The sequence below is a fragment of the Sorex araneus genome, chromosome X, assembly GCF_027595985.1.
Source record: "Sorex araneus isolate mSorAra2 chromosome X, mSorAra2.pri, whole genome shotgun sequence".
In the NCBI taxonomy this organism is placed as follows: domain Eukaryota; kingdom Metazoa; phylum Chordata; class Mammalia; order Eulipotyphla; family Soricidae; genus Sorex; species Sorex araneus.
In genome coordinates this window covers 39,039,401-39,507,533 of record NC_073313.1, presented here as the reverse complement: position 1 = coordinate 39,507,533, position 468,133 = coordinate 39,039,401, and the positions used below count along the sequence as shown (strand labels likewise).

The 468,133-nt window shown below is 40.9% G+C and overlaps 3 protein-coding genes and 1 non-coding gene across 5 annotated transcripts; 1 reads left to right on the top strand and 3 right to left on the bottom strand.

The window, feature by feature from the left end:
• Nucleotides 1-21,310: 21,310 nt before the first annotated feature.
• Nucleotides 21,311-321,450, bottom strand: SYTL5 (synaptotagmin like 5). The gene is made up of 18 exons (XM_012933704.2): nt 321,245-321,450; nt 150,452-150,936; nt 124,011-124,220; nt 104,357-104,472; nt 102,066-102,153; nt 97,156-97,290; nt 75,707-75,848; nt 64,670-64,799; nt 60,629-60,732; nt 50,947-51,039; nt 50,125-50,190; nt 46,021-46,199; nt 41,609-41,708; nt 40,348-40,509; nt 36,197-36,305; nt 34,462-34,594; nt 26,779-26,987; nt 21,311-23,922 (listed from the first exon to the last, which is right to left on the bottom strand). The coding sequence occupies exons 2-18, from the start codon at nt 150,568-150,570 to the stop codon at nt 23,762-23,764; spliced, it is 2,256 nt and encodes a 751-aa protein (XP_012789158.2). The 5' UTR covers nt 150,571-150,936; nt 321,245-321,450; the 3' UTR covers nt 21,311-23,761.
• LOC129400698 (U1 spliceosomal RNA) lies at nt 217,312-217,474 on the bottom strand. Its single transcript, XR_008627885.1, has one exon. It is a non-coding gene; the product is annotated as a U1 spliceosomal RNA (small nuclear RNA).
• Nucleotides 321,451-379,138: 57,688 nt separating the features above from the next.
• Nucleotides 379,139-392,674, top strand: DYNLT3 (dynein light chain Tctex-type 3). Of its 2 annotated transcripts, XR_008627413.1 has the most exons (6): nt 379,139-379,287; nt 383,643-383,684; nt 389,251-389,374; nt 390,392-390,469; nt 390,721-391,284; nt 391,344-392,674. XR_008627413.1 is itself a non-coding variant. In XM_055122930.1 (5 exons), exons 1-5 carry the CDS (start codon nt 379,258-379,260, stop codon nt 390,795-390,797), a joined length of 351 nt encoding a protein of 116 aa, XP_054978905.1. In that variant the 5' UTR covers nt 379,139-379,257; the 3' UTR covers nt 390,798-392,674. The 2 variants fall into 2 exon arrangements, 1 of the variants encoding a protein (XP_054978905.1); XM_055122930.1 differs by having other exon boundaries at nt 390,721-392,674.
• A 32,053-nt stretch (nt 392,675-424,727) lies between these two features.
• Nucleotides 424,728-467,912, bottom strand: LOC101542682 (cytochrome b-245 heavy chain). Its single transcript, XM_004612920.2, has 13 exons — nt 467,843-467,912; nt 465,355-465,450; nt 463,000-463,110; nt 452,085-452,169; nt 449,768-449,910; nt 446,980-447,170; nt 441,594-441,723; nt 439,189-439,281; nt 434,885-435,138; nt 433,839-434,001; nt 431,504-431,650; nt 426,568-426,692; nt 424,728-425,454 (listed from the first exon to the last, which is right to left on the bottom strand). Exons 1-13 carry the CDS (start codon nt 467,885-467,887, stop codon nt 425,328-425,330), a joined length of 1,710 nt encoding a protein of 569 aa, XP_004612977.1. The 5' UTR covers nt 467,888-467,912; the 3' UTR covers nt 424,728-425,327.
• Nucleotides 467,913-468,133: the final 221 nt, after the last annotated feature.

The following is a 468,133-nucleotide window of genomic DNA, read 5'->3' as shown; positions in this document are numbered from 1 at the left end:
TTCCCGGTAAGCCTCAACTTTCCCCTTCATCAGTTTGACTCTCAATCTATTCATAAACAGTTTTAAAACTGAAAGCAGACTGATATTCTTTTATGATTCTTTTTTGTTGTGTGGCCGAAGACCTCCAGAACCTAGCCACAGCCATGCTCAAGGCCCCTCTCCACACGTTCAGATGATCCTCACGCATGAAGGTACCCAGGTGTGTGGGACCTCCACGCCTGCTCGGATCAGGACTGGGCCTCCTCCGCCCAGATTTCCCATTTCCCAGTAGCGAGGCGGTCACACCCGTGGATGGGATTACACGGCCCCCAGCGCCGTGTAATCCCATCCATGGCCAGCATCCAGAGACTTAAAAGCAAGCTCCTGGAAGCTTTCTTTTAATCTTAAAGCCTACTTTTCCCTCTGGGAGAACCTGGAAAACTACCGGGAGTTTCCTGTATACATGGAAGAGCCTCGCAAGGTCCCCATGGTATATTAATATGCCAAAACCAGTAACAAGCTGGGTCTCATTCCCCTGATCCTGAAAGAGCCTCCAATGCAGCACCATTGGGAAGGACAAGTAAAGAGAGACTTCTAAAATCTCAGGGCTAGGACGAATGGAGATGTTACTGAGACCGCTTGAGAAATTCGACGATCAACAGGATGATGATGATGATGATTGTTTTGCAGGGGCATACCTGGCGGTGCTCATGGCCCTTGTGCCCCGGGATCACTCCTGGTGGACTCAGATGACAATGTGGTGCTGTGGATGGACCCAGATTGGCTGTGTGCAAGGCAAAGTACCTTACCGGCTGTACTAGTCCTCCAGCTCCAAGACTGACATTTTAGAAATAATTAGGCAGTGGTCACTAGTCTTCACTAGTCTTGTGAATCAATTAATATCCTATTTACAAATACAGTTTTTACGCAAAAGACATTAGAAGTTTCTCTTTGATTCCTATCTCCTTCAGATGTGGTTAGTTTGAAAGCCACAAAACTTTCAAAATATTGTGTGCAAATTAGCACATACCAACCTACAATAGGACTCTATCTCTGACAAGTCAGCCTGTGCCCCCGAGCACTACAGAGAAAAGGTCTTGAAGAGGAGATGACATTTGAAGGAACTGCCCAAACTTTTTCAAACCAGTTTTCCTGATGAACTTGACATTACCCAATAAGATATGCAGACTCTCTGAAAAATTAATGCACTGTTGTGGTATTTAAAATGAAACCTAAATCAAAATCTGTGGGCAAAGAGGAAAGTTGGGGAGAAATGCTAACTAGTCATCTGTTCACTCCAGTGAGGTTATATAGTCTCAGAAGGGGCTTATAGATATAAATTAAATTGTTATTCAGTTTTTTCCTTTGCAGGATAATATATGCACTGAAAAAAAGACTTTAGAAATGTTGCTGTTGCTTGCCACCAGACCACCACAGACAAGATTTATTTCCTACTCTTGGGAGATAATTAGGCAAAATATCATTCGTAGGTCTTCTGTATTTCAATTTCCTTCCATTCAAAATAGTGTTGTACTTTTTTTTATTCTTTTATTGAATCACCATGTGGAAAGTTACAAATCTTCCAGGTTTAAGTCTCACTTATACAATGCTCAAACACCCATCCCTTCACCAGTGCATATATTCCACCACCAAGAGTCACGGTATACCTCTCCCCTCCCCCACCTCCCCAGCCCCCCACCCCACATGTGTAACTGGTAAATTTCACTTTACTTTCACTTTACATTGATTACATTCAATATTTCAACAAAAAATTCACTATTATTGATTTGGAGTTTCTCCCCCCTAAAGTCGACCTGCTGAAAAGAAAGCATTTGATAATTTGTTTTCCATTGCTGAGAATGAAGAGATAAGAGGTCAGGTGGCCGCACTAGTAGTCTCACAGTTTTGGATTTCTGTATTTTAGTAAATAAGTCCAGAGAAATATCTGCCAGAAATCGCAACATTGTAAGCTTGTACCTCTCAGCTACTTTATATTCCACATATGAGTGCAATCTTTCTATGTCTGTCTCTTTCTTTCTGACTCATTTCACTCAGCATGATACTTTGCATGTTGATCCACTTATATGCAAATTTCATGACTTCATGTTTTCTGACAGCTACATAGTATTCCATTGTGTAGATATACCAGAGTTTCTTTAGCCAGTCATCTGTTTTCGGGCATTCTGGGTTTTTCCATATTGTGGCTATTGTAAACAGAGCGACAATGAACATAGAAATGCAGATGTCATCTCCACTATACCTTTTTGCCTCTCCGGGATATATTCCCAGGAGTGGTATTGCTGGGTCAAATGGGAGCTAACTTTTTGAGAATCGTCCATATTGTTTTCCAAAAGGGCTGAACCAGTCGGCATTCCCACCAGCAGTGAAGGAGAGTCCCTTTCTCCCCACATCCATGCCAACACCGGTTGTTTTTGTGTTTTGGGATGTGGGCCAGTCTCTGTGGTGTGAGATGATATCTCATTGTTGTTATGATCTGCATCTCCCTGATGATTAGTGATGTGGAACATTTTCTCATGTGCCTCTCAGTCATTCGGATTTCTTCTTTGGGAAAGTTTCTGTTCATTTCATCACCCCATTTTTTGATCGGGTTGGCAGTTTTCTTCTTGTGGAGTTGAACCAGTGCATTGTATATCCTTGTTATCAACCCTTTATTGGATGGGTACTGCATGAATATCCTTTCCCATTCTGTAGATTGTCTTTGTATTTTGGTCACTGTTTCTTTTGAGGTGCAGAAGCTTCTTAGTTTGAGATAATCCCATTTATCTATCTCTGTTTTCACTTGCTTGGCCAGTGGCGTGTCAGCTTAAAATAGTGTTGTACTTTGGCATATCCTGGTGGCAGCCTGTCTCTGGCCGGGGCATTTTAAAAGATTAATTGGCGCTCTGATAACTTATTTCTTACTGCAAACTTTATAGAATTTTCCTATGTGCCTTGTAGATCTCATAGAAATAAAACTTAGCTCTGCTTGTGTGCACACAGGAGAAAACTTCATGGTCATAGGGATACACAGTTAAAGTGACTGAACACAGACTGAAAAATGGTCTTTGTATTTGGCAGCTGGAATCATACCTCTTATAATCTTGCAGGGCTGGCCTGCACTGCCCCCACTCTGGGGCCTGCAGATGCATCATTCAGTCATTGAGAAATGAAGGTAATTTGCATACAGAATCTAGGTCTCCTACTCTTTGCCAATGTTCTTCCTGAATATTCTCAATTGTGGTTGCTGCACCTGCTCTCTCTAATTCTCGGAGCCAGTAAGAGGACAGGCTTTCTACCTTCATTTGGTAGCTCCCAACATCCCCTGCATGGTGTCTGCAACCTGTGTTAAGGCAAAACCCCGAGGACTCACCAAATTTGCTCTTATAAAGTATTACCCTCCAGTGTCCTCCCTAGCTCGGTTACACTTCAGTGCATCCAGGTAGTTTATATTTTATTCAGGTATCGTTGTCTGTAGGAGGCTGGTCCAGTAGGTGCTGTTTGAGTATTATCTAAAGACTAGTAAAGGGTGAAACAGAATGTAAAAGAGCCCAGGCCATTCCCAGAAAAATGTCTAATATCCCCTGGCAAGATCGCAAAGCTCTTGGGGTTCAGCTTAATGGGGTGAGCAATGAATAAGAAGAATCATTTGGAGTGCATTAGTTAAATGTACTTCAATATCAATTTATATGTGACATGTTTAATAAATTAAATTATAAATTAATTTATATTTATAAAACCACATAACCATTAATTCTTGCACTAAAACTTACATCAAGCCTGGAGAGGGAAAAATAGAGATAGCACGGAGGCATATATCACTGGCCCAGGTGAAGACTGAAGAAGGAATGGGGTGCTCCAAGTTGACTGGACCCTAGCAGTGAGGACATCAAGAGAACACACACTAGACTGCCCTTGGTGATTCCACTATAGAGGGGGTTCAATAAGGGAGAGAGAGGGAAAGAGAGAGAGAGAGAGAGAGATTCTACCATAGAGACAGGCTGGGATGGGGAAGGTGGCGGGAGGGAAACTGGGGGCATTGGTGGTGGGAAATGTACAGTGGTGGAGGGATGGATGGGTGCTGGATGACTATATGTTTGAAACCTGACCATGAACAGCTTTGTAACTACCTCACGGTGATTTAATCTGTTTTTAATTAAAAAAAAAATCCCATCAGTAAAGTACAAAGTCATCCAAGATCACAGCTAGCCCCCTGCATATATCTCCCTACCCCACTAACAGCAGCAGCTACATACTTGTCTAAGGCTTCCAATAGTAACAAAAATCGAAACATCCATAACACCATATTCTGAAAATTGAAATACAAGCACTAAGTTCTAAGTTGCTCCAGATTCAAAATGGACAATCAGAAAAATACACAAAGGAACTTGAGACAAGAGGAATATGGCATTGGAAGAAGAAAATAACACATCTCCAGAAATCAAACTCATAGACATGGAAGATTGTATCTTTCTAACATGAATATGATAATGCATCCATACTGGTAGCGGTTGCTTTGGAGTTAGCTCATGAGAAATGGAATGACTAACATTTGCAAAGTTTGGACTTGGTGTAACACCCAGAAGTGCTCGGCAAGATCATGGCCTGCTGTGATTACCCCTCGCAAGGCTGAGAACATCTGTGTGCTTAAGAAGAATCAGTGTTGATTCTGATTTTGGCAGTTCATTCTGAGCAACGGTCTGTTGCACCACTGCACTGTCTGTCACGGAGATACCTGCACCATGAATGCTAATCTCTCAGCCGCTCTTTCATTCACCAGGAATATAGAGCCAGCCGGCCTACCTCATTGGTTCTAAAGTCCCACATTTTCTGTCACATTTTAACATCTCTGAAGCAGCAAGTATGTCACAATTACTTTTTTTAAAAAAAAAAATTCAAAATCCTGGTGCAAAACAGATGGCAGTCTCAACTGGGAATTGAAAAGGACGTAATGAAAGGCTCATTTACAATGGCGTGCACATGGTAAAGGAACCTCAATTAGGGAGACAAACAATGCAGAATTAGCAGCACCTGTGGACAGTTATCACCAGAGGCCTGAAAGGCAAATGAAGACGACTATTACTGCAACCCAGAGAGAACTATAGCATAGTGTTTGGCTCCGTAGTCTTGAGGGTAACTTACTTTGACTACATTAATTTTTAAAAACTATTTTGGCTCCATAGGGTTTTGTTGCTGTTGTTAATCCAGTCTAAGGTAGAGTAATGATGTCTTTTTTTAATGAATTACCATGAGATACAGTTACGGACTACAAACTTTCGTAATTACGTTTCAGTCATACAATGATCGAGTACCCATCCCTCTACCAGTGCCCATTCTTCACCACCAGTATTCCCAGTATCCCTCCCTCCCAACCCCCGCCTCTGTGGCAGACATATTCCCTCTTTTTCTCTCCTTTTGGGTGTTATGGTTTGCAATACAGGTACTAAGTGCCCTCATGTTTGGTCCATAGTCTACTTTCCGCACGCATCTCCCATCCCAAGTGATTTCTCCCCACAAGCATCACTTACTTAGTGGTTCCTTGTCTATCCCAGCTGCCTTTTCCCCCAGCATGTGAGGCGGGCTTGAAGCCATGGAGCCATCCTCCTGGCCCTTATCTCTACTACCTTTGGGTGTTAGTTTCCCATTATATTACTTTCTATTCCACAAACGAGTGCAGTCATTCTATGTCTATCCATCTCTCTCTGGCTCATTTCACTTAGTATGATACTCTCCATGTCGATCCACTTAATGAAGCCTTTTAATAATCTTCCTTCGGGAGGGAAGATGCTTCTGGAATGAACACCTATGTTAGCGAGAAAGCGTATTTTTCCTCTGCTGGTGGGTACTTGAGACTCCTATGAAAGATTCGCATACAAAAACTCAAAGATTGAAAGTTATTGTACAGAAAAGATGTCCAGGTCCCTCTCCAGACTTCCAGGTTCTCCTTTACCCGTGAAGGATGAGAAGTTCCTATCCCTGGCACTGCCCCGATCCCGTGAACAACTGCCTTGTCCTGTCCCATGCTGTCTACTCTCCTCCCGTGGACGATGTCACCGGTCCAGTCCCTGGAGCTGTTCTCTATCCAGTGGGCACCTCCCCAGCCTCCAGCCACAGCCCCAGGTGCATTGGCAAGATCCCCATGCTCTGTAGTGTTGCTGGGCCTCCCAGCTGTACCCCAACAGTTCCAGTTGTCTGGTTTCGGGGGCCATGGGCACGTGGGCGTGGGTAAGAGTTCAACGCTCAGCACTTTATGTCCTCCTGGACGTCTAAGCCCTGTTTGGCTCCGAGATGCCCGCCTGCATTAGGCCCTGTCCAGGTTCACGCAGCCATACCTGACCTGGAGTCCCGCAGAGAGAGGTGGGTCCAGGAGAAGCAGACAAAGGTCCTCCTGGCACTCCCCGCCTCCTTTTATCTGTAGCCAAATCCCGCCCCCAGCCAGCCCATTCTACTTTCTGATTGGCTACCTGTTCCAGGGGCAGAGATTTAAAGTGACCTGGTGCTCTACATCTCAGCTTCAGTAGTATCACCAAAACCATTCTTCTGTCCTGTAATCTCTTGCTATTAGTTCCAGTGGGGAAAATCTCTAAAAATCAAAGAGCAAAAGAGCAAAGCACAAAGTAGGTTCGAAATTTGCACAGGGGTTCTGGGGGATAGAGACTACCCAGGATTATTCATCCCCTTTTCCCTCAGCTTCTACTATTTTGTCTGACTAGAAATCACATGTCCCACCATCTATCTACTATAGAAGTCTGCAAATTCTTGCCACGGAAGGTTCGTGTTTTGTAAATAGTTTCTACTGGACACAGCCACACGCATTCTTTTACATACTGTTTATGGTTGGTTTTGCTCTATAAAAACAGAGGAGCAAAAATAATGAATACCATAAACCCAGAAAAATCTAAACTGCTTAGTTTCTAATCCTTTATGAATCTTCCTGTTGCTTAACTATCAGTTTTACCACACTCACAAGAAATATAAAGCCTTAAAACTACCATGAGCACTCTTCATTTTCGGGTGGTTGTTTTTGGGTCACACCTGGCAGTGCTCAGAGCTTACTTCTTGTTTTGTGTTCAAGAATCACTCTTGGCAGACTCAGGGGACCATAGGGGGTGCTTGAGATTGAACTTATGGGTCTGCTGTGTGCAAAGTAAGCGTCTTACCTGCTGTTCTGTTGCTCTGGCCCCCAAAATGAGTTTCTTGATTACAGGAGATAGCTATAAAGTACTCTTGGGTTTAAGTACGGCAGTGCACCCGCGTGAGAGAAGAGATTCTCTTTACTAAATGCTACATCTTTGCTCTTTTGTACCCAGAGTGACGCTGATCATATTTATATAGAGTGTAGCATGCTAAGCCACCATACTGTAAGAATTCTGGTATTCTAGATATTCTATCATAACTAAAGAAAAGTCAATAAAGTCCCTGGTACCGGATATTGATGGTGAAAACATCTTTATTTTTCCTTCCTATCAGAAAATCGGAAATGGAATTGCCTATACAGAGGACAGGAATCAGGTTGAAGAAACATGTCTTTCAATGATCCATTTGCACATTTTGAGAAACTTAAAGAGGAAAGGAAATCCCTTTTGATTTCTGGTCTTTTTTTTCTTCTTAGATTAGAGGTACTAAGATCACCTTCCCTTGCCCATTTAATCAAACAGGTATTATTAGCTAATCACCTATTACTTTGTTAAGTGCTGACAATCTTTCTCAAATACATGCACAATATAAATCTAAAATTCCATTTTGCAAGTCTTCTTCATAAGGACACTCCTGATACCAATTACTATATCAATTAGGGTCCTAGCAGGAAACAAATGGAATACTGAAAGTCTGTGACATTAAAGAAAGATTAATGAAATGACTACTTACAAAATTGTGATCAGGCTTAAGGGAAAGCAACAAGGGACAATTACCAACATCCGGGAACCTTTACCACTCATAGGCCAGAAGAGGTAAAGGGGAGGGAATGGTTACTGTCACTCAAGCTATAGGAGGTTGCCCCTTGACAAGACCTGTAACCCTGAGTAGAGGAATATAGGCCAGTCATTTTCTGACGCAGCAGAAAAGAACCAGGGAAATAATTACACTAATTTTCACTTAACTCCCACTAGTATCTTCTTTTGTCAAACCCAACCAAAATCCTTGAAGCAGTATGAAGAATGGAGTACAAAGAATTCAGGGATGGACATAACACAATTGGCAGTTGCCCCCAACCCCCCAAAAACATGGCAGAATAAAGTGCATCAGGAAAACATCTCCATAAAATACAAGCAGAAACTAAATATGTCATGCAACTCACGTGAGCTCATCATTGCAGGATGCCTGATTAGCCATGCATCTGTGTTTTTGAAGCTAGGTGGCCAAAGTCCCCGGCAGAACTGGGAGAGGCATGTAAATGCTTCAGTCCTAACTGCGGCAGATGCAGAGAGCAGTGGCAGCAGATTGCAAAGAATAGATCCAGGACTGTAGGTGCACCCATGCCTCCAACATTTCATTGAGCACCTTCACAGAGGAGAGGAAGGTTCCCACTGCTTCCCAAAGTTGGGTGCAATGCCTTGACTCTGCCATTCCAATGACTTTTGTGGGCACCACATGGTAGACTGAGTCCCCTTCTCCCCGTACCTTATTGGGAAATCTGTCCTCAGAGCTAAGTTGCTGCTCACTGCAAAAACTTACCATGGGTCTCAAGCGCAGCAGGGTAGACAGCTACGGCAGTTTGATTTGCTAACCAAGCAGATAGAGGACCAGGACTTGGGGATACTCGAGTATCTGGGGCTCCAATGACATCAATCACAGAGGAAGGGAAGACCCCCACTTCCTGCTTGTAGAGCTGGATGCTGCTACCAGACACGGAATCTTTGCAGGCACTAGCATGGTGGTGCTCCCTGGGGATCAAGGAATGCCTGTCTTGAGAGCAGTGGCAAGAGACACCTGTAACTAGGTTTGTAGAAGGGATCTTGGCCCACAGACTTTGTGTTTAGATCAGGAATGGGTCCGGTCACAAGGGGAAAAAGGACAACGATGGATGTTATACATTAGCTGACTTCTCCCTCTCCCTATGGTAACTCTCTCTCCAAATTGGTCCCTCCCCACAAGAACCAAAGGTGGAAAGTACAAAGCCAAACCGCAAACTACTCACATCGCCATCTACTGAAAAAAAAAATGGGGAGTCTAAAGAACAGGGAATTTCAAAAACTTCAATTTGAAAAAGATATGTGCATACCTATGTTTATTATAGCACTATATTTATTATAGTACAATAGTCAAGATATGGAAACAACTCGAATGCTCAGTGAGAGATGAAAAAAGAAGATATGGCATGTAGACACAATAGAATACTATAAACTGTAAGAGAAAGATGAAATCATGCAGTTTATTGCAACAAGGAAAGCACTGGAGTGTATCATGTTTAGAGAAAAAGTCAGAGGGAGAAGGACAAACCAGATGACCGCATTCATCTGTAGCATACATAGAGAGAAAAAAAAGGGAGAAGACAGTATAGAATGAAAATAAACCCATGGTCTTAGATTACAAAAAAATCAGATTACCAAGCAGTGTGTGTCTTGGGGGAGTGTTGAGGGAAATGAAGGATTGGAGCAGAAATGACATAGGACAGTGGTGGAGGTTTATGGGCACTTCAGTGGTGGTGAGCTGCAGTAACTCTGTACATCAATACCTTAACGTTTCAGGCAACCATGTCACCTAAACTATAATAAAATAAAATTAAAAGAGCACCACCAGAAAAAGGACAATGGAGGAAAAGTTAGTATAAAGAGAATCAATAGAATATAATTATATTATATTGATTATAAAATATATAATAATTTATATATTTTATATAACATACAATATACTTATATATTATAATTATATTAATTATAATATAATTAATATAATATAATATATAATATTATATATTATATTATAAGTGATATAATATAATATTTTATTGATTATAAAAATATAATAGAGAATTCAATCTAATACTGAAGAATACACATTATTTTTATGTGTACATAAAAATTTGTGCATTAGACAGGAAATGCAGGAGCAGAAGAGGTTATTTATCCAAGATTGAAGCTATAAATTTTATTTTTTTAATTATTTTATTTTATTTTATTTTACCCATTTTACTCTTTATTTTATTTATTTTTTTAAATGAAGCTATAAATTTTAAAGAACTGAGTATGAAGACCATAATGAATGAAAAAATATCTTTGGAAATTATTGCAATGACTGGTGTAAGGTACTTTTTTTTTTTTGCTTTTTGGGTCACACCCGGTGATGCACAGGGGTCACTCTTGGCTCTGCACTCTGGAATCACTCCTGGCGGTGCTCAGGGGACCATATGGGATGCTGGGAATTGAACCTGAGTTGGCCGCGTGCAAGGCAAACGCCCTACCCGCTATTCTATCGCTCCAGCCCCCTGGTGTAAGGTATTTCAAGGCAAGGGCACTAAGAAAAATGCAGGAGATATGATTCTCACATCTGATGAAATATATTTTCAGATGAAAAAAGGCAAATAAGGGGCTGGAGTGATAGCACAGCGGGTAGGGCGTTTGCCAACTCAGGTTCGATTCCCAGCATCCCATATGGTCCCCTGAGCACTGCCAGGAGTGATTCCTGAGTGCAGAGCCAGGAGTAACCCCTGTGCATCACCGGGTGTGACCCAAAAAGCAAAAATAAATAAATAAATACATAAATAAATACATAAATAAATACATAAAGGCAAATAAGTTAAATATGAGACAAAGATGACACTGTAAAGATGAAGAGAAGAATCCAGCAAGAAGATGAAATTCAATGCCCACATACAACACAGCAAATTATATAAGGCAATTATTAATAGACTTAAATGGAAACATTGAAAATTACATAAAAATAACAGGCAATCTCACCACTTATATAAATGGAAAAATTATCCAGCCAGAAAACTAATAAAGAAAATAATGACCTTAAGAGAAGTAACTGACGGACTTAGTAGACCCACAGACATTTACACCTTAAAAGAATACACATTATTTTTACGTGTACATGGAAAAATCTCAAGAATAAATCATATGTAGAGATTCAAAACAAATCTCAAATATAAGAAGATTGCAATCACGTCAATGGCATGAGGCTAAAAATCAACTACAAAGAGAAAACTGGAAAGATCTAAAACATGGGGAGGCTTACCAACATGCTTCTAAATAACTCGGGTCAACAAAGAAATCAAAGGACAAGTGAAAATATTACCTTGAGGGCCTTCTACTTCCTGTCCACCATCCCAGGTGAGGCTTGCCTCTGATATATATCACTGGGCCTATTCTGAATGGGAGGCAGAGCTCTAATCCGAGGAAGAATCCCTCCCACCTGGGTTGGTCCCAGCAGCCTCCACATCTAACCTACAACATATTTAGGGCCCCAACCATACCTCCTCAACAAATGACATGCTGCTCACAGTTATTCTTTCTGCCAGTCTGTGAGGAGGGGCAGAGATGAGAGAGAGCAACCTGACTCAAGTTTGATCCCCTGAATGCCGCCAGAAGTGATCCCTGAGCACAGATTAAGAAGTAAGCCTTGAGCACTTCTGGGTGTGACCCCCAAACAAAAAAATTACCTTGAAATCAAATGAAATGAAGAGATGATCTGTAAAATTTTTGAGAGAAGCAATAAGTCATATTGAGTACTAATATAAACCCACATTAATTAACAGGGGAAGCCCCAAATTAACCATTTAAACTTTTATTTGAAGAAACTAAAAAAAGAACACCAAGTGAGACCAAAATTCAGGAGAAGGAAGTAAAAATTGTAGTAGGAATAAATGAAAAAAAAAACAACAAAATGATAGTATTAAAGACAAAAACTTATTCTATGAAAGAATAAACAAAATTAATAAACGATGGGGGCTGGAGCGATAGCACAGCAGGTAAGGTGTTTGCCTTGCACACGGCCGATCTGGGTTCGATTCCCAGCATCCCATATGGTCCCCATGAGCACCCCCAGGGGTAATTCCTGAGTGCAGAGCCAGGAGTAAGACCTGTGCATTGCCAGGTGTGACTCAAAGAGAAGAAATTAATAAACCCCTAGCTAGACACACTAAGACAAAAACAGAGAAGACATTAATAAATAGAATGAGAAATTTTTGAGCAATTATGAAATTATGACCGATATTATGGAAATAAAAGTACCACAAAGGAGAAAATGGACATATTATTTTATAATCTAACAACCTTATTTAAGACAGATATAGGGAAAAAAGATCACTTAAGCAGAGTAGTCTAGAACAAATACAAGCACAGAAATCCAAAGAATAATCAAAAGTCCTCTAAGAAAAAATTCCCACGGCCTGAAGGCTTCACTAGTGAATTCTGCCAAACTTCCAAAGAAGAAATTATTCTATGCTTAAACACTTTCCAAAAATTAAAGCGGGGGTATCTCACACACACAAACACACACACACACACAACACACACACACACATGACAGATACCTCTGCAAACACAGATGCAAGAATTCTCAAAAAGGGGCCGAAGCGATAGCACAGTGGATAGGGCATTTGCCTTGCACGCTGCCGACCCGGGTTTGATTCCCAGCATCCCATCTGGTACCCCGAGCACCACCAGGAGTAGTTTCTGAGTGAAGAGACAGGAGTAACTCCTGAGCATTGCTGAGTGTGACCCAAAAAGAAAAAAAATCTTGTAAATTCAACTATACACCAAGAGAATTATTTATCATGACCAAGTGGATCCATTCCAAGGTTGCAAGGATAGTTCAACACATATAAGCCATTGATGTAACAAAAGAGAAGATAAAAGTGACACAATCATGTTCATAGTAGCATTATCTAAATATGTAAAGCAAGGAAATAACCTAAATGCTCACTGATGTATGGAAGAGTAAATAATTTGTGATTGACTATCATTTAGCAATGAAAAAATGTATTATTGCTTTTTGTGGCAATAGGGATAGAACTTGGCATTATTATACTTAGTGACATGTGTATGTCATGTATGTCTTTCTTAGATGAAAGAATTACTATATGATTTAGTTAGTCTTCACAAACTTTTGCAGGTTGGACAACTTACCTAGAATTAAAAAGGATACAGGTCTTTCATTCTCAGTTCCCATTTTACTCAACTTACCATAGGGTTACAGCTGATAAACACATTATTGAAAAGACTGTGCGTTAACGGCTTTTGTTTTTCCTAAAAAACATAGGCAATGCATGTTTTTTTATCACTTACCCTCATGATCACATGACTGATGGGGAGCAGAGGCTCCTGTCACTGCCTTTTCACATGGAAAGAGTATCATATTGCATCTTGCCACTCAGGAAAAGATGAAAATTCAAAATGCAGAATACAGAGTCCACTGAATGTGCATTGCTTTCTTACCAAGTTGAAAAATCTTAAATCAAACCATCAATAGTTGGGGATTATATGCATTCTAAAACAAAGGCAGATTATATGGAAGCCAAGCAAGTGTTTATGGAGGGAAAACCAAAACTGAGGGGAAAAAAAGAACTTAAAGAAAAAAGACTTATAAATGCTGGGGGAGAGGGGCTGATCCCTAGGCCAATGTTTACACTAACTACAACATTAAAGATCAAATTCAATTCTGCTACTTTCATTACGAGGATCATTTCCCAATGATTCTCAAGATTTGTTTTGCAGAAGAATCTCTGAAACCTCCAAGGATATTGTTAGAATGAATATTTCGATGCAGCAGGTGTGGCCTGGGGCCTAATCTTTCTCATTTTTCAACAAGCTCCCTGGTGCTGCTTATGATGCTAGTTTATGAATCATACTTTGAGGAGCAAGATTTCAACCTACAAAAAACACAGAATTTCTATCTAGGATGCAGCTTGTAACAAGAGTCCGGGCTTTAGAATCGGAGCTAAGGAGGGAGCTCTATGGAGGCGGAGTAACATATTAACTTGGTACCTTGGGTAAGTCACTTAACTTCTCAAGACTCCTGTCTTTTTGTGCCTTTGTTTTGTTTTGACACTATACCTGGCTATACTCAGTACTTACTCCTAGCTCTGTGTTTAGGGATCATTCAAGGAGGCACTCAGGGGACCATATGTGGTGCTGGGGATCAAACCTGGTTGGTACAAGGCTTTACCTGCTATATTATCTCTCAGGCCCCCTTTTTTGTCATTTTAAAAAACACAAATAATGAATTAGGTAACAAGTTATAAATCACCTAATGTGCTCTATTAATGCTGTTTTAAATCCCTTGCCATGGTTTTGCTTATTAGGGGAGGGTGAGGGAGGATGGTGTCAGGGTTTAAATTTATAGGAAGACTGGTAAACCAAAACCAAAATGAGGGGAAGATTCACTAGCTGAGCACCAAGAAGAGTTGTTAAACAACCACCTAACAGAGATACCACTCACCCATATTTCAATTCAGCAAATGTATATACAAAGATACTGTCGCACTGTCGTCCCATTGTTCATCGACTTGCTTGAGCGGGCACCAGTAATGTCTCCATTGTGAGACTTGTTGTTACTGTTTTTGGCATATCAAATGCGCCACGGGTAGCTTGCCAGGCTCTGCTGTACGGACAGGATAACTCTCAGTAGCTTGCCAGGCTCTCCGAGAGGGATGGAGGAATACAAAGATACAAGTATTTTAAATAAGGAAAGACACAATCGTCATTAAGGAAATATATTCCATCTTCAGGAAGTTAGGAATAACTTATAATAGATCTTATTAGAGAGAATAGGACGGTGAATCCAATAAAAATAAACATCACACACTTCACAATCAGTACAGGGTGAAACAAAGCTTTGGTCTGGGGTAAATATTCCATACAGAAGATTAGAAATAGACATGCTAAGCATTTATAAATTGCTATTAATTTTGAACCAAAACATGGCAAAACAATAGGAATAGTTTGTGGCTAACAATAATATGAAATAAGCAAAAAATAGCAAAGTGATTGCAAACCTCCCATTATTCTCAGAGTTTTTTTTAAAAAAATTTAAATTGTTTCTTACCAGCTTCTCCATGATTTTCTCTCTCTTAAAAACAAAAATGCAAATACTATATCATACACGTAAAATTTTACTTAGGGTAGAACTCATACTATGTATCTTACCACAATATAAAAAGAGCTACTAAGCCACAAAATATATCAAAGAACTTTAGGTATATATCAATAAATGAAAGAAGTAAGTCAGAAAAGGCTGTTTACCATATGATTCAACTACATGACATTCTAAGGCAGTAGAGACAATACAAATATTAACGGGGTTAGAACATGGGGGATTTTTAAGGGCAGCAAAAACTATTTTCTATGATAATGCAACTAGTTATATATTATGCAACGCCCAAATCACAGAATTATATAATACCAAGAAAGAATTCTAATGTAAACTATTGGCTTCAATTAAAAACACTGTACCATTATTGACTCATAATTTATTGTAATAAAAGTACCACAGTAGTGAAAGATGATAACAATAGCAAAAACTTCGGGGGTGGGGTGGTGGTAATAGTAAACACAGTCTCTTTGTACCACTCAATTTTGCTAAAAACCTACTACTATTTTAACAAATAAAAACGATTAATATCACAGAAAGAAACAAAAGAGTCCAATTTCCAATCGCAGCAGTGGTCTAGGAAAATAAATGGGCAGCTAAAGCTGCTTCTGGCTGTTAGGGACAAAACAGAAACAAATATGTGTGACAGTCTCTGGTACAGTTCAGAAAATTAAGCTTATTTCTTCCTTCTGCCCAAGGAGAGTCCCCATCCCAGTGTTCCAATGATCAAGTGATGTTTTTAGCTATTCTGGGGATATTGAAAGTATTTCCTCCTTGAGTCCACTAAGTCCTTAGATTCATCTCCAAACTAAAGAAAAATAGCCTCCTCATGAGAACTATGCTCATTCCAGAAATGGGGACCCAGGTGCATTCAGAGCCAGGCTAATTGTTGCACTGATGATGTGGTACTTCTCTCCATTGTTCACTGAGTATTTGTACAATTTTTGGGAGGAAAACTTTTTTAGAGAAGGGATACACACATACCAAAAAACAATGGTGGCAAAATTTTTCCTAAGTCCTCAGTAATGCATGTCTAGTTCAATTTGTTTTCCCCGTTTTACAAAAGCCCTGTCACTAACCAGACCGGTGTTTCTTAGAATTTAGAAACTCTGCACTAATGTTTAGGCACAGGTTGTTTTCCTTATGTATCAACTCATATACAAATGATTTCTTCCGGCTAATACCATACTGTTTCTTAATGGAGTTCTGCTCATTACATTTGCAAGGATGTTTAGTGATTCAGGTTATTTGGCATCCTGGACAGAGGTGAGCAATCCTTCAAGCAATAAAACTGACTTTATGAAATCAGATGTCTTGCAAGCAAATAACTCTAATAGAGGATCAGAGGTGTGACTCAGCAGTAGAACACATACTTTGCATATATGAAGCTCCAGGTATAACCTCCAGCATTTTAAAAAAAGCCCATAATTCAAAAAGAGCTCACTTTGGGGATAGTAGGAAAGAGTGAAAGTAACAATAATATTTCCATTAATCCACGTGGGAAAAGAGCATTAAAGCCATTTCCGAAAGTTCTGGTGTACACCATCACGCAGAACAACAATCAAAGAAGATATATGTGAATTAAGAAGGACAAATTAATTGGGGTGGCAGAGAACGTCAAAGGCAAGAAGACTCATGAAAGTCTAGACATCTTTTTCTTCACATCAACCGAAAACCAATGATCTTTTAACAAATGTCCAATTTTAAATAATACTAGAAAAGGATGGGAAAGGAAATACATTGTAAATCCCAATCACTCTAACTGCAGCGTAACCCAAAATGATGGACATAAACTACTCTGTGATAGAATGGTTCCTTTTACTACTTGTAATGAGGATGGTAATTTTTAACATGGGTACACATTAAATCTGGGACTCTCATGTGCAAAGTCTATGCTCTCTAACCCTTTGAACGGTCTCCCTGGCCTCAGAAGGCTTGTTTTAACACCAGTTGGTATTTGTTGCTGAGATATTTCTTGACCTGTGTTGGCCCCATTTTTCTTACCTGTAAGTTGGAAGTTAGACATGATCTCTAAATAAACCTATTAATGTAACATTCTGTTATGGTTTTTTCCCACTTATTTCAAATAGTTTTATTATCCACTATGAACTGATCATGGGAAATATAGCCTTGAACAAAAAATAGTGTCTCTTCCTTAGAAATATTATATTCTAAGGATGGTTTGGGGAAAGAACCAGGAACCAATGCAGACATAAAAGACTCATTATAAGGATAATCATAACTGTGATGTGTGCAATAAAGGGGAAATAGAGGCAGGCTGTTATGACCTAGTCAGGCAGAGAGTAAGCAGGGGAGATTTCTCTGATCAGGAGCAGGCCACACTCAAGACCCGGATCCTTTTAGAAACTCAGACAACAAGGAAAGCAAGCAAAGGCATTCCCTGCAAAGGCCGTGATATGGGATAGAGTCAGGCATAACGGAGACACAGAAAACTGCAGTGTGTGATGCAAGGAAAGGAAGAATGAGGAAGTGTGGCCTGCAACAATCTGGGAGGAGGCAGAAACCCTCTTATGTAGGAATTGTATTTTCCTCAAGGGAATGGATAGTCATGGATGATTTGCATGCATGATTTAATTTCCATTTTTATAAGACCACTCTGGGGGATGGACAGGTACTACAATAAGTATACTTTTGGTTAGAAGCTGAATTTGGATGGTCAGCATCAGAGTGTTCATTGTAGATTTTTTAAAACTTTTCTGGGGGCTGGAGCGATAGCACAGAGGGTAGGGCATTTGCCTTGCACGCAGCTGACCTGGGTTCGATTCCCAGTATCCCATATTGTCCCCTGAGCACCGCCAGGAGTAACCCCTGAGCATTGCCGGGTGTGAGCCAAAAGGAAAAAAAAACTTTTCTCTGTGTTTGAACAGCTTAAATGAACATATTGGGAAAATCATATTGGCCATAAGATGGAGAATGAATTGTAGGAGGGCAAGAGCAGCAGCCGAGACAGTAGCTATGTGAGTTCAATAATCACAGAGGGCGCTGCTGGTGGCTTGGGTGAGGCTAGTAGCATGAAGATGATGAGAACAGGGTAGATACACTGGAGGAAGCAATCAATGTGATTTGCTGATTACTGTTCCCTCTGGGTAAAAGAGAGAGGCATAAATCAAAGATCACACCCAGTGTCTACTGAGGTGGCATGTATGGTTCAAACGGCCTGCCTGGCAAGGGAGAAGGTGGAATGAAGAATTCAGTTCTAAATATGTGAAGAGCCTGAGCACTCCTGGTGAGTTGTCAAACAGGCTTCTGGAGCTGGGGCTGGGGCTGACAGGAAGGGTCTGGTCTGGAGAGGTTGCATGGGACATGGTGATGCCTGAGAGGGTGTGAGGAGCAAAGAAAGAAGAACTCGCTATTTTAAAACTGTGCAGCATTTCTCCATCGTTTTTCAACCATGGCCTGGGTTCTTTCCTATGCCTCCCCTTTCCTACTGGTTGGTCATTTAATTTCATGTTGTGGTCCTCACTGTATCACTGTCATCCCGTTGTTCATCCATTTACTCAAGCGGGCGCCAGTAATGTCTCCATTCGTCCCAGTCCTGAGATTTTAGCAGCCTGTCCTTCCTCATCTTTCCCAACTATAGGAGGCTCTTTTCAGGGCCAGGGGAATGAGACCTGTTATTGTTACTGGATTTGGCATGTCGAATATGCCACAGGGAGCTTGCCAGGCTCTTCTGTGCATTCTGTCAAATTATTAAAAATAATTGGAAAGATTTGCAAAATAGTTTTAAATTTTTTTAGTTCTGAAATCAGCAGAGTCACAGGAAGTTACACAGAGCAGTCCTTTGCACCCTTCAGTTGCCCAGTGATCACAGCCTGTTGAACTGTGTCCAGAAACCAGGAATGACACTGGTAACATGTGTGTGAATAGGTCTATGTCATTTTACCATATGGGAAGACTCATGTTATGGGTCGCACCCAGCGATGCTCAGCGGTTACTCCTGGCTCTGCACTCAGGAATTACTTTTGGCAATGTTCATATGGGATGCTGGGGATCGAACCTGGGTAGTCTGCATCCACTGTATTATTTCTCTGGCCCCTCTATGACAATCTTGGTACAGAACTATTCCATCATCACAAAGATTCCAAGCTATATTATAAAGGTGGGAAATGTCTAACCTATGGACTATAATAAGGTCCACCACAGACAGTATAGATCTGTAGATTCCATTTACTGTGGTCCATCTGCCTGTATTTTTATCACTTGAGAATGATGTGAGAAACGTCCATGTGGCACATAGCAGGAAAAAATGTAATCATACTTGCTTTCTCTCTCTCATCCCAGCAACAACTGATTTTTTTATCTCTATGTAACTGTTATTTAGCGAACAATACTACTCTGCGCCATAGAGAATATAGTTATTGATACCAGTAATAGCAGCATTATTAGTATGAGTAGGAGACAATTAGTACTAGTGCCAGTCCAGTGTTATAGGGTTAAACAGAGACAGAGAGAGTAGGTTAGGTAGCAAAAAAAAGCTAGGTGTGTACTGAAGTACAAAACGTTGACTCAATGAAAGGCAGGCTGAAGGACGCCCTTTTCTTAAGGCTACTCAAATTCTAGTTAGGAAATACACTCTGTGAAGTCAAGAGTAATCAAATAGTTTCCCCTTTGTTCACGTGCTAACCTTGAGGGAAAGTGCAGTGCTTACTTGTTACTGCTGACTACAGTGAAGACTGCAGTGTAACGTGTTGTAAAGCCAGACTGCAGTGAAACCAGAAAAATGGTTACAGCTGTGGTCCTCAGTTACATGATTTTCACTGTGTTTCTTTTGCAATGTGTTCCTGGGAATCCATGGAGTTGCCATTTCACCCCTGCCCTGGTTGAGAAACACCGGTATAGAGGATGAGTGAAAATGAAGAAGCAAGAAGTAAAACAAAAAATTAGGAGTATGTGATATTCTAGAAGGCCAGCACTTATGGCCTCTGAGTTATTTATAATGTTTCGCAATATATACCCCTGTACATACTGATTTCTCACTGTAATCTATTTCATCAGAATAGATAAAACTGAATTTTCTACGTAATATGTTTACCTCATTTCAATTTTTTTGAAAGATTGACTAGTCAAGCCACGAAACATAGATGACCATATTTAATATCAAGTTTGGTTAAAATTTTTGATGGATCCCTATAATGTAATATCCTGTAGCTATTTTTTAAAAATAGAGGCTGTTAACAGAGACTGGCATACATCATATATATATGCATATATATACATATATATATATAGCATTACAGCACTGTCGTCCTGTTGTTCTTCGATTTGCTCAAGCGGGCACCAGTAACATCTCCATTGTGAGACTTATCACTGTTTTTGGAATATTGAATACGCCACGGGTAGCTTACCAGGCTCTGTAGTGCAGGCAGGATACTCTCGGTAGCGTGCCAGGCTCTCTGAGAGGGACAGAGGAATCAAACCCGGGTCAGCCTCGGGCAAGGCAAATGCCCTACCTGCTGTGCTCTCACTCCAGTCTCACTAGTGCTGGCACGGTTCCAGGGAGAAAGGGACACTTCTGTATTGTTGGTGGGAATGCCGACTGGTCCTGCCTTTTGTTTTGTTTTGTTTTTTCTTTTTGGGTCACACCCGGCCATGCACAGGGGTTACACCTGGCTCATGCACTCAGGAATTACTCCTGTCAGTGCTGGGGAGACCATATGGGATGCCGGGGATTGAACCCAGGTCGGCCTCATGCAAGGCAAACGTCCTACCCGCTGTGCTATCGCTCCGGCCCCATGGTCCAGCCTTTTTGGAAAACAATATGAGCATTTCTCAAAAGCTAGAAATTGAGCTTCCCTGTGACCCAGCAATACTATTTTTGGAATATACCCCAGGGGCCCAAAAACACACTGAACAAAGCCACTGCACTTCTATGTTTATTGCAACACTATTCACAATAGCCAGAATCTAGAAACAACCCAAGTGCCTGAGAACAGATGACTGGATAAAGAACTGTGGAACATCTACGCAATGGAATCGGAAAAAAGAAGTCATGAAATTTGCATCTAAATGGATGGATATGGAGAGTATTATGCCAATTGAAATGAGGAAGAGGGAAGGGGACAAGTATAAAATGAGCGGACTCATTTGTGGGATATAAAAAAAACTTTTATGGGAATAATACCCAAGGACAGTAGAAACAAGGGTGAGGAGGAATGGCCCATGGTTGGAAGTTTGTCACAAGTGTTGGGGTGGGGAGGGTAGCTAGGATAGAGAAAGAAACATTATGACAAAGATAGTTGGAAATGATCACTCTGCACAAGAACTGAGTACTGAAAGTAGGTAAAGGGACAAACATGATAACCTTTATTCGGATATATGAAGAGAAAAACGTTAATGTTCACAATCTTGAGCTACTTAAATGTTATGCCATTCACATATATCCCCCATATTTAAAAGCTTTTTTTGTGCTTCTCCACCATACTTAATAAAAGAGAATGAACTAAAGGTAATATGCCTTTATTTCTGAAAGCAGTATCTACAGGTTTCTCCTGGACCTCTGTGTGCATGAGTTTTCATCGTGAGATACGGGATGTTATGAAACTAAGAACACGTGTAATTGCTCTAGGGTCTAAAACACAAATGTCCAAGTTATGCATTTTTATCTTATAATTTTCCCCATTTTTAATGAACAAATAAACTTCCTTTCAACTTCTCTGTAACTGTCTTCAGGCTTTACCATCCCATTCTCTCACCTCCCCACAAAATGTCATTTGATGACAGAAAAAGTCACCTCAAGCCTGAAGACAATTTATTTCTCTAATGTAGGCAGCAGTGATAATTTTACATTTTTTCCCTGTGTTTAAGAAGGATGGTCTTGGGATATGATGAATTTTTCGAAATTTACTGAACTACACTAGATCAACAACTTCGATTTTTTTTTATAACTTAGATGTCCTATTTGGATACTATTGGAAATGGAATTTCCTCTTCCATTACCAAGAATAATGCTAACTATATTCTAAGTTGCTTATCAAAATTCAAGAATAAATATAGAAAAATGGAGCTGATAAGCCTAAAGGTGATTCTTACTTTCCTACTAGGTAAAAATTTCTTTTCTTTTAAGGATTGTTTTTTATAAAGTCAAGTGAAAAAACAAGTTAAGGAGCTACTATATGATGTCAAGAGAAGATTGAATAAAGGATGTTCTTACTCAAATAATCAAACTCTGCCACTTTCCTTGATCTTTGTGCTTACATCAATCCTGATGAACATGGGGCCATGCCAAAGACTACAGAGGAAAGAACACTGACCTAGCAGTAACATTCTGGATTTAAGTCTGGATATGGTCATGGCCTCTATATGACCTTGAACTAGTCATTCCAGCTCCCTGGGCTATGGGTAGTTTTCTGTTAGTTTTGTTTTGGGGACCACATCTAACTGTGCTCAGGGCTTACTCCGGGCATTGTGAACCAATTCCTGGTGAACTCTAGGGACCGTACTGGGTGCCTGGGATCAAACTAGGGTTGGATGAGTACAAGGCAAGTACCCTACCCACCATACTATTGTTCTAGCCCCTGGACTGTAGGTTTTGACTTTACAAAATATAGACATATGTCAGAAGTATTTTTAAGTTTTATGCTTGCTGCTTCAATCCATAACTTTTATATGACAGTAAGTATGATAGATTTGGGGCCGGGGGGCTGGGGAGAAGGTACATCTAGTAGTGCTCAGAGCTTATTCTTGGTAATGTTCAGGCACCATAGTTGGTGCCAGGGAACAAACCAATGTCAGCTGCATGCAACACAAGCACCTGACATACTATATTATCTCTCTGGCCCCAGAAAACACCATAGAGTAAATGAATGCATTCTTAATTCTTTCCTGCATCCTCATGTCCCCGTGGCTGCACTGTGAGCAATGTGCTTCTTTGCATCTTGAATTTAGGCTTGAACATGTGACTCCTTTTGACCAACAGGACTTGAATAGATACACTATAAGCAGAGGCCCAAAATGTAGGTTATTCCTTACTGTCTTTCAGCTGAGACCCTTTTGTTGCTTGGACAATTTCATAAAATAAATGTGCAAACAGATATCTCTAATAGCTATATCTTCACTAAATTCACCCTATATTCCATTCCCAGGTCAATCCTGGTTTGCATCTATTGTTCTGGAGCAATATATTAGCTTTCTTAGAAATTCTATAAAAAGTAGGCTGATTTAGATGATTCATTACATAGACAGCATAGAAAAAAACTATCAGATTGCTCTGAAAACTTACCTTGTTGACACACAAGTTTGCTACAAAAATAGAGCTAATCTCTTGCCCAACAATCATCCTGTAATGCCTTCTTTGGATCATTCATTACCAAGATGAAGAAAGAGTGTCCAATCACCTTTCTTCTTACTCTTCAAGAAATCTACATCCTGAGAGACACCCCCTTTGAACATATACTTTTGAGGAACACTAAAGTAGCTGAAAAAAAAGGTTGGGCATCCCCCAAATTTAACTAGTTTCAAATAAGTTTCCTCTACAGTATAAAGCCTGTGTAAGTCATCATACATATGCTTTTTGACAGGACAGTGTAGTATACTATCATTCAATCAAAAAGGGCTTGGACCAATGACCATGAACATATTGAGGTACATAACTTTTATACACTTGGCAAAATTCTAACTATTCATAACACTGACATCTCTCTTTTCTCGTCCTAACAACCTCATTTGAGAAATGGCACAGACAGAAAATTCCAGTCTCAAGTCAGTTACTGTAGCCAGACAGTCTCTGGAAACCTCATTCATAGAAGGCTGGTACCTTCACAACCTTCCCCATGCTGGCACGGAGCATAAGTACACCCTCTACAGGGGTCCCAGGATTTTCAGCCATCTTCTGCCAAAGGCGTTGCTCTTCTCCCTGAGAGTCCATCCAGTCAACACTCTTCCCATAGCTCACACCTAACAAAAATGAAAGGGGAGTTTTATACTTCATGCATAAAACGTTTTGATCTCGTGGAAGGTATCTATCAATCTTTGATGGAGTCTTTTATTTTTCCTTTTTGAGTCACACAGAGTTGCATAAGGGTCACTCCTGGCTCTGCATTCAAGAATTATCCGTGGCAGTGCTCAGGGGACCATATGGGATGCTGGGAATCAAACCCGGGTCGGCCACGTGCAAGGCAAATGCCCTACCCACTGTGCTATCGCTCCAGCTCCTGAGGGAGTCTTTTGATCAGATAGCAATTCCCTGACTTGGCTTATTCTTACTATATCTAGTGAGTGATGTTAGTGAGGCAAGCAGGTAGATAGGGAAGGGCCCCCATGGCAATGGAATTCTAGGGAAGTAATATGGTCTTATTACTTTACCAGCCCCAAAACTGCAAAAATCCCACCTTGTGAACACAGGAACTAAGGCCTGATAAGACCTTTACCTGGCACCAGAACAGAGCCAGAGAAGGCGTGACACCACCACCACCACATCATGCCCCCCGACCCCACCCCCCCACCCCATCCCCAAAAGAAGCTCCAGCAGGAATAAAGGCCAGGAAAGGGTTTTCAAAGGAGACCATTAACTACTCCTAACTCTACCCCATTGGCAACCACTCTAGCAAGGGACTCTTACCTAGGTATAAAGCCCCATGTGGGTAGCTTGGGGAAAACCCTATAAAAGCCAACTCGAACAAAAGAGGCAAGTGGATATGCTACCCAAGCCCAGGCATGTGTCCTGATGCCTGAGCACATGTCACCCACATCTCCGCTCTTGAGATGTGGACTTTCATGCTTTCATATCTAATACTGGAGTGTGTATTGTGGCTCTATTTGCCTTTGGAGAAGCACACATTCTTCTCTTGAGCATGTTGCCCTCGCTCTCTTTCTCCCCCTTTTTCCTCAAAATCTCCAAATAAAATCTGTATTTACTTCACTGTTCTTCTCCTCCTGAAATTCTTTTCTGTGACAAAGGACCCAAGGCCTAGGACTGACTTTCCTTTCCAGCAAAGAGCAACTCCTCACTCTAGCCTCGGTCCATGGATCCTTGAGAAATCAGGTGGTGAGGATTAACTTCCATGCAGCGCAGATCAGGTGGACATCAAATGTGGCGTAACTGCTACCTACTGGGGTTGGCAGGACTTGAGATCCGTGTTGTCCCTGGCTTGAGCACATGATGTTAGGATGAACTGCATCCTTTGTAGCCTACACTACTCTCCTACCTAGATGATAGAACAAACTAGCAAGCCCACAATGACTCTTCTCTTTTTCTTCTAGGTGGTTCAGCAGAGAGCTGGCTCAGTTAGACTGAATTACCATGGCAGATAAGCAGTTTGAACCGGGCCTTGAAGCTCTTCCTTGACAACAAGGTCACTTCTTGGGCTGGAGCGATAGTACAGTGGGGAGAGTATTTGCCTTGCACGTGGATGACACAGGTTCGATCCCTCGCATCCCATATGGTCCCCCGAGCACTGCCAGGAATAATTCCTGAGTGCAGATCCAGAAGTAACCCCCTGAGCATTGCTGGGTGTGACCCAAAAGGGCAAAAAAAGACCAGTTCTTTGGGTAGGTTCCAGTTTAGTTCAATAGATATTCTCAGTGGTCCTCAATCTATAAACAAGTACAGCATTGTAAGGTGGAGTCATTCTCAGTAGAAATATTGTAATGTGGACCATGGTGCACACAGACAATTTTAAGTCCGAAGTAAACTGTGGGATAATGAGTTTGAAGACAGCATATGCTCTAGTACTGCAACCTCCAATCTACCTGGTTATAGTTGTGGCTTGTGGCAACAATGGTACACTTCCATGAACTCTTTGAATAACTTCTGATACTATTTTCAGGGGGAAATTGGATTTCCCTTCAATTTAATCAGAATGATTAATGACTATGAGCTGGACAGAACTGAAAGGATAAAGCAAAGTCTGTCTTGGAAGTCCCTTTCTCACTCTTCAGAGGTTTGTGCTATATCAGATATCTTCCTCCAAGCAAAGCCTAAATGCCTGAGTGTAGGTGAAATTTCCTTAGACTAAAATGTCCAAAGAAGTTTTTGAAAGGACTGAATATGTACATTTTACATCCCAAAATTCTAGCCTAAGGATACGAATGAAGCCCCTTAAGAAATGGTGCATCCAATTTTACCAGGTGTCTCAAAAGGGAGCAGGCGTTATCCCTCCATTTGCTCCCTATAAATCCCGGTGGTTGCAAACCTCCAGAACCCAGTGAAAAACCCAGATATGCGGGACCAGTGACTGCAAACTCCAGACCTCAAGGGATCAGGGATGAGCCGCTCCTTCCTATCTCCCAGCCCCTATGCGGTCCTGGCTCTCATGCCCACAAACTGCCTCCGGGTCCCTTTTAAGTGCATTAACGGCCATGATCCAGAGACTCACAAATGAATCTTGGAATTGAGCAGCTCGCTACAGAGATTTCTCCAGATCCTAATTATTTAAAATTTTAGAATTTCAGGAGCATGCAGCCACTTTCGCGGCTGCATGACCACTCATGCTCTTCCTAACAAGCAATACAAAATAAATAATCTAGCATCTGCCTGTGGGGCAGGCTTGAATGGTGGTGGGAAAATTCAAAATAATGGTGGTAGGAAGGTGTGATGGTGGTGGAATTGGTGTTGAAATACTGAATGCAATCAATTACTGTGAACAACTTTATGAAAATAAAACTTTTGAAAAAAGAAAGAAATGGTGCATCTGTGACAATTTCAGACACAACTGAAACTACCTAGATACCTCTTCCATAGCCACCTGAAGGAACCACTCCCCTACCCCATCCCCAGTCTCAGACCATTTCAGGGTTCCCAAAGCTCCTCACCGCTTCCAGAATTCAAACGAACTCCTCCAAGAAAGATGTTGCTGGAAAAGGCCTCTTTGTCCCAGACAGTAAGTTCTAGGCAAACATTATTTATATCCTGTGGTTTCAGGTCACTGAACATGAAAGTATGATTCCATTGAGGGTTAACACTGTTTTTTATTACCGTAGTTTTGTGCTTGGTGGCTTTCTTATCATCAGGAAGCAGGTAGCTGCCAAAGAAAACACAGTCAGGTCATAAGTGAGGTGATAGGCCGGAAGTGGCATCCTTGAGTAGTCATTTGATTTTCCCATCATTTCTGGTGGATGTGTGTGTGTGAACTATGCATTTGACTTTTCTCCTGGCTATTATGTTTAAATGTGGATTTATTGGATTGGGTTATTATTTCTTTTAAGTGAGGTAATTGCAAAACGCTCTTAGCCTCTCCTTCCTAATCTGATTTTGGCTCTTCACTTATCTTAAAATGAAAATACCTTTGGTGGAAAACACAATTTAATGGTCTGCCTCAGATTATCTTTTACCAGAGTTGACTTGCAGCCAGAATGAGCAGTTCCTGGCATGCTGACAGGCTTCCTGTCTCAAGTGTCTGTGTCTCTTGGCTTCTCCAATTAAGGACTTTCTCCGGTGCAGTAAGAACTGGCTCAGCTCATATATAGTAAGGAAACCGTGGGGATTTAATTTCCTTAGCAGAAACCTACAATCAGGCTAGAAAGATCGTACAGCAGGTAAAATGCCATATATGCAGCTGACCTGTGTTCAATGCCTGTCATCCTGTATGATCCCCTGCAACTACCAGGTGTGATTCCTAAGTGCAGAGCCAGAAATAAGCCGTGTGCACAGCTGGGTGTGCTCCCCAAACAAAAGAAACCTACAATCACTCAATTTAGAAATATGGTGGATTCATTCAGACAGGCCTCATGTATGAAGGTACCGGCAGAGGAACCTAGTTAAATATACTCCGTCTAGGGGGCTGGAGAGATAGCACAGCGGGTAGGGCGTTTGCCTTGCACGCGGCCGACCCGGGTTCGAATCCCAGTATCCCATATGGTCCCCCTGAGCACCGCCAGGGGTAATTCCTGAGTGCATGAGCCAGGAATGACCCCTGTGCATTGCCGAGTGTGACCCAAAAAGCAAATATATATATATATATATATATATATATATATATATATATATATATATATACTCCGTCTAATATACTCAAGTTAAATGCTTCTTAATCTTATTAACATTGGTGGAGTGATGGGTAAACGATCACTGTATGACTGAAATGCAAACACTTAAGTCCATTAAGTTTGTAACTGTACCTCACGGTGATTCACTAATAAAAAGTTTTAAAAAAATAAAAATGAACTCAGACTCTGTAAAAAAAAAAAGAAAGAAATATGGTGGATGAATTCCTCAGCTTTCCTATCTCTTGAAGGGACAGTCCTACCTAAGGTACGTTCCCCAGAGCTTCTTCTGTCCCCAGTGGATTTAATCGCTAGTTGCCTACAGTGGTAACTTGTCTAATCAGAAGGTTTTTATAAATGTTCCTCCCTTTCCTATCTCATTCTTTCCTCATACTGGTGCCTCCTGCAGTGTATTCACAGCAAAATCCCAGTTCTCTAGAAATCAAACTTCCATATGATCCTGCAATACCACTTCTGGGAATATATCTCGACAATGCAAAAAAGCACAGTAGAAATGACATTTGTACCTTTATGTTCATTGCAACACTGTTCACAATAGCCAGAATCTGGAAACAACCCGAGTGCCCGAGGACAGACGACTGGTTAAACAAACATTGGTACATCTACACAATAGAATATTATGCAGCTGTTAGGAGAGATGAAGTCATGAAATTTGCTTATAAGTGGGAAGATATGGAGAGTATCATGCTAAGTGAAATGAGTCAGAAAGAGACTGACAGACATAGAAGGACTGCACTCATTTGTGGAATACAAAATAACATGAGACTGACACCCAAGTATGGTAGACACAAGGGCCAGGAAGATTGCTCTATAGTTTGAAGCCTGCCTCATGAGCGGTGGGAGAAGGCAACTAGAATACAGAAGAGATCAGTAAGAAAATGATGGTTGGAAGGATCGGTCGGGATGGGAGATGTGTGCTGAAAGTAGATAAAGGACCAAAAGTGATGGCCTCTTGGTATCTATGTTGCAAACCATAACGCCCAAAAGTAGAGAGAGAGAGAGTGTGGGGAATATTGTGTGCCATGGAGGCAGGGGGAGGGTGGAAAGTGGGCGTATATTGGGGAGATTGGTGGTGGGGAATGTGCACTGGTGGAGGGATGGATGTTTGAACAATGTATGATTGTAACTCAAACATAAAAGCCTGTAACTGTATCTCATGGTGATTCAATAAAATAAAATTTTAAAAAAATCCAGTTCTCTACTCTGATTGAAAACTGTATATTGTTATAAAGCAAAACTACCACAAAAATAATTTTAAATCACTATTTTGCCCACAATAGGAGTAGACTATAGGTACTTGATGAATCCGGGAGTTTATTTAAGAAAGAGTATGTAATGGAATTAGTACATCAAATGATAAATAAATAAATAAATAAACAAATAAATAAAATGCTACAAAACAGGTCTGAGGAGATCACACAACGGGCTGATTGAGCATGTGCTTTGCATGAAGGAACACTGGTATGACCCTGAGCACTGCATGGCTTCCCAGGCACCACAGGTAATGAATCCCCTCCAGTAAGCCAGGAACAGTCCCTGGGCACAGCCAGGGGTGGTACCAAAATCCCACCCCCAAGATATCTCCCCCAAACACAGAAAACAAATGACCTTAAAATAAAGAAGATACACTGGAACACTTGAAATTTTCTTTCATGCATAAAGTAGAGACTATTAATTTCCTAGTCGTCTTTTCATATTTTTCTCTCAAAATAACCACCAGCAACAAAAAGGAATCCTATTTTTTCTTGTTGGGTATAAGTTGCCCAGATAGACTACATTACACAATTTACCTTGCAGCTACTATACCCATGTGACTAAGTTCTGTCCAATGAGATACAATAATTAGGTCTTTCATGTTTCATGTTTTATAAAGTTATATCTTACATTAGGGATATATTCTTGCTTTACCTATCATATTCTTAAAAAATATGAGGTTCATTTAAAACTAGTTTAATCCTTAATTAGAGGAAAAATTTACTCAAAAGTTGCTGGCTATTTGCCTTTATAGAACAAAGATACTGTCTTTTATTATTTCTGCTTCACAAAGTTTCAACATGATCAAGTGAAAACCACATCAGAGGTTAAGTCATCCCTGCAAGGTCACATTGAGGCTGTATGATTATCTCATAAGATTGTGAGTAGCGAGACTCAGTAGGTAGGCAGAGAGGCAAAGTTCAGTAGCAGGATCCAAATCAAATGCTTCTTCTGTGTTAAATCTACTGTGAGAAAGAGTATTTGGAAGAAACAGACTGGGACTGGGGCACTAACCAGTGAGGATACTTCAGGCACCCACTCTTTGTGCTGGTTAGAATGTGTGAGGGCAAAGGCTTGTAGGGAAAATTACTCTTTTCTAAGAGGACTTTAGAAGCCCTGTATATTTCTGGCCAATGGAATGAAATGAATGAAAAACAACTCTGAATTTCTTATCCTGGGAAGTTCTGCTTTTTTTCCTCAGTGTAGGTTACAGATTTTGGTCTAATTTCAAGGTCTTCAATTAACTTTTTTATTTTTTATTTTTTTTGCTTTATGGGTCACACCCGGCGATGCACAGGGGTCACTACTGGCTCTGCACTCAGGAATTACCCCTAGTGGTGCTCAGGGGACCATATGGGGTGCTGGGAATCGAACCCGGGTCGGCCGGGTGCAAGGCAAACGCCCTACCTGCTGTGCTATTGCCCCAGCCCCTCAATTAACTTTTGTTGCAGTGTGATAAATGGATCCAATTTCTTTATTATTATTATTTTTTGGTATATGGCTATCCTGTTTCCCCAGCACCATTTGTTGAAGAGGCTTTCCTTGCTCTAATTATGCACTGAGTCCTTTGTCATAGATTCACTGTCCAGAAAACTGAGAATGTCAAGTAAAGTGAGGAGTGTTTGGGAGGTTGGAGATGATGAGAAAAACTAGAGTTAACATGGACCAAGGAAGGTCGTGAATACTTTGATGGTAAAGAAATGAACTCACTGGGTACATCATAACTGTAAAAACTAGCACCATGGTATGTGACCCAAACTATACTAATTGCAATTTTAAAATTAATTTGCTAAAGGGTCAGGTGGGAGTGGAAGGAGATCTCGAGATATTGATGGAGGTACACTGACTCTGTAATGGTTGTTTAGTGTACCTAAAACTATTATTAACAGTACTGTTTATCACAAAGCCTGAATAAAAATTGAAGGAAAATATATTGAGGCATTTTAAGCTCATGTCTTGAATACATATTCCTTCCTTTCTTTCCCTCCACATCTTTCTAAGTAAATTTCTTTCTAGTAAACAGTCTTGCTTCACTTTAAAAAAATACCAAAAATGATCACCAGATAAATAATTATGAATTATTCTCATGGCCAGCTAGTGTGGGGAACTGTTTTATTTTCTCTATTTTGTGTTCTCTGTGTGGGTTGGACTCATGTCTCAGTTTCGAAACTGTAGCAGTAGTGTTTGGTCCGGGTGTCTTCATGTGTTTGCTTGAATTAATAAAAGTCATTATTCTAATTCTGAAACTACAAGGGAGGAAAACTTAAAAAAGATTATCAATAGGGTTTTGTTATTTGGGTAGTCTACAATGGGTTAGAATGTTTACTTAAAGGGTGAATTTCTGCAAGAAACTGCCCTGTACACCAAAAAATGGGAATAAATATCAAGCAGACAATTCAAGAGTGGCCCAAAGCACTCTGTAGTGGATATCTCCAGAGATTGTTCTGACAGCTTCAATTTTTACGATTTCCCCCAAGACAGCAAACTATCAAGGATTCAATATTTTTGTGGTAGTACATTGCCAGCATCAAATGATGATAAAGCATATTCAAAATTTTTTCCTCTTTCAAGAAATGAAACTCAGAGGAAAATTGAAAGTTCCCGAGGGTAGGAGGGATGGAGAATCATGAAATATGATGGAAGCAGGAATGTTAGAATAGCAGCTCTTTCTATATATGAATTGTTAGATGGCAGATACAGCATTCAATATACATATTGTTTGCTAAGAAATCAAAGAATAAAGATTATTGCGTCTTACAGATGAAGAATCTCAGAACCTCAATTTCTACTTAAGAAATATTCAGTGATGGGGCTGGAGAGATAGCACAGCGGGTAGGGCGTTTGCCTTGCACGCGGCCGACCCGGGTTCAAATCCCAGCATCCCATATGGTCCCCTGAGCATGGCCAGGGGTAATTCCTGAGTGCAGAGCCAGGAGTAACCCCTGTGCATCGCCAGGTGTGACCCAAAAAGCAAAAAAAAAAAAAAAAGAAATATTCAGTGATAAAATAACAGTATGAGACTAACACCCAAGGACAGTAGAGACAAGGGCAAGCAAGATTGCTCCAGGGTAGGAAGCCTTCCTCATGAGATGGGGGAGAAGGCAGTTAGGATAGAGAAGGGATCACTAAGTCAATGATGGTTGGAGGGATTGCTTGGGATGAGAGATGTGTGCTAAACACAGATAAAGAACCAAACGTGATGGCCTCTCTTTATATGTATTGCAAACAATATAAGGCCCATAAGTAGAGAGAGAAAGAGGGAAATTGTTTGCCACACAGGCAGGGAGAGGGGCGGGACAGGGGGCCGAGGAATACTGGGGATATTGGTGGTGGAAAATGTACATTGGTGAAGGGATGGGTGTTCAATCATTGTATGACTAAACTTAAGCATGAAAGCTTTGTAACTGTATCACGGTTATTCAAAGATTTAAAAAAGAGAAAAAGAAATATTAAGTGTAGTGCAGGGCTTATAGTCAACTACAATTTTGTTTTCTTTTTTATTCTGTGGTGGGGGAGTGGGGTGGTCTCCCAAGCAATGCTCAGGGGTTGTTGAGACATGATGGTTTTCGTGGCCAGGCCTGTTGTACTACTTTGAAGGTCATGTGATGCCAAAAATAAAACCTGGGGACCTAGATTGCATGCAAGACATGTGCTCCATTCCTTTGAACTCTCTCTCTCTCTGACCCCTGTCAACTAAGTTTTAGTACTTTCCATTATTCATTCAGGAACATGTTTCTGTAATGCATGTTACCTATTAACTCTTTGTTATTCTTCAATGTTAAGTATTTCATGACAACTTTGTATTTTACTTTGGATTGTTTTTTGGGGGAAGGGAAATCATTCCCACAGTGCTTAGTCACACCTGCCCCTGTGTTCAGGGATTGCTCCTGATGATGCTCACAGGTCCTTCTGGTAGCTGGGGTCAAACCCAGGTTTCCAACAATATGGACGATTCTCAAAAAACTAGAGGTTGAGCTCCCATTTGACCCAGCAATACCACTGCTGGGAATATATCCCAGAAAAGCCAAAAAGTATAGTCGAAATGACATCTGCACTTATATGTTCATCGCAGCACTGTTTACAATAGCCAGAATCTGGAAAAAACCTGAGTGCCCTAGAACAGATGACTGGTTGAAGAAACTCTGGTACATCTATACAATGGAATACTATGCAGCTGTTAGAAAAAATGAGGTCATGACGTTTGCATATAAGTGGATCAACATGGAAAGTATCATGCTAAGTGAAATGAGTCAGAAAGAGAGAGACAGACATAGAAAGATTGCACTCATCTGTGGAATATAGAATAATAGACTATAAGACTAACACCTAAGAATAGTAGAAATAAGTACCAGGAGGTTGTCACCATGGCTTGGAGGCTGGTCTCTCATTCTGGGCAACTCAGAGAAGGGAACACCAATTAAAATATGGTTGTTGGTCATGTGGGGGAAAGATGATGCAGGCCGAATATAGACTAGAGACAACACAATGGCCACTCAACACCTTTATTGCAAACCACAACACCTAATCAGAGAGAGAGAACAAAAGGGAATACCCTGCCATAGTGGCAGTGTGGGGTGGGGGGAGACGGGACTGGGGGGGGGAGGGATGTTGGGTTTACTGGTGGTGGAGAATGGGCACTGGTGAAGGGATGGGTTATCGAACTTTGTAAGGGAGAAACATGAGCACAAAAATGTATAAATCTGTAACTGTACCCTCACGTTGACTCACTAATTAAAAATAAACTATTAATTAAAAAAAAACCCAGGTTTCCATATGCAAAACATGTGCTTCAGCCCTTTGAGTTTATCTCTCAGGTCCAAATTTTTTGCTACTTTAAAATTTAGCTATAGAAAAGTAATGCTGAGTTGCTAGAGAAATAGTACAGCAGGTAGACCATTTGCCTTGTATGTGACTCACCAGGGTTTGATCCCCAGCACCACTGGGTGTGGCTCAAAAACCAAAAAGAAAGGGAGGAAAGAAGGCTGAGTATTATGTTTATCATATTAAGTTTTTTAAAAAACTTTTTTAAAAAAACAATATTTGATAGAATTAATCTAAATACAGTTTAATCTACCTGGCAAATTTTCCAAAAATTAAAAAAGAGCCAATATCCAAAGGAAACTCTTTCATAATATATTTAGAATAAGAACATGGATGCCTCACCATGACTGATATCTCCTGTATTATAGATCCCTTAGTCTAGAACAAAATTAATTAAAATTAGCTCAAACAAATTACCCCTTCACAAAGCTATCCGAAGTGCCTCCTGACTTTGCCGCAGTCAAATTTTTTGCCTCTTTGATAAACACTTCAAGCATTCCTCCAGAAAGTATAGGTGATTCTTTCTTCTCTCTTGTAAAGGTCTTCTTCACTGCATCAGCCATAAAAATAAGAGAGGAAAGAGAAGAAGGGAAGAGATAAAGATGGTGGGTTCCATTTCAAAATTTACAAAAAAAGTCTGCCAAATTATTTTTCCTTTACTGACCCAATGTGGTCTTTGTGTTAGTGTATTTTTTCTATATATTCATATAACTTTATTACATTGGATTCTTTCTGAGTAGAATTTTCATTTGTTTGTTTAAAAATAAGCATATAAGTCAAATATTTAAGCACTACAAGGTCTATTTTTTTAACAGGGGTACAAAAGCATAAAATAGAAAACCTGGGTCACATTCCTTCTCTCAAGAAAAAGCTACATTGAAAGCCACACAGAAGCACCAAGATTCAGCACCCCCCCCCCAATTTCATAGCACTCTCATCCCCGTTATTCATCGATTTGCTCAAGCGGGCACCAGTAACATCTCCCTTGTGAGACTTATTACTGTTTTTGGCATATTGAAATTGCCACAGGTAGCTTGCCAGGCTCTGCCGTGAGGGCGGGATATTCTCGGTAGCTTGCTGGGCTCTCCAAGAGGGGCGGAGGAATCGAACCCAGGTCGCCTGTGTGCAAGGCAAATGCTCTACCCGCTGTGCTATCACTCCAGTCCAGCCCCCCCTCCCCTGACACACCACCAATTCCATAGCTATCTTATTTGATATTTTAGTTTTGTAAGCTGTAAACTCTATGTAGGGTCAGCAATAAAGGCTATGGACTAGGCAGAATTACATATATGCATGACAGAAAAATTCTCCCCATGTTACATTTTTGTTTTGACAAAATATGATAAATATGGATAAAATCTTTCACCACTGCCACCACCACCTCTATCTACTAGCATTATAAAAACTTGATATGAATGAATGAATTTATTTGATACTAAAAAATCTCTTTAAGGTGAGGAAACTGAGGCTGAGAGATAACTAGTTACTTGCACAGGGCCGCACATATTGTGGAAGAGGATGAAGTGAATGAAAAGAAAGACATCTGTCTATTCCAGTTGACAGAAAAAGGACAAGAGGGATTTAAAAGTTGTCTCCGTCTGGAGATTTTCGTTTGCATTCTGCGTCCTAGGTCAACTTCTGCTTCTAGATTCCCTGAAGTAGCTTTGGATGTCATGAATCTATAAAGCAGCTTTCTATATCTATGCCCCTTCTCAGAAGACCTTCTTCTTTTCTGTGCCCCTCTTTTCTTCTAGTTCATGCTAGGGAAAATCCTTTATCGCTGAGACATCTAGACAATATCACCATTAAGGCTGGTTATATTTTGTTGTTTTCTAGAGGACTCACTGATGATGCTCGCAGGATGGAACTCAGGGCCATGCACATATAAAGCATGGACTCTACTAGTTGAGCCATATCCTTGGCCCCAAGACTGTTTTCTAAGTATGAACGTAGTAGTTTCCTTGTAAGAGTCACACACTTTTCACCACATGTTGTAGGTACGTCTTAACTCTCCCCCAAGCAGTGGCACCCAGCCCTTTACATATTGTACATGTAGAGCCAGAATGACACAGCACAACCAATACCCAATTCTCACCCCCCAAACTTGCAGAAAAAGAATATGCTTGATCAAAATAATTTGGTTTTATTATACCTTGAATTGGTTCCAGTGGAAGCATCAGGTTTGCTCTTGAGGGAATGTAACGTAAAGTAACTGTCAGTTCTCCTTTGTACTGATGATGGATATCAGCAGCTAACTCCACCTGACCATAGAGAGACAGGTGAAAAGAAATTGCAACAATGCTTGCATCTTCATTGATTTTTAAAAATTTTTTTGGGCGAGGGGCTGGAGCGATAGTACAGCGGGTAGGGCATTTGCCTTGCACACGGCCAACCCGGATTCCATTTCCAGCATCCCATATGGTCCCCCGAGCACCGCCAGGAGTGATTCCTGAGTGCAGAGCCAGGAGTCAGCCCTGAGCATCACTGGTTGTGACCCAAAAAAGCCAAAAAGAATTGGGGGGCAATACCCCGTGATGCTCAGAGGTTACTCCTGGACCAGTGCTCAGAAATCACTCCCTGCAGTGCTCGGGGACTATATCGAATGTAAGGGATTGAATCTAGGTCGGACATGTGCAATGCCCTATCTGCTGTACTATTGCTCCTGCCCCTGAGGTTTTTAATTTTGTAGCCCACATTTAAATGTATAGTATACACTTGGTGGCCAAACTGTGACCATTAATTCCATCAATTATATTATCAGTTACTGATTTAAGAGCTGCCACAAGAAGTTGGGGAAACTCTGTGAAAGTGCTTGCATGATAGTCAGATAACTATTTTTTAAAAGAGAGAGATTCACTTTCCATGGGAGTGAGAAGCAGAGTTCTCAATAACAAATTATATACAAATCTGCCCAAACTGTCAAACAAAGAGAAACCCTTTCATCTAAGTTGTAAATCCATAGGAACTGAAGGTAGAATAGAGATTTCACTGGGAAAAAACACTTAAGCTTACTGTTGAGTGTCAAAAGTCCTTGTTTTCATAATAGAACATTAGCGGAACATATGAAAAGCAATTCATACCAACAAGCCCTTCTTTTCTCCCCACCAAACATGCTTTTCAGAAAGATAATGAGGTCTAGGTAACAATGAATGTAGTAAAACGAGTTATACTCGCCCCCCCTTTAAAACAATACATTTGCATCTTGAGTTATTTTCCCATACAGTATCAGCCTCCTCCATGGCTTAGTACTGTAAGACCTAGCAAAAACAAAAGTAAGTGCCAAAGGACTTTCATGAAGACCCAATAAACAAGGCACTTTGTCTTTCCAATATTCCCACTACAAAAGAATGTAACTATTTCTGAATATTTAAAGACTGTAAATTCCCATCCTCTGTTACTAAGGCAATTGGTCCCTGTAGCTCATACATCACCTCCTCAGCTGGAGAATCTATAAGAAACATTAAGTCTCTGGGGCTGCTCCTACTATAGCTGTAGCTGATTAAGTGATGATTGCACTTAAATGACTGAGACAGGAGACAAAGAATGAAGTGATACTTCTCAGACTTGACTGATAATCAAGCACACACATCTTCAGGCTGAGCCACTAATGAAGCAGGAAGCAATGTACCAAGCATGTTTTTGCTCCCGTCCTGCCTGTTTTTGGAACGAGTTGTATCCAAGCAAGTCTGAATCAAAAGTCTGTGTGTGCCAGAGGAAGCATAGCAGAGAAAAATGACAGGGATTAGAGACACTGTTGACAGCCACAGAAACTGATTGTAAAGTGAGGGTTCTTAGGGAACCAACTTAATAAAGAAGTGCTCTAGGAGAGGCCAGGGAAGAAGGGGACAGAAGCAGATCAAGGAAGGGCAGAACTCAGGCTAGATGCGACCCCTCTGCTTGAGAACTAGAGTTAACACATTGGAGTTTTTTGGTTTTTTTTTCCTCTCTCTCTCTTAGGAAGGCAGTGGCGCATTAAAACCTGCTCTTCTTTCAGTTACTGGCTAAGGATTTAGCCTCTGTGGCGGGAGGTACATTAGATCCTGGGAACTTCTGGTTCTCTTCTCATGTAAGAAAAAGTCTAAGGAGAGTCTCAGGTGAAGACTGGAGATAAAACTCTGATAGACCTGGTTAGAGGATCATCTGGGGAACCTGCACACACATCTTCAGACCAGTGGAATTCCACAGATATGAAACACAATCATAGCTCCTGTATGCTTAGAGGGATCCGAGAGATGCCTTCCCCTTATGGTAGAAAGTGAGGTGATCCAATGGGAATAGGAATCATTGTTGGGCCTTAAATCTCTGAGAGAGCGTGCCTAGATGGCCATTTCCAGGAAATAGACTAGAAACCCTCCAAGTTAATTTCTACAGATTCCCTGTGTGCTTTAAAGTTAAAATTTATGACAGGCAGGTTAATTTTATGAACTATGGTACTGGTACTTCACCCCATGTCCTGCCTCTTCTTATGCCATGGATATTTTCAAAACTATGAGGCTTTTATGCTTAATTTTTTATAAAGGGAAGCTGTTAAATCATATTAAAATGCTACTCTTTATGAAAGGATATTTTTCATTCAATTTGAAGGCACTTAGTACTATAAACACTACATTGTTTCCCATATTAATATCAGAGGAATATTATGTTATTGCAGACTTATTTGTTGTTAATTCTATGCTTCCTATCCCTATCAAATGTGTTAGCCAGTAGTTAGTAGTTACTTCGTGTTTTATGATTTCTGTTATATTTTAGTGTCAATTTTACCCATAGACTAATTTTACCTCTTAAAGTTTTTTGATGCATTTAAAGTCCAAGTATGAGGTCAACAGAGATAAGTGCTCACCAGAAAGCCTTATTTAACTTCAAAGTGTCCGTTTTATTAAATCAAATGGAGATGATCGATACTTACCTCATAGGATGGTTGTAAATTTCCCATGAAACATGAGTGATGCTGCTGTTGATGCTGATCAGTGTTTGTTACTGTTGATGAAAATCAACATTTGCTTTTCTGTCTAGAATCCCTTAGTACTTCTGTACCTGGATTTTCTCTGGAGCAATGCCATCTCCAGGACCAGAGTACGGGCTGACTGTCTTCAGTGAGTTGAGGTAGCTCACCTCCCTGGCCACAGGAATTAGCTCGGAACGAGCAAATAAAGTAATGAGGATTAGAAGAGCCAGGACCAAGGGCATTGGTTGGATTGTTGGAAGATGTACTCTCTCCTCTCTGACATAGTGATGCAGGGTGGTGAGAGGCTTACAGCCGCTCAAGTGTCTAAGATCTATAGCTGTGCAGGACTAGAGCTAGTGAGGGAGGCCCACACAGATGAAAGAAACTTTGGGTCTTAGATAAGATTAAAGAATCTGGATCAAATCACACTTGATAAGCACTGACAATAATTTCCTTTTATATCTTCTTAGCGTTGCAATCTGGCATTTCTGTCAATTGCCATCTAAAGACTCATGTAACATAGGAGCTACCTAGCAATTGTTGTGTACAATGTTCCTGACGTTATAGTGCAAGCATCACATGGGATGCAGCTCAAGCCTCATAGCATCCTTATAAGCTCATTTCAATCATTATATTACAGATAAGAACAACAAGGCCCAGCAAGTTACATAATGTGCCCAAACTAACATAGTGGTAAGACCAGGGCTGAGCCCGAAAAGTTTGAGTCCACCATCATATCCTTTTCATTCATTGTTATATAACAATAATCTTTGGTTTTATAAATCTAATATTCTCTACCTTACTTTTGTCTTAAAATTACTGTAAAAGTATAGAGCCTCCAGTTTTATAAAATGAATCCAAGATACTGTTGATCTAGCTTAGAACATACTATGTTGGCATTTAGTTTCTAGCACCAGTTTTGCAATTACTTTTCTGAATATAACTCAAGGTCTGGCTTATGAATCTCTAAGTAGAAATGTAGAAAATCAGATACTTCAGCTATTGTCACTTGACCATGTGAGCCAAGCAAGATCACTTTTGCTTATGGAAAATATTTTGAGATGGACCTTACTCTATAGATATGTGTTTGCCTGTAGGTAAATGAAGATATTTTTCTCTAATAGGATCAAATGGTATGAATTTCCATGGAAACCTTTAAATGATTAATGATTTTGAGCAGACCAAATAATAAAAATTATGTGCTTGCAGTATATAGTCTATTATGCCAATATTAACCATGCTAACCTTTTCAGACTGTCACTTGAAACCGGAAAGTCTTTGAATTCTTTAGGTTCATGACGTCAATTTTGCTGAACTTGTCTAGTTGCATAAGTGACTAATCTGGAAGCATTTCCTACCTTGGGCTGAAGCTCAAACCACATGTCACTTGTATTTTCAAAGTTCCATGAGTCAAAATGAATCTCCACCTCTCCAAGGAAGCTATTATGTCCGAATCGATCATAGTGCCAGACTGAAAGCTGCAGAATTCTCGTTTCCAGCTGGGTGTGACTGATAGTGTACTGCAAAAGAAATTTTCAACATCATCTTCCACAAGAAGGGCCCTGGTCAACTCCAAGACCAAGTTAAAATTTATTTCCATCATATAAATCATCTGCATTAGTAATATGAACCAAACAAAGAAGAAAACAAGTCATTTTGCTGAAATTCAGTTTTAGCATACAGATCATTTAGGTGTTGTGAAGTTAAGTTCCAGATGTGCAGGAAAGGAGTGACCAAGTTTACCATATTTTGGAGCCAGAGTAATAGTACAGTAGAAAGGGCACTTGCTTTGCATGCAACTAACCTGGCTTCTATCACCAGCATTCCCTATGGCCCTGTAGCCCCACCAGATGTAATTCCTAAGCACAGAGCCAGGAGTAACCTCTGAGCAGGGTGTACCCCCAAATCAAAAATAAATGAATGAAAAATGAAAAAAATTAAAATTTATCATCTTTTTGATTAAAAAATCCAATTTTTGGGGCTGGAGCAATAGCACAGCGGGGAGGGCGTTTCCCGTGCACGCGGCCAACCTGGGTTCGATTCCCAGCATCCCATATGGTCCCCCAAGCACTGCCAGGAGTAATTCCTGAGTGCATGAGCCAGGAGTAACCTCTGAGCATCGCCGGGTGTGACCCAAAAAGCAAAAAAAAAATCCAATTTCTATATCTTATATTCATTTATTATACACCTAAACCTGGCCAGATTCTGAAACCCTAACTAAATGGAACATATTCAAAATGTGTTAGCAGAACAATTAATGCATACAAAGTGATCTGCTATTATCAAAGTGTGATAAACTTCTTTTAAGAAGAACTCAAAAGAACACAGCTTTCCTAAGGGTGAAAGCAAATTTGCAACATGATATAGCAGCACATATATAATTTTGCTGGATCATCTTGAAATAAGAAGCAACTGCAGCAGTAACAGAGAAATAAATAAGAAAGAATAATTCCATTTTTTCTCTTTTCCAAAACTGTGAATAAACTTATGGGTATCAGGATAACTTATACAAATTTTACTCTTCCAAAACGTATATGAACATTGACATGCAAATTTTCTGTATTTCTAAAATCAATGAGACTGTGAGATCCCTTGAGTTACGATGAGAAGGCATTTTACCTTTAGTGTCTCATTAAATTCTGGGTTGGTGCCTGTTCTGATTTTGGTCTTGCGTTTATTGTTTCTGGACTTCCCAGGAAGGAGATATGACTTGACATAACTGTAAATGATAAAAGACAAAAGTAATTATTGGTAAGTATTCTATAAAGTGCTCAGGGATCTTAGTAAATTAAAAAGGTAAAGGGAGGGCTGGAGAGAATATAGCAGGTAAGGTGCTTGCCTTGCATGTGGCCAACCTGGGTTCAATCCCCAGCACCACTTATGGTTTCCTGAGCCCTGCAGGAGTGATTCCTGAGCAGAAATATAGGAGTAAGCCCTATGCACCACCAGGTATGTACTCTCCAAACCCCCCACCAGCGACAAAAAACAAGGTAAAGGGAACAGACCAGTAAATATGAGACAGAGACAAAGTAAACGTGTCCTTTATCTACATAGGACAAGCAGTGTAGTGGTAAAGTGTGAATTTGCGATTCAGGTCAGTTGGGTTTTAATCACTCCGTACCTTGCTGGCTGATTTTCCTGAAGTGACGAAGTTAGTTTACTTCTTTCTGCCTCAATTTCTTATCTATAAATCTGATTTAACTGTAGCCCATGGATTTGTGAGGACTAAATTGGGTGACACTGGACCTCATATTTTATGCATAAGTATAATCTAATAATGATCACCAATATATTTTGGGTTTATGTTTTCCATTTCAACATTGACGTCCAATGAGAGGCAATGGAAACCTGCTATAACCTGATGGGTTCTACGCTAGCATTTTCTCAGTTTTTTCTCCTGGCTGTCAGAGCCGAAAGTGTCATTACCAAAGCCGGATCATTTTGAAGCCATCACTTTCAATATTAATGTTGTTAATTGGGATACATTTATCTCAAAAGAGAGCAATGCAGAATCTCGCATGGCAGAACCTGGCAAGCTACCCGTGGCGTATTCGATATGTCAAAAACAGTAACAATAATAGGTCTCATTCCCCTGAACCTGAACGCGACAGAGATGAATAGAGATGTTACTGGCACTCACTTGAGCAAACTGATGAACAACGGGATGACAGTGATACAGTGATTTTTTTGAACCACGGGCATTTTTATGAGGAAAAGGGGTAACACAGAAGCCTGAGATAGCTATCCTTAGAAATGCCTGCTTATAAGATGGGCTTTTGGCCTCTGAGTACATGCGCTTTGAGAAGATTTTCATCATTCCCAGAGTGATGTAAGTGGCTTACTGTGTTAACTATTTATTTTCAAAAGTTGTTTATGCCAAATACCTGCTTTTGTTGTGGGAGATGGAAATTTTAGTATGTTGTCTGTTGTGTCTCTAAATGAGCTTTCCTTGTAGACGATATCATACAAGAACTGTCACTACTTGTTACTGGAAAAATTGTGCACATGCCATGCCACTTCACAAGGAAAGGACACTTGGCAATTAAGTGTTGATTCTCCAGGACTTTCCTCATGTGCCTTTTCCTTTTGCCACTTTGACTATATGTGAAGTCCTATGCTTCCACAGTTGATCACTGAAAGTAATAAAGGTTTTAAAAATAAAGACCACTAAAGTTTTTTTTGAAAAATTAATTCTAATAAATATTCCAACAAAATAGTCTGCATCTGCCTTCCCAGGCCAATCCCCAGACTTTTCTTTTTGAGTTGTTCAGTTGGGTAAAACTTTAGTCATTTTTTGCTTGTTTGCTTTTATTAGGGTTTTTTTTTCACTATGTCCATCAGTGGGCTGGAACGATAGCACAGGGGTAGAGTATATCTCGCCCACAGGGCAGAGCCTGGCAAACTACCCGTGGTGTATTCGATATACCAAAAACAATAACAACAATTTGCAAAATGGAGACGTTACTGGTGCCCGCTCGAACAAATTGATGAGCAACAGGATGACAGTGATACAGTGACAGTGATGCCCATCAGTGCTCAGAGGTCACTGCTGTCATTATACTCAGGACCCTATGTGGTGCAGGAGTCGAACTCGGGTTGGCCGTATAGGGCACACCACTTTCCCATTGTACTATCTCTCCCTCCAGCCCCACATCTTGGTAATTTTCTTTCTTTTTTTTATCAGGGAGGGGAGGTGGTGAGGGGCACACACTGTAGCACTCCTGATTCTTTGCTCAGGGATCACTCCTGGGGTGGGGTGCTCAGTAGACCCTGTGTGGTGCTGGGAATCAGAGTCGGCGAGAGTGCTGCATGCAAGGCAAGCACTTAAACATCTCTATTATCTCTCTAGTCCAGTAATTTTCTCTGGAGGATTTCCCAGGGGAAAAAAAAGGAACAGGATGCTCATACATTTGTGGGCTGTCAGCTAACAGGTCAACTTTCTATCTCAAGGAACTGTTTCTGTATAAACTATAAATATGACAGGGTTGAATCACCTTGAGAAATAGCTCTTTAAAAAACAGGTAGCAGGTTGTTTTGATCTGCATCTCTCTGATGATTAGTGATGCAGAGCACTTTTTCATGTGCCTTTTGGCCATTCGTATTTCTTCCTTGGTAAAGTTTCTGTTCATTTCTTCGCCCCATTTTTTGATGGGGTTGGATGTTTTCTTCTTGTAGAGTTCAACCAGTGCTTTATATACCATTGATATCAACCCCTTATCTGATGGATATTGTGTAAATATCCTTTCCCATTCTGTGGATAGTCTTTGGATTCTGGTCACTGTATCTCTTGCGGTGCAGAAGCTTTTTAGTTTAATGTAGTCCCATTTGTTTATCTCTGTTTTTACTAGATTGCTTGAGATACCACCTCACACCACAGAGACTGGCACACATCCAAAAGAACAAAAGCAACCGCTGTTGGAGAGGATGTGGGGAGAAAGGGACCCTTCTACACTGCTGGTGGGAATGCCGGCTAGTTCAGCCCTTTTGGAAAACAGTATGGACGATTCTCAGAAAACTAGAGGTTGAGCTCCCATTTGACCCAGCAATACCACTGCTGGGAATATATCCCAGAGAGGCAAAAAAGTACAATCGAAACAACATCTGCACATGTATGTTCATCGCAGCACTGTTTACAATAGCCAGAATCTGGAAAAAACCCGAATGCCCCAAAACGGATGACTGGTTGAGGAAACTTTGGTACATCTATACAATGGAATACTATGCAGCTGTTAGAAAAAAGGAAGTCAAGAATTTTGTAGTTAAGTGGATGGGCATGAAAAGTTTCATGCTGAGTGAAATGAGTCAGAAAGAGAGAGACAGACATAGAAAGACTGCACTCATCTATGGTATATAGAATATCAGAGTGGGAGACTAATACCCAAGAACCGTAGAAATAAGTACCAGGAGGTTGACCCCATGGCTTTGCGGCTGGCCTCACGTTCCGGGGAAAGGGCAACTCAGAGAAGCGATCACCAACTACATTGTAGTCGAAGGCCATGTGGGGGAAGGGAGTTGCGGGCTGAATGAGGGCTAGAGACTGAGCACAGCGGCCACTCAACACCTTTATTGCAAACCACAACAGCTAATTAGAGAGAGAGAACAGAAGGGAATGCCCTGCCACAGTGGCAGGGTGGGGTGGGGGGGGAGATGGGAGTGGGGAGGGTGGGAGGGACGCCGGGTTTACGGGTGGTGGAGAATGGGCACTGGTGAAGGGATGGGTTCCCGAACTTTGTATGAGGGAAGTATAAGCACAAAAGTGTATAAATCTGTAACTGTACCCTCACGGTGATTCTCTAATTAAAAATAAATAAATTATAAAAAAAAAGAAAAAAAAAGAAAAATAAGGAATAAAGGAAGATAAAGAAGAATGATTTAAGATAGCAATTTGGGAAACAAGAGAGAATGTTGCCTATAGAATAATTCTGAGAATAAAAGAATTATCTTCTTTGAAAAAAAACAAACAGGTAGCAGGGCTGGAGTGATAACATAGCGGGTAGGGCGTTTGCCTTGCATGTGTTCGAACGGGGTTCAATTCCCAGCATCCCATATGGTCCCCTGAGCACCACCAGGAGTAATTCCTGGTTCATAAGCCAGTAATAACTCCTATGCATTGCCAGGTGTGACCCAAAAAGAAAAAAAATTAACTAAATAAAATAAAAAACAGGTAGTGGTGGGCCCAGCTATACACATACACTTACAATTATCCTTAGAAATGTGGCATGGGTGGAAAGTGACTGCTTTCTGAGAAAACTTTGAGTCAAAAATTCCAAGACCGAGGACTGGAGTAATAGGACCATGGGTAGGATGCTTACCTTGCATGCAACTAACCTAGGTTCAATCGCTGGCACTTTATATGGTTCCCCGAGTACTGCCAGATGTGATCCCTGAGTGTCAAATCAGGAGTGAGCCCAGAATACCACTGGGTGTGGCCAGCCCCTCCCCACCAAACCAGGATTCTGAGACTCAAGAAAAATACCAATGTAGCAACAAGGCAGTGAGTGAAACAGTCTGAGGAGTACTTTTTCACTTACGCATCTGTCCTCTGTCTCTTTTCATCTCCTATGGCTAGATTTCTGCACTGCTTGACCAAAATGTACAGTCCTCCAGTTTTGTAGCAGTAGCTAATACGCAGAAGGATCTCGCCGCTGACCTTCAGATTACCGTAGTCTCCTGTTTCACTGTAAACACTCATCATGCTGTTAAGGCTGGTCTAGAAGGAACAAGATTAAAAAAGATGAATCCAGTGCTGTTTTAATCAGTCATCTCTTCACAAAACCCGCACTGCCACCCCCTTCTGTCAACTAAAGTACATGGCATTTATTTAAAAAAACAAAACTGGGATGCCCAGGGTGAGAGAAAACAAAAACTACTTGTTTTTCTGGTGGTGTATTAAATCCAAGCCTGAGCGAGAGCAAAAAAAAAAAAAAAAAATCTTAGGTGGCGAGTAAGGAAAGCAGAAAACTTGGTGAGAGGAGAAGCACCACTTTTGAAAATTAGTGCCTAATCCTTCTTTATCCTTTTCCCAGTTGAAAACAGGGGCAGGGCCATGCGGCAGTTTGAATTTCGCCTTCTCTCTCCATCCTCGTAGCTTTCTTCCTTGACAGTGGGAGACTTAAGGTTACCATTAACCTTCCAGATCTAGACTACACTGGTTGAGACAAAGGAAAGATGATTTCAATATCTGTATTAGCAGGAACCACAAGCTCCTCTGGCACCCCTAGAGAGTATCCCGCCAGCCTCTGGGGAGCAGGAGCTGCAGGTTTAAGAAGAGCGTGACAGGAGAAAGTTAAAATCGTATAGCTGCCGGCTGTCCCCTGAGCAGCTGTGTGACCACATGGGTAGCACAAGACACTCTGTTGAACAGCAACCCATTCTGTAAACCTCTATAAAATAGCAACTCACAAAAACAAAACGCTTGGCAATAAATTAGTATACCTACCTATAAATAATGTAGACAATCATCAGTCCAAATCTACCAGGATGAATGAATTGCTCACCAGAAACTAATGGCACGAGACATATTTTCAATTAAACGTAACAAAATTATCTTTTGATGCCAGAAGCACAAACTCTGTATCTTAGCAACACAACTGTCACATAAGACCACCTGGGAGGCGTACATAAGTGACCCAGTACTTTCCAAAGCCCTGTCTGTGAACCTCTGGGTAGTAAGGATGATGGGGTTGGCAAAGAGAATTTAGATTTCTTTTCCTTTTACATTCATCATATTCTTCTAATTGTGCAGAGACAAGACTTATAAAAGACCAGGATATGGGTGATGCGGCGAGTATGTCTTCTAGGCTTAAGTCAGGGGAAGAGCAAAGCAATGATTCTATGGTAATTTGGCTTTTTGAGTCACACCTGGTGATGCACAGGGGTTACTCCTGACTCATGCACTCAGGAATTACTCCTGTCACCATATGGGATGCTGGGAATCGAACCCGGGTCGGCCGCGTGCAAAGCAAATGCCCTACCCGCTGTGCTATCATTCCAGCCCCTCTAAAGTAATTTGGAAGTGTTGATTTAAAGAGAGCTCATGAGTGATGTAATTTATTCCCTATTTACTAAAAACAGCAAAATTTTCATTAGCAGTTTGCTCTGAGCAATGATTTTCAAACTTCATTTGTATTTATTTATTATCAAACTTCATTTGCATTTATTTATATGTATTGGAGGCACCCTCCAGTGCTCAGGGGTCACTTGTGGTGGGTCGGGGGCCTATACGGTGCTGGGGCGAGTGCCTTCATCCCTGGTTCATCTCTGTAAGCTATTTAAAATGTTAATTGCATTTAAATTTCCTGGGCATCTGGATAAAAGGAAGATTCTGGGATGAGAGTCTGCTTTTCTAGGAAAGTTCTAGATCTCCAGTTCCCAAAAGGATGTCAAACAATCTAAAATATCATAGCAAATTCACAGAAGCAGAACCAGGAATTTTAAGTCTTCAAGGGAAATATAGTGAGATCTGTCAGTCATCATGCAAACGTCTGTCAAGAGTAAATAATTCTTTGGGCTGGGCAGATGGCCCTGTGTTCTGGAGCACATGTTTTGCATGCAGAAGGCACAGGTTTGATACTCAGCATGGCGTGGTTCCCTGACAAAGAGCAATCCTGGAGCATCGATGGGGTGTGGCCCTAAAGCCAGTAAATAAAATAATAAACCATACTTTATTCTTTTCTTGTGTTGAGGGAGCGAATCTGCCAGTGCTCAGGGCTTACACCTGGCTCAGTGCTCAGGGGTCACTCCTGGTAGGGCTTGAGGGACCATATGTGGTTCTGGGCTCAAACCTGGTCAACCAAGATAAAAGCAAGCACCTTATCCATTGTACTATCTTTTCAGCTTACTTTATTTTCTTTTTTTCCCCCATAATGTCATAGGGGCTGGGGCGATAGCACAGCAGGTAGGGCATTTGCCTTGCATGCAGCCGACCCAAGTTCGATTCCTCCGTCCCTCTCGGAGAGCCCGGCACGCTACCGAGAGTATCCCGCCCGCACGGCAGAGCCTGGCAAGCTACCCATGGCATATTCGATATGCCAGAAACAGTAACAACAAGCCTCACAATGGAGACATTACTGGTGCCTGCTCGAGCAAATCGATGAGCAACGGGATGACAGTGATACAGTGATAGTGAATGTCACAGAATGTGTGAAACTGAATTTTGGTAGTTTCTGTGGCTAGAGTTTTTTTTAATGGCAATTTATATGGTATAGGAATTAAAGGTGATAATGTCCAATAAGATTCTAAGATTTGACAAAAAATGCAGTGCCCAGCAGGTACACACAACTCACTAGTAAGGGCATTATGGGCTAGTTAAGAATGGAAAGCCAACATTTTTCATTTCAATTTGCATGCATTATTTTATTTTCAAGTGTCTGCCAAGTTTTAGTACCAGTGTTCATTAAGAGTTTTTAAGCTAAATATTAGTAAATGGGCGAGTTGGTTGTTATTTTTTACCTTTAACTGCTATTACTGAAACATCAGGCACTTGGACAATGGGCAAAGTTTTAGAGTTTCTGATCTCATGGTACAAAGCCACTGGCTTATTGACCATGCTTTGAAGGTTACGGGCTCCTAGAATAATACATAGTCCCTTTCTAGAACAGAAAAGTCTGGCTCACCAAAACTATTTATAGTGCCATAACATAAAAAGTAAGATAGTGGCTTACTCTCTCAAATCTGTGTTACTTTCTTGAACACGTACTTTTTCTCTACCATCACACCTAAGTAAGTTTTATTTAATAAAAACTATCTTGCTTCACTACAAAAAGGCAAGATAGTACAGTGGTTAGGGTGGATGCTCAAGATCAATTCCCAGCACCTCATGGTCTCTCAAGCATCACTGAATCCTTAGACACTTGAGCTGACCCTCATACTGAATCCTGTGCTAAACATAGCTGAAAATTTCCATTGTGATCCCTGGAACTCCTGAAAACCTCCTGGGATACTCCTCTGAAAAAAAAAACAATGTTTCTAGACTTTCAGTCTGAGAATCTTTTTTTTTCTTTTTGGGTCACACCCAGCAATACTCAGGGGTTACTCCTGGCTCTGCACTCAGGAATTACTCCTAGCAGTGTTTGGGGACCACATGGGATGCCATGAATTGAACTCAGGTCGTCCATGTGCAAGGCAAACGCCCTACCCGCTATACTATTGCTCCAGCCCCTAGTTTGTGAATCTTATCACCATAATTCACTACTTTTATACCCCTCTATAGTTACATTTCCAATGACAATATTTTGTCATCAAAGGACTTCACAGACAGAAGACAATTTGAGAATCCACACATGTTGAAATATGGGTGGAATGAAGAAGTTACAGCAATTTTATTGCTAACTAAATTTTATGTTCTTCACCAAGCTAAAATAGGTTTATTATAAATGCATCTCGTTAAGAGTAATCACTGGAGACCTAGTGTCTGTTGACTGTCACTGAGATTCTCATATTTAATGAATGTTATTTCTGTGGGATACCTGGATTCTGATAAACTCACTTATCCTTTACAAGAGAAACTAGCTAACTGGAGAAAATCTGAAAAAGATAATTCTGGTAGACTTATCCACCTACTCATATCATAACACGTACCATAACAGCTGTCAAGTATGGCTACAAGGAAGGAAAAGGAAAAACTGAAAACTCACAGTGTCTGAGTCACCATCAGGCACATTTAGGAAGCTCCATTTCCTGTAAGAGCCTGCTTGAGAATTCTTTAAGGAAGTTGCCCAAAGGTTAAAAAGAAAAAGAGTATTAGAAGCAAAGAAAAGAGTTAGAAGCACAAACTAAGGCAAAGAGACAGAGGACTCCTGACATCCACCTCTTACACAAAGCCTTAAAAACTAATGTAAAAAGTGAATTAATTCTACAGGCAGTAGGACACTATTGATAGTATTTAGGTAGGGGTTGGATACTGGTTGGTTGCACATTTTACGAATGTGACTAGAAGCAGACAAAGATAATTTGGGAATTTTGAGAAAATGGTGGTAGGGAAATGCATCAGCTGAGAAATAGAACAGTTTCTAATAAGCACACAGTTAATGTTGCTAATAGGTTCTTAGAAATATGCAACTTTAAATGAAGTTATGTGTAAATAAAAAGATTCTGAAATAATATTATTCAGTTCAACCTGAGCCCAGATAATATTTTTCCTTGTCAACATTATAATAAAATAGAATAGAATGAAATTTCATTATTTGAGGACTTGCCATATAGGTCTAAACTGATGTTTAGGGTGGGAAGAAGTTTGAAAAACTGGGGTGAGGACCATAGAAGCAGGGAGAAGCAATCAACAATCTTAAGAAAGGCACATTTAGAACTATAATAAATGTGATAAAGGGAAAGTGGGCAATAATGACATTTAACCACTGGCATACATTTCTCCAAGAATGTTCATACCTACTTGCAAATACACAGAAATTCAGGAAAAGAAAGCAACAATTGCTAGCATGGACTAAAGGAGTACATACGGTTGACAGGCCACTTGCTAGACTGTAGGTGTTGGGAGAAAGTCGAGAAGACACTAAGTTTTGAATACCTTGTTCAGTCATTCTCATGGGAACCTAAAAAGAAAGCAAATATCAGAGGTTTCTTTGACTTCAATAACCATTCTTTCTGTTATTTTGTTCTGTTTTTGGACCACGCCAGGCAGCACTTAGACTCACTCCTAGATTGGCATTTATGGATCACTCCTGGCAGTGCTTGGGGGACCAAACAGAATGCCTGGAGTCCAACCCCAGTGAGCCATGTGCAAGGCGAGCACCATACTTGCTGTACTATCTGTCTGGCTTCAAACAATTCTTTTTTAAAAACCTAAAAATTCAGATAAAAATATTTAACAATCATCCAAATCCCAGGTTTCTCTCTTTAGTCTTTCATTCAGTGAAAATCAACCTGGACTAGTGCTGATTGCCAGGTATAGAAAGAATGAAAACCACTGGTCTACCACAGTGGTTATAACGGCCCGTTTGTAGACTAGTGCCAGTCTGAATGTGTAGAAAAGGTTGAGAAATGCTGACCTAAATTAGCTCTGCCCAGATGAGCTCCGGAGCAGCCGCACACTTAATGGCTCCTCTGCTCCTTAAAGACTATGATCCTGGAGGTCTACTAACCACTTTTGGCACCCAGTGGCTTCTTATAGAAATGCATCTAGACTATGAACTGAGCTACAACCCCATGCCTCCCTGGGAGGGGAAAGGTTTTTCTCTCTCGACCTTTTCTTTCAGCTTGGGTGGTGGCAGCGGTGGCAGCAGCACCCACGTGGCAACCGTCATCTTCTAGAACCCACTACCCAGAGGTACGAGTTCGCAGTGACATGGTGTGCAGGAGATCTTGGGATGGGGGTGTTACCAGCACGCTATCCGCCCAGACGAGATATGGAGCAGCCGCACACGAAACTGTGAACTGAGTTAAAATATCAGAAATCCAAAACTGCGTGGCCACTGTTGCGGCCACACAAGGTCATATATTTTTCATGCTCAGCAATGGAAAACAAATTATCAAATGATGCCTTTTCAGCAGGTTTGACTGTTGGGGGATAATTCTAAATAATAATAGTTTTCTGTTGAAATATTGAATGCATTCAAGTATAGAGAGAATAAAGTGAAGATCATTAGCCACACAGGTGGAGAGAGTGATAGGGGGTTATACTGGGCTTCTTGGTCGTGGAACATGTGCACTGGTGAAGGGATGTGGGTCTGATCATTGAGTGACTGAGACTTGAACTGAGAGCTTTGTAACTTTTTTCATAGTGATTCAATTAAATATATATATACATATATATTTTAAAAAATGCGGACCTAAAGTATCCTACCAAGGGCTGAAGTGATAGGACAACAGGTAGGGAGTTTCCCGTGCAGAAGTGCTCTTTGAGAGCAGGAGAAGTGCTCCTTGAGTGCAGGAGTAAGCCATTAAGCCCTGAGCACCGCTATATGTGGCCCCAAAGCAAAACAAAAATTATGTCACCAGCAGAGTAGGGTGCTTGCTTGCCTGCCAGTGATGCTTGCTTAATGAAAATAATATGAAACGTGGAATTACACCGACCCTTATGCTCCATTCCTACTTCCTTGAACTTTATGGTGATTTACATTGATCAATGTGTTTATTAAACAAGTTTTAAGTTGGGTCTGTGCATGCATATGTTTGCGCCAAGATGGGAAAATCTATCTAAAAAAAATCATCCAATAGACTAAATTATTTTAGACACTGAAATTTTTCTCTTCCATATTTATTGTATTATTATTATTTGAAATAGTTTAATGTTTTTTAATGTTTATGATCTTCATGTATATAATTATTGCACCATACCACTACCAAGGACTGGACCGATAGCACAGCAGGTAGGGTGTTTGCCTTGCACGCGGCCAAACCGGGTTCCATTCCTCCGTTCCTCTCGGAGAGCCCAGTAAGCTACCGAGAGTATCCGGTCCGGATGGCAGAGCCTGGCAAGCTACCCGTGGCATATTCGATATGCCAAAAACAGTAACAACAAGTCTCACAATGGAGATGTTACTGGTGCCCGCTTGAGCAAACTGGGCAAGATTGTGCCCACTACCAAAGTGTCCATGCCACTGTCCTTATGTCACTTCCAATCTACTCTTAATTCTCCCCGTTCCCTACTCAGTAATCTCAGTTTTATAATCCAAGATCAAGGCTTTGTCATGCAATACTGTTTATTGCTAGATTTTCTATATTCATTAGAGATGAGTAGGATCATGTGATATTTGTTCTTTTCCCACTGACCTATTGTATTTAATATGATACCCTCCAGTTCTAGCCAAATTGCAGTGAACTAGAAGATTACATCTCTTCTCACAGCTGCACAGTAATATTTTTATCTGGAGACCACAGCTTTTTGATCCATTAATCACTTTTGGGGAATCTGAGCTGTTTCTTATATCCAGGCTAGGGCACTAAACACTGCAATAAACATAGGCATGCATATATCCTTTCAAATTAATGTTTTAGGCCTTGGGGATAGATCCCAAAAAGAGGAATCAATGGATCATATGGAAGCTCTATCCCTACTTCTTTTGATTTTTGAGAAATCTTTATTGTTTTCTGTAAAGGATGAACCAGAAAGCATTCTATCTAACACTCACCACATCCTGGCCAAACACTGGTTTCCAGACGTTTTTGGAATATTCTCCTCTCCCTGGTGTAAGATGATAAATCATTGTGTTTTGATTTCTATTTCTCTAATAATTAGGGTGACCACTTTTTCATATGCCTACTGGCTATCCATGAGTTATTTTTCTGGAAGTGTCTGTATATCTCTTTTGCCTATTTTTATAGGGTTATTAGTCTTGTTTTTATTTTAGCTTTGTGAGTACTTCATACATCTTAGATTAATACTTTATCTGGTGTAAATGCTGAATATTTTTATTTTTCTTAAAAGGCACCTTAGTTTACAGAAGAATGTTATGCCTTATAAAAAGAAATCTTTTCATAAAATATGATACATCTAAAGTACCTAAACCATAATTAAATAGTATAATAACAATATAATCAATCAAAAGCCCCATTTGTGCCCTGTCCTTATCACAAATCCTTTATCCTGTCTTGATAATATTTTAATTTTTATGTAATCACATGGGCTGGAGTGATAGCTCAGTGGGTAGGGCTTTTGCCTTGCACATGGCCAACCCGGGTTTGATTCCTCCGCCCCTCTCCGAGAGCCCGGCAAGCTACCAAGAGTATCTCACCCTCACGGCAGAAGCCTGGCAATTTACCTGTGGCGTATTCGATATGCCAAAAACAGTAACAAGTCTCACAATGGAGATGTTACTCTTGCCCGCTGGAGCAAATCGATGAGTAATGGGATGACAGTGACAGTGTAATCACATCCTTTCTTTTCTTTCTTTTGTTTTTGTAACTGTTTTTTTTTTGGGGGGGTGGACACCCTTTAGTGCTCAGGGCTAGTCCTAGCAGTGTGCTCAGGAGTGACTCTTTCCAATGCTTGGGGCACCACATGTGCAAGGGCTGAAACAATCTCAGGCCTTACCCTCTGTAGTATCTCTCTGTCTCCTTGCTTTTCTTTATAGTTTTAATTCCTAAGCACACATCCCTAAACATTTTTGGTCTGTTTTGAACTTTATATAAATATAATTAAATGTTTTCCATTCCTTTATCTTTTGCCATTTTTAAAATTATTCTTCATTTTTGGAACACTTTGTGGTGCTCAAGGATTATGCCTGGCAGTGTTTGGAAGACCACTTTGGTGCTGGGGATCAAACCAGTCTGACACGTACAAGACAATTGCCTTCATGTTATCTGTTGATTTGTTGTTAAATATTTGGGTTGTTGCCAATTTATTAATGAAGTCACTATGAATATACTTGAGTCTATACCCCTGTACACAGAAGCACAAATTTCCCTTCAATATGTACCAGTGAGAACGGCTGCCAAGTCATAGGGCATGCATACCTACGTGATTCTCTACATTATTTAAAGATAGTGTCATGATTTCAGTAGTTGTACCAACTGAAGATCGAATGATCAATGACGGTTCCTGGACTCCATATTCTTGCCTTCCAATAGTTGGTAGTATCCTTTTTTTATTTTTGTGATCCATGAGGCATCTAAAATCTTCATGAGTGTAATTTTTGTCTCTTATTACTAAGTTGGGCATCTTTCCTAATTATTGATCAAAGAAATCTCCTGTTTTGTACCATACTTGGTCAAAATTCTCTAAGTTAATTCTGGCTTATTTGCCATATTCGCATGGATTAGCTCACAAAATTACGGGAAGCCTTGTCTATAGGAGCATGCTATAAAAAGGAAGTACTCACAACAAACCATAATTTCTGAAAAAAATCAACAACAAATTTAAGAGGCATGGGATTTTCATTCCAAAGATGTGTTCATGAATATGCACTAAAATATGTGATTGAATCATAAATCAATGGGCTAAAGGAGATTAAATAACTCATGGGAAATAATTCCTGTAGCTATTCCCAGTTTCAAGTAGGTACTGGAATAATTCCTCAGTCCTTCACTGTGGATTATACCAAGTACCTATCTAACGAAGTGAACTGTGAAAGACGAGGTGGAGAAAGAGCAGTATTACAGTGGAGAAACCTGATGAACACTACTTCAGGGGATCAAATCAACATCAACAGCGATATGTTATACTGACACAATATATCCTATATATCCTTGATGTAAGTTGTAAGAATGGTGCTTTGTCACGGTTTTCTCCCTTCTGAAAATACAACATCTCCTAGAGTCAGGGAGATAGCACGTAGTTTAGTATAGTATAGGTATAGAGAGAGATTATAGTTTTAGTACATAGGAGATAGTTCCCAGTTCAATTCCCTGAACCACAAAGGCCCCCAAGCATTAATGGGTATAGCTCTAGAGGACCCAAAGCACCGTATGATGTGGCCCTGGGGGCTGCAGAGCATAGTGGGGGTGGCTATGGGTGTTCCCAGCATCACAGGGCCCAAGCAGCACCACATCATTGGGCTCCTGCACTGAATGGCTGGCTCAGCTGACCTAGTATCTCTGGGATGGTGCCAGGTTCCCCAGAACACCATTTTGGTGGCCCCCACCCCAAACTACATAATCTCTTTCTGATCATGATAGAAATGTCAGACAAACTGAAATTAAAGGTGTTGAGATAATGAAAAAGAAGAAAAATGTCACAGGTCAAGAGGGGACTAAGGAGAGACATAATGCATCATCTTATGCTGCATACTTCTGACCCAATGAAATCCTGGAGAAAAAAAAAAGAGTGGTAGAGGGGCTGGAGCGATAGCACAGCGGGTAGGGCATTTGCCTTGCACGCGGCTGACCCGGGTTCGAATCCCAGCATCCCATACGGTCCCCTGAGCATCGCCAGGGGTAATTCCTGAGTGCGGAGCCAGGAGTAAACCCTGTGCATCGTCAGGTGTGACCCAAACAACAAAAAAGAAAACAAAAGGAGTGGTAGATAAATGTAGCACTGTCATCCTTTTGTTTGTTCATCAATTTGCTCAAGCGGGCACCAGTAACATCTCCATTGTGAGACTTGTTGTTACTGTTTTTGGCATACAGAATACACCACGGGTAGTTTGCCAGGCTCTGCAGGGCAGGCTGGATACTCTCGGTAGCTTGCTGGGCTCTCTGAGAGGGATGGAAGAATAAAACCTGGGTCGGCCACGTGCAAGGCAAGGCAAACGTCCTATCCGCTGTGCTATCGCTCCATAAAAAGTAAGGAAAACAAATATTGTATGGACTTTAGCTAATTATATTAATATTGTCTCATTACTTGTGACAAATGTACCATATTGATAAAAGATGCCAATGGGGGAAATGGGTTTGGAAAATCCATATGCTGTCCAATTATCTATAAGTTGAAAATTATTTTACTTTATTTTACATCTTTGATTTTAGAGCCAAACCTGGCTGTGCTCAGGGCTTACTTCTGGCTCTATGCTCCGGGATTACTCCTGGCAGACAACATGGGGAACTGAGAACTGAACCAAGGTAAGTCACGTGCTAGCAAGTGCCTTATCTCCTGTCCTATCTCTCCAGTGCCAGAGTTGAAAACTACTTTGAAATAATTTATTTTTTTAAAAAAACCATGCAACCTGTAATAAATCAAAACTGGTAATGATGGTTTTCCATGTCCTTCCTATTTTCTGAGATTTTCTAAACATTTGCTTAGGACTTTTTTCATCTATATTTAAGAATAAGTTGCAATTATCCCATTTCTTTTTCAAAATGCCCTTTTCTTTTTCACAGGTCTCAGCTGTCTTCTCACTTGTCTCAAAAAATTCGCATATGTGAAAAAATATTGTACGATTCCTCTTATATGAGGCCTTGAGAATCGTACAACACAAAGAGAAAGAAAGTAGAATAACGGTTGCCACGGGTTGAAAGGAGGGAGGGAAATGGGGAGTTAGTAGTTGATGGGTACAGCGGTTTAGTTGAGATGAAAAATTATTGGAGCTGGATGGTGGTGATGACTGTATAATCCTATGAACCTACATAATGCCACAAAACAGCAGGCTAAAAAATAGATAATATAGGGGCCAAAGAGATGACTTAAAGGTTGCTCTGCATGTGGGAAGCTCAGGGTCAATTCCTGATATCACCTGGTCTATTCTCAAAGCACCCCGGGGAACACAATTTATGAGTACAAATCCAGGAGTACTCTCTGAGCACAGCTTGGTGTGGTACAAATGCAGAAATAGGACAAATGGCAAGTTTTATGCTATTTCTATTTCACCATGACATAGTTGCATAATATTTAAGATGATAATTTATTGAGAAGTTCGTCACTAGAGGTTGCTATTAAAATAATCTGTGTCCAATTTTTTTAATCTCATGAGGTTATCATTTCACATCTTTCTTTTTTACTTAGGACCAACAGTGTAGGTATGAAGTGATACTTGATCGTCACTGTTACTGTCATCCCGTTGCTCATCGATTTGCTTGAGCGGGCACCAGTAACCAGTAACGTCACCATTGTGAGACTTGTTGTTACTGCTTTTGGCATATATGCCACAGGTAGCTTGCCAGGCTCTGCTGTGGGGGCTGGATACACTTGGTAGCTTGCCAGACTTTTCGAGAGGGATGAAGGAATCAAACCCAGGTCGGCCACGTGCAAGGCAAATGCCCTACCCGCTGTGCTATCGCTCCAGTCCAATACTTCATTGTAGTTTAAAATTTTTTTCTTTTTTTTAATTGAATCACCAACAGATACACAGTTACAAAGTTGCTCATGATTAGGTTTCACTGAACTATCTCCCCAGCTCCCAGGATTTTTTCAAACACATTAGTGGGGAATATATATATATATATGTATATATAATTTAATATATTACTTAATAACTGTAAAGATAATTTTTTTCTTAATACATTTCCCAGACTTTCAAAACTAATGTTATAATAGCAATAATGGAAAGCTGTTTTTTTATGATTCTAATGTCAACAGATTTGCCATTTCAACATTTTAAAATAAAAATTATAGGTTTTTAATATTTAGCAATTTTATAATATTTTAATGTCTGCTAATTTTAAAGTAACATTTTATTATGACTACAAAATTGTGTCAATAGTTTTCATCATATATCCATTTTCTCCTTTGACATATTATACAACATATTCCTCCCCCTTTTTTGGAGGGGAAGTGGTGTTCAGGGCTTGCTTCTTGCTCTGTGCTCCATAATTACTCCTGGCAGAGCTCAGGAAAACATTCATCTATTCTTTCCTAGAATAAAATTTACTTGGCTTTATTATTGTATTTTTTAATTCACTCCAAGGTTTTATTTGCTGCTGTGTTTGAAGTTTTGCATATGTCTTCAAAAATTAGTGTAGATAACAATTTTGTTTTTTAAATTATTTTAAGGTTACTATGGCCCCCTATAATTTAAGATTTTCAGAGCTATCTAAAGAATTACAACTGTTTTCTAAAGATTGAACACAAGCTTGAGAATATTTGATCTCATTGCTCTCATTTCTTTTTTTTTTTTGAGGCTGAATATAAAATAGCTTCCCTGTTGGTTTTTTAAAAAAAAAATATAGAGAGACCCTCCGCTCCTAAAGACTGTGATCCTGAGGTCTCCTAACCCATTTTGGCACCAGAGCGGCTTCTTGCAGCCATGCATTTTGACTGTGAACTGACCTAAAATATTAGAAACCCAAAACCGCAGAGTCTTCACTCTCAGAAATGAAGAGAAATTATTAGATGGTGCATATTCAGCAGGCCTGATTATTGGGGAAAATTTCCAAACAATAATAGTGAGTTCTGTATGGAAATATGGAATGTACTCAAAGTATATAGAGAATAAAGGGAATATCATTAGCTACTTAGGTGGGGTGTGGGGTGGGAGGGAGGTGTATTGGGGTTCTTGGTGGTGGAACATGTGCACTGGTGAAGGGATGGGGGTTTAATCAGTATATGACTGTGACTTAAACCTGAATGCTTTGTAATTTTTTTCACGGTGATTCAATAAAATATTTTTTATAAATAAATAAATAAATAAAAATTTAAAAATATAGAATAAGAATATGTGCTCTAGAACTCTTAGTTTCCTGGCTTGGAAAATATTTTAGTCACTTAACATTTGTATTATGTCTTTCTTCCAAGGAGTTCAAATTACATTATAGCAATTATAGAAATCATAATGTCAGAATATTACAACCGGAAGGGGCCTTAACAATAATTTAATTCAAATTATTGTTTATACTCATTTTATAAATGAGTATAACATACTCATTTTACTCATTTTATAAATGAGTTCAATTAACATTGATTTGCACATAAATTAGTCTCAAGAAGGTAGTTTATTGGGATATAACTTAAGAAGTAAAAATGTTCATCCCAAACAGATAAATCTAGTAATACTTGATAGGAGGTGTTGAATTAAGTAATGTGCATTTATCCTTTCAGTGAAGTCCCTAATCAAAGTTTTATTATTCGGTTTTTCATCACACCTGATCAGGTCAAGGTCGACTCCCTTCTGGTTGCTTTGGGGCACTCCAGGTAGTACTCATGCATAGTAGGAAGATAGAATTCAAGTCTCAGGCATGTAAAGCATCTACTCCAGTCCTTGAAGCTAAGTCCCTGGCTATGGAGGTTTCCTTTGACAGGGGTGGTGGTGGGAGGGGAGGGTTGAGGGTGTTGATGGGGGCCACTCCTCATGGTAATCTGGAGCCACATGCAATGAGGAGGATCAGGGTAGACCTGGATCTGAATGCAGACAACGCAAGCACCTTAACCCCTTTATTATCTCTTGGGCCCCTGCTGCTATTTACTTTCTTTTCTGTTTTTGTTTGTTTGTTTGTTTGTTTGGGGGCCACATCTGGCTATGCTCAGGACTTGCTCCTGGCTCTGCACCCAGGAATTACTCCTGGCCATGCTCAAGGGACCATATGGGATGCCAGAGATGGAAGTCAGGCCGACTGCATGCACGGCAAATGCATTACCCACTGTACTATCATCACTCCAGCCCTCCAGTAGTTTTCTTGCAGATAATTTTCACTTTCTACTGTATTACCTGCTACCTTTTCTAAATCATCCTTTAGATACTTGACACGCTGATTAGGAAGACAAATAGAGATTATTGCATATATTTACTCTCAAATTTATCACCTATAGACAGATTTGGGACAGACTGGGACTTTTACTCATGATCGTTGGACTCCCTTCCACATCCAACTTACCAATTCTTTGTCTATGGTTCTGGGGACAGACTTGCTTCTTAAACTGACAATATCCTCAAAGTCTTCTGTAAACCCACTCAAATCGAGCTCAGATCGACTCTGGTCTAGAGGAAAGAAGAGAAAAAAGGAAAAAATGTGAATTAGCTTACTGTGTCAGAACACAGAATTTGGGGGGAGGGGGAAAGAAATAGTATCAAAGCACTTGCTTTTGCAAGCGTCTGCCTTTGATTTGATCCCTGGCACCCCACGCCACCCCCTCCCCCCAGTACTATCAGTAGTGATGCCTCAGCACAGAGCCAGGAATAACCTCAGAGCACCACTGAATGTGGCCCCAAGATTCAAATAAATAAGCCATACCTAAAAACAATAAAAGGGAGGCCAAAGAGAGAGTACTTGGATTAATGTGCTTGATTTATTTAAAGAGGTGAACCTTGTTTTGATCCCTAGCACCACATATGGTTCCCCAAAGCACAGACAGGACTAATTCCTGAGCAGAGAGTCAGGAGTAGGTCGTGAGCACAGCTGGGTGTAGCCCAAAGAACCCCCCAAAATAATATTTTTTAAAATAATAGGTTTGATTTGTTTTTTAAAATTCTTCATCTTCTTGCTGATTCTTTCTAGGCACAGGGCATAGTGTTATAAAAGGCAATCGGCACAGAAAGTAGCTTGATGCTTTTTAACCTTCTCCAAAATTCCATATGTTTTGACGTTTCCTTGAACTTAACTGCAATGTGGTCACTTCTTTGATCAAGGAGGTTAAATGCTCTACTATGAAATGCAACATCGGGCTCTGCTCTGCTCACTAACTTAAAGCCCCCATAATCTTAGGAAAAAACTAAACGGTAACCATTCCTTTTCTTCCTTGGGCAACACCCAGCAGTGCCTATGAGGGATCAGGGGACCTTATGGGGTGCTGGGGGTTGAACCTGGATTGGCTGCATACAAGGCAAGCGGCTACCCGCTGTACTATCTCTCCAACCTCCAAGCAATAACCATTCTTAATTTAAATATTTAAGGAATTCAGAGTGTCTTTATATTTAGCACAAAATGAAATTAAACAGAGAGATTCTCCTTCTTCCTTTCTTCCTTCCTTCCTTCCTTCCTTCCTTCCTTCCTTCCTTCCTTCCTTCCTTCCTTCCTTCCTTCCTTCCTTCCTTCCTTCCTTCCTTCCTTCCTTCCTTCCTTCCTTTCTTTCCTTTAATTTAATTTTATTTTAAAAAAACCTCTGATGGGGCTGGAGTGATTGTACAGCGGGTAGGGCGTTTGCCTTGCACGCGGCCGACCCAGGTTCAATTCCCAACATCCAATATGGTCCCCTGAGCACCACCAGAGGTAATTCCTGAGTGCAGAGCCAGGAGTAACCCCTGTGCATTGTCAGGTGTGACCCAAAAAGCAAAAAAATAGTTTAAAAATAAAAATAAATTAAAAATCCTGTGATTTAAGTTATTGATAGTTGAGTTTTAGGAGTGTAATATTTCAACACCAATTCCACACCACTGTCAACTACCCTCCATCAGTGTTCCTGTATAGCCTCTACACCGAACCCCCAAGCAATCCCCAGCTGTCAGCTTGACAGCCACATTTCAGTGGTTGCAGCTCAAATCTCATGTTTTCACTTTTATTGAGTCTGTGTTGGATACATGGCTATCTACATATCACCAGTGTTACTGAAGCCCTAGTGCCAATTCACCCATTACTTCTCCTGAGAGAGTCTATTTCTTTTGGCACTAAAACATTCTTTCATCAGAAGAATATCTTGCTTCAAAAATGTAAGTTAAATAATGCAAAACTCAATCAAGACACTATTTACAGTTCTGTATCAAAGCCCTGCCGAGACAGACTTATTGGTTTTTAAATGAGAAAGACTAAACGCAGCAGTATGCTTATGTTTGAAATTGCAAATGAAATAGTGCAGAAGTGCATAGCCGAATACCTGACAGTGTATATGCTAAACGAGCAGGAGTTACTGAGTTAAAGTACTCGAATATATTTTATGATGTTGGCTTTTAGGTGAATTTTAATTTTTTTAATGTAACAGGTGAACTGAGTTTCTAGTACTGAACAAATGACATAGCGACCACTACCTTTAAAAAAACCATTGAAGAGCTCTCTGATTAGGAGAGATTCCCAAGCTCAGAGTCCAGCCTTACGCTTTATGCCAATACATCATTAGGTAAACCAGGTAATTTTGTAATGTTGAGAACTTCATTATGATTTTTTTTTTTGCTTTTTGGGTCACACCTGGCGATGCACAGGGGTTACTCCTGGCTCTGCACTCAGGAATTACCCCTGGCCGTGCTCAGGGGACCATATGGGATGCTGGGATTTGAACCCGGGTCGGCCGCGTGCAAGGCAAACGCCCTACCCGCTGTGCTATCTCTCCAGCCCCGAGAACTTCATTATGATTTTAGTTCTACACATGGGATATAAATGTCATATCAATGACAAATTAATGGACATTTTTTGTCTAGTTTCTTTATTCATTGGCAATAAATTTGCTTCAGAGGATTATTGGGATGATGAAGCAAAATAAAATGCTCGAATGTATCAAATGAAAGGGATTGGTAGTGGTAGTAATAATAACTTAATGCTATTCATAAAAAAATCTCATTTACCATGGGATGATTACTTTTTCTAGATATGTAGAATTTCTGATGACAACATCTGATGACTACATCAAGTCAACTATCATTCCTTAAATTCTGGGATGCTCTACCTTTAGTAACAAATGAGCCAATTAGGTTATCTGAAACTCGTCTATTGACATTTGGCAGAGCTCTCAAACTTGGCAAGAGTGTATGCTTAATAAGTGAATCCTGTATAAATATAAGACACTCAAGGCATCACTGTCTACTTTTAAGAAAATCTTATGGCATTCTATCACCACGGGTCAAAGAATGTATGATTATTTTCTCTATCTTTTTCTTTTTTAAAAAAAATTATTGGGTCACTGTGAGATAGACCCTTACAAAGTTGTTCATGATTAGGTTTCAGTCATACAGTGTTCTAACACCCATCCCTCTACCAGTGTACATTTCCCAGCACCAATGTCCCAGGTTCCCTCCCCCCACCCCCCACCCCAATCCCCAACCTGGCGCTTTTCTGTCCCTCTCCCTCTCTCTCTCCCTCTCCCTCTCATTATGGTTTGCAATACAGATACTGAAAGGTTATCAGTAGTATCCCTTTACCTACTTTTGTTTTTGTTTTCGTTTTTTGTTTTGTTTTTTGGGTCACACCTTGCGATGCACAAGGGTTACTCCTGGCTCTGCACTCAGGAATTACCCCCTGGCGGTGCTCAGGGAACCATATGGGATGCTGGAAATTAAACCCGGGTTGGCTGCATGCAAGACAAACACCTTACCCGCTGTGCTATTTCTCCAGCCCCTCCTTTACCTACTTTCAATCCTCAGTTCTTGTCCAATGTGATCATTCCCAACTATTATCATACTGTTCCCTTCTCTGTCTTACCTACCCTCTACCCCACACATACTTGGGGTTGATTCCAACCACTAACCAGTCCTCCTAGCCCCTGTTTTTCCTAGCAGTGGGTATTAGCCTTCATCTATCATCTATCTATCTATCTATCTATCTATCTATCTATCTATCTATCTATCTATCTATCTATCTATCTATCTATCTATCTACCTATCTATCTATCTATGTTATATATCTTAATATACCACAAATGAGCAATAGCACAGCGGGTAAGGCTGCCTTGCATGCGGCCAACCTAGGTTTGATTCCTTCAGCCCTCTCAGAGAGCCCAGCAAGCTAATGAGAGTATCCCACCCACACGGCACAGCCTGGCAAGCTACCCGTGGCGTATTCGATATGTCAAAAGCAGTAACACAACAGTTACAACAAGTCTCACAATGGAGACATTACTGGTGCCTGCTCGAACAAATCAATGAACAACGGGATAACAGTGCTACTGTGCTATCACAAACGAGTACAGTGTATGATTATTCTCTAAAGGCACATTTAACATGCTCACTTTTTACAACAGAGTAGTTATATTGTAGTTATGTTGCAAATACCCACCTGAGGATATGGAGACCTTGGACACTGCTATGGATGGTGTGCCAGAATCATTTCTACGATGACCCTTTCTGAAGTTCTCAGAGGTGCTCTCAATGGTAGTCAAATCCATCGAGGTTTCCAAACCGTGCTCCTTGTCACAAAGTAGAAATGCAAAATAAAACCATTATACTGACTGCAGATTACTTTAAAATCCTTCCATATAAATATATATCAGTATAGACACAGCTAAGTGTATTATTCATTAGGAAGAGCTGGTTGTCATCTAGAGATCTCTCATCAGGAATCCCTACAACATAAAAACATATACCATCAGTAATTGCTAACATGTATACTAAAAAGATTCATTAATTAGCCTGAAAGTGTCCAAAACTTTTTCAGTTAAAAATTAATGGATATTTAAAAAAAAGTCATTGCTTTCAGGTTTAAGTCTCAGTTATACAATGCTCGAACACCCATCCCTTCACCCTCTCTCAGTGATCATCCTTTATACCACCTTTATCCCCATCTAACAGAATAAAACACCATGTTTCTATATAGCTGGCTTGATGATCAAAACATGGTTGATTACATTGGTTTTGGTAAAAGTCTTTCCTATTAGATACTTATCAAAGTTCATAAAAGAAAAAAGCACAGGACTTCCATACTTTATGATAAGAGTGTGTGTGTGTTAGCTAATAAATGCTACTGCATGTTGCAGAATTTAGACCGAGACTTTATTTCATTGTAACATTTGTTAATAAAGGAAAACTCTGTCTCAACTTTACCCATTCCTCTAGGGAATTTAGTAGTCTATAAATCAAACCAAGTTTGCCTGAACATTGGAGAGCTGATTTGGACCTCTTGAAAACCCAACTGAGGTAAAAATGTCCATGAAAATGGCATCATGCTATGCTACTGATCAAGCCTCAGACTTTTTGATTTTCTTTACATAAACAAATTCCTATACATAGAAATTTACTTCTTGTTGCTCTATATTTAGCTTACACCTTAGATACTGTGGGAGACTGATGAACCCACTGCAGAGAGATGCAGTTCTCACTTGCTTAAAATGCTAATTAGTACCACTTCAATCTAGACTGTTTTGGGGTCTTTGATTATTCTGCAGTACACACTACCTGTGGCAGAAGAAATACAGCTCCTAACTCCTCTAATTGCCACTGACTACCAAGGTTTATTAAAAGGCTGTGACAGAGGTCAAGTGGATAAATTAGTTTCGATCTGTTTTCAACACCTCTTCAAAAAGTTGTTCACACATGGAGTACTTCAGTGAAGCAAGACCAAGTTGCTCAGTAGCAATTATATTGACAGCAAATTTTCCGATTGGTACTCTGGGGGTATCATTAATATTGAAGAATAACAGGCCAATTAATATTATATAGTCCATTAACAGCCTATATATAACAAGCAGAGTCAGGAGGTGAAGCTTAAAATTAACAGGTTACATCATAATAGAGGATAGAGGATTTTCATGTTCCAAGAGCTTTCCATTAAAAAAACAACAAACTTTATACATGTTAAATTAGAAAAATAATATTGAGACAAAGGGATGCTGAGAAATGGTAGAATATGGTAGACCTCTATATTTTTTCCCTTCAGCGTGTAGCAAAAAAACTGCTTCACAAAGTACTGTTATTCAACAGAAAATGTTTCTTTGTCTCCCTTTTCCTCTTAGGAAAATTTAGCTAGATCAACCAGAATGTAAGAGTGAGATCAACATAAGCACTACATATAATTCATGCACATGTACGCAACTCAATAGCAAAGAATCTAGATGGGGGAATTTGGGGTGGGTTTTGGTTTTTTTATTCACTTGTTTTTGCAGTGGCAGGGTTCAATTCCAGGGCCTCATAAATGTAAGAGCTCTACTGCCGAATTATACCCTGCCCTAATCCGGGCACATGACAGACTTGATTACCAGCTCATAGTCAATGGTACTTAGGAAGATTATTATTGTTATGATAAAAGTACTTGGATAATTTGCTGCCTACTTTCCTGAAATTCAACTGTATCCCACTGGTACAATTATACCAGACACTAAAAACTTTTACATGCTTCTACATCATTTGGCAAATAGTACTACTTCTAGTCCTTCCTGCCTTTCTATGTCCTATTTCATCCACACATCTCTCGTCCTCCTACCCCCCTCCACGAACCTACAGTACAGGTTACTACATGGCATTGAGTCTCCCAGGACAGTACCCCAACTTTGTGTCAGTATCTCTGCTTCTCAGTGCCCTTGTCCTGGTAAATACTTTGAATATCATTCTTGTTGTTTTCAGAAAGTGAATATACTTATGAGCTATAGTTTTTTGGCCACTGAGCAGAATTAATGCTGAACTTAGAATAAGTATTTATGAAATTTTAAATATGCACTTGATCTTATCAGAAAGTACTATTTAGATGATAAATGTTTAAATCTATTATTAATATTGTCTGAATTAAACTTGTCTGAATGACTTCACCTCTTCCTTTAAAATATCTATAGAGATTTTGACTGTTCATAACTTCCACTTCTATATTTTTTTTTGCTTTTTGGGTCACACCTGGCGATGCACAGGGGTTAATCCTGGCTCTGCACTCAGGAATCACCCCTGGTGGTGCTCAGGGGACCATATGGGATGCTGGGATTCGAACCCGGGTCAGCCGCGTGCAAGGCAAACGCCCTACCCACTGTGCTATCACTCCAGCCCCTCATAACTTCCACTTCTAACTCTCTGTCCGAAGCCTAGTTTCTCATGTGGAGTATTGCTGTGGTCATTTACCTGGTCTCCTAGTTTCCAGTCACTCCCCATAGCTATTTCATGGAATAGGACCCAGATGCTATGTAAACAGAAGGCAAATCATGTTTCTGCTCTACTCAAAACCCTCCAAATTCCCCTGTTTTGCTCAGTATAAATCTAAAGTACATAGAGAGGGCTCCAAGACCCTTTTTGGCCCTGCTGACCTCTATAACCCATTTCTTAGCAGTTCTTTCTTCCTTCATGCACAATAGTCATGCTTTCTTCCTTGCTCTTTATTAAAAGTACCAGGCATATTCCCATCTCAGGTTCTTTGCATGCCATCTTCCTCCATGGGAATTAGAAACCCGTTGAGCAAGGTTATTCACCATTTAATGTGAAAGCCACACAAAACTAAATAAAGCAGCTTTATCCACTGTCCCCACCTGGAAGAACACCTTAATTCAACTTATGAATGGCTAACTGTTTTGTTTGTTTGGCCCACAATCAGCTATGAACAGGGATCACTCCTGGCTGTGTGCAGGGAAAAATGTGCAGTGCTGGGAATAGAATCAGAACCTGCTGCATGCAAAACAAATCACTTAATCCCTGTACTTTCTCTCCAGCTCCCTGAACAGCTTTTTTTTTCCTTTTGGGTCACACCCAGTGATGCACAGGGGTCACTCCTGGCTCATGAACTCAGGGATTACTCCTGAAGGTTCTCAGGGGACCATATGGGATGCTGGGAATCGAACTCGGGTTGGCCGCATGCAAGGCAAACACCCTACCCCCTGAACAGCTTTTACTTCCTTCAACACTTCATTTGACCATCTGACTGGCTTAGCATAACCTTGAGTAAATATTGACTGGATTTTTAAAAATGATGTCTATATATACACATATATTTCTTAAATACAGATGCCAGCTATCTAAATTGTATTTCTAATGTTCAGCATCAGGCCTTGCGTTGCTTCCTACAGGTGTTATCTGGCTTTGAAGCAGAGGACCTGGATCAACAAATCCAACTGACAATTTAAAGTTGAGGAAAGTGATTGATGACATCTAAAAGAAAGAATCTTGGTGGCAGGAAGTAGACTGCAAACAGTTCTTGAAGAAATAGATACCAGAAAACACTGGAAGAATACGGGTTTTTTTTTTTAGTAGATACAATATTGTGGAGGAGGTTTCTATTTTCTTGACAAATGCATTTAGAAAAGACCAAAAAAATGAAAAGAATTTGTACTTTGGCAAATAGGAAGTTTCAAGAAGCAAATATAATTAAGGGGAAAGGACCTTATTTCCAAATGAAATGGAAAAGGAGAAGAACCAAATATAAGTGACAGAAAGATATTTCAAAGAATGAAGTACATCCAAATTTCATCTGCCATGCATCACTGAATTTGGATATTGTCAATTAATATAGTTTTATCATCATGCACTCTACCTAGAAGATGTAAGACTTAACTAAACTCATAACCAGAGTCTTCATCTGAACCCCAAACTTTGTTTGAACCTTTTTTTTTTTTTAGTGACTCACCACATGTTTAATAAGTTAACATTCACTGAGTGAAAAGTACCACATGAATTATTACAGACTGAGTCAAAGTACCACATGAATTATTATGGACATATAAGGAAGTGCACTTATGGAATCTCATATTCATTCCCACTTGCTCCTGTAGTCTCTCTTGAATTATCTGCATAACATTCATTGTAGTTTTATTTTCTACATATTTCTTGGTTCTGGTCACTTTACTCAGTGTCTGTTGACATTGCTATTATTAACAATAGCAACAGTTGTGTTCACATTCATCGAGCCCTTCATTCTGTTATGACCAGATAAAAATTATTGAGAGTGTCTCCTGCCTCTGCTTAAATCTACCAATAGCGTACCTTGTATTTTGCACCCTTATAAATTTCCTACCATCAATTCAAAACTCCTGTTAAATCTTATTCCTTTATGTTGCCTCAATATTTACTATTTAGGCAATACAGAAAATTAAAATGCATTATGGTTATTAAGAAAATATCAATGATTTAACAGACCTGCCCCCTATATAGCCATAAAGATGTGTATGTGTATGTGTGTGCTCTTGTGAGACTAGAGAGATAGTACAGTGGACATGGTGTTTGTTTGCACACAGCTGACCTGGGTTTAATCCCCTGCACTCTATCTGGTCCCAAGAGCACAGCCAGGAATGACCCCTGAGTGTAAGCCAGGAGTAAGGCCTGAATGATTTGTGGTGTGGCACAAACAAACAATGAGTGTGTTTTTGATTTTTGAGTAGCCCCCCTGGAAGCCTTTAAATCTTTTATTTTTTTTTACATGTATAATCACTTAAAATTTGTTTTATTTAGGTGCTGTGATTGACAATACTGCTTTTTATACTTTTTTATTGGTTGGGGTACTTCTGTTTACAGCACTGTTAATGATGATTTACCTTGTCCATAATTTCAATGTCACATCCATCACCTGTGTACCCACCTCACTCCGCCAAGGTTCCAATATCCCTTCTTTTTTTTATATAATTTATTTATTTTTAATTAGAGAATCACCGTGAGGGTACAGTTACAGATTTATACACTTTTGTGCTTATACTTCCCTCATACAAAGTTTGGGAACCCATCCCTTCACCAGTGCCCATTCTCCACCACCCGTAAACCCAGTGTCCCTCCCACCCTCCCCAATCCCATCTCCCCCCCACCCCACCCTGCCACTGTGGCAAGGCATTCCCTTCTGTTTTCTCTCTCTAATTAGCTGTGGTTTGCAATAAAGGTGTTGAGTGGCCACTGTGCTCAGTCTCTAGCCCTCATTCAGCCCGCAGCTCCCTTCCCCCACATGGCCTTCAACTACAATGTAGTTGGTGATCGCTTCTCTGAGTTGCCCTTTCCCCGGAACGTGAGGCCAGCCGCGAAGCCATGGGGTCAACCTCCTGGTACTTATTTCTACGGTTCTTGGGTATTAGTCTCCCACTCTGATATTCTATATACCATAGATGAGTGCAGTCTTTCTATGTCTGTCTCTCTCTTTCTGACTCATTTCACTCAGCATGAAACTTTTCATGCCCATCCACTTAACTACAAAATTCTTGACTTCCTTTTTTCTAACAGCTGCATAGTATTCCATTGTATAGATGTACTAAAGTTTCCTCAACCAGTCATCCGTTTTGGGGCATTCGGGTTTTTTCCAGATTCTGGCTATTGTAAACAGTGCTGCGATGAACATACATGTGCAGATGTTGTTTCGATTGTACTTTTTTGCCTCTCTAGGATATATTCCCAGCAGTGGTATTGCTGAGTCAAATGGGAGCTCAACCTCTAGTTTTCTGAGAATCGTCCATACTGTTTTCCAAAAGGGCTGAACTAGCCGGCATTCCCACCAGCAGTGTAGAAGGGTCCCTTTCTCCCCACATCCTCTCCAACAGCGGTTGCTTTTGTGTTTGAACCTTTTGAATGAAGGACTAGTGGAACTAAATTTGAAATGCTGAAAAGTTGAAGAGGATTTAAAAAATGATGAGACAGCATTAGGCCCTCCAAAAGATTTCTCTAAATTTTTAAGAAGAAAACAAAATTGAAACGTCAAAGGTAGATTGTGAATGCGAAGCTTTCTGAAAAAAATGATAACAACCTGACCAAAGGGCTCTAGCATACCTAAAAGCTCATTCACAAGTTGAACCTAGAGAAAAGATATTTAAAGATATCATTAAAAAGATAAAGCCCTTGACTGTAGTTGGAAATGCCCTCCTAAGAGAAGAAATAAAACTATTGTGAACTGAAAATTAAAAAGAAGATCCATGACATCAAGAATGAACTGAAAAGCTGAGAAAACACTTTGTACTGGAAATTCATCAAGTGTCTTGGGGAACTTAACAGAGAAGGAGTGTTCTGAAATCTTCAAAGAAAAAAAAAGACTTTAATTAGACAAATTCTTAAGCCAAATCAGCGTTTCTTGTGCTTTCTTTGTCTACTACTTAAAATGTGCCTAATGGGATGGAATTTGCACTTTGGTGAATCAGAGTAACTGTAAAATGCATAAATGGTACATTCAAAGCTCTGCTTTTCTCTTCCAAATGAACTTATTGTAAGAACTCAAATGGAAGTGAAGTTATTGAAATCTTTTTGTTTCACCCAGACATGTATTCAAATCATTTCTGAATAAAATCAACTATTTTGTTATCATGTAAGCTATATAACTTTGACTCACAAATATTCTTTCATCTGTGTTCATTGATGTTAACAATACAAATCTTAGTTATGTATTAAGCATTTTTAAAAAAACTTCCATCCTAACCACAGCTATCAGGCAAGAAAACAAATAAAATGGATATGAAGTGGAAATCAGAGATGTTAAACTACCACTGTTTGTACATGAGAGTATAATATACATAGAAAATCCTAAAGACCACTAGAACTCTAAAAACTATAGAAACAATAAAGCAATATACAAGCTACAAAATAGAGAAAATATATTGCATTTTATATGCAAATGAACTAAAACAGAAATAAATCAGGAATCAATCCAAGTTATAATCACATTAAAATTAGGACCTACAAATTAATTTAACAAATGAGGTGAAAGATTTGTACACTGGTAACTATGTCAGTGGGTTAGAGAGATAGAACAGTGGGTAGGGCCTTCTATGTGGCCAACTCAGGTTTGCCCCTTGACATCACATACAGTCTCCTGAGTCCTGCAAAAAGTAATCCCTGAGTGCAAAGTCAGGAGTAAGCTCTGAGCATTGCTGGGTGTGGCCTCCAAGCCAAATAATAATTTTAAATGACCATACAAAAATTAATAATAATAATAGTAATAAGTCACTGTCAAAAGTAGAAGACACAAGGAAATGCGAATGCATTCTATGCTCATAAATTGAAACAATAGTTTTAAAATGATCATCCTACACAAAGCATTATACAACTCAATGCAATTCCTATCAAAATCCCAATGGCGTTCTTTTTTGGTTTGCTTGTTTTAGGGTCACACCTGGTGGTACTCAGGAGGTACCTAGAGGTTACTCAGGGGATCTACTGTGGTACCAGGGATAAAGCCATAGTTAGACTCATACGAGACAAGTGCCATATCCCTTATAATATTTCTTCAGCCCCCCCCATGACACTCTATAAAATATAGAGCAAGTGTTACTGAAATTTGTACTGAGCAAGAAAAGATTATAAATAGTAAAGCAATCCGACAAAAAGTAACAAGAACACTGAGAAAATGCACCCTGACTTTAACATACAAAGCAATTGTAATCCCAGCAATGTAGTATTTGAATAAAAATAGACAAAAAGAACAATGAAATAGACTTTGAGTGTCCATAAATCAATCCTCCTGGGAGGGCTGGTGAGAGAGTACAGTGGGAAAGGCGCTTGCCTTGCATGTGGCCAACTGGGTTCTAATTCCCATATGGTTCCTAGAGTGGTTCCTGCCTACAGAGTGATTCCTGCGTGCAGAGTCAGAAGTAAACTCTAAGCATTGCTGGGTGTGCCCCAGCCCCAAAATAAATAAATATGAAAATCCTCACATAAACAGATAATTTATGAAAAGAAGTTTAGAGCATTGTATGTAAAAAGGAATTGTTCAATAGATAGTTCTGGGGGAACTGGATAACTACAGTGAAAAGAATGAAATTTGGTCTCTGTATCTTACTACATAGAAAATGAATTCGTGATAGATTGTTAATACCCCAAACAAGAAAATATAAAGGAGAAGGATAGGCAAATTATTTCAAAACATTGGCTTCAGTGTGGTCTTCAGGATTTGACTCCCAAAGCCTAGCACACAGAAGCAAAAATAAACAAATGGGATTATATAAAATGCATTTAAAAGCGTGAGCACAGTGAAGTAAAACACCTTTCCAAGAAAAACACATTCTGTTGAATGGGAGAAATATTCGAATATTAGCCATTGACATGAAATGGCAAATATTTAAACTACACCAGAAACTCACAAAACTCAACAAGAAGAAAACAAGAAAACAAACAACCCATCAAATAATGGGGAAACTAGGGGCTCCAGTGATAGGCCAGTAGGTAGTGTGTTTGCCTTGCATGCGGTCAACCCAGGATTGATCTTCGGCACCCCAACTCCGGCATCCCGAACTTGCCAGCAGAGATCTCTGAACTCAGAGCCAGGAGTAAGCCTGAGCACTGCTGGCAAACAGCAAAAAATAATTTAAAAAATGGGGAGAAGACATGAACAGACACATTACCACCAAAGAAGATATACACATGACCAATAGGTACATGGAAAAAATGCTCATAATCACTTATCAGGGAAATAGAAGTCAGAATACAATATGATATAATTTCACATCTGTGATAATTGCCTATATCAGAAAGGTAAGAAACAACAAATATTGATGAGGATGTGAAGAAAAAGGAACCCTGCTTCTGTAAACTGATCTAGTCCCTACAAGAAATGGTATAGGAATTTGTCAAAATATTAAAATTAGATCTACCATATTCTCCTGCAATTCCACTCCTAGGTATCCAAATGACAAAACAAAATGCATTGAAAAGTACATCATCACAAACATGTTTATGTAATGCTAGTTATAACAGGGACTGGAGCAATAGCACAGTGGATAGGGCCTCTGCCTTGTATGCGGCCGACCCGGGTTAAATTTCTCCATCCCTCTCGGAGAGCCCGGCAAGCTACCAAGAGTATCCCGCCCGCACAGCAGAGCCTGGCAAACTACCCGTGGCATATTTCATATGCCAAAAACAGTAACAAGTCTCACAATGGAGATGGAGATGGTACTGGTGCCTGATCGAGCAAACGGATGAACAATGGGATGACAGTGCTACAGTGTTAACAGCCAAGACACATAGAAACAAGTGCCCAGGATGAATAAAGACATGGTATAACATTCACACACAATGGAGTACTAATCTGCTAAGAGATAAAATCTTGGGGCTGGGAGCAATAGCATAGCCCGTAGGGCATTTGCCTTGCACGCGGCTGACCTGGGTTTGATTCCCAGCATCCCATATGGTCCCCTGAGCACCGCCACGAGTAATTCCTGAGTGCAGAGCCAGGAGTAATCCCTGTACATCACCAGGTGTGACCCAAAAAGCAAAAAAAATATCTTGTATTCAGGTATAATATGGATGTAAATAGTGTGTCATGCTAAGTGAAGTAAGACAGAAGGAAGAAAGACAACTGCTAGATGATCTCACTCATATGTGGTATATAAATAAACAAAGCAAGGGAATAGATAAAGTCTGGTGAAAACAAACCCTTAGACCACAAAACTGAGGGTGGTAGGGAGAGGGCAAAAAGGTGGAGAGATGCACTGCACTGTGGTAGAGGAATGCTGGAATGTTGCAGTAATAATATATCCCTAAATCATATGGTCTTACAAACCGATTTTACGTCAATTAAAACCAGAAACACTTAACAACATATTAGTAATCTCTTGTAGAAGGGCTTAATGGCCCCTGGGTGAAATACAACAATCTTCATGCATTCTCCTCTAAGGAAAGTTTTTTGGAGCATTTTCAGTGGTTTATTCATAACAAACAACACAAAATAAATTATTTCGGTTCTGCTTCAGGGCAGGGGTTGGAGTTCGGGATGGAAACATCCAAACATGGCTGGTGAGATTAGTTTTCAAATAGTAAATGTAATCAAATATTGTGAACTTCCTTATAAAATTATAATACAATTTAAGAAAATATAACTAACAAAAAAATCAGAAACACAAGAAAATACATGTTTAACTTATATATATTCATGATTCATTTATGTTATTGTGTATTGATTTTTTGGTTTGGGGGCCACACCCAGCTGTAATTTGGGCTTACTCCTGGCTCTGTGCTCATGGATCACTCCTGGTGTGCTCAAAGGACCAAATAGGGTGCCAGGGATCAAACTCAGGTCACCCACGTGTAAGGCAAATGCCTAACCCACTGTACTATCATTCCATTCCCTATGTGCTGACTCTTATCTGAACAACTGCATAGAAAACAATAAAATGACTTCAGTATTCTACTACTACTGATCTAAATCAGTTTGGAAATGTGTTCTTCAGGAGTAACATGGAGGTTCAATATTGGACTCTATTGTAAAGATTATACTTTGTTTAAACCATCGGAATCATTTAAACCACATCATACAAATGCCAACTTGAAACCTACTGGTTCTCTTCTTTAGATTTCATACCAAGATCTAAGGGTAGGAGGTTTAGATCTGATCGAGAAGCTTCTACTATTAATGAGCTTCAACACAGGCTCTGAGATAGAGTGGCAACTGCAATGCCAAGGTGGTAAGGCACAGTCCCAGAAGCAAAGTGTCCCTTCAAATCTGTATACTTACCTTAGTGCTGCCTGAGGTCACACTGCGTGTGCTTGAAGCTGGTGATCTCTTAATGACTGAAGCTATTGCGCTGCTCCAGAAGCTCTTTGCGGTCCCAGGAGCAACTTCCTGATCATTGAGATCTGAGGAACCAGCGCTTCCCCTAAAAGAGAAAGAATTTTTGACTTTAGCATGGAAGCAGGACAGCAGCCAAAGACAGGGAATACTGACAAGAAGATGATGGTAACACCAGAAAGAATATCAGAGTGACACTAGAACCCCATCTGACTGACTCCAGGATCTTCGCAATTGAGTTTCATCCTACTTTCCAACATTATTTCCTACTGCTCACTAGCATTCTTCAGTGAGTCCAAGTTTCTTACTATATTCTCTGCATTTCCCATGCTTACACTAATGCTGCGAAGGCTTTTGTTCAAGTTCTCTCTGCCTGGTACATGCTATTTACTGCTTTCTCTCTACACAAATAAATCATTCAAGGCCATGCTGAATTCCAGTGTCCCTCAATGGATATTGTCTGTCATTAACAGGAGGCTGCAAACTCTGTTCTATTCAATCCCTATTGACTTCCTGTGCAGTCTCTGTACCACTCAATTCCTATTGACATACAGTCCTTGCCAAACTATGTAGCATTTCACTACATAATGTTTGCTTAGCTCGATAATTGATCTACGTCTACAGGCTTTGGTGCCTCTTTCAATTTGTACTCTTTGGGGGCAGACTCCTGCTGAATTTATCAAAGCATCTCCAACACATCCATAATGCCTTGGTGTAAAGGAGGCACTCAGTCCGTATTAATCAAAGATAGGAAATGATATTTTATTTCTGTGTATTGTTTTAGTGTCTGGCTCATGGTGTATATTTAATATATGTGGTATCAAACTGACATTTGGTAAATGGGCTTGACCCACTTTAATGTTTGCTGAAACTGATTTAATTCCATTCAATAATGACTAACCAAAAAGTTCCTACCATTGAGGTGATTCCAATTTTCTTGTTAAATGAACCTTCGTAAGTAAACACATTTTGACAAATTATACTTTAAAAGAAGGCTGGATTTGTTTTGTTCCTTACCTTCCATGAGCTCAAAATATACTGTGCTAAAACAGCAATTCTTAAGAATTTAACACTTTTGGGTACTATTTTGGGGGAAAGGAACACCCACTAGTGTTTGGGGAACAAATACTTCCATCTCTGTGCTGAGGGGTCATATTTAGTGGTACCTGGGGGATCCATATGCGGTGCCAGGAACTGAACCAGGATTGGCCACCTGCAAAGTCAGTGTTTTTATCCCTCATATGATTCCTCCATCCTCAGTTACTATTTTAACATTATGTTAATTTACAATAGTAAGTATCTGAGTTTTGAAAGATAGTAGGAATAGTTAACAGTGATTAGGTCTTCTTGTTCAGCGAGTCAGGAGACATGAAACAATGCCTTATTGCTAGCATTATTGCTAGGAGACACATGCAACAGAAGAATGAATTAACTATGACCATTGGAGCTACCAACCACGGCTCATTATGCTTTTTTAAATACAGCACACAAAAGGAGATACCAAAATAGTACCAATTGGTACTACCAATCTCCTATTCCCTCAATTAATATGCACCTAGCAGTTGCCTTTAACGAGATTTTCTAGGTGTTAGACCATTTCTATTATCCCCAAATCCTATAAATAGTATTAAAATTTGTATTTAGTTATTTTATGCCACACAGTGCTGGAGGCTACCAGGGCTATATGCAGCAATGGCCATACTATGCCAGGGATGGAACTTGGGGTCCTGCGCATGGCACACATATGTTCCAGCCCTCTGAGCTATCTCTACAAATGTATTTAACTTAGCTTTCAGTGAGCAACAATGCTATGAAATCTCAGGAATATAATTTATATGTGTGTGTATGTATATACAGAGAGTCTCTTGCCCGCATGCCTGGCTGTCTTCCCCAGGGCCCCTCAGAGGGGATGGGCTCCAGCTTCCCTCCCCGCCCCGAGCAGAGCTCCCAGTGGCCGATGACCACCGGAACCTAGCCACAGCCATGCTCAAGGCCCCTCTCCACACATTCAGACAAGCCTAATGCCTGAAGATAATGGCAGAGGTACCCAGGTGTGTGTAATGCCATCAACGGCCAACAGCCAGAGACTTAAAAGCAAGCTCCCAGAAGAGAGCAATGCAGAGAGTCTCTTGCCCACACGCCTGGCTGTTTTCCCTGGGGCCCCTCAGAGGGGATGGGCTCCAGCTTCCCTCCTCGCCCCAGCAGAGCTCCTGGCAGCCGAAGATCACCGGAACATAGCCACAGTCATGCTCAAGGCCACTCTCCACACGTTCAGACAAGCCTCACGCATGAAGGTACCGGCAGAGGAACCCAGGTGTGTGTAATCCCATAAATGGCCAACATCTAGAGACTTAAAAGCAAGCTTCCAGGAGCGCTCAGCCGCAAAGCGGCCATGTGATGTCTTATATCTACTTCCCCTCCAGGAGAAACTAGCAAGCTACTGAGAGTTTCCTGCCCACATGGAACAGCCTTGCAAGCTTCCCAAGGTGTATCCATATGCCAAAGCCAGTAACAAGCTGGATCTCATTTGCCTGACCCTGAAAGAGCCTCCAATGCGGCATCGTTGGGAAGGCCGAGTGAAGAGAGGCTTCTAAGATCTCAGGGATAGGATGAATGGAGAGGTTTCTTAGCCCGCTCGAGAAATTGACGATCAACAGGATTTCGTGGTTCGTGATTATATGTGTATATAAGATTTGCCATACCCAGCACCACTGTTCCAGAACTATCCTGCCACCAAAAGGACTACTCTACCCAATTCCTTTAACCTCACTCCATTTCCCCCCCGATAACCTCCACAGTTTTCACTTAGTGTAGGTGTTAGTTTTGTTATTGCTGTTGTTTGCCAGTTTCAAATCATCTGGAAATTATCTTTCACTTCTTTATTTTACCTTAAGTTTCATCCATGTCACAATTTTATTTAATGGTAGCCTATTATTTCATTGAATATGTACATGTATGGTGGGGGGGTGTCACACCAGGCAATGATCAGAGGTTGCTCCTGGCTCTGCACTCAGAAATTACTCCTGGCAGTGTTTGGGGGACCATATGGGATGCTGGGAATCGAACCCGGATTGGCCAAGTGCAAGGCAAATTCCCTACCCGCTGTACTATCGCTTCAGCCCCTGGGAGAGCCTGGCAAGCTCCCCATGCCATATTTGATATGCCAAATATAGTAACAATAACAGTCTCATTTCCCTGACCCTGAAAAGAGCCTCCAATCATTGGGAATGACGAGTAAAGAAAAGCTGCTAAAATCTCAGGGCTGGGACAAATGGAGATGTTACTGGTGCCCGCTCAAGTAAATCGATGAACATCGGGATGACAGTGACACAGTGATGTACATGTACAGTTGTATGTATGTACACACAACATGACTTCATCTAATCCTTTGTTGATGGACATTACATTTGACTATTATACATCATTTTGATATGAACATAAGGATGCAAATAACATTTAGAATTTGTTTTCATATCCTTCAGATAAATGCCTAAGAGTGATCTGTGCTAACGTCTGTGCTTATTCTGTTTTCTCTTAATACTTTGTCATCATTCCACCGAGAACAAAACTGTTATATCTGAGCAGGATATACAATGCAAGAATGAATTAGCAAGATGATAGCCAAAGGTTCAGAGAGCTGGGAGTTTGTCTCTTGAAACTTTTAAGATAACTATGAAAAATTCCAGGGAAACATTCCTATTATACTACCTAAAAGCAGTCTCTGCCTTCTTTCCAGAGAGGGAGTTCAATAAATTAAACTATGATGGATGCCTCAGAAGGGATCCATAAGCGTATCTTTTGATTCTGAGAAGAAGAAAAGAAAATGTTGTGACTGAATAGTTTCAGCCCATTGAAAATGATGATTCCTGATGCTTTTCTTGAGTGCTCCTGCTTTATTTCTACATTTGAGAAGAGTTTAACCAAACTGGTCTTTCTAAGTGATTCTATTCATCTCCTAAATACTACTTCACAGGTTATAGCAACCTACCCATGATGTTGCATTAACCTGTGACTACCAGAGCTTCTAAATTCAGAGAAATGATACCACAAACATCTTTCACTACTTTTCTTTTTTCTTTCTGGGTCACACCCAGAGAGGCACAGGGATTACTCCTGGCTCTGCCCTCAGGAATTACCCCTGGCGGTGCTCAGTGGACTATATGGGATGCTGGAAATCAACCTGGGTTGGCTGTGTGCAAGGCAAATGCCCTACCCACTGTGCTATTGCTCCAGCCCCTTTCACTACTTTCTTTTTTTTAATTAAATTTATTTATTTTTAATTAGTGAATCACCGTGAGGGTACAGTTACAGATTTATACATTTTTGTGCTCATGTTTCCCTCATTCAAAGTTTGAGAACCCATCCCTTCACCAGTGCCCATTCTCCACCACCAGTAAACCCAGCATCCCTCCTACCCTCCCCAATCCCATCTCCCCCCACCCCAACCTGCCACTGTGGCAGGGTATTCCCTTTCGTTCTCTCTCTCTAATTAGGTGTTGTGGTTTGCAATAAAGGTGTTGAGTGGCCACTGTGTTCAGTCTCTAGTCTGCATTCAGCCCACATCACCCTTCCCCCGCATGGCCTCCGACCACATTATACTTGGTGATCCCTTCTCTGCGTTGCCCTCTCTCTAGAATGTGAGGCCAGCCTCCAAGCCATGGAGTCAACCTCCTGGTACTTATTTCTACTATTCTTGGGTGTTAGTCTCCTGCTCTGTTATTCTATATTCCACAGATGAGTGCAATCTTTCTATGTCTGTCTCTCTCTGACTCATTTCACTTAGCATGATACTTTCCATGCCGATCCACTTATGTGCAAAATTCATGACCTCCTTTTTTCTAACAGCTGCATAGTATTCCATTGTGTAGATGTACCAAAGTTTCTTCAACCAGTCATCTTTTCTAGGGCACTCAGGTTTTTTCCAGATTCTGGCTATTGTAAACAGTGCTGCGATGAACATATAAGCTCTTACTACTTTCTTAAAGGCAAAAATATCATTTTTAAAGTAAGGCTTATAGTGAACTTCACAGAAATGAGCCGATATAATATGAAGAGACAAGTCAATATTTTTTTTTAATTTTTTATTAGTGATCATAATATGTCTTGATTTTATCCTGAAAGACCTCCCAGACTCTGGTGGTTTCATAACTCTTTATGATGGATTAGTCTTGCTTGAACCAAAAGTCCGAATTATAGAATATCCCAACAAAGGTTTATTAGTTGTGATGATGACGTTCAAGAGCCTTCTTTAAAAAAACATGTTTTGTGATTGTAAATCAGTGGCAGGAAGGTACTGTGGCCAGAAGCATCCTCTCAAGAATGATACATACATTTCACATTTGACCTTGACATTTACTGTGAGCTTCTCGAAAAATATTTTCCTCACAGTTGCTTGTTTCAGTTGATTAGGCTAAAAATTACTGAGTATGAGACAACTGTCATAAACATTTGAGTGCTGACTATTAGATGCTCTAGCAAATAGGACATAAGGTCCACTTGAATAAGAGGATAACATTTCCTCAAGTTTAAATCGGGGAATTTTGATGATCAATTAAGACAGCTATTTTTGATTCAAATGTTTAAATGTTTTTTAAATATTTAAATTAGAAGGATTAGAAAGCAGTGCCAATAAACCATAAGCTAAAATTTACTCTAAGGGGAAATTGACAAGACAGAAACACGTTTGTCTTTTCCCAATAGATACCCGAATATGGGGCTATGAGCCTGTCCAGGTAGCTTGGATATATTGGATTACTTGAAAAACAAATTTTCTAAGATAGGGATACTCTCATTTACTTTTGGTTATGAAACCTTTCAAAGCCTTCTGAGTTTGTTACCTTTTAATTCCTCACTGGGCCCCAAACTTCATGATGACTTCTTACATATAGCCACTTCTAGAGGGACATTTCTAAGGCTAAGGGACAGACACCACAATTTAAACTGTAGTCTTTCTGTTTCCATAGCAGTGTTCCTGGAGCTGCATGCAGGAAGTCATTTTCAAAAACCCTACCTTCCCACAATGTGTTAATAATTCCAACCTCTGTCTACATAGCTAAATGATTGTTGTCATATGAAAGATGAACCAAAAGGCAGCATTCGTTTGAGATGTTCTTACACTCGCTGGGATAACGGAAGTATGGAATAAGTAGCCTCACACACAATGTGTTACTGCCCTGAAGCTTATGAGTTTCCCTAACTTCTTTAGAATTACTTCAGACCTGAAGTAATTTAATATGCAGGAAAGACAAGTGGAGTTGTAGTTGAAGAGTGAGGAGATGGTTAAAAGGTTAAAGGAGGGGGGGCGCAGCGATAGCTCAGTGAAGAGGGTGTTGGCTTCGCACGCGGCCGACCTGGGTTTGACCCCTGGCATCCCATAAGGTCCCCTGAGCACCACCAGAAGTCATTCCTGAGTGCAGAGCCAGGAGTCAACCCTGTGCATTGCCGGGTGAGACCCATACTCCCCAAAGAATAAAAAGGTTAAAGGAATTTTTAATGAGAATAAAAAGAGAAAAGTCTGTTCATAATTCTGTTTCTCAGTCTACTTTGGGGGATACTCAAATGTCTTTGGCAAGAGTCTTATGTGATATGGGCATCCTTCAATCATAACTATCAATGGAACAGATGGAGAGATTTTTAAAATCTTCTTGATCAGGCTATACCTGTGTCTATAGCCTCAGAATCACCTCAGAATCTCTGGACATGTGATCTCAGCACTTACATGTTCTATATCCCACTGGGTGGCTCCAATATGATGGTAGGACTGAGACACATAGGGTTAACTGTGGCTTTGTTTAAGTTCATTGATTTCAGGCATTCTTCCACCTACATTTTCCCTTCCTCCACTATTTTTTTAATTTCCTGACATTAAGAGAACTAAGCTGTGCTCATGGTTCAGACTGTAATAAATGGAAAGACGTTTTCTGTGTGGTGAGTAAATGTATAGTACCTGGGATCAGAAAACCAAGACCTGTACAATAAATTGGGATGTCCATCTGTTTTAATATGTCTGTGAGCTAAGAATGGACAGACCCACTGATCTGTGTATTGTGCATAATTGCTTTGATGTAATAACAGCAGAGACAAGACCATGTGGGTGATAAAAACAAAAATAATAGCTTTTTGTAGCTTTACCAGAAAAGGCTGGTGATCTACACAAACAGGAACACAAGCACACAAATACTGAAGAGATAAAATCATCACAGAAGTCTGAATTTCATATAAAACATACATTTGTGTACATGTGTGTTATACTCGGGCATAGGTGAACCAACATAGGACTTCCTGAATGCATAATTAGGGAATCAGAGAAGTGAGGGATTTGGGAAAGTTTATCTGCAGGCAGCTCATGTAGATGCAATTTTTTCAGAAGTATCGTTTTTCTGTGGCTTAATTAAAACAGACTTTCCTTCTTTCCCTTTTTACAAAAAGGACAATTTGGTGGGTGCTCACTGAAATTTTGTTCAATGATTCTTAGTGTTAGTTGTATGAGGCCTTTACAATTGCATTTACTAAAACAGAAGCTGATCTGTGTGGTGGTTTGAAAATGTTTAGGGGTTTCTAAAAGAGTCTGCTTCTTTTAACATGACTTCTTTTAAAATGGAGGAGATGGTTGCCTAACAGAACTGAGTACGATGAAACAGCAGCTAAGAATAGGTAGAACTCTCACTCTGATAATATATATCTTTTACAATCACAACAAAATCCTAATCTTATGTCTGATTTCTAAAGAATTTCTCGAAGTCAGTTATGTGAGAGGTGCCTGCAGTCACGAAAACTAACTGCCGTGCACTAAAAGTTGGGAGCACAAAGAAAGCCAATTGCTCTTAACTATAGACACAAAAGCAAGCAAATGTTTAGCAGAATTTAGTTTTCAGTGACTAAATAGAAGTAATGCTTACTTTGTACTCAGTTCAGATTAAACTCTGATACCCAGAATGCTACGTGGCTTACAAGAAGGAACTTACCAAGGTAACCAAAGCCATACCTGGTCCAATTTAGCTCTCCATCTCACATATTTTATATTGTACTTCAATTTTTACATTCCAACAACCCCAAACCTCGTCTCCAGCACATATAAAATTGCTTTGTCTCTTACCATTATACTTTTTAATTTCCTCTGTCTAGAATGTTCTTCTTGCTTTTCTTTACTTGGCCAAATTCAAATAGGCAAGTTTCTTAAAAGTCATCTCCATGAAGCTTGACTAAATATCTAGAAGGCCCATCTTTGGTTTTACCAAAGTATTACAGAACATTTTCTCTCATGATAGTATATTATTTAATTTTTTTTATTCATCCTAATCTTCCTTGCCAAATTGGGGTTTCATGAAAAGGTGAAATAGTACCACTGTGTAATAACATCTTCATTAATACTTGGCATATACTGGATTAACAATCTGGACAGAAATGCATGCTGAATTTATTTGTATAAATAAAATGCCTAGTTGAGTCATATATGTCCATTCAATAATTTTACAAAAATAAAAAATCCATGATCATGTCTTAGCCACTATGAAAAAGAAGACATCTCACAATAAACCTAAAGTAACAGTGAGCAAAATAGAAATGAATAACAAAAACATATTATGTTGGAGGAAGAATAGGTGCTAATTTAGTTCAGAGAAATAAAAATTCAGTAAATTTGGGAGAAACATTTGGAGAAACAGACAAGACATAGAGGCTGGGGGAGGGGTGGGATTGTGGATCGTGAGTGATACTGGGGACATTGGTGGTAGAAAATGTACAGTGGTGGAAGGATGGGTGTTTGATCATTGTATGACCGAAACCCAAATATGAAAGCTTTGTAACTGTATCTCACAGTGATTCAATTAGAAAAAAAGAAGGCAAGTCAAGAACTCACTTATCATTCAACCAAAGTACCAAATTATCAAAATACTCAGTTATCAAAGTGACAAGTCTCCATATCTCCTCACATCTTGAAATCAGAATAAGGAAAGTCAAATGCCTGTAAAGAAAACAATTAGGAGCCAACAAGTAGTCTAACAAACTGGACCTTAGGAGTAGGACTTCTTTTTTTCCACTCACAACCCCTTCCCTTCGAGTAAGTTTTACATGTCACTGGGTATATAAAATAGGTAGACTGTTTGAACATTTGCTGATAATAAATTATACATTTATTTTCAAAGTTATGGCCTCCACATTCAGTTATTTGATCCACAGTTTAAGAAGGAACACTTTGGGCCAGAGAGATAGTATGGCATTTAGACACTTGCTTTGCATACACCTGATCTGGGTTCAATCCCTAGCATCATATATGGTCCCCTGAGGAACTGGAAGTGATCCCTGAGACAGAGTCAGGAGTATTCCCTGAACCAGCTGGGTGTGGACCCAAGCAAAAAAAATTAATTTCAGAAACAACAGAAGCAGCTAGGTTTTGGAGGAGATTTTAAGAGAAACTGAAGTTTGGTAGGAAGGTATATTGAAGCAGATATTAGTGCCCATTTCTCTTAGCACTCAACAATTCCAATAAAATCTTCCCTACTGAGAACACCTTCAATGGTATTTCTGAGGGCTCTTATGGATCATAGGAGCATGGAGCTCCCCTGGATAGAGCACATCAGAAGCAGGAAAAGAGTCAGTGCCTAGGAAGCAACCTCCAATAATGAGCTGAGAGCTAGTGTATAAATACCCAAGATTCTCAATCTCTTGACAGGATAATTCTGAGGTCTAATGTATACTGTTTCCAGGGCTGGAGTGATAGTACAGCAGGTAGGGCATTTGCCTTGCACACAGCCGACCCGTTTTAGATCCTCGGCATCCCACATGGTCCCCCAATTACAGAGCCAGGAGTAACCCCTGAGCATCGCTGGGTGTGACCCAAAAAGCAAAAATAAAGTAAGATTATAGATTGAGAGAGAGATAGATGATAGATAGATAGACAGATAGATAGATAGATAGATAGATAGATAGATAGATAGATAGATAGAATGATAGATAATGTATACTGTTTTCTAGAGTGGTCCACTGAGATAGTTCTAGCTGCTCAGAGAGGACAATTGGTCTAATGACATACTTTCTTTCACTTCCCTAACTCACTTCCTCATCCCCTGACTTCGAAGAGATGGCATCCTAAATTATTTGTCTACGATCTTTATTCCAAGATAAGCGAGTTAGATGTGTATGGTTGCCAAAGAATGAATTTTAAAAGCAGAGTTTAAGTTATAGATAGAAGTTTCTAGTTGAAGAATAATTTGGCAACTCCAGTCTTCTTAGAACTCCTACTGAGAGGGTCTGCCAGTCGGTTCGTCGTAACTGCTACTGATGGGGTCATTATCTAAGTAAATGAAAGAGTCTTGTGAATCCACCTTTCCTTACCTGTGCTACCTCCTGCCAATCACTTATGGAAATAAGGTGCACTGCTCTCAGGTCACCATGTTTTGTGAGTTGCTTTGGGATGTAAGTATTTTTTAACAGCTTGTGGCTTTCATTGCCCATCCTGTGCTTCCACTAAGAAGAGATGTGCTCACCCATGGTAGGTTAAAATAGGGAGATAAAGAAACTAGCACTCATGCACAAATGAAGTGAAGGCACAGGGAAGAAGGGAAGGCAATTTTTTGACAGGATAATCCTCACCCTACTTATTCCTCTGAATTATAAACAATTACAGCTAGTATCATGGAATAATATTTACATACTTTTAGGGATATGCTATAAATTTGAACAGGTCTTTTTAGAGCCTGATAAGAAGGATGTTTGCTAAGGGTAAAAGTCATCTAGTTGTTGGCATTATAGCTAACATATTAAAACACCAGTATTGACTTTGTGAATGTGGTTCTGACTCAGGGCTAGAACACTCCCAACTTGCTATATTCAAAAGATGAGTAAGAGGATGCAGCTTAATTGGCATTTTAATTGCAAAGATGTCTACGACAATTAAATTCAGGAAGGAAAATAATTTTGCTCTTGATGAAAAAAGGATATAGAATCATTTCTCCATGGAAGGGGTCACATAAACTCACTATGCCAGTAGAACAGATGTGAGGAAAGAATGAATATTTTAGTCAGAGTGAGACCAAATAAGTCATTTTTACTGGAGTCAGGGGGTAGGAAGAGGGAATAATGGGAGAGGAAGTGGGAGACAGAGGGTGGAGATGGACAGACAGAGGGCGTGTGAGGGGAGAAAGTGAGAGCAAGAAACAGAGAGAGAGACACAGAGACACAGAGAAAGACACACAGAAAAAGTTCAGCACTTGGAATGATGGTAGGCGTGGCTAAAGGACAGGACTCTTGGGGGAGGGAGGCAGCAACTGATTATAACTGGATAAATCGGTATGTGCTTGGGACAGAGGAAGGAGAATGAGAAAACGGTTGGTTATAAGAACATACACGACACATGGTAAAATGCTTGCTGTGTCCTTCAATGACATGATGGAAATCTTGCTAAGAAACATGGCTGTACCCTTTATCTATTGTTACTAAGCCGTCCATTGAAAATTCAAAATTCAAAATTTCCTGTCTATTTGTTAGAAGACACAGTTGAATTCCCATTCCTTGTTACAGATTTGTGTATTCATCCATGGCTTCTGTGTGCTTTTCTGCTAACAGCTTGCATCTGACCTTCAGAGATATGCCCTTTGGGCTGGAGCTAGTGTTCTACACAGACCTTGGAGTATGTCTCTCCAGACTTCCAGACCATCACTCTACCGCTGTATCACTGTCATCCCGTTGCTCATCGATTTGCTGAAGCGGGCACCAGTAGCGCCTCCATTGCGAGACTTGTTACTGTTTTGGGCATATTGAATACGCCACGGGGAGCTTGCCAGGCTCTGCCATGTGGGCAAGATACTCTCAGTAGCTTGCCGGGCTCTTTGAGAGAGGAGCGGAGCAATCGAACACGGGTAGTCTGCGTGCATGGCAAACTCCCTACCCGCTGTACTATCGCTCCAGCCCTCCCAGACCATATTTCACAGATAAAATACAGAACTCCAGGAACCAGAGAGATAGTACAGAGGGTAAGGTGCATGCCTGCAAACGGATAACCTGGGTTCAATTCCCAGCATCCTATATGGATCATTCAGGAATGATTCCTGAATACAGAGCCAGGAGTCACCTCTGAATATTATAGGGTGTGTCCCCCAAACCAGAAAAAAATTCATTTAAATTTCAGATAAAAAAGGAATAGTATAAAATATACTCATATAATATATAAATGAAAATAATAATTTATGCCCATATTTTTATTTTTTTAAATTTATTTTTAATTAGTGAATCACCGTGAGGGTACAGTTTCAGATTTATACACTTTTGTGCTTATACTTCCCTCATACAATGTACGGGAACCCATCCCTTCACCAGTGCCCATTCTCCACCACCAGTAAACCCAGCCCAGCATCCCTCCCACCCTCCCCAATCCCATCTCCCCCCCACCCCACCCTGCCACTGTGGCAGGCATTCCCTTCTGTTCTCTCTCTCTAATTAGCTGTTGTGGTTGGCAATAAAGGTGTTGAGTGGCCACTGTGCTCAGTCTCTAGCCCTCATTCAGCCCGCAACTCCCTTCCCCCGCATGGCCTTCGACTACATTATAGTTGGTGATCCTTTCTCTGAGTTGCCCTTTCCCCAGAATGTGAGGCCAGCCTCCAAGCCGTGGAGTCAACCTCCTGGTATTTATTTCTACAATTCTTGGGTGTTAGTCTCCCACTCTGTTATTCTATATACCATAGATGAGTGCAATCTTTCTATGTCTGTCTCTTTCTGACTCATTTCACTCAGCATGAAACTTTTCATGCCCATCCACTTAAATACAAAATTCATGACCTCCTTTTTTCTAACAGCTGCATAGTATTCCATTGTATAGATGTACCAAAGTTTCCTCAACCAGTCATCCGTTTTGGGGCATTCGGGTTTTTTCCAGATTCTGGCTATTGTAAACAGTGCTGCGATGAACATACATGTGCATATGTCGTTTCGATTATACTTTTTTGCATCTCTGGCATATATTCCCAGCAGTGGTATTGCTGGGTCAAATGGGAGTTCAATATCTAATTTTTTGAGAATCGTCCATGTTGTTTTCCAGAAGGGCTGAACCAGTCGGCATTCCCACCAGCAGTGTAGAAGGGTCCCTTTCTCCCCACATCCTCTCCAACAGCGGTTGCTTTTGTTCTTTTGGATGTGTGCTAGTCTCTGTGGTGTGAGGTGGTATCTCGTGGTTGTTTTGATCTGCCTCTCTCTGATTAGTGATGTAGAGCACTTTTTCATGTGCCTTTTGGCCATTCGTATTTCTTCCTTGGTAAAGTTTGTGTTCATTTCTTTGCCCCATTTTTTGATGGGGTTGGATGTTTTCTTCTTGTAGAGTTCAACCAGTGCTTTATATACCATTGATATCAACCCCTTATCTGATGGGTATTCTGTAAATATCCTTTCCCATTCTGTGGATAGTCTTTGTATTCTGGTCACTGTATCTTTTGCGGTGCAGAAGCTTTTTAGTTTAATGTAGTCCCATTTGTTGATCTCTGTTTTTACTAGATTGCTTAGTTCTGTGTCACGTTTGAAGATACCTTTATCTTCAATATCGTGGAGGGTTTTGCCGACCTTGTCTTCAATGTACCTTATGGTTTGTGGTCTAATGTTGAGGTCTTTAATCCATTTTGATCTGACTTTTGTACATGGTGTCAGGTCAAGGTCTAAACCCATTTTTTTGCATGTGGTTGTCCAGTTGTGCCAGCACCATTTGTTAAAGAGGCTTTCCTTGCTCCATTTCACATCTATTGCTCCCTTATCAAAGATTAGATGATCATACATTTGGGATTGTGTGTAGGGATATTCCACCCTGTTCCATTGGTCTACAGCTCTGCCTTTGTTCCAGTACCATGCTGTTTTAATTATTACTGCTTTGTAGTAAAGTTTGAGGTTGGGGAGGGTATGCCCATATTTTTAAAGAGTTATTTAGGAGTTGAAAAGTAATAAATTAATAAATGAAAGGTAATAAATAAATAAATAAATAAATAAAAGGAAATACACAGGTTCGGGCACATACCTCGCATGTGGCCAACCATGGTTCAATCTTCAGCACCACAAGGTCTGCCCAGGCATTACCAGGCACAATCCAGGGGGCCTCTGGGTGTGACCGTGTGACTCTAGAGGACTCCAGGCACTCTGGGATGCCCAGGTAACCCCCAAGAATTCCCCGTCCCAGCAGCACCACATCCTCACATTCAACAGCTGGTCGGACAGCTGAGAGTCAGTGTGTGGACCCCTAGGAACTCCTGAACACTGCTTCTGTGGCCCCCCCAAAGAGTGTTGCTTATGTGTAATTCAAATTATCTTTATATCAACTTTCTAAATCTGGAAACCCTATCTATCCAAGGGAACCCATAGTCACTGACTGATTTGTATAGGTGTGCGGTGGTCTAGCGCCTCCAAATGGGAATATTCAGAGATAACTGATGCTACAGGATCACTTGCTGTATAAAGCAGAGCCCTCAAACTCAGAACTCACAGACCTCGCCTGCTCCGTCACGTAGCTTATTCCTTTTCTCTATTCTGTTGCTCTTTCTCCCTGACTGTCTCCTCCTGGAACCATTTCATTGGTAAATCACGCGCTTATGTATCTTTATCCAAAGATTCTTTTCTAGGAGAGCATCACTTAAGGTAACAATCTCACAACATGGGTACAATAGTTAGGGTGCATGCTAGCATTCTCGTGACCTAAGCGTGATTCCACACACCTTATTGGACTCCTGAGCATCACTTGTTACAGCCCCCGACACCGCACAGGCACTGCAAGGGTGGTCCCAGTGTCTGTGGCACTGCAGGACCTGAGCAGCATCTTATCCACAGGCCCTTACATTGAACTGAGACTCCTGGCCCTCCTAAGCAATACTTGAGAACTCCCTCCTCCAACACCCTCTTTCTCCAAAAATACCTCATTGTTAAAACACAGCACACCAATAGCTCATCAAGAGCTAGGACTCACTGCCTCAATGGGCATTCTGTCCACTAACTCTAGTTTACATTTATACAGTTGTTTTCTTTTTTTTTTAATCACCTTTGTCTCAGGTGTCAAATCTCTAGCAACCAGAAGAGTGGCTTTTCTGAAAGGCTCCTGGGCATTGTCCAATGCATGAATATTTTCCCTGCTCCAAAGGGACTGAAAAGTGAAGTCAGCTAGCTATCCCATAAAATAGCATTTCCACTCTGATATGTGCTTTGGAGCCAGAGAGATAGCATGGCAGATAGGGCATTTGCCTTGAACGTGGCCAATTGGAATTAATTCCCCTATGCTCCTCGAGTCTGCCAAGAGTGATTCCTGAGAAGCAGAGGCAGGAGTAAACCACTATCAGGGTATGTTTGGGTGTGGCTCCAAAACAAAACAAACCAACCAAAACTACAGCAAGCCCAGCAGCTGCAGGAAAATAGCAAAGAACCATGAAGAAAATTACAAATAAACATGAAAAATGTGTGTTGGAGAGAAAATGAAATTCATAACTAGTGTGGAACAGGTAGCAGCACTGTTGTCCCAATGTCATCGATTTGCTTGAGCAGGCACCAGTAACATCTCCATTGTGAGATTGGTAGTTACTGTTTTTGGCATATTGAATACGCCATGGGTAGCTTGCCAGGCTCTGCAGTGGGAGCCGGATACTCTCGGTAGCTTGCCAGGCTCTCCGAGAGGGATGGAGGAATCGAACAATCAAACCCAGGTCGGCTGTGTGCAATGCAAACGCCCTACCCACTGTGGTATCGCTCCAGTCCGTGGGACAGGTAATAAAACAAAAATCCTGGACTCTCATAATGTCTTTAGGGGAATTTCTTAATGAAGAAATTAAGGCAATGAAGCATTTTCACTTGTAGAATTGGGGGACATAAGAAAGTCCACCAGTTTTACCACCCAGCCTCGCAGAATTATTGCAACTCCAACCACAGAAGAGCTAAAAACCTTAAATGATGGGCACTAAGATGGGTTATCACTCACCCCAACTTTCTAAGGAATAACTTTAGGCTAATATAACTCATCTCACAATAGCAGCTCAGGAATCAGTCATTGTTATGGATGTATGTTCTAGGAAAATGACATTTTGCTCTATTGATCTCCCAAATATCTTAATTCCTTCAGTCAGCATGCTTAAGTCAAACCACTCCTGAAGACACTATTGTGGTTATCTGTAAACCATTTCATGAACTTACAATTTAAAAGATAATGTCTGGGACGAGAAGCGATAGCACAGCGAGTAGTAGGGCGTTTGCTTTACACGCGGCTGAACCGGGTTCGATTTCCAGCATCCCATATGGTTCCCAGAGCACCGCTAGGAGTAATTTCTTAGTGCATAAGCCAGGAGTAACCCCTGTGCATTGCCAGTGAGACCCAAAAAGCTCCCCCAGTACCCCCCAAAAAGATATTGTCTACTGAAGGACCTCATTCCAGGTCAATAACATGAAATTCTAAATAAATACAGTATGACTTGGTGAAATAAGTTCAAAGAGTTTAATGTTATTAAGACTCAGCAGTGGGTAAGAAATAAACACAGGCAGGCAGATACTAGAGGAATGGCGCAAGCCCTGAGAGATACCTCTTGATAAGTAACTGTTAGAAAATTTAACGTAAAGTGGAAAGTTTTATTTTGTTTTTGGAGGCATATCCAGCTGTGCTCAGGGTTTAGCTCTGGTTCTGTGCTCAGGGATCACTCCTGGTGGGGCTCAGAGGACCATATGGGGTAACAGGAATGGAACCCAAGCTCAGCCAAGTACAAAGCAAGTACCTCACCTGCTTGTGTCATCTCTCCAGTCTTAAAATAAATTTTTCTTTGTGTGACCAGGAAACTACTTTTGAATAAGGAACTCCACATCACTTCTTTATAATACATTAATTATCTCAATCTGCATCTATGTCTTGTTCCTCTTAAATGCTAACATCTAGTACAAACCACTCATCCACAGCCTCTTCAAAACCCTGAAGAAAATCTTCAACACTAATTTATCTACAAACAATTTTGATCCCATCTGAGAGTCAGGAGTTCAACAATCAAAGAAAAAATGTCTATTTTCTATACATGACACAATTAATAATGTAACTTAGGATGCCCTAAGGAATATCAAAGGAAATTATTTCAAGGACAAAAGCAACCCTACAAGAGTCTCCCTTGACCCCACTTGATAATAAGTTAGTGGCAGTGGAATGAGAAAGAAGAGAAATATATGAAAATTGAGAAATTATTCAAATCATGAAGTTATTAATAATTTTTAAAGAGCTGCAAGGACAGTTATATGGTACTTTGAGGTTTATTTTTCTCAGAAGCTTAAATAGAAAACGATCAAGAAATCAACAGACTGGGGACTGGAGCAATAGCAGAGCAGGTAGGGCATTTGCCCTGCACACAGCCAACCCAGGTTTGAATCCCAGCATCCCATATGATCCCCTGGGGACTGCCAGGAGTAATTCCTGAGTGCAGAGCCAGGAGTGACCCCTGTGCGTTGCTGGGTGTGACACAAAAAGCAAAAAAAAATCAACAGACGGGGTTGGAGTGATAGCACAGTAGGTAGGGCATTTGCCTTGCACATGACCAATCCGGGTTCAATTCCCAGCATCCTATATGATTTTAAGAAGGACATTACTACCAACACAATAGTAGTTGGAGACTTCAAGACTACCTTAGCGCCTCTAAATAGAACAACAAGATTAAAACTCAGCAAGGAAACACTGGCTTTGAAGGAAGAAATAGAAGAGAGAAGGCTAATAGATCTATACAGGGCTTTATATCCCCAAAAGAAAGAATACACATTTTTTTCCAGTGCACACGTAAACAATTCTCAAAATAGACCATGTGATGGGTCACAAAACATACCTCAGTAGAATCAGGAAGATAGACATTGTATCAACTATCTTTTCGGACCACGATGCATGGAAGATAGAAGTTAATCACACACAGATGTGGCGAACCAAATCAAACAACTGGATATTAAACAACTCAATGTTGAACAATGAGTGGGTCAAGAAGGAAATCAAGGAAGAAATCAAAAGATATCTGTAAACAAATGAGAATGAAGACATGAGTTACCAGAACTTATGGGACGCAGAATGGTGTGGCTGGAGCAATAGCACAGCGAGTAGACTACAGTGCTACAGTGCTATGGGACACAACTAAAACACTATTAAGGGGAAAATTTATAGCGCTGCAAGTGTTTCTCAGGAAGGAATAAAGGGCCCACATGAATAACTTGACTTCACAGCTTAAGATTTTAGATAAAGTCCAGCAAAACGACCCCAAACCAGGCAGAAGGAAAGAAATAAACAAAACTTAGAGCAAAAATTAACGACATGGAAACACACACACAAAAAAAAACAATCCGAAAGATCAATGAAACTAAGAGCTGGTTCTTTGAGAAAATAAACAAGATCGATAAACCACTAGCAAGACTCACAAAGAAAGAGAAAGAGAGAGAGACAACCCTAATAAACCAAATCAGAAATAAAAAGGGGGCATCACAATGGAAACCAAAGAAATTCAAAAGATCATCAGAGACTACTTTGAGAGTCTGTATGCCATGAAACAAGAGAACCTAGAAGAAATGGGTAAATTCCTGGATTCCTATACTCTCCCAAGACTGAACCAAGAAGATCTGAAATACCTGAATAGACCTATCACTATCAAGTAAATTGAAATCAAATGTAATCAAACGTCTTCCCAAAAACAAAAGCCCAGGTCCAGATGGATTCACTAGCAAATTCTTCCAATCATTTAAAGAAGACCTATTGCCAGTTCTTCTCAAGTTTTTCCAGGAAACTGAAGAAACAAAAAGTCTCCGAAACAGTTTCTATGAGGTACATATCTCCCTAATACCAAAAGCAAACAAAGACACCATTGAAAAAGCAAAATACAGGCCGATATTCCTGATGAACATGGATGAGATGATCCCAAACAAAATATTAGCAAATAGAATCCAACAACTTATCAAAAAGATCATACACCAGGACCAAGTGGGATTCATCCTGGGATGCAAGGACGGTTTAACATTCAGATATCAATCAATGTAATCCATTATATCAACAAAAGAAAAGATAAAAACCATATGATCATATCAATAGATCAGAGAAAGCATTTGACAAAATCCAGCACCCGTTTATGATGAAAACTCTCCAAAATGGGCTTTAAAGGAACTTTCCTCATTATAGTCAAAGCCATCTACCACAAGCCTATGGCAAGCATTACTCTCAATAGGGAAAAACTAACAGCCTTCCTTCTAAGATCAGGGAAAAGACATGGATGCCTACTCTCACCCCTTCTGTCCAGATTCAATGCAATCCCTTTAAGGATATCCATGACATTTTTCAGAGAAATGGATCAAACACTCCTGAAATTCATATGGAACAGCAAACTCCCACGAATAGCTAAAGCAATTATTGGGAAAAAGAAGATGGGAGGCATCACCTTCCACAACCTCAAACTCTACTACAAAGAGATAATTATTAAAACAGCATGGTACTGGAACAAAGGTAGATCCGCAGACCAATGGAAAAGGGTTGAATATCTTTACACACTCCCTCAAATATATGATCATCTAATCTTTGATAAGGGAGCAATAAATGTGAAGTGGAGCAAGGAAAGCCTCTTTAACAAGTGGTGTTGGCAACACTGGACAGCTACATGCAAAATACGTGGGCTCAGATCTCTACCTAACACCATGTACAAAAGTCAGATCAAAATGGATTAAAGATCTCAACAACGGATAAGAATCCATAAGGTACATAGAAGACAAGGTTGGCAAAACCCTTCACGATATTGAAGCTAAAGGTATCTTCAGAGATGACATGCCACTGACCAAGCAAGTGGAAACAGAGATAAACAAATTGGATGTGTTAAGCTAAGAAGCTTCTGCATCTCAAAACTTACAATGACCAAAATACAAAGACAGTCTACAGAATAGGAAAGGATATTCACCCAATACCCATCTGATAAGGATTTGAGATCAAGGATATACAAGGCAGTGGTTGAACTCTACAAAATAAAACATCCAACCCCATCAGAAAACGGAGTGATGCGATGAACAGAAACTTTCTCAAAGAAGAAATCCAAATGGCCAAAAGGCACATGAAAAAATGCTCTTCATCACTAACCATCAGGGAGATGCAGATCAAAACAACAATGAGATACCATATCACACCACAGAGACTGGCACACATCCAAAAGAACAAAAACAACAGGTGTTGGCGAGCATGTGGGGAGAAAGTGACTCACCTTCACTGCTGGTGGGAATGCCGACTGGTGCAGCCCTTTTGGAAAACAATATGGACACTTCTCAAAACATTAGAAACTAAGCTCCCATATGACCCAGCAATGCCACTTCTTGGAATATATCTCGGAGAGGCAGAAAGTATAGTAGAAATGACATATGCACTTGTATGTTCATTGCAGCACTGTTTGCAATAGCCTGAATCTGGAAAAAACCCAAGTTCCCAAGAACAGATGACTGGTTAAAGAAACTTTGGAACATCTACACAGTGGAATACCATGCAGCTGTTAGAAAAGATGAAGTCATGAAATTTGCGTATAAGTGGATCAACATGGAAAGTATCATGTTAAGTGAAATGAGTCAAAAAGAGAGGGACAGACAGAAAGATTGCACTCATTTGTGGAATATAAAGTAAGAGAATGGGAGACTAACACCCAAGAACAGTAGAGATGACTACCAGGAGGATTGCTCCACTACTTGGAAGTTGGCCTCACAGGCTAGGGGAAAAGGCAGTTCAGATAGAGAGGGGACCATCAATTAAGTGGTGCTTGGAGGGCCCGCTCAGGATGGGAGATGCCTGCCGAATGTAGATTATACATCGAACACAATGGCCACTCAATGCCTCTATTGCAAACCACAAAACCCAAAAGAAGAAAAAGAGCAAAAGGGAATGCCCTGCCACAGAGGTGGGGTGGTGAGACGGATACTGGGATCACTGGTGGTGCAGAATGGGCACTGATGGAGGGAAGAGTACTGAAACGTAAGTACAGAAGTTTGTAAGTCTGTAACTGTACCTCCTAGTGATTCATTTAAAAATTTTAAAAAAAACCTGCAGGTTTTTCATGTAGGAGGCCCAGGTTCAATTCCTGGCACACCAGGTCCCCCCAAGCAAGTGGTCGCCTGAGCCCCACCAGTGTGACACAAAAACAGCAGCAGTCACACATGTCAATGAAAAAGAAAATTTTCCCTTTGCATTCTCATTTGAACCGCAGTACCAAACCACCCAAACACAGGTGACACCAATGATTTCCATAGTACAATTGTAGAAGAAATAGCAAGGCTTTGCATATCAACTAAAAACCTTCCTCCTGGTCTTCACATCACCCAATACAAGAGCTCTGGGAGGCAAAAGTCTTCAGGTATCTGACAGCACAGCGGGATGCCAACTCATCAAACTTCTCCTCAGGTCAGGTTGCTCCATGTGTATGTCTTACCTGTCTGAACCAGCGACTGACTTGCCACTCCGGAAATGTTGGCTGTCTAAGTCCAGGCTGTAGCTCCGGGCACTTTCAGTTCTGGGAGTTACGATTTCTCCTTTGGTAACTGATCTGAACTTACTGAATAGAAACCTGAAATTATACAGATTGAGAATGTAACCATTCCAACATGAGAATGAAAGCCTTCCAAAATAGTCACTTCAAGAATACTATTGCAATAGAAAGAAAAATCAGGAGAATGGGTCTTCAGCAGGAATTTTGGCACTGGGTCAGAGTGAGGGGGATGAGTTAGGGAAGGGAACACTAGGGCAATTGGGGGAGGGGGAAAGTGCCTGCTACAGAAGCAGGTTGGGGGATGGAAGGGAAGCCGGGGACACTGGTGGAGGGTAGTGGGCGGAGGATAGTGGATAAAGGGATTGGTTGTTGGAACAACGGATGCCTGAAACTCAATTATAAATATCTTTGCAACTTTGTAATTCAAGATTATTCAATAAAGAAAAAAATACCCCTTCTGGTATTTCCAACAGTAAATGAATCTTCAACAAAATGAGCATGGGTTTGAGCGGTTCCAGGTTCTCCCTAGAGCCTTCACTGTAGAACGTCAAGAGTGGTGGTTATGACGTTCTCCTAAGACCAGACCACTTGCAAGGAAGCCAGGCCTCTGTACCTCCTAAGAAAAAAAGATCATCAACTTTGGGAAAGTTAGCCCTGGCACCAGGAGATGGAGCAGTATTGCCTGAGCTGACCTTGTTCGAAGCTGTGCTGAGGATAATAGGGAACTTGAATTCATCTTACACTTGAACTCATCTTAGAGGTGATGCCAAGATTATGTTCTGGAACAAACAGTGGTAGCAAATGAGTAGACTTGCAGCTGCATGGGAGCATCAAGTTCTGCCTTTCTGATTCCATACCAGATCCTGTGAGCCTAACTTGATGCCTGACACTAACCGCAACCCAGTGTAATCTTGTGGAAGGAGTACGTGAAATGAGAATGGTCGAAATCGCTATGATATCTTCCCTGGTATTTCCCCTTCAAGAAATGAAATCTGAACAATGGAGTGTTGGGGGAAGTCAACTGCATTCCCATTTCACTAAAGTATCTAAAATTAAGGACAAATAGCTTTTCAAGTACTGACATTCAAGTAATAATGATTGCTGCTTAATGAACAAAAATTGTTTTTCATTGCATTTGAATTTTTATACTTTTTATTTGTCTTTATTTTTGATTTGGAGCACCGTGTTTTACAAATTGTTTTTAGGATTTCCCACATGAATTCTTCCAGCACCACACCCTCAACCCAGGTATTCGCTTAGGCTAAGTTTATAATCTTTTTATGATGCACTGGACTATAATCTTTTTATGATGCACTGGGAAAGGCCAATTTATTTACATTCTACTGTCTCCTAAGGAGAATGACATATCCCGAGGAACTGGGACAATCTTAATAGAATCTGCCAGGTTGTCTCTGTCTCAAAGACCCCTGGAAGACTATCTTGTCAAACTGTCAAAAACTTCAATCTAACTGAAAAATGCATTTTGTGTGTATAAGAACAGTACTTAATAGAATGTCAATCTAAGCTACTCTGATAACCATCTTATACACATCCCCATCAATGCACTTCTATTGTTTTGTTTTTTAATTTGGGGCCATTCCCAAATTTGGGGCAATACTCAGGGTTCACTCCTAAGACTTGGACCTTATCCTTATGCAGTACCAGAAATCAACCAGGGTCAGCCACTGGCAAGACAAGTACCTTATTTCCTGTACTATCTCACCTGCTTCTAAGTTTTTTAAAAATATCTGGGGAGGGGGGAAGGTGTGTGTGTGGGAATGTTTATACCCAGCATTACTCAGTGATTACACCTGGCTCTGTGCACTCAGACATCACTCCTGGTGGGACTTAGGGGACCATATGGAGTATTGGATGATATGCAAGGTAAGAGCCCTACCCACTCTGCTAGCACTCTGGTCCCCATCTCTGCTCTTTTTAAGGAGTCCCCACCTAGAATTACCAGAATTACCCTTCGCCTCTTTTAAGAAAATGTTGGGCCCTTTTTAAGTTTTTTGTCAAGTTCCACTTACTACAATTTAATGTCTTTCAGGATGACCCTGTGCTTCACTGACACTGACAACAAACACTAAGTCACTTAGTTAATAATTACTTATTGCCTTATTTCATCTCTCTCTTTTTTTTGCTTTTTGGGTCACACCTGGTGATGTACAGGGTTTACTCCTAGCTCTGCACTCAGGAATTAACCCTGGCAGTGCTCAGGGGACCATATGGGACACGGGGAATTGAACACGGGTTGGCCACATGCAAGGCAAACGCCCTACCCGTTGTGTCATTGCTCCAGCCCTGCCTTATTTCATCTCTTGCAGTTCATTTATACCCACTTTGTTTCAGACCAACTTTCAGGCAGTGTTATCGTCCTCCTATATTATGCTAATTTCCTTCTCTATATACTCACTTTTCAGGTGTGTCCCTTTTGTAACTTGATGTGTTACATTCCTAGATTCCTGACAACCATCACATCCCAGTTTTAAGTTTAGAAGGGCCCAGTGCTATCACTGTTGGAAATGAAGTAGACAGGTAGATGGCTGGGGAGATCTGTGACAAGTTCTCAGTAAGTAATAAAACCAAGATGGGATTTCAAGAAGTTACTTGATCCCCAGCTCTAAAGTAACCAAGAGCATTCATTGGGAAGAAGCACTCTGTGGACAGAGCAACTGAGGCCCAATAAGATTTCAAGTGGCGCTGGTAATTGCTCAAGAGAAGTCTGGGCCCCTGATAGGTGGAGAAGCTTCAGCAGAAACAAAAGGCGGATAAGGAAATAAAGGAAGATCATCAAAAGTTCAGAACTCTTACTCTGTACCAAATACCCTGAATAACTCTCAATGCCTACAAAAAAACCTCCAGACCAAGGCAATTTGAAGACTATCCATATACAACTATCCCCAAAGCCTTGCAGGGCTCTCTCTCCTGTAGAAAACACCATAATTTTTCTTCAAACATTTTATTATCTGTTTTTCCTTCATAATCTCTAAATAAAATTGTTTCACTTTGCTATACTTTCTCTCCTGAAATTTTTACTCTGAAGAAAGACTCTTTAGGAGACCTGGTAGAATTTACAACAGACTTTCCTTTTCTTTCTTTCTTTTTAAGATTTGTTTGTTTGTTGTTTGGGGGAGGATCACACTCAGTGATGCTCAGAGGTTACTCCTGGTGGAACTCGGGGGACCGTATGGGATGCTGGGGATCAAACCCAGGTCAGCCGCATGCAAGGTAAACACGCTACCCAATGTACTACTGCTCCATCCTCTGACTTTCCTGTGCTAGGAAGATCAATTCCTCACTCTAGCCTGGGTTCTACACTTCCTGAGGTATTGGTGGCAGAGATCATTTTCTGGGCAGAACAAGTGCAACTCAGGTACTGTTTGACTACTACCTCCTGGGGCTGGTGACACATCAGGCCCAAACCTTGCAGGTGCTCAGAACAGACTCTCCTCAGCCCCACATTTCCAGGCAGTTCTCTGGTGGACTAAGTTGGGTAGAGAAGGGAATCACTAGACTCCCTTCTTGAGGCTGTCATATGATTTTAGTCACCCACAACAGAACCATCAGGGTTTATAGAATTAATTGTTTTAGCAACTTACTTCCTGTCTGCCATCTGCAGATCCCATCCTGCAGCCTAAGCACTGATGCCTCGGCTGAAATCTACCAAATACAGACCCTAGAAGGTCCTTGTGAGCTTTAAGCGACTTATTTCTTTAAGCCATTGATTGTTTTTGAAGAGCCAAATAACCTGCTGGAGGCTGGAGCACAAAAACAAAACAGACAGCTAGCTACTTGTTCCGTTCTAAAGGGACTTATGATTAAGCCTGTTTTTCTGCAAGGGGTGGGAGTGGAACTGTGGTGTCAACGCAGTGAAGCACAGGCAGAGCAACTGCTGAAACCTGAGGAATAAAATAGAGATTGAACATAGCAGGAAGGAGGATAACTCTAGGCGATCTTTCCCCGTTGGTCAATAATTCATGAAGTCTGATTAGTCATGAGAGTTTGAGGACATTTATGTTTCACTGTTACTTTGTTTAAAATTATAAAACAGAATAAAAAGAAAGAAAAAAACAACCCAAACTGAAGTCTTTCTGAAGATCTGGAGAAAGCTCAAACATCTGCAAGCTCTCACACGGAGAGAGCTGCTCATAGCAGGACACACATTATCAGATTAGCACCTGACAGTGCCGTGGTGCAGCAGAACTTTTACCTCTTCAGCCACCAGATAGGCCCATGATTGTCTGTGGCAGGAAGACTGAAAACTGCAAGGCTCTGAAACATATGTTTTGCTCTAGTCCTTAGAGCGTTGTCGGGGGGACTCCTTTGATAGCATCTACTAACCTCCAGTTTCCCATGACCTCCCTGAATCTGGCTTCACACCCTTATTCTTGATAGATAACAAACAGATTTGCTTTCTAATAATAAATGATTCTCTTTTTTTTCTGGAAAGGAAGGCTTGATTTTTCGAAAGGAAATATAATGTTTTATAGCCACTTACAAATTTCTGATTTCGCCTTTCACTATATCATATCAGCATTTAGTTGGGGGTGGGAAGTTGTTTCTACACTAAAGACCTTCTCTGGAAAGACAAAACTTGACTGACAAGAAGTCTACCTATAAGTAATGGGAAGCACTAGGTAGACGGCCATATGTGCAAAAGATGGAAAGACTCTTACATACTCAGGTCAGAAGGGACCTTTATTTATCTAAGAATTGAAAGCAATAAAAAATTGCATTTTATGAGACAAATAATCAGAGATAATAGTAACAATCAGACTTGCAAATCCAAGAAGTCGTTATTTCAGAGATTACTAGAAAACATTTCTTTCCTTGACAAAATCATGTCTTACCCTTTTCTCTTGGGCCGATCAGAAGGTGGCAGGTCTGATTTTTCTGGATCCTGGAAGGTTTTTTCTTCATTCTGCATTCCTTCCGCTCCTTGTTACACACAAACAAGAAGAGCTCAGGAGACAATTTTTCATACAAAATGACCGGAAACCAGAGCAATGTGCTGATCTGTATTGACTTCTCTACATTTGCTGAGAACAAAACCATCTATAAAAACTGGCAATGATACTACCATCCCAAGCTTCCTAGTCAAAGAGTTTTGTCTAAATTGTTGGGTGTTCCAGATGATCTGGACTCAGCAGTGGAATGTGTGCTCAGATAAACTTTCCCTTCCACAGATACTTTAGGATAGAGGAGCTTGGGTTCGTGAAAACTCCAAATTCCTAGAAAGGAATCGAAAGGAATTCCAGCATAGGATTCTAGAAAGGATTCCCTGGCTTATAAGCACGTCGGCTGGACTACATTGGAGCTAGTGGACACCTGTGCACACACTTCATGGTTCAAGTGAAAGTCTACACTCTGATTTATTTATTTTTTTTTCATTTTTTTCCCTTTATTTTCACTTTACTTTGATTATATTCAATATTTCAACAAAAAAATAAATAAATAAATCGTTAAGAGTTAAAAAAAAGGAAGTCTACACTCTGGAGGAAGCTAAGTTTGAGTGGAGGAATCAATCAGTTAAATGTTTCTTCTCTACTTGGTTCCTCTTAGGCATCAGACCTGATCTTGCCTGCAAGCCCTTCCTTGCTCCCAGAAGTAAAAGTAGAACTAGTTTCAAGGCTACCAGTACTATCTGGTGAACATTGGCTAGGGCACTTATCTGTGGTATATGAGAGGTAGCATAGGAATAAGTCAAAAGCTACCTTTCCTTCCATCATACATGAGAAATGTGTTTGAAACACAACTTTTACTCACTAATCAGTCCATTAAATGGCCTGAATGCACAGAACAACATTTTAAAGGTGCTATTTGTGTTTGGACTGGAGCGATAGCACATCGAGTAGGGAGTTTGCCTTGCATGCGGTCGACCCAAGTTCGATGAACAATGGTTGACAGTGCTACAGTGCTATTTGCGTTTGGTGCCAGTGTAAGTTTTTACTGAAACTGTCCTTTGCATATGGGGCCACTTAATATCTCTCTGGCTTCTGCCCACTTACTTAATGATATCAATTCCTACTCCATTGTCATGACAACCACAAATACTCCCTTAAATTTAAAAATGCTTCTCCAGGGGCTGGAGCGATAGCACAGCGGGTAGGGCGTTTGCCTTGCACGCGGCCGACCCGGGTTCTAATCCCAGCATCCCATATGGTCCCCTGAGCACCGCCAGGGGTAATTCCTGAGTGAAGAGCCAGGAGTAACCCCTGTGCATCGCTGGGTGTGACCCAAAAACCAAAAAAAAAAAAATTCACTTTTTTCTTTGAATTTTTGCTAAATTTGGCCATTTCATCACCCATCCAATCTTGACTGACTGAGGATATAGTCAAAAGATTTTCAATGTTGAGTGACTGACCTGAGCACGCTGTAACACCAGACCTTCCAAGTGTAACTTAATCTACAACTGATGACATAAAACATTTTTCTATATTATTGAGACTTTACCAACTTTATTACTGGCACTTGAAACAATCAATAGCTTGTGAAATTTGTGAGGCCTAACTATTTTTTGTTGTTGTGTTCTTCAGAACAGTCATTAACAAAGAAGAGCAATTTTCAAGGTCTACTGATAATTGCAATAATAAACAATTGAATAAAATCTTTAACATGGATTTTAAACATAATATACTCATACTATTTTCTCATCCTTGTAATAAACCCCTTTCCTGCACTGAAAAAAAAATGCTTCTCCAGATTGGGAAAATGGGGGGTTGTGTCGAGTGCATAACATTAATATTTGGTTAAAAATCACCGAATCAGAAAAATAATTCCTGTTGAAAAATTAGGGCCTGTGTTCCCAGTATGAACCATTTAACTCATGTGGATTTTTGGCTGCTTTCTTAAAAATACTAGAAGTGCATAGAGGGAAAGAAACTATCAGTAATGAAGCTAATTACCTCCTCTAAAAATCTTCATGTGTCAGATATATGGACAATCACAAGATTTTCATTTTATCTAATTTCCTTTACCCTTGCATGAATTGCAGATTTAGATTCAATGCTGAGGTTTTGATACAGCCAAAGAGGTTGAAGAAATTCAAGTGTGCTCATTTGCTTCATAACACAAGGATGTTATTTCAATCACCAAAATGAAAAGCAAAGCTGTTGTGAAAGAAAACAATGGCTTTAATTACCTGGGTTTCTTCTTAAGATGGAATGTCGGATAACTTCAGTTCCAGGAGTGTTGACTTGCTTGAAACGCTTTGCTTTTTCTTCAAAAAACCATTCACCAGTTATAACCTTTAGTTGTCTACCCAAGAGAAAAAGGAGAGAAATGAATATCAATGATGTAACCAAAAAATTAATTCAAAATTCTAAGATAAAAGATAACCAATTAATTACAGAGTTCATCTCAAATGTTGCAGCATTTTATGGGGAGTTATAATGGCCAATTAGCCATTAAACTTATTGTTACTGTCACTGTCACTGTCATCCCATTGCTCATCGATTTGCTCGAGCGGGCACCAGTAACGTCTCCATTTTTGAAACTCCATTTTTGTTACTGTTTTTGGCATATTGAATACGCCATGGGTAGCTTGCCAGGCTCTGCCGAGCCGGCGGGATACTCTCGGTAGCTTGTCATGCTCTCTGAGAAGGATGGAGAAATCAAACCCGGGTCAGCCTCATGCAAGGCAAACGCCCTACCCGCTGTGCTATCACTCCAGTCGTCTGAATTAGCTATTATAATTAGTTAAATACATTCTATATACCAGCACTCGCTATTGAGTCTTTATGCTTAATATTATGATTATTGGTTTGGTGGTCATACCCAGTAGTGTTCAGGGGACATGGAGTCCTGGAAATAGAACTCAGGTGGGCCAGGTGCAAGACAAGTGTTCTACCAGCTATACTATTGCTCTAGGCCCTCTTTATTCTTATTTTTAAAATTTGCTATCTTTTAAAATAAATATGTTTTTAAATAAATGCAATTAAAAATACATATTTCCATGAAATATACTTATATTTTATAAATTAAGTATATATAAAATCAGTGTAATTTTGAAAACGTGTGTGTGCTTAAAACTATAGATGTATTTTAAAAGTTACTATCTTCTTGGCAATATAGTGTCAAGGAGATAGTTGAAAGGGATAGTGCATGTGTTTTGCATGCTGGAGGCCTGGGCTACATTCCTGATACCACATGGTCCTCTGAGCACTGTGAAAGCACCCCCCGAGTACGTTGTGAATAGTCCCTGAAAATCCCCCAGATGAGGTTGGCCCAAATTACTCCAAATATTTTTATCCACGTGACTCTGTGTGAACATTGTGAACTCCATTTCATAGATGAGGAAAGCAATAAAATGAAAAGCATGTTATCATATATCATAGCTGGTGAGTAGTAGGGCCTGGCTTCCACCCGAGCAGCCTGGCCAAGGACTAACCACTGCGTTGGTGAGAATCAACAGAAAAAATTGGTAATAAGTGCTGATTGGTGATGACAAAGGGGCCATGATAAGACAATTTTAGAAAGACACCTTGTAGTAATTTGATACCTGGGTAGGAGTGGAGAGACAATAGAACAAAGTGACAGACTGTGCATAGTAACAGGGAGAATAGTATCAATATTCATGCTGGGGTGATAGGAAAGTTAACAGAACAAAGAGATGAATTAGAACTGTAGATAGATGGAAGGGGCTGCCTGGATTTTACAATCAATTAAATGTTGAAGGTGGAAAAGTTGGATCTCAAAATAATCTGACCCATCTTTCTGGTCCCACCTGCAATGGCCACACCAATCTATTACCCTAGTTATTTTGGCCTATGTACCACTCTCAGAACTTGTTTATAGAGGTGTTTGGTTTATATTCCTCAGTTCCTAGCTCTATGGAGGACTGTAATGGAAAACCAGGTTGAACAGCAGGACTGGAGGCTGGAGGGGGTGGGGGAAAGGAGGTTGAGTTCTGTCCTTGGCAATGCAAAAAATGGATCCAATGTAAAGGAAGATTTGTGTTAAATAATGGAAATCTTCAAATTTTATACTAGGGAATAGGGATATTGTTCTGGAGGCAATGGGAATTTCGTCACTAGAAAGAGAAACTACCGTATTCCACGACACATGAAAATCATGATATATTTAAAATTCAATATTCATAACTCAGGTTTTACAGAACAAAGTTATAACCCTTTATGTATTGTCTCTAGCTGATTTTCTGTCACAACAGAAAATCAGAGTAGTTGTAGCAGATACCACATAGTCTGTCTAAAATTTGTATTCTCTGGGACTGTACTAAAAATTGTCAACTTATGCAATAGGCGAAGAGTTTACATAAAAAGAAATGGGAACAAGAGAAATAAAGGTTTCAGTGATTGAAAACCATCCTTTAGAAGCATGCCAAAAATCTCAAGTTGTTTCTTTAATGTCCTAAGGATATGTAATGAAGTTTTTACATGTCACAGGAACAACTGGTACACTGACAGTCTACATGACCTGGGAAATGGATATCCATATTATTATTACCACAGACACCTAGAGCTGCCAACACCTAACCCAAACAAAATCCGCCCAGAACTGAGTCATCACCTCTTCTATCCTTGCATGAGCAATATTTATAGTCCTAAATTTGTTCTACTCAGACAACACATTTGAGTCACCTGTCAGCACAGAGCTCGGCAACATCAAAACAGTCTGTGATTCTGCCTTTGTTACTTTCCCAGGTCCAGAAAGTAAGATAGAATGCTTGGCAGAAGAGCAGGGAATGAATGCCTAGTGAGTGCATACCACGCACTGAGTAGTGTACTTTACATATGACACTCTAATCCTCGCTATAAATCCTAAACTAGCTATTCTGTCTCAATTTATGGATAAGGAAACCAAAGCTCATATGGAATAAATAACATAATCTGCTCACAGTATAAAGTCATGATAGCAGAAAACAGAATACAGAAAGCTTTTCCATTTGGTAAAACTTTTCAGAAAAGAGCTCAGAGTTGTCAGCTATAATAAATAAAGCCCTAAGAAAGTGTAAAATCCTATAGGAGCCAAGAAATAATGCTCAGCATTTTATTTCATATTATGAGAGGTAGTGTGTATGTGAGTCTGCAGGTATGTGTATGTGTGTGTGTCATAAATAAACCCACTATCATTTGAACAAATTGAGACTTTCATTACAATAAAGTGAAACACATCCATGAAAACTATGGGGTGTCTCAGTAGTAGGGCATTAGAATTTGTTATCTTACTTGGGTTTAACATTAGGCTATGTTGGGAGAGTTCAAGAGAATATTAGATTTTTTTCTTGATTAAATGGAAATAATTCTATCATTGATATCTTCATCAAATGCATCTTGAGGGAGAGCAGAATAGAATAAAGCTAAAGCTGTAATTGGTAAGGAATAAAGTCATTCATATTGCTAAGAAAAGCGATGTCTGTGGTTTCAATAGTCATCTTTTCTTCTGCACCCAGACAAGGTAATGAAGTGTTCTTAATTTGTCTCACTTCATAATATTTGCAGAGTAATCTTGTTAGATACTAGTGCTATGATAAAGCTTATGTAAAGTGGGAGACCACAATGGCCTACCTGTAAGTACCAAGACCCGCAGTGAAGTGGCAGATCAGGTTTGAGAGGTGCATATCTCTTTCTCATAATAAAGCACCCCTCCACACACACACAGACACACACACACACTCTTTCACCTCCTATGTCCCAACTATCAATGATTATTTCTTTACATTTTACCATCAAAAATCATATTTCAGGTGCCAGTGTGATAGCACAGTGGGGCAGGCATTTGTCTTGCACCTGACTGACTCAGATTTGATCCATGGCATCCTATATGGTCCCCCAAGCACAGCCAGGAGTAATTCCTGAGCACTGTCGAGTGTGCCCCAAACAAACGAACAAATTCGTATTTTAAGCATTTCATTTCTGCTTCATCTATTTCAGTAATCGCTACCAATTCATCCAAAAAAATATCAGTTGCTCCTTCATTAAAAAAAAACATTCTCACAAGGACAGATAGCAGCATAAAATGTCATAAGATGCCATGAATATAAATCAGCTCATCAATACCCTATTTGAAGTATTTCATTTTTTTGATTCCCTGTCATAATTTTTTTTAATCTCGGGGTCTTTCTGAGATCAACTGGGGTACTAATTAGGAAAAAAAAGAACATTCATTATGACTATCTTCGTGTGCGTTGGCCACTAGCTTGGCTGACATAATCATGTTGAATTTGGTAGATCTCATTAAGATAGCAAAATGAACCTTCTAGCTTTATCGGGATCCCTTTCATTCTGTTTCTATATTTAGTTTCAAAACCAGACCTATAGCAACCACCTTGTTAGAATTAGGTGGAGAAAATGTCAAGAGTTGCTCAGCCCATTGTAACAGGTAGCCTCCCCCCATCATTCCTTGCTGCAATAATTTCAGTACAACTATCATAAAATTGCTTTATTTTACCCAATCCAAGGTAAATGACAATAAAGGTTGTGCTTCCAACTCATTAGAGAATGAGTCACTTTCTGACTCATCTCTAGGAGGTCAGGGTGGAAATTTCAATTTTATGGTCTATTAAACATGGAGACAGCCCAGTGGCACTGCAGCATTCACTCTGTCTCAACAAACACAGAATGTCACTTCCAATAAAATATCGCTTGTGCTTTCTTTCTAAAAATCGCTCCATGAGTACAAACAAAGTACTCCTAACCCTGATAGTTTAGGTCTCTCGGATCACAGAAACAAGTAACTTGAAGATAAAAGAAGTAATGATCTGTTTTCTGCTTTCAAAACGAGGAATTTTTGATACATCAAATTAAACAAGCTTCTAGTAAATTGCTGGCTGTTACAAAGGGATATAACAAAGTTGTTATCACCAAGGAAGAAGACCGCCATACTGAAAGCTTTGTTTCTTCCTCTGTCATTTAATTCGTAAAGAGCAGCTTACTGATTAGACCATGCAATAAACTCATCTTCTTCCTTGAAATCAATGTCTGCTTGTATATGAATCCCTACCCACTAATAAAATTATAGGCTATCAGTGTTTTAGGGCTCATGGATGAATAGATGGATGGATTAAATGGATAGCTAGATACATTCCGTAAGTTATTGTTTCAACAATGAAAAGGATAAGTGATTCAGAAGTTCTGTATTGATGCATTAAGATCTCCAAAGACACAGAAATTTCAATTTGTTATTAATTCTTATGCCCTTATAACCTCAAATTGCCTTGTAGTTAAAATTTTTATGACATTTGGAAATTTACTCTGTTCAAGAGCAAATGTATTTGGCAAAGATCATGTGGCTTCTTTTTTTAAAATTTCTTTATTTTTAATTAGTGAATCACTGTGAGGGTACAGTTACAGATTTATACACTTTTGTGCTCATGCTTCCCTCATACAAAGTTCGGGAACCCATCCCTACACCAGTGCCCATTCTCTGCCACCAGTAAACCCAGCATCCCTCCCACCCTCCCCAACCCCATCTCCCCCCACCCCACCCTGCCACTGTGGCAGGGCATTCCCTTCTGTTCTCTCTCTCTAATTAGCTGTTGTGGTTGGCAATAAAGGTGTTGAGTGGCCACTGTGCTCGGTCTCTAGCCCTCATTCAGCCCGCAACTCCCTTCCCCCGCATGGCCTTCGACTACATTATAGTTGGTGATCCCTTCTCTGAGTTGCCCTTTCCCCAGAATGTGAGGCCAGCCTCCAAGACATGGAGTCAACCTCCTGGTACTTATTTCTACAATTCTTGAGTGTTAGTCTCCCACTCTGTTATTCTATATACCATAGATGAGTGCAATCTTTCTATGTCTGTCTCTTTCTTTCTGACTTATTTCACTCAACATGAAACTTTTCATGCCGATCCACTTAAATACAAAATTCATGACCTCCTTTTTTCTAACAGCTGCATAGTATTCCATTGTATAGATGTACCAAAGTTTCCTCAACCAGTCATCCATTCTAGGGCATTCGGGTTTTTTCCAGATTCTGGCTATTGTAAACAGTGCTGCGATAAACATACATGTGCAGATGTCGTTTCGATTATACTTTTTTGCCTCTCTGGGATATATTCCCAGCAGTGGTATTGCTGTGTCAAATGGGAGCTCGATATCTAATTTTTTGAGAATCATCCATATTGTTTTCCAGAAGGGCTGAACCAGTCGGCATTCCCACCAGCAGTGTAGAAGGGTCCCTTTCTCCCCACATCCTCTCCAACAGCGGTTGCTTTTGTTCTTTTGGATGTGTGCTAGTCTCTGTGGTGTGAGGTGGTATCTCGTGGTTGTTTTGATCTGCATCTCTCTGATGATTAGTGATATAGAGCACTTTTTCATGTGCCTTTTGGCCATTCATATTTTTTCCTTGGTAATGTTTCTGTTCATTTCTTCGCCCCATTTTTTGATGGGGTTGGATGTGAATATTTACACAATACCCATCAGATAAGGGGTTGATATCAATGGTATATAAAGCACTGGTTGAACTCTACATGTGGCTTCTTATAGCCACATGCTATTCAGAAGAAAACATTAATTCAATAATTTACTTAATTTTAGAATGCACAAACTTGGGGTGGGTGGGGGATAAGAAGGTGGTGGGGAAAAATGTGTTAACCAGGACCTCACTATTCATAATCACCTATTCAATCAAATATCCACTCATTTTATTAATTTATTCATCCAATCATTGAATAAAAATCCATTCACTACCTATTATAGGCACTAAAACTATACCAATGAACAATACAGAATAAACACCTACACTCATGGTCATGAATCTAACATTGCACTCCAGACAGTAGTAGCTTAGATTACAAACAATATGAAACAAATAGAGTATATAAGCAGAAAGGGAGAAATATAGGAATAGGTGTTTTGATGTGCTATAACACACAACATCCAAATTTCACTGTCTTAGGGCACAGGGTGCTTGCCTTGCCCATGACTGACCCAAGTTTAATCCCAGCATCCCATATGGTAACCCTGCACTGCCAGGTGTAATTCCTAAATACAGACCCAGGAGTAGCCCTCGAGTATTGCCCGGTATGGCTCAAAAACAATCACAAAATAAAACAAAATTTAACTTCCTTAACACAGTCAATCATTAATATAACTTACTACAGATCATACAAGATTTAAGTGGAAAGTTTGTGAAGATCAGGCCTACAGTTGGCTTCCATAATGATTAACAGATGAGCTAATGGCATAACTTTTTATTTACAGTGTATTAATGCACAAACGTCCTTGTGTATCAAATTTAAACAGAGGCTTCCAAGGTTGGAAGAGATAGTATCATGATCTGAGTTCAGTTCTAGGAAATATATAGGGTAGATTCCCAAATATTAGTGCTCTCTGAACACAGAGCCAAAAGTAAGCCGTTAAACCTGGTGGGTGTGGTCCAAAACCAAAACTAACAAACAAAAATATTCTGCTTCAGCAAATAAATATAAGTGGTGTTTAAAATTTAAAGACACAACTCTTCAACTCATTTAGAAATTTGAGGCAATTCTTAATTGACTTAAGAATTCATGAATCACAATGTGTAGTTATTGTCTGAACAAAGAAAGCTCCAGGATATAAAGAGGAGAATAACATTAGTATAAGAAATATAGAAATGATTACATTTTAGAGATCAAAAAAATACCATGTTACAAAAACGGATAAAAAAAGTAGTGAGAAATTTCCCAGATATCTCATCCTCTGCAAGCAGAAGGCCAGTTATTTATTAAAATTCTTTTTCTTTCTTTATTGTTCTGAAGTGGCAACCCTTATCTTGGTCATGTCTAGTGGGCAAAGAACTGGGAGGTAATACTGAAAAAATAGCTTTAATAAGCATCTCAAATCTACAAATAACAATAATGTTCCTATCCACACTATCTATAAAATATATAATTAATGTGTTTCTTGACAAATAGGTATATTTTGAGAATCTGAAGGACTATTTTCTAGGAGTAAGTATGATTCAAAAGTAAATCAGGTATCCAGAGGATCAGCTCCAAATTTAAAATCAGTTTAATCCCTGATTTGATAAACATCATCTAGAAAATTTAGTGGCCTTATCTTCTTATAAGAAAATCATGTATATGCTCAATATATACATATTATTATGCCTCACTAAATTTTAGATTTTTAAATATACTTTTACATCAACCAAAAATTAACAGGCTTATGGCAAAAACTAAGAGAAAATGCAAGAAAATGTAAGGAACAGTCCCATAAGGAATTCTCATATTAGAGATATACTATTAGAAAAGAGAGAAGATAAGTAGTATATGAGAAAATATAATTAAAAATGAGGAAATTCTAAAGTGGAAAAATAAAACTGAATTAATAATTGATAGATTGGTATAACAAAAACTTATACAAAGCTAAGGACAGAATTAGTGGGATAAAACATCAAACAGGAGCTGGAGAGATAGTAAATATAGTAAAATTCAATAAAATAACATGGAGCTGACCCTGGCACCACATATGACCTGAGTACCACCAGATGTGGCCCCAAAACAAATAAATCAGACAAAAAAACATACAAAACAAAGAGAAATAAAAAGACAGAAAAATTAAAAAGCAGCTCTTTCATACAAGAGATATCTGAGATGTTAATAAGACCAGGGTCCATATTCAAAATACCTGGAAGAAAGGTGTGAGAATGGAGAAAATGTACCATGCTGAAGAGATGTAATCTAAGAAATTTTCAAATAAGACGATACATTAAAGTTCAGATTAACGATGCTCTAATGACTAACACATAAGGACAGTAGAAATGAAGGCCAGGAGGACTAGTCCACGTTTGGAAGCTTCCCACAAGTTGGGCAGGGTGGCAGTTACGACAGAGAAAAGACCACTATGACAATGACAGTTAGAAATAATCACTCTGGACAAGAACTAAGTGCTGAAAGGAGGTAAAGGGATATGTGAAAACATTTCTGTACCTGTACTGCAAACCATAATGCCCCAAAGGAGGGACAGACAGACAGACAGAGGGAAGTGTCTGCCACAGAAAAAGAATAGTGGTGGGGATGTGGGATGTGTCAGGAAGGAAACTGGGGACATTGGTAGTGGGAAATGTTGTAACACTATGTCTGAAAACCAATCATGAACAACTCTGTAACTGTGGATTACATGGTAATTCAATAAAAATAAGTAAATAATAAATAAAAGTCACAGGAATCAGGGAGGGTATAAGAGACAACAGTGACATAAATAATCCTTTGAGAGAAAACAACTTTAAGAAATATGCATATGTGTAAAACGTGTAAAACTTCAAAGAGCCAAAGCACCAGTAGAAGAAACAAAAGTTCTTTATCTGTTAATAGACTTAATACATTGTTGATAATTACATTCAAGAACAAAAAAATCCTAAGGTATAAGGATTAACAAAGAAAAATCAAACCCTTCAACCCTCTTGGAAAACAATATGGACGATTCTCAAAAAATTAGATATTGAGCTACCATTTGACCCAGCAATACCACTGATGGGAATATATCCCAGAGAAGCAAAAAATTATATTCGAAATGACATCTGCACTTATATGTTCATCACAGCACTGTTTACAATAGCCAGAATCTGGAAAAAATCCGAGTGCCCTAGAACAGATGACTGGTTTAAGAAACTTTGGTACATCTATACAATGGAATACTATGCAGCTGTTAGAAAAAAAGGAGGTCATGAATTTTGCATATAAGTGGATCAGCATGGAAAGTATCACGCTAAGTGAAATGAGTCAGAAAGAGAGAGACAGACATAGAAAGATTGCACTCATCTGTGGAATATAGAATAACAGAGTAGGAGACTAGCACCCAAGAATAGAAGAATAGTAGAAATAAGTACCAGGAGGTTGACTCCATGGTATGGAGGCTGGCCTCACATTCTGGGGAGAGGGCAACTCAGAGAAGGGATCACCAAGTATAATGCGGTCAGAGGCCATGCAGGGGAAGGGTGATACAGGCTGAATGTAGACTAGAGACTGAACACAGTGGCCACTCAACACCTTTATTGTGAACCACAACACCTAATTAGAGAGAGAGAACAAAAGGGAATACCCTGTCACAGTGGCAGGGTGGGGTGGGGGGAGATGGGATTGGGGAGGGTAGGAGGGATGCTGGGTTTATCGGTGGTGGAAAATGGGCACTGGTGAAAGGATGGGTTCTCGAACTTTGTATGAGGGAAACATGAGCACAAAAATGTATAAATCTGTGAAAACAAACAAACAAACAAACATTGTATAACTGAAAATCATGAACAACCTAATAACTGTGTATCAAACAGTGATTCAATAAAGAAAAATATTTAAAAAAAAGAAAAATCAATCCTTATTAGCATATTGAAACATAAACTATTTAATGTAATCAAAGAAAAAGGCTACTACCTTTGAAGAAATAACAATAAATTGGTATCTGAGTTCATAACAGAAACATTGGAAAACAGAATCCAACAGAATAATATTTTCAAATTACTGATAATAATGTCCAATCTGAATTTAATAACGAGTAAAATGTTTTTTAATTAAGTGAAATAAATTTATGCTATATAAAGCAAAACCTGAGAGCATGTATTACTTGGAGAAGTACTCAAAAGAAAATACTAGGGACTGGAGAGAATCCAGCGTTCCGGTAAGCAACGTGGCTGGAGACTGCTCCGGACCCCAGACCAGGCCAGCAACACCAGGGAGCCAGACTGAGGAGGGACAGTCGGTACACCTTCTCCAGATGGAGCCCCGGCAACAATGAACAGCAACTAACACGGCTCGGGCATGCGGGACTGGGACAGCTCCAAACTGCGGGGGGCCACTGTTGTGGGGCGGCACCAGCCCAGGCTCCAGGTTGCCCCAGCCGCCGGAAGTCACGCCCTTGACCCACCCTCGGCGCCATCTTGCCACATTCAACAGAGAAGAATCCAGGCATTCAGGTAAGCAACGCGGCCGGAGGCTGCTCTGGAACCCAGACCGGGCCAGCAACACCAGGGAGCCAGACGGAGGAGGCACAGCCGGTACGCCTTCTCCAGATGGAGTCCCGGTGACAATGAGCAGCAACTAACACGGCTCCGGGATGCAGGACTGGGACAGCTCCGAACCTTTTCTAAAAAACGAAAACATACAATCTATTGATGCCATCCAACATGTCTGACTGTTGGAGGAAAACCTCCAAATAATGATAGTGAGATCCCTGTTGAAAATTGAATGTAATCAAAGTAAGGAAAGAGTAAAGTGAAAAATCTCTGCCACACAGGCAGAGGGGGAGTGGGAGGGGGGTATGTGGGGGTTTGGTGGTGGATCAAATATGAAAACTTTGTAACTGTATCTCACAGTGATTCAATAAAAAATAAAATTAAAAGAAAACACTAGGGACTGGAGCAATAGTATAGCATTTGCCTTGCACACAGTCGACCCAGGTTCAATCTCTGGCATCCCATGTGGTTCCCTGAGCACCACCACGAGTATTTCCTGAGGAAGGAAGGAAGGAAGGAAGGAAGGAAGGAAGGAAGGAAGGAAGGAAGGAAGGAAGGAAGGAAGGAAGGAAGGAAGGAAGGAAGGAAGGAAGGAAGGAAGGAAGGAAGGAAGGAAGGGAGGGAGAGAATACTAATAGGTGCCTTTCAGAAAGCTGAAGGAAAATAATCCAAAATCAAAACATAGAAATTAGTAATAAAGAGGATAGAACAATGAAAAGTTAACTAAGTGAAAATGAACTAAAACTACAATAACAATACCCTGTGAGATTAAGTATATTATAGACTGAATGTGGTAGCCCAATAATTCATGTTAAACATAATGCCCAATGGGATATAATTTGGAGGTGAAGCCTTTGGGAAATGGCTATTGCCTGCATTAACAGGCAATAGAAAGCTCTGTCTCTTCTACCATGTGGAAGATAACTTATGCAAGGGAAAGAAGATAGCTATCTATGAATCCAGAAGTCAACCCTCAACAGATACTGAATCTTTCAAAAACATTGATCTTAGGCTTTAGTTTTATAAACTGCCCAATCTATGGTATTTTGCTTTAGATCTCTAAATGAACTAAGACAATGTTTGTATGTGCTTATCTCTATAAGTATAAATATGTTTAAGTACATTATATAGATAAAAATATATATATTTAAAATATACATTTGCATTGAAGAGGGGTATAGGGAAATAAAGGGTTCTAAGGTTCTAGTATGGGGTTAGAATGATAGCACAGGAATTAAAGTACTTGCCTTGCGTGTGACCACCTCCAGTTCAATCCCCGGCACTGCATATGGTCCCTTAGCTTTACCAGGTATGACCTCTGACCATTGCCAGGTATGAGCCTAGTCATCTACTCCCCCACGACAAAAAGTTCTATGACTATCTTGGAAGCATATTAGTAAAGAATACATGTTATAATCACCAGAGAAAACATTAGATAATTAAAATGGATAAATAACAAAGATAAACACAAAATATTTTGACAACCAAAATGAAAGTAAGTAGAGGTAAAAAAAATCATAATAGATGGAACAAAGAAATAGCAAGTAAATAGATGGTAGATTTAAACTAAGAAACTAAAATACATAAAATATAAGACAGGGATTTCATTACTACAAATGAAATAAATATCCTAATTTAACCACTACTGTTGGACAGGATTTACACACACACACACACACACACACAAACACTTACATGCTTTTTTCAAGAGATACTCCAAAATATAAAGAAACAAAGGATGAAGGAAAACTGATAAAGCAGACACTGAGCAAAAGAACACTGTTACAGTCATACTAATTACAAAGCAGATTTTAAAAAAAGGTTATGAAAAGAGTAAAGAAAAATTTTTCATAAATACAGTGGTTTCCAAACACCCATAAATGCCACAATTATAAATATTTAAGTGTTCAAGTTTATAACACATGAACATTAAAAGCAAATATAATAACCAAACAATGAATTTTAAAAATTCACCATTATGTACTGTTTTCCTCTCTCAATATCAGGCAAAATACTTTTTCAAATCATTAAGGAAATAGAAAATCTGGGCAACATAAATATTATTTAATTGACTTATCTAGGATCTAGAAATCAACAACTGTAAAATTAAGGATATAGAGAAAACATAAACAAAATTGATCATCTGCTGAATCAAATTTAAAAAAACTGAAATCTCACTATGGTGAAATTATGGCAGAAAACAATACTAAAAATATAAAGCAACAAATCTTCATGAAATTAAACATTCAGCAAATCCATAATTAAATAGCTCATGGCCCCCAAAAAGATCACAAATGGAAATTAAAGACAGAAATAAAATGAAAATAATTGGGGGCTGGAGTGATAGCACAGCAGATAAGGGGTTTGCCTTGCGCATGGCCAACCTAGGTTCGATTCCCAGCATCCCAGATGGTCCCCCAACCACCATCAGGAGTAATTCCTGAGTGCAGAGCCAGGAGTAATTCCTAAGCATCGCTGGGTGTGACCCAAATGCAAAATAAATAAATAATTGATAAAAATGTGGATATAGCTAAAGCAAACACAGAAATTTATTTCCTTGATTGTATGTACTAGAAAATAACAAATCCTTTTACAAAAAAGTAACAAATTCTAAAAAATTAAGTATCAAATCATCTGAATTAGAGATGACTAATGAAAAATAAATCTAAAGAAACTAAAAAGAAATGACAGAAAGCAATACAATTAAAAGGAAAAATGTAGCATGACATCAAAATAAAAGAGATATAAATATTAGAAAGAAAATTATTTTCCACAGATGATATGAAGAAAATCTGAAAGACCTCTCAGAAACATAATTTAACAAGATTGCTGAATAGGAGGTCAAGCTACACAAGTCAATTGCATTTCTACATATCACCAATTAAAAATAATTTTCTAAAAGGATACTATTTATAATAACATAAAGTCCTGGAGTAAATCTGAAAATGTGTAAAGTTTGTATCAGAAACTATAAAATATTATAAAAGCCCAGCGAAAATACAGGAGTTAAAATCTTGGAGGAGACCATTTCAGCAAATTCTGTTTCAGTCTCCAGGACCGCATATGATTTCCTGGGCATCACCTGGGTCACTCCTGAGGACAAAGCCAGTAGTTAGGCCCTGAATATACCCTATGTGGTTCCCAAACCAATAATAATATGAAAAGAAATGAAACACAAATGGTGGAGCATATAGTGTTTGTGAGTTGTCAGACTAAATACTGAAAGATATCAATGCTTTATTATCTGCTAGTTCCGCGGAAGGAATACATAGCACAGCGTGAGCCCTGACCAACATCTCTGGGTCCTCCAGATGCTCAGCTCCCTTCTTGCCCAGGACAATAGGATCATTTTTAAGGTTTCTTGAAAGTGCAGAGTTACTGATGTGGCCACACGATACTTCCCTCTTTCATATCTTACGGGGAACATCTTATGCACTCTTGCAGTGAACCTACAGTCTCTGGAGTAGCATGGCTGCCTCCAACTACACTGCGCTAATTTTAACTTAATCCTAGCTCCAATCACTTATTCCCACAAAAATTCCCAAAAACAGTCGTGATGATAAGAAATCATAGAACCCTAAACTATAAAAGCACAGGCAAAAGCCAACAACACTGGTGGAAGTCTTCCTAGAATCCTCATAAGAAACTCTAAAGAGTTTTGCTGTAAGTAACAACAAAATTGATTGGAAAGTTCCAACAGGGAAGGAAGAGAGCAACATTCATCTGAATCCCTCAGAGATCTAGGAGGGGTGTGGGCGATAAATTAGAAAGACCCGCCCACAGACTTCCACCAGGCGCTCAGGGGAAGCAGCCTAGAGCCCCGCCAAGCCTACAGAGGAACCATAGCAGCTGGGAAGATTTGGCCAGCTCTAACCAATTCAATAACCTTTCCAATAATACTTTTGAGATAACATGTTAAGGATGTTTACTAAGCTCAAAGGAATGCAACAGGTGCAAGAGGTCAGAAATGAGAAAACTACAAGAAGTAACAAATAATTTGGTAGGTAAAATTAACAAAACTCAATGAAAGGCTTTGGCAACACAGTCACCACTGAGGATAAAGATCACTGAGCTCCATGATAGGATGCAGGAAAACCCTAGAAAACAAAAGATAGAAATAAGTCTCAAAATAAATACGAGCACAAGAGAGGAACAACAGAGTCCCGGAAGAACAGAAAGGTGATTTCAATGATATAATAATACACTGCTGAGAAATTCCCCCAAATTGAGGAGTGTGTGTCTAGAAACCCAAAGGGTTCCAAGCCAAAAGAGACCCAGATAAAAATATTCCAAGATACATCATAATCAGAATGACAAAAGCCAAAGAGATTCAGAGGAGCAAAATCAAAAAAGGAAATTGGATGCTGGAGCAATAATAGGCCGACACGAGCTTGATCTCTGGCATCTCATATGGTCCTCTAAGACTGCCAGGAGTGATCTTGAATGCAGAGTCAGGAGTAAGTCCTAATTACCACCAGGCGTGAGCCCTCCTTTCCAAAAAAGGGAAATCCGTAAGATATGAACACCTCATCGAGAACATTCTACCCAGGCTTTCTACCTTGAACAAGTCTATGTTCTCTCTTCAATCTCTCTCTTTCTCTCTCTCTGTTTCTCTTCTCTAAGTAAATTCCTTTAAATAATTTTCCTTCACCAAAAAAATGAGAGAAAGAAAGAAGGAAGAAAGAGAGAGAAAGAAAGAAAGAAAGAAAGAAAGAAAGAAAGAAAGAAAGAAAGAAAGAAAGAAAGAAAGAAAGAAAGAAAGAAAGAAAGAGAGAGAGAGAGAAAGAGAGAAAGAGAGAAAGAGAGAAAGAGAGAAAGAGAGAAAGAAAGAAAGAAAGAAAGAAAGAAAGAAAGAAAGAAAGAAAGAAAGAAAGAAAGAAAGAAAGAAAGAAAGAAAGAAAGAAAGAAAAAGAGAGAGAGAAAGAGAGAAAGAAAGAAAGAAAGAAAGAAAGAAAGAAAGAAAGAAAGAAAGAAAGAAAGAAAGAAAGAAAGAAAGAAAGAAAGAAAGAAAGAAAAAGAAAGAGAGAAAGAAAGAGAGAGAATGAAAGAAAGAAAGAAAGAAAGAAAGAAAGAAAGAAAGAAAGAAAGAAAGAAAGAAAGAAAGAAAGAAAGAAAGAAAGAGAAAGAGAGAAAGAAAGAAAGAAAGAAAGAAAGGATTACGCAGCTACTTTCATGTGGATTTTTGTTTTGTTTGGGGGCCACACATGGCAGTGCTTAGGGGTTACTCCTGGCTCTGCACTCTGCACTCAGGGATCACTCTTGGTGCACTTGGGGACCATGTGGAGTATTGGGAATCAAACCTGAGTCGGCTGCATGCAAGGCAAGCGCTCTACCTACTGTACTATCTCTTTGGCCCCTACCTCCATTCAGATTTGAAGAAATAGTACAACACAAAAAAAGCACAGCTGGGGAACTTCATAGCCTTGAAACAAATGTCTGAAAAACAGTGAAGGGATTTCTTTAAGACAAGACAAAGTTCACTAACATACATAACTTCTCGAGAATGTAGGAAGTTAGGAGGAGAGGCACGCACACAAAATAATCTCTCATATGCTGGTTGTGGAAAAAAAACACAATAGGGGACAACAAATGCCCAAAGACAACAGCAACTGAGTACTAGTCATCAGTAGGAAACTTAGGGGTGAGATGGGGGTGTGGACACAGCGGTCTGTGACATTGGTGGAAGAAAGCAGAAACTCTGGTGAAGGGTGTGGTGCTGAGATGTTTTACATATGAGACCCTGTAATTAACAGTATTGTAAACTACCTGGTGCCTAAAATAAAATTTTAAAAAAGGAAACATGTCAATTCTCAGAGGAGATCAGATATCAGAGGCTACAAAGCAATGCCTATAAAATTGCTGGTAGGATTTGTTATGGGAAATTAACAAGTTGATTCTAGAATTTGTATCAAATTTCTAAGGGCCAAGAACAGCCAGAGTATTTTTAAATTAGAAGAACAAAGATGCAAATTTATGGGGTGACAAATTTTATTGTAAAGCTAATATAATAAAAAGGCCACTAAGGTGGCATTGGCACAAAGTCAGAAACAGTGCTCTGCAATTAATCTCGATTTGTAAAGGATAAACTGCAGAGTAACAGAAATGGTGGACTTCTCAATGAATGAAATGGTGTCAAGTAGATTCACATAATAAAATATAAAATTCAATTCCTAGCTCATGGCGAAAACAAAATTACGTTCCAGGTAGGCCATAGATCTAAAGGTTCAAAACTAAAACAATGACAACTACAAAAGGTCACACAAGAGAATATTTTTATGATTTGGGAGTTAGGGGAAGAATTTTTTGTTCATATGGGGCCACACCAAGCTGTGCTCAGGGATCACTCCTGTCGGATTTAAGGGACCATATAGGGTGTTGAGGATCAAACCAGAATCAGTAGTGTGCAAGGTCCAAACCTCACACCACTCTGCTATCTCTCTGGCATGACAATTTTAACAATACACAGAAAAAAAATCTCACAACCCATACAGAAAATGATTAACAAATTGAGTTAGTAAAAGTTAGGGATGATCAGTGAGAGAGTTGAGTGGGTAAGGCGCTTGCTTTGAATGCATGCAACCAACAAAGTTTCCATCCCTGGCACCACATATGCTACCCAGTGCGCTCCATCCCCTGGCACCACATATGGTCCAACAAGCACCACTAAGAGTAAACCATGATGCTCAAGGGGTCATAAAACGTCCTGAGAATTGAACCAGGGTTGTGCTGAAACGGCCTCATCCAAGGCCACTTCCTTATCCCCTGCACTGCTTCTTTAGCCCTCCATATTATTTTCTAGTTTTCTGATTTTTGGATTTACCTGAAGAATTTTCTTACATTTTTTTTTTAAAGATGTTTGGGGATCACACCTGGTAGTGCTCAAGGCTCACTCCTGGCCCTAGGTTCAGAGATAACTTGTACTGGGCCTCAGGGGACCATATGTGGTATTGGCGATGTGTGCAAGTTGGCTGTGTGCAAGGCAAGAGCCAATACCCACTACACTATCTCTCTGAACCCACTGATTTGTTTTTTAAATGACTCTTTTTAGTATACACAAGAGCCTTTATATAAAACTTGTGATAATGCCTAGTTAAAGGGAATAGGACTGGTGAGACACATTGCTTTACAATACTCAGCTAAACTTTTTAAGAAATGTCCTGGGTAACATCAGAACTCTTAAATGAGTACAAAATGTGTCGTGTTTCTCTTAAGTAGAGACAGAAATGAATGACTTGCATTTTATATGGAGATACATGTAAAATATCAGAAGTAATTCATCTAGTTTCATGTGAAAAAAATTTCCAGGGTTACATATGGTTCCTGATTTTCCATTAATTAAATGCAATTTAGAAAATAAATACAAATACTGACAAAGTTTATGCTTTAATACACAAGTCAACAATTCCACTAATGTCTATTTTCCCAGATCAGCAAAGGATGTTTGCTAATCTCGGGGAGGAAGTACTAAAGAATTATGTGGAACTAAGAACTGAAGATGATTGCTTAAGAAAATCAAAGTAATGGTTCCAGAGTAATAAAATAAGTTAAACGCTTCCTTTCTTTAGCTTAAACCAACTCAAGTAGTGAAGAAATGTCATAAATTGCTCAATTCAGAATCACTTTTATTATAAAGTGCATAAAAAATCACATTGGATAAATACTGTGGACACTGAATCCAAGGGTACTCAGTAGACTACAGCAGTCCTCATATAGGGAAATTGGAAGTGGAACATCCATCACTCTTTTATTTATTTATTTATTTATTTTGCTTTTTCGGTCACACCCAGCGATGCTCAGGGGTTACTCCTGGCTTTGCACTCAGGAATTACTCCTGGCGGTGCTTGGGGGACCATATGGGATGCCGGGGATCGAACCCGGGTCGGCCGCGTGCAAGGCGAACGCCCTACCCGCTGCGCTATCGCTCCGGCCCCTGGAACATCCATCACTCTTACAAACTATTCACTCTTCTTCCCAGTACAGTCTCTTAACTATTAGAAAAGAATGACTTAATGAGGGGAAAAGAGAAACCAAACCAAAGAACAACCCCCAAAAGTGAGATCAATGTGGAGTTGCCTTGAGATGAGATTAGGTTCCTCCCACACAAGAGAAAATAAAGAAATCTTCAGAGGAAGATAAACAAAACAAAGACTTGAACCATTGGGAGGTTAGTCTTTATATGCAGCAGAGAACACATCATGCTTAGACTCCAGTTTACTTGAACTTAAAGAAAAAGACCCACGACTTGCATTTGGCTTGGTAAAAAGAACCCATGGCCACATTCCCACAGGCTACATCCACAGAGATGAAACAGAAGGTTCTCTCCTTTTGCCCTGGGTCATGGAGAAAGTCTGAATGAAATTCAGAAACCATTTCAACTTAGCTTTGCAGTTAATGTGGAAAGCAGGTCACATATTTCACACTCATCGTGTGATTATACCCAACGCATAAGACTTTCTGAGCAGCTTTGTGGTATCAAGTGGTGCTCTAAGGAAAGTTGTGGCTGGTTTGCAAACACAAGAGTCCCTGATCTATGAGTCTTCTAACTTTGCTGTTGGGAAGTTTTTGGTTTGGGATCAGACCCAGTGGTGCTCAGGGGACGACTTTGGCAATGCTATGTGGCAGTGAGGATCAGACTGGGGTTGGACGCATGCAAGGCAAATGCCCTACCCTTGTGATATCTCTCTGGCCAATGGTTTGAAATTTTTTGGAAACAAAAGTACTTTTATCTACATATAGATACCCACAACAACCCCTCAGCGTCCTGCCAAAGCATTGCTGAGTCTGTGTTTGGATTTATTTTGAAGACCTTTCTCTAAAATTTAATCTAAAACACCTTGTACTCTTGTTTTATTGCTTCCCCCAACACCAGTCTCGTGCATTGTCAATTCTAAGCGAGGGCAAGATACTCACGCGACTTTGGCACAGACAGGGCACTTCCACTTGCCGTCACGGCAGGGGACCTGGCATGCGCTGCACACTCTCAGTAAGCAGATATGGCAGAGTTCCCCCCGGTCAAATATGAACCCCAATCTTCTCTCACAGTGTACACAGACTCGGCTGTTCTCCTGGTGAATCTTCCCACTTCGACGTTTTGCTTCTAGGAGGTCAGTTTTCAGCTTCCTGAAAGGAAGAGGGGGAGGCTGGTTTAAAAAGTAAAACAACAAAGGAGCAGAGATATCTTTATTTAAAACAGACACGTGGTGTCGGGTATCAAACTTGGACCTTAGTATGCCAGGCATGTGCTCCGGCCCCTTTGAGCGAGCATCACTTTTGCCTCTCTACATCAGTATTTATCTATCAATACTTACAATAGTATCACTATATGATCCAACTGTGATATTACATTGTCAAGGAAAATAACTTATTCCACAGACTGGAAGTGTCTGCTTATCAGCCATTGAAAAACATTGATTTTTTGAGGGGGAGGCAAGGGGCCCACACAGGATGTTGCTCAGGGCTTACTTCTGATACTGCACTCAGGAAATACTGGTGGTGCCCAGGGACCATATGGGATGCCAAGGATGGAACCTAGATCGGCCACATGAAAGGCAACTGCCCTACCCTCTGTACTATCTCTCCTGCCCCAATGAAAACCATTGATTTAACTAACTTATCCTACCTGAAAAACATACTGCCTAAATCTTCATCTGATTTTCATGGATCATTTAGATTTTACCTTTACTATTGCCTTCTCCAGAGAGGTTTTGTTGATCATGAATATTTCCACAGAATTTACTTTTATTTTCTATAAGGCAGTCACACCCAGAATTGGTGTGACTGTTGGATATTAACCCTAAGTATTTCAGGATGCATTAGTGAATTGCCCCTCCCCCCCAGAATCTTACAGTGCTCTTATGAGCACCCCTCATTCCCTAAATTTATCTTTAACCTTTCTTTTATGCTTTGTCTCTCATTGTTACATTCCCCAAGTCAGTCTTGGTTAATTTTTTTTGTTTGTCTTTTGGGTCATACCCAGCAATGCACTGGGGTTACTCCTGTAATCTGTAATTACTCCTGTAATCTATAATCTGTAATCCTGTAATCTGCTGTAATCTGCACTCAGGAATTACCCCTGGAGGTGCTCAGGGGACTATATGGGATGCTGGGAATCGAACCCTGGTCGGCCACATGCAAGGCAAACGCCCTACCCGCTGTGCTATCACTCCAGCCCCAGTCTTGGTTACTTATAAGTGAAAATTTCTGGTGATTCTGGACTTTGTATTTGTAGTAAATTACTTGCTTTTCTAGTTTCTCTATAACCTTTTCATATTTTACTATAGAGTAGTATTCTTTGCTTAAGCACAGAAAGATTGTTAATGACTTTTAAAGACTGTTAACTCAGAATATGTAGGTGTTGGTTGACTCTGAAATATATCTGTTCCTGGGCATCTTTCATAAACACGTGACTCAGGCTTCAGTTGCCATAGTTCCTAACATCACAAAAGAAGGCTCCGCCAAGGGACTGGGATCGACCCAGAACTAGCTGCGAAGCTACTCCGGCATCGAAAGAGGAGTATCTAGAAAGCATAAAAGCCAGTCTTGATGCAAGCCGTTGTGACATAAGAGACAGGACCCCGATGGGGAAGGACAAGCTGAACTGGCCTAAGGACCCAATTTGGGATTTACGGTAAAAGATTTGCTTGCCCTTAGAGCCAAGAGAATGAAGTTTTGGAATCTATATCTCCTGCTGTGTTTATCCAAATAACTGCAGGTATTAATAAGAAGTCAACTTAATTGTTTAAGATGTACAACTAAAGGAAAAGAGTAAAGCAATATAGATATCCCTGGGAGACAGAGTCTCCTTGACTTAACACCCCCAAGAGAATTGCCCCTGGCGAAACACTTTACCTCTGTAAATGATCAATTAGAGCCCCTCACATGTTTGATAAGTACACTAGCAGCTCTGCATTAACCGAGGCATTTTAACCATCAGTCTGTGGTCCCTGCTTCTGATCCTCCACTGGAGAAGCCTGGGGAGACAGCTCTCAGCCACTGAACACACCCATTGCCCACCCGCACTTTGAAGCCACAATGGAGCCATAATTCGAACTGTACATTTATTTAGTTCGTTCCTTTTTTTTCCTCTTTTCTGTGTTCATGCTTGTTCTACAGATTCCTCTGTAATTTCTATGTGCATAAGACTATGTCTGTTTTGTTCAGCTTTGAATTTTGCAATACATAAGTAGTTCCTGGAACATAATAGGGATCATTTCATTGACTGAACAAAGGGAAGCATAAGTAATAGCGGGAGAGTGACAGAAGATAAGTGGTGGTGGAGAGAGGGGGGTAGGGGAAGGGAGATGGGAGGCAAGAAAGGTAGGAAGGAGGAAAGGGGAGAGAAAGATAAACACACCGGAGGTTTATTCATCTGAGGGTGATTGTGACATCCAGAGGCAATAAAGCATGTCCCTGTGCTTTTTAAATTAGAAAGACCTTTACAATCTGAGACGACATTATTAAAAAGAGAATGAGAAGAGAAAAATGTACAATTTTGGATGTCAAAAATAAATTCAAATTAAGTTGGGCTAGAATTGAGATCAAATACATTTTGCAAAGCAATATAAGCCTGAGAAGACTACAGAATGTTCACAATTACTGGCGAAGGATTTTCAATTTTTTCTACCTTCCTAAAGCTCATTTAGACTTTTGCTTCAAAAGCCAAACTATCTTAATTTTTGAAAATATTAAGTATCAATTCATCCATTTGTTCTCATCTGAAAAGAAGGAAAGTATGGCAGATGGATGAAAAAAGTGTAGAAGGGACAAATATGGTCTGAAGTCAACTGCTAGAAACTGGTGAAGACTACAAATTTTAGAAAACAAAATAAGCTTTTTAAGACATTGAATTCAATCTTATGCCAATTTTTCTCTTCAGATAAACTCAGGACACTCTTGCATTTAAAACATGATTCTTTACTATTCATGTTTCCTCTTTGCTACACTTAAGCATTCATATTAATTAGAGTTTATAACTTACATATAGTTGAAATGTTGAATACTGAAGAGATTTATTACCTGAACTGTAACAGAGTAAATCTTATTTCTATGTTCTGGTGGAATATTGAATTCATTTCGCTATACTGTCATCAAAAATGTTTGAAGCATCTCAAAGACTGCTTGCTTTATCACTGCATAAATAAATGCTTTTCAAATCAGGAATGGTTTTAAATAAAATACCTGTGACATTAATGTGACATTATTTTTCTTTTGTTTCATTATTGAGACCAGAGTTTCCCAAACTTATTTGGTCCCGTCTACTTTACAAAAGTCTCACTCAGTGTCTCCCTGCAAATCTACCTTCTTTACCTGAACAGAAAATGATCCCCAATTCATGTGAGGCTACTACTGGTCCCCTGATTGTTCCAATGTCCCACTGAGACACATTGGACACATAGGTCTACAGTCAATTGTAACAAACCTTATTTCATCCTGTTAGATAGCAATTTCTTTCTAATCTTTATTTTTTAAATTGAATCACCACGAGAGACATAGTTACAAAGCTGATCATGATCGGGTTTCAGTCATATAATGATCCAACACCCATCTCTCCATCAGTGTCCTACCACCAAGGACCCCAGTTTCCCTCCTGCCACTCCCCCTCCCCCAGCCTGCCTCTATGACTCCATGACAGGCACATTCCTTTCTCCCTTTCTCTCTCTCTCTCTCACCCCATCCCTCCCTCCCTCTATGGCTCCATGACAGACACTTTCCTCTCTCTCTCTCTCTCTCTCTCTCTCTCTCTCTCTCTCTCTCTCTCTCACCCCATCCTTCCCTCCCTCTATGGCTCCATGACAGGCACTTTCCTCTCTCTCTCCCCCTCTCTCTCCCATCCCTCTCTCCCTCCCTCCATAGTCTGCAACACAGATACTGAGAGCTTATCATGTTTGTTTAGGAATTTGTATAGGAATTTTAAAGCAGCGGCAATTAGCTTCCAAAAAAGCGATCAATAAATGCAGTTCACAAGGCATTTAAGACTCCTTGATGGTTTTAAACATTCCCCATTACCATCTAGAAGATCACATCAATATCCAAGGGAAATAACGGTCAAATGAAGAGAGTGACTATCCTGTCCCAGAGCATAGGATTCTGAAGTCAGTCTACCTGGGTTGAAATCCTGCCCACCCTACTTCTTGAAGTCTTTAATTTAATCTCTGCATTTCAAGACATAAAGAAACTTAACTAACTGTGCTCAAGAAATATACTCTGTAGAACAAAAGTCAGTAGCTCCAACCTCACAGGTTGTCGGGGCATTAAGTTGTTGGAGCATAACTTGACAGACAGAAAATGTGACATTTCTGGTATATATTCCCCAATATATCTGAGTTCTTAAGAACAATTAGTAGAATTGGCTCATGGGAACTCAGAATAAAAACCATATTTCCCAGGTTCTCTTCTGTTAGGTTTTGTCATGAGACTAAACGTTGGCAAATATGATATGAAAAAAATGATACTGGCAACCTCTAGATCATGTCCACAATAGGCAACAAGAAAGGGTCTCCCTTTCCCTTTGAACCCTTCTTCCTTCCAAGGGGATAAGATGAGAACATGGAAATGAGCCACTGGGCTGAGAGTAAAGATCTCAAGATGGTGGAACAATAAATGACAAGAACAATCCCCCCACCCTGCCCCCCACACACACACCGATTCTTTAATGGAGGCATATAACAATAGAACAAAGCTTAGGGCCCAGCATGTAAAGCATTGGATTTGATACTGGCATAACAAACAAAAAATATAATAAAGCTACCAACAACAATCTTTACCTGTACATTAGAATGCAGTAATTTTACTGCACTATAGCACTGTCATCCCATTGTTCATCTATTTGCTTGAGTGGGCACCAGTAACGTCTCCATTGTGAGACTTGTTACTGTTTTTGGCATATCAAATATGTGACAGGTAGCTTGCCAGGCTCTTCCGTGCGGGCAGGATACTCTTGGTAGCTTGCCGGGCTCTCTGAGAGGGTTGGAGGAATCGAAGCCGGGTCAGCCTCATGCAAGGCAAACGGCCTACCCGCTGTGCTATCGCTCCAATAATTTTACATTTTACATAATTTGCTATCATGTCTCTGTCATAATATACTATCAAATATATTTCCCAACAAATATATTAAGTTCTCAGAAATATTAGGTCTATTATTGTTATTGTTCGCTTGTAGAGATACTGCGATTGGTTTTGGCTTCAGCCTTTTCTGCAATGCCTGCAAGCTAAATTGTAGTCTGTAGATAGAATTTCAGATTCCATTAAGAAAGCAAAAACCATGGTGACTGACTAAAGTATTGTCAACCAAGAAACAAAGAGACAAAAAGATCACTGAAACAATATATGCAGGCAGAATAATGACACAGCAGCCTGATGCCAGTGATAGTTCATAGTACTCCCATCTTTCATTCACACCCAGAGGCAGTGCCATCAACACTTGGGCTATTTTTATTCGCCAAAGGAAAAATCTAGGATTGACCGGACCTCCTTCCTCTATTCTGAATAGAAAAATATACCTCATCCCTTTGACTACAGCATCTGTTCGGAACCTATTGTTGAAGCTAAATATTGCAATACTTAGCCACTGTAATGACATGCACTCTGTTTTGCATATCATTAAACTTTGACAGCATCCCATGAAAAAGACACTCTTTCCCATTATAGATCAGAAAGGGAAATCTTAGAAGAAACATGCTATTAAGAGGTAGAGCCAGGGGGCTGGAGCAATAGCACAGTGGGTAGGGTGTTTGCTTTGCACGCAGCTGACCCGGGTTCGTTTCCCAGCATCCCATATGGTCCCCTGAGCATTGTCAGGGGTGATTCCTGAGTGCAGAGTCAGAAAGAAACCCCTGTGCGTTGCCGGGTGTGACCCAAAAAGAAAAAAAAAAGAGGTAAAGCCAGGCTTCCGGTTCAGAATTGTATATCCCCAAATCCGTTCTCTTCACTCCAACCTGGATCCTTGCACGGGTTCTCAATTTAGTAAAACATAGGTGCTCAAAGATGACACTACTTGTGAACTACTTCTAGTTCTTTCCTAGGTTATTTGTACAGAGCCAAGGTAAGCTTACACACTAAATGAAGGCTTTCTTCTGCCTGTCCTGCTTCTATTGTTGAGGCATCTGCCCAAGTAGCCACTTATTACATGCCTCTCATCGCATTCCCCAACAGAACAATTCTTCAACGAACATTACTCTGATCTAACACACTTTATGAAGCTTGTGATGAATTTTCAAAACAAAAGACTCTTCAAAAAATAATCAAGACCCTTTAAAAATAAGGGGAAAGTTTTAACTAGAGAGAAAGCTGCTACAGGAACAGTAATTAGGGACAGGTTTAGAAGAACACTTGTGCAGAATAAAAAAAATGTGCATAATGCCAATTTAATATTGAGAAATCATCTCAAGGAGAGAGGGCATTGTGAAATCTTCATTTCTGCACATGACACCAATTACTTTCTGGTAGGGAAACATTTGGCTCAGAGGAACAGACCAGGAGATTTCACAAATCCATGAAAACAGACAGGCAAATGTTTATTACTGATGGTCATGAAATAACAGCAGACATGGATCTTATATGAAATGAGAAAGCCATGCCTTCAATATGAGAATTCCTCAAAATAACTAATGCTTCAATCACCTGGCTCAACAAGGAATAAGGATATGTTTCTCAATATAAAATGCAAAGGATACTTTTCTTAAGTATCAAAACAACAGGGAGTGCTATTATAAATAAGCCAGATTATTTGGAATAAGAGGGAATGAGGATAGGATCGATGCTGTAGGGAATACAGAAGCTACATTTATTTATTTTATCTTTCTCTCTTTATTATTTATTTATTTATTTTTACTTTTGGCTTTTGGGCTATACCTGGAAGTGCTCAGGGCAGGAATCACTCTCCTGGTAGTACTCGAGGGACCATATATGGTGCCAGGAATTAAACCCAGGTTGCCTGTGAGTAAAGCAAGTGCTCAACGCACAGTATTACCTTCTCCAGCCACTGCACTTATTTTTTTTTAAAAAAATAAGAATACTGAGCTGCTAAACAATATCGGGTCTGACAATGCAAATGATAGAGGAAATTGGACATTTCTCTATCCATGATAGAGGAAATTGGATATTCTTCAAATGATATGAGGAAATTGGACATTCCATTCAGATACCAAAAAAGATAACTTTCAGAGAACATGCTGCCCTTGATAAATTCTCTAAAATTACTTCTGCTTCTGAATGCAGGCACATACTAGCGAGTCTTAATTTTTATAAGCAATTTATCTGAAATTTGTACCTTAAATGCATCTAAATTGAATTTATAGAAGCTAAATGACCTTAAATGCAGCAAAGGGGTCACATGCCTAGCAGACAGCCATCTGTACTTAAAATTTTCCATTTTACCTTATAAAATGATGGTTATTTATATTCAACTTTTTATATGTTTAGATTATTGCATATAACATTGCTAGCCATTTTCCTAAGATAGAAGAACTTTCAAGTCGGCATTTCTTTGAAATTCATTAAGGATAAATGTTATTTTTATGTGCTTTTATATGTGCTTTATTAAAAAGCATCACAGAAAATTAATTGCTTTTAGTTTCCATAAAAAGGAAGATGATATTTGTGCTGAGAAATACTTGAATCTGACCTAATGCATTATTTTAACTATATATTTTTTAATTTATCATGGTCTCTCTTTATGCCTTCTACTGTTTTCCTATCAATAAAATTCCCAAATGTGGGACTGGAGAGATAGTTCAGGACTTAAGGTGTTTTCCTTGCATGTGGCCTACCTGGCACCACATATGGCGCACTCAGCACAGCCAGGAGTGATCCCAGAGCATAAAGCTACAAGTTGCCCTTGAGCACTGTCAGGTGGTACCCCCACCCAAAAAAGGAAAAAGATCGTAAAGGAGAGCTAGTTTGGAATTTTTACTCCATTGAGTTTGCTGGGTCATGAGCAAATGAAATAAGATGTTCTCTTAGAAGTAGATAGGAGTCAGACACTGATCAATTATACATTATTGTGAGGTATTTTTATTTTAATTGAGATTGCCACTTCTGTGGTAAAGTCAGTTCGTATTGCACTACCGCTCTTGCATAGTAAATGCGTAGTGTACAGAATATAAACAAAAATAAAAATGAAAACTATCTGAAATGATTAGAGTGTACAGAAATGCAGGCAACTTTTGGTATAAGAAGGACTTTCCATTTAATATTTTCTGGCCTACGGGCAGCACACGTTTAGCACACTATAGCTAAAACTACAGTTTAAAAATGGACATCTTTCTGCCCTTCAGAAATCAGGAGAGTGATGCAACCAGAGCAAATACAAATTTACGGCACTACTTAGGTAATCAGAGCTAGGAAATAAAAGTGGTGGGAAGACTGAGAGTTTAATATCTGAATCATATCTCAAAAATCCCACTGACCCCCAAATTATACATATACAGATCAAAATCATAGCACCCCAATGCAGGTTAAAAGAACAAGCAGAAATTTGAGATGTACTCAGGAGACACCTAGCAAAGTGGGTGCAACCGAGTTAAAATGTGAAAAGAAGGAAACAAAAGCAAACTTTCTCAAAAGGAACATAAACAGAATCCAAGGACTCAGAATATACATAACATCTAGGATTTATTGAAATTATTTATTGGAATTATTCAATATAAGAAAAATTATGAGGAGATCCATTCTCAAGTGAAAAGAAAACCAGTATTTATTACTCTGATTTGAGCCAAATTTTGAATGGAGAAAAAAAAACTAGTATCTAACACACAATACTTTCAATGATAGAGTAGAAAACTAAATATATAAAGATGTCAGATTTAAACATTAGAAAAACAGGCTTAAAATAAATAATCAAATATAAATTTTAAAATGAAGAAATACAACATCTGGAATTAGAAAAACTTTAAGTTTATCAGAATGGACATAACAAGAATCCATAAATTTGAAAATTAACAGCAACCCCATTATAGAGTGCTACTCATAAAAGTTTTGCATTTTAAGTACTATGATATTTTCAAGGAGGTTCTTTATGTACCCTCTTTTTATATTTATATTTTCTTAAATAGGTGTTTCTTAATTTTTTCATTTCTGACTCCTAACCTGAGAAATTAATTTTTTATGCAACCCCACTCAGGTATATAAAATAGGTGTACAATCATTTACTGATAGTATATCACAAATTGATTTTAGAACAATTTTCATCACCCCTTCATTTAGAAATATGACTCCATGAAATCACAGGATACGGTTTAAGAAACTAGGCCATAAATAATTCTTGGTGGGCTGGTTAATTGACAATGAATTTCTTTGATTGTCTAAAAAGTTCTTTTATTCCTCTTTCAAATTTGAATGATCACCAAGCTCAGTAGAGGATTCTCAGTGTGAGGTATTTTCCACAAAGCCATTAGTATTATCAAGCAGTGTTTCTGGGAGTTCATAAAGGGGGTTCCTTGTATATTATTCTGCCTTTATCCTGTTGCTTTTAGGACTCTCATTTTATCTTTAATTTTTGCCATCTATTGGAATGTGTCTTGGTGGTTATCCACTTGAGTTTATTTTGCTAGGATCTTTGAGTTTTCTGAATCTGAGTGTCTAACTTTATTTTCAGAGTAGAGAAGTTCTCAGGAATTATTCTTCAAATAATAATTCTGACTTTCTTCTCCTTCTAAGACTCTTATGATGTTAATGTTGTTCCTCTTGATGCAGTCCCATATAGTTAAAATATTATCTTCATTGTTTTAGTATTCAAAAAAAATGTCCTTCTGGGCCATTTTTGAATGGTTTTCTCTATTGAATCTTTAGTTTGATTTTCTCCTTTTGAGCCCTTCTGTTATATTTTTTAGTTCAGCTGCTATATTCTTCATTTCTATTATTTGTTTTTACTTTTCTCAAACTTCTCATACTTTATCTTTGTTCAAGTTCTTTTCAATTTGTCTCCTGGTTTTACAGAGCATCATTAGGACTCTTGCTTTGAAATTTCCAGATAGTTTACATAACTTCGTTGTATGAGAAGTTCTTTCCAGGTTGTTGCCATCATCTATTGGTGTGAGTTCCTCTATCTCTATATTATGGCCATACAAGGAGCTGGGTGGGGTCCAGTGATCTACGTTCTAGTGGGTCTGGGTGTTGCTCCAATTTCAAGTATGCCTGGATGACAACTGAGGGTTAGAGATCATAGGTAGTCGGGGTCACCTGTGCACCAAGTTTAAGGTGGCCTAGTAATAACCAAGTTGAGATCATAAATTCCTAGAAGGCAACGCCAGCACTAAATTTGAGAGGGCTTGGGTACTGAACAGGGGCTAAATGGAACCAGTGCCTAACAGTCACTATGCTGTGGAGGCTGTCCAGTTCTGTGAGGTTGCTGCGGTGGATTAAAGAAGAGACTGGAGGGGCTAGAGCAATAGCACAGCGGGGAGGGCATTTGCCTTGCACATGGCCCACTCGCGTTCGATTCCCGGCATGCCATATGGTCACCTGAGAAACACTGGGAGTGATTTATGAGTGCAGAACCAGGAGTAAATCTTGAGCATTGACAGAGCTGTGCCCCCCTCCCCCCAAAAATGGCAAAATATATAAATAATAATTCTTAAAAAGAAGAGACTGGAGACTTGGTCCCAACTGGTGAACAGAGCACTTAGCAAAGAGAAAAGTGTGACTTCCTATGTGATGGTAAGAAAGCACATCAAACAGTGGGGTTTTCATGATAGCTATCTATTAGGAAGTCTGCAATGTGACTTCTATCTGTAGGGTGACGGCTTGTTTGCCAGTGGTTAGATGAGAGCAAGCAAGGATATGGCCTGTTTGATAGGAATAAGTAATTTTGTTGTTCTCAGACCCCAGTTGACTCAGCTATTGCTAGGGGTAGGTGCTCTAAATCATCCCTCAGCATTTGTTATTATTATAGAGAATGAGATCCAATATGGCATCAACTAGCACGGAGTATCAGCAAGGATAAGAGAGGTCACCGTTATGGCAGTCAGTGACTCTGACCCTTACGCATGTATGTACTAGTTTTTTGCTCCTATTTCAGTGTTGTAAGTTATAGGATTGGTTTGCAGAGGCTTCTTCACAATCTCACCATGATCCCTCAGAAATTGCTTCCTTCCAGGAAGGTAGAGGTAGTTTAGCATTACAGCACTCGCCTTGCACATGTGATACATTGTGTTTCATTTTGTCATGCTTGCCCGTGGGCATGCGCAGATGCGTGTACACAAGAATCTCATTCTGACTGAAACTTGCTACCCCCATGGTGGAGTGTTTTTATTGCTGAGGATACATTTCTGTTTTCGATCTGACTGGATGCTTTCCCTTTGTTCTTTGCGGTTGAAGCTTATTCATTGGGATTTCAAGCTTGTGTGTGTGTGTGTGTGTGTGTGTGTGTGTGTGTAGGATAATTCAAATTTTGATATAAATTGGCCATGACCAAAGTAGGAGGTAAACACACATTCTCCCTATTCATCCATTTTCATCCCACTCTCTCCTCATGTCTGAGTTTAACAATTTAAAAATAATCCTTTGCTTTGAAAAAGATTAATTAACTTTAGACATTTGCATGAAATGTTTAGCAGTTGAACTTAATTACTTAGCAAGGCAATAATAACTAGGAAAAAATTATTAAAGACTTGTTATTGAAATCTTCTTGCACACTGAAAGCAATTAGAACATAAACTGCTATTAATTATAAGAATTCATATAATTTTTATATAAAATGGTCATATTCCTGTAATCTAAACCTTTAGAGGTATTACCTATCCCATTAATGTTCATCCATGTTGTAGGTTATGTGGGCTTAATAGTTCTGTGCTTCTTCAACCTACGGCAAAATGAAATAACAGTTTCCCAGATATATGTTCAAATTAACCTGTCACCTAGGGGCATGTCCGCTAAACAAGGCTTCTTAAACCTCTTCTATCATGACCCTTTCTTGCCTGAGAAATGTTTATGTGATCCCAGGCATCCAGACACATAAAACAATAGACAAACCAAACATCTGCCGAAAATAAATCAACAATAAAAACTTTAAAACAATATTTTAATATTTCTCATGAACCCTACACTCTGTTAATGATGTCATGTGATGTTGAGACCTGGAGTTTAAGAAGCTAGGCTTCCCAGTCATTTTGGTTCAAGACTATATGCAAGGAAGTGAAAGAGTACAGAAAGGGGCTGGAGTGATAGTGTAGTGAGTAGCACATGCATCTTGCATGCAGCTGACCTGGGTTCAATCCCTATCACCCCATATGGTCCTTCAAGTCCACCAGGAGTGATGTCTCAGAACAGAGCCAGGAGTAATCCTTGAGCACAGCTGGGAGAGGGAAGGAAGGAAGGAAGGAAGGAAGGAAGGAAGGAAGGAAGGAAGGAAGGAAGGAAGGAAGGAAGGAAGGAAGGAAGGAAGGAAGGAAGGAAGGAAGGGAGGGAGGGAGGGAGGGAGGGAGGGAGGGAGGGAGGGAGGGAGGGAAGCAAGGAAGGAGGGAAGGGACGGTGGGAGGGAAGGGGAGGAAGGGAAGGAGAAGGAAGGAAGGAGAGAAGGAAGGGAGGGAGGGAGGGAGGGAGGGAGGGAGGGAGGGAGGGAGGGAGGGAGGGAGGGAGGAAAATTTGCGGGTGAGTCAAAGATGTGCACAGTGATAGAGAAAATGCCTCAAATGTTTAAAACTCAGGATTCAGCTCCCATTATCACATAGATACAAAGATATGTATCTTTGTATATACACATATAGGCATATATACTACATAATTAATAATTTTATTTATGACTATGGTACATATATACCAAATATGAATTTATCTGGACAAAATTATGTTTAAAATGCCCCCCACATATCACATATTTGGGAGTCTGTGCCTATGATGAATCCTACAAAATTAGATAAAAATGATCTAGGATCAAAATTTTTGTTTTATTATATGTGTAATAAGGTCTTTAGTGGAAAAATGCCCAAGATTTAAATTTGCTTAAAGCAAAGCCGGATTAAAAAAAAAAGCAAATCTCTGTGACTCATTAAGAATCTGAGTTCTATTGGGGAGCCATTATGCTCATGCTGAGAGTTTCTGTTTAATCCATTAAGACGCTTTCTTGTAATTCTATTAGATTTGAAACAAAATGTTTACCAAACTAGAAGCTCACTTCAAGAGTTCTCCTGCTCTTTTATGGGGACACAGCACATCTTTAGGCTTTCGAAAGGGTCAACTAATTTTGTTCTTTGTGGCAGTGATAAGATTTGGAAAAACAAACAGCCCCACAAATCAAACATTTGTAAAGTATTAAGAGGATATTGTTGCTTAGCACTTACCAATCTCCTTAACTTCCTGAATGAATTTTAATTCTTTAAAATTGCTTTGGGTCCATTTGAACCAAATATTCAGCTTTCTGCAGTATTTCAAATAGCCCCTTTGAATAAGCTTGCTCCTGATTCTCCCCTTTCCCTCCCCTACCCCACTCCAAATTACTTATTCATTCACATGAAGAAAAAGCCATAAAGCAGGTTCCAGACTGGGGTTGGTAGGTCCCTTGATGACTAAACTGACTAGCTGAGTGGCCCCATTTAGCTGAGTCAAATTGAGTGAAACAAAACATAAGACACTTGCACATTTGTTTTCAGTCAGCATAAATAGTCGAACATAAGGAACTCTATAGTCCTGTTTTGTTTTGTTTTTTTTAAATGGAAGGAAGGATAATCATAGTGACTTCGGATGTTATACAGCTTAAAGGTCAGAGCTGTCAGGAACTATCATGCTAAAGAAATGCTTTTCTTTGTTCCATTTCTCAACTAATAGCAAGACTGTGGGTGGTCTTTCAATGCAGTCTCAATAGGTGCAGTTGATGCATAAGCATCAGAGCTTCCAGGAAAGGAAAATAATCATGGAATGAGAAAACCTCAGTATTGATGTACTTACTGGCGGGGTAAATCAATAAATCTGTTTCGGATAGTAGAGCTATAGTGCATTATACTACTACATAGCTCGGGGATGACATGAGAATTAAAATGAGGGTACAATAGTGATCTGAGCAATGCTATGTTTGATGTGAAGTAGGCATTGGATAGTTTACTGAATTTGTTGGGGAGGGGGGCGAGGGCAATGGATTTATTCCTGACTATGTGCTCAGAGATCACTTTTGGTGATGCTCAGGGATAGAATCAGGGTCAGCTGATGGCAAGTCAAGCACCTTACCCATTGCATTCTTTCTCTAGTCCCCAGCTTACTGATTTTTTAAAATCCTGGATTGGAGTAAAAGAACTTATCTATCACTCAGAAATGTAAAGTAACCTGAGTGGAGTGTGAGTTTTAGAGTCACATTGTGGAACTACAAATGGCAGTTCTATCTATTTGCTGCTGGGCACCCCTGGACACTCTGCGTAACTTTGCAGTGCAGTTTTTCTGACACTGGGCATATTGTTAATATTGTTAGTTCTTAACTTCATTAGAAAGTTGAATTTGTAACCTTTCCATTACAATTTTTCAGGACCTTTCAGAATTTCTTGGTATTTTCTCTATCTCCTATAGAAGCAATAAAACACATTTAAACTATTATAGTACATGAGTTACTACAGATTGGGTGAAGGATACAACGCCTAGCAACTCATGTACTACAGACTGTAGTAGTACTGGAGATGGCAGTATTTGGGTTTTTTGGTTGTTTTTTTTTTTTTTTTTTTTGCTTTTTGGGTCACACCCAGCGATACACAGGGGCTACTTCTGGCTTTGCACACAAGAATTACTCCTGGCCCTGCTCAGGGGACTATATGGGATGCTGGGAATCGAACCCGAGTTCGCCGCGTGCAAGGCAAATGCTCTACCCGCTGTGCTATCACTCCAGCCAGGATGGCAGTATCTTGTAAAGTCATCTTACCTCCCAGAGAGAAGTCCAAGGTTCATCTCTCTTAACTAACCATTTCTACTCCAATCTCATTTATGTCTTAGACTACAAGCTTCCTGCTTCTCCAAGAATGTCTTATCTCTGTTAGGGGGCACAAGAAGCTATCCCCAAGGCTAGAATATGCAAGGTGCTGCTTTCAATACTGAAGGTAATCAGGCTATAGCTTTTGGGTCAAATACACCTTCTGCTTTCCTAAACAAAGTTTTATTGGGATGTTGATATACCCATTTGATTGCCTTTAGGCTATTGCCATTCTTACATTATAATAAGGAAAGTTAGTCACAAACAGAGAACATATGCCTGTAGAGTGTAAATACTTACTATCTGGTCTTTTAAAGTAACTTGCTGACCCCAGGTCTGTATAATTGACAAAGCCTGATTCATGAATGCAAACTTCTTTATGTTTAAGGAATGAACAAGCTGAAGGCTTATCTCTGCTTACCTCCATTATTATAAGGAAAAAAATACATAGGACTTCACCCATAGAAGGTACTTGATATATTAGTTCCTTCTAACTCATGGAGATTGTAGGATGTTTGGGGCTGCAGGGACCAAGGACCAGAAAATTCTATTCAAACTGCTACAAATAACATTGCTTATAGTCCAGAGATGCAAACATTTCTAGAATATTGTTAAGAATCCTCTCCCATTCTTCTGACTCAGCTTCATTGCTGTCCTGGCTTTCAATGTCAACAGTAACTAACTAGAATATCATGTTTTATTGAATACCTGGAGCCATAGCACAGCTGGTAGAGTATTTGCCTTGCATGCGGCTGACCCAGGTTTGATTCCTCCATCCCTCTCAGAGAGCCTGGCAAGCTACGGAGGGTACCCTGCCTGCACAACAGAGCCTGGCAAGCTCCCCGTGGTGTATTTGATATGCCAAAAACAGTAACAAGTCTCACAATGGTGCCCGCTCGAGCAAATCGATGAGCAATGGGATGACAGTGATACAGTGACAATGATTGAATACCAAACTTCCCAAAGCTCTGAACTTTGTTTCTGAACAAGTCATGTTTGGTCTCATATCAACCTCCAAACCAATGATAGCTGCCAGATGAATCCCAATGAAGATGATGTCTTTTCAAAATCAACTAAGAAAAAATGAGATTTGGGTAGGGACAAAGAAAACAGAAAAGTATGTTTTAAAGGAAACATTAGAGTTCACTATAAAAGATACCAAAAAGAATAAGTCCAGATACAATTTCCGGCATTATGGCTAAATACAAGTGATATGTAGCACTGTAGCACTGTCCTCCTGTTGCTCATCGATTTGCTTGAGCAGGCACCAGTAACGTCTCCATTTTGAGACTTGTTACTGTTTTTGGCATATTGGATAAGTGAAATGGATAAAAGAATAAAGCTCACAAATCACTGCTAAAATGGTTAGTAGCTTATAACCTGAAGATATTTTTATACACAGATACCACAAAGAAGATATTTAACAATATTTGTTTATACATAGTGAGCTTGAGAAACAATCTGTAAATGACAATTTTAATGTATATACTATGAGCCATATACATTTTTGTTAGTCTGAATTCTTACAAAGTTACAGAAATGAAAAATACAAAATGATAACCCAAGATTTTTATTTTAGAAGTGTTGATCACTTTCCATTTGTAATCACTGTTTATTGTTCAATTTTGTTTGCATCAGTTCATTTTTCAGTTTTCATTGCAATAAAATAATAAACGTAAGTGATTTGCTCTCTAAAGGGAACATTTAAAACCCTATTACACTGAAACAGTTTCTAACTATGTCTAAATATTCCCTTGAATTCTCTTTCTTGCTTGACTTGAAGGAGAAGGACAAACATACATTTTGTTTGAAAGGACACACCCAGAAAAATGCTCAGGGCTCACTCCTGGCTCTGCACCCAGGATCACTCCTGTCCGGGCTCGGGTGCCCCATATATGGTTCTGGGAATGTAGCCCAAGTCTGCACACTATAAGGAAAGTGCCATATCTGCTGTACTACTATCTCCTTGACCCCAAGAGCAAACTTGAGCCACTTGGATGAATTTAGAATGCTCTGATAGTATACAGATGCATCTCGCCATATTTTTTTATGCAAGGAGCTAGTTATCAGGCATTTCATGTGCCTTTGGGTCATGAGCCCTCATATCCTAGTCCCACCCTAATTAATGACATACTTCAGCAAATACATGGACCATGGGACACATTGGGCAACCTGACCAAATTTTACACTTTTCCATTTTCTATCTTCTTTATCTCTAAGACTCAAACAATTTACTACCTTTCGAGACAATTTTCTTTCCTGGATCATAATTCTTAAAAATTTTATCTTTGATTATCTTCTAAAACATATTAGCAGAATATATATTTAAAAAGAGAGAGAGAGAGAATTTAAACTCCTAAACTGGATTTTTTGGGGAGGGAGCCTAGCAAGCTCCCCGTGGCGTATTCATATGCCAAATACAGTAACAATGATGGGTCTCATTCTCCTGACCCTGAAAGAGCCTCTAATGCGGCAACCTTGGGAAGGTCAAGTAAAGAGTGGCTGCTAACCAACTGGACAACCACATGCAAAAAATGGGCGTAGACCTTGACCTGACACCATGCACAAAAGTCAGATCAAAATGGATTAAAGACCTCAACATTAGACCACAAACCATAAGGTACATTGAAGACAAGGTCGGCAAAACCCTCCACTATATTGAAGATAAAGGTATCTTCAAAGGTGACACAGAACTAAGCAATCTAGTAAAAACAGAGATCAACAAATGGGACTACATTAAACTAAAAAGCTTCTGCACCGCAAAAGATACAGTGACCAGAATCCAAAGACTATCCACAGAATGGGAAAGAATATTTACACAATACCCATCAGATAAGGGGTTGATATCAATGGTATATAAAGCACTGGTTGAACTCTACAAGAAGAAAACATCCAACCCCATCAAAAAATGGGGCGAAGAAATGAACAGAAACTTTACCAAAGAAGAAATACGAATGGCCAAAAGGCACATGAAAAAGTGCTCTACATCACTAATCATCAGAGAGATGCAGATCAAAACAACCATGAGATACCACCTCACACCACAGAGACTAGCGCACATCCAAAAGAACAAAAGCAACCGCTGTTGGAGAGGATGTGGGGAGAAAGGGACACTTCTACACTGCTGGTGGGAATGCCTACTGGTTCAACCCTTCTGGAAAACAATATGGACGATTCTCAAAAAATTAGAAATTGAGCTCCCATTTGACCCAGCAATACCACTGCTGGGAATATATCCCAGAGAGGCAAAAAAGTATAATCGAAATGGCATCTGCACATGTATGTTCATCGCAGCACTGTTTACAATAGCCAGAATCTGAAAAAAACCGAATGCCCTAGAACGGATGACTGGTTGAGGAAACTTTGGTACATCTATACAATGGAATACTATGCAGCTGTTAGAAAAAAGGAGGTCACAAATTTTTTATTTAAGTGGATCGGCATCAAAAGTTTCATGCTAAGTGAATGAGTCAGAAAGAGAGAGACAGACATAGAAAGATTGCACTCATCTATGACATATAGAATAACAGAGTGGGAGACTAACACCCAAGAATTGTAGAAACAACTACCAAGAGGTTGATTCCATGGCTAGGAGGCTGGCCTCACATTCTGGGGAAAGGGCAACTCAGAGAAGCGATCACCAACTATAATGTAGTCGAAGGCCATGTGGGAGAAGGGAGTTGCGGGCTGAATGAGGGCTAGAGACTGAGCACAGTGGCCACTCAACACCTTTATTGCAAACCACAACAGCTAATTAGAGGGAGAGAACAGAAGGGAATGCCCTGCCACAGTGACAGGGTGGGGTGGGGGAAGATGGGATTGGGGAGGATGGGAGGGATGCTGGGTTTACTGGTGGTGGAGTATGGGCACTGGTGAAGGGATGGGTTCCCGAACTTTGTATGGGGGAAGCATAAGCACAGATGTGTATAAATCCGTAACTGTACCCTCATGGTGATTCATTAATTAAAAATAAATAAATTTATTATTAAAAAAAAGAGTGGCTGCTAACATCTCAGGGCTAGGATGAATGGAGACGTTACTGGGCCCCCTCCAGCAAATCAACGATCAACGGGATGACAGTGATACAGTGATACAGTAATAAAGATAATTATGTGGTTTATAGTAAACAGCTGAAAAACAGCTGACATATATTTGCCAAAGTCAAAATCTTATCAACCTTTCAAGCTGGTATGTTACCTCTTCTGTGAAATCAATTGTTCAGTTTCTATCTGTCTATCCATCATTACTTCTTCTACTGTCCCCAAAATATTAATCTACATCTCTGCAACATGGTGAAAATGATTTTTAATAACCATGTTATATATTTACTGTTGCAGAAAATCCTTCTGTTGATGACATCTGAAGTTATTAATGGATAATACTAAATTCTCCCTGTCTGGTCTAGATTGGGGTGCATGTATTTTTTAGAAGCTACATGTATGAGATGTAGATTTCTTTAGAAGTGACTCATGAATTCTCTGAGTAGGGACATGTAATGGAATAGAGGAAGGAGAAAAAAGTTTTGAGGGCAAACAAGCAAAGCTGTGATTTTCAGACGATGCTTGACTTCAAAATTATCCTAATGGGAGCTCAGAAACAGATGTTTTGAGTGCCCTAGAACAGATGACTGGTTGAAGAAACTCTGGTACATCTATACAATGGAATACTATGCAGCTGTTAGAAAAAATGAGGTCATGAAGTTTGCATATAAGTGGATCAGCATGGAAAGTATCATGCTAAGTGAAATGAGTCAGAAAGAGAGACAGACATAGAAAGATTGCACTCATCTGTGCAATATAGAATAATAGACTAGGAGATTAACACCCAAGAATAGTAGAAATAAGTACCAGGAGGTTGACTCCATGGCTTGGAGGCTGGTCTCTCATTCTGGGCAACTCAGAGAAGGGAACACCAAGTAAAATGTGTTCGAAGGTCATGCGGGGGAAGGGTGATGCGTGCCGAATGTAGACTAGAGACTGAACACAATGGCCACTCAACACCTTTATTGCAAACCACAACACCTAATCAGAGAGAGAGAGAACAAAATGGAATGACCTGCCATAGTGGCAGTGTGGGTTGGCGGGGGGTTGGGGGGGAGACGGGACTGGGGAGGGTGGGAGAGATGCTGGGTTTACTGGTGGTAGAGAATGGGCACTGGTGAAGGGATGGGTTCTCGAACTTTGTATGGGGGAAACATGAGCACAAAAATGTATAAATCTGTAACTGTACCCTCACGGTGATTCACTAATTAAAAATAAATAAATTATTTTAAAAAAAGAAACAGATGTTTCACTGAAGAATCAATATGACTTGCCTTGAGGCAAGGAATTTCTGTACTTGATAGCCATTGTCTTGAAGGTGCCTAGTAGAGACTTAAACTCATTTACCTGGGCTAGTGGCTCTTTAATCCCATAGGAAACTAGCTCTCCAAAGGTAATCCTCTAAAGAGGTAAGCACCAACCCTTAAAGGCAAAGCACAGAAAAACTAGAAACTGAGGGATGAGTGCACAAGAGAACCCCAGATATCCTGAGTGAAGCATTGATGGTGGCCAGTACCCCTACTCATGAAGGGCAACAAAAACCAACAGAACTAATAATTACAGCAAGAAATTATGGAGTGCTTACTGTGTGCCAGCATTGTTCCTGATAGCAACAGATATTTAATCCTTTCAACAATTCATAATGTTGCTGAAGCTATTTTTCTATTTGGAGGCAACTGGACTAAAGTGGCACTGGGGCATGATAGTACAGTGGGTAAGGTGTTTGCCCTGAATGCTGCTGACCCAGGTTCAATCTAGCACCACCCCAAATGATCTTCAGTCACCTCTGAGAACAGAGGCAGTAGTAAGCTCTGAGTACAAAAGCACTGTCACTCTCACTGACATCCCATTGTTCATCGATTTGCTCGAGCAGGCACCAGTAATGTCTCCATGGTGAGACTTGTTGTTACTATATTTGGCATATCAAATATGCCACAGGTAGCTTGCCAGGCTCTGCCGTGTTAGCGGGATACCCTCAGTAGCTTGCTGGGCTCTCTGAGAAGGACGAAGGAATTGAACCCGGGTCGGCCGCGTTCAAGGCAAACGCCCTATGCTAAACGCTGTGTTATTTGTTCTAGCCCTCATTGTCCACATACAAAATGAAATCCAGGAGGATATTCCAGTTTGAAATTTAACGAGCTGAGGGCTGGAGTGATAGAACACTAATTGAGTACAAAAGCAAAAGCATAAAATTAAAATAAAAAAATAAGTGACACAGACATTCCCTTGTGTAACTAAGATTTGAATCAACAATTGAGGATGTATGATTCCACAGCCTATACTCCAAACACCATGCCACCGCTCAATACATGAAGCTGTTAAGCGTGGCAGAGCCCGAGTCATCTGGCCCAGGCTCATAGTTGGCAGCTCAAAACAATGGGAGATGATACATCTATCAGTGCAGAAAAAGCCATTTTTTGGTTAGGTTGGTTTGGGCTGGAGTGATAGCACAGCGGGTAGGACATTTTCCTTGCACATGGCCGACCCGGGTTCGATTCCTCCGCCCCTCTCGGAGAGCCTGGCAAGCTACCGACAGTATCTCGCCCGCAGGGCAGAGCCTGGCAAGCTACCCGTGGCATATCCGATAAGCCAAAAACAGTAACAAGTCTCACAATGGAGACGTTACTGGTGCCCCCTCAAGCAAATCGATGAGCAACGGGATGACAGTCACAGTGACAGTGACAGTGGTTTGGGGGGTCACATCTGGCACTGCTCAAGGAGTCATGCAGATCTAGGAATCAAACCTGACTCTCCTGTATGCAAAACGTGCTCCAGACCAAAGATATGTCTCCTCCCCCCCCCACACACACACTCTGAAAGGAGTTATTTTCTTTTCCCTCCCATTTAATTTTTTGGGCACCCTCATTTGCAATACTGTTAGTGAGAGGGTTTCATGCATGCAATATGCCACTCTCCACCAGAGTGTCTCCCACCCTTACCTACGTTCTCTCCCCCACCACGGGAAGGTCAGTTCTGTAGATGAGTTCTCAGTCCCTGTTGCCTTTTACCATCTGTTGTCCCTTTACTATGTTCCTTTATATCCCACATATGAGATAAATTATTGTGCTATTAAAGAGGGGAATAGCAAGTAGAAAAACAACTTTTATTGAAGTTTTTATTGGATCTATAAAAGTCCTCTGTTACTGTCAAAAATGGTTAAAGCGTCAGGAAATCAACAACTCAATTTATGATTGTTGTGCTTTGTACTACATAATTTGATTAAGTTTCTTGAGGGAATGATAAAGAGAAAAAGGAGTATAAATATAATATTACCAAATATTATTGAGAATGACAGAAACAATATTCTGAACAAAGTCTATTCAATTCAACTACAATGTTTCCTGTGATCTGGTTGTGTTTTTAAGTTTGGGGTGGGGGGTTCGAACCCAGCAGTGCTTAGGGCCACTCCTGACAATGCTCATGGGGCCGTAAGTAGTGGCCAGATTTGAACTGGGGTCAGCCACATGAGTACAAAGTAGATGCCTTACCCCTCCTCCTGGTTATTGTCTTTGTCATGAAAAGATTTTTTAATTCCCTGGAGAACATAATCAATATCTGGTTAGAGCCTCACCTTCCATTTAAAAATATACCCTTTAAGGGCTAGAGAAATAGTACAGCAGGCAGGGTATTTGCCTTGCATGTGGCTGACTTGGGTGTCATCCTTGACAGCCCATATAGTTGCTCAAGCCCTGCCAGGAGTGAACCCTGAATACAGAACCAGATGAAATAATACTTTCTTTTTGGCCACAACATACATAAAACAAGAGGAGACCAAGCTAAGTGAAACAAGTAAAAAAAATTACTGAATGGCCTCACTCCTATGTGGCATATAATGGAACAAGGCCTGAGTCTCACCACAAAATGGAGGTTATGAATGGGAGGTTATGAATAGGGGGATAAATGGGAGGGGTACCATGGTGAGTGTTGGAGAGATATTGATACTTTTGTGATATTTTGTTTGAACGAAATAAATCAATTAAACCCACGTACACAAAGACCCCAAATCATAAAATACATTAAAACACAGGCTCTTTGCTCCAAGACATAAACCTCAGTGATATTTCTAGGGAGTGAACTCCAACAGCAAGGGAACCAAAGGAAAAATTAAAAAACAGGAATATTGTATCAAACTGAAACCTTTATACATAGCAAAATAGTCTCTAAAACAAAAAGGTAGCCTACTGATTGAGATAGGATATTTACACATATATCCAGCATATATCATATATCCAACAAGGGAATAATATCCGTAATACCAAAGAACTCATAGAACTCAACAATAAAAAATATCTCATGAAAAATGGACAGATATGAATAGGCACTTTTCTAAATCTGACTTACAGATCGCCAACAGGCAACTAGGAACAACCAGCTTAATAAATTCTTAGACAAGAACTTAATAACCCCATGATCAGACATAACAATTTCCACATAAATTGATTTTTATACTTACTGAGTGTAATATTTGAGCTTTACTATCTAATCAATTTTAATTATTCTAGAATAGAATACAATTCTATTGTCACTGTCACTGGCATCCCATTGCTCATCAATTTGTTCGAGCGAGCACCAGTAACGTCTCTCATTGAGAGACTTATTGTTACTGTTTTTGGCATATCCAATACGCCCGGGTAGCTTGCCAGGCTCTGCCGGATGGGCTCGATACTCTCGGTAGCTTGCCGGGCTCTCCAAGAGGGGTGGAGGATCGAACTCGGGTCGGCAGCGTGAAAGGTGAAAGCCCAACCGCTGTGCTATCAATCCAGCCCCCAATTCTATTGTATCAACAGTTTTTTTTAATTAAAATAAATTTCTTAAAGAGAAAAAAATTATTCAATATTTCTTATTACAGGTAAATATGAATCAATAACTTAATGAACTATCATGTCACTTCTATAGGAATGCTATATATACATATAAATTTTTATTTAAACATGCTTATATTTATTTCTCACAAAAATTTGAAAGAAATCTTAGTGTGAGTTTGGAGAGAAAGACATTCTGGTATACTATTGTTGAAAATGTAAATTTCTATGGCCTCTATGAAAATAGTATGGATATTCTTCAAAAAAGTAAACACAGAGGGCTGGAGCAATAGCACAGCAGGTAGGGCGTTTGCCTTGCACGTGGCCAACCCAGGTTTGATTCCCAGCATCCCATATGGACCCCTGAGCACCGCCAGGGGTAATTCCTGAGTGCAGAACCAGGAATAAACCCTGTGTATCGCCGGATGTGATCCAAAAAGTAAAAAAAAAAAAGTAAACACAGAGCTACCATGTAATCCAGAAATGTGATCCCCAGGTATTTATCAAAAGATGAAAACACTAATTTGAGAAGACACATGCATATCTATAAGTTCTTTGCAGCAGTATTCACAGCAACTAAAACATGAATATCACCAAACAACCACTACGGAGGAGAAGATAAAGAAGATGTGATATACTCAATGAAATTTACTCAGCTATTAAAAAAAGATAAAATATTGTCTTTTCTGACAATGTCAATGAGATTTAATGTAATTATGCTAGTTGAAATAAGCCTGAAAGAGAAAGATCAATGCTAAATGATTTCGCTTATTATTGGGAATATAAGTGAATATTGGGACTGGAGCAATAGCACAGCGGGTAGGGCCTTTGGCTTGCAGGCAACCAACCCAGGTTCAATCTCCAGCACTATATATGGCCCCATGAGCATCACCAGGAGTGATCCCTGAATGCAGAGCCAGGAATAAGACCTCAGCATTGCTGTGGGTGGCCCAACACCCCAGAAAATAATAAAAATAAAATTTGATTACAATTTTAGTAGGAAGACCCTTAAGATAAAAGTTACATGTTAAGGGGCTGGAGCAATAACACAGTGGGTGGGGCATTTGCCTTGCACGCGGCAACCTGAGTTCGATTCCCAGCATCCCATATGGTCCCCCGAGCACCGCCAGGAGTAATTCCTGAATTCATAAGCCAGGAGTAACCCCTGTGCATCGCCAGATGTGACTCAAAAAGAAAAAATAAAGCTACATGTTAAGCATGGGCAGTTATTAACAAGGGCATACTTTTTTATCCTTCTCTTCTATTTAGGTGTAAAATGCAATCACTAAATATATTTATCAGCAGGACAGTATAAGAAGCAACCAGTCATGGGGAATATCACCTCCAACCATAGCAATGTTATGGCCAATTAGAACAGTTGATGTTACCAATCAGAATGGATACTGGCTGAAATATAAGCAACCTCATTTGTGAGGATATAAGTAAATACCAATCCAGCCCCCAACTGATGTGAAACTTAGTTGTATTCAAGTTATTGAATTTTCCTAACGCAAAATTATATTTCAAGAAATTATGGTGATTGCTGATGCACAAGGGAGCATTTCACTCTTCAAATGCCCTTCCCCTCCTAGCAATGGTTAGAGCTAATTCTCAGTAAGATTTATCAAAAAAGGTAGTATAAATAAATATCAAGGGGCTGGAGTGATACCACAGCGGGTAGGGCGTTTGCCTTGCACTCGGCCAACCTGAGTTCGAGTCCCAGCATCTCATATGGTTCCCTGAACACTGCCAGGAGTAGTTCCTGAGTGCAGAGCCAGGAGTGACCCCTGTGCATTGCCGGGTGTGACAAAAAAAGCTTAATAAATAAATAAATAAATATCAAATATTTATTCTCCATTTAGGCATCAAGCAGTGCATATGTATTATCTTTCCTAACCTTTGCAACAACCTTATAAAATAGATATTATTATTATCCTTATTTTTATAAAGAAATTAAGGCATGGAGAAGTTGAGAAAATTGGTCATACAGTAATAAATTCCAAGCTGTACTTAAACAAAGATAGTCTTTTTCCCTAAGGCTTTTGTGCAGTTTTTCTTTTATTTTTTTTGCTGGGGGATCATACTCGTTAATGCTCAGGGATTGTTTCTTACTCCACACTGAGGAACTACTCCTGGCAGTGCTGGAGGGACCATATGGGAGGCTGGGAATTCAACCCAAGTCTGCTGCTTGCTAGGATAATGCCCTACTCACTGTACTATCGCTCTGGCCCCAGCTTTTCTGTGCTTTTGTTTTGTCATCTTTGGGGTCCACCCAACTGTGCTCAGGGATCACTGCTGGTGAACTCAGGAAACCATAAGGGGTGTCAGGGATCAAAATCAAGTTGGCCATATGGAAGGAGAGCACCATATCCACAGTAATATCACTAAACCCCGCATCACTATTTTCGACGCTATTAGCAAATGAACATTCTCATCAACACCATATTCGTAGCTCAAGTTCAATTTCTACCTGTTAGAAGTTTTCTAATATTTGTATTATTACAAACGAAGTCATAAAGTAACTGATGAGCATTAGTATCCAAAGCATTTGTAGCTGCCCCACTTCTGATCTAAATTCCTTCAAATAAAAGGCAGTCAAGGAGAGCAGAAAAGATAAAAGAATATTACCTTATTCTTCTCTCTTCCATTCTTTTCAAATATTCATCTCTCTTTAGGACTCCCAGGATCTTTTCCTTCTCATGATCTAATAAAAATGACAGATTGATGAACTCCGGGGTCTTAGACATGGTATTTCAGTAGGAGCTCTCTAAATAACAGTGGTTGGATATCCTAGGTGACTTGATTGTCACAATTCTTTAGGTCTTTCTGAACAACCCAGTGGTCCAGTTGTTTGATAAGAGGTGGTGGTATTCAGAAAATCTATGAAGAATTGCTTATTGTAGTGAGGAATTCTTTCAGGATGCACAGAAAACAATCTCCATTAGAATTACATTCCAAGAAATTCATTATTGTTTTAACAGAAGATGAGCTCCAAAGCCTTTCTTATAATGTCCATTCAGACAGCAGTTGAGTTTCATTAATGATGCTCAATGTCAATACTTCAAAAGCTGGTCAGCAGGAATCAGCTCCACTGGGATAGAATCCAGAAAACACTGAAAAGTCAGAGAAAAAAAAATGAAGGCAAAATTAGCATTCCATTTTCTCTGTAACATTTGTGAGACTGTTGAATTGTTAAAATATATGATTAAAAAAACAATTATCAGTAAATATGCATCTACCAAATACTCTGTGCTATTTTCCATGAAATACCATTCATATTCAGTTGAGTGCAGGTTCTCCACACAACTTAATTTCCTCCATTATAATTAGCTTCTTGTACCCCCAGACCCCATGCATCTTATCCATGAGTAAAATTGGTCACCACTTCAGGACACTGAGTACCTGGATTGCCTATCTATAACCAGGAAGATCCTTTAAGAGGCTCCCAGTTTCTCTGTCCCTCCCACATCCCCATTAAGACAACTGCAAAACAAACATTGCTGGGAATACAAATATTAACCAATGCTACATGAATCATCCTTAACATATGGATGACATACCATTTAACATTTAGTGTTGAATGAAAAACCTAAGTTGCATAATTATAGCATATGTATATACATAAAAATAATTTGTAACAATGTTAGATCTAATTTAGGCATAAATACATAATTATATGAAGAAACTGAGGAAATTTAGAGAGATTCATTCTGAGAACAACATGAGAACTTCAAATGTATCAGGTAATACTTTATTCACAAGATGGATGTTTAAAACTCATAGTGTACATGATAGTGGATCATTTTAGATATAAACTACATACTGAAAAATAGTTGTTTAGAAGCCATGTCTTTGTAAACATGAGGAACACATAAGATCCTGTCCTTCATACAAGTCTGGAGCATAGTCTTTCCTTGATTGGCTATATGTATTCTCCCTGAACATTCCCTTAGCCACAATGACACAATCTAGGAACCACAATCTCGTGTAGTTCTACCCATTGGTTTGGTTTTGGTTGGTTCTACCCAGGATTTCAAGTGTAACTAGATATAAGTTTCCCCCACTTCTAAAAGTAGATATGCCTATTTGATAAAATTTATAGTTTGGGGGGGACCTGAGAGAATGTTTTAAACTTCCATATAAATTACTGGTAATAGCATTTCCAGGACCAGTAAAGATCCTACCAAATCATACCAGAGGGACATTCTCCTGTGGCATAGTGGAAGGAAACCCATATTAACTCAAAGACTGTTTTATGGTCTGGATATGATATCCAGAAAAGTAGGGAACCTCAAAATCCCAGGAAATATGGAGGAATAGGATCTTGTCCAGACCCAGACCCTTTCGAGTTTCAAAATCCCCACATGTACACCAAACTGGAACGTTGCTAAAGTAACTCAGAACTGAACTGCTTCCTACAGACCAAGACTTAATCCCTCAGAAACTTTCCTGGTCAGTGAATTCTCTAGAATTAACCCAGGACTTTTCTTCAGCTCAAAACTCCTAAAGGCAGTGGGTATCAGAGAGCACCAGCGTTTACGTGAATAGGAAACAACAAAGTTATAAGTAAGGGAGACTCTTTAGAAAACGTTTTTAGTGTTTCATTTTATGCATCACTGTCAACTATAGTTTCCTCGAATGAAGAATATAACCATTCTTGTTTCATCCCTTCCCTTCTATCTCTTCTGCTTTATGATTAAATTGGAAAAATCACTTGGTAATTCAGTAAGTGAATAATGTCCTCATTATAGGTTTCTTCAATAAAATGTTTTATATTTAAAATGTCAGATTTAGAGTATCCTCTATGTGAATAATCTATATAAGTGTATTTAGTAGTAACTCGTCAATTGGTTGGGAGATAGAAAACCTCTTGAGTGCAAATGTAGGTCATCTAATATCCCAGGAGTCTGTCCTGTGAGGAAATTAATAAAAGGGTAGCAACCCTATGAGATAGCATGTGACGGTGTCAGAGAAGATGGGAAATCAAGCACAGATGTCAGAGAAATGAAACTGCCTTGCAAGATTTTAATTCACAAGATTAACCCTCACTGCATATTTTAATCATTTATAGCTGGACTGATTGAACTCGTTTGTAACTGAAAGGTGAAGGCAGCCACAGGAAGTTAAATTTTATCAAGGAAATCAGGATGGTTCTTTCAGAAGGTAGGATTATATTTTAGTAGGATGAAGTCAAATGTCATGAAATAATTCTTCTGGAGATACACAGTCAGCTTGGGCACAGGTAAAGGAGAACCAAGAAGTGAGCTGCTGGGGCCGGAGCGATAGCACAGCGGGTAGGGCGTTTGCCTTGCACGCGGCCAACCTGGGTTCAATCCCCGGCATTCCATATGGTCCCCCAAGCACTGCCAGGAGTAATTCCTGAGTGCAAAGCCAGGAGTAACCCCTGAGCATCGCTGGGTGTGACCCAAAAAGCAAAAAAATAAAATAGAAGTGAGCTGCTGATGGGAGATTTTCACATACAGGCCAGGGCACCAGTCAGAGCATCAGTCAGGCTCCAAAAGAAAATTAACCAGCTTTTAGCCTGTAGTAGATGCCTCATGTTGGGTGATAAACTGGCAAGTTTCCATGACATTAATTTAAATTAATCATTCAAATCATAGAACTAATTTCTCTTGCTTGAATCCAGCTTCCTCCGAAACCCTGTCTGGTTATGAGCTATTTGGCACAAAGAAATCATAAAATGAATATCCAACTCCTGACAATGGAGCCCTGTGTTTGGGCTATCATTTAAACCTATGTCCAAACGTTTTCCTGTTTGGTCCAATTTAAGAAAGAAATCGGCTAAGCGCCTTCTTGAATGCTTCTTTTCAGCTATTTAATAATAGCCTCTTCTGGAGATTCGCTTACCCACTACGCATTTTAATCAAGTAAAAAAGGAAAAAGCAAACATAATCATGGTCAATTTTTCTAGAGAGCACTCACATTCATCAGGTTAAATGTGCCCCGTAGAGATTAATTCGATTAGGAGGAAGAGTTCACTTTTATTTGGGGGAACCACCCTCGCAATGCTCGGGATCCCAGGGGCCACTCCTGGTGAGAGTTGGTTAAACTGTGCAGGCGCTGTCCAGGGGATATGATGCTGGTGGAGTCACCTTGGTCCACCCAGTGGTGCTGGAGATCAAACTCAGTGCTGTAAATGTGCATGTGTCAAACTTTAGAGCTATTTCATTGGCCCTCCATTTTTATTTAACTTATTTTATTTAACTTAACTTAAATTTTTCCACCTTAAATTATTTCTGATATATATTATTCCCTCTCAGACAGTAGCCTTCCCAAACTGTGCTAAACCAAACTTTTAAAGAAAAGATTGTTTTCATGTCATTGTACTGACTTTTGGATTAATCTTGGAGATCCTTAACCCTGACAAGCGTTACAGAAGTCATCATCAAAAATTCTCACAGCATCATACTGAGATATCATGATGATGATGATGATGCTCATCATCATCATCATCATCATCATCATCATCATCATCATCATCATCATCCTGTTGATTGTCGAATTCCTCAAGTGGTCTTAGTAATGTCTCCATTCGTCCTAGCCCTGAGATTTTAGAAGCCTCACTTTAATGTCCCATTGGAGGCTCTTTCAGGGTCAGGGGAATGAGACCCAGCATTGTTACTGGTTTTGGCATATGAATACACCATGGGGAGTTTTCAAGGCTCTCCCATGTGGGCAGAGATACCCAAACTGAGATATACAGCTTTGTTAAAAAGGACCCTTAAGGCTGGAGCAGCGGGTGGGGCGTTTGCCTTGCACGCGGCCGACCCGGGTTCAAATCCCAGCATCCCATATGGTCCCCTGAGCACGGCCAGGGGTGGTTCCTGAGTGCAGAGCCAGGAGTAACCCCTGTGCATCGCCAGGTGTGACCCAAAAAGCAAAAGAAAAAAGGACCCTTAAAACATTTAAATAACAGAAGTCGATACTTAATTAAAGGAAGGACATATTTTTAATATAGTTCATAATATACTTGAAATATAGCTTCACAAATAGAATGTTTCTGGAAATTCTCTTAGGAGGCAATAAATAACAGTAAAATTAATTTGCTACTTTCTCATTACAAGTTTAAACAGATTTGAGCACACTTTTAAGGGATTTTTAGGATGCAGACCATACCAAGGAGATGGCACACAAAAAAATAACTAGGGAGTACCTTTCAAGTAGATGAACTGGCAAGAATCCATGCTACTGTCAAAAGGTGAGAACCATAGAGATAAGGATGCTGTGCAGAGGGAAATAAATAGTGCTTCCTCTAATGAACCCCAAGCTAAAAGACTCACTGACAGGAATGTGCAATTTCAGCCATTTCTTTTAATAGAGAGCTCTCTTCACACATAGACGTCCCTGTGTGCACATTCCATGGTAGTAGTTGCGTTTTTACATTTGTATGTAGGTACCGTGATTTGCAAAATTATTAGTAATCAGGGTTCAGTAACCAAGATAGTAATCAGTGTTTCAGGGCCAGGGAGATATTACAGTGGATAAGCATGCAGCCATCCTCGGTTCAATCCCTGGCACTGAATCGGTTCCCCGAGCCATTCTAGGAGTGATCCCTGAGTGCAAAACGAGTACTAGACCCTGAGTACAACGCGGGCTTAGAAATGAACATACTCCAGTTCCACATGAGGAAGTGAAAAGAAACAGGTTCAACCCTTAGTTGAGAGAGAACTCAGAGAATCTCTTTCCTCTATCTGTGTCTGGTGAGCAGTGATACTAAATGGCCTTTCATTCTGGACGATCCTTCCGAGGATGTTTGCATAGTGAATAATGTGAAAGACATCTCTTTCTCTGGAGCAAAGGACATATTTAATTATGCTTAGTTATTCAAACATCTCCCTTGGGGCAAAGGGAAATTTGCTTACAGTTCCTATAAACAAAATTCAGTTCCCTGAGCACAGTGTTCTTCAACTGTTATACAAATGCAATGCATGCACAATTTCTCCCTGGGCACTAGGGTGAAAAGGGGTATCAATACAAACAGAAAGCTCAATACTTGCTTAGCACTGTAGCACTGTGGTCCAGTTGCTCATCGACTTGCTTGAGCGGGCACCAGTAACATCTCCATTGTAAGACTTGTTGTTGCTGTTCTTGGCATATCGAATATGCCACAGGTAGCTTGCCAGGCTACCGCCGTGTGGGATGTATACTCTCAGTAGTTTGCCAGGCTCTCTGAGAGCTACAATAAATCCCACTGACCCAGGTGCCACAGGTCTTCAACCACACATACAACTCTGTTAAACCTATGAGTAGTTTACAAGTAGGATAAAACACAACTGCAGGGGCTGGAGAGAGATTACAGTGGGTTAGGTATTTGCCTCGCAGATTTGATCCCTGGCACCGCATTTGGTTCCTTGAGCCCCAACAAGAGTGACAACTGAGCACAGAAGCAGTCGTCAGACTTGAGCACAGATGGGGGTGGCCCCAAGCCAAAACAAAATTCAAAAAATACAAACACAACGTTTACGGTTTATGGTTCTTGAAATTCATTTTAGAAGATGAGTGGAATCTTTAAATTTAATCAACTGTCACTGTCATCCTGTTGCTCATCGATTTGCTGGAGTGGGCACCAGTAACATCTCCATTGTGAGACTTGTTACCATTTTTGGCATATTTAATATACCACAGGTAGCTTGCCAGGCTCTGCCATGCAGGCTAGATACTCTCGGTAGCTTGCCGGGCTCTAAGAATACAAAATTCCAGTTACATGTGCTAGAAAACTACTATATAGTATAATACTTACACTTAACTCTAAGTTGTATACTTAAGACCTGCCAAGTATACTCATCATAAATGAATAGGATGGGAGGAAACTTACGTAAGTGACATACACATTTATGGCACTCATTACGGTGACAGTTTCATGGGTATATACTGATCTCCCAGTGCATTAAGTTGCATGCATTAAATATGTGCTATTTTCTCTGTTAGTCATATCTCAAAAAATTTAAATTTTGATATGCCTGTTTTGACAAGTTTTAAGAATCTAGCCTAAAAATAAAATCTGTGAGTACATGTGAGGATATATATTGAGATTCATAGATATCAAGAGTGAAAATTTTGAAATAAACTCAAGTTAAAATAATATCATATTTTATCTTTATATCAAAGTGAGGTATTTAAAACACGTACTGGAGCTGAGGATTACAGCACACTGCATGCCCCACTGAGCACTGCTGTGTATAGCTGTGGTGGCCCCTGACCACCACCAGAATGGCCCTGGTATATATTTCCTCCATGCCAACACTGCCAGGCTCAAGGATCAAACCTTTAACTTACATAATTGGACCAAATAAGACTGTAAACGACCCCTGGAGCCACAGACAGCAATTGGAGAGGCCAAATACAAAATCTAAACTATCTATACTAAAATGTTACTACCTAAACTACTTTGTTGAAAAACAGTAAGACATGTGGTTGGGGTCAGGAGGACGGTGTAGGTCTTGCTTGCAGCCAACCCTAATTTGAATCCCTCACACCAGATATGGACTATAAGGGGTCAGTTATGAACACAGAGTGAAAAATAGCTCCTTAGTACTGCAAAGTGTGGACAGGTAATGCGATTTAGAGACGACTGCTGGACTAGAGCTGTTACCGACTAGATTCCACGGGACGTCAAAAGACTCTATGGCAGCCCACCTATGAGATGGTCAGACTTCTTCGTCAAACCCCTGAATGAATGCTTTGAGGCTCTTCGTGTTTCTGGAGTGAGCAGATACCATTGGGCTACACTAGCACGCAACAGGGACGAATGGAGGCGCTACTGGCGCCCGGTCAAGCAAATCGAAGATCAATGGGATGATAAGTGATAAAAGTGATCCTGCAAAGCATGATCCCCAAATGAAACAGATTTGAAGGAGCAATTAAAAAATATTCTCAGACAGCTGAAGGCATTCATCGTCTCTAATCTATCTTTGCAAGAATGGTCTTCTAAAAAGTAATGAAACGCCAGTTGGAAGATGATAAATAAAAGTCATAAAATAGGGAAAAAGATAGAGAGTAATGAAGTGGGAATGGGGGTAGTAGATAAACATGAGATTTGATTTAAATTTAAAAGGAAATAAGCTTAAACGGTTTCTTCAAAGATGACACGCAACTGACCAACCAAGAGGAAACAGAGATAAACAAATGGGACTACATTAAATTAAAAAGCTTCTGCACCGCAAAAGATGCAGTGACCAGAATACAAAGACAGTCTACAGAATGGGAAAGGATATTCACCCAATACCCATCAGATAAAGGGTTGATATCAAGGGTATATAAGGCACTGGTTGAACTCTACAAGAAGAAAACATCCAACCCCATCAGAAAATGGAGTGAAGAAATGAACAGAAACTTTCCCAAGGAAGAGATACGAATGGCCAAAAGGCACATGAAAAAGTGCTCTACATCACTAATCATCAGGGAGATGCAGATCAAAACAACCATGAGATACCATCTCACACCACAAAGACTGGCACACATCCAAAAGAACAAAAGCAACCACTGTTGGAGAGGATGTGGTGAGAAATGGACCCTTCTACACTGCTGGTGGGAATGCTGACTGGTTCAGCCCTTCTGGAAAACAATATGGACGCTTCTCAAAAAATTGGAAATTGAGCTCCCATTTGATCCAGCAATACCACTACTGGGAATATACCCCGAAGAAGCAAAAAAGTATAGTCGAAATGACATCTGCACTTAAATGTTCATCGCAGCACTGTTTACAATAGCCAGAATCTGGAAAAAACCTGAGTGCTTGAGAACAGATGACTGGTTAAAAAAACTCTGGTACATCTATACAGTGCAATACTATGCAGCCGTTAGAAAAAAATGAAGTCATGAACTTTGCATATAAGTGGATCAACATGGAAAGTATCATGCTAAGTGAAATGAGTCAGAAAGAGAAAAACAGACATAGAAAGATTGCACTCATCTGTGGAATATAAAATAACAGAATAGGAGACTAATATCCAAGAATAGTAGAAATAAGTACCAGTAGGTTGGCTCCATGGCTTGGAAGCTGGTCTCACTTGCTGGGGAAAAAGGCAGCTCAGATAGAGAAGGGAACACCAAGTAAAATGTGGTTGGAGATCCCAAGAGGGAAGGGAGATGCGTGCTGAAAGTAGACTAGAGACTGAACACAATGGCCACTCAATACCCCTATTGCAAACCACAACACCCACTTGGAGAGAGAGAGAGATCAAAAGGGAATAACCTGCTACAGAGGCAGGGTGGGGTCGGGGGGAGATGGGATTGGGGTGGAGGGATACTGGGTTTATTGGTGGTGGAGAATGGGCACTGGCTGGGGGATGTGTTTGTGAACATTTTATGAGGGAAAAATAAGTTCTAAAATGTGTGAATCTGTATCTGTACCCTCATGGAGATTCACTAATTAAAGAATAAAACAAAATAAAATAAAATAAAGAAATAAGCTTAGAACTCCAGGTATAAACTACCTGATTACCTGAATGCAAAAAATATTTAGGAAAAAATAATTTAAAAAGGCAAATAGAATATTACATTAAATTTCAGAATCTAAGTGCAAGTACAGTCAATGATGGTTGGAGGGATCGCTCGGGATGGGAGATGTGTGTTGAAAGTAGACTAAGAACCAAATATGATGGCCTCTCAGTATCTGTATTGCAAACAATGCCCAAAAGTAGAGAGAGAGTAAGAAGGAAATTGTCTTCCATAGAGGCAGGGGGTAAGGTGGGGAGGGGTGGTGGGAGGGATACTGGGGACATTGGTGGTGGAAAATGTACACTGGTGGAGGGATGGGTGTTCAATCATTGTATGGCTGAAACTCAATCATGAACGCTTTGTAACTGTATCTCATGGTGATTCAATAGGGGAAAAAAAGGAAAAAACTACAAAAAATTAAAAACCAGAAACCCTCATGGAAAAACAGCAGTGAAGGTCCAAAGTGATAGTACAGTGGGTAGGGCACTTGTCTTGCACATGGCCTACCAGAGTTTGATCCCTAGCATCAGATGTAGCCCCTCGGAGCACTGCCAGGAATAAGTCCTGAGTGCAAAGCCAGGAGTAACCCCTGAGCATTGCTGGAGTTGGTCTAAAAACAAACATGAACCAACCAAACGAACAAACAAAAATCAAAGAATTCCTTTCATAGTGAGACTTTCTCTAAGTGTCAATGAACTGAACTTCCTGAACAAAGGGCACAGGTTGGCTGAAAGGATCAGTATACAAAATGTGACATTTTCTTGCTTACAGGAGGCACACTTGAACTATCATGATAAATACAGGCTCAGAATAAAAGGCTGTAATGACAGCCATACAAGACGATCTGTATCAAACCAAATAGTGTTCCAACTAAATAAGGCAATAAGAGATAAGGACAGACATTATATACTGTTAAAGGGATTAGTACATGAGGATTTTAATCTTACCAACAATTATAGTCCAAATGAAGGTAAAGCAAAGCTCTTAAAGCAATTACTATTAGATTGAGGAGATATACTGACTATGATACAATAGTAATGGGGGATTTTAATAACTCACTCTGATCACTGGACTTCTCAACTAGAAACTAACAATAAACAAGAGCTCTAAATGAAGATTTGGGAGATCTTGGATAAATAGACATGTACAGGAATCTCCACACCACAAGTGACAATTGCACATTCTTCTCCACTGACCCGAGAACATTCTTCGCGGTACAATTCTAGTGTCTATAAATTCATGAAAATAAAAAATCATATCATCTCTTCTCGGACTGCAATGCTAAGAGGGTAAGAATTAACCATTAAAAAGCCATGACAGGAACTGCAGCCGCCCCGCCCCGCGTTCCGAGACCCCGGTCTTCCCGCCTGGCTCCCTAATACGGCCCTCTCACCAGGTACTGAGACCCCCCCCCGCCACACCTCCCCAGGTCCCCCGCTTCCCGAAGCCGCCTGGGCTCCCCGACATCCTGCAGCCGCCCCACCCAGCGTCCCGCGATCCGCGACGAAGATACTGGGGGCGTGGCCTGTATCTCAGTGGACGTGGTCTCAAAGTGAGGGTGCGAGCGATGCTGGGTTTACTGGTGGTGAAGAATAGGCACTGGTGAAGGGATGAGTTCTCGAACTTTGTATGAAGGAAACATGAGCACAAAAATGTATAAATCTGTAACTGTACCCTCACTGTGATTCACTAATTAAAAATAAATAAATAAATGTAAAAAAAAGCCATGACAATCTCAAACATTTGGAAACTAAACATGTTGTGAACAAACACGGGTCCAAGAGAAAGAAAATATGATATAAAAAATTTTCAAAATGAAAGAGAATGAAGACATATGCTATCACAGCCTACGGGACACTGCAAAAACAGTACTACAAGGGAAGTTTGTAGTTATATATGCTTACATCAGGTAACAAGAAGAAAATCAAATAAACCTAACCCCACAAACAGACACTATAAAAAGAACAACAAATAAAATGCAAAGTAGAGAAAAAATAACAAATATGAGAGCAGAGTAAATTGCACATAAATAAAAAAAGAAATGAAACCAGGAGCTGTTTTTAAATAAGCAAAAATGATAAACCCGTAGCCCTAAATACCACGGGGTGCGGCCTAAGACAAATGTTCATCACTTATTACCAGTGAACTGTATATCAAAAGAAATAAGATCAGTGAGCAATTATCAAGCAATTAGTGAAAAATATAACCTTACTGTCTTTGATACACAAAATACACCAGTAAAAATACCCTATATTAAAAAGACTAGAAACGTGTGGAGGTGGTGGGAGGGACGCTGGTATCACTGGTAGTGGAAAATGGGGACTGGTGGAGGGATGGGTGCTCGATCATTGTATGACTGAAACGTAATCATGAAAGTTTGTAAGTCTGTAACTGGACGTCACGGTGATTCATATAAAAATAAAAAAGAAATTAAAAAAATAAGAGTAGAAACAACAAATGTTGGCAAGGATACTGTGTAAAAAAAACCAAAACACCAACACCCTCATTGACTGTTGGTAAGAATGTTGTCTGGTCAAGTCTCTGGGAGGAAACAGTACAGATACCCCTGAAAACAGTAAAATTATAACTATTGTATGACCCATGCATTCTACTCTGGCATCTACTCCGAGAATATAAGAATACTAATGTACAAGGATATATGTTCATTGTGAAGTATTTCCTCCGTCCTTCTTGGAGAGTCCATCAAGCTTCTGAGAGTATCCTGCCCGCACGGCAGAGCCTGGCAAGCAACCCATGTAGTATTTGATATGCTAAAAACAGTAAAACAGTAACAAATGACAGTCCTCATTCCCCTGACCCTGAAAGAGCCCCCAGTATGCCATTGGGATACACTAGCACATGACAGGGACAAATGGATACATTACAAGTGCCAGCTCGAGCAAATCGATGAACAACGGGATGACAATGGTACAGTGGTACAGTGATGTTCATTGTGGTACTTTTCCCAATAGCCAAGATCTGAAAACAACCCAAATGTACAATGACATATGAGTGAATAATAAAATTGCAGTATTTATTTACAATGGACTACTGATCAGCTGTATGAAAGAATGAAATCTTATATTCTGCCACAATACGGATAGAACTAGAGGAAGAGAATTGTGTTAGAAAAATAAGTCCGAGGGAAAAAGACAAACGGATGATCTCTCTTATGTGTCATATAGAAAAACAATGAGATTGCAAAACACAACACCCAAAAGAAGAGAGAGAACAAAAGGGAATGCCCTGCCACAGAGGTGGGGTGCGGAGGGGGGATGGGGTAGGAGGGTGGGAGGGATACTGGGAACATTGGTGGAGGAGAATGGGCACTGGTGGAGGGATGTAAACAAAATGCAAACATGAAAGTTCATAAGTTTGTAACTGTACCTCAAGGTGATTCACTAATGAAAATTAAAAAAAAAACAATGAGAATGAAAAGTATCCGATAATTAAAAGAAACATGAATGTGGGTGAAAAATTAAGAAACAAAATTGCTCCAACAATGCATAATCTCAATTAAGTTAGAGGAAATACATACACAACTTCGTATTCTAGAAAAAGAAAATAAGTTAAAATAATCAACAATCTCTCCCTGAACACTTCTCATTTTATTTTTCACAACAATCGTTGTGCTTCCATAATACTAACACAATCACTAAAGCTAATATAACAAACATCATTGATGCAAAAAAAATATTAGCAGAATGTAAATTTTAGCAGAATTAGCACCATACTTCATATGCCATGAGACACAATGCTTATTTACTGATTATCATGCTTGGTTAATGAAAAGGAAAAAAAAGCACCAATCGTAGAGTCAGATAACCTTGAGGTCAATTCTATTTTTAAAGTAATGTTTAATTAACTAAGGCATGTTCATCCTGGAAAGAAATTAGGACCAAATAACAGAGAGCATATAAATGTTCATGTATAAAACCACATCTCAGAAACTGTGCTGGATATAGGGGCCACACAGATTAAAAAAAAAAGCACAAGCTTTGTTCTCAAGGAGTAAGTCGATTTCCCAGTGGAGACTAACAAATATAATATAAAAGTCTTATAAAAATGCAAATTTAGTTTTGAGAATACAAAGGCAAAAATGTACAAGTAGGAAGAGGAGCTTGGTCACACTAGAGTTGGAAGAAAGGAAACAAAAAAAGACATAACTTATAGCTAGCCCATTGAATAGTGAATTTCCCAGTTGGGGTCTGAGTTAATGGCAGAGGTGAGTATGAGATGATTTCCAGTCTAGGAGAAATCTGACACCCAACTAAAGCATCTTGACTTTAGTGTTTTGAAAACCATGTCTCTGGAAATGGTTCCTTAAGAAAACTGGTGACAAATGAAAAGTGGTGACAAACCAGCCAGGCTGGTTGAGTGGACGTGCCTGCGGCGCCAGCAACTGCTTAACAGATCAACTCTATTTTCATCGATTCTGGTCTATACACTGGATTTCCTGGCAGATTTGAATGGAGGAAAGAATTTCTTCTTTCACTGTAAAATGTTTGAAAACTGTTCCCATGTTACCATGCTGTTAAATGCTTTTAAGCCAAGGACAAGCACAGACATTTATTTTAGATTCGTATTCTAAAGTATAGCAGCAGTCCGTGAGTGTATGCAAGGGAGAACAGAGGTTATGTAGAAAATAAGGAAGCTCTCGTAGAAGTAAGAGGGAGAGATTAGGAACTAAAATTGTGGTAATGCGAAAAAATACTAGAGTTCACTTTTGCAGTATTTGGAAATGAGCTCCATGAGATCCAGTTATATGTGGATGATAAGAAAGAGGGAAAGGCGTGTGACTAGGGCTTTCAGAATAGGGAACCAAAAAGACTCTTAGATTTCAGAGTATGGGGCTGGAGTGATAGTACAATGGGTAGGGCATTTGTCTTGTATACATCTGATCCGAGTTTTGCTGTCCAGCACCCCATATGGTCCCCTGAGCATCGACAAGAGGGATTCCTGAGGGGCTGGAACAATAGTACAGTGGGTAGGGTATTTGCCTTGCACGCGGCCGACCCGGGTTCAATTCCCAGCATCCCGTGTGGTTCCCCAAGCACCTCCAGGAGTAACTCCTGAGTGCAGAGCCAGCAGTAACCCTGAGCATTGCTGGATGTGACCCACAAAGCAAAAAAAAAAAAAAAAAAAGAGTGATTCCTGATTGCAGAGCCAGGAATAAGCCCTGAGTAAGCTGGATGTGGCCTACACCCTGCACCCCCCAAAAATTCAATTTCAGGGTATATATGAGTTAAAGGGTGTATTCAAAAGGAAATCACAGAACGTTCACCAGCAGAGTCTAATGCAATAGGACTGAATATTTTAATGGCAATATTATTAATGCAGATAATATATGAAACAAAAATGTCGAGAAAAATCATTGAAATGTGGACATTTAGAAAACCAAGTGTTTATAATTTATGAGGCAAGTGCAAACAAAGACCTGCCCGGAAGGGGCACTTGGAACTAGAGTTTATCAAAGAAGTGAAAGCTAGGTACATTTAACTGGAAGTCATTCATGTTATATAGTGGCTGTAGCCATGTAAGTGAGATCACACAGGGAGAAAAGTAAAGAGGGTCAGGAAGGAACATAATGAACTATTTTTAAAGAAAGTAAAAAGGAATAAATGAGCTGATGAGAGACACTGATGAGAGATAATTAATGACGTGCAAGAAGCATCTGAGACAAGTGGCTCATTAAGAGTCAATGTCGGCTATAGCTAGATTAAGATTTATATCAGTCAATCTAAGCAAGCTGAGGAACACGTCCAGTTACACAAAGCAACACAATCAACATAGACTCTCTACCAAAACCCCACCAGAGAAATATATTCAGCTGAATTTAGTATAATATCCTATCTTCCTTCCTCGGCTTAATGGAAATGCTGCAGTTATATTGGTGTGTATTCTACTTCCTTTGTAGTAAGAAGACAGATTTTTGTTTTAAATTAAACCTGAAAAAATTAACCCAGGACTCACATTTAGAGAGGAAATCATCCATTGAGTAAAAATGGCTGCCTCTCCGCTCACACTCACTTCGATTTCTTACCATTCTGATTGATAATAATATATGTCACATGACACAAAGAGCTGTGGGAAGAAAGGTGGTCTTATTGTAAGACTTTTCTATCAAAGACCAGGCAGAAAATAGTTTACACAATTTTTTTTTGCTTTTTGGGTCTCACCCAGCGATGCTCAGGGGTTACTCCTGGCTTTGCACTCAGGAATTGCTCCTGGCAGTGCTGGGGGACCATAAAATTAAGGTTATTTGTACATTAATTAATAACAAGAGAGAAAACAAATGTCCACAAATATTCTTTTGACAAAATTTAAAATATAAACTTATGATGAGTCAGAATAGAGGTTTGGGGTTTGTTTTGAATTTGATAGCACTGATTCGCTACTGAGAAGAATGGGATTTCCAGGAAGCTAGTATTTAACTTAAGTTGGGTTCAATATTGTTAGCTCTAGAATTAAAGTTGAGAGAATATATCTGACCCTACTCAAGTCCTACTAAATTTGCATTTTAATTTTGAGATATGCATGCATCTTACCGGTTGAGATGACAACATGGTTCATTAATACATTTTGACTGCATTTCTATCCCTTTAGAAAAGAGCATGAAAGGGGTTGGGAGCGATATCACAGCGGGTAGGGCATTTGCCTTGCATGCAGCCAATCCGGGTTCAATTCCCAACATCATATATGGTTCCCCAAGGACCATCAGGAGTAATTCCTGAGTGCAAAGCTAGGAGTAACCCCATTTCCAGATGTGACCCAAAAAGAGAAGAAAAAAAAGAAAAGAGCATGAAAGATGTTGATCTATCATGATCAACATAAAAGACTCTGGAGAGGACGGAACTATAATACAGTGGGGAGGGTATTTGCCTTGCACAAGGCCAACTTGGGTTGGATCCCAGCATCCCATATGGTCCCCCAAGCACTGCCAGGAGTAATCCCTCAGCACTGTCGGGTGTGATCCAAAAAGGAAAAAAAAAGGAAAAGAAAGAAAGAAAGAAAGAAAGAAAGAAAGAAAGAAAGAAAGAAAGAAAGAAAGAAAGAAAGAAAGAAAGAAAGAAAGAAAGAAAGAAAGAAAGAGAGAGAGAGAAAGAAAGAAAGAAAGAAAGAAAGAAAGAAAGAAAGAAAGAAAGAAAGAAAGAAAGAAAGAAAGAAAGAAAGAAAGAAAGAAAGAAAGAAAGAAAGAAAGAAACCCAAAGTAAAAAAAAAGATCCTGGAAAAGTTTCACAAACCATTTGAAGTCCTTTCAATTGCTCCTACCAGTTCTGTCACACTGAAGTTAGATTTTAGGGACTCTGTAGCCAGGCTCACCCCAGGATGATAATGTTCTAAGGTTATATTGTATTGATTTACCTGTTTATCTTGTCAATACACTAAAACAAACAAAACACTGACTTTACATAGCAGATGAGTTCATTGTATGGTATGTGCTTTTAAAAAAATTAGATATGGCATATCCAAGGGACTAATATCCAAGATATATAAAGCAGTCACAAGACTCAACCACACCCCCCAAAACTCTGATGACCTCATTTAAAAATGGGGAGAGGAAATAGACACTTCCCCAAAAAGAACATATAGATGGCCAGTAGGCATATGAAAAAATATCCTCACTTGTTATCAATTTTTTTTAAAAAAGAACCAATAATTACAGGTTACCGCACACCAGTGAGAATGGTCTATATCCAAATAATTGAAAACAACCAATATTGGCAGGAATGTGGTGAAAAGGAATCATTTGCTGCTGCTGAGAATGTTGTCTCTATGGAGAGCAGTATAGAGATGACTCAAAAAAGTACTGTGAGCATAGTACTTGCCATGTATGCAGCTGACCCAGATTTGATTCCTGACATCCCCAGATGTTCCCTTGAGCACTGCCTGTAATGATGCCTGAGTACAGAGCCAGGAGTAAGCCCTGAGCAGCATCAGGTGGTGCGCCACCCCCCAAGAAAGATAAGAATAGAATTCCCATAGTGCACAGCAATTCTACTTCTTGACATCAACCCCCAAAAGACAAAAGTATCTATTTGAAAAAATATGCACGTCTATGTTCACTGTAGCACTTTGTACAAAAACTAGGGTATGATGCAAATACCCAACAAGAGATTATTGGGGAAAGAAGTGTTATATATGCAGTGGAATATCACACGGCTAAGAAAAAAGATGCAATCTTGCAGTTCACTCAACACTGATAAAACTGAAGGGTATCATGTTAAGCAAAGTACATCAGAGGAAGAAGGACAAATATCAGATAATCTCAGTCATCTGTGGTATAAAGAGAAAAACAAACAAGGGAATAGACAGTATGAAAGGATGTCAAACTCCTTGGATTACTCAGATTACCAAACAGTGAGGGAAATTGGAAAGAGGAAGACGGGTTTAGGTGTGACATAGGGATAGTGATAAAGTCATGGGCACTGCAGTGGTGAGGGGATGCAACAATTTTGTTCATCAACACCATAAACTTTAACACTTCTGTAGACATATTATGCAAACATCAATTTTTATTATTTTAAAGTAATAAAACAATATTATTTTCTAATTTAAATAAATACCACTGTATCACCATCACCCCGCTGATCATCTATTTTCTCAAGTGGACCCAGTAACATCTCCCTTCATCCTAGCCCTAAGATTTTAGCAGTCTTTCTTTACTCGTCCTTCCCAATGGTGCTGCATTAGAGGCTCTTTCAGGGTCATGGGAATGAGATCCATCATTCTTACTGTATTTGGCATATGAATACACACAGGGAGATTGCCAGCCTCTCCCATGGCTCAGGGACTACTCCTGGCTTTGTACTTGAGTGACTCTGATGGTGCTCCTGAGGACTGAACTGGGGTTGGCTGTATACAAGGCAGTGCTTTAACCAATGTATTATCTCTCTGGCACTCCTAAGTGAATTCTAAAAACCTCATGAAAGTTACACTTCTTTATTTTATTTCATTTTATTTGCTTTTTTGGGTCACACATAGTTGATACTCAAGGGTTACTCCTGGCTCTGTACAAAGGAATAATTCCTGGCGGTGCTTGGGGGACCATACGGGATGCTGGGAATTGTACACGGCTCAATCATGTGCAAGGCAAATGCCCTACCCACTGTGCTATTGCTCCAGCCCAAAGATCATACTTCTTTGGCAAGAATTTCATGATACTAAAGTGCCAGTATCATGAGAAAATGAAATAACCCTGAACATGTAGTAGGTTCAATTTTCCTATACTTGGGATAAGAGACACTCTTGCCAAAACCAGACCTTATGCATGCAAAGCAAGCAACTCAATCCTTATAAATATCTTTCTGGGAGCTGGAGAGATAGCACAGCGGGTAGGGCTCTTGCCTTGCACACGGCCGACCCGGGTTCAAATCCCAGCATCCCATATGGTCCCCTGAGCACGGCCAGGGGTAATTCCTGAGTGCAGAGCCAGGAGTAACCCCTGTGCATCGCCAGGTGTGACCCAAAAAGCAATATATATATATATATATATATATATATATATATATATCTTTCTGGACCTACAGCAATCATATTCTTGGCCAAATATTGAGCTATACAACATCTGTGATACATATGTACATATACATTATATATGCATACATAACAACAGAGGTGTTCAATATACACACTCTATTTTTGCCACAATGGATCTTTTTGGTTTAATTTAATTTGCTGGCCACACCCAGCAGTGCTCTGGGATTACTCCTTGCTTTCTTCCACAGTGATTGCCACTCGTAGGACTGAGGGCGGGGTGGGGGGGCGGAGGAGGGGGCAATTGATTCTGGGGACTGCAGCCAGGCCTCCCACATACAAAGCATGCATTCAGTCTCTTGAGCCTGCCATTTCTAGTCTTCTACTAATACCCAAAATTTCTGTGTTAGAGGGTACACATTGGTACATAGCAACGGGCTGCACAAAGGTGGACATACAGGCACACTGAAAACTGAAAAGACTTCAGTACATGCAGAACCCTGCGTTTTATGTTCCTGAGAAAGCAAGTCTCTATGGCATGAATACTCTAAATATTCCAACACATAGACGAATACTTGCCTACAAACTGTTGATTACAGGTCTGGGGCAAGATATATACAAAACTTAACATTAAAAACTTACACAGGAATTTAACATTCACATAACAAAAGATTGTGTAATCTCATTGCATAGTATTTTACGAGAACAGTAGTTGGAGGAGTCTTGGTAGATTTAAATAAAATCTTGAGGTATGAGTGGTGGTGGGACTGCACTCGAAATATCTAAGGTAACCAGCGTAGAGAAAGAGAGTATTGTGCAAATTGTCTGCCACATAGGCAGGAGTAGGTATGGTATGGGGTGGGGGGATACTGGGGATATGGGTGGTGGAAAACATGCACTGGTGAAGGGATGGGTGTTTGATGATTGTATGATCGAAGCTCAAACATGAAAGCTCTGTTACTGAACCTCATGGAGAATCAGTAAAAAGGGGGGGGGGACCTCTAACCATATAAAGAATATAGACAATTTATAAAGGAATAGAAATAGGAAAGAAAATAGTCAAGACTAAAATAAAAAAATATATTTCCAATATTTGTTGGTGAGCAAGATCTTTTTCTCTCATAGGGAAAATTTCTTTGTTTAGAATGACTTCTTCCAGGGCTGGAGCAATAGCACAGTGGGTAGGGCGTTTGCCTTGCAAGCCGCTGACCTGAGTTCGATTCCCAGCATTCCATATGGTCCCCTGAGGACAGCCAGGGGTGATTCCTGAGTGCAGAGCCAGGAGTAACCCCTGTGCATCGCCAGGTGTGACCCAAAAAGAAAAAGAATGACTTGTTCCTCATACAATTACTAGCTTAATTCTTTAAATGGTTATTTGATTTATGAGATACATTTGTTAAGGAGACTTAAAGCATGGGATAGGTGTCTTTGCCCATAATAAATCAAATGGCCAATCAAAAATAAATAAAGTCTTGAGTTTGTTTCTTGCTTTTGCTTTGGTTGTTAACTAGAGTTAGCTTGTGAAACAACGCTGATGTGAACACTGAGTTTATTTTATTTTATTTTATTTTATTTTATTGAATCACCGTGAGATAATTAGAAGCTTTCATGTTTGGGTTACAATCTCACAATGATAAAGCACCCACCCCTCCACCAGTGCACATTCCTCACCACCGAAATCCTGGTTATATCCTCCCTTTCCCACCCTCCCCCTGCCTCCATGGCAGACAATATTCCCCATACTCTCTCTCTACTTTTGGGCATTGTGACTTGCAACACAGATACTGAGAGGCCACCATATTTGGTCCATTATCTACTTTTGGCATGCATCTCCCATCCCAACTGGTTCCTCCAGCCATCATTTTCTTACTGATCCCTTCTCTATTCCATCTGCCTTCTCCCCTCCGCTCATGAAGCAGTCTTCCAGCTATGGGGCAATCCCCCTGGCCCTTGTGCCTACTGTCCTTGGGGACACTGAGTTTTATTAAGGGTGGATCAGAGCAACTTTGCCTGGGAAAGGAAATAAAAACTTGGAGAGTGGTCAAGGTGGGGGGAATGAGGTTAGACAGTACCTGATGCTTCCTGTTCTCCCCTACAGCCTGTGAATCTCAGCTGAGAGAGGGGAAGTGAGTCAAGAGGACAAGAAACCTAGAAACCTAGAGTAATGATGAGGAGTCAAAAGAACACACGGATCCTTGAAACAGGTCACAGAGAGGATATCGAATAGGGCCAGAACCATACCAGCAACAACTTTGTAGATATTGATGCATATTAGTAGTGAGCCTCTTGAATCAGATAAATAGGTAGAATTTGGGATCATAGAGTAAAAAATACCCCAAGCAAATGCCTTTAGGATTTATTTTATTTAACCAAAGTAACCCTGAGACAGAGCAGGGCCCCGTCCAAACACAAGCGCTGAAACAAATTAGCCATGAGATCTTGGATACTTGCCCGAAACATTGTATACCTTGATTACAAAGCAAACACCCTGAATAGTCATTGGGGGCATTGTACATTTTCAGAAAACTTGAGTTGTCATTATTGTTATTTTTTTCTGATGTAGGTTTAATAGTTTTCCCAATATAATTAACTGTCACTGGTGAATTTTCCTGGATTTTTTGCCGGGAGGTGCTGGGTTTAAGACTGTCAAACCCAGTGTCACACACACAAGGGAAGCGCTCTACCACTGAGTCACATTCCCACGTTTTTAACCACCCCGAGATTTTATTCTCATGGTTTAAGAACCTGCAGATGTGACAAATACTACTATTTGGTTGTATCATATTTGGGGGAGAGGCTCACACCATTTTACCTAGGAATTTTGAAGAGGGATCAAAGTCAGATGTAATCATCTAAATAATCATCTACAAAAAAGCTATCCTATTGTGGTTTTTTTTTTGCTTTTTTTTTGGGGGGGGGTCACACCCGGCGATGCACAGGGGTCACTCCTGGCTCATGCACTCAGAAATCACCCCTGGCGGTGCTCAGGGGACCATATGGGATGCTGGGATTCGAACCCGGGTCGGCCGCGTGCAAGGCAAACGCCCTATCCGCTGTGCTATCACTCCAGCCCCTATCCTATTGTTTTAAAGCAGATAACTATTGTCAAGCAGATAACTATTTCTCAAAGAACAATGAGAGACCAAAATAGAATTCACTTGAAAGAAAATCAATAGCTGTATGGTGTGTTACATATAACTCTTTAAAAAAAATACACTCTCTATGTTTGAAGTTCAAACTCAGTAATAGTCAACAAAATTAGCTGACAGCTGTCACTAGTTTAAAGCCCTCTTATTGTCTTCCTACTTGAACATGGGTAATGCGAACAGAATGTTACCGTTTTTTTTCCATGTTACAGATTAGACTTCCTTTCAGTTATTTTCCCTGTGCTGTTTTCTATTATAGGACCAACAAGGCTTTGCCACAAGTATGCTCTGTTACTTTGTGTTACAGGGAATTGAACCCAGAACCTCATACACATAGGAATATACTCTACAGCTGAGACATACCCCGAGTCTCCACACAGAGCGATAGCACTGCAGGTAGGGGATTTGCCTTGCACGCGGCCGACCCGGGTTCCATTCCTCCGGAAAAACCGGAAAGCTACTGAGAGTATCCCACCCGCACGGCAGAGCCTGGCAAGCTCCCCGTGGCATATTCGATATGCCAAAAACAGTAACATGTCTCACAATGGAGATGTTACTGGTGCCCGCATGAGCAAATCAATGAGCCATGGGATGACAGTGACAGTGAAAGTGACTATTAGGCCAGAGCTTTTCAAATTTATTTGGCCTAGAATCCCTTTCTCAGAAAAAAACTTCCATGTCCCGATGGAAATCAACCTTTACTGAGTGAGCAGCAATATACCCTAATTGCACCCCAGACCTTACCTTCCCCTATCTTTAACAGTGCTTCTGCACTGAGTCATATAGCCCAATTTGGAAAAACTGTATTAAAACCTTACTGCTTTGTTTAAAAGCCCATCCTTAATATCTAACACATTACTTAAAGAAATATCAATTATAACAATAAAATTTTACTGTAATTTCACCCCAGGAGACTTAACACTATTGCTGCTTATAGCTCTTGGAAAGATATATTAATAATCATTCTATATTATCACATTTGAATCAAATATATCTAGTTATTCTTGATATGTTCACCAAGTGAACTGTTGCTGAACTTTAATTTTTATAATCTGATAAAAGGATGTTTAGATTTGAAGTCTAATTTTGAACCCCAGGAAGTCATTATTTGAGGAATATATTCCAAGCATGATTTCTTTATGTATACTCACAACTGCCTTCGTCCCCATCTATAATGTATTTTCTGGGGCTGGAGCGATAGCACAGCGGGTAGGGCGTTTGCCTTGCACGTGACCGACCCGGGTTCGAATCCCAGCATCCCATATGGTCCCCTGAGCACCGCTAGGAGTAATTCCTGAGTGCCTGAGCAAAGAGTAACCCCTGTGAAATGCCAGATGTGACCTCCTCCCCCCCAAAAAAATAAATAAAAATAAAAGTAAAATGTATTTTCTGGTAAAATCTAACACTCCCATTTATTACTGAGATTATTGTTATTTATTCATTATTATAAGTAATAGTAGAATAGATGCATTTATTATTATTTCATGTATTTAGACTGCAGTTTCAATATTACATAATTTTTTGAAAGTATATAGTCTATTTTTGAAAAGAGACTTCCTTTGGTTTTGTTTGGTTTAGAGACTTTACATATTTTTTGAAAACAATGTATCATGGAATTCCTTTTTTTAGTTTCTAGATTTCCATCATGTCCTGATGCTCTCTTGGAAATCACTGTCACTGTCATCTTGTTGCTCATCGATTTGCTCGAGCGGGCACCAGTAACATCTCCATTGTGAGACTTGTTACTGTTTTTGGCATATCAAATATGACACGGGGAGCTTGCCAGGCTCTGCCATGAGGGAGAGATACTCTCATAGCTTGCTGGGCTTTTTGAGAGGACGGAGGAATCGAACCTGGGTCGGCCGCTTGCAAGGTGAACACCCTACTCGACGCGCTATCACTCCAGCCACTCTTGGAAATATTTTCTTTTTTAAAAACATTTTTAAAAAATAACTTTTTATTTGATTAACCATGATTTACAATCTAACTCATATTTGAGTTTTAGGCATATAGTATTTCAACACTAGTCCCACCACCAGTATCAAGTTGCTCCTATATGTTTAAAACCTTCAACAAACTTTTTTTAATGACAAAAAATAGAGTTCAAAAGCTTATGAAAATTAATTATATATGTGTAAATCTATGTATATATAAACATACTTTTATTTTGGATTTGGAACCATACTTTATGGTGCTCAGGGGTTACTCCTGGCTCTGTGCTCAGGAATCACTCCTGGTGGTAATAAGGGGACCATATGTGGGCTTGCTGTATGAAAGGCAAGTACCTCACTTGATGTACTATCTCTGTGGGCTGTAAATTTCTCTCTCTTTTTTAAAAAATTTCATTATTTTATTTTTTTATTTTTTAAGATTAATATCTTTATTAATCTGTGGGGTTTTTGCTATTTTTTTAATGAATCACCATAATGCAGTTACAGACTTACAAACTTTCATGGTTACATTTCAGTCATACCATGATCAAGTACCCATCCCTCCACCAGTGCCCATTCTCCACCACCAATGTTCCCAGGATCCCTCCCCGTCATCCCCATCCTCCCCCACCCCACCCCCCCGACTCTGTGGCAGGCACATTCCCGTTTACTCTCTCTCATTTGGGGTTTTATGGTTTGCAACACAGGTAGTAAGTGGCCATCATGTTTGGTCTATAGTCTACTTTCAGCATGCATCTCCCAACCCAAGCGAACCCTCCAAGCATCACTCACTTAGTGGTCCCTTCTCTATCCCAGCTGCCTTTTCCCACAGCATGTGAGGCTGGCTTCAAAGCCGTGGAGCAATCCTCCTAGCCCCTATCTCTATTATCCTTGGGTGTTAAGTCTCCCATTCTGTTAGTTTATATTTGGAAATATTTTCTGACTACACAAGACCAAAGTGAAAAATGCCACTGGAATCTATTTACATGAATCACAAAACCTTAAATAAATTGGACTTGTTCTTAATGTAGGAACAGAGTGTTTCCTGGCATTTGGTTAGAAAGATTAAATCAAATTAGCCTAGATAAGTCAACTGTTACAAGGACTGGAAACCACTAAATTAAACTTCAACAAGTGTTACAAATGGCATTAAGCCTACTTAGAAATCAAGGAAGGTTTTTAAGGGGTTCAGTAAAGGTAAGCCTGATTTTAATATTTGTATTCAGTGAAGAAGAAAATAAAATAAAATCCTGCTAGATTATTTCTGCAGCTGATAATGATTAAAGAATAAAAACTAAGAATATATAAATGTTAAGTGTGTAAAAAAATCAAAATAAAATGGCAATGCTAAACAAGGAGCCTGAACTTTTGAAATATTTGCTAAAGCAAAGATGTAAACTAACCTTCTCTGAAGAAACTATCCCATGGCCAGAGGCAACAATGAATATAGTGCAAAGTAGCTGCCAAATTTATACTATTAAATTCGATCTAAGAAATGAATAGCAGCAATATTTGAGACTTTAGATGTTCTCAGACAGAAGCATAAGAAAAGTCGTATTTTTCTTGCAGAGATACTTGAATGTTTTATATAATTCTTAAGCAATTTTGCATTATGAAAAACTACCAAATATTTGCCACTTGTCAAGAAAAACTAGAGCTGCTATACTTAACAACTCCCACTATTCATTCCCCGAGCCTGCCCTTTCATTCAGATGCTGGAGTGGAGAAGAGGTGCTGAGATGATGAGGGTTCAGTGGTTGCAAACATGGGCTCTACTGCTGGCCTGCCAGGCCTTGAAGACTGCATCAATTACCCGTTAATTATGCATAACCTTTATGATCCTAAATTTATTCTGATTTAAATGGAAAGATGATAATGATACCGTTGGGGTTTTTTTCTTTCTAATTTTTATTTCAGCACCATGATTACAATGCTGTTAATAATTCAATATTCCAACTCAATATCCACCAAGGGTCAGCCATCTCTCCATCAATATCCCAAGGTCCCCTCCCACTCCCTCACCCAAACCCCTTGGCAAATTAATTTTTGTATTTAATTATTATAATATGGGTCACACATTTATAAGAGTGCTAATGCTCATGGTTTTGTTGCAAACAGTCATCTCACCTCTGGACCACCAATGTAACCAAGATCCTCACCAATGTCCTTATGTTACATCCAGTCCATCTCTTCATTCCCCCTACCGTGCCCACCCTCTTTAATTGGCATTCTCAGTTCTATAATCCAGTACTAAGGGGTTGACACCAGTTGATATCTTCCATTTTCTCATCTCATTTTTTCTAACAGCACAGGTGAGTGGGATCGTCTGGTATTTGTCATTTTCCCTGTGGCTTACTTCGCTTAACAGGATACCCTTCAGTTCCATTCAAGTTGCAGTGAACTGCATGATCTCACCTTTCTTGGGGCTACATAGCATTTTATTGTATGTATAGAGCACAACTTTGTTTTTCTCATTTCATATTAGAGTCATGGGATTCTAATATGAAATAAAATAAAGTATTTCAAGTTCTTAGAACAAATCATAAAATATTCTAAAATTTGTTACTTTTTCGTTTTGCATGTAAAAACTCTTAACCCACAGTAAACTACTGTATGTTAACAAAAATATATCATCATCATCATCATCCCATTGATCCTCGATTTTCTCAAGTGGTCTCAGTAACGTCTCCATTTGTCCTAGCCCTGAGATTTTAGAAGTTTCTCATTACTTGTCCTTCGAACAGTGCCACATTGGAGGCTCCTTCAGAATCAGGGGAATAAGACCCATCATTGTTACTGGTTTTGGCATATGAATACCCCATGGGAAGTTTGCCAGGCTCTCCTATGAGGGCAGAAAACTCTCGGTAGCTTGCCAGGTTCTCCAAGAGGGAGAACCAGGCTCTAAGATTCCGGGAGCTTGGTTTTATAGTCCTGGATGTTGGCTGTGGGTGGGATTACATGGCGCCAGAAGCAGTTTCTGTGTGTGACCGCCTATGTACTGGAAAATGGGGGATCTGGGTGGAAGAGGCCCAGTCCCGATCCAAGCAGGCTTGAAGGTCTCAGCCACGGGTCCCACACACCTGGGTTCCTCTGCCAGTTCTTTCACGTGTGAGGCTTGTCCAAACGTGCGGAGAGGGGCCTTGAGCATGGCTATGGCTGGGGTCCAGAGGTTTTCAGCTGTGGGGACTTTGCTCAGGGTGGGGAGGGAAACTCAACCCACCCCCTTCTAGGGCGAGAGACTCTGCCAAAAAGGAGACTCTGCCAAAATATATAGTCTGAATATCTAGTTTTCCAGTTTTCCAAATACCATTCATTGAAAAGGAAATCTGGACCCAACTCCTTGTCAGAAATCAATTGAGCAAATCTGGACCCAACTCCTTGTCAGAAATCAATTGAGCATAGATCTGGGTATTTGTCTTTGGGTACTCAATCCCAACCCATTGGTCAGAGACTCTATCCTATTCCAGTATCAGGCTGTTTTGATGACTATAGCTTTATAATATAGTTTTGAATTAGGTAATGAGATATCTTCCAGGTTCTTTTTCCTTAAGCATAGATTCAGCTTTTGGGGATGTTTTATGAGTCCATACAAACTTTATTATTTACTGTTCTAAGTTCTTGAGGAACTTAGTGGGGATTACATTGAATGTATATAATAATTTAGACAGCCAGCCAGACAGCTCCTGGCTGTTTTCCTGGGGCCCCTCGGAGGGGATGGGCTCCAGCTTCCCTCCCTGCCCCAAGCAGAGCTCCCTGCAGTCAAAGACCTCCAGAACTAGTTACAGCCATGCTCGAGGCCCTTCTCCATACGTTCGGACGGGCCTCACGCATGACAAATTGATTCTCTCAATGCATAATTATGGAATATTTTCCTCATTTTCTAAGATCTGCTTTAATCTGCTTCTTGAGTGATATATCATTTTTATAGTGTAGATCTCTCATATTTTTAAAACTATGAATTGGAGTTTCTGTATGATCTAGCGATTTCACTCCTTGGCATCTACCCCAGTAGCCCAAAAAATCAGAAAAGATATATGCACCCCATGTTCATTGCAGCACTATTCGCAATAGTAAAAATTTGAAACTAACTCAAATATCCAATAATAAATGGCTGGGTAAAGAAATGATTATACATATACACAAAAGCGAGAGCAGAGAGTCTCTTGCCCGCACACCTGGCTGTCTTCCCCCAGGCTCCTCGGTGGGGATGGGCTCCAGCTTCCCTCCCCATCCCGAGCAGAGCTCCCGGGGGCCAAAGACCACCGGAATCTAGCTACAGCCATGCTCGAGGCCCTTCTCCACACATTTGGACGGGCCTCACGCATGAAGGTACCGGCAGAGGAACCCAGGTGTGTGTAATCCCATCAACGGCCAACATCCAGAGACTTAAAAGCGAACTCCAGGGGCTGGAGTGATAGCACAGCGGGTAGGGCGTTTGCCTTGCACACGGCCGACCCGGGTTCCATCCCCGGCATCCCATATGGTCCCCCAAGCACTGCCAGGAGCAATTCCTGAGTGCAGAGCCAGGAGTAACCCCTGAGCATCGCTGGGTGTGACCCAAAAAGCAAAAAAAAAAAAAGCCAACTCCAGAAGCACATGGCCCCAAAGCCCTTGTAGCCTACTTCTCCCTCTGGGAGAAACTGGCAAGCTTCTGAGCGTTTCCTGCCCACATGGGACAGCCTTGCAAGCTTCCCATGGTGTATTCATATGCTAAAATCAGTAACAAGCTGGATCCCATTACCCTGACCCTGAAAGAGCCTCCAGTGCGACATCATTCGGAGGGCCGATCAAGAGAGACTTCTAAGACCTCAGGGAAAGGACGAATGGAGAGGTTACTGAGCCCGCTTGAGAAATGATTAACGGGATTTTGTGATCGTGATACACAAAAGAATATAATTCAGCCACAGAAAAAGATGCAATCATACAATTAGTCACTAAGTTGACAATGGGAAATTACCGCCCCCCCCAAAAAAAAAAAACAAAAAAACTCCAAGGGTGGGACAATAGCCTGGGCAAAAGAGTTTGGGTCTTTCAGTATAAAATGGAGCAGCAGGCAGAGATACCTCCATACCCCGCGCCAGATGAATCTGAATTGGGGTACCTTGAAGGGGGGCAGGTGAGCCCACCACCCGCCCAAGCAGAGCCCCAGCAACTGAAAACATCAATAACCCAATCACCACCATGCTCACAGCCAGACTCCACAGGCTCAGAAGAGCCTCATCCAGGAATGAATCTATTAAAATAAATGGATATTAAGTTTTTGTGACCTAAATCTCCAGGGCCTCATGGATTGGTAACCTCCCCGAATTCCCTGTTCTTCCAAGAGTCTGACAGTCATGCCCATGAACTGCCTCTGGTTCCATATAAGCTCATTAACCAGCCATGATCCAGAGACTCATAAATAAATCTCGAAAGAGAGCAACAAGCTGCAGAGATGCTTGCAGATCCCAAAGTCAACACCCAGTTAAAAATTTAACTCCAACTGTATCACCCCCTCAAAACTTTAGAATTCCTGGACCAACATCTCATAATCTACAACACAGATATACCAGGAGTAGCACACCACATTGGATGGGATGTAAAGTAGAAGACAACCAATCTCGATCAAGAAAATATTAACACACAAGACTTAGCCTGTAATGGCATGTCCTTGAACAAGGACTTAGTCGCTCTGGGAGATATACTACAATCTTCACACACTTTCTTCTAAGGAAACATTTTTGATCATTTTTAGCAAATTATTCATAACACGCAATACAAAAAAATTATTTAGGGTCTGTTATTGGGTCAGGCTTGGTTTGTGGTTGGAAAAATTGGAAATAATGGTGGTGGGAAGGTGTAATGGTGGTGGGATTAGTTTTATAATACTAAATGTAATAAATCATCATGAAAAAGTTTGAAAAAACTTAAAAATAAATGAAATGGAGCAGCAACTGTGTGCCAAGGAAAGAACAGAATGCATTATGGGGCAGCAAAAGTGTGCCCAGAAAAGAGTAGATTCTGAGGCAGCACACTTGCACACAGGAATGGATAAAATGAAACAGCATAGGGTCTTTTGGAATGAGGGAAGCATGGGTAAAAAAGAAAATAGGAAATTGTCATGTCTATTCTTTAACAATGCCTTCCTGATTGACTGTGAAATATACCAGTGTCTGCTCTTAATGTACCAATGGAATTTTGAGTGCTTACTAACAGTGGAGATGTTACTGGTGCCCGTTCGAGCAAATAGATGAACAACAGGACGACAGTGCTACAGTGCTGCTAACTGTCCTTAATGTTTGTCAACTTAATCAATGGCTCACATGTGGGGAACCAGGGCAGGAGAGTAATATTGTGTTGAATCAATGACCAGCCTGTATGCTCACAATGGCTGCACAGGTGACCCCAAAGCTTGGACAGCCTTTGTGTGTTTGTTTCCTTGTGTGTCTCATTCCTTGCAATCAGACCCTGCTGCTGGAGGATGAAGGTGCCAATCTGATTGGCTATATTATGGGAATTACTACATTGAGTGGATGGATCTGGAAAGTATTATGCTGAGTAAAGTCAGCCAGAGAAGAGGGACAGACTCAGAATATTTCTCACATGTGGAATAGAAAGAAGCATGGTAGAGGAATAACAGATGTGCAAAGGAAACAGAAACAGAGAACACATTTCCAGCAGGAAGCTTAGCACATGGAGAATGGCACGGGGGGGGCTTTGGGGGGGTAGAGGGCAGGTGTTGACAATCAGATGGCAGTGAAGGGAATTGGACACTCTGGGATATGGTGGCAAAGATTTTGTGTATGAAACCATACATATAACAGTTTTGTAAACCACAGTGCTCACAATTTTAAAAGTAAAATTAAAATGAATACATCTCTCACCTCTTTTGTTAAGTTGATTCCTATGTACTTGTTATTTTGAATGGGAGAGACTGATCATTTTCTCTTTTAGTTTGTTATTTGCATGTAGGAATGTGACAGATTTTGGTGTGTTGGCAGGTAAACAAAATGCAGCTGGGTCCGTATCTCACACTTTACACAAAGATTAACTGAAAGTGCGTCGAAGCCCTTGATATCAGACAAGGATTGATAAAAATCACTGTATCACTGTCACTGTATCACTGTCATCCTGTTGTTCATCAAATTGCTCAAGCAGATGCCAGTAACATCTCCATTTGTCCTAGCCCTGAGATTTTAGCAGCCACTCTTTACTCGTCCTTCCCAATGGTGCCACACTGGAGGCTCTTTCAGGGTCAGGGGAATGAGACCCATCATTGTTACTGTTTTTGGCATATCAAATATGCCATGGGGAGCTCGCCAGGCTCTGCCTTGCAGGCAGAATACTCTCGGTAGCTTGCTGGGTTCTCCGAGAGGGAGAACTAGACAATAAGATTGATAAAATATCTGAGAAAAATATAGGCAGAATGAAATCAATTAGGTATCCAAGGACAGATGACTGGACAATGAAAGAGTGGTACATAATCGCACTGTAATACTATGCAGCTGCAAGGAATAAGGAAATCATGCAACTTGCTGAAACTTGGACAGAACTGAAAGATAGCACGCTATGTGAAGTAAATAAAAATAAAGATAAAAAATGACTGTGGTAAATAAAATAACAGGATGAAAGAATGCAAAAGGTATACCTAGATTACCCTAGAGTATAAGAAGGAGAAACACAGATAGGATGGAAAGAAACTGAGGGAATAACTAAGGCGGGGGTGCAGGAAGGAAATTTGACAAGGGGCAAAGGACTTGGCAAAATTGGTGAGGTAGAATATATATCACAAAACCTACAACACTGAAAGCATGAGATTCAAACTTTACAAACCAAATTTAGAAATGTGTCTATCAAGGAAGCAGGCTGAGGGTGGAGGGCGTATAAGAGGAATGGAAACTTCTAGTATTCTTTGTACTCTGAAATGCTATAAGCCTTTCTTTTTTTTTAATTTTCTCTAATGCAGAGTACAATTAATCTGATTACTTAGCTTTTATTCCATGAAACATGGGATAATTTTAAAACTAAATATAAAAGGTTGTAATCAAAATTTAAAGTGTCGTACTCAAAAACAGTGTCTGAAAGACACTTAAACAATGTGTCTTTTTAAATCAAAAATTGATTAATCAAAAATTGATTAATCAAAAATTGAGTTCGAAAAATCCATATTCTCATACCGAGCTCCAAATGACTGCTCAGACTTTTCATGCCTCTTCAAAGTGTACATATGCTCCGTTCTGCAGCAAATAATGTAATCACTTTTGATCTGAGGCATGAGGAATTCAACAAGCTATAGATATATACTCGGTAGCTTTGCATTTCTCTTGGCAATGAATCAGATCCTTGTCCAATGGTTCATTTTGAATAACTCCCAATAATATTTTATCCATACCCTGATACACTGTCCTCACCCCTTCCACATTTACAAAGCATTTACCATGATAGATCAGTCATGACTTTCAGGTGGACTGGAGCGATAGCGATAGTTCGCTTTGCACCAGGCCAACCCAGGTTTGATTCCTCCGCCCCTCTCGAAGAGCCCAGCAAGCTACTGAGAGTATTCCGCCCACACGGCAGAGCCTGGCAAGCTCCCCGTGGTGTATTCGATATGCCAAAAACAGTAATAACAAGTCCCACAATGGAGACATTACTGGTGATTGAGCAAACCGATGAGCAACTGGATGACAGTGACAGTGACTTTCAGGTATTTCCTATCACCTTTTTTAATCCCACAATACCATTATTATTAGAAACTGGTATATTCCCCATTTTACAAATGAGGAAATTCAGGGACAGAAATATCCACTTTGTTCCCAATTTCACACAACTGGTAAGCATAAAGCTGGGATTCAAATGCAAGTAGACTGGTTTTGACTCTCATGCTAAACTGGGTCAATAGTGAATACTAGAATGTTTCTCTCTGTTATTAAATCATTATTCTATTGACAAATATTTAAAAGTGCCTCATAGTTTAAATTGGTTTACATTTATGATCTTATTTGATCCTTGGGATTACACAATGAGATAGGATGAGTGTGAGAAAGTTCACAGAAACTAAAAAGAAAAGTATAAAGGAAGCAGTGAATGGTAGAATTAGAACTTAATCCTAGGTCACTGGTTACCAATTATTTTTACCATAATTCTGTTCCTGATATTTGGAAAGAGAAGATATTCATAAGATATGAACCTTTTGTGAAACGAAATCCGACCAAGACCTTGAAGTCTAAGTAGCTTACACACTGAGGAAAGATAAAGTAAGAAAATAGAAAATTAAAAAGTTACATATTGGGCCAGAGAGAGAGTTCATTTGCCTTGCATGCAGCCAAGCCAGGTACAAATCCTATTGAACCCTGACATCCCATATGGTCCCCTGAGCACCACCAGTAGTAATTGCTGAGCACAGAAACAAGAGTAATCTGAGATTCGCTGATGTGACCCCAAAACAAAACAAAACAAATTGTATAAAAAAGAGATTAAAGAGGTCAGAAAGTGCAGAAAGAAATGAAAATATTGGGGCTGGAGCAATAGCACAACGGGTAGGGCGTTTACCTTGCATGCGGCCGACCTGGTTCGATTCTCAGTATCCCCGAGCACCACCAGGAGTGATTCCTGAGTGCATGGGCCGGGAGTAACCCCTGTGCAACGTCAGGTGTGACCCAAAAAGCAAAAAAAAAGTGGGTAGAGCATTTGCCTTGCATGTGACTGACTTGGTTGCAATGCCCGGCATTCCATATGGTCCCCAAATACTGCCAACACCGGGTTTGACCCAAAAAGCCAAAATAAAAAGAAATTGGTTTGAGTATTGAAAACATTAGAAATATTAGAAAGAAAATTGATGCCAAGGTTTCAAGTGCAAGAAACTGGGAAATCATAATTGCTGTTAACAACCATGGTTAAAAAAAGGAAGTGGTCTGGGGCAAAGGAGAATTGTACACTAGGTAGGGCACTTACCTTGCACTTAGCCAACTGGGGTTTAATTCCGATACCCTACATGGTCCCCAACACAGCCAGGAGTGATCCAGGAGCATAAAGTCAGGAGTAAGCCTTTAGCAACACTGGGTGTTTTCCCCCACCACCAAAAAAAGATTGTGATTTGACAAAAAAATATACTAAGCTAAGTGGCGATTAGAAGTATTAATGGGAAAATACGTAGCAGATGGAAAGATCAGAGAATTGACATATTAGAGACATGCACTTAGAAGTAATAATTTTAAACTATGGACTGACAACAAGGCAAAGTAATAATACAAATGGCCAAATATAAAGCTTTTTGAGAAAATCATCATGTATAGGAGAGAAGAGAGCAAATAACAGAAAAGCATTTGAATTGAGAGCATAGAGTCGGGGCTAACAAGGATGGAGAAAACTTTAAAAGAAATCGTCGTGAATATTAAATAAAGAAAAATAATCAAATAAAGTGAAATTTTGGGAAAGCAAGCACTTACCATATTGTGATGAATCATTTAAATAAATTGGTATCTTTCCTAAGGAGACTGGAGGTAGGTACATAAAAGCAACCCAGGTACTTCTTACTGTGGCTGCAGCTCCCAGCAGTACATTATGTATAACTACTATTAAATATTTACAGAATGAGTGAATGAATGCAGCATGCATGCAATTTTATTTCCCAATAGTACAACTGACCTTTGTAAACACAGTAACAATAAAATTGTAAATGTGTATATCATGTCATAGGAAATTTAAAGTATGTGGGTTTGGGGGAGAGGGTACACAGGGTAGTTTTCTGAACTTAGTCCAGGCTCTATAATCGAGGATCATTCCTGGCAGTTCTCAAGAGATTATATATGGTGCTGGGGATTGACCCAGATTGAGTTAGCACAGAAGGCTGGTACCATAAACCCTGAGAACATGGAATTTTTAAAAAGAGAAAGTCGTAAAAAAATAAAAAAAGAAAAAAACAAAGAGAAAGTCAATAGATAAAGCAGATAGGCAATTTGCATTAATCACAACCCTCTAGAGGTGTGTTTGTGATGAAAGGAGACCGAAACTAGATAAAGTGAATTTCCAATCTCAAGAAGCTCTGCTTGACTTTTACTACAAGCTAAGGTAACCACTACAATTGCCAACTCTACAAGCAATGAAAGCAATGGGATGCACCTACTTTATTACTTCAGTAGAGTCAGAGTTTTGTGGACTCAGCATCATGAAAGATGTGGATGATAAGCATTAGAGATGAGTAGCTAACTTTACATATGATGGCAAATTAGTCATCATATATACCGTTGTATAAACAGAGCTTAGATTAAAACAAACTACTTGTTTCACATATTTAAGTTTCATTTCCTATTCTGTTTATCAACATAATAATTATAAGTTGTTTCAACAAAAATGCTAAATATGCTTCCAGGACATAAAGAGGCAGGCATAATTATTATCATATTCTCTATTACATATTAGAAGACTTTTTCAAACTTTAATAAGTTGAATAATAACACTGCTAATTTCTAAACTCAGCCTGGCAGAGAATTTTAGAAAATTTTGCGTACATTGAATAAACAGGACTCAATAAGAAAGAGACATTGCCTAGCCTTTTACTTTATTGATTTTTCTGTCATTAGTTGCCCATATCTGTGTGTGTGCATGCATGCACGCGCATGTATTCAGGAATAAAATATACATTTTATTTATTTTTGATTTTTTTAAATTTTTTATTTTTATTTTTATTTATTTTTATTTCCTGTTCTTTTTTTCCTTCTTTTTTGGTCACACCTAGAGATACTCAGGTGTTACTCCGGACTCATTGCTCAGGGATTATTCCTGGTGGTGCATGAACCATATGGGATGCTGGGGATCGAACTTTTGTTGGCCAAGTGTAAGGCAAACACCCTACCCACTATACTATCACTCTAGCCCCCATGTTCCTGTTCTTGAAAGACCTTTTCAAAAGACTACTTAAGTCATAGTCTGAAGTACATTGTCATATACAAGAAACATTTTCTACTCATGATTTTGAAAGTTAGCTGGATTCGATCCCTCCGCCCCTCTCGGAAAGCCCGGGAAGCTACCGAGAGTACCTTGCCAGCTCGGCAGAGCCTGGCAAGCTCCCCGTGGTGTATTCAATATGCCAAAAATAGTAACAAGTCTCAAAACGGAAATGTTACTGGTGCCCGTTCGAGCAAATCAATGAGCAACGGGATGACAGTGACTGAAAATAGATTAAACTCTTTGTGATACTGAGGACAGAACCAGGAGTAAGCCCTTGAGAACAGCCAGGTGTGTTCCACCTCCCCTAACAAATAATAAAACAAATAACACTTTTTGTCTCTAAGAATATAATTTGTATCACATATATTTACGTTACAAACTGCATTTTTCACTTAAATGAGAAAGACAGCATCACTAATGAAAATCATTCTCCTGAAGACATTTAAAATGTTTGAAGCCTCTTTCTAGTGTAGTCAATCTATACTTCTACTGTAGTCAATCAGCATTTATCTGCTCCAAGTATTGAAAATATTACATTAACATAGAAATTGATTCAGGATTTTGGACCCTGCTAATCCAGTGAAATATAACTATATTTATATTTATACTATACTTCTAACCATATCAAAAATAGGACTATGGACAAAAACAATCCAACAATGCTAAGTAAAACATCTGAGCAAAAGGACTGCTTCCTAGCTTACGCACAGAAGTATGAGAGGATTCGGCAAAACGACTGCCTTGAAGGAAATTTCTTTGCCACTGGGATACATATTTGTTCCTGAAGACACTCACTGTTCAGGGGGGGGACCTAGTGTAATGTTTGCATTTATAGATGAAATTAAATTCAAATAACTTGAAGAGGCTCAATTTCCTCAGTCCCTCCAAGTATCAACAGCCTAGGACCTAAAAGATCCCAATCTCTCTCTTCTTTCTTTCTTATTTTTAAAGGCCTATTCCCAATGGTATAAGGAGTTGTTTATTTCCTGAGAAGACAGTCCCATGTTCCCAGACGCATAAAAGTACAAAGATCAAGAAAGCAGATGATCACACTGAGGACCCTTAATCACATTGTTCTTACCTCCGTCTGGGATTGGGACATTGGAGCAGGCTCACTTTTCTTTCAGACACACAAACTGTAGAATGCTGAACTACCTGACCCTCAAGGAGTGCTAGCAGGAACTAGAAAAACCAGCCTCTCATGTTCCCACAATCTATTTACACACTGAACACACCCAGTAGCACAGAGTAATGTTCATCTACAGGGAGAAGCTCTTCCAAACAGCGGGCAGGATCTTCACTGTCAATAGCTATACCCCTATTAGTCAGCAGAGAAAGTGTAATCCCTGTTTTAGCCTATAAAGTACTTTGAGGACCACCTTTTACATACAATACTTTTCATGCATTTTTTGGGAGGAGGGCATTAGGGACCACAACCAGCTGTGCTCAGGAGTCACTCTTAAGCAGTGTTCAGGGGAGCATATGGACTAGCAGAAATCAAATCACAGTTGGCTGCTGGCAAGGCAAGTGCCTTCACCCCTATATTATCTCTCCAGCTCTGCCATAAAATATGGTTTTTTTTTTTGCTCTTTGGATCGCACCTGGCGATCCACAGGAGTTACTCCTGGCTCTGCACTCAGGAATTACCCCTGGCAGTGCTCAGGGGACCATATGGGATGTTGGGAATCGAACCTGGGTCTGCCACGTGCAAGGCAAACGACCTACCCGTTGTGCTACTGCTCCAGCCCCTGATGTAAAATACTTTTAAAATCAAGGTTTTCAAGGTGATTCATTTCTTTGAGATTCTACTTCTGAAAACCCTTTATTCTTAAATGAGCTGAGAAAATTAATGTTTGGGCGAGAGATTCGGTCACATTCAGCACGACTCAGGGATAGCTGCTGACTCTGTGCTTAAGGGGACCATAAGGTGACGCTGGGTATTGAATCAAAGTTGGCAGCTCGTAAGGCAAATACCTTAACTCCTCTAATATTTCTCCATCCCTTGAAGAAAAATATATCTACCAATAACAATAAACATATTTTAGGTACTAGTAGATGCTTTAGATGCTATCTTCTCCCATAATTCCCAAAGCTTATTATAGCACTGTATAGCACTGTTGTCCCATTGTTCATCGATTTGCTTGAGCGAGGCACAGTAAAGTCTCCATTGTGAGACTTGTTACTGTTTTGAGCATATTTTGAGCATATCGAATACATCACGGGTAGCTTGCCAGGCTTAGGAACAAATACTATCCGTATATTACAGATGAGTCATCTAAGGATTCTGCCTAGTTACAAATTAGTAAATGATAGTTTATATATCTAATCATGACACTGTACTGGGCATGCGTGTCTTTAAGAAGACAACTGCTAACAGGTGTAGCTGCTCAGCTAAACATTACATAATGAGTGCAAGGGGTGGGGTGGTTACATTAGAGTGAACCTGAAGTTGGAAAAGGTTCAATTTTTACCACATTCCCACTAACACATATAGTTCCTACTAGTATCTCACTGTCGTCTTGATTTGGATTTCTCTGATAAGTGATACTGAGCATTCTTTCATGTGCCTACTCACCATCCGTGCCCGTCTTCCTCTAAGAAGTGTCTATTCATTTCCTCTCTCCATTTTTTGATAAGGTTTTTGAATTTGAAAAAAAAGTTCCATTTTTGAAAAATTGTTTGCCCAAGGTGGTTATTCATTTGTGTTACCATAGCAGCATTATCTTTAGCGGCAGGGATCCTTTGGGGATCCTGGGAAATTGCAAAGAAGATGGTACTACCTTTAAGTACTTAGAGAACTATAATTCCTTATATTCAGAGAGCTAAATAGAAGAAACCAATAAAATGTCTTTTAAAAAGCCACAAACATAAATATTTAGCTCCGCTCTTTCAGAGTAGATAATCCCATCTGATTTGTGTTTAAGTTCATTCAGCTACCTGATATTCAGCCCCCATGGGGGAGATTTTTTACATTAAAATTTTAAGTTCTAAAATTTCTGTTAAGGAGCCAAGCAGTAGGGCCCTTGCCTTGCACATGTATGACCCGGGTTTGATCCCCTGCACCACATATGGTCCACAGAGCCCCGCCATGAGTGATACCTTAGTGCAGAGTCAGGAATAAGCCCCAATTACTGCTGGGTGTGGCCAAAAAGCCAAAAATCTAAAATAAAATAAAATGTAATTTCCTGGGGCTAGAGCGATAGCACAGCGGGTAGGGCGTTTGCCTTGCACGCAGCCGACTGGGGTTTGATTCCCAGCATCCCATATGGTCCCCTGAGCACAGCCAGGAGTGATTCCTGAATGCAGATCCAGGAGTAACCCCTGTGCATTGCCGGGTGTGACACAAAGAAGAAAAAAAATGTAATTTCCTTTCAGTTATACTTTTCATTTATCTGCTGACATTCGACTTTTCCTTTGTTTTATGGTATTTCCCTTTATTATTTGAATGTATTCCTCTTTAGCTCTTTAATAACTGGTTAAAAGCCACTGCTTTTAAAGTTCAAATCTGGATGTTTTTAAGATGTTTCTATTAGCAGCTTGCCTATAGGTCCTATTTTTCTGGTTTTTACGTCTTGAATATTTGGTATTGGGCAATTGTACAGTATATTTCGAGATTCTCCAATCTGCTGCTCTAACTTCTTACTCTGAATAGTGTTGACTTTTGTTCTTGTAGGCACTTTAGTTGATTGATCTTTATGCGATGTAGGATAACATTGGTTTGCCCTCCCTCCCTGGCCACTGGGTGCTTGGGTTTGTTGATTGCTCCCCCAACCTGTCAAAACTTCAGAGCAATTACTTTTTGTATGGACACAGGAAGATAGTTAAAAAGACATGCTTTTGTAACTTAGGATTTAATTGACTCCAGATAATATTACCTCCTGGACATCTGCTATCTCGACTTAAGCCTCAGTTGCCCTTACTTCCTAGATCCCCAAAATCAGAGTCCGGATGAGGGACTGAATAGACCCAGGGCAAGCTGTGAACTACCCTGGCATCGAAATGGACCAGGCCAAAGTGCCATAATATATAAACATAAGTTAAGAGGATGATCATGGACAAATTCTGTCATGATCCAAAAAGTAATAACTAGGTTCGGACCCTGCTAGCATTAGGAGTGATTAATCCGGCCTGAGCACTGTAAACTGAGTCTGGTGAGATGTCCCCAGGAGAGTCGCCCTACAAGCCTAAATGTGACTATTACTGTGTCCATACAGAATGGCAAATATTAGGAAGTAGCATTAAGATGTTAATTAAATACTGGTGGGCTGTTTGTCTTACATGTGGCTGACCCAGGTTTGATTCCCAGAATCCCATATGGTCCCCTGACCCATATGGTCCCCTGAGCACTGCCAGGAGTAATTCCTGAGTGCAAAGCCAAGAGTAAGCCCTGTGCATCGCTGGGTGTGACCCAAAAAGAAAAAAAAATTAAGTTGCTGGTCTAAGGAGAGGACACCTTCAGTGCTGTTTTGCACTTGTGGGCTGCAGGTGGTCAGGAAGGCTTGCATCACATGTTGATTGCACTTTGGGGGTGGGGGGAGACATGGTTTGGGAGGTGTGGTTTAGAGGAGAGGTGGCTAAAGTGGTGGCTGCAGGGAGTTGGAGAGGATAGAGGCAGAGTGAGAGTGGGAGGGCAGAGTGGGTGAGAAAGAGAGAGGGTTGGAGAGAGCTGGGAGAGAGTGAGAGAGCACTGTGGAGCCAGTTAGAGAGAGGGTTGGAGAGATTGGGAGAGATTGGGCAGCGAGTCGTGGAGAGAGATTGGGAGAGATGAGATGGAATAAATGGCAACTGATCATCAACCAGCTTGGCCCTTGTTCCTCCTTCGTCCGCCCATGGTGATGGCAGTTCCGGGTGGGGAAGCAGTTTGAGAGCACCGAACACGGGCGGAGAGCCAGCGAACATCCATTAATGTGTGATCACTCATAGCGTCATCACCTGAGCTAAAAAGGAGTTTACATAATGCTATACTAATATAGAGTGATAGCACAGCGGGTAGGGTGTTTGCCTTGCATGCAGCCAACCCGGGTTCTATTCCTCCGTCCCTCTCAGAGAGCCCAGCAAGCTACTGAGAGTATCCCGCCTGCACGGCAGAGCCTGGCAAGCTACCTGTGGCATATTCGATGTGCCAAAAACAGTAACAAGTCTCACAATGGAGACGTTACTGTGCCCACTCAAGCAAATCGATGAGCAACGGGATGACAGTGACAGTGACAGTGACAGTGTCCCAATCCTGTACCCTGTAGTCAGGCTTACATGGTCTTACCCTGTGAATATGTGGCCCAGATCTCAGAGTCTTGAAAAACTTCTGAATTGACTGACAAAAGTTTTATTTTATACAACTTTCTCCTTCGCTGTCACCCTGTTGTGCAAACTTAAGCTTTTCCAGGTCTACTACACACTGCTCCCTGGTCCACACAACCACTGTGTTTTGTCTAGAATCCATTTCACTATGCAACTAAGAAATTATTCCCAGACAGCAAGAATAATGGTGGGCTACCTTTTAGGCTTCATGTCACTCGGAATCACAGCACAGTCCTGTTGTAAAAGGACTGAACAGTCAGTGCATGTCTATTGTCTGGTTTCAGCCTCATAATAGGGTGAATCTAGCACCAGGTACTTAATCATACAGTGAAGATCTCCCAATGGAACTCATTTTTTTTTTGCCTTTTGGGTCACACCCAGTGATGCACAGGGGTTACTCCTGGCTCATTCACCCAGGAATTACTCTTGGAGGTGCTCAGGGACCATATGGGATGCTGGGAATTGAACCCAGGTCGGCTGCATGCAAGGCAAACACCCTACTCACTGTGCTATTGCTCCAGCCCGGAACTCATTTTTTGACCAAAACATGTAAGTGCTCTGTTACCTTTGGTTCTACCCACTTATACTTGGCAGTTGCTTTCTTTATACTTACTTAGTGTCTTAATTTTGGTTGCCTTTTAAATACTTTCTTAGACAGGGATTCAAGTGGAAGTAGCTTGTTTGGGTGGCATTTGTAACAAAGTCATCACATTCTAGGTCACTTAAAATAATGCATATTTATAGTCAGAAGGTTCACAAAGTCAGATGTCAGAAATCACTTTTGCTGGGTTAAACCTATGGTGTTGGAAGCCCCATCCTCACTCCAGGAGCTCAAGTGAAAAATGTTTCCGTTCATTTTCCAGTGGCTTAGGAATGTATTCCTTGTCTGTGGCCTCTTCCACAATTTTCAGTCAATAGTTGTCTCATCTTGCTTACTGGTCACACAGCATTGTTTCTATGTTAAATCTCATCTTACCTTCCTCTTTTTGCATTCAGGGCCCATCCATACAACCCACAATGTTCTCACAATGTCATAAACTTCACTTAATCATACTTGCAATTATTTTTTTGGGAAATACAAGGAATACTCACAGGTTTATGGATTATAATCTAGATATCTTAGTCCAGTTTAAAAGTCTGTCATCTGACCCCTGACACTCATGTCCATCCAATATACAAAATACAATCACTCTACCCAACATCATTCCAAATCTCAAACATATCTAAAATTCCATCAAATAAATCAGATTGGGCTGGAGCAATATCACAGCGGGTAGGGCGTTTGCCTTGCACTCAGCTGACCCAAGTTTGATTCCTCTGTCCCTCTCAGAGAGCCCGGCAAGCTACTGAGAGTATCCCACATGCACGGCAGAGCCTGGCAAGCTACCCGTGGCATATTCGATATGCCCAAAACAGTAACAACAAGTCTCACAATGGAGATGTTACTGGTGCCTGCTTGAGCAAATCAATGAGCAACGGAATTACAGTGACATTCACAGTGACATAATTCAAGTTTGGGTGAGACTCAGGAAATGATCCCTCCTGGGACAAAATTCCTATTTGTGGACTTGTGAAAATAAAAAAACAAGTCAATACTCTCAAAATACAATTGTGACATGGACATGAGATAACAGTTATGAAAATTCTTGTTTCCACAAAAGGAAGCAACGCAAAAAGTCTCAGCTCTAAGAAATTTTGATATCTCTCCCACATTAGATTTCAATGGCTGGCAATAATGTCTATACCTTGAAGTTCTGTTCTTGGTTAACTATGGGGAAGATAGAGCCTCCATCGTAAAGATTTTGGTTTTGACCTCTGGGCACATTTCAATACCTCTGAATAATACTTGTGTATCTATTTTTTGTTTTAATCATGCAAAGAGCTGGGAAGCCAACTCAAGGGGTGGAGTTTATGCCAGCCATGCAGGAATCCTGAGTTTACTCTCCAGCCCCCCAAAAAACTGTCCCCCAAGAGCCACTAAGTATAACTCCGGTAATCCCCAAGCATCTCTGGGTAACCCTACTGGTTCCTAGCCTCACTGTGCTAGAAGAGCAATGCATCGTTGGGACAAGCACTAAACTTAAGGCACATACCACTGGGAAGTGCTTGGGAGGCCTCCCCCCAAAAATGAACTGGTCAAAATATTCACTGGTTCCCTTAAGTGTTAAGTACAATTTTTTGACACATGTTCATTCGTATGTTCATTTCAAAATATATTATTTGTTCGGAAAATTAACTTTTAATCATCTCAGCAGTGAATTTAAAATATCCATACATTAAACTACTGAAGCCAATCAATTTCTATGATAGAGGCATATGCATTGTCCTCCATTGGAAATCAGGTATAATTTTCATTGGTGGTCCAGAGAAAACAAAGGGTCAACACATTGATGCTAATGCTATTTTCTAGTTCTAATATCTTCTTAGTCTTTGTTTCATTTTGAAGACATTATAGTCCATAAATTATTGTCCTGGTATGCTGGACTGGGACATCTCCAAACCGCGGGGGGCACTGGAATGGGGCGGCACCAGCCCAGTTTCCAATTCACCCTGGCCGCCAAAAGTCACGCCCTTGACCCACCCTCAGCGTCATCTTGCCACAACCAACAGTGAAGATTCCGGGTTGTTCCAGCAGTACCACAAGCCAGAGAATGCTCCGGACCCCAGACCGGGCCAACAACACCAGGATGCCAGACAGAGAAAGTACAGCCAACCCACCTTCTCCAGATGGACCCCCGGCGACACTGAGATTGTACTAACATGGCTCTGGTATGCGGAACGGGGACATCTCCAAACCGCTCTGCCACCCCTGAGCGTCCATTTTCCCAGAGGCACAGAAACCAATCTCAGAAATGCAGTGGCTGCTGGCAGCTATACTCCTGGACTATGAACTAAGCTACAGCCCCGTGCAGCCCCGGGAGGGGAAGGGTTTATGTCCCTTGGCCTTTTCCCCCTGGACAGCATGGCGACCACCACCATTCAGAACCAACTGGACAGAGAGGTAGGAGTTTGCAGTGATGGGACGAGATGCATGGGGAATCTTGCGATGGGAAAGGGAGAACCAGCCCTGCCACCTGTCCAAATGAGACCCTAACCGGTCACTCATGAACAGCTCCTCCGCTCCTGAACAGCCATGATCCCAGCGCCACAGAAACCAATCTCGGAATGCTGGCAGAAATACCTCTGGACATAATACCAGAATTCCAAATCTGGGCAGCCACTTTCGCAACCGTGCAACATCATATGCTCTTTGTTACCAACAATAAAAAACATACAATCTAATTATGCCATTCCGACAGGTCTGACTGTTGGGGGGAAAACTCCAAATAATGATAGTGAATTTCCTGTCGAAAATTAAATGTAATCAAAGTAAGGAAAGAGTAAAGTGAAAATCATCTGCCACACAAGCAGAAGGGGAGTGGGAGGCGGGTTATGCTGGGGATATTGGTGGTGGAACATGTGCACTGGTGAAGGGATGGGTGTTTGAGCATAGTAAGACTGAGACTCGATCCTAAAAGCCCTGTAACTGTTCTCATGGTGACTCAATTAAAAAATAAATTTAAAAAATTATTGTCCTTTCTTGGCAGGAGTAGATGAAAATTTTAGAGTCAGTCTATTTGGAGATCTCCCTAAATAGACACACAATTGGTGAAGATTTAATCTGTTTTAGGTGAAAGACACGGAAATTTTGGTGGGTCAGTCTTTTCATTTTTTGGTTTGTCACCTTTGGGCTCAAGCACATTAAGAATTGCGTATCATCTGGAATCAGAAGAGTTTTTCGATATCTGGAGTACATAGTTCTTCTGCTCCTGTGTATGTGGTTGACTCATGATACAATTGTAGAATTGAAACTCTAAAAACTATTTCTCTGCATGATGTATCTATAATTCATAAATGCCTTTCCCGCCTGTGAACCTATAATATTTTTCCTACTGTAGATGATACTGACAGATCATAAAATATCTGAAATTAAAAGTTCTGGGGCTGGAGCAATAGCACAGCAGGTAGGGCGTTTGCCTTGCACACGGCCCAAGTCCCAGCATCCCATATGGTCCCCCCAAGCACCGCCCAGGAGTAATTCTTGAGTGCATGAGCCAGGAATAACCCCTGTGCATTGCCGGGTGTGACCAAAAAGAAAAAAAAAAGTTCTGTTCTAGTTGATATGCTCAATATAGCTATGATTATATATTAAATAAATAGAATATAACTAAAAATTCTTGAAAGAAAAATTAAGTGAGCAAAATTTAAACAACATATATTATCAAAGAAAACAACTCACCAAACTTTTATGAACTCACCTTTATATAGTTTAGGTAAATCTTTGGTAAAGAAGACTAGCTTAGTAGCATAGATTTCGTAAAATAATGTCTCTGCTGTTATATGTCTTTGTTTTGTTTGGGGACTAAACCCAGTGGTGCTCAGGGCTTACTCCTTATTCTGTGCTAAAAGATTACTCCTGGCAGTGCTCAGGGGAACATACATAATGCTGAGGATCGAACCTCTGTCAGCCACGGCAAGCTCCTTAGCTGCTGTACTATATCTACTATCTCTGCAACTCCAGTATATAATACATATAATTACATATAATGCAGCCATGAACTTTTATTCTTGACCATGTATTTCCTAAACTTGTTTTATAGATCAAATGAACTAAAATATTTCCACAAAAACTTTAAAATTTGAAAAGTATAAACTTGAAAAGTATAAATTTGTTTAAGAATCAAGTTATTCTTCTAATGAACTTGAATTTCCACAAGTAAGGTTTCATAGCCTGTCAGCTTGAGAACATTTCCTAATTCTTCAGATAATTCAAATACCAAATTACATAGAGGTAAACAATGAACATTAATAACCAAAACACTGAAATACTAATTTTCATTCATACACTTACGCTTCTTATACTATATTGTGGCTCCATCATTAGGTCTGTCACAGATTATGCTAATTTTACCACATTGTAAAGTAGTAGAAGTGTGTGGTCAAATAAAGCTGGGTTAGGTGTGATATCAGATGCATGAGTTCATCTGATAAATCGCAGACAGAGCACAATTATGACCCTAGTCTTCACTGCAAAATAGAATTGATTGCACTCAAAAGTAATAGTTAATATTCATGAGCCTTCCAGGGGGGTCTCTAGATCAAGAGAGATAAAAAGAGAATGTTCCTGTTCTAAAGTAAAATGTCATTTTTGTGTGGGGTTACCAGATTAGGAAGGAAGGTGGTGAAATATAAGACTGAACTAGTACAGAAAGCTAGAAACAGATCTTAAAAATAGAATTGGAAAATGGTATGCATTCATGTTCAATTGGTCCCAACCACAGTTTTCCTGATTTGATTGAAATTTTCAAAATGAGGTACAGTTACTTTAATAGCAAATAATGTACTTTAATTTAAGTTACTTTAGTATCAAATACTGAATATAAACTCAAACCAAGAATTGGATTTTGTGAGAGTACGGGCCTGCTCTTAGTAAGGAAGTCTAAACAGTCATTCCAGCAGTTTAGGGTCTGAGCAGTATAGCATCCTTAGGCACTTGCATTAATCAACTGACTTGCTTCTCCAACTATTGCCACAAGTGACCTCCAGCCACACTGAGCAACACTTGCTCCCTGTCGCCCACCCCCACCCCCCAGTAAAATTAAATAATCAAGCATTATATTCAAAAAGCTTTTATTCAAACTCATGTTTTGCATTGCCTTTCTCATCTTTTTCACATACAGAAAATAATTGGATCTTCATTTGCATTATTTTTATTATATCTTCCCACAAGGATTTTCACATGTGATAACTATCAGTAATAAATTAACCATAGTCATTGTAATTGTCTATCACCTCCAAATTGTTTATTTTATTTAATTAGGATGCTTCCCAGGAGCATACAATTAACTACAGGCAGGTAATCGCGCTTTGAACAAAGTACCATCTGAAAACCCCCAGGAAAAGTACAGGTACTTCGAATAATAGGTGCAACAGCTTGGACATAAGTTTCTGATGTTTTCATATAATTACCATGGCAGTATGAGTCAGAATATCAAAAATAAATTAAATCAGAAGCAAAAAGGCTCAAACAATTTAACATACTCTTACTGCACAATCATCACACTCTGGATTGTGTGTTTGGAACCACAACTGTCAGTGCTCAGGGCTTACTGGCATTTACCCTCTTCTCTCTTGCTATTAAATAATCGATATTTACTATGATATTAAACATGTTATACTTGTACACATCTATGTCTGTAAGCATGTATTTACATCTCTCAAGGGTGATGTCTCAGGCTATATGGTAAGGAGACTGGACAACATAGAGGAGAGCCAGGTTCTCCTCACCTCTGTGACCTTGAGTAGGAACACTGCCACTTCTGCACCAAGGTAGTCTCAAGTAGAAAATGGAGAACCTATAAAAAAATCCTTACAGAAAACTGCTCCTCTGCTCCTTAAAGACTATGATCCTGGAGGGCTACTAATCACTTTGGGGACCCAGCGGCTTCTTACAGAAATGCATCTAGACTGTGAACTGAGCTACAACCCCATGCTGCCCTGGGAGAGGAAAGGTTTTTCTCTCTCAACCATTTCTTTCCGCGGGGGTAGCGGCAGCAGCGGCACCCACGTGGCGACTGCCATCTTCTCGAACAGTGCTACAGTGCTACAGTGTATACCTCAAGCTGAACTTGGAAAGAATTTAGTACAACTTCAGTTCGTAACCAGGAAAGATGTTCACCAATGTAAACTATACTAAGGGGAGACCACAAAAAGGTGACCAGAGGGTGACCTGCACTGCTGGGGGAAAGCATGAATGTCCGCTCAGATGAAGGGAAGTGTCAGATTGTAACTTGGTTACAACTGAGGAGGGCTTCATACCAACAGATGAGGCGGGCAGTTCATCCTGGAGTCCAAGGTCAACTAGCACCAATATCATGCGATCTGCTGCTTAAGTGAGTTAAATGGCAAGTTCTACTCACATAAATCTCTAACAAAGAAAGCAAAAAATTAGAAGAGAGCGCACTCAGTCTAGGGGGCAGCCACCTGAGAAGCCCCCTGCAGGAGACTTTAAGAATCTTTAATTTTTTTAATTTCCTTTATTTTCATGAAGGAGGAAGGGGCATACCTGGCAATGTTCACGGGTTACTCCTGACTCTGCACTCAGGAATCACTCCTGGAGGTGCTTGGGGGAACCATATGAGGATGCCGGGGATCAAACCCGGGTCAGCTGCATGCAAGGCAAACATTCTACCTGATGTACTATTGCTAAGTCACCTGTAAGAATCTTTAGATAAGACTAAAGGAGTGCAAAGCAAACACCCTACCCACTGTGCTATTGCTCCAGTCCACCGAAAAAAAACTAAAATAAATATTTAATTTTTTTTTGAAAAATGAAGTAAAAGGTATGTGCTCATAGAAAGAAAAAAATTAAGGCAGGGGTATTTTGGGCAAATGAAAGAAAAAGGGCATTGCTTAAAATAAAGTGAAAATGAAATAATTTTTTTAAAATTAGGACAAAGAAAAAGGAGCCTTCTATGTAGAAGGTGGAATATGAGTGTGCCAGAAGGTTTATGAGAAGAGAATCTTTGAAAATGAACTCTATGCCCTCTCCTCAATGCCATCTTGTAACTGACTTCCTTTGGGGTGAAAGCCGGCAGATAGCACCCAGAGCATGGCCTCCCTGCCAGCCTCCATCTAGGTGCACACAAGTGAAAGATGACAAAGCCCAAGAGTGACAGATAAATTTCAGAAGAGAGCCACATGCTGCAGATATATCACCAAGCTGATGTTTTCACATAATTGGGAAACTTGGGCGGGGGGGGGGGGCGGGGAGGAGGGGAGGCAGTTGAGCCCAGCACCAGCATCTATAGAGCCCGGCAGCCAAAACCTTCCAGAACCCAATCACCATTATGCACACAACTGATCTCTCCACGGGTTCAGAAAGAGCCTCATCCATGAGAATGAATCTGCTGAAAAACTCAGACATGAGGCTTTGGGGGACTTAAATCTCCAGACTCTCACGGAGATGGGAATGGGCAATCTCTTCCCATCTCCCTCTCTTCCTGGGAGTCTGATGGTCATGCCCCCAAATTGCCTCCAGCGCTATATAAGCTCAGTAATGGCCTTGATCCAGAGAATCACAAATAAATCTTGGAAGAAAGCCACAAACTGCAGAGATGCTTCCAGACCCCAAAGTCATCTCCAGTTGTATCACCTTATTTAAAATTTTAGAATCCCTGGAATGCGTGGCCACAAATGCGACAGCACAAGATTTCATACTCTACTCCACTGATGTGTCAAGAGTAGCTCACTACATTTGATGGGGTGTTAAGTAGGAGGCAACTGATTTGGATCAATAAATAAATGAATATTAGCAATCATCATCATCCTGTTGATCATCGAATTTCTTGAGCGGTCTCAGTAGTGTCTCCAATAGTCCTGAGATTTTAGAAGCCTCTCTTTACTCCTCCGTTCCAATGGTGTTGCATTGTAGGATCTTTCAGGGTCAGGGGAATGAGACCCATCATTGTTACTCGTTTTGGCATATGAATATGCCATGGGGAGTTTTCCAGGCTCTCCTATGTGGGCAGGAGACTCTCAGTAGCTTGTCAGGTTCTCCCAGAGGGAGAACTAGGCTATAAAATGTCTTCTAGAAGCTTGGTTTTATAGTCTTTGGATGTTGGCCATTGGTGGGATTACATGGTTTACATATGGTTTACATGGCGCCAGGGGAAGTCCCTGGGTGTGACTGCCTAGCTACTGGAAAATGGGGAATCTGGGCGGAAGAGGCCCAGTCCTGATCCAGGCAGTCTTAGAGGTCTCAGCCCCGGGTCCCACACATCTGGGTTTCTCTGCCGGTTCCTTCATGCATGAGGCTCATCCGAATGTGTGGATGGGGGCCTTGAGCATGGCTAGGTATAGACCGGAAAACAGTGCCTGATCCCCTAATGGAAGCACCACCATCCTGAAACCCTTCACAGTGCAATCCATTGGCCATCTCATCACAGATGAGAGTTGTGATGGATTGACGCACAACTGGACTTCTATTAAAGCTGGGGCACAAACCAGTCCATGTAAACACACAAACAAAACACGCCTGATGAAGTGGAGCCTGGAAACAGAGCCTCTTAGCATCATCAAATCTTTGGTTTCTCATATTTTGTAATAACAACAAAAACAACAGATCAATTATGTCTTCTATTAAATTAACTCTACAAAAAAACAATGGCTAGCTATGCTTAAATATGGCACACACACTTGGGGCCAGAATGACAGTACAGTGGGGAGGGCACTTGCCTTGCACGTGACCAACCCCGGTTTGATTCCTGAAACTCCATATGACCCCCTGAGCACCACCAGGAGTGATTTCTGAATGCAGAGGACCAAAACAAATAAACAAATAAATACATAAAATAACATATGAATATTAACAGTAAATAAATTAAATTAAACATAGAATTTTACAAAGATAGTTTTTTTATACCTAAACTATCCTAGTTTATTTTTTTTAAATTAATTTATTTATTTTTAATTCGTGAATCACCATGAGGGCACATTTACAGATTTATACACTTTTGTGCTTATGCTTCCCTCATACAAAGTTCGGGAACCCATCCCTTCACCAGTGCCCATTCTCCACCACCAGTAAACCCAGCATCCCTCCCACCCTCCCCGATCCCATCTCCCCCCACCCCGCCCTGCCACTGTGGCAGGGCATTCCCTTCTTACAAAGATAGTTTTTAAAAAATGATCACAAAGCCCTCTCCCAGTAACAACTGTTTTCCATCAATCTCATACCTTCATATGCAAGCTGGAATAATGGTGACTCACTGCAGACTCAGCCCAATCCAATGACTGCCTCCTTTTAAACTGTAGAACCCACTGTCCATCACCTCTTCCTTGCATTGCTAAGTCCTATTCCTCCCATCCAGCCTCCTCTGGCAGCTACACCTTTGGATTCCAGGTGAACATCAACTGGCTGGACCCACAACTTTCCCTAATTTTTTTAGCAACCTAGAGATCTACACTATGTATCCCTCTCGTCCAACATACTGAGGTAGCACTGTGCCCAGTCTCCATGCCAGCTCAGGCCACAAAAGCTGCCAACAATTCAGACCCCAAAACTTTTCCAGCTTCCAGCGTTTACACCCACAAAACACAGAACAATTAAAATTCCAAGGAAATTTGCTTCCAAGGCACAAGGAAACAAAAGTTTATGAGTATCCTCAAGCCCATCAAAGTCTGGACACCATTTGCGGAGGGCCTCAGAGAAACAATCTTCATGATGGTAAAGCAAATGAAGGAAGTTCTGGAAGAAAGATTCAACAAACTAAAAAAAACCCTATGTGAAACACTGAAGAATACATTGATGTGGAATTAAAAGAGATATAGGATGCAGTAGCAAGTCACAGCAACAGAATTCAGGATGCCAAAGACACTACCACTGATCTTGAAGACAAAACACAATCTGTCACCACAAAACAAAAAGCAATAGAAAAATAAATTCCAAAAAAGGAAGAAAATTTAAAGTATTTAATGGATGACAGCAATAGAAACAATCTTTGAATCATAGGAATACCTGAAAAAGAAAATGAGAAAGGGGAAGAATGATCAGTGGAAGAGATAATAGCTGAAAACTACCCCAATCATTGGAGAGAGGCTTGCGCACAGATTCAAGAGACCAAAAAAGTACCAAACAAATTGTATCCAAATAGAACAACACAAAGACACATTGTAGGGAAAAACCGCAAGTTCCTAGGAACTTACTAAATGATGTGAAAGATCTATACCACAAACACTGGAAGTGGAAAAATATTCCATGTTTATAGATTGGAAAAATCAATGCTCTCAAAATGACCGTCTTGCCTAAATTATTATATAGATTCATGCAATCCTCAAATTCCAACAACATTCTACAAGATCTTAGAGTGAACAATAATACAAAGTTTGTATAGAATGATAAAAACAACCTAATTAACCAAAGCCATACAGAGAAATAATTAAGTGCAGGTATCTTATTACCTAACTTAAAACTAAACTACAAAGTTATCATAGTCAAAATAGTATGGTACTGGAATAAGGGTAGGAGTGAATTAAATGTAAAATTAAGTGATAAGTCCCCAGATCTAATTTTTGACAAAGGAGCTGGGTACACAGTAAAAATGGCCTCTTTCAATATATCACTGTCATCCCTTTGTTCATCGATTTACTCAAGCAGGTGTCAGTAATGTCTCCATTCGTCCCAGCCCTGAGATTTTAGCAGCCTCTCCTTACTCATCTTTCCCAACGATTGGAGGCTCTTTCAGGGTCAGGGGAATGAAACCTGTTATTGTTACTGTTTTAGGCATATCAGATAAGCCACACAGAGCTTGCCAGGCTCTGCAGTAGAGATAGCCTCTTTAACAAATAATAATGGGAAAACTGGATAACCACATTGAAAAAAAAAATGAGACTAGATTCACATCTCACACCTAGTACAAAAAGCAATTCAAAAATGGATCAAGACCCTTGAGATTAGACCAGAATACATAAAACACATTGCATAAAATATAGGTAGAATGTCCCAAGATTTGAATCCCAACAGTGTTTTCAACGATATGATTCTATTGGCAAAAGCAAAAGCAACAGAAACAAAAATAAACAAATGGGATGATGTCAAATTAAATTTCTACACAGCAAAAGAAACACAGGCTGAAACTAAAATACCTAACTGAATAAGAGAAAATATTTGCACTTAATACATTCAACATAGGGTTAATAAAAAAAACATTTGCAATAACCACTTAAAGCATTCACATAGATCACAAGCAAAATTCTTCACAGACCTATAAAAACAGGGGAAGAAATGAACAGACATTTCTCTGAAGACAGACATATGTTCTGAAAAATAGGCACATAAAAATGTGCTCATTACTTAATGTCAGTAAAATCCAAACCAATACAACAATATATCATGTCACATCCGTGAGAATGGTATATTAAAAAAAACCCAGGGGCCAGAGCGATAGCACAGCAGGTAGGGCATTTGTCTTGCACGCAGCCAACCCGGGTTTGATCCCCGGCATCCAATATGGTCCCCCAAGCACTGCCAGGAGCAATTCCTGAGTGCAAAGCTAAGAGTAACTCCTGAGCATCGCTGTGTGTGACCCAAAAAGCAAAAAAAAAAAATACAATCTGTGTTGGTTGCAATGTCTTAAAAAACAAACTCTCATCCACTGAGGCAGGGATGTTTATGTGGTTTAATTCCTATGGAGAACAGTAATGGTAATATCTCAGAAAAGTAAAAATAGAGCTACCATATGATCCAGCAATTCCACATTTGGGGATGTACCCTCAGGTCACAAAACCCTTCATTCAAAAGGACAGCTGCATTGCATATAGGTGGATCAACATTGATTAAAGTATCATGTTAAGTGAAATGAATCAGAAAGAGAGGGACAGACATAGAAAGATTGCATTCATTTGTGGAACATAAAGTAACAGAATGGGAGACTGATTTCCAAGAATAGTAGAGATACGTATCACGAGGATTTCCTCACTGCTTGGAAGCCAGCCTCACATGCTGGGGGAAAAGGCAGCTCAGATAAAGAAGGGACCACCAAGTAAAGGGTGCTAGGAGGACCCACTCAGGATGGGAGATGCATGCTGAAAGTAGATTATAGACCGAACATGATGGCCACTTATACCTCTATTACAAACCACATCACCCAAAAGGAGAAAGAACAAAAGGGAATACCCTGTGGGGGTAGTGGGGGATGAGATGGGGGTGGTGGAAGGGATACTGGGATCATTGGTGGAGGAGAACAGGCATTAGTGGAGGGAGGGGTACTCAATCATTGTATGACTGAAATACAAGCACAGAAGTTTGGAAGTCAGTAACTATACCTCATGGTGATTCATTAATAAAAAATATTTTTTAAAAAAAGACAGCTACAGGGGGCTGGAGAAATAGCACAGCGGGTAGGGCGTTTGCCTTGCATGCGGCTGACCCGGGTTCGATTGCCAGCATTCCATATGGTCCCCTGAGCACTGCCAGGGGGTAATTCCTGAGTGCAGAGCCAGAAGTAACCCCTGTGCATCGCCGGGTGTGACCCAAAAGCAAAATAAAAAGACAGATGCATATTTTTATTCATTGCAGGACTTAGCCAAATAGCTGGGATATCAAATAAAGCTAGGATGGAACTGGAAGATCTCATATCAAGTGAGGCAATCCACAGGAAGGACAAACACTAGATGATCTCACTAATCTGTAGTATATAGAATAGCAGTACAAGGGAATGCACAGAATCAAAGGGAGGACATGCCTCGGTTGTTCTGGACACGAAATTATAGGAAGGAAAATGACAGAGAAGGTAAAAATCGAGGGAGCAAGTATGGATCAGAGAAAAGGAAGTAACAGGGGCAGGGGGCAGTGGCCTAGGACTAACTAGTGGTATAGAGATGATATATATATATATATATATATATATATATATATATGGGGGGGCAGACCATGGAGCCAACAAAACTGGAAGCATAAGATTCAAACTACAATTAGCAAACTTAAAAATGTGCCTGCTGAGGAGACAACTTGGAAGGTGGGAGGGCTAAGGGGGGCCTGGAGACATTGGGTATGGTCAATGGTTGTGGGACTGATGTTGCAACATTATAAGTCTGAAACTCTATAATGAACAATTTTATAAGTCATGGTATTTTGATTTTTTAAAAAATGAATTCTATATGGTCAAGCTAAATCAGATCAAACTGTTCTAAAATTAAAATTTAAATATCACTTAACAGACACATAGAAATAACTTTGATTTCTCTCATCTGCTGAAAGGGCAAAAAGCATTCTCAAACAGTTTACAATCAATCTAAGTAAAACCACCTATGTGTATTCAAATAGCTTCATGCACTTAAGCCAAGTTAGTCTTGATTTTATTCTTATTTTATTTATATTTCTGGCTTTTGGGTGCACACCCAGTGGTGCTCAGGGATCACTCATGGCAGTGCTTGGAGGAGATAAATAGCGTGCCAGGGATTGAACTTAGATCAAATGCATGTATGGCAAGCACAGTTCTATCTCTGTGGACCCACCTTACTCTTGATTTTAAACTAGCTTGTTTTTCTTTCTGATCATAAAAAGCGTTATATGGTTTTAAACGTTTTAATTTCTAAGACAGAACTTCTGAATATCAAAATTCTAAGAAAAGAAAGAAATTTTTCATTAAAACATGAAAAATCTTATGGAGAGCTCCTGAGGACCCCGTTATAAGTGTTCTTTCTATTAACCAAGGAAAATATATGAGAACTGGGCCTAACTGGTATGCTAAAACTTAATAAGGAGATTTTTCATTAAAAACACATTTAACCCCATAAGGTTATATGAAACTCTAAGTTCTAAATGACTAATTTTGAATATTGTTTTGGAGTGTTGCCTATTATAAGGTCAAACAAATTCTTGTTAATAGAAAGTTTTCTGACAGTCATTTTGCATTGTTTGCCATTTGCAAGAGGTTTGTTCTAATGCTTTGGGTTCAGAAGGATTCACAGGGAAGGACTTGAACAAATACCCTAGAATACAGAAATATTACAAAATGGAATAAGAAGAAATTACAGAGCTAACAGAAATACTGGATAATCATCTTGTCCTTCCCTAAAGCTGTGGAGGACTCTCATTAAGAAAACTAAACAGTGGTGCTGGAGCAATAGCGCAGCAGTAAGGTGTTTGCCTTGCACACAGCGGACCCAGGTTCAATTCCCAGCATCCCATAGGGTCCCCTGAGCACCGCCAGGGGTAATTCCTGAGTGCAGAGCCAGGAGTAACCCCTGTGCATCGCCAGGTGTGACCCAAAAAGCAAAAAAGGAAAAAAGAAAAGAAAGAAAGAAAACTAAACAGGGCCAGAAAGATATTATAGGGGTTAAGTTACTTTACTTGCCTTGCAATGCAGCTTCCCCAACATATGGTCCCCTGAGCACTGACAGTAGTGACCTGAGCACAGACCCGAAGTATGCACTAGGTGTGTCCCAAAACCAAAAAAAAAATTGAACACTGTCCTGAAGCCTACATTTGGAAGATGTGACAACTTCTTCCTTGGAGAAGTCACCTTGTTGTGACTGGTTTATTAAGTGACAGTTTACTGCTATGGGTCCCAACAAAGCAAATAAAAAGAATTTTTATTTGTGTATCACTGTTCTTACTTGTTTATGTAAAATAACTAGCCCAATTTACAAGAACTAAATTTAACTGACCAAAAATTAACTTTAGTAGTGAAGTTTATTAGGTAAAATTTGGGTAAAGATGAAGAAAATAATGTTTTAATAATTTGCTTTTTGAATGTCTGACTGTTGTCTGCTTAATTATTTTTATAAGTATTTCCTTTTAGCTATAAACTGGAATAATCATAAATTGCTCTAAAAGCTGGTTTGGACTACCTAAACTTCCTAAAATGTTTCCAGCTTTTGCTGGTTGATTAGCATAAAGAACTAAAGATTGTGTTAAAGAGCACACAAGGGGTTGGAGCGATAGCACAGCAGATAGGACATTTGCTTTGCACGTGGGCGACCCGGGTTCGATTTCCAGCATCCCATATGGTACCCCAAGCACCACCAGGAGTAACTCCTTGAGCCAGGAGTTTTCCCCTGTGCATCACCAGGTGTGACCCAAAAAAGGAAAAAAAAATAATAAAAGCACACAAGCTAAAATTGGAGAGCTTGACATAAACTTTAGAAATATTAAAAAAAAAACTGCCAGGTAAAAAAAAAAATTAAAAAAATAAAAAGTTGTGATTTATGAGACTATATTTCAGGCCCAAGGATCTCAAAGTACTTATTCTCTTCAAAATTAGAGACGTAAAATTTTTATTATATTGTTTTAATAAAATTTTTATTTTATAGAATTACTAATTATGGGCTACTCACACCATATTATTTCATAATTATTTCAATTAAAATTCTTCAAATTTTATAGGTTTAAAATAAATCAGAGCTTTATTTTAAGATGTATATATTAAATTATGGAGTGATACAATTGAATTATAGAGAAATACAAGTCATACATTTGAAAACCATCCTAGATCTCATTCTAGGTAGAGTATCCTCTATTTTGTGAAAAGAAAGTCTTGATCATTGTGGAAATAACAAAGGCAATGATCAGTTCATTAAAGTTGCAACTGAACTTAGAAATTAATTTTGTTAAAATTTGTAAAAATATTGCATTTATCACTTTTAGTCAAATAATTCAATGAACTGCGAAGAAATTTTTCTTTAGAACAAGTTCATTAAAATGCCTAAAATTCAAAAGAGCCTGGCAAGCTACCCATGGCATATTGGATATGCCAAAAACAGTAACAATAAGTCTCTCAATGAGAGACATTACTGGTGCCCGCTCGAAGAAATCGGTGAGCAACGGGATGACAGTGACAGTGGCAGTGAAAATTCAAAAGTATTCCATAGGGATCAACTTATTCCTAAGGACTGCCAGTTTCAGAATATGCTCTAACATCAACAAGTGTAAAGCATGCTCTGGAAACATTGAAGGTGCAACTTTAAAAACTTCCTTGCCTTGCACCCAACTGACCAAGGATGGATCTGTAGCATCCCCAGGAGTGTTCCTTTAATACAGGGTTAAGAGTAAGTCTTGAGCACAGCTTACTGTGTGGCTCCAACCCACTCCCCTCTTGGAAAAAAAATATGCAATTTGACATTGAATGTAAAGGAGAATATGGGATCTAGAGTGGTTTTCTAATGCATAACTTGTATTTCTAAATATGGCACTAAGCAAAATTAAATATTAAAAATTATAATTGTCAAATTGTAAAAACAAAAAAAGGAAATATTGTCACAACAATTACATCCAGACAAAACTTATGTGCTGTTTCGATTATCAGATAACACTACTACCCAGATGAAGTGACCCTCTGAAAAGGTTCTAATATCCAGAACTAATTCCATACTGGCACAGGTTCTAATGGGATTGTCAATTTATTTCCATTTCAATTCTGAATTGAAACATCACACTTAGGACTGGCTAATTCTGGGGATTGAGATTGAAAAAAAAAATTGGACAAATCAACTCTTGACTTGTGTAACTTCAAGCAGTATCAACATACAACAAACCTGGAGACTACATGCTTAGTTGGATGGACTCTTCAAAATCAATGTAAAATAAAACAAAGAAAATCAATGTCATAATTTTATTTTATTCTTCACCAAATGGCATGTAATTTTGTTTTCCATAGCAAAATCTACCATATCCCATATATGGGTCCTTGAAGCCCATGGCTGAACTAATTTGGACAGGAAAGTGCACTTAGAGGTGACCTTATATTCCTAGCAGAGTGCTAGACATTCTGCCTAACACGCCCACCAATTGGGAAATGTACTGGTTTGCATATCATATGTGCTGGATTTCATGGAAATTCTACACGTTAGAAACTGTAGCTCCCAATATGCAGCTATTGATTTTGAATTCCAGGAAGAAAAATGATCCAATCACATAGTCACTTCTTTATTCCAAACCAAATATGCACTCATCCAAATATGCACTCAAAACCCCATATAATTCATATAAATACTTGAATGTTCTGTGTTTCAAGCCCAGGTCATTGAGAACTTAAGCAGAGTAATATTGATAATTCTTCTTCAAAGCACACACACTTATAAAAAAGGAAATTCACTAAAATCTATTAAGAACTTCTTCAAGTACCCTAGATTAGAACTAAACTTTATTTTATAATGTCCCTATGTCCCTGTGTTCACAAAAGAGGAATATATTACCAGAATATACTACAGCACTCACATTAACTGCCTTAATTCATATGTACATAAATGATAAATACCAATTTCCATAACTTCTTTATGGTTTTCCCATCGTGATCAATCTCCATGGAAACCTCTTGACCCAATAAACTCATAAAAACCACTCTAGCCCACCCTCTCCACCTACCCCCATTCCCATCACCCTTATTTTCACCAGTTCCCCCCCAGGAGTAACGTCTTCAGCACCACCATCGCGCCGCAGCTTCATCCAGAAACCACCAGCACGCTGGAATTCCAACGTGCCTGGGGGCCCCCACCAACCTCTGGGCCTCAGAACCTTGACTGTTCAGAACCAGGAAGTCGTCACTCCCCACCCACGTCCGCCAGTTACTTCCACCCGAGCCACCCCACAAGGTCACTGTTCCAATCCCTGAAACCACCCCGCAGGGACCGGCCCAACTTCACCTTGTTCAGCTCTCTAGATACCTGGACCCAGGGACCTCAGACCCTTTCACATAAACGGAAGAAATAACAAGCAGCAGGAATAATGCTCACAAATTCACTTTTATTATTGGGCACAGGAGAAAACCTGGCTTCTCTTATCTAGGGGCTATTCGGGGTACTAGATAAGAGGCTGTTGATGAAGTTTTCGAAGGCTGAGACCCAGGTGTTCAGTTCTTGTCGTAGGGACGTCTGGAACAGATGGAATTCTGCTGGAGGGCGCTGCAGTTCTGATTGTCTGCTGTTCTCATGGTGTCTGCCGACGGTCTGCGCACGACGGCCTGCCCCTGGGCACCATCTTCAAGGCGCTGGACAACCCTCCGCGTCTTCTTCACACCGGCACTAAAGCGTTCTGGAGTGACGCGAGATCGACGCTGCTTTTCGGCCTCTTGGCTCACCAGCCTGAGAATGTTGGCTGTCACGTACTCCAGAACGCCGTTGAGAAAAACAGACGTTGATGGATTTAGGCGGTCTTCGTTCGGAGGCTCTTGCAGTAAGCGATTCACGCGGCTCAGGGGAACCTGCAGCTGGGCTCTTGCCACACAGGAGATGGCTGGTTTCTTAGGCTGACTTGAAAATGTGAACCGTTTTTCCCCAGACATGATGGTCCCTGGGATGCAGCCTCACTAACAGGGCTCAACTGTCCTACTGAGCCTCTCCAGGCACTAGGTCCCCCTGACCTCACTAGTCATGCCTTTGTGATAATACAGGGTTTGTGATACCATTGCTGGCCACTGGGCCCAATCAGGACTGGCCTAGAAATGTCTAGGATAGGACCCTCTTCAGTAGTCTAGGACAAGGAAATGTGTTTCAGTAGAAATATTGCCCGGTCTTTAGGACATGACCCCAGCTTATCTGATTCTGGTCTTGCTTGAGTTGTCCTTGGCTCTTACAATCCTTTGAAAATTATCGATCTCTGATACCCATGTTAAATGACTTGTCTAATAGAGGTCCATTTGCCTTCCCTCATATTAGAATAAAACCAATTTGGCCTTAATTCATATAGATATATAAAATTATAATAAATATTGAATATTTGAACTTTGGTTTCCTTTTTAAACTGGTTATAATATCTGCCAATTGCCTGATGAGTCAGATTCTTTTAACATTTCCTTTAACCATGAAAGCAGTGACTTTTTAAAAAGCTTTATTTCTCTTTCCTTCTCATTCTGGGATAACTGTTATGTAAATATGATCGACTTGGTGGTGGCCCATAAATCTCTGAAGCTATCTTCATTTTTCTTTATTATTTTTTTGTGTGTTTTGGGTCATACCCAGCGATGCTCAGCAGTTACTCCTGACTCTGCACTCAGGAATTACTTCTGGCGGTGCTCAGGGGACCATATGGGATATTGGGAATTGAATCCAGGTTGGCCCCGTGCAAGGCAAATGCCCTACCCATTGTACTATCTCTCCAACTCCACTATCTTCATTTTTCTTGGGTCAGTTCAACCTTCTTGTCTTCAAATTTATTGATTGAATTTTTCTTTTACTCCATGTGATACTGGACCTTCTCTTTTAAATTTAATTATTGCATTATTCAGTTTTATGATTTGTTTTATAAATTATATTTTTTGCAAATTGAACCACAGTGAAATACAGTTATAAACTTGTTCATGATTGGGTTTCAGTCATATAATGTTTCAACACCTGTCCTTTAACCAGTGTACATTTCCCACCATCAATATCCCCAGTTCCCTCCTACCCCCCTCACCCCCTGACTTAATGGGAGGCCTCTATCTCTCTGTCTCTGTCTCTATCTCTGTTTTTGTCTCTGTCTCTCTGTCTCTATCCCCCTCCCTCTCTCCCTCCTTTTGGGCATTGGAGCATTATGGATTGAAATATAGATATTGAAAGGTTATCGTGTATATCCCTTAACCTACTTTCAACACTCAGTTCTTGTCCAGAGTTATCACTTCCAACTATTATTGTCATACTGGGCCCTTCTGTATCCTAACTGCCCTTCGCCCCCTGGACCAGTCCTCCTGGTCTCTGTTTTTACTGGTCTTGTATATTGTATATTGTCTCTTACTATTTTTTATACATCACAAATGACTGCAGTCCTTCTATATCTGTCCTTCTCTTTCTGACTCATTTCATTCAGCATGATACTCTCCATGTCCATTCATTTATAAGTAAATTTCATGACCCCCGAATGCTATGATTTTACTGTTTGATCAAACATTTTATACGTTTTGGAGGGCAAATGACTATCCCCGGTAGATTCACATGTCAGAGCCAGGTAAATTTCAAAGACAGAGAACTAAGCCTCTTTCTCAGTTAAGAACAAGAATCTTGGGGCTGGAACTATAGTACAGCGGGTAGGGCGTTTGTCTTGCACGCTGCTGTCCCTGGTTCGATTCCCAGCATCTCATATGGTTCCCTGAGCATGGCCAGGAGGGATTTCTGGGTTCAAAACCATGAGTAACCCCTGAGCATCGCTGGGTGTGACCCAAAAAACAAAAAAGAACAGGAATCTTGTTTTTTCTATGCGTATCCAAAGCAGCATTAGGGACTTCGTTAATTTCTTTCTTTCCAATTTTAATTTAAATATTCAGGTTTTAAAACATTTTAAAAGTTTTTTAAAAGTCTGTTAATCTTTTGTTTGTTCTGTTTATTTATAACCACAAAATTATTCCCATTACTGGGGGAAAGGGTTAAGAACTTGATTTGAGAATCTGACCATTTAGATATCTCTGTGAATGGGTCCTTAAGAAGTCTAATCTCTTTTGAGTGAGAGAACTCAAATCAATTAAGAATTTTATTTCCTGTAGGAAAAGAAAAGCTTTTTTATTGAAATCCAGATTAGTTTATTTTTCTGTTTCTCTGTCTATACCTCACCCAATTCCACAACTTGATACAATTTCTATTCCTCTGTGCTTCTATGTCTATATGTCTATAATTCAGAAATGTCTTCACCTCTGAGATTGTGCTATGTTTAATCTTTGGATAGCTATAAATTATAAAAAATCTTTTCAATGGACCTATTCTGACTGCCTATCTAGAAAAAATAACTGCTTATGCAAATTGAATATTCCTAAATATCCTTGAAAATAAGAAAATGGAAGTATGGCATTTTAGGTTATCTAAGTATGGCATTGTAGGTTATCTAAACAATATATATATTTTTCCCAGAAACCCAATCACTTAATAAATTAAAATTTTTTGAATTATGCAAATCCTTTGCAAACAAGATCAGTTGAAAAAAATTTATTTTAATGAAAACAAGTCTCTGGTTTATGACTTTTTTGTAACATATGTATCTTGCTTCAGTGACAACTAAAACAAGATGCATAACAGTTGGTTTTGAAGATGATAAAACTATGAGCCAAGAAATGCCAAGAATTCATCTCTAGAAGTTGGAAAAGGTAGGTAACGAGTCTATCAAATATCCTTTGAAGTCAGTGTAGCACTGCCAGTGTCCTTGATTAGAGGCAAGTGAAAATGAATTTGGATTTATGACCTACAAAGAAATAAGTGATCATAGTTTCAAGCCACCAAGCTTGTAGCAATTTGTTCCAGCAACAATAGTAAATTAATACAAGTGAAGAATAATTATTTTTATTTATTTGTTTGGGTCACACCCAGAGATGCTCAGGTTACTCCTGGCTCTGCATTCAGTAATTACTCCTGGCAGTGCCAGAGGGACCATATGGGATGCTGGGAATTGAACCTGGGTTGGCTGCGTGCAAGGCAAATGCCCAACCTGCTGTGCTATCGCTCCAGCCCCAAGAAGAATAATTTTTTACAATCACTAAAGAACAGATCATTATTCCAACAAAACTTATTCTTTATCACTGGAAACTAGGTTTTCTTCTAAAATATCCACATAATAGAAAAAAATACTTAGGAGCAAATAAAAGCAGAACCATATGTGGAAAAATATTTTCTATTGTCTATATTATATGGGACTTCTCAGAGATTTTTCAATATTCTCGCTGTGCATAATGTGCTTTAATAGCAGAATACAACTAGAATTTATCCTGGTAATTTAGGCAATAAACAATAGTGTTTTCGGTCTTAATTTCAGTTTTTACTTTCAAACTTAGATTTAAATTTTGAATTTGGAGCCCAGGAAATAGCTTGGACGACTAGGACATGTGCCTGGCATGTGTGAGGCTGAAGTTAAAATTTGAATCTAGAATCTTCTGGGCCAGTGCATTTAAGTTGCAAATACACATGTAGTAGATCTATTATGGTGTCTACTTAGATTGCTAGGCTAAGGTTACCTAATTAGGTTGTCTATTTAGGTTACCCACTTGTTTGGTCAAATTTTGGTTGATATCACTGAAGATGCCCTTTTTAGATATGATTAAAATCTACAATCAGTTTATTCTCAGTTACTGAGATTAGCCTCAACAAGTAAACACTGAATGGCTTACCAGTAAAATCTAAGGTTTATTAAACAAAGAACTTGATTACTGAAGATTACTGCCACAGAGGTCCCAGATTGTTGGCCTACTTTGCAGAGTTAGTATATTCATGCATACCCTAATTTTCATGGACATCTTAATTTTATTAATTAAAAATGATTGATTAAATATTAATTTTTGATTAGAGAATTATACTATGGGGATTTTATTTTAAAGCTTAGGACCTATTAACTACTTTCTTGAAAAGGTGTTAAATCATGGTACCTATAGACACTTGGGTTGACAGAATTTTCTTCTTTTGCATAGAACAGGACAAAGTAATTTCCTGTTCAGTTGCCCCACTGTTATTATGCCCACTAGATTTTCATTTACAAAAAATTATCAGCAGACCACAATCCTGACTGCCTGTCACTTCTGGCCATTTTCTCCCTATTGATGTGTCCATAAAAGCCTTACAATCAGGTACAGGAAAGATGTTTTCGCTTAATCAAAGCAGGATAATCCTGGACCCCATGAAGAATGTACTCCCTAGAAGAAACCCTTGGGCACAGGCTTCAGATGTGAACACATAATTGCTCTTCGGTCAGTGGGCAGAATTAGAATTCTGAAAACAATTTATTCAAGAAGGAAATTAATTCATTACAGCCATTACAATGCCCAGTGGGACGAGATCTAGCTCTCCAAAATAAAATCCGAACCTGCTAAATAAAATACAGGTGAAAATTCTTGAGAGCTGCCAAGAGTGCGTTCTGAAAAATCCAAGAGACCATATTACTTCTGTGTTGAATGTCACCCCCCACAACCACCGACCCAGATGGACACGCTAAAAATTTTCTATCTCGCGACCAATTTCTCAGGCTATATTAGAGAAGGAATCCCAACACTGATATGAGAGCAAGAATGGAAAACCTGCTGCTCAATTCACACATAATGAGACCCTGGGAAGGGCTGCAACCAACCATCTGTGGATCACAGCTATAAAATGGAGACAGTAAACAAAAAGCTGTTACCTAGGCCCCACATTAACCACTTCGGGCACAGAATCCTACCTATGGAAAGATTATAGATTAGTATTGGTGCATATTTGAAGAATGTAATCCAATCTGCTCATTTTACATGAAGGGTGAAGTGCCTAATAAACTAACTTTATAGTTTCCCTTCCTCTGTTTTGACCTCCATGTCATGAAGATACTTTTTCAACAGCTGAGATGAATTCTTTTCATCCAACATTGCAGAACCCAAATACTTGACAACCTAATTTAGTACAGAAGCTAACCTAGCTCCCTGTTTCAAACTCTTTTTTCCTTTAAGTTCTACTTTGGAGGTTTGGAGATATTTTCCTCATGGTGACTCTAGAACTTTAGAAATAAGAGGGACTACATTTGTGTGCTTGCGAAAGACTCAGGAGGAGAAATACCAAATGAGATGTCAAATAGGACTATTCCAGGACTGGAGCAATAGCACAGCAGGTAGGGCATTTGCCTTGCACGCAGCCGACCGGGGTTCGATTTCCAGAATCCCATATGGTCCCCTGAGCACCGCCAGGGGTTATTCCTGAGTGCAGAGCCAGGAGTAACCCCTGTGCATTGCCAGGTGTGACCCAAAAAGAAAAAAAAAATAGGACCACTTTCCTAAAGCAAATGCATTCCCAAAGTGCTACCAAAATATTATTTGTGATCAATATCACTGTATCACTGTATCACTGTCATGCCGTTGCTCATAGATTTGCTCGAGCGGGCACCAGTAACATCTCCATTGTGAGACTTGTTACTGATTTTGCCATATTGAATGCACCACAGGTAGCTTGGTTTATATACCACAGGTAGTGTGGTACGGAAATCATAAGTCAGTAGTTTATTGCCTTAATTGCATTTGACTTCAGCATAATATTTGTCTGAATCATCTCACTGAATTGGGTATATATTACTCTAGGTGTTGTTAAACTCAAAGGAAGACTCATACTAGTCATATAAAAGACAATCATGGGGCTGGAGCGATAGCACAGCGGGTAGGGCGTTTGCCTTGCATGCGGCCGACCCGGGTTCGATTCCCAGCACCCCACATGGTCCCCTGAGCACCGCCAGAAGTAATTCCTGAGTGCAGAGCCAGGAGTAAGCCCTGTGCATTGTCAGGTGTGACCCAAAAAGCAAAAAAAAAGTCAATCATACACTAATTCATAAAACTTTTGTACAAAAACTATTGGCCCTTGATCAAAAACAATTAAAAGAGGCTATACTAACTCACTAAGAGTTTATCCTTCAGAAAGCTGGCTTTCTAATTAAATTATAATGTAAATGATGAATTCAAGAGCCTTTAGGAACCAGGTGCTTTGCACCAAGTGAGTCATACATGAGCTAAGGAAGGCAAGGAACATGCAAACTAGGTAAGTCCAGTATAAAGGAGAGAACCTAGAAATCTGCATCTGGCTTGAACCATGTTAGCCTAGACATGTGGTGTTGCAAAACATATGATGTCACAGGCAGTAACAGGTTTTTTCAGGTAAAAAGTTCTTGATTCTATTATTTTATTTTGTTTGAGGAATGAGAGGCATGGTCACACCCAGCACTTACTCCTGCCTCTCTGCTAAGGAATCACTCAGGGATCACCCCTGGCAGTGCTCGAGGGACCATGAGGTACCATGAGGTACCAGGAATCAAATCCAAGTCATCAACAAGTGCCCTTCCTCGCTGTACTATCTCTCCAGTCCCAAAGTACTACCACAGCACTTACATTACCAATGTCAATTCCATTTGTTATTCTTCTTATTGTTTATTTTGGAGTCGTACCCAGCAAGTGTGGCTTCCTCCTAGCTTCAGGGCTTATTCCTGGCAGTGCTCAGGGGACCATAGGTGGTGCTGAGGACTGAACCAGGGACTGTAGCACTGTAGCACTGTCGTCCCGTTGCTCATTGATTTGGTCGAGTGGGCACCAGTAATGTCTCCATTTTGAGACTTCTTGTTTTGTTTGTTTGTTTTTGGCATATAGAATACATCACAGGGACCTTGCCAGGCTCTACCATGCGGGCAGAATCCTCTCGATAGCTTGCCGGGCTCTCAGAGAGGGACGAAGGAACCAAACCCGGGTTGGCCATGTGCAAAGCAAACGCCCTACCTGCTGTGCTATCGCTCCAGTGCCCAAGGACAGCCTCTAGTAAGGCAAGCACCTTATTCCTATTCCCTGTACAATCCTCACTGGCCTCTCATTTCCTTTGTTGACTGTAGCATAAATGACTGAAATTAACATGTAAGTGACTCCTTATGGATTTCCCATTACTCCTCAGTCTTTTATGGAACCCCCTTGTCCCATTAAGCTCATGAAAAAAATCACCCTAAGCCACCCTCTCCACCTACATTGTTCCCTTCATCCCCTGACTCTCACACATTCCCCATCAGGAAAAAACCCTTCAGCACCACAGTCACTGCATAAGCCCTGCTCGAGGACCACTAGAACCCCCCCTGGAACTTCAATTGGCCTGGGAGACAACCCCCCACCCTCTTGGCCCAAGAGCCTTATCTTACTGAGAACAAGGAAGTCACCCCTGCCCACCCACCTCAGCTGGCTACTCCCACAAAACCAATCCCTGAAACTACCCATTCACCCTACACTAACCACCTCACTTCACCTTGCCTAACTGTCTATAGCCGTCTTTTGTTTCCTCTCAGGGGAGCACATGAACACAATCCCCCACTACCACAAATTATCCAGTCGAATTTCCTACATGTGGGGAAATTGCAGAGGTCAGCACATCCGGACTGCCATGGATACGCCTTGCCCTGGAAAAAACACCTTTGTGATCATGGTCTCTCCCCTGCCAGTATGTCTTCCCTAGCTATCTTGTCCCAGATATCTTAGACACAAGTTAAAAACAAAAGCAGATGCATAGCAAAGGACTTCAATCCTTTAATGAGCATTGTTGAGAAATAAGCCAAGGTTTCATCAGCTAGCAATGGTTTCAATTTGGGTTGAATGTGCTTGGTTAGAAGCCAAGCTTAGAATCCCAAACTTCATCCCTTGATTCTGGATGCAGGCATTTCATCAAACAGAAAGAATGTCGCATCTTTCAGGTGTTGGGATTCAGGATTGTTGTCCATTGGTGTCTCCTCCTTGTCTGGTGGGCTGTTCTGCATGTAGGTGTTGGCCTCGTTGCCTACCAGCTCCAGGATGCAGTCAGCAAGGCACTTGGGCAGCACAAGTAGAAAATCAGAAGAGAAGGAACTCAAAACTTTAGTGAGGTTTGATATTCCTGCAGAAGGCAGTCTATGAAAGAGATAGGGCACTGAAGCTGGGATAATATTAAATGAGGTGGAATCTGTATTTTCCTTTTCCTGACAGCGATAGCACAGCAGATAGGGTGTTTGTCTTGCACGCGGCCGACCTGAGTTTGACTTCTCTGCCCCCACTCGGAGTGTCCGGCAAGCGACCAAGAGTATCTCGCCCACACGGCAGAGCCTGGCAAGCTACCCGTGGAGTATTCAATATGCCAAAAACAGTAACAAGTCTCACAATGGAAACGCTACTGGTGCCCGCTCAAGCAAATCGATGAGCAACGCGGGATGACAGTGACGGTGACAGTGACATAATGTTGGTTCGGTCTGACCCTGATCGGGTCCACTTGAATCAGGTCTTGAGTTCAACTGCTTGATGCAGGTCTGAGCTGCTCAATAGACAAGTGCTCAGTGTTCCCCTCTATAAAACTATGTGCAGCTTCTCTTTGATCAGGTCAAAGATCGGGCCTTTGTTGTCACGTCCTATGTTTTATCTTATCACAGGTGTCCATTATGGCCTCAGTGTCAGCACAGAGATGTTCATAAAAATCTCACGCCTGATGACTACACCCTGATTTCGAGAACTTGAGATTTCTGATTGGAATTTCACATGGTAGAAATAAATGGGTTCAATGGAAAATGTTCCCATGTCTACGATACCAACCCATGTCTTTTTACTCTGGCCTCACGTGAGATATGAGATATCTTACAATTTTTTGGTAGTTATAGGTTAATAATAAATAGGTCTTTTCTACCTGAGATTAAATTTTCTACCCCAGGGCCAGAAAGATACTATAGTGGTTTAGGTGCATGCATTGCATGTCCCTAACCTAGGTTCAATGCCCAGAACCAGATGGCCCCTCAGGATCGCTAAGTGTCATCCTGTAGCCCCCAGAGGGGGCTAGACCTTGCTGGGGATAGACCTAAAAGTCCCCAAGCACACTGGGATGAAACTGGCAATCCCTGGCACAGTAGACCTGAGCAGTATCACATCCTCAGGCTATCACCAGGAGTGCCCCCGAGGCCCCCTAAGCACTGTTTAGTAGACCCCAAAAGCAAATAAATTTCCCATCCCATAGGATGTAAAGAAACAAGTCTTCCCTCCATTTCTACATTTATTGAGATATTCTGGATCAATATTCCTGTATCTAATTATCTCCCTTTAAATCTACTATATAATCTTTCCATTCTCTCATGAGTAATAGAATCTTTTAATACATGTTTCATTTCATATTCCTGATTTTACACGGTGTCAAAATATCTTTTGTTTTTGAGGCCACATGTAGCAGTGTTTAGAGTTTAATCCTAGCTCTGTGCTCAAGGATCACTCTGGGCAGTGTCTGGGGAACCATATGTTACGCCAGGGATCAAACCAGAGTGAGTTGAATGCAAAGTTATCTGCATGCTGTGCTATCTCTCTGAACCCTGAAATTATCTTTTCATCATTTTGGAATTCTATCAATAGATTCATCTGTCAGAATCAGCTAGACTTCTAATTACATAAAAGTGGAACTTTTGCTCATATTATACCCAAGCGTAGCTTTTATTAGCTGTTCTGGATGCAAACAAAAGATGTCTCTTCTGGATCTTTTCCCCCTCATTTTAAATTTTCTCCTCCACTAATTTAGTGCCTTTGCTTTGTGTTTTTTTTTGGTCCCACTGACTGCAGATAACAATTATAGACATTCCTATTTCCCGCAAAAATGGTGAAAGAAAAGAAGGAGTCTCTGATCCAAGACATTTCAATATTTGACAAGGATTGGGGGTTACCACGACCAGAACTGTTTAGGTATAACTCTTGGCTCTGTGCTCAGGGATCACCCCTGGTGGGCCTGAGGTGTCAGAGATCGAACCAGGGACAGCCACCTGCTATACTGTCTCTCCAGCCCACATTTCAACATTCAAGCAGACAAAAGTTTATAGTTTCAAGGTCTGGCAACAATCTTTTGGACTTGAGGTTCTCTCTCGATTTAACCTGGTTCTATAGCTTTGTCCTCAAAGGCCTATTTTCCACCCTCATAATCACATTTTCTTTTTAAAAATTTTTATCACGTATTTGCAAGTGAGTGATTTCATCAGTCTGTTTTCTTCTTATTGAGAGTTAAGATTCTTATTGCCTTCTCCTTCCTGTTCTCTAAGTTGAAGCTGACATGATTTCTAGTAATATGCTCTTGAAAAAAATCTTAGAGTTTCCTTTGCATGTCATGAAGTGCTTAAACAAGCTGCTCGTTTATATATGGCTCCTGGAAAATCCCATCTGGAATACTTGCTTTAGTTGAGATGCTGGTATCATACATCATCCAATTCCCTATCACTACAGAAAAGCAGATGGAATACATAGGAACCTGTTGAGCCCTAAGAGACACTGGAGAGTGGGTTTTGTCTTTTATTTTTTTCATCATAGCGAATCCTCTCATTTGGTTGTCATTTGCGATCTGTATAGGAGGGGAACTTATCCTATCTTCAAATCCTGATTCCTTTTGCTCAACAACTCCCTCCATTTATTTTGTCTTTCCTCTAGCATCCCCCCTTACAATTTTTATTAAGACACCATGATTTACATTGTTGTTAATAGTTTCATGCATACACTGTTCTAACACCACACCCACCACCAAAATGTCAGTGTCTCTCCACCAATGTATGAAGGTCTGTTCCTGTTTACTTCTAAAATACCCCTTTGGTAAGCTCAGTTCTAGAGATCCACCCTCAGGTTCTATTGTCATTAGCCTCTTGTTATTTCCTGACTATGTTTTTTTACACACAAATCTGAGAGAAATCATTCTGTATTTGTTCTTCTCTTTTGACCAACATCACTCAATATGAAACATGATATCCTCTAGTTTCATCCATGAAATGAAGAATTATAATATTTCATCTTTTCTTTTTATTTTATTATATATATAATACATACATATATATAACCCGGGGCCGAAATCTCCAAGGCTGCTCGAATCGGGACTGGGCCTCTTCTACCCAAATCCCCCATTTTCCAGTAGCTAGTCAATCACACCCAGAGACTGCCCATGGCACCGTGAGATCCCATCAATGGCCAACATCCAGAGACTATAAAACCAAGCTCCTGGAAGCATCCCGACATCTAATAGCCTAGGTCTCCCTCTTAGAGAACCTGAAAAGCTACCAAGAGTCTATTGCCCACTTGGGAGAGCCTGGCAAGATCCCCATGGCATATTCATATCCAAAATACAGTAACAGATATATACATACCTCTCGGAGAACCCAGCAAGCTACCACCTGCATGGCAGAGCCTGGCAAGCTACCTGTGGCATATTCAATATGCCAAAAACAGTAACAATAGATCTCATTCCCCTGACCCTGTAAGAGCCTCCAATTGTTGGGAAAGACTAGTAAGGAGAGGCTGCAAAAATCTCAGGGCTGAGTGTAATAGAGATGTTACTGGTGCCCGCTCGAGTAAATCAATGAACAACGGGATGACAGTTATGTATATGTATTATATATATATAATATAATATAATATAATATAATATAATATAATATAATATAATATAATACATTATATATAGCATTATATATGTATATAATGTTCCATATATATATATTTGGGTTTTGGGTCACACCCAGCAATGCTTGGGAGGTTACTCCTGACACTGCACTCAGGAATTACTCCTGGAGGTACTCAGGAGACCATCTGGGATGCCAGCAATGGAACCTGGATCAGCTGCGTGCAAGGCAGCTGACCTGCTCACTGTACTACCTCTATGGCCACTCATATTTTCTTAGAGTTGAGTCGTCTGTTATTGGGCACTTGGGTTGTTTCTAGATCCTAGCTTTAGAATAGAGCTACAATGAGCAATTTTTAAAATAGTGTTTTTATGCACTTGGGGTAGATGTCAAGAGGAATTGCTAGATTGTATGGAAGCTTGATTCTTAATATTTCGAGAAGTTTCCTTACTACTTTCCATAGATGCTAAACCAACTGATATTCAAAAAAACAGTGGATGAGAGTACCATTCACCCCACATCTTCCAGCATCTTACTAGGTATGACCAGAAGAAACGAAAGCATGCCTTTGACACTTTTCTTGGAAATCTCAGCTAAATCTACAGTTCACTGCTTACAAGTGTAGCTTTCCACAAGGCAAAATTCAACTTAAGACTTCTGCCACTACAAGACTTCCTTCTCCTCTACATTCTAATCCAATGTTCCAAATTTCACTCTAAACCTTTAGCAGCAAATTCTTTGACATCCATATTCATACCAGCAATCTTAATTATGACAATTTAGGCATTCCTTACTATTCTCCTCATCTTCATTGAGCTCTCCCTAGGAGTACTTTTGACATATATATTTCCACTTAATATTCTAGATAATTTTGATCTGAGATTCTACTCAATGTTCTAAGTAATCTAGGTTTCTATCATGCAACTCAAAATTATTTCAGTTTATAGCCAGTATCCAATTCCCAAACAACTTCCATACTTTCAGGTATGGAAGCCTCTGTTCAATCCCTATGGTTGCTTTATAATGTATTACTACAAATTTGGTGGCTTGCAACACCACATATTTATAGCTACATTCCTTGTGTCCCTTGCCTATGGCTCCTTGTTTCATCTTCACTCTCAGTGGTCTTATACCAATGGTCAAATTTCTATTTTCTATATTAAATCTCTCTCTGCTTCCCTCATAAAGATATGTATATTTGCATTTAGGTTAGATCTGATCATGCAGAATGATCTCCACTCTCAATCTTGCAACTGAAAAAAATCTGCAAATTCTATTTTGCCATATAAGGTAAAATTGGTAAAGTCAAGTGATTTCAATCTGGTTACCTTTTGGAGCCATTATTCCCCTTACCATCTGTATTGCCAGAAAACACTTGTACAAAAGTGAGCAATTGAGACAAGGAAGAAAAATATGTTGAATTATCAGTAAGACTAGTATCAATGATACTAGGAAAACTAGAAAACATTCTTTCCAGATAATGCCCCAACATTCTGGTCTGTCATGCTATTAGGATAATACTAAATGTACTCATTAAAAGAAATACACATTCTAACATTTGAAAATCAAGCAAATATTCACCTAAATATTCAGAGTTGAACTACATCTAGGACTCTGGCAGAATCTTCTGTTTATATATACTCCTTATATAAGAGTTCACCCCTTTTTTTCATGTGGTCAGAGCATAATACAGTGAGTAGGGCATTGATCTTGCATGCATTTGACTTGAGTTTGATCCCCATATCCTATTGGTTTCCTGAGTCTATGGGGAATGGTCCCTGAGTGCAGAGTCCAGAGTGACCCCTGAGCACTGCCAGATGTGGCCCCCAAACAAAAATGACAACAAAAAAAAGAGTCCCCCCTTACCTCTTGCCTCCAGCCCTTCCTTCATTTAACATTCTACTGTGCAACTACCTGGAATCAGATACTAAGTTAGATGGTAGATAATCAGTGTTTAAAGAGACATTTCCGAAATTCCAACCTCTGTCGAAGATCAAAAATCAGGGATGCTGTCTCGTTTGCCAAGGCATCAAAAATCCGATGGGCCGGACACATAATGCAATTTAGAGAGGACTGCTGGACTAGAGCTGTTACCAACTGGATTCCACAGGATGTCAAAGGACCGCATGGCTGCCCACCTACAATATGGTCAGACTTCTTCATCAAAACCCTGAACGAACTGTTTGAGGCTCTTCGTGTTCCTGGAGTGAGCAGATACCATTGGGTTACACTAGCATGGGACAGGGACAAATGGAGATGTTACTGGAGCCCGCTTGAGCCAATCAAAGATCAACAGGATGACAAGTGATACAAGTAAAAGAGACATTATCTCATCTTTATGAAGCATTCATTCCAATAGGAAAAAAAATACCCAAAGACATATGCAAAATTGCTGTGCAAGGTCTAAAGCTAAGTTTATCAAACTCAGCACTATTGATATTTTTGAACTGAATAATTCTATGCTATTGGGCAGGACAGTTATTTCTGGAAAAGTAAGATACTTAGCAATATCCTTGGCCAAAACTTTGTCAGTTCTTTTGATAAGAGGTTCAGCTGTTTCATGACTTGCTTCTCTTCTAGAACATTTATCTGAACCATGGTTCTGGATCTGGGGATAGGGGACACTTACACACACACACACACACAAACTTTAGGGACTGGTTAGCTACGGGATATATGGGCTCAGGTCTTCTTAGCTTATGTCTCCCAATGTGTACCACAAATGGATTACAATCCATTTAAGTGCAGTCAGTATCTGGTGTATTCAGTGATACCACAGCCGAGGTAAGAGTTTGCATCCCATAATGGGATTAAGAGGAAGAAGCAAGCTGCCAACTTCACAGAGAATTCAGAGTATTCCTTCTGTTGCCATTCAAAGTAAACTAGGAATTTAATGCATTAAATCCCTTCTATAGGAAAATACCCTATGGCCTGAAAAAAGAGCTTATCCAACAATATTCCAAAAGTGTTTCTCAAAAAAATGAGTCATCCTGAATGAATCTGACTACAGAAGCTTAGAGGAAGTTTATTCTTTAGGCAGCACAAATGGTCAATCACAGTATTACAAGAAGGAAAGAGTTCTCATAATTCACTGTGGTGAGCAAAAGAAGAGGGATGAAGACCAATTTTTAACTAAAAGAAGGCATCACTGCATTTGAAAACTGTGCTTCATGAAAACTAAATTTGCAGAGTAAGATTATTCTCTGGACATTTGCTTAGCACCGACATACATAGAAAGTGAGAGAAAGGTGAATGGATAGTCACATCCACGTATTTCCTTGTTTTTATCCCCTCGTCGGAAACAGACTATCTGCTATACTTCTCCAAGAATGCATACAAAATTACAAAATCAATGATTAGAAAATGAGTCACATCAAACCAGCAATATAAACACCTAAAGAACTCAACATGATTATCAACCTTAATTTTTCAATCACAAAATCCATTTCCATAACTGAATATCCTGGGGTCTATCCTCTGGCAACTGAACTGGCTACCACAATATCCAAAGTTTTTAAATAGTAAAATTTGCAGTTAACTTTACAATCCTAAAGAATCCAAACCTAGGAGACAGGTATTGCTCAGTCATGGGCACAGGCTCTAAGTTTGAATTTTAGCATCATATTGGCCCCCAGCATCACTGGATATGGACCTATAGGCTCCCGCCCCCAAGCATTACTTGGGTAGCCTAGGTGGTCCCCAGCACCACAGGGATCAAGCATTGAATCCCTGGCTCAGCTGGCCAATGGATATCATCAGGAGTGGTTTCTGAGGCCCCTGAGCACTGCTTGGGTGGCCCCTCCCCACCCAAAGAATTTCAAGTCAAGAGGCCAGGGATGCGGTTTAGTGGTGGAATGAATGCCTTGCATGTGTGAGGTCCTGGATTTGATCCTTGGTCCGATTTGTACACACAAAATTCCAAGTATAATTTCTGCTCCATAAAGATCATCATAACCAAAAGTATTGTTTTCAACTATGGAGGGAAGGAACCATTCAGGCAAACCTACTTGCTAGCTTCTGGGGCTTGAATCAGGAGAAAAACTAGCATCCCCATAATCCTCAGAAACTGACAGCATTGGAGATAATAGACTGTGATGATTGGCTGGTTCACATTTCCAAAAAAAACATTACAAAAAGTAGCACTGTAGCACTGTAACACTGTCATCTCATTGTTCATCAATTTGCTCGAGCGGGCACCAGTAATGTCTCCATTGTGAGAATTGTTGCTACTGTTTTTGGCATATCGAATATGCCTTGGGTAGCTTGCCAGGCTGTGCTGTACGGGTGGGATACTCTCAGTAACTTGCTGGGCTCTCCAAGAGGGATGGAGGAATCGAACCCGGGTCGGCCGCATGCAAAGCAAGCGCCCTACCCGCTGTTGTTACTGCTCCAGTCCTTACAGAAAGTAGCTTTAAGAATATCCAAAGTGAGGGGCTGGAGCAATAGCACAGCAGGTAGGGCGTTTGCCTTGCACGCGGCCGACACGGGTTCGATTCCCAGCATCCCATATGGTCCCCTGAGCACCGCCAGGGATAATTTCTGAGTGCAGAACCAGGAGTGACCCCTGTGCATCATTGGGTGTGACCCAAAAAGCAAAAAAAAAAAAGAATATCCAAAGTGGGTTGGAGTGGGCGGGTAGTTCAAAGGACTATAGCACATGCTTTATATGCAGAAGCCTTGGGCTCAATCCATATTAATGAATGCCCTCATCCCCCATACCACCCCCCCAAACAACAAATTATATAATTTAGTCATTCCTAAAGAAAATTGGACAATGTATATTTCCTATGTATAAAAAATATATTTAAATTGTGCCCATGATCCATTTAGATAAATAATATACAAAGTTAAAATGTTAGATTAGAAAACATGGTTCTATGATGTCACCTTGAAAATATCTACTCTTCTTTATTCTTTTGTGTTTTCTTTCTCAGTGCTTTCTTTTCTCCCCCTTTGTAGCCTTCAGATATTTTCAAAATCTTTGAAGACCCACATGATACATTACTTCTTTGAAGTGCTTTCCCAGATTTTCAGGCAAAGTTTTTCTCAGAATACCTGGACTCCAATGATAACACTCTCTAGAACGTAATAAATATTAGTGATCGTTCCCATTCAAAGAGATAATGAGTCATTTAAATTCCCATTCAAAGAGATAATGAGTCATTTATATTTTTCTGTTTATACTTAAACTACATTTTAGAAATGAACACGTATCACCTTAGAATAAAGAAAGAAGCAATGAAGGTTCCTAAGCAATGAAAAGGAAATTATGTTTCACTGTACTTCAGAGAGGGTTGTTTCTTTGGTAGCAAAACGATGTGTTACTGCATTCCTCCAAGTTGACCTAGAAAAAAGGTGTTGCCTAGAATTACTGTGCCTCCTTTTGCAAAAGTTGACAGAAAAGTGAAATAACTTAATCTCTCCACCCGCCCCTCTCTCCTGTATATTCTAATTTATTTTTTACTGACTCTCTAGTTATCTGAACCAGTAGTCAAGATTACCCTCACCAGGTCTCACTCACTACCCATGTGCAACACATACAAATCTCAGTTCATCCTAAGAAATATTTCATAAATCCTCCCTTTCACATTCACAAATGAGGTTGTCATTCTCTTTGGCCTCTGTGTTGGCCATGGTCACCTGCCAGTTTCTCTGGACTAGCCTTATCTTTTCCCCATGATGGTTTCATTATTCCTATTGGGTTTGGCTTGCTTTTTGCACTGATTTTCAAATAGCTGATGGTGCTAGCAACGTGGAATCCATTTGTGTGTGTTTGGCTTCCTGCTCTAAGCATCTAAGCATAATATCACTTTGAGTGAAAGTGAAAGCCTCTTTCACTTACACACAGGCAACTTTGTAAGAATGCCTTAGTGTTTACTCTGATGCATGGTGGACGATTCAAATTTCACAAGATCTTCTAATGCCCAGGAACCTTCACGGAAGGCATCACTTTCTAATTGACATAAAACCCCCAAGTCAGTCTACTTTTTCTATTCTCTCGGGCCATTTTAGTACTTACTTGGGAGCCAACCTACTTAGCACAGAAGTTATCATTATGTAATACATTTTTTCCTTAACTTCTTTGATTGTGTACTTGTGTGCATAAGCAGGAAACTCTACATGTTAAAGTTTGGGGTGAGAGGCTATCCTGTATATTAGAGGTAGCTACCACATTTCCCTAACATGCAGTCCTTATGGTTTGCTCTTCCTATACCTCAGAGAGCTCTTCAAATCTCTCCCCATCCTATGCTTCTAGCCTCTTCACCCCCAAATGTCCCTCATTTACAAAACTCATTTACAAAAATTTAATGTCTATCCCTCCCTCCCCTCACTTCCAGCAAACACACATCTTTTTTGTTGTTTGGCTGGTTTGGGCTCGATACCCAGCAGTGCTTGAGGGCTTATTCCTGGATCTGTGCTCAATGGTCACTCCTGGTGGGGTTCAAGGACCATAGGGTTCCAGGGACAAACCCAGATGTACCTCGTGCAAGGCAAGAGCTGTAACCCCTTATTCTATCTCTCCAGCCCAACATACATTTTCTCTAAGGATTTCTCTTTTGTGGACATTTCATATCAAAATCATGTACTATGCGTCTTTTTTTTGTCTTTTTGGGTCATACCCGGCGATGCACAGGAATTACTCCTGGCTTTGCACTCAAGAATTACTAATGGCAGCTCTCAGAGGACCATATGGGATGCTGGGAATCGTCGGCCATGTGCAAGGCAAATGCTCCAGCCCCACCATGAGTCATTTTTGACTGACTTTTTTCACTTGGCTTAATGTTATCAAGGTTCATTCAGTATATGCAGGTAATCCATTTCTATAACAGAAAAATATTTCATTGTATGAATATAATAAACATGTTGCTTATATAGTAATAATTTGGTAGACATTTGAGAAATTTTCACTGATGTTCTAGCATAGTCAAGTATACATTTTTTGTTTGAATACCTATTTTCAAATCTTTAGTTATATATGGAGGAGTAGGGTTGGTGGGACTTTCAGTAATGCTGCGCTTGTTATTGCAACAGTGTCAAGCAATTTCCATAGCAACTGAATCATTTTATGCACTCCTATCAGCAATATCTAAGGGCTGTGATTTGTCTACATGCCCCAACACCACACAACCAAGCATGAAAGCAACCTGAATTTGGTCTTCCCAGTCAGCAGAACTGTGAGAAATAATTTCTGTTACTGAAGTTTCTCTGGGCTGGAGCGATAGCACAGCAGTTGGGTGCTCGCCTTTCACGCGGCCAACCAGTGTTCGATTCCTCCGCCCCTCTCGGAGAGCCCGGCAAGCTACCAAGAGTATGGAGCCCACACAGTAGAGCCTGGCAAGCTACCCATGTGTATTGGATATGCCAAAAACAGTAACAATAAGTCTCTCAATGAGAGACGTTACTGGTGCCCGCTCGAACAAATCGATGAGCAACGGGAAGACAGTAACTTCTCTGAAGCTTCTCTATCTATGGCATTTTGTTACAATGAACTAGGTTGTTTAATGTATCATCTATAATCAGTAAAATGAAGAGTAAAGAATGGAGTACAATTTCATACCTATAGATGAATAAACCCTCTCAGAGAGCCCGACAAGCTATCGAGAGTATCCCGCCTGCACAGCACAGCCTGGCAAGCTACCTATGGCATATTTGATATGCAAAACATGGTTACAACAAGTCTCACGATAAAGACGTTATTGGTGCCCGCTCGAGCAAATCATGAACAATGGGACGACAGTGCAGATTAGTAAAGACGTAAAAGCTTTTAAGAGCCTGGAGAGATAGTACAGTACCTAATGCACTTGCTTTGCACACTGCCACCTCCAATTCAATCTCTGGCAATGCACCTAGTCCTGCAAGTACTGCCCAGGAGTGATCCCTGGCATAGAGCCAGAAGTCAGTCCTGAGCAGAGCTAAGTGTGACCTAATCACCCCCACCCCTATAAAAACATTTATAGAAATGTTAACAAGAAAAAAATCTGAAGAGAAACTGGGATTGGAGCGATAGCACAGCGGGCAGGGCGTTTGCTTTGGACATGGCTGACCCGGGTTCGATTCCCAGCATCCCATATGGTCACCCGAGCACTGCCAGGTGTAGTTCCTGAGTGCAGAGCCAGGAGAAATCCCTGTGCATCACCGGGTGTGACCCCAAAAACAAAACAAAAAAAAAGAACTTATAAAGAGAAATTTAGAAAACCAGGGGCTGGAGTAATAGCGCAGCGGGTAGAGCATTTGTCTTGCACGTGGCCGACCCGGGTTCGATTCCCAACATCCCATATGGTCCCCTGAGCGCTGCCAGGAATAATTCCTTAGTGCAGAGCCAGGAGTAACTGAGCATTGCGGGGTGTGACCCCAAAAGCCAAAACATAAAAATAAATAAGTAAATAAAATACAAATACTTTACATTTTTAGACCCCATTCCCTACAATCCTGGAATTAATAGCATTATAGCACTGTCGTCCCGTTGTTCATCAATTTGCTCGAGCAGGCACCAGTAATGCCTCCATTGTGAGACTTGTTACTGTTTTTGGCATAACGAATATGTCACGGGTAGCTTGCCAGGTTCTTCTGTGAGTCACAGTGATAAGTATTATGATAAGTCATACTGTGGTCACAACTGAAAGTACACAAACACATATTACCATTTACAGATTCAGTTCTACTGCGATGTAACTGGAGTAACTGGAGCTCACAAGTGATACAATAAAATAATTTTAAAAAAGGTCTCAAAATGAAGTCATGAAAATTGCTTCTAAAATGAATGAACATGGACAGTATCACACTGAGTGAAATGAGTCAGAGGGGGACAGATAGAAAATGGAATTTTATGAATTAATTAATACTGGAATTAATATTATGTGATAAACTTCTAGAGTGTACAGACTTCTACATACAGCAGGAAAGAAAAATTTAATCTATTTTAAGAAACCCAATCATAAGATCACATTTATTCAATGCCTTTATTACCAGTATGCATTAAACTAAGTGTTATAAAAAGTATACTGGGAACCTGACATTTTTTTGTTCATGTTTTATTACGTATAGGGTGTTTACTATTATTTAAAAGAGACTATACATCATGATGCAAATACAGTTAACATTACTGAACTGTAGCATTGTAGCACTGTCGTTCCCCTGTTCATCAATTTGCTCGAGCAGGCACCAGTAACATCTCCATTGCGAGACTTGTTACCGTTTTTGGCCTATCGAATACACCATGGGTAGCTTGCCAGCTGTGCCGTGTGGACGGGATACTCTCTGTAGCTTGTCCGGCTCTCCAAGAGGGACAGAGGAATCGAACCTGAGTCAGCCACGTGCAAGGCAAACACCTTACCCGCTGTGCTATCGCTCCAGTCCGAAAGTGCTACTGAACTGTATACTTACAAAAAGCACATTTTCAGATGGCACATTTTACCTCATATGTGGAACACAGAAAACTGAAGTCTCTACACCCCAATTCATGCATTATGTTTAAAACTATACTACAATAAAGTTGATTTCAAACAGCCTAATATCATTTGCTTTAAACTGATTCAGTTTAGTGAACATAAATTATGCCTCAATAAAGTTCAAAAAATGTTTAAGTTATGCTGAATCTTTGTAGTTACTCAAACAATGTCACATCAGGCCTTAGTACCATTATGCATACTGCTTCTTCTTTCTAGGCATGTCCTATACTCACCCTAATTATCCAATTTCACCTAGCTAACACTTTCCTCATCTTTCAAAATCACTGCTTCTGCTGACTCTGAATAACCTTTTCTCATCAAATATGCAAGCTCCCCTAATTGTTCCCATAGCATTCTACACTCACTTGAAAGACAAAGAATAATGTAAAGAGGTTCGTGGTATTCCACATAACAAGAGCAGAGTGGCGAGTTCCCACCAGAATCCCAATAGCTTGGCAACTGAGAGATGTCCCTGTGAATCAGTCATGATCTTGATTTTAAAAAAATATCTATAGGACTCCATCCTCAACCCAGACTCAGAAATCCAGGCCCTGTCATCAGGCTAAAAGTGAGTCCTTGTCTAACATTACCCATGTTCATTGAAATGAGTCAGAAAGAGAGGGACAGACATAGAACGACTGCACTCATTTGTGGAGTTTAGAGTAACATCACATGAGGCTGACACCCAAGGACAGTAGATACAAGTGCCAGGAGGATTGGCCCATAGCTGGAAGCTTGCTTCATGAGCAGAGGGGAGAAGGCAGATGGAATAGAGAAGGGATCACTAAGAAAATGATGGCTGGAGGAATCAGTCGGGATGGGAGATGCATGCCGAAGAAGATAATGGACCAAACATGATGACCTCTCAGTGTCTGTGTGGCAAGCCATAATGCCCAAAAGTAGAGAGAGAGCATGGGGAATATTGTCTGCCATGGAGGCAGGGGGAGGGTGGGAAAGGGGGGTATACCAGGGATATTGGTGGTTGGGAATGTGCACTGGTGGAGGGATGGGTGTTTGATCACTGTGAGATTGTAAACCAAACATGAAAGCTTGTACCTGTTTCACGGAGACTCAATAAATTTTTTTTAAAAAAAAAACCATGTTCATGACACACAAAGAGGAAAATCTCTTTGAGGGGTCCTAAACATGTAAGGTGCTTGCCTTGCACTCAGCTGCCCTGCTAGGATCTCTGGTCCCCAAAGCCCTACCAGGAATGATCCCTGATTATAGAGCAAGAGTTAAGTAAGCCCTAAGCATCACCAAGTTTGACCCAAAAACAAACCAAAAAATTAATGGAAACATATTTGACTATAGTATTGTTTAAAATATAGAACATATTTAACACATTCATATATTGGCATCACTCCAGTCCAGACTGGAGCGAAAGCACAGCGGGTAGGGCATTTGCCTTGCACATAGCCGACCTGGGTTTGATTTCTCTGTCCTTCTCGAAGAACCTAGCAAGCTACTGAGAGTATCCCACCTGCACAGCAGAGCCTGGCAAGCTACTTGTGGCAAACTACCCATGGCATATTCGATATGCCAAAAACAGTAACAAGAAGTCTCACAATGGAGATGTTACTGGTGCCCGCTCGAGCAAACGGGATGAACAACAGGACAATAGTGCTACAGTGCTATATATTGGAATATGATTGTCATTATATAGCAAAAGTTATGACTCTAACCATGGCACATAATTTTTAGTGGTAATAATAATAAAGATCATATCTTAGTAGGTTTATTATTATCATAATACAATGTTATCTATATTCATTATATTGTGCTTTAAATCTGTAGGAATTATTTAGCCCTAATTGCAGGTATATGCACCTTTAAACAACATCTATCCTATTGCCTCAGTCTCTGTCAAGAGTTTGCCTTTTTCAGATTCTGCATCTAATTTATGTCATACAGTATTTTTGGCTGTCTGACTTATCTTTCTTAGGTTAATGTTCTCATAGTTCTGCCTTTAAATCATAGAGCAACATAAGGACATTAATATAGATTTATTTGGTGTGAACAGCTAAGCTTGAATGATGATTTCCGTGAGGCAGAATATGTCATAGTGTGTGTAGTCTATGGACCACAAATACTGGGATCAGAAATGACTAATACACAATGAAGGATTACTAGAACATTGGCAGTAGCTGTGCTAAGACACGATTGAGGGGCTGGAGCGATAGCACAGTGGTTAGCGGGTAGGGTGTTTGCCTTGCATGCAGCAGATCCGGGTTCGATTCCCAGCATCCCAGATGGTTCCCTGAGTACTGCCAGGAGTGATTTCTCAGTGCAAAGTCAGGAGTAACCCCTGAGCATTGCTGGGTATGACCCAAAAAGAAAAATAAAGATACAATTCAAGATCTGTGAGTCTATACTCCTAAAAACTTGTACTGGGGTGGCAACCAATGTTAACTTGATAAAAAAAAATTTAAAACAGAAGTTCCAAAAAGGTAAATTGAACTTCAACCTAAATCTGTGTTCAACCTGAGCACTGTCAACTGTTTTGCGTTAAGCAAAATACTGAATCTTCCCTATTGTAAGTTTTTTATCTATACAATATGTATAAAAATCAAATGATACAAAGTATGCAGTTAATATGAAATATTTACTATTGATAAACCATTACTCCTTTATACAGTTAAGGCTACTGATGAGGGCCAGAGCAATAGAACAACCGATAGGGTATTTGCCTTGCACGTGGCTGACTCAGGTTTGATCCCCGGCATCCCATATGCCCCCCTACCTAACGGCCCCCCACCCCCTAGCACAGCCAGGAATTATTCCTGAGTGCAGATCCAGGAGTAACCACTGAGCATGGCCGGGGGTGTGACCACGACCCCAATCGAAAAAAAAAATAGCTGATGAGTAGAATATACACATAACAATTTCAAACACTTTTCACTGTGGTTTTATGTACTTCAAAGGACTCAGAGCCTTTTGAGATAGGGCCGCAATTTTATTTTAAAACCTAATAACAAGGGGGCTGGAGCAGTAGCACAGTGGGTAGGGCGTTTGCCTTGCACACAGCGGACTCGGGTTTGATTCCCAGCATCCCATATGGTCGCCCAAGCACTGCCAGGAGTAATTCCTGAGTGCAGAGCCAGGAGTAATTCCTGTGTATGGCCGAGTGACCCAAAAAAAAAGAGCAAAAAAAAAAGAAAACACACGAATAACAAGCCCAATAGTAAGAAATTACTGAGCTCTCAATAATGTTTTCTAAATAAGTATATGACCTAATGGATCTGAGCAGAATTGTCATTCCTCCAATGATCTTCAACTCAAGAAACTTCTTTTAGTTGGAGGAGTTCAACAACAGCTGTAGAAAAACAAACTTGTTTTAGGAGTCTAGGCAGTAAAAGCCAAAAGCAAATTTTATCAAGGTCCAGAGAAGGAAAAGGAAAAGTTGTCTAGTTAGGACACAGGACAAAGGCATTCTCTGTAATGTTTAATGACACGTCTCTGAAGCACTAGTCACTTTTAAAAGTAAAAGTGTATAATGTAAGTCATAAGTATCCTTTATGATAGTATTTAACGGACTGCATTAAACTGAGTTAAAGCGCAATCTGACATATTTGCACTACAGTTTCACATCATGTTCTTTCGAGTTATTGTGGCAATACCTGGAAATTCAGTTTGAGGAAAAAAAGCATTGAAAACAAGAGAAAGTCAGAAATAGCAAAGAAAGTATGTGTTTAAAGTTGCTGTGACACTGTTTACAATAGTTAGAATCTGGAAAAAACCCGAGTGCCCAAGAACAGATGACTGGTTAAAGAAACTCAGGGCTGGAGTGATAGCACAGCATTTGCCTTGCACGCAGCCGACCCGGGTTCGATTCCCAGCATCCCATATGGTCCCCCAAGCACTGCCATAAGTAATTCCTGAGTGCAAAGCCAGGAGTAACCCCTGTGCATCACTGGGTGTGACCCAAAAAGAAAAAAAAAAAGAAACTCTTGTACATATACATAATGGAATACTATGCAGCTGTTAGAAAAGATGAAGTCATGAAATTTGCATATAGGTGGATCAACATGGAAAATATCATGTTAAGTGAAATGAGTCAGAAAGAGAGGAACAGATGTAGAAAGATTGCACTCATTTGGAATACAAAGTGGATCGGGAGACTAACACCCAAGAATAGTAGAGATAATGATAATGACCAGGAGGATTACTCCACAGCTTGGAAGCTGGCCTCACATGCTAAGTGAAGAAGCAGCTCTGATAGAGAAGGGATCACCAAGCAAAGGGTGCTAGGCGGGCCCACTAGGAATGGGAGATATGGGCTGAAAATAGACTATAGACAGAACATGATGCCTACTTAATACCTCTGTAGCAAACCACAACACCCAAAAAGAGAGAGTGAGCAAATGGGAATGCCCTGCCACAGAGGCGGGGTGGGGTGAAGGGGACAGGGTGGGGGTCGTGAGGGGGGATGCTGGAACCATTGGTGGTGGAAAATGGGCACTGGTGGAGGGATGGGTACTCAATCATTGTATGACTGAAACGCAAGCATGAAAATTTATAAGTCTGTAACTTTATCTCACAGTGATTCGCTAATAAAAATTTTTTAAAAGACACAAAGAAAACTCTGCAAAAAAGTTGCTGTGAAAGTTAAAGTATTATTTTAATTTAAATTTAAAGTGATATATCTTTTGTAGTTTAATTCTTTTATGATAACAAAATGTTAGCATTCTATTCTTGCAGTGCTTATATTCTTGCAGTTTATATTATTTTCTTATATTATATTATATATAATATATTAATAGATTATATTATATATAATATATATTATATATTATATTCTTGCAGTGCTTATACTATACCCATTACCAGAATGCCAAGATTCTTCCTTTATCCCAAGGTCCATTCCCCACTGCCTTCCCCTTAGCATCCTCAGTTCACAGCTTTACTGACCTCATCCCAGGGGCTGTTTCCACTAGAAATTGTCTAATCTCTTGCTTTGTTACTTTATGCTCTTCGTATGAGCACAATCATCGAGTATCTGTCTTTTCCTTTCTGACTTAAAAGTGAATGATCTCTGGGCTGGATCGATAGCACAGCGGGTAGGGCGTTTGCCTTGCACTCAGCCAACCCAGGTTTGAATCCCAGCATCCCCTATGGTCCCCTGAGCACCGCCAGGGGTAATTCCTGAGTGCAGAGCCAGGAGGAACCCCTGTGCATCGCCAGGTGTGACCCATAAAGCAAAAAAGAAAAAAGTGAATGATCTTATTACTTGAGCCCATCAAAATACATAGTCACAAGGCACACAATTGCATTTGTTTTAAGTGTTTATTCAAGAGTTAGTAATGACGAAGGGCTAATTTGAAGGATGGCACTCATAAGTGATTATCCTGAATTATAAGTTATCACACCTCCATGAAAAAATGGAATCAAATTGTTTTTTCACATATAAAATAAGAACTCACTATATATTTCTAATAACAAAATATGGAGGGGTTTCACGGGACCTAAAATTAGGCAGGACACTGAAATACAGTTTAAATACAGAAGTCAAAGATGTATTCATAATTCAAGAGGCAAATTATGGAGCATTAATGATCACTCTTACATTCTAGGAGGTTCTCTGCAAACTGGCTGGGGCAGGAGATAGTACAGGGGAACTTAAAGTGTTTGTCTTGCCTCCCTCTGACCCCTAGTTCAAAATTCCAGAACCACATATGTTCCCCTGAATCCCTGCAGGGGTCACTCTTGAACACAGAGCCCCTGATCATGGCTGTGTGACCCCCGTTTCCCCCCCCCCAAAAAAAAACCCCAAAGAAACCATACATAGAATGTAATTGCACAAATGTTGTCTTTTTTATATCAAATTGAAACTCCAGGTGCTATCATAATAATTAGTATTTATAAGTGGCAAATTATACTGTGAGGAAAGATGAGCATAAAATATTTAGTCTGAAAAGCTCAAATATCCATTCTTATCAATCAACAAATTAGAGTTGCTTGGTACTAAACTGAATTATTCTAGGTAAGAAAAAACATGCGCTAGCGTTTACAGGCATGGTGTTCAACCAGACTGCAGAGGTTTGATTCTAACTTTATTGGCTTTTGTGGCTATGGCCTTATTATTAAACTCTTGGTGCCTCTGTTTTCTTACCTGTAAGAGTTGACAGTTTATATCCATATACGTTGCGATGAGTTATTATTTCTTAAACATTTACATGACTGTTGCATAAGATGTACAATATATGTATTTAAGTAAATAAGAGTCAAAAAACCACTGCTCAATACCTGAATAAGTTCAGTTATTCCAAACAAGCAACAAAGTCAGAAATTAAATAGACACAAACAGGAAAATCACATAGCTAAAGAGATTCACTTCAATAAAGGAATACAGTTGTTGAACGTGTTGCATGGATGATAAACTACAGAAAGTTTCACTGTGGCACAGTGCAAATGCAGACACTGGAGTGAGAATGATCAGGTTTCAAAGCTAACTCTACCACTTATTAACTATGTAGCACTGTAGCACTGTAGCACTGTCCTCCTGTTGCTCATTGATTTGCGTTGTTCATTGATTTGCTCCAGTGAGCCGGCACCAGTAACGTCTCCATTGTGAGACTTATTGTTACTGTTTTTGGCATATTGAATACGCCAAGGGGAGCTTGCAAGGCCATTAACTATGTAACCTATATAAATGACTTCTTGCACTTTACTAAAAGAAGGAAAAGTGGGGCCGGAGCGATAGCACAGTGGGTAGGGCATTTGCCTTGCACGCGGCTGACCCAGGTTCGATCCCCGGCATCCCATATGGTTCCCCAAGCACTGCCAGGAGTAATTCCTGAGTGCAAATCCAGGAATAAACCCTGAACATCACTGGGTGTGACCCAAAAAGCAAAAAATAAAAAAAATTAAAAATAAATAAAAGAAGGAAAAGTCCAGTTCCTACGCCATAGGGCAGTCGTATGTTGCATATCGAATGAGTAAATATTTATAAAGTATGTGTAGTAGTGCCAGGTATCATTACTACTACTCTATCTTCAGTTACAGGTTTTATGGTCACTACTTATTAGGGTGGTATAAAAATTATAAATTATATTTACAAGTAAAAATAAAATTATAACACCGAGATAATATTTATCTATCAGGTTGTAAAGCTAAACCAGTGAAGTCGTGGGCAATTATTAGAATAATTACCTGGTAGGTATCTGAAACTATGCTAAGACTAGAGGAACTCTCCTGGTTCAGCCCAGACTTTAGTTCTTCCGGGTGTGATCACAAAGTGTGTGCAGGCGGATGCTCTTGCCACGTTCCGTCTGGTGGCCATGAGTCGCTTCCCCACCGCAGCCTGCAGCTGCCAACACATGCATGAAGAAAGGAACAGGGATGTCAAACTGATTGGTGATCAGTTGCAGTTTATTCCCATCTCCGCCCCGCCGTTTATTCCATTCTCCCCTCATGCCTATGCCAATCTCCCTGTGTGCCCCATTTCAATCACACACTGCCCCTAGTTCCTGTCCCCAACATTCGCCAGGTTCCTCTCCCCTTGCCCAGTCTAGCTGCCTTAGTCAAGGTTGGGGGTAGCAACTACACAGAGGTCAGATAGCACAATCAACATAGGAAAGCCCTTCCTTCAGATGGAAGCTCTTCTAAGACAAAGATCTCCTCAGGCTAGATCTGCTCAAGGGCAGAATTTTATCTAATGATTTTATCTCCTTTCCTGAGCCCATAACCATGTAAGCAGAGGAATTGGCGTGCCTTAGGAGCACTGTGATGTTGTATTTCAATAAACCTAAGCAAAGGACAAAGGAGGAACCAGTGTTATCCTACACTTCAGTTCCTTCCTTTCTACAAAATATGGTGAGCTTTTAAAAAAATTTATAAGCTTGGAGGAATGGGGTGCCAGATCATATGTCTTGCATGTGTTAAAAGCCTGGATTTAATTCCCAGAACCATATATGAAAGACAAATGATAAACAAATTAAACATGATGTTATTCCCCTGGTTAAATGCACTCAATGACTTTCTTTTACTTCCCAAACCTTTTTCACACCAAAGAACAAATCATATGTAGTAAACTGGTTATATCACTCTTTAATTTTATCTATTTTATTTTGTTACACTTCCAGCACTCTTCCTGCCCTATAAGACTATAAGAAGTCTTTCTGAAACCCAGATGTTTTCTTTTCCTAAATTCTTTAAAGTTCCAGAGGATGTTAGTACTCTGTTAATATGCAGACCTGTGTACTTATTTTTTCTTAACATTTATTTTACTTGCAGCTAACTGTTTGGTATCTTATGTCACTAGCAGGTTAACCGGGTAAAGAGAGAAATTCTATTCTGCTTAATGTTGAATCTCTAGCACATGAAAATTTTCCTTGCACACCAGAAGCGATCAGTGAGTATTGCTGATAGAGTGGGGAAAACCTCATAAGTCATCAGCCATATTTCCCCTCATCATATAGTCTTATCTCCTTGATATTCCTATACTCCTATACCCTCAACACCCATTTCGCCATTATAACTGTACTTCAAAAATTTAAAAAAAAAAACTGTACTTCAAAAAAAATCTAAAATTTTTGTTGCCCTTTATGACTCAAATTCTGTTCCTTGTTGTCTTCATCAGTGAATAAAAATCATGAAAATTTGGCGTCAGAGCGATAGTACAACGAGAAGAGTCTTGCCTCGCACATGGCCAACCCTGGTTTGATCCCTAGAACCACATAAGGTCCTGGAGCCCTACCAGGAGTGATCCTGAGCACAGAGTCAGGAGTAATCCCCACCAGGTGTGGCCCTCAAACTTAAAAAAAATCATATAAACCTGATTTTTAGTATTACTGTCTGTGCGTATATCTCTTCCTTCTCCTGGACCTCAAAGTCGTTCTCTGTAGCATGAGGAAATATGATTAAAGGATATTTATTTATGCTCCCGCATTCCAGAACTGGTTACACTATTTCAGAAGCACCCTATTTTGTGACAGTTTATGCAGGTAAGAACTGTTGAGAGAAAGTCAGCTTATACGGGTTCAGAAGTGTAAAGTATGCACATCTATTCCCAACCTTGCCTTCAGTGACATAAGATTGGCAGCTGGCAACCAACCTTGATAGGAGTAAGTGCACCACAGTAATCAACAGTAGCTATAAATAAGAACTTAGGAAGGCGTAGAGGAAGGGCTGGTTGTTAAACATTTACCAAGACACCACTGCATGCAGGCACCAGCTGCTACTACTGGATAATAAACTAGCACTTGGTGTGGTAAGGACCAAGAAATCTTGATGGAGTTAATAAGTGAACATGAAACATCAAAGACGAAAGCCACAATTTGGGAGCAGTGTATATTAACTTAGGATTCCCCTGAGTTAATAGCTCTAAGAATATGAAAGCAAATGGTAGGTAGCCTAGGAAACACCAGCAATGACTCAAAGGAGGAAATCCAATGCTAGATAGAGTAATGAGTCGGATATTTTTATGGGACAACAGTTGCTATTGGCAACTAGGATAAAATTCCATTGTAGATGTGTAGCCAGTGTCTCAGAATTATCTCAGAATAAAAGCTGGGGTGTTTATCCACAAACGACTATGACCGACTATTCAACAGCTTACATAGGCTTTAAATCCTTGCAGTTACTTTTGCCAGCTCTTGCTCCTCAAACCAAAACACCTATAGACACATTTTATTTTGATTTGTTTATTTGGAGGTCACACCAGTGGTGCTCAGGACTTACTCCTGGCTTTGCACTCAGGAGCTATTATTCCTGACAGTGCTTGGGACCATATGAGATGCAAGGTATTAATTAAACCTGTGTCAGCCATGTGCAAGGCAAGTACCCTACTCACTATATTATCTCTCCAGCCCCAGAATTTTTTTATGAGTCAAAAAAATCACACATGCTTCTAATAAGAAAAAGAGGTGCCTGCCACATAAAAAAGTGCCTGTGTTCTTGCTGAGGTCAAGGAGCACTCACAGAACAGTTCATTTTCAACCATCTTTTTCCAGCACAGTATCATCTTGACTTCAGTTCTTCAAAATTTTTTCAAAATAAGAAATTCAACCTCAGACAGACATAGGACTGCACTCATTTGTGGAGTATAGAATAACATCACATGTGGCTGACACCCAATGACAGCAGATACAAGGGCCAGGGGGATTGCCCCATAGCTGGAAGACTTCTTCATGAGCAGAGGCGAGAAGGCAGATGGAATAGAGAAGGGATCACTAAGAAAATGATGGCTGGAGAAACCTGTTGGGATGGGAGATGCATGCTGAAAGTAGATAATGGAACAAACATGATGACCTCTCAGTGTCTGTGTTGCAAGCTATAATGCCCAAAAGTAGAGAGAGAGAGTATGGGGAATATTGTCTGCCATGGAGGCAGGGGGAGGGTGGGAAAGGTGGGGTATACCCGGGATATTGGTGGTGGGGAATGTGCACTGGTGGAGGGATGGGTGTTTGATCATTTTAAGATTGTAATCCAAACATTAAAGCTTGTAACTACCTCACGGTGATTCAATAAAATTTTTTAAAAAAGAAAGAAATTCAACCTCAAAGTTCCTTTTTGAACACAAATCTAATATGTACAACTATATCTCTGAAATACCATCCCATTAGAGAGATTGAGGTTTTTAGCCTATACTGATTTTGCTAATATTATTGAGGTATCACGGTTTACCAATGTGCCAATATTTATTCCTCAGGCATACAATGTTAATGTACCCTACTCACCAGCAAAGCGCTAAGATCCACCACTCTATCAAAGTCCCATTTTGTTCACTTTGTCCATTATTTCACTGTCACGCACACTTCAATTCTGGCATCAGAGTATAAGCTTTTGGTTTTATTGGTCATCATGTATTCTCATTTATTTCTTTACATTGCACATGAGTGAGATCATCAGTATTCTCCTTCAGACTTATTTTGCGTAACATGATGCTTTCTAGTTCTAGTTGTATTATAGCAAAAGGAAGATTTCCTCTGTCCTTATACTGAACAGAATTCATTCAACTATACATACCACAATTTCTTTATTCATTCATGTGCTGTTTCAAAGGATAATGTGCTTCATTAAATTTAAATTTAAAGCACTAAAAATTGCTTAATATCATTGTTCTTATCTTCTGCTTACATTTATTTCAAACTCACTTAAAAATTAAACTCTACAGGACAGAGAGATGGTATAGCTGCTTTACACGCAGCTGACCCTTACACAATCCACAATCCCTGGCACCACATATGGTCTCCAGAGCACTGCCAGAAGCGATCACACCATGAGTAGCACTGTAGCACTGTCATCCCGTTGTTCATCGATTTGCTTGAGCAGGCACCAGTAACGTCTCCATTGTGAGACTTGTTGTTACTGTTTTTGTCTATCAAATACGCCACGGGTAGCTTGCCAGACTTTGCCATGCAGGCAGAATACTCTGGGTAGCTTGCCAGGCTCTCCAAGAGGGACGGAGGAATTGAACCTGGGTCGGCCGCATGCAAGGGAAACGCCCTACCCGCTGCGCTATCTCGCCAGCCCCTGAGTAAAAGGACAAATTTAGAATTTGTTTGTTTTGTTTATTTGTTTATTTGTTTATTTGGGTATGGCCCAAAAAACAAATAAGCAAATTTGTCCTCTTACTCAGGGAAAACCTTTATGTTCTTGCTATGTTCTTGTCTTAAAATTACTTTTAAACTTTAAAAAGTTTAAAAGTAATTTTAAGACAAATCTTCAATTAACAAGAATATCTCGAGAATAAAAATTTTTTATATTGGTTTTGAAGAAACAGTACTCTTTATATATACTGAAGGTAAAATAAGTTTATGAATAGCAGCACTTAACTTTAAAACATATTGCTTGCTTTTTAAATTTTTGTTTCTATAGTAGTTCAGGTGACATGGATACAAGAATGTCTATGGTCTTGATGTACAAGTTACTGCATCTTCACTAAAGGTGACCAAGATCCATCTCCATTTACTTTTAGTTGGCATCTTCCCTGCATCGTCATGACCCATCATAATAGTATATTCAGTGCAAATTGCTAGAAAAATAAAATTGCAGTTGAAAGGATCTCTGAACTCCAATACTTACCTGAAACGGAGACAATAAGAGACCTCCAGAATTAAAATATAATCCTTTATATGCAGAAGAGAATAATCAAATAGAGATTGAAGGTTGGTTCGAAGCACAGTATTAGTAAATGACTTAGATCGCAGTCAACTAGAATAAAAAATAATCCTAACAAGAACCAAAAAGGTGATTCACTTATTATTTTGCTGGTTCCCCATTTTTAGTATATGATTGAGTTATACAAAAAAATACTCCATTTTCACTTTGTCATAACTGCCTTTTCACTAATTGTTAGCACAAACTATTTTGTGAGGGGGTTGGTTGTTTATTTTGCTTTCTATTCCTTTTGTATGTTTGGTTTTGGTTTATAGGCCACACCCAGAGATGCTTAGGGTTTATTACTCCTGCTCTGTACTCAAGAATCACTCCTAGCAGTGCTCAGGAGACCATTTGGGGTGCCGGGAATCAAACCCAGAGTTTGAACATGGGCTAGCTGCATGCCAGACAAGCACTGTACCTGTTGTACTATCTTTCTAGCCTTCTCAATTTTATCTTCTTAGCACACACTATTTTGATTATCATACAGTGTCTGCTTATCTTCGTGTTATTAAGTAACAATACATCATAACACTATATATATATCAGGCATGCATCACTGAAAATAATTGTGCTTACATGCTTTATTTTTTTTATTTAATCTTTCACCTATTACTTAAAGACTCAAAGGATCACCTTTTATATTAATGGAAGAATTCAGTCTTACCACTCTAATAACTGGGTTCCTGAGTCTAGAGGAAGAGAACAAATCAGTGGCACCAACACAAAATAATTATTAAACAAGGTATCCAAAAATACATTAACCTACAGTTGAGGAAGAAACAAAGTATAGATGTGGGGCAGGTGATAGTTACTGGACTATCTAAATATTAATTTGCTTAATTTACAAAGATATAAACTACATAAGCCCTATGGCTTATGTCCTCAAAATGTGCTCCAAGAACCCCCAGGAAACTCCAAGACCCTTTCAGTGCTTCCATGAAATCAAAATTATTTTTATAAAAACCATTTTATTTTACTTAATTTTCTCATCAATGTACAATGTGCAATGTACAATGAAACTTTTCAGAAGCCCTATGACACACCCTGGTACCATCACTGAAACAGATAATAGAAAATGTAGTTTTGCACTCTTATCTGGTATTTCTTTGAGGGGGAGGGGGTGGAGAGGCTCTCTCAAGCAGTGCTCAGGAATCCTGGGTGACCAGTAATTCTTTTCTTTGTTTCGGGGCCTCACCAGGCTGAGTTCAGGGCTGGCTCCTGGCTCTGCCTTCGGGGATTACACCTGGAGGTGCTCAGGGACCATGTAGGGTGCTGTGATTGAAACCCAAGTCAGCCTCATGCAAGGCAAGCACCTTACCTATTGCCCTATTTCTCTAGACCCCCTCCAGTGATTCTTGACCAACCAAGAGTTCAATGCAAGGGCCTGAGAATGCAGTGCTGCTCAGAGCTATCAGGGCTACCCCAGCCGTGTTTGGGTGCCTTAAGGCCCAAAACAAGTGGTGCTTGGCAGCTTCCAGGGATGCACCTGGTGATGCCTTAGGGAGCATGTGATTTCCAGGAACATTGCATGGGCTTGGGCCATAGGAAGTGAAGAGTCAGCCACATGCAAGGGAAGGACTCTAACCCTATACTATTTCTGACCCTTGCATGCTTACTTTTTTTTTTTGCTTTTTGGGTCACACCCAGCAATGCTCTGGGGTTACTCCTGGCTCTGTTCTCAGGAATTACTTCTGGTGGTGCTTGGGGGACCATATGGGATGTCAGGGATTGAACCCAGGACAGCTGCGTGCAAGGCACTGGCCCCCATGCTTACATTTTAAAAAGTTATCAGAAATAGCCAGTGATGGGCCAGAGAAATAGGACAGTGGGGAGGGCATTTACTTTGCACCAGCTGACCCAGGGTTCAATCCTCAGCATCCCACAAGATCCCCTGAGCATTGCTAGGAGTAATTCCTGAGTGTAGAGCCAGGAGTAAACCCTGAAGCATCGCCAGTGTGCATCACCAGTGTGTCCCAAAAAGCAAAAACAAAGAACAAAAGAAAGAACGAAAAGCAGGAAGGAAGGAAAGAAGGTGAGAGAGAGAGAGAGAGAAATACCAATTCAAACAGATATATGTGCACCTATGTTTGTTGCAGCATTTTTTACAACTCAAGTGCCCCCATGATAGTGAGTGGATAAAGCTGTGATATGTATATATACACACAGGATAGTGAGTGGATAAAGATGTGATATGTACATATACACACACAAGTGTGCGCACACACACACACATACACACACACCATGGAATACTACTCAGGTATCAGAAAAAAATTCATTTTGTAATTAGATGAATAAACTTTGAGGATATTATATTGCATGAAATAAGTCAAATGGAAAAATACAATGACTCAATGATATAAGCAGATGTGATATATAAAGAAAACAGTAAAAATGGCATCTGCACTTGTATGTTCATTGCAGCACTATTTACAATAGCCAGAATCTGGAAAAAACCCGAGTGCCCGAGAACAGATGACTGGCTAAAGAAACTTTGGTACATCTACACAATGGAATACTATGCAGCTGTAGGGAGAGATGAAGTCATGAAATTTGCATATAAGTGGATCAACATGGAGAGTATCATGCTAAGTGAAATGAGTCAGAAAGAGAGGGACATACATAGAAGGACTGCATTCATTTGTAGAATATAAAGTAACAGAATGGGAGACTAAAACCCAAGGATAGTAGAGATAAGGAAGCAGGAGGATTGTTCCACAGCTTGGAAGCTGGCCTCACATACTGGGAAAAAGGTGGCTCGGATAGAGAAGGGAACACCAAGTAAAGGTTGCTTGGAGGACCCACTTGGAATGGGAGAGGTGTGCTGAAAGTAGACTATAGACCGAAAATGATGGCCACTTAATACCTGCATTGCAGACCACAATACCCTAAAGGAGAGACAGAGAAAAAGGGAATTCGCCTGGCCACAGAGATGGTGGTGGGGAGGGGAGGATGGGATGGGGGTGGTGGGAGGGATACTGGGATCATTGGTGGTGGAGAATGGGCACTGGTGGAGGGATGGATACTCGATCATTGTATGACTGAAATGTAAGCATGAAAGTTTGTGAGTCTGTAACTATACCTCATGGTGATTCATTAAAAAGAAAAATAAATAAATAAAACAGTAAAAGAGACAACGTTCAATGGAAACAAAAATTCCTTAGAGTCTGATCACAGAAATGAGATTAAGGGAAGTGGGCTGAAAGGGTCCAATGAATTATGGTGGAAACATATTGAAACTTTGGTAGTGGGTGTAGTGTCTGAACACTGTACAACCCAAATAATTAGCCATTTCGTGTAAAGCAACATTACTTCAATTACAAAATATCAGCTTTAACTTTAAAGATGGTTAAAAATTATGAACAGAATTCATATAAACAAGAACATTTTTTAAAAAGTCCAAGACTAAAAAAATTGAAGAATCACTTTTCTATGATACTATTCCACATCACTGTTAATGTAAGATATCTACTATAAAGATTACCTAATCTACAGATATAATCAGGATTAAACAGATTTAGAAAATATTAAGTCAAATTCAAAAGAAGTTAAATATAGATTTTTAATTGCCAATCCTCTAATTTTGAATTTAGGCATCATGATTTATGATACTTCTCATATTAATGTTTTAGAAACACAACTGTCACCACCTTCGAAGTATCAGCATCTTTCCATGTCCCCTCATACACACACATGTTCCAACTACCCCCCCCACACACACACACATGTACCGAACTCAATTCTATAGGACAAGTCTCAGGATTTATAATCATTGGCCACTATCTTTTCCCTTACTGTGCTTCTTCATAACTCACATATAACAGATTATTTTGTATTTGTCCGTCCTCTGATTCACATTGCTCAGCAAGACACCTTTCATTTTCATCCAAGCTATACTGAATTGCAGTGCATTTTTTCCTTCATTGCTGAGCAGTATTTCACTGTGTGTATTACCAATTTCTTCATCCTCTTGTTATATTATTGATAAATAACATAAGATAAAATTTTCTTGGTCCAAGTTATGAAGATAGGTAATGAAGTGGCTGGGTTAAAACACAGAACTCCTCAATTCATTGTTAGGACCCGCTTAGCCGGAGAACTGCCATGATAGACTCTGAGTGACTTAGGCCTCTTCCAGGAACAAGTACTGTAGTAGGGTAGCACTGTCCCCCGTTGTTCACTGGAGCGGGCACCAGTAACTTCTCCATTGTGAGACTTGTGTTACTGCTTTTGGCATATCAAATACGCCACGGGGAGCTTGCCAGGCTCTGCCGTGTGGGCGGGATACTCTGGGTAGCTTGCCGGGCTTCCCAGAAACAAGAAAAGCAGAAAAAACAGATGCTTTTGTCAAGGATTACATCCCTAGAGTAAGATTAGGTTTCTGGAATGTAACTGTCAGGAGGTGGACTAGATGTTGTGGGCCAAATCAACAACAACAAAAATATGTGTGTACTCTGTAGGTAATAGAAATTCACTGAGTAATGCTTACTTGCCAAAATGAAAGTATAAGAACTTGCTGAACCTAGGGCTCAGGGTCCTTGTTGAAACCCACTGCACCAGGTAGATCCTTGGACCCCAGGTAGTTGGAAGCAATAAACCTCACTATATTATTTGCATTATCAGCTCTGTTCTCTGTCCTTGAGGGGTGGTCGACTCTGGACTCTAACATCATAAGTTTATTTTTGCTTTATTTTATATATTAGAAAGGTCTATAAGACATTATCCACTTTAGCCTTTAATCTTCAGGTGGAACCAAACAAATGTTTATGGAATATGAGAATCTTCCATAGACAATATTTTATAAATAAATGGACAGATTCCAGATCAGAAAGGTCAGAAATCAATTTAATTAAATTATTTCAAGCTCCTTCTCTTATGATTTTGTCAAGAAATTAAATATCGGGGTCGGAGCAATAGTAGAGTGGGTAGGGCATTTGCCTTGCACGCAGCAGACCCAGGTTCAGTCCCTGGCATCCCATGTGGTCCTCTGAGCACCGCCAGGAGTAATTCCTGAGTGCAGAGCCAGGAGTAACCCCTGAGCATTGCTGAGTGTAGGATAGCATTGGTTTGTCCTTTCTCCCTTGCCACAAGGAGCTTGGGTTTTGGGGTTATACCATTCACAGTGTTCCTGAAGCACTCCTATTTCCTCAATATTCATCTTTAACTTCTCTGTGCTCTGGTTTCTCTGTCTGTTAATCACTCATTTCCCCTAAGCAGTAACTTGTAAAATCACTTGTAAAGAGACTTATAAAGTCAAATTCTTCAGAGATCTCTGGATTTGTATTTGTAAGTGAAATATTGCTTTTCTTTTTTCCTTATGTCCTTTGCATAATTTACTTTAGAGCAACGTCCTTTTTGTATAGACATAGGCAGACAGTTAATGCTATGCTTTAATAACTTGGGAATTGACTTTGAATAATATTTTCTCCTGGGCATCTGCTTAATTTACTCAATTTAGCCTCAATTGCCCTTAGTTCCTAGCACCCCAAAAGCAGGGTCCCAACAAAGGAGTTGGATGGACTCAGGGCAAGCTAAGCTATCCTGGCAATGAAACAGGACAGACCAAGTGCCATGAAACTTATAATAAGCTAAGAGCAGGGTCATGGATGGATTCTGTCATGACCCAGAGAGAAGTGAGTGAACAAGGACCCTGCTGGTGTTAGGAAGGACTAATCTGGCCTGAGGACTATGGTCTGGAATATATAGCAAGATGTCCCCAGAAGAGTCACCCTATAAGCTTAATATATCTCTTACTGTGTCCATACAAAATGATTACAAAATAAGAAGTAAATCTAAGATCATTGTTTATGAACTAAAGAAAAGAGAAGTATGTCCTTTGATGAAATTCCCAAATCTCCTAGCAGGAGGAGATTTTTGTCTTATTTTAGGAGTGCCCCCTGAGCCCCCCCCCAAGGAAGGGCTTTCATATATTGATTGTGCTACCTCACAATTCTGGGGAGTTGGGGTCTAGACTACTTGCTACCTCGATGCTAGGGGGCTGGGGTCTAGACTAAGGCTGTGAGACTGAGCACAAGGAGAGTAACATGGTGTACTAAGTGAGATTGAACAGGAGAGAATGGAATAAATGGCGACTGATAACCAACCAGTTTGGTGGCCCTGTTCATTGCGTCTGTTGGCAGCTGCAGGCTGGGGTGGGGAAGCGTCTCATGGTGGCAGGAGAGAGTGCACACTCATTTGTTTTTTGAACACACAGCTGGGTGTGACCCAGGAAAGAAAAAAAAGAAAAGAAAAAAAAGAAAGAAAAATAAAGGAAATTGAAATTGAATATCTCTATTAATTAAATTAATATAATTACTAGATGTTTGCCTTGCACGCGGCCAACCTGGGTTCGATTTCTTTGTCCCTCTTGGAGAGCCTGGCAAGCTACTGAGAGTATCCCGCCCGCACGGCAGAGCTTGGCAAGTTACCCATGGCATATTCAATATTGTTACTGTTTTTATGTAACAAGTCTCACAATGGAGATGTTACTGGTGCCCGCTTGAGCAAATGGATGAACAAGGGGAGGACAGGGCGACAGTGCTACAGTGCTACAAGATAATAAATCTTGCACTCATACCAAACTCATCTCATTAGACACCATTCTTTATGCCTGTAGAAGACACTTCCTTAATTCTCCCAGTATCTTCCTAATAATGCTGCTAAGTTACAAACATATATTCATGGAAGAAAGGAAAGCAACATAAAAAATAAAATCCAGATAGTCAATATGATAGTGCTTTGTAAACAATGTGTGATAGAAATGTTATTACCATCTTATACTTGATTCAAAAACTGGCCCTAAATCTATTCCTGAAAAGAGAAAAAGGAGTTTTTTCTAATATGTGAATAATACCCTAAGATGGCAGCAGATAGAACACAGAAGGGACGACTATGACAATGATAGAAATGATCACGCTAAGCAAAAACTGAGAGCTAAAAGGAGGTAAAGTGGTACGCATGACACCCTTTCAGTAGTAACAGCACTGCAAACCATAGTGCCTAAAAGGAAAATGAGTAAGATAGAGACAGAGACAGAGAAGAAACGTGTCTGCCATAGAAGTAGGCTTCTGGGGTGGGGCAGGTGGGAGGAAAATTAGAAACATTGATGGCTGGAGATGTGCACTGGTGAAGGGATGGGTGTTGAAACGTGGTATGAGTGAAACTCTGTCACAAACAACTTTGTAACTGTATAGCTCACTGTGATCCAACTAAAAAAAGTTTTAAAAGAGGTTTTTTCAGGGAGAGTATCTGGAAGACAGTATGACATAGTCATTAAGAATATGTACTTCTCCAGGGGCCCATGTGATACTACAATGGGTAGGTTGCTTGCCTAGCACTCAACCAACCCCGGGGTGACACTAGATTGTATTGCTGGCAACCCATATGATCCACTGAGCACTGCCAGGAGTGACCCCTGGATGCAGAACCCAGAATAAAATGTGAAAACACCATGTGTAGCCCAAAACCATCAAAAGCATCCATCAAAAGCAGGTGAGTTTATGGCCTGTCTCTACCACTTCGTCTATGTAAGCTTTGTAAAGGAACTTAACCATTTATCCCTCAAATTTCTCACCCATAAAGTGAGAGCAATAGTAGAACTTGCTTCATACTATTATTGTAAGGATTAAAGATTGATTAACTATGAGAAAAGCATCAGCTCACAAATGGTAAAGTTGACTTTTGGAGCTGGAGAGATAATACAGCGGGTAGGGAGTTTGATTTTCACGTGCCCGACCTGGGTTTAACTCTTAGCACCCTATATGGTCCCCTGAGTCCACCAGGCATAAGCCTGAGCATCTCCAGCTGTGACCCCAAAAAACAAAACGTTAAAATTAGCTCTTAATCTTTTTATTACAGTCATAAATATTACAAGTCTTTACAAATCAGATTCCCAAGACTATTAGAATAAAGAAGAAAAGTGCTAAGAAATGTTCCGTGATGATCAATGGCATACTGAGAAGCTCAGCTTATACAAAAGAACTCATCAATCTTAGATCAGAATTTATTACACATACTAGAACATTAGGACTGGAGTGATAGCACAGCCAGGACTGGAACGACAGCACAGCGGGTAGGGCGTTTGCCTTGCACGTGGCCGACCCCGGTTTGATTCCTCCGTCCCTCTCGGAGAGCCCAGCAAGCTACCAAGAGTATCCCGCCCACACGGCAGAGCCTGGCAAGCTACCCATGGCATATTCGATATGCCAAAAACAGTTAACAAGTCTCACAATGAAGACGTTACTGGTGCCCGCTCGAGCAAATCCATGAACAATGGGACGACAGTGCTACTAGAATATTAGCTTGAAACTCAAGCCTCTCAGAAAAACTAGCACTGAGAACAGGTGGAACTTCAATTTGCATTAGAATTGGGAAAATATGAACTACCAACTATTGGTCCTTTTAGACTTTATTTGCGTCTAAAACCCCAACATACTCCACTCTACCCAGATGCACATCCATCCTGTCTCCAGTTTCTGCTAATACAGTCTACTGTAAGTAAATAAATGAAGCATTAGCTGATTAAGAAGGGCTGGCCCCTGTGCTATTTGTTTTTCTAACAAGACTCCAGAAGGAATAGATAGCTTTCATGCCTGAATGAATGTCTTTTCAAAGGGGAAATGTCAGGCTAAATATCACATCATCACATTTTCTATTATATCTTGAGCAAGATACAAAGGACATTTGCAATTATTTCTGAAAAATAATATGAAAGAACCAACTCCCCTAAGAAATTAACTGCATGTATATTCAATGAAATTAAATTCAGCACCGCATGCTTTTGTTTTCTTCTTTTGCTATTAGGTCACATCCAGAGAAGCTCAGGTCAGGAGTTACTCCTGGCTCTGCACTCAGGAATTACTCCTGGTGGTGCTCTGGGGAAAATATGGGATGCCAGGGATCGAACTTGGGTCGGCTGAGTACAAGGCTGTACTCTACCTGCTGTATTATTGCTGCAGCCCCACACCTTACGTTTTTGATCAAGTATATTGTACCATATTTCAAATTCTAAGTACTGACAACACTTAATTCAGGGAAAAGTTAACCAACAATTTAACCCTCCTGGGCAAAAGCACTGAGTGTTCCATGGTATTTAAGGGTTACCTGCAGTATCTCTGCTATTGATCATATGCATGACTTGGGGCGAATTACTTAAATTTAAACATGTGCTTCCCTTGTCTTTAAAATAAGGACAGTGGCAATAGCTACCTTATAAAGTTATTGTGACAGTCAATACCTCTATTGCAAACTACAACACCCAATAGGAGAGAGAACAGAAGGGAATGCCCTGCCGCAGAGGCAGAGTGGGGTGGTGGGGGATGAAGTGGAGGTGGTGGGAGGGATACTTAGAACATTGGTGGAGGAGAATGGGCACTGGTGGAGGGATGGGTAAACGATCACTGTATGACTGAAATGCAAATATGAAAGTTCATAAGTTTGTAACTGTACCTCACGGTGATTCACTAATAAGGACATTAACACAAGGAGACATTCTATTTCCCAAGGAGGAAAAATAAAGTCATTGTGACAGTAAATGAGATAGTACAAGTTATCATTTAATGACTGGCACATACTAGAAATTATAACAAAGAACCTTAACCAACCAGTCAAAGTCAAACTTTCCATGTCAGGAGGAAATTTTGACATTGATGCCATGTAACAATACTAAACAACAAAATATATAATCTTTAATCTTGATTAAAGATTAAATTTAATCAGTTTAAATGCTTAGATTTTTGCAAAAAGCACCAATTATAATTATGTAGGAAAATATTTAATATTTAGGGATAATTTCCATTTATATTAATCCAATAAATATGTATTAGATATCTATCATATGCCAAGAATTACTATATAAGAATTAGAGGAAAATACACTCTTCTTGCCCTTAAGGATCTCAGAAGTTATTAGGAAAGTCAGCTATGCAAACAAGTAAGTATATCATGTTATGTACAACAGATATTTATGTGTGTATACCAGGTTTTGCACAAAGAACAGAGTAAACAATATGATGACAGTGGTGAAGATGGGTTATTAACAAAGTTGGTGTTATTTTTAATTGGTTTTTGGACCCCATCCCAATGTATGTGGGGTTTAGTCCTGGCTTTCTGCTGAAGGATCACTCCTGGCAGAGCTCAAGGGACCATATGGGGTGCTGGGGATAGAACCTGGATCGACCACATGCAAGGTAAGCACTCTACCTACTGTACTGTCTCTCCAGCTCCATTATTAACAAAGATTTTACAACTTAGAAATCACCTTACTAGGTACCTGGCAGTCCAAAAAAAAATAAATCTCAATACACACACATTCAATTGATTTTGAAGCACGTGTGCCAAGTAATTCAATATCTAAAGAAAATTAAAATTTGTCTTTAAAAGTAAAAACTATCTTCAACAAATGATGCTGTAATTATTGAATATACAAATGGGGCAAATGATCTAAAACTATCTTAAAGGGACTGGAGAGATAGTACAGCAGGAAGGACATCACTTGGCTTGCCAGCCAACTCAGGATGGATCTCTAGCATCCCATAAGGTTCCCTGAGCACCTGGGCACCGGCAGGAGTAATTCCTGAGTGCAGAGCAATAAGCCCTGAGCATCACTGGGTGTGGCCCAAAAGCAAACAAACAAAATTTTTAAATATCTAAAAATTATCTTTAAAAAGTACATTGCTTTCTTCAGTGACCAAAATACAAAGACAGTCTACAGAATGGGAAAGGATATTTATGCAGTACCCATCCGATAAAGGGTTGATAACAAGGATATACAATGCACTGGTTGAACTCCACAAAAAGAAAACTGCCAACCCGATCAAAAAATGGGCTGATGAAATGAACAGAAACTTTTCCAAAGAAGAAATCCGAATGGCTAAGAGGCACATGAGAAAATGTTCAACATCACTAATCATCAGGGAGATGCAGATCAAAACAACAATGAGATATCATCTCACACCACAGAGACTGGCCCACATCCCCAAAAACAAAAGCAACCGGTGTTGGCATGGATGTGGGGAGAAAGGGACTCTCCTTCACTGCTGGTGGGAATGCCGACTGGTTCAGCCCTTTTGGAAAACAATATGGACGATTCTCAAAAAGTTAGAAATTGAGCTCCCATTTGACCCAGCAATACCACTCCTGGGAATATATCCCGGAGAGGCAAAAAGGTATAGTAGAGATGACATCTGCATTTCCATGTTCATTGCCGCTCTGTTCACAATAGCCACAATATGGAAAAAACCAGAGTGCCCGAAAACAGATGATTGGCTAAAGAAACTCTGGTATATTTACACAATGGAATACTATGTAGCTGTCAGGAAACATGAAGTCATGAAATTTGCATACAAGTGGATCAACATGGAAAGTATCATGTTGAGTGAAGTGAGTCAGAAAGAAAGAGACAGACATAGAAAGATTGCACTCATATGTGTAATATAATGTAACTGAGAAGTACAAGTTGGCAACGATGCAACTTCTGGCAGATATCTCTCTGGACTTAGTTACTAAAATACTAAATTACAGAAACCTAAAACTGAGAGGCCGCTAAGTGTGGTCACTCGACCTCATACTTCTTCATCCTCAGCAATGGAAAACAAATTATCTAATGCTTCCTTTTCAGCAGGTCTGACTTTAGGGGAGAGACTCTCAAAACAATAATAGTGAGTTTTGTTGAAATATTGTATGCAATCAAAGTGAAAGTAAAGTGAAATTTATTAGTTACACAGGCGGGGGGGCTTAGGGTGGGGGGCTAGGGGCGTGGGGGGTTTGGGGTGTGAGGGGGCGGGGTGGAGCTATACTGGGATTCTTGGTGGTGGAATATGAGCACTGGTGAAGGGATGGGTATTCGAGCATTGTATAACTGAGATTTAAACCTGAAAACTTTGTAACTTTGTAACTTTCCACAATAAAAAATTTTAAAAATTAAAAAAAAATAAAATAAAATAAAAAGTACATTGCTTTCTTTGTATAGAAAAAATAAACCAATTGATCCACAGACCTAAGTATGTGTTAAAATTATAACAGTTATAAAATTATAACAGTTATAAAATTTTATATAGTATAACTCGTTATAATTATAAAATTATAACGAGTTATACTATCTTTCAGTCCTGAAGAATGCTTTTTAAAAAAAATGGGGCCAGAGAGATAGCACAGTGACCAAAAAGGCTCAATCCCTGGCATCCCATGTGGTCTCCCAGCACAGTAGTGATTCCTGAGGGCAGAGCCAGTAGTAACCCTTGAGCATAACTGGGTGGGGCCAAGCCCCCCACATAAGTACATGATATGCTTAGCTCCATGATTCATTAGGAAAAGTTGATTAAAACCATAATGTGATTCAACTACTTGTAGGAATGCCAAAATTAAAAAATTAAAAAAACTGATGATAACATATGCTACCAACCATATTTTCATACACTATTGCTTGGAATGAAAGATAGTACAGTAACTTTGGCAAATAATTAAGTTGGCTTCGGAAGCCTGGTGCAAAGTTGGGGGTCATGCCCAGCAGAACTCAGTGGGTATTTCTGACTGTGCGCCCAAGAAGTGCTCACTGTCCAAATGTAGTGCCAGGAAGCCAGGAGTAATTCCTGAGTGCAGAGCCAGGAGTAACCCCAGTGCATCGCTGGTGTGACCCAAAAAGTGGAAGGAAAAAAAAACCTCTGAACCTCCTGGACCAGAGTCACACAATGGGGAGGGCACTTTTCTTGTATGCAGCCAACCTCGGTTCAATTCCCAGCACCCCATAGGGCCCCTTGAGTACCGCAAGGAGTAATTCCTGTGTGCTGAGCCAGGGATAACCCCTGACCACCACCAGATATGACCCAAAACCCCCAAAATAAACAAGTAAACAACCTCTGGGCCTCTTACAAGCAACATGTGAACTATTTCTCAGACCCCTGCACCAATCCTTTAAGACATTATAATTCTTTTTTTTTTCCTGCTTTCTTTTCCTTTTTTAAAGGCTTTTGGGGCACTCCTGGCTGTTCTCAGGGCTTACTTCTGTCTCTGTGCCCAGGGATCATTCCTGGTGATGCTCAGGGGACCATATTGGGTGCTGGAGATTAAACCTGGGTAGGCCATATGCAAGGCAAGTGTCCTAAATCCACTGTACTATTACTCTGTCCCAAGATATTGCTATTCTTGAAAAAGAATCAGATATTTAAGACTGCTACAAGCTGGCTGTGAATAAATTCAGCGTAAATAGCCTTCGACATAGTCCTAAAGTGAGAATCTATTGCAACAAACAAGGAATTTATGAGCAGCATTTCATGACCTTTAAAAATGGACTTATTTAAATATAAGAAATTCTAATTCATATCTAATAATAAAATGGTAACATGCTATAATTACAATGAAAAATCTAAATTTAAGAAAACTAAATTTATGGAAATTTGGAAATGCATAGTGATTATATACTTTCTAAAAAGAGGCACAATCAGTTTAACAGTAAATTTCTCTATTTCACCGAAATGACTTGACTGACAAATTTTCAGAAATATGCCGTCAGTTATACTGAGCACAAGTAAAACCAACTCTTCGCTCTCTTACCACAACCATGTAATTTCTTCTTTTATATCTAAAACTGAGACTAAAATTTAAATAACATACCCGACTTGAAATTGCAATATTATTCTATATCAGCCTTATTTTGGTTCTCACTCACATGCTTCAACCAATACAGGTAATAGGAGAGTTAGTAAAAAAGGGTTTGGATTCACTTTTTCTGGTTGTTTTGTATGGTTGTTTGGCGGTCACACTGGGCAGTGCTCAGAAGATACTCCAGGTCTTGTATTCAAGGGCTTCTTCTGGTGATGCTCAGGGGACCATGTGGTGCCAGGGCTTGAACTTACGTCTCCTGTATGCAAACGTGCACTCAGCCCATAAAGCTTTCTCTCTCATGCCCTGTGTCCACTTTGATTATGGTTCCAAGATGGGAAAAATCCACAAGTAAATTACTGAATTCTGAATTTTCTTCCTATTTCTCTCATTATGACGGTGAGGTAATAATTACCTTTTAGGTAAAAAGCTCCAAAACATGCACTTGGGGTGAAAATGTGGGGTTCAGTGTAAGAAAATGGCAGAATATTTTCCAAAGCCTGACCCAGGACTTGAATCCCCAAGTAGGAAATAGCTATTAAGCCCATTTATAGAGTCTTCAGAGGAAAGGTAATGACAAATTCACTTATTTCAAACCTAAGAGTTTCCTTATACTTATCAGCCAGGAAATTACTTGCTAAAGGTTAAGTCCCAACTAAGAAGACATGAGCAATTCCCCCATACTCAAAAAAAAAAAACCCACATAACTCACAGCTGTCATCTTTCCATCCTAATGATAAGGTCAGAAAAAGTATAAGATGTCAAGAAACAAGGAAAATATGTCATTCCCAGGATGAAGAGATAAATGTGTTGGCAGATCATTCCCCTCACTAATTTTGCAAACAATGTAAGTTTTGCAAATATGGAGTACTTATCTGTACTCAAAATCTGTTACATGAATTAAAAGAAGTATGAAGAATTTCAATATTTTAAAACAAATTTGCACTTTATAGTCCTCCAAGTTCCCTGGAAAGAGACCAATGTATAATCAAGTTTCTAAATATTCCATGCTATTCGAAATGAGTATAAATCTGGCAGCATCAGCAAAAACATAGCACTCAATAAATCATCTAACTTATTGTGTCAAAAGGTTTTGTCACATTCTCACTTTGATTTTTGTAACTGCAATATAAGGTATACAAGACGTAATAACTATAACTCCTACTTAAATTCACAAAAGAAAACACATGTAGCCTTCCTCTCATATTGAATATGAGATCAAATATGAGATTACAATTCTGTAATCTTTAAGCTTTCCACAAAATATTTCTAGCTATAAGATTTGGATGTGATGGCCTCCAAGATTTGAGTGTCACTAGACAATATTTTGTTACTTTTATGATAAAGCACAACGGACCTGAAACTTGTGAATGAAGTTATGTCCTGACACTTCAGCGTGTTCAAGAAAGCTTCTCACTGTTCTTGTTCTTGCTTATTTATCCTCAAGACCTGTATATTTGCCTCTAAAACTGTGGATATCCTTGAAGAATCTTGTCCCATGTACATGAACTCATTAAAATGCCCAATCTGGGTTCAAGCCCTGGCACCCTATCTGGTCTCCCAAACAGTGCCAGTAGTGACATCTAAGTCCCAACAGGAGTGATACTTGAGTGCAGATCCAAAAGTAAACCCTAAGGACACCTAGGAGTTCCCCCTCCAAAAAATAATAAAATACCCACCGTGGGGTGGGAGAGATAGTACAGAAGTTAAGGCTGCTTGCTTTACACATAGCCACCCCTGTTTGGGTCATGGTACCACATCATATGATCCCCAGAGTACCACTAGGAATAATCCCTGAGCACAGAGCCAAGGGTAAACCCTGAGTAACATGGATGTAGTGAAGCAAAACAAAACAAAAAGGTGGGGCATTTGCCTTGCACTCAGCTGACCCGGGTTCAATTCCCAGCATCCCATATGGTCCCCCGAGCATCTCCAGGAGTAATTCTTGAGTGCATAAACCAGGCATAATCCCTGTGTATCACTGGGTGTGACCCAAAAAGAAAAAAGAAAATAAAGAAAAAAGAAATGGAAAAATATTCCATGTTCGTGGACTGGAAAGATCTAACATTGTTAATGTGATCAATCTACCAAAGCATTATATAGATTCAATCCCCATCAGAATTCTGATGACATTATTGAAGTAGTTATGACAAACACTTCTAAAGTTTGTATGGAACCATAAAACTCCCTAAAAAGTCAAAGCAATTTTGAGCAAAAAGATGGCAGGAGGTACAATATTTCCTGGCATTAAATTATACTATGAAACTATAACTGTGTGGTACTGAAACAAAGGAAAACGATCGAATAATAATTCCATCAAAAAATGAAAAGAGGTGAGCTGGAGTGATAGCACAGCAGATAGGGTGTTTGCCTTGCACGTGGCCGACCCAGGTTCGATTCCCAGCATCCCATATGGTCCCCTGAGCACCGCCAGGGGTAATTCCTGAGTGCAGAGCCAGGAGTGAAACCTGTGCATCACCGGGTGTGACCCAAAAAGCGAAAAGAAAAGAAAAGAAAAGAAAAGAAAAGAAAAGAAAAGAAAAGAAAAGAAAAGAAAAGAAAAGAAAAGAAAAGAAAAGAAAAACAAAAATAAAACCAAGTTATGGATCTATGGATAAGTACCAAGAAAATTTTTTGCAACTAATTAAAACTTGGAACCTTGTTACCTCAATAAACACCAAAGAAAAATGGCATCTAAGAGATCTTGATCTCTTAAATTCTTACTAAATATTGTTCAGACATAAAAATATAACACTAAACACTTAGCCTTAAAGCATTTGGAAATAAAATGAAAGGGAGAGATTTTAAAGCTATTTATTTAGGTTTATCCAGAGTAACAGAACCAATAGGAGACACAAACATACATACATACATAAATGCATACATACAATTAATCGTGTCTAGAATTTATTTTAAGGACTTGGATTAAATGACTAGTCTTGTATGCTAGAAAGATCAATCATGTGTACCAGTGACTTAAAAACGCAAATTTTTGAATACATTTGAAAATAAATAAACCAACACATGTTTTCTGTCTTCTTTATATTTGCATAGACTAAAATTCTCATAGGAAAGATTATTTTTTCAGATCAGTGTAATAGGACAGTGGATAGGGCACTCGTCTAGCATGTGACTGACCTAGATTTGATCCCTGGCACCACTTATGGCTCCCTTAAGCCTCTCCAGGAGTATCCCTAGGCGCAAAGCCAGGAGTTAAGCCCTGAGCACTGCTGGATGTAGTGCAAAACTATAAAAAGGGGGAAAGGAATTCTTTTAAATTTGGTAAATAAAAGGAAATATTTGCTACCTTTAAGTTACTTATTTTTATAATAAAACCATTCTTAAATAAATTATTTTATATGACCATCGAACTGGAGCGATAGCACAGTGAGTAGGGCATTTGCCTTGCATGAGGCAGACCCAGGTTTGATTCCTCCATCCCTTTCGGAGAGCCTGGCAAGCTACCGAGAGTATCCCGCCCACACAGCAGAGCCTGGTAAGCTTCCTGTGGCGTATTCGATATGCCAAAAACAGTAACAACAAGTCTCACAATGGAGACGTTACTGGTGCCCGCTCCAGCAAATCGATGAACAACAGGATGGCAGTGCTACAGTGCTATAGGGCCATCAACACAAAATGTAACCCATATTAAAGGTCATTTCAATCAATATTGGCATTAATTTTTTTAAAAAGCAACACAATAATAAATTTCTTTTCCTTTCATTCTTCTCTCTTTTTTTTGGAGCAGGGGTGATCATACCCAGCAGTTCTCAAGGCTTCTTCCTGGCTTGTGTTCAGGGACCATTCTTGGTGGAGCTTGGAGAATCATGTCAGCACTGGGAATTGATCCTGGGTCAGTAACATGCAAGGTAAGCACCCTACCTGCTATACTGTCCCTCCAGTCCCAAGAACTGAGTTTCTTAAATAGGAAAGCAATACATACCCCTTGGTAGAATTCCAACTACAGGTTCTGACACTGAATGAATATACCAATTCTCAGAAGGATAAAAGCAAATTAAAATCTTACTGTGCTTTATTTACATGGTGGGTGTTCTCCTGAAAAGTATTAATTCAGATGTGTTATCAAATAATATTTGAACGCCTTCCTACCTAAAGCAACTCTCATGAAAATACTTTGAGCAAATAATAATGATTTAAAATACATACACATAGTACAGTGATTAAACTTGCATGTTAGGTTCACACACAATGAGAAATAGAGCAGCATAGCGGCTAAAAGAAAGGGGCTCACCAGTATATAACTTATCTAAGAGCAAGAGAATGTTAAAAGCCATATTTGGTGTTTAAGTAGAAAGAAGGATGAAAGACACAAGTAAGATATGCATAAATAAATGTATTGGAGAAAAAGATTTTATTGTTTTTGAGTCCTAACCTAATTATAATGGCATTCCTGGAAGAATTAACATGGGTATTGGGTAATCAGATGTTCTCATGCAGTATGTTATCTAGAAGAATGAGACAAAGAAATGGAAGGTATCAAAGGTAGGCAGGCCCGGATGTAGATTACAGAAATGAAAACCCCAAAGAAGGGTGAAATGGAGGGGGATAGCAAAAGGTGGCAGTATGGAGTAACAGGGGCAGTGGTCAGGTGCCTTGGACATGTTAATGGTGTAGAGGCAAGGTATCTATCTATCTATCTATCTATCTATATCTATATATATATATATATATCTCGAAACTACCAGAGCCAATACTACTGCATGCATGTAGGGGACTCAGGCTACAATAAATTTAATGTAAAAATGCATCTGTTAAGAAGCAATCTGGGGGAAAGAAGGGTACCAGGGGTCATTGGTGGAGGAATGTCAAATTTGATGGTGGGACTGGAGATGGAACATTGTATGCCTCAAACTCTACTATTAAACATTTTGGTAAATAAGTGCCTTAAAAAACAAACAGGTATAGAGCAAACACTCTTTTGTTGTTTTTGTTTTTTAATTTTGGGCCAAAAGGCAGAGTACTGGAGTGATAGCACAGCGGGTAAGGCGTTTGCCTGGCATGCGGCCAACCCGGGTTCAATTCCTCCGTCCCTCTTGGAGAGTCCAGCAAGCTACCGAGCATATCGTGCCCGCATGGCAGAGCCTAGCAAGTTCCCCGTGGCATTTTCAATATGCCAAAAAATAGAAACAACAAGTCTCACAATGGAGGCGTTACTGGTACCCACTCGTGCAAATTGATGAACAACAGGACAGCAGTGCTACAATTTTGAGCCACACCCAGTGGTGCTCAGGAGTTATTCCTGGCACTGCATTCAGGGATCACTCCTGGCGGGGCTCTTGGGACCATATGAAATGCTGGGTCTCAAATGCAGGCGGCTGCATGTAAGGCAAGCAAGCACCTTATCCACTTTACTATCACTCTGGCCCAAAGGAAAGGCTTCTTGAAAACACACATACACACACACAAACACACACACACGCGCGCGCACAGACCACAGGTTGGAAGCAGTAATAACTAATACCTCAAAACAGCAGAAATATGAATCATGATTCATATTTCAATTTTCACTACACATTTTCTTATGTAACAGTGCATGCTTCAAACTGGTCACCACATTGATTCTCATGCTATAAACTTTCAATCTACCTTGTACACAAGCTAGTGTGAATCCAAGGGGAGCTATATTATGATGCAACATAGAAAAAATGCACTGTAGCACTGTCGTCCTGTTGTTCATTGATTTGTTCGAGCAGGCACCAGTAACGTCTCCATTGTGAGACTTGTTACTGTTTTGGGCATATTGAATATGCCACTGGTAGCTTGCCAGGCTCTAGGTAGCTTGCCAGGCTCTCCGGAGAAGGATGGAAGAATCGAACCCAGGTCGGCTGCGTGCAAGGCAAATGCCCTACCCACTGTGCTATCCACTACATTTTCATTTTAATGTTGTACCCAGGATCACCCAAGGTGTAGCTACTGATACAACATTGTACTCTCTAGTCCCTTTTTTTTGTCAAGTTATTATTTCTTCCCTGGTGCCAACAGCTTTCCCTCATTGAGGTGAATTTTGCTTATTTCGTAACCATAATACATTGTTAGTGTTCTGCTCAGGTCTAAAAGAAATTGGTAATTGAAACTGAAATGCAAATGGCATGGCAGGTTACTGTTTCCAGACACATCAGTGAGGAAAGCTTTCAGCAGCAAGTATCAGCAACATCAGCAACAGTGATAAATTCAATGACATAAAACACTAGAAAAATAGCAATTTTAGATAGGTTGGTGGCTCCCGCATGTCTAGGCTCTTTTTATTGTTTTTGCTGTTGTAGTTTTGTTTGTTTGTTTTGCTTTTTCAGTAACACCTGGCAATGCTCAGAGGTTACTCCTGGCTCTGCACTCAGGAATTACTCCTGGCCCTGCTCGGGGGACCATATGGGATGCTGGGAATCAAACCCAAGTCAGGCATGTTCAAGGCAAAAACCCTACCCGCTGTACTATTGCTCCAGCCTTCTTTCTAATGTTAAGCTTGACCATACTTAAGTAATACTATTTGGTTCATTGGCTGGCTGTTGCATGATTGGAGGCTTCATTTCCCAGCTCCAAACATCATGGTCACAAGAAAATATTCAAAAGCAGGAGGCAAAGAATGAAAGCAAAACAGGCCTTTCTCCTCGGGTGCCATGTTCCCTTTATCAAGAAGCCAGACTTTTCATGATGCCCCAGAAGAATTTCCTTTGAGCGCACAGGCAAGAGGGATCAGGAAAGTGAATCTCAGATTTTTTTTAAGCCTCCACAGGAGAGATCTGCCAGAGAAGAAATAGTTTCTGGGGCTTACACTAAATGTGCCCACCCTACCCAGATAATCTGCTTGATATTTGAATACAGTCTTTTAAGGTTAACATAAGAAAAAGAAATTGCAACAAAGTCTTGTTTGCAAATCTCCTGTTCAACTATGAGCTTTGGATGAACAGTGGCTGCCTTGTTTGGGGGTTTTGTTACCACTTCAGAAGCTGAGTAAATGTCTATAGAGCAAATGAAAGCAAAACATGGAGATCCCTGAGTGAATTCCATAGCAATTCACTTTGCACTTCACAACTCCACACACCTTCCACTTTTAAACAGAAATGAAAAATACCAAGATTCCTGTCTGAAGTGGAGAACAGATTATTTTAATGAGCTTTACTTGGGTAGGTGACTGGAGCGATAGCACAGCGGGTAGGGCATTTGCCTTGCAGGTAGCCGACCCGGGTTCGATTCCTCTGTCCCTCTCGGAGAGCTCAGCAAGCTACCGAGAGTATCCCACCTACATGGCAGAGCCTGGCAAGCTACCTGTGGTGTATTAGATATGTCAAAAACAGTCTCACAATGGAGACATTACTGGTGCCCGCTCGAGCAGATGGATGAACTACGGGACAACAGTCCTACAGACAGTGCTAGTTGGGTAGGAACCAATAAACCTGTGGAGGTAGCTTTATTCAAAATGATACCTTAGACTACTATTCCCCAAAGTGAGCAATATCATCCTCTGGGGGCCCTGGAATTTTCCAAAGGTTGAAAATAGCCTTAAGTTCAATTGGAAGGCTCACTTTCTGTTTGTTCACATTAAGAAGGTAGGGATGACACAGTAATTTCATTTTTCTTTAGGGGGTGGTGGCCTAAATAAGTCTGGGAACCTTTGCCTTAAACTAATGCAGAAAACTGATTCCAGTAAAGGTTGTGAACTCTAAAATTCCAGAACAACTAATCATTCTGGCAAAAAAAAAAACCAAAAAGCTCACATTATAGCTCTTTGTAACCTTTACTATTCTTTTATTTTTCATTTATTTATTTATTTATTTTTGCTTTTGGGGTCACACCTGGTGATGCACAGGGGTTACTCCTGGCTCATGCACTGAGGAATTACTCCTGGAGGTGCTCAGGGGACCATATGGGATGCTGGGAATCAAACCCAGCTTGGACACATGCAAAGCAAACGCCCTACCCGCTGTGCTATTGCTATTATTTTCCATGATTCTTTTGTATTGTCCTTTACACTGCTTGAAAGTAGAAGCAATATCACAGCAGGTAGGGCGATTGCCTCACACACAGCTGCCCTGGTTTGATGATCTCCAGCATATGGATGAGATATAACCATATATCCAAAACACAGACTCAACAAAATTAAAATCATGAGAGCTAAGCTACAACCACTAGAACTTTGTATGTGCCTGTCAAGTTGATAGAAGGGATGGGGAGGGGGTGAAAAGTTGGGGATGGGAAAAACAATATGGGAAGACTGGTGGAGGGAAGTTGATACTAGTGTGGGATTGGTGTTGAAATATTATATGCCTGGGGCTGGAGCAATAGCACAGCGGTAGGGCAGGTGCCTTGCATGAGGCCTACCCAGGTTCATTTCCCAGGATCCCATATGGCCCCCCGAGCACCGCCAAGAGTAATTCCTGAGTTCATGAGCCAGGAGTAACCCCTGTGCATCTCAAGATGTGGACCCCCCCAAAAAATTATATACCTAAAACTCACTACCAACAACTTTGTAGAACACAGTTCTTTAATTTTAAAAATTATATATGGGAAGAAGCCGGGCGTTCTGGTGAGCAACGCGGCCGGAGAATACTCCGGACCAGAGACCGGGCCAGCAACAACAGGGATCCAGACGGAGGAGGTGCAGCCACCACACCCTCTCTAGATGGAGCCCCGGAGACACTGAGCAGCAACTAACACGGCTCCAGGATGCGGGACTGGGACAACTCTGAACCTCGCGGCCGCATTAGCGGCCGTGCGACCTTTTCTAAAAACTGAAGACATACAATCTTTTAATGGAAAACTAATTATCAAATGCTTCTTTGGTAGTAGGGCTGTCTTTCTTGGGGGGAAACTCCAACAACAATAGTGAGTTTTGTGTTGAAATATGGAGCGTAATCAAGGTAAAGAGAAAATGAAGTGAAATTCATCAGTTATACAGTTGGGGGTGGGGGGTCGGGGGTGGGGGTATACTGGGGTTTTTGATGGTGGAATATGGGCACTGGTGAATGGATGAGTGTTTGAATATTGTATAACTGAGACATAAACCTGAGAACTTTGTAACTTTCCACATGGTGATTCAATAAAAATTTAAAAAAATTAAAAAATAAAAAATTATATATGTAAACCCTCAGTTCTCTGAAAGATATAAAAAATGTCACTTGAGAAAGTGAAGAGATAGTACCAGCATGTAGGGTGCTTACCTTGCAATTGGTGACCCGGGTTCAATTCCCAGCACCCTATATGGTCCTTGAGCTGTGCGAAGAGTAATCTCTGAGTGCAGAGCCAAGAATAAGCCCTGAGCATCACTAGGTGTGGCCCAAAAACACACCCCAGAAATATTCTTATAAGGGAGCTCAAGGTCCCATGTAAGGATGTGGACCACCATCTTATTTCAGTTGTGAAATTTGTCGCTTCTGATTTTCTACTTAAAGATGTACACAGACCTAACTCTCTCATTTTAGAAATGAGGAAACACAGACTAAAAGCTGTGATGTGGCTTACGGAAGACCACAAGCTGAAAAAATAGAGCTAGGACAAGGAGACTATTTCTGAAATTGGCAGGGCATTTTCTAATTCACCTTTCTTTTCCAACTTGCACCAATCCACAAAAATACCGTCAGCAGTGAGTAGCCATACTGACTTTAACAAAGGTAGCTGGATGGACAAAAATGATATTTGAAACAAAATTTACTACACCCACTCCTTTCTCTCTGGGGAAATGACAGAAATCGTTTCAGACGCAGATAATATGCTTGTTTGGAAAAAAACTGAAACGGAAAGCTGGAGAATGCTATGGACCCCAGACAGGGCCGAGAATACCGGGGTGCCCCAGATGGAGAAGGTGCAGTCTCCCCACCTTCTCCAGATGGAATCCCGGTGACACTGAGCTTCTACTAACATGGCTCTGGTATGTGGGGACCAGGACTATTTCTTCAAACAGTGCGGCTGCTTATGTGGCTGCGAGACCTTTCCTGTTATACAAAAAACCAATTAGGAACAGCTCCCCCGCCCCTGAGCGGCCATGATCCCTGAGGCACACAAACCAATCTCAGAACGCAGTGGCTGCCGGCAGATATACTCCTGAACTGTGAACTAAGCTACAGCCCCGTGCAGGCCCTGGAGGGTAAAGGTCTTTGTCCCTTGGCCTTTTCTCCTTTGTGGCAGCATGGTGAATGCCACCTTTCAGAGCCAATTGGACAGAGAGATAGGAGCTTGCAGTGATGAGATGCTCAGGGAATCTCGCGATGGGGGCAGGGGGGCAGAACCAGCCCTACTCCCTGCCCAAATGAGACCCTGAGCAGTCACTCATGAACAGCTCCTCCGATCCTGAACAGCCATGATCCCAGGGGCACACAAACCAATCTAGGAACGCAGCAGCTGCTGGCAGAAATACCTCTGGACTTAATTACTAAAATACCAGAATTCCAAAACCGCATGGCAGCTTTCACAGCCGTGCAACATCATCTGTTCTTTGTTATCAGCAATAGAAAACAAATGATCTAATGATGCCTTTTTCGACAGGTTTGATTGTTGGGGGGAAAACTCCAAATAATAATAGTGGGTTTTCTGTTGAAAACTGAATGTAATCAAAGTAAAGAGAGAGTAAAGTGAAAATCAACTGCCACACAGGCAAGGAGGGGAGTGGGAGGGGGAGGTATACTGGGGTTCTTGGTGGTGGAACATGTGCACTGGTGAAGGGATGGGTGTTTGATCATTGTATGACTGAGACTTAATCCTGAAAGCTTTGTAACTGTTATCACAGTGATTCAATAAAAAAAAGATAGTTTCCTCATTTCAAGAGTGAACAAAGAAGATGCTGCAGATTCTGTATGGTTCTGAGAGAAAAGGGAATATATTAAACCTTGTTTTAAAATAATTAATTTGCATGTGTTACAAGCATGGTTGCAATATTTCTTCTATTGTTATAGTTCAATGGTAAATTTTCTTATATAAAATTATGATTATGTTCAAAAAATAATTGAAGATGGGTTCTTTGATGGAGAAATGTGAGGACCCTTGTTGAAAGTTGGGGTTTTTTTTTGCTTTTTTTTGGTGGGGTCACACCCGGTGATGCACAGGGATTACTCCTAGCTCATACACTCAGAAATTACTCCTGGCAGTGCTTGGGGGACCATATGGGGTGCTGGGAATCAAACCTGGGTCTGCCACATGCAAGGTAAATTCCCTACCCGCTGTGCTATCACTCCAGCCCTTTGTTGAAAGTTTAAATATGTAAGTGTCAGGGGATTGAACTGAAATACTCTCTGGCAAAGGGCAAGGACCTGGCTAAAAACATCACAGCACTAAGAGATTAATGGTCACTGGTTGAGCTGGGCACCATGTTACACCCACTAACTCCTTTCATCTAAGTAATTTCCTGCCCAAAATGTATTTAAAAAAAACTATGAAAGAAGAATGAGGCAGAATGTGTGAAAATTATTTCAACTTTCAGGTACTTTTCAGAAGTGGCATGTGATGTGATACTTGGAGTGACTCATTTAGGTAGGAGGTGACAGCAGGTAAAATTAACGGGAATATGAAGTGATGGATATTTCCGTTAAAGAGATATATGATCACAAAGGGGGGAAATGCCATGAAATTTGCATATGTACTTTATTTAAAGTGTTGACACATTATGAACATCAGAATGAACTGATGAGAGAATTCATGCTTACATTTATAAGAAGTCTATTATTAGGAATATTTCTTGTAGAAAAAGTTGCACTCAACTCACAGATCTATGAAAAATGCAATGGAATTTCTCTGAAATATTAGAAGATTGATATCATGATGAAGTTTAATGGTCTATCAAAAACATCAACCCTAAGAAGAAAATTCAGAAACACAGTATGGAAATGAATAAGGTAAATATAAACCAAAAAAAAAGGCTTTTCCCATAAGTAATTTCAAAAAACTGACTTCCACGGGTAGGAGGCATAACTAAATATAGATTTTAGAAAATTATCCTATCAAAAGAGAACATGATCAAATTTTAAAATAGTTCAGTACCTCACGTGGCTTGGTATCATTGGTTAAAAGAGTTCTCTCAGTGTGGTCCCTTGGACGAACAGCATAACATGTAGGAACTTATTAGAAATTCAGACACTGGGACCCACTCCAGAATTATGTAATCAACAGCTCTCAGGAGGACAGCCAGCAAATCCAGCAAGCTATGCAATACGCCCCGGGTGATTCTAAGACATGCTAAAATTTTATTATCATAGGGGCTGGAGCAATAGCACAGCGGGTAGGGCGTTTGCCTTGCACACGGCCGACCCGGGTTCGATTTCCAGTATCCCATATGATCCCCTGAGCACCTCCAGGAGTAATTCCTGAGTGCAGAGCCAGGAATAACCCCTGTGCATCTCTGGGTGTGACCCAAAAAGCAAAAAAAAAAAAAAAACTTTATTATCATACCCTGAGCAGCTTTTGTAGCCAAGATAGATAGAGATTGTACGAAGGGTTAATGCACATGCCTTATACACAGTTAATCCCAGTTGGATCTCTGGCACATGGTTCCCCTGCCCCTATCCCCATGCCTGCCAGATGCAGCTCTAGAGGCCAGCATTGCTGGCATGACCTGGGTATGCCGCAGCACTGCAGGGTCAGAGCAGCACCCAGTCTGGTGGGCTGAGAATAGCCAGGAAGATCCCCTGAGCTCCTAAGAATCACTTGGGAGATACCTCCCCGCCCAACACACACAAAAATCATTGCTTTTGCAGCTTCTGATAACGTGTTCGGATTCTCCGAATTGCCTGTACAAACACAGGGCACATCAATTAAATTGAATTGGGGTGGAGAGAGAACAGAGCAGGTATGGCATATTCCTTGAAAGTGGTTGACCTGGGTTCAAGGCCCAATCCCCAGCACCCCATATTGTCGATAAGCCCCACCAGGAGTGACCCCTGACTGTATAGCCAGGAGAAAGCCCTAAGCACAGCCAACTGTGGCTCAAACCCCCCAAAGGACTTTCAGATTATTCAAAGGGTATCAGTTATTGGGGGAGGAGATGGCTATTGTTTACTTGATTTGTGCTAACATGTATTGATTGTATATATTATATGTGGGCTGGAGCGATAGCACAGCGGTTGGGCATTTGCCTTTCACTCGGCCGACCCGAGTTCGATTCCTCTGCTCCTCTCGGAGAGCCCGCGCGGCCGAGCCTGGCAAGCTACCCGTGCGTATTGGATATGCCAAAAACAGTAACAATAAGTCTCTCAATGTGAGACGTTACTGGTGCCTGCTCGAACAAATTGATGAGCAATGGGATGACAGTGATATATGTATATAATCAACTTAATACCATAGGACACAGTTGGAAATGGGAGAAGACTGAAAACTAACAATATATTTAATTATTGAGTATGGAGCTTGCCTTGCATGTGGTCAATCTCTGGCATCCTATAATGGTTCAATCTCTGGCATCCTATAATGGTCCCCCAAGCACCACCAGGAGTAATTCCTCAGTGTAGAGTGAGGAGTAGTGGCTGAGCATAGCCAGGTGTAGCCCAAATCACCACCAGTCCACACCCTACCCTCCAAAAAAAACTGATGAAAACAGAGTTTTATAATCTACTAAGTAAAATAGGAGGCCATTATTTTATACTGATTCCAAAAGACAGAAACAAGGGCTGGAGTGATGGTACAGCGAGTTTGCCTTGCACACGGTTGACCCAGGTTTGATGCCCAGCATCCCATATGGTTCCCTGAGCACCACCAGGAGTAATTCCTGAGTGCAGAGCCAGGAGTAACCCCTGTGCATCGCCGGATGTGACCCAAAAAGCAAAGAAAAAAGACAGAAACAAGCAAATAAAGGAGCAACAATGGCCTCCTTTACTATAACATGAAAACAAATATGCTTAGGAAAAATGATGAAGTTAGAAAGTCAATATTTATCAACTAATATAGTTTAAGCAAGAAACATTGACTTAAAGTCTGTTGGTATAAATATGGTCAAGGTATTTCCTCACAAGTTACAAAACAACTTAACATAACCTCACATATTAATTGCAAAGTAAAAAGGCACCCTACAGAGGATGAATTAAATAATACCTTAACGGAAGGATCAAAATTGAATTAGGGCTAAAGAAATACTAACAGCTAGTAGGGTGCTTGCATTGCACGTTGCCAACCCAGGTCTGTTCCCCAGAATCCCATATGTCCTCCTGAGTACCACCAGGAGTGACGCCTGAGCATTGTCAGATTTGGCCCCGAAACAAACAAAAGCAACAAAAATATCAGTTAAATTACCAATAAAGTAAATACATAAATCTGTAGATTTCTGCCCAAAGATGCATTATCTGAATCTAATCATGAGAAAGCATTACATAAATCCAAACTGAAGGATATTCTACATGAATAAAAAAACTCTTTTTAAAGTGCTAATATCTGGTCAGGGATATATCTCAGTGGTAGAGTGCATGTTTTGTATATGTAAGGCCTAGAATTCACTCAGTGGCACCATACAAACAAAATACAATTAAAAACTATAAGATTACACTATTATTGGGTATTTAACAGTTGTTGCATTATGGTGACATGTGTTTTGCAGAAGCATTAAATTATACCCTTATAAAACATAGGTTCGATCCCCAGCATCCCATTATGGTTACCTGAGCACCGCCAGGAGTGATTTCTCAGTGCAGAGCCAGGAGTAACCCCTGAGCATCGCTATCTGTGGCCCAAACCCCCCAAAATTAATTAATTAATTAATAATAAACTATTTTTAAAAAATTAGTGTTTCACTTCAAGAGCTATTTGAAAGGAGGATATAATCAATGTGTCATAACCCGACAAAGTACTAACAGCTATTTCCATATTACAAAGTTTCTCTAAGCATAAGCCATGATAAAATTATTTATAAAGTGATTAGACATCATCTCACCTCAAGAACATATGGAAATGTAGAAAAAATATGTGTGAGTATATACATTTACATGCATGATGTGTGCATACATTATTGCAAAGAAAAATGCTTCACTTGGAAAGCATAAAAGTATGTATTCATAGTACCAGAATGATAAATTTAATAAACACTTTATGTTTGTTACAAAGAAATAACAGATAAAAAATAAAATGTTGATAACAGAATTTTATTCAAAAAGGGAAGGCAAGATTGAGGACTGTTCCAGATTAAAGAAATAGAGGGCCGGAGTGATTGTAGGATAGGGAGGGCATTTGCCTTGCAAGCAGCTGACCTGGGTTCAATCCCCGGCATTCCATATGGTCCCCCGAGCACTGCCAGGAGTAATTTCTGGATGCAAAACCAGGATATAACCCTGAGCACCACCAGATGTGACCAAAACAAAAACAAAAATATCCCTGGGAATAAAGTTTTAAAAAAATAAAATTGAAAGGAATGTATTAGCAGATAGGCAGATTCAAAGGGGCCTTTAAAAAGGAGAGCAAATAAAGAAACTGTGTTACTCTCCTTCCACGGCCACCGCAAACCTCCATCAAAACTTAGATTCATCTACACATCAGCCAAACCGGAGCCCAAAAAAATTAAAAGGGACAAAAGGAGAACAGCCATGGGGCTTGAGCAATAGTACAGCGGGTAGGGCGTTTGCCTTGCACGAGGCTGGCCCGGGTTCGATTCCCAGCATCCCATATGGTCCTCTGAGCACTGCCAGGGGTGATTCCTGAGTGCAGAGCCAGGAGTAACCCCTGTGTATTGCCAGGTGTGACCCAAAAAGCAAAAGAAAAGAAGAGAAAAGAAAAGAAAAGAAAAGAAAAGAAAAGAAAAGAAAAGAAAAGAAAAGAAAAGAAAAGAAAAGAAAAGAAAAGAAAAGAAAAGAAAAGGAAGGGAAGGGAAGGGAAGGAAAGGAAAGGAAAAGAAAAGAAAAGAAAAGAAAAGAAAAGAAAAGAAAAGAAAAGAAAAGAAAAGAAAAGAAAAGAAAAGAAAAGAAAAGAAAAGAAAAGAAAAGAAAAGAAAAGAAAAAAGAAACTGGAGCAACATCAGGAAAAGAATTCCCAGGGGCAGAATTTTAACCTGGGGAGCCAGAAGGAGGGTTTGCTCCCAACACCCAGCACCCCAATGTTACTGTATTTATTCACCACATTGGAACAAGAGACAAGAAACGATAGGGAAAAAGCAGGGGTAAAAGTGGCTGGCAGGTGCCATCCTGGTGACCATTCACAACTTAGCTGATACCAGTACTGATGGGCACCATATTGGATCTCAATCTCCATGGTAACAGACCCTGAGGGTAAATCTCTGAGACCTCCCCAACCCCCCAAAAAACCGTCCCCCAGTCCACCACTAGCAAACAGCTGAGCTAGCTGGGGTTGAAATATAATTATCAGTAGTGCTTGCTCCTGGCCAGAAATAAAATAAAGTAAAATAAAATAAAATAATCCAGCCCCTGTCTGCCCACATAGAGCTGCTTATAAGCACCCCATGGACCTAGCAAAGAATAGACAGTAAGCAAATGGCTCTACTTCACTACCTGCCATGCTCACTGGCTTATCCGACCCTGCCAGACCTGGGGTCTGTGCTCAATCGCTAACAGAGACTGAGGCCCTATCCTCCTCTTTAATCGCACCAAGCTATGGGCTTCCCAGCCCCTGTCCAAATCTAGAACACAGAAGCCTGGTGAGTGCAGGACACATACCTTAAAACCCTGGTTGCTGCCCACATCCTGTTAAATTAGGGACATAGCTGCTCCCGGACACTCATGACTGTACACTCATGGTCCCCACCCAAGTCATCTAAAACTCCAGCACACAGTTGCCCAGGAGTGCTTGGATCCCTGAAAAAGGCACAGACCAGCAGCCCCTTCCCAAGCCTATGTGAAACACCAGACACAATGCAGAGACAAAGAAATGCACAGTCATGAATGGATCAAGACAACAGTCTGGTTAGAATCACTGATATAATAGATCTGGCTGTGGAATCTACCTAAAGAAGACATTAGAGCAACCATCCCAATGACGCTCACTGATATGATCAATAGAAAAGAACTTCAACAAGGGGGGCTGGAGCAATACTATAGCGGGTAGGGTGTTTGCCTTGCACGAGGCCGACCTGGGTTCGATTTCCAGCATCTCATACGGTCCTCTGAGCACCGCCAAGGGTGATTCGTGAAAGCAGAGCCGGGAGTGACCCCTGTGCCAGGTGTGACCCAAAAAGCTAAAAAAAAAAAAACAAAAGAACTTCAACGAAGAGAAAGTAGGGCCAGAGATAGTACAGAGGGTATGGTGACTGCCTTGCACATATAGGAACTGGGTTTGATCCCCAACACCCCATAAACCCTCCCACACACCCCAGCACTGCCAGGAGTGATCCCTGAGGACAGAGCCAGGAGAGTGCAGAGTCCTGAGCACTGCCAAATGTGACCTCGCCTCACCCAAAAGAAAAAAAAAGATGAGAAAGTGAGTAAAGCCTAAACAGAAATCATAGAACTAAAGAATAGCTGAACTAAGAAATACAATAGAACGAAGGAAGCCAGAAACTGAATCAGTGAGCTTGAAAATGAAGCAAAATGACAAGCAAAAAGAAGACTTAGACATAGAGAAGTCAGAGTGAGAGTCCAGTGGATAGGGCATTTGCCTTTCATGCAGCCAAACCAGGTTGAATCCCTGACACCCCTGAGGCAGTCAGGAGTGATCCCCAAGCACAGAGCCGGCAGTAAGCCCTGAGCACTACTGGATGTGACCCAAAAACAAACAAAAAAATCCAAGAAAATTTATAAAAATAATTTATATATTATAAATTATAGCAATAGCACAAGCAATAGGGTGTTTGCCTTGCATGCAGCCGACCCAGGTTCGATTCCTCCATCCCTCTCAGAGAGCCCGGCAAGCTACCAAGAGTATCTCACCCGCAAGGCAGAGCCTGGCAAGCTCCCCATGGCATATTCGATATGCCAAAACCATTAACAACAAGTCTCACAATGGAGACGTTACTGTTGCCCACTCAAGTAAATAGATGAGCAATGGGATGACAGTGACAGTGATGAAATATATTAATATATAATACAATACATATATATATATAGGGGCCGGAACTATAGCACAGTGGCTAGGGTGTTTGCCTTGCATGCAGCTGACTCAGGTTCAATCCCTGGCATCCCATATGGTCCCGAGCACTGCCAGGAGTAATTCCTGAGTGAAGAACCAGGAGTAACCCCTGATCATCACTGGGTGTGACCCAAAAGAAAATATATGTGTATATATATACATATATAATTATATAAAATATATAAATTGCTAATGTGAAGGAGCATGGATAAGAATAACAACATTTATATTAGAGCAGTTCTGGGAGGAGAGAAGAGGCAGAATTATTATTTGAAGGATTATAGTGGTTAATTTTCCCAAGCTTAGAAAGGAATTAGACACCCAGATCCAGGAAGCTCAGAGAGTTTCAAACAAAGCAACCAAACAGATGTACACCAAGTATGCATCTCTTTTATCAAGCTCAGCAGGAAATGAGGTACCAAACGAAGTTTGTAAAACACTGCTATAAAGAACAAAATCTGAACAATTACTGATTTTGTTTGTTTGTTTGTTTGTTTGGGGGCCACCCCAACGGTGCTCAGGGTTTACTCCTGGCAGGGCTCAGGGGACCATATGTGGTGCCAGGGACAGAACCCAGGGTGGCCACATGCAAGTCAAGCTCGTGTGCACCTGGCAACCAGACAAACTGCGAACAGATATAGGAAAATTCTTCTAAATAAGTCCCTGTTAGGTAGCATCCTCCTGAAGTTTTATTTCCAGAAACAGCCTTGAAGAATGGATCTAATTGCTTCAAGAAATAATCCTCCAAATTTACCCTCTATTGTATCACTGTATCACTGTCATCCTGTTGATCATTGATTTTCTAGAGGGGGCCCAGTAACATCTCCATTCGTCCTAGCCCTGAGATTTTAGCAGCCTCTCTTTACTCATCCTTCCCAACAGTGCCGCATTAGAGGCTCTTTCAGGGTCAGGAGAATGAGACCCATCATTATTACTGTATTTGGCATATGAATACACCATGGGGAGCTTGCCAGGCTCTCCCGAAAAAAATCTGGTTTAAGTTTAAATTCTCTCTTTTTTTATTTATTATTTGTTTTTTGCTTTTTGGGTCACACCTGGCGATGCACAGGGGTTACTCTTGGCTCTGCACTCAGGAATTACTCCTGGCAGTGCTCGGGGACCATATGGGATGCTGGGATTCGAACCCAGGTCAGCCGCGTGCAAGGCAAACGCCCTACCCGCTGTGCTATCACTCCAGCCACTCTTTTTTTATTTTTGGGGTCACACTCGGTGATGCACAGGGGTTATTCCTGGTTCATGCACTCAGAAATTACTCCTGGCGGTGCTCGGAGGACTTATCGGATGTTGGGAATCGAACCCGGGTCGGCAGCATTCAAGGCAAATGCCCTACCCACTGTGCTATCACTCCAGCACCTAGGAGTTTAAATTCTCAACAACACCCAAGACCCTACCTTTCCTTTCCTATATAAAAATTGGGGGTCAGCAAGATAGTAACCTGGGGGGTAGGAATGTAGGTGGGAGGGAGAGAACTATTAGCAACATACCAGCAGGAAACCTGCATATTTGATTTTAAAATTATTGCTTCTAAGAGATGGAGATATGTAGTACAGTTGGACTTGCCTTGGATGCCGCAGAACCTGGTTCAATTCCCTCTATTCCATTTTCCAATTAAGTCTTCTATTAGTGTCCAATTACAATGTATAGAATTCTTTGCCCAGAGTGCCCGGGTGATAGTGCAGCAGGTAGAGCACTTGCTTTGTATGTGGCTAACCTGAGTTCAATCCCTGGTTCCTCATATGGGAACCTGAGCTCAGGGTCAAAAGAAGTCCTAAACACAACCAGGTGTAACCCCAAACCCAAAAACAACAACAAAAAGAAAATAATGGCTATATATATTACTGACTTCTTCCGAACTTAGCCCCAGTTCATGAATCCAGTTAATATGCATGTAAGAGATTACATTCTTATAAAAATGTTATCATCCATTATATACCTATTTTTCACTCAAGATGTGTCTGTATACTTACTGTATACACCTAAGAGCAAGAGTGAGAGAGAGCAAGAGCGATGGAGAGAACAAGAAAAACAAGACCACACAATCAAAATTGACCAAGAGATCTGTAGCATACAAAATGTGTTTGTTCTTCTGTTCAATTAAATAATAGTGTATGGGGCTGGAGCAATAGCACAGTAGGTAGGGCGTTTGCCTTGCACACAGCAGATCTGGTTTTGATTCCCAGCATCCCATATGGTCCCCTGAGCACTGCCAGGGGTAATTCCTGAATGCAGAGCCAGGAGTAACCCCTGTGCATTGCCGGGTGTGAACCAAAAAGCCAAAAACAATATATAATAGGGGCTGAAGCAATAGCACAGCGGGTAGGGTGTTTGCCTTGCATGCGGCTGACCCGAGTTCAATTCCCAGCATCCCATATGGTCTTCTGAGCACCACCAGGGGGGATTCCTGAGTGCAGAGCCAGGAGTAACCCCTGTGCATCTCCAGGTGTGACCCAAAAAGCAAAAAAAATAATAATAACAATAATAATATAAATAATAACAATAATAATAAAAGTATATGTTTATAAATGGGAACACTTCACATAAAATAATACATAAACTAGTCTCAAAATGTGTATGGCAATATTTGGTTTGGGGATTGACTATCCCCTAAAGATAGGGTATACTCTATTAGCTTCTATTACCTACCTATCGAACACAAATCAGAGAAGTTTGAACACAAAGCTTTGGAAATATAGCACATCTTACACTCAACATTGATGACATCAGACTCAAGAAATTTTTGACTGGAATACAGACTTCTCTTATTTAATGGCCAGCATGTGCTTAATTGGTGATACTCAGCCATCGTACCCATGAAGACAACATATACTGCATAAACCTATCTAAGATAAGGTAACTACTTCTTGTTCTACCCTTGGCAGAGCACCCCTGATCTCATTTAAATCAGGTCTCACTGCTGCTGAAAAAAAGATCTCCCCAAATAATTTTTACATCAGAACTAGGGCTAAAAAGCAAGGTTACAGGGACTCAGAAGTTGGACAACAGGTAGGCTGCTTGCCTTGCAAACCTGGTTAGCTCAGGTTTGATCCCTTGCGCCCTGCAGGGTCTCCTAAGGCATGCTGGGAGTGATCCATGAGCATAGAGCCCTGAGCACAGCTGGTGTGGCAAAATAAATGGACTCATTCATTTAAAAGGTTAAAAGGAATAAGAAATAGGAAACTAGGGGCTGGAGTCATAGCATAGCGGGTAGGGCGTTTGCCTTGCACGAGGCCGACGCTGGTTCGATTCCCAGCATCCCATTTGGTCCCCTGAGCACAGCCAGGGGTAATTCCTGAGTGCAGAGCCAGGAGTGACCCCTGAGCATCGCTGGGTGTGACCCCAAAAGAAAAAAAAAGAAATAGGAAACTAAAGGATGGCTGGAATAATACTGTGTCCCAAAGGGTACCCAATAAGCAAAATAATTTTAGTGAGGAATGGATTTTCCTGATTTTCTTGAGGAACTAATTAATAGTCTCTCAAAACAACACCAAAAAACCTCTTTCCTAAATATGTCTGTGAAAATATAGGCTTAAGGGCCTGGAGCGATAGCACAGTGGGTAGGGCGATTGCCTTGCAAGCAGCCGACCCGGGTTCGACTCCCAACATCCCATATGGTCCCCTGAGCACCGTCAGGGGTAATTCCTGAGTGCTTGAGCCAGGAGTAACCCCTGTGCAGGGTCAGGTGTGACCCAAAACAAGCAAAAAAAAAAAAGAAAATATAGGCTTAATTGAGTAGCATCACAACTTAATAAAGACACTATTCAAAGTTCAATCTTGTTTTAGATGAAAGGATTAATCCCAAACAGACTGCCTCAATATTTTACAGTAATTTATATTTAATCTTTGAAAATTCATAACCTTAGTCAATAAAAGGAAAAAGCTCAAATGCTCAGTTTAAAGTCTAGTGGCAAGAAGGTGAAAAGCATTTGCTGGCATGCAGCTGTGTTGGCTGTGACCCTGGTTTGAATCTCCAGCACCACATATGGTCCCCTGAGCACTGCCAGGGGTCACTCCAGAACAGAGTCAGGGTATAGCCCCAGAGCACTACCAGATGTGAGCACCAAAACAAAGAAATAGAAATGGAAAAGCAAGAGAAAAAAGGGAGAAGAGACTGAGAGTGAATAACAGAGATGAAAATTTCTTATTTTATTAAAGCTCAAACTTGGCTTCATTTATCTTGCTTTCTTATTCAAACCAAAACTGCTGGGGAAAAGATCTCTTCTCAGATAATTTTTATTTTATTTTTTTATTTTTCTATTCAAACCAAACCCAAAGTATTAGATCCTATAAACAGCAGAATGAACCATAATAGAATGACATTTTCAATGCAAATAAGATTTTCTTAAACATTTTAATGTCTTCCGGGGGCTGGAATGATAGCACAGTGGGTAGGGCGTTTGCCTTGCACGCGGCTGACCCGGGTTCCATTCCCAGCAACCCATATGGTCCCCTGAACACCGCCAGGAGTAATTCCTGAGTGCAGAGCCTGGAGTAACCCCTTTGCATTGCCAGGTGTGACCCAAAAAGAAAAAAAATTTGATGTATTCCATTCACTGATTTAAGCCAAGATGCAAATAAGGCTGCTACCTTACCTCCCTTACTTCTGGAAAATCAAGTGAAATTTGTGAACATGGATCAGTAGATCCTTCTCCCAAATCATTTGTGTAGGATGAGTGTTTATATTCCTCAGGCAGGATTACAACCCAATCTCCTATACCAAAAAGAAAAAATGATTTTTAAATCAATAAAGAAAACCAATATCACATACATGAAAATCATTTACATCCATGTATTTTTCATCTGTGCTAGGAAAATCCATGAATCTGTGACACCTATACCTTGCCACATGGAAGATTAAAATGCCACAGAGCAAGGCTAGAGTGATAGTACAGTGGGTAGCGTGTTTGCCTTGCATGTGGCCGACCAGGGTTTGATTCCCGACATCCCATATGTTCCCCAAAGCATCACGAGGAGTAATTCCAGGTTGCAGACTCAAGAGTAACTCCTGAGTATTACCAAGTATGACCCAAAAAGCCAAAAACTAAAAAATAATGTTTTAAATGCCACAAAGCTTACCCCTCTTCTTCAGATCCAGGTATTGTTTTGTTTTACTTCCTAAACTGTTGCAAGTTTTTGCTTAATGTCCAGAGTCCTGAAATTTTTGATTTTGAGCATTTTTGCTAATATTCTCACTACATTTCTGGAGAAATGAATTTTCAGAAATACTTACTCTGATTTTTGTTTGTTTTGTTTTATTTGATATAAAGAGGAGTCCGGCAGGGTCATACCATTTCACCGAAATTCTTCAGTGCCTCCCTCGAGAACATCATGCGATGAATGCAATGGGAAGGAATGGGAGTGAAGATAGATGGTCGGCAACTATACCACCTCCATTTCGCTGATGACATAACACCAAACATTAGCCAAGTGGCACAAATGCTGACCGACTTCGACCATGAGTGTGGAAAGGTCGGACTGAGCTGAATCTCACCAAAACAATGTTCATGAAAAACGAACTAGTCCCTGACGTTCCATTTGCTCTCAACGGAACAAACATCTCCGAATGCAGCAGCTATGTATACCTGGGTCGAGAACTCAACATGAGGAACGGCTTGGCACCAGAACTGCGCAGGAGGAAGAGAGCAGCGTGGAACACCTTCAAGAGCGTCAAAGAAGTGGTTAAGAGGATGAAGAACCTCCGGCTCTGGGCACGTTTTACTCTCCAACCTATTATTCTGCTATCTGAACTGATTTCTTATTACAGTTTCCTGTAATTGTGACACACAAGCTGCTCCACTAAAAGGTTAAGTCTGGGGGACTGGAGCAATAGCACAGCGGGTAGGGCGTTTGCCTTGAATGCGGCTAACCCGGGTTCGATTCCCAGCATCCCATGTGGTCCCCCGAGCACTGCCAGGAGTAATTCCTGAGTGCAGAGCCAGGAGTAACCCCTGAGCATCACAGGGTGTGACCCAAAAAAAGCAAAAAAAAAAACCACCTGGGTTCAATTGCTGTAGGACATATGGTCCCCCCAGCACCATGAGGGGTCACTCCTGGCACAGAGCAGGGAGTCATCGCTGAGCACCACCAGGAATGGCCCAAATATCTGCCACCTCCCAAAAAATACCTCAAAAAATCCTACATCTTTTAAAAGAATGATACAACATATGGACTGTTAAGAGATCTAAAGCACAGACACGGGGCTGGAACGATAGCACAGTGGGTAGGGCATTTGCCTTGCAAGCAGCTGATCCAGGTTCGGTTCCCAGCATCCCATATGGTCCCCCGAGCACGGACAGGAGTAATTCCTGAGTGCAGAGTCAGGAGTAATCCCAGTGCGTCACCGGGTGTGACCCCAAAAAAGCAAAATAAATAAATAAATAAATAAATAAATTTATACTAAAAAAAAAGGCACAGACACTAATTATACATGTGAATTTTCTAAAATTCCTTGGGGCCAGAGAGACAATACGAAGTACAAGGCACTTGCATTGCCTTGCAAGCAGTAGACCTGGGTTTGATCCCTGGCACCACTTATGGTCCCCTGAGCCCCTCCAGAAGTGATCCCTGAACTAAGAGTAAGCCCTGAGTACTGCCAGGTGCGCCCCCCGCCAAACAATTTTTTCTTGGGAATCAATATTCAAGCACCAGCTATACTAACATGTATGACCTAAATCAGAGCCTTGCCTTGAGAAGTTCTTCCAAACGGTGAGTAAAATAAAATAGCTCCTTTGATCCACTAGCCTTTGAGATTTGCTAGACGGCTTCATAATCAACATGATGAATAACTCCAACAACAAATAACTCCAACAATAAATAACTCCATAAATCCACGTTCTGTTGTGAAAGCAAAGTTTCTGTGATAGGCTCTGCTGCTGATCAAAGGCCTTTGACAATTGTTTATTTGTTCCCCTTTTCAGTACATATCTACCAAGGATGCCATCAAAATTCTTTCTAGATATGCCCTTCTTTTTTCCTGCATAATTGTAATGTCTAGACACACCACTGATGTCTAGACAGTGGATTGCAGGTTTGGAGACATGGAAAGGGTTATACATTTTTTAAATAGAGAACCCCCAGCCTCTTTTCCATTTTATCTTAATTTCTACATTTCCTGTGTTACACCATCACTGTTCCCTCCAGTGACAGCAACATCAGAAAATAATGTCTCCTTGCTCCTTTGCTGCAACTCAGATGCTTACTGTTAATGCCTTCCCACATGGGCAATATAAAAACTCTATGGTCAACTAAGAATATTAAGTTGGGGAGTGGGCTGAGAGAATTCCAGAAGACAAGGAAGGGCTCCTTTTACTTTTGCCACTGATGACCTTTTTACATCAAAGAAGATTCTACATGGGGCTGGAGCGATAGCACAGCGGGTAGGGCATTTGCCTTGCACGCGGCTGACCCGGGTTCTAATCCCAGCATCCCATATGGTCCCCTGAGCACCGCCAGGGGTAATTCCTGAGTGAAGAGCCAGGAGTAACCCCTGTGCATCGCCGGGTGTGACCCAAAAACCAAAAAAAAAAAGAAGATTCTACATGACCTCAGCTATAAAATAGGTATATAATGAATTTTCCAATAATATAAATCATATACTGATAATAAATCATAAGCAAATTTTAAAATATTTTCATAATTTTTTATTCTAAAAATCATGATTTACCTAGTCATGGATAGTTGAGTTTTAGGCACATAATATTTCAATATCAATCCATCCATCAGTGTTCCCATATTCCTTCCCCACCGCCATCCCACCCACCCCATTCTACCCTACCCCACCCTCACCCCACTATCACCTTGACAGGAAAGTTATAAAACTCCAGTGGTTGCAGCTTAGATCTCATGTTTTCAGTGTTGCTGAGTCTGTATTTTGGATATAATATATAGCTATACTCCCACATCTAAAGAGAAAACTTATACCACCCCATATGGAGTCATGAGTCACAGTTTAAGAGACTAGGCAGTAGGCACTTAAGTGGGTGGATCTGGAGAGTATTGTGTCAGGAAGAGAGGGACAGATACAGAATAATCTCCCTCAGATGTGGAATATGAAGAAACATACTGCCCCTCTCGGAGAGCCCGGCAAGCTACCGAGAGAATTTTGCCCACACGGCAGAGCCTGGCAAGCTACCCATGGCGTGTTCGATATGCCAAAAACAGTAACAAGTCTCACAATGGAGACGCTACTGGTGCCCGCTCAAGCAAATCGTGACAGTAAGGAAACAACAAATAGCCAAAGACAACAGAAACTGAGAACTTCGGTAGGACTTCATGTTGGGCCTGGGAGACACTGAAACAATGGTGGAGAAAAGCTGACACTCTGGTGAAGGGTATGATGATAGAATGATTCATGCATGAAATGCCGGTCATTATCGGGATTGTAAATCACAATAGCTTAAATAAAATTTGTTTAAAAGATACTAGGCAATAGGGGCTGGAGCGATAGAACGGCGAGTAGGGCATTTGCCTTGCACGCGGCCAATCCAGGTTCCATTCCCAGCATCCCGTATGATCCCCTGAGCAGGGCCAAAAGTGATTCCTGATTGAAGAGCCAGGAGTAACCCCTGAGCATTGCTGGGTGTGACCCAAAAAGAAAAGAAAAAAGAAACCAGGCAATAAACAATAGTGAAGGGATAGTGGCACTTTAGCAATGGCAGTTTGGTAACCTTGTACTCCTAAAATATATAAACATCTACACTCCCATAAAGAAATAAAAAATGAGGGGCTGGACCGATAGCACAGTGGGTAGGGCATTTTCCTTGCACGCAACTGACCCAGGTTCGATTCCCAGCATCTCATATGATCCCCTGAGCACTGCAAGGAGTAATTCCTGAGTGCATGAGCCAGGAGTAACCCCTGCTCATTGCCAGGTGTGACCCAAAAAGCAAAAAAAAAAAAGAAATAAAAAATGAAATCACTACTTTCAACAGGACTAGAGCTATAGCACAGCGGGTAAGGCAAGCTACCCGTGGCGTATTTGATATGCCAAAAACAGTAACAACAAGTCTCACAATGGGGACGTTACTGGTGTCTGCTAGAGCAAATCGATAAACAACGGTATGACACTGATACAGTGATACAGTGATTTTAGGGGCCAGCATTATAGTACAACAGGTAGGGTGTTTGCCTTGCATGTGCTCAACCCGGGTTTGATCCCTGGCATCCCATATGGTCACCCAGCAGCACCAGGAGTTACTTCTGAGTGCAGAGCCAAGAGTAACTCCTGAGCATCTCAGGGTATGACCCAAAAAGCCAATAATTAAATAAACAAATTAAAATAAAAATATATTTTGATTTAAAAATTCTAATTAAGTAACATTTAACAACATGCTCCTTTATGTATTTTGAAACTTCAATGATTCTATCTTTCAACATAATAAATTTTAACAATAATTAGTAACCCTAATATTAAGTTCAAGCTGAACTTTAAACAAGCAGTCCTATTTACCATTCTGTTAATTCTCTTACAAGATTTGAATTACACTTATAAATTGTATTATATCGAAAAATTTTTAGAAAACATTTTATATATATGACCTGAAAGTAGAAGTTTCATTCCAGCAACCAGTCAGCCAATATTTTGAGCACCTTTTATATAATAGATTTTTCTGGATACAGCAGCAAGCAAAACAAAATTCTTACCCTTATAGAGAAACATTTTAGAATGTAATACTTAGTAACTAAAAATATGCATATAGAGATGTTTACTCAGTAATTGATATTTTTCAACTACAAATCAAAAGATATATTCATGACAAAATTCTACATGTGAAACTGGAATTAAAACCTAAGTCTGTCATATTCACTATGGGGTCAAATTCTCTTCAATAATTTAAATGTATTAAATAGCAAATGAAGAGCATCATGATGACTGTGAAAATCTACCTGAAAATTAATTCTAAGCTTATTGTGAAGACATTAGTGCTACAATTAGATTGCAACGATGGTCTCAATTTTATTTTTGTTTGGGGGCCATGCCCAACAGTACTCAGGTCTTAACTCCTGGCTCTGCACTCAGGGGTCACTCCTGGCAGGCTCTGGGGACCATATGGGATGCTAGGGTTCAAATCTGGGTGCATGTAAAGCCAGAGCCCTCTCTGAACCATCTCTTCAGCCCCAGGATGATCTAAATTCATTACCCTTCTTTGCATCTATACCGTTTGTCAAATGAATTTGCAATTTCTCACCTTAAAAAAAAAAGCACTATCATAACACTGTCATCTAGTTGTTCATCAATTTGCTCAAGCGGGCACCAGTGTCTTCATTGTGAGACTTGTTACTGTTTTTGGCATATTGAATATGCCACAGGTAGCTTGCTAGGCTCTGCTGTGCGGGCGGGATACTCTCGGTAGCTTGCCGGGCTCTCTGAAAGGGAAGGAGGAATCGAACCTGCAAGGCAAACGTCCTACCCACTATGCTATCAAAAAAAAAAAACCTGATATACTCACCTCCTTGGTTCTGAATCTGGGCCTGACTGCATTCTGGTCACAATTTTTTTCCATTTTAGAATGGTCAAAATGAAACCAGTGAGATTTTTCATATGTGTGAGTCACAAAATGAAAGTCATGTAGGAAAGTCATGAGGAAAAATAGGTGAAAATTCTACTTTGCCAGCTCAGCTCCCTCTTGTGATTTATCCCCCATTCTCCCAAAATCAGTTCCTTCCTCAAATGCTTCTGAAGCTCCTTAAAGTACTGACAGCCCAGGAAGCGCACAGCGAATTAGACAGGGCAGTTGAGCAGAAGCCCACTAAGCTTTATAAGCAAAAACAAGTAACACAAGAAGGCTCAACTAGCACCTAACAGCTCAGGAAATCTTCAGACAATGAATTTAGTAACATCATCATGTTGTAAAAAGGATTAGAAAATAAATTATTTTGTGCCTGCTCAGGGGGCAGGCTGGAGGGGAGGATGTGTAACGGAGGACTTTGGTGGAGGGAAATTCACAGTGGTAGTAGAATTGGTGTTGGAACACTGAATACCTGAAATGACTGTATTATAAACAACTTTGTAAATCACAGTGTTTAAGTAAAATTTCAAACAAAAGAAGGGGGGCATAAAGGGGGGTGAGGGGACTGGGAAAAAAGGGGGAAAAAAGATGGCTATCAAAACTCTTGTAGGATGGCCTCTACAATCCTGCCCTTGACACTTCTGTCCACATGTTAACTACCCCATTCTCTTCTCCTGTGTTTTCCTCTTCCGTTTAGCTCAGTAATATTTGACCCAAGCCACTGATACAGTTCTGTCCATTTTTCACCAAGACAAAGCAGACACCAAGTTATTAATTCACTAACTTAATTCAAGCCTGATGGTAAACTGAGGGAAATTTTGAAACAAGTCTGGGAAACTTTAAAGTGGACACTTGTTCAGAGCACACAGGTCACATTCATTTTCTGGGCCCTCATACTGATCCCATTCCTCTCCAGTCATTCAGCGTCTCATCCTGTTACTAGAGGAGAAAGCCCCTTTCTCCTCAGACTATATCCCCATGGGATGTGCTCTCTCACACAAATTCCCAGCCCCACAGTTCATTCCTTTCAGAGAGAAAAATAAAGGGGGTGGGGGAATCTATTACCAGTATAATAACACTTTAGAGCATTGGCCCAAAGAAAACTGAATTGTACAATGTTCTGCATCATAGGATCTGGAGCTCGCCTCTCAATACCCGAAAGATTGATGAATTAAAGTGGTATTTTTCCTACACACACAAAAACTTTGATATCCTAAAGATAAATTCTGTCTTCTCCTTGGAAATTAAAGCACAAACTGCAGGTGGCTTTTAAAATAGCAATTTGATCCAGCTTCATATATTTGAAAGCATCATCTGACTATTAAGTGGGATGATAAAACATCATGTTAACTTAGCACTTAATTCTACCTTTCAAGTAAGAAAGGAGGTAGCTTACTGAAAAAAAAGGAGAAAGAAAAAAAAACTGGTGATAAAGCTAAAAGAAATTTAATAAGAAGAAAATAATTGTGCTGACAATCATAAGAGGGCTAAAATATTGAAGGATTGAGAGGGCTGCAGCAATAGTAGAGCAGAGAGGGCGTTTGCCTTACACATGACTGACCCGGGTTCAATCCCTGGCATCCTATATGGTCCCCCAAGCACTGCCAGGAGTAATTACTGAGTGAAGAGCCAGGAGTAACCCCTGAGCATTGCTGGGTATGATCCAAAAAGCAGTGTGTGTGTGTGTGTGTGTATAAATTTGCCTTTGTGTTTCTTAGAGAATGAGATCAGAAAAGGAAACATCATTTAGCTAGTTCAAATAATCTATTGTGTCTCACAGAATTTTAGATCCTTTTTAATTGGTTGAGGATGAAGCTAGAATTACTTGAGGCAAAAGTCAACACAGTCAGCAAACTTTTTCTATAACTGTAGAGAGAGTGTTTTTGACTTTGCGGGGCTGGAGCAGTAGCACAGCAGGTAGGGTGTTTGCCTTGCACACGGCCAACTCGGGTTTGATTCCCAGCATCCCATATGGTCCCCTGAGCACCGCCAGGGGTAATTCCTGAGTGCAGAGTCAAGAGTGACCCCTGTGCATCATCGGGTGTGACCCAAAAAGAAAAAAAAAGAGTGTTTTCTACTTTGCAAATCGAAGGTCTCTTTGGTAGTTACCCAACTCAGCCTTTATAAAATAAAGGTAGCCATAAGCAGCATGCAACTGAAGGATTGAGAGTTATGAACAAGTACTAAAAAACTGTGGTGAGCCAGATATCGGACTTTTCCTGTTGTAAAGGAACAAATATGCTTGGCAGTGGAATCCAGCAAAGGATCTGATGAGACAGTACCTTTTTCCATGCTAAGTGATGTTGAATGAGTGAAGTATATACTTACTTTTTTCTTTGATTTCTGGGTATTGTTTGTTTGTTTTGGAGTCATACCCATGCTGTTCAGGGCATACTCCTGGCCCTGTACTCAGGGATCACCCCCGGTGGGGCCCCAGGGACCATATGCAGGTGCCAGGGACAAACCTGGGTCATCCAGATGCAAGGTTAACACCCCACCCAACCCACTTTACTATGACTCCAGCACCTTGTCCTGTTGTTTGAGGTTTTTTTTTGTTTGGGGATCACACCTGGTGATACACAGAGATTATTCCTGGCTCTGCACTCAGGAATTACTCCTGGCGGTGCTCAGGGGACCATATGGGATGCTGGGAATTGAACCCGGGTCAGCCGTGTGCAAAACAAATGCCCTACCCGCTGTTCTATCGCTCCAGCCCCAACCATGTCTTTTTCTTAAAGGAATTCATAAAAATTGTATTAGCCAGGGGCTGGAGCAATAACAGTGCGGGTAGGGCATTTGCCTTGCACGTGGCCGACCCAGGTTCGATTCCCAGCATTCCATATGGTCGCCTGAGCACCGCCAGGAGTAATTCCTGAGTGCAGAAACAGGAGTAACCTCTGTGCATTGCCAGCTGTGACCCAAAAAGCAAAAAAAAATGTGTATGCTTCATATTTCACAGAACAAGCTATTTCCCTTAAACGTAGGTACTGAGTAGGTAGAAACAATGTGAAAGTATTTTATAAAATCAGAGGAAGACTCTACACAGGCAAGTTGATGATGCTTTCTTTGCAGTGTAAGATGGTGAAGTAATTAAATCATTTTTTGTTTCTACAGTAAGTTCATACAAACCAAACCTAATACAACCTCAACATTTCTACTGTGTCTTCTCTGGCACATTTTAAAAAATACATTATCAGTTTTAAGGATTAGCCATGTTTTTTTTTCTTTTTGGGTCACACTCGGAGATGCACAGGGGTTACTTCTGGCTCATGCATTCATGAATTACTCCTGGCAGTGCTTAGGGGACCACATGGGATGCTGGGAATCGAACCTGTGTCAGCCACGTACAAGGCAAACACCTTACCCGCTGTGCTATCTTTCACTCCAGCACCAGGATTAGCCATGTTTTCAGAGTTTTTCCCACTACCAGTGAAAGTTAGGATGGCATGACTGATGTGAGGGAATGGAATCCATAGGAAGCATAAGCTAGCACTTGTGAATGAATTCTGCCAGATTGGTAAGACTACATCAAAAAGGTCTCCATATACATTCAAACATATTTTATTAATCTTGACTGCCTTAGCTAAACAGATTTGTTTTCTCCTAAGAACAATCCTTACAAGACAAGTGATTGGTTTTCTTAGAAAGAGCTGGGTTAAGGAAACAACTCTACAGTCCCTCACACTGACATACATTTGCTTCTTCTTGTCATTCCCTGGGAGTTCTAAATATAAGAGAATAATGAAGTGAATACGGCTGGAGTGGGTTGGATGCGGCCGGCCCGGGTTCGATCCCCAGCATCCCATACAGTCTCCTAAGCACCACCAGGAGTAATTCCTGAATGCAGAGCCAGGAGTAACCCCAGTGCATCGCTGGGTGTGACCCAGAAAGCAAAAAAAAAAGGAATAAAGTCAAATAATTAGAAATTTTGCAGCTAATTTATGAGTGGCCTGTCATAAGTCAAGTGGCCTCTGGCCCTTGTCAAAGAATTAGGATCTGGATCTCATCAAATACAAAGGATTTAACTCCTGAAAAAATGTAAGGATTTTTAAAAAAATCAACTCCAGCTGTACCTTCCCTATAAAAATACTGAACTTTTTGACATCTCAAACTCTACAAACACTGATGAACCATTAGTAGCATACCAAATTGAAGAAAGTAACCAATCTTGGTTAGCAAGACATAAACACAGAAGGTTTAACCTGTAACAAAATATTAGTAACCTCTTACACAGGGACTGTCTCCATAATGAGATACAATTTATTGGTCCATGCTTGGAAGCCTGCCTCTAGTGCTGGAGGAGAATGCAGTTGGGATAGAAGAGGGACCACTAGACAATGATAGTTAGAAATGATCTTCTCTCTGCACGCTGAAAGTAAGTAAAGGAACAAATATGATGGCCTCTCAGTATGTATATTGCAAACCATAATGCCCAAAAGGAAAGAGAGAAAGAGAGAGAGAGAAGCAAAATAGGAAAGTCTCTGCCATAGGGGCAGGCTTGGGGCAGGGGTGGGGGAGTGGGAGGGAATCTCAGGACATTGGAAGTGGAAAATGTACACTGATGGAGGGATGGGTGTTTGAACATTGTATGACTGATACTCAATCATGAATAGCTTTGCATCTCATGGTGATTCAATAAAAGGAATTCAATTTATAAAAAGTAAAAGAGTTTAACTCTTCTGAGTGTTAGTTTATACCAGAACTTAAAAACATCCTTACCAGTCAAGGAATACATACAAGTACAGAACTTAAAAACACCCCTTGTTGCAGGCTGAACGAGGGCTAGAGACTGAGCACAGTGGCCACTCAACACCTTTATTGCAAACCACAACAGCTAATTAGTGAGAGAGAACAGAAGGGAATGCCCTGCCACAGTGGCAGGGTGGGGTGGGGGGAGATGGGATTTGGGAGGGTGGGAGGGATGCTGGGTGAGGGATGCTGGGTTTACTGGTGGTGGAGAATGGGCACTGGTGAAGGGATGGGTTCCCGAACTTTGTATGAGGGAACCATGAGCACAAAAGTGTATAAATCTGTAACTGTACCCTCACAGTGATTCACTAATTAAAAATAAATAAATTTAAAAAATAATAAATAAATAAATAAATAAAAACACCCTTGTCAGTCAAGGAATGCATACAAGTAAAGGAATGTATTGAATATTTCACTCTAAGGTTAAAATGAGTAGTTCTTTAGAATTATGAACAGAGTTTCTAGCTGGCTGTGCTAATTAAGAAGGGAATTCAGGGGCTGGAGCAATAGCATAGCAGGTAGGGCGTTTGCCTTGCACAGGGCTGACCCAGGTTCGATTCCCAGCATCCTATATGGTCCCCTGAGCACCACGAGGGGTAATTCCTGAGTGCAGAGCCAGGAGTAAGCCCTGTGCATCACCAGGTGTGACCCAAAAAGAAAAAGAAAAAAATGAAGGTAATTCAAAAGTGGTACTTATGATAGGACAGAGTGTTTAGGTTTAAATGTGATTGATTAAAATAGGCTCAGTGGTCAATGGAGAGAGTTCAGTCAGGTGAGAGATTTTATATCCAGGTCATTCAAAATCTATATTGTCTGGACAATGTGGCAAGAACCACTTGTAGCAAAACATAATATTTAGGTTTCTTTCTTTCTTTCTTTCTTTCTTTCTTTCTTTCTTTCTTTCTTTCTTTCTTTCTTTCTTTCTTTCTTTCTCTCTTTCTTTCTTTCTTTCTTTCTTTGTCACACCTGGAGATTCAGAGGGGTCACTCCTGGCTCTGTATTCAGGAATTACCCCTGGCGGTGCTCAGGGGACAATATGGGATGCTGGGAATCAAACTAGGATTGGCTGCGTGCAAGGCAAATGCCCTACCCACTGTGCTATCACTCCAGCCCCACATAACACTTAGGTTTGATATCTCCCAAGAAAATCACAGAAAATGTTCTTTTCACGTGTCCCACCTTACTAGGGAAACTATCTATATCCTGGTTTCAATTTTCCCTTAGTTTGTGTATAATAAACTCAGTATATACTTAGCATTTTGGCATAATTAATAGTAACAACTGCTTTTATTCTTGAGAGTATCCTGATTTGGCTTTCATCATCTTAAATCAAACTAGTTCTCAAACCAGAGAAACCAAAATAAGATCTAAGTAATCCAAACTAAGATGTGAATTAGGAACTACTCATGACTGTGGATTTGTTGGTAAGTAGCCCAAAATGTGGGAAGAGTTCCTTGGATAGCTGAGAAACGAGATGGCTTCACTTCCTTTTAGGTTGAATTGTATACAACGTTTGAAGACTTCCATGTTTAGACGTATCCATCATAAATGATTCCATAAAGAATTTGAATTTGTAAAAAATGGCGAAAGCCTTTTGTTCAGAAATATAGAACACCTCCAACCGTGCCATCTTTTTAAAAGATAAAGATTTTACCTTTTCAAAAGGTAAATAAGACTCAAAATTGACTTCTTGCAGCAGAATGTATTTCGTGGATTACATACAAAAGAGGTATGAAGCTAAACTACAGTAGTCCTCTTTCTACATTCTACAAAGACGGAACATCTTTCTGGAAAAAGAATCCTCCAGAAGTGGTAGAGCTAGCTCTATAAATTGTGTCAGATACTGGCACCTACTGGTGAAAAGGTAACAGGGCAGCTATAAACACGAAATCTACCCCATCAGAGAGAAAAGGCATGAAATCAGGAATGCCTCGATTAGAAATAAATTATGGGAATTGAGAGAGACAAATAAGGTTAGGGAAACAGAGGCAATCTGGAAACGAAAGTAGCAGATAGGGGAAGTTTCTTAAAAGGTAATAAATAACCATTATGAACAGACATGCTGGATTTGGAATACCTCAGTATCCAATTTACCAGTGATACCAATTCACTCGTCAAGAAGTTTTCTATAGGTAGGGAAATAAAAAGACAAAATTACTGGATAGATTAATTCATATGAAATATGAATAATCCGGACCGGAGAGATAGCACAGCAGGTAGGATAGTTGTCTTGCATGTGACCAACCCGGGTCCAATCCCCAGCATCCCACATGGTCCCCAAGCACCATCAGGAGAGATTCCTGAGTGCAGAGCCAGGAGTACGCCCTGAGCAAGACCCGGCGTGGTCCAAAACCAAAAGAAAAAAAAAGAAATATGAATAACTGAAGCCAGCAAACAAACAACAAAAAAATGCAAAATTCCCAGTCCTGGTGCAAATTATCTTTATTATCAGAAGGGAAGGAGAGAGGCGGGAGGAATGGGTAGAGGGGCCTTTTTGATGGTGCTGGGGCACTGAAACTTTGTTGGTGGAAGTAGTGAGAATTTCATACATGTAGAAGTATGAAGCTAAACTACAGTAATCCTTAATATTGTAAAGCAAAAAACTACAAAAAAATGCAATTGTCTACATTATGATGAAAAACCACTGTAGCCGTGTCATCTTATTGTTCATCAATTTGCTCGAGCAGGCACCAGTATCGTCTCCATTGTGAGACTTATTGTTACTATTTTTGGCATATTGAATATGCCACAGGTAGCTTGCCAGGCTCTGCCGTGCGGGCGGGATACTCTTGATAGCTTGCCGGGCTCTCCAAGAGGGACAGATGAATAGAACCCAGGTTGGCTGCGTGCAAGGCAAATGTCCTACCTGCTGTGCTATCACTCCAGTCCTAGAAAGGAGAAAAATTACTTGATTCCAATTTGTCTTACTCCATACAATCATTGAGTATATAACTGTTCTGGGGACCAAATCAGTGTCAATGAACTAAATAAATAGCAAAGTCCTTAATGGCACATACATTGTACTAGGAGGTAGACAGGCAATAAACAGACAAGTAAATGTGTCATGTGTCAGATGATATGTAGGGAAAGCAGAACGGAGATTCAGGGGTTATATGTTGTTATTTTTAACACAGGGCAGTTAGGGAAAGCCTTATGACAAAGTTGAAAATATGTCATAAAGTTTTTGTAATTATCCAAATGTGATTGGATAATTTATAGCCTTTCCAGTCAGTACTCATGCATTAGGGAAATTATATCTACTTGGTCAAGTTATGTAACTATGGAAAATGTAAAGATAGCTGATAGGTAGTTATTCTGTGCCAAGCACTTTATGTGTTATAAGTAGCATCTCATTTAATAAGCACCATCACCAGGTAAGAGATTACTGATACTTGGTATTAATGGGGACATTGAAGTTCAGTGAAAAATATATATATATAAGTACATGTAGAAGTCATATAGTTATATGTTATATGCAGAGTTTGAATCCAAGTTCACTGCAATAAAAAAAAAGTATAGCTAAAGTGTTATATTTCCTAGGAAGCTACTAGCAAGTGACAAAGAAATTATGCTGATCATGAATGTCACTTGATGTAAATGCACCCCTTTTCCACACCTCATTTAGGCACACACAATTTTCTATTTGTATTTATTTCTTTTTTTTTTTTAGTTTTTGACCCATTCCCAGGGGTGCTCCAGGTTTAGTCCTAACTGTGCACTCAAGGATAACTCCTCGCAGGGACTCGGGAATTAATGGAGTGCCAGGGGTCGAACCTGGGTTGGCGGCATGCAAGGCAAGTACCTAACCCACTGTAGTAGTACTCTGGCTCCTTGTATTTCTTCATATGCTGATTCTCCTAAGGAGGTTAGATATGGCTTTTGAGGATAGGGTCTGTGTTTGAGGCATTTTGGATGTCTGGCAGAGTGTCTGACTCTTACAAGGAATCTATTAAATACTAACCTAAGAGTTTGGCTGAATAAAATAAACTGCAAAGCTTAGAACTGTCACTAAACATCAGGGCCTCCTCAGACAATAGTGATGCTTTTCAAACAACACAGCAGAAGAAATTTTCTATGGTAACTAAGAACATCATTTGTATTTAACGATGTTAATAAAGAATTAAATCAGATGTGCACAGATAATACTTAAAATAGGATTTGCCTGCAAGATTCACAGCATTGGCAAAACAGATTTAAGTCTTCTTGAGCTAATTCCTTATTGGTGGTGGGAACTGAAAATATGGAGTCCGACTCTATGAGCTCTGTGAAATGACGAGTTCTATGAAATTAGACTGTGGGCGTTCTCCAGAAGGTACAGAATGTTTTTACATTTTAAATTTACGTTTCTTCCAGATTCCATAGTTATCAAAGGCACCCTTTGAAAACCACTGGGCTAATGATAAAGGAAATGCTGCTTAGGTGCCAGAGAAATCATACAGGGCGGAGGGCTCCTTGCCTTGCAGGTGTCCCAGCGTGAGTTTGATCCCCGGTATGTCCATATGGCTCCCTGAGCCCTCCAGGAATGATCCCTTAGTGCAGAACCAGAATTAAATTCTGAGCATCAGCAGGTGTGTCACCCGCACCCTGACCCCGCAAAAAAAGAAACAAGAGGGGCCAAGAATGATACTACAGAAGATAGGGCATTTGCCTTACACGTGGTAGACCCAGGTTCGATCCCCAGCATCCCATATGGTCCTGCTGAGCACCGCCAGGAGTAATTCCTGAGAGCATAGCCAGGAGTATTCCCCGAGCATGGCAAGGTATGACCCAAAAAAGCCAAAATGAAAAAAAAAAGAAAATGCTATTTGAACCTATAGCCATTCTGACTCATTCTACAGACTAGACCCAAATACTGTTACTTTCCATCTTGGACACATTACTTTAGTGGAAGTCTCACCCAAGACTGAAGTCACTGTCACTGTCATTGTCATCCCATTGCTCATCAATTTGTTCAAGCGGGCACCAGTAACATCTCTCATTGTGAGACTTATTGTTACTGTTTTTGGCATATCCAATATGCCACAGGTAACTTGCCAGGCTCTGCCATGCGAGCGCGATACTCTTGGTAGCTTGCCAGGCTCTCCGAGAGGGGCGGAGGAATCAAACACGGTTTGGCCGCCTAAAAGGCAAATGCCCTACTACTGTGCTATCGCTCCACCTTCAAGACTGAAGTAGTGGAAGAAATTCACACACTAAAGTTTCCAAGTGAGGGGCCAGAGCAATAGTACAGTGGGTAGGGGGCTTGCCTAGCACAAAGCTGACCCGGGTTCCATCCCTGGCATCCCATACATTCCCTGAGCACCATCAGGAGTAATTCCTGAGTGCAGAGCCAGGAGCATCCCCTGAGCATTGCCGGGTATGACCCCCAAAGACATACATAAATAAATAAAAATAATAAAAGTAAAGTTTCCAAGTGAGAGACAGTGGATTTTGTGGAATGATAAGAAACTGGCTATATTGTGCCCAGGATCCAGTCAGCAAAGTGAGAGATTGCAAAGTGCTTTTTGCTTCTTCAGTAGGGAGGACAGAATGTGTAAGGAGGACTGAATGAGTAAGGACAGGAAAAGGATGACTCAGAGAGGAAATGGGCTCAGAGATGGGCTTCTGCAGTCATGACGGCAGGACGAGAGGAAAAGAAAAGTCAAGATTGGAGGCCTCCCTGCTCAGCTTCAGGCTCAGTGGACTAAAAGGGCAATCTATAAGATAATGTTTAAAACTTTGTTTTTGCACCCTTTTTTTTTCTTTTTTGGGTCTCACTTGGCAATGCTCAGGGATTATTCCTGGCTCTACACTCAGGAATTACTCCTGGCAGTGCTCGGGGGACCATATGGGATCCTGGGAATTGAACCCAGGTCGGCTGCGTGCAAAGTAAACGCCCTACCCACTGTACTATCGCTCCAGCCCCCTGCACTCTACTTATGCCAGCACGACGCCCTACACATGACTACTTTCTGTTAGCTAGTGGGTCTTATTGTTTTTTTGTTTGGGGCTTGAGAAAGAATCCCTTGATCATAGTTTTCCAGTGGGCTAGGTCAGAGAGAAGGCGCAGCATGCTGAGATGGTTACTAGGCAGCAGAGGTGACAGAGAGAAAAGCTACTATGTGTGATCATCAAAGTGAGGGGACAACAGACAGTCAGAACAAACTGGTGACAGATGTAATGATACGGAGTTCCTAGAGCACACATGGAGAGGAAATTGATTCCCTGCGTCCCAAATAACCACATTCCTGGCTAATTAAAGGGAGAGGTAATGCAGACCCTCCTCCAATTGACCAGACTCAAGAATCCAGGCCATTTGAATTAAATTAAGGAAGTGGCATACCTCAGCTTCTAAGAGTAATAAAGGGCAGTGCCTGAAGGTACAGAGACTAAGATCAAACGTGTGCACTCAGGTGGGAGATTCACTCAGTAAGCTCACGGGTGGCATAGCACAAAGTAGAAAGAGGATTTGTACTGACATACCCCACAAGTGCATCACCACTCCTTCCCTGGGCTGTTATTTTTTTCTTTTTGGGTCACAGCTGGTGATGCTCAGGGGTTATTCCTGGCGATGCACTCAGGAATTACTCCTGCAGTGCTCCGAGGACCATATGGGATGCTGGGAATCGAACCCGGGTCGGCCGAATGCAAGGCAAACGCCCTACCTGCTGTGCTATTACTCCAGCCCCCATTCCTGGGCTAAGCTTTAATTTATTACTGCAAACTCTTCCTCCTTTAAAAGTGAAACATTAAGTGTTAAGTCCTAATAATTTTTTGTTATTTTCACTTGGGTATGGTGCCGCCAACAGGTCAACTTGTACCTGTGGGGCGAATGCATCAGCAGCCTCGTGGTGCTTTCAAGATTTCTGCTACCCCAAAATTGCCGCTGTGCCTATGGCCAGACCCCAACAACTTGGGACCATGTTTACTAAGAAATTAAGTGACCAAAAGTTAGGTATGTTGGAGCTACACCCACAAACCACCTCCAACTCAGCTATACAAGCTCATTTATTGGCTTTATTTCAGAGACCCTGGCTGGAGCATTAGCACAGCGGGTAGGTCGTTTGCCTTGCATGCGGCCAACCCGAGTTCTATTCCTCTGTCCCTCTCAGAGAACCCAGCAAGCTACTGAGAGTACCCTGCCTGCATGGAAGAGCCTGACAAGCTACAAATGGCATATTTCATATGCCAAAAACAGTAATAACAAGTCTCACAATGGAGACGTTACTGGTGCCAGCTCGAGCAAATTGATGAATAAGGGGAAGACAGTGCTACAGTGCTATTTTCTTCTTCTTTTTTAAATTTTATTGAATCACCGTGAGATAGTTACAAGCTTTCATGTTTGGGCTACAATCACACAATGATCAAACGCCCATCCTTCAACCAGTGCACATTCCCCACCACCAATATCCCCAGTACACACACCCCTTTCCCACCCTCCCCTGCCTCCATGGCAGACAATATTCCCCATATTCTCTCTACTTTTTGGGCATTATAGCTTGCAACACAGACACTGAAAGGTCATCATGTTTGGCACACAATTTCGGCACACATCTCCCATCCCGACTGATTCCTCCAGCCGTCATTTTCTTAGTGATCCCTTCTCTATTCCATCTGCCTTCTCCCCTCCGCTCATGAAGCAGTCTTCCAGCTATGGGGCAATCCTCCTGGATCTTGTATCTATCTACTGTCCTTGAGTGTCAGCCTCATGTATTATTCTATACTCCACAAATTAGTACTGTCTTTCTGACTCATTTCACAGTGCTATTTTCATTTGGAATTTTCTCCCCAATACATGAGATTTATTAGCTGCAGCAAATTTGAGAATCTTGACCTCAAAGCCTTTTCATCTGACACACCTTATTCTAAACTATTTTTTCCATCCAGTACACTTTTTATTTTATTTATTTATTTATTTATTTATTTATTTATTTATTTATTTTTACTTTTTGGGTCACACCTGGTGATGCACAGGGGTTAGTCCTGGCTTTGCACTAAGGAATCACTCCTGGCGGTGCTCAGGGGACCATACAAGATGCTGGGAATTGAACCCGGGTTGGCCACATGCAAGGCAAACGCCCTACCCGCTATGCTATCGCTCCAGCCCCAGTACACTTTTTATTTAAAGTTCTTTCCCATTTAGGTGATGCATTTACAATGGTGTGTTAATAGTTATGGTCCTGGTGCATAGTTACCTCACCTCACAGTCCCCAAACTGTCTACAGACCCCATTTAATACATTTTAAAAGAAAGGAAGTGACAAGTGCAACAAACATCCTTAATGTTTGTCCTAACACCAAGTTGACCCCTTGTACAAGTAATTCCAAAAAAGAAAGCACAGATCCACATCTTTTTCACGTTTAATACTTTTGGGAAATTTTGAAATTTTGATGTTTGGCATTTGTGATGGTGATGAGGTGGAAATGTTTGGTTAATGTGTTTTGAAGTGGATATCTCAGCTCTACAACTCCAAAAGCTTAAAATGGCTCACTCTTCATTCAATGAATAAGAAATGAGCAGGAATAGAGAAAGAGTGGTGATCATAAAGTAAATTCGAACCAATCCTAAGTGACTAGCATTTTGTTGTCAGAATGACACTCCTTTCCTTGTGATGCAGCATTTTTCTTAACAGAAAAAAACGTCAGCTTGGTCATCTAGATCTCTTAGGCGTTCATTTTTCATCACTGCTGCTCTATCTCATATTTATGAACATGCTTGTCTGAATTTGCTCCTACCTCATCCAGATGTCCAAAAAAATCACTCCTTAAAATACTGCACAAATGTAATTTTTTTCCGCGTCTGTGCTAGCAACAGCATGGTTTTGCCTACTAAATTAAAACACAAAAAGGTCACTGAAACATTTCAGTAAATATTTAGTTGGAACAAGGTTTTTCGAAAGAAAAATGAAACAATAAGGGGTCAATGTGACCAGCCTCACACTGGATGTATTATAAATGAGTAACCCTACACATAAAATCTCCATTTGATAGGAATGTTTTGTTTTTGTTTTGGTCATCAGTAATATCAGAGTTTAAAATTATAATAGGGTGGGGCTGGAGAGATAGCCCAGCGGGTAGGGCGTTTGCCTTGCACGCGGCCGACCCGGGTTCAAATCCCAGCGTCCCATATGGTCCCCTGAGCACGACCAGGGGTGATTCCTGAGTGCAGAGCCAGGAGTAACCCCTGTGTATCGCCGGGTGTGACCCAAAAAGCAAAAAATAAATAAATAAATAAATAAATAAATAAATAAATAAATAAATAAATAAAAATTATAATAGGGGCTGGAGAGACAACTATTACAGCAGGAGGGTGCTTAACTTGCATGTGGTTTGATCCCCAATACCCCATATGGTCCCCCAGGAGTGATCCCCGAGTACAGAGTCAGTGATCCCTGAGTCCAGTCAAGCGTAAGCCCTGAGCATCCCCAGATATGGCTCAAAAACAACAAAATAATCATTTCAATATACTCACCTTCTAGGTACTTAGATCTAAGATACTGGCATCTGAATATAACGTGTAAACAGAGAGAGTGATGTATTTCTTCCATTACATATTCCCCACATCAGTGCAAGAATGTGCTTTTACAAATGCTTTTGCTGGTGGCTTCTCACTCATTTTGGAGAAAATGGGGTGATGCCTAATTCTTGCTTAAAATGCCCAATGTACTTCAAATAAAATGCTGTCTCAGTGCCAGGTATCACAGGCAGGAAAAGGATACTTTCAATGACCACCACATCCCAGGAACTAAGACTGCCACTGCACATCTGCAATCCAGCAATTAAAGGCTCCAAAACTCCTAGACCAGTGATTTCAAGGACCAGAAGAATTAACACCTCAACAGTCCCAATACAAAGAGGGTCATCATGGGGCTGGAGCAATAGCACAGCGGGTAGGGCGTTTGCCTTGCACGCGGCTGACCCGGGTTCAAATCCCAGCATCCCATATGGTCCCCGGAGCACTGCCAGGGGTGATTCCTGAGTGCATGAGCCAGGAGTGACCCCTGTGCATTGCTGGGTGTGACCCAAAAAGCAACAAAAAGAACAAAAACAAAAACAAAGAGGGTCATCAGTTCTCTCTATGCTTCTAGGGAGAAATTCCTTACCCCAAACCCCTCTGGCAGAACTTCTGGTACTGGGGGGGGGGCTGAAAAACACATTTTCCAGACTCCCTCCTAGCTAAGGTTCCAGGTATGATTGAGTCTCTACCAGGGATTCATTCACAGGAGGAAGAATGAAGAATTTAAGGGATGAAGAAGTAAATCTTACGAGGGATATTGATGATTCTTGCAAGCAACTGGAAAGCACTTGAGTCCTCCAGACAACAATGGGGAAGGTTCTTTATGTTTATCTCCCAACAGAAGTGACCTTTCTACTAGACCTGTTTTTCAGTCTAGGTAGCAAACTCTTCCTGGCCAAGGACCTTCCAAACAAGATTCTCGGAGCAAATCCAGCCTGCTGAGATTCTGTAAACTACCCATTATCAGTTATTGCCAGCAAAATGTGCCACAGACCCTCTCGGTTTCAGTGGCATGTAAAAATAACTTTTTTTCCTCTTGAATCTGCTGGGTAAGAGACAGATGAGGCAGACTTAGGGTTGGCATTTTTGTGTGTATCTGTGATCAACTGCAATTCAACTTACCCACATCTCTGGGAGTACACTGACCAATGGCTTCAATTGATAAAACTAGAGTAAGCTATCTCTGCACAATATGTCTCTCATCCTCCATTTTTTTTCTTTTGGCTTTATTTTGGGTCACACCCAGCGATGCTCAGGGGTTACTCCTGGCTCTGCACTCAGGAGTCACTTCTGGCGGTGCTCAGGGGACCATATATGATGCTGGGAATCGAACCCGGGTCGGCTGCCTGCAAGGCAAACGCCCTACCCGCTGTGCTGTTGATCGAGCCCCATCTCATCCTCCTTGATATGTTACCTTGTAGAAGACAGAGGAGTGAAAACAGGGTATATAATCAAATGGTTTCTCAAGTCTCATCACCTCTACTCACATTTTCCTGATCAAATACAAATACAGTCCCCTGGTCAACCTCAGAAATCAAAAGATATTCTTTCTTGTGTGAGAAAAACTACACAGCTATTTCTCTAAAGGTACAGCCAGCATTGGGACAAGAAACACTGTCCATTCAAATAAACCCCTTCGCTTAAACTGAGCAGAGAGAATTTGGTGTTTTCAACTATGAAACTTGACTAGTACAGGCAAACTCCTTGATAATTAGGGGTTAAAAACTCACACATGTAGCAAAACTCCACCAGAAAACAAACAAACTTGGAAAAAGACAGTGTTTTCCAGGCAAATAGAATGATTAAGAATTCTGGGACTGACCTATAATCATCTTTGGTCTGCTGCTGCCCTCCCCTTTCTTGTTTTCCTTTCATTACCCTGCTGTTATCCCTCCCCTGACCTTTCTCATTAGAGTATAAAGAAGCAGGATGACAGATACATACTAATATGCACATTGACAATTTCTGGAAAAATATCAGCACTAGTTAACTGAAGAGACCTCTGAAGGGTTCTTTTATGGGTAATATTTTTCCTTACAGTATTGCTGTATTATTCTTTTCGTTTGAAATTAAACCCAAAAGGGAGTGGAGTAATAGCTCAGTGGGTAAGGTGTTTGCCTTGCACGCGGCCGACCCAGGTTCGATTCCCAGCACCCCATATGGTCCCCTGAGCACCACCAGGGGTAATTCCTGAGTGCAGAGCCAGGAGTATCCCCTGTGCATCGCCAGGTGTGACCCAAAAAGCAGAAAAAAAAGAAAAAAGAAAAAAGAAATTTAACCCGAAAGATTAGACAAACATGGAAAGTTCTATAGACAAATGGTGAAGCAAAAATCCGTGTGTTATCCTTGCTTTTACCCTTCTCTGGCCTTTGAAACTGAGCCTAGACACTTACCCAAACTCAAGATTGGGATTACTTAATTCGAATTCATTGTTATAAGTCTATATGAATGCAAATAACTTGTTGAATTAGAAAATGAGGGATGAAGAAACAGACTCCACTACACATCATTCCAGGTAATTTATATAGACACTCCTTTCCCACCATATGTCAGTGGAAATGGGTCAGTGGAGGGGAGAAGGCAGATGGAATAGAGAAGGGATCACTAATAAAATGATGGCTGGAGGAAGCAGTCGGGATGGGAGATGTGTGCCAAAAGTAGATAATGGACCAAACATGATGACCTCTCAGTGTCTGTGTTGCAAGCCATAATGCCCAAAAATAGAGAGAGAGTATGGGGAATACTGTCTGCCATGGAGGCAGGGGGAGGGTGGGAAAGGGGGGGTATACCTGGGATATTGGTGGGGGGGGGGAATGTGCACTGGTGGAGGGATGGGTGTTTGATCATTGTGAGATTGTAACCCAGCCATGAAATCTTGTACCTATCTCACGGTGATTCAATAAAATTAAAAAAATATATAAATAAATTTTTAAAAATAAAAAAAATAAATAAAATAACATTAAAAAACAAGAAAGAGGGGCTGGAGTGATAGCACAGCAAGTAGGGCGTTTGCCTTGCACGTGGCCGACCCAGGTTCGAATCCCAGCATCCCATATGGTCCCCTGAGCACCGCCAGGGGTGATTCCTGAGTGCATGAGCCAGGAGTGACCCCTGTGCATCACCGGGTGTGACACAAAAAGCAAAAAAAAAGAAAGAAAGAAATGGGACAGGGGCTGGGAAGATAACTAGGCATGGCCCTGATAAACAGAGAGATGCAGTATAAGTCCACACGGTAAATGTGGGTGGAACATGGTCAAGTTTCCGAAAGAGAAGGGACTAAAGGGAGTGGTTGGCAGGAGTTTACAGTGGAGACCCCTTATACCAGCTCAGCCAGGTACACACCATTAACATCAACACTTTATAAATCACGCTAACAATTTGTATTCTTGACAAGATGCAATGAGAATGGTACTTCTGTGCTCTTCCTCCACAAAACCTACAACCCCAATATAAACATGAGAAAAAAACCAGACAAATCCCCCTTGAGGGATACAAGAGTTACACATGGCAAGGACTTCTCAAAACTATCCAGATCACCTTAAAGAGCCTAGGGAGGTAAGGTGATTAAACATACAGTGGGACAATGGAACAGAAAAAGGATAATTAAGGAAACATGAAAAAATGCAGACTTTTAGTCATAATAATGTATCTATATAGGATCAATAACTGGACCAAACATACTAGACTGGTGTAACCCCTTAATAACTGGGTATGGGTGTATGAAAACTATCTTTACAATGTCACTGTCACTATCACTGTCATCCCATTGTTCATCAATTTACTCGAGCAGGCACCAATAATGTCTCCATTATGAGACTTGTTGTTATGGTTTTTGGCATATGAAATACACCACAGAGTAGGGGCTGGAGTGATAGCACAGCGGGTAGGGCGTTTGCCTTGCACGCGGCCAACCCGGGTTCGAATCCCAGCATCCCATATGGTCCCCTGAGCACCGCCAGGGGTAATTCCTGAGTGCAGAGCCAGGAGTAACCCCTGTGCATCGCCAGGTGTGACCCAAAAAGCAAAAAAAAAAAAAAAAAAAAAAACAAAATACACCACAGAGTAGCTTGCCAGGCTCTGGCAAGCAGGATACTCTCGGTAGCTTGCCGGGCTCTCCGAGAGGGACCAAGGAATCAAACCTGGGTCTGTCGCTTGCAAGGCAAATGCCCTACCCCTACATTTCTGTAAATCCAAACTGTTCTTTAGAATAAAGTTGACTTAAAATCCATTACTAAGGGGGCTGGAGCTATAGTATAGTGGGTAGGGCATTTGCCTTTTATGCGGCCAACCTGGGTTCGATCCTCAGCATCCTATAGGTCCCCTTGAGCACTGCAAGGAGTAATTCCTGGGTGAAGAGCCAGGAGTAACCCCTGTGCAATTCCAGGTGTGACTCTCCTCCTGCCAAAAAAAAAAGCAAAAAAATTCCATCATTAATTCTGGGAAGAGTTACAATAATAAACCAATCAATAAATCAATCGGTGGGCATTAGAGGGGCTACTAATGACACTAAGTGCCTAATCAGTCTCATACACACTTCAAACTGGGGCAAGTTGTTTTTGTGTAACTCAGTAAACAAACATGAAAAGGTCTGGAGCTCGGTAATAGCTGTTTGAAAGGAGCTTTGGGATGAATAAAAAGCTACCCTGATCCTCATAATAATTGTAGACTGCAAGCTTCCCTTTTCAATTGAGCAGTCTTTTAATTTAGGCAGCAGGCAAGAAAACTATTTTTTTCCTGAGTTTTGAGACCAGGCTATCTCTGAGAAGTAGGTTTATAGTAATGTCAGTGCATCTACTCTATAGTCCTACCTTATCCCATTCCTTTTTCCCCATCAAAGAAAGCCCTAGCCTGCACTAGAGGTTTACCTTCCCTTATAGTTGATCACATACAGCTCTTCCATGACTTATGAGAAATGAGGTTATGCCCAAGCATTGTAGCTCAAACTCTTGAGAGTCAAAACATGTATTTAAGAGGCTACCCACATGTACAGTGGGTAGGGTGTTTGCCTTGCACGCGGCCAGCCCATGTTCAATCCTGGCATCCCATAGAGTTACCAGAGCACCACCAGGAGTATATTCTTTTTTTTAAATTTTTATTAGTGAATCACCGTGGGGTACAGTTACAAACTTATGAACTTTCATGTTTGTATTTAGTTTTCATCCCTCCACCAGTGCCCATTCTCCTGCACCAATGATCCCAGTATCCCTCCCTCCCGCCACCCCCATCCCAACCCCCACCACTCCATCCTGACTCTGCGGTAGGGCATTCTCTTTTGTTCTCTCTACCACCAGGAGTACATTCTTAAGTTCAGAGCCAGGAGTAACCCCTGAGCACCTAACAACAACAAGAGCATTTAGTGACACCTAACCTAGCTTATGTCATCACGGCTTAATTCAGCCTACCTTATTTTATTTATTTATTTATTTATTTATTTATTTATTTATTTATTTATTTTGCTTTTTGGGTCACACCCTGAGATGCACAGAGGATACTCCTGGCTTTGCACTCAGGAATTACTCCTGGTGGTGCTCAGGGGACAATATGGGGTGCTGGGAATCGAACCTGGGTCGGCCACGTGCAAGGCAAACACTCTACCTGCTGTGCTATTCCTCCAGCCCCAAAGGTTTTTTGTTTGTTTGTTTGCTTTTTATTGCTTTTTTGGGACACAACTGGCAATGCACAGGGGTTATTCCTGGCTCTACACTCAGGAATTACCCCTGGTTGTGTTCAGGGAACCATATGGGATGCTGGGAATCGAACCTGGGTCAGCCACATTCAAGGCAAACTTCCTACCCACTGTGCTATTGCTCCAGCCCCAATTCAGCCTACCTTAAATGTGCAAATGTGCTCAGAACATAAGCATTGGCCTGCAAATGGGCAAAAGTACGTTCTGTACTGAAAGCCAATACAGTCTGGAGAGTATCAACTCTTTCCTCTCAGGATCGGATCGTGCGGTTGGCTGGTAGCTGGGGCCAGCTCGATGCCGTAGCTCTGCATCATTTGAGAGTACTAAATTACATATTGCTATCATGGCTTTGAAAATCAATGAAATAATTAAGGAAGTTTATGTTTACAATTTGGATGTTTTTAAAATACCTTACTAATTTAGAAGTTTTCTGCAACCATTATCTAACATCTCAATACAAAAGTCCTCTTTGGCCAGTAGCCTTCATTAATGATAATAAGTGTAAACTGTGGTCCTGGGAATGATATTAAAAAATGTTGAATTTGAAGGCCAACATTTTCCACATCTAGATTGTTATTCCTTTTGTCTTATAGTATGGCTAATAAAAAACTTATTAAGAAAGAGAAAAATAAATAAATAAAATAAATTACATATTGCTATCCCAGGAAGAGAAAAACAAATTTTACTTTCCAAGTAAAGTTTCTACTAAGCTCAGAGCACTTCTGCACGTGGTAAACTCAAATTTTTGTAAACCAAACCATCATTATCATTAGAGGTCCATATAATCCCTTTCATTTTCTAGTATTGTTTTTGAGGTTTACAAAAATTCTGGCCAACTGCATAAAATCTTCAATGATTTTAGCTTTCATGAAATATTCCGTTTCTATCAGGCACCTACATTCTTGTTAATGAATTAACAGCCGTTAATGCATTTTATTCTCTTGTAAAATAATACTATCATTTTTATTTTTTATTTATTTATTTTTAAGAATACTATCATTTCTTAAATCTTTCCCTCAACAATGAACAATTAGATGATTCCAACAATTTTATACTATGAACCATGTTGCTATGGACATATCTAAGAAGAGCTACTGGTTCACACAAGCAGGAAGTCTGGGGCTGGAGCGATATCACAGCGGGTGGGGTGTTTGCCTTGCATGCGGCCGACCTGGGTTCGATTCTCAGCATCCCATACGGTCCCGTGAGCACCGCCAGAGGTGATTCCTGAGTGCAGAGTCAGGAGTAACCCCTGTGCATTGCCAGGTATGACCCAAAAAGTCAAAAAAAAGGAGAAGGAAGTCTTTCAGTGTTATAACTAGAAATAGAAATGTTGATATGTGGATGTTTAACTTTAAGTCTTCCAAAATGAGTTTAACCAAGTTTGTATTCTCGTCAATAAAATATGTGAATTCCTACTGATCTGTGTCCATATTAATATGTGACACTATCAGGGGCTAGAGCAACAGTACAGCAGGTAAGGCACTTGCTTTGCGTGGGTTCAATCCCTGACATGCCATATGGTTGCCTGAGCACTGCCAGGAGTAATTCCTGAGTGCAAAGCCAAGAATAAGCCCTGAGTATCACTGTGTCCCAAAAACAAACAAAAAAGTGACATTATCAAGTTTCATAATCTATTATAACCTTTGCACACCAAGGACAGCGCACTGATTCATCATGTAAAAGGCATCAGTAGGTGCTAAAATTTCATCAGTACTGCTTGATTCAAGGTTGTACAACGGCATGGCTTAAGATGTGCTGAGAATGTGGGTCCTGTGAGAAGGACATGCGTTGCAAGTAGTTTGTTTTAGGAAGGGATTCCAGGAGTTAGGCAAAGGACACAGGAAAAGAGAAAAATCAATCTTAGGGTGTTGTTAGACCTCAAAATCTCTGAGGAGTGGGCAATACAAAAATACATTTCAGGGGGCCAGAGAGAGAATATGATTGGTAGGGTGCTTGCCTTGCACATGATGTACCTGGGTTCAATCCATTTACTTTTTTTTGGAGTGGGGGGTCACACCCGACGATGCACAGGGGTCACTCCTGGCTCTGCACTCAGGAATTACTTCTGGTGGTGCTCAGGGGACCATATGGGATGCTGGGAATCGAACCCGGGTCGGCCACATGCAAGGCAAATGCCCTACCCGCTGTGCTATCACTCCAGCCCCAATCCATTTACTTTTAAATTTAACTTTAATTATTTTTGGTGGGGGCCTATACCAGGCAATGTTCAGATGCACTCAGGAGTTAATCCTGGCGGTGCTTGGGGAGCCATATAGGATGCTGGGGATCAAATCCAGGTCAGCTGCATGCAAGGCAAGAGCCCTTGCCCTGTTGAACTGGTATGTTCAAACTCCTGAATGCAGAAGCAGGAATAACCCCGAACATCACCAGGTCTAGGCCCTCACCCCAAAAAATTAAAATTAAGTTATATTTAAAATTTTTTTAAATCATAGACTAATATGTTCAAGTGGAAGGCAAGGGTCCCTGGAAAGGAGCTGACACCGTAAGGAGCTCCATGATACTGTCACAGGTCCAAATTGCCTCTGCTCTAACAACTTCCATGCAGGCTAATATCTAGTTTTTGTGCATGGAAAAGCCTAGGGTGGGGCGGGGGTGGGGAAGGGCTGTAATAAGTCCTCAGCTATGTCAACTCTCTTTAAGGCTCCCTGCGGGCACTAGAGAGACAGTACAGAAGGTGGCAGCTTGCATTACCTATGGCCACCCTGGGTTCAATCCTCAGTACTCCATGTGGTCCTCCAAAGCCCACCAGGAGTGATCTCTGAGCACAGAGTCAGAAGTAAGCTGCTGAGCATTGCAGGATGTGCCTCAAAACATTATTTTAAAGGCTTCTCTCGAAATCTCAGGCAATACAATTATATATCACTGGCAGGAATCAATCATAGGCTCATTATCTTGGTGTAAGAGATGCAGAGTAACAGACTTCAGTGAATGCATCGCCACCAGAAATAACACTGGATTCTGTCACTAAAGAAAAACTTAAGAAAGGATATTGTATGGTTAGAAATTTTGGCCACAGTGGCCGCTTAATCTAGAGAGAAAAACAAAATATCTTGTTTAGGGGGCTGGAGCGATAGCACAGCAGTAGGGCGTTTGCCTTGCTCGCAGCCGAACCCGGTTTGATTCCCAGCATCCCATATGGTCCTCTGAGCACCGCCAGGGGTGATTCCTGAGGACATGAGCCAGGAGTAACCCCTGTGCAACGCCAGGTGTGACCCAAAAAGCAAAAAATCTTGTTTAACGGTTTTGTTCTTATGCCACACCCAGTGGTACTCAGGGGTTACTCCTGGCTCTGCACTCAGAAATCACTCCTAGCAAGCTTGGGGGACCATGTGGGATGCGGGAGATCGAACTTGGGCCGGCCACATGCAAGGTAAGCTCTCTACCTGCTGTACTGTCTCTCAGTGCTTAGAGAGAGAAAAAAAAAACTTTTTCCAGGAGTTATCCCAGAGTAGTCCACGAGAAGCCCCAAACACATTTGAGTGCGGCCCAAAAACTGTATCACTGTCACTGTCATCCCATTGCTCATCAATTTGCTCAAGCGGGCACCAGTAACATGTCCATTGTGAGACTTGTTGTTACTGCTTTTGGCATATCGAATATGCCACGGGTAGCTCGCCAGGCTCTGCTGTGCGGGCGAGATACTCTCCGTAGCTTGCCGGGCTCTCAGAGAGGGGCCGAGGAATCGAACCCGGGTTGGCAGCAGCGTGCAAGGCAAATGCCCTACCCGCTGTGCTATTGTTCCAGCCCGTGGCCCAGAAACAACAGCAAAAAACAGTATGCCCTCACGAAGTTGTTATGAGGATTAACTGAAACAATGCAAATAAAATTGCATGGTGCCTGGTGTGGAGAAAATGATTAGCAAATGTTAGCTGGTATTAATTTACTCTGTGAATCATCCCCAGGCCTGGCATTGAGGAGTACAACTTCAGAGAATTGATTTTATCAGTGCCCTTGCATTTATCAGGGTCGAAGGTGCTAGAGGCTGACTCACACCCATAATAACCAGAAAGGTTTCGAGTTTAGTAAATTACAATGAGAAAACAACTCTCAGGAAGACCAAATAGGAGGACCAGGGTATTTTCTCCCTGACTGCTGTGAACAAGGACAATCCTAAGGTTGATTTCTAAGCAAGAAATCAGGATAAACAGAATGTGTTTTCTGATTCTAATATTTAAAGTCTTTGGACTCTGGCAGTCTTGTCGCCACGGCTGAGCTTGTCTGATCTGGGGCATCGCATAATCAAGCTGAAAATATGACAGGCCAATTCTTTCCCTCAACATTGATGGGAAATTATTAGCAAAACCCACTAGGAATATGGGGAGCCTTGAGGGTAAAAAAAAACCCTCTATGACATCAGCAAATTTCTTTTGGATAGAGGACCTATGCCAGCAGAACTTGGGAAAGTAATAAGGCGGATATTTTGGCAAGACCCAAATTTGGGTTTGTTCAACACCTAATCAGAGAGAGAGAACAAAAGGGAATACCCTGCCATAGTGGCAGGGTGGGGTGGGGGGAGAAGGGACTGGGGAGGGGGGGAGGGATGTTGGGTTTACTGGTGATGGAGAATGGGCACTGGTGAAGGGATAGGTTATCGAACTTTGTATGGGGGAAACATGAGCACAAAGATGTATGGATCTGTAACTGTACCCTCACGATGACTCTCTAATTAAAAATAAACTAACAAAATAAATAAAAAAATAAAAATAAAATAAAAATTTAAAAAAAAAAACAAATTTGGGTTTGTTGTTTGGGGCTTTTTTTCTGATGGGGGAAGGAGGCGCACACAGCAATGCTGAGTTGTTCCTGGCTCTGCACTCAGGAATTTGTCCTGGCAGTGCACAGGGAACCCTACGGGATGTCAGGGATCGAACACAGGTCAGCTCAGGTTAGGACACTTGCCTTCAGTGCAACCGACCTAGGTTAGATCCCAGGCGTCCCATATGATCCCACTGAGCAGGGCCAGGAGCAATTCCTGAGCTCAGAGTCAGGAGTAAGCCCTGAGCATCACCAGATGTGAACACACACACACACACACACACACACACACACAAAAAAAAAAAAGAAAGAAAATATTATACATACATTTTTGGGTCCCGAGTAATTAGGAGCCAGAGCTCTGTGCTGATAAGGGCAGGGGACATTTATGCCCTGACCCTGAGCTGCGCCCTGTACTAGCTGTGGGATTTGCAGCGAACATCAGTGCTGATAAGTAAAGGTTGGAAGCAAGTATGCCCTGACCCTCAGCAGGGTCAAGAACTTTGGCTCCCGTGTGAACTGTGTCTTGCGCTCTCTTTTGATGTGTGGGTATAACTATATTCTGTTTTCCTTCTATCTCATTAGTATGTGGGCAAACTGTTTTGGTTTTTATATAAACCTAAGTAAAAATTGTTGTTAATCTTGCGAGATTATAATTGACATGTATATTAGAGTAATTGGAGTATAAGTGCAACCTCAGGTTTTGAATCATTTGTTGATTTGGGTTAGAAACCTATGACCCTTTGTGATTTCTGGGCCCATAATGCTGAAATTTTAAACTTATGTCCTACACCCCTTCTGTGTCCCTGCTATTTCACTGAGTTATGGTGAATTCAGATATAACATTATATGAATATATAATTAATTCCATAAAGAGTGAATTGTTTTCATTTTAGGCACTGTGACTTACAATACTATTAATGATAGGATTTCATGCACACAACATTTCAACAGTGCATCCTCCGCCAGAGTAAACAGTTGTTTTTTGAGGGGATTGGTTTTTGGGTCACTCCCAGCTGTGTTCAAGGGCTTACTTCCGGCACTGCACTCCAGAATCTTTCTGGGTACGCTTGGGAAACCATATGGGGTGCTGGGGATCCAACCCAGGTCAGCCACATGCAAAGCCTTACCTGCTGTACTATCTTTCTGGCCCCTAACCTCAGTTTTGTAGACCAAGTCTCAGGTTCTCTTGCCTTTGGTCATTTGTGATTCCTGACTATGTTCCACATATGAAATATCATTCTGCGTCTGTCTGACCCTCTCCTTCCAACTTCAGTCAGCATAATACTCTCCAGATCATCCATGTAGCAACAAACTGCATGGTTCTGTCTTTCCTCACAGCTGAGCAGTGTGTATTATTGGACTGACCATATGCCTTCTATGTATTATTGGGCTCACCATAGAACTTCTGTATATTACTGGGCTAACCATATACCTTTTGTTGGCAGTATTTCTTTAAACAAGGTGCAATAAAAAGTATAAAATACAGTGTGATATAAGAAAAAAGGGCTGGAGCGATAGCACAGCGGGTAGGGCATTTGCCTTGCACATGACCGACCCGGGTTCAATTCCCAGCATCCCATATGGTCCCCTGAGCACCGCCAGGGATAATTTTTGAGTGCAGAGCAAGGAGTGACTCAAAAAGCTAAAAAAAAAGTATTAAGCTTTGGCATTAAATTTACTGTTGAGTCTTGACCTCACCATTATTAATATGATCAAATTACTTATTATCACTTAACTTTATTTTTCTTTCTGTGATGTAATGCTCAAATATGCCCCTATCCTTTCTCCTCTTCCCCTAGTTATAACTTTGGCCATGTAACACTTTGGGTTTTTTTTTGTTGTTGTTTGTTTTTTTCTTTTTGGGTCACACCTGGCGATGCACCGGGGTTATTCCTGTCTCATGCACACAGGAATTACTCCTGGCGGTGCTTGGGGGACCAAACAGGATGCTGGGAATCGAACCAGGCCGGCTGCATGCAAGGCAAACGCCCTACCCTACCCGTTGTGCTATTGCTCCAGCCCCTGGCCATGCAACACTTTGGCTCTGAGAAAACTTGCTTTGCTCAGCAGAATAAGGTAGAAATGATGATACACTAGTTATAGTTAAAGTTATAGTTATAGTTATAGTCTTAGACTCAAGTACTGTGTATTTCTCCTTTTGCTTCTCCATGCACCATGCATGCATGACTCGGTGAGTAGCTTACTGGAGGATGAGTGCACACAGTTTCTCTAACCAAGAGTGGTGCAGATTTGGACTGCTTAAACTTTTCTCAACTTGTAAACACTTCTTGAATCTCACCATGCAACACTCCACATTCAATTTTGAATTACTTTTTGTTCACTGCATTCAGAAACGTATTATTATTGCCAAGTTTCTTATGACACCCACAACCAATTAAGTGACCCCTCCAAGAGGTTGTGACCCACAGTTTTAAAAATGTTGATCTAGATCAGCCTAGAAGCAAGTATCCCCAAGACATATGAGCAATCCTAGGGAACATCAGCAGGTCAGGCTCACCAATGTGACCCTAGATTAATGAGCTATAAATATTCATCAGATATTACTTAGGTTTCATAGTTGTTGTTATTAGTAAGGCAATAGATACCTAAAATACACATATCTGATATATAGGTTTGTTAAAAGGGTTAAATGAGATACCATAGGAATATGACTAACAGCATAAATATATACATATATAAAAAAACTATATAACTATCTTTATAGGTCTTGACTTTTGGATATCTTTTTTTTCTGCTTTTTGGGTCACACCCAGTGATGCACAGGGGTTACTCCTGACTCTACACTCAGGAATTACCCCTGGCGGTGCTCAGGGGACTATATGGGATGCTGGGATTCGAACCTGGGTTGGCCGCGTGCAAGGCAAATGCCCTACCCACTGTGCTATCGCTCCAGCCCCTATAGGTCTTGACTTTTAAAAACATAATCACAGGGGCCTGAGCGATAGCACAGTGGGTAGGGCATTTGCCTTGCACGCGGCCGACCCAGGTTCGATCCCCGGCATCCCATATGGTCCCCCAAGCATTGCCAGGCGTAGTTCCTGAGTGCAAAGCCAGGAGTAACCCCTGAGCATCGCTGGGTGTGACCCAAAAAGAAAAAAAAACCATAATCACAGGGGGATGGAGAGATAATACCATGAGCAGCGTGCTTGCCTTGCATGTGGACAACCCAGGTTCAATCACTGTGAGTTCCCCAGACCCACCAAGAGTGATCCTTGATGACAAAGCAAGGAGTAAGCTCTGAACACAACCAGAGGTGGCCTAAAGTAAATAAGAAAATATTCATTGCAGCACTGTTCACAATAGTCAAAATATGGAAACAACCCAAGTGCCCTAGAACAGATGACTGGTTAAAGAAACTTTGGTACATCTACACAATGGAATACTATCTATGCAGCTGTTAGGAGAGATGACGTCATGAAATTTGCTTATAAATAGATAGAAGTGGAGAGTATCAAGCTAAGTGAAATGAGTCAGAGAGAGGGATAGACATAGAAGGACTGCACTCATTTGTGGAGTATAGAATAACATCACATGAGGCTGACACCCAAGGACAGCAGATACAAGGGCCAGGAGGATTGCCCCATAGAGCTGGAAGCCTGCTTCATGAGCAGAGGGGAGAAGGCAGATGGAATAGAGAAGGGATCACTAAGAAAATGACGGCTGGAGGAATCAGTCGGGATGGGAGATGTGTGCCGAAAGTAGATAAAGGACCAAACATGATGACCTCTCAGTGTCTGTGTTGCAAGCCATAATGCCCAAAAGTAGAGAGAGTGTATGGGGAATATTGTCTGCCATGGAGGCAGGGGGAGGGTGGGAAAGGGGGGGTATACCTGGGATATTGGTGGTGGGGAATGTGCACTGGTGGAGGGATGGGTGTTTGATCATTGTGTGATTGTAACACAAACATGAAAGCTTGTAACTATCTCATGGTGATTCAATAAAATTAAAAATAAATAAATAAATCCCGTTGCTCACTGTCATCCCGTTGCTCATCGATTTGTTCGAGCAGGCACCAGTAACGTCTCTCACTAAGAGACTTATTGTTACTGTTTTTGGCATATCCAATATGCACGGGTAGCTTGCCAGGCTCTGCCGTGCAGGCTCGATACTCTCAGTAGCTTGCCGGGCTCTCCAAGAGGGGCGGAGGAATCGAACACGGGTTGGCCGCGTGAAAGGCAAAAGCCCAACCGCTGTGCTATCGCTCCAGTCCAAATAAATAAATAAATAAATAAATAAATAAATAAATAAAACTGTGGATGTTTCTCCAACCATTTGATGGTTTCTCAAACCCCTCTGTTGTTTTGATGACAGAAGCAAATGAAACACTCAGAGTAGGTACGCCAGGTTTTCCTCTCAAAGAACAGTTACAACACTCTCCCATTTCCAATTCTTTGGAAAGGGGGCTATGTTCACTGTTGGTGTCATGTAGAAATAAAAATGTAACTTAATTAGAATTTGAAATTAATATGTTCCGAGAAAATTCGAATTGCTCTTGAGACAGTACAATCTCTAAACTAACTAATCCCTCAAAAGTTACATACAGGAAATAAGCAACAAGTCTCTAAAATCATCTTTGAGCTGGTATAACAGCAAGCTGCAGTTTAGCTCCATGACTGAAGAAATATAAAGACAAATAAGGCTTACTGTAAAGCCTCCGTCTCCATTTACTTCCATCTACATAAGAGATTGAAAGATACCTCAATGCCTCATTTACTCCCATTCCTTTGTCCTTTGTCTTGTGAGCAGAAAAAGTCATTAAATTTGGCAAATGAAAAAGTGCAACACTATCAGGGATGAAGACAGCAAAAGTCACAGATTAACCTAATCTGCAGTAGTAATGCAATGAACCAGACTAACCCAATAACATAAAGTCTTAAAATGTCAGCAAAATGTGGTTCACCCAGGTAATGTGGAACTTTGCGACCTTGGACTCTAGGCTCAATGGGACCAGAAGCAGCAATCCTCTGCCTGGTATCCCCAGTCTCTGGCGTACCTGGGATCACGCCCATAAACCACCTCCTGCCAGCGTCAGATAATCTCATCATCGGCCACCATCCAGATCACATGGCTGCTTCTCCCGGAAGGGAACATAACATGAGATCCCCATAACCATGCCACCAGACTCCACGCCAAGCTGTGTCACACGGGGCACCCCAGAAGGGGGCGGGTAAGAGCCCTCCCTGCCCCAAGGGACCCAGCTCCGGCAGCCAAAAACCTCCAGAATCCTACTACCAGCACACTCAAGGTCACTCCCCATGCACTCGGCCGAGCCTCACATGTGAGTAAACATATTCCTGGACACATCATTAGACATTCCCTACCCATTCTCCATAATTACCACACCAAATTTGATGGGGTTCAGATAGTAGGCAACAAATCATAGAGGGAAATATTTATATATATGCATATATACATATTTTGAGATATATATACCAAAACTCACATCACCCAAACTTTTAATATGTTAGACATATCTTATAGAATCTCTTAATGGCTCCTTCCAAAATAGAACAATCTTCACACTGTTTCCTGTATGAACACTTTTTTGTAAGCATGTTCTGCAGTTATTCATAACAGACAACATGAAACATATTATTTCGGTTGGGTTTTGGGACAGGGATTGGGGTTTGGGATGGAAACATCCCAAATTTGGTGGTGGGAAAGTGTAATGGTGGTGGGATTGGTGTTTGAATACTGAATGTAATCAAACATTGTGATCTAACTTATAAAATTTTAAAAAAATTTTAAATGTGTTTCACGGAGCTGGAGCAATAGCATAGAGGGTAGGGCGTTTGCCTTGCACACGATTGACCGGGGTTCAATTCCCAGCATCCCATATGGTCCCCCGAGCATCACCAGGAATAATTCCCGAGTGCATGAGCCAGGAGTAACCCCTGTTCATTGCTGGGTGTGACCCAAAAACAACAACAAAAAATATGTAGTTCACAAAGTATCATCCCCATACCCAAAGTCACAACATTACCTGGGTACTGGTTAAAATGCAGATTGTGGGCCTCTACTCCAGTACCACAAAACTCACAGGTGACGTATGACTTTTAAATTTGAAAAATACTGTAGCTGACCAGTGATTTGTTATGCAATAATTTGTGGAACACCTCCTACCCCCACCCCACTGAAGTGCTAATACCTCAGTCCTAATGAGGTAATAAAGTTCATAGGCTGATGTCCTAATATTGACTGCATTTGGAGACAAGACCTTTAAAGGGGCTACTGAGGCAAAATTAAGTCGTATGGCTGGGCTTGAATCAACATAAGAGGAAAGAGAAACAGAACTCAGAGGGAAGATCATAAAATGACAGTGAGGGAAAGGCCATCTCTGAGCTAAGGAGAGAAACGAACTCAGATGACAGCTTGATCTCAGACTTTCAGCCTCCAGGACCAGGGGGAAATACTGTAAACCAACTGATTTAGTGCAGAGGTTCTCAAACTTTCCTTCTTATTTGAATCACCTAAAACGCGTTGTAGATGCCTCTTTGTTTTTCTAATACCCTAGTAACCTGGTTGAGGGCCAGACCAAAGCTAGGATAATGATATCAGAATCATCTCCAGGGGGTGGGATCCAGGTTTCCAGTATGCAATCAACTTGGGAGACCAATGCACGATATCATTGACAGCATTCTTCAACCTTTTAACACCTGCAGGTTGGCACATGTCCTGTGCCAGTCTGAAGTACAATTGCATAGCAGCAATTATGACCAGCCTCTAGTTGGCTAGTGATTTTCAACCTTTTTACCCCTGCAGATCAGCACTGGCCTGATGACCAGTGGTTGAAGACCTCTGCTATATCTAGTACTTTAGTATGTCAGCCAGAGCAAATTAAGAGTCCTCAAACTCAGGTGCATTATCTGGAATTATCTAGAAAGTTTTAAAAATCCTAACACTTGGGGCTGGAGCGATAGCACAGTGGGTAGGGCATTTGCCTTGCATGCGGCCGACCCGGGTTCGATTCCCAGCATCCCATATAGTCCCCTGAGCAACACCAGGGGTAATTCCTGAGTGCAGAGCCAGGAATAACCCCTGAGCATCGCCGGGTGTGACCCAAAAAGGAAAAAAAAATCCTAACACTTGATCCAAGGTTCCAACTTAAGTGGTCTGGAATTAGCCTGCCAATCTAATGCTGTCAAGTGTAAGAAATTTACTAATCTACTTTATTCTTTTAACTGGTGGAAATGATAGGTCATGGGATCTTGTTGTTGTTAAACTTTAGCCACAGTGTCCCCAAAACAAGCTCCTTTGATTAATATTTCAGGACTGCTATTGGGAAAGGCAGTCAAGAATTAACAGTGGCAATAATTCTCTTCATGTATCAACTTGAAATTTTTGTGTACACTAGGGATTGTCTCAAACACATTTGGTGGTATATGTTCTAAACTACAGGTATAGAGAAGGCCTCCAAAGAAAATCTGTCACTGTCACTGTCACTGTCCTCCCGTTGCTCATCGATTTGCTCGAGTGGGCACCAGTAATGTCTCCATTGTGAGAATTGTTGTTACTGTTCCTGGCATATTGAATATGCCATAGGTAGCTTGCCAGGCTCTGCCGTGCGGGCGGGATACTCACGGTAGCTTGCCGGGCTTCATCCCAAAAGAAAATCTATGTACCTAAATTGTCAGTAGTTATCACCTCTCTTTATGATTTTCTGCTCCCTCTTTTAAGAAGTCTGTAGAGGAACTGGAGCAATAGCACAGAGGGTAGGGCATTTTCCTTGCACACAGTCAACCTGGGTTCAATTCCCAGCATCTCATATGGACCCCCAAGCACTGGTAGGAGTAATTCTTGAGTGCAGAGCCAGAAGTAATCCCTGAACATCACCGGGTATGACTTCCCTACCCAAAAAAAAAGAAGTCTGTAGAGGACATTCCTTAGGATCCCTAATCCCAGTTGAAGACTTTAAAGTTCCTTATATCAACATTTTAGGATTATAAATACCAAACCACTAATTTCATCTTGGTAAACCTTTTCCACTTGCCTCTGAAAAACTGTTTCCAAACCCAATTATCTACTCATAGAACAACTATTTACTGAATGTTTATTCCAGGAGCTGGAGGTGCTGACTCATATTTAATATAATGAAAACCATACACATATTTTTTCTACTGAAATCTTTAAAAGTTAACATGCTTCATGAAGTCATTACTTAGCACCTTTAGAATGACATATACTGGGTTAGAGCAATAGCACAGCGGGTAGGGCATTTGCCTTGCACAGAGCCAACCCAGGTTTGATTCCCAGCATCCCATATGGTCCCCTGAGCACCGCCAGGGGTAATTTCTGAGTGCAGAGCCAGGAGTAACCCCTGTGCATCGCTGGCCGTGATCCAAAAAGCAAAAAAAAATTAAAATACTCTCAAATAAAATGACATATACTGGCGCCAGAATGATAGAACAGTGCATAGAGCAGTTGCCTTGCACATAGCCACTCTGGGTTCAATTCCCGGCATCCCATATGGTCCCCAGAGCACCCCCGGGCGTAATTCCTGAGCTCAGAGTGAGGAGTAACCCCTAAATATTGCCAGGTATGACCCAAAAACTTTTTTTTTAAATTCCATTTACCTTACAGGAGAAATCCCATTGATACATGTGCTTTTGCCACCTGAATATTTTATAGCTGACCTGGTCCAAACATTAATACAGGTCAAATAGAATCAATTTCATGACCATGTAGCCAACTTGTGGTTAGCTCACTAAAGTCATTTAAAAATCTTCTCTTCATGACCTCCTTTTCAGGGAGAAAACTTAAAGCTATAGCAGATGAAGAGCTTGAAACTCAACTTCCCAGTCTCCATCACTAGGGGTAACTATATGGTCCAGTCTGGTCAATGATATAAGGGAACGATTCTGTTAGGGAAATTTGGGGAGAGAGATTTCTTCTTTGATAAGAAGTAGTTGCACAAGGAGGAAAGTTCTTTCCTTTCCATCCATTTCCTGTCATTGAACATAGAATAAATACATAATATGTAGAACTGTTACCTTGAAACCATGAGGTAAGCACTAATAGAGAAGCAACTCCAATTACCACTGACGTCAGAGGTCCTGATATAAAGCCACTTTTAGTAGATATTTCTGCTACTTGTGAAAAAAAATGATACATAATGTTTTCATATATATATAATTCTCACTTATTTTAATACAGTGTCATCTCAGGAGCCATATTTTGAGAACCACTGAACCAGAAGTATTAGCTTGTAAAATGGGAGAGGGGAAAAATAAAAGAAAATACTGTAGCACTGTAGCACTGTCGTCCCGTTGTTCATCGATTTGCTCAAGCGGGCACCAGTAATGTCTCCATTGTGAGACTTGTTACTGTTTTTGGCATATTGAATACACCACGGGTAGCTTGTCAGGCTCTGCCGTGAGGGCGGGATACTCTTGGTAGCTTGCCAGGCTCTCTGAGAGGGGCAGAGGAATCGAGCCCGGGTTGGCCGTGTACAAGACAAATGCCCTACCCACTGTGCTATCATTCCAGTCCAAAGAAGATACACTTTTTTCAAAAGGGGGGAAGCAAACAAGCCCATGTGGCATCCGAGGCACAGTAAACCCAATCTGGGTAAAACTCACTTATTCATTCTTTCAGCAGACACCACGTTAGCAGGATTCAGAGATGCAAAGCTAAATAAATGAGTAAGACAACTGCCCTGCCTACCAAGGCATTGTACTATCTTGCTATGCAAATCTGGAGTCACAAGAGAAAAAAGGGCTGAGGCTGAGGGATGCTGAGAAGAAACACGCTCTCATCAGACAGGTGGGAGAGTTGTTCATTTAGGGGGTTGCTCCCCAGGAAGGGCTTTAAAAATTAGGATCATGAAGGGCCAGAGCGATAATACAGCAGGTAGGGCTTTTGCCTCACACACCACCAACCTGGGTTCGATCACCTACATCCCATATGGTCCCTAGAGCCCACCAGAAGTGATCCCTGAGTGTAGAGCCAGAAGTAACCCCTGAGCATCTAGGTGTGCCCCAATTTTTTTTAATGAGGATCATCAAAGCTTCTGTTCAATTCTGAAAAATGTTATCCTGTGATCTGACAAAACACTGGAGGTTTTATTAATTTTCTTTCAAGGGCGGGTGGGGTCCTTTTTGCTAAACACAGATATAAACCAAATGACAAGTCAGGAAAGAGGGATTCATGATAGGCAACTCCATGAACTGCCAGAAAATATTATTTCCCCATTTATCTTTCTTTCAGGGAAACAGAATAAAGACATAGTTTGGGGGGGAGGGGGCGGGGCGAATGCAGAGGGGCAGTTCTTTCCTCCCAGATCAGCAGTTTTGTCTAAAACCAAATTTTGTGCAGTGAATCAAGACCACCTGTTAGCATTGCAGCAACCCAAAAGATGTTGATGATAAAGCAGTACTCAAGAAGCCACAAATGTACATTCCAGGAGGCTCTCTCCTCCACTGCTTTTAAGCAAAAAACAACGGGAAATAATTAACAGCTATTTAATAGTCACAGAAACACTTCAGACTCAATGGTAGAAAAAAAAAGCAAGGAGCCCACATTGATTTTGATTTTTCCAAAAGTAGATAGAGGAGGCAACCCCAACCCCACCCAACACACACACACACACACGCACGCACGCACAACCTAACAGGTAGCTTTGCAATATTAAAACCGTATAAGAAATAGAATGGAGACTCATTGATTTCCTCATTGATTTTCTTGCAAGGGGAATAGGTCTTGAAACATCTCTGAAATCGAGAAAATAAAACGAGCAGTAGACTCCTGAAATTTGCCCGGGCTACAAGACATTCAAAATAAAATAATATTCAATAGAGTCCTTCCATGACTTGTTTCAACACCGTCGTGGCATTCACAAGTACTGTGCCTCCGGGACATTTTATCCAGTCTCGGGCGAGGAGATGCGGTTAACTGCAGTTACCTTACAGCTTCCGCGTGTCCTGGGCTGGACTGCGGGGCGGGGGTCCCCAGTTCCGGCGAAGTAAAAAAAAATTTTTTTTTAAATCTGCTACTTCGTAGAGAACGAGGACACCGCCCTGGCATGGGATTTCAGCTCGAGTCCTCTTGCCTCCACCACCGCCCCCCCCCCGCGCACCCCCGTCGCAACAGAAATCATCCAGGAAGAAAAAGAGTCGGGGGTGGGGTGGGGAGGGGGAACGGGGGAGAGAGGGGGAAAAAGAAAAAAACATGAAACGAATCAAACCTTCCTAGTCTCAGAAACGCCGCGTCCGGACGTTTGAAGACATCCAGGAAATTAAGAATAAGGCGAGAGTTTGGCTTCTTCGGGGTCTGCGCAAGGCGGTGTTCACCCTTGCTGTTGCGTTGCACAAATGTAACTTTCTGTCTCCATCCCAGAGAGCCCGAGGGCGGAGGCAAAGGCAGACGGAGCCGCGGCTGGGGAGACCCCCGCGGCCACCCCCGACCCCACCCAAGCGACGAGGAATCCCGAGAGGAGAAACTTACCAGACCCTCGCCTAGACGGAGACGCGGCCGGGTCCGGCCTCGGGGGGCGCGCTGCGCCCGGGGGGGAGATGCTGAGAAGAGACCCCGGGCGGGAGGCGAAGACCCGCTCCGAACCCGGGGGAGCCGAGTGACTCACGCGCTCCCGGGGCCCGCCTCTCGCACCCCGCCTCCTGCAGGCAGGTACCCGGGCGGGCGCCGGGAGGCGGTTTCCGAGCGCCCCGAAGCCGCAGGGCTCTCTGCCCGACGCCCCCAGGCGGCGGCGCCAGATCCCTCCAGGCGGGAGCCACGCCAGCCACGGAAAGTATCTCCGTCGTGAGTCCCCCTCCACCACCACCACCACTCTCGGCACCCCGTTCCCTCCTGCTTGCCTCTGGGCTGCCCGTCTGAGCGCAACAGACCTTCCACGTGCCGTCTGTACACCGCACGCCGAGCTCCAGGGCGCACGACCACCCCCTGCCCGGCCCACCACCCCCAGTCTCCCCCATTCCGTGGCGCTGGAAACCCATCCAGCCGAGAGACTGGTGCCGCTGGCTCTTCCAGTGCCCGAAGGGTGTCTGTTTCCAGAGATCTCCCCTCTTCCAGACCCTCTTCCAGACTTCGCAGGGGACCCCTCCCCAGCCCCACCCGCTACATTTGCACCCACCCGCTGGATGTGGCAATGCCAAGACCTCCCACAGTTGGTGTCTATGTCCCGGGTCCCCCCTTTGTCCACAGCAGCCCGTGCACGGATTCTTCTCCCCTGCTTGAAGTGCTCACCCTCGTGGAGGTTGGTCGGGTTGAGTCTCTCTTCTCTCAGCTGCTTCAGGGTCCTGGCAGAGTTCAAAGGAGACCTTGGGTCCAAGGAGGTGGGGGCGGGGGCAGGGGCGGTGGCAGTGAGATGCTAACTCTAATTCTGAGTGGAGAAAGGAACACTTTGCCCTTGGCAAACTGTGATGGAGGCGGTAAAGGAATCACAAGCGTCAGAGTTTAGAACTAATGTCTCCAGAACATAAAACATGGGATTTCTGCTTGGGATTTCACATTTTTTTTCTGGTGGTTATCTTAGTCCTCGGTAGGGAAGAGGGGTGATGAGAACACAGTCCAGTCCTGGCTCCATCCATCATATCAAAACTGGGGGACTTGTAAGAATCACTAATCTAGACCGGAGAGATATAACAGTGGGTAAGGTGCTTGCCTTGCATGCGACTGGCCCAGGTTCAATCCCCGGCTCCCCATATGGTTCATCCGAGTTCTACCTGGAGTGATGCCGGATATAGAGCCAGGATTAAGCCCTGAGCACAGTGAGGTGTGGAGCCGCCAAAAATCAACAAATTCCATAGTAGAATCAAAAACAATAATACAGGGGCTGGAGCGATAGCACGAGGGTAGGGCATTTGCCTTGCACGCGGCTAACTGGGTTTGATTCCCAGCATCTCATATGGTCCTCTGAGCACCACCAGGAGTAATTCCTGAGTGCAGAGCCAGGAGTAATCCTTGTGCATCTCTGGGTGTGATCTAAATAATAATAATAATAATAATAATAATAATAATAATAATAATACAGCAGATAGGGCATTTGCCTTGCTTGCAGCCAACCCAGGTTCAATCCTCAGTATCCCGAAGCCTGCCTAGGTTGATCCCTGAGCACAGAGCCAGGAGTAACCCCTGAGCACAGCTGGATATGGTGCCAAAACAAACAAACAAACAAACAAACAGAATGCATAGTCTTGCCAAGTGTGAGGCCAGACTCCTATTACTTAGAAAGAAAGAAATACGAGTGATGAGAGGATGAATCATTTTCCCAACTAGGAGGACACAGCAATTCAGTTGCTACAGTTCCTACCACTCTACTTGTTATATTGCTTGATTGCAGGGAGTTGCGGGGAGGTTGAGCCACATACAGGGGTGCTCAGGGATTACTGCAGCTCTGCAATCACTCCTGGCAGGGGTCAGGGCGATGCAGATGACGAGGAAGCAGCGGCTGCAGGTCTCTGTGTTCCTTGGCGATTCCAGGTTCTTCAGTGATTTCAAGAATGAAATTATTGAATAATAAAGGTGATCAGACTCAGAGTTGGAAAGTAGAAAAGTTTATTGGAAAGTAGAAGAGAAAAGAAAAGAAGCTCCCCAAGTGGGGAGGAACTTAGTATAGGACGAAGTTAAGGGAGTTTTGTGAAGGCTGTTTTAGGGACTCCTGGTATCGCCTATCGGTTGGCAAATGTTCACAAAAGGTGCGAGAGGGGGCTGGAAAGATAGCACAGCGGGTAGGGCGTTTGCCTTGCACGCAGATGACCCGGGTTCGATTCCTAGCATCCCATATGGTTCCCCAAGCACCGCCAGGGGTAATTGCTGAGTGCAGAGCCAGGAGTAACCCCTGTGCATTGCCAGGTGTGACCCAAAAAGCAAAAAAAAATAAAATAAAGGTGCCAGAAAATTACAATAATGTCTGTCGCACTGCACTGTAGCACTGTCATCCCTTTGTTCATCAATCTGCTCGAGCGGGCACCAGTAACGTCTCCATTGTGAGACTTGTTACTGTTTTTGACATACCGAATACACCATGGGTAGCTTGACAGGCTCTGCAGTGCAGGCAGGATACTCTCGGAAGCTTGCCGGGCTCTCTGAGAGGGACGGGATGGAGGAATCGAACCCCAGTCGGCTGCATGCAAGGCAAACGCCCTACCCGCTGTGCTATTTCTCTAGTCCACACAATGATGTGTAGTTGATCTAAATCTTTCTGGGAATTTTTGCCCCTTATCTTAATCTCCTTATTGGCCGAGGCCCCAGGACAGAGTTTTATGGTCCTGGGAATCTCTGTGACCCCTGGGACAGGACTTTGGGAACAAAATGTGTCAGGTCAATAAGGGAAAGGTGGCAAGGGAAAACTGCCCTAGAGAAGGTGGCTTCTTCACTGGCAAGGGGAAACAAATCTCCCAGGCCTAATTACCAATTATCTCAGTTTCCCCATCAGCCTAGATTCCAGGATTGCCAATTATCTTCATTTCCCTGTCAGCCCAGACTCCAGGGCAGAGTTTTATGTTCCTGGGAAGCCCAGGGAATGCTGAGAGAGAACCTTGGGGGTGAAATATCTGTCAGGTTGACGAGAAGAGATGGAACATCTGGAGAGAAGAAACTGTGGCTGTCACTGGCAAGGGGAAACTGAGGCTTCCTCTTTCTCGGGAACCATATGTGATGCCAGGGACCGAACCTGGGCACATTGCATACTTGATTTTTGTTTTGTTTTATTTGGGGGCCACATTGGCAGTGTTAAGTGGTTACACCTGTTCAAGAAACCATATGGGATGCTAGGATTGAACCAGGTCACCCTACCTGCTCTACTATTTCTCCAGCCCCTGCTTGATTTTTTAAGGCCTAAAAAGCTCAATCATTAAATATGATTCCACTGAACCTTCACTTATAGCTGGTTTTGTAATCTTAGCATTAAAGTATCACAAGATAATTGCAAATCAGTAAATTGGTTCGTCACTGAAATATTTAGTTTTTAGTGAAACCCAGGGTAAAAGAGCTAAAAAGGGACTGAAGAAACGGTGCAGAGTGGGGCTGGAGCTGTAGCACAGCGGGTAGGGCGTTTGCCTTGCATGAGGCCAACCCGGGTTTGGTTCCCAGCATCCCATGTGGTCCCCTGAGCACTACCAGGAGTAACTCCTGAGTGCAGAGCCAGGAGTAACCCCTGAGCATCGCTGGGGTGTGACCCAAAAATCAAAAAAAAAAAAAAGAAAAGAAGAGAAATGGTGCAGAGGCCTTACTATCCGTCATCTGTATTGCAAACAATAACACCCAAAAGGAGAGAGAAAGTAAAAGGGAATGTGCCTGCCACAGAGGCAGGAATGGGGGATGGGGCGGGGGTGGTGGGAGGGATACTGGGAACATTGGTGGTGGAGATGGGCACTGGTGGACGGATGGGTACTGATCAGTGTATGACTGAAACATAATCATGAAAGTTTGTAAGTCTTTACCTGTTGCATGGTGATTCATTTTTTTTTAAAAAAGGAAGAAACTACTGAAAAGTTTATATAAAACAAAACAACAGAAAGAGTAGTATGAAGATTCTATTAGAAGAGCTAATTCATGCCAAACTGTAAACACCGTGATGGGAAACACAGTAAATATAAAAAAAAAAAAAGAAAAGAAAAAGGAAAGAAATAGTGCCGAGGGTTGGGCGTTTGCACACAGCTCGCACATTGCTGACACTGGTTCCATTCCCCAGGCACCACCAGGGATAATTCCTGAGTGCAGAGCCAGGAGTAACTCCTGAGCTTTGCAGGATGTGGCCCAACCTCCCCCTCCCCACCACCACCTATAAAAGAGCTAAAAAAGTAAAATTACTTTGCCACACAGCACTGAAATTACATGATAATATTTATAGAGTAATACACTAGTCAGAATTCTGGCTGCAGAACATAATTAAACAGCAAATAAAATAGAGAAGTGTGTTGTAGATGCAGAGGTGAAATGATGACTGGTTGTTTATGTGTCTGGGTCTGTGGGTTGAGCATTTTTTGGAGGGGGGGATTTCAGACCTACAGGACATATTAACCTCCAGTTGCAGGCAGGAAGATAGGGGGCCCTGGTAATGCAAGTTGGGCTAAAACAGCTTCTGAAACTTGAGTTGGCCCAAAAACACTCTAGCCTTTGAGACAAAAGACCCAGCTCAGGAACCTGGAAAACTATTGAGATGCAAAACTACAGGACAAAGGCCTAGAATATCAAAAGAAGATCATCAACCTCTCCAACCGGAGGAGTCCACCCCCCCCATACCCCTCTTTACCCTACCCCACCACCCACCCATTCCCGGTAACCACCCTAGCAAAGAACAGGGAGGCCCAGTGGCAGTTTGAGAAAAGTGTCTATAAACTAACTGGGCCGAGGATTGGACTGGAGCGATAGCACAGCGGGTAGGGTGTTTGCCTTGCATACACCCGCCCCGGGTTCGATTTTTCCATCCCTCTCGGAAAGCCCGGCAAGCTACTGAGAGTATCTCGCCGGCAAGGCAGAACTTGGCAAGCTACTCATGGCGTATTTGATATGCCAAAAACAGTAACAACAAGTCTCACTTGGAGACGTTACTTACTGGTGCCTGCTCGAGCAGATCGATGAGCAATGGGATGACAGTGACAGTGGCCGAGGATCCGAGGATGCAGCATGTAGTGCTGCCAGCATGAATGCCGCCAGCTCCTATCCGACCCCCAGCCATGCTGCCGGGCATACGTTGCCCGCATACAAGCTGCCTGAATCTTCCCTCCTGAGACGTGTATTTTGGTCCCCTCTGCTCTGGAGAATCCCATGTTCTCTCTTGGGCAGGTATCTTAACTTACCTCTTCCCACCCCCTACCCCTTCACTCTTCCTTTATTTCACAATTTTTGTCTATATTTTTTCTTTTTTTTGGGTCACACCCGGTGATGCACAGAAGTTACTCCTGGCTCTGCACTCAGGAATTACTCTTGGCAGTGCTCAGGGGACCATATGGGATGCTGGGAATCGAACCCGGTTTCGGCTGCGTGCAAGGCAAACGCCCTACTCGCTGTGCTATTGCTCCAGCCCCTTATTTCACAATTATCTTGAGAAATCAATACTTCATTGATCTTTTCCTCCTGAAATTCCTTTTTGTGAGGGAAAGGCAATGAACCCCAAAGGCTTCGCTAAGATTAGGACCAACTTTCCTACAGAGAACAGTTCTTCCTGATGTAGGTAGGTAGATAGGAAAAGGAAAAGGCCCTTAGCAATGAAACTTATATTATCAAAATCTCCGGGAAGGAGAATCTTAAAACTGATCCACCTTGCTGATTCAGAAAACAAAAGACTGGATAAGACCATCAGACAGACCCTGAGGATAATGGACCCCTCCCCCAGGAAGTTCCTCAAACTCTCCCTTAATTCAGCCCAAAGAAGGCCATAACCACTCCCAACCTCCCTGGTAACCTCCTTAGCAACGAACTTTTACCAGGAAAGAAGCCTCACGTGGGGGCAGGTTGAAGAAACCCTATAAAAGACACCTTGAACAAAGGCAGCCTGCACATATGCTGCCTGAGCTCATGTGCTGCTTGTGCCCAACGTGTTGCCCGCATCTCCCCCCTTGAGATGTGCACTTTCATGCTTTCCTGTCTAGTGCTAGGATGTGTGTAGAGCTCTCTCCACCCTTGGAGAAGCCCGCGTTCTCTCTTGAGCGCGTTAACTCTTACACTTCTCTCTCCATCTTAACCCTTCCTCCTTCCCTCAAAAAACCTCTGTTTACTTCACTGCTTGTCTACTCCTGAAATTTTTTTCCATGAGCGAGACAAGAACCCAGTAACCCTGGGTCCCGGGTGGTAGAGGTTGTTGGGGAGAAAGTGACCATCTTTCTCCTCCCCGCTTCACATAAGTCACCCGTGGGGCTCACCGACATCATTCCCGCCAGCTGGAGTTCATGGTTCCCTGAGAAATCTCTCATCAGTCCTAAAATCCCCAGCCACTTCCCTGCGTGACCAAGGTGGGGAGAGAAAAGCATTACATTTTCTTCTCTTGCCTTCACATAAGCCACCTGGTAAACCCCACATTAACATATGGTAAGTAACATGTTAGCATAGCTGGAAGGATTTGCTTTTTCTATACCGACTTTTAACTTTTAACTTCTGGCTCATCGCTAGGTCTTTGACACACACCAAGGGTGGCCAAAAAGCCAAAAACAGCTAGGATAGGGGTTACAGCGATAGTACAGTGGGTAAGGCGTTAACTTTGCACGCGGTCGACCAGGGTTTGATCCCCAGCATCCCTTATGGTCCCCTGAGCACCGCCAGGATTAATTACTGACTTTCTCTTGGGTTATTTTTATTTTTCCAGCTGCCCCCCACTGCAATTGTGGCCCAGGGAAGCCCAGTTTCCTACTTAAAACTTTGGCATGGAGACCAGGTAAACAGCTCAAGGTGATGTCGGTGAGCCCCACGGGTGACTTATGTGAAGCGGGGAGGAGAAAGACGGTCACTTTCTCCCCATCCACCTCTGCCACCCAAGATCCAGGGTTACTGGGTTCTTGTCTCGTCTCGCTTCGCAGAAAGGAATTTCAGGTGTAGAGGAGCAGTGAAATTACAGTTTTTATTTGGAGATTTTTTTTGGTGTTTTTTTTTGGTTTTTGGGTCACACCCAGCAATGCACAGAAGTTACTCCTGGCTCATGCACTCAGGAATTACTCCTGGCAGTGCTCGGGGGGACCATATGGGATGCTGGGAATCGAACCCGGGTCAGCCACGTGCAAGGCAAACACCCTACCTGCTGTGCTATTGCTCCAGCCCCAGGAGGTTTTCAAGGAAAGCAGGGAGAGAAAGTGGGAGAGAGTGGGGAGTAATGGAGAGAGAGAGAGAAGGAGAGACCCTACACACATCCCAGAATTAGATATGAAAACATAAAAGTACACATCTCAAAAGAGGAGGTGCGGGCGACACATGTGCTCAGGCACCACATGTGCTCAGCCACATGGGCGCAGACAGTGCCTGGGCTCAGGCAGCATAAGCTCGCACTTCCTTTGTTCAAGGTGGCCTCTATAGGGTTTCTCCAACCTGCCCCCATGTGGGGCTTCTACCTAGGTAAAAGTTGTTGCTAGGGAGGTTACCAAGGGGATTGGGAGCTGTGATGGGTGATGGTCTTCTTTGAAATTCCTTTCCTGACTTTTGATTCTGCAGGAGCTTCTGTTGGAGGGGGTTGGTACAGCCTCCTCAGGGTCTGTTACATACAGGCACCAGTTCTCCATGAGGTCAGGGCTATTACTTCCCAGGAAATTTACTGCCATTTCCTTGGGAAAGCGACCTTCCCTATCTGCCTGGCTACCTCAAAGGGACAGAGCACCTCCTTCATATGTTGGAAGGCCAGGTTTCATCACCTTACCACAAGGCCACTCAAGTACCACCAGGAGTGACTCCCAAGCACAGAGCCAGGAATAACCCCCAAGTAACCCTTAGTGTGGTCCCCAATCATTGTAGCACTGTCATCCCATTGCTCATAGATTTGCTCGAGCGGGCACCAGTATTTTCTCCATTGTGAGACTTGTTGTTACTGTTTTTTGGCATATCAAATACACCACGGGTAGCTTGCCAGGCTTTGCCGTGTGGGCGGGATACTCTTGGTAGCTTGCCGGGCTCTCTGAGAGGGACAGAGGAATCAAACCCAGCTTGGACATGTGCAAGGCAAACGCCTTACCCACTGTATAAAGAAAAGGTTGCACAACTACAGTAATAAGCTATTCTTGTTGGAGGTGAGACAGCTCTTCCCATGGCAAAGGCAAGGACGGAGACAGGTATAGGTGAGTTTATAATTAAGTGGGAAAGAAGAAAATTTCAGGGACAGCTACCAGAGACTTTTCATTTTCTCCATAAGTAGGAGGCAAGATAATTTACTGGGGTGAGTAGGGCAGAGGGCCGCTTGGCTCTGTGCAGAAGACACCCCATTTAATTTTCCCAATGACTTTGCATCTGCTGGCTCTATTAGTATCATATTATAAGACAACTTTATCTAACTTTTAAAAATTATCCTATTTCACTCATTCCACAGGAATAAAATGATCTCTTAGTTGGATAGCTACAAGTTACAAGAACAAAAGCTAAATTTAAAAAACTCAAGAGTTTTTAAGTCATTGGTACATCTGGTACATCTAATACATTGGTCTATGGGGTCTTAATTAAGTGTATTTAAGTGTGTTCTTGGGGCTGGAGCAATAGCACAATGGGTAGGGCGTTTTCCTTGCACTCGGCCAACCCAGGTTTGATTTCCAGCATCCCATATGGTCCCCTGAGTACCACCAGGAGTAATTCCTGAGTGCAGAGCCAGGAGTAACCCCTGAGCATCGCTGGGGTGTGACCCAAAAACAAAACAAAAGTGTGTTCTTAGGTCTACGAAAATGTCATACAATTTCCTAGATTTTTTAAAAAAAAATTTCATTCCATTTTTTTTTCTGGTTCTGCGAATTGAACCCATGGCCTCACAATTGCAAGGGCTGAGATGCAGCCCTGACGCTAAGATTCTAAATTCTACAGCAGAAGGAGCTCACTTTGTTTATGGTCCCCGAAACAAACACAAAACAATAATTTTGCTTCCGTGTTTTGGGGTCACACTCAGCAGTGCTCAAGGCTTATTTCTGACTCTGTGCTCAGGAATCACTTCTAACGGTGCTCAGGAGACATCGGAGATCTAGCCCAGGTGGACTGTGTGCAAGGCAAGTGTCCTACCCACTGTATCTAGCCCCCAAGATATGTGGGATTTTCAATGAGAACCCTTTAATAAAAGAAAATTTTAGCAATTGGAGTGATAATACAGCAGGTAGGGTACTTGCCTTGCACATAGTGTTAGGAACAGGAGGGACTTTATTCTGTGTAAGCAAAAGTTATGGGCCCCACGGGTGACTTACGTGAAGCGGGGAGGAGAAAGATGGTCACTTTCTCCCCAGCCGCCTCTACCACCCGGGACCCAGAGTGACTAGGTTCTTGTCTTTGCTCTCGGAAAAGAATTTCAGGAGTAGACAAGCAGGGAAGTAAACAGATATTATTTACAGGTCTTTGAGGATAGGAGGAAGGGATAAGAAAGAGAGAGAGGGGCTGGAGTGATAGCACAGCGGGTAGGGCGTTTGCCTTGCACCTGTCGACCCGGGTTTGAATCCCAGCATCCCATATGGTCCCCTGAGCACCGCCAGGGGTGGTTCCTGAGTGCGCAGCCAGGAGTAACCTCTGTGCAGTGCCAGGTGTGACCCAAAAAGCAAAAAAAAAAAAAAAAGAAAGAGAGAGAGAAGTAAGAGTAATGAGTTCAAGAGAGAACGCGGGTTTCTCCAAGGGTGGAGGAAGCCCCTACACATAACCGAGCTTTAGACACAAAAGTATGAAAGCATGAAAATATACATCTCAAGACGGGAGATGCGGGCAACACATGTGCGCGGGCGACACATGTGCTCAGGCGGCACATGTACTTAGCCACGTGGGCGCAAGTACCACATGGGCTCAGGCAGCATATGCACATGCTTCTTTTGTTCAAGGTGTCTTTTATAGGGTTTCTTCAATCTGCCCCCACTTTGGGTTTCTTTCCAGGTAAAAGTTCGTTGCTAAGTTTACCAGGGAGTTTGGGAGTGGTGATGGCCTTCTTTGGGGAACTTCCTGGGGAGTTATTATTAGATAACTGGGGAGGGTCTAATAGACCCTGGGGAGGGTCTATTAACCTCAGTGTCTGCAGATGGTTTCCTCTGGGTCTTTTGTTTTCCTGTATCAGCAAGTCTTAAGATTCTCCTCCCCAGACTCTGTTAAATCTAAATTTTTATTGCCAAGGGCCTTTCCCTATCTACCTGTCTACATCAGTTACAACATTTTGTGAACTCATTTCATCTTATGTGTAATAGAGCTAGCTAGTACATTGCTTACAAGGCCATTGATAACCAGATGTGAACCCCGGGCTTTAAACATCTGGTTATCGATGAGGGACAGATGCTTCCTGCCTTAAACTCTAGACAATTTGATTGGCAACCCTCCAAAATGATTGGTCAGTAGGCCCTTAACTGACAGGCTTCTGATAGTCTCTGTCAGCCTTGGAGGGAATCTCTGGGTTGCCTCTCTGTCTCCACGGTACTTGGGACCTGGCCTGAACCTCTGGGCTCCTCCTTGTCCCTAACATGCCAGAGACTGGGATGTACTCTATCTGATTTGTCTCCAACCTGGGGGGCAGCAGCGACTGAAGACCCCATCCCTTTGCCAGCCTCTCCTCGGGTGGACTTGACAGCCCTGGCTGAGACTGCAGTGCTCACAGTGATGTAGGCAGGATAGGGAAGGCCCTCTCCAGAGGCAATGTCAAAAGCTGACCTTGCAGAAAACAGGAAAACACAGAAACTAATGGCTGATAAGAACCTCACTTACCCACAGCCACAGACACAGAGAAGCTCCTGAAGAAACAAAAGGCCAGGAAAGGAATTTCAAAGAAGACCATCACCACTCCCCAAGCCCCTGGTAACCTCCTTAGCAAGGGACTTTGACCTATGTGGAAGCCCTATGTGGAAGCCCCGTGTGGGGGCAGGTTGGAGAAACCCTATAAAAGCCACCTTGAACAAAGGAAGTGCCTGCTTATGCTGCCCCAGCCCTTGTGCTGCTGGTGCCCAAGGGGCCCAGCACATGTGTCGCCCGCATCTCCCCTCTTGAGATGTGTACTTTCATGCTTTCATGTCTAATGCTGGCATATGTGTAGGGGCTCTCTCTGCCCTTGGAGAAGCCCGGGTTCTCTCTTGAGCTTGATACTCTCCACGCTTTCCCACTTTCTCTCCCTCCATCCCTTCAAAACCTCCAAATAAAAACTGTAACTTCACTGCTCCTCTACTCCTGAAATTCCTTTCTGCAGGGTGGGACAAGAACCCAGTAACCCTGGGTCTTGGGTGGCAGAGGCGGATCGGGAGAAAGTGACCATCTTTCTCCTTCCGCTTCACCTGAGCCTCACATGAGCCACCCGTGGGGCCCACCGACATCAATGGCATGTCGGTGATTTTGTCAATTATATACACATAAATTTATGTAATTTATAACATAAATTATAATTTATGTGGAATTTTAGCTAGATAAATTATAAAAATTTATACAAATTATAAATTTTTTAAATTTATAAATAATTTATAAAAGCCACCCTATTAAATATTTAAATACCCATGAAATAAATAAATGTATTGTTTAATATATTTATAATATATTATAAATTTCTGATTTATTTATAAATTTATTCACTTATAAAATTTATAATTTGTATAATTTATACATTATATCATATGTACAGTATAAATATGTATATATATTGATTTATACATAAATTTAAAATTTAACATAAATTTATGTAATTCAAATATGATTCAATTACATAAAAAAATTTATGTCACATTATATCAATGTGACATCACATGTCACATTGTGGGGGTGCAGGAAGGAGGGATATGATTTAGGATCTTGTATTAGTTTTATGAGTGTTCTTCGTTGGATTTGCTTACTTACATGTATGATTTTAATGCTGGTATTGTGTGAATTGTCATTTCATTCAGTGTATTAGAAGTGTTAAGCATATCTGACTCCACTCCCCTCTATCATGTTCAAGACACATAGTCAACCCAAGTTCAATCCCTGGCATCCCATATGGTCCCCCAAACCGCCCAGGAGTGATCCTGAGTGTAGAGCCAGCAGTACACCCTGAGCACACTCAGGTGTGTCCCAGAAACAAAAAAGAAAAGAGAAAAATTTAAATGAGAACCCCCCCTTTTTTGTTTTTGCTTTTTGGGTTACATTCGATGATGCACAGGGGTCACTCCTGGCTCATGCACTCAGGAATTACCCCTGGCGGTGCTCAGGGGACCAAATGGGATGCTGGGAATCAAGCCCTGGTCGGCCACATGCAAGGCAAACACCCTACCCGCTGTGCTATCACTCTAGCCCCTTAAATGAGAACCCTTTAAGAAAAGGAAAATGTGTATTTTAAAGAAGTAATTTTTTTTTTGGCTTTTGGGGTCACACCCGGCGATGCTCAGGGGTTACTCCTGGCTCTGTACTCGGGAATTACTCCTGGAGGAGTGTGCTCAGGGAAGCATATGGGATGCCAGGTATCGAACCTGGGTCAGCTGTGTGCAAGACAAATGCCCTACCCACTCTACTATAGCTCCAGCCCCTAAATGTATCTTAAAGAGAATCAATTATCTCCAGCTACCATTACTGTAGCACTGTAGCACTGTCATTCCTTTGTTCATCGATTTGCTCGAGCGGGCACCAGTAACGTCTCCATTGTGAGACTTGTTACTGTTTTTGGCATATTGAATACACCACAGGTAGCTTGCCAGGCTCTGCCATGGCAAGACGGGATACTCTAGGTAGCTTGCCGGGTTCTCTGAAAGGGACAGAGGAATCGAACCCAGGTCGACTGCATGCAAGGCAAACACCCTACCTGCTGAGCTATTGTTCCAGCCCAGCTACTATTACTAAAGAGCATATGTGTGTGTGTGTGTGTGTGTGTGTGTGTGTGGTGTGTATACACACATATATATAACAAGTAATATATATGTATATATTTGGCTTGGGGGCCACACTCAAAAAAACCTGGCTCTATCAGGGATTATGGCTCAGGGTACCTTACGGGGTGTCAGAGATTAAACCTGTGCAGTGTTTTGTTTTTTTTTTTTTTTTGCTTTTTGGGTCACACCCGGCGATGCACAGGGGTTACTCCTGGCTCTGCACTCAGGAATCACTCCTGGCGGTACTCAGGGGACCATATGGGATGCTGGGAATCAAACCCGGGTCGGCTGCATGCAAGGCAAATGCCCTACCCGCTGTGCTGTTTCTCCAGCCCCCAAACCTGTGCAGTCTTTGTGCAGGCAAATACCCCTCTATTGCTCTAGCCCCATTAATGTACATTTACAAAAATCTTTATATGCATCTTTGATATTCCTCTTAGCAGTTCTAAAAGATAGGGCGGTTATTAGTAATGAAAAAATGAGGCTTAGTAAGTTTAACTGTCTTGTCCATGGCCATATAGTCAGTCAAAACTAAGATTATTCAACAAATTTGTCACTCATATAAATTAATCATAGATAGCCACTAAATACTGCCCCAAAAGTCAATGGCTTAAATCTAAAATCATTTGGGACTAGAGCAATAGTTCATTTGTATAACTTTGTATAACTTAGTTACATTTTAACATGTTATAATAAGTAATACAAATGTGTATAAATAGGTTACATATACATTTTATAACTTTTTTTTTTTGCTTTTTGGATAACACCCAGATGCACAGGGATCACTCCTGGCTCATGCACTCAGGAATTACCTCTGATGTTTCTCCGGGGGACCATATGGCATGCTGGGAATCATACCCAGGTCAGCCACATGCAAAGCAAATGCCCTACCCGCTGTGCTATCCCTCCAGCCCCAACTTATTTGCATTTTAACAAGAATTTTAATCAAAAATGTGTCTTCTTTCATAATATCTAGCCCTAATGAGTAAAAATGATTTTATGTGGTCTGTACATCATACCAGCATATTTGTCATTGATGATAAATTTCTAGAATGAAATTTCTGTACCCACAGTGGAAGGATGCTGAAAAGCAAAAAACCTCTACATGTGTGGCTGGAGCGATAGCACAACAGGTAGGGCGTTTGCCTTGCACGTGGCCGACCCGGGTTCGATTCCTCCATCCCTCTCAGAGAGCCCGGCAAGCTACTGAAAGTATCCCGCCCACACGGTAGAGCCTGGCAAGCTACCCATGGCGTATTCTATATGCCAAAAACAGTAACAACTCTCCCAATAGAGATGTTACTAGTCCCCGCTCGAGCAAATCGATGAACAACTGGACAACAGTGCTACTGCACTGCTATGTGTGGTGAAAGTCAGTTGATGACCTTGGACTGAATGCTATTAGTTGGATTTGCTTACTTATATATATATATATGTAAAATCATATAAATATGATGTGTGAATTGTGTGACCATTATGTGTGAATTGTGTGACAATAATGATGTATGACAACTGTGTGAACTGTCATTCAATATATTAGAACTGTTAAGCATATCTGACTCCACTCCCCTCAATCACGCTCAAGACATGTAATAAACCCAGGTTCAATCCCCAGCATCCCATATGGGCCCCCAAGCCCTCCAGGAATGATCTCTGAGTGCAGAGCCAGGACTGCAAGCTGTTTGTAACTACTTCAGATTCTTCAATGACTTAATAATTAAGTGTCTTAAAGTGCCAAGTTTTTAGTCTTTAAAGAATGTAAACTGTCGGGGTAAAATTGCCTAAGTTTTGAACCCATTCTCCACCTTTTATTAGCCACATTATCTCTCTGGCCTCTGTTTCCTCAAGGGCAGAACTAGACATAATTATAAATATTATTCATGGAATTATTGTGAGTTTTAAATAAGATCACCTTCAGAAGCACTTCAACTATGATTGACACATTATAATGTCACAGAGTGAATGCTTAGGGTTATCATCTTTTCCTATAAGCACATGTGGTTAAAGAAAGAAGATAAAATAAAGAAATCATTCCTTATTCTAAAAAAGAAATATATTTTAGAAGCAAATGCATATATTTGCATTGCATAAGGGAAAGCACAAGATGATTCTATTATGATTCTTTAATTTGAGAAACAACAGAAATTAAATTTGCTTTATTTATGACAAAAAGATAGTTGGAACAAATTCAATGTAATGATTCAGGAGTTTTCACAGACACAAGACAAGACACAAACAAAAAACTAGTCAAGTTCATATTCTGACAACCAGAACTGGGTTTGGATCCTGTGACTTTTGCCTGTAAAGTAAATTCAGTTCTATAACCTCCTAACGTTTGGGCTTTTCCTCCCAAGTTCCAAATTTCCAAAGGAAAAACCTGATTAAGTCGCTTTGTTAATTTTCTATCTCTGAACAGAATCATTAGCATGACCTCATGTCAGACATGACAAGCCACAGGGGTATTAGCTCCCATATATTGGAAGTTTTCTCAGATGTTAATAGGAATATTTGGCCTTCCGTTACCCCAACACTTCATCTTTTTTCTTCTTTGCAATTGGTTTATATCTTTATTTATTTTTAAAAAATTTATTAGAGAATCTCTGTGATGTACAGTTACAAACTTATGAACTTTTGTGTTTGCATTTCACTCATATAGTGATCATTTACCCATCCCTCCACCAGTGCCCATTCACCTCCACCAATGATCCCAGTATCCCTCTCACCACCCCCACCCCATCCCCCACCACCCCACCCTGCCTCTGCGGCAGGGCATTCCCTTTTGTTCTCTCTCCTTTAGGGTTTTATAGTTTGCAATAGAGGTATTGAGTGGCCTTCATGTTCGGTCTATAGTCTACTTTCAGCTCGCATCTTCCAATCGCAATGGGTCCTCCCAACATCCTCTATTTGGTGTTCCCTTCTCTATCTGAGCTGCCTTTTCCCCCAGCATGTGAGGCCAATTTCCAAGCTGTGGGGAAGACTTCCTGGTCCTTATCTCTACTACTCTTGGGTGTTAGTCTCCCACTATTATTTAATATTCCACAGATGAGTGTAATCTTTCTATGTCTGTCTCTCTCTTTCTGACTCACTTCACTTAACATGATACTCTCATGTTGATCCACTTATACACAAATTTCATGACTTCACCTTTTCTTTTTTTTCTTTTTTTTATTAGTTTATTTTTAATTAGAGAGTCATCGTGAGGGTACAGTTACAGATCCATACATCTTTGTGCTCATGTTTCCCCCATACAAAGTTCGATAACCCATCCCTTCACCAGTGCCCATTCTCCACCACCAGTAAACCCAACATCCCTCCCCCCCTCCCCAGTCCCGTCTCCCCCCATCCCACCCTGCCACTATGGCAGGGAATTCCCTTTTGTTCTCTCTCACTGATTAGGTGTTGTGGTTTGCAATAAAGGTGTTGAGTGGCCATTGTGTTCAGTCTCTAGTCTGTATTCGGCCCGCATCACCCTTCCCCCACATGACCTCCAACCACATTTTACTTGGTGGTCCCTTCCCTGAGTTACCCAGAATGAGAGACCAGCCTCCAAGCCATGGAAACAATCTCCTGGTACTTATTTCTACTATTCTTGGGCGTTAGTCTTATAGTCTATTATTCTTCTATATTCCACAGATGAGTGCAATCTTTCTATGTCTGTCTCTCTCTTTCTGACTCATTTCACTTAGCATGATACTTTCCATGTTGATCCACTTATATGCAAACGCCATAACCTCATTTTTTCTAACAGCTGCATAGTATTCCATTGTATAGATGTACCAGAGTTTCTTCAACCAGTCATCTGTTCTAGGGCACTCGGGTTTTTTCCAGATTCTGGCTATTGTAAACAGTGCTGCGGTGAACATATAAGTGCATATGTCACTTCGACTATACTTTTTGGCTTTTCTGGGATATATTCCCAGCAGTGGTATTGCTGGGTCAAATGGGAGCTCAACCTCTAGTTTTTTGACAATCGTCCATACTGTTTTCCAAAAGGGCTGAACTAGCCGGCATTCCCACCAGCAGTGTAGAAGGGTCCCTTTCTCCCCACATCCTCTCCAACAGCGGTTGCTTTTGTTCTTTTGGATGTGTGCTAGCCTCTGTGGTGTGAGGTGGTATCTCATGGTTGTTTTGATCTGCATCTCTCTGACGATTAGTGATGTAGAGCAGTTTTTCATGTGCCTTTTGGCCATTCGTATCTCTTCCTTGGTAAAGTTTCTGTTCATTTCTTCGCCCCATTTTTTGATGGGGTTGGATGTTTTCTTCTTGTAGAGTTCAACCAGTGCTTTATATACCATTGATATTAACCCCTTATCTGATGGGTATTGTGTAAATATCCTTTCCCATTCTGTAGATAATGACTTCACCTTTTCTAACAGCTGCATAGTATTCCATTGTGTAGATGTACCAAAGTTTCTTTAACCAGACATCTGTTTTTGGGCACTCTGATTTTTTACAGATTTTGGCTATTGTAAACAGTGCTGCAATGAACATAGAAATGCAGATGTCATTTCTACTATACCGTGTTCTAGATACTCTGGTCTAGTCTTTCTTTAAAAAGACAAAGGCACACACTGCCTCAGGAGCTTTCTACTTACTATTCCATTTGCAAAGTCTATTCTCTCTTCTTCTTTTATTAAAAACAATATTTATAAAAGTTCATATGATCTGTCATATAGTAAAGGCCTATTCTCTTGAATACCTATGTGATGCCTATGTGAATCACTTATCTCCTTGAGTTACAAATTTTTACTTACTTGGGAAATCTGCCCTGAGAAGCTTTTAACAAGTTTTCTTGAGAGAGAGGTAGGAAAGGGAAGGGGGGGAGAGAGAGAGTGTAAGAGAGAGAGAGAGAAAGTGAGAGAGAGTGAGAGAGAGAGAGGAGAACATAGGCTTCTCCAGAGGTGAAAAGGCAAAGTTTTATAATTTCTATGTAGTATTGGGCATTTTTGCAAGAGGTCATGCAAGTGACACCATGCTTCCATGAATTATTGAAAGCTGAGTTTCCCAGATCTGTCAATCATCTTTTTACATATTAGTCACTTGAGAAGAAAGACCCAAATATGCCTATTTATTTCTCTTGATTTGTTTTAATGACTATTTCTGGAATTTCTCTAGCTGTCTTAAATCTTTTCACACTGGTGTCTTTATTCTCAGGCTATTTTCTTTTGTGAAATAAAATGTATGTATTTAAGATAAAAAAATAAAATAAAATTTCTATGTAGGGCTGGAGCGATAGTACAGTAGGTAAGGCACTTGCCTTGGACATGGCCAACCAGAATTTGAGCTCCAGTATCCCCCAAGTCCACCAGGAATGATTTCTGACTACAGAGCCAGCAGTAACCCCTGAGCATTGTTGAATGTGGCTCTCAAACCAAAATAAATAAATAATGAAAAAAAATCAGTACAACCCTCTTACCATCACTGTATCACTGTATCACTGTCATCCCATTGTTCATCGATTTGCTTGAGTGGGAACCCTGAGATTTTAGCAGCCTCTCTTTACCCATCCTTCCCAATACTGCCGCATTGGAGGCTCTTTCAGGGTCAGAGGAGTGAGATCCATCATTGTTACTATTTTTGGTAATACGCCACAGGGAGCTTGCTAGGCTCTGCCATGCAGGCAGGATACTCTTGGTAGCTTGCTGGGTTCTCTGAGAGGGAGAACTAGACAATAAGAAGTCTTCTGGGAGCTTTGTTTTATAGTCTCTGGATGTTGGCCGTTGATGGGATACAAGGCACCGGGGGCAGTTTGTGGGTGTGACTGCCTAGCTACTAAAAAAAGGGGGATCTGGGTGGAGGAGGCCTAGTCCCAATTCAAGCAGGCTTGGAGATCTCAGCCCCGGGTCCCGCACACCTGGGTTCCTCTGCCGGTTTCTTCATGCATGAGGCTCGTCCGAGCATGTGGAGAGTGGCCTTGAGCATGGCTGTGGCTGGGTTCTGGAGGTCTTTGGCTGCCAGGGCTTTGCTCGGGAAGGGGAGGGAAACTCAACCTGCCCCCCTCCAAGGGGCCCCTGTGAAGACAGCCAGGCACAGGGGCAGGAGATTCTGGCATATATACATGCAAATACAAGCTTCTCTTTCTTTTTTTCTCTTTTAATGGGTCACACCTGGCAATGCACAAGGGTTACACCTGGCTCTGTACTCAGGAATTACTCCTGGAGGTGCTTGGGGGACCATATGGGATTCTGGGAATCGAACCCTGGTCGGCCGCGTGCAAGGCAAACGCCCTACCCGCTGTGCTATTGCTCCAGCCCCGATAAGCTTCTCTTTCTATGTTCTATTTTTAGTCTTTCTAATTTTTAGAAAGTCTTTCTAATTATTTTAGAAATAATTAAAAATTAGTCTTTCTAATTTTTAGTACCAGTTTTCCTTTATAAAAAGACACTGCTATCTTAGTGTCTTAAACCAGCCACCTTTTATTTAACTGATGTATTATTGGTTAGCTGGGAAGTTCTTCTAGTCTAAGTTGACTCAGCAAATCTCTGTGTTTGCCCATTCATGTATGTTCAGTTGGAAGGAGAACTGAAGGATAGAGTCAAGATTGATCTCTTCACATTTCTAGTGATTGGCAGGCTCTGGGACCTCTGTTCTCTTCCATGTAGAATTTTCATCTTCTAGTAGACCAATCTTGCATTCATTCACATGGTGGTCTTAGTGTTCCAATAAAAGGACTTAGAGTTACTGATGTAGTACTGTTTTACTCGTGGCTTTGCATTCAGCAATTATGCTGGGCAGTGCTCAGGGCACCATATGGGATTCTAGGAATTGAACCCAGGTCGGCTGCGCGCAAGGCAAACGCCCTACCCGCTGTGCTATCGCTCCAGCCCCTGATGTAGCACTTTTCAAACCTTGTTTTTGCTTGTTCGTATTTGCTCATGTCCTGTTGGCTAAAACAACTGATGTGACCAGCCTACATTTGAGGGATTGAGAAATAATCTCTAATTCTTGAGGAAAAAAGCAGCAAAGCCACTATGCAAAAGAATATGGTTAAAGGTTAGAAATTAAAATAGAAAGAATTTACAGACATATTAGTAATATGACACACCTTCAAATGGCATATAATATACTTTCCTTAGTGCAAATAGGATTTTCTGTTCATTCATGAGGTCTGTCACAATAATAATATTGGGTTAAGAGAAATTGCGTGGAATGATTAGTTTTTATTTCTTTGCCCACACTGAAGAAATGGTGTCTATTTATGTGAGAAGCTTTCCCTCTAGTCAGCCATCAATTGCCACATTTGTGTATTGCAGCTTCTGTGCAGTCTTTTAACTGTTTTAATAGCACAATGTATTAGCTACCCTAGTAATTGCATAGACAAAATCAACATCCCACATGAACATTTAAATGAATGCAAATCAACCTAATGGCCTCTCCTAGAGGGTGCATTATCATGCAATGAACATTTGCTCTAACTGATAATTATATATGCAAATGAGATTTTAATTTTTATATACTTTTACATGGACATATTTTCAATTCAATACAAATCTACTCATAGTATATCATCACAGCTGAATTAGTCTATCTTCTATGCATGTATATGATCTTGATGAATTTAAAATTTTCAGGATTCCAGATATTCTATTCTGCTCACCACTCCCCCACCCCCATGCCATCATTATTAAAGAGAACTTTATTTTAAGGATGGGTACATGATATCTTGTTCTCTTACATTATTTTATTCTTTTCTATTCTCCAACCATTCTCCAACCTCTTACTTTCTTCAAAGTCACCCTAGACTTTTTGTTTATTAAGATAATTGCAAGGGTGAAGTGTTTTCATTACTATTTATAAACTCACTTGCCTTCTCAAAGAAGAAAGGAAGGAAAGGAAAATTAATTAAATACATGTTTGTGCCAGGAATTAAAACCCTAGACAAGTCCTATAGGATAGATATTATTGACTCCATATTATAAGCTAAGGAAACAAATGTATGAAGAGTTTAAGCAATTTACCCAGTGCTGTAAAATTATTAATTTTGGCATTGCACTTTAGACCTGAGAAAACAAAATTTTTCTCAGTCCTTGGCAAGGGTAAACTAGACCCGAGATTTTTTTGTGGGGGGGGGCTTTTTGGGTGTTACACCTGGTGATGCTCAGGGCTGACTCCTGGCTCTGCACTCAGGAATCACTCCTGACAGTCCTTGGTGGACCATATGGGATGCTGGGAATCGAACCTGGGTCGTCTGCGTGCAAGGCAAACGCCCTACCCACTCTACTATGGCTTCAGCCCCAAGACCAGAGATTTTTGTGGGTATTTAACAACCTCTTCTGGAAAATATTTACATTTCTGATAAAATATCTGAACACACTTCAGTAGATGTTGATGAAATTGAGAGCCTTTTCTGGGAAGTCTGCTCCCAGTATGTTTAGTACCAGGCAACTAACTTTCTTGTCTGGGTACCAGAATCTGATTTTCTATTATCTAGTTTAACACCAGTCTCTAATTATATGCTCACTATTAAAAAAAAAAACCAAAAAACTCGCCACTTCCATTAACACTCTCATACATTGCTGGAAATTATGTAAATATGTACACAAACACTGAGAGTATCCACCAACAAAATCCCCAGTATCCACCCCCCCATTCCACACCTTCCCTTGCCTGTGTGATAGACAATTTGCAAATTATTCTTTCTTTACTTTAGTTACCTTCGATATTTCGAGACCAGTCCTACCACCCCTCATACCCGCTGAAAATGCAATGCTAGACAATGTGTTTTGTATTGCTTGTTATGGATACAATATATTGTCATGGGGCTGCATGCTCTAGGAATTCTAAGATTTTAATAATTAGGGTCTGAAGAAATCACTGCAGTAAGTTGCTCGGGTCCGAGATTCATTTCTGTGTCTCTGGATCGTGGCCATGTGGGAATTTAAGTAGATGGTGGGTGGATGTGGCATCATCTCAGTGTCCCATTGGGGCGGGAGTTGTGGGGGAGGAGAAGGGCCTACTCCTTCCCTGTCCCGCAAGACTTGGGATTTGCTGTCACCACGACTCATACCTGGAGCTTCTCACTGGCTTCTAAAAAACGGCGACCGCCAGAGCTCTTAGAGGGCAGGCGGAGAACACTTGTTATTTTTATTACTTTTGAAAATCATAGCCATCTTTAGTGAGTGTGAGAATGAAGTAGTATCTTGTGGTTTTGATTAATATTTATATTAGAATAACACTTACTTAATGAGCATCATTACTAATAATGAGCATTATTTATGTGTTTACTGGTCATTTGTCTATTTCCTTTGAGGAAATATTTATTTAGTTTTTTTTTGCTATCTTTACTTGGAATGTATTTATTTATTTATTTATTTATTTATTTATTTATTTATTTATTTATTTATATTTGCTTTTTGGGTCACACCGGCAATGCACAGGGGTCACTCTTGGCCCTGCACTCAGGAATTACTCCTGTCGGTGCTCAGCGGACCATATGAGATGCTGGGAATCGAACCCGGGTCGGCCGCGTGCAAGGCAAATGCCCTACTCGCTGTGCTATCGCTTCAGCCCCATATTTGGAATGTATTTAAATGATTCTTACACAGAATAAAATTAAAACGCAAAACTTAGGAAGATAGACATGTGACTTTCATTTAATTTGCCCTCACAGTGGTAAGGTCAGAATACAACTAGGTTTAGACATGTCAGGTATTTATATATTATAATGAAAATAAAATATTGCAGAAAAATATAAATGAAGTATGATATAGCATCTATTTGAAAAACAAGCTAATTCTAGTACTGCAATGATGGCATGTTTACCTCAAACATTAGCAGCTCTCCATTTATTTGCTCTCCTGTCAGCTAAAAACCAAGTAAGTAACTGTTAAATTGCCAACAGCCTTTCATTTTGTCAGAATTGAGATTAAAGCACCCAAGAGAAGTTAGAGCTATTCTTTTCCACTGGGTGGGCTATTAAGAAAATTGCGCTTTGCGATGATTCTAATAAAGATGCTTTTTATCATTATCCCCAAACACAAGCATACCATAGGAGTTTGACTTCATGTGATCTTATTATAGAAATCTGTGTGCCCTCTAAAAATACCTTCAAGGGGTAATAATATCTGTAGTCTAAGAGCCAACTTCAACTTTTCTTCTCTTTTCTATCCCTTTCCATTTTTCTTTTCTTTTCTTTTTTTTTGTTATGAACCTCCTCCAACTAGAAGCCTAGTGGGTCATCTTCACTGTGTTGCTCAGTAAATTGGCACCTTCCTAAAGCTAAGAGAGTCCTGGTCACATCACAACACAAGGTATTTTTATGATCATGAAGTGTATTTCCACTTACAAATGTGCCACAAGCCACATACCCCAACCTGAAATCGCACAGGACTTGCTGGTATCTCAAAACTCTGCGGTGAATGTTATTTAGGTCACATACATTCCAGTTACTAACTCTGCAGATACAATCCCACTACTGTCAGGATCTGATTTGTAGCCTATGCTGTTGTGGTTAATTTAGTATCTTGGGCCAGTCTGATGTCTTTCCTCTAACACCTAGGAAATTTCTAAATTTCCCTGAATACAACATTAATCAAGCGCCTGCAACTTTCCTCTTTTGTCTTGTTCAGAACCCCAGTTCTTAAAAAAAAAAAAAAAAAAAGGGCTGGAGTGATAGCAGGTAGGGCGTTTGCCTTGCACGTGGCCAACCCGGGTCCGATTCCCAGCATCCCATATGGTCCCTTGAGCACCGTCAAGAGTAATTCCTGAGTGCAGAGCCAGGAGTAACCCCTGAGCATGGCCGGGTGTGACCCAAAAAGCAAAAAAAAAGAACTGGAGTTCTTTTAGTGGAACTCACAATCCTTACAATAAAGTGCCAGATTAGGGACTGGAGCAATAGTCCAACAAGTAGGGCCTTGCCTTGCATGCAGCTGACCCTGGTTCAATTCCTGCTATCCCATATTTTCCTCCAAGCCCACCAGCAGTAATCCCTGAGCACAGAGCTGGGAGTAAGTCCTGTGCACCACCAGGTGTGGCTCAAAAACAACTCCCTCGAAAGTGTCAGAGTCATTATTTTCACTTCCTGAGCCCTCTCTATTTATGATACAGTTTCATCTCAAAACTAAAGAATTTACTCTGGAATGTGAGTAAGACTTTTCCTGTTTTCTAAGACCTTAGAGTCAAAGAAATTATAAAGTGATCATTTATAGGGGCAGACCTGACTTCAAGCCCTAGGTCACCCCTTTTTTGGCTCTGATGATATAGGTAGGTTTATTTGACAGGTTTCACATTTAAAAATTTTTTTTTATTGAATCACCATGTGAAAAGTTACAAAGCTATCAGGCTTAAGTCTCAGTCATACAATGATCAAACACCTATCCCTTCACCAGTGCACATGTTCCACCACCAAGAACCCAATATACTTCCTATCCCACCCCCACCTCCCGCCTGTGTGGCTGATGATTTTCACTTTACTTTCTCTTTGCTTTGATTACATTCAATACTTCAACAGGAAACTCACTATAATTATTTGGAATTTTCCCCCAACAATCAGACCTGCCAAAAAGGCATCCTTTGATAATTTGTTTTACATTGCTGAGAATGAAGAGCATATGAGGTTGGTTTTGGATTTCTGGTATTTCAGTAATTAAGTCCATAGAAATTTCTGTCAGAAATTGCATCACTGCAAGCTCATACCTCTGTTTGGTGGGCCTTATATGATGGCAGTTGCCACACCGCCGCCGGGGAAAGGAAAGGCCAAGAGAGAAAAACCTTTCCCCTCCCAGGTCGGCATGGGACTGTAGCTTAGTTCAGAGTCTAGAGGCATTTCTGCAAGAAGCCGCTGGATGCTGAAAGTAGTTAGTTGGCCTCCGGGGTCATGGGTGTTCAGGAACGGAGGGGCTGCTTGCGTGCAGCTGTTCGGGATCACATCTGGGAGGAGAGCAGCCAGGTTTCACATTTCAAATTTCAGAATCTATTTTAGCTTAAGCAGGAAGAGAATTTCAATAGAATATAATGAAGTTTATGGAATGTTTGGATGGGTGGAAGGAAGAGTCTTTATGCTGAACTTCAGAAAACACTCCCAGGGCATATGGCGAGGTTAGTAGAACTAGCCTCTTCCACCACCTAGCCTAGCAAAACAGTTGCCTACCACTCTGCATTCTATCTTCTTTTTTGTTTTTGTAACAAATAAGAAGTGATCCAGGCTGACTCTTGGCTGTGTGCTCAGAAATGACTCCTGGAGGTGCTTAAGGGACCTTATGGGAGTGCTGTGGACTGAGTCTGGGTTGGCGGTGTGCAAGGTAAGTGCCCTCTCTGCTGCACTATGGGTCTGGCTCCCTATCTTCCATCTTGACATTTACAGCCAAGAATTGTCAATCATTATGAAGGTTAGTCTGAATTATAAAATACAGCTTATTTGGCAGGGGCAGGGGGAGTTGTGTTGGGTCACACCTGGCAATGCTCAGGGCTTAAGCCTGGATCTGCGCTCAGGAATTACTCCTGGCTCTGCTCAGGGACCATATGTGGTTCCAGGGATCGAACCCAGGTTGGGCGCGTGCAAGGTGAGGCAGGCAGGTAGATAGGGAAGGGGCCCCCTGGCAATGGAATGACTGGGAAGGAATACCCAACTAGCCCTAAGGCTTTCAGGACCTGCCTTGTGAACACAGGAACTAAAGCCTGGTAAGAACTTTATCTGGTGCCAGTACAGACCCAGAGTAGGCTGGACACCCCCTCGCCCTCCCAGAAGCTGCAGCAAGAAAGGAATTTCAAAGAAGACTATTAACTACTCCCAACCCTTAACCCCTTGGAAATCATCCTTGCATGGGACTCTTACCTAGGTAGAAAGCCCCATGTAGTGTAGGTTGGTAGAACCCTATAAAAACCAACTTAAACAAAAGGAAGCGCACATATGGTACTGGCATACATGTGTCGCCCCCATCTCCCTTCTTGAGATGTGTATTGGGGCTCTCTCTGCCTTTGAAGAAGCCCGTGTTTTTCTTTTTCTTTCTTTTTTTTTTTTTCTTTTTGGGTCACACCTGGCATTGCACAGGGGTTCCTCCTGGCTCTGCACTCAGGAATTACTCCTGGTGGTGCTCAGGGGACCATGTGGGATGCTGGGAATTGAACCCGGGTCAGCCGCATGCAAGGCAAACGCCCTACCCGCTGCTGTACTATCTCTTCAGCCCCGAAGCCCGTATTTTTCTTGAGCATCTCCTCTCTCTCCCTCTCCCTCTCTCCCTCCCTCCTTTCCCCTCTCTCTGTCTCTCTTTCTATCTCTGTATCTCTTTCCCCTCTTCCCTTCCTTCCCCTTCTTCAAAAAACCTCCAACTAAAAATCTGTGTTTACTTCATTGCTGATCTCCTGCTAAAATGCTTTTCTGTGAGAAGGCAAGGACCTGGAAGGCCTGCGTAAGGCCTAGGACTGGTTTTCCTTTCCTGCAAAGAGTAATTCGCTCCAGCCCGAGTCCGCTGAGAAACCAGGTGGTGGGGGATTAACTCCTGTGCTGGGCAGAACAAGTGACGTCAGATGTGGCTTGACAGGACGCAAGTTCTGTGCCATGCAGGGGATCATTGCAGATTTTATCAGTCCTAGCCTTGCCAGCTGCTCTGGGGGTGGCAGAAGTGGATTGGGAGAAAGTGGCTGCAGGTCGGTCTCCTGGCTACCTCACATAAGTCACCCCTGGGGGGGGAGGTGGGGGTGTGGGGGGAAGGACCAGTGTCCAAGGCAAGCGCTCTACTTGCTCTACTATCTCTCTAGCCTCCAAATACACAACAATACTAACAGAGAACCAGCTGCATTTTCTGTTTTAAGAGCCTGTGATGATGGACATGTAGAATTGATTGGTGACCGATGGAATAAAGAGGATACTTGAATTCATGTTCAGCTCTGCCATCTAATTTTTGAGTGAGCTCAGGAAAGACGCAAGGCCTCTGTGAGCCTAGTAACCGGATTCAGGAAATGTAGGAGTTGGTCCAGTAACTAAGTCAGTCCTTAAATCCAGTAATCCTCAGAATAGCTGATGACTCTCTGAAAATTAGAAATGTAATGACTATTCACATTTAATCTTAATGGCATTTATTTTCTCATTATTTTAAATGAGAATTTTATTTTAATTTTTAATAAATTTAAATTTATTTAAAGTTCTACAAAACTAGAAAGCTACAAATAAAAGTAAAAACCACAGTGCCATCTACCTTACAATTTTATAGGGAGCTCTTAGCAGTTTCCCATTCCCTTTTACAATCATTACAATATTCATTCACCTTAGAACACTAAAGGTTCTTTTATTTATATAGGTTATTATATTTTATTTATTATTATTATTATTATTGAGACTGTAACATTTCTTCTCTCGTAGGAGGTGTTTAGTTGTGGGAAAAGCTTGGGGCTTCTAAGTCAGAGTGTTACTTTGTTTTAGGGAAAGGGCAGTTCCAGGGTTCTGTTTTTTGTTTGTTTGTTTGTTTTTTGGGCGATGCACAGGGGTCACTCCTGGCTCTGCACTCAGGAATTACCCCAGCGGTGCTCAGGGGACCATATGGGATGCTGGGAATCGAACCCAGGTTGGCCGTGTGCAAGACAAATGCCCTACCCACTGTGCTATCACTCCAGCCCCAGGTTATTAAATTTTAAAGGTCATTCCCATTATAAAAATCTTGGCTTCTGGGGGCTGGAGTGAGAGCACAGCAAGTAGGGCTTGCTGTGTTGATTTTTATATCTTTTGTTTTTTGAAGGGCTACACCTAGCTGTACTCAGGACTTAATCCTGGCTCTTTGCTCAGGAATCTCTCCTCAGGTTATGCGGGGGACTATATGGGGTGCTGGGGAATGAACTCAGGTTAGTTGCATGCAAGGCAAATGCCTTATCCATTATACTGTCTCTCTATCCCTATATGTTGAATTTTAATGCTGAACACCTGAAACAGGTGTAATGTTACGATGCAAAATTATTTCACTTTTATTTTTTGGCTTTTTGGGTCACACCTGGCAATGCTCAGTTGTTACTCCTGGGTCTGCACTCAGGAACTCCTCCTGGCGGTGTTTGGGGGACCATATGGGATGCCAGGGATCAAACCTGGGTTGGCCACATGCAAGGCAAATGCCCTATCCACTGTACTATTGCTCCAGCCCCTACTTCACTATTTTTAAAGGGAAAATTAATTGAAAAATATCATGTAATTACCTGTTGGAAGGAAAGACAGGGATCACTAACTAATAACTTGAAAATAATTATTTCCTTATATTTCCACAATGCTCTACAATCTATGAGGACATGTCACACTCTCTCATAAAGCACATGGAAATAGGCAGAGCAAGTCCCAACATGCCCATTGTAAATATGAAGAAACTGAGGCTCAGAAAGAGAAAGTAACCTATCCTAAGGCCTAATGAATAGAACCAAGAACTCCACCTCCTAACCATTCGAATTCCTAACCCGTGGCATTTTTCATAACCCTATCTCTAGAACTAGGAGCATGAAAAGGAGAAGGAAAGAGAAATATTAAGGACTTTGCCCTTTTGCCTACAGTAAAATTATATTGTATTTTCCAACTAGACAGACTTATTTTTCCTTTAGCTTATCATGACTTACCTACCCCTTGCTTTAATAGTGGAGCTTCTTTCAACCCCTGCACCCCCCCACACACACACACGAAGTATAATTCTAAAAATTCTTGTAAAGCCATTAAGTATTTCCTAGTGTCTCTTCACAAAAGCAGTAAAGAAGACAGCACCAAACCCTCGCCACAAGCCCTCTAAGGACTCATTTTGTTCATCTCTGGTAACTTTCTCCTCTCTCTCCACATAAGTCTCCCTTGTGATGGTATATCTCCAGACTTTCCAGATCATTCTTATTTTCTGGCAGTAGCTGTGAACTAAGGATTCCTGACATGACTCCATCTTTATTCCCGCCTCTGTAGCCTGTGATCAGGAAGGGAATTTCTTTCCATTGTTCCAAGGGTCAGGTGTAACCTATTAACAACTACAGCCCATAAACAGTTCAGCTCCCCAGAATCACTACACCCCAATCATGATTGTCCCCATGATCACAAGCCAGTTGTTCTCCCTTCATGACCATAAACCAGCTTAACCATTAACTATCTTATTTTGCTTCTGTAACTTGCTTTGCTAATCACAGCTCCTGCAGCCTTTTTTTCATTATATCCACTGTCTGTCTAGGATGTGAGTTTTGGCTTTGTAAACGCACCCCTGATTGTCTTTGGGGCCAAGTTCTTTAGGACTCTCATTCATCTGTGTCTCATAAAACTCCCTTTCTACAGCTGTATACTCTTTTACATTTAAATCAAATTCATATTACCAAATTCTCAAATTCTTCTAATATCCTAGCATCTATCTAAGTGGTGAACATAATGAAGGCAGTACACTATTGCTTCCTAATACTATACATCTGAAACCTACATGTTTTAGACTAATGTTACTTCCCCCCCAAAAAGAAAACGTTGAATAGCATCGGCATAACCAGGTCTCTCAAAAGGCGAAAAAATAAGTGCTGGGAATACATGCATTCCCAAAATAAATGCTGGGAATACATGTGTTTCTAACATTGGTTCTTTTCATGGTTAAAAGCAAGATGTCAAAATGCTTGTGTAGGGCTGGAGTGATAGTACAGTGGGCTGGGCACTTGCCTAGCACGTGGCCAATCTGGGTTCAGTACTTGGCACAACATATGTCCGTTCTCCCACTCCCCCTACCAAGCCTGCCAGGATTTATCCCTGAGTGCAGAGCTAGAAGTAATCTCTGAGCATGGCCTGGTTTGGCAAAAAATACCCCCCCACACACACAAAAAAATGATTGTGGAAAATTATCAGCTCAGTCCTGTTCTCTCTCCTTTCTCTGCTAGCTCAGTCCTTTGAGGGGGAAGTTTATTTAATATAAAGAATTTTACTGTCCCTCCCAATGAGGACATCCAGGCTATTTTTCCAGTATTAAAGAAATTCCAAAATTATAGCCCTTTTACTTAGTAATACAATTTCCTAACACAGGCACTCTCAACTTGATGAAAAAGACAGCACCTGTTCTAAAGATGGGAAAAATAATGTACTTGCTTTCAACATTCATAAAAAAAATTTAGCTATCTCCCTTTTATTTTTCTCCAGAGTGCAAGCTTATTGAGGGCATCGCTATTTCTTTTAAGGCTTAGTGGCACTACATATATATATATATATATATATATATATGTATATATATGTGTAAATACTCAAAATATTATTTTAATAAACTTAATGATTAGAAAAGTAAGAAACAGATAAATCATTAAGAAATATATATTTTTTCTATAACTTCATTTCAGAACCCAAACATCTAGTGTTATGAAATTGTTTTTCCATAAGCCTTTTCCAGCTCTGTTAAATCCAAGGAAGCATTAGTCATTCTTATCATCAGATACCAAGAATTCATCCACAATCTTTTAATGGCTTTTCTGATCTCCTGAGGAAAAAAAATTGCTAAAACCCGACACCTACTGCTTTTATTTTTTTGTGCAGAGGAAGTAAGCAGTTTAACATTCATTATTCTAGAAATATTTTTAACATCTGATTTTCTTTTTTGCTCATGGTTCTGACGTAATTTAAAAGAAAAAACTGTTTTGATAGAAAGTTCATTCATTCAGTTGCATGTGCATCAAAAAAGTCTCTGCCCATATTACCCAGTCCAAACATCCTCATTTTACTTTAAAGTAGAAAAAGCAAAAAGGTTTCATGAATATTTACTGCACAAGCAAATACCCAAGATAAGAATTGCATCTAGTCCCTGATCGTATCTTTTCTTGTGTTAGGAGTCTCTACAGAGCATTAAATTGTAGAGCTTTGTATATCGTTGAAAAATTACTAACAGAGTTAAAAGTGTTAGATAAAACTTGCCCTTTATTTTTAATTTATTGGGGGGTACTTTTTTGATCACAACCCGTGATGTTCAGGGCTTCCTCCTGGCTCCGTGCTCAGGGATCATTCCTGGCAGTGTTCAGGGGACCATATACGGTGCCAGGGGATTGAACCGGGGTTGGCCAAATGCAAGCCAAGCACCTTAGCCTTGTACTATCTCTCCAGCTCCACATTAGGGAGGTTTATTGGTATAAAACAGAAGTCATATTGAGAGAACACCATCAAGGGAAAAGATAATGCACCTTATAGATCGAATTTGCCATGTGGGGACCCACGTGGAGTGACAAGGCTCAAATCTGGGACTAACTGCAAAACAGGTACACTAGCCTTTATCTCTCTGTCTTTTACCTTTATTTTTTAATTTTTTATTCTTTTAAGTTTTAGTTTTTGCTTTTTGGGTCACACCCGGCGATGCACAGGAATCACTCCTGGCTCTGCACTCAGGAATTACCCCTGGCAGTGCTCAGGGGACCAAATGGGATGTTGGGAATCAAACCTGGGTTGGCCGCATGCAAGGCAAATGCCCTACCTGCTGTTGTATCACTCCAGCCCCTTACATTTTTTAAAAAAATATTTTGCTTATAGGAAAATTTATATACCTTAATAATGGCTATTTAGCAACCTGTTCACAAAATCATGAAAATCTAATCAGTCCTGCAAGTGAGCTCTGCTACACCAATGAATAAAAATAAGTTCTGGAATCTGTCACATTATTAAAAGGAAAGGTATTGCCTTCTATTTTTCTTTTTCCTATTTCTAATAGTGCAGTAGCTAAAATGGTAGTGAGCCACAGATAAAACCAATATCCTGGGAACTGCTAAACCAAAAGGAGAGAAGAAATCTGGGTGCCTGGATATATCCCAGCAGCATAACCAGAATCAAAGCCAGACCTTCCTGGATGACTATTTAAGGGAGAGTTTCCATATTTCTTATCTATTTTCAAGGACAGACTTTTCTTTTTCTTTTTTCTTTTGCTTTTTGAGTCACACCCAGCAATGCACAGGGGTCACTCCTGGCTTTGCACTTAGGAATTACCCCTGGCGGTGCTCAGGGGACCATATGGGATGCTGGGAATCGAACCCGGGTCGGGTGCGTGCAAGGCAAACGTTCTACCTGCTGTGCTATTGCTCCAGCCCCAGGGACAGACTTTTCTATGACAGAAAAAATATCTCTCTCTTAAAAATCATGGTTATGGGGCTAGAGTGATAGCACAGTGGGTTGGGTCTTGCACGTGGCCGACCCGGGTTCAACTCCCAGCATCCCTTATGGTCCCCTGAGCACCACCAGGAGTAATGCCTGAGTGTATGAGCCAGGAGTAACCCCTGTGCATCGCCTGGTGTGACCCAAAAGCAAAAAAATTTAAAAATAAAATTGAAAAAAATCATGGTTATAACAAAAAACAGAAATAACCCTCAAATATTTGGAAAATTAAACAAAAAAACCACATAGAAATGGATTTTTGTGCCAGAGAGCATTAAAACAGAATCTCTGAAGAAAATAATAAAATAAACTGTAGGTTCATAGTAAGGAAGCAACAAGTGAACAAAGGCAATGAAACTGAAGAGTTGGTCCACATAACTGAGCTTACCTGGAATGGGACATTGGGGACATTGGTAGAAGGAAACAGAGCTCTGGTCATGGATGTTGTTTTGGAATAATCTATGCATAAAACCATCATTAATATAGTATTGTAAAACATGTGTAACAATTAAAATTGGGACTGGGGTTCATTGTTAAGTGATCTTTACTAAAAGAACCAAAGGTTGAATTTTCTATCAGAAGCAGAGCTGGCTTAAAAAGAAACTTGAAAATATATGACTTAGCACTCGGGCTGTAGGAACTAAAGAAGCAAATAATGTGGGCTGGATAGATGATGATTTTTGTTAAGTCACAGCAAATGTTTAGTAAACCTATTGTCAATATATTGAAAGGCAGGCCATTCACCGAACTGAACATGAAGCTTTGCAGAAGTGGTTACAAAAGTTATTTTGTTGGTTAATCTTAGCGTCTTTTAGAGATATCCTACAGTCCAGAACTATACACAGATAAGAGCCAGTTTTCACATACAGAGGGTATGCAGTTCTGTTATAGAATGCATTTTGCCTACAGCCTACAATCTAACTGGACTGAGAACTCAAATTTTTGAGGTTTCTTTTTTCACCTGTTGAGAAAGGAATTGTTTCCAAATTCTCAATACCACGAAGATAAGGTTATGACTATAAAGTGTCTTCAATTCCATCTCACATGACTGCTATTGACAGGCTATTGCAGGAGACAGGATAAGCAGGAAATTTTAGGATATTGTCTTCTCTCCCAAGCTCACTGTTCAGGTGTCTTTGAGGTAAACTCCATGATAGTGAAATAGAAAACTCATTGAAGAAGAGAACAAGGGTTGAGTGTAGAAGTTAGCAAATAAAAGACAATACTGGAAAATTTAAGAACTACTTGTCCTTGGTTATTTTTATGGAATTGATTGAGAACAAATAGACTAGTAGTTTTCTTTCTTCTTATAAGCAAAACATTATTTTTTTAAAAAGAATAAATCTGAAAAACACAAAAGCAAATAACAAAGTTGTATATAATCATAAGCAGTCATGTCTGACAGGTTCTTCTAGGTCCTTTTTATATACCTACACAGCAAAGCCCTTTTATGGTTGTGTGTCATGCTTTTAAAATTGAAGTATCTTAGTTTACTATAGTATTAAAGTCAGTATTGTTGTGGAGCTACTAGACCCATCTCTCCACTAGTTTTTCATGATTCTCTTACCACTATCCTATCGTTCCTTCCCCTACACCTCACCCTGGTCTTACCAGGAATATTTACCTTTTCAAATTCCCCAAACCAGACCCATATGTTGATACCCAGGAATGCACAACACCAACTAGTCTGAAACAAAAAGATAACATCCAGCCTTTCCTTGCAAAAAGAATTCTTTGAAGGTTGGGGGGATTAGGCCACACCCAGCTGTTTTCAGGGTTACCACTGGCTCTGTGCTCAGGAATTGCTGCTGTGGTGGTGCTTGAGTGTAAATGCAGTGTCAGGTAACCAACCAGGGGCAGCCCCTTTCAAAGCAAACACTTTTACCTTGTACTACCTTTCCAGCCCTATTTACTCCTTTCCTTCATGGTTTAAAATAAAAGTTATGGCAGCAATTTACTTTGACTCTGAGAATGAGGAAAACATCCTAGGGATTGGAAGGTCAAAAAGAAAAAAAAATGTATTTTTTAAAATTTTGGGGTCACCCTAGGTGGTGCTTAGAGCCTATTCCTGGCTCTGTGCTCAGGGATCACTTCTGGCAGAATATGGGATTCTGGGAATTGAACCCGGGTCTGCCTCATGCAAGGCAACCTTTGTACTATCTCTCCAACCCCCAGAAATCAAATCTCTGCTGGCGATTCTGTTGTCCATTGATAGATACTGTTCTTTCTGAGTGTGCTTTGCCATGGAAGAAAAATAAAACTTCTTATTAAAGCCCTTGTGATTCTCTGCTAAAACAGCTGAACCATTATACACATGCTACTTTCTTAACAATTCGTTTTCTTAAATAAGACACAAACTTGCACCTTTTCTAGAACTTCCCACCTTTTTCAAATCTACTTCCTATTAAAGAGGATTTAATGAAATGGAAAGACACGCCCTGTTCATGGACTGGACGAATCAACATTATCAAAAAAACTGTGTACCCAAAGTGTTATCAATCTCAATGAATACTCATTAAAATGTCAATGACATTTTTTAAAGACTTGCAACAAACTACTAAAATTTGTAAGGAACCATAAAACTTCATGAATCTTCGAGTTTGCACCTACTTAAATTGCTCATCTGCCCTGGCATATTTCCTATTTTATCCATTAGTGCCCTTAATATATTACAGCCATTCTTCACTTTACCACAGGGAGGCAGTATAAGTAATGTGTAGTTAGGGGGCTGGAGCTATAGCACAGCCGGGTAGGGCGTTTGCCTTGCACACGGCCTATATGGGTTTGATTCCCAGCATCTCAGATGGTCCCCCCAAGCACTGCCAGGAGTAATTCCTGAGTGCAGAGCCAGGAGGAACCCCTGAGCATGGCCAGGTGTAACCCCTCCCCCCAAAAAAGAAATGTGTAGTTAGGCAATTTTATTCTTGTTTAAGGTCACAGAGTGTAAATACAGAAACCTATATGATACAGAGTACTATATAAACTATACCGAGTACAGATGACACAGCTAGGCTATAGCCTATTGGGTTATAGCATATTGGGACTATAAATGCATCATGTATGCAGCTCATCATTGAAGTGTCATTAAGTGATATATGACTGACTTAATTACTTTCAGTTACTTTTAATTTACTCTATGACAATTCAAAAATCTGTTAGAAATGAACATGGTTCTGGTGGGGTTTTGTGTGTATCTTCAAACTAATTTTATTGCCTTTTAAGATTGTTTGAATTTAAAAAAAATATTTTTATAAACTTGTTCACAATATTTGATTACATTTAATATTTGAACACTAATCCCACCATTATTACACTTTTCCACCATCATATTTTGGATGCTTCCATCCCAAACCCCAAACCCTGCCCCCAAAGCAGAACTGAGATAATTTATTTTGTATTGCTTGTTGAATGCTCTGCTAAAAATGATCCAAAAAAGTCTTCTTTGAGGAAAGTGTGTGAAAATTTTTGAACTTCACCCAGGAGCCATTAGGCCCTTCCATAAGAGATTAGTAACTTGTGGTTAAAGGTTGAGCCTTGTGTTCTTTGAAGCTTGATGTGACATAAAGTAATAAAAACTGTGGTAAGTGGGCTTATATAGTGTTTTAGGTTTCATAGTAGTATGCCTTAGGCCATGCTCTGGCCAGATAGAGTACAGGGATTAAGGTGCTTTGCCTTGTATGCATTTAACCTGGTGTGTATTAGCCCTGGTTTGGTCCCCAGCATCACCATAGATAGTGTTCCGGAGCACAAAGCCAAGAGTAAGCTCTGACCACCACTCAGTATGACCCAACTTCCCCTCCCAAAGAAGAAAAAGAATTGGGTCATGCTTAATGTTCGCTATAACTGTATGTGCCAGAGGTTTCAAATTCTATTTTTAATATGTATTTATTTATTTGTTATAAATAAATAAAAGCAGCTGAAAGAATAATAGGTTGTAGGCTTTTTCTGAAGAAGACAACTTAGGGAAGACCAAAGTCAGCAAAGGATGCAAACACAAAGACACTAGAAGAATTTGAGGGGCTGGAGCGATAGCACAGTGGGTAGGGCATTTGTCTTGCACGTGGCCAACCCAGGTTTGATTCCTCCGTCCCTCTTGAGAGCCCGGCAAGCTACCTAGAGTATCCCGCCCATGGCATATCCGGTATGCCAAAAACAGTAACAAGTCTCACAATGGAGATGTTATTGGTGCCTGCTCAAGCAAATCAATGAGCAACGGGATGACAGTGATACTGTGATTTATTTACTTTTTACTTTTTTGTCTTTTGGGTCATACCTAGCGATGCTCAGCGATACTCCTGGCTCTGCACTCAGGAATTACTCCTGGCAGTGCTCGGGGGGACGATATGGAATGCTGGGGATCAGACCGGGGTCAGCCACGTGCAAGGCAAACACCCTACCCGCTATACTATTGCTCCAGCCCCTTAAATTCTTCTACTGTCTTTGTGTTTGCATCCTTTGCTGACTTTGGTCTTCCCTAAGTTGTCTTCGTCAGAAAAAGTCTACAACCTATTATTCTTTCACCTGCAATCCAGTGTTATTATATTGAAGTCCTGCAGTTTCGTTGGTAAGGGAGGACTCCAATATAATGCTGAAGAAGGGAGAGATTCTCTGACCTTATGATGAAACTTGTCTTCTAATAAGCCTGTGTTTCTGGGTTGTGACCTTCATGAATATTACTTAGCTATATTCCCCCCAGCCCCCATCTATGTGTAAATACAAAAATGAAAAAGATCCTGAGGAGGCTGCTGCTGCTGGACACATGTGTGTGTTCGGTGGCCCTGAGCTGCCTCCCTGCCACCCCACCTCCCCAGGGCCCCCCAACAGAGACACAGAGAGACGGGGAGACGGGGAGACTGGGGACCACAGTCAGATGTAGGGAGCCATTTTACCTTACTGATCTTATCCTGTCACTATTTGTTTAATCACTAGCTAACCCCATGCCACACCTAGCAAAGGTTGCCACTCCTAATCTTACTGATCTTATCCTATCAGCATTTGTTTATTACTTGCTAAATCCCGTGCCACACCCTGCATTTCTATTGGGGGTCCCGGCACCAACTCCTCCCAGCAGGGAGGTATAAATACTGTAACTGTCATAGAATAAAGGCCTTTTCTCCCTCCTCCGGGCTCTGCTCTGTTCATTTGGCTGCCCTACGAAGGGTTCTCCCTGCTGAACAGAACGAGACCTCCACATCGACTTCCACGGTCAGATGGTGAAAATGGCCCCTTTAATGCAGAGTTGCTAGCATACTTATGGAACATCTGAAGGGGGGTTGAGGTAAGCACAGGTGTGCTGGTCTTTAACATAGATAAACATTTGGCAGAGGAAATTCTTTTGGGGAGATCAACTCAAGGAGACACTCTGTCTCCCAGGGACAACTACATTGCTTTTATGTTTCCCTCTAATTGTATAAGTTATTTATACCTGCAGTTGTTTGGATAACACAGTAAGAGACAAAGATCCCAACACTTAGTTCTCTGGGCTGAGAACAAACAAGGCTTTAAACACTTGGCTGTCTGGGCTCTGAGTGCAAGCAAGGCTTTTACAGTAAATCCCAGACTAAGTCCTCAGGCCAGTTCAGCTAGTCCTTCCCCAGGGGCGTCCTGTCTCTAAAGTTGTAGCAGTTTGCATGAAAACCATGCATTTATGCTTTCTAGAGTATCCCACTTGGCTGCCGGGTAGTTTTGCCACTTGCCCTGGGCCCATCCCAGTCCCATGGCGGGACCTCCCCTTTGGGGTGTTAGGAACTACAACAACTGAAGCCTGAGTCAAGTAGTTATGACCAAGTAATTATGCCCAGGAGCAGATATATTTCAGAGTCAATTCAATCCCAAATATTAGGAGCATAGCAGTAATGGTCTTTCTGTGTTTAACCAAAGAACATTGCTCTATGGTAATGTATAAAAAGGCCATAGGAGAAATAGAAAAGCAAGTACAAATATACAGCACTTCAAATACAAAGCAGTATTAATACAAGTTCAGAACTACCAGAAAGTTTTGTTTTACAAGGAGTCGAGATTGACATGGGGGACTGTGACAATGCGAGGTAAAATACAGGGGAAAGATTACAGATAAACTTTAACTAAGTTAGGGATGCTAGCAAGGGTAATATAAATTCCTCTAGGTGGAGGAAAGGAGACAATACACTGATAAAGCCTAAAGCACTTAGTATTAATATCCAACACATCTAGATGCAAAAGTTGCAATAGAGAGATCGGAGTAGGAAAGATTTCCTTCCTTAACATGAAATAAAACTCTTGTACAGTCTTTCCTCTGGTAAGTTGGCATTTGTCATGGAGAATACACTGGACATGTTTCACAGTGATTATTTCCCAGTCTCACTGTCAGAATGACCAGGGAATCAATTTTCAGCTGTCTACCATGAGACCCTAGTGGGGTTCCTGGAGGTAAATCCCAAGAAAGTATAAATATCTCATTAAGATTGCAGACAAGGGGCTGGAGCAGTAGCACAGTGGGTAGGGCGTTTGCCTTGCACGGGGCTGACCTCGGTTCGATTCCCAGTATCCCATATGGTCCTCTGAGCACTGCCAGGGGTGATTCCTGAGTGCAGAGCTAGGAGTAGCCCCTGTGCATTGCCAGGTGTGACCCTAAAAAGAAAAAAAAAGATTGCAGACAAGGAGATGGAGTGATAGCACAGCGGGAAGGGCATTTGCCTTGCACGTGGCCAACCTCCCAGCATCCCATATGGGGTCCCCTAGCACCGCCAGGAGTAATAATTCCTGAGTGCATGAGCCAGGAGTAAACCCTGTGCAGTGCCGGGTGTGACCCATAAAGCAGAAATAAAGAAAAAAAAAAGATTGCAGACAACAGGATTTTCTCACTTTCAAAATAGCTCACACTCAACCTCCAGAAAGTTCTCAAAACCATTTAAGTCTTCCAATCAACTTGGGGCTAGAGGGATAGCACAGCGGGTAGGGCGTTTGCCTTGCAGGTGACTGACCCGGGTTCGATTCCCAGAATTCCATATGGTCCCCCGAGCACGCCAGGAGTAATTCCTGAGTGCATGAGCCAGGAATAACCCCTGTGCATCACCGGGTGTGACCCAAAAAGCCAAAAAAATTAAGTCTTCCAATCAATTTATGGCTCAAGGTCCTTTTGTTCTGGATAAATGGTTCTTGACTGTAAATCTTTTTTGGTTTGCCTCTCTCTCCAGATTTCAGGCAGTGGTTTACCCTGTGATCTCAATTTTCCAACGGTTCCAAGAAAAATAGATTTTTTTCAGTTCACTATATGCTTCTTTTAAGGATGAAAGTTGCGAAGCTGGAGCGATAGCACAGCGGGTAGGGCGCTTGCCTTGCACATGGCTGACCCGGGTTTGATTCCCAGCATTCCATATGGTCCCCTGAGCACTGCAAGGGGTAATTCCCGAGTACAGAGCCAGGAGTAACCCCTGTGCATCGCCGGGTGTGACCCAAAAAGCAAAAAAAAAAAAACAAAACCGGATGAGAGTTGCAAGTTCCATGTTTTTTTACTTGTCAAGGCTGAAAACGGAAAGTTGACAATCCAGCTCTTTACCTGGTGATGCTTAGGAAACCATTTGTTATTGGGGATCAAACCTGGGTCAGCTGCATGCTAAGTACATGCCTTAACCCCTATTCAGTCTCTATGCACACCCCCACCAACTTATTTTTTACTCCACCAATAGGAGATTGAGGTATTCTGAAAAGTCTTACATAAAAATATTTGAATAGTTGGCAGGATTTACCATCAAAAATCATGCTATTTAGATGGAAATTGTTTGGCCCAGAGAATTGGGATGAATATACTAGGACTATAAAATTAGTTTCTAGCTTATTTCTAGTGATAATCTCCTATACATTTGGAGTTGGGTAAAGGGCAGGGAATCACAGATACAATTATAGTTTAGTGTCACAAAAATCAGCAGAGGGGCTAGAGCAATACAGCAATACAGCAGGTAGGGCATTTGCCTTGCATGCAGCCAAACTGGAGTCAATTCCCAGCATCTCGTATTGTATACCCCCCCATCCCAAGCAGCACCAGAAGTAACTCCTGAGTGCAGAACCTGGAGTAACTCCTGAGCATTGCAGGTGTGGCTCCAAACCAAGAACAATCCCCCCAAAACAACCAAAAAATCAGCAGAATCAAGGAAGATGTACTCTTTCTGGAAACCATTTTACAAACCAAAATATTCTGGCTAGCTAAGGTCTAGATGAGCAGCCAAGGGGAATATCATGGTTACTAAAAGAGTATCCGTGGCCAGAAATGTATACTAAATCTCATTCAAGTGATTCCAAATTGAGAAAATAATCCCAGGTTCCAGAAAATTCAAGATGTTCCCATTCCCTTGGAATTAACAATCTGTGTTAGTCTCACACTCACATGTTGACTTGCATGACTTCACTGCCCTGGACTCATTTGCTCGATATTCCCTCTACAGCCATATGCTGTTGGTATGGTTGATTTCTCTTTCTGTGTCTAGCAAGTGATCCAAATCTATTTCCACCCACCTGCTCCCTCTTGTACTCTGAGAGTGGGATATTTCCACTAAAGAGAACCTGTCAGTGCTAATTAGGGAGGAAAGCCTATGTGGCAATGTGTAGGTTTAAAAGACAAGAAAATCCCCCACGGAGGTTCTCTGGAATACTTTGGATACACTGACAAGTTAATAAAAAGCTTGCTTCAATGACATTTTTAACACAGGGGCATGGAAAGTACCTCTGGAAACAAAATGACTTTCAAGGGAAAAAGAAATGGTCTCATTGAACTGTGTGAAGAGCTATGATTGCTCTTAAGTCTTCTGTTTCATAGCTCCCAAAGTGATGCATTGAAGAACAACTTTAGGGAGTTATGTTCCCTTTGCGTCTCACACCCTGACAAATCACTTCTTTGTGACATTTTTGTGAAACTCACTTGTCCAGATGAAACAGGCTGAGTTTTGTGCTTTCACTCATTTATAAAGTGGTATTTCTATACAGTAACTTAGACGAGGGGAGAGGGGAGAGGGATGTGGAAGGAGAGGGTGAGCAATGCTGACACAGATGGATGTGTGTGTATGCTCAGGATACGGACAAACACAGGCAAGAGAACATTTTGTAGTAACAGCTTTGAGAACACCGGGCTTGAAATTATTTGTTTCAAAATGGAGAGTATTGCTGGATTCACAGAAAGTGCTCTTCCCTCTCCTGAATTACTCTCATGCAAGTAGAGGAGAGCTAATACATACTGCCTGCCTGAGCTTCGCTAGTTCTAACAAATTGCTTAATAAAGCAGGCACATGATAGCCAAGCAGTTCAATGATGAGTCTGTAAATTATTACCGGAGGTGAGAGGAGGGTAAAGTTGTTATTTAAAAAGTGGTCAAAGAGCACAATATGCATAGTAGCTACTAGGGTTAGCAATTCAATGTGAAATAAAGAACTATTCGAAATTCTAATTGGCTTATGTCCATTCATATTTATGACTATCATCTACTGACATTTTAAATCATCCTATCTAAGTAATCTAAGCGAACACATTTAGTCAAGCTGGAAGCATTTATGTTATTTTCATAAAGTAGATATAGTCAGACTTATCATGGTCATGCGTTTCAATAAATGATTCAAGAAAATAATATGGTAGATGGTTGATAACAAAAAAATCTCCAATCTTCCCTCTCAGTATCTACGTGCCTTGCATTGTGATGTTTAACTCTTGCTACCATGAGGTGGGAGTCCCTTCCCCCCATCTGTTGAAGCTGGGTCAACTTTCTGACTTGCTTTGATCAACAAAATACAGAAGTGATGGTTTTTCAATTTTGAACCAAAGGTGGCAAGAAATCCCATATACTTTGCTTTTTCTCTTATACTTTTGCCTCTGTATGAGAGCAATTCCAGAATAACCTGATGGAAGATGAGAGAGAATTAGAAGTCTGATTATTCCTGGCTTCACCTAGGGGTAGTTCATTCTTTTGTTGTGATTGGTGAAGTAGCCAGGTTTGTCCTTTTATTTTTTCAATTTTGGGATCATATCTGGCAATACTTAGTGGTTACTCCTATCTTCTTCTCAGGACTTACTCCTGGTGGTGCTTGGGGGAGTATACGGGATGCCAGGGATTGAGCCTGGGTTGGGTGCATGCAAGGCAAGCACCTTACCTTCTGTCCTATCTCTCCAGACTCAGGTTTGTCCTTGCAGTGGAACTGCAAGAGTACAGATAAAATTGTGCAAGTTGCTTTCAAATATGTGTCACATCTACTAACATTTCACTGGTCAAAGCATGCCATGTGACCAAGTCTAGAGTTATAGTAGGAGAGCAGGAAAAGTAATGAGGTGCATTCTCATGTAACACAGCAAGTAGGGTGTTTTTGCCTTGCACGCAGCCAACCTGGGTTCGATTTTTCCGCCCCTCTCAGAGAACCCGGCAAGCTACTGAGAGTATCCCACCCGCAAGGCAGAGCCTGGCAAGCTACCCATGGTGTATTCGATATGCCAAAAACAGTAACAAGTCTCACAATGGAGATGTTACTGGTGCCTGCTCAAGCAAATCGATGAACAACGGGAGGACAGTGCTAGGACAGTGCTTATAGTGCTACCGGGAAAGGCAAATTTCAGTTACTAATGCAACTTCTTAGCCTATCACTTTTTATTTTCTCTGTATATCACTTCTCTTATAATTGCTTTTTTTCCCTTTTAGGGGTGTCTTCTGCTGCCCATCCCTTGGGTGTTTATCTTAGTATTTTAACTTCTGTGCACTTTTTTCCTCTCACTGTAATACTCTGTCTAGGTGATTTACCTACTCTATACTAAGAGAGAGAATTGGTGAAGAGATAGTACAGAAGTTAAGGTGCTTGCATGTGACTGACTTTGGTTCAATTCCCAGAATACATGATCCCCCATGTACTTCTGAGAGCAACCCTTAAGAACAGAGCCATGAGCAGTCCTTGAGCACCACTGGGTATGGCCCAAACACCCCACTCTGCAAAAGGAATTTACATATACTCCAATTTTTTAATCTTCATCCTTTCCCTAGTCAAATGGAAGCATTTCTTTTTTTTCTTTTTTTGGGTCACACCCAGCAATGCACAGGGGTTACTCCTGGGGTATACACTCAGGAATTACTCCTGGGATGTTAGGGGACCGTATGGGATGCTGGGAATCGAACCCAGGTTGGCCGCTTGCAAGGCAAACGCCCTACCCGCTGTGCTATCGCTCCAGCCCCAATGGAAGCATTTTCAGATTTTTTTTCTTTTTGGGTCACACCCAGCGATGCACAGGGGTTACTCCTGGCTTTGCCCTCAGGAATTACTCCTGGCGGTGCTCAGGGGACCATATGGGATGCTGGGATTCGAGCCTGGGTTGGCCGCGTGCAAGGCAAACGCCCTACCCGCTATGCTATCGCTCCAGCACCGCATTTTCAGATTTTCATAGACTTATGCTGATTGGAATCTCCATGCCTTTGAATTTGCCATTACTTTTTTTTTATGGTAGTTTCACCTTCCTTAGCCTGCTTAATATCTACTCTTCTCCCAAGAATCAGCTTGACTGTAGCAGTACTTTTAATTCTTTCTACAGTCCTCAAAGTCCAGATGAGGGCATCAACAAAACTATAAAATAACTATTTGTTGAAATAGTTATTTTATGTAAAAATAGTACATATTTGATTCCAAAATTTTAAAAAATCATAATTTGGTTTCTGTGAGCAAAGACCTAACATCAATTTTTAAGGCTACCTAGATGAAAGATAATATCAAAATGGATTTTATACTGTTTCCTCTTTAATATGTGATATCTGAGAGTGAATGATTTATGTTCTTTGAACTTTAAGTAAGTATAACCTCTAAATCATAGGCCTTGAATAGTGTTTTTCCTCCTAATTAGATGTCACTCTATTTTCTGGAGTTGACTTTTTGCATGTTTACTTTAGTTTTACATGTAAATAACTGGCTTTCTTCTTTTGTGGAAAAATGCACTATCTTCCACAATGGCAGTGGTACCTAACATATATTGTGCAATTATAATTCATGTTCCAATAAAGAGAATTAATGAGTCTAGGGCCAGAGAAATATCACTGTGGGTAGGGTGCTTTCCTTGCACACAGCCAACCTGAGTTCAATACCCAGCATCCCTTATGCCCCCCTCCCAGCATTACCAGAAGTAAATTTTTATTTTAGAATTAAAAAATAACTTTTTAATTGAATCACTGTGAGATAGATCATTACAAAACTGTTCATGATTGGATTTCAGGCATACAGGATTCCAACACCCATCCCTCCACCAGTGTACATTTCCCAGCACCAGTGTCCCCAGGTTCCCTCCCATCACCCCCCACCTCCCACCCCCTGCCTGCCTCTATGGCAAGCACTTTTCTTCTCTCTCTCTCTCTCTCTCTAGCTCGCTCTAGCTCTCTTTTGCTCTCTCTCTCTCTCTCTCCCAGGAGTAATTTTTGAGTGCAGAACCAAGAGTAACCCATGAGTAACACGGGATGTGGTCCCCCTAAAAAGAATAAATGAGTCTAATTTTATCAAAGCATGTACTTCTGCAATTTCCACTTCTCAGGTTGAGTTATTGCTTTCAAAGTGAAATTATTTTCTTTAGGAAATGTGAGAAGAGAGAGAGACATACATACAGGCAAAAAGAGAATCCCACAGAGTAGATAACTTATCCACCCCAAGCTAGAATATAATGGAGTGCCCTGAAGTTGAGTTTTATTATTTAACTTTCTATTAAATAATTCAGTGGGAAACGTACGTATTAGCAGTTCCTTGGCAACACAGTGTGAATGCCAGAGATTTGACCACTGGTGGAGGATACAAGGTCATGGTTGATTTAGAAGTAAACAGGCAACTACAGATAAACATTCTATTCATCCCACTGTTTTGATCCTGAAGGACAACTTATGGGTATATAATATCATAGGGGACTTCAAAGGAACAAAAGATCTGAAATTGAGTCGTAAAACACGCTGGGTTCCATTAACCACTCTGCTTCACCACACACCTTCTTAGATCTCACTCATTAATTAGAAATATTCATGGCATTGGCCATTGATCTTAGGGCACAAGACAGACCAGTTCCCTGCTTTCATGGGGTTCACCCTGGCATGAGAGATAAAGAGAAATAGTTTAGCAGTTACCATGAGCCCTAGAAGGAGTGAGGTTATAAACAAAGAAGAAAGAAAACAATGCCTTCAGTCTACATGACCTAAAGAATAAATGTCAGAGAACTGGAAGGAAGGTTTCTACTTCTCTTAGAAGTGAATCAAAGAAAACCTAAGGCATACAAATGTTTTTCCATGAGGTACCAAGATGTTACAGGTGGCCTCATATGATGGATTCAGGTTCTTGGTGAAATGGGAAATAATATGCTGATACTGATAGGAATGTCCTGAAGTAAGGGGCCTGGAAGAGTGGGGCACGTGATGATTATAGTGGAGAACCAGAGACCTGCAGACAATTACCAAAGGTTTCCCTTGCTGCTCTGATAGGTTTGTTGTGAATAGAGACTACAGTGATCAGACCAAGAAATAGTACAGCTGGTAGGGCATTTGTCTTGTACACAGCTGACCTGGGTTCAATCCCCAGTGCAACATATGGTCCCCTAAGCCCTACCAGGAGTGATGCCTGAGTGAAGAGCCAGGAATAAGCCCTGGGAACCACTGGGTATGGCCCAAAAAACAACAAATGAAAACAAATGATAGAAACCCTCGTCTGTTCCCTCAGGAACTTAACCTACTCCGATAGATGGGGCGCGTGAATTTATGTTCCAGGGGTGTCACAGTCTGAATATTAAAGAATCAAAGAAAACTCACAGTTGATTTTTGGTTTTGTTGTTTTACTTTGTGATGATATCTAGAATTGTCAAAAATCAATTCCAGGGGGCTGGAGTGATAGCACAGCGGGTGGGGCGTTTGCATTGCATGTGGCCAACCCGGGTTCGATTCCCAGCTTCCCATATGGTCCCCCAAGCACCACCAGGAGTAATTCCTGAGTGCATGAACCAGGAGTAAACCCTGTGCATCACTGGGTGTGACCCCAAAACAAAAAAAAACAAATAAGATCAATTCCAGGGGCTGCAGAGATAGTACAGCAGGTAGGCACTTGCCTTGTACACAACTTAACAGCCTTCAATTCCCGACAACCCCTATGGTCCCCAGAGCACCACCAAGAATAATTCCTGAGTGCTAAGCCAGAAGTAACTCCTGAGTATCCACGGGTTTGGTCCATAAACGAAAAGAAAAGAAAAGAATTAATTCCAAAATGACTTCAGGAGAGTTACCTTCAGTGGTACTACTCTAGTGAAGGCATCCTTCAAATCTGAACAAATTCCTGATCTTATTATCTTACCACATTGACTAATGAGGTTCACACTTGGAAACAATAATTTCATCAAATAACTTGAGCTAAAATAGTGATAAGATTACATGGACAGAAATACAGGTTTACAAGAAAGTTTTGTTTCCTTCTATGTCCTCGACTCTGGCTGGAAGGAGCAAAGTTGTGTATCTTAACTAGTGCTGATTCCTAATTTTTATGCCTTAGAAAAAGGAATAAAATATATCCAATCATGTTACCTCCCCATATTGTTCACCAATTTATCTATGTATTTATCTAAGGAGGATGGAATATGATAACTGTTAACAGTGGGAAACCTATCCATAATTCCTCAACATCAACTGAAGTGATTCTATATATGTTTACATTTGATTGTGCATTTGAAAACTAGAGCTTCATGGTGTGTTGAATAAACATACATGATTATTTCTAGTGCTTAGAAAAAAATTTTATGTGGAAACCATGACACAAATGCTCATTTTGTCATATTGTGTCATTTTTCTCCCTTTACAAAAGTTGCTTTGTTTTAAAATTATTCACTTTAAAAGTTCTCATCTGGCCTATGAATAAATATTTGTCATGTGCTTTGACTATCAAGAGGATAATTAACATATAAGCTTTGACAATGTATGATTTCTTCGGATAAGGCTGCAGATTTTTGATGAGTAAAGTGACTAAACCTAATGAAGGCATTTTCTGCTTTGTAAATACCTTATGCCAGTCTTCAGAATCATCAAGAAATGTCCTCCATGAGACTTGGTTTAAAAGAATCACAGAAATTAAGAGCTGGTGAGGCTTAATGGGTCTCCTTGCACCTGTTCTTTCCCTGAATCAGTATGTAACTGATTCATGAAGTACATTTATTTTTTAAACAGTTTATGCTTCCCTTGTGTGCAATGAAAGACTGTAATAGACAACAGGGTCATATTATGTACCCTGAATCAAGAGGTAAGCATTTCTTTCAACTGAAAGACACTATATAAACAGAATTACCACCCCAATCCCCCCATAACAGAGGACATACTGAGTCTTGAGATTTGTTTCAAGTGTGTAATTAGTGCGTGAGGTTGCCCAAAACCTGAAAAAATTTCAATAAGTGCTTTAAAGATTATGACCTTAAAGGCTGGATACATAATACAGCAGGTAGGGTATTTGCCTTGCATGTGGCTGACCCGGGTTCGATCCCCATCACCCCATATAGTCCCGTGAGCACAGTCAAGAGCAGTTCCTGAGCACAGAGCCAGGACTAAGCCCTGAGCACTGGTGGAGTCAAAATTATAGAACCTAATTTTAAAAATGTTTATCCACGGGGAAATGAAGAAGTGAACATTGTTATAGTCTCCTACTCCTCAATGCACAGGAATTATTCATCCAATCTGAGCCCACCAGGAGCCATCCCCGAGCAGAGCCAGCAGTTGACTCTGAGCCCCCTCTCCATCACCCCCTCTCCCCTTAACTTTGAAGATTTTTTTAATCACAAGTATACTTTACTAAGAGGCAGGGATAGGGTACAGAATTTGGGTCCTGGAAAAACATCATTTGAAAAGGAGAAATATTGGGGCTGGAATGATAGCACAGCAGGTAGGGCTTTTGCCTTGCACGCAGCCAACCCAAGTTTAAACCCCAGCATCCCATATGGTCCCCTGAGCACCGCCAGGGGTGATTTCTGAATGCATGAGCCAGGATTGACCCCTATGCATTGCTGGGTGTGACCCAAAAAGCAAAAAAAAAAAAAAAAAAGAAAAGGAGAAATATTTTAGATGTTCACGGTTATTAGACAACACACTTAAGCTTGAGGCAAGTTCATTTTTAGAATCAAACAGAACAGCATTTGATCCACTTCGAGCACTGCATGGGGTCTGAGTCTCGGCGTGGAGATCCTGGGTGCACGAGAGGGTGCTGATTGCATTCCTCGCGGACTCGAGTTAGTCTCGGCTCCATTCGACCCTGTGAATTGAGGCGACCAAACGGCATCAGGGATTGTCCTTAGTCTGCTCTCCCCTCCACTCTTGTAGGAGCTGAGGGTTTGTACGCCAGGGACTACTTGCCCTTCTGACTTCTGCGTGGTAGAGCAGTATCCCGTCTCCAGCTGTTAGCCCTTCCCAGAGGGCCACTCCAGCTGTCTCCAGACATTTTCGGGGGAGCAGGGAGGGACACACCCAGGATCTCTCCTGGTGGTGCCAGGGGATCCCGTGCAGTGCCAGGGTTGAACCCCCGTGTGCAGTGTGCGGGGCGGGTGCCTGCCTGCTCAGCTGTCTCTGCCCGAGTTCCTCCTCTTTTTGTTTTGGTTTTAGGACACACCTGCGATCCTCCAGGCTCACTCCCTCACTCCTGGCTCTGTGCTCAGGAATTACTCCTAGCGGGCTCAGGGGACCATATGAGGAGCCAAGGATGTAATCCAGGGCTGCGGCATGCAAGGCAAGCACCCTCCACACTGTCCTATCGCTCTACCCCCCTCCCCTTGCCTTCTGCCTATAGACGACACCTGTTGACAGGGAAGGTCACGACACTTCAGTATAATAGAACTAAGAGGCAGTTGAAGTAACATTTTGTACTTTACAGTTTTATTTTTCTCTTCAGTATCTAGCTAGTAACTTAGCCAAGTATGCCAAAGATTAGGTTACTTAAAATATTGTGTATGTGGAGCCAGGGTGCTTCTTATTTTTCTTCTACTTTATAGCTTCCCCCTCCTCCCCAAAACTCCCCACAACAAACCTGAATTTCTGCACTCATGATTCGTCCTCTGAATTGGAAAAGTTTCACTATAAATCCCAAAAAGAGCTATTCTTTCCAAAGGCTGTGATGGGGCCTGAGAGATAGCGCAAGGGTATGTGTCTTGTCTTGCCCAGAGCTGACCGCGGTAGTTTCCCTAGCACCTGCTTGGTCTCTGAGCCCGCCCGGAGTCAGAGAAGACAGAACCAGGAGTACTGTTGAGCATCACCCCCGCATCCTCAAACTGCATTCACTTCCAGTACTGGCCTTTCAATATTCATTTACTTTAATTTATTATTTATTATGGATTTATTTATTCTTGGGCTGGAGCGATAGTACAGTGGGTAGGGCATTTGCCTTGCATGCGGCCGACCCGGGTTCGATTCCTCCATCCCTCTCAGAGAGCCCGGCAAGCTACTGAGAGTATCCTGCCCGCATGGCAGAGCCTGACAAGTTACCCATGGCGTATTTGATATGCCAAAAATATTAACAAGTCTCACAATGGAGACGTTACTGGTGCCCACTCGAGCAAATCGATGAGCAACAGGATGACAGTGACACAGTGAATTTTAAAAAGCCACAGTCCCCCAGATATTATATTAATATGAAGTTTGTTTTATTCTTAATTATTCACCCTTCCCCTGGTTTCAAGATACATAGGACATAAAAGAGGTACTACATAGAGGACCCTTGCTTGTTCGATCTTGACCACAAAGAGATTTTATTTCCTTTTTTTTTCTTTTTGGGTCACACACGGCGATGCACAGGAGTTATTCCTGCCCTTGCACTCAGGAATTACTCCTGGCAGTGCTCAGGGGACCATATGGAATGCTGAGACTCGAACCCGGGTCGGCCACGTGAAAGGCAAACATCCTACCCTGCTGTGCTCCAGCCCCAAGATTTTATTTCTAACTAACCAAGTTCCTGACCTTTACTCTCTTTCTATCTCTCTTCTTTAAAACCTTCACCATAGGGTTGGGGGGGGGGGGAGAGTGAGAAAAATGAAAATAAAGAAAGTCTTCGCCATGTTATGACTCCATTTTTACTTCAAATACAAAGACCTATTGCTTTTTCGCATTTTATCACTACTTATCCTACTTAGAATCTATGAACTGTAAGCACAATTGCTCCCTTGAAAATACCCTCAAATCCCGCAATCCTCTCTTTCCCCATTAAAATAACCTGGTCAATTCCAAACCTGGTTAGTCCTACTTTTCTGCATAGGGTTCCACCAGCTGAGCATGTGGATTATAGATGCTATAACCTTGATGATTGGTTTCATTTAGAAGTTGAAACCACAAGGTCTGATTGAACTGCCTAATTAATTCCCTTCTCATTGGAAGTACATAGTTTCCTCTTATCTTATATTCAGTGAGACTCTAACTTCATCTAATTTCTTCACATTATTCAGATGATTGCTTAATAATCACCCCCTTCCCAGCCTTCCCTCATCAGCTCAGTAAATGACTAAATAACCTCTCAGTCACACTTTATTTCTTTGCTTACTCCATCTTTGTAGAGGCCAGAGATAGCTCAATAGGCTGACCGTGTATGTTGTATTCAGGAGGACCCGGTTTGATCATCAGCACTGTATGGCCCCCTGAGCACTATCAAGATTAACCCCTGAGCACCAAAGAGTGTGCGCCCCCCCCCAAAAAAAAGAGAAATCTTTGTAATTCCCAGTTCACAAACACACACACATATATGTATATATAATTTGCACATTGGCTGCCTTCCCCCCACGAGATCATAAACTCTATGGAGACAGAAATTATCCTGTTCACTTTCATTGAACACAGGAATTCTCAACTTCAGCACTATTGACATTTTCTGCTAAGCAATCTTTATGGCTGGGGATGTCCTGTATAAGTTGTTTAGCAGTAAACACAGCATATACTCGTTATATGTCTATAGCATCTACCCTAATTATCACTGTATCACTGTATCACTGTCATCCCGTTGTTTGTCAATTTACTCGAGCGAGTACCAGTAACGTCTCTCTCTCTGTCTCTCTCTTTTCTTTTGCACTTTGGATCACACCTGGTGATGCACAGGGGATATACTCTTGGCTCTGCACTCAGGAATTACTCCTGGCGGTGCTCAGGGGACCATATGGGATGCTGGGAATCGAACCTGGGTCAGCTGCGTGCAAGGCAAACACCCTACCCGCTGTGCTATTTCTCCAGCCCCAGTAGTGTCTCTATTACACTCAACCATGATATTTTAACAGCCTCTCCTTTCCCAATAATTGGAGGCTCTTTCAGGGTCAGGGGAATAAGACCTATCATTACTGTTTTTGGCATATTGAATACGCCACGGGTAGCTTGCCAGGCTCTGCCGTGCGGGTGTGATACTCTCGGTAGCTTGCCTGGCTCTCCGAGAGGTATGTATATATCTGTTACTGGGATATGAATATGCCACAGGGAGCTTGTCAGGTTTCCCAAGTGGGTAATAGACTCTCGGTAGCTTGTCAGGTTCTCCAAGAGGGAGAACTAGGCTATTAGATGTCGCTTCCGGGAGCTTGGTTATATAGTCTCTGGATGTTGGCAGTTTCTGAGTGTGACTGCCTAGCTACTGAAAAATGGGGGATCTGGGTGGAAGAGGCCTAGTCCTGATCTGAGCACCCTTGGAGATCTCGGCCCCGAGTCCTGCACACCTGGGTTCCTCTGCTGGCTCCTTCATGTGTGAGGCTCATCCGAACATGTGGAGACTGGCCTTGAGCATGGCTGTGGTATTCTGCTCCATCTCCACGACCCTAGTTATGGCAATCAAAAATTTCTCCAGACATCAAATGTCCCCCATGGCCAGGAAGGGGTTAATTCATTCCTGACTGAGAACCATTCCTCTAATTTAGCATATGGTGGGGGCTTTGTAAGCATTTCTTGAATGAATAAATGATCAAATCATAGGTCATCCCCAAAAAGGACTTTATTACTCATTTCTAGAGGAAATATATTTATGCCTTCCCACAAAAGTGAATTCACCTTGTCTTAATAACATTCAAATGTGAGTTCAAGCATTTTGCACCAAAGGTTCTCAGCCTTCACTACATGTTATAATTACCTGGGGCGAGCTTTTTAAAACCTGCTAATTCAGGGCCCTCTCCAGAACAATTAAATATAAATCCTAAGGGCTAGGGTCTATCTAGCCTAGATTTGTTTATACCTCCTTTTCCAGCCAGGGTTCAAATCTCTTCTTGCAATCCTCCAAAGACTAGTTCTACAACACAACTACACTCAAAGACAGGGCATTCCTTCTCAGATAACTACATTAGTGATCAGTGCCTATAAAATTTAAGAAAGTGTATCTCAGCATAGTAATTCTGCTCCATTTACACCTTCTATTATATGCCCCATTGTTGATCTATGTTCACCAGAAGTAAGGCAATTAAAAAATTAGTTTTCTACTCTTGATAATTAGTTCTGGTAGTTAGAAAAATTGTATTACCTTGCAATTTTCTTTTGTAATAATGGATTGTGCTATGGAAGAAAACACACTCTGTCATGTTGGGATCAGATATTGAAAAGGTCTTAACATAGTGCTCTGTGAAGTCGTGACATGTACTGGCTCACATCCCTGGGGAAAAACGGTCACTGGATGTGGAGAAAGCTTGCTTGATACTCAGCCCACCTGGGTTCAATCCCCAGCACCCCATATGATCCCCCACACCCATCATGAGTGATCCCTGAGCACTGCATCAGGACCAAGCCCTGGAGTGAGCACTGTTGGGTGTGGACAAAAATACAGGAAAAAAGGGATTGTATGTAGAAGCAGAACCACTGCAGAAACTATAGAGAAGCAGGATTATTGGTTTTTCAAATTGGAGGGCCAAAGATATGGCTCAATGGTTATGCATGCCTGGTATGCTTGAGACTGTGCATCAAAGGTTCGATCTGCAGCACTGTAGCACTATAGCACTGTTGTCCCATTGTTCATCAATTTGCTTGAGCAGGCAGCAGTAATGTCTCCATTGTGAGACTTGTTACTGTTTTGGGAATATTGAATATACCACGGGTAGCTTGCCAGGCTTTGCCGTTTGGGTGGATACTCTCAGTAGCTTGCCAGGCTCTCCGAGAGGGACGGAGGAATCGAACCCGGGTTGGCCACGTGCAAGGCATATGCCCAACCTGCTGTGCTATCGCTCCAAACGGTATGCAGCACTGCACAAAAACTGCAAATTGGAGAAATACATCAATATTGGCATAAAATATGGTCTACATATTTTATCTAGTAACAGCATTAATAATTCTGTTACTAAGGATCTTATTCAAGTATACAGAGGTTTTCTTTTTCTTGGTAATTCCTTATAAATTTGAAAACTCTAGATCTCAAAGAAAAAATTATGAAGTGAAAAACGTTCGAATTCAGTGAAAAGTGTCTCATGAGATTCTGTTTCTCTATGATTTGATATCAAAGGACTGTTAGCTAGGAGACAAATAGGCATACTATCACAATCATGGTTCATAAAAATAATGCTTATTAAATGTCCTGTGATATATAACCTGTTGTACATAAAGGCCTGCTAGTTCTTTTAAAGAATTTGTAGAGACATTTGCCTTGCACATGGCCAATCTGGGTTTGATTCCTAGCATCCCATATAGTCCCCTGAGCACTGCCAGGAGTAATTCCTGAGTGCAGAGCCAGGAGTAACTTCTGACCCTCACTGGTGTGATCCAAAACGCCAAAATAAATAAATAAATAAATAAATAAATAAACTTAGAAAAAATTATTTTGTGGGATTTAGAGTCCTACATATGTTATCTAGACAAAAAGCATTTATTCTGTTGCTCAAATATCCCATATACTTTCCTATGTATCTTTTAGCTAGTTGCCTATTAAAAGAGTAGTGTTAAATCTCCCATATTGTCATGAGTGTACTCATTCCATTTATTCTATTCACTTTTACTCCTTTTTTTTGCTTTTTGGGTCACACCCGGTGATGCACAGGGGTTACTCCAGGCTCTGCACTCAGGAATTACCCCTGGCGGTGCTCAGGGGACCATATGGGGTGCTAGGAATCGAACTCGGGTCGGCCACTTGCAAGGCAAATGCCCTACCCGCTGTGCTATTGCTCCAGCCCCACTTTTACTGCTTTTGGAAGCAATTTGTTAAGTGCACTATGACCACTTCATGAGTTGACTCATCAATTGGGTCCTCTTTTTTTCTCTTGTAATGCTTTTAGCCTAAGAGCGAACTTTATCTGATCTTAGACTGTCAATATCATTCTTGCATAATGCATGATTTATATTTTCCATCATTTTACTTTCAGCTTTTCTGCATCTTTGATGCATTTTTAAAATCACTGTGGGGGTCACACTTGGTGGGGGGCTGCACACAGTGCACTTAAACTATATCACTTAAGTCACATCTCCAGTACCAATAATTTTATATGCCTCTTGTAACAGCCTAAATGTGGACTTTGTTTTGCTCTTCATTTGGGCTTCTAAGTGAAATTTATTATATATTTATATTCTTTATAATTATGACAATGGGATTATATAGTCTTATTGTTTTATACTTATTCTACCTGTATCTTACTTTTTGTTTTATATTATGCACTGTCTGTAGCACTGTCCCGTTGTTCATCAATTTGTTCAAGCGGGTACGAGTAATATCTCCATTGTGAGACTTGTTGTTACTATTTTTGGCATATGGATATTTGCATAAATAACCATTACGCAAAATATAATGTTTATTCCTTTCCTACTATCTGTGGACTGGAGCGATAGCACAGCGAGTAGGGCATTTGCCTTGCATGCAGCCAACCCGGGTTCGATTCCTCCGTCCCTCTCTGAGAACCCGGCAAGCTACATAGAGTATCCCGCCCACACAGCAGAGCCAGGCAAGCTACCCGTGGTGTATTCCATATGTTTTATATTATATATAAATAATATATATTATGCTTTTCACTCTACATCCTTGCGGGGTCTTGGGTTTTGATTTTGGGCCACGGGCCACAGCTGGCTATGCTCAGGAGTCACTCCTGGCTCTGTACTCATGAATCACTCCTGGCAGTGCTCAGGGATGGGGGAGACCATAAGGAATGCTAGGGTTCAAACCAGGGTTGGTGGCATTCAAGGCAAGTGCACTACCCGCTGTATTATCTTACTGATCCCTTCAGTCCTTCTTGTTAGACTTTTAATTTGTCTGGAGAGATAAAACAGTGGGTAGGGCACTTGCCTTGGACATGACCCACCAACGTTCGATTCCCAGGATCCCACATGGTCCCCTGAGCTCAGAGGCAGGAGTAAGCCTTGAGCATTGCTGGGTGTGGCCCACAAATCCAAAGAGTTAAATAAAGGTAGCTTGTCTTCTTTGAGGGAAAGCAGAGGCTACTTGACATTTTTTCCTTTATTTGGTTTTTAGTCAAAAATTTTTTTAAATTTAAGTTACTCTGTGGAATCTCAGGGAGTTTTGAACTGAAGCTTTCAGATCTATGCTAGTTCTCCTCAGTTTGACTTGCTACTTCCATACTCCATTTTTGTTGGCCTTGGGAAGTTAACTTCTACAAATACCAATAGCTCTCATGGCCTCTGGTTCCTGGTTGGGTTTGGCCACTGAGGACATTAATGGGAAATCAGAGGGAGAGAGAAAAGGCCAGGAGTCCTCTGGTTTCTTTTGTAGGAGGCTATCTTGGGTCTGCTGCATCCCTTGACAAAAAAGCATTCTTCTTAAAGTGGCCTGTGCTATGTGACTATTTAATGTTCCTTTTCCTCTCAAGTTTCTGGGCTTTGGAGCGTTGACAGCTCCAGTGTTGGTAACTCCAGATTCCTGTGATACTTGTCATTTGCCTGCCCACACCTAGCAATCACTCTGTAAATGACACCTCTTTGATTCATGCCAATTAGAGAATACCATCTGCTTTATCTTGGCAACCTTGCGAATACAATACATAGTACCCGAAGGAGCCTTTAGTGGCTCATTTTGTGGCAACTTGACTGGGCTCTGGTATTCATATATTTCGTCAGACATTATTTGAATCAAAGACTGCATACAGACAGTTTCTAGAAGCTGAAAAAGGCAAGGGCGGACATTCTTTCCTAAACCTTCCAGAAGAAACAATCTGGCGCGTGCATTTTAGACTTTTGACCTCTAGCATTGTAAAATGAAACAAGTTTGGGATGCTTTCAGCCACTGAGTTCATGACAATTTGATATAATAAAAATAGGATATAAGTACAGCAATTAAGAACATTGGTCCTGCTATCAAAGTACTTGAGTTTAAGTTCAAACTACTTACTAAATCTAGGACTTCAGGAGAATGAGTTAACCTACGTATACTTGTTTCATCTTGAGAAATGGGATAAGTAACAGAATCAGGCCTATTAAACAAGGTTTTTTCGGGGGGTGAGGTGTCGGGGGTTGGACCACACCTAGGGTGCTCAAGGGTACTCCTGGCTCTGCTCAGGGATCACTCTTGACGGTACTCAGAGGATCAAATCGGATGCTGTGGGTTAAACCTGGATCCACTGCACAAAAGTCAAGCACCCTATCTTCTGTACTATCTCTTTGACCCCTATTTAATGAGTTTTTTTTGTTTCTGTTTTTTTGTTTTTGTTTTTTGCTTTTGGGGTCACAGCCAGCGATGCACAGGGGTTACTCCTGGCTCATGCACTCAGGAATTACTCCTGGTGGTGCTTGGAGGACCATACGGGATGCTAGAAGTCAAACCCAGGTCGGCCGCAAGCAAGGCAAATGCCCTACCTGCTGTGCTATTGCTCCAGCCCCTATTTAATGAGTTTTAAGAATGAAATTCTTTTTTTTATTAATTTATTTATTTTTAATTAGTGAATCACCATGAGGGTACAGTTACAGACTTATACATTTTTATGCTCATGTTTCCCCCATACAAAGTTTGAGAACCCATCCCTTCACCAGTGCCCATTCTCCACCACTGGTAAACCCAACATCCCTCCTACCCTCCCCAATCCCATCTCCCCCCACCCCACCCTGCCACTGTGGCAGGGCATTTCTTTTTGTTATCTCTCTCTCTCTAATTAGGTGTTGTGGTTCGCAATAGAGGTGTTGAGTGGCCACTGTGTTCAGTCTCTAGTCTACATTCAGCCCGCATCACCCTTCCCCCTGCCTGGCCTCCGACTGCATTATACTTGGTGATCCCTTCTCTGAGTTGCCCTCTCCCCAGAATGTGAGGCCAGCTTCCAAGCCATGGAGTCAACCTCCTGGTACTTATTTCTACTATTTTAGAATGAAATTCTTAGGATCAACTGGAAGTTAGTGATTTGGGGGTGGGGGTGTGTGTCTTTGAGCCACTCGTGGATGTCCACTAAGGTATCACTCCTAACAGGACTGGGGAGTTGTACAGGGGCTGGAACACAAATTGGCTGAGTGAAAGGCAAGAGCCTTACTGTCTTTTCTCTCTGGCTCTGGAAATGAAGAGTTTTCAAGTTAACGCAACCATTGCACTCTTGCTAACATTTATCATTTAAAGCAGGCTATTTATACCTTCTCTCCAAGCAAGTTTTTTTTTTACATAATCAAGGGGGGGAAGGTGAAGGAATAGGTACTGTAGGAACATCCGTACAGCATTTCATTTGCTCCTCATAACCCACTGTGCGATGAGTCTATACTTTGAAGCTTTCCCACCAGCAAAAACCGAGGTTGCATGAGGTTAATTCTCCAAGCAAGAGTGGACAGCCGTGCACCACTGCATGAACGACCAGGATGGGCTGGGTGACAGGGGGCCAGCCTGTGCAAAGAGGCACAGCAACTGAGGCCGGCGACGTCGGTGCACGAAGGAGTTCAAAACTAACTGACTAACCCCCTCACCCCCTTCGACGCTCACTGGCCCTTTAACACCCAGCCCGGCTTCTAGAAAAGTCTAAGGCCGCGGGGAGACACCTCCCTTTCCCCCACCCCCGGAAGGTGGCGCCCTTGCGTCAGAGAGGTGGGGTCCGAGAAGCAACGCCCCGTGCAGCTCGGGCGGGGCTGCTTCCGAGGCCTGCCTGCAGCCTGGAGCGCGAGCCCGCGAGCCCGATCGGCTTCGGCAGCTATGGAGGAGTATCACCGGCCCGGCGAAGAGGTACCGGCCCGGGCCGCCGGCGGGCACCCCCCCTGCTGCCCGCCTGCGCGCCAGCGCCCGGGGGATCGCGGCCACCCGGCGCCAGGGTGGACGTGCAGCGTCCTCTGACCCCGAGTCCTCTCCCGGGCCGCCGGATCCGTCCTGCAACCCCAACCCGGAAGTCCCGGGGGTGGGCCCGGGGCGGTTGGGGGAAGAGTTGCAATCGGAGGTGGGCTAGGGGCCGCGGGGTGGACGCCCCGCGAGGGGTGCTCGGGCGTGGGGATGGGAAGGCGGGCGCCGCCTGTTTGTGGGCCACGGAAACCGGTTTGCCTAGCTCCTTCTTCCCCGCCCCTTGCTGTGTCCCCAAAGCAGGTGCCCGCAGCCTCCAGGAGCCAGGCTCGGTGCAGAGCCGTGCCACCACTTGGGAAATCGCTCCCTGAGTGGCCCCGGGGGAGGCCTCAGGTTAGGAGCCCCCGGCTCTAGGCCTCTGGCTTCTGGACACCTCGCCCGAAGCCCCGGATGTCAATTGTCAGCTTCTGGCTGGGGCCCGGGGTCTCGGACTTGCTTGATGCCCAAGTGAAACCTGTTAGAAAAGACACAGGCCCTCCCTTGGAAAGGCAGGCCTCTGACCGCGCCACCACGGCTCTCGATCAGTGGCTGGACAAGCCTGTTGGAGGCCTGCGAGGTCAGAGTAGATGTTTTCTGGCCAGTGGCAGCCCCAGGTGAGAGCGTGGGGGAAGTGAAAGCAGACCGGGGTGGAGGCACCGCACGGTACACTGGCTGCTTGGGCCCCGACGCCGCTTCTGGTTCACTGTGGCCCATTCATCAGCTTTGGAAGATGGGCCCTTGCAGAAGCCAGAGCACGTTTAAGTGAATTCGTTCTGTGATGCTGCTCGTAGCAGTCACACGGAAGGAATCCTCATTTTAGAAAAAGACTTGAGGTACAAGAATCTCTGATTGGTTGACCCTTCTGCCATACACCCTGCAACAAGTTAGCTCCTGACTCCTAAGTGGGTTGGACTGCAGTACTTCCTAAAGAAGTATATTAAAAAGGGGCTCCATTCCCAGCACTGCATGTGGTCCTGAGCCAGCCGGGAGTGATCCCTGAGCGCCGAGCCAGGAGTAAGCCCTGGGCACCACTGGGTGTGGCCCTAAAACAAACAAGCAAAACAAGTGTTTCTTATTCTGATTTTTTGGCTTTTTAGATCACACCTGGCAATGCTCAGGGGTTACTTTTGGCTCTGGTTACATCTGGCTCTGCATTCAGGAATTACTCCTGGTGGTACTTGCGAGACCATATGGGATGCCGGGGATCGAACCCAGGTCGGCCGCGTGTAGCCCTCCCGTGGAGTATCATTCCAGCCCCATATATATATATATATATATATATATATGTATTTTTGCTTTTTGGGTCACACCCAGCGATGCACAGGGGTTTCTCCTGGCTCTGCAGTCAGGAATTACCCCTGGTGGTACTTGGGGGACCATATGGGATGCTGGGATTCGCACCCGGGTGGACTGCATGTAAGGCAAACGCGCTACCCGCTGTCCTATTGCTCCAGCCCCAGAAACCCCATATTTTTAAAACAGTAAAGTCACAGAGATTCCCATAGACCTCCTGATTACATTTGCTGACCTTCCAAATTGAAGTGAAATAGGTATCTTATAATTCTATAGTTATGTCTGTGTATCTTACTGGCCAATTCTGAACATAAAGGACCCTATTATTATAACATGTTTATTTTAATAGGGTCAAATATGAGAGTTTTTTAAAAAGTCTCTAATTAAGGTATGTTTGTGCCTTTGTTATTGTAATTCTGTGGTATAATTAAATGATTTGAAAATATTTCATCTATTAAATATTTCCAGAATGTGCTTGATTTTGCTCATTCTAAGTTGTATATAGTGGGATTTACAAAATGATAATGTCATTAAGCACCTTTAAAACATCTCCATGGAAACCAGTGTATTAGCTAAAGTACCTTGATTCAGATTTTCATCTTAATACAGAGCCTAATTCTCTTCTCCAGGACACTGGGACATTTTTACAGTTGCTTTTAACCTAGGAGTCTTTCTAAATTTAATTGGTTATTATTTTTGTTTGTTTTTGTTTTGGGCCCACACTCAGCACGGCTTAGGGATTTCTCTAGGCTCTGCTCAGGGTTCACTCCTGGCAGTGCTCAAGGGATCATATATGGTGCCAGGGATCAAACCTGGATGGCCGCATGCAAGACATAATCCACTGTACTCTCTTTTCAGCCCTGGCATATGGTATTTGTTTTTTTTTTTTGCTTTATAGCCACACCCGGTGATACTTGGGGGTTACTCCTGGCTCTACAATCAGGAATCACTCCTAGCAGTGAACGAGGGACCATATGGGATGTCTGGGATCAAACCTGGGTCAGATACGTGCAAGGCAAATGCCCTACCCTGCACTATTGCTACAGCCCCTTATTTATTTATTTATTTTTTAATGAAAGTTTTTAACTGCAATATTGATTTTTATAACAAAAACACTTAATTTTAGATAATTGACAATTATAAAGAGGGTTCCCATATATTTTCTCCCTAGTCATACTTCCAAAACAGTTTCTTTGATAACTATCTTCCTGCACTGACTCAGGAGTCTTACAAGTCATTTCAGAGGAAAGACATTGTCAGCTCTACTATAAATTAAAATGTTAATTTTAAATGATCAGGTCTTCATGGAATCTTTCAGTTAGAATCCTCACATTTTGCCTAGCAGAAGTTAAAAGAAAAATTGAAAATTATCTTTTGGGCTGAAAAGATTAATTTTGAAGAGATAGTTGAGATGGCTTGCATTGTATGCACCTGACCCTGGTGTGATTCCTAGCACCATATATTGTCCCCCAGGCCCCACCAGGAGTCACCCTGGAGCACAGAACTAGGAGTAAACCCTGAACACCTCTGGGTATGGCCCAAAAGACAAAAGAAAAGCTTTTTAGGAGAAAGTTAGTTTTTAAGTTTTTTTTTTTTTCAATGTGGGTCCAGAGCACACCTGGCAATGCTCAGGGTTACTCCTGGCTCTACACTCAGAAATCACTCCTGGCAGTGCTCAAGGGACCACAGGGGATGCTGGGGATCAAACCCAGGTCAGCTGCATACAAGGCGGGTGTCTTACCCGCTGTACTATCTCTCCGGTTCTTTTAAGTTTTCTTATAGACCATCTTATTCTTACTACATTCATTTCATGCCTACTAACACTAACATCCATTTTTTAAAAAATTTCACCTGTTATCTCCTGACTTTTATAGCAATTATATATAGTTTTTTTTTTCTGAATCACTAGTTGTTTTGTAATAAAAATGAGTTTCTTAGTAGCTTCCTCACTGTCACTGTCACTGTCATCCTGTTGCTCATCGATTTGCTCGAGTGGGCACCAGTAATGTCTCCATTGTGAGACTTGTTGTTACTGTTTTTGGCATATTGAATACGCCATAGGTAGTTTGCCAGGCTCTGCCATGAGGGTGAGATACTCTTGGTAGCTTGCCAGGCTCTCCGAGAGGGCGGAGGAATTGAACCTGGGTCAGCCGTGTGCAGGGCGAAAGCCCTACAGCTGTGCTGTCAGTCCAGCCTAGTCGCTTCCTCAGGTCTAATACATTAAAATCTAGGGGCCGGAGCGATAGCACAGCGGGTAGGGCGTTTACCTTGCACGCGGCTGACCCGGGTTCGATCCCCGGCATCCCATATGGTCCCCCAGCACCGCCAGGAGTAATTCCTGAGTGCAAAGCCAGGAGTATCCCCTGAGCATCGCTGGGTGTGACCCAAAAAGCAAAAAAAAGAAAATAATAAAATAAAATAAAATCTATAGTTAAGGGGTCTGTAGAGATAGTACGGTGGATAAAGCACTTACCTCGCTTACTCTTAAATTAGGTTCTACCCCAGCACCTCATATGGACCCCCTGAGCTCACCAGGTGTGATCCCTGAGTGCAGAGCCAGAAGTAAGCCCTAAGCACATTGGGTGTGGTTCAAAAACAAACAAACAAAAATATATGCCAGAGAGATAGTACAACGCGTAAGACATTTGACTTGCATGCCTTCTGTCTGGGTTCAAACCGTACCTGGTTTGATCCCTGCCACCCCACATGGTCCCCTGAGCCCATGAGAGCTGATCCCTGAGCACAGAGGCAGAAGTAAGCCCTGAGTACCACAGTTCCTCACCCCCCAATAATAAAATCTGCAGGCAGGTAGGTAGGTGGATGAAGCGTTCTGCAATATTTAGAAGTGTTGGCAGTGGCATTAGCACTTTCAGGACAACTGTAGGCCAGCCTGGAGTAGTCTGTGTATCATCAGAGCTGCAAATACAAGCAAATCTGCATGGAGAACAATTTTATCTTTTGTCTTTCCCCTTTAGGTTGGCTTCAGTGCGGAGGAAGCACACAATATTGTTAGAGAGGTGAGTGATACATCATCTGGAAGCTTGCTGTATTGATTTTTTTAGCTGTGTTTTTGACTTTCAATTCACAATTGAAACCTGAGTATTTAACCTTATTGAAACCTTAGTATTAAAATAAGCCTTTAAATCTATGTTCATTGACTATGGGGGGGGGGCTTCTGTGTTTTGTTTTATGTATTTAGACTTTATTTATTTATTTATTTATTTATTTTTTTGCTTTTTGGGTCACACCTGGCAATGCACAGGGGTTACTCCTGGTTCATGCACTCAGGAATCACTCCTGGCGGTGCTCAGGGGACCATATGGGATGCTGGGAATCGAACCCGGGTCGACCGCGTGCAAGGCAAATGCCCTACTCCCTGTGCTATTGCTCCAGCCCCTAGACTTTATTTATTTTTAATGTACAAAATAATTGTAATTTTACACACTAGCACCAAATGGTCAGAAATCAAATTAACCAAATAATAAGTACAAAAGTATTAAAAACACACATTTTAAAAAAATTAACAATGCAAGGTTTAGATCTCTGCACCAAGAACCAGAAGACATTGTTGAGACAAAGTTGAAAATACTTTAATAAGTGGAGAGCTCTGCCATGCTTATAGATCAGCAGGATCAGTTTTTTTTTTCCAATTCATGGTGCTTTATTTTTTTTTAATTATTTTTATTTATTTATTTACTTAATTTTTATTTTATTGAATCGCCGTGAAAAAAATACAAAGCTTTCAGGTTTAAGTCTCAGTCATATAATGATTAACCCCCCATCCCTTCACCAGTGCACATGTTCCACCACCAAGAACCCCAATATACCCCCCTCCCACCCACCCCCTACCTAAGTAGCTAATGATCTTCACTTTATTCTCTTATACTTTGAATACATTCAATATTTCAATAGAGAACTCACTATTATTGTTTGGATTTTCCCCCAACAATCAGGACTGCTGAAAAGGCATCATTCAACAATTTCTTTTCATTGCTGAGAATGAGCTCTTCATTTGGATTTCTGATATTTTAGCTCAGTTCACAGTCTAGATGCATTTCTGTAAGAAGCCACTCTGGGTGCCAAAATGGGTTAGAAGACCTCTTAGATCATAGTCTTTAGGAGCAGAGGGTCCATTTCGCTTGCGGCAGCTCCGGATCTATTTAGACTTTAGATGTCAGACTTCCTCTGAAAGTGATGTTTGTAGGTATTCTTCTAAAAACCTGATTTGCTGTTTTCTAAAATTGGTAATCTGTCTTTTGAGTAAAAATACTTTTATTTCAGTAGGTCAAATAGTATTTAAAATTTTAATGCAAATCACATATACTTATATATGGTTATTATATACTCTATGTAGGCTAATCCTATATTTGTGCATAATATATGTTTTGTATGTATAATTTACCTGGGACAAACCCAGGTAAATTATATGCATATGTCAAATAAAAGACAAAAGATGTTGTGTTTATATGATATGTTTTTCATACACTGATATGATAGTAATGAAAACTCTCAAAGGAATTATTCCGTACATGAAATGTGACCCTTCTCTCAGGCAAAATTAGACAAGAAGTTCTCCTAGGGAATTAATTATAGCAGGTGAACTTGCATTTTTCTACTTAAACAGACTGTACTCTGAGTAAGGGATTTATGAACACTTTAAATAGTACTGAGTCTTTTTTTTAGGTTTGAAAATAATTTATTTAGAATTAGAACTATGGTCACTGTCATGGTCACTGTCATCCCGTTGCTCATTGATTTGCTCGAGCGGGCACCAGTAACGTCTCCATTGTGAGACTTGTTACTGTTTTTAGCATATCGAATATACCACAGGTAACTTGCTAGGCTCTGCCGATTGGGCAAGATACTCTTGGTAGCTTGCCGGGCTCTCCTAGAGGGTTCGAGTAATCGAATATACAAGGGTCTGTGGCATACAAGGCAAACACCCTACCCGCTGTGCTATCGCTCCAGCCCAGAATTAGAACTATAGCCCACCAAATTACAAATTTATTTGATTCTTTTTTGGGGGGTGGTTCACACCTGGCAGTGCTCAGGGCTTACTCCTGAAGGACTTGGGGATGACATGTGGTGCTGGGGATTGAACCCAGGTCAGCTATGTGCAAGGCAAGCACTATACCACTTATGGCTAGTGGTATGACCTCCTTGTCCACCATTCTTATTCAATTTCATTGTATGTGTTCATCTACTACCCATCGTAACCGAGAAATTTCACCACTGCCTGCTGTTGTGAAATCTGAATGCATCCCGTTGCTCATCGATTTGTTCAAGCGGACACCAGTAACGTCTCTCATTGAGAGACTTATTGTTACTGTTTTTGGCATATCCAGTATGCACGGGTAGCTTGCCAGGCTCTGCTGCTCGGACTCCATACTCTCAGTAGCTTGCCGGGCTCGCCGAGAGGGGCGGAGGAATCGAACACGGGTTGGCCATGTGAAAGGCGAATGCCCAACCGCTGTGCTATATCGCTCCAGCCCCTGAATGCATCCAGTAAAATTAAATTAAATCACTCAATATTGAGTCATCTTTTTTTCATTTGCTTATTTTTGGGCCCCACCCAGCACTGTTCAGGGATCCCTGGATCTGCACTCAGGGATCTCTCCTGGCGGTGCTCAGGGAACTATATGGGATGCAGGGATCAAACTTGGGTTTGCTGCATGCAAAGCAAGTGCCTTACTATCTCTCTGGCCTATACTAAGTCACCTTTGTTGTTGTTGTTTTTGTTGTTGTTGTTCTTTTGCTTTTTGGGTCCCACCTGGCGATGCACAGGTGTTACTCCTGGCTCTGCACTCAGGAGTTACTCCTGGCGGTGCTCAGGGGACCATATGGGATGCTGGGAATCAAACCCGGGTCAGCCGCGTGCAAGGCAAATGCTCTACCCGCTGTGCTATCATCACTCCAGCTCCTCTACTAAGTCACCTTTAACTGGGCCAAAACTTAGGAAAAAATGAAACAGCCCAGAAGGTTGACCTGCCTTTAGTCTGCTTTAGCTTGGCTTGCTCAAAGGTACCAGCCCGTGAATGGCAAAGCCAGAATTGAAGTTTCCATCACCTTTCAGCCAGTGTCCTTCTAACTCTCATTTTTTTAAACATTCTAGGACAGTAATTTGAGCAGCTTTACTCTCTTCAGCATTTTTAAACTTCTCTTTATACATTTTATCATTAGTAAGGTTTTTTTTAAACTATCTCACTTAAGATTTCATTAGAATTGTGCCTTTGTGATTTTTTTTTTGCTTTTTGGGTCACACCCGTCTATGCACAGGGATTACTCCTGGCTCATGCACTCATGAATTACTCCTGGCTGTGCTGGGGGGACCATATGGGATGCTGGGAATCGAACCTGGGTCGGCTGCATGCAAGGCAAACGCCCTACCCGCTGTGCCCCACCTTTGTGAATCTTTAATTGTAGTAAATGGAAGGTGTGTGTGTGGGTGTGCAGGGGGTCTTATTAAGCTGGATTTTATAACTGAATCGGTAACTGTTTAAAAAAATCTAGGCTCTATTACTTGAATATAAGTTAACAGCTTAAACAGCTAAATAAATATCAGATAGATAAGTATTGGATGGTCCCACTTACATGTGGTATCTGAAAAGCAAAACTAATAGGGGCTGGAGCCATAGTACAAGTGGGCAAAGCATTTGCCTTGCACGTGACTGACCCGGGTTTGATGTCCAGCATCCCATATAGTTTCATCGGGAGTGATCCCTGAGCACAGAGCCGCAAGTAACCCCTGAGTATTGCCCGGTGTGTAACACAAAACCAAAAACAAGCAAAATAGTATACAGTGGACTGGTGGATGCTGGGAGCAGGGGATTAGGGACTAGGTCAGAGGAAGAAAAGCCCATCAAAGGGCACATATGTATTGAATAATGGGAAGTTGCTGAGAGATCTTTTTGTTTTATTTTATTTTTTTAATTGAATCACTGTGAGATACAGTTACAAAGCTTTCATGTTTGAGTTTCAGTCATACAATGATGGAACACGCACCCCTCCACCAGTGCACATTTTCCACCACCAATGTCCCCAGTATCCCTCCCACCCCCCATTCCATCCCTTCCCCTGCCTCTATGGCAATTTCCCCCATACTCTCTACTTTGAGGCATTATGGTTTGCAGTATAGAAACTGAGAGGCTATCACGTTTGGTCCTTTATCTGCTTTCAGCACACGTCTCCCATCCCAAGTGATCCCTCCGACCATCATTGACTCAGTGATCCTTTCTGTATTCCAGCTGCCTTCTCCCCCAGCTCATGAAGCAATAGTCCTGGCCCTTGTATCTATTGTCCTTGGGTGTCAGTGTCATGTTATTTTATGTATTTATTTAATTTTTGCTTTTTTGGGTCACAACCAGCAGTGCACAGGGGTTACTCCTGGCTCTGCACTCAGCAATTACTCTTGGTGGTGCTGGGGGACCCTATGGAATGCTAGGAATCGAACCCAGGTCGGTTGCGTGCAAGGCAGATGCCCTCCCCGCTGTGCTATCGCTCCAGCCCCTCATTTTATATTGAGAGGAGATCTTAAAGTGTTCACACCTATGTCAGCTATAAGGAGATGGATGTGTTAACTACCTACTGTAATCATTTCACAGCATATACATATATCAAATTATATTATACTCTCTACACTTACACAGGGTTCGTGTGACAGTTGTATCTCAATAAAACCGGAAGAACAATAGCAATAATGATGTGTAATATCTAACATTACCATTGCTTTACTCTGTGGCAGTCACTATAATTGAGCTCTTGGGTTCATTATTTCCTCCCATTCTCAGGAAAACCTGATATAATGAGGCTGTTAAAGAACAGGAAATCCTAATCCTGCTTTAAGGATTAGGAAAATAAGGATTTAATTAAGGGAAGTGTTTGGGTGCTTTGCAAAAGGTCACCTAGCTAGTTAGGTAGCAGAGGTGACCTACGATTATAGTACTAAGCTAGTGCTGTGGAAAATTAGACCACCTGAAAAGTAATATTTGTTGATGATTTACATTTAGTGGCAGATGCACTGGTGGTTTTATAGCTCAGCAGTTGTTCAATATAAATAAGAATATAATTATTATACATGAGCATTCCGGTTTCAATTGGTGGAGCCTTTGTTTTTGGCTCAAATCCCAGCTGCTACAAAGCTGTTATTTAACCATTGGATATCCCTTTTCAAAAATCTCTATTGCCACTTCATACTATGGCATAACTTACCACTCTGATTAGTCTTCCTTTTGTTAGAATTGGTTAGTTTCTCTAGAAACTCAATTAAGTTCTTTGCAACAGAATCCATGTCATATTTACCTTTATAGATCCATAGTATCTTTTAATTTTAAATGTAGGAGTACTGTTACTTATTCAGCCATTGATTAAGCTGATTGAATTGGGCAATGAACTCCACGACCCATAGTATCTTAAAGAGAGTGCTAAGGCATGTAGAAGTGCTTTGAAAATTCTTCATAGTACATAATAAAACATCTAGCAGATACCTCTTTTCTAAGATGCTTTGTTGGGTTTTAAATGCTTTTCCTATTTTGAATACATTTTTGCTGTACTTTGTGCTTATGTACCTGTCCTCTGCCATTTCAGTGCATAGACAGCGTTTTGTCTGGTGAAGATTACAACCAGAACAGCATCAATCAGTGGACCGCAGCAATTGTGGAACAATCCTTAGCTCATTTGGTCAAGCTGGGGAAAGCTTATAAATACATTGGTAAGTGTCAATGTGCTTTCTCATTAATTTTCTTACCATTGTCCTTGTATTCTTTTCTGAATTTAGAAAATGTAAATCAGTGATAGACTCTAAAGTTGAATACGAATTTGTTATAAATGACTTATTCACCCAAAGTTAATACATGATAATAACTGAAAGATAGAAATCTTTCACTACTCAAAAGTCATTTGAACTCCTACTACCATCTACCCATGGCTGGCAGCATCCCTTTTACACTTATTTTGGTTATCTTTTTATAGCAAAGTCCCCCTGATCCCAAGTGGCCTCCATTAAGTAGTCTCATGCCTCCTTATACGTATGATTATGAAGTGCCATGCAATAATTGCAAAGTGGATTCTTTCTTCCTTTTTTGTTGTTGTTGTTGAGAAGGGAAGGGCACATCTGGCTCTGCACTCATAAATTACACCTAGCAGGCTCAGGGGCCCATAAAGGGTGCTGGAGAACAAAACTGGGTCTACTGAGTGCAGGGCAAGCACCCTACCCAATGTACTATCTCTCCAGCCCCTCTTTCTTCATTTCTTTCCATTTCTTTCTTTTTGGTTTTTGAGCCAGGCCCAGTGGTGCTTAGGTCTTACTCCTCGTTCTGTGCTCAGCGGTCATTTCTGGCAGGGCTCGGGGGTCCATATGGATGCCAGAAATTGAACCTGGGTTGGCCATGTGTAAGGCAAGCTTGCCCACTGTACTGTTTCTCCAGCCCCATCTTTTATTCACTTCTGTGTTAAAGAATGCCCAGGGATAAGGCACATAATTTGGCCAAGAATTTTTCTGTAATGCAATCATCACCAGTCTTCATAGCAATTGGCAATAGATTGGATCCAGTGAGGTAAAAATCTTGATAGATTATCATGATGAAAGGCTTATTTTCTTCAGTCTCTTTGCTGAATGCTTTCTTTCCAGTGATTTTTATACGATTAGAGCTCTGGACTTTAACACTTAGATTGTGCATTATCTTTTCACTTGTTCTTAAAGTGCTGTCATCTCTGATTTTGTTTTTAGTGACCTGTGCGGTGGTCCAGAAGAGTGCCTATGGCTTTCATACTGCCAGTTCATGCTTTTGGGATACTACGTCTGATGGTAAGAGACCTTAAGTTGATTCAGACAAAATCCACCTTCTTGGAAAGTGTAATTGCACTTCTTCTCAAACTGAAAAGACTTTATCAACAAAATTGTTTTGTACCTTGTCGAAAAGTACATCTTCATATAAATTATGAAGATGGTACAGATTTCAGGAAATAGGATATAAAATCCTCTATGAACATATACATATTCCCTGATAACTTCGATGTTTTGCTGAAACTTCATTGTCTCTTTTTGTGTGTTTTCAGGAACCTGCACTGTAAGATGGGAGAATCGAACCATGAACTGCATCGTTAATGTCTTTGCTGTTGCTATTGTTCTGTAATAGTCTTAAAATGTTGCAACTTGTTAATGTGACAGTTTATATCAGTGCATTCTTTGTAAACAAAAAAGTAGTTATTAATGTGCTAGACAAATGTGCAATATGCTTCAAAGCTATCAACTGAAGCTGATTATCATTAAGCCAGTAATTTCTAGTAAGATGGTTTATATTTTCTAGAGTATCACTTAAATAGAATAAATTTAATGTTAGAAAGAAACAAATACAGGAATATGGCATTACCTGAAAATGCAACTTTAGATTTATACCAGCTTTTGACTAATCACATGTACCTAAAGAGATGGGGGAAATTCTTTCAGAAAATAAGATTTCACAGTGGGAAAGGTGCTTGCCTTGGTATGTTGCTGACCCAGATTCAATCCCTGGCATTCCGTATGGTCCCCTAAGCACCGCCAGGAGTCATTCCTGAGAGCAGAGCCAGGAGTAATAGCCTCTGAACATCACCAGATGTGGCCCAAAAACAAAAAAAAAGGTAACTGTACCCTCACGGTGATTCTCTAATTAAAAATAAATAAATTAAAAAAAAAAAAGAGAAAATAAAATTTTCTTTCAGCTGGAGAAGTTCACAGGAATAAACATAAGAACAGAAAAAATCCATAAGGATAAATATGGAGAAAATAATATTAGTTAACACTTCTTAGGCTATTTCTCCCACTGTGCAATTAAGTACATGTGATATAGTGGAAAGTAATTCTTTTCTCTGAGCTAATATAAAGCAATTATTAACTTCTTACTTTGCAAATTGTCAAATCTATTTTTTTAATTTGAAATTCTTGAATTTGCATTTTTGGGTGAATTAAATCTGCTTACCTAAATTCCCTAGTTAAAATGAATTACCATGTGGTAAGAAGTATATGGTACTCTTAACAGCTACCTTATAGTTTACTCATTGGATATGGAACAAACGTTTATTCAATTCCTACTATGAGCATATTTCCACAAACATCATAATTGTAAATATGCTATTCAAAAATACAAGTTTTTATGCCACCTGTTCAGTTAGACAACTAACGTTGAGAGTAAACATTGCTCTTTGAGATTGGGGAGAAAGTCAAGCTGGCTACCCATGTAGAGGCAAGCTAAATAAGATGCACTTATTACTGACAGAACGATAGAATTTTAAAAATCTCTTGCTGCAAGTAAAGCATACTGAAATTATGCAGCTCATATTTAAAGGCCTTCTTAGCACCTTATTATATAAATTTCTTCTTAGCTGTAACCATCTAAATAATTTTAAATATTTACATGGAGTTCATACTCATTGAAGTTAGTATAAATTAAAATATACAATCACTAGCAGGTTATCAGATATCTCAGGGCTTAGGAAATGTAGTTAAACTTATTAGAGAAATATAGGTTGAAATACTGTGTTATACAGCTGGCCACCAAATGCGAAGTCAATCCTTTTTCTGACCATGAAAGCAAAACCATTTGCATATCACCACAAACACTAACACACATAATTGAATTTCTCATTGGCTGTTGGAAGGAGAAAGAAAAGTTTAGTATTAGTATTGACTAGGTAGTATTCTTGTAAGAGTACTATGTATGTTTGATATTTTTCTGAGTAATATTTTAATTCTTAAGAAGACTTTTACAGAAATACAATAGAATGTAATGCAATGATCTACATTTTTGGCATGTCAAAGTGCTTATAGTCAGTACCTCTTTGTTACTCTACCCTGGCTGGCTTTTGTGCCTATGTAGATTACCATAGTGATCACAATATTTGCAGTTAAGACTCGCTTTTGATAATTGTTATTTAAGCCAGATTTAAAAGAATAATGATTAAATATACCTCGTTAACTTGCTTTCTGCTGTTTCTAGTTAAAATGTAATAAATATTATCTTTCTGTGCTGTACTTTTGTTTCTGGCTGGCTGATCGACAACTACAGAAATGGTATTGTGCTTACTCTAATAAACTAAATAGGAAGAATGGGGAAGAAAAATGAATGTCGGGGTCCAGAGCAGTACCACAGCGTGTAGAGGACTTGTCTTGTTCAACCAGATTCAGTCCCATAGGGTTACCCTCTTCACCACCCCCAGATCACCAGGAGTGATCCCTGAACACAGAGCCAGGAATAAGCCCTAAGCGTTTCTGGGTGTGGCCAAAAAAGAAAAATGTATGTCAGACCACATGGACATGTTGTATACAGAACAAATACCATTAAAATAGGCAACTAAAGCCCAGTAGACACTATTGCAGCATAAGTAATAGCTTCTATTTTGGGGCCTTTTGTTTCATGATTTTAACACAAATTTTATGTTAAAGTCAACATAAATAGATTCTGAAACTACTAGCTTTTAATGACTATTTTTTGGCAAGGAAATTTGTCTTGTTAACTTGCAATTGACTTGTTGCTGTTTGTTTGATTTTTTTAATTAAGGACTTTAAGTATGTAAAATTAGGGTATTCAAATGTAAGTACTAACTGGAATTTTTCTAAAGCTGTAATTTTATGTTTGTAAAGTAGCAGTATGCTGCCCTAAGTGATGGCAACATCTCATTACATTTTCTCTAGTAAAAAGTATTTTTCTGCTCTTCTTTCCAAGTTGGGTATTACCTAATTTTGAGCCACAGAAAGTATTTCATCACTGTCATTCATCATCACACTAAACGTAAACTTATAATGCTGCTGCAGATTATATTTAAAAACTTTGAGTAAAAAAGCTGTTTATAATCACAGTTTTCAGAAAATGGGAGAAAAACATGATTTCTTATGGCAAACTAGGTCTTTTTTATAATGATCCCAAAGCAGTTTAAGAGATAACTTGAAAATTTCAGTCTAGGTCTTAGAAACTACCCAAGGGAAATTTGTTTTATAACCCAGAAGATGCAGTTCTACTTGATGTTAAAAAAGTGTATAATTTTAATGTCTAGTCATTGAGGAAAGTTGACCTTTACATACTTATGAAATTCTCTATAAAGGAATTTAAAACATTAAACCTTTCGATGACTACTTCAATTTACACTAACCCCAATGACCAGGAGATTCTGACTCCCTTATCTGATTGTAAACCCTCTAATTCTCATTGTCTCATTTCACTGCAATTGTTCCTAAAATACATAGAATATATTGACAATCCACACCTACTTAGAAATGACTCTAATTATTTCATGAAGAATGTTTCTTCCTAAAAGGTTTGGGTTTTATATTTGTTTTGGTTTCTGGGCCACATCCAGCAGTGTTCAGGCATATTACTGGCTCCTGTGCTCAGGGATAATGCCTGGTAGGCTTTGGGGACCAGATGGAGTAACGGGAATTGAACCTGAGTAGGTCACTTGACTTGCATGTACTATCTTTCTGACCCCCTAAAGGTCTTCAAGGGTGCCAGGGACAATGCCAGAATTTTGTACTATGTTTGCAGTACCATTGGTATGGTACCTTTCCTATTTGACACCATCCATGGGCAGCTATTCCAACTCTAGATTCCTTAAAAAGTGAGACCTCAAGGAAGAGGGGATGGGTCAGTCCTTCCTGCCACAAACCGTCCCCAGCTGCTACACTCCCAGCTGCTACAGAAGTTCCTTAATGGTCATGATCCAGAGGCACACAAAAGAATCTCCTAACTGAGCAGTTTGCTGCAGAGATTTCTCCAGACCCTAATTATCTAGAATTTTGGAGTTCCAGGAGCATGTGGTTGTTCTTGTGGCAGCGCAACATCTTACACTATTCATAACAAGCAATACAAAAGAGTATGGCGGAGATTGTCTGCCATAGAGGCAGGGGGAGGGCTGGAATGGCAGGGGGATACTGAGTCTCTTGGTGGTGGAAGATGTGCACTGGGAGAGGGTTGGGTGATCAATCATTGTATGACTGAAGCTAAAGCAGGAGAGCTTTGTGAGAGAGACAGACATAGGAAGATTGCACTCATCTGTGGACTATAGAATAACAGACTATAAGACTAACACCCAAGAATAGTAGAAATAAGTACCAGGAGGTTGTCTCCATGGCTTGGAGGCTGGTCTCTCATTCTGGGCAACTCAGAGAAGGGAACACCAAGTAAAATGTGATTGGAGGTCATGTGGGGGAAAGATGATGCGGGCCCAATATAGGCTAGAGACTGAACACAATGGCCACTCAACACCTTTATTGCAAACCACAACACCTAATCAGAAAGAGAGAACAAAAGGGAATACCCTGCCATAGTGGCAGTGTGGGGTGGGGGGAGACGGGACTGGGGAGGGGGGAGAGGGATGTTGGGTTTACTTTTGGTAGAGAATGGGCACTGGTGAAGGGATGGGTTATCAAACTTTGTAAGGGAGAAACATGAGCACAAAAATGTATAAATCTGTAACTGTACCCTCACGTTGACTCACTAATTAAAAATAAACTATTAAATTAAAAAAATAATAGAATAATAAAAAACAACAGTCTGAATAGAAAGAAAAAAGTAAAGTGGAGTTTATGCCAATTCAATCAGCTTAACCAATGGCTGAATAAATAGCAGTACACCTACATTTAAAAAAATGAAAAGTGAGACCTTATGGGCTGGGGATATGTCTCAGCAGTAGAGTGTCATATTTTGGTTATATGAAGTCCTGGGTTTGATCTCCAGCATTGCAGAAAAAAGAAGAAAAAACCCAAGGTATGTGAGTCAGGGGGTATGGTTCAACAGTAGAGTACATGCTTTGCAGCCATGAGACTTGGGTTTGATCCCTGTCACTGTCAATGTCACTGTCATCCCGTTGCTCATTGATATGCTCCAGTGGGCACCAGTAATGTCTCCATTGTGAGACTTGTTACTATTTTTGGAATATCAAATACACCATGGGTAGCTTGCCAGGCTCTGCTGTGCGGGTGAGATACTCTCAGTAGCTTGCCAGGCTCTCCGACAGGGGCAGAGGAATCGAACCCGGGTCGGCCATGTGCAAGGAAAATGCCCTACCCTCTGTGCTATCACTCCAGCCTGAGTTTGGTCCCTAGCGCCACAAAACAAAAATACAGATGCATCCAAGCAAAGCTTTGAAATAGGTACTATTGAAAAAACAAATAGGGGGCAAGTAGATGGAAAGGTGGCTCCATGTTAGAGCACTTGCCTTGCATGCATGGGGCCCTGGGTTCAATTTCCAACACCACCATCTCTTTGTACCTACCCCTGCCCCTTCCCCAGTGAATCTTTATGGGGACATCCCTTTGCAGCTCCTCTTTCTTAAGTCAGGAAATTTCATACCTGAGCTTTGCAGTAATACACAAGTTTCATCAGACCAATACATAAAGTTTATTGCTTGTTTCAACTTTTTTAGATACATTTTAATGCATCTTAGACACTTCAGCCTGCATCTCTTCAGGCAAACATTTACGTGAAGTAGTATGATTCATAAAAAATCAATTTATCAGTACATACAAGAACTTGCATGAATCTCCAAAGAGTTATTCTGAACAAAAATAGTCCTGAGGGACCGGAGCAGTAATATAGCAGATAAGGCACTTGCTTTGCACATGGCTGACCCAGGTTCAATCCCTGGAACCACATATGATCCCCCAAGACCACCAGGAGTGATCTCTGAGCACTGCCGGGAATGGCCTCCAAACAACCAGTCACAAAAGAGCATGCACTGCAGAGGTTATGGCGCTTATATTGCACATGGTTGAACTGGTTAAATTTCCAGCACTGCATATGGTCTTTCTGAGCGTCACCAGGTGTGACCCTGAGCACTGTCAGGTGTGGTCCCCAAACAGAAAAAGAACTCATACTACATGAATTAATCTATGTAGCAGGTTTTTTTTTTTTGCTTTTTGGGTCACACCTGGCAATGCACAGGGGTTACTCCTGGCTCATGCACTCAGGAATTACTCCTAGAGGTGCTCAGGGGACCAAATGAGATACTGGCAATTGAATCCGGGTCGGCAGTGTGCAAGGCAAATGCCTTACCCGCTATGCTATCACCCTAGACCCTATGTAGCAGTTTTGAAATTTAAGGGAAAAAAAGTCTTGTGGGTAATAGGGATTAAGAGATAGTAGAATGAGTGGGTGAAGTGAGAGGCAGAGGGAGAGGGTAGTGGGTGTAGTTATAAAAGGGTAACGTGGGAACTGGAACTCTCGCACACCACCAACCTGGGTTCAATCTCGGTACCACATATGGTCCACTGTGCCCCATCAGGAGAGATCCCTGAGTACAGAGTCAGGACTAAGCCTTGAACACCACCATGTGTGACCTCAAGAACCAAAAGAAAATAGAATTAAACTAATTTTTCTAAATTCTCATGTCACTCAGCAGTAATTTATTATATGTGTACAGTATTGGATATTATATTTGAAATTTGAAAACCAATAGAAAATGTAAACATTTAAGAATTTTGCTTTCATAGTGCTTTACCCATCTGTGAAGCAACTTTTCCAACATATAAGATAGGTGATTTTCTCACAGTTCCTAAAAGGAAAATGAGAGAAAGAGAAAGAGACAGGAGAGAGGAGAAAAGTGCCAGAGAGACAGGCTATGGGGCTGGAGGGGGGCACATGAGACGTAAATTTGGGACATTGGTGGCCAGAAATGTGGACTGGAGAAGGGATGGGTACTGGAACACTCTATGGTAGAAACTCAGTCACGAACAAATTTATAACTGTATATCTCATGGTGATTCAATTAAAAAATCAGAAATGCAAAAAAGGTGGTTTTCTACTATTTTCTCATTTATACCCTTCCCACATTCAAAATGTCCAAACATTTAAAAAAAATTTTCATTGAATCACTGTGAGATAGTTACAAGCTACCATGTTTGGTTATAATCACACAATGATCAAACACCCATCCCTCCACCAGTGCACATTCCCCACCACCAATATCCTCAGTACACCCCCCCCTTTCCCACCCTCCCCCTGCCTCCATGGCAGACAATATTCCCCATACTCTCTCTACTTTTGGGCATTATGGCTTGCAACACAGACACTGACAGGTCATCATGTTGGCCAAACATTTTTATTGAAGCACTATAATTTCCCAAGTTATTCATAGTACCCAACCTTACAATCAGCCATGATCAAATTCCATGTGTACAGTTTTCCCGACCTCAACCCCTCACACCAGTATCAGAGATCACTCCAGCCTGGGCTCTGGGGCCGTATGGGGTGCCAGGGACCGAATTCAAATCAGCCGAATTGCAAGGCAAACATTGTAACTCCTGTTCTATCACTCTGGCTCCAGCAAAACATTTTTTAGCTCAGATCAAAATTTTCATGAAAATCCTTAACTGATAGCTTGTTGTGGTGGTGGTTTAATGGGAGTTTATGAGTAAAGGGGCTTCTGAAATGAGATTGCATGAAAGATTGAGAGAGAGAGAGAGTACTTGCACAACTATATTGAAAAGAATCAGGTGATTTTGGCATACATTTTAGGCAAACTTTCTTTTTAGGCAAATTTTCAACAGGCTGAACAACTATGTCCTTATAAACTTGCATCTTACAAATAATTAGCTTTTGTTTTGTTTTGTTTGGGGGCTACACCTGCTTATATTCACGGGCCATTCCTGGTTCTGTTTTCAGGAATTATTCCTGGCTGTGCTCGGCAGACCATACAGGATGTAAGGGTTCAATCACAAGACTGGTTGCGTGCAAGGCAAGCATCCTACTCATTGTCCTATCTCTACAGCCCCTACAAATACTTAATCTTAGGACGTGTAATTACTGCTGTTTAGAAAAGAAGCCCTTTTATAGCCATAATAAAAATTTAGGAATAAAATATTAGAGTTCTTGGGCTGGAGCGATAGCACAGCGGGTAGGGCATTTGCCTTGCACGCGGCTGACCCGGGTTCGATTCCCAGAATTCCATATGGTCCCCCAAGCACCGCCAGAAGTAATTCCTGAGTGCAGAGCCAGGAGTAACCCCTGAACATCACCGGGTGTGATCCAAAAAAATAAAATATTGGAGTTCTAATTTAGTTATGTAAGAAATTGAGAAATATGGATTATGATTTGAAATCTTTCAGTTTTAAAATCTTAATATTTTTTACAGCACTTGTGTACGAATTTACATGGGCCAAATAAATAGTATATGAGTAGTGGAAAAATAAAGAGACAAGTCATATGAGAATTTAAAATTTTTCTGTTGGAGAAGGGATCTTGCTGGGGGAAACTAGTCTATTTTGTTTAGTTTTGGTTTTGGCCCATACCCAGCAATACTCAGGGATTACTCCTGACTCTGCATGCAGGAATCAATCTTGGCAAGGCTCGGGGGACCATATGGGATGCTGGGGATCAAACCTGGGTCAACCGCATACAAGACAAATGCCCTACCTGCTGTACTATCACTCTGACCCCATGGGGGCAACTAGTCGTAATACTGAACCCCAGGGTTATAACTGCCAAGCTGAAACATACTATGGTGGACCATCTTTGTTGTTGTTGTTGTTGTTGTTGTTGCTTTTTGCTTTTTGGGTCACACCTGGCAATACACAGGGGTTACTCCTGGCTCTGCACTCAGGAATTACCCCTGGTGGTGTTCAGGGGACCATATGGGATGCTGGGATTCGAACCCGGGTCGGCCGCCACGTGCAAGGCAAACGCCCTACCCGCTGTGCTATTGCTCCAGTCCCTTGGTGGACCATCTTAAAGAAGAAAGTAAGGAGAAACTTCTCCACCTCCCAGGTCAGGAGTAAATAAGAGTAAAGCAAGGTCAGGATTGTTACACTAATTGATTATTGTTCACACAGAGAATCCTAGGGCAGAAAATATCATGAATGGGATTTAGTATTGCTTCAGTAACACTTGGCACTGATTCTGATACTTTTCAACACCCTTATAGCCTAAAATTGTACAGGACAAAGCAAACACCTGTGAGTCAAAAGAGCCCATGAGTCATTCACGTCTCATGGTCTATGTGGATTCAAGTTTCTACCAGTCCCTACCTTCCCTTCCAACCTGATCCCAGTCTCTAATGATTAGCTAATATGATCAGACACTCAAGTTATTCCACCTTGCTTGTTAGCAAGGGGAACAAAACTAAGGCAACTATTGACTTAGGCTGATTCAATATGTCTGGGAGCAGCTGCTTCTGGGCAACCGTGATAGCATGCACTGGAGTTACCATAGAACTGTTCTATGAATCATTAATATGCACTTTTTGGAGGACAATTTGACAGCATCTAACAAAATTTTAAATGCTATAATTTATAACCACATTTTTTATAATCTCTAAACCTAAGAGAATAATATGGCTGGATAAAGACAAATAAAAGAATGTTCTCGTAAAACTATTTGCAAAAGCAAATTATAAACAAAACCAACAAATGTCCGCTGATTTTGGAAAGTGATAAGTAAATAATGGAGAAAGAAATGATATCTTTTTTACTCTATCTCTTATGGTTCCAAACATTTAAATAATTGAATGTAATTTTTAAGCTTAATCTAAATGGTACAACACGGGACCAAAGAGTACAGCGGGTGTTTGTCTTGCGTGTGGCTGACCCAGGTTTGATCCAGAGTCTTCCATTTAGTCCCCGAGCTCACCATGAATGACCTCTGAGCACAGAGCCAGGAATAAGTCCTGAGCACTGGGTGTGGTCTCCAAAGAACAAAAGTGATATAGTATATGAAAGTACATTTGGAGGGGCCTCCTAAATGGCACTCATGGGGTATAGGAGCCCCTCCTAATGATGTGTGGGGGACCATGCAACACAAAGATTGCACTGGGATCTTCTGTATGCAAGTTATGCACCTAAACTCCTGGACTACTTCTCCAGTCCCTCCAAATATTTTACGTAAAGCATTACCATAAAACAAAAGCCTAACAAGCCTCTTTACCTCCGTCTGGAAGCCAGATAAGTAGAATAAAGTTTGCCTCAGATTGATAGTGGGTAGGGCATTTCACTTGCACGCAACCAACTCAGGTTCAATCCCTGGCACCGCATATGGTCCCCTGAGCCTGCAGAGTCAGGAGTAAGCCCTGAGCACAGCTGATTATGGCCAACAAACAAATAAACAAAACCCTAAAACAGACGATGAGTGCTCAGATCAGATATCCTTGCAACATTGGGTCATATTTTTACGCCAGCATATGTAATATTCTTTTCTGAGACATCTGAACTCTACATCTAGCCTTTGTAATTTCTTTTGGATGGGGGCCTCTCCCAAACAATGCTCTGAGGGCCCATTCCTGGCAAATTTTGGTCAACTAGGCAGAAGGTTCAATGCTCTTGGGCCCTGTGGTGTGAAGCAGGCACCACTGAAGAACTCGGTGGCACCATTGTTTTGGCTAGTGATCTACAGATGACCCACATGGGGAAGACCTGAAGTGTTCATTGAAATCGAAGTGTCTGGGCTCCATCTTTCGAGTGTTGAATCAGAATTGGAAAGCGAGGTAAAGACAATTTAGAATCTCCATTTTTCACTCTCCTCTGGTGATGAATATACACATTAAGGAGAACCATTTTCTTAGGGCATCTATGGCCAGGACATATTTCATTTTTGTTTTTGTGCCACTGCCAGGGTTACTCCTTGCTCTGTGCTCAGAGATCAATACTAGTTGTGTGTGTGTAGGAGGGGGAGGATTGGGGGACCTTATGGGTATTGAGAATCCAACTCCAGTCAGCCACATGGAAGGGAAATGCCTTACCCATTACACTATGGCTCTAGCCTGACATGTTTTATTTATTTCTTTGTTTATTTTTTGGGTCACCCACACAGTGATGCTCAGGTATTACTCCTGGCTCTGCACTCAGGAATTATTCCTGGTGGTGCCCAGGGGACCATATGTATTTTTGGGCTTCAAACTTAGATCAGCAGCATTGAAGGCAAGCACCTTACCCACTGTGCTTATATCTCTGGCTCCAACATTTAATTTTTTTAATGGGGGCCACACCCAGAGGTGTTGGCAAAGGTGGAGTTGGGGTGGCAATACCCAGCCCAGCCATGTATTCTTGATGGTTTGGTGCTTTAGGTTAGTGGTGCTGGGGTGTGGGGATGGGGAAGTGGCACTGGGGAATCAAATTTGAAGACGTGCGCATACACTAAGTCTGTGCTATACCACTTTAGCAATCTTCCTGGCCCATTTTATTTTATTTTATTTTTGGGTCACATCCGGTGATACAGAGGGGTCACTCCTGGCTCTGCACTCAGGGATGCTGGGAATCAAACTCAGGTTGGCCACATGCAAAGCAAACGCCCTACCCGCTGTGCTATCGCTCCAGTCCAAACAAACAAACAAACAAACAAATAAATAAATAAATAAACAATATAAATAAAAGGGAGTGCACCAAGCAAGACTCAGCACAAAGAGAATACTCGATGGGGATTTTAAGTTCACCCGTGCCAACCTCCTAGCCACGCAAGAAATTCTTTCTTCAGGCACGTATGGGAGAGGGTTATGAGAGGAGGCTCCGGTGATCTGAATGAGGCAGAGTTGGTGTCTTGGGTCCCGACCTGGCGGGCTGGGTCCTGTCTCTCATTCAGCCTGTTCCCCTTGATGCTGAGCCCACATGAATAAAGAAGCATGTTAAGGGTTCATGGAGGAAAATCACTTGAGAGGTTTTCATCCCAAGCAAACGCACAAGTGCACACACACTTCTGATGGGCAGGGGCTTTACAAGATATCTTTGGTTTTGTTTTGGTCGTTTTCTGACTGTACAGCTGCCTGTGCAGTTCAGCTATGCTGCCACCAGGGGACAGAAGGACGCCATGGGTTGAGTGCTTGTGGCGCCTTTAGCTGTGTTAGTCTTTCCTCCCGCACCAAGCCCAGTCAGGCCTCGGGCTTGAAGGGATTCCGTGCCCGATAGCATGATTTGGGCAGGGGAGAGAGCTCTTGGTTCAGACAGAACAGTGGTGGGAGCTCGAATATTTGTGATGTGTCTGGGCTTTGGTGCAGCGCTGGCTTTGTCCTGTTTCCCCATAAAAGAGAGTTCCTTCCCCATGACTGGGAGGAACCAGGGGGGTTGAGAGAGCAGACTTCGTGGAGATTGGTGGTTTCCCAGACCTGAGAGAGTCAGAAAGAGCAAGAAAGAGAGAGAGAGAGAGCACAGATAAAGAGAAAGAGAGAGTGAGAGAGCAAGAAAGAGGGAGACAGTGAGAGAGAGCAAGAGAGCGAGTGAGAGAGAGCGGGCAAGCAGGCAAGAGAGCAAGTTGGAGAGATAGAGAGAGAGCAAGAGCATAAGCACACAGAGCTGTCCGGACCCTAAGATCAGAGCAGCAGAACCGCAGCTAAGAGAGCAAGCAGTGAGCTGCTAAGGCCACTGCTGCCAGAGAGAGGCCTGCTATGAGGAGATCCTGAACCAGAGCTCAGGGCACGGGTGCCATCTACAAGGCTCCATTCCCAAAAGCAATAGAAGCAAAGAGAAGAACTGGTGACCAGTCGGAAGCTTGCCAGCAGGGTGGGGGCAGGGGGCTAGTTAGGAAAGGGAACACTAGGACAACTGTGGATGGAAATGTGCCTACAACAGAGGCAGGCTGGGGAAGGAAGGAAACTGGGGACATTGGTGGAAACTAGTGGATGCTGGTGAAGGGATTGGTGTTGGAACATTGTATGCCTGAGACTCAAATCAATCATAAATATCTCGGTAGCTTTGTCATTCACAGTGATTCAATAAAAAATAAACTTATTACAGGTTGGTCCAAATTCACCTGTTCGAATTTATATGAACATACTTTGAGGTTGTTCTATGTACAAAAAGTTATAGCTTATACATTTGTACATATTCATATTAAAGGCTTTCAAAATAAAAACATTAAACTTATTCTTTATTTTTTGGGGGGAAGGGGTTGGGCCACACCCCAAGGCCACACTCAAGGATCACTCCTGGCAAGGCTTAGGAAACCAAATATGGTGCCAGGGATAGGACTCCAGTTGGCTTTACCTGCTATGTTATCTCTTTGGCCTCCCCCTAAATAAATAAATAAATAAATAAATAAATAAATAAATAAATAAATAAATAAATTTTGCCTTTCAGGTCATACCCAACGATGCTCAGGGTTTACTCTTGGTGGTGGTTGGGGGACCATATAGGGTGCCAGGGATTGAACCCAGGTTGGCTGCATGCAAGGCAAACACCCTACCCGCTGTACTATGACTCCGACCCCTACTTTTTTTATAGATTGCAGAATGTTGAGTTTTATTTATTTATTTTTAATTTTAATTTTTTATTAATGAATCACCGTGGGGGTACAGATACAGGTTTACATAGTCTCGTGCTTTTGTTTCAGTCATTTACAGCTTGAGTATCCCTCCACCAGTACCCGTTCTCCACTGATGACCCCATCATCCCTCCCGCCCCCCACCCTAATCCCCTCCCCACCCCGCCTTATTGGCAGAGCATTCTCCTCTGTTCCCTCTCTCCCTTTGGGCATTGTGGTTAGTAATGGAGGTCTTGGGTGGCCAATGTGTTCAGTCTATAGTCTTCTCCGTGCACGCCTCTCCCATCCCGAACGGGTCCTCCCACCACATTTTTGCTTGGTATTCCCTTCTCTGTCTGAGCTGCCCTTTCCCCCAGCATGTGAGGCTGGTCTCCAAGCCATGGAGCAAATCTGGTACTTATTTCTGTTATTCTTGGGTGTTAGGCCTCCATTCTGTTGTTTTATATTCCGCAGATGAGTGCAATTCTTCTATGTCTGTCTCTCTCTTTCTGACTCATTTCACTTAGCATGATACTTTTCATGTTGATCCACTTGTATGCAAAGTTCATGACTTCATCTTTTCTGACAGCTGCATAGTATTTGACCCCTACTTTTTAAGAAAATGAATGCCTGATTTCTTCCCCGTGGCTGATCCCCTTCTTTAACGTCTTCAACTGCAGGAACTAGACACTTCCGGAGCAGTCCAGAGATCCACAAGCAGAAAGACAGAGCAGAATCCATAAATCCACAGTCTGGTGCCCACCTCCCATGAACCGAGACTGGAAGTGCCACCACGGGCATAGAACTGGCCGGATTCTGTGGAAATGAGCCCCATGGTGCCAGAGAATGCTCCTGCGATGAACTACCTCCAAGTTTATATTCTCCCGATGATGAATCACAGCTGTGGCTCTGCTTTGATCCCTTTACTTAAGATACACAGACTCAGGAGTCCAGTGAATACCCATTTGTTAAAATAAAAAAATGCCTCAAACTTCAAAGCGAAACTTACATTTCCCAGGCCCCTGAGTATTAGCAGAAGAAAGAAGAGCGGTCTCTGTTTTGTAGCAACTCTTCCTCAGAGAAATTAGCGGAATTCCATATCCTTCTGCTGCTCTCAAGGGCTCTCAGCTGTGTCTCATTTCTATTCCCTGTGCTCCTTCCAGGCCCTCCCTTCCCAGCCTCTCACAGTCAGCTTCCCTTCTCCAGGCCCCGCCCACATACCACACAGCCCAGGTGAGTAATCCATGTAATGAACCTAGACTGCATGTCACTCGTGATCACCATGAAAGATCCAGGGAAACAAGTGAGCAAAATCTTTCCTCGTGAAACCGTGCATATGAGTGGACAGGCTATCAATAAGCAACAAATTTTTTTTCTTTTTTTGCTTTTTGGGTCACACCTTCTCTGAAAAACCTGGCGATGCACAGGGGTTACTCCTGGCTCTGCACTCAGGAATTACTCCTGACGGTGCTCCGAGGACCGAATGGGATGCTGGGAATCGAATCCCGGTCGGCCACGTGCAAGGCAAACACCCTACCCGCTGTGCTATCGCTCCAGCCCTAAGCAACAAAGTTTAGACAATGAGTGTTCTAGAGAAGTAATAAAAAGTACTGCAGGGGAAAGAGAGCTAAGGAGTGTGATTCCAGGAGGGGATAGTGGCAGAGCAGCAAGAAGAATCGAGCTTTCTCCATTCAGCATGGTTCTTTGTCTCCTGAAGGCTGCTTCAGGTTGAGCTCTTTCAACAGAGCTTGCTCAGGCTTCCGGTAACATGCCCCCCTCGGTGGCCATTAAACCCTCACATCCAATTGACCCAGATAATCACAAAACACTCCAGGACTCTGAGTGGCTCTAGATCTCGAAACCATACTCCCCTCTAGTTAAGGCTTATGCTTTAAATATTTTTGATGAAGTGGAATTATAAAATAGATACCATTATTCTCACTCGATATTTAACTATTTCATGTTAATAACCTACTTCGGCTCTTCTATATTGTCACTCAAATTCTAAGTTTTAAAATGGAATATTTTTTGAAGATTGTCTTTTACTTGCTTTTTTTTAATTGAATCACCATAAGGTACAGTTACAAAAGTTTCATGTTTGAGTTTCAGCCATACAATGATCGAACATCCATCCCTCCACCAGTGCACATTTTCTACCACCAATGTTCACAGTATCCACCCCCAATCCCAACCCTCCCCTTGCCTCTATGGTAGACAATTTTCCCATACTTATTCTCTACTTTTGGGCATTATAGTTTGCAATACATATACTGAGAGGCTATCATGGTTGGTCCTTTATCTACTTTCAGCACACATCTACTGAACAATTTGCTTATTTTTTGAGAGGGTCATACATTGCAATGTTCAGAGGTTACTCCCAGATCTGTGCTCAGGGATTACTCCTGGCAGTGCTCAGGGGACTATAAAAGATGCTGGGAATTGAACCCAGGTTGACCACGTATGAGGTATGCCCCCTACTCCCTGGACCCTAAGATCATCTTTATTTTTTTTTCTTTTTGGTCACATCCCAGCAATGCTCAGGGCTTATTCCTGGCTCTGAACTCAGGAATCACTCCTGGAGGTGCTCTGGTGCTCGGTGGACCATATAGGATGCTGGGGTTCAAACCTGAGTCAGCCATATTCAAGGCAAACACCGTACTGGCTAGCTGTATTATTGCTCTGGCCTCCTAAGATCATCATTTTTTTAATGTAGGACTACTAATATTTATTTAGTCACTGATTAAGCTGGCTGAAGTGGGTGTGAACTCCACATTACTTTAAAATGTTTTTTTTAATTGAATATCCGTGAGATATACTGTTACAAAGCTGTTCATGATTCAGTTGCAGTCATACAATGATCCAACACATACCCCTCAACCAGCTCTACCAGTGTACATTTTCCACCACCAATGTCCCCCATTTCCCTCCCACCATCTTCCCACACCCCACACCCTATCAGTCTCTCTCTATGGCAGGTACTTTTCTTCTTTCTCTCTCTCTCTTCTTTTCTTTTGTGCATTATGGGTTGCAATACAGGTACTAAGAGGTAATCGTGTTTCTTTAGGGCATTCAATATTTTTACCTAAGATCATATTTTAAGGCAAATCCCCACCCTCACCATAATGAATTTCAGCATCTCCATCCATTTACCTTGCCCTCTTATCATTTTTCTGTGAAGACATCAGGTAGTGGTTATGTTTGGTGAGAAACACACCATCCACGCTTACATCTGAACTGCTTTGCTTCTTAGGTATATGAAAATGTAGCATATTGGAATATTGCTTAATATCTGCCCCTTAAGGTCCTTCTCTGAAAAACAGAAATAACAGTTGCTGGGAGGATTAACTGAGATAAAGTTTGTAAAGTCTGTGGCACGTAGTACTTAGCACAAGGAAACGGAGCCTGCCTCGGCCAGGTCAAAGGGAGGAATGCCTAATAGCACATCCTCTTATGCTCAGGCAACATACAGTGGTCATGGAAAATAACAAGAAGTAAACTTTTATTGTTGGAAGCGATTGAGGTTTAGGAGTTGTTAATGAAGCATAACCTACCCCTAACTGGCTATCATAGAAATTGCTATTGTACATCAGGCACACTGTAACAAAAACTAAGAAGAATGATTTTAACATAGTGGTCTGTTGGTGGGTGGCAAAGAAATAGATATTGAATGCTGAAAAAGAGAAATTTTCTGTTATGCATAGGCAAAGTTTATTAAAAAGATAGCTGGTTGGGCCAGAGAGACAATATAGGGTTTAAGGCATTTGCCCTGCGTGTGTCTGACCCAGTTCAATCCCAGGCACTGAGTACTGCCAGGAGTAATCTCTGAGCACAGAGCAGGTATGGTTAAAAATACAGAAAAAAAAACTTGTACTCGCTCCAGACAAAATCCACGTAATAATTGAACCTGCTTATTTCTTTTATTTTGTTTTTGGGCCACATTTGGCAGTGCTCAGGGGTAACTCCTGGCTCTGCACTCAGGGATTACTCCTAGCAAGCTCGAGGGGATTGAAACACCCACCCCTACCCCAACCCCACCAAACCAGCTGCATGCAAGGCGAGCGCCCAACCTATTGTACTATCACTCTAGCCCCAGAGCCTGCATATCTAGATGGGGAAGGCGATGTAAAACTAATGCTAATGAAATGTTTACTGTCAACCAAGAGTTGAAGATTTGCAAGAAGAAATTATAGTAACTCCTGGGTGTCAACTAATGTTCCTAGACTTTGAGCTGGGTGTTTTGTCAAAATTAATGAACTTTGGGGCTATGGATCTTGGACATACAATGAGAAAATTTTGCATTTATAAAGGTTCATGAACACTACTAATAATCTCCAAAGGTGTCTAGTGTTACTAATTGTCATGTGGCAGAATATCACTTTCCAACCCCCTTTATTTTAAGTACTATATAAAAAAGTGAAGTTAAGTCAAAGAAGTGAACCACAGTGCTTTTAAAGTCCCATTAATTTGATGCCTTAAAAAGTTGAGGCACAGTGTATTGGGTAAGGTGTACTTTGTACCCACAGCCCACCCAGGTTCAATTTCTAGCACTGCATATTGTACCCTCAGCCCCACCAGGAGTGATTCCTGAACACAGAGCCAGGAGTAAACCCTGAGCACAGCTGGGTGTCATCTCCAAATCAAAAATTAATTAAAAATTAAGAAACTGATGATCTCTCCAAGGCAGCAGGAAGCCTGGATGGATTTTTATAAAGAACAGTAACATAGAGGCTGGAGCGATAGCACAGCGGGTGGGGCGTTTGCCTTGCATGCGGCCGACCAGGGTTCAATTCCGAGCATCCCATATGGCCCCCCAAGCATTGCCAGGAGTAATTCCTGAGTGGAGAGCCAGGAGTGACCCCTGAGCATTGCTGGGTGTGACCCAAAAAGAAAAAAAAAGAGCAGTAACATAAGATGGGCTGAACAGAGTTGTACTTTCCGTCAAAATTTCAAATAGGGCCCTTTTTCATGTGCCTTTTGGCCATTCGTATTTCTTCCTTGGTAAAGTTTCTGTTCATTTCTTCGCCCCATTTTTTGATGGGGTTGGATGTTTTCTTCTTGTAGAGTTCAACCAGTGCTTTATATACCATTGATATCAACCCCTTATCTGATGGGTATTGTGTAAATATCCTTTCCCATTCTGTGGATAGTCTTTGTATTCTGGTCACTGTATCTCTTGCGGTGCAGAAGCTTTTTAGTTTAATGTAGTCCCATTTGTTGATCTCTGTTTTTACTAGATTGCTTAGTTCCGTGTCACCTTTGAAGATACGTTTATCTTCAATATCGTGGAGGGTTTTGCCGACCTTGTCTTCAATGTACCTTATGGTTTGTGGTCTAATGTTGAGGTCTTTAATCCATTTTGATCTGACTTTTGTGCATGGTGTCAGGTCAAGGTCTAAACCCATTTTTTTGCATGTGGTTGTCCAGTTGTGCCAGCACCCTTTGTTAAAGAGGCTTTCTTTGCTCCACTTCACATCTCTTGTTCCCTTATCAAAGATTAGATGATCATACATTTGGGGTTGTGTGTAGGGATATTCCACCCTCTTCCATTGGTCTACGGCTCTGCCTTTGTTCCAGTACCATGCTGTTTTAATTGTTACTGCTTTGTAGTAAAGATTGAGGTTGGGGAGGGTGATGCCTCCCATCATCTTTTTCCCAAGAATTGTTTTAGCTATCCTTGGACGTTTGTTATTCCATATGAAATTTAGGATTGCTTGATCCATTTCTTTGAAGAATGTCATGGGTATACTTATAGGGATCGCATTGAATCTGTATACGACTTTAGGGAGTATTGCCATTTTGACAACATTGATTCTCCCTATCCACGAGTAGGGTATATGTTTCCGTTTCCTCATGTCCTCTTTGATTTCATGGAGTAGCGTTTTGTAGTTTTCTTTGTAAAGGTCTTTTACTTCCTTGGTTAAGCTGATTCCGAGGTACTTGATTTTCTGGGGCACGATTGTGAATGGGATTGCTTTTTTCATGTCCCTTTCCTCTGCCTCATTGTTTGCATATATGAAGGCCATGGATTTTTGGGTATTGATTTTGTAGCCTGCAGCTCTGCATCACTAATCATCAGAGAGATGCAGATCAAAACAACCATGAGATACCACCTCACACCACAGAGATTAGCACACATCCAAAAGAACAAAAGCAACCGCTGTTGGAGAGGATGTGGGGAGAAAGGGACCCTTCTTCACTGCTGGTGGGAATGCCGACTGGTTCAGCCCTTCTGGAAAACAATTTGGACGATTCTCAAAAAATTAGATATTGAATTCCCATTTGACCCAGCAATACCACTGCTGGGAATATATCCCAGAGAGGCAAAAAAGTACAATCGAAACAACATCTGCACATGTATGTTCATCGCAGCACTGTTTACAATAGCCAGAATCTGGAAAAAACCCGAATGCCCCAAAACGGATGACTGGTTGAGGAAACTTTGGTACATCTATACAATGGAATACTATGCAGCTGTTAGAAAAAAGGAAGTCAAGAATTTTGTAGTTAAGTGGATGGGCATGAAAAGTTTCATGCTGAGTGAAATGAGTCAGAAAGAGAGAGACAGACATAGAAAGACTACACTCATCTATGGTATATAGAATATCAGAGTGGGAGACTAATACCCAAGAACTGTAGAAATAAGTACCAGGAGGTTGACCCCATGGCTTCGAGGCTGGCCTCACGTTCCGGGGAAAGGGCAACTCAGAGAAGCGATCACCAACTACATTGTAGTCGAAGGCCATGTGGGGGAAGGGAGTTGCGGGCTGAATGAGGGCTAGAGACTGAGCACAGCGGCCACTCAACACCTTTATTGCAAACCACAACAGCTAATTAGAGAGAGAGAACAGAAGGGAATGCCCTGCCACAGTGGCAGGGTGGGTTGGGGGGGAGATGGGATTGGGGAGGGTGGGAGGGACGCTGGGTTTACGGGTGGTGGAGAATGGGCACTGGTGAAGGAATGGGTTCCCGAACTTTGTATGAGGGAAGTATAAGCACAAAAGTGTATAAATCTGTAACTGTACCCTCACGGTGACTCTCTAATTAAAAATAAATAAATTATTAAAAAAATTTCAAATAGGGCCAATGATTTTAAACACAAATGCACAAGTCTGAACACATGAAATTTGATCAAAATATTCCAAATCAATATAATATAACATAAAGGTGAATATACCCTTTTGTTTAACTCTAAATATCTGTAACACACTCAGATTATCATTAAATATTTTGGTGTGCATTTTTCCAGCTCTTTGTTATGCATCTACTTACAGACAGACAGACATACACATTCACACACATCCACACATGGATAGGATATTTTTGCATTGATTGTACAATAGCTATAACAAAATGATTGTATTATAAGTAATCTAATGTGCTTATACTCTACAATATTTTGTTGGTGAACAGTTAGGATATTCCAGTATTGCATAAATTGTCTTGCAAAAAGCTAGTGTAGTTATAAAAAGTCTGTCTCCAGACTGGGTGTGTCTGATGTATGTATCTCTTTACTTTTATCTAACAAAACTGAATTTCATTTTTTTTTCATTTTTATTTATTTTATTGAATCACCATGTGGAAAGTTACAAAGCTTTCAGGCTTAAGTCTCAGTTATACAATACTCAAACACCCATTCCTTCACCAGTGCACATATTCCACCACCAAGAACCACAGTAAACCTTCCCCCCACCCCCCCACCCGACTTGTGTAGCTGATAAATTTCACTTTACTTTCTCTTTACTTTGATTACATTCAATGTTTCAACAAAAAACTCACTATTATTGTTTGGAAAAACTGAATTTCTTTAGTCCCTGTCATTTCATAAAGCAAAATGAATCAGATAGAGACAAAAATGAACCATGCACATATTTTTTTCCCTCTCATCCATGGAATTTGGGTCACAATTCCAGAAGCATACGCAAGCCAAGCTGACTGAGTCATTTGGATGTTGTGTCATAAGTCCACTTTTTTCCCTCAGATTCGGGCTTCCTAGTAATTGCAGTGCCATAACTGAGCGTGTGAAATTATTTCTATGAGACTTCTCATACAAGCTATATGGACAGGATCGGCCAAATTTTTCCTTTATGTCTTGCCAACACTCCATTCCTTCTGTTGTGCCTTTAATTTTATATTGTCAAGATTGTTAACTTTATATTCTACTTCCTCCCATCCCTTCCCCTTGTTGATATTGCAGCGTACTAGGGGGTCAAGGATCATACACTTCGTTGTGGTGCTCCCACATTTGGTTTCAGTGCTCACCAGGGGTCACTTGATTGCAGCAGAGCCAGAGATCACACTCAGTGATGTGGGATCATTCTGGGGATTAAACTCAGGACCTCATGCATACAAGGTCAGCACTTGATCACTAAATCTCATACCTGGGCCTCAATATTCTATTTTTAACCATTTAACCATTTTACCAAATTTAACCTAATTTTTCTGTAATTTCTCTATCGAGTAATTATAAATTTAGAAAACCAACCAACACCTGTGCTGTTAGAACATAATAGTATTATGTAATTGTACAAGGTTACTATAAAATAATACATATTATGGTAGTAGCATTTTTAACTTAGAGCAGAGTTGTATCTAGGAATAGTTGTGTCTAGCTAGAAATTCTTTTCCTTCTCTAATGTCATAACAATAATACTGAAAAGGAAATATCCTAGAACATTGCCTAGGAGTTTATTCTTTAAGCTCTTATCAAAAGCTTTTACCATATACTGAAGATGCTAGTTCTCTATTTATCCTTTCAGTTTCCTTTATTTCCTGCAGATCTTGCTGAGGTATTATTTTCTCCTGCTTTTGTCTGAAATAGTTGTTCTTGCAGCCAATTGCACAGCCACACTCCTGGAATATTCTTGTCTGCTCTCTCAGATTAAAAATAATGCTTTCCAAATTTCATTTCCTTGTTTGTCTTAAATTACTTCCTAATTTTTCAAAAATATAACCTCAAGTGACCTCTCAAGAAACAGTTACAAGAGGTTCATTTTAGTTTATTCCAAAGTATAAAAATTAATAATAATACCCAGTCCCTTTCCCCTCCCGGGAGTGGGGTCAAATGTTCCAGGCTTATAATTACAGGTTTTTTTTGAGAACCACACACCTAGTGGTTCTCAGGGCTTACTCCAGGCTCTGTGCTCAGGGAACAGTCCTGACAGTGATTGGGGGACCATATGGTGAGCCAGGGATGAAACCCCAGTTGACCTCGTACAAAGCAAGCACCCTACCCACTGTACTATCTCTCTGCTCCCTAATTACAATATGGTCTATCAAGTGAGTGGTCTCCAATTTGAAGCTATCCAGGAGCCCACCAAGAATAGCTTCATTAGATCAATACCCAATTTCCTCCACTCAGCAAATTCCAGATAACTTAGAAGCTTTGTGTAGTAACCAGGGTCAAAAACTAAATATAACAATGAAAGTTGCTCCTGCCATTTGTATTGCTTCAGAAATTACAAAGGGGAGAGAGAGACTTATTGTCACACTCTTCTAGAGTTTATATTCCCATACAATAAATCTTGACCAATGAGAAAAAAGGAATTCTCTGGGAAGATGGTTATAAATTCCTACCCCTTTCTCTCCTTCTTAGACTAAAGGTATAGTTCCTTTTGGAACCTTTTCAGAAAATGACCCATATACTTCACATACATGTGTATTGAGTATGTGGTTCATTGTGAATCAGTGCCCAGTGAATTATGCTTGACATTTAGAGTTTCACATTTCTGAGCTTCACTTCACCTTATCTCATCCTGACCACCCTGGGCTTATACTATCAAGTAAAATATCAGCCCTTTAATCCTTGTTTCAGACTTGCACTTTCTAGAGGACCTAAGCTGAGACAGCTAAGTGCAGAGTGATAAGTTCAGTATAACTTCCAAGAAATTCTTTAGTTCAGAGACTTTTACCTCTAGTATTGCTAGTATCAGTTTTATTCTGGCTACTTTATGGGTTAAATATTTTGATTCATTTTGTTCTAATTTCTCTTCTCTGAAAACTGTTGTAATCTTGTATTACTGGTAATGCTTTGAGTTTGCAATTGTGTATTTATATATGAAAATTTGTTTTCTATGTACTGGTTGCTCAGCAGACCCTATCAGTCTGACGACTTCTGTCATTTAGCTCAGATAAATTCCTTAATTTTTTTTAAATTAAAGAGCCATGATTTACAAAATAGTGGTGTTTTTAGGCACACAATAATTCAACACCAATCCCACTACCAGTGTCAAATTCCTTCCACCAGTGTTCCCAGATTCCTTCCCCATCCTAATTCCCACTCTACCCCCATCTGTCAACTTGACAGGCACACTAAAGTTTCAGTGGTTGCTCTTAGACTACATGTTTTAGCTCTGTTAAATCTGTGTTTCGGATATATGGCTCTACCCCTCACTCATATCGCTAGTATAACTGAACTCCTGATACTTCTCATTCTCTTCCTCTCTCCTTGATTTCTTTCTTCCTCTGTCCTCCTCTCTAAACACTGGGGTCAGGGATGATCTAAGCATCTCCCTTTTACTACAATGCATTTCTTCATCGAGTATTCTATACTCCATAGATAAGTGAGATCATCTTGTGTTTTGTCTTTCTTCTTTTGCTTACTTCGCTCAACATGATATCTTCCACTTCCAACCAGGTCGCAGCAAATTGCATGATTTCATTGTTCCTTGAAGCTGCATAGTATTCCATTGTGTATATATACCACATCATCATTACCCATTGATTTGTCATTAGACACCTCAGTTGATTCTGTATTGTAGCTATTGTACTGAGTGTAGCAATAAATAATGGTGTTCATATGTCCTATGTTTTTGGTTTTGGTTTTTGCATATGTTCTTTTGAGAGGGTGATCTTATGTCTTGGGGATAGATGCCCCAAAGTGGAATTTCTGGGTCATATGGAATCTCAATTCTAAGTTTACTGAAAACTTTCCATACTGTTTTCCACAGGGGTTGTACCAGACAACATTCCCACCAGCCATGGATGAGAGTTCCTTTTTCACCACATCCCTGCCAAGACAGATTGTTCCTGCTATTTTTGATATGTGCTATTCTCACTGGTGTGAGATGGTATATCATTGTCGTCTTGATTTGGATTCCTCTGATGATAAGTGATGCTGAGCATTTTTATGTGCCTACTGGCTGCCTGTCTTCCTCTGTTCATTTCCTCTCACCATTTGTTGATGAGATTATAGAATTTTTTTGAGGGGGGGTTACACCTGGCGATGCTCAGGAAGTTATTCCTGCCTCTGTACTCAGGAATTACTCCTAGTGATGCTCAGGGGACCATATGGGATGCTGGAGATCAAACCTGGGGTGATGACATGCAAAGCAAGTGCCCTACCTGCTGTACTTCGGCCCTTGGTTTTAGAATTATTTTTGTTGTTGCTGATTTTTGTGAGTACTTTATATATCCTGGATACCAAACCTTTATCTGCTGTGTTGAATGCAAATATTCTCTTCCCATTCAGTTGACTGTCTTTTAGTTTTAGCCCATATTTGTGTGCCTGTTTTTGTCATGCAGTAGCTCTTTGACTTTGTATAGTCCCATTTGTTTTATTTTCGATTTTGTTGCCTCTGCCAGTGGTATCAGATCGTTGAAGGTACCTTTGAAGTCCAAATCTTGAAATGTTCTGCCTATATTTTCCTCAATGCATTTTATAGCTTTAGCTTAGATAAATTCCTACAATTTCTTTTGCTACTTCTCTCCCACTGTTACTGCTATATCAGTACTCTCTTTCCGGAACTCTCATTGGTTGAATGATGACATCTACAGTTTTCAGTTCTGTGTACCACTATTAAAAAATAAAAGTTAAGGAGTGCCCTCTCTTCCTTCCTCCCTCCCTTTCTTTTGTTTTGGGGATACTCCTAGCTCTGCTCAGAGCTTATTCCTGGCTCTGCTCTCAGGGATCACTCTGGTTGGGGCTCAGGGGATCACATGGGGTGCCGGAGATCAAACCTAGGACAGCTATGTGCAAGACAAGCGCCCTACCTGCTGTATTATCTCTCCAGTCCCCACATTTTATTTTCCACAGTTCTAAATTAAACTAGGGTTACTCCCTGCAATGCTCATTATAGCAGCACGGGCCTGACCATTCACACTCAGGATGGCAGAGAGTAGTTTGTCTGGTGGTGCTTTTCTCCCTTGTATCTGGTGTGTCCATGTCCACAGTGTCTGTTTTTTTTTTTTTTTTCAGTATAGGTGTTCAGCTTCCCAGGCAATAGCTTCCTTACATTGTCCTGTCTTGGGTCTCTTCCACCCCAGTTTAAAAATTACCACTTCATTTTTTCTAACAGCTGCATAGTATTCCATTGTATAGATGTACCAGAGTTTCTTCAACCAGTCATCTGTTCTAGGGCACTCGGGTTTTTTCCAGATTCTGGCTATTATAAACAGTGCTGCAGTGAACATATAAGTGCATATGTCACTTCGACTATACTTTTTGGCTTTTCTGGGATATATTCCCAGCAGTGGTATTGCTGGGTCAAATGGGAGCTCAACCTCTAGTTTTTTGAGAATCGTCCATACTGTTTTCCAAAAGGGCTGAACTAGCCGGCATTCCCACCAGCAGTGTAGAAGGTCCCTTTCTCCCCACATCCTCTCCAACAGCGGTTGCTTTTGTTCTTTTGGATGTGTGCTAGTCTCTGTGGTGTGAGGTGGTGTCATGACGTTTGCATATAAGTGGATCAACATGGAAAGTATCATGCTAAGTGAAATGAGTAAGAAAGAGAGAGACAGACATAGAAAGATTGCACTCATCTGTGGAATATAGAATAATAGACTATAAGACTAACGCCCAAGAATAGTAGAAATAAGTACCAGAAGATTGTTTCCATGGCTTGGAGGCTGGTCTCTCATTCTGGGTAACTCAGGGAAGGGACCACCAAGTAAAATGTGGTTGGAGGTCATGTGGGGGAAGGGTGAGGCGGGCCGAATACAGACTAAAGACTGAACACAATGGCCACTCAACACCTCTATTGCAAACCACAACACCTAATCAGAGAGAGAGAACAAAAGGGAATTCCCTGCCATAGTGGCAGGGTGGGGTGGGGGGAGACGGGTCTGGGGAGGGGGGGAGGGATGTTGGGTTTACGGGTGGTGGAGAATGGGCACTCGTGAAGGGATGGGTTATTGAACTTTGTATGGGGGAAGCATGAGCATAAAGATGTATGGATCTGTAACTGTACCCTCACGATGACTCTCTAATTAAAAATAAACTAATAAAAAAATGAAAAAATAAAAATTACCACTTCAGGGACTGGAGCAATAGCACAGCGGGTAGGGCATTTGCCTTGCACGCAGCCGACCCGGGTTCGATTCCCAGCATCCCATATGGTCCCCCAAGCACCGCCAGGAGTAATTCCTGAGTGCAGAGCCAGGAGTAACCTCTGAGCATCGCCGGATGTGACCCAAAAAGCAAAATTAATAAATAAGTAAGTAAGTAAGTAAATAAATAAATAAAAATTACCACTTCACTATCCAACTTCTAGGAATATATTGAAATCTTTCACCTGTTGATGATTCTCTACTCTCTTCAAATGGGTGATAATATTTTTGAATGTGCTATTAGGGTCTTGGAAGAGGAGGTGCATTGCTTAGGGCCAATTCATCACCACGAAGTGTGTGCATTTGTCTTTTCCGTGCGGCTGGTGAATTTCATGATTGCTCCGTGGGGTATTTTTTATTCTAAAGGTTACATTCATTTTGGATTCATTTTCGAGCAGTTTGGTCTTTACTTCCAGAAACATTATAGTTCATTGCCATCTCAAAGCAATCAACACTACGTGGAGCTGACCTTTTAGCAGGTCAAAACTTTCTCCTTTCTGAAAATGACTACATTTAAAAACCAAATTTCTAAGCGTGAAAGCTTATTGGCAACAGTACTGTAAACCACAGTGTCAAAAGTTGTAAGAATATAATGTTCCTCTCAGAGAGGCAGGCCAGAGGGTAGGAGGGAAACAGAGGTGGGGCATTGTTGGAGGGAAGTCTGGTAAAAGAATTGGTGTTGAAACATTGTATTCCTGAAACCCAATCATGGATAACCTTGTAATTCATGGTGACTTAATAAAAAACGTTTTTTTTTTAAAAAACCACCAAGAAATTGGAAACCAGAAGACACAGAGTTGTTCTTTAAAGAGAGAAATTTTATTTTTCTCCTTTTGATGAGCCCCCAACTGGAGAAGAGGATGATCGAATAGTTCCATTGACCTTCAAGACCTAGATCTAGAATAACATCATGTCAGTGTGTACCCTGGTGAATTTCCACCAAAACAGATGCTTTCACCATCTCAGAAGACAGTACGCATGAGAGCTGGGAGGAATAGTACAGTGGGTAGGGTGTTTGCCTTGTATACTGTCAAGCTGGGTTTGATCCTTGGCATCTCATCCTGAGCACCGCCAGAGTAATTCCTGAGTGCAGATCTAGGGGTAACCCCTGAGCATCACTGGGTGGGTGAGCAAAAATTTAAAACATAAGAAAGGTAAGATAGCATGACTTTTGCCCCCTTATCAATCAGGCAAGGACCTCTAAAGTTTGCTCTGAAATTTCTTAAGAAGGACAAAGATGATTCATTCCTTATGTTCTGAATCCTCTGAATCCTCCCACCCCCTCCCTGCTCCCCACAACATGATCTGAGTCTAGAAAATGTGACGAAGCTTTTTCTATGTGATTGGGTGGGTCACTTCACTGTCATCCCGTTGCTCATTGATTTGCTCGAGCAGGCGCCAGTAACGTCTCCATTGTGAGACTTGTTGTTACTATTTTTGGCATATCGAATTCGCCACGGGGAGCTTGCCAGGCTCTGCTGTGCAGGTGAGATACTCTTGGTAGCTTTCCAAGCTCTCCGAGAGGGATGGAGAAATCAAACCATGTTCAAGGCAGACGCCCTACCCACTGTACTATCGCTCCAGCCAGAGCGATTGGGTGGGTTAGTGATTTTATTGTTACTTCATTTGGTGTTGCAAGTCTAAAAAAGAGGAAGCAACGTTTAGCAATTGAAGGATGTAACATAACTAAACTCGGTGATTATTAAACATTCTATCATAATTAAAAAATTTATGAAGATCCTTTAAGTTTAATTTCTGTATAAATCAGATTTGCTGTATTGAAGCAGTCTTCTCTGAAAGCATAAGCTTCCTAATATACTTCTGGCTGTTTCCAGAAGTGAGACAGTGCAGCCGCCATGTTATTAGCTAAGATTGAGAAAACAAACTCACAGTGGCCCTAATTTGTATAAATCATCCTTTCAACTTATTTTTGTTCACAAAATACTTTATACAAGCATTTAGTTTCTTCTTATACTTGACAGTATCCTATTATTTTTTTTGCTTTTTGGGTCACACCCGGCGATGCACAGGGGTTACTCCTGGCTCTGCACTCAGGAATTACTCCTGGCGGTGCTCAGGGGACCACATGGGATGCTGGGAATCGAACCTGGATCGGCCACGTGCAAGGCAAACGCCCTACCCGCTGTGCTATCACTCCAGCCTGACAGTATCCTATTTTATTGAAATTTGTTGGTTGGGTAATAATTATTGCTACTAAAATGTCAAATTACAGAAACTATTTTCAAATCACTAGAAGAAGATAATAAATAATTATGAAGACCACAATTTACAAGAATCAAGCCACTAGAATTTTCTTTTTTTCCTCTAAGGAAAATAATTTTGTTTCTTGATAGGTTCTGGCTTACCTTAATTTGAAAGGAAAAATTCGATTATTTGGAATAAATGGTGAAGGAGGAGAACACAGTTCTCTTGTCCCCTTCCCCAAAGATCAAGGATTGGACAGCTATCCATCAACCAAAACAGCCCTAGGAAACATCCATGTCCACTTCAGAAGTTTCAGTAGGGGCTGGAGAGAGTACAGTAGGTACGGTGCTTGCTTTGCACAAGCTGACCCAGGTTCCATCCCTGGCATCCTATATGGTCCCCTGAGTACCACTGGAAGTGATTCCTGAGTGCAGAGCCAGAAGTCACCCCTGAGCATTACAGGTGTGGCTCTAAAACAAGAAGGAAAAAAATAAGTCTCAGTAACCCTGTGGAATAAAAACCAGAGCACAGGAAGAGAAAATTAAAAACACAGGAAGAGAAAGAAAATACAGGAAGAGAAAGAAGACAAATTAATTTTGCTTGCATATCCCACCTCCCAGACTGGCATTGTTCAGCACGAAGAAGGAACTTCCCAGCTAGAAGGAGCTCCTCAATTCAGGGGGAAAAAGCCGGGGCAGTGCAGCTTATTCAGCTTTTTGGCCACTTCTCAAGGTCCTGCTTCTGTTTCACCCCACCCAGACCAAGGACAAAATTAAAATATATTGCACTAGCTAGGAACAAGAAAAGAAAATCAGAGGCTCTTCTAGGAAACAGTATTGACTGATCCAGATTGACTGATCCAAACACTTGCCCTGCAAACTCAGCAGACTTTGTCACTGAGAAACCAGTGAAAAGTCCAGCTGCCTTTTGCAGATTGGCCTGCGTTGGTTCACCCCACAGGTTTTTCATTTGCTGATGTCAGTAAACTGTGTCCCTCCTCCTCCTCCCTTGGCACCTCCCCTTGCAGTGGCAATCAGCCAAGGTTTCTGCTTCTGAGTCAGTGTGGCATATGGTCTCCAGAGTGCCTCCCACCCCCCACTTGAGCCAGCGAGCCTCCTTTTGTGCAAATGTAGGACATCAACCTAGTGCCACCTCCTCTTCTCTACTAGCGTCCACTGCCAGGCTTAAGTACTGGGCTGGCCTTTGAGCTGTGCATCCGCATGTCACTAGTTAGATGCCTGTCATGGTCCTCCACTGCACTGTGCATGCATGGAAATGATAGGGAGGGTGTTTTCTTCACTTTTGAGCACTTGGATAGCCATAACCCCCTGCAACTGCTTGTGGCCCCAATCTGGCCCTGGCTGCATCACTGGCTGTGTACACACACACTTAGCCCTCTAGCCAAGCTCTTGCATGCCCCTTGCCAAGTACCTTCACTAGCATCCACCCCAGCATGTACCCACAGCAGGTTGGGGAAGTATGCAGTCACAAGAGAGCATGTCAACTGCCAGGGTCTCTGCAGCTGCTATTAAGCCCATAGTTGTCCTGGTCCCTACCACTACCATTATGGCTGCCATCAGGCCAACCCCAAGTATTAATATATCGGAATGTGTGCACATAGCCTGCTCTGCCCACCATTGCTGCTTTTATTCCTAGCCATCAGACCTGGAGATATCACTTGAGACAGTCCTTAGGAAGTAGCTGCCACAGGACCCCAAAAGTAGCTGCCACAGATACCCTACAGTGCTCAGGACAGTTTTTAATTCTAGGAACGCCAGCCACCTGAGCAAAAGAGACATAACACCTTCCCATCTGGTCAACCACATGCCGCCCCCGACCCTGTAATCTAGTGTGGCCCCGCCCACAAGCAAAAGGTTTCCTTCTTCCTCTTCCATCTCTTCCTTCCTTCCTCCCTCCCTCCCTCCCTTTATTTCTGCAAAGCTCAGGACTTACTCCTGGCTCTGTGCTCAGGGATCACTCCTGATAGGTCCTGGGGGACTCTATGGGGTGCCCAGGATCATCCACATGCAAGGCGAGCACCTTCCTCACTGTACTATCTCTCTGGCTTTGTGCAAGGCTTTCTTAACTGAAGTCCCAAAAGTCTGGAAGACATGACTGCTCCCTCAAATGCACAGAATTTTCATGTTGTACATTTTACTTAAATAAGACTGAAAAGGCATTCAAATTAAGATAAATAAAAATGAAAATGAGCCCGTGTTTCAAAACCAAGTGACCAAGATGCAACAAGTTTTACATTATCACTATTCCCCCCACTATTCTTAGTACAAAATCTGTACTTAGCACATAGCTTTAAAAATATTCTTGATTGCTCCTACTTGGTCTAACCGGCTAAGGTAGGATAAAATAAAAATGAATTTTTTGCCAGAATGATATGGATTGAATGCTGACAGACATCCACAGGTCATGGGCTAATATATACCTATCACTTAGCCTTTCACTTCAGTTTACCTATCAACAAAACTGGCATCAAATAGCTACATTAAGGTGTCCTGAAGGACTGGATGAAGAATATGTAAAATGTTTGTCATGCTTGATGGTGTTCACTGAATATTTACCATGTTAGCACTCGCTGACTTTCCCTGGAGCCACGTTTCTATGTCTCTATGTCCTCTACATCTTTCTCCATTTCCTCGTGAAAAGTGTAACTGGTTGACTTATTTAAAACAAAGATCAGTACAGAACTCTGTGTGTGTGTGTGTGTGTGTACACATGTACTCACAATCTGACTTGATGACACCAAATAGTAAAGTTAGAACCTAAAAGATGAGTGGAAATAAAATGGGGACTTACATTAGGATTTCTTTGTCTTTGAAATTCTGACTACCATGTGACATGACATTCTGGTGTCCTTTACATCCGTGCTGCGAAGGTCACCAGGACATTAACACAGAAAGTTTTCCTTTCCAAATCCAAAACTTGTGCAGAGTTTGGCATGGCATACACAAAACCACAGCGGACTCTCAAGCCCCATGCAACACTGACAAACTTTGCAATTTGAAGCCACCCTTTAATACCAAGTTCAACTGCAAACACTGAGAGAGCTCATACATTTTAATAGTTTAGCAAATTTTAATCATTATTCTGAGGAGTTGTCGCCCACGGTCCCTCCCCCAACTGTTCAGATAAAACACAAGCATTCAAATTTCATAAAAGCAATATTGCCAAAGCAGGAGAACTAAAAAAAAACTTTGCCTAGCTTTGAGATTAAAAAGCACTGCTTAATTATCTTCTCAGTACCTGTCACTATATTCTAAATACTAAATGCTGAAAGAGCTATTCTGGCAGCTGGAAGCTTTGAAGAAGCAATAAAAAGCAAGCTCTCATCACGACAAGCACCTTTATGCTCATTTTCCCCCCACATCTTATAACCAGGATAACACAGGGAGCATCTCTCTCTCTTTTGGCGTCTATGTCCATGTTAAAGGTGGAAAGCCTGGAGAAATGTTTATAGGGCAACAACTGAAGTTGGTTTTACTCATGCCATGTAGGTTAAAGTGCCAAGATTTTCAGTCTGCTTCTAACTGAGGTTCCCATCCTGCTCACACTTAGGTATAAACAGAGTGAAACTATGAATGCAGAGCCTGTGGCTTAGTCATAGAACAGTTAAAGTTTGTTGAATGGATGAACAGATACCTGAAGTGTGGTGAGAACAGGCTGACCCCAAGTTTTCTAAGCAGGGATGTTCCTAGGATATTTGGGAGTAGGCAACATTCCCATAGCAGGTCTGACTTGTCAAGGCACTGGGCATCCTTCGAGCCAAAGAACAGCTGAGTTTTACTATTTTGTCCTGGGCCCCTGAATATGCCCATTCAGCGTTAACATCTTTGACTACATTTTCAGCTTCAAGACTATATATAACCAAAGTAAAGTGAAAAATACACATATATACCTCTTAAAATTACAACCAATACATTTTAAACTTTTAAGAAATTTGAAATATGAAGTAAGACCCCCTTCCCCATCCTTTTATCTTTTTTTCTTTTTTGTTTTTTTCCCCTCTCATTCTCCTTCTAGTCACTGTCTTCTTCCCTCCTGGCCTTATCTGCGCTTCCACTGTTTGCCTCACTTTTTTCCCCCTTAACTAAAGTTGACTAGTTCTAGATATTTGTAGCTCCAGAGAGAGGAGTGAATAATGCTGTTTTTATTTCCCAGAAATAGAAGCAGGTCTAAGCAGAAAAATAAAGCAAAAACAAAACTAAAAAAAACTCTGACCACATTCGGAGAACATTCTATTGAATGTGAATCTAATACGCAATAAGCAAGAGATTTTAGGTTCTTAATATCAAGATGATGTTAATATCAAGATGATGCTATTGCTTTTAAACCCATAAACTGTTAGTCACACAAATGAAATCCATTTTTGTGAATGTATTTAAGTAAACTGGAGCAGAAGTATTTAAAGCAGGTGGGCATATCAGATATATACTTAGCATCATTCTTAATTGGCAAGCTTCCCATGGTGTATTCATATGCCAAAGCCAGTAACAAGATGGGTCTCATTCCCCTGACCCTGAAAGAGCCTCCAATGTGGCATCATTGGGAAGGCCGAGTAGAGAGAGGCTTCTAAAATCTCAGGGACAGGACAAATGGAGATGTTACTGAGACCGCTCAAGAAATTCGACAATCAACGGGATGATGATGATGATGATCATTCTTAATTTGAAAATCACAAGTGGCAATAAATTGGTTGGCATTTTTTATAGCTCAGAAATTAGAACTAAAGGAGCCAGCAGGAATTATGGTAGGAGGTCACTTCTCTGCTTACATGGCTCTTGTTTGTTTGTTTTGTGGCTGTTGTTGTTGCTTTGTTTTGTTTTGTGGCCACACCCAGCAGTGCTCAGGGCTTAGTCCTGGCTCTTCGCTCAGGGATCACTCCTGGTGGGTTCAGGAGATCATATGGGGTTCAGGGGATTGAACCCTGGGTTGGCTGTCTGCAAGATATATATGCTACCCACTGTACTATCTCTCCAGCCCCCAACTCCATCTCTCCCTCTCTCTCCACACCCTCCCCAGCTTCAAATAAGAATTCAAGAAAATTCTTTCAACTTACTATCCTGAGTCTGTGTTCTGCTCTCAGGAGAATCAGGTTCCTTTGCTCTATAAAAATAACAGGAGCTACTTCCCAGGAGCTATTTAAGACTTAAATTCTACCCTGGCATTGCATATTTCTAAATGTCTTTTTATTCATTCATTCATTCATTCATTCATTCAACAAATTGTCCTTGAGTGTCCACCTTTGTGGACACCTTTGTGAATGCTAGGTATTCTGTGAATTCTGTTCAGTCATATATTCTTTTGTAGGAAAAATAACTGTCTGACCCAGTTAGGCTTCCAAAAAAAACTGGATATTCTCAAATGTCACTCCTGTCACTGTTACGTGCTGAATCACTTTCAGCGTATGTTATCTCTTAACTATTTGGAAATTTTCCTTCTCTATGACGATGATAACAAAAATGACACAAAAGGAAAATAAATAGCTACTCCCTGGTTTGTTTCTTCTTCCTGGAATTATAAAAACTTATTCATAGGAAATTTGATATAATAGGAAGACTCCCAAAACATATCTGGTCTCAACTTCCTAAACTTTAAAAGTTTCCCTCACCATTTTGACCCCCTAATTTTTATCCTCAAAAAAATAAATCTGGGGGGGCAAAAAAATAAATCTAGGTATCCTTACCCTCTTTTTTTTCTGGCAGTACTGTGAGAAAAAAAATAAACTAAGACTTGTAAAATTGTTCCAAAAATCACAAAAACCCTTACAAATTATTACATTCAAACAATCTTTTGACTTTTTTTTCAGTGAAAAACAATTGTGTTTTCGTTACTTTTCTCCTGTTTTAGAAGGGAGGAATGTATACCATCAACTAGTATCATTTGAACATTTGGCAGCATAATCCACATTTAGATCCTCATGGAACAGACCAGTTAGAAGTTTTCCTTGTTGAAAATGAAGTGCACTCCCCGGGGGCCAGATTCAGAATTGGAGATGCTCTGTTTACTGAGGGTTTTGGCCAAGGCTTCTGGTCCACAGAGGAAAACTCCTATTCTGGTACTTTAGAAAGAAAAAGAAGACAGTTTCAGACTTTGTTATAAAATAAACGACAAACCAGGTGTGCACGAAAGCACATGTGGTGTGGTATGGTGGTGGTGGTGATGGTGGCGGTGGTGTGTGTGCGTGTGTGTGTGTGTTTATATCTTTGGTATTCCTATTGATTTCCTTCTAGATGGGCTGCTTCCTCAGGGCCTAATGCCCTCTGATCCTTTGTATTTTTCACAAATGCAGAACCCAAATTGTCCTGGAGGAGGGCAGCTCAGCTATGTTTGAAGGGGAGGTGGGCAACTGCACACTTCAAAAGACAGTCGACTTCCCTGGAAAACGTTATTAAAGGAGGATTTTTGGAAACTTCTGCCTCAGAGAAATGGTGAATTTGAGTCTCTGGGCTACTACTTTTCTGTGGTTCCAGACCCTCTGGCATCCTGAAATTGGAAATACTGACTATGCCAACAGCTTGGTTAGCAGAGCTTGGCTGCATGACTCAACATTCGAGAATCTGCAACCGTTCTTCTCAAGGTGTGGTTTCAGACCAGTAACCTTCAGTCTTCTTTTACAAAATGCTGATTCTTGGGTCACACCCCAGACTTAACTAAATCAGCATCTTTATTTTAAAAAGATCTTTCAGAAATTCATGCACTCAAAGAAGAGGAAGGAGCCTAACGTACCCATTGATGGTAATTTCTTAGGTTATTATTGTTCTGTAAAGATAGAGAAATCCCTCAAAGTTTCCAGATGGTTAAACATTAGTAAGGATGGAAAGAACTTGGAAATGTCTGGACACTTATATTATTTTAGACCCAAAATGTTTAACTGGAAATGGGGGCAGTGTCTCCTAATAGTGAAATTTTTGACTTATTACCCTACTTGGAAGGAGTGGGGATCAGAAAGCTTGAAGTGTTCCTGAGAATTTTTGCTTATAATAATTCTCTAGGTCATTTTGGTGTGATGTAGTCTCCCTCTTAAAGTCAGCAATATTTTTAACCCTTTGTTGGGTATGAATATAGTAGTTTAGATGATTCCATCTCTAGAATATATTAATATAGTCATGTTTGGGAGCTACTGCTGTAGATAGGATATGAGCTTCAAGAACATCTTAGTTGACCTCCTTACTTTGGATGTTGACTTGCAATTGTCTTAAATTCATTATCCCAGTTGGGTCGCCCATACAAGGTCTTTTGTTTCAGGCCTGTGATCACATCTTTTTCCTCATCGTGGTGCACAGCAAAGTGATTGGCCTGCAGAGAAAACCATAAATTCAGAAAGAAGGGAAAAACAGATACACAACTAAGCTACACATATAAAGCTCTGAGTTTAGTTTCCAGCAACACACACACATACACATACACAAAAACACACACGCAATGAGACATGCTGATCTGCTGCAAAAACACACAGACTGCTCATTAATTAAGCTCTCACTACTAATTTGGGTTATACATATTTGGAGCAAGATAACATGCTAGAAGCAATAAGGTAAACAATGCTAAACAAAATAAGTCTCCTTAAGAAATTTCTTCTAGTAATCTGAATGGCTAAAAGACACATGAGAAAATGCTCTACATCACTAATCATCAGGGAGATGCAGATTAAAACAACTATGAGATATCATTTTACACCACAGAGACTGGCCCACATCCAAAAGGACAAAAGCAACCAATGTTGGCGAGGATGTGGGGAGAAAGGGACTCTCCTTCACTGCTGGTGGGAATGCTGACTGGTTCAACCCTTTTGGAAAACAATATGGATGATTCTCAAAAAATTAGAAATTGAGCTCCCATTTGACCCAGCAATATCACTCCTGGGAATATATCCCTGAGAAGCAAAAAGGTATAGTAGAAATGACATCTGCATTTGTATGTTCATTGCAGCACTGTTTACAATAGACAAAATCTGGAAAAAACTGGAGTGCCCAAAGGTACTTCTACACAATGGAATACTATGCAGCTGTTAGAAAAGATGAAGTCATGAAATTTGCATATAAGTGGATCAACATGAAAAGTATCATGTTAAGTGAAATGAGTCAAAAAGAGAGAGACAGACATAGAAAGATGGCACTCATCTGTGAAATATAAAGTAACAGAGTGGGAGACTAACCCAAGAGTAGTAGAGATACAGACCAGGAGGTCTGCCCCACAGCTTGGAAACTGTCCTCACATGCTTGGGGAAAAGGCAGCTGAGATAGAGAAGGGAACACCAAGCAGAGGATGTTGGGAGGACCCATTTGGGTTGAAAGATGTGTGCCGAAAGTAGACAATAGACCAAACATGATGGCCAATCAATATCTCTATTGCAAACTACAACACCCAAAAGGAGAGAGAACAAAAGGGAATGTCCTGCCGCAGAGACAGGGTGGGGTGTTGGGGGATGGAATGGGGGTAGTGGGAGGGATACTGGTGGAGGAGAATGGGCACTGGTGGAGGGATGGGTAAATGATCACTGTATGACTGAAATGTAAACACGAAAGTTCATAAGTTTGTAACTGTATCTCACAGTGATTCACAAATAAAAATAAAAGAAAATTTCTTCTAGAAAGAGGGATATCAAGGGGCTGGAGTGATAGCACAGCTGGTAGGGTGTTTGCCTTGCACGCAGCCGACTGGGGTTCGATTCCAAGCATCCCATATGATCCCCCGAGCACCGCCAGGAGTAATTCCTGGTGCAGAGCCAGGAGTAACCCCTGAGCATTGCCGGGTGTGACCCCAAAAAACAAAAAAAAGAGAGAGAAATCAAAGTATACACGTGAGTACTTTGGAAGAAACACAAGCATCTCACTGAGCAGAGAAAGGAATTGTGGGTGGAGGTTATGGAAAAGTTTCTAAGCTTCAAAGTGTGAGTAAGATTTTAAATTTCTCAATTTTCACACTGATTTTCTTTCCTTACATCTGACTTTCTTTTCTCATGCTGATTGATGTATCTCCACTCATTTGGGACAATCACATTATTTCCACTAAAAATGGAAATAATCATAGACCAAAATGCTCTTATATTTTATTTTTCAAAATTTTTAATTTTAATTTTATTATTTATTTATTCATTCATTCATTTATTTAGTAACAAAGAGGTATCAAAGTGAGCCTAAACAGTAGCGTGTTTTTGTGTGTATACATAGAAACATTTTTTCCTCAACTATTTTAGGGAACTCAGTTTAAAAAACAGGTATTTTCATAAAAATCAGTAGTCAAATTTATTTAAAAATCAATCTGGGAGTGGGGAGATAGCTCAGGGGTAGGGTGCATGCTATGCATGTGCTAGGCTCTGCATTTAATCTTCAGGACCGCATGGCCCTTGAGCACCTCTAGGTGGCCCTCAGCACCACCTCTCTGGGCTCCAGTATTGAATCACAGTCTGGTTGGCAAAGTACCAGTGGAAGTCGTCCCCAGACACCCTGAACACTACTTGAGAAGTAGTGTTTTATTATAAAATAATAAATCTAGTTTCAAATTCATGGATGGATAATGGAGATGTAGGATGCATAGAAGAGTGTTATTCTAGTTCAATGATCCTGTAGGGACCAGTTGTACAAAGTAATAGAATTATTTTTTCAATTCAAAGCAACCTACATTTAAAATAATGCACATAAAGATAACAGCAAGATAGCAATAAAGATCCTAAGGCAACATAGTGGGAGAATTGCTCCAGTTGGTGGGGGAATTGGGAGGGAGGGGTCTGAGGGTCCTTCAGAAAGGGAGGGGTACACTGGTGATGGATATGGTATTGGAATTATGTTCATGAGGAACTATTATTAATAGCTTTGTCAACCACTGAACCTCAATAATAATAAATAACTCAAAAATAATGTCCATAGCTATGTAAATAACATAACTGCAAAGAAGTAGTAATAGCTACTAATTGTTATTAAGCAATGCTATTGTGCAAGATATTGTTCTTATTTATCATCTCATTCGAGTCTCACAATAATACTATGAAGTAGCTGTTGCTGATATCCACATTTCAGATGAGGAAGTTATAATATATTTATACACTATGGATTTCCCCCGAGTTTCATATTTACTTTTTATTCACTTTCTCTTGGGGGGAAGTTATGGGCTAGACCTGGCTGTGTTCAGGGCACGCTTCTGGCTCTGAGCTCAAGAGTCACTCCTTGCGGGGCTCATGAGGTCATATGTAGTGCTGGGGATCGAACCTGGGTCGGATATGTGCAAGGCAAGAGCCTTATCAGCCCTTACCGTTGCTCCAGCTCTTTCTGGATTTCATTTTTATCAGACGATTTTGTTCTAGGTATGTCCAGCTGAGAACCTGCTTTCATTCCCACTCAGTGACACCTTATGCAGCCGAATCACTGATAAATATTTGTAACATTTACTTACTTATAAAGATGTATGTATTGTGGAGTTGGAGAAATACTACAATGGGTAGGGGGTTTGCTTTACACACAGCTGACCCAGATTCGATCCCTGGCATCCCTGTGATACCCCATGCATGACCAGGAGTATTTACTGAGTGCAGAGTCAAGAGAAATCCCCAAGTATCACTGGGTGTGGCCCCCGAACAAACAAAAAGATGTATGCGTTAGGCATCATTAAATTATTTTAGGTTTCTCAATCTCAGTAATTTTCACATACACTTGGGGCTGTATAATTCTTTGCTATAGGAGACTACCTGTGATTTCTAAGATATTTCTAAGATATTCACATTGGTAAATATTCCAGGATGAAAGTGGGACATATATATGTATATATATGCGTAATGTACATATGCACATTAGCACTGTAGCACTGTAGCACTATAGTCCTGTTGTTCATTGATTTGCTCGAGCGGTCACCAGTAACATCTCCACTGGGAGACTTGTTGTTACTGTTTTTGGCATATTGAATAAGCCACGGGTAGCTTGCCAGGCTCTGCCGTGCGGGCAGATACTCTCGGTAGCTTGCAGGGCTCTCTGAGAGGGATGGAGGAATAGAACCCGGGTCGGCCGTGTGCAAGGCAAATGCCCTACCCGCTGTGCTATTGCTCCAGTCCACATATGCACATTACTTTTATTACTAATGTATTGATTTATCTACAAATGATAATTATGAACTACAGGTAATTGCTAAGAGAACAAGCTCTTGAGCACTGTGACTGTCACTTTTTCACTACTCTTAGACAAATAACTTAATCTGTTCCTGTCCTTGGCTTCCTTATATGAGACTTGAATTCGATAATCACTAAAAACACTGCCTGGTGCAATAGCATTGCTTAATAGCAATTAGAAGTTATTATTACTTTTTAAGTGCACTGCATATATTATCAACATGCATGAATGCATACACATATTATATATATACATTGCATGTGTGTATATACATATGTATGTATATGTAGAGAGATAAAACTAATATTTCCTTTCCATAACCAGTGGATCATCTTGTTTAACTGGTTCCAGATCCCTGATGAGACTATTACTCTAAAAAGATCAGAATCCTGGCTTTATTCTCTTATAGGATCCTTATATATTTTTTTAATTTATTTTTTAATTAGTGAGTATAGTATATAGTATACTGAGGGTATAGTTACAGATTCGCACATTTTCGTGCTTGTTTTTCCCTCATGCAATGTTTAAGAGCCCATCCCTCCACCAGTGTCCATTTCCCCCCACCCATGAACCCAATATCACTCCCACCCAACCCCCAGTCCCATCCCCCCACCCCACCCCGCCTCTGTAGCGGGGCATTCCAATTTGATATCTATCTTTCCTTTTGGGTGTTGTGGTTCCAAATAAGGGTATTGAGTGGTCATCATGTTCAGTCTCTAGTCTACTTTCAGCACGCATCTCCCTTCCCATGCAGGATCTCTAATCACATATTACTTGGTGTTCCCCTCTCTATCTGGGATGACTTTCTCCCAGCGTGTGTAGGATCCTTATATTTGATCTGTTCCATACACAAACTTTTTTTCTCGTCTCAATAGTCTAAAATCATACAGAGATTAGTGAGAGTGAATGAACCAGATCTCCTGAATCCAACGACCATTCCATGTATCAAGGAGAAATCAGTAAACACTGGGCACCATAGGAAGGACCTGAGATATAGAATCTTTTCTTCACCTGAGACTCATCCCAGCCAGTGAGATAGATGTTGTAGCTAAGGAAGTCAGCGTTGTTCCTCTCCTGCATCTGGGTCTCCAGAAGTTGCAGCAAGTCTGCAAACCATTCAAAGGCATGTGTGTCTCGGCATAGCCAATAGAAATAGATCTGAAAGAGAAACAGATGATATAAATGACCTTGTCAGCATTGGCACATGGTTTTATCCCCTCCCCCAAAGATTTTCTTCCTGCTCAGAGTGCCTAGACACAGATTTTTCAGAGAGCTCTGGACATTTCACAAACTAGCTCTTCAAACTAGACCTATTCTTCATACTTGCAGGACACTAAAGTAATACCTTGGTCTCAAAAATATAGTGACTTAAAAAAAAGACATTAGCCTAACACTTTCCCTTGGGGTTTGCTTTTGTTCTCCTGGAATCCCTTGATACCTTTATAGCTTTTCTCAGAAAGCCCAGTGGAATCTAGACTAGCAATAATTGCTACCTGCCTGATACTGACAGGTCTTTATGAGCTGCCTGGGGAAAAAAAGTATTTCTACCCACAACTCCACAGCACAGCAAAGAGGGAAAGGGAAATTTAAAAGATCAGCATAACTTAATGTTCCTATTTGGGTTATCTTTCAATTGTTAGATGGTCTCAAGTTTTATAAAATATATGATATCAAAATGAAATTTATCATATATGACCTGGCCCTTCCACTCCTAGATATCTATACAAAGAACACAAAGATACTAACTTGAAACCCTATTTTCACATATATGTTCACTGTAGCACTATTTACAATAGCCCAGATCTGGAAACTAACTTCCAAATGACAGAGGAGTGAATGAAGAAATGGTGGTCTCTATGTACAATAGAATACTACTCAACTGGGGCTGAATAGATAGTACAGAGAGTAGGGTGCTTGCCTTGAACTTTCCCAATCCAGGTTCAATTCTCAGCATGCCATATGATCTGAGTACTGCCAGGAGTAATTCCTGAGTACAGAGGTAAGAGTAACCCCTGGGTATCACTTGGTATGACCCAAAAACTATAAAACAAAAAAAGATGAAATCTTGCATTTTGCTAAGATTTGAGTAGAAATACAGGGTGTCATGTTAAGCAAAATAAGTTAGAATGAGAAGGACAAATATCAAATGCCCCCACAAATGCCCCCTGATACAGACAAGCAAAACAAGGAAGCATACAAAGTCAAACTAAAATGATCCCTTGAACTCGAATCACAGAACTGCAAAGAATAAGGGAGAGGGAGTTTGTGGGAAGGAGGAGTTCACTGGACTGTGATGAAAGAATATTGATAATTTAGTGATAGGTTTGATGTGGCAACTCATACTTGAAAGAGGTGTGAAATTGTACCCCTAAAATAAATTGTATTCTGAATCAACAAAAGTGAAAACCTCAATGAAAAAAATTAAAGCTTCTAAGACAGACACATCTTAGAGAAATTTCCAAAGATTTAGAAATAAAGCTCTAGATATTAATGGTGGTGGCAGTGTGTGTGTGGGCGGGGAGTAGGATGAAGTCCTTTATCAGGCAATGAAACCAAATTTATACTTGAGGAAAAAATTCCCCTGGGAATTTATTCTGAGGTTCTATCCACAAGCTAAAGTTTCCTGAAAAAACATGTTTTCCTACTCTCTCCCTGAAAAAAAGCACTGATAGATATGGCAGATTAGAAATGAAATCCGGAGCAAAGAGATAGTACAGGGCAAAGAGATAGTACAGGGCTTAAGGTCTTTGCCTAGCATGCGGTCAGTCTGAGTTTGACCCCCAGTACCACATACGGTGTAAGCCCTGAGCACCACCAGGTGTGGCCCAAGATTAAGAAAGGGGGGATCAACCTCAATAGCCAATATGGAATGATAGAAAAAATAGTCTGTATTACTTAAATGGAACATAAAGGAATCATTAAAAAATCACTGCAAAGCCTTTGACAAGCTAAGAAACATTTTCTATAATATATTTAAATGGAGGATATGAAATTGCGTGTAGTCGATATTTATAACTTTCTAAGTATATTCAAACACATGGGAAAGTATTGGAATCGATACACAGAAGGATAGTGATTGGACAGGTTTGTGAATGCTTTTTCTTTTCTCTACCTTCTACCAAATTTCTAGCAAGGCTCTCAAATACAATATATTACTTTCACAAGTAAGTCTGTTTCTATAGAAGCACACTAACTTTCTTAAATATCCCTTAACTTATCTAGTCTTTCTGGAGTGTCCTGGGACTGTCACTGTCCTAGGTCTCTACCAGCCTCAACTCTGAAGGCTCTCTAAACTTCACTTGGCAGAAAGTGATCTGCGGACGCTCTGAGAAATGGACAAAGATACCTTTTTAAGCTTCAGATTGGTGGCATTATTGCAGTATTTGTACCAGACTGACTTGAGAATGGATGCGAAGGGTGTAACGCCAATGCCCGCTCCCACCAACATCGCCACCTCGTAACGGAACACATCTTCACTGGCTGTGCCAAAGGGCCCGTCAACTGCAATCCTGTAGGAAAGTGTGGGAGATGGTTACATAAATACTTTGCTATCCGAAGTAGGATGGGAACAAATGATTACTGGGTGTATAAAATATGACTTCAAAATGGCACTCTGTATCTGGGGGCCCCTTTCTACTAGGAAATTGCTTTCAAGTAACCAACTTGGTGTCAATACTCCGTTTGGAAGTAAGAGGAGTTTTTAGCTAACCATAAACATGGGGAAACTCTCAGGGACATTCCCCCTACCCTCTTTCATCCACAGTGTGTGTATGTGTGGGATGAGTTGGTGTGTGTCTGTGTATGTATGTGTGTCCCTGTCTAGGAGTCTGTGTCTCTATGTGTGTCTTTGTGTGTCTGTGTGTCCCACTCTTAAAATTTTTGTCTATGATGTCCATTGAACTAATGTGGTAATCTTCTATATCACAATATATTATAGGTTTAATAACTTATTTTCATGTCTTTATTCACTGAGTTTATAAAAAATTCTGTCCTTCAGCATTTACTAAATGCCTGACATTGTTAGACATGTGAATAATATAGGACATTCACCTATAAATAAAATGCTAATTAAAATTTTAAAGCCTTTGATGTACTAGAGTTTGTTAGGAAAATCACTTGGTTTTGGTTTTTACAAATATTTAAAGGATGCTGGAAGTATCTATTGCTAGCATTTGATTCAAATATTTTATATTCCATATAAGATTTATAAGGATCTTCATAGACACACCACAAACATAAAATGGAGAACACAGAAATTACTTCCTATAGTTGCACAATATGTGTGTTTTGTCAGAATGAAAGAGATGGTATAATGAGAAATGGGAGAACAGGAGCTAATTAGTAGGTCCCCCCTCAATTCATTTATGTTTATAACATGCATGTTGTACTCACTTAGGTAGTTTCCAGGCATCCTGAAACTCCTGCTTATCACAGCCACAGGCATTGAATAGTCCTTCTGTCCAGTCCCCGACAATACGGATATGGATGCTAAAGAAGTCTTCCTCAGGTGCAGAAGTCAGTGTGAAAGGGTGCCACTCAAGTCTGGACACTTTGGGACACTTGACAAAAATGTATTGTCCCACCTCCATCTTGAATCCTTTCTTTTTCATCTGTAGCTCAATAGTCTTGAAAGGGTGAGTGACCACCTACCAACAAAATACGTGTCTGAGAACTATACTTTTCCCAAATGGCTGAACTGGGTTTGATCCCTGGCACCCCATAGAATCCTCCAGTACCACCACATGTAATTTATGAGTATAGAGCTAGGTGTAACCCCTGAGCACTATTGGATTGAGTGAAGACCAAAAACAAAAAAAAAATTAACAAAAACGAAATGACAGTTTCCTAAGTAGTATTACTGGACATTCCACAAGCAAAGAGAATGAGCAATCATTTTAATAAAAATTATCAATTCCAAAAACCTGTGATTTAGTATATCTTTCATGATAAAGCTATGACCACCTTTCTTCCCTCAAATAAGGAGTTATGGTGCTTCATTTGGAAAACAGTAACCTGAAACTTATATAATGTTACAACCCAATGTTGTCCCAATAACAATTTAATTATTTTAAGTATGTTGAAAAGTTAGATATTTGAAAAACTACTTTACTAATTAAAAATATTTGGGGCCGGAGCGATAGCACAATGGGTACGGCATTTGCCTTGCATGCAGCCGACCTGGGTTTGATTCCCAGCATCCCATATGGTCCCCTGAGCACCGTCAGAAGTAATTCCTGAGTGCAGAGCCAGGAGTAATCCCTGAGCATCGCCGGGTGTGACCCAAAAAGCAAAAAAAAAAATTTGTAATATTCTTTGGTAAAAACAATCTTTATCTAAATATTGCAACTTTACAGTCAGAATTGGATGGAACCAAATAAAATATACTAGTAGACTGCATTGTTACTGGGACACTTTGGGGTAACACCTTGCTTTTGATATTTTTTTTCACAAGGAGGAAATAAAACTTCATCCACCTCAGTTTTTAAAATTGAATCAGGGGGGCTGGAGCAATAGCACAGCGGAGAGGGCGTTTGCTTTGCACGCGGCTGACCCACGTTCGATTCCCAGCATCCCATATGGTCGCCTGAGCAACGCCAGGAGTAATTCCTGAGTGCATGAGCCAGGAGTAACTCCTGTGCATTACTGGGTGTGACCCCCCAAAAAAGCAAATAAATAAATAAATAAAATTGAATCAGGGTGAGATACATAGTTACAAAGTTGTTTATGATTGGATTTCAGTTATACAATGTTTCAACACCCTTCTCTTCACCCTCATACATTTGCCACTACCAAAATCCCCAGTTTCCCTCCCGCCACCACCCACGCCCAGTCTGCCTCTATGGCAGACACTTTTCTTCTCTCTCTCTCTCTCTCTCTCTCTCTCTCTCTCTCTCTCTCTCTCTGTCTCTCTCTGTCTCTCTCTCTCCTTTAAGGCATTGTGGTTTGCAACACAGGTATACTGAAAAGGTTATCATGTATATTACTTTATCTCTTCAGCACTTAGTTCCTGTTCAGAAAACTTATTTTATTTACATAAAAACAAGTTTTCTAGAAAAGTGCTTTCTGTTTTGTCAGTTCTCCTTTGCTAAGGGAAGTTCATGTCAGCTCACTCTGCTGATGTATGGCATTTCCTTGTATAATACAATATAAATTCAATGTGAAAGGAGAACTGTTGTGGTTTCCTTTATTTTAAGGTATACAATACCAGCTGGACAACTTTACTAGGAACCTTCACAGACATCGAGAAAGAAAAGCGAGGGCTCCAGGAAATATTTTAAAAATGAGAGAAAATTTTTTGCTTATGAATAACTCTGGTTCGATCTTCAGTACTGCATGAAGTCACTAAATGTGGCTTCCCCAACCATTGCTTGGAGGGGGGGGGGCTTCCCCGCAAAAGAAAGAAAAGCTGGGGTGAAGGGTAGGAATAATTTGTGTGTTTTTCAAAAATAACCCGGGGTAGCCTTTTTGATAAATACTTTTTGACCAGAATTAAATTAAATTGTATTTGATAGAAATAATCTTATCAGGGCCAGAGAGATAGTACAATGGGTATACTTGCCTTGCACACAGCTGGCCCTTTTTTGGGGGGTCACACCCAGAAATTCACAGGGGTTACTCCTGTCTCATGCACTCAGGAATTACTCCTGGCGGTGCTCAGGGGACCATATGGGATGCTGGAAATCAAACTTGGGTCGGCCACGTGCAAGGCAAACGCCCTGCCCGCTGTGCTATCACTCCAGCCCAGCTGGCCCATTTTTGATTCCTGAAACCACATATAGTCTCCTTATTTGCCTTAACAGGAGTGATCCCTGAAAGCAGAGTCAGGAGGAATTAGGAGTAAGCTCTGGGCACTGCCAGGTGTGACCCAACACCCCCACCCCCACCCCTAAAAATAATCCTGTCTGGGGGTTGGAGAGATAGTTCTGAGATTAAGGTCAACCCCAGTTTGATCTCTGGAACCACATATCACCTCCTCAGCACCACCCTTGAGCAAAGAACCAGAGCCAGTAATACACCTGAGCACTGCTGGGGGTGATTCACCTTGCCTCAAATTTCAATAAAAATTATCTTGGCTGGTATTGCTTTTTTTTTTGGTTCTTTTGGGTCACACCTGGCGATGCTCAAGGGTTACTCCTGGCTCTGCACTCAGGAATTACCCCTGGCAGTGCTCAGGGGACCATATGGGATGCTGGGAATCTAACCCAGTTTGGCCGTGTGCAAGGCAAGCACCCTACCCGCTGTGCTATTGCTCCAGCCCCATTGGCTGGTATTGCTTTATATTGGAACAAGTAGTTTCTGTTTTATTTATTTATATTTAAATATTCGACCAAATCCATGAACAATGGGACGACAATGCTACAGTGCTAAGACGTTTAATATTTTTCATAGACCTTTATAAGATGGATTTTTTCCCCATTTGCAACAATACCATATCAGATATGACAAGTTACTGACCTTCAGGAACAAATGACCCAGCACTGACTACTGAATCTACTCTCCTTGACTTCAGGAAATCAGTGTTTGATGCAGATGAGTGTTTTTTAAATTTAAATTTTTTAAAATTGGAAATTAAGAACAGTCAACACACAGCCTTCCGTTTGTGTAGCACTTTTTAAAATGCCATCAGAGGACCAGGCATAGCTCAGTGGACTTTGGGCATATTTTGCATGTTGGACGTGTAGTTTGGATCCCTGGCACTGGCACTTTCTGGTTTCCTGAGCACCACTGAAAGTGAGGCTTAAGCACAGAGCTGGCTGTGGCCCACCAAAAACGGTGTTGTTAGTGATGGGCTGAAGTGATAGCACAGAGGGTAGGGCGCTTGCCTTGCATGCGGCGGACCCAAGTTCGATTCCTCCGCCTCTCTCGGAGAGCCCGGCAAGCTACCAAGAGTATCCCGCCTGCGCAGCAGCAGAGCCTGGCAAGATGCCCGTGGAGTATTCACTATGCCAAAAATAGTAACAACAAGTCTCACAATGGACATGTTACTGGTGCCTGCTCGAGCAAATCGATGAGCAATGGCATGACAGTGATAGTGACTCATTTGACTATGAATAACCACTTAGAAGCATGGAGATGGGGAGCAAATAGATTCATCCCCATGATCTGCAATAGATTGGCCTCTTTATACCTTCTTATACCCAAATTGTCAGATATTAAGAGCTTCATATAAAATGACATCGTTTTTGTATATTACCATATCCTCTGATATGTTGTAATCATCTCTGGGTTATGAATTATTCCAAATGAAATGGAAATGCTATAATAGTTGTTTTACTGTGTTTGGGGGTGGATTTTGGGCTTTGGGGGCCCACACCTGGCGATGCTCAGGGGTCATTCCTGGCTCTGCACTCAGGAATTATTCCTAGCAGATGCTCAGGGGACTATATGGGATGCTAAGGATTGAATTCAGGTCTTTTGCGTGCAAAGGCAAGCACCCTACTTGTTTCACTATCACTCCTGGTCCTGTTTTAATGTGTTGTTTGGGGTGGGGAATAGTGACAAGAAAAAATCTGTACATGTTCAGTACAGATACATCTGTCATAGGCTGAACGAGAGAATAAGTGTATTCGATCCAAGATTGGTTTACTTGGCATATGTAGAAACTGGGGAACTGAGTAAAAGAAAAGCTTTAATGACAGAGAGAACTTGGATAGACTTGTCCTGATGCTATTAGTAATTTTTAAATTAGCTGTTACCTTGGTGATGACTACTTTCTGTTGAGATCGCCAAAACCGGACCAATCTCTCACAGACATACAGGAACATGGGAGCCACTATCCATTTCCAAGTCTGTAATCAGAGCAAAGGTGAAAAATAAATGTGTTGAAGGGTGACAATTAACAAAAGATTAATAAGATAAAACATTTTGTAGTCAAGTTAATCTTGTTTAAGTGGGTTTCTTTTTTAAATATTTGGTATGAGATTAGTAAATTTCTTCTATGAAAGGCTGCATGGAAAATACATAAAATAAAAATATTATCTAGCCAGTTTAAAAAAACGAGCATTCTTCTTGGCCACATTAGGGAACTATATCTACAGTATGAAACTTTCCCAAGAGGAACTGCCCACAAGGGTGGAATTTCCTCCAAGTGTTGCAATAACAGTTGCAATAACACTACAGCAAAGCAAGGTTGTTTCAGAATTGCATTTTTCTAAATTATAGAATTCAGCAATACCATATTTTAATGCAACATTGAAATTGCTTCTCTCAGTTACAGCATCAAATTTTAATCTTTTGCAACATGAGAAATTTTAGGCAACAATTTAGCTGTTTCTCTAATACCCTACTAAGGTCTAGGAGTTGCACAATGCATCTCCTGAATGGGAACAAACCTAAAGCATTTCAAATTTCTCTAGAGTCTCCTCTTGTCAGAATATGCAGTATTGGGTAACACTGGAATTACTGGGTAGTGTTGTTTGCTATATAAAAACATTTAGGCCAAACAGATCCATCCTAGGGTTCAGTAAGTTAGGTTCCTAGTATTATTTTCTACAATAGCAGATAATTTTAGATGCTAATATCATCTAAGATATACAATTATAGAATTAATCTCCAAATGGAAAAAAAGTCAGCGTGTTACCTATAGTTTCATACGATCTTTCAGTTAGATTGCAGGGGTGGGGAGTGTTTGGGCCAAACTCAGCAGTGCTAAGAGCTTACTCCGACTTCCATACTCAGAGGTCACTACTACCTGTGCTTGGGTGTGGGAACCATAGCAGTGGTGAGGATTGTATTAAGGCAAGGCAAACACCTTGACCCCTGTATTATCTCTCAGGCCATCTATTAATTTTTCCAAAAAGAACTTTACTGTTGGAAGTTGAGATCACCCAAACGTTCCCATCCAGAGCCAAAGTTGAAGAATACCTTTCCCCGGAAATAAAAAGTGTTTTGCTAGATGTCTTTATTTTCACAGAATAGGTTTTCAAAACAGTCTCACATCATCCATTCAGGTCACCCTGGGTGTCCTTTGAATGCAATCAGGCATAATTGTCCCATAAACCAAACCAAACCAAACCAAACCAAAAAAAACCTGGGATGGCAAATATACCTTTATATTATTCTGTATTTAAGGAAAATAAAACAATACTGTTCAGAAGCCCTGTGCAATTGTTGATTTTTGCCAAATTTTATACCAAAGACCAGTATGATACCCAATGGAGGAAGATATATAATGAGTATAGTTATGACTTCTCATTCAATGGAGCAGAGATATTGAGAATACACACAAAGGAACAGTTTGAAATTCAGAACAGAAAAAGGTAAATATTTCCATCTATCTATTTTCCTTTGATCATTCTTGCCATATGCCTTCTATACCACTCAATGTCATTCATTGGGTATAGGGATGAGCCTTGCCTCTTTTAAGACTCATAGAGAGAAACTCCTGGTGCCTAAAGGCAAACTGTTGTGTTCATTTATAAATTTCCCTCCATGCTCTGAAAGCTGTATAAAAGTCTTATCCTTTGGTATCTAAAGAAGCTCCTAGATATTTTTAAAAAAATTATTGAATCACTGTGAGATAGTTACAAGCTTTCATGTTTGGGTTACAATCACATAATGATCAAACACCCATCCCTCCACCAGTGCACATTCCCCACCATGGATATCTCTGGTATACCCCCCCTTTCCCACCCTCCCCCTGCCTCCATGACAGGCAATATTCCCCATACTCTCTCTCTACTTTTGGGCATTATGGCTTGCAACACAGACAATGAGCTTTCCAACTCAGCTTAAGATGGAATCTCTTTGAAAATCCTTAACTAGTATTATTATGGTGCCCATATCTAGAAGAGAAAAGATAGAACTTTTTGAACCTGAACAGCAGTTACAAAAATAATGCAGAAAAGCATTATTAAAAGCACTATTTAAAGTTTTATGTAAGGACATTCATAACAGACTTATGAAAACTGTATTTTTCAAGAAATAATTTTAGACAATAGTTATAGCAGAAAAGATAGTTGTATACTTGTAACACTTTAATAGATCCATGACTTTCATAAAAGTCAATTCTAAGATCTTTCGTGTATTTCTTAGACACAGTTGAAGATTATTTATAATGAAACTAATAGAAACTTTAATAGAAACAAAGAATTGTACATACCATAGGTGGGTTTCCAGCGAACTCTGGGATGGGACATTTCTCTATTTTTCCCCATTCAGTGATATTTTTTTCACATTCTCTTGGGTTATGTTTCTCCAAACTGTGTGATGTCTGCCCACGTACAATTCGTCTGAGGGAATTAAATCCAAATTATGTCTTAAGCACAAATAATTAAGTGTTCAATTATTTGAGATTCTTGTTATATTTTAAGTATTTTAATATGAGTCCTGTACTTCCCACTTTAAAGTAACATCTTATTAACGCCCTCCCTCCCTGCCATAAAAAGAATGAGGAGAACGGAAATAAAAACTGCTATGTTTAGCAATAGAAAAGTATATTCAGTGACACAAAGAATATTTTTAACATTACGTGCTTCTATTTCAATTGTTTATTATTTATTAATGGACTGCCCAAGTGGTGCCCAAGAGATCAAAGGTCACTCAGGATTCTCAGCCAATCAGGCTCAGGCTAACCCTTCAATGAAGGAGCCTGAAGTTGTGGTGCTTCTTGGGACCTGTGGTGTTGGGGGATTATCAGGGTCATCCCAGCAGTGCTTGGGGCCTCTAGGACCACACCCCGAGTACTCAGGGATTTCTAGGGCAATACTGGGAGAAGCTTGAGGAAACACATGATGCCAGCGACCAAACAAGTGTCAAATCAAATCTATAAGAAATCATGCAATTTAACCCCTGTACGATCTCCCTGGACACTCAAATAAATTTTCTCTCTCTTTTTTGCTTTTTGGGTCACACCCAGCGATGCTCAGGGATTACTCCTGGCTCTGCACTCAGGAATTACTTCTGGCGGTGCTGGGGATACCATATGCGATGCCAGGGATCGAGCGCAGGTCGGCCACATTCAAAGCAAACGCCCTACTTGCTATACTATCAGTCCAGCCCCTCAAATATTATTTTCATTTATAAACAAACACAAAATGACAAACTTCAAGCTCCTACAGTGCCATTAATTTTAATAAATTAGAACCCAATTCCTTCATTTTGAAGACAGTCTTAAAGACAAAGATCTTGACCAGCAGAGCAATGTTCAATTTTACTCCTCTTGGCCAGGTACCCTCGTATAGTTGGCAACCCATTCATACATACCAGAAACCTTGTTGTTTAATACAAGTGCTTTGTTATTTCCAAGTTGTCTAAACTAAACGAAAAATAACTCAATATTTAGTTCGTGGAGAGTATGAGTCATAGACTTCAATACTGATGGTACATCTTTTGAAGACATTTCACTTAAATTCAATAAATATTAATTGAAAAACTACTGAAATATAAGATAATGCTAGTATCATGAGGTTGGAGGAAGTGAGGCACCAAATTGAGTGCGTCATGTCCCTGACTTCAAAGAACATGAAGGCAGGGTCTTCAGAATACATTATAAGAGACATTGAAGATTTCTTTGTAATGCTTCTGAAGTTTGCTTGGTGGAGGGGGAAATCTCTCAAAATTTGTGCCACTTAATATATGTTTAATAACGTTTTAATTCAAGGTCATTGATTGCCCGTTTCTAGCTCTAGGTCTTGGGCAAGTACATATATTGAGCATGCATTATGTGTCAGGTCTAGAGAGAGGCACCATACCCAAATGATCTCAGTTATTCCCATAGTACCCGTATTTCACAGAGAAGAAAGCTTAGAGATCCTAGTTAACTGGAAGCAGAATTATTTGGTAAAAAGTAATTCTAGACCCAAGTCAGCTAATATTGGTTTCAGGTATGAGGGTCACCCTTTACTTGTTTGGTTTTTGGACAAGATATGTAATTTCTTTGGGGACTTAATTTCTTCAAATGTAAAGTAGCTATAATAGTGTTTCATCAAAGGTTTAGTTTAGTGATCAAGGGGCATAATGTATAAAATTCAAGAGACATGAAGTAAGGCTACAAGAAATAATTAAAGTTTCTTATGTCCAAGTTTTCTGGGGAATTAACAACAAAATAATCCACCTTCTTAGTTCCTTTTTTTAACTAAAAATTGTGTTGTTGTTGTTTGGGGGCCATATCAGGCAGTCCTTAGGGCTTATTCCTTGCTCTATGCACAGGGATCATCTTGCTGACGCTTTGGGGACCATATGGGATTCTGGGGATTGAAATCAGATTAAAAGCAGGTATAGTACTACCTGCTGTACTACTGCTCTGACCCCACTTCTATTATTTTTTTGGGTGTCGGGTCCCAAAGCAATGCTCAGAGGGCCCACGAGATACTGTTGGTGATAGTTGGCCAACCATGAGAGATGATTCAATGCTCGGGACCAAGAATGTGTGGGTGATCACCAGGGACACTCAAACAGTACTCAAGGGGCTCCAGGGCTATAGCCAGTAGATTTTAGAAGTCTTGCAGTGCTGGGAATCAAATCAGGATCATGAATATGCACAGTGTGCCAATGATCCTTCTGTTATCTCCAAGCTCCTATCTCCTTTTTCTTCTTATTTTAAAAGAAGTTTAACATATAGTTGAGGTAATATGATTACAATAGTGTTAATGGTTATGTTTTTTCATGTACAAAATTGTTTCACCTCATCATTGCTAAAGTGCTAAAGACCTTCCACCAAAGTCCCTAGGCTTCTCTAAACCACCTCTTCCTACCCACAAACTTTTCTTTCCTGATTGTTTGGTAATCTCAGTTCAGTAGTAAAGCCCATGGGTTTATTTACCAGTGGATACTGTTTATTTCTTTGCCTTGTTTCTTGATATACCACCTATGAGTAAGATCACCCAGTATTTGCTCTCCTCTGACTTGTTTCACTTAACATGATACACTCTAGCCTTATCCATATGGCATGAAGGAGCAAGTTTCATCTCTCTGGGACCAGAGCGATAGTACAATAGCATTTGCCTTGTATGTGGCTGACGCTAGGTTCAATCCCCAGTATCCCCTATGGTTCCCCGTGCACATCCAGGAATTACTCTGGAGTACAGAGCCAGGAGTAGCCCCTTAGTATCACCAGGTGTGACCCAAAAAGCAAAAAAAAAAAGTTTCATCTTTCCTTATAGTTAGTAGTATTCTAATGTGTGTGTATACATATACATATATATGTAGTAACTTCTTTATCTGTCATTGCACCTTGTTTCCATATCTTGGCAATGGTACTAAGCACTGTAATGGACACAGACGTGCATATGTATTTTTAAATTTTTTTATGTTCTTGGAATAGATGCAATTTCCTTCTCTGCTTAATACCAGAACCAAAGTAAGAAAATTTCAGTTTTATTCCTTAGTTCAGTTGATGCTAGCCAAAAGACTGAGTAATCAGCTAACTGAAGTGAATGGCAGACTCCTCTCAAATGGAGAACTATCCCAAATGAAGGAGATTCTCTTCAAATGAAGTATAAAGATAACCTCTTTTTGGGCTGGAGCGATAGCACAGTGGGTAGGGCGTTTGCCTTGCACGTGGCCGACCCGGGTTCGATTCCCAGCATCCCACATGGTCTTCTGAGCACCATCAGGAGTAATTCCTGAGTGCAAAGCCAGGAGTAACCCCTGTGCATTTCCAGGTGTGATCCAAAAAGCAAAAAAAAAAAAAAGATAACCTCTTCTTCCTGCTTCTAAGGAAAATACTTGTCTGTAAAACTATAAAAATATAAAGTGGTCAAATTACTAAGTTGGAATGGGGAAGAAAATAATACATTTTCTTCTTGGGTTCTCTGAAATAGTTGGATTATGCCCAGGTCCCACTTAAAAATGCAAATACTTTAGGAGAGTAAACCTATTCATTATCTACATTGAGTTTTCAGGGGGTTACAAAGAGTTCTTAAGCTTTCAGAGTCAACAAGTTGATAAAGATTGCATGTAAGTGTTTGCCCAATGTTGCTTATTCCCACTTTTCATACTCAAGTCTCTGTCACCTGTAGGTTGATTTGGCTCTGAGCAGTCACTGAGCCATGAGTATCTACTTCCTCCACACTTATCTGGTGACACACACCCACCAGGGAACTTCCCCAAGCCTGTTTTTTGTGTGCAGGTGGTAAAACCAGCTAGTATGAAACAGTAAATAGACATTAGAGAAAATTTACCCCCTTTTTTTGTTTTTGGGCCACACCTGGTGGTGCTCAGGGCTTTTTCTTGGCTCTGCATTCAGGGATCATTCCTGGTGGGCTCAGAGGACCATATGGATGCCATGAATCGAACCTGGGTCAACTGCATGCAAGGCAAGCATCCTACTCTCTATACTATTGTTCCAGCCCTGAATTATTGACATAATTTGGTCTTAAAGAGAAGGTTTTTGTTTTGGGGAACTCGTCCAATGGTGCTAACTGTTTACTGCTGGCTCTGTGCTCAGGGACCACTCCTGCTTGGCTCAGGGACCATATGGGATGCCAGAGATCAAACCGAGGTCAGTTGCATGCAAGGCAATCACCATACCCTCTGTACTATTGTTCCAGCCCTGAATTATTGACATAATCTTATCTTAAAGAGAAGACCTGATTTATTTTGGAGGCCTCATCCAATGGTGCTGTTTACTATGCTCAGGGATCACTCCTGGCGAGGCTTGGGGGAATATATGCGGTACCAGGGATAGAATCCAGGTCAGCCACATGGAAAGCAAGTGTCTTACCCACTGCAATTTCTCTTTGTCCCCTTAAAGAGAATTATTTCTAATGCAAATGCTCCTAGCCGCACACTTAGGCATTGTATCTCTATGAGAATATTTATCACAGCCTGCCTTAGATCACCTTTTCTCTAGTTCCAGCTATATCATTTACAATGTGAGTGGCTTGTGCTACATATTTTACCTTCTATTAGCCTGACTTTTATCTATAATTTCCCCAGGAAATGGTTGTAGTAAGAGAAACTCTATGTGAGCATTAAAAGAAAAACTTCATCTCTGTGCTATAGAAGTTAGTATATTTATTACAGTAGAATTCTTGAAGATAATAGCCATGTTGTCTTTTTCTTTCTAGTGTTTTTCTTAGCCATGTGTTTTTCTTTCTAGTGTTCCCCTACAATGCTTGAGATAATCCTGATACACAGTGGTAATCAACAAATGGTGTGCTTAAATTTACAACAAACCTTTTCAGTTAATTCCTCTAGTATGGGGTCTATCTAATACACCAGTGATTAAACCCTGGGATATTTCCTCGAAGACACCCAAGACTCTACCAGTAGTCTCAATATGTTTTATATCATTGCGGAGTTACTCAAACTCTGGAATAGTTTTCAAACTTTCTCTAAATAACTGCACCATGAATAGCAATTCACTGAGTGCAGTATACTGCAGTGTTGCTGAGTGGTTTCTATTAAGCTCACCTCTGCTGTTTCCTCCTATTTCCTCAGTATATAGGCTGAACCCACACAGACAAGGAGGTCACGATGTCTTTAACAGAGCATCACACTTGAAAACTGAGGGGCATATAATACTTTAGAATTGAAACACTCACTCAGCTCCATGAATGATGAGACCAATGAAGAAGATCACAAAGAGATGGTGTGTGTACCAAAATACTTCAAAGTAAGACCTCCGGATGGTTTTTGTGGAGGAGGTGATAATTAATATGAGGCATAGTGTGATGACAATTCCAGTGATACCTGCCAACCGAGTCACAGCCACATATAGGCCTCCTTCAGGATTCTGTAAAATACAAATATAAACATTTACATATATGCCAAATATTGGTTTATGCAAATGCAGAACTCCCTATTTATAAAGTGTCAGGTATAGAGAGAGGGCCAAAGGATATTTCCTTGCCCCTTTAGATAATCCTAAACATACTGTTATATAGATTTGGGATGGGTAGACTTTTACTTACAAAAGGCTTACATGGTTGAAATGTCATAGAAAATATTCCTTGATACACTGAGAACATCATAGAAAGTAAATCAACTCATATGCCCCTAAAGTGTCTAAAGCTCTGTCTCCATGATTAGAAAAGGACAATACTTGGTTTGCAACTGTGTTCTAGGCACGCCTAACATCTTAGGCCAAGTTACCCAAACCAGACCCTGAAATGAGGACTCATAGACAACTGGAAAGTATTCCAGGAGAAACCAGTAAGTGAATGGTTGATAAAACAGGAAAGAGAAACAAGTCAAATAAAAAGTCATCTCAGGTGATCTTTTTTATTTGGGTGGGGGGACAGATGGCAGTTGCATCACACCCAGTTGTTGTGATTGGGGGGACAAAATGAGGTGAGGCTTGCATGATGGTAGGAGGAGTACAAGGCAAGCAACTGAATTCCAGTGCCATGTCTCCAGCTCCTCAAGGTGAGTGTTATGGAGGAGAGCTTCATCCTGATGTTTCAGGAGAAATCTGAGGGAAGGGAGTTTATCCTGAGGGAAGGGAGTTTATCCTGACTCAAGACAAGGAGACTGAATTTTCCTGGTGTGCTCATCAGTTAGAGGCTAAGGGTGGCTTATGGAGGAGTAGCCAATCAGGCAACTTCCAAATCACCAGGTTTGTAGCAAAGGAAGTCTAGCTGCCCCAGAAAGGGCCTCTGATGAAGAAATGAAGGCACAGACCTTTGAAAATAAATACACACAGATGTATGAGGCAACACAGATGTGGAAAAAGTGGTCCACAGAGTACAATAGTGTCAGCTCCCCTGCTCTGTTCACATCTCCACTCTTAAATATCACTGTGCAACAAGCAGGGTAAATGAAAATGTATCCAAAACATCACAGGGGGGAAAATTCCCTTTCATTTGATGCTGTTTCATTCTGTCCATATGGAGGCAAGGCAAGTGTTTTCCTGTCAACCTGGGATAATAATTTATCCAAAATTAAGGCATTTTTTGGGAGGTGGGGGCACAATCAACTCTGCTCAGGGATTACTTCTGGCTTTGCACTTAAGGATCACTCCTGGTAGGTGCGAGGGACCATATGAGGTACCAGAAATTGAACCTGGGTCAGTCACATGCAATGCAAGTGTCCTACCCACGGTCCTTTCTCTCTGGCCCCATTTCTTGAAATCTTTTCCAAAGAGAAGAAAATGGATTTGGAATTTGGTGTGAAATAATGTGACTTGGCCATTCTCTCAAGCAACGGGGCACATGAAGAGGACTTGGAGATTCTTTCTGAGTTCAGGAAGTTTCAGTAACCAGTGGGAGGGAGAAAGTCTACTGATATATACATAGTTGCCCCTGGAAAACCGCTGAATTGTTGCCAGTGTACTGTGTCGCTAAAAACAAAATGGTAATTAGCAGAAGTCACTGTTCAGATGTTGTAGGCAAGAAAAAGGAAAGCATAGCTGACACCACTCAGTTATTAACACCTAGGCTAGATTCATCCTTATTTCACATTAAAAGTTTTTTGAAACACCAGCATCAGATGAAGAGTGATGTTTATCGTGAATGCACTGTAATGGGGGAAGGAAGGAGAAAAAGATCAAGCCCACTCTGAAATTATATCACATAAGGTAAAATGACGAGGTTTACTGCGTTCCGGTATTCCTGATTTAGCCCTTTTCTATTCTTCCTGCCTCTTAGAAAATAGTTACTAAGATACCCAATCTTAGAGCCACCCTCCATTACTGGCGGAATCAGATTCAGAGCAAATCATTTCTCCAAAATAATCTAATACGAGCCCACATTCTTCAGCAAAGTTCTCTTTACACTTTCCCAAGATGCCTCAGACTTCCTTCTGGTCTGAGTTTTTTTTTTTTTTTTTTGCTGCAGTAAGAATAGCCTTTTTTTTTTTTTTTTTTTTGGTCACACCCGGCGAAGCACAGGAGTTATTCCTGGCTCATGCACTCAGGAATCACCCCTGGTGGTGCTCAGGGGACCATATGGGATGCTGGGAATCAAACCCAGGTCGGGCTGAGTGCAAGGCAAATGCCCTAGCCGCTGTGCTATCACTCCAGCCCCAGTAAGGAATAGTCTTAACCTTGTTAGACTAGACATGCGTTCCTGGTTTTTGCTGACTGGAGAGCATTGTCATGGGTCAACCTAAGTAGCTCCAGGTTTCATGAAAACACTTTATCACAAGGAGAGCTTAACAAATTGGAAAACACCTAGTGATATTCCACACATGAATTGAGGAGTGTAGGAGGCATTTTTCCTGTACCTGCATTCTTAAAACCTACAGAATTGTACCTCTGATGATTAGTCAACTTTTGCCATTGTTCTTGTCAATTAGTATTTTTCCCCCACTAGCCAATTAGTGTTCTTCTCTCATGAGTCTTTGGTTTTAAGGATCTAGGGGATATCTGAATCAAGAACAAAAAAGGCTTACCTTGATTCTCGCTCGAGCAAAATTGAGGTAAGTTTCATTATGATCTCCAAGGTCAGAGAGTGCTATCGAATAAGGATCAGAATTGTTGACCCGGGCATCCACACACCACTCCACATTAAACAGATGTGCAACGGTGTGAATCGCTAAAGAGAGTAAAGAAACAAAAAGTGTGTATGTGATTTTGCTGTAAGTTAGGTTGTAGTCTATAGTCCTTGACTCTATGATAGAGCCACAGGAAATCATAGGGATGGATCACAGCATATAATGAGTTTCCATTACTAGAGAGGCAAGGCAATTCATTCTTAGCGTAAGCTACTCTGTAGTTGTGTGACCATGGGTAAATCATTCAACCTCTTCAAATTTTTTTTTTAATTTAGTCACTGTGAAATCACAAAGTTATTCATGATTGAGATTTCATGATTCACATTTCACCCATATAACATTTCAACAGTGATCCATCCCTTCACTAGTGTCACTTCCCTTCATCAATGCCCTCCCACCCCACCTACCTCCCCCACTAACCAGTCTGCTTCTATAAGAGGCGCTTATATTATATAAGAGAGCATGTATATTATTTATGTGTTATATTATATAGATATAATATCTGTCTATAAACACATATAGGTACTTTATATATGTATTAACTCATATGTATGTATATACATGGGTGTGTATTTTGCTCTGTGGTTTACAGCACTATTGCTGATAGGATTTCATACATAACACGATCATATTTCAGCACCACTTCCTCCTTCCAGTTGGATGCTACCCTCACCATAGACCATATGTTTTTGCAGCACTATCTACAATAGCCAAAATCTGGAAGCAACCTAAGTGGCTAAGAATAGATGACAGGATAAGAAGCTATGGTAAATATTCACAATGGAATGTTATTCAGCCTTAAGAAAAGATAATGTCATGAAATTTGCTGTTACTTGGAGGGACCTGGAGAGTATCATGTTGAGTGAAGTTAGTTAGAGGGAGAGAGACCAACAGAGAATGATCTCTCTCATATGCGGGACATAAAGAAACAATGTTGGAATAACGAATAGCCAAAGACAATGGAAACAAAGGACATGAGAACTGGTATTCAGTAGGAAGCATGCCACTTGAGGAGGCTGGGGGATAGGACAGGGAGGAGGCATCCATCATTCATCTTTTTTGGTCTTCTCCTTGTAAAATTAAGGTAGGGAATTATGTGATCCTAAATTCTCAATCAGGATCTAAGATTCTAAGCAATAACTTTGGTCTCAAGATATTAGAAATTCCCTCTTTCTCTCTTCTCTATCTCATTACTATATTTATGCTCAAATAAAAAGAATCTCCTGAAATGTATTCCTTTGGCTGACCCATTCAACTGACTCTAACATTATCCCAGAGAGTAATCACAAAATTTTCTTGAACTGCAGTAATCTAATGATTATAAGTATGAATATGAGGGTCTGTGTTTTTTGCCTAATGCATAAGTTATATCAGTTGCCAAGCACGTTCATAAGTATTTTATAACTTCTTGGTACCTCATATTGGTCCAATAATGCAGGTACTATTATCCTCTCATCTATAAGTGAGAAAACTGGGGGATGGATTATTTTATACCTTTTGTAAGGTAACCAAACTAAAGGGTAGCAAAATTAGAATCAAATCCAAGCAGCGAGGCACACAGATTTGTACTTTTAACCATTAAGAGTACATTAAGATATTACCATGCATATCACTTTAAAACTATTTCATTTGCTCAGAAAGCCTGCCTGAACTATGAGTAAGAAATGAACCCTATGGAACACTGGCAATCAAAGTGATTTTGTTCAGGTTGCGGAGCAGCCCTTTACATTCAGAATAAAGTTCTCTTGTTTTAATTATGCCTGTGTACATTCCCATTTCTGACACATCAATTTTTAAAGTCAATTAGTGGAGATTTCATAAAACTACTAGATAAATCAATGGCTACACCAATACTACCACCTAAATATGGTTAAAAAGCACTATCTGAATGTTCAGTAGAACATTTAAATGAATAAATGCAAGTGGACTAACAACGTTTTATATTAAAAAGGGTGGAGATGATGAAAACATTAGAATTTTACCAGAAGAGTCTAAAGTGAAAATGTTATAATTGAAAGAATAAATCCTAATATTGGGATAGCAGAAAGAATGGTGAAGATTTTTGGAACAAACTCATTAAAAAACACAACATATTCAATCATTACCTACTCTCCCTATCAAAGGCTGATCTCTTATCCAAGAACATATTTAAACATAGAAGAGACTATCTGGTTCTAAATTTTCTTTGCAAGCTCAAACATGTTCATAAGCTTACCAGTATGAAGTGCAATCATCCATGCTACCATTTTGTGGAAGGTGAGGTTCCTGTCCAGTTGTCTTCGAATTCTTGTTGAACAACACTTTAGAATAAGTGGGAAAGAATAATAGAGCAAGTTAACAAGATATTAAATAAGTTTGTTTTTTTTTCTTTTTTCTTTTTGGCTTTTTGGGTCACACCTGGCAATGCACAGGGATCAGTCCTGGCTCTGCACTCAGAAATTACTCCTGGCGGTGCTCAGGGGACTGAACCCGGGTTGGCCATGTGCAAGGCTAACACACTACCTGCTGTGCCATCACTCCAGCCCCTTATTAACAAGTTTTTAACAGGTTATTAACAAGTTTTTCTCTGTGTCAGGAATTAGATACACACCATCTCACATAATTCTCATAACCACCCTACAACTATTATTCTACATAGTTAATAGATGTGAACATTAAGACTCAGTTATAACTATCGTTCCAAGGTCAGAGACAGTTGTAATTTGCTTCTCAAAGAAATGGTAAGTGGTATAGCTGGCCTAACTTCCAAATGTTCTGTTCTCATACCAGCGACATAAAGTCTCTCCTAGAACCCATTGCTTAGTTGCATAAAATATAAATTAATACAGAAAACATATCTAGCCACAAACTTTCTTGACCTGGTTAGTTTTCAATAAAGATGGGATATAGAAATTAATAAAGATTAATCCTGATTCAAACACCTAGTCTAATGGGGATATATAGATAAGTAAATAGTTTTAGAACAATACTCTTTAAGGTGATACACACGATGCAGTTGTATAATTTGCTGCTATGTGAATGGATCTGGGGAGTGTCATGCTGAGTGAAGATAGTCAGATAGAGACAGACACAGAAAGATCATTCCCGTATGCAGTACATAATAAAACAGAGGAGGATGTAACAAATGGCCAAAGAAACAAAGAATATGAGAACTGGCCTTCAGTAGGAAGCTTGACACTGGGGGTGTAGAAATGGGGATAAGGCAGGAAAGGGAGAATTAAAGTGATATATGATACTCTATCAATAACAGTATTATAAACCACAGAGCCTAAAAGGAAAGGGAAAAAAACAAGGTGCCTGACACAGAGGCAGGCAGCGGGGTTGAAGGAAATCTGGGGATGTTGGTGAAGGGAAATGGACACTGGCAAAGAGATTGGTGTTGGAACACTGTATACCTGAAGCTCAATAAAGAATAACTTTGTAATTCGTGAGCACTCAGTTTTTAAAAAATGGGCTCATGATTGAATCAGAGTTCCACCTTTCTGAAAACTGCTCAAATACTCAATAAAAAATACTCACATACCCCATTTTTGATGGGGCTGGATGGTTTTTTTTGTAAGTTCTACTAGTGTCTTATATATCTTGGACATTAACCCTTTGTCAGGTGAATGGTGGGCAAATATTTGTTCCCAGTGAACCATATTTTTTGTTGGTTTTTCTACTTTGGACATAGACCTGAATTCCGTTTCAAACATATCTTCTAACATATACCAGTAGGGAAATTGCATTAAAATATTGACCAAAATACTATTTTAATTCAAGTCAACCACAAAAGACATAACATATCAGAATATTGGTAGCACTGACAATAGATGACATCAGATCAGATGTACCATCATAGAGATTCGGGAAACTTTAAGGAGGGGACAGTAAACTGTCACAAGAAAAATCTCTTAGGGGCCAGAGAGATAGTACAGCAGGTAAGGCACTTGTCTTTCATACAGCCTACCTGTTTTGATCCCCTGCTTCCCATAGAGTCCCCAAGCACGATCAGGAGTGATTCCTGCGTGCAGAGCCAGGAATCACTCGTGAGCATTGCCGAGTGTGCCCCCTCCCAAACAAAAACAAAAACAAAATTAAGAAAGAAATAGCTCTTAATTCTTAAACTCCAGGATTAGGAAATTTGGATATTCAGTCACGAATTCCCATTCATTGTTGGCTACTGATTGTTCTTAGGGCATCAACTCCCTAACAATTTCAAGTTGACCCAGAAGATAGAAAGAAAACTCTCAGGTTTTTGTGCAGGGCTTGACTGGCGCTTGCTGAAGGCAGCTGCTGCTCCATGTATTGAATCTGTCAGCGTTGGGGGAACAAGTGTGGAATGCCAACGGTGTCATCTACAATCAAGTGTCTGCCAGACAACCTAAGCATTGACCTGGCGTCTCAAAATGAGGGCTTTCTGTTTGAAATCGAAGATTATACATTTCTGTTAGTGAGACACTGACTCTCCATGTTATGTCATACAGACTCACTGTCTTTGGTGTTGACTTCAAGAGCTGTGCATGGCTTTACAGCCTGGAGTTCTTTCCCCCAATTTAAAGAAATATGTTTTCTCTTATACCACGGCTCTGTTCCTCCACAGCTTCCAAGAATCCCTGATGCAGGCAGAATTCTAAGATGTTCCCTAGGACCTTATACAATCACTTCCCCTTGCATGTGGGTGGGGTGCGACTGTGTGTATGATGGGATATCATGCCCATGATTTTGTTACACAATAGACCACAAAAGGGACTTTTCAGAGGCAAAGTAGCAAATGACCCAAACAAAGAGATTATCTGGTGGGCCCGACAAAATCACATGAGTCCTTTTAAATCTGGCTCTGGAAGTGAATGATGGAAAAAATCAGAATCAGAGACTTGAAGGATGAGAAGGATTTGATGTACTGTTGCTAGCCTAAAGGTGGCAAGGATTATAGAGACAGCTAGGATTTGAGAACTGCTTCTGGGTGATCATCAACAAAGACATCAATATCTCAGACCTGAACGTGCAAGGGAAAAAAGGTTTACTAAAGGAAATGAGCTTGGAATATGGTGTTTACCCAAGTTTTCCATCACAGAATTTCACCTAGCTGATTCCTTGATTTGAGTGTTGTAGTTTTTTGAACAGAGAATTTACTCTGGGTATTGGATGAGAATTCTGGCCACCAGAACTGTGAGATAATAAATGGGGGTCATTTCAAATCCTCACTTAGGATTTGTGTGAATTTGTTGCAAGCAATAGATTAATTAAGTCCTTATTGGAATTTACAGTGTACAGTTGTGATGAAAAGTTATTGGAGTCCTAAGAATTGAGAGACTAGAATTTAGTAAGGTCAGAAAACAGTATGGAATTATATTTCCAGGAGCAAGTTTTTTGCTTGTTTGTTTGTTTATTTGTTTGGGGACCACACTCAGCAGTACCCAGGGCTTACTTCTGACTCTGCCTTCAGAGGGACAGAGAGTTTGCCACGTACAACTGACCTTGGGTTTGTCATGGGTAGCATATATAGTTCCCTGAGCTCTGCTTAGTGATTCCTGAATACAGAATCAGGAGAAGAAAGAAAGAACAGTGAAAGAGAGAAAGAGAGGAAAGAAATAGAGAGAGAAAGAAAGAAAGAAGGAAAGAAGGAAAGAAAGAAAGAAAGAAAGAAAGAAAGAAAGAAAGAAAGAAAGAAAGAAAGAAAGAAAGAAAGGAAGGAAGGAAGGAAGGAAGGAAACAAAGAAGGACAGAAGCTACTACTCACTAATGGGTATCTGGAATGATACCCATTACCAAGATGCCAATCCCTAACTTTTCCCATGTTACCTTTATGGTATAGTTAAGAATGGCAAAATTTCCCCAAAGAATTCATAGTCACACTTATATGGGACCTTAAGATATGATATCTTCACCATTTCCTGAAAAGTAGGCAAGAAGGTTTGGTGTAGGGGGTGAGGAAGTAGGACTTTGTTGCCTGTGACTGCCCAGGCCTTTTCACTCCTCCTCCATCACATAGATAGCACTTTATGCTTTTGAGTCACTTCTCCATTATTGTCATCCAAGCTGCCATACACCCCTTAAGTTCCTCACTGAATTATCTCTTTGTTTTTGCTTTGATTTCTAAAGAGAACGTTCTTTGTTAGCCAATCTCAATAAACTAAGAGTTCTGTGCTTGGGACTAGAGTGATAGCACAGCAGGAAGGGCATTTGCCTTGCACGCAGCTGACTGGGGTTCAATTCCCAGCATCCCATATGGTCCCCTGAGCACTGCCAGGAGTAATTCCTGAGTGCAGAGCCATGAGTAACCCTTGTGCATAGCTGGGTGTGACCCAAAAAGCAAAAAAATAAAAAAAGGGTTCTGTGCTTTCTTGAAACTTGGAGAAAAAAATATTCAAGAAATTGAGAAATGAAAGTAAAAGGAAATATATTTAATGGGCATAATATGAATTTAAAACTTAAAGGTTGTATTTCATTTACATCTGGCCTCACCATATGGACCATGTCTATAAATTAGTTCTTTATATGCAATTTGATAGAAATTGTAAAAGGTAGCCTTGACTACAAAATAAAAGAAGTTAATGATAATATCTTGTGTAATGGTGGCAGTAGAATTTGCAATAAATATGAATGACATCACTTTAGTTGTATATCACTAATTATAGTTCTTTTTTTCACCTTGGGGCACATTTGGTTATCCTTGGGGCTTATTCTTGGCTTTCTGCAAAAGGATCACTCTGGGGGTGTTCAGGGGACTCTATGAGGTGCCAGAGATAGAATCCAGGTCAGCTGCTTTCAAGGCAAGTGTCTGTCTTAACCCCTGTACTATCTCTCCAGCCTCTGTTTATGATTTTTGTGGGGTTTTGTCTGTTTGTTTTTGGGCCACACACAGCATTGCTCAAGGGTTACTCCTGGCTCTGCACTCAGGAATTACTCCTGATGGTGTTTGGGGGACCATATGGGATGCTGGAGATTGAACCTAGTTGGCCACCTGCATGGCAAATGCCCTACTACTGTACTATCTCATCAGCACCTTGTTTGTAGTTTTTAACTGAAATGCTTATTCTCTATCTACTCTAAGCTTATTGAGCTCATAGTGGCCATCTGGCTTTTACCTTACTTTATACTCTTCACTCTACAAGTAGTTGCTCACTGTTAACTCACAAGTTGATAAGTTTAATATAATTTTAGAATTTTGATTTTCATCTTATATTTGCACTATGTCACTTGATTTTTGTTGTTGTTGATGATGATGATGTTCCTGCTTTTTATGTGTCACACTCAGTGGTACTCAGGGCTTACTCCTGGCTTTGTCCTCAGAACTCATTCCTGGCAGGCTTGGGGGACAAAAGGTGATGCTGAGGATTACAAAGCAAGCACCCTGCCTGCTGTACTATCGATCTGGCCCTTAAGTTTTTTGTTGTTGTTCTCTTTTTGGGTCATACCCAATTATGCATAGAGGTTACCCCTGCCTTTGCACTCAGGAATTACTCCTGGCAGTGCTCGGGGCACCATATGGAATGCTGAAATTGAACCCGGGTCGACTGCGTGCAAGACAAACTCCCTACCCGCTGTGCTACTGCTCCAGCCCCAGAACAGATTTTTTCCTTTTGTTTCACACTCAGCAATGCTTAGGGGTTATCCTGACTCTGCACTGAGGAATCACTCCTGGCAGTACTTGGGGGAACCATATGGGATGCCAGGGATCAAACCCGGGTCGTCCATGTAAAAGGCAAACACCCTACCCACTGAACTATCTCTCAGGTCCAATCTGGTCCTTTAGCTGAACAAATAAACAAAAAACCCCACACCATTAAATAGGAAGTCTTAGGAACTTGCCTTAGACCACATGGTTAGCGATAGAGTGATAGAAAAGGCTTCTCACTCTCAGACTAAATAAGGTTACACATAACCACTCTTATCTTCTATTTTTTTTAAATCTCCAATCTAAGAACCTCCATTCGGAATGAATTTTGTTTCTGCCTGGCAAATTAGCTTCTCTGGGGACTTCTGTAACCAGGCCAGATCCTTACACATTTCTCATAGGTGAACAAGAATCCTTACTCCCATCTACTCCCATCTTTCCTGAGGGGGCTCAACTCTGGAGCTTGCTTTCCCCCAGTAACCAAACAGGTTATAAATGACTCAGACCACTAGAAACTAAATGGAAGTTCTGTGGTTGTTTAGTTCCCATAGTTTCATAAAAGGACATCCTTTCAGTTTCTAGTTCAGGTAATTCAGCATGCTCCAACATTCATAAATATGACATTTTCTAAGATCACAATCCCCGAGACAATTTGGAATTTCTGTGGCACATAAGAAATTGGATAAACTCTGAGGCCACAATGATTTGATTTTGAATCCTAAAGTTCCCATTTCATCCAAATTTCACCTCCATGTCATTGATTTGATGGTCATCTCTCATAGACAAGTGATATGAAGTCTCTGTATGTGGCAGCTACTTTGATTTCCAATATTAGTAACAGACTATAACCCTCATCTTAGTTCTAATCAGAAAGAAATTTGCAAAATTTACCTTTCAGGCTGAGAATCCCAGAAGGGGGGACACACCTCATCTTCTTCAAGAGAATGTTACTTGCTACTAAGTTTTTAAAAAATACACATATATCCATGACATTGAAGCTAAGGCATATTTAAAGATGAAACACCACTGACCAAGCAAGTGGAAGCAAAGATAAACAAATTGCATTAAACTAAGAAGCTTCTGGGGCTGGAGCAATAGCACAGCGGGTAGGGCTTTTGCCTTGCACGCGGCCGACCTGGGTTCGATTCCCACCATCCCATATGGTCCCCTGAGCACCACCAGGAGAGATTCCTGAGTGCAGAGACAGGAGTAACCCCTGTGCATTGCCAGGTGTGACCCAAAAAGCAAAAATAAAACCCAAAAACCAAAAAACTAAGAAGCTTCTGCACCTCAAAAGAAATGGTGACCAAGATTCAAAGTCAGCTCTTGGAATGCAAAAAATTATTTACCCAATACCCATCAGATAACAATTTTTTCCATCAGATAAGAATTTAATATCCAAGATATATAAGGCACTGGTAGAATTTTACAAGATCAAAACGTTCAACCCAATCCAAAAGTGGGGAGAATAAATGAGCAGAAACTTCTTCAAAGAAGAAATACAAATGGCCAAAAGGCACATGAAAAAATTCTCTACATCACTAATCACCAGGGAGATGCAAATCAAAATAATAATACAACATCATCTCATACCACAGAGACTGGTACACATGAAAAAGAGCAAGAACAACCAGTGTTGGCACGGATGCAGGGAGAAAAGGGACTCTCATTTATGATTGGTTGGAATACTAACTGGTTCAGCCTATCTGGAAACCAATATGGGCATTCCTCAAAAACCTAAAAATGTAGCTTCCATATGATCCAGCAATACCACTTTTAGGAATATATCTCAGTGGTGCAAAAACACACAGCAGAAATGAAATCTGCATTTCTATGTTCATTGTAGCACTATTCACAATAGCCAGAATCTGGAAACAACCTGAGTAACCAAGAACATATAACTTGATAAGGAAATTATTGTACTATGGAATACTACACAGCTTCTGGGAAAAATGAAGTCATGAAATTTGCTTATAAATGGATGGATGTGGAGAGTGTTATGCTGAGTGAAATGAGTCAGAGAGAGAGACATACATGCAAAGAATGCACTCATTTGTGGGATATAAAAAACATAGTATGAGACTAATTCCCAAGGACAGTAGAAACATGGGCCACAGTTAGAAGCCTTCCTCAGGTGCTGGAGGAGAAGGCAGTGGGGATAGAGAAGGAACCACTATGGCAATGATAGTTGGAAATGACCACTCTGGAAAAGAATTGCATGATGAAAGTAGGTAAAGGAACAAACATGTTAATTTATTAGTATCTGCATTGCAAACCATAATGCCCAAAGAGGTGGAGAGAGAGAGAAAGAAAGAGAGAGAGGTGCCTGCCATAGAGACAGGCTGGTGGGGGGGGCGGGGGAAGGAAATTGGGAACACTATTTGTGAGAAATACATACTTGTATTGGAACAGGTGTTGGAACACTGTATGTGTTCCAATCATGAACAGCTTTGTAACTATATCTCCAGGTGATTCAAATGAATAAATAAATAAATAAATAATAAGTAAATAAGTACACATATAGGGGCTGGAGAGATACTATAGGAGGTAAGATGATTGCCTTGCATGCAGCCAACCCAGGTTTGATCCCTGGCATCCAATATGGGCCCCAAGCACCTCCAGGAGTAATTCCTGAGTCAGAGCCAGGATTGACCCCTGAGCACTGCTGGGTGTGATCCAAAAACTAAATAAAAGAACACATATATATATACACATATATATATATAGACATATACATATATATGGTTAATTCATATATGATAGGATTAATCAATTAATATAATTTTAGAATGCCATTTCACTCTTATATTTGTATTATATCACTTGCTTTATAATTTGGCAGTAGAATTTGATATATAATATATATATCATATACATATATCTAGATGGGAGGGTATTGTTTGTTTGGGGGGGACACCCTAGCAATGCTCAGGGAACACTCCTGGTAGTGTTCAGCAGACCATATGGGGTGCTGGGGACAAAACCTGGATTGGCTGTGTACAAGGCAAACACCCCATCGCTGTATTATCATTCTAGCTCTGGTTTCTCTTTAGATCACATAGTATTTTTTAAATGTAGGTGTTTGGTTACAGAACTGAGCTTCCCTGCCCTTTGCAAAGCAGACTCATTTCATCCCTACTTAAGACAACTTAATGAGGATCCTCCCTCCTGAATATAGGAATCCTGACAGTGGTCATTACAACATGTGCTGCTCATAGGTCAGGGCAGCTCAATTAGAGTGTAATTACAGGCATGTAGGGTAACAAAGATTTCCTAACAAGCCATTCTGGTAAAAACACTGCCTGTTTCTCAGGGCTTACTTCTTCTGAGTAGGAAATATTCAAACAGGGCATCTATAGATATAGGGGGAGAAGAAAAAGAAATTATGTTTTCTTAAACAGTCACAGTGCATGAGCTTCCTTTTGCAAATGTTTGTCCTTTCAAAGTCCCTGGCATTGAACTTCATCGATAAAAGCTTCAGTCAAATAGAATTTGACAAACTTGGAGGTTTCTCAGGTTGAGAAAATTACTGGGTAATCCTAATAACAAATGTCCATTGTTAGTTATATGTCCCGTACTAATTCTCTATTAGTAAGTCAAGCTACATCCTGTCTTTTAAAAATTGTCTTTTGGGGCATCCCAAGTGGTACTCAAAGGGCACAGGGGACCACACCCAGCAATATTCATACAATGGATACAATTGGGCTACAGTTCAATGTGAGGGCCTGAGGATACGGTGCCACTCAGGCACTGTGATTCCAGGTACCATCAGGACCACCTCTGCAGCGCTTATCAGGCCTATCAGAACTATCACCCTGTCAATACTTGGGTGGCTTTGTGGAGTTGGGGAATAAACTGGGGTAGGGCGAGTGTTAGGCATGTTTCCTGACATTTATACTATCTTCACAGTCCCTGTATAGTGTTATTTTTTAAAGGAAAAAAATCTTAGGATAAATATAAATCAAGTATGACTAGAGAAAGTTAGGCAGAGTTCAAGGCAAGTTCTGGCCTGTTTGCAACCCTTTTAGATCTGCAGAACAACATTGATCCCTTGTATCAGCCCTTGGACCTGCAACTGAAAACCTCTCATTTAGATCATTTTACTTTCCCCAAATATTCTGTGACTGCCACATTCATAATTCTCCAAGTATATATTTAAGGGCCCAGTTTCCCAACAAAGCTCCAGCTTTCCTCACCAGTGTCACCTTATACACCTGCCCTTTACTATCCCATGAAACTAGATTGTTGCTTTCCTCTATAAGTGATCTCCCACAAATGGATAATTTTTCTGAGTTAATTGATATGAAACACATACATTTTATTTAATGGAAAAACAACTAACGACTAATGAACCAGTGGAATGGGTCCCACTAGGGCATCAGTCCCTAATTTTTCTCTTTGGCATCGTCAAGAATGACAAATGAATCCAAGGACCAGCCTCATGTCACATTAATACTATGATTTCCTGACCAATTCTGTACTTTTTCCTCATGCTTTTTTTCTACAGGCAGAATATTCTTTTCTCTTGTATCTCCTAGAGGTCTATTTTATCCTCCATGGTATATCTGATATCACCATATCTAAGAAGTCTTTCTTCTCACCCTACCCCCGATATAATTTCTTCCTCTTTTGAGTTCCTGTGTGCTCTCTATAGATCCTGGTAGAACCCAAAATATTTTTCTTTGTATAGTATTTGTGTGCATGTGTAGATAATTATTCCTCATTTATCATTTTTGTATAATAATATCAATAACAAAGTCATATACTATTTCAAAGGTTACAAAGATTCTTCCTATGCAATCATTTAAAAAATTTCTACATGTTACTTGTAGGCACTCTACCTTTGAACCATATCGCCAGCCCATGGGGCTTTAAATATGCCTATTTTTATAAATATCAAGTCACCATTCATAGCTGAGTTTCAGGAGTACAATGTTCCAACATCAATTCCACATTCAGTGTCAACTTACCTCCACCAATGTCCCCAAGTTCTCCCCCAGCCCCCATCCCTTAGTCTGCCTCCTTGGCAGACACATTTTTAAGTTTGATCACGGTAATTTAGATCTCATGCTTACAGTATTGTAAGCACTGTAGTTTATATATGTATATCTATACATATACCACATATGTGCACATATCTACCTATACCACACCTCTACACCACTGATCTACACAAAGCACCTGATCCTTAACCCTGTTACCTACTGTATCTCTTCCTCCCCAAACCCCTGTTTTTTCCCTTCCCTCTCCTTTTAGTTTTTATGATCAAGGGTCAAGGGTAATCTGGGTATCCCCCATTGCAACCATACATTCCCATGTAGTTGTTTTTTAATGTCTGACTTGCATTAAATGGTTGTTTCAGGGACTTCCATCAACAGACAATATAGAAAAAAGCTAGCAAATCAGTTCTGACTCCTCTCATCAATATTCTACAGAGGTTGGAATCCTTACAAACCAGTAACTGACTTTTTCCAAAAAAAGGATCTTTAAAATTCTGGGGAACTCAAACTGTGTAAATGCTTGTTCTTACCACACTGGAACCCCTGAGGAAGGAGAGCAGATTTCGACAGACTGGCAGCAGAATCAGCATGCAGTTGAAATTCAGACAGGCTGCAGGGGCCCTGGCAAATGCCAGGGCTGACTGGAAGAGGCAGAATAGGAATTAAAGTAACTTTCTGTCAGTACAGACACCAACTCCACATCTCAGTTTCCCCAGATTTTGAGCATGAGCCCCCCCACATCAGATATTAGATTATTTGAAAAAGAAGCCCCTTCAGAGCCAGAGGCTTACTTTTAAGTCCGGCTGGAGTTCTTTGATTTTGGGGGGTTGTGGACCTATACCCACCAATGTCAGGACTGACTCCTGGCTCTGTGTTCAGAGATCATTCCTGGTGGGTTGAGGGGACCATATAGGGTACAAGGAATTGAGCCCAGGTTGGGCATGTGCAAGGCAAGTGCCCTACCATACCGCTCCAGCCCAGAGACCCTTTGTTTTATTCTGACTCTTACCCACTAACTCACACATTTTATTATGAAAAGATAATTTTATTAAGCATTTTTTTTGCTTTTTGAGTTACACCTGGCGATGGTCACGATGCTCAGGGGTTACTCCTGGCTTTGTGCTCAGGAATTACTCCTGGCAGTGCTTGGGGGACCATATGGGATGCCAGGGATCGAACCTGGGTCTGCTGCATGCAAGGCAAACACCATAACACACTGTACTATCGCTCCGTACCCCTCTATCTTTAATATTTTATTATTCTTGCTTTATCATATACCTAGACCATGGACCTATTCATCCACCTGCCCATGTTTCCATCCATCCATCAATTCATCTTATATTGGGAAAAGTGATCTTCCAAGCAGTGCTCAGGAGACCCGGCATCTCGACCTGAGATTCTTGGCTATCCAGTCATGCCATTTCATATAAGAGCCCAAGACGGAAGCAGCTCAGACCACATTCTGCGGTGTCAGGGCTTATCTGTACTACTCCATTGGTGCTGAGGGCTTCAGAGTTGCCTCTGGTGATGCTCATGTGCCACAATGCAACCCAGATCAGGCTTGTGTCACGCTGTACTATCTCCCAGCCTTTCATTTTCTACACATTCCTTAGTTGCAGATATCAACTTATGAAGATATCATCTTCATAAATACTTGAACTTGCCTACCATTAACCATAGGTCAGGATAGAAATCGGGCCATTTTAAAGGAGGTTTGTATCACTTAGACTGACTTAGCAGTAACTTAAGTTGGCATGGAGCAAAGCTCTAACATTATCATTATTTTTGCACTGCCTAAAGAACTGGCATATTTTGGAGGGGGAAATAATGGGAAATCATCCTTTTTGCATCAACCTGAATAAGTTAACAATTATAATAAAGCAGCATAATCAAATAATTACTTATAATTATGATTTGTAATATGCTATAATTAGTATTATTAAGTAATTAATTCATGGTTTAAGCATCATATAATAAATGATATCCTCTGGGGTAGCTGTAATTCTATTAATTTTCATTTGTGGTGAGAAGAGAACTGGTAGTTCAAGGAAATAGAAGTCTCCAGACTGGAGGAAAGTCAGGCCTTCAACTCTGCTGGTCTAGTCAGCTAAGCCTTTGAAGTTCCCCAAGGCTTCATTTGTAGGGAGCTTAATTTCTTTTTTTTAATGGTTAAATTCTATTTACTTCATCAAATGCAAATGCTTGGGGGACCATATGGGATGCTGGGAATCGAACCTGGGTCAGCCATGTGCAAGGCAAATTGCTACAGCCCGGGAGCTTAATTTTTAAAAATATGATTTCACAAAATATTTTTATTTTGCTTTTTGGGTCTCATCCAGTGCTATTCAGGTATTACTCCTGGCTCTGCACTCAGGAATTACTTCTAGCAGTGATCAAAGGACCATACAGGATCGAACCCTGGTTGGCCCTGGTTGGCTGTGTGCAGGGCAAACGCTCTGCCCACTGTGTTATTGCTCCAGACCCTATAGTATGTTTCTGGCAGCAACATTCTCCATGTACAACAAATGGTAGTCATGACATGGAGAATAAGGAAATAGCCACTGTCACACATATGTCACACCTGTGCGTAGCTCTCCAGTGTGGCCTTCCATTCAAAGTCAGCATTTGATTGTCCCTTTAAGCTAAACAGTGACAACTGTGGTTCTTGAGAAAGGAGAAGTGCTGCTGGGACCCTCTGTCACACTTGTCCTTGTCCCACACTGCAAGGTTTAGACTCTTGCCCAGGTGATCACAGTGAAGTGAGGGAGATTGACATGCTTTTTGGGTTGGTCAAAATAACTATCTAAAAGGTAAGAAATATGAATGATGATATCTCATAAGAAACGTGTGACAATCAAAATCGCATAGGTGTAACTTATACTTACTCCAAGAAGTCTTCGTGTATAATAGTACTTGTCTTGTGATGCATAAATCAAGTAGAATTTGACAAAGAGATAGACATTTATCCCCAGCCACAAGAGCTGTATGAACAAACAAAAATTACATGAAATCTTCACATTTTTCAGTTGGTAGATTTCCCACAAGATTTAAGACAGACCAGAGGCAGAACTTCCCTAAGTGCAGATGTTTTTTTTTATTTTTTAAAATGTTTATTAAAATTGAATAACAATGATATACACAGTTACAAAGTTGTTCATGACTGGGTTTCAGTCATACAATGTTCCAACACTATCCCTTTACCAGTGTACATTTTTCACCACCAATGATCTCGGTTTCCCCCTGCCCTAAGTGCAGATTTTAGCAAAGCTTAAAGCCAGCTCTTTCCACAGTGATGGCAATGTTCTTATCTAATGAACCTTTCAACCCTACCTGGCCAGTCAGTTATGTAGTAAACCATAAGTAATTCATTCTCTCTCCCCTCTTTCTTCTCTTTTCTTAGATGGGTGACAGAGAAAAGATAATACTTCAAATGAGGAAAGACTATATTACCCCTGACTCTTCTATGCTCACAGCTCCCATCCCAGCTAGTGGAGTTTCATTAGTTAAAATAGCAAGTCTTGGAGCTGATGAGATAGGACAGTGAGTAAGGCATGCCTTACATGTGGCCATCCTGGGTTACATCCCCAGCACCACACAAGTTACTCCAAGTCCTGCTAAGAGTGGTCCCTGAGCACAGAGTCAAGATGAAGCCTTGGGCACTATAGGGTGTGGCCCCAAACCAAAATAAAATAAATATTCTATTCAGTTAAGTTTTAATTAGATTCATTTAAGTTTTTCTTAATTTTTGACGGAGGTGGGGGGTACTTAGTACACAGGAGGGGGATGAGGGTCAAAGGACTTTATTTGTTACTTCTAGATTGTGACGGTTCAGTACGTCCCAAGCACTGACTGAATCAAGTGGTGACACAGTTTGGCTCTCTCCTTTCAGCTCTGATTGACTTCTGGTAAACTGTGTTTTGAAGCTATCCATAGACACTTGGCAAAAATAATACTAAAAGAACTTCCCTATTTCCTAGCCTTCTCATTTGTTCTCACTTTTGTTTTTCAAATTGTGCCTTCACTTTCGAGAAGATGAATGTACACTTTGGAAGAAAATCATTTTCTTGAAGAACGATGTGGTAGCAGTTAAACGTATAATTTGAACTTGTTTTCTAAAGGAGTAACTGTTCTTAAATTGGTGCTATGAAATCTAGTTAACTACTTTTGAGGATTCAGAAGCATTCTATATTATATGAAAATGTTATAACATATTTGCTGCTTTTAATTTACTTGTGTCCTAATTTCTAACTCGAAAATTTGTATACTCAATATTTATTTTATGATCAATTCTTTCAAGGGTTACATTTATTTAAGTGGTCTTATCAACTTCTGTATATTGTACATTTCAATTCTATTTTTTATTTTATACTTTTATGTAAGTTAAGGGCTGGAGCAATAGCACAGCGGGTAGGGCATTTGCCTTGTGTGCGGCCGACCTGGGTTTGATTCCTCCACCCCTCTCAGAGAGACCGGCAAGCTACTGAGCGTATCCCGCCCACACGGCAGAGCCTGGCAAGCTACCCGTGGTATATTCTATATGCCAAAAACAGTAACAAGTCTCACAATGGAGCATTACTGGTGCCCGCTCAAGCAAATTGATGAACAACGGGACGACAGTGCTAGAGTGCTGCAGTGCCACTCTTTAATTATATATAATAAATCACAAATGCATATGACTAGGGATTTTATTTTAATTCCATTCCCTTTACTTTTCATAATCTCCAAAATAATTCAAATATGTAATTTTAAAAAAAAAAGTTAGAGACTTTCCTCCTTATATGGACTGAACTCATCATTTACTTGTTATTTTGAAAATATATATTTTTTGGCTTTGGGGGCACATCTGGCTATGCTCAGGGCTTACTCCTGGCTCTGCACTCAGGGATCACTCCTGGATACTTGGGGAAATGTATGTGTGCCTGGATTGAACCCAAGCCAGGGGTGTATAAAGCAAGTGCCAAACCCGCTATGCTATCTCCATGATTCCCTCAATCAGTCATTTTACATGCTATAAACATGAGAGCTAGAAAAATTTGCTTCTAAGCATTAATAAAAACTCTAAATAAGCATTAACATAAAATATCTTCTCCTGTCCCTGTGAAATGCTAGCCAATGTAAAATTTCAAGAAATAGTCTAGGTGAAGTCAGACTCCAGATATACTTTTCCAGTAATAAGTTTGGAAGAATAGACTCAGTCTGCTTACAGATAGATTTATGTTCACCCAATAAATCACTTGTATATAAACTCACACCATAAATCAATGTAATCTTTCAAACAAACTAAACAAATCAAAAAGCTTTGCTCTATTTTTAGTACCCAAGAGAACACAGACAAATAAAATAATTCATAGTTTATCTTATATTGGTACTTACAACGACAAAGATTGAGAGTCCTTCATTCACAACCCAGATCCCCATGGTGATAGAAGTTCAGTGTCTTGTGTCTGTCTTTCTTCTCTGCTGTGCTTCTTCTCATGAGGAAATGAAAGCAGCAGACTTAGGGTAATCTGTTTCCTTTTGTAGAATCAGAAATCGCTAATCATTGGTTAACTGAGAAGCTCTTTTTTTAAAATTTTTTTTCTTATTAGTGAATCACCATGAGGTACAGTTGACAAGCTTTTTTTATGTACACAATATATGCACCCAGGAGTTGACATAGATGTG

What these genes read in the sequence shown, in the direction of transcription:
- SYTL5 (XM_012933704.2), bottom strand. Translation starts at nt 150,570, where the DNA reads ATGTCTAAGACCCCGGAGTTCATCAATCTGTCATTTTTATTAGATCAT. An exon ending in TAGCAAGTGGCCTGTCAACC is followed by an intron (nt 50,191 to 50,946) that starts GTATGTACTCCT and finishes ACTTCCTTAAAG; the next exon opens with AATTCTCAAGCAGGCTCTTA. An exon ending in CTGATGGTGACTCAGACACT is followed by an intron (nt 46,200 to 50,124) that starts GTGAGTTTTCAG and finishes TGTTCCTTCTAG; the next exon opens with ACCAGCCTTAACAGCATGAT.
- DYNLT3 (XM_055122930.1), top strand. Translation starts at nt 379,258, where the DNA reads ATGGAGGAGTATCACCGGCCCGGCGAAGAG. An exon ending in ATCACCGGCCCGGCGAAGAG is followed by an intron (nt 379,288 to 383,642) that starts GTACCGGCCCGG and finishes TTTCCCCTTTAG; the next exon opens with GTTGGCTTCAGTGCGGAGGA. An exon ending in CACACAATATTGTTAGAGAG is followed by an intron (nt 383,685 to 389,250) that starts GTGAGTGATACA and finishes CTGCCATTTCAG; the next exon opens with TGCATAGACAGCGTTTTGTC.
- LOC101542682 (XM_004612920.2), bottom strand. Translation starts at nt 467,887, where the DNA reads ATGGGGATCTGGGTTGTGAATGAAGGACTCTCAATCTTTGTCGTT. An exon ending in GATGATTGCACTTCATACTG is followed by an intron (nt 449,911 to 452,084) that starts GTAAGCTTATGA and finishes TACTCTCTTTAG; the next exon opens with CGATTCACACCGTTGCACAT. An exon ending in CTCATCATTCATGGAGCTGA is followed by an intron (nt 441,724 to 446,979) that starts GTGAGTGTTTCA and finishes TAATTCCCTCAG; the next exon opens with ACGAATTGTACGTGGGCAGA.